The sequence below is a fragment of the Mya arenaria genome, chromosome 1 (assembly GCF_026914265.1).
Source record: "Mya arenaria isolate MELC-2E11 chromosome 1, ASM2691426v1".
Lineage (NCBI taxonomy): Eukaryota > Metazoa > Mollusca > Bivalvia > Myida > Myidae > Mya > Mya arenaria.
In genome coordinates this window covers 59904515-60481230 of record NC_069122.1, presented here as the reverse complement: position 1 = coordinate 60481230, position 576716 = coordinate 59904515, and the positions used below count along the sequence as shown (strand labels likewise).

General features: G+C 36.5%; 22 protein-coding genes across 44 annotated transcripts in view; 12 read left to right on the top strand and 10 right to left on the bottom strand.

Moving 5' to 3' along the window:
* Positions 1-43716, top strand: part of LOC128216190 (uncharacterized) — a 59325-nt gene extending 15609 nt beyond the window's left edge. Inside the window, exons 2-9 of one of the 5 annotated variants that reach the window (XM_052922923.1) lie at positions 15829-15979; positions 23890-24056; positions 25902-25997; positions 35257-35372; positions 36969-37221; positions 37558-37763; positions 39434-39569; positions 41108-43716. In XM_052922923.1, the coding sequence (XP_052778883.1) occupies positions 15829-15979; positions 23890-24056; positions 25902-25997; positions 35257-35372; positions 36969-37221; positions 37558-37763; positions 39434-39569; positions 41108-41187 (1205 nt within the window). In that variant the 3' untranslated portion in view covers positions 41188-43716. Of the gene's footprint in view, positions 1-15828; positions 15980-16689; positions 16872-21116; positions 21287-22556; positions 22709-22877; positions 23027-23889; positions 24057-25901; positions 25998-35256; positions 35373-36968; positions 37222-37557; positions 37764-39433; positions 39570-41107 lie in introns of all 5 variants that reach the window. The other 4 variants (XM_052923068.1, XM_052922995.1, XM_052922860.1 and 1 more) reach the window with 4 other exon arrangements.
* A 1995-nt stretch (positions 43717-45711) lies between these two features.
* Positions 45712-54176, bottom strand: LOC128236744 (actin-related protein 2/3 complex subunit 2-B-like). Its single transcript, XM_052951833.1, has 10 exons — positions 54024-54176; positions 51640-51733; positions 51260-51313; positions 50871-50916; positions 49836-50049; positions 49505-49598; positions 48910-49036; positions 48317-48417; positions 47485-47582; positions 45712-47106 (listed from the first exon to the last, which is right to left on the bottom strand). The coding sequence occupies exons 1-10, from the start codon at positions 54095-54097 to the stop codon at positions 47082-47084; spliced, it is 927 nt and encodes a 308-aa protein (XP_052807793.1). The 5' UTR covers positions 54098-54176; the 3' UTR covers positions 45712-47081.
* Positions 54177-65950: 11774 nt separating this feature from the next.
* LOC128232198 (sterol regulatory element-binding protein cleavage-activating protein-like) lies at positions 65951-93995 on the top strand. Its single transcript, XM_052945613.1, has 27 exons — positions 65951-66060; positions 67571-67717; positions 67937-68081; positions 68481-68641; positions 69784-69921; positions 70179-70258; positions 70415-70529; positions 72078-72259; positions 72826-72952; positions 73586-73698; positions 73993-74087; positions 76487-76585; positions 76923-77110; positions 77429-77540; positions 78003-78140; positions 78862-79037; positions 79551-80112; positions 80640-80755; positions 81331-81854; positions 82068-82192; positions 83290-83488; positions 86241-86413; positions 86799-86879; positions 87524-87666; positions 88405-88537; positions 89256-89351; positions 90181-93995. Exons 2-27 carry the CDS (start codon positions 67605-67607, stop codon positions 90265-90267), a joined length of 4221 nt encoding a protein of 1406 aa, XP_052801573.1. The 5' UTR covers positions 65951-66060; positions 67571-67604; the 3' UTR covers positions 90268-93995.
* A 2716-nt stretch (positions 93996-96711) lies between these two features.
* LOC128228353 (uncharacterized) lies at positions 96712-114654 on the bottom strand. Its single transcript, XM_052939632.1, has 16 exons — positions 114612-114654; positions 113415-113617; positions 112971-113134; positions 110690-110785; positions 109537-109675; positions 109127-109214; positions 106171-106365; positions 105558-105724; positions 105063-105201; positions 103994-104121; positions 102344-102499; positions 100057-100151; positions 99519-99793; positions 98733-98816; positions 98016-98123; positions 96712-97470 (listed from the first exon to the last, which is right to left on the bottom strand). The coding sequence occupies exons 1-16, from the start codon at positions 114652-114654 to the stop codon at positions 97304-97306; spliced, it is 2247 nt and encodes a 748-aa protein (XP_052795592.1). The 3' UTR covers positions 96712-97303.
* A 6633-nt stretch (positions 114655-121287) lies between these two features.
* On the top strand, positions 121288-125695 carry LOC128228350 (uncharacterized). The gene is made up of 2 exons (XM_052939616.1): positions 121288-123744; positions 125675-125695. The coding sequence occupies exons 1-2, from the start codon at positions 121288-121290 to the stop codon at positions 125693-125695; spliced, it is 2478 nt and encodes an 825-aa protein (XP_052795576.1).
* Positions 124095-152659, top strand: LOC128232497 (transmembrane protein 98-like). 2 transcript variants are annotated; one of them, XM_052946073.1, is made up of 6 exons: positions 124095-124248; positions 131230-131786; positions 140980-141108; positions 142030-142239; positions 143353-143473; positions 147418-152659. In XM_052946073.1, exons 2-6 carry the CDS (start codon positions 131641-131643, stop codon positions 147547-147549), a joined length of 738 nt encoding a protein of 245 aa, XP_052802033.1. In that variant the 5' UTR covers positions 124095-124248; positions 131230-131640; the 3' UTR covers positions 147550-152659. The 2 variants fall into 2 exon arrangements, with proteins under 2 accessions (XP_052802033.1, XP_052802042.1); XM_052946082.1 differs by lacking the exon at positions 124095-124248 and adding an exon at positions 130055-130607.
* Positions 152660-154114: 1455 nt separating this feature from the next.
* Positions 154115-176983, bottom strand: LOC128235566 (uncharacterized). The gene is made up of 12 exons (XM_052950382.1): positions 176884-176983; positions 171102-171307; positions 169251-169468; positions 168248-168459; positions 167323-167480; positions 163148-166677; positions 160145-160200; positions 159150-159324; positions 158536-158666; positions 157116-157178; positions 156600-156652; positions 154115-155767 (listed from the first exon to the last, which is right to left on the bottom strand). Exons 2-12 carry the CDS (start codon positions 171280-171282, stop codon positions 155655-155657), a joined length of 4890 nt encoding a protein of 1629 aa, XP_052806342.1. The 5' UTR covers positions 171283-171307; positions 176884-176983; the 3' UTR covers positions 154115-155654.
* Positions 176984-179228: 2245 nt separating this feature from the next.
* Positions 179229-329578, top strand: LOC128234661 (receptor-type tyrosine-protein phosphatase N2-like). Of its 2 annotated transcripts, none has more exons than XM_052949047.1 (22): positions 179229-179443; positions 213050-213100; positions 219646-220434; positions 220864-220992; positions 223074-223235; positions 226546-226716; positions 230142-230214; positions 244578-244661; positions 257519-257598; positions 260428-260495; positions 278695-278886; positions 283580-283713; positions 294090-294144; positions 294819-294966; positions 302401-302474; positions 303401-303478; positions 310100-310219; positions 310883-311049; positions 322664-322717; positions 322986-323050; positions 324682-324755; positions 326091-329578. In XM_052949047.1, exons 1-22 carry the CDS (start codon positions 179332-179334, stop codon positions 326118-326120), a joined length of 2910 nt encoding a protein of 969 aa, XP_052805007.1. In that variant the 5' UTR covers positions 179229-179331; the 3' UTR covers positions 326121-329578. The 2 variants fall into 2 exon arrangements, with proteins under 2 accessions (XP_052805007.1, XP_052804998.1); XM_052949038.1 differs by having other exon boundaries at positions 325987-329578.
* A 3419-nt stretch (positions 329579-332997) lies between these two features.
* Positions 332998-353997, top strand: LOC128229648 (heparan-alpha-glucosaminide N-acetyltransferase-like). Its single transcript, XM_052941425.1, has 17 exons — positions 332998-333155; positions 333870-334039; positions 334717-334847; positions 335443-335558; positions 338018-338087; positions 339388-339460; positions 340553-340647; positions 340821-340928; positions 342916-343064; positions 343194-343306; positions 344208-344329; positions 346716-346842; positions 347451-347537; positions 348139-348213; positions 348682-348752; positions 348970-349082; positions 352840-353997. The coding sequence occupies exons 1-17, from the start codon at positions 333101-333103 to the stop codon at positions 353013-353015; spliced, it is 1851 nt and encodes a 616-aa protein (XP_052797385.1). The 5' UTR covers positions 332998-333100; the 3' UTR covers positions 353016-353997.
* A 1493-nt stretch (positions 353998-355490) lies between these two features.
* On the bottom strand, positions 355491-356908 carry LOC128229656 (14-3-3 protein zeta-like). The gene has a single exon (XM_052941437.1). The coding sequence runs from the start codon at positions 356762-356764 to the stop codon at positions 356033-356035; it is 732 nt and encodes a 243-aa protein (XP_052797397.1). The 5' UTR covers positions 356765-356908; the 3' UTR covers positions 355491-356032.
* Positions 356909-362956: 6048 nt separating this feature from the next.
* On the top strand, positions 362957-363712 carry LOC128228340 (14-3-3 protein zeta-like). The gene has a single exon (XM_052939605.1). The coding sequence runs from the start codon at positions 362957-362959 to the stop codon at positions 363710-363712; it is 756 nt and encodes a 251-aa protein (XP_052795565.1).
* Positions 363713-370787: 7075 nt separating this feature from the next.
* Positions 370788-391879, bottom strand: LOC128228330 (uncharacterized). The gene is made up of 17 exons (XM_052939593.1): positions 391848-391879; positions 391177-391376; positions 390645-390775; positions 389156-389314; positions 387974-388075; positions 386714-386770; positions 384593-384649; positions 382501-382557; positions 380382-380438; positions 378254-378310; positions 375361-375398; positions 374775-374888; positions 374005-374108; positions 372655-372799; positions 372150-372283; positions 371701-371821; positions 370788-370829 (listed from the first exon to the last, which is right to left on the bottom strand). The coding sequence occupies exons 2-17, from the start codon at positions 391359-391361 to the stop codon at positions 370788-370790; spliced, it is 1560 nt and encodes a 519-aa protein (XP_052795553.1). The 5' UTR covers positions 391362-391376; positions 391848-391879.
* A 31-nt stretch (positions 391880-391910) lies between these two features.
* On the top strand, positions 391911-398918 carry LOC128236719 (3-ketoacyl-CoA thiolase A, peroxisomal-like). The gene is made up of 10 exons (XM_052951791.1): positions 391911-392214; positions 393157-393305; positions 393841-393963; positions 394551-394655; positions 394955-395035; positions 395252-395348; positions 396310-396403; positions 396897-397076; positions 397530-397731; positions 398442-398918. Exons 1-10 carry the CDS (start codon positions 392044-392046, stop codon positions 398512-398514), a joined length of 1275 nt encoding a protein of 424 aa, XP_052807751.1. The 5' UTR covers positions 391911-392043; the 3' UTR covers positions 398515-398918.
* Positions 398919-402147: 3229 nt separating this feature from the next.
* On the bottom strand, positions 402148-405914 carry LOC128234809 (uncharacterized). The gene is made up of 4 exons (XM_052949338.1): positions 405793-405914; positions 404660-404839; positions 403764-403893; positions 402148-403193 (listed from the first exon to the last, which is right to left on the bottom strand). Exons 1-4 carry the CDS (start codon positions 405793-405795, stop codon positions 402502-402504), a joined length of 1005 nt encoding a protein of 334 aa, XP_052805298.1. The 5' UTR covers positions 405796-405914; the 3' UTR covers positions 402148-402501.
* Positions 405915-405977: 63 nt separating this feature from the next.
* LOC128232692 (uncharacterized) lies at positions 405978-414544 on the top strand. 2 transcript variants are annotated; one of them, XM_052946395.1, is made up of 7 exons: positions 406091-406152; positions 406783-406856; positions 407278-407406; positions 407715-408106; positions 410725-410880; positions 411986-412112; positions 412828-414544. In XM_052946395.1, exons 4-7 carry the CDS (start codon positions 408065-408067, stop codon positions 413409-413411), a joined length of 909 nt encoding a protein of 302 aa, XP_052802355.1. In that variant the 5' UTR covers positions 406091-406152; positions 406783-406856; positions 407278-407406; positions 407715-408064; the 3' UTR covers positions 413412-414544. The 2 variants fall into 2 exon arrangements, with proteins under 2 accessions (XP_052802363.1, XP_052802355.1); XM_052946403.1 differs by lacking the exons at positions 406783-406856; positions 407278-407406; positions 407715-408106 and having other exon boundaries at positions 405978-406152.
* Positions 414483-429189, bottom strand: LOC128232682 (Bardet-Biedl syndrome 5 protein-like). Its single transcript, XM_052946385.1, has 12 exons — positions 429067-429189; positions 427618-427700; positions 427264-427329; positions 426930-426979; positions 426584-426664; positions 420605-420651; positions 418754-418889; positions 418051-418146; positions 417768-417830; positions 416457-416591; positions 416026-416109; positions 414483-415481 (listed from the first exon to the last, which is right to left on the bottom strand). The coding sequence occupies exons 1-12, from the start codon at positions 429123-429125 to the stop codon at positions 415356-415358; spliced, it is 1026 nt and encodes a 341-aa protein (XP_052802345.1). The 5' UTR covers positions 429126-429189; the 3' UTR covers positions 414483-415355.
* A 20-nt stretch (positions 429190-429209) lies between these two features.
* Positions 429210-440985, top strand: LOC128232668 (tRNA-dihydrouridine(47) synthase [NAD(P)(+)]-like). Of its 2 annotated transcripts, none has more exons than XM_052946364.1 (12): positions 429210-429260; positions 431427-431519; positions 433488-434319; positions 434495-434536; positions 435402-435554; positions 435995-436111; positions 436490-436666; positions 437009-437105; positions 437687-437765; positions 438746-438934; positions 439364-439492; positions 440847-440985. In XM_052946364.1, the coding sequence occupies exons 2-12, from the start codon at positions 431464-431466 to the stop codon at positions 440917-440919; spliced, it is 1944 nt and encodes a 647-aa protein (XP_052802324.1). In that variant the 5' UTR covers positions 429210-429260; positions 431427-431463; the 3' UTR covers positions 440920-440985. The 2 variants fall into 2 exon arrangements, with proteins under 2 accessions (XP_052802324.1, XP_052802333.1); XM_052946373.1 differs by having other exon boundaries at positions 429230-429251.
* A 5696-nt stretch (positions 440986-446681) lies between these two features.
* LOC128231522 (bcl-2-like protein 2) lies at positions 446682-459636 on the bottom strand. The gene is made up of 3 exons (XM_052944473.1): positions 459074-459636; positions 451995-452126; positions 446682-450534 (listed from the first exon to the last, which is right to left on the bottom strand). The coding sequence occupies exons 1-2, from the start codon at positions 459566-459568 to the stop codon at positions 451995-451997; spliced, it is 627 nt and encodes a 208-aa protein (XP_052800433.1). The 5' UTR covers positions 459569-459636; the 3' UTR covers positions 446682-450534.
* A 3510-nt stretch (positions 459637-463146) lies between these two features.
* LOC128237355 (SWI/SNF-related matrix-associated actin-dependent regulator of chromatin subfamily A-like protein 1) lies at positions 463147-482559 on the bottom strand. 5 transcript variants are annotated; one of them, XM_052952803.1, is made up of 18 exons: positions 482533-482548; positions 481153-481298; positions 480051-480854; positions 479402-479452; positions 478743-478926; positions 478061-478211; positions 477368-477529; positions 474510-474575; positions 473653-473751; positions 470512-470630; positions 469948-470080; positions 469308-469378; positions 468905-469004; positions 467618-467803; positions 466936-467036; positions 466330-466417; positions 465685-465799; positions 463147-464198 (listed from the first exon to the last, which is right to left on the bottom strand). In XM_052952803.1, exons 3-18 carry the CDS (start codon positions 480826-480828, stop codon positions 463840-463842), a joined length of 2763 nt encoding a protein of 920 aa, XP_052808763.1. In that variant the 5' UTR covers positions 480829-480854; positions 481153-481298; positions 482533-482548; the 3' UTR covers positions 463147-463839. The 5 variants fall into 5 exon arrangements, with proteins under 5 accessions (XP_052808763.1, XP_052808771.1, XP_052808780.1 ...); XM_052952811.1 differs by lacking the exon at positions 481153-481298 and having other exon boundaries at positions 482533-482559; XM_052952820.1 differs by lacking the exons at positions 481153-481298; positions 482533-482548 and adding an exon at positions 482508-482528.
* A 4362-nt stretch (positions 482560-486921) lies between these two features.
* On the bottom strand, positions 486922-517458 carry LOC128229585 (sterol O-acyltransferase 1-like). Of its 5 annotated transcripts, none has more exons than XM_052941364.1 (17): positions 517356-517458; positions 514053-514126; positions 509530-509663; positions 507620-507664; positions 507144-507173; positions 504127-504189; positions 503728-503835; positions 501419-501567; positions 499035-499162; positions 497709-497781; positions 497329-497428; positions 492717-492913; positions 492420-492496; positions 492037-492135; positions 491030-491165; positions 490521-490657; positions 486922-490006 (listed from the first exon to the last, which is right to left on the bottom strand). In XM_052941364.1, exons 1-17 carry the CDS (start codon positions 517375-517377, stop codon positions 489938-489940), a joined length of 1641 nt encoding a protein of 546 aa, XP_052797324.1. In that variant the 5' UTR covers positions 517378-517458; the 3' UTR covers positions 486922-489937. The 5 variants fall into 5 exon arrangements, with proteins under 5 accessions (XP_052797324.1, XP_052797313.1, XP_052797331.1 ...); XM_052941353.1 differs by having other exon boundaries at positions 517326-517437; XM_052941371.1 differs by lacking the exon at positions 507620-507664 and having other exon boundaries at positions 517326-517436.
* Positions 516043-529916, top strand: LOC128229626 (uncharacterized). 3 transcript variants are annotated; one of them, XM_052941396.1, is made up of 6 exons: positions 516043-516341; positions 516637-516703; positions 518088-518142; positions 518596-518700; positions 520819-520953; positions 526397-529916. In XM_052941396.1, exons 3-6 carry the CDS (start codon positions 518137-518139, stop codon positions 527315-527317), a joined length of 1167 nt encoding a protein of 388 aa, XP_052797356.1. In that variant the 5' UTR covers positions 516043-516341; positions 516637-516703; positions 518088-518136; the 3' UTR covers positions 527318-529916. The 3 variants fall into 3 exon arrangements, with proteins under 3 accessions (XP_052797356.1, XP_052797348.1, XP_052797365.1); XM_052941388.1 differs by having other exon boundaries at positions 518067-518142; XM_052941405.1 differs by lacking the exon at positions 518088-518142.
* A 1726-nt stretch (positions 529917-531642) lies between these two features.
* LOC128239288 (mediator of RNA polymerase II transcription subunit 24-like) lies at positions 531643-553559 on the top strand. Of its 5 annotated transcripts, none has more exons than XM_052955882.1 (25): positions 531643-531680; positions 534652-534888; positions 535157-535274; positions 535592-535674; positions 536040-536152; positions 536498-536570; positions 536959-537106; positions 537576-537696; positions 538067-538226; positions 540799-540918; positions 541947-542074; positions 542460-542546; positions 543001-543106; positions 543496-543644; positions 544470-544593; positions 544909-545078; positions 545460-545559; positions 547384-547559; positions 548082-548185; positions 548414-548541; positions 548901-549121; positions 550030-550181; positions 550466-550540; positions 551252-551394; positions 553001-553559. In XM_052955882.1, the coding sequence occupies exons 2-25, from the start codon at positions 534817-534819 to the stop codon at positions 553136-553138; spliced, it is 3009 nt and encodes a 1002-aa protein (XP_052811842.1). In that variant the 5' UTR covers positions 531643-531680; positions 534652-534816; the 3' UTR covers positions 553139-553559. The 5 variants fall into 5 exon arrangements, with proteins under 5 accessions (XP_052811842.1, XP_052811834.1, XP_052811866.1 ...); XM_052955874.1 differs by lacking the exon at positions 531643-531680 and adding an exon at positions 534080-534205; XM_052955906.1 differs by lacking the exon at positions 531643-531680 and adding an exon at positions 534087-534205 and having other exon boundaries at positions 543508-543644.
* Positions 553560-576716: the final 23157 nt, after the last annotated feature.

Below are 576716 nucleotides of genomic sequence, written 5' to 3'. Positions count from 1 at the left end.
CAGTTCAGGGGTCCGACAGCAGCCTCCGAGTTAGTATCTTTGCCTCACCTACCCCACTCAGTTCAGGGGTCCAACAGCAGCCTCTGAGTTAGTATCTTTGCCCCACCTTCCCCCCTCAGTTCAGGGGTCTGTCAGAAGCCTCTGAGTAAGTATCTTTGCCTCACCGACCCTACTCAGTTCAGGGGTCTGTCCGCAGCCTCCGAGGTAGTATCTTTGCCCCACCCACCCCACTCAGTTCAGGGGTCTGAAAGCAGCCTCCGAGTTAGTATCTTTGCCCCACCTTCCCCACTCAGTTCAGGGGTCTGTCAGCAGCCTCCGAGGTAGTATTTTTTGCCCCACCACCCCCCCTCAGTTTAACCCTTTACTTCATGTAAACCTAAGCCATTTCAGGCTGCCAGTTCATGGCTTATCAGTTCATATCAGTACCCCTACTTCATAGGAGATAATTGATGTTATTGGAATTTTAACCCTAATGTATTACAAACCTATTTTCTTAGTATTTCTTTTGGTTTAATCAATAAGTCATCAATGTAAAGTTTATAGAGAATTAAATTTCCAATCCAGTCATATAAATTTTATTTTGTTATCTAAATTATTTCCGCATGATATTCATAAACAAACAGAAAAATATGTCAAATTTGATGAAAATTAATTTTTATTACACTTTTATTTATCAAACACAACACGAAATATTATATAAACAACATATTTTTATAATTCATTTAATGCAACCTGAATTGAAACAAAGATGGACAGAATTAAAAAATAGTTCACAACAAAGAAGCACGGTATATTTATATATATGATACAGAAGAAAAAAAAAGTTGATCAACAGTCACAGTACGTATAACTTTCGGTTATTTAACACTACAATGAACAAATAAAGTTATTATTCAACTACTAAATGAGGCCTGCATGTTATTGTTTACTAAATTTATATCGTTTATTGCATGTCCATGTATTGTCATTTGGGTTTGATTTTAAAAATCCTCATTTCTCGTATCCTTGTGTGCGTGACGCCGAGGTCTGAATTCTCGACGTCGTACTCAATGTCTCAAACTCATTTTAATTGAAGCCAGAATGTTCCGATTCGTCAGACAAACACTGAAATATAAATGACATTATTCAGGAATGTTGTTTTAAACTGAAGTTAACAAGGGCAGAAATTAGCTCTACATTGCATTCTTGTGTATTCGAAAACACGTGTTTCAACAGCTGATCGATGTTAAATTGGGTCATGTCAAAGTTTAACAATAGGGATAGTCATTATTTTATAACACATTTGTACTTACTTTCAATTTGTAGAAGCAGATGCGCATTTTTATGACCGGATTAGCGAAACAGAAGTGACACATATGTCCCATATAATGATTTATGGCCTTTGTTTATACAAGCCAGATGATTTTTTGTTTATCCAACATGGCCGACATTTTGACACGTTTTCGAACCATGACCTGTGACGTCAGGCGCGTGATCAATAAAATATAGTTGTATTATTGGTAGTTAATTATAACTTGCAGTATTGTGTAAATTTCCACGAGGAAAACGAGACAGAAATGCCCACAAACCTGCGCAGTCAACGTTTTACGCATCTTTGATACCAGTGACCTTATTTCGCGATTTTCCGAAATTCTTTAAATAGTAACATAGTGTTTTTTTTAGTGCATTGTATTTATCGATGTTTATACTTCATGAATATGAATTTATAGCGCATAAACAAGCATCAGGTATGAAAATAAATGCCCCTACATTACGAATACGTAGGATTACGTATCTATGAAGCTATGGATAAAACGTTAAGATCCGTATCTATGAAGCTATGGATAGATAAGTAAAATTGCGTATCTATGAAGTAAAGGGTTAAGGGTCTGACAGCTGCCTCTGAGGTAGTACCTTTGTCCCACCAACCCCACTCAGATCCGGGGTCTGACAGCAGCCTCCTCACCCAGTTCTATTCCAGTCTATAATAGTTCATTTAATACTTGTAGGCATTTTATTTCTGAGTTTGGGTATCAAACCGTTATCTCCCCTTGGATGGATATCCTATAAGCACCTCATCTCACCAACAGGGAATATGCACCTATGTAGGTTGTCACTTGTTCTTAAATCTCTTCATGCTCACATTGAAATCTTTATAGTCATATAATTATTTCAGGTTGAATTGGAAAAATTATATCATTGCATAAATTTTATTACTCAGAAGAAATCACAGCCATAAATTGTTGACATAAATTACAATTATTGACTACTATAAGTTTCTACTGAATATTTATATGTGCATTTTTTATGTACAATAATCATCCATCAAAATCATATAAATTAGTAAAGGCATTAATTTTGATTTAGATACATGAAATCATCATAGGAATGCATGTGTAATTTCATTCAGGTTGCAGAAAATAATTTTCTTCTACATGGCCAACTGAATCATAATTATCTTTTTGAATGGGCAATATTTCACCAAGTCAGATAAGTTGTTCCCATTTTGCTATTAATTAAATGGCTATATATGTCAGCATTTTTTATCAAACGTAGATAAAGAATGGAATATGAAAAACAACAGTCAAATCTGACAAGCTAACAATGGTGAAAGTTGAGCCAAGATTATCTCTGGCTGCAAATTAATTGTTTTGGCACACATAATCTTGGTGGTATTCATTCTTAAATTCCACAGATTATAACAAGAGAAATAGTGTCAATTGTCTCGCTGTCAAGTTAATTGTAGTAGCACATTGAATGAACAGTTGTACACAAGTATTTATTTTTGTATTCAAGTTAGTACTAATTCAAATTCTGAAGAAATGAATGGTGTTCAAAGTTGCTGTTTTCAGGTAATATTTGTGCTATCACAATATTTATGTTTAGTGAAAAATATGATGTGCAAACATGCAAAATGAATGTTATCTTTTTCTACACATAAAGGCATGTGCCCCCAATTTCACAAAGATACTGATGTCAATCCTCAATCACATCACGTTTTACCATGTAACATCAAAAGTTAATCAAGATGCACTCTTACACCCAAATAAGATTAACCACAATTAATTAAATTGTTTTAATATACCAAAAAGGAGGAATACATTTAAAAAACAATGGTTCTTATGAGGGATACCGAGTTTGATTTGAAAGAAAGGTGCAGAAAACATATATTCTACTTTATGAGACGATAGTAGATCATAGTAAATCTTTTACCACTTACCATTTTTTTTTGCGTTTTCAGCTTTTAAATACAAGGTTACAATCTTGTTATCAGTAATTAATATTTTCCATAATTATTTAGTAAGTAGTTACACAAGGTTTATCACTCAAAATTTATGTAATTTATACATGTATATATGTATTGATTTTGAATAAGAGTGTCACTTTAATCAAAGTAGAGAGACTTTCTCAGAAGAAGCTCATTCTCTCAGAATATTTTGCCAGTTAAAAAAAAAAAGCCTACAGCAAAAATTGATACTAAGAGCACAACTCATTGTTTTTTTTTTAACAATTACTTGAGTACATGTTTTGCTTTACACTTAGTTTTCTTTGAGATATTGACCAAGGGTTTTAATCAACACCTATGAGAGAAATTAATTAATACGCTTTTGAAAAGCCTTTGATAAACATTCAAGATTTTAAATCAAACTATAATATAATGTTATGGTATGAAGTGTTGTGATTGAGATTTGACTCAAGTATTTTTGTGATATTGGCGCCTGAAATTATACATCAAATAGATTCATAAGTTTGTCAGACATTTAAAAAAAAAAATGAAATGTAGGCATTATTAACGCTGATTCATCATTCCATGATGATTATTCATCTTGTTGATTTTTCGAGAAGGCGGTTGGAGAAAAGTTGTGAAGGCGAAAAATATTTCTGTTGAAAAACAGAATGATCTTTAAACTCCACTACAGTTGTGACAAATGATGACATAAATGATTTGCACAGTCTTTGAACACTCTAGTTCACTATTGACATTATGTAAAACAGCATTGTGTCTTCAGAAGTAATGACTCAATTCGAATGTAAATTATGAGATCAACAAAAAGCTCCACAAGGCAAACATCTGAGATAAACTTGAGAGTATATTTGGATTATTTTTCCTGAAATAGACATTGTCATACACTGGATTGCAGATAACCTCTCTCCAGTTATTTATTTGCTGGTCTGACACTCCGTTTTATCAATGTCTTTCACCATGTTACATATGGTTGAGTATCCAGGTACTCGTATCCGTTTGCAAAATCCTGTTTACCTGACCTTGAATGGAGTTGGTTAACATTTTGAATGATGTAATTGTTTATTACAAATTAACAGTATTTGACTGGATACAGGACACAATTGTTTTCGTTGTAGCACTGACCAGAAAAAGCAACATGATGATCAAAGAAAACCACAATATGTCTGAAGAAAATAAGTCCTAAAACTTGTGTGAAAGGAAAGATATTTTCTTAGATTCGAAACAGGAGAAAAGCAGGGGTTTTAGCAAAATTTGGGAAGAGGCCATTTAGGGATTTTTAACGCGTAAAATTTTTAAATTTGGAAATTTTTAAGCATTAACACAGTCTAGCTCATTGTTAAAGTATATATTGAAAATAATGGAAGATTGATGTTCAATTATAACATAAGTACAAACACTTATTCTATGACCATTATTTTTTATATTTTTTTCATTTATAATTTTGGGGAAAAAATATACTTTTTTTTCAATTAGAGAGTAGGGAATTTTTCCCTCGACTAATTAAGTTAAAAAGCCTTTAAAATTAACAACTTCTTTAGACTGATTTCTAGCTTCCAACTACAAGCTTGATGACTGTAAAAGAAGCAGTGAATGTTGAAGGGCAAACATTGTTGTCACCTCCTTGACCAAATTGATATGTTGGCAGACAGTGAAAGCTTTCGGAGATAGTTTCGCCACATTGAATGGATGGGGATCAACATGTCATGATAATGACAGAGACCACATAAGGGCTGTTTTGGTCCCCTTTGATCATGTTGTTAAATGTCAGCAATCATTAGGGGTCAGAAATAAAGGCCTGTTAATGTGCGTAAAACAATTTTACATTTATAAATGGAGCCACTTCATATTTGAATGTGAAACTGTTCTTTCAGCTACATGTTCTTGATTCGTCGCTGGTACATGATATATTATTTTGATAAATGCATTTATCCAGCCTATATGGTTAACAAATGTGATTTAAAATGCATGTCATGATTTTAAAATAGTTACATTTTGATAAATGTTCATAGTGATCCATCAACAATGATTATGCAACGTTGCAGTTATTTTGATTCATAGTGATTTTATTCCTGCATCAATGTATAGTGGTTTCAATGTAGAGTGTTTGTTTTCCTCATTATTTTGGGATTGAGGCTTAGGGGCCTTTCATCTGTAATTTATTAACAGCTTGTTCTCCACTCTTTTTTAAGTTGATACTGTTGTAATGATGATGAAGCTTCCTTCTTATGTTCGATATTTTGTGTAGATATTTCAAAGTGATGGCTTTAATATCGGAGACCTGATGAATACAGAATCAAGCCAATTTAACTTTAAACATGGCCGGATGACACATGTCAAATATTTGCTTGAATAAAATATGTTTTTCAGTCTTTTCAAGGTCTATGCATTCAGGAAGCTTTCTAATGGTGAATTAGACCATTTTCTACACAGGCTTAGTCATTGCCAATCGTGAAATTGCATTCATTTAAGGTTCAAGTTTTAGGGTATCAAACTGGTAGAATTAAAAACATTAATCATATCAATAATTTCATGTTAAAATCTTTGGTTATTTATGTTTTTAGAAAATAAAATGTACGTTTTCAAGTACATGAATAAATGAAACAGTTTTAGTAAATTGAAGTTACCATTTAAACATTAAAATGCCTGGTTGACTGGAAGTCTTGATTTAGATTTACGTGCATGTATATACAATAGACATGCAGTGATAATAAATCAAAATTATTCAATGCTTTTAAAATGGTCAAAAATACTCAAATAAAATAAGAAGATGGCCGTATGCCATCATTCCAGTATTGAAAAGATTTAACGCAGGTGTAATAACATCCTCAGCTTGAGAAAAATATCATTATGCAAATGAGGTGTTCACTTTCAGTTCATTGAAATGGCCAAAGAAATGTTACCCCCTTTCTCGTAATATTGTGAAGTTTTATACAAGTTTTATTTTTGGCTGTTTTAAGTGTTTTACATACAAGTTGAATTGATATCAGTTGCATTGTATAAATCACCATTTAGTTATACCTTCTGTAAATGTTTAGTTTGACTTCCAGGCTATCTCGACCTTTTAAGCAAAATTTGGAACACGAAAAGGCAATTCAAGCTTATTTTTCTCAAAATAATTGATGATCAACATAACAATAACAAACACAGTATTCACTGTCATGTTAGCACAAACAATGGATCCATGATATTTGTTTTTGGGAAACAAATGTCTATAATTCGAGCCAGAAAAAAGCTTTTTTTAATACTGAAAAGTAGCTGCATGTTTTTTTTTTGAAAAGCTTTACATACAGTCCAACCCTGTTGGCACGAATTCACTTGGCTCGAATTCCTCCTTAGCTCGAACTGGATGTAAAGGACCGATTTCTTTATACTGTATATAAGCATTCTCGCTTGGCTCGAATTTATCGAGGCTCTAGGTATTTTTGCTGGTCCCTGGGAGTTCAAGCCAACAAGGTTCTACTGTACCTTGTATTTCTTAGTACGGTCTTGGACGCTGAAATTACATAGGGTTTCTTACCCTTTTTTTTTGCCAATTCTCATATAATTCATTGTGATATCTAAAGTAATGTGTTCACAGTATCAAATATAGTCAAAAATGTAGTTATAATTAAATTAGTCTGTTGTGAATTGGAGAGAGTAGTAAACAGTTGATTAATGATGATAGTGCATTGTATATCATAGCCCTGAGGAATAGAACGGCAATAATGAGCTGTAGGATGTGACACATACCTTACTTTCCTCCAAAATTATAGGTGCAAAACATCTGCTTAAACTTTCTAATGTTATGGTTATCTTGTCAGGACTGGGTTTATACAAATGTTTCCTTCAAGCTGATCATTAAATTGACCGATAAACTAATGCAAAGGATATTAAAATCCTTGAAACACTTTCTAGATTTCTGGTTTTTGGCGAGTCTCCTTAATTTTGATGATTCAGTAACATGCTGTATCGAAAATGTTTACAAAAAAGTTGAGAATTATTCCTATTGAAACTCATTTTATCACATCATGAAGAAAAAATGTGAACTTTAGACTGTTTTAATATCAGTTTTTCATTTGTAGGACATTTGAAACAACAGTTTTATTGCTGGGCTGACACATTAATGATGTTAACTACTAGGCTTGACATAAGAAATGCATGTTATTTGGAGTCACAGTGCGGGAGTTCAGCTGTCATTTACATTGTCAAGTTTTGGTTTCATTCACATCCATAATAAGAAGGGCTTCATGTTGGCATTCTTGACAGCTCAAGGTGAAAATAAAAATATGGGATTATTTTCAATTTCATTGCACTCATTTTGTGTAAAATTGGGAATTACAATTTTGCAATGAATGAATAACATCCCGCTTAAAAAAAAAAAAAATAGGCAAAAAGGGTAAAAGAATGTGATTATTTTTTTATGATTTAAAAATACACCATTTCTCCCATTATCAAAATTATAGGTGCAAATTTTATTATTTGTTTTTTTTTTTCGCTTTTGAGAAAGACGTAATATGTTTGAAAATTAGGAATTGGGCCAAACTACTGCCCCAAATTGGACAGAAAAACACACTGTATGTTTAATATATAGTTTTATGTATTTAAAAATTACAATAATGTATTGCTACGCTAAAAACTTGAAGTATAAATTAAAGGCACTGAGTTGAGCAAATGCGGCAGATGCGTTAATTAAGATGGTTTACTTGCAAAATATCTGGCTATATAACTTGTTTAATCACAGTAGCTAACGTCACAATAGTTTCATAAAGGTTACAAGTAACTGTCATAAATGAAATAGACCATTATCCTTTTCTAATTCAATGTTTCATAGTTCATACTGAGCTTAAACAAGTTAAACATGTCAAGTTGTTGAATGCCTTTCAGCAATACTTGGCACTGTTTCTGTAAATAACACACCAGCAAGACTTTAGTACTGCTTATAAATGTGCTTCTGTTGCATTTCCATATATAGTCAATAATTTACATGGTAAGAACTATTAGTTAGGTTTATCTCTTTAGGGTGAAGTATAATAATCAATTTTGTCAGCAAGTGCGCAGAGTGTAAACAATTTGTTTTAATGTTGGGAGTCTCCAAATCAGAGAAAATATCCACAAAAAAGACCTGCATGTCTATAAGTATCTGAACGCATGTTCACAAATGGCAATACAAGTTGCCATCAATTTGGCTTAAATATATGAGTTATTTCCCCTTATAAAACCTGAAAACTGGTTAACTGTAGTCTCCATGTTCAGTGCTTTTGTTACAGCAATATAAAGGCACATACTAATAATTTTCTTGTGAATTTGTTTATATTTACAAATAAATAGATTAATCTCTCAGGTAGCATTTTAAACCAGGTGAGCACTTCTTATTTACCTTCTCACTTCAGTGAATCAAGTTGTCAAAATGGAGAACTCTGTTCAAAAGTATGGTCAAGTAATCTACAGGACATTAATAAAAATATGTATGAATATAAACAATCATGTAGATAAATTTTCTATTTGAGAACATCAAAGTTGATACATGTTACTATAGTGATATCGGGGTTGTTTTTCTGAATTATTCATGTGAAGTAAAGCTTCTAATACCAAATTAGTCAGATGATTGATTTAATAGCTTATTTAGAAGTTTTCTAGACAATTTTTTGACTGGCATATAAGGCTGTTATTAGTGGCATCAAACTGATCAGGGCAGTTCTGGGAAGAAAATGTCAATATCTCTCCTTGGAAACCTTTAAACCCTGCATAATAAATGGTCACAAACTGTGAAGAGCTAATTACATCTACGTATTGGCAGATTGTTTTTATGGAAAAAACATTAACAATAATTTGAGGTGTGAACTGACTAGGTCTTCAGTAAGATTTTCTGTGACAATCTGCTATGGAAAGCCGATCCTTGCACACTTAATGCTGGGATTTTAAGCATTCCAAAAATACTGTGTTTTATCTTGGTCTGATGTCTGCAAAAAAAAATGGCAACTTCAAATTAAATCAATTTTAGGCGCAATGATGTGCATGCACTGGTTTCTGCAAATTTCATGTTTTATCCTGTATCCAATAGAAGTGCATTGCTAAAGCAGAACATTTTCGCACGAATCAAGCTGTCCTGCTGTCTTATTACTAGGATATTACAGACAACTTTTCATCAATAAGCTTTTTGTGTATTAGAAACTATTGATATATTAATCCTGCCTTGTTAAAGATATTTCCATGCTTTGATGAGAAAACAAATGTCGACCCTGCTATTACAGTACATCTGACTCTCATAAAAGACATTGATACCTTTATTTGAGCCAAATCCTCTCAAGTATGAAAACTAATATCTTCTCTCTTGTCTACACCAATTAAAAAATATGTAAACAATTTGCAACCAAGTTGTACTTAATTGTTGAAAATGTTTCCTTGGTATAGATATTTTCTTGGGATGTAATGGCGCCAGCTCTATTGTAATTTAAATTGTTCAGTTACAAACAATGGGTGTGGACCTTCATTATGGCTTTGTATGAAGCTAGTTTGTTAAAGCCCTTCATCAGGGGCTGTTCACATTGTTAATATGTTACTTGTAGTTCTGTTGATCAAAATACTGCAGAATGTAAATGTTTCAATTCCACATGACATGGTTAGGAAATGTTGCTTTTACAATGCCATTGCCTCGGAAATAGTGACTTCTAACAGGTCTAGCAGAAGTCTATAACAGATACAGTAGGACATGTAATATTAGCGCCAGTGCCTTCACAGGGGCAAAGTAATTGTATTGCAATTGCTTTTTGGGATTAAATGTTAATGATGTTGTGTATATTATTGAACAATAGGCCATGGATGGTGGCAATCATCTAATTGACATATACTGTAATCTGATTTGGATGGAATTTTTAATGTAGTCGTGTGTATTGTTCAATAAACAAGGCCGTTTACAGAGAATAATGGATTCTGTTCTGTTATTAAAGAGGGTTTGAAATGGAATCCGAAATAGAACCCTCCAAAACCCAGTCTCCTACTTTTGGTCAACCAGCTGTATTTGTCCAAGTTATTTTATACTGTCACGGCTTGGATTCATTGATGCCAGAGGTGCATGCATTGAACTGAAATGATGCAAATACAAATAAGGCAACAGATGTTATTCACACATTTTGAGACTTACTAACTCCTGAATGATAACAGGGCACAGAACTCTGTTTAAAATAATTTGTGAGTTGTTCCCCTTGTCCATGTTGAATCAGGGTTTTATATGACATCTACTTCAGCAACAGACATTTGGGATTTCATTGGTGAAATTTATGACATTTTTTTTAACTGTTTATTTACTGTTGTTGAAGCTTTTGGTCAGTCTAATGGTTGCTTTTCTTCACTAGGCACTGGTCAAGAATATCTATATCCGTTGGGAATCACACTGTAACCTGCTGAATGAAATATTGACTTATTTTGTTAGATTGTAAAAAGGAAGGACACCAAAGCATATTTGCACAGGAGGCACTTCTAGGAAAATATTGCAGGTTTTATGAGAGTCAATAAAATCTGTTAGACAATGTGAACCTGACTGAAGTTTACTCTGCAAATATTATCTTAGAAACCAAAGTATTTTATTGAACTTTTGGTAAGCAGGCGCCATATTATGGATATCATAATTATGTGTATACAGTAAAACTGATCCTTCGAGAACTGGCAATCAGTCAAGGCCAAGGTTTCAGTCCCATCAATTTGTCCTTCTACTTCATATAATATATACTGACAATCGAGACCGAAATAAGTCGAGGACTTGAGCACCATTGCCAATCCAAAATACACAAATCATGCTCAAAACCTTATGATTACTGAGAGGGTTATAATTTAACACTTTTAAGGTTTTAGCTTGTGCCCCAGCATCATTGATTGATTGCAGTTTAACTCTGTAGATTGGAAGCCTATTCAAGTCTATAATTATTAGTCACCAATAAAATAACATTGAATCTGTAATGCCTAATCCAATTTGAGGGGTGAAAGCGAAAAGGTTTTTCTTGATTTAATGTCACTTAGAACCTTTTAGCATTCACCGCTCGAATTGTGCTCAAATGTGCCATTAACTATCATCTGAAGTTTGGTATTTGATGGTACTACATGCTTACAGTGCCATCAATATCAATTAGTAATGAATGACCTTGAACTCATTCAAAATATTTGGATTTAATGCAAATACCCACTGTTAGAAGTATTAATGAGTACATTCCCCCTCATTATCATATTTATGAGAGCATTCCCTCAAAACTGTGATAGTACATGTAGAGATATATTCTCCCAAGGTGATGTATAGCATATCCATTTGCTATTATCCATGTTCTCACACTGTCCATTGCCCATTCTGTTCGGAAAGAAGTATTAGTATTTGTACAGCAAGCAAAAAAGCATCTGTACATTGTCACCTGAAAGTATCCTTCAACTCCATAGTTATATAGGTAAAGATCACAACTTGTTCGTGTTGATCAGTCCTTGCACTCGTACAAAATGTACTCCCCAAATGGATCTAACCTGCTCCCTGACCCCCCCCCCCCCCCCACCACCACACCGCACATCTACCAATTTGTAATCACTTCCCATGACATTGGGACACTTCATTGTACAGTATAAAAGCATATGGGGTGTTGAAAATTCTTTGATTTTTTTGCTGTTTCTTTGTGTGAAGTATTACTCAATCTTGTTTGTGTAAAATGTTATTTGGCTATTTGCAGCTGAATGCTCATAAAAGTTGTATATATGGCAAAAGGAATGCTCATATTTCTGATGAGTTTCAAATGTCGTTATCTCCAAAACCATAAAATGTACATTAGGGGTGTAATAAAATACCCGTCATCCAAGCGGGGTAATAACTTTTGAGTGGGAATATATCAATATAGCCCGGTCGTTATATCATTTTGACAAATTTTGACATCTAAATGTTATTTTTTCCAAAGTGTGTGGGACTCAATGGTATGCTTGTTCAACCTTCTTATATCACATATACCCCAAATAAAAAATAAATAATAATCCAGTCAAGCTGGAAGTTTGAAGCATATCAAAATTTAAAATCTCTGATTCACCTGTTATGATGTGATTGTCCATGTGTCATGGTTTGGAATTAAATAAATGGAGGATATTTGTTAAATTTCATTGTAAAATGGAAATTTATTTCACTAAGTGGTCATAGAAAGCATTATTTTCACCAGTGGCATAGACAGAAGTGAAAATACAATTTTCTGTGAGCAGATCCTTAAATAAAAGAAAATGAATACTATATTCACTATATTCAGGTAATTGACTGTCAATATTGTAAAATTATTTCTTAGTGCAAACATTGATGGCCTGTGCCTAAGGCCAGAGTTTTTTTATCATTAGATTTACGGGAGATTTTTCAAAAAGTTGGGTAAGGAGGAGGAAATAAAAATAAAAATAAAATGGATTTTTCTTCGATTTTTTTTATTTTTTAAATCTTCTTATATCATGAAGACAAAACACACCTTACTTGTGTCAGCTTTTTCATAGGCTGAACAAAGGGTGAAAGATCACCATACAGTTTCAAAAGCATAATTAAAGATCCTTTTAAAGACTGAAAATATTAACCTTAACACAGTTCAAGCGCTTATTGAAATTAATACACCAGTCAATTGTAACCAAGGCACCCCAGGTCCAGCCAACTCCGGGTAAAATCCTTGCCCTGCGGGAACAAACTGATGGTAAAATCCCTGCCAAATGCCCCCGCACCCCAGGGACCCTAGGTAAGGCCCATTCCCCGCTATATTTTGCGCGAAGACAAAACCACCGAATTCACCCGGCACTGCGGGGCCACCTGGGAGGTAAAAACATGGCCCATTTCCGCGGCTATCCCCGGTATACCCCGGACCGGGGCGGGGGGCTGTGGTTACAATTGACTAGTGCATAATTGTTAAGTAGATATTTGTTCAAATGCATCTATGCATACATGTGATGCATATATTATCAACCCATAGATTTTATGAAACATGTCAGTGTAATAAAGAAGCTTTTGCCAACAATATAAGCATTTCCTTTTAATAGTGAAGTGATAACATTGAATAAAGTTTAAGACACAGAAAGGAGGTCAAATGTTTTTTATGTCTTTAACATGTAGCACCGTGACCATTTACCGTAATGTGGTTTTCATATAGAAAATATTGCCTTGATGATATACCTATTCACTTCAAAGTTTGACAGGGCTAAGGGGAAGCATAGACAGTCAATATCTGTGAACTACATTAATTTTATATACTTTACCAAAGAAAATTCGGGAGCATTAAAATAAACTGGACAAGTGTAATATATTTCAAAATAACTGGTTAAAAACTGATTTTAGAATTGATCCTGAACAATATCATTCGAATTCCAGCTATTGGGGTGTCCTTTGACACATGAGCAACTGATCACTTTGACTTCTTGCACTGACTGCCAAATATTATCTTATGTTTCAATTTTTTCTGTCTTGCCAGAAACAAACACAATGTTATTATTAGCTCATTTTCAGTATTTTATAACGATTTAAATTATAATTAATTATTAAACAAATTGACAACTACGAAGGTAAGAAGATACCTTGTGTTTTTCGCTTCAAATATGTGACCGTGAGGCAGTGTGTTCAATGCTCCTCAGAGTCAAATTCAGAAATAAATATCCATTTTGACTATGATGAACACGATATCATTTTGCAGTTTGTGTTTGTCAGAAGCTTTGAATATTTGCGCTGTAATCCAATTCATCCTTTTTGATATACTATGTGCGCCAACGACTTTTTTTATTGACAAACACAACCCACGAATTTCTGTCTCCTTATTTTGACCGGATGTTGTGCAATCATTCCACGAATCGCGAACAACATACTAGATCTACAAAAAATCACAATATACACGCCTTAAGTAATCGACGGTTTGATTTTTATAAAGTAACAAACATCGAAACGTCTTGGTAGTAAAACCTTTCTACATAGCTGACATTGACTCGCTACTTTCACTTTTGACAGGACGTTGTTATGGTTACGGGTACCTGTTCTGTTTCCCCGCGTATTTGCGACTGGTTTACGTATTATTGAAGTAAAAATACCCATAATGAATAACAATTAGTACACCAGTTGCTTTTGAGATATGGGTTATAGAACACTAATTTTATTTTCTTCGTAACATTGGAGCAACGTTCGTCGGAAAAAATAAAAATAAAACTAGGAAATTTTATTTTATTTTTATTTGGGTTTTGCAATATTTAGGTACGGCGCTCCCGTAAATCTAAAGATATAAAAACTCTGGCCTAAATGATAGAACAAGAATAAACTATATACAGGTCTTTGAGCGTCAATACAGGTAAAAATAGAACAAAAATGAACTATATACAGGTCTATGATTGTCAATACAGGTAAAACTCATTCCTTATCCATTCGGTGATAACCTTTGCCTTAACAATTGAACAAGAATTGATCATCTTTATTGACATAAATGGAATTCCACTCTGTATATTGAGGCTTATGTTTATTCAAATCTCTTTTGTAGACACAAACAGAAATAACATAATATAAGGTCAGTTATGTAAATATAGGTATTATCAAGTAATTGTTGCAAATATAGTTGTGTAACTTTGCATCACATATATACCAGAGTGTTTGGTATAATAACTGTAACAATCAACACAACCATAAGTGTGGGTGCACATTTTGCTTGTCTGTCTGTTTAAATTGCCTCGATATGGTATATATATTTACTGCAATTTTTTTACCGAAAACATTTCAATGAAAATTCTTAATGGGATCCATTTTTATCATATGCCAAAATAGAACAAAAATGAGATCAGGATTAAAGTTATTAACTGATTGCAATGTGACAAATAATTAATTGGAAAAAGTTCTTGATTTAAGAATTTATGTTCACACTGTTTGTTACATGTTTTGTACACAGGTTTAAAAAAGTTCTTTTTTTATATTTAATTGCCATTGTTACTGATCTTTCTGATGTAAAAATCCATTAGTAGTGGTGTATCGGTTACCTGAGCCCAAAACAACTGATGATTTACAAAGAAGTTGATTCTCATTTAAGCGGACATGTATAAACCTATATGCCTTATTTCAGTGATGATCCAAATATTCAAAAGGTCCTTGTCCTGAGGTTACAATGCATTTCGTTAGTTTTAAAGAGGACATTTTTTACTAAATCATTATTGTTCGTAATGGTTATGTTTGAATATTAGTCGGAGCATTGTCTATTAATGATTTTACATTGAATGGGTTTCTTGCTTTGCAGTTATGTACATGAGTACATATAAGTCAGCAGTGGAGGTGATTTCCAAATCAGGAAACAAGGGGATTCTGCATTCTTAATTATTTTTAAATTCCCCATTCTTTATTTCTCCTTGTTTCCGAATCAGGCAAATTCATTCACTGGTCAAGATTCTCAAAAATTTACCAAAAGTTGACAGTCATTTAAAAAAAGAAAAGAAGCAGCACCTGCACTGTGAACATACAATGTTTTGTGCCTGTAGGATGCACATCTTGACTTCTCTGGCCATGCCCAATTAATGGTATACTGTCAATAGTGCATGGGTAAAACATGACTGGACAATTGAGTACGATGCAAGACAGTGCTCTAATAAATGAACTAATAAGCCTTATTATATATTTTCAGGTGTGATTGCACAGGAGGCGACTATATCAGTGAATCAAGCAATTGTTGTGAAGCCCACCCCAAATCCCCTTACTGACCCTGCAGATCGCGTGGACATCACCCTACAATGTATCGGCAGTCGGACAGATCTCAGCTACTACATTAAAAACCAGTATGTTCTCGTAACAAAAATATATGAGTGTTTATTTTATAAACTATTTCCTTAATAATTTTGATTTTATTTTTTTTGGAGAGAATAAAAAATCTTAATGGAAATCAGACATTAAAAGTTGATATGAAGTTTGTTCAATGTCTGGAACATGGCTTGTTAATTGCTTAGCAATGAAGTTGTGCTGAATTATTCTTCATTAAAATGACCCTTTGAGTTTGCGTATGTGCAATGTTTAAATCAAAGCTTACCATACTACCAGTAATTGGGGCCTGTACAAAACTAATTTTAAATTAACAAGTAAAATGGGTACTTTGCATTTATTTTATCTCTTATGGCGTTAAGTTAAACCACAGATCTGTTTACTGGTATGTAAGGGAAACAATTACATGTATTTCAGTTCTGTAAATTTAAAAGAGTTATCTGCTCATTACAGCCTGGTTTATATCCCATGATAATGATTGAAATTACATGACTGGCTAAAGCAAAAAGTGGAATAACCAGAATCTATATTTGATTGATCTAGTTTCTGTTTTGACAAACATTTTGCATATTTGAAGTTGTTTTTGTTTTTAAAAGATAAGTTTATGATCTTCAGTTATATGATAGTTAGTTATTGTTACTAATAAAGTTTAACTTAATATACATAGATTCCATATTGGAAACTGTTGTTAATGTTGATTTTGTAATGCATATTATGTAACCTTCCACAGAGTAAACTGGAATTTTACGAGCAACGTTGATGGAAAAAACCATCCTGTAACAACTAGCTTCTATAAGTACTCAGGATCTGAATCAGCTTATGCACCAAAACATTTTGGAAAAGGACACTTTGACTTTGAATACATGCCTGATCCTGCAAGTGGGGAAATGACCTTTAATCTGAAAATTAATGGTAGGCCTGAGTGATTCCCCTTTGCTTTACTCTTGCCATTTACAAAATGGTGGGGAGTAAAGTAGATATTACAGTGTTGCTCAAATACTTCTGTATTTATACTATATTCTGTCTATAACCTGAGTGCTGTAGCTAGTTATTCATAGTAGCTGACTGACTGATTAAAACTAAATGATGACTTATGTGTATGAAGACAAGATGAGCTGAAAGCATTTAAGAGTCTTAAGTCTTTCAAGTTGAATGTTAAAGCTTCTGATTAATTACGGACCTGGTCTTCATACACTAAATAACACTCGGATATCAGGATCTTGCAGACATTTTAAAGTATCCATGTAACCTTTTTGGTTTGTGATTGAAAACAAGTCTTGTAATCACTTAGAATGATGTTTTTTTGGGGATAAGAAATCATTCAGTATTTATCTTTCTGGATGCACATAAGACCTTGAGTATGCTTCAGAACGTAAATAAGAGAGCTTACTGTACTTTAAAATGATGTATAAAGCTATTTCATAAACAGCAAACCTGTTGAAACCAATGTATTAAGCTTGTACCCTAGTGTACTTCTTTGAGGTTACACATTACCAATTTTGACTGAAGCCCCCTCCCACATGATTTTGGGTGAAAAATGATATGCGTACTATGCATCTATATTGACAAATACACTACATGTTAGTGCTATATGTATGCCGTAGACTGATATCCGAGTTCATTATTTTACTGATGTCAATTTTAAATAAAATAAAAATGTCATCAATATGAATCATTGGCATGGCTAAGTTGCAAAGAATGCTTGACAAATGATGAAAAGGCAACATTTCAATTTCAGCATTTTTATGAAATTTGTACATGACTGTGGAAACTCAAATCCCAGCTAGAGTAATTTTGTTTTATTTTATATATATATATATATATATATATATATATATATATATATATATATATATATATATATATATATATATATATGACTTTTTTTGTCTGTACATGCTGAATTTGTTGTTCAGAGTTTGGTCAAGTAATAAAAAAGCTAGACATTGAGCATCATTGTATAATATAAACTTATATCCCTATAAAGCTTTACACCAGTCTTTTAACAACTTTGTTATACTTAATGTGCAGTGTTCTTTAATATTACATTTTGTCTCTTTTTATTTTGGAAATAGCTGTTTGCAAATGAACTTAGCATTTCAAGTTGTTGATGCATTGAACGATCGTGGCTTTAATTCAGCGCAAATCGGACAAGTAAATTTCAAGTGCAACATCTATTGCTTGTCGATTTCTCACATCAAAGGAAACAGACTAACTATTATATAGGCTGGCTCATCCAGCAAAGCATCAATACAGCTACTTTTTGAATTTGTTTGACATCAGCTCATCAATTGAAGCATAGCTTTAATATCGCTCAAATGGACATATGTTTACAAACAAATCTCTTTGAAGTGCTAAAACCTTACTGTTCGAAACAGCTTTTTGGGTGAAACAAATCATCTGTCTTTTCGTTGAAAAATAGAAGTGTGAGTGTGATTTTATTATCTGATTGACAAGAAGCTTTGCTTAGTTCATTTGCAAACACTAGTATTTGTTGGAGCTTTTACTTAGCATTGGTAACAGTTTGGATCTAAAAAGTTTGGTGTTGGGATTCGGAAACATACTTGCTTAAGTGTTTTAAACTGAAATGAATTGGGGCAAATTTATAACTTACGCTTGAAAGCAAACCAAATATTGTATAATTATTTTGCTCAACTTATAATGAAGAGTCTGTATTGTATATTTATATCTTTATGACTCTGTTGCACAATTATCCCCCTTCCTGTTTTTGCAATATTTTTTTATCTTCCTTCCCCTTAGGACCCCATTTATTATTTCCCCTCAATAATCAGTGTGCTTTGACCATCCAGTTTTTCATAATTTTCCATACTGATTTTATAAAGCATGTTAGTAAGGCATGGACATTTTAGTTGTTTTGGTACTGTGAGCATGTAAATATGTTATGGCAGGAAAGTTTTCACTCATTTCTGTTTGTCTCCATAATGTTTTTCAAGTTTCACAAAAAGAAAACATTTATTTAAATACCATCAACTTGAAAAAGATTTTAAACAATAAGATCTGTAAAATCATCTTTCAAAATCAATATCCATTTACTTATAACCCTTTTTAATTGAAATAAGAAAATGCTTTGTACTAAAATGGGTGTATGCTAAAATGACTATGGTCAAACATTATTCATTCATCATTCATCCTCATGTTTATGTAAGCTACCATTACTTCTTGTTTCTGATACCTTTGTTATGTTTCTACCCTGTTTTGTCTTTTCTTGGTGGTCTGTTTGCTACCCTATTGGTCATTTTCGTGGTTGTCTGTTTGCTTCCCTATTGGTCATTTTCATATTTGTCTGTTCTCTACCCTATTGGTCATTTTCGTGGTTGTCTGCTTGCTACCCTATTGGTCATTTTTCGTGGTTGTCTGCTTGCTACCCTATTGGTCATTTTTCGTGGTTGTTTGTTTGCTACCCTATTGGTCATTTTTATGTTTGTCTGTTCGCTTCTCTACTGATAATTTTGTGTTTGTCTTTTCGCTACCCTATTGGTCATTTTTGTCTGTTTGTTACCCTAATGATCTTTTTGTGTCATTCGCGACATTACAAAATGACTCAATTTAAGTTTTGTCTCGCTGGTGTTTGTCTACCCTGCATTTTTCATCTGGTGGGTGTTTGATTACCTTGTATGTTTCATCTCGCTGGTGTTTACACCACCCTATGATTATTTCTGCCCTACCTGATTGTTTCTGCTTCTAGTTTTTGTCTTGCTGTACCAGTTCTGTTCGCTAGCCTCTTCCTTGTTTAAACATCCCTTTGTCAAACAAGTACTGACTCTTTATTGAATATAACTCACAGATATGAACTGAATAAAATTTTCATTGGTCATTATAAACTTAAACTAGAAATCCCATTTGTCATTGTAAAATTAGTAAAATAAAATAAAGGAGTATCGGAAACGAGCTCTTAATATATCTGATTATTTAAAAGTTGAAGTCAAGATATTGTTGTTGTCCGGGTCTACAATTTGTTTTATTAGTTTGTACTTTGTTAATAGCTTAATTGAAATGATAAATCTTGTAGGTATATGGGTAGTACACTTGAAGAGACTTGTTTAATTCAAAGTGGGATAATTGTTTTTACTTGCCTACCTGAAGACAGACCCTGGTTCGAAATGGCCTTTTATTCTGTCTATTTCATGCTAAATTTATCTTTCTCATACAAAACATGACCTTTTACAGTGTATATCTTAGAAGTCTTATTGGACCTGGAAACTTATAAGTTTATACTCTAAGGTTACCTGCTTTGAGCTGCCTTTATTTCACAGCATAACAATAAAGTCATGCCACTGATATAAAGCATGGCTTGTATTCATAAAGCATCTTAAGTAATTTCCTGAATTAAGTTACCTTACTGATTCAACGTTCTAACTTGTCATACCATATGACTTTGTAATTTCTGAAAAGCAATATTTTCATTTACTTAGATTAAAAAAAATGTTATTGCTATAAACTTGTGTGCTGTAAAACAACTTATATGGTTCAATCACTTTTCTATTATTTTACAATGAACATTTTAATAAATCAAATAAGTTAAAGGAAGTGCCTAAGATTGATTATGAATACAGCCCTGTACTCTATGTTCACCGTTGCTAACAAAAAACTTTGTTCCATCTTTGGTGCGCAGGAGTCCAGAAATTACACGCACCTGGTAGTGGCACATATGAGAAATGTTTGTTGTTTTATGTTTTCATGTATTTCAGTCATTGTAGTGAAATATCAGATAAATTTATTTTCTTGATCTCTATTTACTTTCAGCATTAGTTGGAAAAAGAGAACCTCTCATGGTCAAAAAACTTTGACAAACCAATCCTCTTATCTGAACGAAAATGTTGAAATGATCCGACCAAATGTTGAGCTCGACATTCCGAAATATACCTTTGAATAGGTCCCACTGCTGGAGGATATAGATTTTCCCTCTATATATTATGTTAGTTTATAACACATTACTTGAGTTGGTGTGGTGTGTTTTTTTTTATCCCTAGATGGTACTGACCTTGATCTTATTAGGTCACACACTTAATGTACTAGCCTGAAATTGTGAAGCAGTGAATCTAATAGCTGTTCTGTGTTTTTAACACTAGCTGATTATGATAAAACACAAACATTTGTTTTCAGTTCTTTAATAAATTTGAATTTCTGTTTTGTTAGGATAACGTGGGAGTTTAAGGACCACAAAGAGAAGAAAAGAAACCTAACGACTGGTTTCTATCCAGCTGAATCATCAGCAGAATATTTTAGAGTAGACTCAGGAAATCCACATTATGACCTTACATACACTGCTGAAGGAAATGGATTCAAATTCGCTCTTAAGATTATCCGTATGTAATACAACCAGAAAAAGCATTAGCACAACCAAAACTGCTTCATTTCCTCTGTTTGTAAACATTTTCTGAAAACGGTATATAATTAAAGTTTGGAGCTTTCTATTACTCTAATCATCGAATGTAATTTGTTTTATCTATTGACAGAAAAATACAGGAATATAAATAAAATGACATTTATGCAACCAATACTTCATGCCGTTTTCATCAAAATGTAACCATCCTAATATAAAGGACAATTTTGTGATATTTGTATGGCTAAAGGCAGAAAATTCACACAACTTATAATTTCTTCTAAGATGTTCAGAGTGGGTGTACTTCAAATTGGCTGCAACTAATCGCAAGGCTGATTTTTTTTTACCTTAATACTAAAATGGTTATGCCTCCATTACATTTCTTTATCTATAATAATTTATGTAATAATTAAGTTCCTTCTGTATCTAATGAAATAGCTGTAGAACACAATAATTTAAATTGATAAGCTCTGGTTTGAGATTTCTTTAAAAAGTCTGATGTAAGCATAGTAATGCCTATACACATGCCTACAGATTATATACATATTTCCCATATAATAGTATACGCTTAGTGATACATTCATCATAAATTATTGTCTTTTTCCCATTCCTACAAATTTTATTAACCAGATTTTCACAAATTGGAGTTGACACATTGTGACCAAACTTGGTATGTAGTAGGGGTTTATAGGGATCTTTCATGGGAGTCTCTAAGGTTAAGGTCATGGTCACAGTGACTTAAATTAGAAGAATGGTTGTAACTGAATAACTTTATTTAGGGTTGATGTATCGATTGCTGTGCTCCTCTCTTGATATGATAACATGATAACAGATACAGTAGCAATAGCTTTTTGACTTTCAAAAAGTTAGAAAAGTAGAAGCTAATCCCTTGTGGAATTGTTATTTGCATCACAAATAGTGTGTTACGCAAACCTAAACAGATTTCTTTGCCTATAAGTAGATGTCTTCTTAGTATTTATATATTTATATGGTTTGGCATTTTTTTGCGATAAAAATATCTTGTTTTAACTCTTAAATTATCAACTCTTTCACCTGCATTTTCACAAGTCACACAATCACTCATTTTAATGTTTTCTTTTCAGATGCCGGCTTTGTTTAACATTCTATTTTAACATTCAAAAGATTTATTGTTTTCAGGGGTATGGTGTATTTCAATAAACTCTTAGCAACAATTTTCCGGTATGCTCATGTATGTTTTTATCGGTTATAAGACTACTCATACATTTTAACAGCATCAACTGGAGTTTTACTTCGACATCCACTAGAAATGTGAAGAAGCTTTCAATGCAAAGTTTCTCTTTGGAATCTGATGTACCGATGGCAAAATACAATCTTTTATATGAAGAAATAGCCACTGGTTATGCATTCACTTTAAAGATTTCAGGTATAAATAAGTAGAATTTACATGGAATTAGTTTAGTGGGGGAAAGGGACATGCCTCTGCTTTATATAAGGTGAAACACTGCTGTAACACACTCATAGACATATTTAAAAAAAAAAACATTTGTATTTTTTATCCCTTTATCTTAACATATATTTCTCATCTCTTTTAGAACATTCTGGACGTTCACTTCTTCTGCAGGGCAGATGAAGAATATAACATACAACTCATTTTACTTGCACGACAGTGTAGATGAAACAAAACATTCATTGCAATATTCACAAGAAGCCAATGGATATCACTTCATATTGTCCATTTTAGGTGGTTATATATTCCCCACTTCATCTTCTCTTGTGTCCTTTCAATTTTCTGTTTGATGCTTTAGGTGCTGCATGTGTTTGTTTGTTGCCACTAGAAATGATATTGTTTAATATTCTTATTTGCACAAGTATCCCGTTGTTAGCTTTGATTTTTTGTGTAATATCAGTATTTTTGTGTTTTGGCACCTTTATAATATATTGGTATTCAAGATAATCTTTTATTGTTTGCTATTACCCCATAAAATTTGCAGGAAAAGTTAAAAACCTGAACAACAACTTTTGAAACTTTGCATATTAATATGTGAAACTTAGCTGGGTCACTAAGCAAGCCAAATGGCAACCTCTTAACTTTACATTGTAAGGCAATTTGCATACATGTCTTCATCAACTCATGTGCTTCTGCACATATATGTTATCTCTGCTTCTGCCATTGCCAAGCTTTTCAAACTAATAAATATGTATTTATGTGCTTTAATAAAACAGTTTAAAATATATTCATAATGCTGATATATATATGATCAACTGTTGTGAAAAAGAATGAGTCGTGATAATGTTATAACCATGTGGTATTCATTTGAAGAATTCTGAGCTTTTTGCATTACATAATTATAATATTTGAACAATGTTTTTTCTGAACATAACATTAAAGATAATATAAAACCAGGTTGCTCCTTTTGTATTCAGCATTTAAATTGTATAATTACCATGGAACAAACCTCAAAACATAATATACAGTTGATATATTTTAGGAAGTTTTGGATGTGACTTGGGGGGATGTTAATATGCAATCAAATTTGAGATATCCATGGAATTATGAAATTTTGTGTACACTTGGCTCATGCTTCACAATCCTTTGCTTGACAGAGTTTCCTGGTCATATACTGACATCAGTGGAACCACCATTAAATTGACAGATGGTTTTTATCCGGATAAGGCTGCTGCAGACACATACTTCAATGGCCAAGATTCTAAATTTAAATTTGAATATGCTCCTGATGCAGCTGGTTATTCCTTCACTCTACAGTTGAAAGGTTGATAGAGAAAACTTGACTGTTATTACTGAAAATAGTTTAAGTGGCTGGCTTAAATTTACAAAGTTATGACTTGATATATTAAAAAAAAAAGATTGCTATAAACAACCTAATTATATTTTTTTATTTTCATCCACAAACTAACCTGATTTTATTTTGACTTGAGCCAGCATACTTAATACATAATACAGTTAATTTAATATTACTATTTATATATGAGAATGTAGTCACTTAAATTGATCAGTTGTCATCAAAATCTACTTGCCAGGGAAGTTATTGCTTTGTTAGGCACAATATCCAGTCAAACAAATGTGCAATGCTTTTTTTATGTTTATGTAGACTACCTTCTCATAGAATTAAACAGTTTAGTTGTTGTTTTACTAATTATAAAACATTGCATAGATACATTCCAGTAATACATAGTCATTATTATTAGAGTGATAATATTAGAACTTAAATATGTAACATACTTTTTAAGCAGATATGAAGATGAAAGTATCAGAGAAAAGAAACTAAAAGAAGTTGTCCTCCTGATATAACCAGATTTTATGAGAGAAAAAGAAATTTCTACTTTTGCAATATTTATGCAAATAAAGGAATGTCTCTAAGTAATAATTGAGTTAAATAGTTTAAGGAAGGGCATGTGGGCGATAAGTTAGCATGGTACCAATACCTGCATTATGTGCAACATTATGATGCTGTTCACTGCATGAAATTTATTGTACACATTTAAAGACATTGTATCCTTTTTTCTGTCAATTTTGGTCCCCTTCTTGATCACAGTTTCTTTCCTGATGAGCCTTCCCTATAATATGTTTCTCCAACTGTTTTATGTCAATGTCTATGTAACCATTATCTTCATTATCTTTGCCATCATCATCTATGTCATTATCATCATCATTGTCATCATTTGTATAACAACCCATTCCATTTATTCACTGTTGGCTTTTTGCCAGGATTGTGGGAATGATTTAAGCAATTCAAGAATGCTAATGAGAATGGGCAAAAAAATAAAAGAATAATGGAAAATTTAATGATTTTTTTATGTTGAACAAAAATGTTAAGCTTTTTATTCCGTTTGGTGATTTACCCTTAATAGCTATCAGCTCTCTACTAATTACATTGTTGTATACTCTTTTCCTTGCACTGCATGTTTGAGGTGCTTTTCTAGTGTTCTTGTTGTATAATACTTGTGCATGTTATTATTCTAGTTTGATTGACCTGTTGTGTGATGGATCTAGATTTGTTCAGTGAGCCCTAGAAAGGGAACATTAATTGTGTGTTTTTTTTTGCAAAAGACAGCTACAAATTTCTGTTAAATATCTTAATGTTTGATCATATTTTTATAAAATTGTTTTTGGTTGTCTTACTTGACAGGTCAGTCTTAACTGTGAATATTGGTGTATGAAGGTTTAGATGCATATTAGTATGGTTAAATATGTGCTCCGAGTTCCTGTCTTGTTGAAAAAATATATACAATTTTTTCAATTAGTAAATGAATATTTGTCTAAAATTTAATGCATGTCATTTGTTATGATATGTATTTTGATGTACCAAAATGTTTAATCTGAGCAAGACACATAATTTGACCACTGCGCTTACCGTAGATTTCTTTTTGTTCAGAATGTTCATTATAACATAAGTGATTATACTTTGTAAACTTTTAAATAAATATTTTAAAGCTGTTTTTAAAAGAAATATAAAATGTAATGTTTGTAAAATATTTAATGTTTACAAATTTTGTACCAGTAATGTATCATATATTGTTTCAATGAACAAATTTGCCTAAATTTTTTTAGGCTAAATATCTTGATGCTCCTATTAACCCTGTACCATATTTTGCAGGGGTAACATACAGTGATGATGGTATTTACACTTGTTCACTTCTCCAAGGTGGTACAACAGTCATTGACCAGAAGACAGTCCAAGTTACCGTTGTTCGTAAGTTAACTATTGACAATGTTTATCAGATAGTTGGAATGATGTTAATCATGTCTCATCTAGCTGAAATGATGATAACCATGCATCATGTTTCAGAACTACTTTAAAAATCCTTTGTAGTTACTTCCCCTTGATCAAAACAGAACACTTCACTTTGAACCAGAAAATGTTGGCAAATTCAAAAAAATGTTTTTTACATTTAAATAAATATATATTTGGAAATTAACAACTTACAGTTTATTACCGGTTATCCTGTTTTTCAAACGTTTTCTTGATCTTGAAGCTGAATGTTGGAACATTTGCTTTCATACCAAATAAATTACAGACGATAACAACTGTTCGAACATAAAAAGAATGTTATATCATCGTTCAAATTTATTTTTAACTGTTTGTCGTTGTAATACGTAAAACGAGCTTCCCGGAAAATTCACACAACAATTTACAGATAATCTGATATTTTTACCCCACCCACGTCTCAAAATATGTCAACAAACTAGCGTGGTCCTCATCATTACCTTGAAAACGACCTGTCTTCAAGCAAAACAGGCTGGTCTCTGACAGTAAGATGACTGAATATCCATGTATCATAAAACACACTCTAAAACTAAGAAAAATGTTTAAAATTCATGATTATCCGCATTTGTTTTGCTATCACATTTGACCTTCCAAATTTTCCTTCACTAAACAGCGGCGTAGTAATTTGGTTATGTATGCATGCCCTGCTTAAAATAAAAGTGTTTTCGTTATTTTTTGAAACATATGTGCACTTATTAAACTTCATTGATTACTGTTCATAAAAGCTTTGCACTAAAAACGAGCGAATAATAAACAATAAGAATGAATAGCAGAGAACTTTTTCTCAACAAACCGGAAATAGAAAAGTTGACAGCTATAATTTTGCCTGAGGGGCACAGGTAGCGGCGTAAATAACACCCTTTTCAAAAAAGGGGGTTATTAAGAAATAAATTAAAAAACTAATAAAACTCCAAAAATAAGCATAAAAGAAACAGAAAATTTGTTTATTTCAGTGTAAGATCGTATTTAATTTCAGTCGAGATCATAGAAAAACTATATTTTCACTCGTGGCTTTGCCACAAGTGAAAATATGTTTTTCTATGACACTTGTGAAATAAAATATGATCTTACACTGAAATAAACAAATATCCTCTATGTCTCATATTGTCAGAATGCTGATAAATATGCCTCATATGGTTAGAACATTACATAACCACGTCACATTTAGTCACTATAGCGATTAGTTGATGACAATAACTAGATCTCGTATAGTCGAAATATTGATAACCATGTTTCTTAAGGTCAGAACGACAATAACCATGGTCAAATAGTAGGAATGACGATATTTTGGTTTCATAAATATAGTCCGAATGACGATGACCATGTCTCGTATAGTCGGTATGACGAATTAAGGCTCAAATGCAGTCATAAGAAGCTAACCGTGTCTCATATAGTCAAATAGCGATAAATAAGTCTCAAACATAAAGTTAGAATGACAATAGCTAGGTCACATATGGTGGGAATGATGATAACCTCGTCAAATATGGTCGGAATGATGATAACCACGTCTCATATGGTGGGAATGATGATAACCACGTCTCATATGGTCGGAATGATGATAACCACGTCTCATATGGTGGGAATGATGATAACCACGTCTCATATGGTGGGAATGATGATAACCACATTTCATATGGTCGGAATGATGATAACCACATTTCATATGGTCGGAATGATGATAACCACGTCTCATATGGTCGGAATGATGATAACCACGTCTCATATGGTGGGAATGATAGTAACCACGTCTCATATGGTCGGAATGATGATAACCACGTCTCATATGGTGGGAATGATGATAACCACGTCTCATATGGTGGGAATGATGATAACCACGTCTCATATGGTGGGAATGATGATAACCACGTCTCATATGGTGGGAATGATGATAACCACGTCTCATATGGTGGGAATGATGATAACCACGTCTCATATGGTCGGAATGATGATAACCACGTCTCATATGGTGGGAATGATAGTAACCACATCTAATATGGTCCGAATGATGATAACCACGTCTCATATGGTGGGAATGATGATAACCACATCTCATATGGTGGGAATGATGATAACCACGTCTCATATGGTGGGAATGATGATAACCACTTCTCATATGGTCGGAATGATAATAAGCACTTCTCATATGGTGGGAATGATGATAACCACGTCTCATATGGTGGGAATGATGATAACCACATCTCATATGGTGGGAATGATGATAATAATGGCACTGTCTCGTGTAGTCTGAATGATGATAATTATGGCACTGTCTCGTGTAGTCTGAATGATGATAATTATGGCACTGTCTCGTGTAGTCGGAATGATGATAATTATGGCACTGTCTCATGAAGTCTGAATGATGATAATTATGGCACTGTCTCATGTAGTCGGAATGATGATAATTATGGCACTGTCTCTTGTAGTCGGAATGATGATAATTATGGCATTGTCTTATATAGTCGGAATGATGATAATTATGGCATTGTCTCATGTAGTCTGAATGATGATAACTATGGCATTGTCTCATGTAGTCTGAATGATGATAATTATGGCACTGTCCCATGTAGTTGGAATGATGATAATTATGGCACTGTCTCATGTAGTTGGAATGATGATAATTATGGCACTGTCTCTTGTAGTCGGAATGATGATAATTATGGCACTGTCTCTTGTAGTCGGAATGATGATAACTATGGCACTGTCTCGTGTAGTCGGAATGATGATAACTATGGCATTGTCTCATGTAGTCTGAATGATGATAATTATGGCATTGTCTCATGTAGTCGGAATGATGATAATTATGGAACTGTCTCTTGTAGTCGGAATGATGATAACTATGGCACTGTCTCGTGTAGTCTGAATGATGATAATTATGGCATTGTCTCATGTAGTCTGAATGATGATAATTATGGCATTGTCTCATGTAGTCGGAATGATGATAATTATGGCACTGTCTCTTGTAGTCGGAATGATGATAACTATGGCACTGTCTCGTGTAGTCGGAATGATGATAATTATGGCATTGTCTCATGTAGTCTGAATGATGATAATTATGGCATTGTCTCATGTAGTCGGAATGATGATAATTATGGCACTGTCTCTTGTAGTCGGAATGATGATAATTATGGCATTGTCTTATGTAGTCGGAATGATGATAATTATGGCACTGTCTCATGTAGTCTGAATGATGATAACTATGGCATTGTCTCATGTAGTCTGAATGATGATAATTATGGCACTGTCTCATGTAGTCTGAATGATGATAATTATGGCACTGTCTCATGTAGTCTGAATGATGATAATTATGGCACTGTCTCATGTAGTCGGAATGATGATAATTATGGCACTGTCTCATGTAGTCTGAATGATGATAATTATGGCACTGTCCCATGTAGTTGGAATGATGATAATTATGGCACTGTCTCATGTAGTTTGAATGATGATAATTATGGCATTGTCTCATGTAGTCTGAATGATGATAATTATGGCACTGTCTCATGTAGTCTGAATGATGATAATTATGGCACTGTCTCTTGTAGTCGGAATGATGATAACTATGGCACTGTCTCGTGTAGTCGGAATGATGATAATTATGGCATTGTCTCATGTAGTCTGAATGATGATAATTATGGCATTGTCTCATGAAGTCGGAATGATGATAACTATGGCACTGTCTCTTGTAGTCGGAATGATGATAACTATGGCATTGTCTCATGAAGTCGGAATGATGATAATTATGGCACTGTGTCATGTAGTCGGAATGATGATAATTATGGCACTGTCTCTTGTAGTCGGAATGATGATAATTATTGCATCATCTTATCTAGTCGGAATGATGATAATTATGGCACTGTCTCATGTAGCCTGAATGATGATAACTATGGCACTGTCTCATGTAGTCTGAATGATGATAATTATGGCACTGTCCCATGTAGTTGGAATGATGATAATTATGGCACTGTCTCATGTTGTCGGAATGATGATAATTATGGCACTGTCTCATGTAGTGGGAATGATGATAATTATGGCACTGTCTCATGTAGTCGGAATGATGATAATTATGGCACTGTCTCATGTAGTCTGAATGATGATAATTATGGCATTGTCTCATGTAGTCTGAATGATGATAATTATGGCATTGTCTCGTGTAGTGGGAATGATGATAATTATGGCACTGTCTCATGTAGTCTGAATGATGATAATTATGGCATTGTGTCATGTAGTCTGAATGATGATAACTGTGGCACTGTCTCGTGTAGTGGGAATGATGATAATTATGGCACTGTCTCATGTAGTCTGAATGATGATAATTATGGCATTGTCTCATGTAGTCGGAATGATGATAATTATGGCATTGTCTCATGTAGTCGGAATGATGATAATTATGGCATTGTCTCATGTAGTCGGAATGATGATAATTATGGCCCTGTCTCGTGTAGTGGGAATGATGATAACTGTGGCACTGTCTCGTGTAATGGGAATGATGATAACTGTGGCACTGTCTCATGTAGTCTGAATGATGATAATAATGGCATTGTCTCATGAAGTCTGAATGATGATAATTATGGCACTGTCTCATGTAGTCGGAATGATGATAATTATGGCACTGTCTCTTGTAGTCGGAATGATGATAATTATGGCATTGTCTTATATAGTTGGAATGATGATAATTATGGCACTGTCTCATGTAGTCTGAATGATGATAACTATGGCATTGTCTCATGTAGTCTGAATGATGATAATTATGGCACTGTCCCATGTAGTTGGAATGATGATAATTATGGCACTGTCTCATGTAGTTGGAATGATGATAATTATGGCACTGTCTCTTGTAGTCTGAATGATGATAATTATGGCACTGTCTCTTGTAGTCGGAATGATGATAACTATGGCACTGTCTCGTGTAGTCGGAATGATGATAATTATGGCATTGTCTCATGTAGTCTGAATGATGATAATTATGGCATTGTCTCATGTAGTCGGAATGATGATAATTATGGCACTGTCTCTTGTAGTCGGAATGATGATAACTATGGCACTGTCTCGTGTAGTCAGAATGATGATAATTATGGCATTGTCTCATGTAGTCTGAATGATGATAATTATGGCACTGTCTCATGTAGTCGGAATGATGATAATTATGGCACTGTCTCTTGTAGTCGGAATGATGATAACTATGGCACTGTCTCGTGTAGTCGGAATGATGATAATTATGGCATTGTCTCATGTAGTCTGAATGATGATAATTATGGCATTGTCTCATGTAGTCGGAATGATGATAATTATGGCACTGTCTCATGTAGTCGGAATGATGATAATTATGGCACTGTCTTATATAGTCGGAATGATGATAATTATGGCACTGTCTCATGTAGTCTGAATGATGATAATTATGGCACTGTCTCATGTAGTCTGAATGATGATAATTATGGCACTGTCTCATGTAGTCTGAATGATGATAATTATGGCACTGTCTCATGTAGTCTGAATGATGATAATTATGGCACTGTCTCATGTAGTCTGAATGATGATAATTATGGCACTGTCTCATGTAGTTGGAATGATGATAATTATGGCACTGTCTCATGTAGTTTGAATGATGATAATTATGGCATTGTCTCATGTAGTCTGAATGATGATAATTATGGCATTGTCTCATGTAGTCTGAATGATGATAATTATGGCACTGTCTCTTGTAGTCGGAATGATGATAACTATGGCACTGTCTCGTGTAGTCGGAATGATGATAATTATGGCATTGTCTCATGTAGTCTGAATGATGATAATTATGGCATTGTCTCATGTAGTCGGAATGATGATAACTATGGCACTGTCTCTTGTAGTCGGAATGATGATAACTATGGCATTGTCTCATGTAGTCGGAATGATGATAATTATGGCACTGTCTCATGTAGTCGGAATGATGATAATTATGGCACTGTCTCTTGTAGTCGGAATGATGATAATTATTGCATTGTCTTATATAGTCGGAATGATGATAATTATGGCACTGTCTCATGTAGTCTGAATGATGATAACTATGGCACTGTCTCATGTAGTCTGAATGATGATAATTATGGCACTGTCTCATGTAGTTGGAATGATGATAATTATGGCACTGTCTCATGTTGTCGGAATGATGATAATTATGGCACTGTCTCATGTAGTGGGAATGATGATAATTATGGCACTGTCTCATGTAGTGGGAATGATGATAATTATGGCACTGTCTCATGTAGTCTGAATGATGATAATTATGGCATTGTCTCATGTAGTCTGAATGATGATAATTATGGCATTGTCTCGTGTAGTGGGAATGATGATAATTATGGCACTGTCTCATGTAGTCTGAATGATGATAATTATGGCATTGTCTCATGTAGTCTGAATGATGATAACTGTGGCACTGTCTCGTGTAGTGGGAATGATGATAATTATGGCACTGTCTCATGTAGTCTGAATGATGATAATTATGGCATTGTCTCATGTAGTCGGAATGATGATAATTATGGCATTGTCTCATGTAGTCGGAATGATGATGATTATGGCATTGTCTCATGTAGTCGGAATGATGATAATTATGGCACTGTCTCGTGTAGTGGGAATGATGATAACTGTGGCACTGTCTCGTGTAATGGGAATGATGATAACTGTGGCACTGTCTCATGTAGTCTGAATGATGATAATTATGGCATTGTCTCATGTAGTCGGAATGATGATAATTATGGCACTGTCTCATGTAGTCGGAATGATGATGACTGAGGCATTGTCTCATGTAGTTGGAATGATGATAATTATGGCATTGTCTCATGTAGTTGGAATGATGATAACTATGGCATTGTCTCATGTAGTCGGAATGATGATAATTATGGCATTGTCTCATGTAGTTGGAATAATGATAACTATGGCATTGTCTCATGTAGTTGGAATGATGATAATAATGGCATTGTCTCATGTAGTCGGAATGATGATAATTATGGCACTGTCTCTTGTAGTCTGAATGATGATAACTATGGCATTGTCTCATGTAGTTGGAATGATGATAATAATGGCATTGTCTCATGTAGTCGGAGTGATGATAATTATGGCACTGTCTCGTGAAGTGGAAATGATGATAATTATGGCACTGTCTCATGTAGTCGGAATGATAATAATTATGGCACTGTCTCTTGTAGTCGGAATGATGATAATTATGGCATTGTCTTATATAGTCGGAATGATGATAATTAAGGCACTGTCTCATGTAGTCTGAATGATGATAATTATGGCATTGTCTCATGTAGTCTGAATGATGATAATTATGGCACTGTCTCATGTAGTTGGAATGATGATAATTATGGCATTGTCTCATGTAGTGGGAATGATGATAATTATGGCATTGTCTCATGTAGTGGGAATGATGATAATTATGGCATTGTCTCATGTAGTCGGAATAATGATAATTATGCCACTGTCTCGTGTAGTGGGAATGATGATAATTATGGCATTGTCTCATGTAGTCTGAATGATGGTAATTATGGCATTGTCTCATGTAGTCGGAATGACGATAACTATGGCACTGTCTCTTGTAGTCCGAATGGTGATAACTATGGCATTGTCTCATGAAGTCGGAATGATGATAATTATGGCACTGTCTCATGTAGTCGGATTGATGATAATTATGGCATTGTCTCATGTAGTCGGAATGATGATAATTATGGCACTGTCACTTGTAGTCGGAATGATGATAATTATGGCATTGTCTTATATAGTCGGAATGATGATAATTATGGCACTGTCTCATGTAGTCTGAATGATGATAACTATGGCACTGTCTCATGTAGTCTGAATGATGATAATTATGGCACTGTCCCATGTAGTTGGAATGATGATAATTATGGCACTGTCTCATGTAGTCTGAATGATGATAATTATGGCATTGTCTCATGTAGTGGGAATGATGATAATTATGGCACTGTCTCATGTAGTGGGAATGATGATAATTATGGCACTGTCTCATGTAGTCTGAATGATGATAATTATGGCATTGTCTCATGTAGTCTGAATGATGATAATTATGGCATTGTCTCATGTAGTCGGAATGATGATAATTATGGCATTGTCTCATGTAGTCTGAATGATGATAATTATGGCACTGTCTCATGTAGTGGGAATGATGATAATTATGGCACTGTCTCATGTAGTCTGAATGATGATAATTATGGCACTGTCTCATGTAGTCGGAATGATGATAATTATGGCATTGTCTCATGTAGTCGGAATGATGATAATTATGGCACTGTCTCGTGTAGTGGGAATGATGATAACTGTGGCACTGTCTCGTGTAATGGGAATGATGATAACTGTGGCACTGTCTCATGTTGTCTGAATGATGATAATTATGGCATTGTCTCATGTAGTCGGAATGATGATAATTATGGCATTGTCTCATGTAGTCGGAATGATGATGACTGAGGCATTGTCTCATGTAGTTGGAATGATGATAATTATGGCATTGTCTTATGAAGTTGGAATGATGATAATTATGGCATTGTCTCATGTAGTCGGAATGATGATAATTATGGCATTGTCTCATGTAGTCTGAATGATGATAATTAAGGCATTGTCTCATGTAGTTGGAATAATGATAATAATGGCATTGTCTCATGAAGTCGGAATGATGATAATTATGGCACTGTCTCTTGTAGTCGGAATGATGATAATTATGGCACTGTCTCATGTAGTCGGAATGATGATATTTATGGCATTGTCTCATGTAGTCGGAATGATGATAACTGTGACATTGTCTCATGTAGTCGGAATGATGATAATTATGGCATTGTCTCATGTTGACGGAATGATGATAATAATGGCATTGTCTCATGTAGTCGGAATGATGATAACTGTGGCATTGTCTCATGTAGTCGGAATGATGATAATTATGGCACTGTCTCATGTAGTCGGAATGATGATAATTATGGCATTGTCTCATGTAGTCGGAATGATGATAACTGTGGCATTGTCTCTTGTAGTCGGAATGATGATAATAATGGCATTGTTTCATGACGCAAAAAAGAAATCAGCTGAAAAGAGGAAAATTAGCATCCCTGTTTATTGGATTAATAAAAGTCAATGTGATGTTGATATGTTGTTGGAGTCATACCTAATATAGAACTGATTAACAATCCTTGCTTCCTTTTTTCAGATCCTGTGGATTCGGTGAAATTGTCACTCAAGCAGGGTGATAATGAACTGTTCAGTGCTATGCAGCCTGCTGGCGTCAACGAGGCTGCCAACAAATTAAAACCTGGAAATTACAAGGTACGGCTCAAGAATGCTTTTATCTGAAACCGTTAGTAGCATTTTTAGTCATAAAACATGAATTTCGAACAGAAATATGAAAATCTACAATCTGATCTTTTGTCAGCAGGCACATACCAAGACAAAAAATAACAAAGTTGTCATAATGTTAAATCTGTCAGAGCGCAGCTTTAAAATTAATGTACTTGCAAACTTTGTCAAATAATACATGGAATATGTATTGTGTATTGGGAAGCGCTTCATATCATAATGGCTTCATTAATTCTTTTTAGCTTTAAAACAGTCAAAGTACAAAATTTGCATTCTCATTCATCAGCGGTTTGATAATGATTCTACTAACCTCTGATAAATAAGAATGCAAAATTGAGTGCAAAACTATATATACTGTGAAATCATTAATGTTTGTGGGGCATTAATGTTAGTGGTTTTCGTGGGTAGGGTGATCCACAAATTTAAGATCCCACGAAATCAACTGCCATGTTATGTACATACTAGTTTATTCGTTACAGAAGTATCAGTATACAGCGTTTATACCGGTCTCACTGTATATTTTACTATCATGGTTTTGTTATTATATATCTGCCTTTAACAAATAATAAACCAAATCAATTAAATGTGTTTTTATTAACCAAATGACAGAAGCACGTGTTAAAACATGTGCTGTTAATGAAAATATCCAGGTTTACAAGATGTGCGTGATGAGTGTCTGTTCTTGATTTTTTTATTTAATGAAATAATCGATTACATTGGAGGTTACTGAGCACCCAACGTGACAAAGTACAAAACAACGCGTTCAATATATTTATTAAACAAAAACGTGTGAATAAATATTGAAATGATCTTGTTTACTCAAATATACGCACCTTTTCGGTGTTTTCTCAGTTTGCAAAATTCTTAATTGGTATTCAATGGCTTCCCCTATCTGTATTTATGATCAGGGTACATCTTCTTTTATGACCTTAATTCCCAATTAAATTGATAATTGACATGGGTATATGCACTAATTGGCATCTCGTACGACTTTAGCGAGTGTCATAAACCGTGTGACGTAGAAAGTCGGAAATCACAGGCTAGCGCGTGGAGAATATGCAGATGATCTAGGACGATCGCATATTCGATTTTTTTTTTCAAAAATTGAAAAAAACACGAATTCAAGTACCCACGAAATTGTATTTTTTCGGCAAACCATGAAATTTCATGCCAACGAATATAAATGATTTCACGGTAGATCATTTTTAGATATCATTGTTGACAAATCAAAATGCTCATTACATTAAGCATTCTTGATTATTGAACACTGACCATCGATATGCTGTTTTGCCGCTAATTTATTTTTCATTAATTTTGTTTAGCACTCTATTTCGCTATTTACACTCAGAATCGGGGCGATTGAACCCGAGTGTAGTACTATAGCATCATCACTGTGGTGTAAGAGAATGAAAATTTGTTGAAAAGAAATAAAAAAAAAGTTAAAGAATAACCGTTAATCAGAAATCGTAGGGACCCAACAAATTACTTCGGATAAATGGTGTTCAGAATAGCGGTGTTCAACTGTATATTAAAAACAGGATATTTATTTATTTCTCTATCTGCAAGGCTATGTGCCAAGCTGAGGGCAGTAACCCTGAACCAGAAATCCATCTGATGATGAATGGAGAGAAATACTCCGGTGCTCCAACCACCATGAAATCCATCATTGACAATCAGCGTCCTAGCTACATGAAGAAAATAGACAAGATGTATGATCTTACACATCGGGAGATGGAACAAGTCTTGTCATGCGAGGCAAACATTCCTGGCGAAATGTACCAACCACAGGTCGCCTCTATGAAACTGAAAGTACAAATTGGTAAGTTTCTCATGGACTTGAATGAAATACAGCATTTCTTTATATGTAAAAAATGAGTTTTCTTTCAAACAATAGTTTCAATGTTGTTTTCCCATTTTTATAGGATGTTTAAATACATGCAAGTAAAGAAAATACAAGTGATAGTGTACAAGATCAAACTGCATTAGAGGTCATTATTCAAAGGGAAGAACTACAGCACAAGTTTTTATGACCCTTGATGATTCAAAAGTGATATTGATAAAACCAAAAATAAAAAAGGACGAGAAAATCAAACAATACAAAACTACTAATATATCATAATTCTGCTCTCAAACTTTAAGACTATTTTATTTCCAGTCAAGCCAACAATTGATTGCGAGAATATCACACGCTCAATCGGTGATAACTATGTGCCAATCGAATGCACAATAACCTCCCAGTCTGATGTTATGTGTGAGATGGTGTCATGGCAGTTTGCTGATAGGAATGAAGTGATCACTCTAGGCGAGGCTGTCAAGGATCCTGAGCAAAAATATGACATTGTGAAAGCTGAATGCACTTCGGTATGTATAATAGGAACCAATATCTAATTTGTTCAAATTCTTGATTTTTTTGTTTATAAAAATACTGTAGAGGATGTGGGTGGAGGTTTGTTAGTGGGTTTATGTTGTTTGTTTGTGGGGGGGGTGTTAGTGGGTTGTAGGTTTGTTAGTGGGTTGGAGGCTTGTGTGTGTGTGTGGGGGGGGGTTTAGTGAGTTGGAGGTTTGTGTGGGGGGGGGGGGGTTGTTAGTGGGTTGTAGGTTTGTTAGTGGGTTGGAGGTTTGTGTTTGGTGGGAGGGTTGTTAGTGGGTTGGAGGTTTGTGTTGTTTGTGTGGGGGGGGGGAGAGTTGATAGTGGGTTGTAGGTTTGTGGGGGGAGGGTTGTTAGTGGGTTGGAGGTTTGTTAGTGGGTTGGAGGTTTGTGTGGGGGGAGGGCTGTTAGTGGGGTGGAGGTTTGTAAGTGGGTCGGAGGTTTGTGTGTGGGGGAGGGCTGTTAGTGGGGTGTAGGTTTGTTAGTGGATTGGAGGTTTGTGTGGGGGAGGGTTGTTAGTGGGTTGGAGGTTTGTTAGTGGGTTGGAGGTTTGTGGGGGGAGGGTTGTTAGTGGGGGGACTGGAGGTTTGTGCGGGGGCTGGAGGTGTGTGTGTGTGTTGGTTGGTGCTTTGTGTGTGGGGTGGAGGTTTGTGTGGGGTGGGGGGAGCGGGGGCTGGAGGTTTGTGCGGGGGCTGGAGGTGTGTGTGTGTGTTGGTTGGTGCTATGTGTGTGGGGTGGAGGTTTGTGCGGGAGCTGGAGGTTTGTGCGGGGGCTGGAGGTGTGTGTGGGTTGGTGCTTTGTGCGGGGGCTGGAGGTTTGTGTGGGGTGGAGGTTTGTGCGGGGGGAGGTTTGTGCGGGGATGGTGGTTCGTGTGGGGTGGAGGTTTGTGCGGGGGCTGGAGGTGTGTGTGTGTGTGTTGGTTGGTGCTTTGTGTGTGGGGTGGAGGTTTGTGCGGGGGTGGTGGTTTGTGTGGGGGCTGGAGGTGTGTGTGTGGGGGGTGGAGGTTTGTGCGGGGGCTGGAGGTGTGTGTGTGTGGGGTGGAGGTTTGTTCGGGGGCTGGAGGTGTGTGTGGTGGGGGTGGAGGTTTGTGCGGGGGCTGGAGGTGTGTGTGTGTGTGTTGGTTGGTGCTTTGTGTGTGGGGTGGAGGTTTGTGTGGGGGTGGTGGTTTGTGTGGGGTGGAGGTTTATGTGGGGTGGAGGTTTGTGTATTGGGTGGTGCTTTGTGTGTGGGGAATGGAGGTTTGTGTGTCAGCTGGAGGTGTGTGGGGGTGCTTTGTGTGTGTGGTGGGTGGAGGTTTTTGTGTGTGATGGAAAAAAATAAATAAAGATATTTAGTCTGCCTCTTATTCCACTTTTTACGAGCATGGCTTCTTTTGTGCATAAATCCAGTCACTATTCAACTATTTGTTATTCATATGAAGTTCAAATTGTAATAATTGAATTAATGAACCTAGGGCGGTATTCATAAAGCGTCCTTTTCTAATTTAAGTCAATTTCTTAAAATTTATATAGTCAAATGAAAAGAAATGTATAGGTGTTTTTAAGTTTTATGAATACCGCCCCTGATGTATATTATTTTTTAAAATTAAATTTCTTAATTTGTATGTACTCTTTGTTGGTTCATTGTATTCTCAAACTCTAACCCACATATATCTATTCTTCAGGTTGATGAAAAAACTGCGAAGACAACATTGACGATATACAAGGCAAATGCTGCCCACTTCAAGGCAGTCTACTATGTAAACTACGGAGTTGGTGAAGACCTGCACAGACATCCTGTCAGCATAAACCTAGACACAAGTAAGTCCTTGTTAACATGTTAAAAGTCTTGTTGGCTGTTGAAAAAGTTGAAATTCTTTCACTCAATCATTTATTCACTCTGATTACTAGGCCTTTCCATGAAAACTGTATCAGCTAGATTTGGCACCTAAATTGATAAAAGACTATCCATTTCCTGTTATTCAAGTTGCAATTTCATTGTTTTGACTGGAACTGAACTATCAAGGTGATACTATACAGTGTTAAATGTGAGAGCTGGCAGTTACAGCGAAAAGGACTACAGGGGTGTAGAAATCGGCCGGAAGCCGGTAAAATAACCCGGTTACTTTAGCATCTTCACCTGGCTATTTTCCCTGCATCAACAAAAATAAAATCTGTTATTTTGTCATGTTTTTATGTTTACATCAGTTTAAAACCCCGATTGATGGTATTGTTTATTTTGGTTTCCGCGTGTTAGGACTTCAATACAGCATTAGCTCGATTCGTGACGTCATTAGTCATGGGGATGTTTTGAAGTTTCTGATTTGCGAAGCAATGGAGTGTGAATTTTTTTTATATTTTTCCAGACACCAAAAAGCGTAGTTAGTTTGCAACATGAGCTTGTCTGGCCTTCTGTTAGTCAGATTCAGTGGGGTAGTTCTCAGATTCAGTATCATATTCAAGTACATAAGTTTCCCTGTTACAAAATAAACATGCACCAGAACACTAGAAATTTTGGTTAAAAAAAGGCTTAAATTCTTCCCACAAGGGGCATTGCCTGCTACTTAAACTAATTTCTTCACCCCTGGGACTAATTATAATAAATACTGTCGGTCAAAGAAAATGCACCACAAATTATCAGCAGCCAATTGTATAAAACTTCAATTAGTTGTCAACAGGTTATCTATTGGCAAGACTCATTAAGATAATTTGATTGGTTAGTACCGGGTAGTTATTATTGGATAAATATTGACCAATCATTTTTTATCACTTTAACCAAACCAAAAACTTAAAGTAATTTTACTTGACTGGCCCCTGATGTCATGTGGTGGTTTTAACATTTTCCATGCAATTGAGTGTAGTACAGATCTTACACATGAACAATGAAATGCAGTGTCAACACATTGCTCAAAAAGGTCCATTCCAAAACAGTGCATCTTATGATGGGCTTTTTAACCTTTACTGCAGCCAATGGTATAAAACAGGTTCATTGTTTAGTTCAGTCAAAAGTATTTACCCAATCATGACTATTGACCAATTAAATTGCTTGCATGGGCCAACTAAACAAAATATAAGCAGCCAATTGTATGAAACTGAACTAGCATTTGGGCTAGTTTGAAATTAAAATCAATTTGCAACACTACAGTAGTAATTAAAATACTATTGACCAAATAAGATTATCAGTCCTCAACCAAACCATAGAAATAACCAGTGTAGACAATTGACTACTAGTTTCTACTTGGGACATTAATGGTTATGTCTTCACATGATTAATGCTCTTGCTTTATAGCTGTCTAAGAAAAAAATTGACATTTAACTTTCCCCTTTAAACAACTGTAAATTGTCCTTTCTTCTTGCAGCAATTTCAGGCAGCAACCTCATTGTACCTCTTTCGATGTTAGTGTACATCGTCATGGCAGCTGTTTCCAAGCTTTTGTAACATCTACATCACCTAGAACCTTACAAATAAAGAACATCCGCATCAGCTAGACGCTCTAAGATCAAGATCATTCATAAAGTAGCTCATGAACATGGAATTTTGTGAAATAGAAATATGGAAGAAGCAATTTGTAAAGAATTAATCATTTTACATGCCGAGGAGATTCTGTACATATTTGTCAATAAGTGTGATTACATAAAAAAAAATGTTGAGAACAGAAGGTTATAAATAAAGTTTTGCGATTCCATGGATAGGGAAGTAAGAAATATACATGCTTTGAAATAGAATAAAGTATTTGATTCAAATATAGTAAATAGGTTATACTGGTAACTTTTGTACAATGTAGATATCTACCAATTAAAACTTCTGTATTAGATATGTAGTAGTAGAATTAACAAATCATTCATTCCAAGACATTTAGTGCTATGTTAAAAAGTCAATATCCACATTAATGACGCTTACTTTGTCATTGTATGTGGGTTACATGTAGTATGCATTTCATATGTCATTAATTTTATTTGCATTTTGTAATACTTGCTTACATTTTATATCAACTTTTATGTGACCTATGACACGAGATAATACTTTTCGTGGAAGTGTGATTGATTCTTCGCAAAGAGTTAAATGTTCAAGAAATGTTTAAATTGTCCAAAAATGTTGCGATAAGTTTATTCCACAACTGTTGCAAACATGTTTCAAATTGCGATCAGTTAATTCCAGAAATAATTTGTATTGTGATCAGATGTTGTATATAAAATCAAAAATCTCTGTTGCAGCTGCTTATTCTTTTAAACTAAGTTTTTGAAATGTATAAGCAATACATTAAAACTTTTGTTGTTCATTCCTTTGCTTTTTTAAATGCACTTCTATGAAGCTTGTCTTTGCTGGGAAATATTCTACCAACTATATCTGTTTCATATTATTCAATTGTTAGGGGTGTTAGATTTGTACAAAATTAATCGTGTAAATACATAATATTCGTCAAATAATGACTAATAACCCAGATTGGAAAAAAATAAAACAAGAATAATTTTAATCATTTAATCAATTATATCAAAATTCACATTTGTTATCAAATCATGAACTTGTAATTAAGTATTGGAAAGATTAATAAATCATATGAGCCATTTCTATGGTGAATTATATTGACCTTGACCTTGTTCGTTGTCCATTCTTTACTCGTGTAAGTATGAATATTGTATATTTTCAGCATATTAGTAATGTTCTATATTGCAATTATAACATTTGATGACTGATTGTGGTGTGATGTTGAAACCAAGTGATGCTAAATATCCAAATGTGAACATTTAGACATCTTTGTTGAAATAGCTTGCTCTTGAAATGTTTTGAATTAAAATTGAAAAATGAGCAACCCAGTTTTGCTAAAGAATTAGTACAAGTTCTTGTAAATTTTGTGGAAAAATCTACAACAAATCACTTGGTTAATACACTTTATAGTGAATGAATTGTATAAATGTTCTCCGATTTTGAATCAATTGTATAGATGTTTAGCTTGTATGTATAGCGTTTTTCTGTTTTTACTTTATCTTTGAAAATTTGTATGTGCATTTTAAATGTCTTGTTCTAAACACAATGCTGTCAGCTTGCAAATTCACTTTCTAACATTAAATGTTGTTTCAATTTTAAGAAAATAGCTTAACACAGGATTGGAGCAAAATATACGTAAATCCAATTTTGATGTCCTTATTAATCACACAATATTTTTAAACTTATTCCTAGTTGTTTTCACACATAGTTCAACCTTTTCAGTTCAGTTTCGAAAGCCTTGCATATTCCTCTATTCTGACCGGATGTCAAACAGTACATGCCTACTTCATTGAAAATATCGCTATTTACCTTGTATGCAGTGCCTGTGTTAGCAGAATTCTTTGCTTGAATATTATTATTTTATTTGTATAGCAATATCATCTTTATTCATTTAATCAAATGATCTAAATTTGACGTTGAATAGCAAATGTGGAATTGAATTTGTGAATTAAATGGGTAATTCTGCAATTCATGATTGTTGTTAACATTTAGGATTAATTGATACAGTACTTGAGGTGTAGAAGTTATGTTGAATTTTGTTTGTTCAATACTATGATATAAACTCCAGTTTAAAACAACCACATCTACTGCAGCATATCTGTAATAACCTTATTTGTTTTTATCAAATCTTCCAAAGAAGTGTTGGGGCTGCGAAACCGGCATATTTTGTTATGCTTACTGCAGTAAGATGCAGTGAAACTGGCATATTTTGTTATGCTTACTGCAGTAATAAGATGCAGGGAAACCGGCATATGTTGATAAGTTTACTGCAGTAAGATGCAGGGAAACCAGCATATTTTGTTACGCTTACTGCAGTAAGATGCAGGTGTGTAACAGAGCCTCCACTGTAATTGTGCAAGCTGAAAATCCAAGTGTTGTACAAGTTTGCTCAAACCTCTATGTCAGCTGTCATTGTGTCCGTGTGTTCAGTTCTTCATAAGTTTTTATTTAACAATTTCAAAATAAATTTTAGATCTGTCACCTGATTGTCTCGTCTATTGCCACATCATAAGAGGTGTTGGACCCTTTTCTTGTAAAAGGACTTGTAAAGAATGGACCTGATCTATTTGTCCCTGTTCATTTATTATATGAATACCTGGCCCCAATTTCTCGAAACTTTTTAAATAGGCAACACATGTTTTAGTGGCTTATTTCATTAAACCTAATTTCTTACTTATGAATTGCAATCAGCATTTAGCATACAGGTTTAGCATACAGATAATTTCCATTCAAAGTCCAAAAACTTGAATGAATAACTTGAAAACAGTGAAAGTTGGTCTTCTTACATGTTGTCCCTTTTCAAGCACAAGTTGGAAAAGATCGCTTCTTTGATGAAAGTATTGTCAACATCTTTGCAAAATTATGTTCCGTTACCTCTAGTGTGTTAGTGATTACATGCTTGCTGAGACACAAACAAATAGCTGGTGTTTACTCTGACCTTGAACCAGCATATCTGTACACATAATTCCCAGATGAACATTTCTGCCAAGTTATTTCAAAAGTGGTCAAGCAGATGAGTTGTGGAACATACATGAAAAACAAATATCAGATCTTGTATCAGTAATAATTTGACGCTGGCCTTGAAAGACTGGAACGTGGCCTATGCACATCCATTTCCAAGTACTATATTGTATCTTGACCATGAATTGACTCTCACACTACGTATCAAGTCGACGAAATTGTTGTGCCAGTGTACTAGACAAGAGCCAGTTTCTCAAGAGTTTTTTCAGTTGAACAAGTATGCTATGCATTGAAGAATTTTGTCTGGCAACAAGACTGTGTGTGTGTGTACCAAGTTTCATTAAAAGTTTTTGAATGCATCAGACAATAATACCAAGGCTATCACAAGAGCCCAATACTTTTTTCTTTAAATAAAAGACCATGATAAAAACAGCCATGCATGACCAATTCATATGACCATGACATTGAATAATCGGATGATAAACGGGCTATGCATGTTTCCCATGACAGTGAACAAGTTTGATATATCCTTATAGCAGTTGAGTCATTATGCCATGGACACAGAATGGTTGGCAAACCCTCCCTTGTAACATCTGGAATAAAACATGGCTGTGCCCTTCTAGGTAGTGAACATCTAAGGACTAACAGACATTTAATCTCAATAACAACTTCAACAAAAGCAATGGAAACATTAACTTTCAGGTTAGTTTCATTTGAACTACATTTAAGTTTCACATGAGAGTAACAATACTTGTAAACAAGTTGATTGACGCTATAGTTTGTTGGAACACTCGTGTCACAAAGGGTCATTGTAAACAAGTTGATTGACGCTATAGTTTGTTGGAACACTCGTGTCACAAAGGGTCATTGTAAACAAGTTGATTGACGCTATAGTTTGTTGGAACACTCGTGTCACAAAGGGTCATTGTAAACAAGTTGATTGACGCTATAGTTTGTTGGAACACTCGTGTCACAAAGGGTCATTGTAAACAAGTTGATTGACGCTATAGTTTGTTGGAACACTCGTGTCACAAAGGGTCATTGTAAACAAGTTGATTGACGCTATAGTTTGTTGGAACACTCGTGTCACAAAGGGTCATTGCAAGCATTGGCTTTGGAGAGCTGTATACAGAATACAACTTTATTAATAAACCTCGAAACGACAAAATAACTTGAACATTCAAGTGTGAATATCTTATTTTCAGCTTTTTAAATATCTAGAAACAAGATGTTTTGGCAGGTGTGTATGAAAGCTGAAATTGTCTCAGAGATAGAAGTTATTTTCATTAAATTGATGTTTGTGTGTATTAGCCAGAATTTCAGTTGAAGACAAAGTTGTGAAAATGAGAATCTGACTTGTTGCCATTTGTGATGTTCCTTGCGCACCTTCAGAGCAGGTAACAAAGAAGATTCTTCAATGAAACTGGCCCCTGGTACACGAGAGATTTCAATTTTTAAAAGCACCATTGACCCAGGCTTTGGTCATCTTGATTGTATTGAATGAAGAACAGTATGTCCATATAAACTTTTATTTTTTGTTTCATATTATTGCAACATATACAGTATGCATGCAGTATAAGAGGTATACACATGACATGTAGGGTATACAAAAAATAAGTCATGAATAATAAATTCCCTGTTCAAGTTACTACTAATTAACAACGGAACATTATTCCCAAAGATACCATAAGAGTTATATTAAAACTGGTATAAAGTGAAATAAATAATCAAAAGCAACAATGACATTAATAAGGCGTTTGAATTTGATTAAAAAAAATAATCATAGTTTAATTAACAAGGTATATTTAGTTTCCAGCAGATTATTCAGAAACATAATAAAGTAGCACTTCAAGGAAAGCGACTCAAAAATATGTGAATTTTGTGCATTATCAGTTCAAATCCTACCAAAATTACTTTGGGTCACCAGAGTCAAAATTTAACATGATGGTAGGAGAATCAAAGGGACTGGACACCAGATGGTCTCAACGTCCGCAAAAAACAGTACTTCCTCAAAACTCGTCTAGAATTATTACTATGAGCTAGTATGAGGCCAATAATACATCGTTTTACATCATTAAAATAATATTTTATTGCTGTCTCAGCTGAGTTTACCTGTTTAAAATTAGCGCATACTGGTTTCCCAGTTTATAGTATGTATATTCAGTATGTGGAAAATCTGTGATTAGTAGATAGATACACAAACACTATTTTTATATTACTGGGATTCACATAGTAATTTCCACATTGGAAAAATATGCAAAACTGTGAAAGATACTTGTGTAATGAGCAATGTGATATGCAAAGTTGGTAAGATTTAATGTGCAGTACTCAAAAATATCAATTTTATGCAAGTTTTTGACAATTTTTTGTGTGAATGGTGTCTTGTCCCTTTCACTTATTTTTGGGCCTGATTCCTAAACATACAACAGAACAAGCAGATGAATTTGAAATGCCACTCAAGTTTCCTTCAATGTATTTAGCATTGTTTTATACATGTATTTACATATCACTCAATTTAGGTAGCAAACATTCAGAAATGAAGATATTACATAAGTCAATTAGGGAGAAATACTGCACCAAATTAACATGGCTATAAATTGTTCATGATTTTAAACAGTAAGTATAAACAACAGCTCTTAAAAATATTGTCAACAATCTAATCTGCTCGTTTTCAAGATTTTTTGTACCAGCAAAATCCCCATCAATTACACATCTTCCCCATAACCACAATATTAGATAACAACTTTGGCAAATTTCCAAAACTACAAATATACTATCAATTTTTTATGCTTGTTCTTTGACAAACTGATATATATCTTAACTGTTGTTTTACACAATCAGAAATCACAAAGATGAAATATAAGGTCGCCTAATCATCTTGATGTCTAGCTTTGTCGGAATGTCTTTCCACTGAAATAGAAAGAAAAATATGCATGAGGATACAACATAAAAATCTCACAGTTTAAATGTAACATCTAGAACATCATCAAGTTAATATCCATATTATAAGAAGTTCTTAAAACAAAAAAATGCTGTTTTTTTGCTCTAAGAAAAGATAAAACTAAAACTCACATTAACTTGGGTCCATGCTTAAACACAGGAGAAGTATGCTGGCACTTTCAGAGTAATTCAAAAGTTTCAGCCACAGGATTCATCATCCATTAACTCATTATAAAAATTACTGTATCTTCTTACATTCCAAATGTACACAACTAACTCTTGGAATAAACATAGAGAAGTTTTCAAAAAATTTCAATAAATGAAAAGTTAACAATATGAAGTTCTTACGTGATCGTTTTCTTTTCCTTTTCCTTCTCTGGGCGAGCTCTGTTGAGAACTCGTAGGAAATCTGACGTCTTGGCTCGCATACGTGTGTGAATGTAGGCCTGTAGGATGAGAAAGAATAATAAACACGAGTACTGAAGACACGACGCAGGCATTTTTTCCCAACATAAAAAATTGTGTCCTATACACAGTATAATACGGTATTACAACCGGGTGCCAAAATATGTCTATTTATAGGTGAAGTTGGATAATAAGTCATTGATTGGACTTGTTCACATACTGCTGATTGCAAGTAAACATAGAAAAACATGCTAATAAAGATAAATAAATGCCATTTTATACCAAAGAGACAATCAATTTCTCAACAGAAGCTTCGCACAGTCGTAGTAAACTCTTTAAAGCATTTTGTATGTTGTTTAATTTGATTTAATTGACTGGTTCAATTGAAAGCAATGCAAACTGTACATGCAAGGAAGTTTTGCAGGGTATAGGTGGATCTTGGCGTAGCAATCATTTAAGCCTTCAACACCTTTATATGCATTCATTTGATAAAAGTTGTACATGTATGCTTATTGCCATCATTTACAGGTTAACCAAGTTTCATCCAAATATCTTTCACAGTAATGATGCCAACACAACCACTGCTGTGAACAGCAAAGCATCATATATAACAGTGCCGTTACTTTCACCACTGTAACAAGATAAAAAATTTACCTTCAGAAAATGAGCTGTGCAAATCAATGCAAATTTTTCATTTACAGTGGTTAAAATCTCACAAGGTATCGGCCACATGACTCGGCAGCTGCAGCCAGTGACACCAATAGATCAGACCTACCTTTGAGCACTTAATATGGTAGTGTAGGTAATCCCTCAGAGTGTGTATCAGGTTGATGGTGTTGTCTCGGGCCGCTGGGGACGTGTGACGGGGATATAGCACTGAAATGAATCGGAAATAAGTAATTTGGATTAAAGACCATATACTTTGTCAATGTAAACAAAATAGAAATCCTGTAGATCATTTAACATGAAACATTTACAAATCTGATAAGCACCACAGAGCAAATGCAACCCCTCCTATGTTAATTGTAAGACCATGACAACAACAAAGACGGGATAAAAGGCTTAATTGATCATCACCATAATGCAATAACCCAATATCTGTTCTATTTTATAAGTAGAAAATTGCTTTTTTGCTAAGCTAAGTTTGAAAAAAGCTTACCATGTAGGGGCAAAAAAAGTATGCCAAAACAATGCCCAAGTTAAAAAATTACAATTAAATTTGATGAAAGTATAGAAAAAAAAACAAAAAAAACAGTGAATAATTTAAAAAAACTTAACTTAAAAACAAAAATTAAATTAAAATGTTCTATGATTGTTGCAGGTTCACTTTCATATAAAACAGGTCAGTATTCAATTCAAATAAGCTACCAAATGTGATGTATCCAATGTTTTCCCCTGTCCGAGCGTCTGTATCCTTCAGCTCCATTGGTGGTTCCTTGTGGCTGAAGAGAACCTGGGGTGCTTGCTGGTTGTTACGACGACCTTCCTTAAACTCCTGAATAAAAATGGGCAAATTAAATATAAAAGTATGTTCTTGTAGCTGAAGCAGACTTGGCAGGGCCCCAATTAACACTATGTTAACAACAACAGGAAACGTTGCAAGTTTTCAATGACTGACTGAAGAACTTTAGCCTTGGGGATTCATTTTAAACTGTTTTTCTATTTTGGGTAACAGTGACCTTGACCCTATGCAATCCTATTAAAGTCCTCCACAAACTCTTCCTACAATCCAAGTTTGGTCACAATGTGTCAACCCTAACTAAAGTAATTCAGTTTCAACCGTTTTCTTTTTAAAAAAAAATTACCTTGACATTGACCATGTGGGCTCCTAAATACAATCCCATGAAAGATCTGCATTAACTCTTCCTATTTACCAACTTTGGTCATATGTCAAACCTAACTGAAATAATTCAATGCAATACTGCAAATTAATCAAAATGACATTGAGAACAGCAAAAAATACCTGCATGAAGACCTTCCCTATGATGATGTCGTCATCGTCCTTAAATATGGTGCTGAATATCACTGTCACTCTGTCTCCCATCGCTTCAACATACCTGTAAAAGCCTTGAACTGTCAGTCATTTAGCTAAATTGCTAAACCAGTGTACGTTTAGCTTCATAAAAGAATACAATTTCATTATTTTTAAGGCCATTTTCATGGCAACTAAGTTTTAACTAAATTCATTTATTGGTATACACTAAAAAGTATTTTCTCTTGACCATTACACATGTAAATATATATATATGCATTTTTAGCAATTAAGAACAATGAATCTGAAGCTTGTTACTCACATAGTCTCGTCAGGCCGATACTGCACCACAGCCCTCTCTGCGGCAGGCGGAGGTGTGTTATTCTTCTTAGCCTTTTGAATGTCTTCCTGAATCTTGAAGTACTTTTCGAACACTGACGCAAAACAGTTCCTCTTCAGTAGGGACGTCTTTTTCACGAGCTCTTCCCAGTTTGGTGGAATGTTTTCAAGGTCAAACTGTACTGTGACATTGTAACCTGTTGTGACAAGTACTCAATTAGATCATGAATACCTTCATAATTAACTGCTGACCACCTTCATAATTTACTACTGAACTACTGACCGCCTTCATAAAAGACTATATCTTTAATCAAAGTTCACATCATGATACCAATTAATAAATGTTTATATCAGGGTGGTTCAGATTCACAGTCATGTCAGTCAGATTGCATATAATCATTTTCAATACCAGGGTAAGGCATTCAATAAAGATCTTTTAGTTTAATCTTAAGAGTAAAATCAAAGCATCTTTATTGGACAGTTAATTCAAGTGAACAATACTTGTAGTTAATAAAATCACTGAGACCCTTCTAGGAATAACTAATTTATTCATTATTACACCAGGCCTCTATTTCTCAAAACTTCTTAAGTCTGTTAAAACAGGATTAAGCTAAGCTCACTATTTTTGTTTTTCAATAATTTGCGTAATATTTACTTATTCAAGAGCCTTTATGCTTTAGAAAGGAGCTATCTTAATAATAATCACAGTTAACAATTTTTCATTAATAAAAATTCCATTTAAGTATTATTTTGGCTAATTGAAATAAGCTACTTAAGCATGTTAAGCTTAAGAAGTTTTAAGATATTGGGGCCAGTACTTTATGCATTGATTTGGCTCAGTGCCCATCCAATGCAACAAAAATTTGCTTTGAATTGGCAAAGATGTACAATTTCATACCTTGGTTTGTAACACTGGAAGGATGACAGTTGTTCAGACTTAATCAAAACCACGTATATAGTTTATATGAACAAATATTCACTATTTCTATGTACAATTCAAATAAAAGTAGTTACGTACCATCTTCGGGGGCAATAAGAATATCAGAATATTCCCGCTTGATGAGCTGGAATAGATAATTTAAAGAAATTCATTCTATCAATTTAAAAATACATAACACCTGCCATTTTCACTTGCAAACATTTTAACTTTTGAAAAAAATTCATACCCCTGCTTTATTTTTGTACTGTTCTTATATATAAAACAAGAACAATTTAGAATGCAGTATCATTTAAAAAAAAAAAAAACTTTCAGATTTACTTGCTGATGACTGGAATATCAACTTGCCTTCTATAATTCTACTTGTTCCAGGCTTCGGGCCATTTTGGAGACTGCATCCAATATTCAAGTTCAAGTAAAGCAGTTATTTAGTAATATCTAAATATAAAGCACTAACAACTGTTACTAACCTCTTCTGCTCCATGCCCCTCTAAGTCTTTGTAAAAATGCAGCGATATACTGACCTGAAAGAAATAAAAATACATCATGTATTGTTCAAATTCATATACAATATGTAATATTAAGAACAACTGTTTCTTAACTGAAATCGTTCTTAAAGATCTCACATCTATAGTACACCTGTGCCATTTTAGTGTCAGCTACCGTAATATTCCTCTGGATTGAGATGTTTTCTTTCCTCAGCTTATGGATCAAGAAATCCATAAAGAGTTTGCACTTATTATGCTACTTTAAGCATTTTAATCATTCTTTTCTTAATATTAATATATTTGAAAATTCATGCTTAGTGTAAATGAAGCCATGTCCAGGCTTATGTTAAAAAGTGACTTACTGTGATTTTGCTTTTGTCTCCATTTGGGTTGGTAAGGTGAAAAAGTACACCATCAAAGTCAGCAATTGTAATATCTATAGTATCTGGTTTATTTCTGAAATAAGACAAGAAAAAAAGTAATACACATAGCATGATAATTAATAATTCACCAGTGTATGACAAATCCATTGCTTGGAGATGATTGGCTACAAAAGATAATGTCGGACACTGTATACACAATTATTTAAAATTAAAAAAAATATAACCAGAAAATCAGTTATCCCTTCATTTCTTCTTATGGACTAAATCAATGGCAAACGGGCAAGAATATCTGACCAAAAGGCCCTATGAAGTAACACCCAGAGCTAGTTGGGCTGTAGAGAGATCATGCATTCTGTTTATCCTACTTCTTATACCAATATTAGGATTTTGAAAAAAAAATCATGTTCTTTGGCAGTAGTACCACCTTGCAAAGTCTCCAATAATGTGGCATTTTACTGTCTGTGTCTCAGTATCTGCTAGCCACAATAATGTGCGTATAGGGAACTTTTTTTAAAATTTGGATATTCATTTTGATCCCTGAATGCCACAAGTCGACTGACTCGTAGCAATGAAAAATATATACTTCAACTGTAAATCCACAATGTTTAACACTGCATTGTTAAATGGAAACACAAAAGTTACACATAATTTATTTTTAGCCAATACCTTTCTCTAGTTACACTCACATGTTTCCTTAAACTCAAATTCATATCGATCTGTCAACAAAGCATCACCATTCTTTAACTAGCGTAAATGACTGGGTATTAGACACTTTTTTTCCTCTCAGATTTCGATGCAAAAAAATGCCTGCGTATAATACCCAGTAACATTTATTTGAACTTTTTTTCTGAGGTCGATATCAAGACGAGAGTTTGTTTACATTCATGTAGAAAGGGATGTTACTCGCGCCATATTGATCGAGTATATACGAGTTAAAACGGCAATTTAAGATTGGGATACGGTATATCGTAAGACGTTTATAATTTAAACAAAAATATTTTTCGAATAAAGTTATTCAATATTATTTTGAATAATAAATTGAATTGAACAATACTGTTATTAAACTTGCATATAAAAAAGCAAAGTTGGGCACTGTCAAAATATTTTTTGTCAGTTGTACGATAAGGTGTGAAAAACTCCTTTACTATAGTAACCTGTTTACATACCAATACTACAAACTGTTGCGATAATGGTCTTGTTTTTTCGCACTTTGTCACATTCTTTATTCTTTTCTGTAGGTGTTGACATTTTGAGAACAAACCTGTACAGTATAAGGTTTTTGCATAACTTAACTTTTCATTCTGGACAGTTTATCGTTTACGATGTATTATCATTGTATGGTTTTAAAGATAACCGTCGCCATTTTCACGAAAAAAAAAAATTTTGTCACTGTCAACAAGCATGGTGGCCGAGAATGCCAGACTATTTTGACATTTTTTCTATGCGTCTTTTAACCAAAAACATAGATTAAAAGTTTTTTCTCAGATTTTTTTCCCCTGCGTCTAATACCCCCTATCGTCTCATACCCAGTCATTTACGGTATCTAACAGGTGCCCATTATCTTTCCGCTCAATATACTAAACGCTGGGATCTGTCATTCTTGGCTAGGAAAAGAACAAGTGGGATATGGACGCATAGAATCGCCAAAACAAAAATCATCAAAGACTCTGAAGCGATTGAATATATGGATTAAGTATCTGCATATTACAATTATATTTAAATTATTAACATTGGCCATGTCAGACTTATTATATGGAAAAAAAAATGCATATTCACAGAAGCAATTTTCAGTCATGGACTATGACCATGAAGGGATACAAGGACATTTGGTTTTCAGCTAGTATCAATAAAAAAGCAATATCAAAGCGGCGTACAGTACTAGAATGTTGCATTGTTCATTTTGTGTACAACATACATCAATATGAAACTATCTGTTGTAGAATGTTGCATTGCTCATTTTGTGTATAACGTACATCAATATGAAACTATCTGGTATTATTTGGCAACCAATCCCTAAGTGTGATTTAGTTTTGCCTATGATCTGTGTTAGCTAATACATATTACGCAGATAAACACTGTATTAAGCAATTTATAATGGAATATAATTCAAGGTTGCAGCCTGCAAAATGAACCCAAACATCTCTGAAAGTTTACCAGACCAATGGACTTTAGCAAAGACTTCTTTCATGTTCATATTCAAGGGAAGATCAAACAGACAAATATTTCAATTCAACTTAAAATTATTGTATTACTAATAAAGTAGTTGACATAGGAAGGAAAGAAATCACTGCAAGTGCAACAACGCGGAAGTGAGTAATAAAAGATATGAAATGCAATGAGCACAGCCAATCCGATTAACTTACCCATCTTGAATGCTCTTGATTTTGTTTGTTAATGTCTCCTCTACAATCCTGTTGTGAATTTCTAATAAAATCATCTTTAATTGTGTAAATAAAGAAGAATTATTGATGAGGAAACTGTCTGGGGTGTGAGTTATCGAAATGCCGGAAGTTAAGTGTCTGTGGTGAGTTTTTTCATTGGTCATTTCTTAAAACCTCTACCGTAAGTTACAAATGGATACAACACACTATATAATGATAGTGAAGTTACTCGGCTACCAAAAGAACGGTGATCGTGCAAAAAGATATGATCACAATTATTTACATATTGTAGGCTTGCACTCAAACATTGGTCGGTATAAATTGGAGCTATTTGTGCAGTCAATATAGACATGTAGAGAAAACGTAGCCATATGTTAAAAAAGCAATCGCAGCCAATATAAACATGTAATACACTAAATATGTAGAGAAAACGTAGCCATATGTCAATCAATATAGACATATGTAGTACACTTTAAGTATGTGTCCTTTTTTCCTTTATACGAAAAACACACATACACTTCGCAAACGTCCGAACCTCAAGTCCGAAGAGCCCGGTTACACATATAAGGAAAGGGTATTACTGACCCTATTGTGCGGTCAACTGTCATCAATAAATTAAACCTTGGATCCATTCATTAAGTGTCATTGATAACACATAAAAACATCATGGCAAAGATAGTTAAGAAATGTAGACTATTGATCAGATTATTTTGATACCAAAGACGGAAACTTTATGCAGAATTGAGTTAGACAAACCAACTTAGGATTCATTTATGAAGTATCAATGAAAAGAAAATTTGACATAAAAAAGATTCGCTCTTTATTGAAAAGTAAAATATATACGATTTTTGAACGAGCGGCACTGTTTCTGGCTAAAGTAAGGCAGGTACTTTGTTCGCCTTGTTCGTTGTCTCTCGTTCAGTATCTCAATCGACAAGGAGATGTGCTGATTCTAATCCCAAAATACATTAACATAATTATGTAGATTCTATGGGGCCGTCGACACTGACCTTAAACTCTCTGTTATAGCTTTCAATTCATTTCAAAGACATTTATACGGCATATTTGATGGCCAGTTCCTCATCTATACCAACGGTAAGATTGTTGATTTCATGAGTTCTGTCAGCTCATCAAGCGTGATTAAGTTGAATGATTGGTGTGTACAGTCACATACATGTCTTTCTAGACAGTAGGCGGCACATCAAAATCGCCGTTATTGTAAGTTTAGTCCATGTCAAAGACACATTCATTGCCATTGCAACTTTTCGTACACGATACATTCCCGTCATAATTTGTTTGTTTTCGCAAATCGGCTGCAAGTTGGACCCGTGTAATAGTTCAACCTTTTTTCGATTTCATGCGCATGAATGTGTTCTTATGTCCCGACTTTCCATTTGTCACAACGTAATTACTGTGTACCAATTAAGCACTCCAGTCTATCAAGTTGTTATCAATTGTTAACTATAGCTGTCACAGGAGTGACGAATACCCCCAAATGCCGCCTGGACACAGGAATTCCTTTGAAAAGAGGCCATAACTCCAAGGTTACTGCACACTGAATCTTCTTTTATCATGCATGTATTGTTTTATTTAAATCTGTTGAGTAATTTAGAAGTTACACTGCTGACAAGAAAAACTAGCTGATGCTCTAGGTGATATCTTCTAGAATAAGACATCTAGAGCATTCACGAGCTTTTCTTCCAACACGATCATCATCAAATTTTACAAGTACATATTTGGGCTTGAATGCATCCTTATCCACCTGGGAGTAAATCCCGGGACTGTTCCTGTAGCCGAATTAACAAGTCCATCTGACAGGTCAATATTTGTAGTAAGCACTACTGTGGCAAATATGCCATACTTAATTTCTGCTGGTATTCCACTGACATCTGGTTCAAATGAAGCATGCTGGATTTGTTTTGTTTGTTCATCTTTCCAAGTGTCAATTACTTTTAAGGTAAATATTTGCTCATTTAGTTTTTGAAGGATCTATCGAACTTGACCTGTATCTTCTGATGTTACACCTGTGTACCAAAAAAATGTTCAAATCTGTCAAGCCTTTCATGAGTTATCGTCCGGAAACCATTTTTCGATTTTTAGTAACAGTGACCTTGACCCAACCAGCCCTAATATCGAACCTGATCTGTATCTTCTGATGTTACACCTGTGTACCAAAAATTGTTCAAATCCGTTTAGCCTTTCATGAGTTATCGTCCGGAAACCGTTTTTCTTTTTTAGTAATAGTGACCTTGACCTTGGCCCCACCAGCCCCAATATCGAACTTGACCTGTATCTTCTGATGTTACACCTGTGTACCAAAACATTTTCAAATCTGTCAAGCCTTTCATGAGTTATCGTCCGGAAACCGTTTTTCTATTTTTAGTAACAGTGACCTTGACCTTGGCCCCACCAGCCCCAATATCGAACTTGACCTGTATCTTCTGATGTTACATCTGTGTACCAAATTTTTTTTTTATCTGTCTAGCCTTTCATGAGTTATCATCCGGAAACATGAAAAACGGCCGATCGACCGACCGACAGACCGACCGACCGACAAGCTCACTAACGTGATCTGTCTCTTCTGATGTTACACCTGTGTACCAAAAATTGTTCAAATCCGTCTAGCCTTTCATGAGTTATCGTCCGGAAACCGTTTTTCTTTTTTTAGTAACAGTGACCTTGACCTTGGCCCCACCAGCCCCAATATCGAACTTGACCTGTATCTTCTGATGTTACACCTGTGTACCAATTTTTTTCTTCAAATCTGTCTAGCCTTTCATGAGTTATCGTCCGGAAACCATGAAAACCGACCGACGGACCCGACCGACCGACCGACCCGACCGACCGACCGACAGACCGACAGACCGACCGACCGACAAGCTCACTCCTATATACCCCCTCAAACTTCGTTTGTGTGGGTATAAAAATAGTGTATATGTGCATTACTTTGACTTATTAGGCTCTATGCTAACAGGGTCTTATAACCACGACTTAGCTCAGTAAGGTCCTTCAAAATTCAATAAACGTCTAAGGTTTCAGGGATCTGTATTACGTCTATACAATTAATCAACAGCTCGGCTTTATGCCGAACTGCCTATAGACTATCACTGATAGACTCTGTCTCTCACAAACAATAAAATGATAAGACCAACTTTATTTATTTTTCCCTCCAATTCCAAATTCACAAATCTATCAAATATGATGTTTACACCTTAAAAACAAAGTACAGACTTATCCAATATTAATTGAGTGACTATGGTCACAGCTGACCACACCTCAATTATATTTTAAAAAGACCAAGACATGCAACGCCGTCAATTTAGTCAAAGCAGATTTCCCCTTTTTATCCCTATCATCAAATAGATCTGAATTAAACATAACATGTAATATTCGTGAAATTCTGACTTTGTTACACACTTCCCTGTCCCCTGAAATAGCGTCACGACATTATCTATCCCTCATGAAGCTGCTAGCATGTCTGTGCTGCCAGCGTCCCCCAGACCAGCCGATTGATTGCCGTATATGTCATCGACAATGCAGCCACGAGCTCGAGCACTTGATGTTCGAGTGTTGCTCAAATAACAATAACTATTCGCGACTTTTATTCTGGAGGCGATTAAAAGTTTGAATGGTCCGATGTATGACTTACTTAATACGACATCGAGCCAGTCATTCATTTTGTACACACTTGACAAAATTGACGAACATTTGATAACGGTACATGTACTCGATGTACAATTATACCCGGACTTCCTTATCAACTGTGCTAAATTATGCAGCGATTTATTTAACTAAGACGCATTCAGTGCGTGCTGTTCACCAATGACAATGCCACTTGACAAATTGAACTAATCCTCAAACAGTTATTTCTACTTCGCTTTTGAAGAAATATTGTTTAAATTAATAGGAAACTGTCTATTGATTTTAGCCGATGCATTATTATTGTTCTTAATCGTTTGTAAGATCAGACTTATATGCAGCGGCTTAATTATAAATGTGACCAACGTTATGTGTATAAAACAATTAAACTTTCATTACTATTTACTATCAAATTTGAATTGTGTTTGTAAATATTCATTCTTATGTGTTTACCATGTACCATGTATATCTCCAGAAAACGGGGGAAATAAAGCTATATGCATAAATCAAATTACAACCAATATGTCCAGGCAATTGCAACAAATAATTTGCGAAATGTCACACTTATATATATATATATATATATATATATATATATATATATATATATATATATATATATATATATATATATATATATATATATATAGTTAATACAAGGTACCAAATATAAATCACATACCATCTTCCTCCCCCTCTTTAACTAAGTGTCCACACAAAAAAAAACAATTCCTGGATAGTATGTCTATGAACAACTATTACTTAGCAAACACATAATTGAATTGTTATTAAAATATCATAAAACGGCAATCTATGTCAACATATTTTGATAACTCCCATCAACTGAAATCCTTCCAATCTCACCATCCATACTTTCCAATGCTCCAGAACTCATAATAGTTTGCAATGCATAGAATCAGTCATCATATGGTGTGCTGTCCATTTTATACATCACGTAGCCGATGTATTTCTAAGGAGCTTTTCTAGCTTTTTTAGATCTTTAGATTGGTGGGTGTGGTAATTGTCTTTTTCTGTTCGTCTTTGTGGCTAACGGAACCTCCTCAAGTGTTGAAAGAACTTAAAACCAACGTCTCAGGAAGTGTTGTGTCCGTCTTCAACAACAGTCTGACCCTGTTCAACTTCATCTGTGTTCTCATATATCTTAAGACCTGCTGAAGCCGCTTTGGCTACATCACTCTTGTCAACTTCTACTTCGACCTCTGCACTGTACTTTTCAATCATCTCCTTTTCTATCTCCAGATCTGTCTGTAACTGAAGAACTTCACTTTTTTCCTCATCTTCATAATCCATATTTATCACTTCTATCTCAATTTCTGCCTCTGACCGATGCATTGGCATATGGGCATCCCCGTGAATATATGTATGTGGGACATAAATCACACCATCATCATCATCATGGCTGCCGTTGGTGGTACCCTCTGACTATTCTTCATCTCTGGGCGCATCCTTTACCTCTTCTGTTTCCTCAATAGTCTCTTCTTGGAAACCATCATCTCGCACCCGGTGGTTCACAGGGAATAGATGATTCCGATACAAGGTCCTTACTCCTCCGGTACGTATACCTAATGTATATACGGCTACTTCTCCTTTTTGTCCTTTTACCGTGTATACCTCCTCTTCAAACTTGTCACATAGTTTGTGTTTTCTTCTCCTCTATCCAAAATCTTCACCTATACCTGATCTACTATTTCAATGTTTACACCAATCACAGTCACATCAATATTTAAGCTTTCATATCATAGTATTTATTTATTTATTTATTTTATTTTTCATGGACAACATATCTTGTCGTCTTCATAGTATCTCTTAATTCAGTTGTAAAGTCGACTTGGGTATATACATTTTCCTCTTTATCTTTCTCAACATCAGACATGACCTCAATAGGAAGGCGTGGCTTCCTGCCGAACATGAGTTCATACGGTGATACATTGGTAGACTCATAAGGCGTGCTATTGTATGCAAACACTAGGGAACTTATGTATGTCTGCCAATCCTTCTTCTGATCTTGCCTAAGTGTCCTTATCATGCTGGTAAAAGCCCTGTTAAACTTGTCCTGCGTTGCCTTCAGGATGGTACACTGAAGCGTGACTCTTCTTCATGTTGGTAAGCTCACATAGCTTCTCGATCAGTTGACTTTCAAAGTTGGCACCTTGATCTGAGTTGAGTCTATGAGGAAATCCATAGTTCACAATGAACTGATTGTAAAATGCCTCGGCAGTAGTTTTAGCAGTCTGGATGTGTGTTGGTATTGCAAGAGCATACTTTGTTAAGTTGTAATAACTTAAGATTTCATAAGCTTAACACACTTTCAGTCTCGACAAGCATCACAGTACAATTCAATACAATGCAAAACCATAAGTAATATCAACCTATAGTCTATTTCACATTGCTTCAAAAGTGGTCGGTGACAACTATTATGTTTGAGTATCCTACCTTTGAGGGTTCCAATGTCAATAAATCAAAGGTTACAAACTCTAAGGGGAAGTTGTATTCACACTAACTAATGGTGCACGTGTGTTTGCGGCAGACTTCCCCCTCAAACGGTCGTAGGTCTTCACAAAGTCCTCAATTTGTGTTGTCGTACAAGGCCAGAAAAATCTTCGTTTTAAGAGATTTGTTGTCCTGTCTGTTTCTGGATATCCTACACCAGTGTGCACACCTGACATCACGTACACCTTGACTATAACATTTAGGTTCAACTAATTGTTCAATATTCTTACCATCTCTCTCTCTCTTCACTGTACAGAGCAGATTCTTTGATCTTGAAGAGTTTCCATTTTTTCTTAATTACTGTTCCTTCTTTAGTGAAGTCATGTTCTATACTACTCTTATCTTTCACCGAAATCATCTATTTTCCTATCACGGTCCTCTGTTTCCTTCTGATATCTCTTAACTCTACTAGGGCCATTGGAGGTTTTTAATTGTTTCTTCAGTAACCTCTACCATGTTCTTATCAATAGTTGGTAGAGTGTCTATGTATAGTGTAGAATGTGCACTACACATTGCTCTTTCTGCATCTCTATCTAACTTTACTGTCTCTTCATTGTTGCACGACCTATATCATCTCATATGATTTCAAAATAGCAATATGTAATAATTATATTTAAATTCTGACTTTCTTACATACGTAACATATACACACGTATGTCCATGTGAGAAAGGACGGGCCCTTTGAAGTTCTCACCCCGGGCATTGAAGCAGTGCATGTGATAACAGAAACTGCACAAATAAAATAGCATTTATTCGGATAATAAATTCATGTTTTATAGCCATTTATGTATTATATTTATTTGTTGGTGGTAATTTGAGGGTAAGGCTTAGTAGTAATAATAAGTTATTCTTTTGGGCACGGACAAGTCAAGTCAAGTCAAGTCAATATCTATTTATTGTCGGGTACTATCATCAACAGTTTAACATAAGCTATGAATAGCTTTTGACCGACATTATAAATAAATAGCATAATTTATGTAACTAATATATCACACACATCAGTTCATGCAAATAATAATATTCAGTATGTACACTTGAAACAAATAAATAATTCTTATAGTAAAATCACATAAACATATTTGGCAGTTGAAAGACATTAGACTATATATAGAATGTAGGTAGATTAGCATAATTTATAGCATAAGTTAATCGAAAATACGAATCACAAGGTAATACGACAATGCATTTAGCATGGGAAATAAAACAAAAGAAGTCACAATTAATTAACATGATTTAAATCAAAGACACATTGAAAGAGACCAGCTGCCTAGGCAGTCTAAGCTCCCGAGGTCCCATCCATATCTTTGATTAAGACATTTTACAGCATGTTATATGACAGCATTCTTATATGCAAAATGAGCATTTGCAGTTATCTCCGCTCCATGCCCGGACTAAACTCTTGAAATGATTAAAATTAGTTTCTTCCCTAAAATGTTGTGGAAGGGAGTTCCAGAGTTTAGGGGCACAGGAGCGAAAAGAATTGCACCCATATGTTGTAGTTCTTACAGTTGGGATAGCAGCCATCATCTTATATTTAAAGTTAAAGGAATGTTCTTTTATTACCACTAAGTCATGTAGATACATTGGACCCTGCTTGTGGATAATTTTATGGGTTTCTATAGCAAATGACCTTAACCTTCTAAGCTTAAGAGTTGGCAACATTGATTTAGATAAAAGTGTTGGGTAATCAGATGTGTAATCATTGTATATGAATCTGAGGGCTCGTTCTTGTACTTTTTCAAGCTTCTTATAGGTCTATGGTAGGAGATGCTTGAATTCACTTATAAACTAAAACAACACGCGAATTTTCAGTGTGGAGAAAAATTTCCACTTTTTTATTTATAAAACATTCAAAAGAACAGTAAAAGTGTAACAAAGTGATAAGTATTGACTGTACCCATCCATTATGTGTGATAAAGCCCTAAACACCATGAGATAATTTCCCTCCTTCGGTTGGTGCTAGTCTGGAAGCCACCTTATTACCCCACCCACCATTGTCAACATTACCAAAATGGCGGCAAAGAAGTTTGACATCGTCTTCTTGCTACTACTCATCCTTTATACCATCAGTCTACTGAAAGTATTTGATTGTACTACTAAAGAAAATACCCCAGCTGTATTTGCAGGCCTTACCTATAACTCAAGGAGATGTACATATGGAAACCAGATCTTAAACCGTACCACCTGCCACCAAAGAAGCTCACTTCTGGTATGCATTTTCTTACTTGCCGGTGACATTGAAACCAACCCTGGACCGGCCAAGCACGCAGATGTCTTCCCATGTGGCATTTGTGACCTGCCAGTAACCTGGGAACATGTTCACGGTATTTGTTGTGATGGTTGCGACATTTGGCACCATAGATCTTGCATAGAATTATGTTCAGCAGATTACGAACTATTAGCAAGACACTCTCATGTTCAATGGCTCTGTTGTAAGTGTGATAGCATAAACATATCTAGCTTTACATATAAAAGCTTTGAATTGAATTCGACGAACTATTACGAACCACTATCGCATCTAGATTCTACTATTGACTCCATTTCATCAAAAGCTCCATTCAGTCCGCTCCATGCTAGTAGCCCAGCGGGAAATCGTCACTCATCTAGACTTAATAGTACAACAAACAGTAAACATTTGAATTCATCATCTCTATTTTGTATTTCCAACAAAAAGAACTTACGCATAATGAATATCAATTGCAGGAGTATCAGAGGTGGGAAAAGCTCCGAGTTCCAAGCAGCGCTGAACTACATACGCCCAGATATCGTTTGTGGCACGGAATCATGGTTAAAGGGAGTACAGCCTGGAAAAGCGGAGACTGCTGATTCCATAAAGTCCAGTGAAGTATTTCCGCAAAATTACAATGCTTTTAGAAATGATAGAGGAACATTAGGCGGTGGTGTGTTTGTCCTCGTCCACCAAGATCTTATATCCGAAGAAAAACCAGAGCTAGTTACAAACTGTGAAATTGAATGGACAAAAGTAAAAGTTAAAGGATCCAAAGACTTATTAATTTCATCCTTCTACATGCCACATCGAAGTCTTATTCATGTTTCGGAACTGAAAAAAATCTCTAGAACTGACTACAACTGGAAAAGAAAAACATATTATACTTGCAGGAGACTTTAACTGTCCGGATATTGACTGGAAAACACTCACCGTACGCAACAATGCACAAGACCGGGAAGTCCAACAAGCCCTTCTAGATGTTATTACAGACTTTAATCTCACACAGATCCACGACCAACCTACTAGAGAGAACAACCTATTAGATCTCATTTTACGTCAAACCCTTCAATCATCAAATCGACGGCCAACGCTCCAGGAATCTCCGACCATGCCATAGTTGTTGCGGACTCAGATACTAAACCCATATAAGTAAAGCAAAAACCAAGGAAATGCCTTATCTACTCAAAGGCCAACTGGGAACAGATAAAAGCAGACTCTAAGAACATATCTCAGCGTGTTACCTCACTTGCAACTTCAGACAGTACTACTGACCAACTTTGGAACATTTTCAAACATGAACTCAAAAACACAATCGACAGGAATATCCCTACACGTACCAAGAAATCCAACAACTCAACTCCATGGCTAACAATGAAACTTAGAAGGATGCTCAAAAGAAAGGCAATATTATACAAGAAAGCTCGAGCAACGAACAACTGGTCACTGTATAAGGACTATCAGAAACACTGCAAAAGAGAATTAAGAAAGGCTGAATGGACTCATGTGAATGACATTATTAATGAAGGACTAAAGTCAAACAACACAAAACCTTTCTGGCGTTTCATAAAGTCGAAAAAAGAAGACAACGTGGGAGTCGCCCCTCTCAAAGACAAAGGACATTTAACCAGTGATAGTAAAACAAAGGCAGAACTTTTAGTAAAACAATTTGAATCAGTATTTACCAGTGAACATGTTGAACAGTTACCAGAATTTCCAAATAGAATATCTGAAAATATTGAACATCTTGTAATATCTCAAGAAGGAGTCAGAAAACTTCTACTGAACTTGGATACAACAAAAGCAGGTGGTCCAGACCAGCTCCCTACGAAAGTCCTTCAACAGTGTGCAGTTGAACTAACTCCAGCTGTGACTTCCATCTTCCAGTCGTCTATTGACTCTGGTGAACTACCTCTAGATTGGAGAAATGCATTTGTTACTCCCGTTTTCAAGAAAGGGGATCGCCACCTCCCAGAAAACTACCGGCCAGTTTCATTAACCTGCATTCTTAGTAAACTACTAGAACACATCATTTGTGGGCACATCATGACACATCTCGAACACCATAAAGCTCTTACTTCCCTCAACCATGGATTTAGAAGTGGATATTCCTGTGAATCGCAACTAGTAGTAACATCTCACGACTTCCTCTCCAGTTTTGACACCAACAAACAAGTAGACACCATTATATTAGACTTTAGCAAGGCCTTCGATACGGTGCCCCACAAGAAACTCCTTCATAAACTACAAGCTTACGGCATTAGAGGAAACCTACATACATGGATTTCTAACTTTCTCATGCATAGACAGATGAGCGTGGTTGTGGAGAGCGAACAGTCAAGCTCAGTCCATGTTGGATCCGGCGTTCCCCAGGGTACCGTGTTGGGACCGCTCCTGTTTTTATGCCATATAAACGATCTTCCAGACCATGTCAAGTCACAAGTGAGGCTATTCGCCGACGATTGTTTACTCTACCGTCAAATCAAGTCGCAGAAAGACCATATATTACTCCAAAAAGACCTAGACAGTTTACACCAATGGGCTTCTACATGAGGAATGAGATTCAACTCAAAGAAATGCTTCGTTCTAAGCTCCAAATCCAAGTCAAGTCATTTTTATAACATCAACGGCTCCATTCTACAACAAGTTCAAGTCAACCCATACCTAGGAATTACACTCTCAGAAGATATGAAATGGTCCACTCACATTAACAACATCTGCAAGAAGGCTAACTCTTCCATCGGCTTCCTAAGAAGAAATTTACACCATTGTCCAACATCATGTCGAAAGAACGCATACTTAGCACTAGTTCGATCAAAGCTAGAATATGGATGTACTATTTGGGACCCATATACTAAATCTGAAACCGAGAAAATTGAAAAGATACAAAGAAAGGCTGCAAGATTCATCACCAACGACTACAGATCCAGATCCGCAGGCTGCGTAACATCTATGCTAGAACAACTAGAACTACCAAGCCTCCAAGATCGGCGTAAACAGCTACGATTGACCTTCATGTATAAGGTGGTGGAAGGGCTAGTACCGGCCATTAACATACGGGAATATCTCTCTCCTCAGGGCAATAGACGTCCTATCAGAACACGATATTATAAAGACTATATCAGTGACTATATTGTAGAAAGATCAGTGTGTAACAATAGCAAGTGTTATAAACCAGTGTTTGCAAATACCTTAAACTTTAAAAACTCATTCTTTGTTAGAACAGTGATAGACTGGAATAAACTCAGTGAAGAACAAGTGAATGCAACATCAATAGACTCTTTTAAGAATAGAATTTCATTTTGTGACTAATTCGCGCACTCCCCCCCCCCCCCCCCCCCCCCCCCCCGTCGTGTTAAAGCCAGAATTGGTTACTACGACGTACCAATACAGATAACTTCTACCAAAAATAGTGGTATAAAATAACCTGAAAGCACTGAGGATTAGTTTCTAAATTTAGAAATAATTGGATTCCCCAATCTGGCTCGATCTCTTTCAACCAATGAGAATACGTGTTACATCACCCTGAAGGCTGAACTTCAAACATGGTGGAGCAGGCAAACACTTTACATTGCACATGTGAAAACAACTTTGTTACGACAACTTGATAAATCGAGCAATATTAAAGTTTTTCAATACCAGGTAGCTCATTATTGCCGGTCATATTCATGCGAATTTGTTAGTTATATTCAGACTCACTAATGAATTGAACCAGTTCTTGTAAACAAACTAACCACACCTGTCAATAGTGTTAAGTCAAAAACTATGTCATAAACATATATACTTAAATCTTTTAATAACGTTTGTGCTCCGTATACTTTAAGTTATATTTTCTAAGGTTCTATATATTATACTTTGTTATGTTTTCACTATGCCGATAAATAGACCAGTCACATAAAGGAAATTGATGTGTGATTTATTACTTAAGTTTAAACTAATTATTTTACAAAGATTGTGATACAAGTTATTATAACAACATTATATTGATTGCTCTCGTATTATGTGTGAGTGTGGTCTTTTGTTGTGGTGGAAACCGGTGTTACCAGATGAAACCCACTTGTCCAGATAGGTGATTAACCAAACTCACATGCTCTAAGGCTTACTCGTCTGGGATTAGTCTAACCACTGTGCTTACTGGACAACCATTTAACTGGTATGATTTATTAAATGGTTCATGTTTGTTTTACAGTTAACGCAGTGGTTAGCACACTGGCTTTTCACAAATGTGTCCCGGAGTTTGATTTCAAGTCAACACATTCATGTATATGAGTTTGGAAATTAGTCAAATGCTGGTCAAGTGGGTTTTCTTTAGGTACTCTTTTTTGTCTCCTGCAACATCATACCAATGACAGTGACTTAGCATAAGTTAATACAGCAGTAAACTTTCTTCACAATTGTTATAAAGTAAATAGACAGTTTTAGCTGTCTCCGTGCCCTAGTAGTTAAGGCGTTGGCCTACGGAGCAGGAGGGTTGGCCTACAGAGCAGGAGCTCGTGGGTTCGATCCCTGGCCGTGTCATACCGAAAGATGTTTTAAGTTGGTGCAAGTAGCTCCCTTGCCTGGCTCTCAGCAATTAAAGGGTAGTGCTTGGAAAAGTGGTGTACTGGTTAAACCAAGAAAAGTTGTAACCCATGTTTCGGTGCTTTACACCATAAAAGAACCAAGGGGTCTCTTCGAAAAAGAGCTAGGGTATCGCACCCGGACTCCTTGTATCCAAACACTGTCTCTTCCGTATGCTGTCCCTTCAGCAAAAACAAAGAACCCCGTTGGAAATAAGTGCTTGCCCTTTCACGGGTTATCCTTGACCGCAACGTTTTAAGAAATACATACATAAAGCTAATGTTCCATTTCTGACTAAATAGCTGTACCGCCCATCCCTGCCAGCTAGCCTGACCCTGGCATGATACAGTGTGTCATAGTGATAAGTCATTCAAATAAGACTGTTGGATGTACAAGCTAAATGCTTGGCATCAACATTTGATGAAGCCCAGAAAGCAATTTAACAGAATGCAAGCTTGTGCTAATTACGACCACTTGGTCCCTGTATTCTCCTAGCATTGTACAAATTTTCACCGCTGAATGGAAAAACATAAATAGTGCTTTTATTTACTGATTTTGCATTTTAAGTCAACGCTGAATATTTTTCTTACAGAATGGTGCAATAACATCTTGGGACAACAGTGATAATGCAAATTCTTCGGAGCTATGTATCCCGAGTTTACTACACACATGGACTGTTCTGTGCAAGTCATCCCATCTCCATTCTCTGCACAGTATGCTGTGTCATCATTCTGTTCTGGTGAGACTCGTCAATGACACAAATATATTGATCAATAATAGTGCAGTGTGTTGTGGAGAAATATATTATTATAATTCTAATCATGAAATTACAACAAAATAATGTTGCACCTAACTATACAGATATTAAAATTAAAGGAGCCCAGTGTACTTGATTTAATTCAGTGTTTGTGGATTTAAAATATAAAACAAAAACACATGTTAACTTTTTTTGTTTCAGCTACCCCCTGATATTTGTTCCCTGGCCTGGAAACATTCCTGTAGAGTATACAACTCCGTTGAGAAATTACCAACCACCAGCAGTGTCCGTGCAGAAACGGGAGAGAACTTTTGCCAATACTGATGTCACTAGCATACCAAGATGGGTAAGCACTTGTGTTTGGAATTATGATACTTGTATCAATGTAAATGGTTCTGAAGATGTTTTCAACCTTTTGTAAACATATATTATTTTGAAATAGAACATTTAGTTGTGCATTGTTTAGAGGGAAAATGCAAAAAGGATATGCTTTTGTATGGAAATATAATTTCAAACTCTGATTTATTGATATCTTCTTTAGTCAATGCTGAGATTTAAACTACATAAAACCTGTGTTGTAAAATAAAACAAAGGGGTCGAACCAGGGCTCACAATGGGCACTCTCTAATGGCCTCTCAAAATAGGCATGAGTACTTGTTTCTATCCAGGAAACATACTCAAATAAGATTTATATCAGCACAGCAAGCTAAAATAAATTTATCACCAAAGTCATTCCACCTTGTAGTACCAAGGCCTGCCTGTGGGTTTCATCCAGCAAGTGGTTGTCAAGGCAACTGTATCACCTTGGGAACCCACCCAACATGACCCCCTGGATGCCCTTCATGCCCCACTGAGCAAGGTGTTTAGGGTGCTGGAAGATGTGGAAAAATTCAGACACACCCACAAGTAAGCTCCCTCATGGTTGTTTTTGTTTGTGTTTACCTTTTGTTAGCTTGACTATTGGAAGAAAGAGGAGATCCATACTACTCAACCTGGCGTCAGCGTCACACCTTGGTTAAGGTTTTACATGTAACAACATTTAAGTTTTTATCTCAGCAGATGCTTCATGTATTGCATGGGAACCTAATACAAGTGTTCCCAACCATTCAACCTACTTAATTATTAAAGTGTCATAACTCTAGTGTTGAGAATCGGTTGCAATTTTACTATCGATGATCGGTTCCACTCAAGTAACCGATTATCGATAGTACAATCGTTTTTTAAAATGCTAGATAGTACCTGAGTTGTAGTTTTATTCACGTACAGTATTAAACTCTTAATCATTATATATATTAAATACTATCGATTGTCGCCGATTTCAGGTCCAACCAATCGATTTTCGATTATAATCGATCATCGGAACATCACTACATAACTCTATCTTGATTACAATGCAAATAATGGCCGTTTATTATTCATGTTAGGAATTCTGGTTAAGGTTTTGGATGTAACAACATTTAAGTCAATATCTCAGCAACTTCATGTTGTATTGAAACTTTATACAATGGTAAACAACCATCCAGCCTCCTTAAATAATAAAGTGAGATAATCACCTTGTATGTTATGCAAATGATGTCCATTTATTATATGATTAAGGAGTTCTTCTTAAATGTGGGGAAATAGTCGAGCGTTCTGTCTCTTTGACAGCTCTTGTTACAGAGAGTTGTTTCATTATGGATATGGATGATTGCATTAAGTTCATAAGTAATAATTGTATCCAGTTTCAGGAACACTAAATCTTTGATATTGGGATGGAAATATAATCTCCATCTTTTGTTTTACTTGGCACAGTTATGAATGGTGTCTGTCAAAGCATGTACCATGTTTATTGATGTTCTGTTGGTTGTTGAACTACCCGGTATACCGTATGGTGTTTTTCATTTGGACCCCAAAAGGATTAATTTCTGATTTTTAAAACACCATGGTAGGTATTAAGTTGCTTGTACATCAATAGTTCTCAAAAGACTGAAGACTTTTACTATAGACAGTACGATTAGATGGATAATACTACGGTGAAAAATGTTTTAACTTGATACTGTTTATTACAGCGGGAAAGAAAATAACTTGGTAGATGTGTGCCTGCGTGTGTTTGAGCCAGTGCGTGGAAAGTCTGCGGAGAAACTATTACCTGAATATGCTTGTCTGGTGCTCTCTCCTGCAAACCTCTGGCAGAGAAATCTTAAGAGGTAACAAACCAACTGTAAAAGTTAATTTAAAATTGGCATTCACCCTAACCTATCTTAAACAATGGAGAATCTGTTACACAATATGTAAATAATTGGTGTATGTTTTTTTTTCCCTGATACTTTTGAAAAATGGAAAAAATATGAGCTGAATAAAATAATTGATTTGACTGCACTACATCCATAAGGATCAATTTCAAGCTGTATGATGATAAGCTTTGCAAATATATATGTTTTAATATGGCAAACTTTCTCTACAGGTTTCTTTCGGACAAGGAGGTTCTGCAGACAGTTTACAAGAGATACAACCAGGCTTACGAGGCTCCTCCCGGATTTAGAGGTAATATTGGGGGAAACCCAACTGTTTTGGGGTTCCTAATACAAATTACCGCTTCAAGAAGTTTTGCTTGTGCAATAATGAACAAAAGAAATATTTGTACAGTTTAATATGTTCATGTAAAAATCTTCTTGTTCATTTACGTTCATTTCATTGCAGACCTGTTGTTTGGTGTACCTTGGCCCTCAACTGGGGTATCTCGATACTTTATCAGAAATCGGCAGCGAACCATCACATACGCTCTTACCATTGTGTACAAGACTTTCAATGAGAGGTTGGAATTTCTTTTGAGGTTTCATTTTGATGCATGCATCCATAGCGAAATGAAGGTCCTAAAGTTGGCTTTTTTGTCTGTCCCAGACCCAGCAAAACCACCATCATTATACCGTTGACAGTCATTCAGTTTGACATCATCATTTTTTATATTCTTGTGTTAATTAAAACCTTTTACTAGATTACACAAACTGATTATAAATCCAAGAGTGTTGCCTGCAAATTATGTCATCATTAATTATATCATTGATTGATCGATGCACATGTGAGAGGGACAATTGGTGGATTTGAGCAATCAAGCAAGTAGCCTAGTTATGCCCCCACAAAGTGGCGGCATATAGGGTTGCCCTTGTCCGTACGTACGTCTGTCTGTCTGTACGTACGTACGTCCCGAAGATTGTTTCCGATCTAATTCTTGAAAACCGTTTGTCCAATCCTCACCAAACTTTAAACACATGTTTGTGACCATAATATCTTGATCAAGTTCCTTAGCCATGGAAATCGCTTTTGTCATTTAGGAGTTACGGCCCTTTATTTGCAAAAAAAGACTTGAAAAATACGTCCCGAAGATTGTTTCCGATCTAATTCTTGAAAACTGTTTGTCCAATCCTCACCAAACTTTAAACACATGTTTGTGACCATAATATCTTGATCAAGTTCGATAGTCATGGAAATCGCTTTAGTCATTTAGGAGTTACGGCCCTTTTTTGCCAAAAATACTTCAAAAATACAGATTATCCTGAATAATCATTATGGCTTATTTTCTGTGACAAAAAACCGAAGTGGGGGCATCCGTGTCCTATGGACACATTTCTAGTTTAACAATTGAGTGCTTCCCATCACGGAATATTGTGAATTTGTGAATATTGTAAATTTCACTCACAGTTTGCGAGTATGCAGAACTAAATTAATCTAAATTATTCCTCACTTCTTTAATTTTCTATCTAATGCTAGAATTTGTTTTGTTAAAAACCCTTAAAATAAAGGAGCATTGACATTTAGCAATAAAGTGCCATTCATGGATGTATTGTTAGGTTTGTAGAATAAAAGGTCTGAACACAAGTTGAACATAATATGAATCATGTTAGCATGATCCCCCTTTTTGCCAAAAATATGCTATTTTTCCCCTATCAAAGTGGCCCGCAACCATTCCCTTAAAAGTGGAAAAAAGCACAGGTACAAGATGCAGGTTTTACTGCTATTGTTTAGGATATAGTTTGTATCATTTAGATGATTGTCAAGAAAATGCTGAAAGAATGTTTTGTTTTTTTTCATTCTGATCTATGTGCATAAAAAAATGAAAGTATTCAGTTTTACGAATAAGGAACATTTTGAGCTTTATCATTTGATGTGTTTGAATTATTTCGGACATCATATCTAAGCAGTCTAATAAAACAAAGATTGACTTCTTGAAGAGGACATTGCATTACAGCAAGCAGACAAGGATCCTCTTCAAGGAAGTCATTCTTCTTCTCCATATTATATTATATATTTTGTTGACTCAAATGAAACTTCTGTCTTCCCTTATTTAATCCTTTCTCTCGTTCAGCTACGTGAATGAGCTGAGCAGGTACTTGGAGAGTCAATACCCTGACATTGCTGGCAATGCAAACAACACAGAGGTAGACCAAATCATCCACCTTCACTACAAGAACATCAACCCTTACTTCGAGTACACCCATCTGATCGTGCTCTACCTTGTGGTCCTCATGTACATCTACTTCTCTGTCAGTAAGTATCATGGCATCGTCACTTTCTGTGACAGTTCTTACTTCTAGGATTTAAGCCAAGTTTTAAAAAAGGCAGGGTGCTGCAGAAGAGGGACAGGGTGAAAATGGCTCATTGAATCAGGCTGTGAAGAACTTGAACATTATGAAAAATTGTTAAGAATTGTGTTTAATTGAAGTATTATTGAGTTTCAGCTGCGAAATATGTAAAATTTGGTTGTATTTATAATCTTACTACAAGTTTTAATCAAAACAAAAGAAATATGTGATTATTTCAAGCATTTAATTCTAATATGGCAAAAGAGTGCCCCTATGCTGGTTCCATGATGGCAGAATTGTGCTACCAAAAAAGGAATTGGTGTAGCACCCATCCATGATGGCAGAATTGTGCTACCAAAAAAAGGAATTGGTGTAGCACCCATCCATAACTCTCGCTTGGAACCATAATTATCAATCTGTCCTGGATAAATTGGTGTTTACAAACAGTTATCAGTATTTTCTGTAGCAGCAAATTACTAATACCATTATCAGTTATAAGCTCGTAACATCATTATACTCATTGTGTTCCAGAGAAGATAGAGATGGTGAAGTCCAAGTGGGGCCTGGCGTTGAGCGCTGTTGTCACGGTGTTCTCGTCCCTCCTCATGTCTGTCAGCATCTGTTCTGTGTTTGGTATGAGTACACAGCTGAATGGAAGGTGGGTTCACCATTACATATCATTACAACATCAGTTCATTCATATCAGTGAATATAATAAAAAGCACACTTTTCTCTCTTCAAAACCAGGGCAATCTTTACAGTGATTGCCTACAATGTTTGCAATTATTCTCTCTTCAAAATAGGGGCAATTTCACTGCATGAAGGTTTAACTGCATGAACATTTCACAGCTTGAACATTTAACTGCATGAACATTTCACAGCTTGAACATTTAACTGCATGAACATTTCACAGCTTGAACATTTAACTGCATGACCATTTCACAGCATGAACATTTATCTGCATGAACATTTAGCTGCATTAACATTTCATCGCATGAACATTTCACCGCATGAACATTTAACTGCATGAACATTTCACAGCATGACCAATTCATAGCATAAAAATTTAACTGTATGAACATTTCACAACATGAACATTTAACTGCATGAACATTTCTCATCATGAACAATTCATTGCATACAAGTTTAACTGTATGAACATTTAACAGCATGAACATTTCACAACATGAACATGTAACTGCATGAATATTTCACATCTTAAATATTTCACTCACATTAACCACTTAGATTGCTTTTTTAAACATTTCAATAAGATGTTCTCCTATTTCAGTGAGATATTCCCGTACCTAGTGGTGCTTATCGGAATGGAGAATGTCCTAGTGATGACCAAGTCAATTGTCTCAACGTCCATAGAACTTGATGTGAGAGAAAGAGTTGCCATAGGTACCAGAATGTTATTTGTACCAAATTTTCCAAATTGAATTAAACACGGATGGATTATTAAATAAATTGTGAGGATGTATAAAATGTACCTGTGCACAGGATTATATCTTTCTCATAATGGAGACCTATGTACCGTAACAGTGATTGACTTTTGGACAAACAAGCCTGAATTTTTACTTTACTGCTTGGAACCAATTTTTTTATCAAGCCCTGCTCAGTCTAAATCAGTTTCACAGCTTCATAAATTTTATTGTAAACATGTGTATTTAATACTTGATTATTCCACCATTCCAGGTCTGAGTAAGGAAGGCTGGTCCATTACAAAGAATCTAGTGATAGAACTAGCTATCATTGCTATTGGCTTCTTCACATTTGTACCTGCTATACAGGTGGGTGGACATTTTCATTCCAGGATTTTTTTTCGTGTAATTTACTGCTATACAAAGCAAAAACGTCCAGTTTTTTCCCCCCAAATCATAATATTATCTCATTAAATTACGCAGCATTTCCATGAAGGTATAACAATACAATGTTTTTTTTAAGAACTTACTCTTCACAAGACTAGCTCCAACACAGTTAATTGTATAAAAAAAGTGTGAAAACATATATAATTGCTATTATGTCACCATGGCATGATTTGGTACTTTTTGAGAGTCCAATTTGAAAGGGACAGGCATAAGAAAAAAAGTAGTAGCAGGTGTATTTAAAGTATGTAGGATATTATGGAAAGGACATATGGTGCAACATTCCAGCCCATGCAACATACATTGTTTGCAAGGGAAGATTTTGCTGTTATCATATTGTTCATAATTGCACAAAACTTCCATAGGGCAGATTTCACGTTTTGGTGACCAAAAAGTTCCCGGCGAATATTGATTTTTAAAATTTATTGCAGATTTGTGATTTCAACATAATCTTTTACAGCAATTTCTTATCTATCATATTTTAGAACATTTGCAATGATTTATTCATGCATTTTTATAACAAAAAGAATTTTGTATCACCATACCATTTGTGCTAGTGTTACAATATTGCCGGTAAAAACTTTTTTTTTTTTAATATTTTGATCCAAAGAAGTATTTTGTCTTGCACTAAATGGTTCATTTATCTATAAAACAGATTGTACAGACAAAAAATAAAGATTGTTTCGTTTTTCTCAAATAAATTTATTGAAACAAACCCTAATTGGACAACAAGACAGAAAATGCTTTCTGCAAACATAGGTTTTCTTTTTATATCAGATCAGATAAGCTATAAACATAAATGTTTTGTTGTGGTAATATAAATGTCTCTAGTATGGTGCAATTATCATTACCTTTGATATTAAACATATATATTATAAATTGCTAATTGCAGTATGTGCTAGTGTTACCACAAAACAAAATGAGTAACATTAGCAGTATGTCACATTAGCAGTTGGACAGAATGTTTCACAACAAATTAAAATACAGACCTACCACAGACTGTTTGAGCTTGATACAGTATAAAACAAACTATATAAATGATTGATAAACACGGTCAATTGATAATCACAAAAATTCTTAATTCTGTCCAATAAATAACGATATCAAACACAAAAGCGGTATAAATTCAATATAAACTACGTACCTAATGAATGAATACTTACAAACGATAGTTTACAGACGACATTGTTATGTTCGAATAATTGACTCTGGGAAAGTCATCAAATTTCAATGATTTTCTTGCTTTATTAAGTGCTTGTCTTAATGCTAGCGTGACATAATGTTAACGTTACATCGAAGGACAGAATGAGCCAAACTTGGATTAAGTTTTTATCAACGGTATTCACCACTATTTTTATCATTTCAATGTCAGCTGTGAACCAGTCCAATATAAAAGTAATCGCTACCCGGATGTTAACCCTCAGTCGGTGTAAATTATTCACGAATAGAAAAGGTGCTATCGTCATGCTAAAATGGGACAGAATCGATTTTGAGTAACATTAACACATTTTTAGACCTAAAAAACTTTATGATCGGGAATGACCAATTTCTTGTTACATGCAATACTGTTTTTATCCGACACGTAGTCTTTGTTTTCAGTGATTTAATAAAGGTGTGTTTAGGCTTAAAACAGTTAGCAGTGGATCATGTCTGCTAATGTTACACAACAATTCGAGGACAGATTACCGTAACGTTATCACCATGCGCAATTACCGAAAATTTAAGTATATTACGAACGAAATGCAATCATTTTAGATATATTATTGTTTTAATTAACATTTCTTGCAAACATTATTCAACAGACAAGAATAAAATACTTACCAGATGTTACTGAAAAGCATCCTCAAAAAAGTGGTATATTGGTACCGGGAAGATTTTCTGTCTTTTTTGTCCTAAATATCGGCATATTTTTACATTTTTTTACCTTATTTAACACAATATTTTCATTATTTTAATACAAATCACTTCTATTAGGTGTTCTTATTGGGTTGGGAAAGGCAATTGCTGTATATATGACGTTGACATGCAATAACAATAAATGAAAGCAAATGGGCCAAATAATTGCCTTTTTTGTGAAATCTGCCATAGACTAAAGAAGCATTTAGACAAGCACACCAGAAAAAAGTATCATTGCTTCTTTCTGTTAATAGATTATATATTATATACAGCATATATCTATTTTTATAATTTACTTGTTTGCCAAAAAAGCATACATAAGCCTTTACATATTTCATGAATTGGATCACGGGGATGTTTGCCTATTTCAGATATGTTATGTTTGCTATATTCATTGAATAAACTTCTTTTTTTCTCCCATTCTGCAGGAGTTCTGCCTATTTGCCCTGGTGGGTCTGTTGACAGATTTCTTCCTCCAGATGGTTTTCTTTGTCACCGTTCTCTCTGTTGACATTCGCAGAATGGAGGTCAGTTGATTAAAAGTTTTATCAAGAAATTGTGAAATCATTCATTTTATGGTTATCCGTTCCTTGAATGTTTCAGGCTCTAGTACATGCACACATTGTACACATGCCCTGTTTATTAAGAAACAATTTCAAATGGTAAAGTTATAAATAAAATATTTCATGAATAAAATTCATGTGATAAAGAAATTTACTGTTAATGTTCATTGATAAATGTAAGGGATACATTTTCATTATGTAAATATCGTATCATTACACTGTAGGAAGCTCTGAGGCATTGTTATTATTTGATACTACGGTCCAATAGTATAATAAATGTATAATGCATGTTTCCCTACAGTTGTCAGACCTACAGAAATACAAGAAAGAAGTACCACCGGGGTCAGTTGGCAGTGCGGGGCTGGTCCCTGTGGTAACCTGCCCATTTAAGGCCAAACTGCCCCAGACAAGAGTGAAACTGCAGCCCCGTTTTAACTTTTCCTCAGGCGTCAGTCTTCTTACTGCAAAAGGGCAGCCTGTGTCCCCAAGGTCAGTGTTAGCTTTAGACTGCTTATCTGTCAGGAAGTTTTAATATTTGCAATATTTTATAAACCAAACAGATCCCAAAATTTAAATATTGCATATTACTGATCTAGCTTTGAATGTCAAAGTTTGAATATTGGCGTTGCAGAATGGGCCCAAACCAAAATATTGAGAAAAATTAACCTCTCAACATTGTAAAAGGATCTTTACTTACCAGAGAAGTTAGCACTAGTCCTGTTTTATAACTTTTTTTAAAAAAGCAATCAACTTCAAAAAATTGTTTACATTATTGTTTTCATCAATATTTATGTATTTCTGTTTCAGGGTTCAACATGAGGTAAGGTTTTTCCAGCGAGAGACGTTCCTTGATCTGCCTCGCAGACTGAGGTTTGTCTACTTCTGGGCCAGCACCAGGGTTGTCCAGCGATTCATCATGGTAAGTTCCAATTTGTTCTATAATTATATAACCAGTATTGGGGTCGATTTTTCCAGCTACAAGAAACAATACTTGATTTACTTCGCAAACTAAGGTCATTTGAACCTGCATCATGGTTGTTGAGAGGTTTGTCATGGTAAGTGCCAAACTGTTCAATAATTATAAAAACAGTATAAAAGTTGATTTTTCTAACAAGAAACTATTCATGATCTACCTCTCAGACTGAGGTTTCCTTACTGACACTCATTGTCTAGTGCACATTTCCAGGACAAAGACAGTGGGAAACAAAACTTCTTTCTAACTATTTATTTTTTTTCAAATACATTTTCTTGCTAATAAACAAGATGGGGTTGGTTCATCACTTGATCAACTCTACATTTGAGAGCCAATGGTAGTGTGTTCCCTCCATCCCTCCTAAAATTTGTAAAAAAAAGAAATCTGTAGCAAACTATTGTGTTTCAGGTCTGCTCTGTGATATGGATTGTGTTGCTGGTGTACAAGTCCGGGTTGGTTCATCACCTGACCAATTCCAGCTTCCCCACCAATGGCAGTGTGATCCCACCTTCACCAGATGCACTAGAACAAATAATCAAACAACAGGTATATAGAAAGATATTTGAAGAATTATTGACATTGATTGAAAAAACAGAATCTTTCAAAGCAAAAAAGCCTGGGTATGTCGATAGCCTTGTTGTTGGTTTTGTTCTAGTACAAAGACATATCTTGTTCATAACTCAAAAACTATTAAAGATATTCAAATGAAACTTGAAACTCATGTACAACAAGGCCCATAACAGGGCCCATAACTCTGGCTTTAATGATTATTGATTTTTGCCCCTTGTTTGTCTGAAAAGCAACAAAGACGAGCGTTGGGCTTGCTCTGTAGTGCTCTTGTGTATGTTTGACATTCTGAATAGACAATCATGTATGTGTGGAAATGCTATGGTATTAATAAGGAAAACTAATATGGAACATTGATAGTTGTATTTGCCAAGTTCTTGATGCTAGATAGATAATTGGGCCAAGATGATAGAAATAAAAAAAAGTCTTATCCTTAAACAGCCTGTGATATTAAGGGCTATTCCATTTAAAGGTACAAACCTCCCCCAGTAAGGAACTTTCTAACTGGATTATTTCTCTATAGAAGTATGTTTAAAATGAAAGCAGCAAAAAAGGAACATACCCCTTCAGAATTTCTTTATTTTTTTGACTTCTTTTGGTAGGTTGTATGTTTAAATAGAATGGCCCTTTGTTGCTCGCAGTCAAATGTGCCTTCCAAAAAAAAATTCACTATTCATTTACCATAAATAACTACCAATAGGAGCAGACAACAAATGGAGATGTAAGCCGCGTGGTGTCTCCCCTGGCGTTCTTCTGGCTTAGCGAGGATGAAGAGGTTGGTTCCGTGAGACATACAGATGTTCAGACGTGGCGTAAACTCTCCCCCACCCACTGGCTTACACTCTTCTCATACTATAACATCTCACTGACGGGCAAGTAAGTATTGGGTTATGTTTTTAGCTCATTTGTTATAAAAAGAACCAGATATTGGCCATATTAACCTTGTCATGAAGTAAAACTTTGGCCTGTTCAATTTCATTTAATTTAAGCCTTTTGATACTAAGCAGGAAAAATTGTTCTTATTTTTATAGTGAATTTTCTTCTATAAATAACCAATAACTTTAAGTGTTTGGCCTTGAACACAAGCAACAAAGATAGATAATTTGCATGTGTTTACACAATTTCAGCCCTTTTACAGTTTCATGTTGTTTTGTGCAGCCAATTTTTAAAACTGGTTAAAATCTTGGTTTAGTCAAAGTAAGCCAAAATGTTTCTCGATTAGTTAATATTTATCCAGTAGTTACCTTTAACCAATTAATTCATTTGAAAGTTCAAACTGGCCTAAAGATCACTGTGGACGAATTTTATACAACTGGATCAAGCTATATAGCAGAACTGTTGATATAATTGGTGCAAAATACAAAAGTTGTGTTGGACATTCCTTTTCAGGTACATCAGTATTTTACCCAGCATTCATCTGTCAATTGTCATCAGTCCTGAAGAAGCCATCGAAATGAGGGTGCCTGGATATAAAGCCAAAGTAACTCCATTAAAACCAAAAGAAAATAATTTGAAGCCAAAGATAAATGAAATCCAAAATGATGCCAAGAATGATGCACAAGAAACTGGATCAGAAATGAATGAAAATGTGCATCATATAACAGAAGATAACAAATATAAGACAAGCAGTGAAATCCCGACAATTTCACAAGAGCCGGACTTCTTTTCTGAAGAGTATTTAAAAAGATATTACCCATATATGGATCCAGAGCAGTTGATCAAACTTTACAACCCTAAATCAAGGACTGAGTTCATAATCACTGTATCTCTTGGCTTTCTCAGTGTTATATGTATCACATACTTTATGATGATGCTTTATCGATGCTTGTGTACAAGGAAATATTCCAAATGGCGCGCCTCATGGAGTAAAATGCCGAAGAATGCTCGAGGAAACAACTACTTTAAGCAGATCAAGGAAGCTGTGCCGATTGTACTTCGTGGTCACCTTCAGGTAATTTTTTCTATAAATGAATTGGTCTCTTCAATTAATAGGCCGTCTTTCTGCACTTGTGAAAGGTTTGCTTCACAAAAAATATTTGTTTATTTCAAACTTACTGAAAAAACAATAATACAGGTAGGGCCCCAATAAAATATAGTTCATTTGGCATTTTCCTCCCCGCAGACATGAAGTAGACTGCTGCTTGAAGTAAATGTTTGACATTTTGTACAAAATAAAGTTGTGGTAAAAGTTGCTATTATAGATAAATGTACATTCAGTGCTCAAGAAAGCCTGTAATTTGAGAACGCTCCACATGTGACCTTTTTTGTACTGCCTGTGTCCCTTTTCTGACACAATGCCACCTTTCATCCATGCAGTGCCCATTTTAATATCAGAAATATGCCCTTTCATCATAATCGAAGTCTACCCATAATCTGCTATCATGCTTTGCACACACAAGTATTTAACATGTATAGTATAGGAAGATGAATTGGTTTTAAAATCAAGAAATATGATTAAAACTATGATTTGTTTTTCAGGAAATAGAATGCTTGATCACAGACGGCAGTGTGATCATCAGCTCGTGTCTTGGGGGTCAGTTACGGGTGTGGGACTCTGTTACTGGGGAATGTCTACACATCATGCAAAGAAAGTCGTAAGTCAAATTTTCATGTAAAAAGAGAGAAGATTGGAAATAATTCTACCCTTCCAAAGTGTTTCAGGAGAATGGTATGAGCAATTTTTTTACTGCTGATAACCACTCCTAGGTAACGATATTGCTCAGATAATTGGTGATGAAATGTACCCCAAGGGGCTATTTCAGTAAAGATTATTAGTCATTCTTTCATTTATTTTAAATCTGTATAAATGTCACACATGGAAACACATTGACTGTTTTTATTTCCTCAACTTTATGCTCAATTTCCAATACTGGCTATTAAAAGTTCAATTCACTGAAATATGTAGCAAAATAACCAAGTATGACACTAAGATCTTTACTGAAACGTCCCCCTGTATTGCTGGTATTACAATTAAAACATGTTTTTGCAAATAAGTGCAATTTAATATCAAATGTGAGTAAAACAATGTTGAACATGGTAGATACTTGCACATGTACTGGTAAAATTAAGATTTACAGATTTAGGCAGAAATGATTCTTATTCTCTCTTCTGTTGAATTAATAAATGTTATTACAAAATCAAAAAATATTTTGAATGTTTATGCTTAAAGTGCCACACCACCAATGAGAAGGAAGCCTTGTGAAGGTCGAAATATTGAGGACAGTGATGCTGACCTTTACGCTGAATACCATGGTAGTCATAGGAACCTTGAGGTCAGCTCCAGTGACCTTGACCTCACACCTCCTGATGAGGAGAGGCCACAAATGAGGCACAGGAAAATAGATGAGGCAAAAGAAAAATGTATAAGTGCTGAAAAGAATAAAGAAACTTATGAAAACTTTCCTGATCTCAAAAGTACTATTGATACTGATTTTACAAGGATGTTTAAGACATCTACACCAGAAAGTGCTAGAAATAAACCTGTAAGTCAGGACAGTGAATCCTCTTCTAAAAGGGTTTCAGTAAGTGATAATAGTTCTACTAGCAAAAAGGGTGTAACAGGGTATGACTTTGAAAACAGATTTGCTCAAATGTACAATGAACATGAGAAATATTTAGATGAAAAAAAGCAAGATGAAGAACGCAGTAGAAGCTTTGAAGTAAGAGGCAATAGGTCTAAAAGCTGGAGTGAAGGTTCGTTTCATTTTGCAACTCCCTTTTGTATAATGTAATTTTTAGTGTTTTTTAATTGTAAGTATTGATAATCATATTGATAATCATATTTTAACTTTTAATCAAAACGAAAACGTATTTGACAATCTTATATTCTGGTTACTTGTAATTTACTTAATTTTCCTTTTCTAGTTAGCTTAAACTTCTCAAAATTGCACTATGGGCCAATTGTAGGTGACCTGAGTGGGGACGTATCAATGTCAGATACATCTGCGCTGGAGCTGGCTCCGGCCCCGATCTGGTGTCTGGCTTGCCGTGGTAACCTTATCATTGCCGGATGCGGGAACGGAAAACTAGAGGTAGTTGTTGGCTATGTTACAACTTGTAGGTGACAGAACACGTGAGATGTCAAAATATGGAAACAAATCTGCTTTTAAACTGGCTCAGTCTCTAACTGTTGTCTAACCTGCCATGGAAATTGTTCTGATATGTTCTAGGTGTTTTGTGCAATGTGAGCAGATTTAATAAACCATGGACACACTAATTAAGCAAATTAGTGCAATCTTTCTATCTTAACTTATATAGACTTGTCGAACAAACATACACTCATGGCTGTCTGTAGATGGCATTAAACAGGATGGTTTGTTTTGAAGAGTTTATTATATGATGCATTTAGGGCACTTGTTAGCTCGACTATTCGAAGAATAGGTGGGCTATACTACTCGCCCCAGTGTCGGCGTCGGATTTTCACTTATAAGTCCAATACCCTACATTCAATTGACTTAATACTTCATGCGGTTGTTCAGGGCCATCACATGATGAGGTTAGATAACTCCATATTATTCTTTACACAGATTATGGCCCTTGATTGACTATGGAACTTAAGTTAAAGTTTAAGGGCAAGTTGGAATATTTATTAATAAATTCTATATCCTTTGTTCAATTGACTTAATACTTGACACAGATGTTAAGGGCAAGTTGGGATTTTAATAAAAAAACTTCTATACCGTTCATTAAATGCACTCAATAAAATTCAAAATTATTTACGACTATCTTACAACAAGAAACATAACTCCATTTTAAGCCTAAATACAAATTATGGCCCTTGATTATTTTTTTTTAATTTCCTTTGAAAGGCATATTTGTATATTCTTAACCACATTTTCATAATCGGAAATCAAGTTATTTGAATGACTCACGTCATTGTTTGGGCGGGCTGGTGGGAGGGCAGCATCAACGTCACCTTATGTATCGAATAATTTTAGTGAGGTTTGACATAAAGAGACCAAACTTGGTATTATTACATCGTTATTGTATTCTTATTGTTATTGTAAGTCAAAGCGGCGTAGTCGAACGCGCTGTCTTACGACGGCTCTTGTTTTTTAGAGGTCGTATTTATCCCTAAATAATATACTAAATATATAAACAGTATAAAAAGTTTCTCTAATTCTTTCAGTTCTGGGACTCTACCAGTGGAACACTTAAGTGTGTATATGGGGAAAACCAGCCAGGCGTGACTGGAATCAGCCTGGTGGGTCATAGGGTCATCGCTGCCCGTCTGGACGGTTCCCTTGACTTCCTTGAGCTGGAAACCTTCCAGAGCCCAAAGATCTCAACGCCACTCTCGCCTTCAAGTCTTAACAGGAAAATCAAAGGTAAAAAAGTTACGATGAGGAGGGGTGTATGTTTATTTTATGCCCCAGTATGAGACATTCTTGTAAGGTTGTTTGGTAAAGTATGGAGACAGGATGTAACCCTGGGCAGAGCTTCTCTTGTTCTTTTAGTTCTTTTTTTATAGCACGTTCACATGGGACCTTTGTTTAATGTCCCTGAGTTCTTCTTTAAGGAATGAATTGTAGGGTTGATGTCATTATCGGGGTATGAACGCAATTGGGCTGGTCAAAGTGTGTGGTGTCCAAAGGAGCCATAGCCAAGGACCCCACGCGTACTTTGACCAGCCCAATTGCGTTCATACCCCTGATAATGCCATTAACCCCGCAATTAATTACTTATATTTACACCATTAGTTCATTATTTCATTCAATAATTGTTAAAAAAAAATTCATTTCATTTAAGAAAACCTTTCAGTAATCCTTTCTTAGGCCACTACTTTTATATAAATTGGTTTACAAAACCGGCGGGTCTAATTTTCCGAAAAGTACAAAAAAAAAAAAAAAATCACTTTTTTTTTCAAAATTACTTTCCCGACCGTATTGATTTTGGTGCGAAACGAAAGAAAAACGAACAGATAAGAGTACGAATGCAGTAGATCTCGACTGGTTTGTTGTTTCTTAGGCGTATTCGCCAATTTATAGTGATAGCATGTGTGCCAGTCAACTGTTATGGCAGCGCCGTTGGCAATGGTAGAATTGATGATAGCAGTCATTCTTTGTATGAAATAATTAATTTAAATATGCAGGAGTTGTTAAAATAACAATAGCAATAAACACTAGCAAATTTAACAGCCGACAGGAACAATAATTGTCACGTGATTGTTGTTTTTCCCCGCCAATTTAGGTCATGAAAATATTGTTGTTTATAGATAAAAAATAAAAGTGTCAGCAGCTGCCATCGAATTAGTAGACACAAATATCTGAAAATAATGTGTGAGAAAAACATTTTATAACATGTTATGGTTAAATATCAAATAACAGTGCACTAAGTGTGAGTGGTGAAATCGAAAGTAAAATTTCTAATTTGACACCGGTGACCTAGTTTCACAATTTCGGTCGGTGGTGTTTATGGATTTTAAATCACAGAATGGTTTGGAAATACTTGTCATTGAGTCAATGTAAAGCTTGTGTTTATTCTAGATTACATGTTTATTCATGTTTGGGATAGAAGAGTAAAAACAATGACAGAGTTAAACACATGTGTCAATGACATTTACTAATGCCTGCGAGTTGTGTGCAGAACATTTAGATAAAACAACACGGAAAACTATTTTGAATAAGTCCATTTCAATTTGTAATGAGCTTGATAGTTCACTGTTAATGAAATTTGTTGTTGTAACCAAGGAATACTCTTTAAAATGAAAAACAAGCATGAAGTATAGATGCCCTGTGAATGCATGTATACACAAAATGGCGGAGTTGGAAGAAGATGAAAATATCTGATACATAATTATGGATTTCTCTGTCAGTTTACTATCTTTGGTACATAATGTTAAGTCACATACTAGATTTATTTTTTTGCTATGTGATTTTTATGTACTGATGTGGTAATTTGCTGCAAGATTTGAATTTGAAATGGATTTGGTGAACATCCCATGGTAATTATCCCTGTCTGAAAATATCCGGACTTTGCATTGATCGGGTAACATGCAACTAGTACCAAGCATGGTAAGGGTTATTAAAACTCAAATCTAGGTCTAGTTTGGTTTTTAGTTTTTCAGGAATTGTTTTCATAATATTAAACTCAAATGTCTTCATAAACTGTTATTTCCTTATTTTCAAAATTGGTAATTATTTCACTTTATTGACATTTTCCAATATTGAAAAAACTGAAACAACATTAAGAAAATGTAATGAATTGTTTTAATACAGTGTAATTTTTGTGTATTTTAATGCGTAAAATTCGCTTTTTCTTCTTTTTTATTTTTTTTATATTGGTCAGTTTTTAAGTGTTCTGCATTCACTTTTGCTTTAGCTGCCGTTAAAGCTAAACAAATGTCTTGCTGAGTGATATTCAATGTATCTTTGATAGTTTATACGTGTAAACATGTTAAAATGTCAAGCAAATGATATAAATTTTCAATGTTTTTATGTTGTTCTCTGATTTTCACCCTTTAAGAGTTTTGTGACTTTTTTCCTTTTTTTTTTTTTTTTTTTTTTTTCGACCACCCGGTGGACATTTTTACCAAAAATTCTTGTAAACCAAAAAATAAAAAAGGAGTGGCCTTACCTATTCTGTAAATAGAACGATCCGACTGTAACTCGAAACATTTTTTTCAAATGATGTCACAATAACGCGGGAAAAGATCAACCACTTGAAATCACTTTTAAACGTAAAATTGAAACACTTATGGCAACAATACATTTAAAATATAATAAATTAATTCTTTCTAAAATGTTGATTTATATTTTACGGGACCTTCTGACACAATACAAACAATAACAAGATCAATAATTTTCAGGTATATTGTTATGCTATGAATTGCGATCTGAAAAATATCCGAAGATGTTGCGTTCATCGGATGATAACCGCAATTGCAGAAAGGCAGTTCATTTAAGGAATGGAAGTTGAAGTGTAAATATTAGAGGTTAGGTGGACCTTCAAGTCTGCAACCATCAAGTGCCATACCACTAGACCACGAATTGCAGTGAAGCTAACAAATTTCTTTGTTATTGGTCAGTCTATGCACAGATGATTAATTTAATATGTAAGATTTGACATTCTTGATTTAAGGTCATTCCCGGCACATGAGTCACGGCCGGTGTGGCAGCGATGATCTCAGATTGTGGGATGAAGCCATACATTGTAACCAGGTACAGCGCACACAAGCCCACCAGAGACCCATAACTGTCCTCGCCACAGAGGGGGGGAGAATAGTCTCCGGCAGTCAGGACTTCACACTTAAGGTAATTTGAGCATTGTAATCTATTAGGGTTTTTACAGTAACAATCAATGATGGCCCTCTTACGTTGTACCACAACAAGAAGAAAAACAATGTAGGTTTTGTCATAAATTACTTCATCAAGAAACAAAATGTATTGAAAATGAAATTGCTGGGACTATGCTTGCAATGCATTGATACTTTTTAGATAAACTGCATCAATAGAAAGAAGATAAGATTTGTAAGACCGAAAAAATCGTTCACATCCACAGCATTGGTTTGACTGTATTGATAATTAACAGAACCTCGTAATAAATATAGCTAGGTCATTACACTGAAGGTTGTTAAGACTTGACTTATAGGCATTTGACAGATCTATACATGTAGTCATAACTGAGTTCTTTCTGCAGGTGTTTCGGCTGGAGGATTACAAGTGCCTATACACTTTACATGGACACACAGGGGGGATCACCTGTTTATTCCTCGACAAGGTATGGTAACAACTTTACAGAACTACGGTATAAAACTCATAGATGTGCTAGTCTACTATGTTTGATTTGTTGTTGTTGTCGTCTCTAAGAATTTTGTTGCTAGGTAATTGTGTACCCAAGGTGTCACCTTTTTATTTATGATTTACAATGGTCGTGAAGAACTCTATGTAAGCCATTACACTTCCAGAAAGAATCATGGACGGTTGATCTAAAGCCTTTACCTTAAACTTGTACCCAGTGAACAAAATAAACTCGAGCCTGCAAGCTCTGCACTGGTAAATTACTTGTATATGGGCTTGATCAAATTCTGTTAAATAGCAAGGCTTGTTGACAATTTATTCTGCCAAGCACAAGCGCTTGAGTTTGGGCTTGTTAAAGTCTCATTCAAAAGTCTAATTTTGTTCCATGTGCACCTGTTACTGAGATTGACAAATATTTGCCTCTGCCTGGCTTGTTTAAAGTGATGAATTAAAATATTAGCCATTACCCCTTCAAGCAAGAATCATAGACCTTGGAACTGAAATTCACAAATCCTTGCTACACATGTAAAGAAAAACAGATGAGCTTTGTCATTTGCATCAGTGCTTTTGTTTTATGCAGCACTTTGTTACCAAAGTTTCGTACGAGATGAATGTATGTTCCAGTGCACGCCCTATGCGGCAGTGAGCGGGTCAGCAGACGGCACTATCCGACTGTGGGATCAACTCACGGGTCACTGTGTACACAAGGTCAGGGGTCACGAGGGCACAGTGGTGGGTCTCACGTGTACAGACATGTACATAATCAGGTAAGAATAATTGCTTCTCAAGTGTCTGGCTCCATATTCACGAACATCTCAGAAATGGGAATGCCTAAATAAAACATTAATGATATGATTATTGCTGAAAGGTTCAACACTGATAGTGAAACTAGTCATACATATCACAGACATCCATTTCCTTGATTATTCTGTGCTGATACTGTTGTTGTTTACAACTTAGGCAACATTTACAGTTTTGAGTCTTGAGTCTCAACTCCGACTCGAGACTTTGGTGATATGGTCAGCCTGAAATTCAGTAGCTATGATGTTTTGATCATTGATTGTGTTTTGTTGAAGACGATTGTTCTCATAGTTAGAGGAAAAATTATTCTGATTCCTATGCATGCGCTCATAATATGAAATACAACATTTGTTTTCATAGCCTATGTGACAATTTTGCTTATTAGTCTTTTCATGAAAGAGCCATAACTCATGTTTGAAATATTATTGGTCCAATCCCTTTGCATTTCTTATTTGATATGATTTTGAACAATGTTGCATTGTACTGACTCATTTACTCTGATGTTTTCCTCATCATATATTGTGGAAATGTATCTACAGCAATGAAATATGATTAAATTAATGAAAAACTCTATCCTAAATATTGTGGTGGTCATACAGCAGTATGGTAAGTTAAGGCTCTGAACAAATTCTAATACTATTCATGGTAGTACCTAACAAATTGAATTCATTTATAGTGAATAAAATATATTTTTCTCCCCTTAGCTCTGGTCTGGATGATAAGCTATGTGTCTGGGAGAGGAAGAGAGGGCATCTGCTGTACTCAGTCGACATGGAAACGTCATGTGGAAGCTCAATGGCGATGCTTCAAAACAACTTTCTCGTCACTGGCAGACAGGTGGGTGGTAAATGGCAAAAATGGTCAACAGTATATTGTGAAACTTAATGTTCACAGGTTGCAGTGGTTCAATTTATGGGCTTTGCATTTGTGTTTGATAACTTTTCAAGAACTCCTTGACTTGAAATATTTCAAAGAAATTGCAACAACAATCACATGTTAATGATGCTAATTGTACACATTGTTCAACTACAAGTACTGTCCTTTATCTGGGATCTGTTCAAGTGGGAATAAATCGACCAAATTAAGAGAAAATCAGTTGGTAGCTTAATAAAGTATGTCAAACGTTATAGGGCTTTAACCTGGTTTTAAAAGGTACATTGTGCTGCAGAAAAGGGACAGAGCACTAAGAGTATTAAGGCACTTTGATGTATCGGGCTGTGTAAAACTTGAACATTATGAATTTGACAGAAAATACAGGACAGTGGAATCGTGTTTAATTGAAAATATATATGTTTCAATTGCCTAAAATGTAAAGTTTGTATACATTTATAATTTTAAGGATCAGTTTTAATGAAAACAAAAGAAATATTTAGCACTCTTAAGCATTCATTTCTATGAAGGCAGAAGGATGCTACCAAAAAGGATAGTGTAAAGCAACCTTTCATAAGTAACACAAAACCCTAGTTGTTAACAACCCTCATTGGGTGAACATTAATGAACTAAAACATTATGTGAAACCTTTTTAGTGTAATGTATGGTTGATTGTGTGTTTCAGGGCTCCCTGTACCTGTGGGATGTCCATAAAGGAGAGCTGGTGAGAGTGGTAAACCTACAGCAGCGCAGTTGTATAGCATTCATACATCACATTCAGGTGAGTTGAAACACTCTAAGATGTCATTCTTTTATGTAAAATAATGATATTCAGTTTGTAGAATTAAATTACACTTCAATTCATAGAAGTAGGAGTATATTGCTTTTCACAAACTCAAACATGGTAGGGAGGTTGGTCATAACAAGCAGATGACCAAAGGACAAGTTCAGTGACCTTGAACACAAAAAGCTTGTCCGGTCAATATACAGAGAATGCTTGACAGTCCTCAAACTTGGTTGGGAGGTTGATAATGACATGTAGATCCTAACTGTAGACCCCTATTGATTTTTAAATCAACTCGTAGAAGATTAAAGGCACTAGATTGACCACAATCATAGTCATCTTTCTGGTATTAAAAAAGAAGCAACAATTAATAACTGAAATGTTTCGCTTGAAAGTGGCATGAAATCAACCTTAGTCATAGTACTATATACATATTGGTTACCACTTCATTTGATCTTTAAGCAGCTATTTGTATTACTTGCATTTCCCATATTCTTGACTTTGTTTCATCCATTTAACTAATTTACTGCTGTCTGGAGGCCGCGTCCGTGTTTTACTGGAAACTATAACTCATGATCAACTCCTGTAACCTCATCTGTTATATTACCTGTTTGAACGCATTACCAAGTGCTTTCAATGTAGAATATTTAATGTCTAAAATAGATTCTCATTTGTTTCATTTTCAAAGTATTGATAAGAATAAGTTTGTTCAGAAGAAAAACTTTATATTTCATTTTTACATTAAAATGCGCATAAGCTTAAAAATTATATTCAAAGTTTGATCAAACCATGTTTGTCAGCTTAATGATTGAATTTTGTATTTCAGGCGATGGAAAACTCCACTATCGTCTGTGACTACGGCAATGAAATCAAAGTCATCCATTTTCCTCTGGTGCTAGAGAAACGCGACTGAAACACTGCCCAACTGTTGAAAAGAATTCTAAAATACACTACCCGACTGTATTTAAATACCTCTACAGTGAATAGCCTGATCAAACCCTTGTTTGTGACCGTCCTACTGAACTGTACACTATTTATACTTAAAGAATTCCACACAGTGAAAACCTGCCAACTTGAACAGATATAAGGGTGATTGCTCAGAACATTGTTAAAGTTTTCAACTTGATTGACAACATTGTTGTTAACTTTTAAGCGTCAAATATTTGATGATGAACATATTTAAATATAAACAAGTACAGCTCAAACAGTTGTCTCAATATATGTTAGAAATACAGCAGATCACAAGTGTATCCAATAAACTTACAGAGCAGTAAGGATTTGAAAGTTAACCTCAATGACGCTAACAACGTTAACTGTAACAAAGTTCTGAACAATCGGCCAACTGGTTCTTATCTTTTCAGTAAGCATACTCTTAAGAATTTGTTCTAGTTATGGAAGGCTTTGAATTGAGTTTGCAAGTGAAACTTTCAATTACATTAAAAAAAATCGTAATATATTTTTTTAAATTGAACTATGATTTTAAGGGTTCGGACCCACAAATAAGTTCGCTCTCTGATGTCTTTGTTAATCTCAATGTTAAATGATGATGCCTAGTGACCCGTTACAATTTTGGTATTATTTAGAGGGAATTGGCTTGCTAATTTATTAATATGTCAAATAAATGACTAATATACACCATACATACAATTATTCCAGTTTGTACATTTGCTCTTTATTACAACTGACATCAGATTTAATAAACATATTTTGCAGGCCAAAAAACATTTTTTTATTATATTTTTTTTGTAAATATCTTACTTTTTTCTGCACACAAAACCATTTCAAATGATACCAAAATCCTATAAGGTAATTAATATTCACATATTTGTGGGTCAGATTCCTTATTAAAAAAAAACACCTTTATTGATAGGGGAGTCCCACCGTTAATTATAGTTTACGGCTTACAGATCAAACCTTTTTTAGCGAAGAGTAGTCAACATGTAATGCAGCTCTATTATCTTTACCATAGTAAGAGTTTGAGGCCAAAATGTAAATGAAATTTGACATGTATGTTTTTCATTGAAATGTATTATAAGCAAATTTGTTTCACAATTTTTGTTAAAGTCAAACTAGTTCAAATTTGATTTTTACATGTACTGGTTTGGGACACCTTTTCGCCCAAAAATGGAGGTTTTTCTTGAATTACTTAAAAAACTGTGAATATTTTCAATGCCACTTTACAGCCCGGATCTATGTTTCATATGATAAGATTTTTACTTAATGCTTATTTTAGGAAGGAATTAGCATGCCAAACAGACTCAGTATAATTTACTGAAATTACTGTGTACCAAATATTCACCAACTTTGGAAAATTGGTTTTATTTAAAACATCTTAAAAAAAGTGTTCTTGATTGACAACAAAATATGTTCTGTTATTTCTTCCTTATTTGTATAAAACTTCTTGCTCTCTTTAAACAAGTATTTCGGAGTGAAACAGTGTTTATTTTGTTTAGAAGTTAAAATTGATAATCCTTTGCGGGTAGAAAAATGGCACTTACTGGAGTATTTTCAATATTGGGGATAAATTAGTTTTACTTAAGGGTGGGTAACTAAATGGTACGGGCAGAAAAGTGGTCCCTAACCAGTATGATTTATTTACATCGCGATGTGAATCTTCCATGTATGAATTTAGACAAAAGTTGTTAAAATTGATGTGACTTTCAGACTGATAGTAAAGTTGTTAAGATATATGTATGACCTCATGTAAACTTGTTAAGATATCTATATGACCTCGTGTTTTGTTGTAGCTTGTTCAAGGTTTGACATATCATGTTACTGTGTATTGTTAACTTGTCTGTTTTTCCAAGATTATTATCTTGATGTATTGTGATAGCCTTGGTGTCGTGTTGTCAGCTTTAAATTGACCATTACTCAAAGATGAATCGGTATATTCAAATAAAAGTTCATACTGATTATGCCATGTAAGGCAAGGTCCATAACTCTGGCTTTAAAAGCGCATGTAAAGTAAGGTCCATAACTCTGGCTGTAAAAGCGCAAGTAAAGCAAGGCCCATAACTCTGGCTTTAAAAGCGCATGTAAAGCAAGGTCTGTTACTCTGGCTTTAAAAGCACATGCTAAGCAAGGCCCATAACTCTGGCTTTAAAAGCGTAAGTAAAGCAAGGCCCATAACTCTGGCTGTAAAAGTGCAAGTAAAGCAAGGCCCATAACTCTGGCTTTAAAAGTGCATGTAAAGCAAGGTCCATAACTCTGGCTGTAAAAGTGCAAGTAAAGCAAGGCCCATAACTCTGGGTTTAAAAGCACATGTAAAGCAAGGCCCATAACTCTGGCTTTAAAAGCACATGTAAAGCAAGGTCCATAACTCTGGCTTTAAAAGCACATGTAAAGCAAGGTCCATAACTCTGGCTTTAAAAGCGCATGTAAAGCAAGGTCCATAACTCTGGCTTTAAAAGTGCAAGTAAAGCAAGGTCCATAACTCTGGCTTTAAAAGCACATGTAAAGCAAGGCCCATAACTCTGGCTGTAAAAGCGCAAGTAAAGCAAGGTCCATAACTCTGGCTTTAAAAGCACATGTAAAGCAAGGTCCATAACTCTGGCTTTAAAAGCACATTTTAAGCAAGGCCCATAACTCTGGCTTTAATGTGTGTCTAGTTATGCCCCTTGTTTGACTGAGAAACCACCCTACAACAGACGAGCATTGGCGTTTACATTGCAACGCTCTCGTAAAAAACATTTTTGTGATAATGCAATTCCTTTCCATCCATTACTGTGTAATAAATGTATCTTGTAAATGATGAAGTCATGTTTACCCAAAATGGAATGTTGATATAACAAATTGATATATTCACGTTTATAACAAATTGATTTATTCATGTACTCTTTCATATGGCCAAATTTTCTTTTTATCTTTTTTAGTATAATGCCATTGTTATCATCATTGAGTACTCTTAAGATTTATTTTCAGTATTTCCAGATTTCCCATCTTAATACTTCCATTTTCATTCATGCCTATTTTACCTTCTTAAAGGGAAATTATTCTCATTTTTTGTTATAATTTTTTCAGCTATTGCTTTTCATCATAAATGCTGCAAAAGCCTGAGCTAATTGTATTTTAGAAATCATTCCTTATTGCTTGCAATGTAACATGTTGTTACACGTTTTCCATTGAATTGCAGCAAGATTCTCTATAGACAGCATAAAAAATCCACATATCCATTAAAGTTTGAGCATAAATCAATGCAATATTCAATCTATATGTCTTTATATGTGTGAGCATATATTTTATTTTCCTTCGCGAGAGACATTTGTTTTATAACAGTTTCTACCAATCTGTATTTGTACTGTAATGTTCTATGATGTATTAATTATTTTATATATTATTTATTTTCAAAATAATGTTTTGCTATTAAACATTGAATGATAAAGTAAAATGTTTTCATTTTTAGCTTGTCTGAGTTAAGATGTAAAAAATGTTGAGGTGTCTTCATAGCCTTGGCGTTGTTATTCTGAGGTATCTTCATAGCCTTGGCGTTATTAACATGCAAAACTTAAACCTAGGCCATAACTGAAAAATAACAGTTTCTACCAATCTGTATTTGTACTGTAATGTTCTATGATGTATTAATTATTTTATATATTATTTATTTTCAAAATAATGTTTTGCTATTAAACATTGAATGATAAAGTAAAATGTTTTCATTTTTAGCTTGTCTGAGATAAGATGTAAAAAAGGTTGAGGTGTCTTCATAGCCTTGGCGTTGTTATTCTGAGGTATCTTCATAGCCTTGGCGTTGTTATTAACTTGCAAAACTTCAACCTAGGCCATAACTGAAAAATAACATTCAAGATATTCTAATGCAACTTTTTACACATGTTGCCAGAGACAATACGCATGGGTACATCTAGACCCATACCTCTGGCTTTAATAATTGTAGAGTTATGCCCCTTTTTCACTGCAAAAAAACTGCATTTGCAATCACTCCACAGCATTTTTGTTCAATCAACAGGCATAAAGAGGTACAGGTATTTATAATATTGTACACAACTTCATTGGTGACTGCTTGCGGTAAGAGAGACATAGTTGTCACAATGATGGTTCCATGTATGTGCATGCATGCGGAAGTGTATCTGTTCTTCCTGACATAATTTGTTTTGGGCTGCCTGATTCTTGTCCATGCATTATAGGATTTTTGTAAGCTTGTCCCGAAGGTTCACCATGATGAGGCGGCTAGTTGCACACAAGCCAAAAGGTCTGTACCTCAAAGGTCAAGGTTAGAGGTCAAAGATTGAAATAATCCTTGTCTGGGCTCTATCTTGACCATTCATAATAAGAGTTTCAAAAGAAATGCCCAGAAATTCAAGATGATGAGGCGTCATGTCCTATACAAGACCCAGATCTGTGCCTTAAAGGTCAACAACAAGATTAGAGGTCAAAGATTGAAATATACTTTTTCTGGCTGTATTTTAACCATGCATTATAGAATTTAAAAAAAAAACTTGCAATGAATGTTCACCATGATGAAGCAACATGTTGGAGCAAGACCCAGGTCTGTAACTCAAAGGTCAAGGTCAAGGTTGAAGGTCAAAGGTTTAAATGATCCATGTCCAGGCTTTATCTTGACTATGCTTTATAAGATTTTCAAAAATCTTACCATGAAGGTTCATCATTATGAGAAGTGTGTCGCATACATGATCCAGGTCTGTTACTCTAAGATTAGAGGTTCAAGGTAGAAATAATCCTTGTCCCAGCTGTTTCTTGACCATACATTGTAGGTTTTTCAAAAAACTTGCCATGGAAGTTCATCATGAGGTGGCATGTTGTGCTTATGACCCAGGTCTGCACGTGAAAGGTCTAGGTCACACTTAGAGCTCAAACTTTCCAGTTATTGTTTTTTGTTAGTAAAAAAAATTGACGAAAAATTTGAAATATGAAATCCTATAAGGAAGTAAAAATAACAAACCAATCAGATAGCCCTCAAGTTTTTCTCAGTCTGTTGTTAAACAGCAGTTTCTTTATGAAACTGAGCCAATGTGGATTTAATCAAATGTCGACAGTAACTGAATATCAAGTAATACATTCTGGCTGGTTATCAAATTGAATTAAGAAATAATGCAAGTAAACAAAGTGAAAAAGTTTGGTGAAAAAGTTTGGTAAGTATTGGCAAAAGAATTAAAATTTGAGAGCTTTCGAGCTTGGATCATGCAACTCCAAAAAAAATTGGTGAAAAAAAACACTATTTTATAAAACAGCATTTTTTACAGGAGTAATATGTTTCAACAAAAAGTAGGTATAAAAAGGGCCTTTTCAAATACCGGTAGTAGCAACAACAACGCTTGAGTCTGCATTTGATGATATTATTGTTTTGGGGGTTAGTAGGTCAAGGTGAACCCTTTTTGGAAAACTTTGTCTGAAGAATAGCCTATGAATAATGTGAAATAATTCCATAAAACTGTAGGGATCCCTTGACCATTAATGAAGTTTTGGTGAAGTCCTTGACCAGTAGTTGAATCATATTGCATTTTGAGTCAAAGGTCGTAGTTAACATTTTTTTCTTAACAAATCAGTGGTAACAAGAATCTTATCTAGTTAACCAGTTAGTAAATAACTTACTAAGTGGAATTCTCAAATCATAACTAGGTAACCAGTTACTGCTCAATGCCAAAAATGCATTTATAGATAAGTGGTAACACAGAGCTTATCTAGTTAACCAGTTATTGTGTTACATATTAAGTGGAACTCTCAAACCATAACTAGTTAACCTGTTAATGTTGTACAGCTCAAAAAAGGTAATAGGTGACAGTTCTGGGCACATTCAAGCCAGTTTTTAGTCTTATGATATTTATATTACCGAAAAGGTTTTGCGAATATTAACTAGATAGCTAGATAATTATTGTGAAAATAAAGTGGTTAACACGAACCATTTTGTGAACATTAACCGGTTATCCTAAGGCAGTTATATGCCACCATAAGATATAATTGTGTGACCTTTGGTATATAATTATTCAATCTTGCAAATGTTTCTGGCAGAGGGCACATTTCATTAAAATATTTTTACCTAAACAGAACTGCTTTTTGTTGTAAAGGACGGACTGTTACTGAATAATAGGTAAATAATTTGAAATTATTACAACAACATATTTTATTCAATACAGAAACATAGTTCAAATTAAACAATAAACATGACTGAGTGATAATTTCAAACAAATAAGTATTCGTGAGGTTTTTTTTTTGAATAGACAGCAACATTTAATATGTCAATTAACAAAATGAATTGATAAATGACAAAACAATTATTAAGATCTATAAATACAAAATTAATGCATTTGTTAACTACCACATACATAAATACAATACAGAAAACAGTGTTATTTATTGTTTGTAACCAAGTTGGGGCCAAAATTTTGTAACATTCCTAATTCTAAAACACATACATTTTTTCCAAATGTGAAAATAAAATTCCAAATGAAAATTATGTTTTGAAAAAATTGAATAAACCACTTGAGCCTCAAACCATTTTTTATGACAGAGTTGATGTATTATATGGCTAAAGGCTATTTTATGCAGAATTGCCAATAAACTTTGAACTGAAGAAACAAACTTGATCATAATTCTTTTCTGTCTATTTTTTAAAAGCATTCTTGTTTGTTTCTAGGCAAAATTGGAATTCCCAATTGAAGCTGAAAATTTGACAATTTTTTTCCCAATCTGAAAGGCCATGACCCCATTCACTAAATGGCAGAAAAAAAAACACGGGAAAACTTCAACATATAATTGTCTGAACATGATTTGATTAATCAAACTCAAACTCTACCAGACATTAAAATTGACTTTAGCATTTAACTTTCATATAATAAATAAAAAGAGTACGCCCACAACTATTAAAACATGTAGCTAATTCCAGTCTTCATAATCAACAAGCATGAATTCTCAGTGTGTAACCACTGCTGGGCTTGAGTTCCAATTTCAACTATATATCCAAGTAAACATCTATTCTAAAGATCAAGATCACCTGCTATTTGTCTCATATCATCTTCTAGAGCCTTCATTTCATGTAAGATCTTGTTTTCCACGTCAGACAAACCATCACCGTCGGACACGGAGGGCACTGTGCTGTCAGGCAGGAAGATTTCTGGAACCTCTTGGGACTGGCTTGTACCATCTGTTATAAAAGAGGAACCATAATTGTACAAAGTTTTCCACATTAGACAAACCTTCAGCGCCGTACACCAAGGGCACTGTTCTGTCAGGCAGGTAGATTTCTGGGATGTGTTGAGTCTGATTTGTACAATCTGACCATAACTATCTACAGTTTTCCAAACAATCCATCAATGGTAGACACGGAGGGCACAACTAGCTGTACTGTCACACTTCTGGGAGCATTTTTTTTTTTACATCAGACAAACCATCCATGTCAGACACTGAGGGCACTGTACTGTCAAGCAGGTAGGCAAGAGTCTGGCCTGTACCATGTGTTTACCACAGTGACATGGCTATTCTACTTGTAGGAAAAATTATTCAAATTTGATTTTATACAAATTACCTTTCCTCACTATCTTGCTTTAACTGCCTTGTTAGAAATAATACTGGTAAACATACCAGAAAATGATTGGGGAACTCTCAAGGTAGCACATTAGGCTTACTAGGCACAGATTGATCATCAAAGTGCTTGTCTGACAGTGGTATGATAAGCTATGTTATAAATACCAGAGAATGATGGTGGTTGAAACTCGGATAGGACCTTCCCACTAGGCTGACTGGGCGTAGACTGGTCATGGAACCTCAGTCCTAGGCCTAAAGACTCAAAGTGCTTGTCTGTAAGGTTAAGGTAAAATTGGGATACAAGGCCAACTGAATGCTTGTTTTCACTAATGTACATTCAGCTAAATTTAACTTTGAAGACAGATTTTCACTGATATGAATCATGTTCAAGTTCATTTTCCGGGTAGAAACCAAAACTGTCTGTTTTTTTAGTTTTTTCAAAAACATTCCGCGAAGGTTCTTGGACCCTGGACTCATTGAATAATAGGCAGAAACCTTTACCACAAGCAAGAATTATGATTTAAAACTTAATTAACATTGCTATTTTTATACCTGAACCCAAAGCACAGTACAATACAGATCAACAAAATACACTTATTATGTTTTCCGGTGCTTGATAGAGATTTCATTGTTTCAAATAGTTTGATATTTTTCACTGTTTCAATATTTTAGTCTGCTCTTCATTTCAAAATCAAACCTCAGTATGCACAAGGCTAAACACAATTTCAATGACGTCATTTCGGAAATGGTGTTACTTTGGCAAACAATATGGCGCATTTAACAAAAAGAAAAATTTGTTTGTTTCGGTGTAATATTTCAATACATTTCACCTAGTAAGCACCTAAAAGCTATATTTCACAAGTGGCATCCTCTACATTTTACCTTTGTTGGCAGATTTTTCCACATTGTATTCCTTAGCTAGCTGACCCATGATTTCTTCAATACCTTTTCCAAGTGATTCATTGTCTGTAGAATTGAAAATGAGAAGTAAAACATAAATAAAACAAAATTGCCGCAGAGCCTAGATATACACTTTTCTATTGTTTTTTTCCTTGACAATTATTAAAGCAAGAGTTATGGGCTTTGCAATACATGTGAGTACTGTTTCTGACAATATGTTGGCCAAGTTTCATTTAAATATCTTGAACTGTATCTCACTTCACCAAGGCTGTGACAATACCTAGACTTTTTTCTTGAAGAGTTATATTGAATAATTTCAAAACCCATCATATTTTGACATGTAAATAATATGATGATTTCATGACAAACAAGTTTAATATAATATATACATTTATGAAAGGTAATATTATAAATAATGTTTATGTAATTATGTTCAAGGGTACACAACTATAGAACAAGATGGCTAAGGCTTAGAAGAAATAAAACATGCACTAGTACACTTCAAATTTCTATGCAATTCAACTAAAATGGAGAAGGTGTTTGTGAGTTGGCAAAGGTAATTTCACGTAGCTATAAGTAATACATATAAAAGAGCATATAACTCTTGAATGCAATTTCACTGGTACTTGCACAAACTATGTTCTGAACTTGACAAGAATGACCTTTAATTACACATTCATATAATTTTATATGATTCTAGAGCATTATCAAAGATATAGCTGCACCCCACCACCCAAACAACAAATTGATTTCAAAGTTACTGTGAACCATTCTTTTCTGCAGTCTTTTCCCAGGAAGCCACCTCTATATTGTGTTCATCCAGCACAGGGGCAGATAAATGGCCAGACTTTCCACCAGAGTTATCCCCTCTTTTCTCTCCTATTATTCCAGTAGCATGATCTCCCCCTTGAGTCTGGCCATGCGTTCCTGCGGAGTTATTTTTCTTTGTTTTCTTGGCTGGCTTCAGGTTACTGGAGTCTTGAGCAGTGAAACACGCCATGTAGTCCTTGCCTCCCATGTATAGCTCATAGGGGTACAAGTTCCTTTATAATACAATGAAATATAATGAAATAAAGTTTATCAATTGAGCCACGTTACAAAGTTCAGAAAGGTTGGTGTCCCAAGGCCAAAAGTTAAAGTGAAAAAACAACAACAACATGTTAATTTAGTCACAGATCAACCCATTTGGCTAGCATTAATTTTTTATCAATGACTGACTCACATCTTAAATTCTCTTTCCTAAAATGGATACGAACTAAGCTGGAACATACTTAATAATAAACTTGCTTGTGCGAGTGTTACGTACCTCTCATAATACTTTTTCACAGGAACTCCATTTGGAGAATTTTGTTGCTCTGTAAGTTCTTTGAAGACTGCTGTCCACTGCTTCTTCTTTGAAACCTGAATAGAAATAATTTAATAAAAAACTATAAAACTGTTCTCAAAAGTATAATTTCACTAGGGTATTTACTCAACGTGTAACAGTGAGAGACATCACCAGCTGCAGTATGACAACTAAAACTACAGTCAAAATAACCTGTTGACTCGATATTGCTTGGCTAGATATCCTCATTGGCTTGAACTGGATTTAAAGGACATATTTTTTTTACCTTGTTCATATAAAATGCAATGGGATGGCTCGATTTCACCATTATCGATTTTTCAATGCCATTTTCAACGACCCAGGTGAAAATTCCATCACTTTAATTGCTGTCTTTAATTGGCACGAGTACAAATGTCAATTTTTTTGTCATTTCATGTATAAATCTCAATGCCTTTTGAGAAGGCTTCAATCACACAACAAGTTGGGCTGAATGTTTCTCCAAATGGAAGAATTTATGCAAATGTCAAATGCTGAGCAATCTAGAGAAGGACCAGTACAACAGGGGAGAAAACTAGATTGGCAATCACAAAGGTTTCTGCCTTCGGAACTAAGAGACAAAAGAGAAAGCTAACTGTAAAAAGCTACCTCAAAATTAGCTGTTGAGAACATGGTTGAAGACCAAATATATGTTTTAGATATATTCAGTGCTTTTTTTTTATGTTACTCACTGTAGAAAAATATGCTTGTTTAGTGTTTGCGTATAGATGTGTTCATATTTTTATTTTTAAAGTGTAAGTGAATCAGAAAAAAATCATTTAGTATTGTTATAGTATAGAATGACTGTGTCATGTTGCGAACAGTGCAATGTGGGTTCAGAAAAATATACATGTCATACAAATACTCTTTTAGTGGAAATAATGTAGGAAAATAAAAAACAAGGTAAACATGACTTTTTTTAACATATGCAAGGAAAAATATACATTCAGTAAGCATTCCCACTTGGCTTGATATTCGTGAGGCTCGAAATATTTTGGCCTGTCCCTGGGATATCGAGCCAACGATTTCAACCGTAAATGTAGATTTTCCAAATTTTAACAAATGTAACAAGGCTATCTTTTTTAAGATTTTTGCGCCAAAAATTCATCCCCATTTCCCATGTTAAAAATAATCTATTTTCCCATAATTTTGTGTCAAAAACACCCTTTTGTTTAGGTTGTCCTGTTTGTAAAGAATTAATTTTATTTGCATTTTTGGCCTGCAATATGCTGTCACTTGTCTCTTCAGTATGTTCATCAGTCCTTCCTGGGACATCAGGACAAATCTCCTTTCATCCATTTCTCCATATGTTTTTGAGTTATTGACTACAAACTGCATACCAGTATACATATTGACTGTGTTGAAGAAAATTACTTTGCTTTTGGTATTTTTAGAGTTATTGTTGTTGAGTATTTTTATACTTATCTCGTTACTTCTCTTCATCGGGCGGTCTTGGCCAGAGCATAACTTGAAAAAGCTTCAACGTACTTGCCTTAAACTTCACAGACAGATAGATTTTAATGAGAAGAAGTGCAGTGGACAGGAACCATAACTCTGATTGCAGTATTCTTTTAGTTATTGTCACTTGTTTAATTGTCATTCCTTTGTCGTAAGGCAAGTTTGAACTGTTCTTGATTAGGTGGAGTATATGGCAGTCAGTGTCTGCCCTTGTTATACTTTTTTGTGACTTTCCTCCATAACTCCATTTTTGAGGTATTGAATTCAACTGAACAAAAGAAACATTATTTTGTGTTTGGTACACCATATTAATAACTCTACTATGTTTTTAAAAACTAAAATGAAATTTACTCTTCTGACAGATGTTATAATCTTTATTGCTATTTAGTAGGACCATAAGCTTACCGGTAATTGATGCCTTCTCACAGACATAAGGCATTCAATGAGCATACATAAATCCCAGTCTTACTTCTTATTTCCAGAAGGTGGTGTAGTGGGGGTATTAATCACATTCATTAATAACTATAGTTAATAATGTTAATGAAGATGTCTTTATGAAAGAACAATTCATTTAAACTTAATTTTACAAAAAAAAAAAAAAACAGTACAAATTATTTGTGTTTGAATTACATAAAAAAATTCTAGCAAACTTCCACATTGGAAGGGTCCCGGTTCCTTTCCCCTGGGGCTGAGAGACAGCCCTTTAACCACAACAACCAAACATGAAAATTAAATAGTTTAGACAATGGCAATCAGTTTGAAAGTTTGACTTTACCATGTTAAATCCCCCTCTCTCATGTACAGCAAGGTAGACTTGGAACATCCTGACAGGGATATTATGCCAGACCAGAACACTGCGGATCTGGCGACCATGACGGGACATAAACCGGTACACGTCATGCTCAAAGGCCTTCTCATTCTTCTTGTACATCTAAGGAAAATATTAAGAGTGGTCAATTAATATCATGTAGGCAATGGAAGAGTTTTCTCAAATACATATTATGTGTCTTGCACTGTCAATTTATGACATAAACAGCTGCAGTAATCATACTGGCCTTGAAGGTTATTTTTGTTGTATGCTATGCATCCATTATGAAAGGCCTTAAAACCTTAGGAAATAGAAAACTCATGACATTCTTTAGCAAAATGTATGGTACCACAACACCACCTGCCTTTCTAGATAAGAACACTATGCAAAATGAGCCCAATTTCATCCCACTATGATCCCAGTTACATCATACACTGACCCCACTTACATGCAACAAAGATCCCACACTTATCCCACTTACATTCCAAACTTATTCCACTTACATTCCAAACTTATCCCACTTACATCCTACACTGAGTCCACTTACAACCCATACTGAGCCCACTTACAACCCATACTGAGTCCACTTACAACCCATACTGAGTCCACTTACATCCCATACTGAGTCCACTTACAACCCATACCGAGTCCACTTACAACCCATACTGAGTCCACTTACATCCCATACTGAGTCCACTTACATCCCATACTGAGTCCACTTACAACCCATACTGAGTCCACTTACATCCCACACTGAGTCCACTTACAACCCATACTGAGTCCACTTACAACCCATACTGAGTCCACTTACAACCCATACCGAGTCCACTTACAACCCATACTGAGTCCACTTACATCCCATACTGAGTCCACTTACATCCCATACTGAGTCCACTTACATCCCATACTGAGTCCACTTACAACCCATACTAAGTCCACTTACATCCCACACTGAGTCCACTTACAACCCATACTGAGTCCACTTACAACCCATACTGAGTCCACTTACAACCCATACTGAGTCCACTTACAACCCATACTGAGTCCACTTACAACCCATACTGAGTCCACTTACAACCCATACTGAGTCCACTTACAACCCATACCGAGTCCACTTACAACCCATACTGAGTCCACTTACAACCCATACTGAGTCCACTTACAACCCATACTGAAACCACTTGCAACCCATACTGAGTCCACTTACAACCCATACTGAGTCCACTTACAACCCATACTGAGTCCACTTACAACCCATACTGAGTCCACTTACAACCCATACTGAGTCCACTTACAACCCATACCGAGAAACCCATACTGAGTCCACTTACAACCCATACTGAGTCCACTTACAACCCATACTGAGTCCACTTACAACCCATACTGAGTCCACTTACATCCCACACTGAGTCCACTTACAACCTATACTGAGTCCACTTACATCCCATACTGAGTCCACTTACATCCCATACTGAGCCCATTTATGATGCACAATGTGCCCACTTACATCCTACACTGAGCCCACTTACATCCCATGCTGAGCCCACTTTCATCCCATACTGAGCCCATTTACAATGCACAATGTGCCAGCTTACATCATACACTGAGCACTCTTACATCAATGTCCATGGTAAACTTCTCCTCCTTGGTTTTGTCAGTCATGGTGTTAAGGAATCTCAGCTTGGATTGGGAGAATTGTTCTGGGGACTCGAACCCTCCAATCGACGCTGTCCTTATTGTGGGAACTGAAAATATAGGTAAATTGTGACATATTGTGACATGAACAGATTTCATGTTTATAGACATTGTTCTAGACCCTCAAACCTTCCAATCGACACTGTCCTCATGGTGGGAACTAAAAACATCAATCAGTAGAAACATCAATCAGTAGTTATATATTGTTATACATGCATCATGAAGACTCAAACACTCCAACCAAGCCTGGCATTGTGTTGGGAACTTAAAACATGGATCAGTAGTAATATATATATATATCACAACACTTGTCCAGTGCGGTCTCAAACACTCTATTACATTGTCGTCATTGCTGGATAGGGAACAGGAGGACGGTAGTAATAATTTGTGTATAACTATCTGTATGCATTTCTTGTTCGGATGATTATTCCAGGAACTTTAACGCTTCCACTAAGCGTGTCTGTAGATCAGGTGTTATATTACTACATGTTTACTATGCGGACTCAAACAATCCCACTAATTATTTTCTCATTGTAGGAAACTTAATTGTAGGTTAATTGTAGGTCAGTAAAAACCAACTAATTTCTGCTTTTTAAGACTAACCCAATTTTAAAGCCATGTGTTTTACCACATATAATTTTTATTTTTACAGGTCTACCAAAGCGAATAACTTGTGTTATAGTTTCAAACTTATACTATTAACCAGGTAGGAATTATTTGATAATTAGATGCAATGCTATGGAACATTACGACTGTTCAAATTCTAAAGTCAGAAATTTATAGTAATATCAGTTTGTGCAGTCATCGAAATTAGTCTTTTGGATGAACAAGCCTGAATTCTTATACTATTGCTTGACATCAAAGTTTTGAACAAGCCCTGCAATAAAAAATTCAGAACATTAGCAAACCTGGAAGACATTTTACCAGTGCAGGGCTTGCAGGCTTATTATAATTTTGACCACTATTTGTAAGTTATTTTCATTTACTATACCAGAAATGCCTTCATCTTGAGAAATCTCTCCATCCGATAGGAAGTCATACTCCCCAGCTCCTGGAGGATTTACAGGCAGATTCTCCTTGCCAGGCTTTTTACGCTGTTTCTTCTCAATCAGGTGAGATCTTTTGGTTCTCTAAAAAAGACTAGTTTGCAGCAGAATTTGACCAATTTCTCGTGGCATAGTTTGTGCTGTTAAATTTTAGCAAAGGCCCCATCCATAAAAAAATCATTCTATGGTCTTGGGCTTACTTGTTTTAAATAAGGGCGGTAAGTCTGACAAACAAAGTATTTAAGTGGCGTAGCAAAAGATCAAACAGTTAAAAAATTTACGCAGTAAACAATTCCTAGCATGCAATTTTTAAAACCATAACTCTGCCAGTGTTTGTAGGTTTCTTCTCAGATCAAATGCCATTACACATGTCCAGCCTTTCCTTTCAGAAACAAAACAAAGCAGTGAAGAGTCTAGAAACAGAAGATATCTTCACTTACAATGTGTTGGGAGTTCTGCGAGTGGCTGAATGTGGCGGTCTTCATTGCTAGAAGCCTAGATTGTTCTGTGGTTGTCTCCTCATAGCCTGTCTTGTGTTTATGCTTGCGTTTTCTTCTTGTGTGCTGTCCACATTTATCACAAGATGATGATGACTTTCTTTTGGGCTCTAGTATGAATGATAAAGGAATTAAGTTTGACAGTAGGGACAAGAATATTTTCTGGCATGTTTGAAATTTTATCAAAATTATGCTTTAACTTCAGATGGACAAAAGTCTTAGCTGCAAATTGATCTATTTGACGTGCAGTAATTATCCATTTAACACTCACAACTCCTCATGATTAAGACCATGGCAAATACTAGCTGCAGAGCAAGCAGATCAATCTTGATTGTCATATAGTGTTTTTCTCAATTGGTCAACTGGCAAATTTCATAGCCAAAATTCATATGGTTTGCTACAAAAATACATCATGTCATTGGAGTTTCATGTGGATATCTTGAATGGTTTTTGAGTCATTCCCAGAGGTTTAAGCTCTTATACAACTCCCAGATGCTACCAATGACACTAAGGCTATCACAATTATCTGGACTATTTGTGTTGTGAAACAAAATACCTGTATCATGTTCCTCCACCATCTTCAATGGGTCATATTTGAATGTTGTGTAACGTAGCCGTTCCTCAGGGGCGAGACCGAGGAGGAAATCTGCCTCTTCCACGACGTCCTCAATGTGGATACGCTTGTACGACTTGCGTAGCTTGTTGTTAGAGGATGTGCATAATGGTGCATGACTCCGACCACAACGTCTCCCTCCCCTGCCCTGAAATTAGCAGCATGTGTTTATAATAATATTGGCATCATAATTCATTAGAACACTTAGTGACATGAATAAATAATCTGATTATATTAAAAAAATTGGGGGATGAGGTAGTGTAGGGATATAAATTTCCAAATCTCACCCTCGAGATCATTGGTTCGAGCCTCACCACAATCTTATAGCCTCTGAAATTGTTCATGAATACTGGTTTCATTAAGAAAAGTAATTCCATTCTTCAGGTAGGGCATAACTTGTTTTTTTTATATTCCATGCCCGAAAATTTACACAACAATTAACTGTGTTTTTTTTTACCCACTCGCCTATAAAACTGTCACTAGTGAAATAAAATATGATCTTACTCTAAAATCAACAAATATCCTCTATATCTTTATAATAATCACAATAAACTAACTTTTATTTAGTAAAAGCAAAATTAAGTTGGAAATTTGACAACATAAAATAAGCTAGTTAAGCTTGTTTCACTTAAGAACTTTCAAAATATTGGGCCCACGCCCTTATCCTCTGGTGTAACTTCTAATAGATCTCTTACCCTTCCTCTGCCCCGCCTTTGAGTGTGTGGTTATGACTGGGGTTGGGAGCTGTCAATATCTTCAACTTACCCTTCCTCTGCCTGGCCTTTGAGTGTGTGGTTGTGACTGGGATTGGGAGCTGTCAATATCTTCAACTTACCCTTCCTCTGCCTGGCCTTTGAGTGTGTGGTTGTGACTGGGATTGGGAGCTGTCAATACCTTCAACTTACCCTTCCTCTGCCTGGCCTTCAAGTGTGTGGTTGTGACTGGGATTTGGAGCTTTGGAGCTGTCAATACCTTCAACTTACCCTTCCTCTGCCTGGCCTTTGAGTGTGTGGTTGTGACTGGGATTGGGAGCTGTCAATATCTTCAACTTACCCTTCCACTGCCTGGCCTTCAAGTGTGTGGTTGTGACTGGGATTTGGAGCTGTCAATACCTTCAACTTACCCTTCCTCTTCCTGGCCTTTGAGTGTGTGGTTGTGACTGGGATTTGGAGCTGTCAATACCTTCAACTTACCCTTCCTCTGCCTGGCCTTCAAGTGTGTGGTTGTGACTGGGATTGGGAGCTGTCAATATCTTCAACTTACCCTTCCTCTGCCTGGCCTTTGAGTGTGTGGTTGTGACTGGGACTGGGAGCTGTCAATATCTTCAACTTACCCTTCCTCTGCCTGGCCTTTGAGTGTGTGGTTGTGACTGGGATTGGGAGCTGTCAATACCTTCAACTTACCCTTCCTCTGCCTGGCCTTCAAGTGTGTGGTTGTGACTGGGATTGGGAGCTGTCAATACCTTCAACTTACCCTTCCTCTGCCTGGCCTTCAAGTGTGTGGTTGTGACTGGGATTGGGAGCTGTCAATACCTTCAACTTACCCTTCCACTGCCTGGCCTTCAAGTGTGTGGTTGTGACTGGGATTTGGAGCTGTCAATATCTTCAACTTACCCTTCCACTGCCTGGCCTTTGAGTGTGTGGTTGTGACTGGGATTTGGAGCTGTCAATATCTTCAACTTACCCTTCCTCTGCCTGGCCTTTGAGTGTGTGGGTGGTTGTGACTAGGATTTGGAGCTGTCAATACCTTCAACTTACCCTTCCTCTGCCTGGCCTTTGAGTGTGTGGTTGTGACTGGGGTTGGGAGCTGTCAATATCTTCAACTTACCCTTCCTTTGCCTGGCCTTTGAGTGTGTGGTTGTGACTGGGATTTGGAGCTGTCAATATCTTCAACTTACCCTTCCTCTGCCTGGCCTTTGAGTGTGTGGTTGTGACTGGGATTTGGAGCTTTGGAGCTGTCAATATCTTCAACTTACCCTTCCTCTGTCTGGCCTTTGAGTGTGTGGTTGTGACTGGGATTTGGAGCTTTTGAGCTGTCAATATCTTCAACTTACCCTTCCTCTGCCTGGCCTTTGAGTGTGTGTGGTTGTGACAGGATTTGGGAGCTGTCAATATCTTCAACTTACCCTTCCTCTGCCTGGCCTTTGAGTGTGTGGTTGTGACTGGGATTTGGAGCTTTGGAGCTGTCAATATCTTCAACTTACCCTTCCACTGCCTGGCCTTTGAGTGTGTGGTTGTGACTGGGACTGGGAGCTGTCAATATCTTCAACTTACCCTTCCTCTGCCTGGCCTTTGAGTGTGTGGTTGTGACTGGGACTGGGAGCTGTCAATATCTTCAACTTACCCTTCCTCTGCCTGGCCTTTGAGTGTGTGGTTGTGACTGGGATTGGGAGCTGTCAATATCTTCAACTTACCCTTCCTCTGCCTGGCCTTTGAGTGTGTGGTTGTGACTGGGGTTGGGAGCTGTCAATATCTTCAACTTACCCTTCCTCTGCCTGGCCTTTGAGTGTGTGGTTGTGACTGGGATTTGGAGCTGTCAATATCTTCAACTTACCCTTCCTCTGCCTGGCCTTTGAGTGTGTGGTTGTGACTGGGACTGGGAGCTGTCAATATCTTCAACTTACCCTTCCTCTGCCTGGCCTTTGAGTGTGTGGTTGTGACTGGGACTGGGAGCTGTCAATATCTTCAACTTACCCTTCCTCTGCCTGGCCTTTGAGTGTGTGGTTGTGACTGGGATTTGGAGCTGTCAATATCTTCAACTTACCCTTCCTCTGCCTGGCCTTTGAGTGTGTGGTTGTGACTGGGATTGGGAGCTGTCAATATCTTCAACTTACCCTTCCTCTGCCTGGCCTTCAAGTGTGTGGTTGTGACTGGGTTTGTGAGCTGTTAATATCTTCAACTTACCCTTCCTCTGCCTGGCCTTTGAGTGTGTGGTTGTGACTGGGATTGGGAGCCATCAATGTCTTCAAGGTTCTTGTGGCCATATACCTGAAAAAAAACAACACTTTTTGTGCCGACGATGTAATCACACTGTTGCTGTAATTTTTGTTATATTATAAAAAAGGTAATTTCAAGAAAAGAAATAAAGAGCAGGTTAACAATTATGGCAATATATTAAGCTATTAATATGATTTCTCAGGAGAACCCAACACTCAATCATATGCAGGGGACATGAGACTGTGAATGTTTCGCAATAGGTGGGATTTTGACTAATTTTCAATTAGGCAACAAATTGCAGCTTGTCTAAGTATTCAGGGTGCACCTCTCATCTGCCCTTGGCACTATTCCTTGATACCTGTAGGTGCAGTACCTGTACATGTTTAGCAGCCACCCAGGAGTGTGAGTGGGGATTTCCCAGGAACTCGATATGATAAGTGGTCGGGTCTCCATCTATGTCAATAAGTACGTGAACACCTACTTCAGGGTCTCTCGTTATGACAGCTGGCCACCTGAAACATAAACAGCATGGAAGTATTAAAGCCAAGGCTGTCTATATAATCATTTTTTTTGGTGACTAATGGAGACAAAGAGACATTCAACATGAGATAATCAATTTGGTCAGGGAAGACCACTGGTTTAAATAATAACATACAAACAAAAAACATTGAGTGAGTAATTTTCTTTTCAACTATTGACATAAATTACAGTAAAACTGCCATCGGTCGAGGACGCCGGGGACGGAGCAAAAACCTCGAGGGAACCGATGTTTCGAACGACCCGAATTTCAATTTTTTCAGTCTGTTATGAAATATCTTTCAATGTATTTTAAGTCAAACCGACTGTTTACTAAGACACCGAATATGTGTTGCGTTGTGGAAATCGCTCATATGTTAAAGGCTGGCGTATACTAAATGTAAAATGTAAAAGAAATATCAATAAATGAATAGATAGAAATGTTTATTTTTACAAACTAAAATGACAAGAAGGAATTCTTTTCAGAGTTTCCGATGTTTGATTGATATTGTAGTTTTTATTCATATTTGTATTACAGTACACATTTTACATTCCTCACAATTAACTTCTTGTCATTAACTTCTCAAATGTTCTTATTAACTACTATCTGTCATGCGTAACCAGTGATAAATGGTTTTTCACACATTATCAAATTGCTTTTCAACTGTCATTGCAATTTTTACAACTTGCGATCATTTTAACACCTAGCGATTGTTTGTTTATTTTGGAACACGCATTAGGGAAAAGTGTGAAATTATTACCTCGAGGGAGCCATTAGGTTTTGTACAGGATTTGTGTACTTGGGACTGACTATATTGCTCAACTCCTCGACATATTTAGGTTTCGATGCAGCGTAGATATATTTTATATGAAAATAGAAGGAAAAATGTTCGGGACCAAGCTCACACCTTGAGGGACCGCCGGTTCTCGAACGAGCGCTTGTTCGAAAGACCGCAGTTTTACTGTAGTAAGGAATGTACTTTCTAATTATTTTACTTAAACATAATTACTTGCAGTATCCAGCCATCTTGGCCCAGACCAGACAGCCTTCATTCAGCAGGGACATGACAAACTTGATCCCAGCCTTCCGCGCCATCCTGTCGTACCTGGCAACAATAAAGATATATAACAAACTTGGTGCCAGCCTTTCGTACTTGGAAACAATAAAGATTGCATATAACAAACTTGGTGCCAGCCTTTCATACTTGGAAACAATAAAGACTGAATATAACAAACTTGGTGCCAGCCTTCCGCGCCATCCTGTCATACCTGGAAACAATAAAGACTGAATATAACAAACTTGATCCCTCCCTTTCATGCAATCCTGGAGCAATAAAGACTGAATATAACAAACTTGATCCCTCCCTTTCATGCAATCCTGGAGCAATAAAGACTGAATATAACAAACTTGGTCCCACCCTTTCATGCAATCCTGGTTCAATAAAGACTGAATATAACAAACTTGGTCCCACCCTTTCATGCAATCCTGGAGCAATAAAGACTGAATATAGCAAACTTGATCCTACCCTTTCATGCAATCCTGGAGCAATAAAGACTGAATATAACAAACTTTGTCCCACCCTTTCATGCAATCCTGGAGCAATAAAGACTGAATATAACAAACTTGGTCCCACCCTTTCATGCAATCCTGGAGCAATAAAGACTGAATATAACAAACTTGGTCCCACCCTTTCATGCAATCCTGGTTCAATAAAGACTGAATATAACAAACTTGGTCCCACCCTTTCATGCAATCCTGGAGCAATAAAGACTGAATATAGCAAACTTGATCCCACCCTTTCATGCAATCCTGGAGCAATAAAGACTGAATATAACAAACTTTGTCCCACCCTTTCATGCAATCCTGGAGCAATAAAGACTGAATATAACAAACTTGATCCCTCCCTTTCATGCAATCCTGGAGCAATAAAGACTGAATATAACAAACTTGATCCCTCCCTTTCATGCAATCCTGGAGCAATAAAGACTGAATATAACAAACTTGATCCCTCCCTTTCATGCAATCCTGGAGCAATAAAGACTGAATATAACAAACTTGATCCCACCCTTTCATGCAATCCTGGAGCAATAAAGACTGAATATAACAAACTTGGTCCCACCCTTTCATGCAATCCTGGAGCAATAAAGACTGAATATAACAAACTTAATCCCACCCTTTCATGCAATCCTGGAGCAATAAAGACTGAATATAGCAAACTTGATCCCACCCTTTCATGCAATCCTGGAGCAATAAAGACTGAATATAACAAACTTGATCCCACCCTTTCATGCAATCCTGGAGCAATAAAGACTGAATATAGCAAACTTGATCCCACCCTTTCATGCAATCCTGGAGCAATAAAGACTGAATATAACAAACTTAATCCCACCCTTTCATGCAATCCTGGAGCAATAAAGACTGAATATAACAAACTTGATCCCACCCTTTTATGCAATCCTGGAGCAATAAAGACTGAATATGACAAAAATTTTGCCAGCCTTCTGTGCCATCCTGTCGTACCTGGACCTTTTTACCTGTTACGCTGAGGAAGACACACTGGCCTTTTGTGGGGGAAAAACCCGCTTATATTTAGTTTTGGGGGAAAATAGTCAAGAGGTTTTTTTTAAACAATTTGGATAAATTTGTTTTAAAAATGCAGTGTTTTTTTTCTCACTTTTTAGGGAATGGTGGCGGGTCTCTTTGATGGGGAAAATAGGATTGCTTTGGAAAAAAGGGGACATGATTCATATAATGTTGAACTTGTTGTCATTTTATTCAACAAACCTATTGATATATATCCATGAATTGCACTAACTTGACTAAGAGGTCAATGCTCCTCAATAAAAAGGGGGAAAGTTCTGAAAAAAAACAACACTTTTATGGAGTAAATTATTAAAAACGTAGAAAACATATCACTCAAAAACATCATTCAATATATCATGAGATTCTCATGATATGAAAAAAAAAATGAAAATGGGGAATTTCAGATGCTATTTTGAGGGAAAAAACAGGGTCTGACCCTTGAAGAAGATGCCAGAAATCAGATGGGGCAAAGAACAGTAGAAAGGCCCTGATGTGTACAAGGTTTGCAGTAGTCGAAATGAGCACAAGGCTGCAAGACTAAAGGTAAAAGGTAAGGTAAAATGTTTTCCGGACTTTGAAACTAGTCTTATTTCAATGACTAGTGACAGTTTTCAAGTTTTGTTCATCTGTTTTTTTTGCTAGGTTAACTATTTAGACACTTGCACTAGAACACTACAAAACAGAGTGTGTGAATACAAGAGACATACTTTGCATGGTCCTCCTCTGTTGCAGAGCATGTGTTCATGTTTCTGTCTGGATTCATGTGGCAGTACCAGGACTGGTCATCCAGGCTGTCAGCAAACCTGGCAGGAATGCGCCTCCATTTTTGGCAGTCTGGATTATCACACTGCACCCAAATATTTTCTGTTAACTGAAAAAATCATTCAAATTATGAAACTGACTTAGAATACTGATTTTAACAGTGCCAGTGCTCCATATATAATTTCAGTTGTATACAAATGTACCACTTTAAATGCCCCATTAAAATGCACTTTTTTCAATGGTGCATTTTTGTTGTTATTAAGTGGTAAGTAAATTCTGGTAACATTAAATAACATGTGTGACTATGTGCATTTACCACAGCGCTCTCATCCAATTTTACAGTATCAACCAAAATAACAATTAGTGATAGATAATTGTTATAAACTAACCTGCAATGTAATATCCAGTTCTTGGTCAAATAGTGATCCTTGTGAAGGACCATGGCTGCTGAAGAGGTCAACGCTATCTTGACTTGCTGTCCTTATGCCACATTCACCTGGGCCTGTGCGCTCGTCTGTGTAACTAAGCTGAGACTCGTTTTCACTTTGGCTTATCCTTCCAGACCCAAAGATTTTAAACAAAGGATCGGATTCTTTAAAAGAAAAGAATATCCAAGCGTTTGAAGTTAAATAAATGATTTTCTGACACCCTTGTCTCAAGTCCTCTATCTTCAGTTAACTGATTGATAGAATTTGTATAAAGAAACAATATGTCAAGCATAAACAAGAGCATTGTTTAGGTGCACATGAGATGAGGTTGCAGGGTCCGCAGCTAACAACGGAAGTGAGACCATATTTCTTAACTCATGCAATGTAACACTTGTATTATCTGAAATACTCTATGCGTTCTTGACACTGCCATTAAGTAGTGATGGGCAATCAGCTTGGATTTTCATAATCGATTAATCGGAGACCCTGATCGATAATCAGCTGTAATCGGACAGTATCACAAAAGCATCATTTTCTGATAAACATGCTTCAGTTGGAAACAGGTATTATTTCTGGCACATTGAATTATTCTAAAAAAAAATATAAAAAAAATATTCCAAAGTTTATGAAGTAAGGGAACATTTCATGGTGAGGTTTACTTAAGTTGACTGGTATTTATAAGAGAATAAATGGTTGACCATGGCTTTTGGTTGATAATTGCCCCAGTGCGAAGAATAATTGCCCGAGGGTATTTATTTTTCATTGGGGTAATTATCAAACGAAAGCAATGGTCAACCATGTCTTATCCTGTATAATACATGTTTCGTCATTTGTCAATGACTTGAACCAGTTTTTAAAATTAAATTGAAAAAAATGAGACATAACAAATTGGTTTTGGATGGCATTAGCTGTTAAAAATAACATTAATTGGAAATTAAAACAGCAAACCTTTTCTCACGTATTTTCGGAATTAGACGGCAAATATTTCCATTCTTCAAATATTTCTTGTTTTTACATTGACTGATTTTGATGTTCATTTCAATATGTGAGCACAGCTAGGGTCAATCAAGCCCAGTTTAATAAGAATCTGGGCTTGAATGACCCTAACCATTTTGCTGGAATAATTTGCACTTTTCCAGCACCTGGACAACCGATTACCAGGGTTATCAAATATTTTGAGATCATGGTCGCTGTCTGCCATCATAAAGCGAATTGAACGCAAAGAGAAAATAAAGGAAAGTACTGTTAAAACACAAAGCAGCGGTTACTTTCCTTAGCTCTAAGTTACTGGGCTATATAAAGTTGGAAATTTAGAATTAGATTCAAGCAAATTTATTTATTTCTATTATTTGATTATGGAACGATGAGGTCGCCGATTGCCAAGTTACAAATGTATGCCGATATAATAGATTATCAGCGATCATCAGCCCATCACTACCATTTAGCATAAGCGTCATGGCCGCAATATTTTGAGAAGTTACAGATCCATGATACAACGTAATTCATTTATTGTAGCCGCAACATCACCACTCCAGTAAATTGAAGATCAGTGCCTGTTGTTGCGCGCTACTCCACAACAGCATCAGACAGGGCAATCAGGAAACCAGTGTATGTATGTATGTATGTATGTATGTATGTATGTATGTATGTATGTATGTATGTATGTATGTATTATGTATGTATGTATGTATGTATGTATGTATGTATGTATGTATGTATTTCTTTAGACCTTGCGGTCAAGGATAACCCGTGAAAGTGCAAGCACTTATTTCCAACGGGGTCCAGTTCTTTGCTGAAGGGACAGCACGCTGAAGAGACAGTGGTGGGATACAAGGAAGTCTGGGTGCCATACCCCAGCTCTTTTCGAAGAGACCCCTTGGTTCTTTTACGTGCTCGGTGTAAAGCACCGATACAGGGGGTACAACTTTCCTGGGTTAAACCAGTACTAAGTACACCACTTTTCCAAGCACTACCCTTTAAATGCCGAGCGCCAGGCAAGGGAGCTACTTGTACCAACTTTTAACGTCTTTCGGTATGACGCCGCCAGGGATCGAACCCACAACCTCCCGCTCCTTAGGCAGACGCCTAACCACTAGGCCACAGAGACGGTGTAACCAAAGATACTGAACAGTGTATTAATCCAGTAATTGATAAATATATTTATATATATATATAATATTATTCATTATAATATTGTGTGAAAAAAATAAGCATGATGACTGTACAGATACACCGAATTAAGCAAGTATGGGTGAGTCAAATAAACCAAGAAACTTTATTTTCCTAAACATGTATTTGGTATGGGCGAGTCAAATAAACCAAGAAACTTTATTTTCCTAAACATGTATTTGGTATGAAGTATCAAGAACAGAGGTCAATCCAGGCTGACTGGATCAACACCAAAAATAATTGAACGTTGACCAATTTTTTTTACGATTTTTTATACGGCAAATCCTTCAAGTACAAATTGTTTTGTACCAAAAGTGGGTAGTTATTCCGGTCGGGATTCCGGGTTAAAGTATATTGCGTCTATAAAATATCATAATAACATGAAATATTATAAAAAAATTCGTAGCCTGGGTCATTTTTTGTCGCCTCAGGCGATCCGGCTACCATTCTAATGTTGCACACTGTAGGGTGTTAAGCCCCCTTAAAATAAGACACCTTTGATATTAACAGAATCATTTTAATTGTATTGAATACAATCTGTTATTCAATACTGACCTTGGGAATGACTCATAGTCATACTTGGGTTTCTTCTGCTGTGCCAGAGCAACTTGGTCGCGAGTATAATTGACAGTCTATAAAATCACTCAAACTTCAAACAAAAAATGTTCAAGATGTTTTAGATTTAAATATTCATATAGACACTGACTGATTGACAAGATGGATTGAATATCAAAAGACATGTAGATAAATATCCAAAAATCATTTCAAAATTTCGCGCGTGCAAAACAGGAAGTATTGGTTAATCTCTAATATGAGAGAAAAAAATACACAATTTTCATTTTATGTCAAAGATGATGCATTTGTTTTACATAAGCGTATATGATTTTAAAAATAGTAAAATATAAAATAGTAAATACTAATTTACATTTTAGTTATTATGTGTACACTGAGGCTGTTATAGAGATTACAATATTCCGCGCCATCTGTCAAATTGTATTGTACTTACTCAAATTATGTCAGTAAATTGGCACCCCTTTTACAAAGATTATAGAATGAAGTCGAGAGAGGTTTGTTGTACCAATTAATAAATTGATGTATATGAGTAATTGTCAATTTCCTTGTCTTCTGTTTAGTTATGAGCTCATTAGAGGATGCAGATTGGTACTCGTCGAACTTCAACCATGTTTTAATGCTTATTAAAAACTCTCCTAAAGCATGTGTTGACGGTTCAGTTAAAATTGTTTAAAAAAAACCACACTAAAGTACAATTAAACTTCAACCAACTTCACTGATACAAACGTTAAGACTCATCCTGTTACATCTGTTACAACCTTATTTACCACATATTCACCTATCAATGTTTTGTACCAACAGTGGGCCTTATAGGGCCTTTTGACAGGCTTGGTGAAATTACTAGGTTCACCATCATGAGGTGGCGTGTCAGACATATGACCCAGGTCTGTATTTCAGAGAGGGTGAAAGGTTGAAATGATCATTGTCTGGGCTGTATCTTGACATTTCATTATACATGTAGGATTTCAAAAAACTTACAATGAATGTTCACCATGATGAGTTTGCCTATCATGCATAAGACCCAGGTCCGTACATCAAAGGTCAAGGTCACGCTTAGAGCTCAAAAGTTGAAATGTTGACTGTTGATAGGACTGTCCTAACCACCTCTTGACCATTCACTAAAGGTTTGCTGGAAACAAGTCCCAGGTCTGTACTACAAAGGTCAAGGTCACACTTAGAGGCTTAATGTCAAAATGAATACTTTTGATTGGACTCAGGTCCAGACTTAACACTGTCCAGGCCGTATTATCACCATGCATTATAGGATTCAAGAAATTTGCAACTTGCCATGAATGTTCACAATCATGAGGTGGCGTGGTGTGAACAAGACCCAGGTCTGTACCTCTAAGGTCAAGTTCGTGCTTAGAGGTAGGTTGAATTGATTACTGTAGATAGAACTGTACCTTCTAAGAGCCTTTACCATACATTATAGCATTTTCAATAAAGTTGAAAAATAATGTTCATCATGATGAGGTGGCATGTTGCGCACAATTCCCTGTTCTGTAACTGAAAGGATAAGGTCACTCATGTCAAAATGAGTACTGTTATTGGGACTGTACTGTGTATGGTCTGCATCTTAACCATGCAGCATAGGAATCCCAAGCAGTTGGGCACATATGTTCCCCATGTCAAGGCGGTGTGGTGGATCCAGACTCAGGCCTGAATCTCAAAGGTCAAGGTCACAATTACAGGTCAAAATGAGTTGTGTTCATAGGCCAGTAACTTGTCTGAGCCACATCTTGACCATGCATTATTGGATTGTCTAGTAACTAAGCACACATGGTAACCATTATGAGGCTGTGTGTCTGTGTGTCACATGTCACAGCTAGTAGAATGAAACCAATTGATATAATGTCATATAAATATGATAAGTACGGTGTCTACTATCTATTCCTCTCCATGTTATTCAGTGTTGCAATTGCATGGAAGAGCAATATGTCTGTGTCAAAAGCTCTTTTGAAGGGCTGGACATGTCGCCTGTTGGCGTCTAGTTGATTAATGTGTTTAATATGTTGATTTATTGGCACACCCAATTTATCTTTGCATGTGCATACTTAAATTAATAAATCATGTTTTCAATTTGATATCATTGTTGAATAAACCAGGCTATCAGATTTCAGTCTAATGACTTTGTTATCATATTTTAGGTCAAATCCAAATGTTCCTATCAATTACAGTTGTATGAACCTCTGTGCTAACAAGGCAGTTTTAGAAATCATTTGAAAAGACGTCTAGTTATTGCAATTGTAACTTGACAACTGATTGATGATATAGTTCAAAGGTGTAATAGCGCATGCTAAAAATGTTAAACAATAATCCAAATAGGAAAAAATAATAGCAAATTAGTTTTAAATTGCTTCAAACAAAGCTGCAATGGATCGATTATGTCTGAGTTATTAGGAACAAATGTTAAATGCTTTTGTGTCGCTCATATATGTTAAGAAAATTAGGCAAATTTTGTTGAAATGAAAAGTTTAAGTTGTGTTTGTACACATTAACATTATAATTCAACAACTCGATGATTAGTATAATTATCTTCCTTCTTTGACAAAAGAGATAATACATTTTTTTTTATTTGTCAAAATACCACAAAAGACTGCACTACTTGTATGCAGGTAAATATAATCTTTTCATTTACGTATTTTTTTTGTTCGATATTTTCATGTTCATATTAACATCTCCATGTCCATATAAAGCCTAGACACACACCTGTCACTCCACCCCATCTGACCTTCGTCACTCTGTCTGGAAAAACCAAGTTGAATACATCCATGACTTGCACATGTATGTATCAAAGACAATCGTCATGCGACATTCAATGTATTTGTATTCATTTGATGAAGATCACTGAGTAACTCACTGAGTTTGTGAAAACCCTCTGTTTAATTTGGATTAGGTCTGGTTAAAAAAGAAAGATGGTTAAAGAGTTTTTAGTCTGGTTAAAGCTAGAAGTCTTTAATAAAAATTGCAATTTTATTCCTTACAATGACACTGCATAGAAATCAGCAAATATGTCAATTTATTATTTTATTGTAGGTCAAAGATGAAGTCAGACTTGGTTGTAATGAGAAAACAATGATGCGGATGGAAATCACAGGGCCTGTTGGAAGAGGAGCATACACCAACCTGTCACAGATGGAAAACAGGGCCTGTTGGAAGGGGGGCAAACACCACACTGTCACAGATGATGCACAGGGCCTGTTGAAAGAGGAGTGAACACAAAACTGTCACAGATGGAGCACAGGGCCTGTTGGAAGAGGGGCGAACACCACACTGTCACAGATGGAGCACAGGGCCTGTTGGAAGAGGGATGAACACAAAACTGTCACAGATTGAGCACAGGGCCTGTTGGAAGAGGGGCAAACACCACACTGTCACAGATGTAGCACAGGGCCTGTTGAAAGAGGAGTGAACATCGCACTGTCACAGATGGAGCACAGGGCCTGTTGAAAGAGGGGCGAACACAAAACTGTCACAGATGGAGCACAGGGCCTGTTGGAAGAGGGGTGAACACCACACTGTCACAGATTGAGCACAGGGCCTGTTGGAAGAGGGGCAAACACCACACTGTCACAGATTGAGCACAGGGCCTGTTGGAAGAGGGGCAAACACCACACTGTCACAGATGGAGCACAGGCCTGTTGGAAAAAGGGCAAGCACCACACTGTCACAGATGGAAAACAGGGCCTGTTGGAAGAGGGGCAAACAACACACTGTCACAGATGATGCACAAGGCCTGTTGGAAGAGGGGTGAACACCACACTGTCACAGATTGAGCACAGGGCCTTTTGGAAGAGGGGCAAACACCACACTGTCACAGATTGAACACAGGTCATGTTGGAAGAGGGGCGAATACCACACTGTCACAAATGGAGCTCAGGGCCTGTTGGAAGAGGGGCGGACACCACACTGTCACAGATGGATAACAGGGCCTGTTGGAAAAGGAGCCAACACCACTCTGTCATATGGATGAGGGACAATTACCTCAATGTCATGGTTGAAACAAAAGGCCTGATGGGAAAATGAGAAAGTAAATCTATTTTTGCAGTTTTGTGTTTTCAAAGTACACTTCGAAAATAATTCTAAAATACTGAAGGTAAACTCTGTGTACATGACAGTTCTGTGTAAATGACCAAGTTTAGCTCTAAAAAACATGACCAAGGTCAGCTCGGAGAACATGACCAAGGTTAGCTCTGTGTACAATGCCAATGTTAGCTCTGTGTACATGACCAAGGTTAGCTCTGTGTACATGACCAATGTTAGCTCTGTGTACATGACCAAGGTTAGCTCTGTGTACATGACCAAGGTTAGCTCTGAGTACATGACCAAGGTTAGCTCTGTGTACATGACCAAGGTTAGCTCTGTGTACATGACCAAGGTTAGCTCTGTGTACATGACCAAGGTAAACTATGTGTACATGACCAAGGTTAGCTCTGTGTACATGACCAAGGTTAGCTCTGTGTACATGACCAAGGTTAGCTCTGTGTACATGACCAATGTTAGCTCTGTTTACATGACCAATGATAGCTCTGTGTACATGACCAAGGTTAGCTCTCAGTACATGACAAAGGTTAGCTCTGAGTACATGTCCAAGGTTAGCTCTGTGTACATGACCAAGGTAAGCTCTGAGTACATGACCAAGGTTAGCTCTGTGTACATGACCAAGGTTAGCTCCAAGTACACGACCAAGGTTAGCTCTGAGAACATGACCAAGGTTAGCTCTGTGTACATGACCAAGTTAGCTCTGAATAGATGACCAAGGTTAGCTCTCAGTTCATGCCCAAGGTTAGCTCGGAATTCATGACCAAGGTTAGCTCGGAATTCATGACCAAGGTTAGCTCTCAGTTCATGACCAAGATTTAATAGCTCTCAGTTCATGCCCAAGGTTAGCTCTCAGAACACGACCAAGGTAAACTCTGTATACATGACAAAGTTTAGCTCTGAGTATATGACAAAGGTAAGCTCTCAGTACATGACCAAGGTTAGCTCTCAGTTCATGACCAAGGTTAGCTCTTTTTACACGATCAAGGTTAGATCTAAGATCACTATCAAAGTTAGCTCTCAGTACTAGACCAAGGTTAGCTCTGAATACATGACCAAGGTAAGCTCTGAGTACATGACCAATGTTAGCTCAGAGTACATGACCAAGGTTAGCTCTGTGTACAGGACCAAGGTGAGCTCTGAGTACACGACCAAGGTTAGCTCCAAGTACACGACCAAGGTTAGCTCTCAGTACATGACCAAGGTTAGCTCTGAGTACATGACCAAGGTTAGCTCTGAGTACATGACCAAGGTTAGCTCTGTGTACATGACCAAGGTTAGCTCTGAGTACACTACCAAGGTTAGCTCCAAGTACACGTCCAAGGTTAGCTTCAAGTACACAACCAAGCTTAGCTCTCAGTACATGACCAAGGTTAGCTCTGAGTACATGACCAAGGTTAGCTCTCAGTACATGACCAAGGTTAGCTCTCAGTACACGACCAAGGTTAGCTCTCAGTACATGACCAAGGTTAGCTCTCAGTACACGACTAAGGTTAGCTCTGAGTACATGACCAAGGTTAGCTCTGAGTACACAACCAAGGTTAGCTTTCAGTACACGACTAAGGTTAGCTCTCAGTACACGACCAAGGTTAGCGCTAAGTACACGACTAAGGTTAGCTCTGAGTACACGACCAAGGTTAGCTCAGAGTACACGACCAAGGTTAGCTTTCAGTACACAACTAAGGTTAGCTCTGAGTACATGACTAAGGTTAGCTCTCAGTACACAACTAAGGTTAGCTTTCAGTACACGACTAAGGTTAGCTTTCAGTACACGACTAAGGTTAGCTTTCAGTACACAACTAAGGTTAGCTCTGAGTACACGACTAAGGTTAGCTCTCAGTACACGACTAAAGTTAGCTTTCAGTACACGACTAAGGTTAGCTCTGAGTACACGACTAAGGTTAGCTCCAAGTACACGACTAAGGTTAGCTCTCAGTACATGACCAAGGTTAGCTCTCAGTACATGACCAAGGTTAGCTCTCAGTACACGACTAAGGTTAGCTCTCAGTACATGACCAAGGTTAGCTTTCAGTACACAACTAAGGTTAGCTCTCAGTACATGACTAAGGTTAGCTTTCAGTACACGACTAAGGTTAGCTTTCAGTACACAACTAAGGTTAGCTCTGAGTTCACGACCAAGGTTAGCTCTCAGAACACGACTAAGGTTAGCTCTCAGTACACGACTAAGGTTAGCTCTCAGTACATGACCAAGGTTAGCTCTCAGTACACGACTAAGGTTAGCTCTCAGTACATGACGAAGGTTAGCTCTCAGTACATGACCAAGGTTAGCTCTCAGTACATGACCAAGGTTAGCTCTCAGTACACGACTAAGGTTAGCTCTCAGTACATGACCAAGGTTAGCTCCAAGTACATGACCAAGGTTAGCTCTAAGTACACGACTAAGGTTAGCTCCAAGTACATGACCAAGGTTAGCTCTCAGTACACGACCAAGGTTAGCTCCAAGTACATGACTAAGGTTAGCTCTGAGTACACGACTAAGGTTAGCTCTGAGTACACGACTAAGGTTAGCTCTCAGTACACGACTAAGGTTAGCTCTCAGTACACGACCAAGGTTAGCTCTCAGTACACGACTAAGGTTAGCTCTCAGTACACGACCAAGGTTAGCTCTCAGTACATGACGAAGGTTAGCTCTCAGTACATGACCAAGGTTAGCTCTCAGTACACGACCAAGGTTAGCTCTCAGTACACGACCAAGGTTAGCTCTCAGTACACGACCAAGGTTAGCTCTCAGTACACAACCAAGGTTAGCTCTCAGTACACGACCAAGGTTAGCTCTCAGTACACGACCAAGGTTAGCTCTCAGTACACGACCAAGGTTAGCTCTCAGTACATGACGAAGGTTAGCTCTCAGTACACGACCAAGGTTAGCTCTCAGTACACGACCAAGGTTAGCTCTCAGTACACGACCAAGGTTAGCTCTCAGTACACAACCATGGTTAGCTCCAAGTACACGACTAAGGTTAGCTCTGAGTACAGGACCAAGGTTAGCTCTCAGTACATGACGAAGGTTAGCTCCAAGTACACGACTAAGGTTAGCTCTGAGTACACGACCAAGGTTAGCTCTCAGTACACGACCAAGGTTAGCTCCAAGTACACGACTAAGGTTAGCTCTGAGTACACGACCAAGGTTAGCTCTCAGTACATGACGAAGGTTAGCTCTCAGTACATGACCAAGGTTAGCTCTGAGTACACAACTAAGGTTAGCTCTCAGTACATGACCAAGGTTAGCTCTCAGTACATGACCAAGGTTAGCTCTGAGTACACGACCAAGGTTAGCTCTGAGTACACGACTAAGGTTAGCTCTGAGTACACGACCAAGGTTAGCTCTGAGTACACGACCAAGGTTAGCTCTCAGTACACGACCAAGGTTAGCTCTGAGTACATGACGAAGGTTAGCTCTCAGTACACGACCAAGGTTAGCTCTCAGTACATGACGAAGGTTAGCTCTCAGTACATGACCAAGGTTAGCTCTCAGTACATGACCAAGGTTAGCTCTCAGTACATGACCAAGCATCACAATAAGCAATTTTTTTTATATATACACAAAGACAAATTTCATCTAAAAATAAAAAAGAATTTTAATTGTACCCTCGATTTAGTTATCTGATTTGAAAGCAGCTTGATACTGGATTTGATATAGCGAAGAACTGAACATCCCTAATGATTGTTGCCAAACCAGGCGTCTAATTTGTCTATGTATAAACTTCCTTTGCAAACTTCGGTAATAAATCAATTATGTTCCTTTTACTACCATATGTATCGAACCGTGAATCGTTGACTCATTTCTGAAGCATACAAGGTAATTTCGGTGTTAAAAATGTTTTATTGGTTTGTCATGGTTGAAGTAACACACTTCGTTGATTCTTTAAGAGTTGTAAGTAAATTACACTCGCTGTCGAATACTTTGAGGATATTACATGATATAATTGTACAAACAAGTGTCAAATGACGTTAATTGTATCATAAGGATCTTCACGTTACTTAATCAGAGGTAATATCTCCTTTATTTCTGTACAAGGTGTTTGAAATAGTTTTATGGAGTAAAAAAACATTCTGTTTTCTGTATGATATACTTTATATTACTTTTTTATCCATTAGTAATGGTTTGAATTAATACATTTTGTTTAGTTCATACAAATGCAAACAAAAGAAAATGGATGTTCCTTAAAAATGTTTCTTAAGTAATATTGGCATGTGTGACTGTGGGGAAATCTGATATATTGATTAGCCTTAGTAAGACAGACAATAATAAACAATAAATTATTCTAAAACATTCATGTTAATAAAAGCATACATGTGTTCATTTTAAGAGGAACATGTAAAGACAAAAAAAACATAGTTATTTACTCCATTAAAAAAAACTTTTTTAAGTAATGTATATATGTTATGAAGAAAATTGAACATGAGAAGATTATCGTGACTGATTTATGCAACTATCACTTCCTTCATTTGTTATATTTCATGAATATTCACAATAACCCTGCTTTTATATCAATTTTGCACTGAACTGAACTTGAAACTGATATCAGACTGGTAACTGAAGCGTTTGCTGCACAAATAAGGTGCAGTTAATGCACAGATAAAGTGTGGGGAATGCACAGATAAAGTGTGGGGAAATGCACAGATAAAGTGTGGGGAATGCACAGATAAAGTGTGGGGAATGCTCAGATAGGTGGGGAATGCACAGATAAAGTGTGGGGAATGCACAGATAAAGTGTGGGGAAATGCACAGATAAAGTGTGGGGAATGCACAGATAAAGTGTGGGGAATGCTCAGGTAGGTGGGGAATGCACAGATAAATTGTGGGGAATGCACAGATAAAGTGTGGGGAAATGCACAGATAAAGTGTGGGGAATGCACAGATAAAGTATGGGGAATGCTCGGATAGGTGGGGAATGCACAGATAAAGTGTGGGGAACGCTCGGATAGGTGGGGAATGCACAGATAAAGTGTGGGGAATGCACATATAAAGTGTGGGGAGTGCACAGATAAAGTGTGGGGAATGCACAGATAATGTGCGGGTAATGCACAGATAAAGTGTGGGGAATGCACAGATAATGTGTTGTGAATACACAGATAAGGTGGGGGAAATGCACAGATAAGGTGTTGTGAATACACAGATAAGGTGGGGTTAATACACAGATAATGTATGGTGCATACACAGATAATGAGTTGTGAATACACAGATAAGGTGGGCTGAATACACAGATAAGATAGGTAGTGAGTGCACAGATAAGATTGTGGTATATTTTTGCATCATGTTCTTTATCTTAACATATATATTTATTTTTTTCTCCAAGTTAAATTTATAAACGTTTCATCAGGAATGTCTTGGAAGAGGATTCATAGTGTTGTGTATTAGAAACATAAAATGTATGCATCTATTTAAACTTATTAATAATATTTTGTTATTTCAGAATACCAGCCTCTTTATTTAAACTTATGAATTTATTTTAAACCAGTTTTAAAACGACACTTTTGTTGTCACTATTAAAAAAGTCAGAGCGCTCCAACAGGCAGTAAGACCATAATGGGCATCATTTCAAACTATGATCACCTTGATATTATCTTAATGTGAATTATTTCCTCGATTTCAAAAATTAATAATTAAGAAATTTACCATGACATAACAATTTTAATTTAACTTGAGTTACCCTAACCCCATTTCAGAATTTTTTATTTTATAAAAATGACATCACTCGAGAGACAAAAAAAATGTTAATTCATATATTTTTCAGCACTTTGGTAATAAATTGGTATCAGACCATAAGAAATATAATTGTTTTCCGAAATACTACATTATTGATAACATCATCAACAAATGTAATCAAACTGTACTGAAATAGCCAATTGGTACTACAATTATTGTTTAGATAACATTTTAATTTTTTTTGACCGCATAAAAATTGCAACATCAATGTTTAAAAGCACAAAGGAAACAACTTCTAGAAATACTCATGGCCTGTTCTTTATTACTAATCAACTTTAACCTTTTCGGAACATTATTCCAAAAAATCAAAGGGTTTTACTGCCTTGTTTAAAAAAAGCATTTGAAATTCCCAACAACCTATTTCAGCCCTGCATGCAAGTAATAAAATCTTCATAGAAGTTAATATTTATGTGTAGAAATGTATTTAATCACTATTTGATGAAAAAACAATATAAACTTCTGTTAATCATGTTAGCTAATCAAAACAAAGATTTTTTTTTTTTAAATAAATATTTGTGCTTTTTGATGGATTCGAACCTTAGAACCCTCAAAAGATGTATAGTCCTCTGTGCTTAACAACATACATGAAGGCTAAACCATTAGTATATTGAAGAGTTTCAAGTGGAGATTTTTATTAGGGGGTGTGCTACCTTAAGATGACTGCAGTAAAAAATACCTCCCCAGACAACAACCTGCTTTACAAAATGCATTTTGTTAAAAATAGACTTAACTTAAACCAAAAGTAAAAGCTAGGAATGTGAATCATGCGTCTAGAAAGACCACATCATGGTTGCTACAGTTCAGTTAAGATAATAGATGGGGATTTTCTATGCAATGCAGTGTTTGGAAAAAGAGCTCCTGCAAGCTAACAAACATTGCCTTGAGGAATCATGATAGGCCTAATGTAGATCACTGTTTCATGTTGGCTTTGGAGCGCTTCTAAGCTAACTGCCGAAGCCTCACACTCTAGAGCTCCTGCAAGCTAACAAACATTGCCTTGAGGAATCATGATAGGCCTAATGTAGATCACTGTTTCATGTTGGCTTTGGAGCGCTTCAAAGCTAACTGCCGAAGCCTCACACTCTAGGGCTCCCAAGTCAAACTCCATTTTCTAAGATTCGCGAGCACCATACAAACTTGCATGCTGTTATAATTTCAATTTCATATATGGGTAATACTGAAGAAATTTTTTGTGTTATTATTATAGTTACAACACAAATCTTCAGTATTTAACCCATTTATGAAATTGGAATGGCTGATAAATGCTATTTTTATGGTAAATGGTATTTTTAGGTAAATTAATAATAAAATCTCAGTTTTACGATATTGTAAAAATTCTTGTCACAAGTTTTATAATATTGTGAGTGTCAATGTAACTAAAGTATGTCCTTTATATACCTCATATTTTTAACCATTTTATTGGGTTGACATCTCTTTTTAATAAAAGGAAGAATATTTATGTAAAAATAGGTTGGACATGGGTCATAAAATGATATATATTGTAAAATTCACCTAAAGCACGCCTGAACCAAGCTTGGATTGTTAATAAATCTGGATTTTGTTGTATACCTTGTTTACAGATTTTGTCATATGTTTATATATATATATATATATAGGATTGTCGGTTATAATCTCACTATTATGATAACACTATATTTATTTATATAGTATTCTGACTTTATTAATAACATCTTAATTTTGATGACTGATTAAGTGGTGTTGAAAATAAATTATTATTGTGGTTGGGAAAAAAGGGAATTTTTTTCCAAATGCTTTCATAAAATTTAAAATATATGCAGTGCTAGATAAAATATTTTATTGTATGCCTTTCAGTGATTTAAAGAGATTTATCAGTGAAATATAAAGGATATTTCAGTTTCAAACAGTGACATAACAATATCATAATAATGATAGTTTTCACTACGGTCGAACCCCATTGGCTCGAACTGGCTTGGCTCGAATACCTCGTTGGCTCGAACTGGATGTATAGGACCGCTTTCTTTAAGCTAAACCTAAGTCTTTCCGCTTGGCTCAAAATTTCCGAGGCTCAAGGTATTTTCACCGGTCCCTTTGAGTTCGAGCCAACGGGGTACGACTGTTTTTTGACATTTTCATGTCTGAATGAAATGTCTGCACACACATGGCTGGGACGCAATTTCAACCACCTCATTTTCGAAGTAACTTTCATATACAATTTGGCATGATTTTCAGGTAAAGTACAATAAACAGTCAAATTGTATCGTTTGTTTCAGTGTAGGATCGCAAAAGAATCACCTTGTGAATGCTAAAAGTAAATATTTACCTTTTGTGCTCACACAGTGAAATATATTACGATCTTACATGTACACTGAAACAGACAATTATCATTTATGTATTTTTCAGTAGAATGCTTAAATAATAAACCTATGTTGTGATTTTTTTGTTTGCTTTTTTTCCTTCGGAAAGTTTTCAAGTGCATGCTTTATGAAAAATGATAATATAATACCAACAATTTTTTTCAAAGATGGCTTCTGATTTTTATCTCCATTTGTTCTTGATTTTGACACACCATGCAGTTGCAAATGAGATTTGAGTCAAAACTCTGAGCAGGCCTACTTTCCTTCTTGTACAAGTTGACAATCAGCATCTTTGAAGTGGTTTAACATGTGCTGATAGGATCGATTTAATGGGCTAATTGACAAATGAACTGATAAAGCCTGTTTGTTTTGCTATTATTTTGGGTCCCCCTTTCATAGCCCTATTTATAAGGTAACACAAAGTCAAAAGGGGTTTCGTTCCTGGGTACCAGACAGTACCTGGTTCTTATAGAAAGTGCTGTCAGGATAGGAATCTGAATTTTGTGCGCTTTAAAAATGGTTTTAAAACTAAATTGTTGGAAATATAAGGCCACAACAACAAAGCAATTTTTAGTTTTGTATGGTGTATTAATTAGAAGATTAAGTGGAAAACATAACTAAATATCTAAATAAACAAGCAACATTTTTTTGAGAGAAAACCCCCCAGCGAAAATCATTTAATGTTTCAGTTGAAAAAAAATAAAATTGAACATGACATTTGCATTTCATTCATTTATTACCATAAGTTCACAAAACAATAAAAAAAAAACAACATTGTTTGAAAAGCTGATTTCTGGGGAGTTGTTTGTAAATTGTAAAATATAAGTTTGGCAATTAAGTTTGAACAAGATTTGTTAACCACAGGTGTTGATTATTATATACACCATTTAATTGTGAAAAAGCCATTATTATTTCCTTTCTCCCGGATATTACTCACCAAAACAAACAATTGGTCATTGTGGTATATATTTGTCATTGTACACCACAGTTGGTCTGGATGTTTATATATGTGAGTATGTAAGTTGGTTATCACTGTTTACAGTGGATATAATTAGGTCCACCGATAGGCGAAAGATGCAGCCAAAAAGCCAAGAGAAATAATTTCTATTTAGGGTTTTCATCTTGTGAAATGTTAAATTGGTAAAGTCACTAAGCCTGTCTGTTTTCCAAGTCATGTTATTGTCTTAGCCTTCGAGTGTTATAACAAAATTCCCCTGACAATATTTTCAAAGACGATGCCCTACCTTATCCTAAACGTCACACCACCCCCGATTCCCCCACCCCTGATCCCCGACCCCCAATCCCCCCACCCCAAATCCCCCAACCATGATCTGATATTCAATTTTACCTATTATTGACCAATTTATTTACAATATATATTGGTAAATGACATTGCATATTATTCCATTGTTGATGGGTTTTTTTACATTTTGTTACATTTTTCCTCACAAGCACTTAATATTCCTTAGATAGTTTAAATGCATGTGGGTATTTTTTCTTGGGGATTTTGTTGTGATTGTGTTGTTCTTGTAGTCTGTGTTGTCTTTTCACTGGACTTTTTAAGAAATTTGATATCTACGCCATAACTCTAAGCTGTTTAAGGAATTTGCATTAAACATGGTAGAATTTTTTACAAGGTCAATGGGCATAAAGACTATTATCAAGTCTATGCACTCTGCCTAAAATATTGATTGAGTTATTGCCTTTTGTTTTAATAGACAACATTTTAGTATCCAGTTGACATGCTTCTGTTTTTTTTGTGAGACTAAGTAAAATGAATGATATATAGAGAAAACTTCAAGGATTTCAGAACTTACAAGGACCCTAGACAAAGAATGTTCATTTGGCCTGAAATTTGAAATTAGGACTCACCAAGGTCATGAACAACTGGGGGTCACTGATACATCTAAAGCTGATTATCACTTGCATGATCATTGAAAAACTGACGGAGATTACTAAATAAATACTTGTTTCTTCATTTCTTTGTAATTTAGATTTTTGTAGCCCACTTGTGATAATAAATAGTTATAGATAATATGAATAAAGAATATTTTGGAGTTGTTTTAGAGAGAAACAAAAATGAATATTAATACCGTGCATAATCTTTCTTCCACCTGAAATACGACACAGTGCAGGATGTAATTAATTGCTCACGTGAATATTTTATATGTTATGTTGGATAGAATGACATGTATCGTGTATGTGAACAAAATTTACCAGCAGCAAAATGTGAGAGTTATGAATGGCAGAAAGAAATGAAATACGGTGAATCAATACATACGGCTATTATGGCTTTATTGTTGGGTATGATATTAATTTTGCTGTCATTTTTGCAATAAAAGTAATGATTTTTAGGTCGGTTGTTTAAAAATTAACTTATAATGCACACATTAAACCAATGGTGATCATGGCATTGTGAGAAAAAGCTTATTTTAATATTTAATATTTCAATTATTCTTAGTTTTTTTAACAAACACATGTATTTTGGTAAAATACATCTAAGTCAAATTTGTTTATGTTTTAAATTTTCTGTTGTAAATAAGTTGTAACTGTTGTATAATGCATTAAATCTAAATTTACTATTTGTAATTTTAATAATATAATGAGACATTATTTAGCATTATTACAAAAATAGAAAATTGAGTTTGAATAGATGACAATAGTGCAAATATTTACCAATGTGCTTTATACAGCGACCAAATTGATCCTTTCAGATTTCTGTTTGCGTTAATTTTCGCGTATACTGTGAACAATGATGCTTACGGTTATATTTAATTTTATGAGGATTCAGGACACGGAAATTTTGTTTTGAATCTACAAAACGTGTAATTATGTTAGCAAACAATTGAGGTTAAGCATCTTTGATTTTACCTATTTATATTATTTGATTTCATGCAATTAAACTCTATCTTTTTCTAATTTACAGGTGGAGTTTACTTCAGGAATTGTGGAAATATTTGAAAAAGACAAAATAAGATGTTTTTATCGAACATGGAGAAATGGTGTGCAATGGAAATTAAGTGATTTGAAAAAAAAAAAAATTGAAAAAAATCTGGTTGGTGTGACACTCAACATGACAATGAAACAACCAATGTAAAGAATGGCACTGGAGTTTGGATTATACTGCCATTCATTCATACATGATGTAATATTGTTACTGTCTTATTAATCACATTGACTACTGTGTCATTGAAATTGTATGATTATTTCTGTCTGTCATTATCAGATTAGCCATGACTGACTACCATTTTGGGATTTACCTTGTCTGACTGCCACTATCGGAGAATCACAGCTGCCTGCCACCACCTTATTTAGCCAGTCTGACTTCCATCTTTTAATGGCCCCTATGGAGACAGTGGTTGCCGTAGCGATTGGTATCCTAGCAACAGTGTTCCTACTATCCTTGGTTGGCCTTATCCTGGTGTGTCGACACAAGTTCTGTCGCCCGAAGGACTTGCTCACTCAACAGATGGCAGATACAAGGTAGTAGTTATTGCTTTCTTATTTTAGGGCATTTTCCTTGACTTGAGGAATAGGTGTCTCCGCATTTGAAAGGGGCAATTTTAGCATAAGACGTCACCTTAGTGCAAGAACTCAATATCTGCTTCTATTTCTATATGCAGTTATTGAGTTATTGCACTAAGGTGACGATTAGTGTACTTTTTAGGGGAAATTTAATCACAATACATTAAATATTTTATAAAAAAAAATTTTTTTGCTTTTTTCATATGTAAATAGTTTAAGAGTAGGAAGCACAAATTAACCAAAAAAGAAACTAAAACATTTTTATTTTTTTATTTTTAAGATATCTATTGTATCTAAGTAGTTCAGTGCACTTGAACTATAATCCTATTAATCATATTAATATCAAGTTATCTCCCCTTAAGTTAAACATTTGTTCTTAATTGGTGCTTGCACATCCTTGTCCGAAGAATAAGTTCAAAACTACTGATGAGATTGAGCTAAAGCATGGTATAATATAGATAAATGGCAATGAGAGAAAGTGCACAAGAACCATATTCCTATCATGCATATATTAAGTTAGTAGTCCCCCCTTATCCATTTTTTTCATAATTGGTGCTTATCTTGGACACATCATGGAAAATACTAAAATAATTGAAATAGGACTTGTAATGTAGATGGATAAAAATAAATAATTATCTCCCCTTAAACTCTCCTCAAAAATCTTATATTTTGAAAATGGGAGTTTGCCTTGAGGATATAGTTTTAAAAATACTCAAGGGATTGAAATGAAACTTGAAATATACAAAGATGTAAAATGGGTAGGCAATGAGAGGAAGTGCAGTACATTTAAAAGAACCATAATTCCTACATATGTTTTTAATTATCTTCTCGTACAACTCTTCTTCAGTTTTGGGATAGGGGGCATATGTCCAAAAATGTGCCCTAAAATATTGGCTCAACTTCAAATGAAAATGATGTCATTCATCATTTATATACAATGATTTTTCTACAACCTGACCTATGATGGCAATTATACAAAGGAAATAAGTGGACCCTCCACATAGCTTTTGTAATGAATGAGGGATTTACTATGGTCAATGGAAATCTGTCCTCCATAATAAATCAGAGTGATAAGATGGATTAAATTGTGTTATCCTTTATTATTCAATTCTTCACTAAAATGAAGGTTGACAGCTGTGATAAATTATTAAACTTCAAGCTTTTAAAGTTTTCTTTAATGAAAGATGATATGTCAATCTATACTATAATGTTTTGGACCACAGAAGTAAAAAAAAACTTCATTTTGTTATTAGCTTGTCTCTTCCAGTTATTGTCATATTAATAGCCTTGGTTTCATTTTCATTGATGTACAAAAACTTTAACCTAGCCATAACTCGACAGCGTTTTTAAATAAACCATGGTGCAGGTGGTGCCAGAGGCACTACACTTGAAGAGCAAGGCCCATAATCCTGGCTTAAGTAATTGTTATGTTATGTCCCCTTTCCCGACTGAAAAAGGCTGATAACCAATGGAATTGGCTCAGCAGTGCTCTTGCTTTTGAACTTATATATACAGTATTTTCCCCCAGGCTCATTTTTGGCGTTGGTGCTGACATCCTTTCATACACTGGGTGTTGGTGCTGACATCCCTTCAAACACTGGGTGTTGGTGCTGACATCCCTTCATACACTGGGTGCTGGTGCTGACATCCCTTCATACATTGGGTGTTGGTGCTGACATCCCTCCAAACACTGGGTGTTGGTGCTGACATCCCTTCAAACACTGGGTGTTGGTGCTGACATCCCTTCAAACAATGGGTGTTGGTGCTGACATCCCTTCAAACACTGGGTGTTGGTGCTGACATCCCTTCAAACACTGGGTGTTGGTGCTGACATCCCTTCAAACAATGGGTGTTGGTGCTGACATCCCTTCAAACACTGGGTGTTGGTGCTGACATCCCTTCAAACACTGGGTGTTGGTGCTGACATCCCTTCAAACAATGGGTGTTGGTGCTGACATCCCTTCAAACACTGGGTGTTGGTTCTGACATCCCTTCAAACACTGGGTGTTGGTGCTGACATCCCTTCAAACACTGGGTGCTGGTGCTGACATCCTTTCATACCCTGGGTGTTGGTGCTGACATCCCTTCAAACACTAGGTGCTGGTGCTGACATCCCTTCAAACACTGGGTGTTGGTGCTGACACCCCTTCAAACACTGGTGTTGGTGCTGACATCCCTTCAAACACAAGGTGTTGGTGCTGACATCCCTTCATACACTGGGTGCTGGTGCTGACATCCCTTCAAACACTGGGTGCTGGTGCTGACATCCCTTCAAACACTGGGTGTTGGTGCTGACATCCCTTCAAACACTGGATGCTGGTGCTGACATCCCTTCAACCACTGGAAGTTGGTTCTGACATCCCTTCAACCACTGGATGCTGGTGCTGACATCCCTTCAAACAATGGGTGTTGGTGCTGACATCCCTTCAAACAATGGGTGTTGATGCTGACATCCCTTCAAACACTGGGTGTTGGTGCTGACATCCCTTCAAACACTGGGTGTTGGTGCTGACATCCCTTCAACCACTGGAAGCTGGTGCTGACATCCCTTCAAACACTGGGTGTTGGTGCTGACATCCCTTCAAACACTGGATGCTGGTGCTGACATCCCTTCATACACAGGGTGTTGGTGCTGACATCCCTTCAAACACTGGGTGTTGGTGCTGACATCCCTTCAAACACTGGGTGTTGGTGCTGACATCCTTTCATACACTGGGTGTTGGTGCTGACAACCCTTCAAACACTGGGTGTTGGTGCTGACATCCCTTCAAACACTGGGTGTTGGTGCTGACATCCTTTCATACACTGGGTGTTGGTGCTGACAACCCTTCAAACACTGGGTGCTGGTGCTGACATCCTTTCATACACTGGGTGTTGGTGCTGACAACCCTTCAAACACTGGGTGCTGGTGCTGACATCCTTTCATACACTGGGTGTTGGTGCTGACAACCCTTCAAACACTGGGTGCTGGTGCTGACAACCCTTCATACACTGGATGCTGGTGCTGACAACTCTTCATACACTGGGTGTTGGTGCTGACATCCCTTCATGCAATGGGTGTTGGTGCTGACATCCCTTCATACACTGGGTGTTGGTGCTGACATCCTTTCATACACTGGGTGTTGGTGCTGACAACCCTTCAAACACTGGGTGCTGGTGCTGACATCCTTTCATACACTGGGTGTTGGTGCTGACAACCCTTCAAACACTGGGTGCTGGTGCTGACAACCCTTCATACACTGGATGCTGGTGCTGACATCCCTTCATACACTGGGTGTTGGTGCTGACATCCCTTCATACACTGGGTGTTGGTACTGACATCCCTTCATACAATGGGTGCTGGTGCTGACATCCTTTCATACACTGGGTGTTGGTGCTGACAACCCTTCAAACAATGGGTGTTGGTGCTGACATCCCTTCAAACAATGGGTGTTGGTGCTGACATCCCTTCAAACACTGGGTGTTGGTGCTGACATCCCTTCAACCACTGGATGCTGGTGCTGACATCCCTTCAAACACTGGATGCTGGTGCTGACATTCCTTCATACACAGGGTGTTGGTGCTGACATCCCTTCAAACACTGGATGCTGGTGCTGACATCCCTTCATACACAGGGTGTTGGTGCTGACATCCCTTCAAACACTGGGTGTTGGTGCTGACATCCCTTCAAACACTGGGTGTTGGTGCTGACATCCTTTCATACACTGGGTGTTGGTGCTGACAACCCTTCAAACACTGGGTGCTGGTGCTGACATCCTTTCATACACTGGGTGTTGGTGCTGACAACCCTTCAAACACTGGGTGTTGGTGCTGACATCCTTTCATACACTGGGTGTTGGTGCTGACAACCCTTCAAACACTGGGTGCTGGTGCTGACAACCCTTCATACACTGGATGCTGGTGCTGACATCCCTTCATACACTGGGTGTTGGTGCTGACATCCCTTCATACAATGGGTGTTGGTGCTGACATCCCTTCATACACTGGGTGTTGGTGCTGACATCCCTTCAAACACTGGGTGCTGGTGCTGACATCCCTTCAAACACTGGGTGTTGGTGCTGACATCCTTTCAAACACTGGGTGTTGGTGCTGACATCCCTTCATACAATGGGTGTTGGTGCTGACATCCCTTCATACAATGGGTGTTGGTGCTGACATCCCTTCATACACTGGGTGTTGGTGCTGACATCCCTTCATACACTGGGTGTTGGTGCTGACATCCCTTCAAACACTGGGTGCTGGTGCTGACATCCCTTCAAACACTGGGTGCTGGTGCTGACATCCTTTCAAACACTGGGTGCTGGTGCTGACATCCCTTCATACACTGGGTGCTGGTGCTGACATCCCTTCATACAATGGTGCTGACATCCCTTCATACACTGGGTGTTGGTGCTGACATCCCTTCAAACACTGGGTGCTGGTGCTGACATCCCTTCATACACTGGGTGCTGGTGCTGACATCCCTTCAAACACTGGGTGCTGGGTGCTGACATCCTTTCATACACTGGGTGTTGGTGCTGACATCCCTTCAACCACTGGATGCTGGTGCTGACATCCCTTCAAACACTGGGTGCTGGTGCTGACATCCCTTCAAACACTGGGTGCTGGTGCTGACATCCTTTCATACACTGGGTGCTGGTGCTGACATCCCTTCATACACAGGGTGTTGGTGCTGACATCCCTTCAAACACTGGTGCTGGTGCTGACATCCTTTCATACACTGGGTGTTGGTGCTGACATCCCTTCAAACACTTGGTGCTGGTGATGACATCTCTTCATACACTGGGTGTTGGTGCTGACAACCCTCCAACCACTGGGTGATGGTGCTGACATCCCTTCAAACACTGGGTGTTGTTGCTGACATCCCTTCAAACACTGGGTGTTGGTGCTGACATCCCTTCAAACACTGGAAGTTGGTTCTGACATCCCTTCAAACACTGGGTGTTGGTGCTGACATCCCTTCAAACACTGGGTGCTGGTGCTGACATCCCTTCAAACACTGGGTGCTGGTGCTGACATCCCTTCATACACTGGATGTTGGTGCTGACATCCCTTCATACACTGGGCGTTGGTGCTGACATTCCTAAAACACTGGATGTTGGTGCTGACATCCCTTCAAACACTGGGTGTTGGTGCTGACATCCCTTCAAACACTGGGTGCTGGTGCTGACATCCCTTCAAACAATGGGTGTTGGTGCTGACATCCCTTCAAACACTGGGTGCTGGTGCTGACATCCCTTCATACACTGGGTGTTGGTGCTGACATTCCTAAAACACTGGGTGCTGGTGCTGACATCCCTTCAAACACTGGGTGCTGGTGCTGACATCCCTTCATACACTGGTAGTTGGTGCTGACATCCCTTCAAACACTGGGTGCTGGTGCTGACATCCCTTCAAACACTGGGTGCTGGTGCTGACATCCCTTCATACACTGGTGTTGGTGCTGACATCCCTTCATACACTGGGTGTTGGTGCTGACATCCCTTCAAACACTGGGTGCTGGTGCTGACATCCCTTCATACACTGGTGTTGGTGCTGACATCCCTTCAAACACTGGGTGTTGGTGCTGACATTCCTAAAACACTGGGTGCTGGTGCTGACATTCCTTAAACACTGGGTGTTGGTGCTGACATCCCTTCATACACTAGGTGTTGGTGCTGACATTCCTAAAACACTGGGTGCTGGTGCTGACATTCCTTAAACACTGGGTGCTGATGCTGACATCCCTTCATACACTGGGTGTTGGTGCTGACATTCCTAAAACACTGGGTGTTGGTGCTGACACCCCTTCAAACACTGGGTGTTGGTGCTGACATTCCATTAAACACTGGGTGTGGGTGCTGACATCCCTTCATACACTGGTGTTGGTGCTGACATCCCTTCATACACTGGTGTTGGTGCTGACATCCCTTCAAACACTGGGTGCTGGTGCTGACATCCCTTCATACACTGGTGTTGGTGCTGACATCCCTTCAAACACTGGGTGTTGGTGCTGACATTCCTAAAACACTGGGTGCTGGTGCTGACATTCCTTAAACACTGGGTGTTGGTGCTGACATTCCTAAAACACTGGGTGTTGGTGCTGACATTCCTAAAACACTGGGTGTTGGTGCTGACATTCCTAAAACACTGGGTGCTGCGGCTGACATTCCTTAAACACTGGGTGTTGGTGCTGACATTCCTAAAACACTGGGTGCTGGTGCTGACATTCCTTAAACACTGGGTGTTGGTGCTGACATCCCTTCATACACTGGTGTTGGTGTTGACACCCCTTCATACACTGGTGTTGGTGCTGACATCCCTTCAAACACTGGGTGTTGGTGCTGACATTCCTAAAACACTGGGTGCTGGTGCTGACATTCCTTAAACACTGGATGTTGGTGCTGTCATCCCTTCATACACTGGGTGTTGGTGCTGACATTCCTAAAACACTGGGTGTTGGTGCTGACATTCCATTAAACACTGGGTGTTGGTGCTGACATTCCTAAAACACTGGGTGTTGGTGCTGACATTCCTTAAACACTGGGTGCTGGTGCTGACATCCCTTCATACACTGGGTGTTGGTGCTGACATTCCTAAAACACTGGGTGTTGGTGCTGACATTCCATTAAACACTGGGTGTTGGTGCTGACATCCCTTCAAACACTTGTTGGTGTTGTCATCCCTTCAAACACATGGCATTAGTGCTGACATCCTTCAAACACCCAGCTTCCATTATTGTCTATTATACTTCTTTGTTTGTGTTTATTTCTGTGCAGACACTTAGACCACAAGACCACTCTCATCATGTGATGTTTGCGTCAATGATTGCCAGAAAGGTTTTCCCTTGAACTTTTCATTGTTTTTATGCATTGTCTGCACATCAAATCACAACTCAGTGAGTTATTATTCTGAAGAAATTTCTGTGATCAATTTTTGTTACAATTTGTTTATATTCTCTTAGAAGTTTCACTTTAAATATTGCCAAAAGGCTTTATTGCCTTTACACAGACTTTATCTGTCTTATTTCATTAAGTACAATGTTTATTTCAGCAATAACAATATTTCATCGAGAATGAATAGCACATAATTTTCCAACAGTGTTTTAAAAGTGCTTGTTTAACTACTGCGGTGTTCTGTTGCACAGTTTGTAAATAGATGTTTGTCCTTGTAAGGTACTTTTTTTGTAAAGAAAACCGGAGTGTCATGAAAGGAACATGCCATAAAATTGCCATAAATGCAGGCATGAAGTGAACAATTACATAAGACATTAGAAAATAATGAAAATGCATATTTCATTTAATGATGTATATTACAATTTTTATTACATTATAATTTAATAGTGTTATAATAATGTTTTGTGATTTTAGATGAGCTGAAATGACAAATCAAGTCCAACAATGTCATCTATCAGATGCTTCAATAATAGTCATGATATGATATAGCAATAAACAGCTATTATAGTCCATTGTTCATGGCCATTGCTGCTAACGCCCATTGTTTATGGCCATAGTTACCCAAGCCCATTGTTCTAAGACATTGCTTCCGAATTTTGTTTATGGCTGCTGTTGCCATAGTTCATAGTTACCCAAGAGCATTGTTCTTAGACATTGCTTTCACATCTTGTTTATGGCTGCTGTTGCCACAGTCAATTGTTATTAGACATTGCTTCCACATCTTGTTTATGGCTGCTGTTGCCACAGTCAATTGTTTTTAGACATTGCTTCCACATCTTGTTTATGGCTGCTGTTGCCACAGTCAATTGTTCTTAGACATTGCTTCCACATCTTGTTTATGGCTGCTGTTGCCACAGTCCATTGTTCTTAGACATTGCTTTCACATCTTGTTTATGGCTGCTGTTGTCACAGTCGATTGTTCTTAGACATTGCTTTCACATCTTGTTTATGGCTGCTGTTGTCACAGTTCATTGTTCTTAGACATTGCTTTCACATCTTGTTTATGGCTGCTGTTGCCACAGTCCATTGTTGTTAGACATTGCTTTCACATCTTGTTTATGGCTGCTGTTGTCACAGTCCATTGTTCTTAGACATTGCTTTCACATCTTGTTTATGGCTGCTGTTGCCACAGTCCATTGTTCTTAGACATTGCTTTCACATCTTGTTTATGGCTGCTGTTGCCACAGTCCATTGTTGTTAGACATTGCTTTCACATCTTGTTTATGGCTGCTGTTGTCACAGTCCATTGTTCTTAGACATTGCTTTCACATCTTGTTTATGGCTGCTGTTGCCACAGTCCATAGTTAATGGCAAGTGATGCCATAGTCTAATAGCATCATAGCCATTTGTCAATGATCATTTTGTTTCACCATGGTGTTTCTGTTATTGACTGTTGTTCATGATTGTTTCTGGTACATGTCAGTCTGTGACTGCTTTTGCCTACTTTTCATGGCTGTCAGTGCCCATGTCTTATTACTCAAAGCTTAATTCTGATCAATCTTTTTGGACCATTTTGGACCATTTTGTTTTATACCCAACTGTACCCAAAACCTTCTTAACACCCAATGTGCAGTATATAAATTATGGTCATGATTTGATTCTTCGCATTAAAGGAACACCATGGCGAAGGTTTTTGACTGCCTTGGGTGTAGTGGTTCTAGCCCTAATATTCTCTTGAAAAGTGTGAAAGTCTATTTGGAATGATAATTACAGCAGTAACTTCAAAATTTATAGCACACTGAATGAGTTTTCTAAAAAAATCAGAGGGAAGACGCATACAATATTTAAGGATTGATTGCATTTTTTCTTGTGTTTATGCTGTATGAACACAGTAGGGCATGGGAGCAAATTCCACAAATTCCTTGCATAAATGCAAGAAAATATGCAATCAATACTTACATTTACATTGACAAAAAATATTCATTGCTATTAAACATTAGCAGTATCTTCTGCAATTGAGTATTTGTTCTAAAGAAGTGTAACCGACAACATAAGTATGTATAAAAGAATAGCAGATCTTTGTATCAACGTATATCATTGTGTAAATGACATTGCGCTTATCGAATCAGTACGTAATATTGAAGTAAACAATGACGTTATAACTCCTTGCGTGTTATACAATATGAACATCAAGTTTTATATCTATGCAAAGTACTAAGAGAATGTAAATAAATAATATTAAAGCCCTTTATTGATCTGTGAATGCGATGTTTTAGGCCTGATGTACAGCTGATAGAAGACGAGCCCAAACAGACTGACGGAAGCCTGGAGCTAGACGAAGTTGAAATCTCCAACCCGAAACTCGAACAGGTCCTCAGAGATGAACGATGGGTCGATGATGTGACGTAAGTAACATGATATTTTGTGATGTTTAAAAGAAATTTGTGCAATATTTTCCTAATGGCTTTGTGGAAAAGCAATATTTCAAAGTCTAACTGGATTAATTCTTCATTTTCAAGTCTTCAGGAATTTAAGGGAATCATCAGGGATGGCAAAGACTTGAAAAGTACTTAATTTTAAGGCTGCTGGATGAAAATCCTTAAATTTGCCAAAATATCCTTAAAACCAGTTGAGTTTTTATATGCCTTGACAACTGCTTGTATTTTTGGATATAGTTGGTAAATTTCCTTGTTCTGTCTGCTTCAATCTTGCTGCCAATGTCTTATGCTTTCAACAAAAGTGTTATTTTGGCTTATCCTTGGCTGGTTGACCACAAAGCAATGTGTAAACATTGCATAAAAGTTATCAAATTTAATGGGTCAAACTGCCCTGAAATCCCTTGTAAAGTCAGAAAAACCTTATGACAACTAAATGTTTGACTTGAAAATCAAATAAAGGTCCTTGAAAAGTCCTTGATTTTTTTGCCATTCTGGCTGTATGAACCCTGAGCGGCATGGTTGAAGCATCAGTATAAGACAAAACACATACACACGTCAGACACCTGTCTTGTATTATGGCAGGTGCCTTGTTAACGACGAATATGGTAAATGAATAACAAATTCCAGATGCTGATGACTTTTTTCCATATTTCAAGGGCTTATTAGTTTAATCATCAAGACATACAAAAATAGAAAATGGGTAGGGCTACAAGCTATAACAACATTAATTTCAGCCATTCCCAGGCGTCATTGAAATGTCAATGTAATATATATTTAGGATTGAACATAAATAGAAAAAGTAGTTTTTAAGTACGGGAAAAAAAGAACAATTGGTTGCCACCTAAAAATATAATAAATAGTTACATACATCGTACTAACTTCTTTCAGAGGGCTAGTTCCACACTGTATTGCCATTTTAAAGACATGCCACCACCTAACAGAGCGGCTGGTTGGTATGACGATGGGGAACGCAGACAAGATTCGCACGCAGGAAATGTTGACAGATATTGTTACGGTGGCTAAACGTATAAACCCTCGTGTAGATGAAGTGGTTCAGTCGATGTACCCGCCTTTAGATCCAAGGCTTCTAGAGGCTAGGTATGCGTTCGGCATGGTCAAATTTTCATACAAAATTAATAATCTGTTGCTCTATGTTTAGCTTAAACCTTAAGGGCACAATATAGGTTGAGGCAAAAAAAAAGTTGTTGTTTTTTAATTTTAATGCATTATAATGTTTGATTTACTTGACTTTGACTTTAATTAACAAAAATAAGCATATGCTTGAGTGCAGATAAAAAATATATGCAACATTTTGGCACTTTTTTAACTGGGGAACTTGTGACCACTTAGCTATTAATTAATGAAAAAAGAACATTTATAAAGGCTTATATTTTTTCTCTGTACACAAATCATGTGCTTTTTTTACTCCAGCCAGTATTGTGCCCTTTTTGGACTTGAGTGAAATTTACCTCATTGTCTGTTCTTGGAAGGAAAACAGTGGAGGTATTGTCATAGCCTTGTGGTGGTTGGCAGCAACATTGTCAGCAATGTCACACTTCAATATTCGGCGATTATGAAACTTGGCACACATATTTTTCATGTTAATTTGCATGTGTCACTTGCTAAACTACACGCTTAATTATGCTGCTTTGTAAACTAAGAAAAACAGACACACGTTTTAGTTTAAATTTAATTTATTTAACAACCATTGTGAAGAACGTTAGATTTACTAAGTAACTCTTGTTGATACAATGTCGCACAAGAGTGTGGTCTTGTGTTGTTGGGCAAAGAACCTGGAGAAAACCAACTTGTTTCTTCTTGGTCACCACCAACCAAATTCACATGCCAAGGCCAGGAATTGAACCTAGGTCGCCTTGGTGAGAAGCAAATTAGCGCATTGCTAATTGGACAACCACTGTGTTAACCAACCACATGTTTTGGCATCTGCATCTCCCTATGGTTAACATTGAATATTGTCGGAATTAATATTCTTATATGGTACGCATGACAACTAAGTTCCATAATACATGATGGTAGAGCCAAAAGACTTGGTTGATATCAGAATTTTATTCTAAATAATCTCAATCTCAAAATTCTGTATTTGTTCATGCAAATTGGTTGCAGAATTCAATGCCGGTTTGACTCAAAGTAAATGTTGAACAAAGAAACAACACATGATTAAAACCTATTGAAAAGTGTTATGTTTTTCAGGTGTACGGCTCTGGTGTTATCGGTGAGCCATCTTGTTCTTGTCACGAAACATGCATGTAAACCAGTGCGCAATATAGACTGGATAGACCAGGCCCTCGCTGACGTGGAAGACCATTTAAGGGTAAGATGAATAATGTGAACTAGTTTTTTGCAAACTTTTACGATCATGTGGAAGCCACAACATTGACTTTAAACAAACTCAGATGAATTTCGGTGTAAATAAGATGCAGATTTTAATGAAAAATACAAAATTATTAGCAAACATGGTAGTGAAAATTAGAGTGAAAAATCAACAACAGTAAAGTACAGATCAATTCAATTAAAAAATAATCAATGTCATCTACTTGTGTTCTGTCTTTTATTTTCTAAACACAGAAAATCATCAAAGATTCACTGGTTTGTTTATTTTGAACTGTAAAACTTTTTTATATATGCCCCCAAATGTGGGCATATTAAAATGCACTATCTGTCTGGCATGTTTGGGCTGTTACTTTGACAGGTACAGTGTTATTTTGAAATAACCTGGCACAGATCATTGGCACACAAAGACTACATGTCACAAGCAAGACCAACATCCCTACCCCAAAGGTCAATTTAACCATAGTTATACCCCCACAAACGAAGTTTGAGGGGGTATATAGGAGTGAGCTTGTCGGTCGGTCAGTCTGTCGGTCTGTCAGTTGGTCGGTCTGTCAGTCAGTCGGTCGGTCGGTCAGTCGGCCTGTCTGTTTTCATGGTTTCCGGACGATAACTGAAAGGCTGGACAGATTTGAAATTCTTTTGGTACACAGGTGTAACATCAGAAGATACAGGTCAAGTTCGATATTGGGGCTGGTGGGGCCAAGGTCAAGGTCACTGTAACTAAAAATAGAAAAACGGTTTCCGGACGATAACTCATGAAAGGCTAGACGGATTTAAACAATTTTTGGTACACAGGTGTAACATCAGAAGATACAGATCATGTTAGTGAGCTTGTCGGTCGGTCGGTTGGGCGGTCGGTCGGTTTTCATGGTTTCCGGACGATAACTTGTGAAAGGCTAGACAGATTTTAAAAAATGTTGGTACACAGGTGTAACATCAGAAGATACAGGTCAAGTTTGATATTGGGGCTGGTGGGGCCAAGGTCAAGGACACTGTTACTAAAAATAGAAAAACGGTTTCCGGACGATAACTCATGAAAGGCTTGACAGATTTGAAAAAAAATTAATACACAGGTGTAACATCAGAAGATACAGGTCAAGTTCGATATTGGGGCTGGTGGGGCCAAGGTCAAGGTCACTGTTACTAAAAAAAGAACAACGGTTTCTGGACGATAACTCATGAAAGGCTAAACGGATTTGAACAATTTTTGGTACACAGGTGTAACATCAGAAGATACAGATCAATGTCGGTATTGGGGCTGGTGGGGTCAAGGTCACTGTTACTAAAAATAGAAAAATGGTTTCTGGACGATAACTCATGAAAGGCTTGACAGATTTGAACATTTTTTGGCAGTAACCTTGGAGTTATGGCCTCTTCTCAAAGGAATGGTTTGCCATTCCTGTGTCCAGGCGGCATTTGGGGATATTCGCCACTCCTGTGACAGCTCTAGTTGAATTCTCCATGCATGCACAAACAATATAGGTGGTCATGTCCAGACTGTAACTTTATCATGGGAGGATTTTGAAATAAAGTGTTCAGCACATACAGGCCACATGCAGGACTAACTTCGTGACCTCGTAATTCAAGGTCGTTCTTTTATTTTGAAATAACGTGGCACATATGTTAATTGCATATAGGCGACATGTCTGGTGCAAGACACTGGTCTTATAATTTATGTTTGCTTTTCCTGCACTGACGATATTCATCACAATATTTGGCAAAAATAATGCCATAAATTGATTCTTTGTTTAATATAAAAATTCCCATTTCCGAATCTCACACTTCAAGATGTAGTTTTTAGTAAATGGTTCCTGCTTTTAATGAAAGCTTATATAGAAACTATGACATGTGTACAATTTTGCTATAAAGTACCATATTCACTTTCACTCAATCATTTTTCAAACATAGAAATTGTTGAGGTATATTTGAACATTTATTTAATTATAAGAAAGTTTTCTTTGATGTGGATCATTATCAAGAGGGTAGTGTTTGCTATCCATTTTTAATTGTTTTAAAGCTTTTCATATAAAAGTGTTTTTTTGATTTTCGCAGTTTCAATTAAACTAACAAAATCAAACCAAATAGATTTAGGTATATTTTTAGCTTGTCTATTTTCCAAAGATAAAAACAGTCTGAATATTGAAATATCATTGGTGTTGTGATCATGGGCAGTGGCGGAGCCATGCAGAAACTTTAACCTTGACATTAACTTAAAATATGATATTCAAATCAAACTTGATATACTTGTAGCCACCTTTGTAAACCCAAAATCACATCTTTATGACAAATTTATGAGCAAATAATTCATAGTATTCCTTTAATAATTAGTAGGACATTTTAATTGATAACAGCCATTTTATATACTTTTAGGTATGCAAATTTTTTTTGTCTTGCATTTGCTGTTGTGGAGCAAATGTGGAGCATTAAATCTGCTCATGAATTAAACATTGAGAGTAATAATAATCAACGTTATTCATTTTACTTCTACTTACAAATCCACCAATGTTAGGCCAACCTTAAAAAAAATAGTTTGTTTGCACTGATCAGACCATAATTATTAGTAGGTATGTTAGTAAGGTGTTTTAGATTGCCTTCCTTTCTTAGAAAAAAAGTTGGGGAGAAAACTATAACCGAGGCAATAACCACAAAACATTTCAAAATACTCATATAAAACTAGGAGCACCTGTTGCCAGAGACATAACCTACACTCATGTACAGTAAAGCCCATTACTCTGCCTTTAATACTTATTGAATTATGCCCCTTTTACTTGAGAAAACAATAACATTAGATGAGCGTTAATGCTCGCTTTTTTGGGCTCTTGTTTAATTTGGTACAATGGTATTGTCATAGCCTTGATCTTGTCTTGCAAAACATAAACATTGGCTCTAACTCGAAATAAGTTATAACACTTCAGATATACACAGGTTACTGGTGATATGTTTTCCGATGTATAGTGATTTTATTTAATTGTTGTGGGGTTATGCCCTTTGATTGTTTTCAAAAACTGTTATTTTCATATATCTCACAAGTAGTACACTTTTGTTTAAGGTATTAAAATGAAGCATGGCAATAATGTTACCCTTGCCCATACTCATATGAGTACGAGTTGTGACCAGTATGAATTAGAATAACAAAGAAGTGAAACTCATTGAATATATGTACACAACTGAGTGCATTACTACAAGAGCCCCTCAAATGCAGTGCCTTACTTCATGATTTGAGTAAGACTTAAAGCTATACATGTATAAGAGAATAACATATTACTAAAAATTAATTTTGCTTTGTCTCAAAGGGTAAATAATTTAATGAAACATTTTCAGTCAATTGAACCTTTGCAATGGCCTTAAAGACGTCCATCATTTGCATAAGCATACAATGTTTCTTTTTCATCATGTTTATGTCTCAAAAGTGGTCTTATTTGCATATATCTGCATTCATTTACATACTTGAAGCACACTTGTATCATCATCATTATCCATAAATCACATTTTAAAAAGAAACATTCACAACCTTTCAACAGTATAATGTGTTTTAAAACGTTTATTTTCGTCAAAGAAAACAGAATGTCAAAGTTTACAAAAAGGTTTTACTTTTTTTTTGAACTTCATATTTTTAAGTAGACAGAACCTGCTTAAGATTTTGTCCATTAAAAAATAAATCAAATAGGCAACATACACTAAAAATATGCAAAATTTATGACAAAATTTACTTCTAAAACATGCGGATTTATTGGCAAATATTTGCAAAACTCAGATGACTTGCTATTTGAATTGTGCATCAATTATATTTTGTCACCATAGAATAAATTATATTCGCATTATTATTAATCATGTCACAGAAAATGTTTGTGAACATACTTTGTTATGGGTTTTATATACAGAATTAAAATTAAAAATATTAAAATTCACTTAATATTTTTTCAGGTACTTCAGGAAGCTAGCTTTAACATGGCTCCAGACTGCCGCACCCCTTCCAGTTCTGTGACATCAGGTGATAGCCAACAGCCAATCATGAATGGCCATGTTGTCCATGAGAACCAATCATCTCTAGTGTAACATCTGTAGTGGCTGTGTGGTCGATAAGAACCAATCATATCAAGTGTAACATCTGGAATGGCTATGTGGTCTATGAGAACCAATCATTTAAAGTGTAACATCTAGAATGGCTGTGTTGTCCATGAGAACCAATAATATCAAGTGTAACATCTGGAATGGCTATGTGGTCCATGAGAACCAATCATCTAAAGTGTAAGATCTAGAATGGCTATGTTTTCCATGAGAACCAATCATATCAAGTGAAACATCTGGGATGGCTGTGTGGTCATCTCTATTGTAACATCTGTAGTTGCTATGTGGTCCATGAGAACCAATAATCTCTAGTGCAACATCTGGTGGGGCTGTGTGGTGCATGAGAACCAGTAATCTCTAGTGTAACATCTGGAGTGTCTGTGTGATAAATGAGAACAAATATTCTTGCATACCGGACGTGTGTTTCCAGTCATGTGACCGGTGCTGGAAAAACTCATCTTACACCCCCCATGTAAGATGAGTCACGCGCAACAACGCGCCACTTCTTATTTCTTTTATTGTATGGTTTATGAAAAGTATATTATGCAATTTCAATAAAGCGGAATCAAAAATATAAGTATACAATACTTTCTATTAAAATTGAAAATAAATAATCGTAAAAGCGTGATTTTTAAAGGAACTATTTGACGTCAATAGTGATTTAAAATTACTGCCCTTTATGATGTCAGTACAGAACGTCGCACGCGCTTTTTGGTGAAATGTACAAAAGTGCGTTTTCTACGTCAATTTTTCAACAAATTCATAATTTAAGGTATGCAAGAAAAAATGTCAATCATGTTTTTCCGGTCCAGATCGAAAAATCCGACCCTCGGGCACGCTGCGTGACGGGTAACTCGGCAAGCCTCGTTACCGGCTTACGCGCGTGTCCTCGGGTTGGATTTTTCTATCCGTACCAGAAACACATGATAGATACTAATAATCTCTAATGTAACATTTGTAACTCTATGTGGTCCATGAGAACCAATCATCCCTAGTGTAGCATCTGGAGCGACCATGTGATTCATGAGAACCAATCATCTCTAGTGTAACATCTGGTGTGTTCATATGGTCCATGGGGACCAATCGTCACAGGAGTAACCTTTTTTTGGTGGTTTGTTCTATAACAGCCAACCATCTCTGATTTAACATCAGGAATGTTCAAGAGATCAGTGAGAACAAAACACTGGTCATGTGATCAAAAAAGGAGAACTTAATATCTTATAGTGATCGAAATTAGCACAAGCCTGCAAGTCATGCAATGTTAAAATGCTTTACAGGCTCATGCTTAAATTCTGGATGTTATTTAGCATGGCTTGTTGATGCCAAGCACTGGCGTTCGACTATGTAATGGCTGACCATGACAGCCAGCAGCCAATCATCAATGGATGTGTGTTCATTCAAACAAATTATCGCTAGTATGCATAATGAATGGTCATGTGGCCAATTATGAGAGTCTATCATCTCTAGTGTATTATCTAGAACGGTGACGGTAACCAATCAACAAGGAGACAGCTAGCTGCTTAGCAAATAACGCCCTTGGGATTCATAAGAAACATTTAAATTAAGAGTATCATTTTTTTGTGTAAAGACTACAAAACATTGGTTGTGGATTGAAGAGATCCTTCTCTAATCTGTTGAACTTGAACATGTCAGTTTGAGAAAACTCTTCTTATGCCAATTTAACAGCTGTTCACAATTGGTGATATAACCATTTATTTATGGGATAAACCTTTTTCAAACTGTGTCAAGACCCCAGATGCGCAGTGATAATGTTAACCATAAATTGTTGTGAAAACTCGCTTTTGTTGTTATGATCGTTTATACATTTTTGTATAATAGTTAAAAATCTTCTTTTGTAATCATTTTCTTAGTCATTACATTCAACAGCTGTACAGTTCTTTTGTGTTATTGATGTTATGATCTTGAGAACAATGTTTTAAAACCTTTACTAAGAAATGAACATATCCTCATAACTAATGGTGTTTTGTAACATTTAGTTAGAATGACTGAAATTTTAAAACTGTAATCATAATTAAATTGCAAAACACATGAATGTTTATGATGTTAGTGACTTCCAGGGGCCATTTTGTCAAAAATCCTAGGAGCGGTTTGGTACTAAGGAGTAGTAGTGCACCTTTAAAAATGCTATGAAATCTCTCCTCGGTACAAAATCTCTTGATGAAGCAGCCACCTAGTTCCTAAAATTAAACATTAACAGTATTCTAGATTGACAATATAACAAGACTTCCTGGAGTCATGGACTTTGAAAGATTGTATGGTGTGTTTGAAAAAAGACTGTTGCAAGAACATGTTAGATCTCAAACCTAGGAAAATGGTAGCCAAATTGATATTGATGTGTACAATTAATAGTCTGAAAGCATTATCTGTTCACCATTTGTCACTTTGCTTTTAAGTCTGAGTTCAATTCTGCATGTTGTTTTAATAACAGAAAATTATGGTCTATACCCAGAAAAAGCTTTGCTTTTAGAATGTTTGCTGGGAAATTGTTTAATATCATCGCTTAATATGATAAGAAGACCAACTCATATATGATTGAATGGAGATGATAATGGTTTCAGCAGAGTGATGTAGTTAGGGCATTGTACATCGGCCGTCTGTCGGTCTGTCACAGCCATTACTACAATGTCATGTATCTAACAAACAGAAACTTATATGAAGTGTGTAAAAACTGTAGTTTTGGTAATACATGCACATCATCAGGATTGGGCCAGTAATACCCGAGTTAAACCTATTATTAAATTTCATAAGAAAAGCTCCAATTTGCCTCTTAAAGCCATTTTTATGCAGCAAATGAACAGAAATGTATGCAACTAAAAGTAAAACAGTGAAATAAATGCATTTTAAACATATTTATTGTGCAGTGGTTCACATACAAGTTTTGTCTACATCAGGGAACCCTTTTCACTTTGAATTAATAAAAAAGCTTAAATTTGTCCATCCAGAGTGATTTCTTATGATATATTGAAATGAATGAATCTTGTTAATGAAGTGTGGTGTACTTGGCATTGTTGAGTCTGTATTGGTTATGTTATTAAAGAGTTGTTGCCCTTTAGTTCTTTAAAAAAAACTGATATGTCAGTTTGGAGCCATTATTATGTATAACTATATTCTATGAAATAGAAATTAACGGAACTTATATGAAATGCCAATAACAATAATGTGATGGCACACACATAAGTTTTGCCTGGTTTGGTTCAATACCACCAGAGTTATTTCCCTTCATGCAATGCAACATTTTTTATTCTGAAAGTGAAAACAATAACTGTTTTGGTGATGTAACTTTATGAAGTTAATACTCATTGAAATTAATAAAGTGATTTGAGCAAAAAATCTTCAACTAGGCCACTTAACTATAACTAAAAAAAGTAATTTATACAAAGCTTGTTGTAAAGTTTTGCATATATTTGAGTCTTGAACTGTTTGGTTCTTTGACTATACATCCTACAGTTGGGGATCTCAGTTCTCCAATTGGTGTGTCATAATATGGTCATCTTCTAAATCATGTGTATTTCACTCTAAAACAATGTATTTCAATTCTTTTCCCTTCATATGTTTTCAATAAAATCTGTTGAAAATGTTTATTTTTGTATCTCCTATAAGACACTTGAATTTTTGGTAGAACTTTGAATTTTATACCAAATAATATTAATTTGATAGGGCATAAATGTAACTCAACAAATCAATTTTTTTATGTACCCTTGTGTTCATTAAGTTCAATTAATTGTTCAGTTTATTGGGAAGTATATTTTTTTATGGGTTTTCTGACTATTTTTTACGTAAAATGTTCAGTTAGGATAGAATCCAATCAGTTAAATAACAAATTTTATAGAAGTATGTCTCTGATGAATCATGGCAGACAAATAACGATCATGTTGGTCAGCAATAGCATTGTCATCACACTCTAACTTGAGCATTTCTCATCCAATATATAGCAAACATAGTCAAAATGTTTACGGGATTCAAATCTGAGTGTGGTGTGTTAAGCAGTTATATTTCATAGCTGTTAAAATTCTGTCTAACGTATTGCAACCGAAAAAAAAATGTTTTAGACGATATGATGTCTGATCCTGTATCACATTCGCATGAGCAAATCTACTTTGAAATAATATGCAAATAGGACACTTGTTGCCAATTTAAACACTTTTGTAAAGAAATTCATTGTTACTATTAATTAAAAAGACTTATAAGGTATAAGATCAAAACAATACTATGTTAGTGGCCAGATCTGTGGCACTGAATCGCTCTATTGCGATATGGACTAGATGCAAGCAACTCTAAGTGACAAATCACCACCGATCAACCAACTAGAATAATACCGATACTTCCCTAAATATCTCATTATTCACTCTAGAGTTATGGCCCTTGAATTGGGTAATTCAAGCAGGCAACATATTTCATTCACAGAAATGGTTTAAAGGGTATAACATTTTCTCACTATCAAATCATTGTATAAGTTTAAAGGCAGCTATATTAAAAGTTATTTCAATTTAATTGTACATTTTTTTACAAGGATGGAATTAACTTTGGGTATTGTTTTATCATGTTAAAAACACTTAACATCAAACATCAATTAGAGAATAAGCTATCTTTGTTATGCTTTGTTATCAATTTATTTTGCTTGTCTATTTTGTTTGTGGTTGATAAAGAGAATGTTTGCATAACCAATATTATTAACATGCTATTGTTCAATTATGATATTGACAGTACGTGTTAAAAGAGTGCTACTGATCAAAGTTAAGAGTTATGGGCCTTGCTATATTCATACTTATTGTCTCTGGTAACATGTGTACCGAGTTTCTTTTGAATATCTTTAACATTTTTTCGGTTAATGCTAAGGATAATCTTTTTACAAGCTTTGAAAAGGATTGGATTGATTTTTATTTAATTGAACATGATTTTATGACAAATCTGGTAAATCTATTCTAGATTTACATGATGCTAAACAGTTGAACTTTGTAACACAGCATGGTTGTTGCCTTTAACATTGTTTCCTATTCACTTTGCTTGTGTTTGTGCTTTATATGGAATTGTAATGTATTGTATTGTTTTGATACAAAATAAATGCTTATGCCCATGATTTACGCATTATTATTCAAACCCATTGAACTAATTTACTGATTAAAGGAGATAAAGGCATACCTCATTCAGCGATAATAGCTGTATAGCTGCATTGTAGTAAAGATGATGAAATATAAGTTAAGTACTGAGTACTAGGTAATTAAGTGTAGCCTTAGCCCTGTGTTTTGACATGCATCTTTCCATGGTGCTCCTTAATGATGTGAGCTTCGCAAAGCAACAAAGTAACTGCTGACAACTTAAATACTGCAAAAATCCTTGGGGGCTACATTGACCTCCAAGTCACTAAATGTGACCATGACCTTTGTGCTGTGGGGGCTGCATTGACTTCAGTCACTTAGTGTGACCATGACCTTTGTGCTGTGGGGGCTGCATTGTCCTCCAAGTCACTTAGTGTGACCATGACCTCTGTGCTGTGGGGGCTGCATTGACCTCCAAGTCACTTAGTGTGACCATGGCCTTTGTGCTGTGGGGGGCTGCATTGACCTCCAAGTCACTTAGTGTGACCATGACCTTTGTGCTGTGGGGGCTGCATTGACCTCCAAGTCACTTAGTGTGACCATGACTTTTGTGCTGTGGGGGCTGCATTGTCCTCCAAGTCACTTAGTGTGACCATGACCTTTGTGCTGTGGGGCTGCATTGTCCTCCAAGTCACTTAGTGTGACCATGACCTTTGTGCTGTGGGGGCTGCATTGACCTCCAAGTCACTTAGTGTGACCATGGCCTTCGTGCTGTGGGGGGCTGCATTGACCTCCAAGTCACTTAGTGTGACCATGACCTTTGTGCTGTGGGGGCTGCATTGACCTCCAAGTCACTTAGTGTGACCATGGCCTTTGTGCTGTGGGGGCTGCATTGTCCTCCAAGTCACTTAGTGTGACCATGGCCTTTGTGCTGTGGGGGCTGCATTGTCCTCCAAGTCACTTAGTGTGACCATGACCTTTGTGCTGTGGGGGCTGCATTGTCCTCCAAGTCACTTAGTGTGACCATAACTTTTGTGCTGTGGGGGCTGCATTGACCTCCAAGTCACTAAGTGTGACCTTGACCTTTGTGCTGTGGGGGCTGCATTGACCTCCAAGTCACTTAGTGTGACCTTGACCTTTGTGCTGTGGGGGCTGCATTGACCTCCAAGTCACTTAGTGTGACCATGACCTTTGTGCTGTGGGGGGCTGCATTGACCTCCAAGTCACTTAGTGTGACCATGACCTTTGTGCTATGGGCATGAAAGTTATGTTTCACACAGACCTATTCTACTTCTGAGTAGTTTGAATAAAATGTGAAAGTTAAAGTTTTTACTAATGGCCAGCCACGCCAACAAGTCTATTACAATTACTCCACTTCTGTTCTTCAGACAAGCTGAAAATGGAAATTATTCTGAACTAGGCTACACATATTTGTGACCTTGTGTGCTGTAATATGTGGGAATCAGACACACAATCAATGAATGTCAGTGTTTAGATTTAAATAGTTTATTCATATACAGTTACTTATGATACACAATAATCAAGTTAGTCACACTACAACACTATCATTAAAACACTGTCATTTGGTAAACTGATGGGACATGATGAAATAAACATTACATGTTCAAACATAGCCACAAATAAGTCTAATAAAAATAGCATCAAACCATAAACATAGTATTTAAGGCTATATTAAATGAATTTGGATTCAATACATCTGTTATTTACACAAGTATGTTAAAGTTATTTTCCCTTGAAAAATAAGATCAAAGTAAAAAAAAAAATTCCTCTATACTATGTCAGGCATACATATTATTTTGGCTAAATGAATTTGCATTTAATGATTTTATTTTTTTACAGAAGTGTTTTTTATTTAAAAGTAGTGTTCCTATCTTGAACGTTCCATTTAACTTCCCGATGTATTTAGGTTCACTATAAACTTTATCTATTTAACTTATAACTTTAGTTATACTTATTATCAGTTTACAAAAGTTAAAGCTCAATTCAATATGATAATATACAAGTACAAGTTAGGCTGACACTCTAAGCTCCCAATGCCTGAAAAAGCCCCTAAACCCTACAGCAATGACCACAATTCTACATACCGGGGTAAAAATTATCAAAAATAAAATAATCAATAGACAACTCTTAAAACTGAAAATCCACACATCATTCCTTTACTGCTTAACAGCATTTACACCCATTTCTATGGTCTACTATTGCCTGGACCAGTATACAACACAAATTTTAACAACACCAATATGAAGTTTCTTTTACTGTCTATATACCTGCCAAAGTAAGCACTATGGCCTTGATCAGACAGAACGGAATACTCAAGACATTCATTACACTCATTCTCAGTAATCTAACTAGTCCAGTCCAAGCCAGGCACATTTTCCAGTAATCTAACCAGTCTAGTCCAAGCCAGGCACATTCTCCAGTAATCTGACCAGTCTAGTCCAAGCCAGGCACATTCTCCAGTAATCTAACCAGTCTAGTCCAAGCCAGGCACATTCTCCAGTAATTTAACCAGTCTAGTCCAAGCCAGGCACATTCTCCAGTAATCTAACCAGTCCAGTCCAAGCCAGGCACATTCTTTTGGTAGCATGATCTTATGTTTCTTATCATTTTATGATTTGTTGAAGATTCTAAACTTTCTGTTACATAATCAGGAATTTCTCACCTCTGGCGTTGCTTATCCCTAGTCTAGACAGTTCAACCACTTAATATATTCAGCTCCAACATATATGACTTAAGTCTCCACCATTCTGTTGTCCTGGTCAGACATTCTGGTGGTTGTTTATTGCTTTTGTATTGTTTATATCTGTAACTCGGAAGTTGGCCTGCCGACATTCTCTTCTATTTATTTATAATATTCACTAGAAAAGTAATGACTCATACTTTCTAGTGCTTGTTGCAAGTAATTTCTTGTCTTAACATTCTGTTGCTATGACAATGGAAAATTTCCCAAACTTTCAAAGTTGCTCTTTTGTACCACTTATGCCTGAAACTTTCTAGTGTTTGTTAAGTCCTCGCCTAGACATTGTCAAGCTGAGAGGATAGTCTGTCGACATTCTCTTTATCGTCTTTGCTCACTTTTGGCACCAACATCTTCCGCGCTATAGCCAGTCGTGTCTGCTCGGCTTTCACTGAAGATGAAAAAACAGTGGTCAACAGTTTACTGGATCATAACAGCAGTCAACAGTTTAATGGATCATAACAGTAGACAACAATTAAATGGATCATAACAGCAGTCAACAATTTACTTGATCATAACAGCAGTCAACAGTTAAATCATAGCAGTTTACTTGATCATAACACCTGTTAACTGAATCAAAACAGCAGTCAACAGTTTACCGAAATGTAACAGCGGTCAACAGTTAACTAATCATTACAGCCGTCATGAGTATACTGAATCATTACCAGCATTCACTTTCACAGGAATATAAAGCAACAAGATCATGGCAAGTGCATGCAATCACACATCTGATCTTCTCAGTTAATCAATGGGAATAATTCATGTATTTTAACCTTGCTGCACACAATGTGACATCCGTTATGTCATTTGGAATATGTATACAAGTTTCATAGTAATATTTTGAATGTTTCAAAGTTATGGCTGACATTTAAGATTTTATTGTACATTAATAACAACATTAAGCGAAGACTATGACAATTCTGCTGACTGTTTTCATGGAAAAAAAGCTAATTTAGTAATGATGATTATAATGAAATAAATCATTGATGATTTAAAAAGTTTAAGTAACAGATTCATGTTCTTTGAAGTTTCACAAAAGAAGAAAGAACCTCATATATATATTGTGCACATGGGATTTTGTTTCTGCTGCACAAGTAAAACCAGAGTTATGGCCCTTGAGTTAGCTAAAATTGACTTGTGACACTCCAAACTTATTTCACAATATATTCACATGGTGTTATTCACTTTTTATTATATGCACAAAGCAGTTCCCTGAAAAATACCTTTTGATGTGCTTGAAGATGCTACGTACAAATTGTCACCCTGGCGAAGTTTTCTGGAAAAGATCAAGTAGAATGAGCATTACATACAATCTGATAACACCACAATTTTGATTTATCATGCCAACAATTTGTCAACAAACGCTAATTAAATAGGCTTTACAGAAATATAGTTTAGAATAAATGAAACAAAAGTTAAATCAAAATTTATTTTTCCCTTGATCACAGAATAATAAATTTTCTCTTCTGCTTACTTGTGAAAATGTTGCTTTTTATGACTACTCCGTGAAATAAAATTCTTACACCTAAAATTTGACCAAAATCCTGTGTGTCGCTTCTTTCATCTGTACAAGCCTTTGCCATTTTTAGGATTGAAGAAGTTACTTAATATTATAATTTGACATTTGAATAAATGGTTTAAGTGCCATTTCCATCTATAAATTAGTAGGGTTTTTGTACATAAATGGTATGACAGGTCTCTTTAGTTTGTAAAGCTCACAAGAGGTAGTATGAACGTACGTGTTTAGAGGCAGAGGCCTGTAGCTGACTTGAGTCCGATTTCTTCTTCTGCTACCTCCATCACTGTAAAGAAGGAATGAACTACAATGAACTGAATAATGCATCACAAAGCATTACATATGACAGGTCCTTAAGGATAAGTATTACGTTTTACCACTGAAATAATTTATCTTAGCCTTTCATGGAGATAACGACTTTCTGTTTTCAAAGTAAGGCTTTACTAATATGTTTTGTATAGTGTCAATCCTTGGTACCCAACCCTTTCTAGCTATCCTGAAAAAAAAAAGCAATAAGCCCCCCAACCCTGATTTTTTTTTTACGACATGAGTGACATCCTATGTTTTTGAATATAAACACTTGAGCCTCATTTGTCCATTCTGGACCTTTCTCAAATATCAAGATAAATTTTCACTGCAAAATGAGTTCAAATAAAACTTGTCTTGAAGTGTGTTGTTCATGGGGGTCACAATCCATCAGGAAGCCTAAAACCTATCCCTCTGCAGACGAAAAACATAGAACCACTTTGGAATGGCCTTATAAGAAACAGACTTCTTATTTATTATAAATAATGACATAACATTACACAATTTTTGATACAGTGGTTGTAAGTTGTTTGTGAAGGTACTTTCAAGGGCAAATTTAACAGTGTCAGCAGATTATTCTATGTCCTGTGATAAAGTTCCTCTCTTCTATCAGTGAGGTTAATATTATTTCATTTTTTTAACATAAGCCTACTGCTTTTAAAATCATTTACTATTCCCAATATTCATGTATCCAGTTTGTTAAGCAGTTCTTGTCCGCTGTAGACTCCATTCACAAACCATTTCAGAAGACTCAACCAAATGGTTGCTTCTTTAGTATCAGAATGCCCTGCAGTTGAGAACTACTGTACATCTAAGCCAGTATTTACCATGCTTCTAAAGCTGCCATGCTGAACCAGTGATCAATTCCTAACAAGCAATATTCACCACCCACCGAGCTCAGCAGTCGAACATTTACAATGACTAACTATAATCATTCAAACCCTGTACACATACTTTGGCAGAATCTGTTCCATGAGGGACATGAGATATATTTCATATCCACAAGTGGGACCCGTTTGTGTGTGTGTAGGTGTTATTTTACAACACCATAAGACTTCCCGTGGGTATAGGACACAGTGAGGGTGTAAGTCTTGTTAGGTTGTTAAGTATAATGCACAGACAGAATGTAACCCTGGTTAGAGCTACTCTGGTTCTTGAATGGATCTGACACACATGACCCCCATTTGTCTGAATAGGCATTATCTAGAGACTTCCCATGAACAGGCAGTTCAGATTTCAAAGCAGGTGGATTCATCCAAAGACGGTGGCCGTGTTTGTTTTCAGCATTGTTATACTTTTCCGTTAACATTTATAATTAATTGAAACCCAGTACAAACCCATTTTCTGCATCCATCTCATCAGGCAGTTCCTCTTCTACAACAGCTTGCGCCTTTTCTCCAAGAGTTGCTGTCTTTGAAGTCAGCATTGTCAGCCGTTTTTTCAACATCGCAATACTGTCCTTTTCATTCTAAAGGAAAAATATTCAGGTACAGGGGCATTTAGTTAATTTTGAAATACATTTTACAAGAGTTTGTCTTAGATTCTACTAACATGCGTTGTCTTGTCAATATGAAGAGTTATCAAATTTTTGACAAGGACTAATATACATTTATGAAATCAATTAACAGTGGTCGAAATTAGCACAAGCCCGCAAGTCCTGCACTGGTAAAATGTCTTCCGGGCTTGCTCAAATTCTGAATTTTATATAGCAGGGCTTGTTCAAAAATATGATTCCATGCAATAGTATAAGATTTCGTGCTTGTTCATCCAAAAGTCTAATTTCAATGACTGAATTAATTTATATTAATATAGAGTTTATGCTAATGAGTGATGGGAGGGTGCTGAATCCTGTCCTTGTTTGGTAGAACCCCTTTGCCTTTTTAGAGACCAGCATGTGGTTCCCTCAACCTTCACAAACGACCAAACATTTTGACTGAACCTCTATACCAACCTTGATGTCCCGCTCTGGACTGGCCTTGGCCTTCTTGATTCTCGGCGTCTGGTCATCTGTCTGGGCCTCTTTCACCCTCCGTTTACTTGTGCTCTTCCCCAGGCGCGTGGATTTACCTCCAGTCTTTTTTCCTTTTTCTGTGATCTTGGGCCCTGCAGGAGTTTTTTCTGGCAAGCTGCAGACAAATTTTGAAAGGTTAGTTTATACTTAATATTCAATTTAGCTCAATTGTTAAGACAGCTATAAAGCTGATACAAATCCTTCAGGAGTCTGTTTTTCCCTTGGTAGAAACCTGTATTGGTTAATTTGCAGGGGCCAGGAGGTGTAATCAATATCATTGTAATTCAGAGTTGCTTGGTATCATATGGCATTGACCACATAAAACCATGTGTTTGATTCTATCAAGACGTTTTATGACTATAATCAATTTGATATCTGAATATTTTTAAAGCATTAGTTCAGCAATATTTGTCTCTAAGATCTTAAAGTGACACTCATATTTAAAATCGAAACAACACATGTATTACAAACATAAATTTGAGTGATAAACCTTTAACATAAATTTGAGTGATAAACCTTAAACTACTTAATAAATAATGCATTTATGGAATATATTAAATACCGAGTATTTAATAGCTAAAATGCAAAAAATATTAAATGACTGGTGAGTGCTAAAAGATTTACAGTGATAAACTATTGTTTCATAAGGTAGTAAAATTGTGTTTTCTGCATGTTTCTTAACCTTTTCTTTCTTTCAAATTAAACATGGTATCCTTCATAAAAACCTTTGTTTTTGATATTATGCTTATTTTTTTCGGTAAATTAAAACAATTGTATTGATTGTGGTACATCATATTTTGGAGTAAAAGTGCATCTTTAAATGAACGAGACGTATTCATTTTGTGTTATGTGTTTGTGATCACTTTTCAATTGTCAACAAAAGAAATGGCATGTCACTTATGAAAATATATAACACAAAAGTTTTCAACATGTACCTTTCCTGTTTTTCATCCGTAACTTTCTTCTCATCTACAGCACGCTTTTCACTGTCCTGAAAATATTTGTACATGGGGATTGAAATCTGTCTAGATCATAGTCATTATCGATAAATATCGGTCAAGCATTTTCATCATTTTTTGTATTATGTAATCGTTATCAGTTTAAAAAAATGCTTAAACTTAAGTGGTTTAAAAGAAGAACAGACTGTATGTAAATCTTGTACATTTATTTTAATCTTAATTAACAATGAGTGTCACCATTAAACAAAAAACAAAATTCTTATGCTGTATTTTTGTTATTTGGAAGTAATTTTTTCTATCATATGTTTGTGGTTTTAAAGCGGCACTTTCACAAAACAATTGTCTTGAAATGAGCCATTTTTTTTGGTGAATGTCTGGAAACCAGTGATAAATATATTAGTCTGCTGACAGAAAAATCAGAAAGCAGTTTTTCATATTTTCGGTCAAAAGTTGATGTTTAATGGCTAAAAGCTTGACTAATGTTTTCAGTAATAATGAGTTTTTCGGCATAAATCATCAATTTTCAAATATTAATATTAGGGATGCAAACGAATATTCGAATATTCGATCAAACGTTTGGTATTCGAATGTCAAAATCGGTATTCGAATATTCGAAAAAAAAAAATTCAATAAAGAGAACAAAACACATTTTGCCTTCATCACTGATGTTGTTTATAAAGCTCGTTTATCTTGTTTTTACAACGATTGGCCCCTAATCCCAGAGGTGTGAATGTGATGACTAGACACGCGACATGTGTCATTTAGGGACATTTCGTCGGGTACTATAAAAAGTCCCCCTACTTTTACAATAACTGGCTAGGGATCGGCTTTAACACCAATGTGTTGTCTTGGCTGCAAATTATGCTGTGCAAAATAGCGCAAAACGAGGTGATGATATAAATGCCACAATAATGTAATATTGTGCTCAATAATGTTGTTGCATATATGTGCTTTAAACTGTTTTCATCTTTCAATACAATTTTCGTGCTTTGAAATGGATTTTTGAATATAATTCCTCTATTGTTGTACAATAAATAAGTCGAATCCACTTATGTTTTCGTTTTACTATTTTACTAGTTCCCGAGTTGGTTTGAGTTTTCCATAGTTATATTTAGTCAGTTTAGAGGTCAATCTCAGAACGAGGCTGATCATCCTACGGAAAGACCTTCCATTGGCGCAAAACACTGTTTTACTAGGAATCCATCTAATTTCACATTGTTTGCAAAAGGCAGCGGAATTGAATTATTCGATTTTGTTGTTTGTCTGTTTATAATGTATTGCTTTTTACTTCCTGAAAATGGAGAATTTCAAAGGCTCATTTGGGGAAATCAGGGTCCGCCGCGCGTACTGGATACGACAAAATAGGGTTTAAATGCCCCGGCTATTACTTTAGCGAATAATAATAGTAGTTTACTACATCTTCTAAAATATGTATTTCGCTAATCGAATATTCGAATATTCGATCGAAAGAATTACCGAATATTCGAATATCTGTTTTGCCATTCGTTTGCATCCCTAATTAATATGTTAAAATGGGATCTGATTTTTTGTCAGGATTCTTATATCTCTGGTTTCCAGACATTTAAGCAAAAAGCGTCAAAACGGACAATCTGTTAGGAGTGCAGCTGAATGCAAATAGTGCACTGTTGTCCTTATTTTTTTCTTTTAATTTTAGAGAATACAGCCACATAATGGTAATCACAATTGCCAATAAATTTTGGGTGACATCAATCCTAAATGATTTATTTTTTTCAACAATGCTCAATCATTCTTTGTAACTATCTGTGAGATATTCAGAAGAAACCTACAAGAAACACATGTAATGGACGAAACATGATTTTAGCGATCAAACTATAGTGGAATATAGCTAAACAAGTATCCCTTAACTCAATTCCATTTTTTTAATATAAAGGACTTCTACTAAATCTGCAAAAAACCTATAATAATCATTTAAAATTGAATTAATTTTTTTATTCTTTATTGAACTGTTTATCTCAATGAAATATAGAAACTCGTTAACTTGATCTTCGTATAAAAGGGGATATATGTTGTTACATGGGGCACATTTCAATGAATCAATTAATACCATAACAGTCTTAAAAGAATTAAAATTTCTGGAATTGATTAGTTTTCTTTAAGTACAGACAGATAATGTGCTAATGTAATTGTTTCCTGCAATTGAAGACTTATGGTGTAAATCATTACTGTGCATTCTGAATGAAAACAATTAGATCCAATTGATTCCAGGTCATTGTACAACAACAACATGAAACTAAAACTTTGTCAGGTTCTTCAACTTCTTTATGATGTGAGACTGTGTTCTGTATTTAGTTCAAAGGGTCTAAGCCAGGTTTTAAAAAGAGCAGGTTGTTGCAGAAGGGGGATAGGGTTCTTACTTAAGGGAGAAAAGGGCACACTGTTTCAAGCTGTGAAGACTATTATGAATTTGATAGAAAATGTTAGGATTTGTGTTAAACTGAAGTAATATTAGGTTTCACCTGCCAAATATGTAAGTCCTGAATGTTTTTATAATTTTAAGTTTTAAACAGAACAAAAGAAATATTTGATAATATTAAGCATATAATTCTGAAATGGCAGCAAGGCGCCCATACTGGTCTTCATGAGGGCAGAAAGATGCCACAAAAAAAGGATGGGGTGAAGCACCCTTCCATTACTCTTCAGCTTAAACCCAACTCCGTTTAAACTAATGCATTTCGGCTCAATTGTGAAGGCAGCTAAGATCTAATCACTCTCAAGTCAGTATTGTAGGTTGAAACCAGTACACGATTTTGAGAAGCCGCAAGAAAGTTCCCCTGGTGGGTATCAAACCCAGAACCTCTTGGGACAGGTGAGAGGTGGACACCTACCGTATATAAATTATCACAAGACCACTTTCAACTCTTTTCAGTTTTCAGCTTTTTGTACAATGAGTACCATAAAGTAACAAACATTCAAACAAATGATTTTCAGTTGACTTACCGTGACAAGTTCTCCTTTTGCCTTCATATTATCATTATTTGTTTTGTCATCTGGCTTTTCTTTCTTCTTTCTTACCGACTTTTTAACCGATTTTGTTCTTTTGACCTCAGTGGAAGGTTTTGTTATTTCACTATCACTTTCATTGTCGTCATAATCATAGTTGACATCTTTTCTTGATTTCCTCCGTTTTCTATTTTCTTTACTCACAGACTTCTGCTGTTCTTCATCCTTTGCTAAAATTTCTTCCATCTTTTCCAAATCGTCAAATACATCATCTGGATCTAAACTCTTAATTCTCTTTGATTTTCGACCCCTGTCTCTGTTCACAATCTTATCTAAGGCTGCAAACTTATCATCCTCAATCTGCTTTGAATTGTAATTTTCACCAGTATCTTTTTCTTCAGCAATAATGGCATTTTCATTTTCAGTCTTTTTAACCTCTTTGCCTGATTTCCTTGAAGATTTTCTTTCCACAGTCCTTTTAGGGATACTATCACATTCTGAATCACTATCTTCCACAACAAATGTTCCTTCAAGAGCTTTCTTATTACAATCTTCAGGTTCACCACTAGACTCTTCTGAATTTAGAACAAGTACAGACCTGGACCTACTTCTTCTCTTAGTATCTTTGTCCACATGTGACTTTTCATTCAGACTAAGTTTATCCTCAATTGCGTCACATGTCTCTGTGAATTTTCTGTGTTTTGAGCGTCCTCTACTCTTTCTTTCTATCTTGACATCATCATCATTCTCCTTCTCCGAGTCATTTTCCAGTTCATTACATTCTGTGCTTTTCTGTGCCTTTGATTTGGACATCACATTTGTCTTAGCATCCCTCTTCCCTTCTACAACTATAACGTCATCTTCATCATCAACATCATCATCAGTTTCATCTATGACAATTTTTCTAGCTCTTGATCGTGAACGACATCGACTGGAGATGCTTTCTTTCTCTTGTTCAACAGATTCAACTTGATCTTTTGGTTGTTCCTTGTTCTTTACTTCTCTTGCTCGTGACTTGGACCTTCCCTGTCTTGAAACAGTTTCCACTTCATCTTTTTTTTCTTCGTTATCTCCTACCTCCCTTGCACGTGACTTGGACCCTTCTCGTCTTGAAACAGTTTCAACTTTATCCTTCTTTTCTTCATTATCTTCTACCTGCCTGGCACATGACTTTGACCTTCCGTGTCTTGAAACAGTTTCGACTTCATCTATCTTCTCTTCGTTATCTTTTACAGCTCTGGCCCGTGACTTGGACCTTCCTCGTCTTGAAAAGGTTTCAACTTCATCTTTCTTTTCTTCATCATTTTCTACCTCCCTGGCACGTGACTTGGACCTTCCTCGTCTTGTAACAGTTTCAACTTCATCTTTCTTTTCTTCATCATTTTCTACCTCCCTGGCACGTGACTTGGACCTTCCTCGTCTTGAAAAGGTTTCAACTTCATCTTTCTTTTCTTCATCATTTTCTACCTCCCTGGCACGTGACTTGGACCTTCCTCGTCTTGTAACAGTTTCAACACTATTTGAATCATCTACATCACTTACTTCAACATCATCATCGGTTTTCCTAGCTCTTGACTGAGATCTTCCTCTTCTTTGCTGTGCTATTTCAGTCTTTTCTTCAGCTTTTCTTCTTTGTGACCTTCCCCTGGACCTACTAGCAGATCTAGCTCTAGATGATTTTTCAGGAACCCAATCTTCATCTTCTGAATCATTCTTTCTAGTTTTAGACTTGGATCTTGTGCCTGATTTTGACCTTGACCTTTTAGACTTCTCTGGTTTCTCATCTGGGCAACCTTTGAGGGGTAAATAATAAATATGTTCATCTGGTTTGGGCTCTGGTATTTTGAAAGTCGATTTTCCATTTGATATGATGCCTTCTCTCATATTTTTCAGAGTTCCCGACTGAACAACACTTTCATTCATGGAGAGATCGTATACATTTTTAGCTGCAGGTTTGGGGAGCTGATCTAGAGATACTGTCGGAGTTCTATCTCCAAAATTAAACATATCTCGGTCATCGCCGGTTTTTCTTTCCTCTTTTTCAGGTGTTACTGCTATCTTTTTCTTCGACCTAGCTCTGCTAGTATTTTCAGGAACTGGCTTTCTTGTTCCGTCAGCTTCTTTTCTACCAACATTGAATGTAAACACTCCTGGCTTCTTAGTCCTTACTTCGACTGCTGCTCCAGAGTTTTCTGAATTATCAGACTGGTTTAATGTTTCTTGTTCTTTTGCTGAATGTTTACTTCTAGCTGCTTTTTGACTTTCTTGCTTGTCTGCCTTTTGTTTTGACTTTGTCACCGTATTACCTAACGTGTCTGTATGCTTGTTCTCTAAAACTTTTTCTGTGTTTTCATTTTTCTTATTCTCTGTACCAGTTTTTTCTACAGTTTGTTCAGAATGTTTAACTCTTACAGCCAGATCTTTTGAAACATCAGGAGGAATATTTGGACTGGTTTTCGAAGATCTAAATCCTTCTAGGAGCCTGCTGGAATCTATAACAGCTGTTAATTCCATGTCAGTGTTGAAATACCTAGTTGGTTCATCGCTAAATGTTGGTTCAAAGATTGGTGATTGACTTCTAGCTGCTTCTGAACTTTGTTTAAATGTTGCTAGAAAACCATTTAAGTCAACTTTATCTTCAACAACTGTATCTGGTTGTTTGTAAGGGGAGATATATGCACCAGGAGGGCTTCTCAGCAGAACATTTGTTGGTTTGAAGGGATTTTCAATGCCATTGTAATTCTGTTGCACAACTATCTCTGGCAATGGCCCTGACTGTTTTGCTGATTTGCTCACTTTTGTTTTTTCAGACTTGGAAAGCTCTTTTGATGACTTTTTGGAGCTCAATATTTTGCTTTTATTAGTAACACTGTTCTTTCCTTCCTCCTGTTTTTTTCTATCATCCCTCTTAGAAACAATAGCTTTTGGTACAACAAATGTGTCTCTCCGCCTGTCTTTCTCTGCGGCACCTTTACTGTCCTTTATTTGATCTTCATTTTCAGTCGTGGGATTGTTACTCTGTTTTTCACTAGCAATAGGAGATCCAGACACAAGATCAGCTGAAAAATTCATTCCAAACCCAAACGCACTTACATCAGCCTCCTGTCCCAAGTCATGTTCAATTTCTTTAGGCTGTGCATCAACAACAGATATGTTACATAACTTTTCTTTTTTCTTCTTTTCCTTCATTCTGTTGACTCTTTCAACATTTTTCTTTTCAACAACTTTGACGTCTTTCCCTAATTGGACTTTTGACTTTTCATTAGATTTTTCTTCCTCTCTGTTTAAAAACTCCTTTGTTTTTGCCTGTTTGTTGCTTTCCACTTTGGGTTTGTCGTTTGTTTTGTCTTTCTCTTCAGTGGAGCTTTCCTTTGATCTTTCCAATTTGTGATTATCAATTATCTCTTTCACATCTTGTTTAGTCTTCTGTTTGGAATCCAGTGTTTTAACTCTTTCACTTCTTGGAACTCTCTGCGGAAGTTTTGAGGTCTGCTTGCTGGATATTGGATCATTTGTAGTTTCTAAAACTGAAACATATTGTTATGATTGGGGTTAAATGATAGATTATTCTGAATATCAAATAGTTGTTTCAAGTGGTTTGAGCTTTTAAAAGATGCCATTTTCCCTCCAATCAATGCATCAAGGTATAGATAAAGACAAACAGATGCACATCAATACTTCCTTTACAACAAGAGCACCCTGAATGGATGTTAACGCACACCGTTTTTATGTCATTGAAACAAGGATTGGCATCATCACAAGCTATAAGGTTAAGGGCCTGCTACACACATGCATACCAACTTTGTCAGGGGCAACATGTGTTTAAGTAATGATTTGCGTGACTGATGTCATTATCAGGGTATGAACCCAGTTGGGTTGGTTAAAGTGTGTGGTCATGTGTCTGAATGAAGGCTCCACACCATGATTCCCGATCTAAACATATATTAAGATGTTGCTTCATCGGAAAATATATTCATTTAAGGAATGGAAAATGATGTGTAAATAAAAAGGACTTTATAAATGTGAATATCTCGAACATTTTTAGCCTTCCGACAACATCATGTTTATGGCAGTACATTGATTTTTCTCTTCTTAAATATCAAATATCTATGAATGACAGTGGCCATAGAAAAGTAATAAATATCAAGTTACATGTCTATGGGTGAACCAACCTGACTCAAGGGGTGTAGCTGTGAACATTGGCTCGCCCTCATCTACGAGGATTGACTGTTCTGCGATCATGCTCATGTCGTGAGACCCAGTATGGTGAGAGGTGACAGCCTTTGGTACATCTGAGATAGGCGCGGTGGTCTCTGATCTGAACACCTCCCTTTGCAACAATATTGATGACAAGGTATGTGAGATTTTAAATGTATCACACAAATGTAACTTTCTAAAACATGTTTAAAAGTCGTAACTGATGAGTGGATATAACTGAAATTACCATTTAACTTTTTCTTTATAGGACCTCCCTTAAGAAGAAGCATACAAGAGCACTAACTGTTACAAAATATGTCTGTTCTTATTTTAGGACACCAAGTTTGGTGATAAGTTGTTAGACTTTAAGACAAATTAAGGGAGCAGACACTAAGTATGTAGTTTTGGGCAATTCAAGGGTTATAACGTGACCCAGATATTCTGCCTGGGCACATTTTGTCCAAATTTGGTGATGATATGACAAAGGCATCAGCATGACCTGTTTTATGAAGGGTGCAGTACTTCTCTAACAAAAAGGGGGAGAACACTTGACCTCATTTACAATTCCAAAATTACTACTTTTTTCACACACATAATTTGCAAAATTCACAAATCTGAATAATTTAATAAATTAATATATATCTAGAATTATGCTCCTCCATCCTTTTGTGATTGGTCTTGTTAATTTTTTCGAAACATGTGTATGTGTATTTTTACAGTGAGCTATGTTATAAGACCCCATTTAAACCAATATCTACATGTCTTATTGTCATTACTTTAAAAGTGTGGCTTTCTCACAATTTGGTGTTTTGTGTCGCTGTTTTCACAGTTCACAGACCAATGGCCCCATTCACAAAAAGGCAAGAAAAAACATAGTATTATAGATGCATTACAACCAACCTTCTAGGCCCAACTCTACTGGTAGTCACAGACGTATCTGAGGTTGATTCCTGTGGCCCGTCCCCCAGTGAGGACATTCTACTTCCCCCGACATCTGTGCTCCGTCGACTGTACAGCACACATTTGTCGTACAGGACAGTTATAAACTGGCTGGACTGAACCATCGACTGTGACAAATCCTCAACTACCTTCTTCACCTGCAGCATGTTTTGCTGTTAAAATAAATAAGAGAAGACTTTATTTTAAAGTTGACAAGGCAACAATACAATGAACATAAAGAGTTTTTTAATTAACCAACAGATTTTCAGCCTGCTGTTGAACCAAACCAGATAATAAATTGGAAAACGGAGTTAGAACAGAATGATCAATTTCATACATTTGTTTATTTCTCCATCAAATATCTATCAAAAATGGGATGTTAAAAAAAAATGCTGCCATAACTGAGTGAAAAATTGGATGAAGTGCTTAAATAATAGTGTTAATAAACAAGTGAAAATTGCTTTTTATTTTATAGCCATAGATGCTGTGTAATGTGTCAGAACCATATTTTGGGAAAGAAAAAAATATATGAATATACACAATATGTCTGGAGTCACTTCCATCTTAAGTTTGACGTTCGAGACTCAAAAAGCAAATCTTGTATTGATTTTGTTATTTGTTTATTAGAAGGTTAAAAAGTAAATAGCTATTTAAAATTTTTTCTAAAAAAAAAATACATTTGGTTCAGGTTACCCGACCCTACCTACGGAATAGGCGCCGACCCTACCGTTTTTAAAGTCCGTTTGAAAAAATAATAATTAAAAAACTAAAATAAAATAAAATAATAAGTTTAAACCTTTAACACTATTCTCCAATGATGAAAATGATATTCTTATATAAAGCCTAATAAAAAAAATAAAAAATAAAAAGCCTACCTACAAATATACCCTATCTATTTTTGAAAAGGAAGTAACCCTAACAAAACAATTTTTTTTTAGGCCTAAGCTATTAGTTTTAGCCTAACCTCTATACGTCCCTTAACCTCCAACTCAATCTGGTCATCTTGGATGCCAGCCACACGTCGAAGCCGATTTATTTCAACACACTGCTCCTGGTTCAATGCCAATAGCTGTTTTTCCGTCTGCTTCATAAGACGTATCTCCTCGCGTGCCTTCGCGAGATTCTGAGCCAAGGCTCGATTGTTTGCTCGCAAGGTTTGTTTCTGAACTGAGGCATTTAGAACTGAAACAATAAAACAATTCATTGAGTACATGCTTGAAATTAACCTTCAAAGTATCTATTTAAAAACACCCCAGTGTCTAAAAGATCAATTGTTGGTGAAATAATTATACATGAGTTTGAGTTTGATTGCAACCATTTGAAAAAAAAATAAAAAATTGTATAGTGTAGCATTTAGAATTGACCAAGAAAACTAGTTTATGACTCCATGTTACCCAGTTCCAAACTAATCTAAGATTTCATCAAGGCAAACATTCTGATCAAGTTTCATGAAGATTGGTCAAGATATATTGCAAAAAAATATAGCCCCTAGAGTGTCCACAGGTTTTTTTTTAAGATTTGACCCAGTGATCTCATTTTTTACCCCACATGACCTACTAGTTTCAAACTATTAAAAGATTTCATCAAGGCAAACATTCTGATTAAGTTTCATGGAAATTAGAGCAGATGTATTGCCTCTAGAGTGTTCTTAAGATTTCTGTAAGATATGACCTACATGATGTGACCTTATTTTTGACCCCATGTGACCCAGTTTCAAACTTTTCAACAACACTCAAGGAAAACAGTCTGATTAAGTTTCATGAATATTAGATTGCCTCTAGTGTGTTCCCAATATTTTTTCTAAGATTTGACCCAGTGACCTTTTTTTAACCCATATGACCCACTTTTTAAAACGCAGACGAAACTTAACCCAAGAGAACATTCTGACCGTGTTTGAACATAATCTGACCAATCACCACCACAAAATAGTTTCAGACAAGATTTTTGAATGATTTGACCTAGTGACCTGATTTTTTAATCACATGTGACCCAGTTTAAAACATGTCCAAGAGTTCATGAAGGAAAACATTCTGATCAAGTTTCATGAATATTAGACCATACATAATGCCTCTAGTATGTTCCAAAGATTTTTCTTAGATTTGACCTAGTGACCTAGTTTTGGACCCCAGGTGACCCACATTTAGAGTGGTGGTGATTTGATCAAGGGGAACATTCTGACCAAGTTTGAACATTTTCTGATCAATGCCTACCAAGATATGGACGGACAGAATGACGGACAACGCAAAAACAACATCCCCCTCCCGAAACTTTCGGTTCGGCGGGGGGTAATAAATGTAGATGTACATTCAAATACATAGGGGTTAAAATTAGCACAAGACGTAAACCCTGCACTGGTAAAATTAAATGCTTTCAGGGCTTGCTACATTTTCTAGATTTTTTTTAGCAAGGCTTGTTAACAATTTAGCACTGGTATAAGAATTCAAAAAATTTCATGAACAGAAACTGATAATAGTTTACAGTCCTGGGAAAGCCTTCGAATTATAAAATGCAAAAATAGCCCTTATTAAAATATCTCCCTGATGAGAAAATCATGTTTTTGCTTTATTTAACACCATTTTACATTTAAAACAAATCAATTCACTGTGTATGGACGATATGATAAAATATTCACAAAAATCACCACTGTGTAATAGTGTTCAAGGCTTTTTGCTTATATTCTGTCATGTTTTAAATTTCTCATTTGTCTCGCCAATTTTTGAGAAAACCGCATATAGACTTTCTGATAAAAGTCTCACCAGGAACACTTCCTTCCCAGTCAATGAGATTAAAAAATAACACACTAGGTTACACCTACAGCTGAATTCCTGCTTCTTGGAAACTGATCTTAGTTTTCCCTTGGAAATGTTCAGCTCAGACTTGTTTTTAACTCTCTTCAGTGAAACTTTCTTTTTCTTGCCACTGAATGCACCAAGTGGTGTGGTCATGTTTCCATTGCAAATGAGGGCCTCACTTCTCTCACATAGGGGGGTATCCATGCTTCGGGTGGAAAAGAACTAAGTTCTGAAACAAAAATAAATAAAATACTTAGTTAATACTACCGGTAATTCATTTTAGCTGGATTGTGAAGACAGCAGTAAATATCAAAGTCCGTGTCCTGGTGTCCATGGTGGTGTTGTCCAGGAACCCATGCCAACCTGTCTCTGGGTGAGTTTGGGTGAGTTTTCAAATGTGAGTCAGTCTATCTGTTTATCACATGGTAGTCTTAAAATTACTTGATACTTTAATAGACACAACATGTTTGGTTGGCCTTTCATTTCATGTATTTTAATTGTATTGACATATTTCTGGAATTGTCTGTTCTAACTACGTCCTGATTCCACCACGTCCTCACTACTCCTTCAAAACATGTCTGCTTACGCCCTTCACGTCCATAAAGACCATACCACGTCCTTATCGGTATCTACTGCGTCCTTTTCATGTTGAACACGTACTGACTGCGTCCTGTCAGATTTTTTAGGATGTAGTGTGAATGTGGCCTAGTGTGATGGGGGCAAAATTGGTCCCTAACTTTGAAATGTGCATCTTCATTATTTAAAAAAACAAATCCCCAAAAAAAACCTACATGTTAAACTTAAAAACATGGGTAGATCTTTTATATAGTTCTACAATATTTTGTTTCAACAATACATGCTTTCTAATACTTTGTTCAAACAACCAAGACCATTTTAAATGCTTTAAACAGTGTGTAATATACATGCCGAAAATAGAAACTGTGTCTTTCAAGAAGTTTGTTTATAACAATCGCATGCCTTTTGACTTTAAAAATTAAGACATCATTAAAACTACATATGTACTACTGTTTGTCAACCATTGGAATATAATAAATAATTCATATAAAAAAAATTATCAGCAAAGTTCTGATTTAAAAAAAATATGAATTTAATGAATTTAAATTTTCAAATCCACCTGTGGCTTTACAGTTGGGAAAAAAAGCGCTTTAATTCCCAAAATTGGGAAAATATGATGAACATTAAAATGGTCATTTAAAATGACCAGTAACAAAGACACCTATTATGCACCAGTCAATTGTAACCAAGTCCCCCTCCCCACCAGGTCCCGGGGTATACCAGGGATAGCCAGGGAAATTGACCGTGTTTTTACTTTTCAGGTGACCCCGCAGTGCCGGGTAAATGCGGTTATGTCTTCCCTTTAAATATAGCGGGGAATGGGCCTTACCTTGGGTCCCTGGGGTGCGGGGTCATTTGGCGGGGATTTTAGCCGGGGTTGGCTAGAAGAAAGTCAAAGTCTCCGCTATTCCCCGGACCTTGGGGGCCGTGGTTACAATTGACTGGTGCATTAAAACTGTTTCAACTCTCTTTAATAACAGTTACTATCATCAAAACATGTAAAACATGATTTTTGTGCCAAATGATCCCAATAAAGCATTGACATTTTCTCACCAAACAAATTGCAATTTAAGCTTTCTGGTCTGGTGATATGTTAATTAAATGCAATATCTTAAAAAACACAATATTAAAAACAAAGTTACACTGAAATCATACATAAGTAACAAAAAACCACTTTTGTTGAGTCTTTTAACGTAGTATTTAACGGATTGAACCGGTTCCTGTTATGGTTGTGCGTTCGCATCGTGTTTAAAAGGCAATGTTTTACAAAATAAAAACTAAAGGCACACTTCATATTTGTTATGAATATATTATTTTATTCATTTCTGAGGGGAATGGATTAACTTTTTTTGGGAAAATATGACTATTTTTGGGGAAAATTAGACGATTTTCGGCCAGGGGAAACAGCCGTTATTCGGTGGTAAATTTCACGAAAAAAATTCACTGGTGTTTGATGGATTTCTGCTTCTGTTTGGACTACCTGGTTAATTTGTAAAGTTTTTAATATTCTTTGCACTGAAAGAGGCATATGCGTATGATTCCCATTTATGATTGAGTTTTCTCTTCAATCCATCTTTCTCTTATTAATGTCTAACCCCTGCTGGGGACCTAGGCATTTGTGTATCAAGCTGTGAGAATGTAAGTAAAAGTTGTAAAAGAAACCGAACTTATTAAAAACAAAGTTAAAATAAGACATACAGATTAGGTTAAAAGTAAAAGAAGTTTGAAAACTCCCTATGGCGAGACATGTAGAACCTAACCGACATCTTATAACCCTAAAGGATATTAAGCCTTAGTAGTATGTGAAAATATTGTCATGGAATCATGATAAGTTCTTGTATTATGTCTTATTACTAGTCCAAATAATTGTACTTTGACAGATTGTTTTTAAGATTTTTGATATGGCAAATCCTTCACATACAAATTGTTTTGTACGAAAAGTGGGTAGTTATAAATTCTGATCGGGATTCCGGTTTAAAGCATATTGGTCCATAAAATATCATAAAAACAAGAAATATTACCAGATAATGTTATTTTATATTAGTTCCGTACAAAAAATAAATATCCAACAAATAATTATGAGTTTGACAGGTTTTTCTTCATTTCATTCTGTCAAAACATAACGATATATACATGAAGGGCACCTGCAAGGCTTCAGTTCACAATTTAAAAACAATCGGAACATTTTGGCCATGGCCGAGTTGTTACGATTGTATTTACGAGGTCTATCTCGAAGCTTGCCGGAGGTGGCCGAGTTATTACGATTGGGTCGAGTTGTTCCGCTTGGCATAATTGTTGTCTGTGTCAGTCAACTTTTGTATTATTGGAAAGGTAAAGAATGTGTTTTAATGCTTTAAATGCTTTTTTTGTGTAAGTAACTTTTCACTTACATGGTAAAATATGAATATAAACCTTTATCCATTTCAACCATAAAATATTTCACTTAATACAATTTCAATATTTTTCAAACACACCCGGTTTTGGCACAAACCTGTTAAGAAGTTAGAAATTGGAAAATTCCCGTATAAAACGTCTATTATTTAAGACTAGTCCCATTACATGATAAAAATTCAGAAATGGGGCTTCTCAATCATACATTCAGATTTAGTCCACCTAAATGGCCATCAACGAGTCTTTTGACGATTTTTTTACCGTAATATGGCAGACTCGTGACGTCCACCATCCCAGCAAAAACTAGCAAGCGGTCCTTGCGCAGAGAATCCTCGCAGCCACAATTTTGAAATTATCTCCGTTATAAATTCAAATTTCTACGAAAATATTATTGCCTACTATTAAACACATTAAGTTATGTCAGTATGCCCAAAAAACATGTTAAGTTATCATTAAACACTTACAAGAGTCGATTGTTTATCAAGTATCCCGATATCGGTAAATCTGGGACAAATCTGACTGATGGTGTACATGCTTAACGGTATTCGTGACCCATAATATATTAATGTGAAAATAACAACTCTAATGACAAATTAAATCCAGTTCAGATCACTGTCGGATAAAAATTGAACAACTTTGTCATTATTATTCAACATCAATGCATATTATTACAGTATATCATTTGGGTGCAGGACGAAGTGAACCATTTCACAAGTGAACCAGTTCCTAAGTGTACCATTTCAGGACCAAGTGAACCACGTATGTATTATATAGTGGCTATTGTGTGATGGCACACTGCCTGAAAGGTGATAATAACTAGTAATTATCGCCATTTGAATGCATTACTTCACACATTTGCCACACTGTTAAAGATGTTTGTTTAGCTGTTAGAAATTGAAAAGGCATGAAACTTAAAGACTTTTACGTTTCATGACATTTAAAATAGTAGTTTTTTTCACTTCATGAAAGTAACATAAATACAATAGATGCATAAATATTATGATATTTATTACATATCAATAAATTAACAACACATGTTACAGTACAAAATAATTGAAACTATCCAAAATAAACCTTTTAAAGATATGACGAATAAGCAATTATATCAAATATACATGTATATGGTATTGTTCATAAGTCCATTGTGGATAATAAAGTCAAACAATTCAAAATAAATGTATTGCATAATATTGTAGCAACAAATTTAAATTTATTTACATTGAAGTTGAAGGATTGCCCTTAATGTATTTATTGTAATGAAGTAGAAGGCTACGAACACTTTTTTTATAAATGTCCATTTTTGACAACTTTCTGGAATGCTATACATGAGATTTTTTAAAGATGTGGAATACAGAAAGAAGTTAAGGATATATAGTAATAGGTTATAAAATTGACCAAAAAGAGTATAATATTGTAAACATTGTTTTAAGTCAGATTGCCTATTGCATAAATTTATAAGACATACTTTATTTGTGAAAGGATATCCAAACCGATAAATATTATGTACCATTTATATAATGATTTGAAAGTTCTTCAAACTCACTTGAACAATAAAAGCAATTCAAAACGTTTTTTGAACACTTTTGTTAATGAAATCACAATATACGGTTAAGGCATTATCAAAATGTTTACTATTCACCTCATTTGTTAAATGATACTGTTCCACTTCTATATATATTTATATATATTGTATGTAATGTTTGTTTTATATAAAAAAAAATAGACGTGTTGTCATGAACTGGCAGTTCCAAATAGAAAAAAAAAATTGATATAATAAAAGTCATATGCCACTATGTTCACAGCTTCTGTAAGTGAGCTGTTTACAAACTGATAAGGCCTATTAAAATTTGAGTACAATTATCCATTAATTACGCTTAAGACTTATTTGTTTTTGGGACATGATTGAGGTGTAAATAACAAACATAGAGAGGTTTTTGAACATATATTGAATAAAATTCAACAAAGTAGGATGTATTGATAATATATATTCATTATAAGGATTAAAAAAAGGTATTTTGTTGTTCATTTTTCTTTTCTTTTTTCAAAACATTTTTATATCAAAATACAAAATTCTAATAATTAAACACTTTGATATGATTAACAATATATTCTCATTACCTATAAATTGAATCATTTATAACCAGGAAAATAAAATCTGAAACATAATATAACATTAAGACAATATTCCCTATATAACATATAGATGGTTCACTACGTCTCACCAAGTGGTTCACTTAGTCCTGGTTCACTTGGGAAGTGGTTCACTTAGTCCTACATTCTATCATTTCACCCGTTGTTAAATGGTAGATATGTGTAGCGTTACAGGGATACATAAGAAATGTCAAAATAATAAAAAAAAGTATCCCTGATCGCTCATTATTGTAGCTACATTCAGATTATGATGCCTGCGTTTGATTTGTGAAAACAGGAACACTAAATTGTTAAAAGCTTAAATATTTAAAAATGAAGAGAGAAAAACTGATAAAAATGGGTCTTGATGCGACTATTATACTATTCAAGTTCAGGATACGTTATTAACACAAAACGTCACACATTTTCGAGAGCGTTTTTCCCTGACATTTTTATGTTTATTACAATAAGATGAAAATAAATATAACCATATCCATATAAAAGGAATGCAAATTCTTTACTCAAGGCTATAAATAAATAACTCAAGTATAGCAATAACAACAGAATCATCAAATTAAAAAAGAATGACCAGAAACATTAAGTATTGACGAATAATCCGAATATAAAACTTTTTCGAAATTTAACATGCCTTTTGACCACTTTACTAAAAATTCAATCATTAAACGTAACAGTCAAATGAAAACATACCAGAAGAGCATGATTCAATCTTTATGTTTCACAAATGCATTGATTATTTTTTAACATTTTGACACTTGTTTTCAAATCATCCGCTTCTATCTTGAAAGCGTTCATTTGATTGGTCATTTTTTTCCCTACTAAACAAAACGGCCAAATTAAAACGGTACCATTAAAAGCCCTTACACACTGATCTCCCCTTGCAATAGCCGTAGAGCTATATGACATTCTTAATTTACTTTGGATTAAAACGATACTTAAACAAATACAGTATACAATGTTTTACGTTGCAACAAGCATCGTAGTTTTATATCTATGTTGTTTTAAGGATAATCAGTAGATTCAGCGGACTAATTGTAAAAAATACACTATGAACTGGATAATAAAGTTGGACATCTAGAAAACTGTTAAAAAGAAAGTGCTCGTGCACCCGAGCTCTTCAATGTTAGTTTAATTTTTTGTTCATAAACGCTGTTTTATTACAAATGTACTTAAAAAGTGCAGGTACATTGGTAAAGGGGTTATACAACGAAAGAGAAGGAGGAGGAGGAGGTCATTTTCTTATGTTGTTAACTTGTTATTACTTATATATATATATGGCGTGCGTATATTATATACAGTCGAACCCCGTTGGTTTGAACTCGCTTGGCTCGATTTCCTCGATGGCTCGAATTTGATGTTAATGGGACCGACTTATTTAAACTAAAGGTAAGCATTCCCGTTGGCTCGAATTCCACGAGGCTTGAAGTATATTCGCCGGTCCCTAAGTGTTCGAGCCGACAGGGTTAGATTGTACAATGAAGTGTGAGTAAACTATACAACGTAACGAAAAACAGCCTTAACAGATTGATGCTTTCGATGGTTTCATGGGTTTATGTGGTGTTTTTTTTTTTACATTTCGAAGAAAATACCAAACCATATACAAATTAATTCGTACATATTTTTTATTTAAGTATTTAAATATTAATAATACTTCAGAGGGGGTAGAATGCCTACCTGGTGACGATTTGGGTCGGGACTCTGGCATCCGTTGCAAATGATAAATCCGTGACAGTTTATCAGACAGCAATGACACACAGTTTTAAAGACTCTGTGTTTGATATATGGAGGTCAGACTGGGTAAGATTGATATGTGCCTTGTTCCAGGGTTGACCACCCTTTATCTATTATTTATCAGATGAAGCCTGATTCTGATACGATCGTGCTCCATGAGCAACTTTGAAGCAACGTTGAAGAAACTTTAAAGCCAGATCTAGATATAAACATACCATGTACATATTGAAAATCACCGTATTCAATTTCTGGTTGTATGCCTGAATATATTTAAATTGAATTACATTAAAATTAATAATTCTGTGTATTATATTGAATAGTTGTGCATATACATCTCTGCCTTGGCCATAGCACTTGTTAATTGAAGAAAAATGCCACAAAGATAATTGTGAGGTTTGTTTCGAGGCAGCATATATTCTAGTCTAAAAAAACAGACGTGTTATACGGGACTCAAGGATTTGCCATATCAAAAATCGTAAAACAAATCCGTCAACGTACAATTATTTGGACTACATATAGTCATGTAGCACCGCCATCTGTTGCAAAACTAAATTTAACATACATTTCTTGCAGGGTCCGGCATACCAGTGTAAAATAATTTAATGTAATTACACTGCCATTCATTTCATTCTCAGGAACTGGGTCATTGTTGATTATTTCATGATTTTCTATATATTCGAAAACGCTTTTTTAAATACTTTCACGTCGAACTTAGAATGATATATAAGTTAAACTATGTCATTCCGACCAGTAATTGTCCATTAAATAATTAAAACGATCGTATTTGAATAATGTATATATAGGGTTTCACTTCTGCTCGATACAGTTAAATAACACGATATGCACGAGCAACGTGCGTGCGAAACAGGTCAGCAGCAGGAGTCGGCGTTTTAATGACCGAGTCAGACAAATAGCAGTACTGTCAACTCTGGCACGACCTCTAATCTTATATTCCAGACCTTATCTTAACATTTTTTTTAACATTGATGGAATTATATTTATACACACGCAAGACTCCAAAGACAGTTCCGGCAGCACGGATCTGTAAAGCAAACATTACTATAATTGCGTTATTGGAAACTGATCGATAGATTTGCGCCAATGGTTTCTTGAAAGTCATGACTTAATCGAGTTCCCACGCGTTTACAATCCCATTTTGCAATAATTCCACATGTTTACAGATTTTTCTCCTTTCGACGCAGAAATCAATTTAGTTCCATATCGAGAAAGTGAGAGACCAAAATCGTCACTATGACGTCATTGATGCACTAATGAATATTCATAGAGCACCTGTCACGTCCAGAATCAACAGCAGTAGGACCAAAATATGTTATTAAATTTCTACATTTCTTTTGATGGAATTTAACTGAAATACGGGTACATGGGATTGTTAATCTGTAATTAAGTATGTGGAACAACTATTTTGCGATTCTGACTGGAATTCTATTGTCATTTTACTGTGGATTTCGATCTAGCAGTGCTCTACAAATTGATCGACAATTTCCATTGGGTACTATCGGTAAGTCATTGTCGCAGAAACGCTTGACTGTCATTTCTTGCCAATTACGGTATTTTTGCGTTTTATTCAAAGAAAACGACTAAATTTACAAACTGAAGCGTACAGACGAAAACATTATGATGAAATGAATGTAGACTCATATACAGTTTTTCCACCAATGAAGTCTTGAAGTAGATTTTTGATGTTTGAGCATTCTGTAATTGATTAATAAAATGACTTCAGACGCTTGCTTTTATATACATGCACCATGTATTATGGAACATATTGTTACTTAGACATATTAAAAAAAATACGTTTGATTCGTGTTACCCCTACTTACCATTTTTTTTTTTACTGTCATCTGATATTTTAAAAATATAATATGTATATATACATATATTTAATTGGTGATTCGTATAATTTATTATTATAAGGGTCCAAAAAGATTTGTAGACTAAAAACCAAATTTGAATGTTAATCTTAAACTAGGCTTTTAACTGAAATGAGAAGAGTCTGTATAATTTGAAGGCACTTTTTGCCATGTTTGGCCTTATTGTATAATAATTGTGGTCATTGTCTTGGTATAGTCTGCTTTATTTTTTAGATGAGTTTTCAACTCATGGTAATATCCAGTGTTCATTTATTTGCTATTTTCAATACAATCCACCTATATTAATTTGTAAGTCATTTATATTTAAAAATAACTGTCAGGGGGGGGAGGGGGGGGGGGGGTGCGTCTTCTTTACACTATATGTCTATATGGAATTTTGAAAATCTTCTCTTCAGAGACCTTTGGCCAGATTTCAAAATAATTTCACAGAAATATACCCAAGGTAACCAACCCTCTGTGAAATTCCTTTACCCCATGTTGATTAGTCGGAGCTAGTTATATGTCTAAATTTTTATTTTTTTGGTAATTATTTCATTGTTTTACAATCATTGAAGATACTAACTTCAAATTTCATGAACTTACCACAGTTACAATGTGCTCTTTTTATGACTTGTTATATAACATTAAATTAAATGTTGTAAGAGTTATGACCCTTTATACTTTTTAGACAAAATACATATTTATATTGTTTATACACCTGTTTAAAAATGGGATGTATTAAAGTTTCACCTGTGGTGTATGGCCGGGTGGTGTCCAGTATTTTGACCGATCAATAACTTTAGAACCCTTTGTTCAATCAGGTTAGCGGTCTGTAGTTCACTTCCACTCCCTATCCTAAATGTGTACCCAAATTGTGTCCAACTTCCAACAAATTAAATTTTAATCTACTTGAAACTTTGTGTGTTTGTCATTCTTTAAATATTAAAAATGGGTCCTTCTTCGTGAAGGTCAAGGCCACTGCTACTGAAAACAGAATCAGGGCCAGTATTCAATATTGATTTTATCCTTATCCGTAGACATGCCTCTGTGATTCCATTCAGCCTATTGGTCAGCTAAATATACAGGCCAATCAAAACACTTCAAATCTTAATTTCAAGTTTTAATCATTTTAAGTTTTAATCTAAATTGTTTATTGAATATGGCCACTGATACCTTAACTTCCTTGCTAACACCGTGAAATGATGTCTTCATTTATAATAATCAGTAATGGTGTTGATTATCCTTCTAGTATCTGACATTTTTAGAAAATAATCTCCAAAGTCTGGCTTGACCACTATAAGCTAACCAATTTATAAGGTTTATATTATATGGGCGTATTTTATGACCAGTGCTAGCCACACATGGGCTTACACAGACCATCCAAATGAGTGTGTTTATTGACTTATATTGTGTTACACTGTGGTCTTAGATAGTCCCAGGAGAACCCTTAAGGCAGAGTGTTTTTCCGCCAGGTATTCTTCAAGGAGCTGCTGATTTCGTTATGAATGCTATTCACGATCCAGACATTCTTGTTAACTTGTCAAACTGTCCATTTGTTTGAATATCATCTGTTGTTGTTTTTTTTGCATTTATTATTAACAACAAGAATGTCTATTAAGATGACAAGTTCTATGCTGCCAAACAATTAGGGGACATTTCAGAAAAGGTGGCATTTTTATTTTTAGATCATAAATAAAAAAAATTGGTTTGTTCATGTGTTTGGTTTATTGAGGTGTTTGGTTTATTAAGGTAGTGTCTGTGTGAACTGAAAAAATGCTGGTAATAACTGACCAAAACTTCCAAATGTATTTCAGAAGTGTGTTAAGGGTTTACATCTATAATAATAAATGCCTCACTAACTGCAACCAACATTGCTAAATACCAATGATCACAGCCAGTCACCAACCAACAAATGCAAAATATCAACTTAAAAATGTAACACAAACCAACCTCGCAAAACACCAACCAAAATTGCCAATCACCAACCAAACCAACTCTGCTAAACAACAACAAACATTTCCATACACCAACACACATTGCCAAACTCCAACCAAGATTGCCAAACTCCAACCGACATTGCCAAACTCCAACCAACATTTCCATACACCAACACACATTGCCAAACTTCAACCAACATTTCCATACACCAACACACATTGCCAAACTCCAACCAACATTTCCATGCACCAACATACATTGCCAAACTCCAACCAACATTTGCATACACCAACACACATCGCAAAACCCCAACCAACATTGCCAAACTCCAACCAACATTTCCATACACCAACACACATTGTCAAACTCCAACCAACATTTCCATACACCAACACACATTGCCAAACTCCAACCAACATTTCCATGCACCAACATACATTGCCAAACTCCAACCAACATTTGCATACACCAACACACATCGCAAAACCCCAACCAACATTGCCAAACTCCAACCAACATTGCCAAACTCCAACCAACATTTCCATACACCAACACACATTGCCAAACTCCAAACAACATTGCCAAACTCCAACCAACATTTCCATACACCAACACACATTGCCAAACTCCAACCAACATTGCCAAACTCCAACCAACATTTCCATACACCAACACACATTGCCAAACTCCAACCAACATTTCCATACACCAACACACATTGCCAAACTCCAACCAACATTGCCAAACTCCAACCAACATTTCCATACACCAACACACATTGCCAAACTCCAACCAACATTTCCATACACCAACACACATTGCCAAACTCCAACCAACATTTCCATACACCAACACACATCGCAAAACCCCAACCAACATTGCCAAACTCCAATCAACATTGCCAAACTCCAACCAACATTTCCATGCACCAACACACTCTGCCAAACTCCAACCAACATTTCCATACACCAACACACATTGCCAAACTCCAGCCAACATTGCCAAACTCCAAACAACATTTCCATACACCAACACACTCTGCCAAACTCCAACCAACATTTCCATACACCAACACACATTGCCAAACTCCAGCCAACATTGCCAAACTCCAACCAACATTTCCATACACCAACCAACATTTCCATACACCAACACACATTGCCAAAGTCCAACCAACATTTCCATACACCAACATACATTGCCAAACTCCAACCAACATTTCCATACACCAACACACATTACCAAACTCCAACCAACATTTCCATACAGCAACACACATTGTCAAACTCCAACCAACATTTCCATACACCAACACACATTGCCAAACTCCAACCAACATTTGCATACACCAACACACATCGCAAAACCCCAACCAACATTGCCAAACTCCAACCAACATTGCCAAACTCCAACCAACATTTCCATACACCAACACACATTGCCAAACTCCAACCAACATTGCCAAACTCCAACCAACATTTCCATACACCAACACACATTGCCAAACTCCAACCAACATTGCCAAACTCCAACCAACATTTCCATACACCAACACACATTGCCAAACTCCAACCAACATTTCCATACACCAACACACATTGCCAAACTCCAACCAACATTGCCAAACTCCAACCAACATTTCCATACACCAACACACATTGCCAAACTCCAACCAACATTTCCATACACCAACACACATTGCCAAACTCCAACCAACATTTCCATACACCAACACACATCGCAAAACCCCAACCAACATTGCCAAACTCCAATCAACATTGCCAAACTCCAACCAACATTTCCATGCACCAACACACTCTGCCAAACTCCAACCAACATTTCCATACACCAACACACATTGCCAAACTCCAGCCAACATTGCCAAACTCCAACCAACATTTCCATACACCAACACACTCTGCCAAACTCCAACCAACATTTCCATACACCAACACACATTGCCAAACTCCAGCCAACATTGCCAAACTCCAACCAACATTTCCATACACCAACCAACATTTCCATACACCAACACACATTGCCAAAGTCCAACCAACATTTCCATACACCAACATACATTGCCAAACTCCAACCAACATTTCCATACACCAACACACATTACCAAACTCCAACCAACATTTCCATACAGCAACACACATTGTCAAACTCCAACCAACATTTCCATACACCAACACACATTGCCAAACTCCAACCAACATTTGCATACACCAACACACATCGCAAAACCCCAACCAACATTGCCAAACTCCAACCAACATTGCCAAACTCCAACCAACATTTCCATACACCAACACACATTGCCAAACTCCAACCAACATTGCCAAACTCCAACCAACATTTCCATACACCAACACACATTGCCAAACTCCAACCAACATTGCCAAACTCCAACCAACATTTCCATACACCAACACACATTGCCAAACTCCAACCAACATTTCCATACACCAACCAACATTGCCAAACTCCAACCAACATTGCCAAACTCCAACCAACATTTCCATACACCAACACACATTGCCAAACTCCAACCAACATTTCCATACACCAACACACATTGCCAAACTCCAACCAACATTTCCATACACCAACACACATCGCAAAACCCCAACCAACATTGCCAAACTCCAATCAACATTGCCAAACTCCAACCAACATTTCCATGCACCAACACACTCTGCCAAACTCCAACCAACATTTCCATACACCAACACACATTGCCAAACTCCAGCCAACATTGCCAAACTCCAAACAACATTTCCATACACCAACACACTCTGCCAAACTCCAACCAACATTTCCATACACCAACACACATTGCCAAACTCCAGCCAACATTGCCAAACTCCAACCAACATTTCCATACACCAACCAACATTTCCATACACCAACACACATTGCCAAAGTCCAACCAACATTTCCATACACCAACATACATTGCCAAACTCCAACCAACATTTCCATACACCAACACACATTACCAAACTCCAACCAACATTTCCATACACCAACACACATTGTCAAACTCCAACCAACATTTCCATACACCAACACACATTGCCAAACTCCAACCAACATTTGCATACACCAACACACATTGCCAAACTTTAGCCAACATTGCCAAACTCCAACCAACATTGCCAAACTCCAACCAACATTTCCATACACCAACACACATTGCCAAACTCCAACCAACATTTCCATACACCAACATACATTGCCAAACTCCAACCAACATTTCCATACACCAACACACATTGCCAAACTCCAACCAACATTTCCATACACCAACACACATTGCCAAACTCCAAACAACATTTCCATACACCAACACACTCTGCCAAACTCCAACCAACATTTCCATACACCAAAACACATTGCCAAACTCCAGCCAACATTGCCAAACTCCAACCAACATTGCCACACTCCAACCAACATTGCCAAACTCCAACACACTCTGCCAAACTCCAACCAACATTTCCATACACCAACACACATTGCCAAACTCCAACCAACATTTCCATACACCAACACACATTGCCAAACTCCAACCAACATTGCCAAACTCCAACCAACAATTCCATACACCACCACACATTGCCAAACTCCAACCAACATTTCCATACACCAACACACATTGTCAAACTCCAACCAACATTTCCATACACCAACACACATTGCCAAACTCCAACCAACATTTCCATACACCAACACACATTGCCAAACCCCAGCCAACATTGCCAAACTCCAGCCAACATTTCCATACACCAACACACATTTCCAAACCCCAACCAACATTGCCAAACTCCAACCAAAATTTGCATACACCAACACACATTGCCAAACTCCAACCATCATTACCAAACTCCAACCAACATTTGCATACACCAACACACATTGCCAAACTCCAACCATCATTGCCAAAATCCAACCAACATTTGCATACACCAACACACATTGCCAAACTCCAACCATCATTGCCAAACTCCAACCAACATTTGCATACACCAACACACATTGCCAAACTCCAACCAACATTGCCAAACTCCAACCAACATTTGCATACACCAACACACATTGCCAAACTCCAACCATCATTGCCAAACTCCAACCAACATTTCCATACACCAACACACATTGCCAAACTCCAACCAACATTTCCATACACCAACACACTCTGCCAAACTCCAACCAACATTTCCATACACCAATACACATTGCCAAACTCCAATCAACATTTCCATACACCAACACACATTGCCACACTCCAACCAACATTGCCAAACTCCAACACACTCTGCCAAACTCCAACCAACATTGCCAAACTCCAACCAACATTGCCAAACTCCAACCAACATTTCCATACACCAACACACTCTGCCAAACTCCAACCAACATTTCCATACACCAACACACTCTGCCAAACTCCAACCAACATTTCCATACACCAACACACATTGCCAAACTCCAACCAACATTTCCATACACCAACACACTCTGCCAAACTCCAACCAACATTTCCATACACCAACACACATTGCCAAACTCCAACCAACATTTCCATACACCAACACACTCTGCCAAACTCCAACCAACATTGCCAAACTTCAACCATGCAAAACACTAACCAACCATGCCAAACACTAACCAACCATGCCAAACACTAACCAACCATGCCAAACACTAACCAAACAATGCCAAACACTAACCAACAATGCAAAAACACTAACCAACAATGCAAAAACACTAACCAACCATGCCAAACACTAACTAACCATGCCAAACACTAACCAACAATGCCAAACACTAACCAACAATGCAAAAACACTAACCAACATTATGCCAAACACTAACCTTCTCAACAAGTTGAGTTTTCTTATTTTACAGACTATAAGATTGCACTTAAGCATAACAATTAGTTTTTGAGAGGGAAAATCACAGTATATAGACCTGTGGGATGGGTTAGGCCTACATATAGACTGTCCGGGAAATTTGTCTGAAGCTGGCATCTAAATGATCTATACTATATAAATACTGAGAATTATGGATCTGTTTGGAATAATTTGTCTGTCGGTCCCCAATTCCAATAAGATATTTTCAGACGCAAATCTGATCATGAAATTTTGTGTTGTGTTTTTGGCAGCTCTGTGTTTCTGGTGAACATAAAACATTCTATGTATAAAATTATGCAGTTTAAAAATGTGACATAAGCCAAAATGAGTCATGTGGTTGAAAAAGTGACATTTTCATTTTTTGCGAGGTACAAGTTGTAAAGCAGTCAGAGCTGAACTTGTTTATTTTTTATTTTTATTGTTTCACATTGTTTTAAGTTTGTTTTGTAATCCTATTACTTAGTTACTATGGTAACATGAATACCGCCACAGGACTTTACATTTACGGAAATATTTATGTAGACCACCATCATTTTTACTGTCATTAGTACAAAAGCATAAGCCTATTGGGGTGATTTACAGTATGTCTCAAACTATTCCTTAGACAACTCAATACATGCAAGTTAAACATTTGGCAGAGATGTTTTCTGAAGGCTTTTCGTGTAAAGTGCACGTATATTGTATATGTCGGAGGTGGCGGCAGTGGGCAGTGTTGGATGGGGGAGGATGTTATGGGTTATAATCATGCCCATGCTATGCCCAAGGTCTCTGACATCTATTTCTGGAAATGTTTCTGCAACTTAAATGTGCATGTTTTAATTGACATCTTTCAATTTCTTTAGTTTGACTTTCTGTGTTCCAGGAACATCACAAAACAAGAGGACTTTAATGAATAATTCTGTCTGACATAAGCAGGCATATTTCAAGAAATGATGTAGGTTAATTTTCTGAAGTCCATTTTCACGATTTCTTAGTTTTGGGAAATTGGCAAGGGTTAATTCAATTGGCTTTGCCTTTATTTGGTTATTGCAAACCTCATTAAGTGAGGACTTTGCTGGGTTTTGAATTCAGTTGCCTGATTGTTAATTAAGATTCTGATATAATACCCTGGTGAAACTGAAACAAGTGTTTTCAAAATATCCATCACTGTTCTTATTTTCCATGACATGAGAAAATAATGTGCATGGGCCGATGTATTGCCGAGAAATGTATTCCTGGAATGGTCCCGCTGTGCAATGTAATCTTATTTAAAATGTAGACAATTTTGGAGAGATATATTGACTAAAAGATGATCTGATTTGTACTTTCTTACTAGTACAGGCATCTTGGGTGAAGTTATAAACGAAAAAGGTTCATAATTGAAAAAAGAAATATAAATTCTTTAATGTGTGAAGGGTATGGCAGTTCTAAGTGGCGTAAATACTGTGAGTATAATGGCAAAGCTAGGCAAATTTTGAAATTATGCACCAGCTATTGAGTCAAGTGGGGTCATTTCCCTCCATTTCACTGTAATTTTTCACCAGTTTTACATTTTTTGCAATACTTATATTTTCACTCTGTATGACAGTATCACTAGTTATCCCCCTGGAATGGGTATGTCTGTATCACTAGTTATGCCCCTGGAATGGGTATGTCAGTATCACTAGTTATGCTCCTGGTATGGGTATGTCAGAATCACTAGTTATGCCCCTGGAATGGGTATGTCAGTATCACTAGTTATGCCCCTGGTATGGGTATGTCTGTATCACTAGTTATGCCCCTGGTATGGGTATGTCTGCATCACTAGTTATGCCCCTGGTATGGGTTAGTCAGAATCACTAGTTATGCCCCTGGAATGGGTATGTCTGTATCACTAGTTATGCCCCTGGTATGGGTATGTCTGCATCACTAGTTATGCCCCTGGTATGAGTATGTCTGTATTGCTAGTAATGCCCCTGGTATGGGTATGTCAGTATCACTAGTTATGCCCCTGGTATGGGTATGTCAGTATCGCTAGTTATGCCCCTGGTATGGGTATGTCAGTATCTCTAGTTATGCCCCTGGTATGGGTATGTCAGTATCTCTAGTTATGCCCCTGGTATGGGTTAGTCAGTATCAACAGTATGCCCCTGGTATGGGTATGTCGGTATCACTAGTTATGCCCCTGGTATGGGTATGTCGGTATCACTAGTTATGCCCCTGGTATGGATATGTCGGTATCACTAGTTATGCCCCTGGTATGGGTATGTCAGTATCACTGTTATTCCCCTGGTATGGGTATGTCGGTATCACTAGTTATGCCCCTGGTATGGGTATGTCAGTATCACTGTTATTCCCCTGGTATGGGTATGTCGGTATCACTAGTTATGCCCCTGGTATGGGTATGTCAGTATCACTGTTATGCCCCTGGTATGAGTATGTCTGTATTGCTAGTAATGCCCCTGGTATGGGTATGTCAGTATCACTGTTATGCCCCTGGTATGAGTATGTCTGTATTGCTAGTTATGCCCCTGGTATGGGTATGTCAGTATCACTGTTATGCCCCTGGTATGAGTATGTCTGTATTGCTAGTTATGCCCCTGGTATGGGTATGTCAGTATCACTGTTATGCCCCTGGTATGAGTATGTCTGTATTGCTAGTAATGCCCCTGGTATGGGTATGTAGGTATCACTAGTTATGCCCCTGGTATGAGTATGTCAGTATCACTGTTATGCCCCTGGTATGAGTATGTCTGTATTGCTAGTAATGCCCCTGGTATGGGTATGTCAGTATCACTAGTTATGCCCCTGGTATGGGTTTGTCAGTATCAATAGTTATGCCCCTGGTATGGGTATGTCAGTATCAATAGTTATGCCCCTGGTATGGATTTGTCAGTATCAATAGCTATGCCCCTGGTATGGGTTTGTCAGTATCACTAGTTATGCCCTTGGTATGGGTATGTTAGTATCAAAAGATATGCCCCTGGTATGGGTATGTTGGTTTCACTAGTTATGCCCCTGGTATGGGTATGTCAGTATCGCTAGTTATGCCCCTGGTATGGGTTTGTCAGTATCTCTAGTTATGCCCCTGGTATGGGTATGTCAGTATCGCTAGTTATGCCCCTGGTATGGGTTTGTCAGTATCGCTAGTTATGCCCCTGGTATGGGTATGTCTGTATCACTAGTTATGCCCCTGGTATGGGTATGTCTGCATCACTAGTTATGCCCCTGGTATGGGTTAGTTAGTATCAACAGTATGCCCCTGGTATGGGTATGTCAATATCACTAGTTATGCCCCTGGTATGGGTTAGTCAGTATCAACAGTATGCCCCTGGTATGGGTATGTCTGTATCACTAGTTATGCCCCTGGTATGGGTAAGTCAGTATCAACAGTATGCCCCTGGTATGGGTATGTCAGTATCACTAGTTATGCCCCTGGTATGGGTTAGTCAGTATCAACAGTATGCCCCTGGTATGGGTATGTCAGTATCGCTAGTTATGCCCCTGGTATGAGTATGTCTGTATTGCTAGTAATGCCCCTGGTATGGGTATGTCAGAATCACTAGTTATGCCCCTGGTATGGGTTAGTCAGTATCAACAGTATGCCCCTGGTATGGTTATGTCGGTATCACTAGTTATGCCCCTGGTATGGGTATGTCGGTATCACTAGTTATGCCCCTGGTATGGGTATGTCAGAATCACTAGTTATGCCCCTGGTATGGGTATGTCTGTATTGCAAGTTATGCCCCTGGTATAGTAATGTCAGTATCACTGTTATGCCCCTGGTATGGGTATGTCAGTATCACTAGTTATGCCCCTGGTATGGGTATGTCAGTATCACAAGTTATGCCCCTGGTATGGGTATGTCGGTATCACTAGTTATGCCCCTGGTATTGGTATGTCAGTATCACTAGTTATGCCCCTGGTATGGGTATGTCTGTTTCGCTTGTTATGTCCCTGGTATGGGTATGTCGGTATCACTGTTATGCCCCTGGTATGAGTATGTCTGTATTGCTAGTGATGCCCCTGGTATGGGTATGTCAGTATCACTAGTTATGCCCCTGGTATGGGTTTGTCAGTATCAATAGTTATGCCCCTGGTATGGGTATGTCAGTATCACTATTTATCCCCTGGTATTGGTATGTCGGTATTGCTAGTTATGCCCCTGGTATGGGTTTGTTGATATCGCTAGTTAGCCCCTGGTTTGGGTATGTCAGTATTGCTAATTATCCCCCTGGTTTGGGTATGTTGGTATTGCTAGTTATGCCCCTGGTATAGGTAAGAAGTAGGTGTCACTAGTTATGCCCCTGGTCTTGACATGTTTCCTAGAATGTGTTATTTTTATTTTGCTAGTTTTCAAAGACTGAAACCAAGATATTGGGCCTGCCCTGGTGTCATGGGCGTCAGCATCATCATTATCATGTGTAAAGTTTTTATTGGGCATACATGTAGCTAAATACTGTTTCACTTGAAGGTTGAAACATAGAAAGTTTATGTTACTGGTACATACAAAAATTGGCTCATAGGGTGTCCAAACACCTTGGCTAATACCCTGGCTAATCAATTATTGATATAATACATATCCCTTGATTGATTGAGAGAACGGACAGTTACTTGAGTTGGCATCTGTGAGCAATGCCATTGCCGGACAATGCCAGCACATTCAGCAATAACACTTTCTGAAGAAACATGCACGCCAACTGCTTATCATCTCATGTCGTCAGTTGGCAAACAAATGGCAAGCAAGATTCCTATCATTGCAATGTAAAAGCAATTATAAAACATTGTTTGGAGATGTTGGTAAATACTAGAAATTAGAAATTGATGAACTAATGGCATGAGAAGTGTGTTGTTCTCTTAATGGAAGACTTATAAATATAATGGACTTTTGTTTCATGTCCTTTTTGGTGGAAACAAATTTATAATGTCCAATATGGGTTGGACCTAGGGGCCGTTAAACTACTATACCTTATAATATATTATACCTTTTACCAGTTTTTGGCTCAATCAAAATGAAAATGTGGAAAATTCACCCAAATATTGATAATTTTTGTCTGATTATTTACATTTATAACGTGCAAGGCCAACAGATCAGAGAAAAGCATGCTCAACCCTGAGGGGCTCGACTGGTCTTTTATATACATATATTCTCCATCCACACGGATAGCTGGCTATGCAAAATTGCATATAATCAAGTACTTCAACGTACTACCAACGCACTCCAGCCTACAGCGGAACGTTACGCATTGCATGTTGTATACTTTTCTGTAGAAAACACTATTGTTCATATTGATATAAATGTCCCAGCCTTATCAAATGTGTAGTATTTTTTCACCATTGACCAAAAATACTTTTCCAAGTAGAAACATTAAAAATATTAACTATATCAGTTCAGTGTATTGAAATTATACCTTATGTTGGTAAATTGATCACTCTTTTTGGGGTTGGCTCAGCTAACTCAGTCAGCTAGGCACTTCCATTGCAGGGGTTATGGGTTTGTGTTCCCATAAGGTTTTTGTTCAATATAATTTATATATATGATGCTGATTCTGGAAAGACTGCTACTAAGATCTTTTTTGACATTAAATTATTCTTGGTTCAAACAAAAACCTCTTTGTTTGGAGTGTTTCTAGTAAGGATTTGCAAAATCAAAGCCAAGCGTTCATGTTGAATGAATGCACAAACATTTCCCCTTTTCATTACTTTTTTATTTTTTTACTTAATGGTATTGGAGTAACTTGCGTGTTTATCAACATTTTACATTTCGTGTTTTACATATGCATGACCCAGGTATGTAAGTACGAAACTCTGCTTAAAGAGGTTACGAAAGGTCAACCTGTTCCTGCACAATGACAGCAAATGTTATTATACAGAATGTAAATATTTGTGATTGATGACATAGTACCATATTTTACTGCAGATAATATTATACTTGGATAGATGAGAAGCAGTGTGAAAATGGTGAGAAAATAAAACCTCTTCATTATACGTTAAGAAGGCAGGGAAAAAACAAACCTGAAGCATTTGCCGGTGCTGAAAACAGCCCGAAATGGACTTTGATTTTCTTGTTAAGAACTCAATATTTTGTTTTAATTATCTATTGTACAACCTATTGTATTTCAGTCATACTCTGGGGGAGAATAGATGCTTCTATTAAAGATTTTGTGCATCAATTTTATGCTATACTGAAGGACCTGTCATGAAATGTAAAAGAAAAAAAACCCCAATGCATACAGAATAACTGCATGGAATGGCGAATAGACACAATTAAGATGCAAATTCATCCATAGGGGAATATGCTTTAGGAGACTTTGATCAGAGAAGGGTTAATCCACAAGGCGCACATACAAGCATGGTAGTCACAGATTTTCCTTTCTGATACTGAAATTTACTATTCTAGAAATTTCCAAAGACAAAACTGTTCAAGGTATTTCAAAGTTTTAAGATGGTTATCCTTGGCACAGTGATCCTGGCACTGTCTTTGGCACCATAACCCTGGCACCATAATCTTGGCCATTGTTTATACATGTACTTGTATTAAGCCTTAACTGAAAGGTCTTTCAGTATCTATGCATAAATCTTACTAAAATGAAATTGTTCCAATACTTTCTGCAGATATGCCCCTTGATAAGAAGCACACATTTTTGCCCTTATTAGTGACTGTGCTCAATTCAAGTCTTGCAGTTTGAAAATTATGGAATAGATAACCACATGGTTCAAGCTCTCCTATGCAGTGTGTTTTTTACCAATTAAATTATTATAAATGACTGTTAGCTTATGATTACTTGCTTTTGCTTCTAAGGCCTTTATCCATTTTTATCCCCAGCCAAATCGAAAGTTTCTGGAGGGGATATTGTTTTGGTGTTGTTTGTCCTTCTGTCCGTTCGGACTGAATTTGTTATTTTCAAAAAAAACTTAACATGAAGGTTCACCATGATGAGGTGGCTTGTGCCGCACAAGACCCAGGTCTGTATCTCAAAGGTCAAGGTTAAGGTTAGAGGTCAAAAGTTGAAATGTTCCTTGTCCAGGCTCTATCTTGACAAGGACTTTCAAAAAACTTGCCATGAAGGTTTACCATGATGAGATGGTGTGTCCTGCCCAACACCCAGGCCTGTTCCTCAAAGTTCAATGTCAAAGTTAAAGGTAAAAAGTTGAAATGATCCTTGCCTGGGCTTTATCTTGACCGTGCATTATAGAATTTTCAAAAATAGTGCCATGAAGGTTCACCATGCTGAGGTGTGGTGTCCCAGGAATCAACCATTGTTCAACTCAATGATTGTCTGTATTGCAATTGAATGGAAGTGTATTATGTCTGTATCAAGGGCTCTTGCTCTAGTCTAATTTTGATTTAAAGATATCACGGGTGAATAGTCAGCTTCATTAAAATCTCATCATTTATAATGAAGTACTTCAACTTGTAATAGTAAAGGAAATAAAAAAAAAAGAGATTAAAAATAGAGGGAATAATAATAACAATTTTTCAATTAACTCTTGATTCCTGTATAAAAGATTGGGAAAATAACACATCATTATGAAGCTATTGTTATTGTGGAATGAATATCCAGGAGAGATAGATACAGCAAGGCTAAATTGTGAAATGTCACAGAAAGACAGCTGCAGGATCTGTGGTGATCACAGATTCCATATACTGTTATTGGCCATTATTGTCCTTCAGTAAATCAATAGTGTTCACTCCTACATTCACAGGAGTTGACATTTTGAAATTCTACTCCATATTGTACTAACAGTTCATATGGGTTCAAGTGAAATTGTTTCTTATAAATTTTTCTCGTAAATCTGGCACCTGGTGAAATGTCTTCAGTGCAGTAAATAAGAATTGACCAAACCCTTTTTTTTAGAGAAAATGAGTATCTCCAAAAAGCATTTGAGTCAAATCCCTCAATGGTTCTCATTGTATGACAAGAACTATGAAAATCCTGCCTTTAAATATATGCTTGTAAATCAATCTGTAAGTTGACAGGCACATGTCGTGTTGAACGCATAGAGAATATCCATACATGTGTACCGGCACTATGAGGCATTCGATGTGGTCACTGACTGACCAATAGCTGTAGAAAGTACACTTATCAACACCAGTTTAATGGCCATACATGTATATCAGTAAGATTCCTTTATTCACAATTGTCTTCATTGTAAAAATTATGCCTTCTTATATTGCCATTAAGCAAGAAATAGAAATCTCAGGAACTTGAGTGAACATTTTGTCACTGTCAGGAAAATTGTCTTTCCCATTTTCCTTTTAGCTAATAGAAGCATATATCTTACCATGAGCTGGGGAATTGTCTGTCTTTATAAGCCATGGGATGTTCTCCAGATTTGGATCATTATGGTTCAATTAAGAAAAGAAACATTTCTTGTGCAATTCTTCACTGCTGGGTTGACATCATTATAGGTCTAGGAAATCTATCTTAGGTTCTTGTCATAGGAACTTGTGGCCAGTACGGGATTGAACCAAGGAGCGGTGCTGGTAAGTAATGGGTGCTCTTCTGTTTACTTATCTCACAGCCCTGGATAACTTGCATTCTGGCTGACCGAAGATGAATTTCAAAAAAGCAACAACGTTAATACTATTTATAAAATATAATGGTAAACAACAAAACCTAGATAGCTCAATGGGCAAGCGTCCATTTTTTTTCTGGTGCCTGCAGTCCTGGGTTCAATTCCATGTTTGACTGTCATACCTGGAGTGATATTAAAATGGTACCAGAGACTGTTTCCAAGTGGTCAACAGGGATAACCTTATTTGTATTTTGTACTGGTTAAACCCTTGAAAACTGTCAACCATATACATATATTGATTGAAGGATAAGTGTAAAGTGTAAAAAAGAACCTGTTTTTGTCATTTTATAGGCAAACTTATTTTGCTTAATAATAGCATTTCTTGGAAAAAAAATTTGTTAGACCTTTGTGTATAATAAAAACCAAAGTGAAATGTGGTAGTATCCATCCAAAAAAAAAATCATGGTGTTGATGCCAGAAGATACTATAGACTTCTATTTCTAAATGTTGTCTAAACATTTTTGTCCAAAAAATACTTTTATTAGCAGCCATTCCTTCATACCATTGTTGGTAAATGTTGCTTATGAGTTGAGGGAAACTCCTCTATCTAGGACAGTCCCCCGTATCACAGTCCCCTGTATTATATGACCTGACTACAGTCCCCTGTATCGTATGACCATAGTACAGTCCCCTGTATTATATGACCTGAGAACAGTCCCCTGTTATCATATGACCTGAGTAAAGTCCCCTGTATTATATTACCTGAGTACAGTCCCCTGTATCATATGACCTAAGTACAGTCCCCTATATTATATGACCTGAGTACAGTCCCCTGTATTATATGACCTGAGTACAGTCCCCTGTATCATATGACCTGAGTACAGTCCCCTGTATCATATGACCAGAATACAGTCACCTGTATCATATGACAGGAGTACATTCCCCTGTATCATATGACAGGAGTACATTCCCCTGTATCATATGACCTAAGTAAAGTCCCCTGTATTATATGACAGGAGTACATTCCCCTGTATCATTGACAGGAGTACAGTCCCCTGTATCATATAACAGGAGTACAGTCCCCTGTATTATACGACAGGAGTACATTCCCCTGTATCATATGACCTAAGTATGGTCCCCTGTATCATATGACAGGAGTACATTCCCCTGTATCATATGACCTAAGTACAGTCACCTGTATTATATGACAGGAGTACATTCCCCTGTATCATATGACAGGAGTACAGTCCCCTGTATCATATGACAGGAGTACAGTCCCCTATAATACATGACCAGAGTACAGTACCCTGTTTTATATGACCTGAGTACAGTCCCCTGTACCATATGACCTGAGTACAGTCCCCTGTATCATATGACCTGAGTACAGTCCAGTGTATCATTTGACAGGAGTACAGTCCCCTGTGTTATATGACCTGAGTAAAGTCCCCTGTATCATATGACCTGAGTACAGTCCCCTGTATCATATGACCTGGGTATAGTCCCCTGTATCATGTTGCAGGAGTACAGACCCCTGTTTTTTATATGACAGGAGTACAGTCCCCTGTATTAAATGACAGGAGTACAGTCTCCTTTATTATATGATAGGAGTACAGTCCCCTGTATCATATGACAGGAGTACAGTCCCCTGTATTATTATGACAGGAGTACAGTCCCCTGTATTATATGACAGGAGTACAGTCACCTGTATCATATGACAAGAGTACATTCCCCTGTATCATATGACAGGAGTACAGTCACCTGTATTATATGACAGGAGTACAGTCACCTGTATCATATGACAGGAGTACAGTCCCCTGTATCATATGACAGTACAGTCACCTGTATCATATGACAGGAGTACATTCCCCTGTATCATATGACAGGAGTACAGTCCCCTGTTTCATATGACAGGAGTACAGTCCCCTGTTTCATATGACAGGAGTACAGTCTCCTTTATTATATGATAGGAGTACATTCCCCTGTATCATATGACAGGAGTACAGTCCCCTGTTTCATATGACAGGAGTACAGTCCCCTGTATGATATGACAGGAGTACAGTCCCCTGTATTATTATGACAGGAGTACAGTCCCCTGTATCATATGGCAGGAGTACAGTCCCCTGTATTATTATGACAGGAGTATAGTCCCCTGTATTATATGACAGGAGTACAGTCCCCTACATCATATGAGCGGAGTACAGGTATCAGTTATTTAAGAAACTTTCTTGATATTTGAGCCATATTTAGACATCCAGAGAGCTAATTGCAGAAGGACAAATGTCTTAGTTAATTTAAGAAACTTTCCTGATATTTGAGCCATATTTAGACATCCAGAGAGCTAATTGCAGAGGGTCATAAAAGATCAACTTCTGGATTTTGTATGATTTTATAAATGATAACCAAGCAACAAATGCTGGCAGATGTTTTTGTCATAACACATATCAATATGTGTGAATGATATATCACCACCTCTTGTTTTATGAAAAATGACATGTTAATATAATTTTCACATATATACCTACGTTGTACAAATAAAATAAAATACTATGCAAATGGGTATTTATTGCATTGGCATAGTCGCCATCCACAGTTTAGGTTCCCATATAAGAAGACCTTTTAGTACCAACAGTTCAGTGAGATAGTATATTTAAGTTTAATAGCTTATACTTAATATTTATTTTTAGCTAAACTATTCAAAGAATAAGGAAGCTAAATTTCTAGCCCTGACTTCGATGTCCAGTTAAAGTTTTAGTGCAAGCTGCATTTTCTCTTATAACTCAGAATACCCTTCATTCAATTCACTCAACATATGTCACACAGTTATACAGGACCATCACACAATGAAGTTTCGTAACTCCTTATTATCTTAAATTTAAATTACGGCTCCTGATTGACTTAGCAATTTAGGTTGAAGTTTTATGGCACATTGTGTCTGGTTAAAGTTTAAGGGCAAGTTAGGATTTTCACTTATTACTTCTATTCACTTCATTCAATTAACTTAGAAAGTTTGGTTAATTTTAAGGCAACTTTAAGTTTTAACTCGGATCTTGAATACTGCTCATTTAATGGCCTTAATACTTTTTACAGTAGCCATCACACAATTTCAGGTTACAAAACACCATATTAACCCTAACCCTTGATTGACTTTTTATTGCTTTTGACAGGCACATATTTATATTTTTAACAGGTATCCACAAAGCGAAAGCTGGTTATTTGAATGATGTACGTTGTTGTTCAGGCGGGCGGGATGGAGGGCGGCGTCAAACTCACTTATATATATGTATCAAATAATTTTAGTTAGGTTAAACATATAGTGAACAAACTTTGTATATAGGAGGAGTTTATGGAGACCTTTCATGGGATTGCGTTTTGGGCCCCTAGGGTCAAGGTTAATCTTACTAAAAATAGAAAAATGGTTTGTACTGAATCACTTTAGTTAGGGTTCAGTTTACATATTGTGACCAAACTTGGTATAAAGGAAGTGTTTATGGAGACCTTTCATGGGATTGTGTTTGGGCCCCTAAGGTCAAGGTCACGGTCACTGTTACAAAAGAAGATAACCATTTGATACTGATAAACTTAAGTTTGAGTTGAAATATTTTGACCAAACTTTGTATGTAGGAAGGGTTTATGGAGGACTTCCATGGAATGGCATTTTGGGCTCCTAGTATCAAGGTCACTGAAAATAAAACAAAAAAACAGTTGAAACTAAATCACACAACAGAGGCTAAAGTTTTTCTGTCAATTATTGAAAACCTGGTTTTGTTGCATTGCAGCCTTTCATGTTTGCTTTTTACTTGACTTTTTGTATTGCTTTTTACAGGCATATATAACATCATTATTGTACTCATTTCTAATGTCAAGCGCACTGTCCTACGACACCTCTTGTTAACTCAATTATGAAGACAGCTGATATAAATTGAAAGGCGCATGTCCTGTAAAAAAAAATAAAAATTGTAAGTGTGTACTCCTTATATGTCTCCAAATAGCTCATGTAAGTGTGTTATCAGTTCCCTTTTCCTTAAAAATGTTAAATATAGCTTTCTTGAAGGTTTTACAATTTTCAGAGTAGTGTGTCGCTGTTAATCTCTCTTGAGCTCTGTTCATTTTGATTCTTCATACTACAACATTCACCACTTGGGACAATTGTGTTAATGGAACACTAGAAGAGATTAAAAAAAGCAAAACATTATTTAACAGCATGGTTTTTATCATACTGAGCTCAGCTGTTGTTATTCCATTCCATTCGTAGAAAAATAAGGACAATTTTTTTTTTCAAAATTTCCTGTTTTCTTTTAACAAAGTGCAGAGTTTAGTGTTTGTAATCAGATTACATAATGGATGTCATCCTACTGATTATCAATGCCCTTCCTGACCATATATCAAGGTTATGACTTGAATCCGGTTTGGCAGATTACACTAGCTGTTTCCACTCAGCTGACATGAGGCAGGAAAAAAACAAACAAGCTAAATGTGTATGGTATTGATTGCTCTTCTTTCTTGTTATCTTGTAGTAAAAGGCTTTTACATACCACAGGCTCACAGTGGGAAACGAGATTTAATTTAAGAACGTTTTCTATTACTTAAAAGTGTCCTTTTTTATTGTCAAGCATTTTGTGTCATTTGTAAACACAGTTACATTAAAATTGAAACAGGTCTTGTAAAGTTTCTAGCACACTGAACTTCTGATGTAACATTTGGTGAGTCATCATTAAACACTGTGCTACTGATGGCATGTTTGCATCATTAAACACGGTGCTACTGATGACATGTTTGCATCATTAAACACGGTGCTACTGATGACATGTTTGCATCATTAAACACGGTGCTACTGATGACATGTTTGCATCATTAAACACTGAAATACTGATGGCATGTTTGCATCATTAAACACGGTGCTACTGATGACATGTTTGCATCATTAAACACTGAAATACTGATGACAAGTTTGCATCATTAAACACGGTGCTACTGATGACATGTTTGCATCATTAAACACTGTAGTACTGATGACATGTTTGCATCATTAAACACTGAACTACTGATGGCATGTTTGCATCATTAAACACTGAAATACTGATGGCATGTTTGCATCATTAAACACTGAACTACTGATGGCATTGGCATGTTTGCATAATCAAACACTGTGCTACTGATGGCATGTTTGCATCATTAAACACTGAACTACTGATGGCATGTTTGCATCATTAAACACTGAACTACTGATGGCATGTTTGCATGTGCTACTGATGGCATGTTTGCATCACCAAACACTGTGCTACTGATGGCATGTTTGCATCTTCAAACACGGTGCTACTGATGGCATGTTTGCATCATTAAACACTGAACTACTGATGGCATGTTTGCATCATTAAACACTGGGCAGGCATGTTTGCATCATTAAACACTGTGCTACTGATGGCATGTTTGCATCATTAAACACTGAACTACTGATGACATGTTTGCATCATTAAACACTGAACTACTGATGACATGTTTGCATCATTAAACACTAAACTACTGATGGCATGTTTGCATCATTAAACACTGAACTACTGATGAAATGTTTGCATCATCAAACACTGTGCTACTGATGGCATGTTTGCATCATTAAACACTGAACTACTGATGAAATGTTTGCATCATTAAACACTGAACTACTGATGACATGTTTGCATCGTCAAACACTGTGCTTCTGATGACATGTTTGCATCATATATAAACACTGAACTACTGATGGCATGTTTGCATCATTAAACACTGAACTACTGATGACATGTTTGCATCATTAAACACTGTGCTACTGATGGCATGTTTGCATCATCAAACACTGTGCTACTGATGGCATGTGTGCATCATTAAACACTGAACTACTGATGACATGTTTGCATCATTAAACACTGAACTTCTGATGACATGTTTGCATCATTAAACACTGAACTTCTGATGACATGTTTGCATCATCAAGCACTGTGCTACTGATGACATGTTTGCATCATATATAAACACTGAACTACTGATGGCATGTTTGCATCATCAAACACTGAACTACTGATAACATGTTTGCTCAGTCATCATCAAACACTGAACTACTGATGGCATGTTTGCTCAGCCATCATCAAACACTGAACTACTGATGACATGTTTGCTCAGTCATCATCAATCACTGAACTACTGATAACATGTTTGCTCAGTCATCATCAAACACTGAACTACTGATGGCATGTTTGCTCAGTCATCATCTAACACTGAACTACTGATGGCATGTTTGCTCAGCCATCGTCTAACACTGAACTACTGATGACATGTTTGCTCGACCATCGTGAAACACTGAACTACTGATGGCATGTTTGCTCAGTCATCATCAAACACTGAACTACTGATGGCATGTTTGCTCAGTCATCATCAAACACTGAACAACTGATGACATGTTTGCTGAGCCATCATTAAACACTGAACTACTGATGGCATGTTTGCTCAGTCATCATCAAACACTGAACTACTGATGGCATGTTTGCTCAGTCATCATCAAACACTGAACTACTGATGGCATGTTTGCTCAGTCATCATCTTACACTGAACTACTGATGGCATGTTTGCTCAGCCATCATCTAACACTGAACTACTGATGACATGTTTGCTCGACCATCGTGAAACACTGAACCACTGATGACATGTTTGCTGAGCCATCATTAAACACTGAACTACTGATGGCATGTTTGCTCAGCCATCATCAAACACTGAACTACTGATGGCATGTTTGCTCAGCCATCGTCTAACACTGAACTACTGATGACATGTTTGCTCGACCATAGTGAAACACTGAACCACTGATGACATGTTTGCTGAGCCATCATTCAACACTGAACTACTGATGGCATGTTTGCTCAGCCATCATCAAACACTTAACTACTTATGGCATGTTTGCTCAGCCATCATCTAACACTGAACTACTGATGGCATGTTTGCTCAGCCATCATCTTACACTGAACTACTGATGACATGTTTGCTCAGTCATCGTCAAACACTGAACTACTGATGACATGTTTGCTCAGTCATCAAACACTGAACTACTGATGATGGTATGTTTGCTCGACCATCGTGAAACACTGAACCACTGATGACATGTTTGCTGAGCCATCATCAAACACTGAACTACTGATGATGATATGTTTGCTCGACCATCGTGAAACACTGAACTACTGATGACATGTTTGCTCAGTCATCGTCAAACACTGAACTACTGATGACATGTTTGCTCAGTCATCAAACACTGAACTACTGATGATGATATGTTTGCTCGACCATCGTGAAACACTGAACCACTGATGACATGTTTGCTCAGCCATCATCAGACGCTAAACATCAGATGGCATAATTGCTCAGCCATCAGCAAACACTGAACTACTGATGGCACTTTTGCTCAGCCGTCATCAAATACTGAACTACTGATGGCACTTTTGCTGAGCCATCATTAAACACTGAAACTACTGATAGCATGTTTGCTCAGTCATCATTTAACACTGAACTACTGATGATATGTTTGCTCAGTCATCATCTAACACTTAACTACTGATGGCATGTTTGCTCAGTCATCATTTAACACTGAACTACTGATGGCATGTTTGCTCAGCCATCATTTAACACTGAACTACTGATGGCATGTTTGCTCAGCCATCGTCTAACACTGAACTACTGATGACATGTTTGCTCGACCATCGTGAAACACTGAACTACTGATGGCATGTTTGCTCAGTCATCATCAAACACTGAACTACTGATGGCATGTTTGCTCAGTCATCATCAAACACTGAACAACTGATGACATGTTTGCTGAGCCATCATTAAACACTGAACTACTGATGGCATGTTTGCTCAGTCATCATCAAACACTGAACTACTGATGGCATGTTTGCTCAGTCATCATCAAACACTGAACTACTGATGGCATGTTTGCTCAGTCATCATCTTACACTGAACTACTGATGGCATGTTTGCTCAGCCATCATCTAACACTGAACTACTGATGACATGTTTGCTCGACCATCGTGAAACACTGAACCACTGATGACATGTTTGCTGAGCCATCATTAAACACTGAACTACTGATGGCATGTTTGCTCAGCCATCATCAAACACTGAACTACTGATGGCATGTTTGCTCAGCCATCGTCTAACACTGAACTACTGATGACATGTTTGCTCGACCATAGTGAAACACTGAACCACTGATGACATGTTTGCTGAGCCATCATTCAACACTGAACTACTGATGGCATGTTTGCTCAGCCATCATCAAACACTTAACTACTTATGGCATGTTTGCTCAGCCATCATCTAACACTGAACTACTGATGGCATGTTTGCTCAGCCATCATCTTACACTGAACTACTGATGACATGTTTGCTCAGTCATCGTCAAACACTGAACTACTGATGACATGTTTGCTCAGTCATCAAACACTGAACTACTGATGATGGTATGTTTGCTCGACCATCGTGAAACACTGAACCACTGATGACATGTTTGCTGAGCCATCATCAAACACTGAACTACTGATGATGATATGTTTGCTCGACCATCGTGAAACACTGAACTACTGATGACATGTTTGCTCAGTCATCGTCAAACACTGAACTACTGATGACATGTTTGCTCAGTCATCAAACACTGAACTACTGATGATGATATGTTTGCTCGACCATCGTGAAACACTGAACCACTGATGACATGTTTGCTCAGCCATCATCAGACGCTAAACATCAGATGGCATAATTGCTCAGCCATCAGCAAACACTGAACTACTGATGGCACTTTTGCTCAGCCGTCATCAAATACTGAACTACTGATGGCACTTTTGCTGAGCCATCATTAAACACTGAAACTACCGATAGCATGTTTGCTCAGTCATCATTTAACACTGAACTACTGATGATATGTTTGCTCAGTCATCATCTAACACTTAACTACTGATGGCATGTTTGCTCAGTCATCATTTAACACTGAACTACTGATGGCATGTTTGCTCAGCCATCATTTAACACTGAACTACTGATGGCATGTTTGCTCAGCCATCGTCAAACACTGAACTACTGATGGCATGTTTGCTCAGTCATCATCTAGCCATGAACTTCTAATGGCATGTTTGCTCAGTCATCATTTAACACTGAACTACTGATGGCATGTTTGCTCAGCCATCGTCTAACACTGAACTACTGATGACATGTTTGCTCGACCATCGTGAAAAACTGAACCACTGATGACATGTTTGCTGAGCGATCATCAAACACTGTGCTACTGATGACATGTTTGCTGAGCCATCATCAAACAGTGAACTTCTGATGACATGTTTGCTCAGTCATCATTTAACACTGAACTACTGATGACATGTTTGCTGAGCCATCATCAAACACTGAACTTCTGATGACATGTTTGCTGAGCCATCATCTAACACTGAACTACTGATGACATGTTTGCTCAGTCATCATCTAACACTGAACTTCTGATGACATGTTTGCTGAGCCATCATCAAACACTGAACTTTTGATGACATGTTTGCTGAGCCATCATCTAACACTGAACTACTGATGACATGTTTGCTCAGTCATCATTTAACACTGAACTACTGATGACATGTTTGCTGAGCCATCATCAAACACTGAACTTCTGATGACATGTTTGCTGAGCCATCATCTAACACTGAACTACTGATGGCATGTTTGCTCAGTCATCATCTAACACTGAACTACTGATGATGATATGTTTGCTCGACCATCGTGAAACACTGAACTACTGATGACATGTTTGCTCAGTCATCGTCAAACACTGAACTACTGATGACATGTTTGCTCAGTCATCAAACACTGAACTACTGATGATGATATGTTTGCTCGACCATCGTGAAACACTGAACCACTGATGACATGTTTGCTCAGCCATCATCAGACGCTAAACATCAGATGGCATAATTGCTCAGCCATCAGCAAACACTGAACTACTGATGGCACTTTTGCTCAGCCGTCATCAAATACTGAACTACTGATGGCACTTTTGCTGAGCCATCATTAAACACTGAAACTACTGATAGCATGTTTGCTCAGTCATCATTTAACACTGAACTACTGATGATATGTTTGCTCAGTCATCATCTAACACTTAACTACTGATGGCATGTTTGCTCAGTCATTATTTAACACTGAACTACTGATGGCATGTTTGCTCAGCCATCATTTAACACTGAACTACTGATGGCATGTTTGCTCAGCCATCGTCAAACACTGAACTACTGATGGCATGTTTGCTCAGTCATCATCTAGCCATGAACTACTAATGGCATGTTTGCTCAGTCATCATTTAACACTGAACTACTGATGGCATGTTTGCTCAGCCATCGTCTAACACTGAACTACTGATGACATGTTTGCTCGACCATCGTGAAAAACTGAACCACTGATGACATGTTTGCTGAGCGATCATCAAACACTGTGCTACTGATGACATGTTTGCTGAGCCATCATCAAACAGTGAACTTCTGATGACATGTTTGCTCAGTCATCATTTAACACTGAACTACTGATGACATGTTTGCTGAGCCATCATCAAACACTGAACTTCTGATGACATGTTTGCTGAGCCATCATCTAACACTGAACTACTGATGACATGTTTGCTCAGTCATCATCTAACACTGAACTTCTGATGACATGTTTGCTGAGCCATCATCAAACACTGAACTTTTGATGACATGTTTGCTGAGCCATCATCTAACACTGAACTACTGATGACATGTTTGCTCAGTCATCATTTAACACTGAACTACTGATGACATGTTTGCTGAGCCATCATCAAACACTGAACTTCTGATGACATGTTTGCTGAGCCATCATCTAACACTGAACTACTGATGGCATGTTTGCTCAGTCATCATCTAACACTGAACTACTGATGACATGTTTGCTCAGCCATCATCTAACACTGAACTTCTGATGACATGTTTGCTCAGCCATCATCAAACACTGAACTACTGATGACATGTTTGCTCAGCCATCATCTAACACTGAACCACTGATGGCACTTTTGCTCAGCCATCATTAAACACTGAACTTCTGATGACATGTTTGCTCAGCTATTATCAAACACTGTACGACTGATGACATGTCTGATCAGCCATCACCAAACACTGAAATACTGACGGTATGTTTGCTCAGCCATCATCAAACACTGAACATCAGATGGCATTTTGCTCAGCCATCAACAAACACTGAACTACTGATGGCATGTTTGCTCAGCCATCAGCAAACACTGAAATACTGATGGCACTTTTGCTCAGCCATCATCAAACACTGAACTACTCATAACATTTTCGCTCAGCCATCATCAAACACTGAACTACTGATGACACCTTTGCTGAGTCACCATCAAACACTGAACTACTGATGGCATGTTTGCTGAGCCATCATCAAACACTGAACTTCTGATGGCACTTTTGCTGAGCCATCATCTAACACTAAACTACTGATGATATGTTTGCTGACTCATCATCTAAAACTGACTTACTGATGCTGCATGTTTGCTGCGCCATCATCAGCGCATATATATAATGGCAATTTTGCTTTCCCATCATTGAACACTGAACTTGTATGTTCCCATTGATTAACTGTTTTAAAAGTTATAAAGCATAATAAGAATCAAGGATTATTTTAAATGTATACCTTTAAAAGGTCAATGTATTTACTGAAAGAAGTGTGGTTGCTTTTAACCATTTTCTACCTATGATTTTGTAAAAATGGTGAATATTTACTGAAAACCCAGGCCAATATCAAGATACTCCCAGGGGCATATTAGGTTCTGTGGTAATATGACCTAAATAACCCATGGGGGCAATTTTACCCCACCTCCAGACATATTCATTTATATGCACATATTTGTCTTAGGGGTAAATTTGTTTACAAGAGCAAATAAAGTAACACCCCAAAGGTAAATTTTGTTGTCGTTAATTTAAATATGTTTCAAACAAGTTCAAAGGATTTCCTGAATTTAATTTTTCAAAAAAGCTTTTACAATAGCCTGTTGCTGTCATTGACTTTGCAAACTTGGCATTTCCTGAAACACCAGTCAATGTTATCAGATTCAAACAATTTCCACCACCCACAACTCAGACAGTACCAATTACGTTGTTTGTAACTACGTCACATGGTACTGTACATTGTAAGCATTTTGTGAGATTCCTTTTTTTTCCACACATTTATTAATGGTTCTGTGCAAATTCGCAAGATGTACAATTTTCATAGCCATTATGTTTTCATTGGCAAGTTATTGGTAAATTAACATTTTACTTGATATTAAAATTGTGTCATAATTTATGGATTGACGACAAATGGTGAAAATTTAAGCCCTCGCGAAATTTGAGTAATCTGCAATAGTCTGAAGCTCCAATAACATTAGTCTGTTGATCCGTAAGCTACTTAGTACAAGGTCCACTGATAAAAAAAAAAAATGGTATCAGGTTTGCTGATCAGAAAAGAAGTTGATGGATTTTTTTATGCTTGCTTTTTGATGTCGATCGGCAAGTGTCTATATTTGGAACAATGTTTTTATTAGGAATATAAACACAATAGAAACCTTTACAACAATCACCAAAACAATCTATTTCTGGGGAACATGTTTTAATTCTGCTCTAAGATTATGTCGACATGCAATCTTTTCTGGAATCATCATGAATGCTTTTACCTGGGTCTTTGAGGGTAACATTGTTATGGACAGACAATGACATTGCATGTTTAGCTATTGAAATGGCCGGAATTACTGCCTACTTTAAAGTAGGACTTGAACTTAAAAGAGGCACAATATTGGTTGATTTTAATTTTCATGCATTACTCTGTTCAACTCATGTGACCGTAATGATCAAAACAAAAAGAGCATATGATTTGTGTACTGATAAAAAAATATTTGCGATATTTTCGTGCTTTTTTGGCCAGGTAGCTGTTTATAAAACAATAATATTTATAAAGGCTGATATTTCCAGAACTGTACACAAAACTTATGCTTTTTTGTTTTGATCATTGAAGTCAAATGAGTTAAACATAAGAATGAATTGAAAATAAAGAATAAAAAATGCATCAACCTCTATTGTGCGCTTTTAAAGTGACGAAGTTACATTGAGCTCTATGTGTGGTGTCTGCAGTTACATTGAGCTCTATGTGTGTGGTGTCTGTAGTTACATTGAGCTCTATGTGTGTTTTGTCTGCAGTTACATTGAGCTCTATGTGTGTGGTGTCTGCAGTTACATTGAGCTCTATGTGTGTGGTGTCTGCAGTTACATTGAGCTCTATGTGTGTGGTGTCTGCAGTTACATTGAGCTCTATGTGTGTGGTGTCTGCAGTTACATTGAGCTCTATGTGTGTGGTGTCTGCAGTTACATTGAGCTCTATGTGTGTGGTGTCTGCAGTTACATTGAGCTCTATGTGTGTGGTGTCTGCAGTAACATTGAGCTCTATATGTGTGGTGTCTGCAGTTACATTGAGCTCTATGTATGTGGTGTCTGCAGTTACATTGAGCTCTATGTGTGTGGTGTCTGCAGTTACATTGAGCTCTATGTGTGTTTTCTGCAGTTACATTGAGCTCTATGTATGTGGTGTCTGCAGTTACATTGAGCTCTATGTGTGTGTTTTCTGCAGTTACATTGAGCTCTATGTGTGTGGTGTCTGCAGTTACATTGAGCTCTATGTGTGTGGTGTCTGCAGTTACATTGAGCTCTATGTGTGGTGTCTGCAGTTACATTGAGCTTTATGTGTGTGGTGTCTGCAGTTACATTGAGCTCTATGTGTGTGGTGTCTGCAGTTACATTGAGCTCTATGTGTGGTGTCTGCAGTTACATTGAGCTCTATGTGTGTGGTGTCTGCAGTTACATTGAGCTCTATGTGTGTGGTGTTTGCAGTTACATTGAGCTCTATGTGTGTGGTGTCTGCAGTTACATTGAGCTTGGTTGTGTGGTGTCTGCAGTTACATTGAGCTCTATGTGTGTGGTGTCTGCAGTTACATCGAGCTCTATGTGTGTTGTCTGCAGTTACATTGAGCTCTATGTGTGTGGTGTCTGCAGTTACATTGAGCTCTATGTGTGTGGTGTCTGCAGTTACATTGAGCTCTATGTTTGTTGTGTCTGCAGTTACATTGAGCTCTTTGTGTGTTGTCTGCAGTTACATTGAGCTCTATGTGTGTGGTGTCTGCAGTTACATCGAGCTCTATGTGTGTGGTGTCTGCAGTAACATTGAGCTCTATGTGTGTGGTGTCTGCAGTTACATTGAGCTCTATGTGTGTGGTGTCTGCAGTTACATCGAGCTCTAAGTGTGGGGTGTCTGCAGTTACATTGAGCTCTATGTGTGTGGTGTCTGCAGTTACATTGAGCTCTATGTGTGTGGTGTCTGCAGTTACATTGAGCTCTATGTGTGTTTTGTCTGCAGTTACATTGAGCTCTACGTGTGTGGTGTCTGCAGTTACATTGAGCTCTATGTGTGTTGTGTCTGCAGTTACATTGAGCTCTGTGTGTGTGGTGTCTGCAGTTACATTGAGCTCTATGTGTGTGGTGTCTGCAGTTACATTGAGCTCTATGTGTGTGTTGTTTTATGCAATAAACTATGAAACTGAACTGTGTAGTGTCTGCAGTTACATGTAGCTTGGTGTGTGTTCGTTGTGTATGTACAAACATTAGATTTGCGTTTTCTGTAGTTACAAACACTCGGTTCTATAAAAGAAACCTTGGTACTTAGTTTCAGGAGGTTCTACTGGCTGCTGGGTATGGTCTTATCTTACAGTATTTCAATTTTCACTAATTTTTTTATGGAATTTTGACTGGCACATGGATTAGCTGTATTTCACCCATCACCAATACAAATACAGGGCCCTGATAGCAAATTTATCCAGATATATATGTATTAATCAATGAACACATCCTATTGCCCATATCATTTTGTTCCATTTGTGCATCTTGCAGTGAAAAACACTGGTGCAATGTTTAATTAGATATGTTGGGAAAACCATTCTTTGTCAGAAATGTAATTTCTTGATAAAAGGGGGGGGGGGGGGGGGGAGCGTGCTAAATGATGGTAACTGAAAATTGATATCATAGTGGCACCAGATAATCATTTATTGACTGGGTTGTTTACTTTATCAGATAACAAGAATATTACCAGTTAATGAGGACATTGATGGGAGCCATTAATGCTACCATCAGCAGTTCTGTTACAGGCCATTGATCCTGTCAAAGTGGCATCAGCTACATAAAAGGGCTTGAAATTATTTAGAATGGCACAAATTGGGTCAAATAAATTGATATATGTTTTCGTTGTCTGTAGGTTAATGGGTTAAGAAGGAAGGATTGTTGAAATTCACGAGGTTTAATCTAAGAGGTCAGATTTAACTGATCCTGACTCAATTTTTAATAGGTCACAGTTAAAGTAAATTGCTGTAATCCCTAAGATCAATTCATCATAGGATTGGTTCAATCATGTACATTGAATTATCTTTGTATTTTTGGGGACAGTGAAATAGAGAAACAAATGACATATTTTTGGGCCGTAGTTCCTTAAGCATTGGTGCAAATTGCCTACTGTGCCATGTGGACATATTAATGAGGTTGTGAAACACAACAAGTATATTTATTTAAAAGTTGCAGTTTGATCAAATGTTTAGAAAAATCACTTCAAGGCTTGCTGATTCTCGCTTAATATTACTATCCTCGTGCTATCGCACATGTGATTCTAAACTCGTACAGTATATGCCTGCCTGGATGATGTCATGCGCAAAGGTAGCCGACATGACATGTACACATACCCATACATATAGTAGTGTTTTGTTACCTCTCTCTTAAAGACCATTAATCTTTCTTATTCTTAATTTATGATCAAATTTTATGGCAATAATCATACTTAAGTCTTGATAATACCCATACTTACATGACTAGACATAGTCTTTATGTGTTATACTTCTCTAGAATTTTAAGAAATAAATTGTCTAAGAAAGTAAAAAAATTGTGTTTAAAAAAAATATAGGCATGAGTCAGCTTGATTTATACCGCATTTCTGGCATTATTCTTGAAGTAAAGTTAAAATTACAGGGTTGTCTTCACGCTTCTTGGTTCTGCACAATTAATGTGCACTTCATTGATAATTCCTGCTTAAATAGGGTTGTAGCAACTTCATGAGAATCTGCCTTTGTTATAATTGTGTCAGCTCTCTAATCAATTATTTTGCTCAAAGCTTTCATTAATTTTAAATGATACTATGCTTTGCAGAAATAAATGAATCTCATCACAATTATAAATTTGTCATAAAAAATTTAAATATGTGAAGGACATTTTTGCTCATTTACTCAACTTTCAGCTTTGTTAATGAAATTGTTGGGAAAGTTTGTTTTCAGTTCAGATGAGTAATTTGTTATTTTCCAGTGCTCAGCCTGACTCCCAAGGTTACCACTCCCTTCCTTCCCACAGTAAAATTGTGGGAAAGGTTACCGCTTCCTTCCTACTCACTGCAAAATTGTGTGAAGGGTTACCGCTTCAAGCTTCCCACCCATAGAAAAATTGTGGGAAGGGTTACCGCTTCCTTCCTTCTCACAGCAAAATTATGGGAAGGGTTACCGCTTCCTACCTTCTCACAGCAAAATTATGGGAAGGGTTACGGCTTCCTTCCTACTCACAGCAAAATTGTGTGAAGGGTTACCGCTTCCTTCCTACTCACAGCAAAATTGTGTGAAGGGTTACCGCTTCCTTCCTACTCACAGCAAAATTATGGGAAGGATTACCGCTTCCTTCCTACTCGCAGCAAATTGTGGGAAGGGTTACCGCTTCTTTTCTTCTCAGAAAAATTATGGAAAGGGTTATCGCTTCCTTTCTTCTCACAGCAAAATTTTGGGAAGGGTTACGGCTTCCTTCCTACTCACAGCAAAATTATGGAAAGGGTTACTGCTTCCTTCCTTCTCACAGCAAAATTCTGGGAAGGGTTACGGCTTCCTTCCTACTCACAGCAAAATTATGGGAAGGGTAACTGCTTCCTTCTTTCTCACAGCAAAATTCTGGGAAGGGTTACGGCTTCCTTCCTACTCACAGCAAAATTATGGGAAAGGTTATCGCTTCCTTCCTTCTCACAGCAAAATTATGGGAAGGGTTACTGCTTCCTTCTTTCTCACAGCAAAATTATGGGAAGGGTTACTGCTTCCTTCTTTCTCACAGCAAAATTATGGGAAGGGTTACCGCTTCCTTCCTACTCACAGCAAAATTATGAAAAGGGTTGCCGCTTCCTTCCCTCTCACAGCAAAATTATGGGAAGGGTTACGGCTTCCTTCCTACTCACAGCCAAATTATGGGAAGGGTAACCGCTTCCTTTCTACTCACAGCAAAATTATGGGAAGGGTTACTGCTTCCTTCCTACTCACAGCAAAATTATGGGAAGGGTTACTGCTTCCTACCTACCCACTGCAAAGGGTAACCTCAAATAAAAAACTTCTTAATTGTGGCCTTATTGATAAGAATACATACATGCATAAAGGATTCCAAAAATAGTATCAGAAAGTAGATGTCTTGACAAATTGCTGGTAAAATGACATTGCGTAAGTAATATAAAAAAGCAATAGTCTTTATTGGTTTTCTAAGAATCATTTGTCCTTGAAATCTAGTTTAAATTGTTTTGTTTACTTTCATTTCTTTCTACTTAGGTTTTTATAGAAATTATGTCCAACAGAAAACACCTACTAAAGCAACTAAAATGATTTTATGGACATTTTCATACCAAAAGGTCATAATAAAACTGTTGTAAAGCCCAAGTTATTTGCTGTTTTATTTATGTAAACCTACATTTATTTTGCAGCAGGAGAAGAGATCTGATATTATTTTAACTAAGACTCTATGATTATGCCGACCTATTTTCTATTTTCAGGATGTCTGTTTTCCAACGCTATATGTGAAACGGGCACTCCCTGCATTGATGGTTTGTATATTTTACTTCAATATTGCCATATGGGTTAGCATTCAGTTGCTGTTTTGTCCATCCCCCCCCTCTATTTTGCCATATGGGTTAGCATCCAGTTGCAGTTTTGTCCATCCAACCCCATTCCATATTGCCGTATGGGTTAGCATCCAGTTGCTGTTTTGTCCATCCAACCCCATTCCATATTGCCATACGGGTTAGCATTCAGTTGCTGTTTTGTCCACCCACCCCTGTCCATTTTGCCATATGGGTAAGCATTCAGTTGCTGTTTTGTCCACTCATCCCCCTGTCCATATTGCCATATGGGATAGCATTCAGTTGCTGTTTTGTCCACTCATCCCCCTGTCCATATTGCCATATGTGTTAGCATTCAGTTTCTGTTTTGTCCACCAACCCCCTGTCCATATTGCCAGATGGGTTAGCATTCAGTTGCTGTTTTGTCCACCAACCCCCTGTCCATATTGCCAGATGGGTTAGCATTCAGTTGCGGTTTTGTCCACCAACCCCCTGTCCATATTGCCAGATGGGTTAGCATTCAGTTGCTGTTTTGTCCACTCACCCCCCTGTCCATATTGCCATATGGGTTAGCATTCAGTTGCTGTTTTGTCCACTCATCCCCCTGTCCATTTTGCAATATGGGTTAGCACTCAGTTGCTGTTTTGTCCACTCATCCCCCTGTCCATACTGCTAGATGGGTTAGCATTCAGTTGCTGTTTTGTCCACTCATCCCCCTGTCCATATTGCCATATGGGTTAGCATTCAGTTGCTGTTTTGTCCACTCACCCCCCTGTCCATATTGCCAGATAGGTTAGCATTCAGTTGCTGTTTTGTCCACTCATCCCCCTGTCCATATTGCCAGATGGGTTAGCATTCAGTTGCTGTTTTGTCCACTCATCCTCCGTCCATATTGCCAGATGGGTTAGCATTCAGTTGCTGTTTTGTCCACTCACCCCCCTGTCCATATTGCCATATGGGTTAGCATTCAGTTGCTGTTTTGTCCACTCATCCCCCTGTTCATATTGCAAGATGGGTTAGCATTCAGTTGCTGTTTTGTCCACTCATCCTCCATCCATATTGCCAGATGGGTTAGCATTCAGTTGCTGTTTTGTCCACTCATCCCCCTGTCTATATTGCCAGATGGGTTAGCATTCAGTTGCTGTTTTGTCCACTCATCCTCCGTCCATATTGCCAGATGGGTTAGCATTCAGTTGCTGCTTTGTCCACCCACCCCCTGTCCATATTGCCACATGGGTTCGCATTCAGTTGCTGTTTTGTCCATCCACACCCCTTGTCCCAGTTTACATGACCATTGTAAAATGTCATTCAATCTTTGAACTGACCAATAATGACATTATATTTTGTGAATGAAGAATAGCACATGGTTGTTTTATGGAATACTTTGACCACCTCTGACAAACAGAGGTCAAAGTCTTCTTTTTCTGTCTCAAATACCTTATTGAATAATGTCCTTATGCTAATGCACATTCTATGGTGTGCCTATGGTTTCTATTAAAATGTGCTTTCCTTTCTTTTTTGGTAACATTGTGGAGCATAGTGTGAAATCATTTATATTCGTTGGCATGAAATTTGTTGGTTTTCCGTAAATTATAATTTTTTCATGGGTACTTCAATTTGTGGTTTTTCATTTTTGAAAAAAAAAATCCGAAACGACGATCAGCTTCATAATTTCCACATGCTGGACACGTGATTTATGTCTTCTGTGTCACATGGTTTATGACACTAGCTATAGTGGTACCACATGCCAATTAGTGCATAAAATTATACCCATGTCCATTAGTGATTTGATTGGAAATTAAGGACCCTGATCAAAGATATAGAAAGGCGAAGCCACTGAATGCCATTTGGTTTATAAAAATAACACAGTGAATTGATTTTGTTTATTAATTGTAAAAGGCAGATGCAATGTAGTAACAAAACAATAATAGTAAGTTAAAAAGTAAGTTCGGTTTTTACATTTTATACCGCTGTATACTGCGACCTTTGTTAAGAATATATGAGAGTATGCAGGGCTTCTAAAATTTGGTGAAAATCAGTCTCCCCCCCCCCCCCCCCCCCCCCCGGATAGAACAGAAAGACCAGTTCAAAAGTCCGATTACATAGAAATGTCACACATTTTCGCGACGTGTTCTTTGTCAATATTTTTTCGTGATGTCGCAATTCCTAAGAGGGTTCTAGAGCCGGATAGCCGATTCAGATAGTCATTGATACAAGCTTAATTCAAATGAGATTGTCAAGTTCTGCGGCGTTTCTAATAAGAACGACTGCGATCGTAAATAATCTGTGGCTGTCGGGAAGCGGTCAGACGACAAAAAGTGAAACAGTATTATGACTTATTTGCTTAATGCATCTATAGTGGGTCAACATTCAACTGATACTCTTGAATAATAATATATATCTAGGTTTATAATCGGGGCTTCAAACTTTAAGTGTGATATCGACAACGATTTTTTCATTACTGCAAATTAAAATGATGTAAGCGGCGCACTCAGCTTCCAGACTATGTTGTTAATCAAGCACGTCGCTGTTGATATCCTAAATATGACTAGGTTCGGATTAACAATGACATATGCAATTTAAAAGAACAATTAAAATTTAGCAGTTTGGTAATCAACAAACGGATATATCATGTAATGATCGACGACATAGCATATTCATATTGCCATGTGAAAATATGGACCGATTTTAACACTTAATCAGGATAGCTGCAAGCACACAATTAACACATAGTTTGTTTAATTGTGTCTTCTGCAACCTACCAATACACGTGATTTGACCGATTGCAAGCGTCTGCTAATTAACAGATAGGCTATAGAGTGATCAGTGTAGCGGAAAAAGCAGCTGGTCGCATTAGTCACATGGTAACTAAGACACTTTTATGACCTATTTGGGGTAGTTTTGAATGTGTGAATGACCCATGAATATTTGTGTATTACAATTTCTGCAACTTTTACTAGCCTAGTCGTTTTGGACCGAAATTATAAAAAAAATGAGAAAATTTCGGACTGTTATTTTTTACACTTTTTGAAACTGAAATCGGTCTGGCTTGGTCAAAATCGGTCCAGACCGGCAAATTGCCAGTTTTTAGAAGCCCTGAGAGTATGTATATAACATGGCAATTGAAAAAATGAATAAAGTGTCTATATTTCGTGGGATCTTTTATTCGTGGATCACCCTACCCACGAAAACCACGAACATTAATGTCCGACGAACATTAATGATTTCACAGTACAATTTTTATTCTTCAATAGCCCTGTTTCAAAGCAAGTCAACATAAAAAAGTACATTTTTCTGTCCCAGGTTTGGAAGAAAGAGTCTGACATTGAGTAATTGTCATAGCATTGGGGTTGTCATCGTAATTTCTGGTGTGGGAATGGAATTATTAGAGCTATCCTTGATATCAAAGTTTAGATGATTTAAAGACTGAAACAAGGTTCTTTCTGTGTACTGTGCTACTGATCCATTATGATGTAAACTAAGATGGGAAATATATCACCAAGAGTGTTGCTAGACCAATCTCATTCAGTTAGGTCGGTATGGGGGCATATGCCAGTTGAAACTTTTTTCCGGCAAATCTAAGAGGCCTTAACAGGGGTTGCCAAAAACTATATTTCCAAGAAATCGCTAGGGAAACCACCAATTGAAATCAATCTTCCCTTCCTCAAGACAGGTGTCCATTTAAAAACTTGCCTTGTTCTACCTGTAAGTATGAGCTTTTATATGTCTGTTTTACAAAATATTTTACATGATTTATCATAAATTATAGACAGGCCTTTAGTTCTTCATTTTTGCATTTTAAAAGTGTTTAATTTCTGATTAAATAAAGCAACATTAAGCATAGAAATATTCTCAAAAACACTTTGAATCATTTTGATATGGACAGTGTTTTCTTCTGAACAATTTTCAGCCCAATTCCCAATGCTTAAAAGTATACTTTTTTTCCCAAATGCCTATGAAAATTGGTGTTTTCATGATGGTGGCACACAGTTAGTGTTTGCGTTAAAAACAAAGGTGCCACAAAGTGAACATTCACTCATCTGACGTTTCTCAGTTAAGCAAAGGGACATAACTTGCCAATTGATAAAGCCAGAGTTATGAACCTTGCTATACATGCGTGTGTACAAAGCTTCATTATAATTGTTACCTTGATAGGTTAGGGCCAAGGTCAAAGTGATTGCTCTATAATGACAACTCTAAGGCTATGATAAAACTTCAATTTCTTTCTCGAAACACAGACAAGCAAATAAGCATCATAAAATGCTAAGTTTGATGATGATTTAAACATGACCCATCCTTGTGAACAAAATTGTATGAGTCAGATGGTTTGTTTAGCATGTATGAGGGTTGTCCAGAAAGTTTTGAGACTGCATTCATAAAAAACATACAACTCATAGGATGCATGTAAAATGTTAACAGCTGACAATTGTATCTAAAATAAACAAATCCTGAAAGTTACAACAATATACTACGAAGTGAATGTATACAACAAACATTACAAAAAGTACTGGTTACAAGCCATGGAGCATTTTGTTGTCTCATTGTGTCGGGTCATTTACATTTTTTTTAAAAATATGCTCCTTCTGCACGTACACACGGTGGCGTTCAACACGTTGCTTGAATATCTGTCCCTACCACTCTTTTATGATATCATGAACAACTGTCCTTTTTAGCTCGACTATTTGAAGAACAAGGAGAGCTATCCTAGTCGCCCGAGCGTCGGCGTCGGCGTAACCACTTATGTTAAAGTTTTTGAAAGAGTTTTGTACGACCTTAAATATTTTCAAAGTCCATTGACATCTGGTTTTGAAACTTTGCACACTTGTTCACCATCATGCCCCCAACCTGTACACAGGAGGAGGTAACTCTATCAAGCAATTTGACAAAATAAAGCCCCTTTTATGTCTTAGAATTTACGTTAAAGTTTGCGTACCACCTGAAATATTTTCAAAGTCTATAGACATATGGCTTTGAAACTTTGCACACTTCTTCACCATCATGCCCCCAGCCTGTACACAGGAGGAGGTCACCGTATTGAGCATTTTGACAGAATTATACCCCTTTTTCGACTTAGAATTAACATTAAAGTTTGCGTACCACCTCAAATATTTTACAATTAAATTTATGTAAATATCTCAGCACATCAGGTATTGAATTGAAATCTAATCTAACAGTGATCCATTCATGTTTCGCCAAAACATTTCAATCCATACACCGAATAGCGGCGGAATAGGCGAGCACGCTGTTACTGTGACAGCTCTTGTTTAATGGAGTCGCCAATTCAGTCACCGGTTTTCTTGTAACCTGTCCCGCACTGAATTTACGTCACTTTCACTCACGACTGACGGTCTGCCGTTCCCCTTTCCATGCCCATCACTTAAACGTACATGCCAGCCAAATACAAAAGCCCTTGAACATGTTGACTTTGATTTATCCTGTGTTAGAAACATATAAGTAATTGTAGGAGTCATCCCGCTGCAAACACAGTGTTTGATCATAGCGCGCTGCTCCGTGCGTGACGTCAACATTTTTTCCAACATCTTCGAAATACCTCTCTACTTACATTGATCGTTACAAACATGTCTATAGTTAGGAGGCTTTAATAATTTCCATAGTGATGCAGCTAACGTCATTTTGTCATCATATGTATTGACATGACGTTTTGGCGTCTATTGTATTGTTCAGATTAAGTAGGATATATGAATTGTGAACAATTTTCAGAAAACGTCAATTTCACAGTGCTCCATGAAGCGCTAGATAGGTTGTCTTGACAACCATTTCCTTCCTCATTATGAGATTATATAATTTTATTTTTTAAAAGGAAACCGGTGAATAGTTTATATACACAGCTCTTTATTGTTTGTCGATTTATATTAAAAACGTTTTGAAATATAGATACAGTCTCAAAACTTTCGGGACAACCCTCGTATTCTCACAAGTCTGTTGCCGCGCATTTAATACTATATGTAGTTAGATCTCCCTTGATATTAAAGAGGTTGGAAGCTAATACTTGTGCAGGTAGCCAACGTGAAGGCTACTTTTGTGCGCTTTATTTAACTTCAACCAGGTATGAGGATATTGTACAAGTTTCAAATGACTTATATGATAGCACAATGAAAATGAGATTCATCTAGCCTATAGGTGCAATTGTAACAACCATGAACAACTTTTAAAACTTAACTGCAGCTATAACCTGTAGGTGTAGGTCTACCTTAAGTGTATTTGGCATCCTCTTCTATTGAAAAAGGGTGGCAGTCAACAGAGAGATGAATCAAGACAGTAAATTCAGGAAATCATTTTGGAAAATTCTGGGAAACATCAGCATTACAAGGGAGACAATGCATTGAGATTTATTCATCCTCGTTTATAGGTTGCTCCCCTTCCTTCTTTTCAACATTATCTATTTAGAAGTATCGGGCAACCCTTTTCCCCGAATCCTTGACATCATAACCACTAGATAACTCACAACATTCAGCCAATCTGCAGTTTTTACAGATTCGAGTTTTTAATAATTGATCTACTTGTTTCAGATCTACTGTTCGGAACCTGTGGTGGCGATGAAGTTCCAGCCAGTTTCGCCTTTACTCTTAACACCCATGACTTAACAAAATTGCAAGAAGAAATCGGCAAACTTGTCGCCAAGGGATTAACTTGGCGGGATGGGTATACACAGTGTATTGTACAGAACGTTATTGTATCTTTATCCACACTGGAGCCCTTTAGTAAAAAGGTATGCTACCCATTGATATTCGACATCACTGATCCAACGATTAATGAAATTACTAGCGCACTTGATCAACTGTATAATGCACAGAACAGGCTTGAGAATTTAGAACCAGTCTATGAATTGGAACAGGTTCCTTTGATAGGAAATTCTGAAAAGCGTGACGAAATTGTTAAGGTACACAAATATTTCGATAAAAATGAGAAAATTCATAAAAGATTTTGGGATGAAAACAGTTATAATGTTGACCCTTTTACATCATATATGAACTATCCACCCGACGATACATACCCAGACAGCTACACGCAAACTGCACCAAGTCTTGACCCCGGCTTGACATACTGGGAAAATACGGGGATTCCTTACGAAGACCTGAAACTCGTGCAACAGTATTTGGAAACAACGCGACAAAGAGATCCGTACAAATCAAAACTTTCCGAACTCTTCAACTTGGAGTATGGAGGCTTCAAGCCAGTGGATAGCTATGTTTACGCTAAAAATTATGCAGAGCCAAACTATGAAATCAGGGAACCAGAAATGATGCCAGGCTATGCTTGGACAAATGATGATGATATCCACAAACAAAAACAATCAGGTATGATATTATCACATTTAGTTTAAACAATATTTAGACTTTAATGTGCAGATATTAATCAAGCTCAAATCTGTTTGCAGGCTTTATTTTCTACAATTCAGAAACAGACGTTTTTGTACACTTTAGAAGCAGACTTTTTTGTACACATCAAAAGCTGCCTTTATGTTGCAGGCTTTATTTATTACACTTTAAAAGTAGGATTTATTTTGTACATTTACATGAAGGTTTACATTTCAGACCTTCTGTTGTACTCTTTCAAACCAGGCTTTATTATGTACACTTTAGAACCAGGCTTTATTTTGGAAGCAGACTATACATCTACATGCAGACTTTGCTGTGTAAACTGTAGAAGCAAACTTTAATTAGTACACTTAAGAATTAGATTATATTTTGTATACTTCAGAATATGCTTTATTTTGTACAATTTAGAAGCAGCCTATGTTGACAATATCGAAGCATTGTTAGTAGATGAGGTTGAAAATGATCAGGAACAGAATCGTCTTGAGGATATCTCGTTACCACCGGAAATGGCTAATACCCTTGACAAACTTATACGTGGTAAGAGAGAGGGGCAAATAAATATTTACAACAGTTTTTAGCTTGTCTGCTTCTAAAAATAAAAGCGTAATTGTTGAAGCATTTGGTGTTGTCAGCGTCGCCATTGTCATACAAAAATGTTAACCTTAGCCATAATAAAAAATTGTTTAGACCATTCACATGAAATTTAATGCACATATTATTAATGGCTGTCAAGACAGGTGCAGCAAGGCCCATAACTCTGGTTTTAATTATTGTTGAGCTATGCCCCTTAACCATTGAACATTGACATTTACATGCTATTCTCTTGTTCAACATGCATTATTTATGGGCCCATCATGTTATCCCTGTGTACTGCTAGCTGTTAACCAGAGCTACAGATAAAGTTTTTCTTAAAAAATATATCGCATGGCCATATGTAATTATGTTAAGTGAAAGGAACTACTTGGTTTCATTCAACGAAGTGTCATGGTGTTTGTTAAAGCCTGCTGGCACAACAAGGTGTAAACATATGTGTATTTTATGTACATGATAGGCTTGATCCTAAACGCAGAACTCTTATTGATTAAAAACACCCGAAAGCGCTTCCTTCCCCTTGTATTATAACACACCATACTCGCCAAGGGAAATCACTGTGTAGGAGTTGAAGTGATACTAGACTGGTTCAGCAGTATCATTAATTTGGTGGAAACGATTGTTGGTGAAACATTTGTAAATTGATCATTGTAAGGGTACTCCCTTATATTAGGGACATTTTAAAGCCTATTTTCGACAATTATGACAGTTATCTGTAGCTCAGGCTAACATATTATCAACAACAAAGTTGTGGTTTCATATTGTTTCACGCTCTGTCCAAAATGTATGCCATCAACACACATTCTATTTCTTGCTTGTTGTCCAAAATGTATGCCATCAACACACATTCTATTTCTTGCTTGTTGTCCAAAATGTATGCCATCAACACACATTCTATTTCTTGCGCCATCAACACACATTCTATTTCTTGCTTGTTGTCCAAAATGTATGCCATCAACACACATTCTATTTCTTGCTTGTTGTCCAAAATGTATGCCATCAACACACATTCTATTTCTTGCTTGTTATTGTTATTGTAAGGTCATTAAAACAATTCAAAATGAAATATAAACCCCAAGCTTGTTGCTATGGTAGCAGAAACATAAGAAATGTAAAGCAATTTTGCGTTTGAAAATTCAAACATGATATCTATTCTACGTCCATAATTTAGGAAGAAATATTTTATGAGGCAATGATGAACATGTTACTTATGCTCCATAGGGCTTGATAGCCTTGAACACAAGAATGTTGTTTTTTTTAATCTGTTATTGTACATGCTATTAAAAACCATTTACCATACCGAAGTTAAAGAAAGTACTATAATCGACAAAGCCCCGAGTGTGGATGAAACCCCTACCCTCAGATCAGGAGTCTGATTTGCTAAGCACTCAGCCATCACCACCGGTTAATGAAAAGAAACATTTTCATTTGTGTGCTGATAATTTTAACTTGTAAGGTGTTGTAAAAAATCATTCTGAAAAGGTTATTTTTTGCAACATTGAATGTGCATACACGTTACTGTTGAGATAAAGTAAAGTATATCAAGATATTGATCTGAGTAATTAAAGCAATGCAAAAGTCTTATCCTAATGAAAGATGGCTTGGAATTAATTCACCACAACGTTGTATTCTGACTGATTTTGATACGGATTAACCGCTTGTTCTACAGCTGTTGTTTTTCTTACCTGTACCATGGCATACACTGATAATTCTCTTGATTACAGACAAAACTGACGGAAAACGGCACATGCCAGTTCCGCATATAGATAAAGTGTGCCCATGCCCTTAGTACTCATTTTGCCCATACTAATGTTTCATCCTAACATGAAGACTTTAGACGAGATTCCTGACACAAGGAATTTTCACAGGCACAGTGAAACCTCCATCCAGGAAATCAACTTGCCCATACTTGTAAATTTTGATGCTTGGAACTATATGACCCAAAAGATTTCGACAAATTTGACTGTTCCAGGGAAGGGTTTCGGACAACAAAAGTTTCCAGTTTCTCATGATTTTCATTATAACAGGGGAGGTAAATCCAGAAGATCTCCCAGATGAAGAGTTAAACTTCCTGACGCCATATGTCACCCAGATGTTGACCCGCCTGAATTCTGCTGATGAGACAGATCAGGGTTTGGGTGCTCCAGAGGCGGTCAAGGAAAAGGCTTTGGAGACTGATATGATGCTTGGTATAGCTGTTATTCCGTTAAAAACTTGTTTTTGAAATATTTATTGTCAAAAATTTAATAGAAAGTTGGTGCCAATGATTTAAATGGGTTAATGTGTAAATATATATTATCCGATTTGACATCTTGGTCAAACTGTTCATATTTTTGGTCTAGGAAGGGGGAAAAAAAGGTCTTGTAAAATACTTTTGGTGTACTTGAGTTGCTTCCCCTGAATCTGTATATTGTGGAATGATAATTTTGCTCCCTTGTATAAAGCGATTAGGTGTTATTGTCCCAACAGTTATAGCATGTGTTTGTCCAAAATTAGGTGTTATTGTCCCAACAGCTATAGCATGTGTTTGTCCAAGAAAATAAGTTGAGGTATTGTCATAGACTTGGTGTTGTAGTCATTGTTATTGGCGTTGTTGTGCTTGGCCATTTCTCCAAGACAAATTGAGATATTGAAAGAAAACTTGGTACACATGTTGCCATAGGTAAAATGGACATGTATGGCAAGACCCATAAGTTTCAACTTCATAATTGCTGAGTTATGCCCATTATTTCCCCAGTGGTCTTGTTTATATTACCACTGGTCAAAGGGCATTATTGGAATTCCAGTGACTTATGTGTAGATAATGAATATTACATGTTGCAGTATGTCAACATATAATGTACAATGTGAAAAATATAAATATATTTCTTTATATCATAAAAACATATACACTTTTATGACCCAAATGTTACAAATACATTTACAGTTGAAACTCGATGGCTCAATATTCTAAGGACCGGCCAAAATACTTCGAGCCTCGAGAATATCGAGCCAAGCAGGATTGCTTACAGAATGTCATTTTTTTATTATTCGTTACAAAAAGTATTGTTTACCTCATTTGTTATTGGTTTCGCTATCTCTGCAAGAGAAGAGTATTTATTGGACATAGTTACACATTGTAAAGTTTGTAACATGACTTATTTGATACTTAGAAAATATAAATTGATTTTTAGCTCGACTATTCGAAGAATAGGTGGGCTATACTACTCGCCCTGGCGTTGGTGTCGGCGTCAGCGTCGGCGTCCGGTTAAAGTTTTAGGGCAAGTTGGGATTTTCACTTATAAGTCCAATACCCAACATTCAATTGACTTAATACTTCACACAGTTGTTCAGGGCCATCCCACAATGAGGTTACATAACTCCATATTATCCTAAATACAAGTTATGTCCCCTGATTGACTTAGGTTAAAGTTTTAGGGCAGGTTAAAGTTTTAGGGCAAGTTGGGATTTTCACTTAAAACTCCAATACCATTCATTCAATTGACTTAATACTTCATACAGATGTTCAGAGCCATCACATAATGAGGTTAGATAACTCCATATTATCTTTTATACAAATTATGGCCCCTGATTAACTATGGAACTTAGGTTAAAGTTTTAGGTCAGGTTGGGATATTGTTTAATAACTTCTATACCCTTCATTCAATTGACCTAATACTTCACACAATTGTTCAGGACCATCACCCAATGAGGTTACATAACTCCATATCCTTAATACAAGTTATGGCCCCTGATTGACTTAGGTTAAAGTTTTAGGCAAGTAAAAGTTAAGGGCAAGTTGGGATTTTAATAAAAAAACTTCTATACCGTTCATTAAATGCACGTAATAAAATTCAAAATTATTTACGACCATCTTACAACAAGAAACATAACTCCGTTTTAAGCCTAAATACAAGTTATGGCCCTTGATTTCTTTTGTTTTGTTTTTTTGATTTTTTTAAATTTCCTTTGAAAGGCATATTTGTATATTCTTAACCACATTTTCATAATGGGAAATCAAGTTATTTGAATGACTTGCGTCATTGTTTGGGCGGGCTGGTGGGAGGGCAGCATCAAAGTCACCTTATGTATAAAATAATTTTAGTTAGGTTTGACATAAAGAGACCAAACTTGGTATTATTACATCGTTATTGTATTCTAAGTCAAAGCGGCGTAGTCGAGCGCGCTGTCTTACGACGGCTCTTGTTTTTATTTATTATAAAAATACATTTATGCGAAAACAACAAACAAGCAATTTTAAACATTGGGTAACACAAACATAGCTTATAAGTTATATCAAAATGCATTGAAATTATTTATGGATAACAATTAGAGACAGAACTTATGTTTATTGAAACTGTTAAACCATTAAAATTTGATAATAATTATAATAAAATCAAGCAATTTTGATCGATAAGTGCCTTGTGCTAAATGAAGTCAAGAAAGCAAATCAACGTCTGAGAATCTTACCTGAACCTGCAAAAATGACCGACCCAAGCAAACAAAACAAAGTTTGAAATTCTTACTTAGGACCACGAAAATTACTTCGAGCATGGAGAAATATCGACCCTCAAGATATCAAGCCATCCGATCGAATTTTATATGAACAAAGAGTAAAAAAAAATTGGTCCTTTTAATTTGGTTCGAGCCAACGAGGATATCAAGCCATGAGATATTGAGCCAACAAGTTTCGACTGTATAAGTTATTAGATTAATAGAAGTTTTTTATGTCACCTGCATAACATGGCAGACACCAGTCAAATCATCAGTGTTTTTCTACAGTTATAGCCTTGAGTTGTTAAAATGATTGGCACTCCCAACAGGTGATACATCATTCTGCTTCACGGAATTCTTGTTTAACCCTTATGAATCTACAAAATTTTCTCTTGGATAAATTTTGTATATGACATGTATTAATCACAGTCAAACTCCAATGCTCATAAAGTCATAGATAAGAGAAACATATGTTCAAATTTATAACATAAATGTTTTGAGAGATTTTTGTTTTTGACCTGTAAAAAAATGATACAAGAAAATAAAAGGAATGTTTTTATGTGTCCAAAAGACAGACTTTAAAATTAAGTCAAATCTGCTGAACAAAATGGTTCCCTAATTTGGTGCCAAATGGTTACAGGTGCTAGATAATTGGACAATTTTTGTAGTTATTAATCAAAATGGACAACCATAAGCTATCATTGAATTGGAAGTAGATAAACATGTACTTCCATACCAAACAAACAAAATTCTTATGGGAATATAGCTCATTGAGCTAATGTTTCTTGTAAGCAAAAACCTGACTTTAAATAAATATACATTCATTTACGGTATGTTAAAAACTGGATGATTAGTGTACATTCATAGCACCAACTTGGTTAAATAATAAAGTTTCATGAAAATTGTTTATTAATGATCATAATTGATTTTTGACAAAGTTAGGCACCCTTTCATCATTATTTGATTACTGGGCTATCAATGATAGTAACTAGATGTATCAAGTCAATATACATATATGCCATACAGGTGATGAACCACGTCCATTCGGGGTTGACGAGGAGGAGATGAACGCCCCACCCACCATCTACCGTGATGACCCTGTGACAGAAGGTGGGGAGAAACTCTCTGATGAGGAGAAGGCAAAACTGAACCAGGAAGCTTTACAGAGACAGTTTTTCCAGAAAAAGTCTTACAAAGGTATACATGATAAGATAAGATAAGATAATGGAAGATAAGATCTGTTAAGGGACTGAAATCATTTTCAATCATTATCCCAAACATTTTCTTATGTTAAATATCTAAAAAGCTAACAAGCCCGACAATGTAAATAATAACAAACCTGACACCATAAACATTAACAAGCCTGACTTTGTAAATATTAACAGGCAAGTGGTATCTAAACTAGGGGGTGGGTCTAGGTGGGTTGGAGCTATGCAAGTGGTATCTAGACTAAGGGATGGGTCTAGGTGGGTTAGAACAATGCAAGTGGTATCTAGACTAGCGGATGGGTCTAGGTGGGTCGGAGCTATGCAAGTGGTATCTAGACTAGGGGATTGGTCTAGGTGGGTTGGAACAATGCAAGTGGTATCTAGACAAGGGGATGGGTCTAGGTGGGTTGGAACAATGCAATTGGTATCTAGACTAGGGTGTGGGTCTAGCTGGGTTGGAACAATGCAAGTGGTATCTAGACTAGGGGATGGGTCTAGGTCAGATAGAGCTATGCAAGTGGTATCTAGACTAGGGGATGGGTCTAGGTGAGATAGAGCTATGCAAGAGGTATCTAGACTAGGGTGTGGGTCTAGCTGGGTTGGAACAACGCAAGTGGTATCTAGACTAGGGGATGAGTCTAGGTGGGTTGGACCTATACAAGTGGTATCTAGACTAGGGGATTGGTCTAGGTGGGTTGGAACAATACAAGTGGTATCTAGGCTAGGGGATGGGTCTAGGTGGGTTGGACCTATGCAAGTGGTATCTAGACTAGGGGATTGGTCTAGGTGGGTTGGAACAATGCAAGTGGTATCTAGACTAGGGGATGGGTCTAGGTGGGTTGGAACAATGCAAGTGGTATCTAGACTAGGGGATGGGTCTAGGTGGGTTGGAACAATGCAAGTGGTATCTAGGCTAGGGGATGGGTCTAGGTGGGTTGGAACAATGCAAGTGGTATCTAGACTAGGGGATGGGTCTAGGTGGGTTGGAGCTATGCAAGTGGTATCTAGACTAGGGGATTGGTCTAGGTGGGTTGGAACAATGCAAGTGGTATCTAGACTAGGGGATGGGTCTAGGTGGGTTGGAACAATGCAAGTGGTATCTAGACTAGGGGATGGGTCTAGGTGGGTTGGAACAATGCAAGTGGTATCTAGACTAGGGGATGGGTCTAGGTGGGTTGGAGCTATGCAAGTGGTATCTAGACTAGGGGATGAGTCTAGGTGGGTTGGAACAATGCAATTGGTATCTAGACTAGGGTGTGGGTCTAGCTGGGTTGGAACAATGCAAGTGGTATCTAGACTAGGGGATGAGTCTAGGTGGGTTGGACCTATGCAAGTGGTATCTAGACTAGGGGATTGGTCTAGGTGGGTTGGAACAATGCAAGTGGTATCTAGACTAGGGGATGGGTCTAGGTGGGTTGGAACAATGCAAGTGGTATCTAGACTAGGGGATGGGTCTAGGTGGGTTGGAGCTATGCAAGTGGTATCTAGACTAGGGGGTGGGTCTAGGTGGGTTGGAACAATGCAAGTGGTATCTAGACTAGGGGGTGGGTCTAGGTGGGTTGGAACAATGCAAGTGGTATCTAGACTAGGGGATGGGTCTGGGTGGGTTGGAACAATGCAAATGGTATCTAGACAAGGGGATGGGTCTAGGTGGGTTGGAGCTATGCATGTGGTATAGAACTGAATTTAGTTTAGGAATTAGGACACTAGTATGTCAAAAGTCAAGGTAATCTTACTATACTTAGGCAAATTTTCTCTTTCTGCATAAATATTAGAAAATAAATTAAGCTGATTTAGGTATTTAATATATAAATTCCTCCGGTAATTCATATAAAATGAGTAAAATAACTATAATATCCAAAATAATCTGTATAAATGCTACATATTGCCAATTAGAGAAGTTTCCTCAGGTGGTTAATTATTGAAGCATGCTTTTTTTGTCAAATAATTATTTCTTGGTTTCATTTTCTAGGATTAATAAAAGCATTGAAATTTACATGCAAGTGTGTTCTTTCAATACAAGAAGAAAAACAGAATCAAATTCAATACATTCTTTATGTAAAAATATTCTTCCTCTTTCAAAAAGTATGGCATCTGAGGAGTTATGTTGTGGAAACACAATTCTTTCCCTTATATTAAACTCCTCATCTATTTTCTCCAACCTATCAGATTGAACATATCGTTGCAATGACCAGTTTGTTGATTTTCACAATGACAGACAGTCTATTATTTTGTTACCTTACATTGTTTTATTGTTTCTACACAATTTTGGGTCAATTTTTTGGCCCCAGTCCCAATGCTAAAACATAACATTCTGGCAAAATCGGAATTCCAAAAATAATTCAAAATAACACATTTTTTCGACCAGGAAGGCACTGGCCCCCTTCCATAATGATGGTAGAAAAAAACACTGCGTATGAATTTTTTCAAATCAGTACACTTTCTTTTTGTATCAGAAATAAGTTAATGTTTTGCATATGCTGCATTCAACCTATGCAGTGGAACCCAAGCCCGCAAGCCCTGCAGTGGTAAAATGTGTTTGTAAGAAAATTGTTGCTTAGCAATAGAATTAGAATTTGGGCTCGTTCATACGAAAGTCTAATTTCAATGACTAAATATGTATAATACAACAACACTTGATTTGTCACAGTAGGATGGAAATAATGTATGCTTTTTACCTCTGGGTTATATTTAATGACACTGAAATCTGATAGTTACTGTTAAATGAACTCCAGGGGAAAATATCTCAAGAAGAGCTCATTTTAACTTGAATTATGAGCCATTGTTTTATGTATCAAGATATTTTATTACTTGTTATGGTGTAAAAATAATGTTCAGAAAATATTGAAACTAGAAAGATTTATGTAAGTTACAAATTATATGAAGGAAATATATATGTCACAAATGCCCTGAATCTGTGCTCTTTGTTAAGGAATCCTAGTTATTGTTAAAGAAAAAATACACCTTTAGGTCAGTTCAACTAATTTTACATCCACATGACATATGTGGCGTCTTAAATGGGAAACATCATATGTAACCAGTTCAGTTGCAAATAAAACCATGATTAAAGCCAACCTGAACCAAACATTATAATGAAATAACTTCATTCGTTTTTTTTTTTTTGAAAGTAAAGATAAAATATTGAAAATGGGATTTTTTTTCTTTTTTAAGGAAAAAAGTATCCTGAATTCAGCAACAGAAATAAGGCGTAGTGGGGATTTAAACTAAGTTATGGCCACTTCTAAATGTTCCAACACCAAAACCCACACCCACCCCCTTTTCGAAGGAATCAAATTGAAAAGCTGACTTGAAAAGTTGCTTTTCTCCTCACTTTATGTATATTTTTTACACACGAATAATACGAATTTAAATACATAATTAATTCATCATCACTTATTATCAATCTGTTTACAGGTGGTGAGAATGGGTCTGCACAAAACGATGACATTGTGGACACCAACTTTGCCTTCATCGAGATGGACAAAGTGTACGTACCTTGGTGTGTGTATCTTGCTGTGATCTCGTGAATCTTTCATGCTCCAATGTGAAACATTGAGTGTTTCTTATGCCTCATGTTTCTATGTTTTACATTTGAAACACCTAGTCTCAAGAGTTGACCATAATGATGAATCTAAAAAAATCTATTTAATTTTTGCTGTTGCCGTTTCTCGAAAACTTACGAGACAATTTCTAGTAAGTTTAGTTTGTTAAAGTTACTGTTAAAAATTGATCAATTAAATGACTGCCTGACATTTTTCTCATATATTTCACAATGAAGTTGCACCGTTGGATTATTATCCGTATGAAACAGGAGATTATTTTTTTTTTTTTTTGGAAATACCTTGAAACAGTAACCCCTGCAACGTATGCACCAGGCAGTAAAACCGGATCAATTTTACCAACATAGCTAGTGCAGGTAGCGGGTTGGGTCCCACTTGAGGCGTTTCTAAATGAATAAATTAATTGCTAATATTATAAATGATTCCGATTGCTCTGTAAATTTAAATAATGTTGGTAGTTGAAAACAGTTGCGTTTAATGCACTCGTGACAATGTTTAATTTATAACAATAGAACCCATTAGAATCTTTATATAATAATGTATTTAGTGGTTTGTCTTATGCCTTTTTATATTTTAAGTTACAGCTTTCATAAAACATATATATAGTACCACCATTTTTTAAGAATTGATACTTAAATGCACATATAATATCAACACAAAAAAAAGAGCTCTATGTTTTTTTTAAATTTGCAAGAAACACTCTCAACAGGACTTGTGACAGACAGATCATATAATTATAGTTTGTAATCAATTGGTTTTTGCCGCCTGATTGGTAATGATGTCCACCAATTCTCATTAGAAAATAAATAATGAATCAACAGGATTCATATCATAAATGTAATATGATAAGATTCGTGGGAGCTACTAACAAGACAAAAATAAAGATTCTTGAATTTTAACTTGATGAAACATAATCTTTTTCAGATTTTTACTTGGTTTTCCTTCTTTCAGTCTTTGTTTAAAGTTGATCTTTATATGCAAATTCATCCAGAAAACCTAGAAGAAAAGTTGAAAGAAAAATCATTAAAAATTGGTAGACCCAGGTGTGTTATACTGATTGAAGTTTCCAGGAATAAAAAAGAAAAATTGAGGGGTTCTAAATTGTATTATTATTTTCTACCAAGGTGTTCCATACATTACTTTGACCATATAAGGCCTAATTGCAACGAATGAAGTTGAGGCTTTTAATGGAAACAGTAATTATTGAGCTTATTTACCGCTGGAGAGATGTATACATCAAAGAAATTAAAAGTGTTAGGTTTCCACTATATTGAGTTTGCCGTATAATTGCAGTTTGTAATTGCCATTATGAGAACAATTTTTTCTACAAGATAGCATGTCTATTAAGATACAAAACGGAAATAAAGTTACCTAGATGTACCTAATAAGATGTTGTTGGCAGTTACTGTTTTATACTGTGTATACGATGGTAAAAAACCCTTAATAATACCATAGATAGGACACAGTGAAAAAATGTCAAGATAAGCAGACACCATTTTTGTTTACGAAATTTATTGAATCGTGAAAATGGTGAAGGTTATTTAATAGTACAGCACATGTACAGAAATAATAAAATAACAATCCTGATGTTGCCCTATGTCGACTCGAAATGTAAAAGCATCAGCCATATATTGTGCATAAATGATATCAACATGTCAATACATTCAACATGTCAAAAAAAGCCCTTGGCTAATGATGCGTTTAATTGCCATATATGTGAACTGGAAGAAAACTTGCAAGAAAAAAAAAATTTGTCAAAAACTTTATATCCTTGTGTACAATGCATTGAATCTTACTTACTGATGTATCACATTGCTTCAGCACATTCATTTTTTCAGTTTTGGGGCATTTTTCCCATTAAACATTTACTGGAGTTGTCTACCATGTAATATCCTAGTATGTTTAAAAATAGCTTCGGTATATTTGTCTGTACTCATCTCATGACTTTCACATGCTAAATATACTAACTTCATAGCCTTCTGGAAGAAAGAACATTGCAAGGAAGTGGGATACTGCCTCAAAACATCGTACACCAGGAGCCCGACAGATTAACAAAGTTGACATAATTGATCGATGGAAGCTTTAGAAAGAGGTTAACTCTGTTGAAAATGACAGCGAGTTGCTAAAACGCTTATTGACAGTTAGTGTCTGAAATGATCACATGACATGCAAGGTATTCAGAAAACATGCACACTTTTTAAAACTGTTAAACCATTATGCGATATTTGTAAAAAGTGGAAATTCAGCTGAGACAGCAATAAGATTGTTGCGTTTATTCTTTTAATCAGCTAAAGTGATGTATTATCAGCCTCATCTAGCTTGCATTGACAATTCTAGGTTTGTTTTGTTTTAAGGAAATACAGTATTTGCCGATTTTGGGACCATCTGGTGTTTAGTCCTTTAATGTATTATTTAACTTGCATGCTTTATGCTTATCAAAAGCAGGCCGCCAGGCGGCATCAAACTCACCGATGAAACTGAATAATTTCAGTAAGGGTTGACATATCTTGACCAAACTTGGTCTATAGGAAGAGTTTATGGATACCTTTCATGGAATTGTGTTTGGGGTCCCTAGGTTCAAGGTCAAAGTCACTGTTACTAAAAAAAGAAAAACAGTTGAAACTAAATAACTTTAGTTAGGGTTGACATATCTTGACCTAACTTGGTCGATAGGAAGAGTTAATGGATACCTTTCATGGGATTGCATTTGGGTCCCTAGGGTCAAGGTCACTGTTACTTAAAATAGAAAAACGGTGGAATCTGAATAACTTTAGTTAGGGTTGACTTATCTTGACCAAACTTGGTCTATAGGAAGAGTTTATGAATACCTTCTATGGAATTGTGTTTGGTGTCTCTAGGGTCAAGGTCAAGCTCACTGTTACTTAAAATAGAAAAATGGTTGAAAGTGAATAACTTTAGTCAGGGTCCACATATCTTGACCAAACTTGGTCTATAGGAAGAGTTAATGGATACCTTTCATGGGATGGCGTATGGGGTCCCTAGGGTCAGGGTCACGGTCACTTTACTAAAAAAAAAACGGTTGAAACTGAATGACTAAAGTCAGGGTTGACATATCTTGACCAAAATTGCTCTATAGGAAGAGTTTATGGATACCTTTCATGGGATTGCGTATGGGGTCCCTAGGGTCAAGGTCAAGGTCACTGTTACAAAAAATAGAAAAACAGTTGAAACTGAATGACTTAAGTTAGGGTTGACATATTTTCACCAAAATTGCTCTATAGGAAGAGTTTATGAATTCCTTTCATGGGATTGCGTTTGGGGTCCCTAGGGTCAAGGTCAAGGTCACTGTTACTTAAAATAGAAAAACAGTTGAAACTGAATAACTTTAGTTAGGGTCCACATATCTTGACCAAACTTAGTATAAAGGAAGTGTTTATGGATATCTTTCATGGGATTGCATTTGGGGTCCCTAGGGTCAAGGTCACTGTTACTAAAAATAGAAAAACAGTTGAAACTGAATAACTTTAGTTAGGGTCCACATATCTTGACCAAACTTGGTATGAAGGAAGAGTTTATGGATACCTTTCATGGGAATGCGTTTGGGGTCCCTAGGGTCAAGGTCACTGTTACTAAAAATAGAAAAATGGTTGAAACTGAATAACTTTAGTTAGGGTCCACATATCTTGACCAAACTTAGTCTATAGGAAGAGTTTATGTATAACTTTCATGGGATTGCGTATTGGGTCCCTAGGATCAAGGTCACTGTTACTAAAAATAGAAAAACGGTTGAAACTGAATAACTTAAGTCAGGGTTCACATATCTTGACCAAACTTGGTCTATAGGAAGAGTTAATGGATATCTTTCATGGGATTGCGTTTGGGATCCCTAGAGTCAAGGCCAACATCACTTTACTAAAAATAGAAAAACGGTTGAAACTGAATAACTTTAGTTAGGGTTGACATATTTTGACCCAACTTGGTATAAAGGAAGAGTTTATGGATACCTTTCATGTGATTGTGTTTGGGGTCCCTATGGTCAAGGTCACGTTTTCTAAAAATAGAAAAACAGACACAGGCTGAATTTCTTCTGTCAATCATTGAAAACCAGGTTCCGTTGCATTGCGGCATTTCTTGTTAAATCTTTTAAGTTAAGGCTAATATCCATTATGGAAAAATATATTATTAGATCTGTTAAATTAGGCTCTATCCATCCGTTATGGCAAAAATATCATAAGATCTGTTAAATTATGCCATATCCATTATGGCAAACCATTCCATTAGATCTGTTAAATTATGCCATATCCATTATGGCAAAATATGTCATTAGATCTGTTCAATTATGCCATATCTATTATGGCAAAATATGTCATTAGATCTGTTGAATTATGCCATATCTAGTATGGCAAAATATGTCATTAGATCTGTTCAATTATGCCATATCTGTAATGTCAAAACATATCATAAGATTTGTTCAATTAGGCCTTGAATTGTATGTATTATGGCCAATTATTATTAGATATGAAATAAAAAGGCCCTGTTCAATTTGGCCCAATCTGTTATGACAAAAATATATCAATAAATCTTTTAAGTAAGGCCTATCCATTATGGCAAAATATATCATTAGTCCCTATCTGTCATGACAACAAATATCAATAAATCTGTAAAATATTGCCTTACCCGATCGGCAAAATATGTCATAAAATATGTTATATTAATTAGGCTGTATCCGTTATGGCAAAAAACATCATTAGATCTGTTAATTTATGCCCTATTTGTAATGGCAAAATAGATCATTTAACGTCACCTTAGTGCAAGAACTCAATATCTGCTTCTATATCTATATGCATTTATTGAGTTATTGCACTAAGATGTCTTGTTTTTAAATACTGAAATATTCATTATGCTTTTAATTTGACAGCTTTGAAATACATATACCAAACATTTTTCCTTTTATTTTTAAAACAAATAGGATGTCATCTACGATGCTGTAAAACTAGCAAAATCATTATTTTTTACATCTCTATGATTTTAGCAAAATATCTTGATCATTCACCAAAGTTGTTAGTCATACAGGACCTATTTGAGTTATTATTTATTTCCAAGTTTCTTTCCTATACATTCTCTCTCTGAAAGCTGATTTTCAAATAGAGGCGTAATGACCGCAGTGCCTAGATTTTTATGCCACGTCATTTACGAAGCTTCCCATAAAACATGTTTTTACTCCCCTCCGAAGGCAGTTCAGGCAAATTGACTGACATTAAAACCCTGTACTAATCCTACTTTCCACCCATAAAAGCTAATATGCAGAGTTTTCAACAGGGGAAATGCGACTATTTCTCTTCACCTCAGATTAATTTTACAAAGAATTTGTTCTCATACTTGCACATTTCTTTCATTCTAATAAAAAAATTAGTGTATGTGTCTTGTTCCAAGGTTTGCAATCTGTCTAGTGCATGTGTTCTTCAATGAAGCTTGCTGCCTGATATTCTTAATAACTGGCTGTCTACCCTATTGACCAACATCATGGCTATCTAGATATTCTTGATAACTGGCTGTCTACCCTATTGACCAACATCCTGGCTATCTGGTATTCTTGATAACTGGCTGTCTACCCTATTGACCAACATCCTGGCTATCAGGTATTCTTGATAACTGGCTGTCTACCCTATCGACCAACATCCTGGCTATCTGGTATTCTTGATAACTGGCTGTCTACCCTATTGACCAACATCATGGCTATCTGGTATTCTTAATAACTGGCTGTCTACCCTATTGCCCTACATTCTGGCTATCTGGTAATCTTGATAACTGGCTGTCTACCCTATCGACCAACATTCTGGCTATCTGGTATTCTTGATAACTGGCTGTCTACCCTATTGACCAACATTCTGGCGATCTGGTATTCTTGATAACTGGCTGTCTACCCTATTGACCATCATTCTGGCTGTTTGGTATTTTTGATAACTGGCTGTCTACCCTATTGCCCTACATTTTGGTTATCTGGTAATCTTGGTGTTTGGCTGTCTACCCTATTGATAAAAATTTTGGCTATCTGGTATTCTTGATGCCTGGTTGTCTGCCCTGTCTTGATGTTTGGCTGTCTGCCTTGCTGACCAACATTCTGGCTATCTGGTAGTCTTGATGCCTGGCTGTCTAGAGGAGGATATCCGGATGGGCAGTAAAGGGGAAGGGGAAGGGAGTAAAGCTACGTCATAACTCCAAAACATACCATGAGAAATATAAAGCGATCCAAGAAGTTGAGCGAGGCAACAAATCCAAAAAGCAGATTGCGTAAGACTTTGGGATACCGCCAAAAACGCTGTCAACGTGGATCAAGAATAAAGAAGAAATTAAATCCAAGTTTCTCTCTGGGGACATCTAGTCAGCAAGAAAAAAGGCACAAGGTGCCAAATTCCCAGAAGTAGAATTGGCCGTTTTGACATGGCTCAAAAACAAACGTGACCAAAACCTCCCAGTCGGTGGTGAAACAATAATGAAAAAGGCCAAAGAATTTGCCGCCGACCTCAATATCCCTTCAAATGAATGCGAGTTCTCTGCTGGGTGAATGGACCCTTTCAAGGCACACAATGGAATTGTGTGTAAGAAAATTAGCGGCGAGTCCAACTCAATAAACGCTTTGGATGAAGGGTTCGGTCGATGGCAGGCGCGGTTGAAGACAATATTGTCAGAGGTGTCACCTGACAATATTTTCAATGCAGACGAGACCGCAATTTTCTTCAAGGCCCTGCCAGACAGAACTCTTGAATTCAAGACAACAGCATGTCATGGTGTAAAAATAAGCAGGGAACGCCTGACCGCTCTGGTATGCACCAATATGAGTGGCACTGAGAAGATGCCTCTTGTTGTTCTTGGGAGAGTGCAAAACCCCAGATGCTTTAAGCATTTGAAGTCCCTGCCAGTAACCTACAGGGCAAACAAAAAGGCATGGATGACCAGTGCCATATTCTCTGAATGGGTGCGAAAGCCGTTTCATCTACAAGAGAAACGGCAGAAAAATTGTCCTTATTGTTGACAACTGCTCTTCACATCCTGACATGAGACAGTTGAAAGCCATCACCCTCGTCTTCTTACCCCCCAACACCACATCGGTTCTTCAACCCATGAACCAGGGGATCATCCGATCCATGAAAGTTGCTTCCAGGAAGAGGGTTAATGTTAAGAAGATGAAGGCGCTCGACACAAACATCGTGTACGCAATAAACGTACTGGACGCACTGCATATGATGAAGGCCGCGTGGGATGATGTCAAAAAGACAACGATCGCCAACTGTTACTGCTGCGCCGGTCTGATTCCGGTAACCGATGACACCATTGCCACCGACGAAGAGCGAAGTGACCCTGATGACGACATACCCCTGGCCAAACTTGCCGCAATCATGGGATCCATAACCATGGATGAGTATGTCGACATCGACAAGGATGTCCCGACATCACAGATCATTGAAGACGACGACATCATCAAAGACCTACTAGAACAGCGCTCGGCAGAAACAGCAGACGTCTACTCCAGCGATGATGACAATGACAACGACTCATCAACCACAATAGACACCGTTTCCCATCAGCAAGCGGCATCCTTCATTAGCGGTATTTGAAGCAACAGACAGACAGCAACGTGTTCTACAACTACATCGACCAACTTGAGAGATACTTCAACAATAAACAACTCAACAGAAACAACACAGTGCAGCAGGACATAACAGTGTTCTTCAAAAAAGACTGAATAGTGATTATTTTAAGTGTTCCGGTGTCCTCTTATACTACATGTGCTATGTGCTATTTTGTGCTATATTGTGCTACATTAAGTATTTAGCTGGATCCCAGTAACTTCAACATAGCTGTGTTCTACTGTATTTGGTAGTGTATATGTCTGGCTTTGCCTTGCTGACAAATATTCAGGCTATGCGGTGATATTGATGTATTTCTTGCTGACCAACATTCTTGCTATTTGGTAGTGTTTATGTCTGGCTTCTGCTGACAACATTCAGGCTGGTAATATTGATGTCTGTCTTGCTGACCAACATTTTTGCTATTTGGTAGTGTATATGTCTGGCTTCGCCTTGCTGACAAACATTCAGGCTGGTAATATTGATGTCTGCCTTGCTGACCAACATTCTTGCTATTTGGTAGTTTATATGTCTGGCTTCGCCTTGCTGACAAACATTCAGGCTGATAATATTGATGTCTGTCTTGCTGACCAACATTCTTGCTATTTGGTAGTGTATATGTCTGACTTCTGCTGACAACATTCAGGCTGGTAATATTGATGTCTGCCTTGCTGACCAACATTCTTGCTATTTGGTAGTGTATATGTCTGGCTTCTGCTGACAAACATTCAGGCTGATAATATTGATGTCTGCCTTGCTGACCAACATTCTTGCTATTTGGTAGTGTATATGTCTGGCTTCTGCTGACAAACATTCAGGCTGATAATATTGATGTCTGTCTTGCTGACCAACATTCTTGCTATTTGGTAGTGTATATGTCTGGCTTCTGCTGACAAACATTCAGGCTGATAATATTGATATCTGCCTTGCTGACCAACATTCTTGCTATTTGGTAGTGTTTATGTCTGGCTTCTGCTGACAAACATTCAGGCTGATAATATTGATGTCTGCCTTGCTGATCAACATTCTTGCTATTTGGTAGTGTATATGTCTGGCTTCTGCTGACAAACATTCAGGCTGATAATATTGATGTCTGTCTTGCTGACCAACATTCTCTGTTTTTTGGTAGTGTATATGTCTGACTTCTGCTGACAACATTCAGGCTGATAATATTGATGTCCAACATTGCTGACCAACATTCTTGCTATTTGGTAGTGTATATGTCTGGCTTTTGCTGACAAACATTCAGGCTGATAATATTGATGTCTGTCTTGCTGACCAACATTCTTGCTATTTGGTAGTGTATATGTCTGGCTTCTGCTGACAAACATTCAGGCTGATAATATTGATGTCTGTCTTGCTGATCAACATTCTTGCTATTTGGTAGTGTATATGTCTGACTTCTGCTGACAACATTCAGGCTGGTAATATTGATGTCTGCCTTGCTGACCAACATTCTTGCTATTTGGTAGTGTATATGTCTGGCTTCTGCTGACAACATTCAGGCTGATAATATTGATGTCTGCCTTGCTGACCAACATTCTTGCTATTTGGTAGTGTATATGTCTGGCTTCGCCTTGCTGACAAACATTCAGGCTGATAATATTGATGTCTGTCTTGCTGACCAACATTCTTGCTATTTGGTAGTGTATATGTCTGGCTTTACCTTGCTGACAAACATTCAGGCTGATAATATTGATGTCTGCCTTGCTGACCAACATTCTTGCTATTTGGTAGTGTATATGTCTGGCTTCGCCTGACAAACATTCAGGCTGATAATATTGATGTCTGCCTTGCTGACCAACATTCTTGCTATTTGGTAGTGTATATGTCTGGCTTCTGCTGACAACATTCAGGCTGGTAATATTGATGTCTGTCTTGCTGACCAACATTCTTGCTATTTGGTAGTGTATATGTCTGGCTTCGCCTTGCTGACAAACATTCAGGCTGGTAATATTGATGTCTGCCATGCTGACCAACATTCTTGCTATTTGGTAGTGTATATGTCTGGCTTCTGCTGACAACATTCAGGCTGGTAATATTGATGTCTGTCTTGCTGACCAACATTCTTGCTATTTGGTAGTGTATGTGTCTGGCTTCGCCTTGCTGACAAACATTCAGGCTGGTAATATTGATGTCTGCCATGCTGATCAACATTCTTGCTATCTGGTAGTGTATATGTCTGGCTTTACCTTGCGGACAAACATTCAGGCTATCTGGTAATATTGAATTGATGTCTGCCTTGCTGACCAACCTTCTTGCTGTCTATAAGACTTGATGACTGGCTGTGTGAATGCATGGAAAGCTTGATGTACATGTATGTAAGACTTGATGACTGGCTATCTGTTTGTGTGGTAATCTTGACATCTGGCGTGCTGGCTTGGTGACTTGCTATATGTCTGTCTGTTGGTGATCTTGATGTCTGGGGTGCTGGCATGATGAATGCCTATCTCTTAATCTGGTCAACTTGATTTCTAGTTTGCTGGACTTGTCATTTGTCTGTCTGGAAAACTTGATGTCTTGTTTGCTGGGATTCTGAGTGTCAATCAGTCTTTCTGGTAAACTTGATGTCTACATTAAATGATTTCTGACTTACCAATTGTCTGTATGGTAAACTTGATGTCTGCCTTCCTGGGTATCCGACTTTCATTTGTCTGTCTGGTAAACTTGATGTCTGCCTTCCTTGGTATCTGACTTGCCCTTTGTCTGTCTTGTAAGTTTGATGTCTGCCTTAAACAGTTTCTGACTAGCCATTTGTCGGTCTGGATAACTTGATGTCTGCCTTGCTCAGGGTATCTGACTTGCACTTTGTCCGTCTGGTAAATTTGATATCTGCCTTAAACAGTTTCTGACAAGCCATTTGTTTGTTTGGTAAACTTGACGTCTGCCTTGCTGTTTTTAATTTCTTGATTGCTTGCTATCTCTCTACCTAGTAAACTTGTCTGTCTAGAAAACCTGATGTCTGCCTAGCTTGGTTTCTGATTAGCCATGTGTTTGTCTGGTAAACTTGATGTCTGCCTAGCTTGGTTTCTGATTAGCCATGTGTTTGTCTGGTAAACTTGATGTCTGCCTAGCTTGGTTTCTGATTAGCCATGTGTTTGTCTGGTAAACTTGATGTCTGCCTAGCTTGGTTTCTGATTAGCCATGTGTTTGTCTGGTAAACTTGATGTCTGCCTAGCTTGGTTTCTGATTAGCCATGTGTTTGTCTGGTAAACTTGATGTCTGCCTAGCTTGGTTTCTGATAAGCCATGTGTTTGTCTGATAAACTTGATCTCTGCCTAGCTTGGTTTCTGACTAGCCATTTGTTTGTCTGGTAAACTTGATGTCTGCCTAGCTTGGTTTCTGATAAGCCATGTGTTTGTCTGGTAAACTTGATCTCTGCCTAGCTTGGTTTCTGATTAGCCATGTGTTTGTCTGGTAAACTTGATCTCTGCCTAGCTTGGTTTCTGATTAGCCATGTGTTTGTCTGGTAAACTTGATCTCTGCCTAGCTTGGTTTCTGATTAGCCATATGTTTGTCTGGTAAACTTGATCTCTGCCTAGCTTGGTTTCTGACTAGCCATGTGTTTGTCTGGTAAACTTGATGTCTGCCTAGCTTGGTTTCTGATTAGCCATGTGTTTGTCTGGTAAACTTGATGTCTGCCTAGCTTGGTTTCTGATTAGCCATGTGTTTGTCTGGTAAACTTGATGTCTGCCTAGCTTGGTTTCTGATAAGCCATGTGTTTGTCTGATAAACTTGATCTCTGCCTAGCTTGGTTTCTGACTAGCCATTTGTTTGTCTGGTAAACTTGATGTCTGCCTAGCTTGGTTTCTGATAAGCCATGTGTTTGTCTGGTAAACTTGATCTCTGCCTAGCTTGGTTTCTGATTAGCCATGTGTTTGTCTGGTAAACTTGATCTCTGCCTAGCTTGGTTTCTGATTAGCCATGTGTTTGTCTGGTAAACTTGATCTCTGCCTAGCTTGGTTTCTGATTAGCCATATGTTTGTCTGGTAAACTTGATCTCTGCCTAGCTTGGTTTCTGACTAGCCATGTGTTTGTCTGGTAAACTTGATGTCTGCCTAGCTTGGTTTCTGATTAGCCATGTGTTTGTCTGGTAAACTTGATCTCTGCCTAGCTTGGTTTCTGACTAGCCATGTGTTTGTCTGGTAAACTTGATGTCTGCCTAGCTTGGTTTCTGATTAGCCATGTGTTTGTCTGGTAAACTTGATCTCTGCCTAGCTTGGTTTCTGACTAGCCATGTGTTTGTCTGGTAAACTTGATGTCTGCCTAGCTTGGTTTCTGATTAGCCATGTGTTTGTCTGGTAAACTTGATCTCTGCCTAGCTTGGTTTCTGATTAGCCATGTGTTTGTCTGGTAAACTTGATCTCTGCCTAGCTTGGTTTCTGACTAGCCATTTGTTTGTCTGGTAAACTTGATGTCTGCCTTAACAGTTTCTGACTTGCACTTTGTTTGTCTGGTTAACTTGATGTCTGCCTTAAGGTTTTAATTTTCTTGATTGCTTGCTGGCTATCTGTCTATTTAGTAAAGTTGATTGTGTTGATTGCTAGCTGTCTTTTTGTCTGTCTGGATTATTTAGTTGTCATCTGTTTATATGTTAACTTGATGTTTGTCTGTCTTGTTTTCTGAGTGTCCATTATTCTGTCAGGTAAAGAAAAGTATGACTTACTGTAAACATGTAGGAGTGAATGGTTTGGTTTAATCATTTCTGTTGCTAATTGATTTCGGTCTAAGCAAAATTTGCCTGAATTCTTAGTATCATTATATAAGGTTTGTTTATTAATTTGTATTTTTTCCATTTTTAAATTCAAAATCATTTCAAACATATTCTAAAACATTCTATTTAAAGTAAAAACAAACCTTTAATGAGATACCACTGGGAATGCTGTTCCAATAGGAAATTTTGCATGCTGAAAATAATTATTCAGCATACCATTAAAGACGCTGATTTATGGAAATGAAGGTGCCATCAGTTTTGTTAGAAAATGGAAGCCTCACGTGGTTCCAGGGTTCGTAGTTTCAAGTGTTCAAATAATTCTATACATTTTCTGGCGAAACCCTTCGCTGGAAATTCCAACATTGCAATTAGACATTGGTCGAGAGAAAGTACGTTGTCTCATGAAAGGCACAGTAAGAACCGAATGAATTAATTGGTTTCCGTGGTAATAGAAAAGAATTTTTCCTATTTTCTTCACTCATCAAAAAAAGTCCTACTGTGGTTTCTAATTTGCACATTGAAAACCTTGTTGAACAAGAAGGACTCAATCATTTATATTTAACGTCTTTAGCGAAGATTGTTGAAAGCTTTTAGCTTTTTACGCACATCATTTGTGCCAGAGCTAAAATTGCAAAATGTCATAGTCAGTTTCCATCACAACTAATTTCTTTAAATGTACTGACAATACAAAGAGAATTAAAATAATGGCAACGGATAAAAAGGAAACTATTTAATTCTCTCGTTAACCAGCTAGAAAAATTGACTTGACGTTCGGTAGTAAGATGGGCATGGTTGTCATATGTTTTCTTCCTTTCAAATTACATTATTTCATACAATGGTTTTCAAATCGGTTTATATTTTAAAGGTACAAAGTTAAGATAGATGCACCAAAGAAAAGTATTCATTTTAATGCATTATTATGTTTAATTTAATTGACCTTAATGATCAAAACAAACTATGATTTGTGTACAGATAATATACAAATATTAGGGATATTTTTACGCTATTTCTAAGATATTTGATGCCATAGAGGCATTAATTGAAAACCCCATTGATAAAGGCTTAAAATTATCAATCTACGCAAAATGCTTTTTTTTGTTCTGATCATAGAGTTAAGCATAAGAATGCATTGAGATTCATATATGTCTTTTTGGCCATCTATCCAGCCTTTGTACCTAACCGTCACATCAAATCAAGAGTGGTTGACCATTTTTAATTTTTTGTTTGCTTTTTCCTAATGATAATTTTTATTGGGGAGGTCCTTAAATAAGGAATTGATAATGGTTAATTCTTTGACAAAAGTTAATAAAAAGGTTAAGCTAGTTATTTTAATTGCTTGAAATATTATGAACAGTATGCAGGCCTTCCATTGAGGCTCAGGTTTGTGCAAGTGTATGGATTGTAAAGACAGCTGAGAGCTGATATAACCACTCTGGAGTCTGTTTTCTTGGCAGAAACCAGTGCTGCATGTGTCCGTTTTGAGAGGTCTGGAGAAAGCTCCTCGAGGGGTATCGAACCCTCAACCACTGTTCACCTTAGGAGTACATTAAACATAATGAGCTCTCTATTAAATAAAGGCAAATAAGCTCTGACCTTTTTAAGCAACTATAGTAGTCTTTTCATGTTTTCTTTTCAAATACAATATTCATGAGATGGTTTGCTATTAATGTTTTAGCTAATATTTTCAACGTGACGGTATTGTTAAAGCCTTCGTGTCATGATGCTAAGACTTAAAAGATTGCCATTACTCAAAAAACTGTTAAACATGTCAACATGCAACTTGATAAACATGTTCACGATATCGATATGCACATTATTAGCAAGTTCTATAACTCTTTTTGTCAGGTTATGCTACTTGATTGACTGAGAGAATGATTTGTGTTGAATCTGTTTGTTGTGCTTTTGTTAATACCTGTAGCCTTCTTAACAAATGAGTTTATTAATATTTGAATGATTTAATTCCAAGTATTTGGTTTTCCATTTGCAGATTGGATGAGAAGACATCAGAAGCCCTTATTAGGACCCTAACAAAGATTGTGTCTGCCAATCCAGGGACGCTGGACAACAACATGTGAGTGGGAAATACCTGTGTATGTCTGTGGTGTTGAGGTTAGGTAGGGGGGGTTTGGTTGGGTGGGGTAGGTGTGTGGAGGTCAGAGGCCCTTATTTAGGGTCCTTTTAAAGATTGGCACCAAAACAGGGTCACTCAACAACAACAACAACAACAACAACAACATTGAAGTGGGTTAAATACTTTTATCTAATGTTTGTGTGTCTGTGCTATTGAGGTTTAGTAAGGACATGTGATTGGGTGGTGTAGGGGTGTAGACATCAGAAGCCCTTATTAAGGGATTTTATAAAGATTGGCACCTATAATACAGGGCCACTCAACATCAACATTTCAGTGGGTAAAATACCTTTATCTACTTTTTGTGTGTATGTCTGTGGTATTGAGATTAGGTGTGATTGGGTGGTGTAGGGATGTAGACATCAGAGGCCCTTATTAAGGGATTTTATAAAGATTGACACCTATAATACAGGGCCACTCAACATTTCAGTGGGTAAAATACCTTTATCTACTTTTTGTGTGTATGTCTGTGGTATTGAGATTAGGTGTGGTTGGGTGGCGTAGGGTGTAGACATCAGAGGCCCTTATTAAGGGTTTTTATAAAGATTGGCACCTACAATACAGGGTCAGTCAACAACAACATTTGAGTGGGTACATTAAATACCTTTATCTAATGGTTGTGTGTATGTATGTGGCATCGAGCTTAGGTAACTGAGGGTCTGAGTATAGTAGTGTAAAGGTTACGAGGAGCTAGCTAGTTATTTTGAGACCCATATTTCCACTCATACAATTAAAATAATGTAGATATAATGATTTTGATGATAACTTTAAATTGTCTCTTAAACAAGTTTCTCCTTAACATGTGACTATAAATGACTTTGACTAGTTGGTTCAGCAATGATAAAATTAAAATTTTCCAAAGAAAATGGAGTAACATAATAATAAAATTATCAATTAACTGTGAATATTAGTATCAAATTTTGGAGATAATTATTGACTCTGAGAAATTTGATTCACAAAAATATGGTGTGTTTTCTTAAAATTGTTATCCTAATTTTGGTTTTCCTAATTGCTATGACATGTTTTTTAAAACTTCCCAGAATAATGACAGCAGGAATAACGGTGAACATAACAGTTTCTTGACATGGAAACAAAGATGGTCTCATATTTCTAGAATACATTTGTGATTTTATTTTATTTTCATTGTTGTGCTATTTGGCACACTGTCTGCTAAGTCATTGATATACATACTGTACATATAGATATATCCCGGTAGTAATTATTTTTCTGATGATTTTTTTTTATTTATTATTAAATATTCCACATTACACAATACAATTGATCATATACATACATAATTTATAACATATGGTGTTTATTATGTAATGCTTTTTAAGAAGTGAGGGTGGTGTCGATACAGAAAAGAATAGACATTTTTATATTGTTAAACAAACTGATAAAAAAAAAAAAAAAAAAGACAAATGATGATAGCTTCGAAATTAGAAACATAAAAAAAATTAAACCCATCATTGGAGTCTTATTATATGACAGTTTTAAGCCAGATTAATTTCAGCGACATAATCTATAACCTTAAAATTTATCAGGGGTTTTGTAGTAAAGATGTAAAATCTGCACATAAGTTGTATGTTAGAGGAAAATTGAAATTCAAAATCACACCTTTTTGCAGCATTACTCATAGAACAATGATAAATTAGGTAAGCAACCCTGTGCCTTTTGGTGCATCATGTTTGAACTTCATATCAAAAACTAGGTATTAATGCTACCCAGTGCCATTCGATGCCTCTTGTTTGAAGTTCCTATTAAATTCTGGTGAACAACTAAGTGCCATTTGGTGCTTCTCATTTGAGTTCCTATTAAAGTTAGGTGAGCAACCTAGGACCCTTTGGTGTCTCTTGTTTGAAGTTGCTATTAAAATTAAGTCATTTGAGTTCCTATTAAAGTTAGGTGAGCAACCTAGGACCCTTTGGTGTCTCTTGTTTGAAGTTGCTATTAAAATTAAGTCATTTGAGTTCCTATTAAAGTTAGGTGAGCAACCTAGGACCCTTTGGTGTCTCTTGTTTGAAGTTGCTATTAAAATTAAGTGAACAACTAAGTGCCATTTGGTGCCTCATGTTTAAGTTTCCTATGAAAACTATGTAAGCAACCCAGGGCCATTTGGTGCCTCTTGCTTTAAGTTTCCTATGAAAACTAGGTAAGCAACCCAGGGCCATTTGGTGCCTCTTGCTTTAAGTTTCCTATGAAAACTATGTAAGCAACCCAGGGCCATTTGGTGCCTCTTGCTTTAAGTTTCCTACGAAAACTAGGTAAGCAACCCAGGGCCATTTGGTGCCTCTTGCTTTAAGTTTCCTATGAAAACTAGGTAAGCAACCCAGGGCCATTTGGTGCCTCTTGCTTTAAGTTTCCTACGAAAACTAGGTAAGCAACCCAGGGCCATTTGGTGCCTCTTGCTTTAAGTTTCCTATGAAAACTATGTAAGCAACCCAGGGCCATTTGGTGCCTCTTGCTTTAAGTTTCCTACGAAAACTAGGTAAGCAACCCAGGGCCATTTGGTGCCTCTTGCTTTAAGTTTCCTACAAAAACTAGGTAAGCAACCCAGGGCCATTTGGTGCCTCTTGCTTTAAGTTTCCTACGAAAACTAGGTAAGCAACCCAGGGCCATTTGGTGCCTCTTGCTTTAAGTTTCCTATGAAAACTAGGTAAGCAACCCAGGGCCATTTGGTGCCTCATGTTTAAGTTTCCTATGAAAACTAGGTAAGCAACCCAGGGCCATTTGGTGCCTCTTGCTTTAAGTTTCCTATGAAAACTAGGTAAGCAACCCAGGGCCATTTGGTGCCTCTTGCTTTAAGTTTCCTATGAAAACTAGGTAAGCAACCCAGGGCCATTTGGTGCCTCTTGCTTTAAGTTTCCTATGAAAACTAGGTAAGCAACCCAGGGCCATTTGGTGCCTCATGTTTAAGTTTCCTATGAAAACTAGGTAAGCAACCCAGGGCCATTTGGTGCCTCATGTTTAAGTTTCCTATGAAAACTAGGTAAGCAACCCAGGGCCATTTGGTGCCTCTTGCTTTAAGTTTCCTATGAAAACTATGTAAGCAACCCAGGGCCATTTGGTGCCTCTTGCTTTAAGTTTCCTATGAAAACTAGGTAAGCAACCCAGGGCCATTTGGTGCCTCTTGCTTTAAGTTTCCTATGAAAACTAGGTAAGCAACCCAGGGCCATTTGGTGTCTCTTGCTTTAAGTTTCCTACGAAAACTAGGTAAGCAACCCAGGGCCATTTGGTGCCTCTTGCTTTAAGTTTCCTACGAAAACTAGGTAAGCAACTCAGAGCCATTTGGTGCCTCTTGCTTTAAGTTTCCTACGAAAACTAGGTAAGCAACCCAGGGCCATTTGGTGCCTCTTGCTTTAAGTTTCCTACGAAAACTAGGTAAGCAACCCAGGGCCATTTGGTGCCTCTTGCTTTAAGTTTCCTACGAAAACTAGGTAAGCAACTCAGGGCCATTTGGTACCTCTTGCTTTAAGTTTCCTACAAAAACTAGGTAAGCAACCCAGGGCCATTTGGTGCCTCTTGCTTTAAGTTTCTTATGAAAACTAGGTAAGCAACTCGGGGCCATTTGGTGCCTCTTGCTTTAAGTTTCCTACGAAAACTAGGTAAGCAACCCAGGGCCATTTGGTGCCTCTTGCTTTAAGTTTCTTATGAAAACTAGGTAAGCAACTCAGACAATTTTCCGTGTCTCTTGATCACAATTTATTCCAGAGTAATGTCCCTGGCAACAGTGTTTCGATATGCTGAGACCTACTCAGGTCTTAAATTTGATCGCACAAATAGCAGTTGAGTGTCATAAAAAGCTAGCTCAGGTGGAAAAAAACCCAACTTGAAACTGGAAGCAGATTTATTGTAAATGAGCATATGTGGACCTTTTGTGGTGCCGTGATGAAATTCCTTGTATTGTTGAGATTTTGTGATTGGATTCTTTTACTGATACTTAGTCTTAAAATTGTATTTATTGGTACTTCCGTAAAAAACGTAGAATGAAAAGGTTTCATATTATATTGTTTTCAGCACAATAAGCTGTTCTCTTGTTTTGATAATTCCAGCGGAATGATTATGACCGTCACTGACATACCTGGACAACAGGTGTGCTGTGTGTAATTTTCAGCATAACAAGCTGATGAAGCTTATTTCATTAAGTCAAAAATCTAAACTTTAACTTGATTTTACGGAATAAAAATTAGTTGATCATGATAATAATAAAGGTTATTCCCTATTAAAGCCCAAACACTATTGATAAAGTAAATATTACACAAATTATACCAATACAAAAATACTGAGCTTTAAGCTTATTCCTGTTACAAGGGACTGAACATGTTTTGAGAAATAAGGGCCTAATGTAAGTGTAAAGTGTTACATGGTTTAAAGCATCATCATAAACAAATTTGTTGTATAATCATCCAAGTTTTAAAAATAATATGTGTGAGTAATATACTTTTCACTGAAATGAAGAAAGAACAATATTATCATATCCCTAACAAGTAGTTGTGTGGCCGGCTATATAGGGATCAGAGGCTTGGACGTTTGGAAAGGCCTCTGACATCGCAACAAATCTACTTTCCACCATTTCTCCGTATGTTTATGAGGTATTTACTTTAAACTTAATAAACAGATAGATCTCATAGAGGAGAAGGACCATAACTTTGTCTGCAGTTATTGCCCTTTGGTAAGTTCCATACTTATTTATTGTCCAGAGCATAACTTTGACAGTCTTTGAGTTATTGACTTCAAACTTCATATACAGATATATTTCATTTGGGGAGAAGTGCAGTGTACAAGAACCATAACTCTCTGTGCAGTATATTTTGAGTAATTGCCCTTTTATTATATTCATACTTTTTTTTGTCCAGAGCATTACTTCTTCGAGGTATTGACTTCAAACTTCATACACAGATAGATCTAACTTAGGACAAGTGCACTGCCCATGAACCATAACTCTGGGTGCAGATATGGCAGAATGTGGATGCCCTTGTTATACTATTTTTTTACTTCCCTCCATAATTTTATCTTTTTTTGAGGTATTGACTTCAACTGTACAAAGGAAACATTATTTTGTGTTTGGTCAACTTAGTTAGAAACCATGCTAAGCTTACTAAAAAGAAAACTTCATGCCTTATTTCCTGATGTTATAGTCCTTATTGCTATATAGTAGGACCATTTACTGTATTGATGCCTTCTCACAGACATAGGGCATTCAATGAGCATACATCACTCCCAGTGATATTTCTTATAAGGTGGTGAAGTGGGGGGTATTAATGAAATGCAGTGATAGCTCTAGCTTTGAATGAAATTCATTAGCTTAGCGGCACACAATGATCTAAGCTAGGCAATAATTTTCATTCTGGTGAAATATTTCTGTTGCTCAGTTTGTGTGCTGCGGGTGTGAACTGGTGGGCACCGATTGCCTTGATCAGGATGATGTTCAAGCAGCTTACAGTATTACGGCAACTATCAAATGGTGATGCTGTGTTGTACTCAGCCTTATGGTTTTGCAAGAAAGATATCAACATGATCTGAGTCAATGGGAGCAGCTTAAGCAGATGTCGTATGGATGAAGTGGAGTAGCGCTCTGACTCGTAATTATAAAATAAAAGTGTGACTTTTACACTGCAAATGATCCTTTTGTGGAGATTTTGAATATTCCGTCAAGAATAATCTTACTCATGTTTCCTTAATTCTTGGGGAGAAAAATGCAAATTGTTTTTATCTCATCCCAGAATCTTCGTTGGAGTTTACTGATATTTGGCAATATTCTTGTCATTCCAAATTGCTTCTATGTACTGTCAGTGTCTCATTAAAGGTCAATTATTTGTTCACTTAATCAAATAGCAACTTGTGTGATAAAATCAAACAGGAAACAATGTGCCTGAATGATCCCCAAGAAAACCAATGAACCCCAAGAAAATCTATTGATGCCAAAGAAAATTCTCAGCCTTGTCCCAGTGTAAATCCAGAAATGTGGGATAATTTGTGCTCTGGATCAATATTGTGCTCATTTGGTAGAATCAAGCTTTAAGACCTGATTTTTACTGGTTATGGCCCAATTAAGATTAAATCTCATCTAAAGACAATTTCTGTTTAAATACTAGCATTAAGGCATCCATGAGTAGGTCATGAAATGAAATTACATCGCCATTACTTTTAATTGAGTTTAATTAAGTTTCTTTTAAGACAAATGGAAATAACACATTGTCATGCCTTTAAGACTTTTCCTGTTACATACTTTTTGTAATTTATCATTTTTTTGTTATTTATTAGCACCATAAAAGTTGCACTATTGCATTACAAAAGATATTTCCAAAGATTAAATGAAAACTACAGAGACAAGACCAGTTGTGAAAACTTCAAATATAAACCCTGTTAAGAGGAACAAAATTGGGCCCAAACAACACTGAACATCAGACGCAAACATAGGAACCAACAAACCAAACACCAATCAAAATATGATGGGATAACCGCCTTGGAACAGTCAAGTTCCCTTAGGGTTTATACTAGTTTTATTCTAGTTTATACTTGTCCCAACATTAAACACACACCCAACACACACCCAACACACACCAAATACACACCCAACATACACCCAACACACACCCAACATACACCCAACACACACCTATCACACACCCAGCATACACCCAACACACACCCAACACACACCAAATACACACCCAACATACACCCAACACACACCCAACATACACCCAACACACACCCAACACACACCTATCACACACCCAGCATACACCCAACACACACCCAACACACACCCAACATATACCCAACATACACCAAACATACACCCAGCATACACCCAACACACACCCAACACACACCCAACATATACCCAACATACACCAAACATACACCCAGCATACACCCAACACACACCCAACACACACCCAATACACACCCAACATACACCCAGCATACACCCAGCATACACCCAACATACACCCAACATACACCCAACATACACCCAGCATACACCCAACAGACATCCAACATACACCCAACATACACCCAACATACACCCAACATACACCCAACATACACCCAACATACACCCAACATACACCCAACATATACCCAACACACACCCAACACACCCCCAACATACACCCAACATACACCCAACATACACCCAACATACACCCAACACACACCCAACACACACCCAACATACACCCAACACACACCCAACATACACCCAACATACACCAAACATACACCCAACATACACCCAACATACACCCAACATACACCCAACACACACCCAACATACACCCAACATACACCCAACACACACCCAACATACACCCAACATATACCCAACACACACCCAACATACACCCAACACACACCCAACATACACCCAACATACACCAAACACACACCCAACATACACCCAACATACACCCAACACACACCCATCACACACCCAACACACACCCAACATACACCAAACATACACCCAACATACACCCAACATACACCCAACATACACCCAACACACACCCAACATACACCCAACACACACCCAACATACACCCAACATATACCCAACACACACCCATCACACACCCAACACACACCCAACATACACCCAACATACACCAAACACACACCCAACACACACCCAACATACACCCAACATACACCCAACATACACCCAACATACACCCAACATACACCCAACATACACCCAACATACACCCAACATACACCCAACACACACCCAACATACACCCAACATACACCCAACACACACCCAACATACACCCAACATATACCCAACACACACCCAACATACACCCAACACACACCCAACATACACCCAACATACACCAAACACACACCCAACATACACCCAACATACACCCAACACACACCCATCACACACCCAACATACACCCAACACACACCCAGCATACACCCAACACACAACTAGCATACACCCAACACACACCCAACATACACCCAACATACACCCAACATACACCCAACATACACCCAACACACACCCAGCATACACCCAACACACAACTAGCAAACACCCAACATACACCCAACATACACCCAACACACACCCAACATACACCCAACATACACCCAACACACACACAACACACACCAATCACACACCCAACATACACCCAACATACACCCAACATACACCCAACATACACCCAACATACACCCAACACACACCCAACATACACCCAACACACACCCAACATACACCCAACATACACCCAACACACACCCAACACACACCCAACACACACCCAACACACACCCAACATACACCCAACACACACCCAACATACACCCAATATACACCCAACATACACCCAACATACACCCAACATATACCCAACATACACCCAACACACACCCAACACACACCCAACACACACCCAACATACACCTAACATATACCCAACATACACCAAACATATACCCAACATACACCCAACATACACCCAACATACACCCAACACACACCCAACACACACCCAACACACACCCAACATACACCCAACACACACCCAACATACACCCAACATACACCCAACACACACCCAACACACACCCAAAACACACCCAACATACACCCAACACACACCCAACATACACCCAACATACACCCAACACACACCCAACACACACCCAAAACACACCCAACACACACCCAACATACACCCAACACACACCCAACATACACCCAACATACACCCAACATACACCCAACATACACCCAACACACACCCAACATACACCCAACATACACCCAACACACACCCAACATACACCCAACATACACCCAACACACACCCAACACACACCCAAAACACACCCAACACACACCCAACATACACCCAACACACACCCAACATACACCCAACATACACCCAACATACACCCAACACACACCCAACATACACCCAACATACACCCAACACACACCCAACACACACCCAACATATACCCAACATACACCCAACATACACCCAACATACACCCAACATACACCCAACACACACCCAACACACACCCAACATATACCCAACATACACCAAACATATACCCAACACACACCCAACATACACCCAACATACACCCAACATACACCCAACACACACCCAACACACACCCATCACACACCCAACATACACCCAACACACACCCAGCATACACCCAACACACAACTAGCATACACCCAACACACACCCAACATACACCCAACATACACCCAACACACACCCAACATACACCCAACATACACCCAACACACACCCAACACACACCCAACACACACCCAACATACACCCAACACACACCCAACATACACCCAACATACACCCAACATACACCCAACATACACCCAACATACACCCAACACACATCCAACATACACCCAACACACACCCAACATACACCCAACATACACCCAACAGACACCCAACAGACATCCAACATACACCCAACATACACCCAACATACACCCAACACACATCCAACATACACCCAACATACACCCAACATACACCCAACATACACCCAACATACACCCAACACACACCCAACATACACCCAACACACACCCAACATACACCCAACATACACCCAACATACACCCAACAGACATCCAACAGACATATAAAAGACATATAAAAGACACCCAACAGACACACATTAATTTGTTTCTTCTCATTAAACAGATGGTGTTAGTTCTAGAAATTATCACACAGTTTTTACTTTAATCTATTCATTTGATATTCAGCAAGGTTCTTTAATTATCATCTTTGATTCAAGATTTTATATTAATAATGAGTCATTCTTTGTCATTTGTTGATTGCAAAAGATTACAAAGTGACAATGTCGTATTAGCAATTAGCCTGGCATTAAACATCATTAAAGCCTACTATTAAGCAAATTCCTGTAAATGGAATTCATTTTACATTTCCTGAATACGTCAGTCCGAGTTTTAAAGCATGTTTCCCTTAAAACCTGATTCCAAAAGAAATTATTTCTCTTTAGCTCCTAATGTGAAGGTTCCTGTCTGCACGGTGTAAAAAGATGGAAAAGGGTTTCAGAAATCAATGTATTTTTTGGTAAATTGACGTTTTTTGAAACTTAATGGAAATTGAAATATTTCTGGTTTGGCTAAGAAGTAGGTTTGCCGTTACTTCATGTGGTAAATAGATAGGGATACACTTACATGGCTCTGGCTTTTGTCTTGGAAACTTGGAAATTAATCCAGAAGTCAAGTCATTAGGGAGAACATTGCTTTTCTAAGAATCGGTACAAGTGAAGGCTGAATTTAGAGAGCCGGATTTTCTTTTGGTAGCAAAGTCACTATTATGTTTGTCAAAAAATGTGGAAAGATTTTTTGCACTCATTAAAACTTGTATATCTTTGCATTAACCTTAAACCTATAAGGCCCATACTGGTATACCTTATGTTTGTAAAAAATGCAGAAAGGTCTTTTGCACTCATTTCCCTCCATTCAACCCCCATCCCTCCCCATCACCCCCTCATCCATTGACAGCATTCTTTGAGAATGAGATTCCAGAGTATGTTGGTGTCTGCGAGTATAATGCCATCTGTGAGTATAATGGCATCTGCGAGTATAATGGCATCTGTGAGTAAAATGCCATCTGTTAGTGTAATGCCATATGTGAGTATAATGGCATCTGTGAGTAAAATGCCATATGTGAATCTAATGGCATCTGTGAGTAAAATGCCATATGTGAGTATAATGCCATCTGTGAGTAAAATGCCATATGTGAGTAAAACGCCATCTGTGAGTATAATGGCATCTGCGAGTTTAATGCCATATGTGAGTATAATGGCATCTGTGAGTAAAATGCCATCTGTTAGTGTAATGCCATATGTGAGTATAATGGCATCTGCGAGTATAATGCCATATGTGAGTAAAATGCCATCTGTTAGTGTAATGGCATCTGTGAGTAAAATGCCATATGTGAGTAAAATGCCATCTGTGAGTATAATGGCATCTGTGAGTATAATGCCATCTGTGAGTATAATGCCATATGTGAGTATAATGCCATCTGTTAGTATAATGCCATATGTGAGTATAATGCCATCTGTGAGTATAATGCCATATGTAAGTATAATGCCATCTGTGAGTATAATGCCAGCATTATTTCCTAAGGAAAAAACATTGTAAAATGAACTGCAAAGTATATGACAGTTATTTAATGTCTTTTTATGATGATGATAATGAATGAATAATAATCAGTGTGAATATATAAGAAGTATTTAAAACTTGTATATCTTTTCTGAAATTAATAATAAAATCAATATTTTCAGGAAAGAATTCTGATATATGGTAAAATAAAACTTTGGTCAGAAAGTATGGAAAAGTTCAGGCATTGAATTTCTCCTAAAGTAAATCAAATGAAGACTTACAAAGTGAGCTTCCATCCCAGAACCATTGTATTTACTTGGGCTACAAAATCACAAAAAGGAATTTCATGTACAAGTGAAATTGAATTTTCTCAGATTTGAATAATACAGCATAGCGGGTTGTGGAGGGTAACATGGTTACGATGGCTGTGACAGTTTTGGATCAATGCCGACCAGAAATTAAGGCTTATCCAGTGTATCTGCCACGTCCAATATCTCGTGATCGGTTCCCTGAATAATTGGGATGCATTACGATTATTTACGGTAGAAAGTGAAAACTGCTCAATGAAGTGCTATAATTGTCATCCATACTGCAGTTATTTATTTCTGCTTGGCCTTTTATGATTATTGAATTTATCTTAATAATTTAAAAAAAGAAGAAGAGTGCCCTGTAAGCTGCATGATGCAAGGGGGTTGCTGCTGACAGTGTTTAAAGACACATTTACTATGAATACTTAACATTTTAACCAAAAAAATGCACTTCACTGCTCATAATCCATTACTTAAAGCTGCACTCTCACAGATTGAATGTTTTGACAACTTTTTTATTTTTTGTCTTGGAATTAGCCAATATTCGCGAAAATCCATAGAAACCAGTTATATAAGACTGCTGAAAAAATAAATAGATCGCAGATTTTTATATGTACGTTCAAAAATTGTTTTATGCATTTTTCTTAAACAGTTTAAGCCATAAAACATTAATTTTCGAATGGAACTATAAAAAACTATGATCTGATTTTTTTTCAGCAATCTTATATCATTTGTTTGAAGATGTTTACGGTAACAAAAATTTGCTATTTTCAAGATAAAAAAATAAAAAAAGTTGTAAAAACGGTAAATCTGTGCGATTGCAGCTTTAACATTAAAGAAAGAGAAAAATACCATTTATCATTTTTTTGTACAAAAGCAGCATTTCAAACTTGAAATGACCTGTAGGATTTGTAGATGCTTCATAAGCAAACAATATCTAAAATTCAAGAAAGAGTTTTTGTGAAAATATGTCAGTAACATGAGTTATTACTGTCAGTATGTAAATATATTTGAGTTTCTGTGAACATGTAGCCATACAATTACAGTCAAACCTGCTCAATATTGCTTAGCTCGATTTCCTTGTTATCTCTAAATTGATGTAAAGAACCGTTTTGTTGTTATTCTATGTAAGCATTACCTTTTGGCTTGATATTTGCGGGGCTCAAAGTATTTTAGCCTGTCCCTGGGATATCAAGCCAACAGGTTTCGACAGGATATATGATAGCCAAATTATCCAAAACACTATAGTAATGAAGTCAAATTTATAAACATAAAAAATGAAATAAACGCCTCAATGAAACGTTATCACCTGATTTTTTTATTTCTTTCAGCCCCATTGATAACAAGCTGAAGATTAACATAGATCCAGTTCTGGCGGGAGTCAATGCATCAGTCGTCGCCCAGTTGGCAAGTAAGTGAACAGTTGGGGTGCAGCTAAGGTCACTTTTACCAATTAATTGCCCCCATGTCCACTATAGCAAGACCAGTAACTCTTGTTTAAATGATTGTTGAGTAATATTCTGTGGCTTTTTGGGAAAAACAGATCACCATTAACAACAAATTGCGATGATCATTGCAGTTTCTCAAATTCCTTTGAACACAATATTGCAGGGTGTGCTAATGTTCCTTACCGTCACATAAACACATACTATTGGCAAAATAAACGGTGCCATATATGAATTTTGTACAAAATAACACGATGTTTACCACAACTACTTGATACATAAATGTAACTGTAAAACTGAGATGTATGTCTTAAAAGCTACTGACAATTTTCAGAATAAAATCACCTTTAAAAACTGTTATTTATTGGGTTATTTCAGAATTGGGGCCATATTCAATATAATTCTTATCCTTATCCTTAGACATGCTCCACTGAATCAATTCATTCCATTGGCCAGTTATTTTTACAATCCAATTAAAAGACTTGGCTTCTAATCTTAAAGTTAGGATAAATCAAATATGGTTATTGAATTCAGACCCTGGTATATTCTTGCATGCACAGTTTCTTAATTCTGCCAGTATATTAACAGGACAGAGAGTTTAAACATTCTACAAACTGTGACTTACATTTTATTGACTAATAAAGATTCAACCTCTTTTATGAAACAAATGACTATGGTCTATTAGAAGAAAGAGTTTTTGATGTACCTCGCAAATGTTTTACAACTGTCATGTTTCCAACATTATGTCTATTTTTTGAAGTCCTTCAAGTAACGGAGTCCACTACACCCGAATGGCTTCTCGGTATCTGTGAGGTTTCTGGAGAATATTGCATACCCTCCACTTAATTGCTACAGAATTTGCTTCTCCACTCCATTATTTCAAGAAGAGAAAAGATTCTCATTCTGATTTAGTTATATTTTTAGCTTCATATTGTCTGTGTACATTATTAGAAACAGGATACCTGTACCACTAAACCACTCTCACTCGCTAAACATAAGGGTTGGTGAACATTTTAACATGGACAATAATACATATATAAATTATTATCAGATGCAGGTCGGATTACTCTAGTAAAGTTTTTATGGAGATATCCCTCTTTGCTCAATATGTAGCTTAATATTTTGGTGTATTTTAGGGATAATGGTCAGCAAAAAAGGAAATTCAAAAATTATTTATCAAAAAGAGATCATAAAAAAGAACCAGATTTTCAGTTTTCATATATTTTAATATTCATCAAGAAAACCCCCATAAGATAAGAATCTTTATACTTTTCCGAGCTGTGGTCTGAAAGTGTGTTTAAAAGACACCAAATCTGTAAGGGTCTTACAGTAACAATATTGATCTGTTACTTAAAACTGCTTCCATTCTCTGATTTCAGTCTTTTTTTCCATCGTCTTAAAAGAACCACAGGCATTTAGAGCCAGAAAATCCATAGCCAAGTCAGGGGGAAGGAATTAAAACTAAGCAGTTCATTTTCTTAGAGTATTTCACCACATTTTGTCACATTTTTTCCAGAAATAAAATCAATGATGACTAATTTATTTCCTTTGATATTAAGTTTTAGATATGTTATAGTTTTTGTTGAGTGCACAACGTGTAAAAAATGCCTTTGTATTTATGCTACCAGCCCTTCAGTCTGACTTATCAGACAAAAATCTTGTTACTTCTCTTGACACAACTCATGGGATATTGATTCCAATTAATCTTAGTTTCATCACTCATGAAACTGCCTTAATAAAACAAGTATTTAAATCCCTTGAAAAGTAACATTCATTGGAATACTTCTTGTTGCCTGAAACTTGGTGACATCACTTGATATCTTTCAGTATAACACAGCAGTTATATCCCTTGATAAATAACATTTCTAAATATCTTGACATGTAACATTCTTGAAATATTACATTGAGATTGTATATTTCTTAACATATAATATTGAGTTTGTATATTTTTTGACATTACATTGAGTTTGTATATTGAGTTTTGTATATTTCTTCACATATAACATTGAGTTTGTATATTTCTTCACATATAACACTGACTTTGTATATTTCTTTACATATAACATTGAGCTTGAATATTTCTTCACATAACATTGAGTTTGTATATTTCTTAACATATATTATTGAGTTTGTATATTTCTTGACATAACACTGAGTTTGTATATTTCTTTATATAAAACTGAGTTTGTATATTTCTTCACATATAACACTGAGTTTGTATATTTCTTGACATAACATTGAGTTTGTATATTTCTTGACATAACACTGAGTTTGTATATTTCTTGACATAACATTGAGTTTGAATATTTCTTCACATATAACACTGAGTTTGTATATTTCTTGACATAACATTGAGTTTGTATATTTCTTCACATATAAAACTGAGTTTGTATATTTCTTGACATAACATTGAGTTTGAATATTTCTTCACAGATAACACTGAGTTTGTATATTTCTTGACATAACATTGAGTTTGTATATTTCTTCACATATAACATTTAGTTTGTATATTTTTGACATAACATTGAGTTTGTATATTTCTTGACATAACATTGAGTTTGTATATTTCTTCACATATAACATTTAGTTTGTATATTTTTGACATAACACTGAGTTTGTATATTTCTTCACATATAAAACTGAGTTTGTATATTTCTTCACATATAACATTTAGTTTGTATATTTTTTTCACATATGATATTGAGTTTGTATATTTTTTTTCACATATATAGGATTGATTTTGTGTATTTTTTGAAATGCAACATTGAGCCTTTATATTCTACTTTTGGTTTCAGGCGACCACAAGAAAGAGCTAGAGGCTGCTACAGGACTCAAGTTTGTAAAGTCCGGCATTGGCAGTCAGGTAGCAAGCTTTATAACCTTTGTCCTTATAAGCTAGAGGCCACTAAATAAATGTCCTATATATATTATATAGTGAATTGACCGATTTGCATGTGAAATAACACTGATTTGAAGCATTTCACAACCCACCACATCATATATAGGAAGAAAAGTCCACTTGTGTACTAAACATTAAACAGTTTTAAAAATATATTTACATTCAATTGGTTGAACTTAACCACTATATATTCGTTAAAGTGACCAAATCAGGTGTAGGGGTACAAACAATGGGGTAAAAAGGAAATCATAAACAAGTATATCCAGAATGTCTTTTAAAGCACAAACCATTTAGCTTCAAAACCCAAACCCTGTCATTTTCTCATCTGCAGCAAACTGTCCTTTTCTCCTCTGCAGCCCACTGTCCTTTTCTCCACATCAGCACCCTGTCCTTTTCTTTTCTGAAGCACCCTGTCCTTTACTCTTCTGCAGCACCATGTCCTCTCTCTTGCAGCACCCTGTCCTTTTCTCTTCTGCAGCACCCTGTCCTTTACTCCACATCAGCACCCTGTCCTTTACTCTTCTGCAGCACCATGTCCTTTCTCTTGCAGCACCCTGTCCTTTACTCTTCTGCAGCACCCTGTCCTTTACTCTTCTGCAGCACCCTGTCCTTTACTCTTCTGCAGCACCCTGTCCTTTACTCTTCTGCAGCACCATGTCCTTTCTCTTGCAGCACCCTGTCCTTTACTCTTCTGCAGCACCCTGTCCTTTACTCTTCTGCAGCACCCTGTCCTTTACTCTTCTGCAGCACCCTGTCCTTTACTCTTCTGCAGCACCATGTCCTTTCTCTTGCAGCACCCTGTCCTTTACTCTTCTGAAGCACCCTGTCCTTTACTCTTCTGCAGCACCATGTCCTTTCTCTTGCAGCACCCTGTCCTTGACTCTTCTGCAGCACCATGTCCTTTCTCTTGCAGCACCCTGTCCTTTTCTCTTCTGCAGCACCCTGTCCTTTTCTCCACTGCAGCACCCTGTTCTTTTCTCATCTGCAGCACCCTGTCATTTTCTCTTTTGCAGCACCCTGCCCTTTTTAAACGCCCGAAGGGTCGTATTATGTTATGGCCTCCATCGTCTGTCTGTCTGTCCGTCCGTTAGCAATTCCGTGTCCGGGCCATAACTTGGTAACTAATAAAGCGATTTTCAAATAACTTTATACAAATCATCACTACATTAAAAGGATGTGTCGCGCACAATTTCCAGGTCCATACCTCAAAGACTAGAATCACCATGGGGGTGCGTTAGCAAATCCGTGTCCGGGCCACAACTTGGTCATTAATAAAGTCATTTTCAAATAACTTTACACAAAGCATCATTACATTAAAAGGATGTGTCACACGCAATTTCCAGGTCCATACCTCAAACACTAGAATCACCATGGGGGGGGACGTTAGCAATTCCATGTCCAGGCCATAACTGGGTTACTACTAAAGCAATTTTCAAATAACTTTATACAAATCATCTCTACATTAAAAGGATTTGTCAAGCATGCTTTCCAGATCCGTACCTCAAAGGCTAATTTCACTGGGGGGCGTTAGCAATTCCGTGTCCGAGCCATAACTTGGTAACTAATAAAGCGATTTTCAAATAACTTTATACAAAACATCACTACATTAAAAGGATGTGTCGCGCACAATTTCCAGGTCCATACCTCAAAGACTAGAATCACCATGGGGGTGCGTTAGCAAATCCGTGTCTGGGCCACAACTTGGTCATTGATAAAGTCATTTTCAAATAACTTTATACAAAGCATCATTACATTAAAAGGATGTGTCACGCGCAATTTCCAGGTCCATACCTCAAACACTAGAATCACAATGGGGGGGGGGACGTTAGCAATTCCATGTCCAGGCCATAACTGGGTTACTACTAAAGCAATTTTCAAATAACTTTATACAAATCATCTCTACATTAAAAGGATTTGTCAAGCATGCTTTCCAGGTCCGTGCCTCAAAGGCTAATTTCACTGGGGGGCGTTAGCAATTCCGTGTCCGAGCCATAACTTGGTAACTAATAAAGCGATTTTCAAATAACTTTATACAAATCATCACTACATTAAAAGGATGTGTCGCGCGCAATTTCCAGGTCCATACCTCAAAGACTAGAATCACCATGGGGGTGCGATAGCAAATCCGTGTCCGGGCCACAACTTGGTCACTAATAAAGTCATTTTCAAATAACTTTATACAAAGCATCATAACATTAAAAGGATGTGTCGCGCGCAATTTCCAGGTCCATACCTCAAACACTAGAATCACCATGGAGGGGGGACGTTAGCAATTCCATGTCCAGGCCATAACTGGGTTACTACTAAAGCAATTTTCAAATAACTTTATACAAATCATCTCTACATTAAAAGGATTTGTCAAGCATGCTTTCCAGGTCCGTACCTCAAAGGCTTATTTCACTGGGGGGCGTTAGCAATTCCGTGTCCAGGCCACAACTTTGTGTTACTACTAATAAAGGAATTTTTAGAAAACGTGTCCTAGCCACAACTTTGTAACCAATAAAGCAATTTTTAGATAACTTTATACAAATTATTGCTACATTAAAAGGATGGTTTGTGAGCACTTTCCAAGTCCTGCTACTTTTAAACTTGTATTCTCAGATCTTCTAAGGAAGTTTCAGATATTCTATTTTTTTTATAAAAATATTTCATTTCATAAAATCTGATTCCATATTAGTACATCCTTCATTGCACTACTTACCAGTATGTATGTTGTTTTACAATTATTCTATGTTGTAAAAAAATACTGTTGAACAAAGGTTTTTATTAGCACTGCTAACTTAAGTATCATTAAAGTTCCAATATTGGAAGTTTAAGCCTTGGGTGTAAACACTTCACACCTAGTAAGCAGTATACTAGCATAACCTAAATGTTTATTAAAGACTTCAAGCCAAATCTTCTTCGGGGTATAATGCTCCGTTTCGCGGTGCTCTTGTTCTCTTTTGCTGTACCCTGTCCTTTTATCCTCTGCAGCACCCTGTCCTTTTCTCATCTGAATCACTCTGCCCTTTCCTCTTCTGCAGCATCCTGTCCTTTTCTCTTCTGCAGCACCCTGCCCTTTTCTTTTCTGCAGCACCCAGTCCTTTTAACTTCTAGAGCACCCTCTCCTTTTCTCCTCTGCAACACCCTGTCATTATCTCTTCTGCAGCACCCTGTCCTTTTTACCTCTGCAGCACCCTGCCCTTTCCACATATTCAGCATCCTGCCCTTTTCTCATCTGAAGCACCCTATCCTTTTCTCCTCTGCAGCATCCTGTCCTTTTCTCATCTGCAACATCTTGTTCTTTTCTCTTCTGCAGCATCCTGTCCTTTTCTCTTCTGCAGCATTCTGTCCTTTTCTCCTCTGCAGCACCCTGCCCTTTTCTCTTCTGCAGCACCCTGTCCTTTTCTCCTCTGCAGCACCCTGCCCTTTTCTCTTCTGCAGCACCCTGCCCTTTTCTCCTCTGCAGAACCCTGTCCTTTTCTCCACTGCAGCACACTGCCCTTTTTCTACTCTTCAGCACCATGCCGATTTCTCCTCTGCAGCACCCTGTCCTATTTAAAAACCTGGCTGATACCCTAATAGTGGATTATGCGGCCGAATGTTACTTTTGTCTCAAATACATGAATTACATCAAAAAAGAGAAACATAGTCAGTTTCAATCTTCATTACATATTTATACCCCCGACAAACAAAGTTTGAAGGGGGTATATTGGAGTCACCCTGTGGTCGGTCGGTCTGGAGCATATCTTAAAAACTACTAGATGGAATTGGATTAAACTTCATACAATGGTAGAGCATAATGAGAGGAAGTGCAGTGTACAATAACCATAACTCTATTCTGGCTTATTACTGAGTTATTGCCCATTGTTACTTTTTTTGTCCGGAGTATAACTTGAAAAGTACTGGATTGAATGCATTGGAACTTCATACAATGGTAAAGCACAATGAGGGAAAGTGCAGTGTTCAAGAACCATAACTCTACTTTAGCTAATTACTGAGTTATTGCCCTTTTTTATTTTTTGCTGTCAATTTTTTTTCCAGACATTAACTTGCAAACTACTTGATGGAATTTATTGAAACTTCATACAAAGGTAAAGCACAATGGGAGGAAGTGCAGTGCACAAAAACCATAACTTTATTTTAGCTAATTACAGAGTTATGGCCTTTAATACTTTTTTCTTGTCCCGAGCATAACTTGAAAACTTTTGGATGGAATTTAATAAAGCTTCATACAGTGATAGATCATTATGAGAGGAAGTGCAGTGTACACGAACCACAATTCTATTTCAGCCAATTACAGAGTTATTGCCCTTGGTTACTTTTTCTTGTCCGGAGCATAACTTGAAAACTATTGGATGGAATTTAATAAGACTTCATACAGTGATAGATCATAATGAGAGGAAGTACAGTGTACAGGAACCGCAATTCTATTTCAGCCAGTAACAGAGTTATTGCCCTTTGTTACTTTTTACTTGTCCGGAGCATAACTTGAAAACTATTGGATGGAATTTAATAAAGCGTCATACAGTGATAGATCATAATGAGAGGAAGTGCAGTGTACAGGAACCGCAATTCTTTTTCAGCCAATTACAGAGGTACTGCCCTTTGTTACTTTTTCTTGTCAAGAGCATAACTTGAAAACTATTGGATGGAATTTAATAAAACTTCATACAGTGATAGATCATAATGAGAGGAAGTGCAGTGTACAGGAACCGCAATTCTATTTCAGCCAATTACAGAGTGCCCTTTGTTACTTTTTTCTTGTCGGGAGCATAACTTGAATACTATTGGATGGAATTTAATAAAGCGTCATACAGTGATAGATCGTAATGAGAGGAAGTACAGTGTACAGGAACCGCAATTCTATTTCAGTCAATTACAGAGTTATTGCCCTTGGTTACTTTTTTCTTGTCGGGAGCATAACTTGAAAAAAAGTAACTTAGCTCATTTATAGATGGTCATAGGCAATCGTATATTCTGTTCTTTAAAACATCAAATATATCAGTATTAACATCTCAGTATTAGCATCACTGATATTGTTTAAAGCCTTTTTTCTAACTTTAAAAAACATAATAAAAAAATGAATAACTGACGATTGTCCATAAAATAAAGTTGTCATTTATAGGTTGGCTTTCCAAATAGTTAACTGCAATTTCATATAAGGCCGTGTGCTGGGTTATTAATCACCTTCAGTGATAGATCTAGTTTGAACTATACTACTCAAAATTTGCTAAGCACCAAAAAATGCCCACACCACTATGAAGTATGCATTTAATATATTTGCGATATGCTTATTGGATACGGTTTGGTGATGTATTGACATGATTACCAGTGTACACATAAGCGTCAATAACGGGTAAATCATTCGTGCATGGCATGGAAATGATGTACCCCTCGGTTTTCACGTTTTTTAGGTGCATTGAAAACATGTACTCGAAATGTGTAGGGTATTTAATCTTCACTTCAACTTAAAAATCTGAAGTTGTATGAGTTAATTATGGAAAACGGAAATGTTAGAAGACATTTGTCAAATGGAGAAATGTGGCGGGCAGTTGGGATGGTGGAACAAGAGGCTACCCATCGCCAGGTAGGGGAGGCCCTTGGTGTGCACCATACAGTTGTCACCAGGGCCTGGGCGAGGTTTCTTCAGTATGGTACACCACTTAGGAGACATGCTGGTGGCAGAGAAAGGGCAACAACTGCAGCTGAAGACCGTTTTGTGGTTATTCAGGCTCGCAGAAGTCGTTTCGCGACAGCGACACAGCTTCGCGCCGACCTCCAGAATGCATCAGGGGTCAGAGTTTCTACTCAAACCATTCGATCTAGGTTGCACGAACGTGGTCTTAGGTCACGAAGAGCGTGTATACGCATTCCGCTTTCTCGGAACCACTGCCAGACACGATATGATTGGGCCTTGGATCATGTTGGTTGGCGTCGAATGGATTGGCGACATGTACTCTTCACAGATGAGTCCAGGTATTGCCTTGATTACACCGATCGGCGTGCAAGGGTGTGGCGGAGACCAGGCGAGAGATTCCATGCGGCAAACATTGCTGAACATGATCGCTATGGCGGCGGCTCCATTGTGGTCTGGGGCGGGATCAGCTGGGATGGACGCACGGATCTCGTGGTCCTTAACCAAGGTACACTGACTGCCCAGCGGTATCGAGATGAGATCCTGGATACCCAGGTGAGATTGTATGCTTGTGCAGTGGGTGATCAGTTCATTTTAATGGACGATAATGCCCGCCCCCATACTGCCCATATTGTACAGAGGTATCTGTACATAGAGGGTATAACACGTATGGACTGGCCAGCACGATCCCCTGACCTCAATCCCATCGAACACATGTGGAATGAGCTACAGGTTAGACTTTCAGCACGTCAGGTCCAACCAAGAAGTCTCCAGGAGCTTGGTGTTATGTTGGTCCAAGAATGGAACAATATTCCACAAAGAACCATCAGGAACCTTATAGGGAGCATGAGGAGGCGATGTGAAGCTGTTATTAACAGCAACGGGTCACATACCCGATATTAATCCTATACCAGCTTACAATATTCCTTTTTTAGCAAATTTACAAAATTTCACATTCAATCATTTTTTTTTATTTTCAAGGGTCACCCTACTAAACTTCTAAAAAGTCACAGAGAACAAAAAAAAATCCTTTAAAAACTGTCGACATCATTAAATAAATCATCTATCTAAAAGTATAAATACTTTTTAAAACTGTATTTCAAATGTAGTATAAGGTATGCATGTGTATAGTTTTGGTGCTTAGCAAACTTTGAGTAGTAATATTATGTGCTGTTCATTGAAAGACAAACTGTTCATATTGGCACATGTTTTAGAACAGCTTAGATTTCAAGGGCCAAAATCATCTTTATTTATGAAGATTTTTTTAGGCAGAAAAAAGAGCCTTCATGAAATTTTTTACTTTGTTACTTGATTCAATATTTTATACATGTCAGGTTTTTAGGAAAAGTGTCGTTTTTCCATGAATACTTATCTAGCGGCAAAAGTTTTCCCAATAAATTACAGCCCTATTACTATAATGGTCTGGTGATCTTTCTTTATGGTGTTCCCATCGGAAGGGGAATGCAACCAAATGTCAAATAGAAACCAAATTTAAAGAGGATTCATTTTTTTACTAAACATTCTGTAGCTATATAATTACTTGTATAAACTGTTGCCATGGTAACAGTAATGAATGTAAAAAGAAATCGGAGAAATGCACACGGATGTCTAATTGTGCTTTCTACAGAGAAGAAGAGATCCCTGAAGCAAAAATATCCATTTTAAACTCATTTACCGCTCAGATTTACTTTGCAGACTTAGCTGCTAAGAAAATCCTGTTTCTATTGCGAAGCATGCAATATAAGATTTTGTAGAAAAGAACAAAACAATTTCATTAGTTTTAATGTCCAACTGTTTTATACCCTCCGGCTTACGAATTTTGAAGAGGGTATATTGGAGATGCACTGTGATTGGTAGGGTTGGTCTGTTGTGATTTTCCTTGTCCAAAGCATAACTTAAATACCACATGATGGAATTTAATTAAACTTTATACAAAGATAGAACATAATGAGTGGAAGCGCAGTGTACAAAAACCAGAACTCAATTTTAGCTTATTACAGAGTTATTCCCCTTTGTTACTTTTTCTTGTCAGGAACTTTACTTGTAAAAATCTGGATGGAATTTATTGAAACTTCTTACAATGGTTGGTCAGCATGGCTGCTGTGCCTTTACCATGTCTGACACATTGCACTCAGACTAACAAGAATTATGGCCCTTGATCTGGCAAAAAAAAGGTTTGGAAAAATATTGTGGCCCATGTTGAACAAACAAAATTGCACATACACTCATGAAACTTCATCAGTATGTTGGTCAGGATGGGCAGCACCTGCAATTTTCTGTCACATTTTGCTTCGGCCTTACAGGAGTTATGATTTAGCTAAAGTGTTGCACCTACATTCATGAAACTTCATAGGAATATTGGTCAGTGTGCACCTGCCATTTCTGTCACATTTCAGTTGGTTTTACAAGAGTTATGGTCCTTGAATAGTAAAATTATGTCTTGGGTCTCAATAGTGTCTTTCCATTTGTGGAATATATATGTCAGTTTGTCTTGAAATCATGTAATAGCCTAACCGGTTGGCTAAAAACAAACAAACACCGGGGTCATTAATGTAGATAAAAACTTAACAGTAAGTTTGAGTGTAACATTTAAGATGATAAAGTGTAAGAAATGAAAGCAATATATTGTAAAAAGAGAGAGGGATTTTGACATGACGCTTGGCTTGGTGATAAGTGAAAAACAAATGTCATCATATTAGTTACAGTTTATATTTTATCATAGCATAAATATTAATATCAAAACTGATTATTATTTTTAATGGTGTGGGGGCCTCAAATGAGATTTTGTGAACCTTCCCCTTTTAAAGATTAATAAACAGTACTGTAAAAAAGTCCTTTCCGGGTAAATGTCATCATTCCGTATAACATAATGAGGATTTAGAACTAACAGTCTAGTTTGATAATAAGATAACTCAATGTACATCATAATTAAACAGGATTGCCTTTGTTCAGTAGACATACAATCTTTGTAAAGCATTCAATTATTGAATAAAATGAAACTTGTATTCTATTAATAAATTATGTCTAGAAATTAATTCATTTTTTATAACAAAATAAGCAATAGAAGTATTTGTGGTATAATGGGATTATGTATTCCTGTGTGAGAGGTATGGTTTGACCCAACACAATATTTGTATAAGGAACTAAATCAGTATGTTTTTCTTTGTCTAACTTTGATAGAATTTTGATAGAGAAACTTGCCATTAGGGAAAGAGAAGTTAAAATGCCTTCCAGATGCAAAAAGGTTGAACTAAAAGCTGGCGTCTAATAAACTGCAGTGCTCCAGCTAGCCCGTTTTTCAATGGCGCAGCACCCGTGCCCCTTTTCTTACCCTGCCCCCTTTTTGAGTAGTGCCCTTTTCACAAATGCTTTATCAGCACCAATTATCCCGTTAGTGCCCTTTTTACTATTGAAATCATTATAAAATATCAACAGCCCTTATTCCGCTGTCATAATTGAGACAAATTACGTAATACTTATGATAATAGTGTTCGCGCTAGGTGTCACCATGCCCCCATTGACTGCTTAAAATATGCCGTACTGCCCTTTCATCTTCCAATGTGCCTTGTCCAAGTCATATGACAGCTAATTGTGTATTTGTGTAGTGAGCAGACGACCTGTGTATTCATAATCGGTCATCTTCTAATCCAATAATTAAGAAGAGACAAATAGGGAAACATCGGCAGGAGGCGGAGCTATTGAATGTCAGCCAATCAGAATATATATTGAGAATTTGTTCATTTAATGATGAAAGTTCGTGAAATGCGATAGAAAATGCGAAGGGATGATGAAAAATGTTGTCAAGCACAACTAAATCTTTTATAATTGTATTGTACTGGCGAAAATCGCCATTTAAACATTGTTGATTTGAAGCAGACAGTCACTGCCGATTTGTAAACATAACAAAGGTGGCGCTAACACTATCAAATACATCACTGTTTCAGTAAATGTTTTTTTAAGTTTATTTGTAAAATATTCATGATAAAAATTTCATTGTTACCCACAAATATATGTTGATGCTTTATGTAGTGTTTACCTATCATGGTTACGATCATGTCAAAATTCGCCGAAACCGCCATTTTGTTAGAACGAATTTTGGAGTTATTTTATCAATGTTCTATGTTTTTTAAGTGATTTTTATAGCAAGGGCAGTGATTTTTATTAGCTCGTCTGTTTTTCGAAGAAAAAAAGTCGAGTTATTGTGATAGCCTTGGCGTCGTCGGCGTCGTCTGCGTCTGCGTCTGCGTCGTCGTCGTCGTCCAAAAACTTTAACCTTACCTCATAACTCAAAAACCGTTCAACATTTTCACATTAAACTTGCTACACGTGTTCCTATTAACACTATGCATGTTTATAGCAGGTCATATAATTTTGCCTTTAATTAATATTGAGTTATCCCCCCTTTTCGACTTGGAATTTAAAAAACAGACGAGCGTTGGCACCCACTCCGCGGTGCTCTTGTTGTCATTTTATTCTAAAACATTAGCATATTAAGAATTATTATACCAAAGACAATTAAAAAACAGCCAGGCTGAATGTAACATTCGTACCCAATCCCGATCGTACCGAACAAAGATTCGTCCCCTACATATTTGTTTTTTGTGTATTTATTTATTTGATTGCTTCAAATGTTTAACTGTCTTTGTTTTTTTTCTTCATTTTACATGATTTTTTGGAGAAATATGTGACATTGCACTAAAGAAGACTACAGACGAGTACAATCATACTACCACAGACAAAATGACAAGTTTTGATTTTCATATTCAAACACACCCTTCCAAATTTGGAGAAAAAAACTTTTTTTGTTCAAGTCTGGAAATCATGGAAAATGATTTAAATTGAGTATGAACACAAAACAAATTCTAGGTGGAGACCCCCCCCCCAAAAAAAAAATAAAAAAAATAAAAAAATACACCCTTGTGACAGGGGTGGACCCCTCCCACAACCACCCCCCAATGGCCCTCCACGACTCATGTAGTTTGCCCTTTTCAAAACTCCACCCTGCCCTTTTCAAATCCTGGCTGGAGCACTGAACTGTGTTGCTTTATTGTCTCAATAGCCGTTGAAAGTCCGCAAATAGCTGCACAGTCCTGCGATTTAAATGTGTCTTGATTTTGTGAGAGAAGCTCGGAGGTTCGCTTGAACTCAGTCTCAAAAGCACTCTGGTTAGAAATGGTCTTTTTAAACAGGCTCCATTTATGTGAAAAAAGATACCTTCATTCCTGACTTGGCTTCCTCATAAAGACCTCTGTCAATTCATCAGGTGGTCTAGTTTTATACCATGCCAATTATTATACCATTAACATTTTTCCTTTTCCAAGAGCGGTGTACAAAAGACTACCTTTAATGGGTTTATACCTGAAATGTCTCAAATTAGCTTTTTCCTTTGATTTTAATCTGACTTTAAGACATGAACAGAAAGTTGGAGGAATTAGAGGAAAGCTTATTATTTTTCTGATTTTTGTAATTATAGAAACCTCTTTTTCTTTAGTTGGTGATTTATTGATTTAATTAATGTAGACATTTTTCCCTTAAATGTAAGATTTGATAAATAAGAGGTTAATAAGCTTAATATAAAGACATGACCAAATCTGACAGTACAAGTATACAGTCATCGATTTTTCAAGGAAATAAATTTAATAATAGTATGTTTTTTAAAAATATCGAAGTATCACCATGTTGGTGGGATGTAATTCTTGACAAACAGACATATACTGGCTAGTCGCTAGTACCCTTTGACATACAGACATATACTGGCTAGTCACTCATGCCCTTGGATATACAGGCATAAACTGGCTAGTCCTTATGCCCTTTGACATACAGACATATACTGGCTAGTTGCTCATGCACTTTGACATACAGACATATACTGGCTAGTCACTCATGCCCTTGGACATACAGACAAATACTGGCTAGTCACCCACCCTACATACAGATGTATACTGGCTAGTTGCTTATGCTCATTGACATACAGACATATACTGGCTAGTCGCAAGTACCCTTTGACATACAGACGTATACTGGCTAGTTGCTCATGCCCTTTGACATACAGACATATACTGGCTAGTCCTTATGCCCTTTGACATACAGACATATACTGGGTAGTCACTCATGCCCTGTGACATACAGACATATACTGGCTAGTCACTCATGCCCTTGGACATACAGACAAATACTGGCTAGTCGCCCACCCTACATACAGACATATACTGCCTAGTCACTCATGCCCTTTGACATACAGACATATACTGGCTAGTCCTTATGCCCTTTGACATACAGACATATACTGGGTAGTCACTCATGCCCTGTGACATACAGACATATACTGCCTAGTCACTCATGCCCTTTGACATACAGTCATATACTGGCTCGTCCCTCATGCCCTTTGACAAACAAACATATACTGGCTAGTTGCCCACCCTACATACAGATATATACTGGCTTGTCATCCATGCCCTTTGACATACGGACATTAACTGGCTAGTCACTCATGCCCTTTGACATACAGACCTATACTGGCTAGTTGCTCATGCCCTTTGACATATAGACAGATATTGGTTAGTCGCCCACCCTACATACAAACAAATACTGGCTTGTCGTCCATGCCCTTTGACATACAGACGTATACTGGCTAGTTGCTCATGCCCTTTGACATAAAGACATATTATGGCTACTTGCCCACCCTACATACAGAGGTATACTGGCTTGTCGTCCATGCCCTTTGACATACAGATGTATACTGGCTAGTTGCCCATGCCTTTTGACATACAGACATATACTGGCTAGTCACTCATGCCCTTTGACATACAAATATACACTGGCTAGTTGTCCATGCCATTTGACATACAGACATGATACTGGCTAGTCGCCCACCTTACATACAGATATATACTGGCTAGACGTCCATGCCCTTTGATATACAGACGTATACTGGCTAGTCGCCCATGCCCTTTGACATACAGACGTATACTGGCTAGTCGCTCATGCCCTTTGACATACAGACAAATACTGGCTAGTCGCTCTTGCCCTTTGACATAAAAACATATTATGGCTAGTCGCTCATGCCCTTTGACATACAGATGTATACTGGCTAGTCGCTCATGCCCTTTGACATAACAGACATATACTGGCTAGTCGCTCATGCCCTTTGACATACAAATGTATACTGGCTAGTCGCTCATGCCCTTTGACAAACAGACATATACTGACTAGTCGCTTATGCCCTTTGACATAACAGACATATATTGGCTCGTCCCTCATGCCCTTTGACAAACAAACATATACTGGCTAGTCACTCTTGCCCTTGACATTCAAACGTATACTGGCTCGTCGCCCACCTTAGCAATTCCATTATAAATATTTCTCATACACTTACTGATAGTTTGTTACTTAATCAAATGAAACTGCCTGGTTATCTCTGAAAATAAGCAATTTATATTGAAATTGCACCAAGTTGTGCCTTATGACACCTGCAAAATGGAAATATATTTCTACCAATAATACTTGCTTATTACGTACAACAGAGCAAAATAATCAATTTAATAGAAAAATATTGTCAGCCTGGTGAAGATATTGATATTTATTTTTAACTAATGACATATTTTTTGGGTAGTCAAATTAAATGTACAGAACACTTTTATTTAAATGGATTTAATAGTGATTGGCACAATAATTTATTTAAAAAGTAAGCATATACTATATATCTTATCATTCTGATTTTTAGATCAACTTTTTCTCTATGACATTTTATTTGAAAATTTTCATTATTTATCGAGTTTTTGAAGAAAAAAAATCTATTTCTGGGAGAAAAAGGGTCCCTTACCAGAATACAGATGATCCCCATAAGATACTTGAATAAGAAGGTAGAAATGTGTGGTGCTGTTCTTTATGGTTTGAAAGATGATTTTTACGTTGATTATTTTTTTCTTGGGTCAATTTTGGTTTACATGGTTTATAATTTGAATCCCATTATTTCCTGGAAATGAACAACAGAAAAGTGCTGGCATTTGCTAATGTTGCTCTTTTTCTTACTGACCATCTGTTATGCTTTAACATTAGTTTAATTGAATATCAACAAGAAGAATTGAGTCTTACAGTATAAAATCTGCTATTCAGGCAGAATCAGCTATTCAGGCAGTAACCTATCAGCTATTCAGGCAGTAACCTATCTGTTATTCAGGCAGTAACCTATCTGCTATTCAGGCACTAACCTATCTGCTATCTAGGCACTAACCTATCTGTTATTAAGGCACTAACCTATCTGATATTCAGGCACTAACCTATCTGTTATTCAGGCACTAACCTATCTGTTATTAAGGCACTAACCTATCTGTTATTCAGGCACTAACCTATCTGCTATTCAGGCCCTAACCTATCTGCTATTCAGGCCCTAACCTACCTGTTATTCAGGCACTAACCTATCTGTTATTCAGGCACTAACCTATCTGCTATTCAGGCACTAACCTATCTGCTATTCAGGCACTAACCTATCTGTTATTCAGGGACTAACCTATCTGCTATTCAGGCACTACCCTATCTGCTATTCAGGCACTAACCTATCTGCTATTCAGGCACTAACCTATCTGCTATTCAGGCAGTCACCTATCTGCTATTCAGGCACTAACCTATCTGCTATTCAGGCACTAACCTATCTGCTATTCAGGGACTAACCTATCTGCTATTCAGGCACTAACCTATCTGCTATTCAGGCATTAACCTATCTGCTATTCAGGCACTAACCTATCTGCTATTCAGGCACTAACCTATCTGTTATTCAGACACTAACCTATCTGCTATTCAAGCAGTAACCTATCTGCAATTCAGGCAGTAACCTATCTGCAATTCAGGCACTAACCGATCTGCTATTCCGGCACTATCCTACATGTATCTGTATTCAGGCACTAACCTTTCTGCTATTCAGGCACTAACCTATCTGCAATTCAGGCAGTAACCTATCTGCAATTCAGGCACTAACCTTTCTGCTATTCAGGCACTATCCTTCATGTATCTGTATTCAGGCACTAACCTTTCTGCTATTCAGGCACTAACCTATCTGCAATTCAGGCAGTAACCTGTCTGCTATTCAGGCACTAATCTTATCTGCAATACAGACAATGACTAGCATAGGCATTTCAGGCAGTAAACTTACTGCACTTACAGGCAGTAACAGGCTTCACATATAGAAAGCTGCTGAAGAGAATTATTGTGAATCAGACTCCCACTTCCACAACACATCTAGAATAAGACAGACTCCCACTCTCACAACACATCCAGAATAAGACAGACTCCCACTTCCACAACACATCTAGAATAAGACAGACTCCCACTTCCACAACACATCTAGAATAAGACAGACTCCCACTTCCACAACACATCTAGAATAAGACAGACTCCCACTTCCACAACACATCTAGAATAAGACAGACTCCCACTTCCACAACACATCTAGAATAAGACAGACTCCCACTCTCACAACACATCTAGAATAAGACAGACTCCCACTTCCACAACACATCTAGAATAAGACAGACTCCCACTTCCACAACACATCTAGAATAAGACAGACTCCCACTTCCACAACACATCTAGAATAAGACAGACTCCCACTTCCACAACACATATAGAATAAGACAGACTCCCACTTCCACAACACATCTAGAATAAGACAGACTCCCACTTCCACAACACATCTAGAATAAGACAGACTCCCACTTCCACAACACATCTAGAATAAGACAGACTCCCACTTCCACAACACATCTAGAATAATACAGACTCCCACTTCCACAACACATCTAGAAGAAGACAGACTCCCACTCTCACAACACATCTAGAATAAGACAGACTCCCACTTCCACAACACATCTAGAATAAGACAGACTCCCACTCTCACAACACATCTAGAATAAGACAGACTCCCACTTCCACAACACATCTAGAATAAGACAGACTCCCACTCTCACAACACATCTAGAATAAGACAGACTGCCACTTCCACAACACATCTAGAATAAGACAGACTCCCACTCTCACAACACATCTAGAATAAGACAGACTCCCACTCTCACAACACATCTAGAATAAGACAGACTGCCACTTCCACAACACATCTAGAATAAGACAGACTCCCACTCTCACAACACATCTAGAATAAGACAGACTCCCACTTCCACAACACATCTAGAATAAGACAGACTCCCACTTCCACAACACATCTAGAATAAGACAGACTTCCACTTCCACAACACATCTAGAATAAGACAGACTCCCACTCTCACAACACATTGCCGCTTTTATTCTTCTTCAGATGAAAGCAACGGAATAAAAAAAAGGAATGAAAAACACACAACATAGATGGCATTATAATAGCCATTAAAAAATATGGACATTTTTTGGAAATGTACATGTAACAATATCTTATTAAAACACAATGTTGCAAGAAAAGGAAACCATACTTAGCGCTTGATTTAAATTGAAGACAGCGTGCCCGACAGCTGCATTCGCGAGGTTTGTTTCCTGCAGTCAATGATTGTAATGTGATTGTCTAGGCCAATTGTCTTCAACCTATCAGTGTCGAATATTTGGCAGCGAATAACGTTGCATGGTGACAGGATCGTCAATACTCTGTTCCTGATCAGGACCACTTTGAGCAATGCTCATACTAAAAAATACTTGTATGTTTACTGAACATGGATTAATTTTTCAGGGTGTTGCATAATGTGGTATTGCAGTCCGTAAATTTACGTGCAGAGATTTTTCACTGATTCCTCGCTATCTTCTAAATATGATAAAATGCCTACAAGGCAGCTGAATTTGGTTACCATGGCAACCAATCTGTCATTAGCCAAGAGGTTGACAATCAATAAATGTTAACGGCACAGTGAAACACACTGAAATATACACTACGAGGGGGCCTCCACTCCGAGCACGCGACTTGTAGGCTTTAAGGGGAAGGCATTTTAACGGGTTGTCAGGTTGTTGAGAGTTAGCCGTGGACTGCAGGTTAGATCTCGCGAAGATTTATAGAATTGTGATATGGGCAGAGACAGTTTTCAGTTATTCACACTGCAATGCGGAGCTCAGCTGTAGTGGAGGACATTTTATGTTCCAATGAAATAGACCACATATAAATGTGCATGTACAATACATAGGTATGTAATTGCATTTGTATATTATTTGAACAAGTTTTTTATTTTTTTAAATTAAGAAAGAATTTGAAGAAAATTGAATTGATATATTTTCTAAAAACATTTTTATTAATAAACAATTATTAATTATTAATTTTGTTTTCTCTTATTTGCTAAATGGATGTTATTTTGTATTGAATATTTTGTTTTAAATCTTTTTATTTTCTTCATGAAAATTAAAATCTTTTGCAGTATATTTAATCAAAATAAATTGTAGTTGTTAATTTTTAATAACATTTTATGGTGATAATTTAGGCCCATAATTGATTTGGAAAAGATGTGAAAAATATAATAACTAGAAAAAAAACTGTTTTGATAAAAATACAGAGCGTTCATGTATCAGTTATATATCACTACTTTTTTTTTTAATTTTAAAAACAATATTATTATTTTTAGAACTTGTTATAAATACAGCTTACAACATTTTCTTTTATTAAATGCACCTGTAAGAATACTTTTTATTGTAATGCAATATGTTGGTGTTTTAAACATAATTATGTCAATGTATTAATTAAGTGTAATTTAAAGGGTCACCCGTTATTATATGACATAATTTAAGCATTGTTTTAATTACTTTTTCAAAAATAAAGACATTTTCTTGGCTATAGTTTATAAAGCATAAAGGATCAAAATTCAAGGGAGATGGAATTATAGGCAAGTTTTAATCAGCAGAATTATTTTTATCTCAATTTTCTTTTCTTGACCACTCTGATACTATATACCTCAAGTAATCATAGGATATGAAAATATTGAAAATGCTTTTACCCAGAACAGACTTTACGAAGAATAAATCATTTTCAATTTTTTATGATCTACGCTCATTGCCATTGCATAGGACAAGTTGTGTTGTATTAGTAATCTACTGGTAAGACAATTGACTGTCACCCCAGGGGAGGCAGGTCCCAGCTTGCCACTTAAAGAATTAACTGTCTTCTGGGAGGGACATTTAACTTAGGTCTGGGTGTCAGTGCCATACACCAGCACACACACAAAAAAACTGTAGCTGTAACCATGGCATTGTAACAGTGATCCATAGAACTAGTGCCAAATATGGAGTAATGCAAGAATCTCATCAGAACTGATATGAACAAGTTTCACATAATGAACACCAGAGCTGGACTGTGTGTAGTTTAGATGGAGTTAAACTCCAGATCAAGAAGCTCTAGTTGCTGATATTTGTTCTGTGAAAATTAAACAGAAGATGTTGACTGACATTATAATTCAAACTACAGTTTCCTTTACTTCAGATAATGGTTGAATATCTCCATATTCACTACTTAATTCTCTCATTTTGTGCTGATAGCAAATGACAATGAGTAATAGTATACTGTAACCTAACACTTCCTTTGTAATATTTCAGACGGAGGTTGAGTACAAGTCCCACGATGATCGCTACTTTGTGCTGACGTTCGTGCTGTGTGGCTGTATTGCCGGGATCCTGCTAGCGGTGGTCGTCGTGTACCTGATCCGGCGCAATTCCCGCTCCAAGGACAAACTCCAACAGATCACGTCTACACAGGAGACCAACGATGCAGCTTCCAAAGACTACCAGGTGTGTGAATATGACCAGATAAACCCAGATAAGATATGACAAGATTATGTGATAAAGTCTGCAAGATAGGAAATAAGTTCAGAAAAAAGACTGCCACAATATAAGCCACTTAACCCATTGAAGTAGTAATAATTTATTATAAAAGGCTTACATTGTAGTGTAACATAAAATTTGAATTTGGAAATTGAAAAAATGCAACAAGAATATTTTTTTGTTTAGAGAATGCACAAGTGTTCTTGCAATGTTTCCTGCTATCTGTGTCTGTCAGGTTTTGTACTGTCTGTCTCAAAATACTCTGAAAAAAAATAAAAGTACATATATTTCCTGACCGAATCATTCAGTGCAAAGTCAGGATCATGTTTCTTTAGTTTTGCTGGTTGTCATGGCAATGGACATCATGTCCACACTGTGTGAAATGTAATAGTATTAGTAGAGTGATCCTGCAATATTACTTTTCCTCCCCGTCATTTACAGATTGCATTGTGCTAAAAGATTTTTAACAGTTTTTTGTTTGCTTAGTTTCACATTCTTAAATAGTGCTAGATTACTTATATTTTCATATACAACTTGTCACTAAGGCATGGATCATGCCATTCAAATTAGTGTTGACAAACTGTATGCTTTTCATCTCTGTAATCCTATTTTTTTGTATGAAATAAACTGAAACGTGTTGTGTTGGAGGAGTAAATTGACAAGGTAATCCCTCCATAATTAGGATGTTAAGATCTAGATTTCCAGATGTACATTTGGCGTAATGGATGGTTTATTGTATGCACCTACATGAAAGCTGTCGGTAAGGTACTCATAAAACGTTTGACACACAAATTCTTGCCAGATTATGCATCGTCTTAAAACATTGTGATGGTTTCAATCTCAGATTTTTTTCCTTGCTAAAAATGTCCAATGTCAGAGAAAAACAAATAGTATACACCCGAACCCACCAATTCAGACCACCAATATCCAAAAATGTCTTAGGGTTTACCCAAGTCCCCTTTACCTACATATTTGGCTCTTGGTTTAGGGGTGCAATTGTCAAAATTGTGCTATGTCTAATGCCAACTCCTGGAACCACTTCTGTTGATATCTCAGGACTGGAATGCTAGGATTGGCTTTGTAGCTAGTTAAAAGATTTTTAAGAATGCAGATCTACCCGTTAAAATGTTCTGATAGTACGAAACTCACTAGTATTGTTAATCATGCAGCCGCTGGTCTACAATACCAAATTTGTGTGTCAATCTGACCATAGCAATAAATGTCCTAGAACTAGCCTACAGCCTGGAAATACTGTCAACATAAAGCTATTAGCAGGAGAGTAGACGGTCGTAACTAGAGCTAGTTGTCACCCTTCCAGACACAAATTAAAGGGAAGGAAAAAACACTGAGTAGAGCACATTTTCTAACTTACTTTAAGGGTCCAGACGATGTGTAAGTCTCATCTCTGCTTTTCTACCAATGTCGGGCTTCTTCTATTCTATTAAATATTGGGGCCATATTCTTTGTTTCCCCTTCCACTACCCAAGAAGATTTAGTGTGGGTCAGTATTTAGAGAAATAAAAAAATGACAACTTCAAGACTAGAAGTCAGTGTTTATTTGGAATGAATTTGGAATCAGTTGTGAACATATTTTTTCAAGAACAACAAATCAGATGAATAAAGAGGAATCCACTACACTAAATCTGTTTTAATGTCATAACATTCTTGACTGGACTTGAAATTAAAAAAACATGTGGTAGTAGGAATGAACATACTGGGGCCATTTGTTTCAACTATAGTGCAGTGTGTTCCCACCAACTTTTTGTGAATCTTTAGGGGCCAGGTCCCTCAGAATTTTGGAAACAGCGACAAAATGCCCAAAAACTGTGTGTTAACGATAGTATATCCCAAACAAGGAAACAACGCAAAGGCACTTTAAGATAAGGAAGTTGAAGAATAAGAAATAGAGAGATTAGGAATACATTTAAACAAAACTGTACTAGTTGCCACATTAAGAGCTCATAAAAAAAATAATAAAAAAAATTTGATTGTGAGTTTTGAGTCAAATTTTGTGAAGAAAGTATATTTTGGGGGATTGTAAATGGAGCCGAATAGCAGCCCCTTTTTCAGTCAAAAACAAAAACTGAAGTGTACAATGAAATATACTAAGTTCAAGATCTTCAGTTAAACATTATGTCCGTGTTATCATTTTAATTGAACATTTTAAAGCTGCACTCTCACAGATTGAACATTTTGAACATTTTTTTATTTTTTGTCTTGGAACGAGCCAATTTTTGCAAGAATCCATGGAAACCAGTTATATAAAACTGCTGACAAAAATTAGATCGCAGATATTTATATTTTAGTTAAAAAAATGATGTTTTATGCATTTTTCTTAAACAGTTAGTAACGGTTTAAGCCATAAAACATTATTTTTCAAACGGAAATATTAAAATCTACGATCCGGTTTTTTGTCAGCAATCTTATATCATTGGTTTACAGATATTTACACACAAAAATTGCCCTTTCCAAGACAAAAAATAAAAAAGTTGTAGAAATGGAAAATCTGTGAGAGTGCTGCTTTAACAGCAAAATCAGATCAGCATTTCAAAACCTTACCAATAAAGTTTCAAAAAAGATTGATATATCTACTCAGACATATTTATTCGAAAAAGCAGTCGAATGATTCGTGTGTTGATAATATGGCTCATTTTTTTTAACAATCTTTTTTAAAATACCAAACATGGGCATGTTGTTCAACACTCGCACTTAATGGTTATTTACCGTACACACTACTCCCTCAAGCTCGGCAGTAACTGCAACTTTGACACTGGTCTGGCCGAACCTTAAAATGAATTTATTACCAAAGTTTTTTTTTATTATAGCAAAGTGCAGTTCTGTCTTTCAAAGACACAATGTTAGATTAAAATGGGAACTGGAAATTGATGTACTTACAAAACATTTCATTTCTGTAAATTGAGATATGCTGCACCTTAAAGTGATTCCATTTATTTTAATTGTCACCTGGGACTGAATTTGTGACTTAAGTTCTTGACTTTCTTAGTCAGAGTTGCTTATTTCTCACTTATATATTCTGTGAATGGGGATTGTGGGCACAAAATGCACATCATGGCTGGCTATAGAAGATATTGTGTACATCAAGCGAGTAAAAAGCAAAAACATTTATATGATGATTCCATGTTAACCGGGTGAAGCTAGCGTCAATAAATAAAACAAAGCAAATTTATTCCTAGCTGTACAGTACAAATTCTAAAAATATATTGTTAGATTTTTAGCAATAAAATTGTTTGGATGTGGCCATTTTTCAGTGGTGTTCATGGGAGAGGAAACATTTAATATTTTATTTTAGGATTTATGCAGTATTGTTACAATCAGCATTGAAGTATATTGACTGATAGATGCATGAATCTTTACAGATGCATTATAATCTTAACAGATGCATTATCTTCACAGATGCAAAATCTTCACTGGATTTTCATCATTTATCTTCAAAAGTGCAGTGTCCTCTAAGCAGATTTTTTTAAGACATGGTGGAGAGAAAAACGAAAGTTCCCTTTCAAGATGCTCATCACTGAAAGCCGTCTTTGCAGCTTTATAAAAAATCCTTAAATACTTTCTCTTGGAAATCCCATGACTTCTAAGAATCTTCTTTCTTCCTAATCACTTGCTGGTAATTACAGGGCAAGATTCCCACCCTCATTTGTAGTCTGAGCTGGAGTGGTTGTCAGTTGCAGATGTCACGGGTCCATTATGGGGCATTCTTGTCGCTATCCCCGTGTTTAACTGCAACTCTGGTATCCACAGGCAACGAGAAAACATTTTCTTATGCTTATAGTCTCCTGAGAGGAGAGGATGGGGCTTAGTGTGTAAATTTATGGCCATTTTTGGATTTTCGCTTATCCCAGCTGATATCTTCATATTTTATGTCTAATTTTCAAGTTACTTAATCCTTCCTGTTTTCTTAGGTTAAGATTTTTATGTGTTAGGGCTATTTAAATAGGGTAACCTTTTGTGATTTGTTTCTTGTACAAACATTGTCCCGAGAGATGTGGGTTCTTCCTTTAATTTCTTATTCTATGTTTTTTAAAAGAGTAATGATTGGTGTGATGTTGAAGTTCCTCATATATCCAAGGCTTAACATCATGTATGAAAAGATTAGATACAAATGGAACATTAAATGGGGGGGGGGGGATTGAGCTGAATTTCGGCCTCAAATTGGTCAGAAAAAAACACTGATGTTAACGGACCTGTGTTGTCAGAGGACAGCAGAGCAAGTCGTTAGTAACCTTTAGCCTCACGACTGCACACACTGGTATCGCTGTCAACAGCAAATTTGGTATCGCTGTCAACAACCAAGTTTTATGTTCCACATAATAGAAACATATTTCTCTTCAGAAACATGATGCTCTAAAATCATTTTTAGGACCTTTGTTGCTATGGGATGCAGGGCAATTTGTTGGCAAGGAAAGAAGCCCCCTGCACACCGAGTAATCACAACCTGTCCGCAACATGTCTTCTAATTATTAATCAAAACATAATGCTTTAAACTAAGACCTGGACCCAAAAATGATACAGAGCAAGTCTACAGTGAAGCCCGAGCCCCAGGCATCTTGCTTCAGAAGTGTGTCCAATATTTTATGATCAATTACTTCTATCTAATCAATCAAAACGTAATGCTTTAAATTTTAATATTTTGTAGGACTTGTGTCGCCAGAGGATGCAGAGTAAGTCGTCTGAGAAGCCAGAGCCACTGCATACAGCAGCCTCACGCGTCGGCAGTGTGTCAGAGGCCCAGGTTCGCAGCCCGTCTAGTCGGAGCAGCACGTCCTCATGGTAAGTCTGTCTGTGGTGGTTATCAGAATTATGGACGGTTTATACCAGATTATTTAAGCTTTATTGGAAATATGCAGAAATTGCATATTTTGGTAACATGTATTAAGTCTGTTAAATTTCCAGCTTGAAAACTAACACTGTTTTCCTGTAATTACAGCTATAAGCCAGTATGTACTGTCCTGTAATTACAGCTATAAGCCAGTATGTACTGTCCTGTAATTACAGCTATAAGCCAGTATGTACTGTCCTGTAATTACAGCTATAAGCCAGTATGTACTGTCCTGTAATTACAGCTATAAGCCAGTATGTACTGTCCTGTAATTACAGCTATAAGCCAGTATGTACAAGGTTTGGGTCTGTTTCCTTGGTAAAAAATAAAACCTGTGTCATTTTTGAGAGGCCATAAGAAAGTGGCCTTGGAAGGAACCTAACTGGAGACGTCTTGGTTGGACATCCACACCTCACTGACCACATCACTCATATCAGTTTAGCTCACTGTTATACATGTAGGCGTTTCTCAGTAGTATATATAGCATTTTGTCCCATCAGCTTCTGTCCAGTTGCCACAGTTGGTTATTAGAATGTTGTTCTTTCTTAGAAAATGGAGGTTTTATACATTAACCCTACTAAAAAGGTATGCTCTCCTCATTTAGTAAACCTTTTCTATACTTCTTATATTTGGTAGCAAAAATAATGTAAATAAGAACTTTCTTTTGATATGATTGGCTTTTGTGTTTCTATATAACACAATATTAAAGGCCCCTTATATCGGTTGATGCAATAATTATCATGTTTAACTCATTCAAAAGAATATAAGCAATATTTTAGCACTTGTTTAATTGGGGAATTTATGGTCATGTAGCTATTGATTAATAAAAACATTTATAAAGGCTACTATTTTTAGGTGTACCCATATCATATGCTTTTTATTTGGTTTTGATCATTTAAGTCAAATGAGCTAAACATGATAATGCATTCAAATTAAAAGTATAAATTTTAATTTGTGAATTTTCCTTGTTTTAATTTGTTTCCTCATTTTATAGTAATGTCAGGAAAGCCTTAATTAAGCAAGTGTAAGTGTGAACATGTTCAATATATGCATACCTATGAACCTTAATATCATTTCAGCGTTTAAAACCCCTACCCCTCACTCCATCGCTCTATGTTAAATCCCCACCACCTTTGCATGTTACGTAAACAAATTCCAATTTCCTTCCCGTTTTTGAATGAGCAATACTAAATGGTTCTCCTAAATCCACTGCAGGGCTTGTATATTAAATAGTGAAGAATTGTATTTAAAAACATATCAAGTAATTAAAGTAAATAAAGTTAGGAGTTGACTGAAGTTAGGAGTTGACTGAAGTTAGGAGTTGACTGAAGTTAGGAATTGACTGAAGTTAGGAGTTGACTGAAGTTAGGAATTGACTGAAGTTAGGAGTTGACTGAAGTTAGGAGTTAACTGAAGTTAGGAATTGACTGAAGTTAGGAATTGACTGAAGTTAGGAATTGACTGAAGTAAGGAGTTTACTGAAATTAGGAGTTAACTGAAGTTAGGAATTGACTGAAGTTAGGAGTTGACTGAAGTAAGGAGTTAACTGAAGTGAGGAGTTAACTGAAGTTAGGAATTGACTGAAGTTAGGAGTTGACTGAAGTTAGGAATTTTGACTGAAGTAAGGAGTTAGCTGAAGTTATGAATTGACTAGGAATTTACTGAAGTTAGGAGTTGACTAAAGTTAGGAGTTGGCTGAAGTTAGGAGTTGACTGAAATTATGAGTTGACTGAAGTAAGGAGTTCATTGAAGTAAGGAGTTCACTGAAGTAAGGAGTTCACTGAAGTTAGGAGATCACTGAAGTTAGTAGTTCACTGAAGTTGACTGAAGTTAGGAGTTGACTGAAGTTAGGAGGTGACTGAAGTTAGGAGTTGACTGAAGTTAAAAGTTGACTGAAGTTAAGAATAGGCTGAAGTTAGGAGTTGACTGATATGAAATAGGAGTTGACTGAAGTAAGGAGTTGACTGAAGTTAAGAATCAACTGAAGTAAGGAATTAACTGAAGTAAGGAATTGACTGAAGTTAGGAATTAACTGAAGCTAGGAGTTAGGAATTGAATGAAGTTAGGAATTAACTGAAGTAAGGAATTGACTGAAGTTAGGAATTAACTGAAGCTAGGAGTTAGGAATTGACTGAAGTTAAAAATTGATTTAAAAGTTAGGAACTGACTTAAGCTATTAGGAATTGACATGAAAATATTTCTTGGCTAATATTTATGTATGTTTTAAGCTGGAATTTTAGACTGAGGACTTCAAGACGTGCATTTTGGCCATATAATATGTTTAGACTTGCCAGACTCTGTTTAAATGCTGCATGTTATTCCAGAAACTTTAATATGGAATGGGAAACTTTATTTGTTAGAGAAAACTGTGGCTTATATCACAGGGAATTGGTTTAAATCTAATAACTATTATATTTATTGCGTACACACAAATAACAAAATTCATCAGTGCAAAGTGTGCATAATTTCAAGTTAGTTGTCTAGTAGGACGATCACTCAAATTGCAAAGCATTCCTCCGAATAACACTAATATATAACAGCAATTTATATTCACTTGCTGTTCCATACAGACGTCTGAGGCATAATCAAGTAGGAAAAAATATCACTTCAAGTAATAAGCCAATATAGAAGACTGTTCTGGATTAAGAAGCCGTATGTGATGAAATTAATTGATTTCTTCTAATACCTTGCTGGTGGCAATCTTAAAGAAAATCTACATGTAAGATTTCAATCCTTTGTAAAGTTAGATCTTAGCTTCAGATGACATGCACCTTCTAAACCTTACCAAGTCTCCTGTATAGGAAATTGTCACGAAACAATAACCAAATGTCAAAATGAGGGGGCGAAAATGATAATGGTGGTAAAACTATTCTGAGATTTTTGCAGAAAAAACAGTGGACAGATTTAGAGGGGTGAAGCGAAACATTATGAAATTATTGTGGACAGTTTTCTTTGCGTTGCTATAATGGCAGACATTGTGTTTCTGAGAAATTATCAAGCGTTATAAGCGATAGATTGTTGAAAACTGTGATTTTGATATGCTAATGTTGTCATGGATTTGATTTGCCTCATTTTCGGTGAAAAAAGAATATAGTTCATGAGAGAAATGCAAATGTCTTGAAAAAAAATGGAGAAGAAGCTTTTGACGAAAATTATTTTATGAAATGATTTTATGAAGAATTTATAAAGTGACTTTTCCTGACAAGGTATTTCAGTGACATTTTGAGGACAAATGACATTATTTTACAATTATTAATCTAGTATTGTTATATTTTCATCAATTTGCTGACATCAGACTTTAATAGTTCCATGGATTTCCTGCCGACATCAGAATATGATGTTCATGTAACCTAATATTATCAAATTTACAAACTTGAATTGCCTCTAATGATAGGGGAACCAGTGTATTGAGAAAATTATTCAATAATTTGATAAAGTTTTCAAAATCTCTCCCCTGTAGCCAATCGAGCGTGCATTAATGTGATCACAGAGTTAGTGAAAATAACTCTATGGTGCGACCGTAGCAACGAGGGGAAAACAAAAACATTCTGACTGCTTCTATTTGCAGTGTCAGTTGAATCGTTTTTGCTGTCACCCATCGATACACAATTTGAAAATCAATTCACATCAAGGGGGGTTGGATGACTCAATTGTTACTAGGAAGCTTTGAGCCACGGGGAAGGGAAAAAGAATTTCACAATCTGGGATTCAGCATGTTTTTGTCATTTTCATCATAAAGGGGATTGTTGGCTTTAATCTGCTCAACACAGAACAAGAGAAAACTCTTTGCTCAAAATTTTAAAACTCTTGGGGGCAAATTTTCAAATCAAAATATTTTTGTTTTCCTTTCATTTGTTGCCATACAGAACACAGCGTTACTAAGGTGATGGACGACATGCATAACAACTTGTGTCTCAATCTTATACTGAACATTCTAAATGTCGGTCAACTACAAAAGGATGTAAGTAGAAAAAACAAACATTGAAAGAAGTCTAGATAGAAACATTTCCGGGTACTACTCAGTTGCCCATGAAGGCATGGACTAGAAAACAGACAACAGTTGTTCTGAGATTACCTCCAAGTTGGTAAGTAAAATGAATAGGATAATATTCTAGGAACTCTGGAAACCCAACCATTGACTATCTATAAATACAGTTCCATGTCTCATTCCTATTGCTCATGGAATTACCAGATGGAATTACCCAAATAAGATAACTCTACTCAACACAGTCAAATTTAATGTAAAACGTCTAAAGTGGCTTATAAGTGTTCGAAATTATATTTTGTAGAATGAGATGGCATTATTTCTCAAATCTGCGATACATTTATTTTCGTAAATCAGCAGTCAGCCGTTATTGATTTTAATCAGGTGAATCAGTATATTTAAAGAGAGGCTGGGCCAGTAGACAAACTATAATCTAACCATTGCAAAGAGGTTGAATAACAAGGGAATCTTATGTTAGTTTGTAAATATGTGGGGTGGTATCACATTAAGTTGTAAACGTAAAGTCCATATCGCGCGAGATCCCAGGCAGAGTTATAAAATGTATCTCTAGGCAAGCAACGTAAAGTGCTACAAATCCCACAGACTACCTACTTACGTAGTATTTCTTTTATTTCATACCAAAATTTTTAAGTATTTAAAAAAAATATATATATATTGTAATAGTTTTCTTCACAAAAGTATTTAAATTTGACAAAACATGTCCCATTTATTTTTTGGAGTATTGCTGAAGTTGATTTGTGTTTAGGCATGAGGCTTCTGTGTGATACAAAACAAGAATTCAATATGTGTAATCCCCATGTTTCCCAGTGTCCACTTTCTATGTTTGAATCATGCAATATTTTAGATAGAAACTTAACAGGCATAATATAAATGTCATGTAAGAATGTCATGGATCAATAGACTCTCCTTATATGGTCGAATTGTGAACGTTTTCAGTATCAAATAGTTCTTAAGGCAAATTACTTGCTTTTAAGGAAATTGAAGAAAAATCTTGAACATGACGACAAAAAATTATTCATTTGGTTTAAACAGGATTAATTTAAATGACTCGTACCCATGGGAATAAACCAGCATTATGCATGAGCACGCAGATATAATGAAGAGGTGTATAAACAAATTAGACATAAGAAAAACACATAATCATACATATTGCAGACAGAATTGAGAAGAAAGCGTAAAGAAAAATGTAATTCATATAAACTTCGAATAATAACCTTAGTTATGGACATTGGAAATTGTATGATTTCCTTGGTATTAAGCCTGGATTTAAAACAGGCTCACACTTAATTTATAGTTTTAGCTGGTGGAGGGAGGTTGTGTTAATTTAGGACCAGACCTGGAGTGACCAAGTTTTTCCAAACTCCCCAGCATTCAGAATTCAGATTTTTAAAGTATTCCATGATTTGTATACCTTTGCATTTTAATAATTCTATAATTATAAACAATTGAAAAATGTTGAGCTCCTCAGTTTTTAAACAAATAATGGAGGTGTCGTTGCAGCAGGGTGTCGTGCAGAAACTTTCACCTTGGCAACAACTTAAAACCTGCTCAAGATACCCATATGAAACTTGGCTGTTGCTAGAGACAATATTAACATACACAGTAAGGCCCATAGCTCTGATTTAAAAGTAGCTCTGTTGAGAATCTATTTTTGTAAGATTTTTTTTTCAATCCATAGTTTGCCATTTATTTGTATTTCATTTTATTTTCAAGAAATTTTAAATGTTCAGCAAACAATTTTATAACACTGTTTCCATTAGTGATTGCAGCAGGTTGATAGTGATGAATTCCCATTCTGTCATTTCATTTACATCATGTTTCCATTAATTCTACGATGCTCTTCACCACATGTGGCTCGATGAATCATGTCTGAACTGTTTCAACTGATTTTTTTCCGATTTTCAGTTATTGACATAAATGTCATATATAGATTGAGTCTGATCATTAAGTTACAAAAGTGTTACAGAGCTGTTAATTAATTTTTGTCCTTATAAAGTGGTTTAAAGCTGCACTCTCACAGATTGAACGTGTTTTGTTCTTTTTGTCTTTGAACGAGCCAATTTTTGCAAAAATCCATGGAAGCTAGATATATAAGACTGCTGACAGAAAATCAGATGGCAGATTTCTATATTTAAGTTCAAAAATAGATGTGTTATGCATTTTTCTTAATCTGTTAGAAACGATTTAAGCCATAAAACATTTATTTTCAAACGGAAATATTAAAAGCTATGATCCGACTTTTTGTCACCAATTTTATATCATTGGTTTGCAGATATTAACGCAAAATATTGCTCTTTCCAAGACAAAAAATAAAAAAAGTTGATAAAATGGTCAATCTGTAAGAGTGCAGCTTTAAACATGAAAGCAATGCTGCGTACAAAAATTTGTGTTCACACTTTGTTTGCTAATGGCAGTGAAGTATTTTTAAATTTTTTGTCACTTAATTTCATGAAGATTGTGGAGGAGGTCATGCAGTTACATATCTTTGTAGAGTTCAAAACAATGGGTCTTTTTTCTGTAGGTTGTTGTCCAATCTGCACATGAGCTGGATATCTGAGCTAAGGGCAGGGTCAACCAACTTGAAATAGTTGTGCACGGCGATGAAATCAAATTGTTTATAGAACATGTTGTACATGATTTGTTTGATCGACTTTCATGTAGCATAATGTTCACAATCATGGATATACGAACATGGAAAATATATCTTCCGCAGATCATTCACTTTACAGTGTGGCCTCGCTGTACTTTGCTACTTTTTCTGTAGACCACTACCATTCACATAGTGAAACAATTTTTAAAAGTCAGACCCTGCAAACAATGTTCATGTAACAAGCAATGAAGAACATGATAAATCTTTCTGTCTTTGTTTAATGTGGCTCGGTGCACATTGTGGATGCTTATTCATGTCTTTTTCTTCTATCTGTACTCATAAAAACTGTCCTTTTAGACTCGTCTGGTGAATTGATGTAGAATGTAACAGCAAGCCATTGGCTTCTATAGCCCTCCAGGGACAACGAGTTAAGAGCCTTGGCAAAAAAGGTATTAACTTAATGATTCTCCGGGGGGTGCCTCATACTTGCCTTATGCTATCTGGCCAGTGATTAGGTAGAAAGTTTAAGAATCTGGCTACACAGTCTCCTCATTGATTTACTCTTCATTTTTTGCCATGTTTCTAATAGTGGATATTTGATATCATGTTTTTATCATTATGGTTGAAAATGTGAGTTAGTTAATTTTAGCTTGGGGACTATCATATTAGTGTCATAAACAGTGCGCCAATTTTCATCCAGATTCGAAGGAGCGTGTTTGTACATAGCAGAGGTTTTCTTGAGTGTCTACTGCTGAAAATCTCTCCAAGGTACAAACTGCTGCATGTACTGAAGAACATTCTATGAAGAAAATCGTTCCCAGAGTTCTTGATAAAAATGTTTCCAAGTCCATTTTATTTGTTTGTAGAATTAAAAAAATCAATTGAAGAGGCTAACAGAAAATGGATAAAACTTATGTGAGAGTGGACACTTGCTAGGTGCTATATTTATCTGTAGGCCAATTTTGTATTTTGATGAAAATGCTACTATTGCTAAAAAAACACAACCAAATTCCCATTGATTTGAAACCCTATTCTTGTGTGGACTTTAATTTTGACAGATAAAACTTGAAGGTCCTGACTTCAGAATAAATTCAAACTATTCTTGACATAAAATGCAATCACTATCAAATTTAATCCAATTCCCTGGCGATGATTATTGTCACTTCAAATTAGTGTTTTTTGGCTTTTAAAACACAAAACCATTTCTCATGAATATTCCATTTTTGCCTATACATGCCCATTTCCCAGAGCCAGAAACGTGCCAGCAGAAATGAGTCAAAAGATGACATTTTTTACCAAGTAAACCTAATTTCTCTAGGCTTCAAGATTCTGAACCTAATACAGGAGGAATACCAGTGCTAAAAGCATTGTTTTTTCTAAATTTAAAAAAAAAAAAGTGGAATATTCTGAAATCTGGAAAAAAAATTGACAGGTTTGAGATGGAAAATTCTTACACAAGAAAAGACATGGGCCATGAATATTAATAATAATAATGTAGTGAAACATTGCGACAGTCCATATATCATTGATAAAACGGATAGTGATGGTTGGCATCGCTCTTTATTCCGAATGAAACTCTTCATCCCGTGGTAATGAATGTAAAATTCTCATGACTTGCCAGACTTATCACTCAATAAATCGGCTCGGCAATTTGTAGTATTTTATCCAATCAGGTTTTCGTGTATAACTTGTTATTCTGTGCACAATCTGCGCGGTGAAAGAATCATATTGATTTAGTCCTCGTAGTTGTTAGAGCGTGACATCAATAATCGCCGAATTGCCTGACAAGACTGGATCCGTCTTTTCAACAAGATACCGAGGGAATTAGTTCCTCGCAGTAAGAAATATATGAGACATGTTCACTTAGTAGAATGTTTATACGTGTAACAGCTGATCCGACAGTGGAAAAGGTCATAAAACATGTAATTGATAATTTAATAAAAAAAAATATATAGCATGCTATATATGTGTTTTACGCCTTGTCTTTATATGGTCATTTTATTATATTAATTTACATATAACCCTCAAAACTTCAGTATGTAAGCTATATTTTTGAGCATTTGTCTTGTGTTCCTGGTATTGTCATTGTTGTCTTATTAGGCCCCACACAAAACTCCAGGTGCCCTGTTGTATAACACTGCCTGTCCGTCCGTCCATCTGTCCGTCTGTCTGTCCATATTTTATGTTTAGTTTTTAATAACTTGAAACAATTGAAGTCTTCAACTCTATATTTTAAAAATAATCTCAATAACAATACATCCTTTCATGACAAGTTATAGATAGGATATATAACTTCAACAGATTTATGGCTCTTTGTAAACTTATTCTAATGAAACTTGAACATCAATTAATAAATGGCAATGCCAAATGTGCTTTGTTCCCAAATTGCCTCCCTTGAAAATGATATATTGAAAATCAGATATGGGTTGATTGCAAAATGTATTTGTACCCATTTGAAGGACCAAAGGGCAAAAACTACTTTGTTTGATTGAAATGTGAACTTGTAAAAATTGCAAGATTTTTTGAATCATTCTTTTCAACATTCATGTTCATTGATTCTCATATCCCCTTTATTAGTCTTCACATAATCATGGCAGGGTATTGTACATAAGAAATTTGTCTTTTATTCAATACAAATTACAAAAAAATTCAGAGGGCATGTTCATTGGTCTTATCACCTTATTTTGCAGAATTTATTTTAAGTAACTGGACTTGACTTAAAACATGCCTTGAAATTGGTCCACCTTGACAAATGTGCAATGCCCTCAAATTGCTCACCCTGACAAATATGCAATGCCCTCAAATTGCTCACCCTGACAAACATGCAATGCTCTCATATTGCTTACCCTGACAGATATGCAATGCCTTCAAATTGCCCCCCCCCTTGTCAAATATTCAATGCCTTCAATATGCTCCCCCCCTGACAAATATACAATGCCTTCAAATTAATCCCCTGACAAATATGCTTGGCCTTCAAATTGCTCCACCTGTCAAAAATGATTTGCCTTTAAATTGCTACCATTGTCAAATATGGTTTGCCATCAAATTGCTACCACTGTCAAATATGCTTGGCCTTCAAATTGCTCCCCCTGTCAAAAATGATTTGCCTTTAAATTGCTACTCCTGTCAAATATGCTTGGCCTTCAAATTGCTACCCCTGTCAAATATGCTTGGTCTTCAAATTGCTACCCGTGTCAAATATGCTTGGTCTTTAAATTGCTACTCCTGTCAAATATGCTTGGTCTTCAAATTGCTACTCCTGTCAAATATGCTTGGCTTTCAAATTGCTTCCCCTGTTAAAAATGATTTGCCTTTAAATTGCTACCATTGTCAAATATGCTTTGCCATCAAATTGTTCCCCCTTTCAAAATATTTTGCCTTCAAATTGCTACCCCTGTTAAATATGCTTGGCCTTCAAATTAGTACCCCTGTCAAATCAACTGTTAAACATGTTTTGTCTATGGATTACCCCCTGTGTCAAATATGCTATGTTCTTGTCAAATAAGTTTTTCTCACATCCTGTAATGACCATAGTTCATATTCATAATCTCTGTACAACTGTGATGAAAATCTTATTTAGCAGCGTTCTATCATTTCTTTTTTCCATAGTAACCAGTTGTTTAGATCACCCCCTTATCCCTTGCTTGCCGTAGATTAGTTCCATTCTTTCTTTTTTTACACATTGTTTTTTTTGTCCCTCCCATATGATAGTTATTTATTTAATATTTCAGGTCAGAGGAGCCAGTCAACTCCAACATGGACATCTCAACCGGTCACATCGTCCTGGTATGACAAACCCATCTTATTTTAGCTTATCTATATTTTGCTGAAAAAGGCCTTGACGTCATCAGCAGATTTGTCATTAAGTCAAGCTTAAGTGTTGGCCATACCTTGAAAAAGATATTGTATACACAGAACTATGATTACTCTTCTCTGGTACGAGTAATTATTGATAACTGACATTACCCTGGTAATAGTAATTAATGAGTTATGCCTCTTGATAACTGACTTAACTCTGGTAAAAGAAATTATGCCCTTTGATAACTGACTTAACTCTGGTAAAAGAAATTATGAATTATGCCCCTTGATAACTGACTTTGCTCTTGATGGAGTAATTAATGAGTTATGCCCCTTGATTTTTCCTATCCACTCACTGTTTGTTTTATGTGTTTGCGCAACAGCTTATTGCCAAAGGAGCCTTTTGAAATAGCTTCATAGTAACAAGTATGCTTCTCTGTAACTTTGAATGTTAAGGTCATAATAAAAATGACCTCATTTCGATATTATTTGTGACAGATCATGATTAACCTTTCTTATCTGTAGATAAATACGCACATTCACATTCAAATACATCATAATGGGCCTGAAGTTATTCATTCATTTTCATAATGAAATTGTTAGAGAATAAAATAGTATTCCTGAATGTTTTCATTTACCATTCCCATTCTCTCACACCATAGTCTTACATGGAGGATCACCTGAAGAACCGGGACCGTCTTGACCGGGAATGGGAGGCCATGTGCGCTTACGAGGCTGACCCATGCTCCGCCGCCGTGGCCATGGAAACCACAAATGCCAGGAAGAACAGATATGCTGATGTACTGCCCTGTGAGTAGATTTCTGTGTTCGTTTCTCACCCAGATGTTAATATTTTGTGTATCAATGTTTTTAGTTAAATTCTTTAAACCAAGACTAGTGCAGCTTGTTGAATGTCAATAAATGATTGGCCTTTGATAAGTCACACCCGCCCTAGAGGCTGTGGGCAAGGTACAGGTACATAACCGATTATGGGTTCATTGGCAGGGTACATGTTACATTGTACCATGTTTGGGGGTGTTTCATCTGTTTTGCTTATACATTAACTCCCATATCAGAATGGTAGCATGAAAGTGGATATTCACGTATACCGCATTCAAGTTATTGAATGTTGTCTCAAAATGGATTCTTCACTCACTGCCCACATGATGGAAATTGCATGTATACCCTCTCACTGAAGCACTGGTTTACAGTTTTAATATCTCTGGTTTTGGTTGCAGTTATTATTACTTTAAATATAGGTGCATAATACTGAGGTAACAGTCTATCATATTTTCCAAGTCCTTATAAAGGTATTGTTGAAGAATAAAAACCTCCATATGAGAACTTTGCATGCTGTCTTGAGACAGTAAACATTCCTATGTCTGTAGACACTGGGTGCAGGTGTTTTATGGCTTTAATATAATACCCTGTATAGGTTTTCCTTTCGTAATAATCTATTTATCTAGGAGAAAAATGTCTCAAAGAATTTACATTTATCACCTACCATGTAAGTTGTATTAAGCAAGCGCCGGTGCTTGGCAATGACTAACTATGGGACAGTATACTACTATGAAGCTAGCGCTGGTGCTTTGAAAAGACTAACAGTGACGGTATCCTACTATGAAGCTAGCGCTGGTGCTTGGCAATTACTAATTACGATAGTATGCTACTATGAAGCAGGCGCTGGTCACTTGTTGCAGTCACACAGAATGGTTAGTGAATCATACTACTCCGGATCAGACTTGCCATATTCAATATAATTTATATCCTTATCCTAGGACACGCCTTAATTTGTTTCCGTTCAGTCTATTGGCCAGATATTTTTACCCTCCAATCAATGTGCTTTGATTCTACTCTTAAACTTAAGTCAAATCTAAGGTGGTTATTGAATACAGCCCCCAGAGGGTCCCAGTTTTCATCTCACTTATATTACTTTCTGATCATAGCAATGTAAATAAACCTTCACTTCACTTATTCGTCATTGCGACATAAAAATGATCTTTCCTTTAGTTAAGCACTAGTCACACTAGCATTGCCAATGAGATACGGTCTCTTACGCTAAAAAATGACATTCAGAGGCTTCTGAAAGGTTTGCTGATGTCACTGCAAGTTTTCAGAGTGGTCAAAGAGAGTACAAGACTGGTGCTTCGTCAGCGACTGGTTGCTGATTGGTTTCCAGTTTGCAGTATGTCACTGTCTATAAAAAAGTCCTGTCTGTGCATTACAGCATCATATTGTCACAACTATACAAAGTTTATATCAACAATTCTAATCTCATTAGTTATTTCCACCTTTATTGTGCTGTGTTAAGGCAAGAAAACAAAAAAATGTTCACCATCATTGCAGCAGCTTCAGAAAGACATGCACAGCAACTGCAACTCTCATTAATATGCATAATATAACATTTTGATTAATGATAGATCAACAACTAGTCACCCACTTGGTCCCATTTAGTTGCAACTAGTCAGGGATCGGTCTCAATCAGAAAAAAATCAAGCCTACTTGTATACATTGTAGCTCTGTATATTCAGTGAACAGTTGCCGATCAATGAGGAGTTGCAAACCTAGCCCTGAATGATTGGCAATCAAACCCTAATTTCATACAAGGGCAAAGTGGTTGCACTGGTCGCAGCCATCACCAGTCTGTTGCTTATGAAATCAGTCCCAATGAGGTTGTGTTGTGCTCGCAATGTTGCCGTGACTGGGGCTTTACTTGTTTGCTATTAATTGCGATCAAATATATCTCCCTCCACTTCTGTTTCTTAATTGTTGGTCATTATGTCATAAAGTCTATCTTCCATGCACTTATGTCAATTGTTGGTCATTGTGTCATAAAGTAGTTCTTCCCTTCACAAGAAAGGTTGGTTTTTATTGCTGCATTTACCAAACTTTGTTGGTATATGTTTGGAACAGTCGATGAATAGTCGCTATATGCCACCGTTACATGATCTTGACTCTGATCACACTGTTATACATTGGGTTCTATAAACTTTTCCGACCTGGGAAAATCGCACTGACAGGAATGATTGTTTGCTCAATTTCTTTTTTAATTCCGAAAAAAGTGTCAAGTGTTGTGAATCATTACAAAGGTTATGGATAGGGCTTTTCAAAAATGTACAGAATGTTTAGATTCCGATGGTGGTGAAAAAGACAACCGAGATCAAAAGTGACTTACCCGATTTTGGGCACGTCCGGAGTGCCGGTCCTTTCTCTTTTGATAATATAAGTGACCAGGTCTTTGTCTGAAATTGTTGTTTTTTGTCAGTTTTTGGTCATATAATGACTAAATATATCATTTTTGACCAAACACTGAGTCAAATTCCTGTGATTGTGTCATAAAGTAGTTCTTCCCTTCCTTTATGTTTCTTGTTGGTCATTGTGTCATAAAGTAGTTCCTCCAATCACTATGTTACTTGTCAGTAATTGTGTCATAAAGTAGTTCCTCCCATCACTTATGTTACTTGTTGCTCATTGTGTCATAAAGAAGTTCCTCCCATAACCTACATGTATGTTACTTGTTGGTAATTGTGTCATAAAGTAGTTCCCCCCATCACTTATGTTACTTGTTGCTCATTGTGTCATAAAGTAGTTCCTCCCTTCACTTATGTTTCTTGTTGATTATTTTTTCATACTGTAAATTATTGTGTATATTACACACTTCTCTCCCCCCATTCCTCCCACTGTTTTAATATGATGTTGTTTTTTTAAGTTCTTACCTGTTCTCCTTTTGGTCTGCATTGGCAAAAATCGCTCACTGAACAATTTTAGCAAACACAGACCGTACATGCGCTGGTGGACACATAGTATATATACAAAAGGGATCCAACTGGTTCAGTTTTAAAATATTAGGACAGCATGCACATAGAGTACCGGCCTAAGTGCAATCACTCCAAATAAAATGTGTAGTAAGTTGGCATAACCAAAGGGGCATCCTTTGGTTGGCTCAGTTGACATTTTTCCATGCAGTGCTAAGTGTTGGTGTTTGGTGAAGAAAATTGTTCAACTACCAATCTTAATAGACAATTAGAAACACTAATAGACAGAACAGAAACTTTTAGGGTTCCATTAGTAAACAATTATGTCCATGTACTAATTGTCTGGAACAGAATCAAAGCTTTTATGGTGGTGTATGATGTATTCAAGATAACATCACATAGCTGCTTGGTAAATATACTCTGTCAAGAAAATGCAATTAAAAGAAAATCAAATTGATATTGGTATTTTACTATTTGCCCAAGAGCTTCATAACATTAGTAGAATTGTCAATGAACTATTTTAAAAGCTTAGGTTGTTATTAAGTGTTTCTCCGTACACGTTGAAATTACCTTTTAAAAAGTGTATGGAACTTTAGGAGTCTCTTAATTATCTTTTAATTAGTCTATGTATAATAAGGTTGGAAAAACACTTTAAAATGCCCAGTATCATTTTTATTGAAATCTCACATGCTTAGCTCTGAAAAGGGTTCAATTAAAGGAAGGAATTTGCTACCTTCCTAATGCCTGTAATAATTATTTGCTTCCATTTAAACAACAAGCTAAATCTGGACACTTATAAAAGGACTCTTAAAATTTTCTCGAAAAATTGACAATTTCGTGATAACTATCTTTTTTCCTTGTTATTTTTTTAAACCAGTTTGATTTCTGAGCAAAAAAACACAACTGTAACTGTTATCAAGAGTCGTTGAACTAAAATCCCAGTGTAAGAATCATGCTACCATGCTTAATGTGGAATATCATTTTTCAACCAAAGATTAAAAAGGATTAGGTTGGTTGGGTGATTTGTCAAAAAGATCAATGCTGATTTATAACCCTTGATGTTCCCAGGGATTTAAATAGTTTGCAAGCTACCAGAATGCTCACAGCCTTAGTGTAAGAAGGCCACAGTGTGAGAATGGCCAAGGTGTAAAAAAGGACACTGTGTTAGAGAGGCCAAGGTGTAAGAAAGGCCACTGTGTCAGAAAGGCCAAGGTGTAAGAAAGGCCACTGTGTCAGAGAGGCCAAGGTGTAAGAAAGGACACTGTGTCAGAAAGGCCAAGGTGTAAGAAAGGACACTGTGTCAGAAAGGCCAAGGTGTAAGAAAGGCCACTGTGTCAGAAAGGCCAAGGTGTAAGAAAGGCCACTGTGTCAGAGAGGCCAAGGTGTAAGAAAGGACACTGTGTCAGAAAGGCCAAGGTGTAAGAAAGGCCACTGTGTCAGAAAGGCCAAGGTGTAAGAAAGGCCACTGTGTCAGAGAGGCCAAGGTGTAAGAAAGGACACTGTGTCAGAAAGGCCAAGGTGTCAGAAAGGCCACTGTGTCAGAAAGGCCAAGGTGTAAGAAAGGCCACTGTGTCAGAAAGGCCAAGGTGTAAGAAAGGCCACTGTGTCAGAAAGGCTATGGTGTCAGAAAGGCTATGGTGTCAGAAAGGCTATGGTGTCAGAAAGGCCATGGTGTCAGAAAGGCCATTGTGTCAGAAAGGCCATTGTGTCAGAAAGGCTATGGTGTCAGAAAGGCCATTGTGTCAGAAAGGCCATGGTGTCAGAAAGGCTATGGTGTCAGAAAGGCTATGGTGTCAGAAAGGCCATGGTGTCAGAAAGGCCAAGGTGTCAGAAAGGCCATGGTGTGAGTAGGTTAAAGGAAAATAGAACACAAATATTTCTGATTTCTTCAATGCTAAAGATGTAAAAATAAGTATACTCCCCTTAATTCAAGGAGTTCATCAATAATGTGTCTCCAATGTGCAAATCTGTTCTCTCACATGATTTTTCTGGAAAGAAATATCTCTAAATCTTGTCAAGTCTTAAAATTGCAATTAAGAGCACAAAGTCGTGAAGTCCATAATACCATGAATATGGGCTGCAGACATGCCCCCCACTGGAGCGCTAATCCTCAATTGCTTGGGCAGAATTGTGAGGAATCGCTTGATTCCATATACAGTGCCAGTTCACCATGAAATGCAAATCCGATGAAGGAGAATCGGGCAATATTCCCATGAAAATCTTCCTTTCTCTTCTTAACACTTGATACCAGCTTAGAGTCTTTAAATCAATTGCTTTTTTCATGCTGCGTTAGAATTTTTCTTTGTGCGTAACTCCTGATGTGCATCTCTCTAAAAGTTTCATGGTACAAATATGGTGATATTTGGCAATACACAAAGAAAATCTATTTATCTCTTAATTACATTGTTTTAAAAAGGTTCGAAACAAAATTAATGAGATACTTACAGCACAGTTAAACCTCTGCTTATTGGTTACCATTCTGAGAATTAATGAAACAAAGAAAACCAATATGATACAATAAACTTTATAATGATGTGGACCCTTAATGGTTCATTTGTTTTTGGGACCCAGCTCATTTGATACTTGTAAACCCAGACACCACGGATGTTAGGCCCATCCATCACGCTGTCAATAAAAAGAACATGGAATTAGTGTCCCATTAGTATCATGCCTGGTAATTTGGTACTTTGTGAGAATTTTGTCACTAAGACGAAATAATTATACTGAGTGAATAATTAGGGTATTATATCTATAAAATTGATATTTTTATTCCGTGACAAAATTTTACAGCGTTAATGATGTATTAATTACTAATGAAAGATTTGTTTTTAATTCAGGTACTAAATTATATTTCTGCTAGATTCTCATTAGCAACAAATAGATCAACATTTTATCAAAGGAAGGTGGATGGATTTCATCTTAAAGCTGCCCTCTCACAGATTGAATGTTTTGACAATTCTTTTTTGTATTTGAACGAGCCAATTTTTGCGAAAATCCATGGAAACCAGTTATATGAGACCGCTGACAAAATTTAGATTGTAGATTTTTTTTATTTAAGTTCAAAAATTGATGTTCTATGCATTTTTCTTAAACCGTTAGTAACTATAAAACATTAATTTTTGAACGGAAATAGGAAAATCTGCCATCAGATGTCTTGTCGGCAATCTTATATCATTTGTTTGCAGATATTTAAGCAAAAATTTGCTCTTTCCAAGACAAGAAATAAAGAAGATGTAAAAATGGTATATCTGTGAGACTGCAGCTTTAAACCAGGCAAACTCCTGTGAATTCATTTACATTACCAAATTGCTAACAGGGGCAGATCTTATGTTAAAGGGACGCAAAATCACATAGAACGAAAAATAAAGGCTCCAAGTTATAGTTATTGTTAATTCTTGGTTTCCTTAATTCGGCATAAGGCAAGGGCAACCAGCCTTCATGAACATACTTTGAATAACCCACTTTATAAAATCAATTAATGACTAAATGGAAATTTGGCGGTTGTTTTTCATCAAAATCTTTCTTAATAGTTAAATGTGAATCCTACGAGTGATTTCAATAGCAGAGGCATGAGCGTGAACACTAACTGGAATGAGGGGACTTCCCCTTACAAATGTCTTACATGGTGCGTTTTGGTTTATTCCATGTATATTGTCCCACTATATAGCCTTCCTGGGGGGGGGGGGGGGGGGGAGATCTGTGCCTCACCGGGATCTGCTATATAGAGAGTGCCCCACTGGGATCTGCTATGTCTAGTGTACACTTGTTTCTTTTGTGAGCCCTTTTTGTAAGTAAATTCATGTCTTTGAAGATCCTTATATTTGTATCACAGAAACAAAGTACTGCAATAGATATCTACTGCCGACAGTTAGAAACATGTAATTCAGTCTCCTAAATGCTTGTTTGTGTCACCTTGCTAGTCTCCCTGGATTCTGCTGGGATATAAGCAACAAATTATAAACTGTTACCTAGGTTCCTGCTGTCATAAAAGAGTGCCAGGATCACCATGTTTTATGGAACTTTTGGTAATGTAATGTATGTCGATGATAATTTCCTAAAATGCTGTGTTAAAATGCAGTCCAAATGTTCAGGCCTAGTGGGTTCTAGTACTATTGATAAAATGGGATTGTTCTTGCTTGGCACCATGTAAATGCCAACTCCTTTTCTCAAACTGTGTTGAATTTTTTTTTTCTTTTTCAAATTTTATTGTAACTTGTAACATACAGAAATACAATATTTCCTGACTAGCTCCTCACTTGTCAGGAAGGAATGTCAGGTTTGACTCCCGGCCAACATGTAAGTGAATGTAAAATTGGTTAGTGGTCACCAAGCCTGGTTTTAGTGGTATTCATGTTCATCCTAGCACATGCGCTTTTTCCTGCGTATGATCAAGTCAATGTGTGTTAATAACCCTTAGTTGTTCTAACATGTTTCACAATCATTGTAAAATAAATGAATATAAACAATTTTATTTTTTTCCATATTTCAGATGACCATTCTCGTGTTGTCCTGACGACCAACACCAACGTCTCTGGATCAGACTACATCAACGCTAGCACTATTGTAAGCATTATTAATTAACATCACTTGAATTATCAAACCAGCATGACACACTGTTTCTATGTTCTATACAAGGTCTGTAACTGTGCAGTGATTTTGTAGAATTTGGAAATGACTTCTTTTTAGCATACAAGCTTTTCTTTATGCCCATATTGTCATATCAGACATGAAACATAAGACACCCATGTAATGTGGATTATTTGAAAGTTGTTCATGTTAAAGTCAAGGGAGATAATCTGTCAAGGGAGGTAATCTTAAAAAACTATAATAAACTATTCTTTTCTCTGTTTGTGAACTTGCTGATATATTTGTCTGAAAAGTTCAGAGGAACGGGAAGTTATGTAAATCCTTTTACTAAAGTATTTGAACAGTTCTTCAAGGTAGATCAGAAAAGGAATAATTTCATTTTGTTCTTGGTATACAAGTGTCAAAACCTCATTTTGAAATTTTAGAAATGGAATGGGAGGTGTTTTTTTTAAACCTCTTGTATGACAAATAATTTTTGATAACCAAATTTGTATAACAAAATATATAAACAATCTAATTATTTATTTTCCCGTGACAGCAATAAGTCTGTTCCTAATTGATAATATATTCTGTTGATTGGTTTAAGTTTTGGAGGTCCCTAACTCTTAACATTTTTTTGGTTTTGGCTAAATTTGTAAAATTTTAAATGCAATGCCATTATTAAGTCTTTGTCAAATAACTCTCAATTTATCACAAGGTTAAAACTCGGAACCTGGTCCGTTCGTCAAAAGTCCCTAATATTAAAAACCCAGTGAAATTTATCCAGTCTACAGAAAAGAGGACTTTTTAAAGCTGTTAAATTTCTTAAAACTTCGCAGGATTTTAAAAGTATCATAAAAAAATATGTTAGATTTTTTTACCATGCCATTTTGTTTGATACATTTGTTTTAATGTTTTTACAGACTGACCATGACCCACGCAACCCTGCATACATTGCTACCCAGGGGCCCCTTCCCCACACCGTGGCAGACTTCTGGCAGGTAATGTGTACATGTATATTAAACAATAGAGTGAGTTTAATGCAGTGTAATGAACCACCGCAACCCCAAGTACATACTCAGGTGCCCCTATCCAACACTGTGGCAGACGCAACCCCAAGTACATACTCAGGTGCCCCTATCCAACACTGTGGCAGACGCAACCCCAAGTACATACTCAGGTGCCCCTATCCAACACTGTGGCAGACGCAACCCCAAGTACATACTCAGGTGCCCCTATCCAACACTGTGGCAGACGCAACCCCAAGTACATACTCAGGTGCCCCTATCCAACACTGTGGCAGAGCAACCCCAAGTACATACTCAGGTGCCCCTATCCAACACTGTGGCAGACGCAACCCCAAGTACATACTCAGGTGCCCCTATCCAACACTGTGGCAGACGCAACCCCAAGTACATACTCAGGTGCCCCTATCCAACACTGTGGCAGACGCAACCCCAAGTACATACTCAGGTGCCCCTATCCAACACTGTGGCAGACGCAACCCCAAGTACATACTCAGGTGCCCCTATCCAACACTGTGGCAGACGCAACCCCAAGTACATACTCAGGTGCCCCTATCCAACACTGTGGCAGATGTTTGCCTATTTATTGAGAGACACCAAGGTTAGTTTATCACTACCAAATGTTCTAGTCCTTATTATTAGTCCCGCAGTTGCCTAATATTCAAAATTGTTTCAAAGTTTCCTTTAATTTCCAGTTAATGTGATATTGGTGTTTAAATTGTACCTAAGACAAATGAAGTTAGAAGGGGGTTAATTGGAGTCATCCTGTAGTCTGTTGGTCAGTTGGTTGGTTGGTCTGTTCCAATTTTGCTTGTCCGGAGCGTAACTTGAAAACTCTATTGTAGCATATTACAGAGTCAATGCCCTTAATGTGGTGGGGGTTTTGTTGTCAAAACTTTTGCCAAGACTATAACTTGAAAACCACGGGATGGTATTCATTGAAACTTCATACAATGGATAGGTACAATGAGAGGAAGTGCTGCGAACTAAACCATTTAAATAAAGCCAAGTACAGAGTTATTGTTACTTTTTCCTTGTCCAGGGTATAACTGGGAACACACTGTATGGAATGGAATTAAACTTCATACAATGATAGAACTTAGTGAGAGGAAGTGCAGTGGACAAGAACCATAACTCTAGTTAAGCTAATTACAGAGTTATTACCCTTGCTATGAAATTGTATTGTTGTATCTAGTGTTTAATGGAAACTACAGGGACTTTAAGACTATAAATCTTCTTGTAATAGTTATTGTTAATTTTTGATTTACTAAACCATTAGATTGGCGTAAGTCAGACACCATTGGCACATCCAGCAATCCCTGAAGCAACCCAAGTGGCTGAAACATGAGCCTAAACAGTTGCAGTAAAAGTTATTTTCAAAATGTTTATTTTTACAAAATCAATGTTCATTCAAATTCTTATATGTTGATATTTGTTTCCTTATTAATTGTGGGTATTAGAAACCATTCAAATACAATAATGATGTAGGTATTTCATCACTGGAGTTATTTGTTCCTATTCATGTGACAGGTGGACATTTCTAATATGTTCATATCATGTGACAAATTAGCAGCAGATGCACCAACATTATGTATTAGATCATATATTGTGCAGACGTCATCAATGGTCGCACTGCAGAAGAGTATTAACACTAAATTAGGAGCAGATAAAAGTATGTAAAAAGGTTGCAGAATATGGCAGACTATATGGTTTTAGATTGCACAATAACGGGCAAGAATGAATGTGTCTAGAAATTAATAGGAAACGAAGCTCTTAAATTCTGACATCTGTTAATTCATTGGTATATAAATTTAATAGCTTTTTTTGGTTTACAGTTCATAACTTCATAATATAAAGGCTTGTACAGAAAACTGCCATCCTATTGCCGTTATTAAGCTTCAAGTATGCAGAAAATTGCATTTTTCTTGAATTTAAATGCTTGTCTGTTGTTGTTTTCTGGTGGCTTTGAATGTATTTTTTTTAAATTTTCTCAGACATAACTTGAGAAACCTGGTGAATATTCTCATAACTATGTTAAAAAGGGACTCCCTAATGTCTTTGGACTAAATAATGAGTTTTCCTGGTAATGCAATTTTACGCACTTTCTTCATGATAAAATAATCTATAAAAGTGCATTTTACAAACCATGAAATAGTCCTTTATAGGCAACCAGCTCTATTTTGAATAATGTCATTTTTTTATCTATGTCACAGAAATGTATAAAAAATGAAATCAAATAAAATTCTTGGGCCAAATCCCACCTATATAATAAGTGTAGGAATCGGGTATTCATTTTCTGGCTATGATCAAAGGGTCCCATTTTTAAATGCATTTTGTAATCTTGTTCACACAGTTTATATAGTATTTCAATTCTAAAAATAAAACTGGGCATTCCTTACAGAGTTAAACTTTTTAGAATGTGTTTCATTTTTGTCTCTTTATTTTGTAATTTTCAGCACTTCAGCACTGATTAAGAATGTACATGCAGTACAAGTATAGACGTTTTTTATGCTTGGCTGCCTTTTACTGTGCAAACTGTTTAATCTTGCACTTTTCCCGATTAGAGTTAAAACATTTTCTATTCTTTCCTTATATTGTAAGCTGTCTCTGGCAAGAAGTTAACTGCATTGATCTCAGCTTACCAAACCAGTACCCTCAGGACACCAAAGACAACCAAATGACTCACTCTCGTTAATTGTCACTGTGTCTGTGAAGGGCAGGGATTTGGTGTAGGGTTGTGATGTTGGGGGAGTTTCGTCATGTGATATTCCCCCAAGGACTTTGTCTACATTTTTCCTCTGTAATTTTTTTCTGCTGGGGAAACAATCAAGTTATAAAAGTTACTTTGTATAAATTGAGGGCATTATGTTACTGGCACAGATTCAAGAACAAAAATTGTATCTTTACTTAGAGTGATGATGGTGAGGTTTATAAACACCATACTTGTACAATCCTGACCTATGATAGAAATGACCAGTTAAAGGGTAGGTCTTCTTCCTTTAAGAAAACAATGGTGGAAACATTTAACAGGTTTTGGGTAATCAGTTTTGGACTACTATATGATGTAATGCCAAGTTGATAGACAAAATAATGGTTTAAACAAAGGAGCATTGCATAAATTATGAACAATCTATAAGAGATGCTATGGTTTCCCAGCAATGTTTTAATCTGAAGCAGATGGATTGTATGTAGTTTTCCATTGCTGATTGTTTGTATGAGTCCATTGCAAAGTGATAATTGCAATCGTTCTGGTTGATCAATTGTATTACAGATAGTGCTAATGGTTTTGTTGCAGCAAAGTTTAAGGCAGGTCTGTTAACTTGCATAATACTGGTTTCAGAGCATTTTTAAGGGTGGTTAATTGTATTGCAGATGGTATGGGAGCACTATTTAAGGGTGGTTAATTGTATTGCAGATGGTATGGGAGCACTATTTAAGGGTGGTTAATTGTATTGCAGATGGTATGGGAGCACTATTTAAGGGTGGTTAATTGTATTGCAGGTGGTATGGGAACACTATTTAAGGATGGTTAATTGTATTGCAGATGGTATGGGAGCACTATTTATGGATGGTTAATTGTATTGCAGATGGTATGGGAGCACTATTTATGGATGGTTAATTGTATTGCAGATGGTATGGGAGCACTATTTATGGGTGGTTAATTGTATTGCAGATGGTATGGGAGCACTATTTATGGATGGTTAATTGTATTGCAGATGGTATGGGAGCACTATTTATGGATGGTTAATTGTATTGCAGATGGTATGGGAGCACTATTTATGGGTGGTTAATTGTATTGCAGATGGTATGGGAGCACTATTTATGGGTGGTTAATTGTATTGCAGGTGGAATGGGAGCACTATTTAAGGGCGGTTAATTGTATTGCAGGTGGAATGGGAGCACTATTTAAGGGCGGTTAATTGTATTGCAGGTGGTAAGGGAGCACTATTTAAGGGCGGTTAATTGTATTGCAGATGGTAAGGGAGCACTATTTAAGGGTGGTTAATTGTATTGCAGATGGTATGGGAGCACTATTTAAGGGTGGTTAATTGTATTGCAGATGGTATGGGAGCACTATTTAAGGGTGGTTAATTGTATTGCAGATGGTAAGGGAGCACTATTTAAGGGTGGTTAATTGTATTGCAGATGGTAAGGGAGCACTATTTAAGGGTGGTTAATTGTATTGCAGATGGTAAGGGAGCACTATTTAAGGGTGGTTAATTGTATTGCAGATGGTAAGGGAGCACTACTTAAGGGTGGTTAATTGTATTGCAGATGGTATGGGAGCACTACTTAAGGGTGGTTAATTGTATTGCAGATGGTTAGGGAGCACTACTTAAGGGTGGTTAATTGTATTGCAGATGGAATGGGAGCACTACTTAAGGGTGGTTAATTGTATTGCAGGTGGTAAGGGAGCACTACTTAAGGGTGGTTAATTGTATTGCAGATGGTAAGGGAGCACTATTTAAGGGTGGTTATTTGTATTGCAGGTGGTATGGGAGCACTATTTAAGGATGGTTAATTGTATTGCAGATGGTATTGGAGCACTATTTAAGGATGGTTAATTGTATTGCAGATGGTATTGGAGCACTATTTAAGGATGGTTAATTGTATTGCAGATGGAATGGGAGCACTATTTAAGGGTGGTTAATTGTATTGCAGATGGAATGGGAGCACTATTTAAGGGTGGTTAATTGTATTGCAGATGGAATGGGAGCACTATTTAAGGGTGGTTAATTGTATTGCAGGTGGTATGGGAGCACTATTTAAGGATGGTTAATTGTATTGAAGATGGTATGGGAGCACTATTTAAGGGTGGTTAATTGTATTGCAGATGGTATGGGAGCACTATTTAAGGGTGGTTAATTGTATTGCAGATGGAATGGGAGCACTATTTAAGGATGGTTAATTGTATTGCAGATGGAATGGGAGCACTATTTAAGGATGGTTAATTGTATTGCAGATGGTATGGGAGCACTATTTATGGATGGTTAATTGTATTGCAGATGGTATGGGAGCACTATTTATGGGTGGTTAATTGTATTGCAGATGGTATGGGAGCACTATTTATGGATGGTTAATTGTATTGCAGATGGTATGGGAGCACTATTTATGGATGGTTAATTGTATTGCAGATGGTATGGGAGCACTATTTATGGGTGGTTAATTGTATTGCAGGTGGTATGGGAGCACTATTTATGGGTGGTTAATTGTATTGCAGGTGGAATGGGAGCACTATTTAAGGGTGGTTAATTGTATTGCAGGTGGAATGGGAGCACTATTTAAGGGTGGTTAATTTTATTGCAGGTGGTAAGGGAGCACTATTTAAGGGTGGTTAATTGTATTGCAGATGGTATGGGAGCACTATTTAAGGGTGGTTAATTGTATTGCAGATGGTATGGGAGCACTATTTAAGGGTGGTTAATTGTATTGCAGATGGTAAGGGAGCACTATTTAAGGGTGGTTAATTGTATTGCAGGTGGTAAGGGAGCACTATTTAAGGGTGGTTAATTGTATTGCAGGTGGTAAGGGAGCACTATTTAAGGGTGGTTAATTGTATTGCAGGTGGTAAGGGAGCACTATTTAAGGGTGGTTATTTGTATTGCAGGTGGTAAGGGAGCACTATTTAAGGGTGGTTAATTGTATTGCAGGTGGTATGGGAGCACTATTTAAGGATGGTTAATTGTATTGCAGATGGTATTGGAGCACTATTTAAGGATGGTTAATTGTATTGCAGATGGAATGGGAGCACTATTTAAGGATGGTTAATTGTATTGCAGATGGAATGGGAGCACTATTTAAGGGTGGTTAATTGTATTGCAGATGGAATGGGAGCACTATTTAAGGGTGGTTAATTGTATTGCAGGTGGAATGGGAGCACTATTTAAGGGTGGTTAATTGTATTGCAGGTGGTATGGGAGCACTATTTAAGGGTGGTTAATTGTATTGCAGATGGTATGGGAGCACTATTTAAGGGTGGTTAATTGTATTGCAGATGGAATGGGAGCACTATTTAAGGATGGTTAATTGTATTGCAGATGGAATGGGAGCACTATTTAAGGATGGTTAATTGTATTGCAGATGGAATGGGAGCACTATTTAAGGATGGTTAATTGTATTGCAGATGGAATGGGAGCACTATTTAAGGGTGGTTAATTGTATTGCAGATGGAATGGGAGCACTATTTAAGGGTGGTTAATTGTATTGCAGATGGTATTGGAGCACTATTTAAGGGCGGTTAATTGTATTGCAGATGGAATGGGAGCACTATTTAAGGGCGGTTAATTGTATTGCAGATGGAATGGGAGCACTATTTAAGGGCGGTTAATTGTATTGCAGATGGAATGGGAGCACTATTTAAGGGCGGTTAATTGTATTGCAGATGGAATGGGAGCACTATTTAAGGGCGGTTAATTGTATTGCAGATGGAATGGGAGCACTATTTAAGGGCGGTTAATTGTATTGCAGATGGTATTGGAGCACTTTTTAAGGGTGGTTAATTGTATTGCAGATGGAATGGGAGCACTATTTAAGGGTGGTTAATTGTATTGCAGATGGTATATGAGCACTATTTAAGGATGGTTAATTGTATTGCAGATGGTCTGGGAGCAAGGCAGTGTGGTGATTGTGATGTTGACCAAGCTGACAGAGAACGGGGAGGCGAAATGTCACCGCTACTGGCCGGAGGAGGGAAGCGACCTCTACCACATATACGAGGTATGACATAGCAAGGGCATATGAGTACTGGGTTTATATCCGGTTAGAGAAGGAATTTAACATTAATAATTCTGAACTATAGAATGGTTTAGGTGTGCCTTTCATTGTTTTCAGTATGCACAAACTGTTCTTTGTTTCTCTCCATCAATGCATCATGCTGATTTCACAAATAAAACATGATGGATGAAGACTTACTAAACATTTCAGACTTGAACATTCTTCCAGATTTGAGCATATCTGGCATGAGAACAACTTGAAGAACCATCTTTTTACGGAATTGACACCTGTATATGTATCACATTATTTTAAACACCTGCATGTGCATCTGTAGTTAGGCTTTTACTTGAAGTACTGGCATACTTCCTACAAAGTTTACACCTGCACATGTGTTTCATACTCCAACTCGCAGGTCCACCTGGTGTCGGATCACAGCTGGTATGAGGATTACCTGGTGCAGATTATTTACCTGGACAATCATGAGACCTTGTTCATATTTCACATCTGCAGATATTTCACCGTATTATCCCATCTGCAGGTTCACCTGGTGTCTGAGCACAATTCTGGTGTGAGGATTACCTGGCACAGAACTTTTACCTGGACAGTCATCAGACCTTGTCCATGTTTTACATCTGCGAATATTTCACCGTATTACCAAATCTGCAGGTCCACCTGGTGTCTGAGCACATCTGGTGTGAGGATTACCTGGTGAGGAGCTTCTACCTGAAGAATCTGCAGACTGGGGAGACTCGCACAGTGACCCAGTTCCACTTCCTGACCTGGCCCGACCTCGGCATCCCATCCTCTATCAAAGCTCTACTTGACTTCAGGAGGTACGAGAGGTTTTAGTTTATTAGCTGGTCTGTTTTTGGAAGGATACTAGTCAAGGTATCTGTATAGCCTTTGTTTTGTTGCTGCAGTGGCAACTTACAAAACGTTAACCATGGCAATTTCCTCAAAAACTTCTAAGATATTCAATGAAACTTAATACACAAGTTGCCATAGTCATTATGCACATGTGGCACAAGGTTTAATCGGGCTTAGTATCAGATGTGAATGAAGAAAAGCCTAGGTATTGGATTTGGCTGTAACCAGATATAGGGTCACTTAATAAGTAAAGTGCAGTCAAAGTTGGAAGAGTAGTTATACAAGGACAGTTTAAGACACGAAAAAATAGTTCTGATTTCTAAGGCCACACCAAATTAATGTTTAGTTCCTCGGATTTTTGCCAAAACAAATTGGAGCGAGCGAGCGAACAAAAAATTAAAAAAAAAATTTGTGAGTTTTCATAAAAACCGAAGCGAGCGAAGAGCGAAAAATATCCTTTTTCTTATTTTCAATATAAATAACAAAGATTGTTCAAAATAATTGCCCTTCAACCCATTTTAATGCCATCTTGAACTGAACCTCTAATGGACATTGGGAAAATGTCGGAATACATACTATTTATTCATCCGTGTTTAGTACAAACATTATATGGATAAATCTAATTTCCTATATAATTAAAACGTACTTTAATATGACGATCATTCATAATAATAAATAACCGTGCTTTTAGTAAAAAGTTTGAAACGACTTATATAAATCTACCTGAATCAGTTTTACATCATATGCAACTGTATTTAGACATAACTTGGATTGATTTTGGATTTGTAAAAAATGATCACTTACACAGGCATCGTCAAACATAACATAGACTAAATTTTGTTTTTATTATCACAGGAAATGCAATGACATGTGCTTATAAAAACAAAAAGAACAAGGGTATTTTTCATATTACTCTTTTTGGTTATTTAGATGTTTTTATGCACCAGCCAATTGTATATGCGCCCCCCCCCTCCCTTCCGGTCTCTCAAAACCCGGGTAAAATACCCGACTTGCAGGGTCACACTGCTGGTAAAATCCCTGCCAAATGGCCCCGCAACCCTGAATACCTATGTGAGGCCCATTCCCAACTATTTTCAATATGAAGACAAAACCACATTCACTAGGCACTGCTGTCCCCGGTATACCCCTGGAACAAGGATGAGGGGGGGGGCAGTGGTTACAATTGACAAGTGCATTACAATCCCGGATTATGCTGCAAATAAAAACAAAATATAAGGTGATAAACTTAGGCTTACTTATGTTGAGGTATATCCAGACCAGTGTTTATATAGCTATTTGTGAAAAGATATTTGTTCAAAACTGTTGTTTTGTCAAAATTTGATCAAAATTGAGCTTGATACATCAATTTGGACCAAACAATGACTCATGTTCCTGTCATCTTCAGCATCGTCATAACTTGGTAAAATTTTGGTCCCTTGTATTATGACTTGAATAAAATAGTACTAAGTTGATCATTTCGATTTCCATTCAAAACGAGTCACTAATTACGCAATATAATCGCTACCAGTCTCAGATACACATGCTTAATTGCATAATGATTGCTTTAAATAATGATCCTTTAGTGCATGAGACGATCAACAATGACTTCAAGCATGCTCAAAACATATTTATTGTCAAAAATAAGATTTAATTTCCAAACTTCGAGCCACATTGTTTATACCGGAAGCCGCCATTTTGATTGAATTTTTTGAAACCCATGCTAAACCGATCGATATACAGTATAAAAACACTACGCATCGGTAACTTCCCTTTACAAAAACACGAAAACTAGTGTAGAAAAATTATACTTGATTAATTTTAGCCTTTTAATAAATTATTACCTGAAAAAAATCTGCTTGGCGATCAAAATGGAGGTGCGGGCGCACAAAATAAATATTTTTTTTACATTTTCAAAAAAATAGGAGCGGTAAATCCGCGGAACAAAATATCAATTTGGTGTGGCCTAATAAGATTTTAATAAGATTATTGGTGTCTTTGTTATGGTTCTTTGGACAGAAATTGATCGTAGGGCCTCTTGAATATATGTAAACCACGGTATTCCTGCGCATAAGATACCTTTGTAAAGTTTGAGATAATTCTCCATTATTTTATATAATTACGCTTATTGTCTATGATCCTGATTTTAAATCTCCTAATGCATGCATTTCTATTAAGTTTCTTTGAACTTCTAATGCTTGAGTAGATTTATCAGTGAGACTTACTAATGTAAGCCTGCATCAAACTTGATAATACAACTCTGTGAAAGACCCAAGTGCAAATGAGCAGAAGGGATCGTTCTTTAAAAGGAAATAGAGCTTCAATCCCAGGAAATACAGTGTCTTTTTTCTTAATATTTAAAAGTGGTTCATTAGAGAGAAACCATAGAGCCATTAACATCCGAGTCAGTAGTAATATCTTGGAATAGAACGTTCCTAATTATTTAATGGAAGTATTACTGTACGTATATCTAGTAATTGGCCCGCGTATCCTGTCGCTACATATCGTTTCTATGGAAATAGATTAGTCTGCCTTTGAGTAATTAATGATCAAAAACTGGAATCAATATCTACCACTTTAGGAACTGAGAGAATCATGGCCTTTTATCCTAAGAAAAAAATGTGTTGACACCTTATTTTTTAGATTAAAAAATGTATCTTCGCTCTACTGCTCTATATTTGTTGTAAGAGAAAAGAAGTCTTTCATGTACAGTTGAATGGAAAAGGAATTATTGTAAACTTATCTGAATGGATATTGTTAAATTAAATTACAGATTTTAAAAGGAAACATTGCATGAATTTTGAATTTCTATTGCACATGATAGTATGACTGCAATTAATTTAAGTTTCTTTTATTTCGTCTTTTAAAGAAAAGGGTTGTCTACGATGGCAAATAACTGTCGGTCGGATGGTCCGCCAGTCTATCTGTCAGTGTGTAGGCAATGTCTGCTCAATTATAAAACACAAGAATGGTGTGATCTAGGACCATAAAACTTAAATGGTAGGTCTCCTTTTACCAGATGATGACTCCGTTGTTTATGGTCAGAAGGTCACAGACCAAGGTCAGCGGTCTATGAAATCTTTGTCCACACAATAACTTGAGCTCGGTTGCTGCACCCAGCACCATGGAACTTCAGTGGAATGTTGCTCTTGACCAGTAGATGACCCCACTTTTTATTGGGAATCAGTTGAAAAATCTTTAGAAAAAAAATCTTGTTTCTATCCAATTTTTTTTGTTTATTATAAATAAGTTGCTGGATAAAATGCAACATTTTATAAATATTTTACTATTCTATATTGTTTCATAATTGTGATTACGATTTGTTCCTGATGCCAATGTCATACAGCACCATTTATCTTACGAGTCAGGTTATAATTAAACCGGCTGACCAGATTACATTAAGATTGGATGCGCAATCATTGTGCTTGCACAAATCAATAATTTCAATACGGAAATGGTAACAGTATGTCTGATAACCTTTCATAAATCATGAAAATGTGATAATCAGGACAAAACCATTTATTACGGATCAATGGATCACGAATGGGGAAGACGTCGAGGCTTAAAGCAATGTTCTCAATGTTTTTATACAAGATACAAGAATCTTTATTTAAAGTTGGGTACATGATAACAAGAAACATTGGCTCAATGAGCTATTTTCCGACCATAGTTTTATCATTTCCATCATAGAAACAAACAAAGAAGTGTAATGTTTACAAATACTTGTACAATGGTAAGTCATCTTTGTAAGTTTTGCTCATACACATTTAAAATGTGGCAGAAAAAAGTATATTTTGCAAAACATTTTTCAATGTTAATTTTGTTCAAGTAAGTAACTCATTTCGAAGAAGAAAATAGTCACGAACAGAAAAACACTGAACATGTCCCTCTTGAATATTTTTTCTTGCTTCCTAATTTTTTCTAAGAAAGAAGCGAAATGATAAAGGCGTCTGTCTGAAAATAGAAATAGATTTTGTTGAAGTGATTTTTTATTCAGGGACGATGAATAATGCATGAAATAATGTAAATTATCTTTATGTTTTCATGCACTTGATATATTTAGCCAATCTTTTTAAAAACTTTCAGATCAATTCAAAACATCTCACAAAGGTGTTATTTTATTTTATTTTTAATTCCATATAAATGGTTTATAACAAAGAAGAATAAAGGATCTATTAGATCAAACAAAAAGTAAACAAGATGCATTTATACCATTAACTTTTAACAGACTAAGAAAAACAGGCCAATATTTTTGTAAAAATTAAGAAATATGTAAATTTACCTCATGTCATGCTTTATTTCATTTGGCTCTAATTCTGTATAAAATATATTTGTAATTCCTTGCGAAGTAACAACAGGGCATGAATAATAGACATCATAATGAAAAAAGGCTTTCTTTCAGCTATAATTCATGGCAAAAATAAACTAACTGAAGTTCAGATTTGTTTGAATAAGGCTGGTGTTGTGTTCATATATCTCAGCTGTTGACAGATACAATAACCAGTTCACAAAGGCACAGTAGGGCAGTGGACAAAGGTGTAAAAACCATTGCCCTAGTGTTCTTAGGAAATTATTCCTGCTGGGGGAGAGAGATTAGATTTTCCACCAAATGTCAATAACATAATGTTCCACATTCTGTAAAATCATTGATACCGAGATTTAATCCGATATAATATTGGTTGTAGGTTCTGACATGTCCCGTTAATTAATTATCGCAATCCTACAATTGTGATATAATGCGTTTTTCCATTTGGTGAAAATGGGAAATGATATCAGGTAAGGTTTCCAAATGAGAATATGAATGCATCATTTAGCACCAATGCTCTGGTGATTAAACTTCAAGGCTCCTCTCACATGGCCACAATAACATGATCCCGTTAGGTAACTTGTTCACAAGATCACAGTGATGAACACTTTTCTCTTAGATTTTTGTCCATTTCACAAGAACAAGAAGAAACATAACTTACTATTTTATATAATATTACCTAGAGGATAAACTATTATTTCTGTTAGGATATGTTTACAACATATTGAAACTGTAACTTATTTTCCATATCTTCTAGTGTGGTTATTCGTGAATGCATTTAAATCAACTATGATTGAAAATATAAAACTGTTCTCATAAAAGCTATTAAGAGTTTTTGCGAGCGACTAATAAATCAGTGATAATTGCTAACAATGCTTTAGGGTGCGTTCCTGTAGAATGGGATTCCTATTGGAATGGCAGTTTGAACAAAGGCACCGGTGACAAATCAATAGATATTCAATCACGTGCACCTGCTCTTAGCTGATTAATTTCTCCCCAAAAATCATGACTATTATAATAACCATGATTATTGATTATTGACCATGTGCCAACAGTTCCTAATGGTGCCTTGTCAAAATTCCGAGTTGTAACAATAGCATCATTTTGCTATTCTCACTGGAGGAAATTCTCGTGGTGTTACAAGAACTGTGTGGAGACAAAGGTCGCTATAGAGATTGAAATAATGATAACATTGATTTTTTTAAAAATGTGACACACAGAGGCTCTGCATGTGTGTTTAGATTGAATAAAATAAGAATTTTCATGACTGTCTGATCATTTCTGACCACGAGTCCATAGGTGGAAGTCAGAACTATTTTTTTCTTCTCTGGTTGCCATGGAAATGTTGTGGCAGATAGATATTTTAGACGATGTTAGAAAATTAAATATCTGTAAGAATAGAGAAATTCTCTTAAGGAAGTTCTTTTACTGTGATAAGACTTATACAGACATGAACTATCAGATTGAAAGGATTCTACAATATAAAAATATGAAGGTATGATTTATAAATAATTTATTTATTAATATTTCACATAATCATTACTATTTAATTTGCCAAGGTAAGAATATCTGAAATGTGAAGCCAGAAATGTTCATATTGTTTTACAGCATATTATTTCTGGGGATTTATTTATAACTAGGAACGTTGAAAACCAAGGAGTATCAATAAATAGTATAACAATATTCCAGGATATTGCTAACAGATAAATCATTTCTATTTCTTATTACTCAAGATGAAAATACTGAATGATGGAAGCTGTCTATTTAAGGGCATGCAGGCAAATGTGTCACACTAATTAAACAAAAAACACACCTCTGTTTCTTCATCATTAATTTTATTGGAAATGATGTTAGATTATATAGGAGAGAGTGTGAAAAATTAAAAGAAAAAATCGTTCTAAGAAGAGAACTTTCTTTCTTAGTTTGAAAAAGGAAATATTCTTAATATGGAGTAAAACATATTAAATATGGATGAAAATAAATTATAGCTGCAAAGAAAATGGTAAAAACACAGAAATGGAGACTGCTGACAGAAAACACTGCAGTTGACCTAGTGTCTTAAACATGATTACTTATTAACATAATTTTAGGGAATAAACAACATGAATTGAATAATATTAATTAATATTATTACATGGTGTAAAGAAATGAAATAATTATAATGCTGTTGATTTGAAGCCGAATGATTATTGTGGACTACAACACTACAATGATCAGGGAAGAATTAAAGATTTCAAAGGAAATTTAAATGATTGATTGTTATTTTACCGGTCAAATAATGATTTGGGAATTAGAAGGAGAAATTATTTGTCCCTTCTTGTCTGCTTTTTGTGATCAAAATTTGGGAAGAAACTGTCAGATGAAACATGGAATGAATGAGGTGTGGAAATATGAATAAAAGGAGAGGAAATAATCGGAAAAATACAGAGGCTGAACTTTGATGAAAATGAAAGGAAAAAAATGAAATAAAGCAAAACTATTTAAGTGCCGGAGGTAAGTCATGTTGTGTGATTTTATCTATTTATTGTTGTTGCTGTTGTTGTTGATGGTGAAAATAATTGTATAAAATACGCTGTTATAGTATATTTGTTTATTGTTACCAAAACATTTCACTCCGGAAAAAATGCCTTAAAGCGCTTGTATTTCCATAAACCAAACTTATTTCATGATTAATGAATATAAAAAAATGTGAAAACTAAATCAAGGTCTTTATATGAAAGACTAACTCAAGGACATTGAATTTAAGATTAAATAAAGGACTTTGTATGATAGACTAACTCATGTCTTTGAATGTCAGATTAAATAAAGGACTTTGTAGGATAGACTAAATCAAGGACTTTCTTTGTTTTACTAAGTAAAGGGTTTTGAATCTTAGACTAAATCAAGGTCTTTGTATTTAAGACTAAATAAAGGAGTTTGTGAGATAGTCTTAAATAAGTACTGTGCTTGATTTAATAAAAAAGGACTTTACATGTGAGACTAAATTAAGGACTTTGTATGATAGACTATATCAAGCTCTTTGTATTTAAGACTTAATCAAGGACTTTTAATGTAAAAATTAATCAAGGTCTTTCGCCGATAGATTAGACGTCTTAAGCAAAGATTTGAATCCCGTAAAAATGCAAAAAAAGCAACACCTTCCTCTCTGTTCTGCCTAGAGAAATTCCTTTTATGGTTTTGAAGTCAATTTCATCATTTTAAACAAAAACTGAATTTGTTCTGTTGTATCTCTTTTATAATATTTATGTTTATGTCAAAGCTACATGTATCCCACTACATATGTTGTAAGCTTGTGATGTGTTGTGTCACTGTTGTTTGAAGCATGTTGAGAAATGTATATATAGTACTGACCTATAAGAGCCAGACATTAACCACAGACAGATAATTAAAGTATAACTATTTACTAGTAGATGTAAAATTATTTTTCCATTGTGAAGTAATTCCTACAAACATACGGTAGTTGTCAGTACATCCATATTTATAATACCTATTGACTCTATCGCTAACAAATCAATATTCTTGGCAGCACAATTTGGTTAACAAAGACATTTTATCCTTGTAGTTCAAAATATTAAATGTCAAGCTTTTATATGCCAGCAAGGAGTTTGAAAGACTCTCATAACATTTATGTAAGGTGAACAAATCCCCGCAAGCTAAAATATTTCCTAATTGTCAAGGGCACTTACTCTTTTGTGTTGTTCAAAGATCTTGTGACTGTTGTTTCCCTTGCATCCAACTTTTCAATGTTTTTGCCATAACTTGCATTTTCTTTGGAGCTTTCTCTTTAGTCCAAACTTATTTGCTTAAAAAAATGTCTGAAATCTTCGAATCCCTGCATGGAAACAAATCCTGTGTAAATGCATGAATTTTAATGTTGTCTGTGAAGAATTTTTGTTAAAAATTCTTTATTTGCCATAATTTTTATTATTTTCTACATTTACTTTTTATTTCTTTGCTCAACGGCAAGGTTTTCAACTCGGATATACCCTCTGATCTCTTATGTCTGGATTGCTTCCCTTTAATGAGATTACCATTATTGCAATACTTACCTCCCTTGGATTTAAAGGAAACAACTTTCACAGGATGGGTTGTCCCCCTTTCTACATGCTTCAAATAACTCGCTAACTGCGGGAAAGCTTTTGTGATTTAGCAATTGTCTGTTTGCGCAAATTGCATAGTCACAAAAGTGATCCTGCAGTTGGAACTCACAACTAACCAATCACTCGTGTGCATTATGCCTAGCGTTTGCTTTCACGACCTTGGAGTTTGCAGCTAGTTTAACCCTCATCAGAACAATTGCCAACAGGAACTAAGCAGCATGCTCTAAAATCGCTAATTGTGCACCAGAATTTGAACCAGAAAGTTGATGGCATGCTTTGAAGGTTTTTTTCATTTCTAGGAAGATACTTTGAATGATATTTTTGCTGAAATTAGAGAGAGGGCTTGGCGAAATCCAAAAAGATTGCCATGATCTTAAATATTCCAAGAGATTGTACTTGGAAGGGATCTGTTTGCAGGAACAAAAAACTAGCAATATTTTGGCTTGTGGCCATATTTGTTGGAAAGGAAAACAAACAGCACTGATGGAATGGCAGCACACCTTCATGTTGAGGATGGAAGAAAACAGATATAAGAACTGCAACCCAGGCAGAGCAGAATCCAAGAAAATACAAAAAAAATTGAGACCAAGGAAATATAAATCATGTTGAGTAGAACCGCCGCCCTGTTTAAGCCGAGTCAAAGAAAATACAAGCCATGTTTAGTAAAAAAAAATACAAGCAATGCTAAGTCAAAGAAAATACAAGCCATGTTTAGTCAAAGAAAATACAAGCAATGCTAAGTCAAAGATAATACAAGCCATGTTTAGTCAAAGAAAATACAAGCAATGCTAAGTCAAAGAAAATACAAGCAATGCTAAGTCAAAGAAAATACAAGCAATGCTAAGTCAAAGAAAATACAAACTATGTTAAGACAACGAAAATACAACAATATAAGGATTGAAACGCAGGTTTTTGAATACATTACTTACTTTTTATTAATATGTGTGTTAAGATCTTCCTATTGGGTTTATAACTGTTGCTTATCTTTAATAATGGTCTCATTAAAAACAGCACATGCAATACTGGAACTGGAACTTAACAGTCAAATAGGGATGATGAAAAAGGCATGACCAGAGAAAATTGAATTCCAGTTAATTGACTGAAATAAGCCATGAAAATAGTTATAAGTAAAGATGATAGTCGAGAACCGTGTTTTTGTTCTTTCTCTATGACACCCCCGGGAAACACATTTTCAGTATTTTAATGCGAGGTAAATTTCTAATGGCATCAACTAAAATCATGCAAATAATAATTGCTGTAGGGCAATTAGTCGTAGCTCTGGGTGGCGTGCACATTTCTTTAATTATAGTTTGCTTTTAGAAGCACAATTATTAAAATTATCTTAATTATTGTAATTTGGGTGCTAAGTCCCACTGGGTAAATTTGGAATAATTATTTTAATGTAAAATAAGTTGTTTTTCAAGCATATCAATTTGTCTTAATATGTGCTGAAAATGTGCTGCAAATATGTCAAGAGATTTTATTTGAATTACCGAATTATATCATGTATAGGATGCTAGCATAGATAGGACGCAGGCAAAAAAATAGTTAAAAAAACGGGTAAAAACCCTTAATATATAAGATAGGACGCAACGGAAAAATGTCAAAATCGGAGCCGAAAAATTGAGGTTGGTAAAGTATTTATAGCATATATTGAAGTAAAAAAAAATGTATATAAGGCATATTTTGATAACTGTCTTGTGTATTTCGATAGTTAGCGTCTTATTTTCGGTAATTTAGCATTTCGATAATTTAGTGTACACAATGATATAAATCTTGACATTTTGAGAACATTCACGCATATTATAAGACTTATACAAATGCTGTAATAGTCCCGACATGCCTTCTGACTGACAGTCAACCGTTGCAACTGTTGCAATAGTTCCGACATGCCTTCTGAATGACTTCTGACTGCCAGTCAACCGTTGCAACTGTTGCAATAGTTCCGACATGCCTTCTGAATGACAGTCGACCGTTGCAACCGTTGCAATAGTTCCGACATGCCTTCTGAATGACAGTCAACCGTTGCAACCGTTGCAATAGTTCCGACATGCCTTCTGAATGACAGTCAACCATTGCAACCGTTGCAAAACTGTATTGTCAAAACTGATGATTGTTTTGATAAGGCTTGTAGCTGCGCGAAATAAAGCTTGTCAGGCATAATTAATGCGTGTCGGTAATTAGCCTTGCCAGCGGAAGGCACGACGGGTAAAGTGCGAACAAATAACCATACGGTATTACCATCGCAATAGTTCGTTCTATTGATGTTTTTCTAATTACAGACAGCGGGTGTTTTTCACACCTTCACACATTTGAAAAGATTTGATAGTGACAATAATGCTACTTTGCGTTATGCACATTCCTTTATTATTTTTTTAAAACAGTAACATACAACAAAATGTTTTGTAAAATATCGAAACATTAAAATCAAGAACAACGATTAATTGATATTTACCTCCTTTCCCCATTTTCCGTTGCCGCTATAACTCAATCCAGTTAAATGCTGACTCACATCGAGTTTTTGTGAGTAGCGTCCCTTTCGTAAAAAAAGTAAACACTCATATTTGTTTTAAATATATTTCTCAATAAATCATTTTAAAGTAAACATTCAATATATTTCTGCGTGTGTTAACTTGCGTGATTTTACCTATGTCAGTTGTTCTCTTTGGTGACGCAGTACAGATACTTACTATTACCGCGTTCTTCCCCGGTCCGATATTTTTGACCTGAATTGGACTTGGAAAAAAACAGATGAAATTCTAATAGCATAGAAAGGACGCAGGCAATTTTTAAGACGAGAATTGGGGGTAAAAAAGTGCGTCCTATGCATGATATAAATAATATGAAAAAAAAAAATGACTAAATGCTGTAAATGTACCACAACTATGTTCTTTGGTGAGCATTTATGTAAACACATTCTGTGTTATATTTAAGTAATTACATGGGAAAAGTATCAGGAATAGGTCGTTGTGTCCAAAAGCAACACATAAATTTGACTCTCTTTCACAGAATTGAATTGAACAGACACATTTTCAAACTTAAAAAAAAAAAAGAACTGCTAAATGTAGCTAAAAGTTAGCCCCCAAGTTACGACTTAGTACTACTGGAGTATACAAATGTAATGAGATGATACCATACCATGATACTTTTAACCTAAATATGACTGTTATTTTACAGAAAGGTGAACAAGTCCTACCGCGGGCGCTCATGCCCAATCCTCGTACACTGCAGGTCAGTACAAGTAATCAGATTAATAATGGTGATTATTTTACCTTTTTTTGGCTTATTTACAAGAACAGCCACTTGAAAATATTTAATCATTGAAATAAAAATTGAATAGTCAAAATCTAAATGATCTACCAAGTTTCAAACTCAAGTGACACTTTTTGACATCCTGATGATTGAAATATTTTTAACACCCTCAAAAATACATTAAAACCCATCTTTTAATTAATTTTACAACGTTTGATGTGAATATGTATTTTATTAAATGTTTCAGCGATGGATGCGGCCGCACTGGCACCTACAGCCTGGTTGACATGGTCCTCAATCGCATGGCCAAGGGTAACTAATTAACACTTACATTCACTGTCATCCTCGGCAACCAGCGTATCATAACCAATATGATACCGGACATCATATAAGTTATGATAGGCTGGGGTGCCAAGGATGATTCAATGTATGCTATGTTAGAATATCAAAGAAATAATGCAAGGGTTAGTTTCATTATAAATATTTAATAGACTTAATAGCTTGCACAATATGCTGATATCATAAAATCTTATAAAAATTGCTTTGCCGATTGTACAAAACCTTTGCCTCCAGTGAGGTTTAAACTCATGACCCCTGGTTTACAAGAGCAGTGCTCTAACAATGAGCAATAGAGGCTCATTCACAAGTTCATCTCCTATTAAAACCAATGTTTGGTGTACTGACCAAATCTTATCCATAGCTGTGCGCTTAGTGTATTGATTATCCAATGCTTCTTTTTAATGTGGTTTATAATCATATTAGACTTTGCCTAGGTTGGCTGCCTCAGTGGTTAGAGCACTGGTCTTGTAAAACAGGGGTCGTGAGATTGATCCTCACTTGGGGCTGTTTGGAGATAACATTTTTTTTCAGGAAAGCAAATGATATTATGTTAAGTGAGTTTTAATCCATCATTTTTTTAAGTTGTTGAATGCGATACATGGAGGATAACTCTTCTATTTTTCCTAAGCTCATCAATCTTGTTTAAAATATAGCTCCTTGGTATTCATGTCACCATATTGCTGGTTAAATAAATCATTGTTGATAAAGCTGTTGGTATCAGGCAAAATAAAATGTTGGCTATATCTGAAGAAACATATAAAAATATTATCACATGGTTATATGCTGACACTTACAACTGGAACACATGCAGCAAGCTTTATTATTTCTTAAATAATTATGGTTGAGAGGCTATGAAAAAGGTATGAGGCTTGGCAATGCTCTTGTTAAGTCTTTTATTGGTTGGTCATTAGATGGAAGAAAGGGTTGATTGCTCTTACAAGAGCTAAGGAGGTTGACATTACAGCTTCATTGATTGGTCAAAAGATTGATAAAACATGTGTTATGTTACAAGGCCAAAAAGAAAAACACATTTGGTTCAGGTTACCCGACCCTACCTACGAAATAGGCGCCACTCATACTGTTTTTATAGTTGTTAAGAAAAAAATCAATACAAAAAATTGTTAGTGTGTGTTTAAGTATACAGTTTAAAACTTTTAAAAGTTCGCTCTTGCGGCTGTGGCAGAGGAGGTGCATGCCATCCTCAAGGCCCTCCCACAGTAATCATGTGACCTGATCTTGTGACCTTTCAAAAGCTTTATACATAAGATTACTTTAGCACCAATCTCCAATGGACACAATAACAATCTTATATAAAGCCTAACAATAAAAAAGCCACCCTACCCTATCTGTTTTTGAAAAGGATGTAACCCTAACCAAACCATATTTTTTAGTATGATTATGTTGAAACTTCAGGAGCTAAGGAGATTGACATTACAGCTACATTGATTGTTCAAAAGATTGATGAAACATGTTATTTTGGCTTATAAGTATGATTATGTTGATAGTTTCAAGAGCTAAGGAGATTGACATTAAAGATACATTGATTGGCCGAAATATTGATGAAACGTGTTATTTTATAAGTAGGATTATGTTGATAACTTCAGGAGCGAAGGAGATCGACATTGCGGCAACACTGGAGCACATCCGAGACCAGCGCTGTAACATGGTGAAAACTAAGGTAGCGAAATATGGGGTGTTCAAATATATCTAAATTTTGACGAACTACTACTACTATTAGGTCAAATCAAAGGCAGTATATTATTTGGTGTGTTCAAATATTGATAATACATTAAACTGAATGTAACCCAAAAATGTTTTTTTTTTAAATATTCTCAACGTTTCAGTGTAATATCTTCATCGGTAGGTAAGCAGCAAAACAAATTACCTTGATAGAAAAGAAGTATAATAAAGACAAATATATATATGTACAGTAAGATGGATCACAGGTGATACAATAGCCTATTAGAAATTGTGTAATAAAAACATAGTTATAGGCAAACAAAGTAAGTAATGACAAATATGTGACTGTATAAGATATCATATAGAAGTTATAGAGAATATTCAGAAGCATTGTTTTTAGTTTATGTATCCAAAATGTTTTCTTGCATAAATGGTCTAGGTTGTTATTAACATCATCTATGGGAAGGATAGAAAATCTGACATTGAACAGATTGATGAAAAAAATCCATTATGATTTACCACATGATATTTTGGCTTCTAAAATCTTATTTGAAGGTTCATGGATATAAGAAAGATAAAATTTATTATCATTGGAAAGAAAAAAATCAAAAGCTGTTTTTTTATTAAAATTGAAACATGATATTATCTTGTCAAATACCGATATACAGCCAATTAGGTGATATATATATAAAAATATAGGTATAGTTATATCACGGACCTATAAACCATGGATTGGCAACTGCCCGATATCGGTGAAACGATAAGAAATAATTATTTACCCACAATCCTTAGGGCGCGCTCGGCAAATATCGGAAAATTCCACCGAATCTCCAATCAGTGATTAACGGCGATCTTCGATTATTTACGCCAGCTCTGCTGATAATTATTTTTTAACACCGCTCGACATGTCGCATGTAATATGTTTATAGTTTGTTGTTTTTGCATTTTCTCTAATTATTGAAGTATTAATCAGGACCTTATATGTTCCTGATTAAATTTATATTTAGTTTTAATTAATGTATTCCTACATGTATATATTCGGCCGATGTCTGACGTCTCGAAAACGACCACACAGAAAGATATCGAAATGAAATTGCGCTGTGCGCGTGAGTTTGAGCTAATCGCATTAACACAGATGAGAGTTGCCAATCCATGGTTTATAGGTCCGTGGTTATATGGCAGTTATTGTATTTTTAGAATATTACCAAAAAAATCAATTCTTATTTTAGGAGCAATTCCAGTTTGCTCTTGCGGCTGTGGCAGAGGAGGTGCATGCCATCCTCAAGGCCCTCCCACAGTAATCATGTGACCTGATCTTGTGACCTTTCTTCAGCCAATCAGAGGCCTGCTTACAGTCATGTGACTTGTATCGACCAACAATATGGCTGGTTTAACAATCATGTGACTTGTATCAACCAATCAGAAAGAAATCTCACAAAAATGATTGGCAGAAGAAATGAAACGCAAAGGAAAGATGGAAAATACATTTTACTCTTTATTGTTAAATGTTTGTGGATAAAAATTGTTCAATATTACTGGATGTCTATTTTAAGAAAAAAGATATTTACTTGTTAATGTTGTGTTGTTAATCATGGTATGATTAAGTTATTCATCTTTCATCATTTTAATCTATATGTTTGTTGAGATATATATTGTTGTTTTATTAGTTTTAAATGATTTGAAAAGAAATGGACTGAAGACATCTACAACATGTTTATCCAAAAAGGCAAAACAAAGGAGCGTCTGATGATGGAAAAGTGAACATCAATACTTTTTTTTTTTTAAACTGCATAATATATTTGTAGAGGGTTAGAAACATTTTCATGATCAGATGTGCAATATTTTTCTACCTTTGATTGACTTTATAAAAACATGTAGGTTTCGGGGTATTTTATCTGAGATTATCATATTGATATAACATGAATACAAGAAGAAATCAGCATTTTATACATTTAAGGTGACTTTGAAGATGACCTTGCACTTGCGTAACATCTTGTCAACAAGCGTCGGACTAGATTATATTGTCATTATCTATTTTAGATAGATGTTAACAATTACCTTAGGATAAATAAGTTTAAAGGAAATAAATCAAAGATGTGTTTTCTGCCGTCATACATTAGGTTGTTTTCCATCTGCCCTCTCCTATCAGCGCCACTACCTACCATATATACTCCCATTATACATTCCCGGCCAGTGCAATGCAATCACCTCCTCTTCGGGTTATTGAATGTTTTGTTCTTATTAGCTAGTCCCTGTTTGCCTAGTAAATGTGATTCATATAGTTTCAATGTTCATAGGAAATCTTACCCTGTTTTCACCAAGATTTGGTGAATTTTCGGCAACAAGTAATGTATTCAAAAAAGTACATTTATTAATAAAGTTGAGATATTGTCCTCTTATAAATTGAAATATTAGAGATATTATTTAATGTATAAATAAGCAAAAATCACATTATAATGTAAGCTTTATACTTTCAAAAATGTTCTTGGTACAGAATGAGGGAATATCAAAGGTTGTGATAAAAAAATAGTCAGGGCTTGTACCTTGCACTTTCAGGCACCTTATGTCTAACTGTGGCTTTAATTGTTCCCTGTGTATCCGAAAGTAAATGCCATTACTACTTCAAGAAGTTGACATGAATGTCTGTTTATGAAAGCCGTTTTATGTGTCAAGTTTTGATGTTTTCATTTACAAAGTCTTGCTAAGAAACACGATTATCAAATAAAGTTATTCAACTGCAGCTTACATATTCTAGAACTAGATGACTTAAAAAAAAAAAACATAATTATTTTATTGAAACACTGAACTAAAAGGCAATGCACAGCAATAATGATATACACCAATTTATATTCATACAAAAAATTGTAAAATATTTTGCTCGGTAATTTGGCTTTAAATGCTAGGAACAAAATTGGTTTTATATTTTTAATCGACCATGTGTTATTGTTAGGGCAAACTTGTTAAATGGTTCCCTGTTTTTGTTATATAAGAGGAGTTGTAAAACGCTACTTGCATTGCATAGGTTACTACCCTGTACTAGTAAAATTGCGGTTAGACTTTAAGATTGCTTGCCATTTTCTCCTTGTATATGTGAAGGCTCTATGTTACAAATATGCCTTCCTCATGCCACTATGGTGTATTACCGATCATTGCCAATATGTCCAGTTTCAATATGCTTCATGTAGACCCACATGACCACACTCAAACCTGTGTGATGTAGATCTCTCATTTAACATGCCTTTGATATGACAAATATGGATGACAGATCTCTCATTTTACATCTGTCCTCGATATGACATACCTGGATCACAGATCACTAGTTTTACATCTGCCCTCGATATGACATACCTGGATGGCGTAGATCACTCATCTTACATCTGCCCGTGATGTGGCATACCTGGATGGCGTAGATCACTCATCTTACTTTTGCCCTTGATATGGCATAGCTAGATGGCGTAGGTCACTCATTTAACAACTGCCCTCGATATGGCATACCTTGATGACGTAAATCACTCATTAAACAACTGCCTTCGATAATGCATACCTGGATGGCGTAGATCACTCATTTCACATCTGCCCTCAATATGACGTACCTGGATGGCGTAGATCACTCATTTTACATCTGCCTTCGATAATGCATACCTGGATGGCGTAGATCACTCATTTTACATCTGCTCTCAATATGCCATACCTGGATGGCGTAGATAACTCCTTTTACATCTGCCCTCAATATGCCATACCTGGATGGCGTAGATCACTCATTTTACATCTGCCCTCGATATAGCATTGCTGGATGGTGTAGATCATTCATTTAACATCTGCCCTCAATATGACATACCTGGATGGCGTAGATCACTCGTTTTACATCTGCCCTCAATATGACATACCTGGATGGCGTAGATCACTCGTTTTACATCTGCCCTCAATATGACATACCTGGATGGCGTAGATCACTCATCTTACATCTGCCCGTGATGTGGCATACCTGGATGACAGATCTCCCATTTTATGTCTAACCTTTATATGGCATATCTTCATGGCGTAGTAATCCGAAAGTAGATCACATGTACATGTACGAGTAACGTTTTGCAACCTCTCTATCAGTCTATCTATGTCTTTCTTGTTATATTTCTTTGTTAAAGTTTATTGGAAGTGAAAAGTTTGATTGGTTAGAATGTAGATGACATTAAATCTTCTACGTTTTAGATGAACGTATACAATAATCTGTACGCTAAATCAAAGAATTGAATACAGATATTTATATTTGTTTATGATATACATTGTTTACCTATATTTGTACATTCCAAAACCCACCGCCTACATTGACATGCTTGCAATCAAAATTTATTTTTCTTTCATTTTTCTTCAATCAAACAAAACTGTTTTACGCGCTTAAATCATATATATTTTTTACCCAATAAAGTGTAAAAAAAATACCACAGTTGAACATAGCTACCAACTTCATCTTTTTAGATTGTTAATATTTGAAGGACATGGTTCTTACTGTTTTACTTAGTTTTACATAATAATCATTATGTTTTGTGAATACATGTGTTAGTATCATTATTCCATCTGTATGTTTGTTGTTAAATTGATTTTTCCCTAAAAGTTACACAAAAATATTGAGTGAAGAATGAAAACAAAGAAGAATGAATGATACATTGGAAAGACTTTTAAAGACACCTTGGAAGAATTTCAGTGAATTCCATCCGTGCAAACTACTTTTAAATTTTACTTGATTCTACCAGTATTTATTAAATTTTATGGTTTTAGATTCTACCTTGTTAATTTGAGACGAATAAAGTAATATTTGGGCAATTATTTTTGAGTTGTTATCTTTACCCCTGGCCCCATTTATCATATTTTTATCCTCCCAAAGTTGAGCTCATTTATATCGCATTGTCCATCATTCCGTCCATCTGTGCTCTTGTCGCCAAAGTTGTGTCATGTGTTAGACCCACTTCACTAGCTTAAAGGTCACCGCCATCTTTAGAGGTTAATCATAATAGAATGCTGCATATACTCACATACAATATATGTGGTAATTTCCGGGCTGTAATTTGTTATGCATGGGGGATTTTTAAATAGCATGGCACAAGTGTTTGGCACATAAAGGCGACATGTCACTTGCAAGACCCCCATCCCTACCTCGAAGGTCTAGATCACACTTACATGTTAATCATTAAGGAATGCTGTGTATTTGCACAGTGCTTAGGTGATTGTGTCAAGGCTGTAACTTTATACATTGGGGTATTTGAAATAACATGGCACAGATGACTTTTCTACCTTGAATGGTAATGTCATACTTCCAGGTTGATAATTATGAATGCAGAAACTGTACTGTAGATTTATCAAAAAACATGCCACAACTGTTGAACACACAAAATCAATCTGTCGTGTGCAAGACCCACTTTCCAACCTTGAAGGTCAAGTTCACACTTGGAGGTTAATTGTAATGGAGTATTGCATATTATATTCGTATTAAGTGAAGGTGGTCATGTTTAGTCTGTAACCTTGTCATGCAAAGAGGTTTTGGGAAATAACATGGCACAGATGCTCGGCAAATAAAGGTGACATGATGGACACAACATGTAGGGCCTACTTTCTGGATGTGTCACATGCAAGTTCGCAGGTCCCCACTGTGTAGTTTACCGCTCTCCCCAGCTTGAAGTCAACAATCATTGGGTCCTGAATACTGTTTTTCAGTGAGAGGTGAGAGGACCAATTGAAGAGTAAGGACAGCAAATGACCATTGACCTTTAAGTACAACCTTGACCCCCAAGTACAACCTTGACTTATGACCAAAGACATTGGTTTTGTGCATGAAACTGCATCTCTTCATGGTCCAAAACATTAACTAAGGAAGAAGGTTCAGACAGGCCAATTTATAAGTAAAAATAACTGTGACCTTGAGAAATAACCCAAAGACATGCATCTTGCTTGACACCTGCATTTACATAGCTATGAATACTTGAAGTTTATTCCGATGACAAGTTGATACATCTACAATTATTATGTTAAAATGCTGTATGTATTTAATACTTGGTCACACCCTTTGATTTCAACGAAGAATAACATACATTGTTTGAGTAAGATAAACTTTATCAAATGAAAGCAATTTCATTTAAGATGTATGAGTTGATTTGTTTACTTTGATGCAAATAAATTTTAAATTTGACAGCATCATAAAAAAATCAGATTATGATGTCTGTGTTTTATCGCACATCAGGGCCGTTAATATAAACAGATAAGGGCAATGATATAGATTGCATATTCTTAAAGGGGACATGCCTGTAACAGGTTCACTACTGAAGACCACAAGGTCCTGCTTTTATACAGTTTTTAGTGAAAACTTTCATTTTAGTGAAAAAATTAAACAAGTATTATAAATTTCCTCTATATTTCATTAAATGTATTCATAGATATGTATTATTTTGTTGCTTTTTTGCTTATTTTAACTAGTGGTGTAAAAACATTGTTACTTTTTTATAACACAATTTTTCATAAAAATTAAAATGTTCACTTAAAGCTGCTTCATGAATATAGCCCAAGGAGACAACTGCATTAAATCCGAGGAGTAAATTTGTAAAAGTGGAGCTTTGAGGCAGCAGACGGGAACTGTTTTACAACTCTCGTTACACTGTTGTATACCTCTCGTTACACTGTAGTACATCTCTCGTTACACTGTTGTACACCTCTCGGTACACTGTTGTACATCTCTCGTTACACTGTTGTACACCTCTCATTACACTGTTGTACACCTCTTGTTACACTGTTGTACACCTCTCTTTACTCTGTTGAACACCGCTCACTGTTGTACACCTCTTGTTACCTCATTACACTGTTGTACACCTCTCGTTACACTGTTGTACACCTCTCGTTACACTGTTGTACACCTCTCGTTACACTGTTGTACAACTCTCGTTACACTGTTGTACAACTCTCCTTACTCTGTTGTACACCTCTCGTTACACTGTTGTACACCTCTCGTTACACTGTTGTACAACTCTCGTTACTCTGTTGTACACCTCTCGTTACACTGTTGTACACCTCTCATTACACTGTTGTACACCTCTCGTTACACTGTTGTACAAATCTCGTTACACTGTTGTACAACTCTCGTTACTCTGTTGTACACCTCTCGTTACACTGTTGTACACACACTGTTGTACACACACTGTTGTACACCTCTCGTTACACTGTTGTACATCTCTCATGATTGATCAACAACAACATCAACAACAAACAATGGCTGACTTCCTGTCTTGCTTTAAAAGAACATCTCCTCTGAAACTTCCACTCCAAATTCAATGAAACTTTACAGAAAGCTTCCGTGGGTGACCCTCTACATAAATACAACAAGGAGTCTCCTCAAACTACCAGTCCAAATTCAATGAAACTTTACAGGAAGCTTCCTTGGGTGACCCTCTACAAAAAGGCAACAAGGGGTCACGATTGATCAACAACAACAACAAAATGGCCAACTTCCTGTTTTGCTTTAAAAAAAACATCTCCTCTAAAACTACCATTCCATATTCAATGAAACTTTACAGGAAGCTTCCTTGGGTAACCTTCTACAAAACTACAACAAGGGATCGTGATTGATCAACAACAGCAACAATCTGGCCAACTTCCTGTTTTGCTTTAAAAACATCTCCTCTGAAACTACCAGGCTGAATTCACTGAAACTTTACAGGAAGCTTCATTGTATGACCCTTTACAAAAATACAACAAGGCATTGAGATTGATCAACAACAACAACAACAACAAAATAGTCGAATTACTGTTTTGCTTTTAAAGAAATTCTGAAACTACCGGGCCAAATTCAATGAAACTTGTTAATTCATATGCTCAATTATGGGCCTTGAGAATATAGAACTAAACTTGATACAAATTCACTGCTCGGATTTTGATGCACAAATACACTTCTTTTCTCAAACTTTTAATGCAAACTCTTAAACTGAAATTATAATACTTTTTTTAAACTACACTTGTATGTTTTTAACAAATGAATACAAGGAATAAAGCCCTTACTATACATGGCCATCATCATGTATCTTTCCACTTGGAGTTTATAAGGCTCAATATAAGGCTAGTGCCTATGATATCTACTCTGAAGCTAAAGTTTTTCATGACCTTTATTGTGTATCGCTGCCACTGTCCTTGTGTCCCTTTATTTTGATACATTCCAGAGTAAATAAGGTATTGCAAGCTCAGTGATGTTTGACTTAAACAAATGATAATTAATAATGATAGTTACTGACGCGTGCTTAACATTTAAATCAACGTGTAATTGTCTGGTCTGCCAAGTAAATTTTGGTTTAAATTAACACCTGTGAAAAAATGAAAACATACCTGAATATATGGATATTTATGTTTTGCCTTGTGCTTAACTCTGGTGAGTTGTGAACTAAATAACTTTTTGTTATTATCAATTTATTTGATTTTTGTCTATAATATACAAGTGGTTGAATGTTTGTAATTCTTTATATAAGGAAATGATGATTTTCCTCTTTTTTTTGTAACAAACCTGTATGTGCAAATAACTAGTTTATATTGAGGCCAATGGTAGAGTAAACAATATGAAGTGTTAATAAATATTATTTTATAATGGAAACACTGGTTGTTGAGATATCATATCTGTTGCATGTTTGTTTTATTATTAATATATTTTCTAGTAAAAAAACTTTTATGATATTTCAATATTAGAAAGACAGAAATAAGATTTTTTTTATTAATTAAAGCTACTTGCTACTCCGAATTCAGCAACACAGACTATCAAGGCTCTGTTTTGCATGTTTTGGTGATGATTATCAAAATTTATTACAATAACTACATAACGATTGCTTAATGATGCTAGTAAGTGCAGTGGTAGCACACTCACTTCTCACTAAGGCATCCCAGGTTCGATTCCTAGTCAGGGCGCAATTGAGTTTTGTTTTGTGGCCACCAAGCTGGACAAGTGGGTTGTCTCCGGGTACTACAGTTCCCTACACAAGACTACACTCTCATGTTACATCGTGCCAACCAGATTTATATAATTTTGTAATAACTTGTTTCATAGTCGTTGGTAAATTAATAAGTTTAAACTAAATGTTGCCTCCTGCACCAGGCAAATGTCTTAGAGGTCTTACAACTGAAGAAAGAGAATATGTTGAAAGATTCAACAGTTACCATGGCAACAACAAACCAGACCTCATCATGGATGAAGCATGGATGACCTTCAACTCTACTGTGACCTTTGACCTACTTTTGTACATGCACAACCATGAATGTTGGAAGGTATGTTGTGTATAGATAATTATACAAATATTGGTAGGTATAAAATACATTAAATAGTTATTGTAAAAATACAGGGTGTCTTGAACAACATTAGCAATAACTTCATTATGAATATGGTTTGGGAATATACCAAGCGAAAGGTGCCATCTATAGCCAGTTTCATAGAAACAGGCTGCCATACAAGTTAACTTAAACAATTAAATTTCAAAAATGTTTTTTTATTGTCATCATTCTGTAACATTTGACACAAACTAGGTTACTTGGCCCTGTTTCAATTTGATATCTTAGTCGTAGACCTTACACTGCTTAAAAGAGCTCAGGTTCTAAAATTACGAGCACAATCTATGCATAAATGTCCTTATGACATTTTTATTGAAACACAGCTCATGCCGATATTTATTGAAACGGGAACCCTGGTTCATATGCTTTGTTTGTTCAATCTCACCAGTGACAGATACTGTTTGGTGTCAAACTATAGGAACCAAAGTGCCAGTAAGGTGTAAGTATTTCAGTTATAAGATTGTCACACTTCTCCTTCCATTTTAAACACCTTAACATGACTACGGTAAGTCACTCTTAAGTTAAGAAGGGACTATACTGAAACATTCAACTTTCCCAGATAATCAAAAAAACAAAATGCAGCAATATTAGTAAGAACCTTATTAACTATTTTACAGTGTGACCTGATCTACATCCACACTATTCCTGGCGGTTCGAGCACTTCAATGAAGCTGAACACCACATATGGAACCACATTCGAAATCCGGAGAAATGTGCTGATGCAGGACACAGAGACAATCATATGTGGGTAAGTTTGCAAGATTATCTTAACTTACACTGTGTTATAACAGTATTATGGACAAACATCAGGATGAAGGACAAGTCAAGGGACAGCTGTGTGTGGGTAAGTTGGCAGAGTTTTCTAATCTTGTCCACCAAAATTAAGCTGTAAGAGACATTCCAAACCACTCTAGAAATCAGTAAGAATGTACTTCTGTGGAGCACAGAGAAAGCTGTGTTTGGAAAAGTAAGTAAGGTTATCAAATCTTATCTATATTTATATTATATACATGTAATATTATCTTCTCTACCTCAATCAAGCAGACCACAACATGCAGTACCACTAGGTAGATTTGAGGAGAAATTTCCCTATGCTAGACCCACTGTCATACATTTATGTGGAAAAGTTAGCGATGACATCTTACCAAATTTATTCTTATTTTATTTACTGCTATCAATCAGAACACAATAATCAGTACTGTGATTCCTCAGGTCGGGAGAGTTATACTTACACAGAGTACAGACACAGACTTATATGTACATATATGTGGGTAAGTTGGCAAGTTCAATTATCTCTTGTTATTGTAGATAATGAGATTCAATTATTTCCTTTTTTTCTTCAGATTTTCCGAGAAATTTAGGGAAAACGGCGACTATTGGCTATTTTTCAACCAAACAAACTTTGAAACGACAACATGCGACTTTTCAATTGCCAATGATCCCGCGGCTGCAGAAATGCGTAAGCTTCCTTGCTATTTTGACAACTACAGGTGTATACCCTCTAGAAGTGTTTATAGCCAGAATAAAAGACAAACATGCATGTCTGACTGACCATAATATCTGACAAACAGACAGACAGGACAGCCATACATATAGGCAGATTGACAGACATGCCTGACTGACAACATAATCTGACAAACAGAGAGTGCAGTATACAGACAGACAGATAAACAGATAGACCTTCTGTGCAGCCTTACATATAGACAGATTGGCAGACATACAGTGCAACCTTACACATAGACAGATAGACATACAGACAGTACAGCCTTACACATAGACAGATAGACATACAGGCAGTACAGCCTTACATATAGATGGATAGACAATGCAGCCTTACACATAGACAGATAAACAGACAGACAGTGCAGCCTTACACATAGACAGACAGACAGTGAAGCCTTACACATAGACAGACAGACAGTACAGCCTTACACATAGACAGATAGACAATGCAGCCTTACACATAGACAGATAGGCAGACATACAGTGCAGCCTTATACATAGACAGATAGACGGACAGACAGTGCAGCATTACACATAGACAGATAGATAGACAGACAGTGCAGCCTTACACATAGACAGATAGACAGACAGACAGTACAGCTTTACACATAGACAGATAGTCGGACGGACAGACAGAGAGTGCAGCCTTATATATAGATCTATATACTGACAGACAAGACAGTGCAGCATTACACATAGACAGATAGATAGACAGACAGTGCAGCCTTACACATAGACAGATATACAGACAGACAGTACAGCCTTACAAAAAGACAGATAGGCAGACGGACAGTGCAGTTTTACTCTTAGACAGATAGACAGACAGCCAGTACAGCCTTACACATAGACGGATAGGCAGACAGACAGTGCAGTTTCACACTTAGACAGATAGGAAGACACACAGTGCAGCCTTACATATAGACAGACAGACAAACAGTGCAGCCTTAGACAAAGACAGATAGGCACACAGACAATGCAGCCTTACACATAGATGGATAGGCAGACAGACAGTGCAGCCTTTAACATAGACAGACAGACAGACAGACAGTGCAGCCTTACATAAAGACATATAAACAGACAGACAGTGCAGCCTTATATATATATATATATATATATATATATATATATATATATATATATATATATATATATATATATATATATATATATATATATATATATATACAGACAGACAGTGCAGCCTTACAAACAGACAGACAGACAGACAGACAGTGCAGCCTTACACATAGACAGACAGTCAGACAGACAGTGCAGCCTTACACATAAACAGACAGACAGACAGTGCAGCCTTTCATAAGGACATATAAACAGACAGACAGTGCAACCTTACATATATACAGACAGACAGACAGACACTGCAGCCTTACATATATACAGACAGACAGACAGACAGACAGACAGACAGACAGACAGACAGACAGTGCAGCCTTACATATATACGGACAGACAGACAGACAGTGCAGCCTTACATATATACGGACAGACAGACAGACAGTGCAGCCTTACATATATACAGACAGACAGACAGTGCAGCCTTACATAAATACATATAAACAGACAGTGCAGCCTTGCATATATACAGACAGAGAGACAGTGCAGTCTTACATATATACAGACAGACAGACAGTGCAGCCTTACATATATACAGACAGACAGACAGTGCAACCTTACATATATACAGACAGGCAGACAGACAGTGCAGCCTTACATATATACAGACAGACAGACAGTGCAGCCTTACATATATACAGACAGACAGACAGTGCAGCCTTACATATATACAGACAGATGGGCAGAGCAGCCTTACATATATACAGACATACAGACAGACAGTGCAGCCTTACATATAGACAGACATACATACAGACAGTGCAGCCTGATATATAAACAGACAGACAGTGTAGCTGTACATATATACAGACAGGCAGTGCAGCCGTACATATATACAGACATACAGACAGACAGTGCAGCTTTACATATAGACAGACATACATACAGACAGACAGACAGTGCAGCCTTACATATATACAGACAAATGGGCAGAGCAGCCGTACATATATACAGACATACAGACAGACAGTGTAGCTGTACATATATACAGATATACAGACAGACAGTGCAGCTTTACATATAGACAGACATACATACAGACAGTGCAGCCTGATATATAAACAGACAGACTGTGCAGCTGTACATATAGAGAGATAAAAATACCAGCATATAGTTAGATAGATTGGAAAATGCAATAGTAGTTATTCCTGTTTCATTTAAGGAGTGATATAATTACAAACAATTGACCTACAACAGAGAATTGCATTTACAATCTTGGCCCATGTTGAATGACTGTATATATGTTAAGTAAAGTTCCTTTTATTAATATACGTATATTTACAGCGATACTCTATGTGGCCATAGGTGTGTTGGTTCTGGGGATTGCCGTCAAGATTGTGGTGTATATATACAGGTGGTTGATGGTTTTGTTATTGTTTTTGTATTTAAAATTTTAAACACAAGAGAGAAGTATCACCATTTTATTTGCTGTTTACTTTGAAGGTATACTAATTTTAATGAATAGGGGTGTTGCGGATTCAGAAATTGCTTTTAGAGCAGTGCACTTTAGGGCACATTGAGGGGAAATGCGCCCCCTGCCCTGAGAACCTTCAAATAGGATGTTAAACTGGAAAGGGGGGTTCAGGATCAGCCACCAAGATGAATTTTGCTATTTGCAGTATTAAATGGTGAATATTTTCTCTACCATATTGACATAAACGTGTTCGCTTAGACATCTTTAGTGACATGTATGTGTATCTGTATGTGTAGCTGTGTGTATTTGTATGTGTAGCCATGTGTACCTGTTTGTGTAGGTAATTGTACTTGTATGTGTAGCTGTGTGTACTTGTATGTGTACATATGTGTATTTGTATGTGTAGCCATGTGTACGTGTTTGTGTATATATGGGTACTTGTATGTGTAGCTGTGTGTACTTGTATGTGTACATATGTGTATTTGTATGTGTAGTCATGTGTACCTGTTTGTGTAGGTATGTGTACTTGTATGTGTAGCTATGTGTACTTGTATGTGTAGCCATGTGTGTAGGTATGAGTAGCTATGTGTGTAGGTATGTGTAGCCATGTGTACCTGTTTGTGTAGGTATGTGTACTTGTATGTGTAGCTATGTGTAGCCATGTGTACCTGTTTGTGTAGGTATGTGTACTTGTATGTGTAGCTGTGTGTACCTGTATGTGTAGCTATATGTGCCTGTATGTGTAGCCATGTGTACCTGTTTGTGTAAGTATGTGAACTTGTATGTGTAGCTATATGTGCCTGTATGTGTCTGTATGTGTACTTGTATGTGTAGCTATGTGTACCTGTATGTGTAGGTATGTGTACTTGTATGTGTAGCTATGTGCACTTGTATGTGTAGCTATGTGTACCTGTATGTGTAGGTATGTGTACTTGTGTATGTACATATGTGTATTTGAATGTGTAGCTATGTGTACCTGTTTGTGTAGGTATGTGTACTTGTATGTGTAGCTATGTGCACTTGTATGTGTATTTATATGTGTAGCTATGTGTGCCTGTATGTGTAGCCATGTGTACCTATTGGTGTAGGTATGTGTACTTGTATGTGTAGCTATGTGAACGTGTATGTGTAGCTACAGATGAGTTGAAAGGTCGTTTACAAAATCTCTCTTTATACTTGTATGTGAAAGCTTGCCAATGCTTACTATTTCGTAACTTCTCTAATATAACATATATTTCAGGAGACAAGTGTCTATTCGGAAAAAGTATGACCTTGGAATTGACTCAACCTCCTCTGTGAACACCAATGACCTCGTATGTTACTCATGATTGTTTCTGTTTGTGCTAATCTACCCCCTGACAAGCTACAGTGTGATTGCCTTAACCACTTTTGTCCGTTTTGTGTATATCGGTTTCATGAAACTTTATCTCAATATGTGCGCAATCAATTTAGGGCCACTGTGACCACCTGGTCAGGTGATCTACATACGTTGTAGAGCCACTGTGACCACCTGGTCAGGTGATCAACATACCTTGTAGGGCCACTGTGACCACCTGGTCAGGTGAGCCACATACGTTGTAGGGCCACTGTGACCACCTGGTCAGGTGATCCACATACGTTGTAGGGCCACTGTGACCACCTGGTCAGGTGAGCCACATACGTTGTAGGGCCACTGTGACCACCTGGTCAGGTGAGCCACATACGTTGTAGGGCCACTGTGACCACCTGGTCAGGTGAGCCACATACGTTGTAGGGCCACTGTGACCACCTGGTCAGGTGATCCACATACGTTGTAGGGCCACCTCGACCCTCTGGTCAGGTCAGTGACATACATTGTAGGGCGACTGTGACCACGTGGTAAGGTCAGTGACATATATTGTAGGGCCACCTAGACCCTCTGGTCAGGTCAGTGACATACATTGTAGGGCCACCTCGACCCTCTGGTCAGGTCAGTGACATACATTGTAGGGCGACTGTGACCACGTGGTAAGGTCAGTGACATACATTGTAGGGCCACCTCGACCCTCTGGTCAGGTCAGCCACGTACATTGTAGGGCCACTGTGACCACGTGGTAAGGTCAGTGACATATATTGTAGGGCCACCTCGACCCTCTGGTCAGGTCAGTGACATACATTGTAGGGCCACTGTGACCACGTGGTAAGGTCAGTGACAAACATTGTAGGGCCACCTCGACCCCTCTGGTCAGGTCAGCCACAAACATTGTAGGGCCACCTCGACCCTCTGGACAGGTCAGTGACGTACATTGTAGGGCCACCTTGACCCTCTGGTCAGGTGATTCAACCTATAGTACACTTTGCTCCGTTTACAACCTATTTTTCATACAAGTTTTAGATCAAATATAAACAATGAATACTATTTAATGAAAGCCAATTCCGTTCCTAAGGCTATGACAGTACCGGGTGACCCGACGTCACAGGAAGACGTTCCAAACACGCACAGCAAACGTCAACGTCTTCACAGTCTAGACACGTTCAGAGGGTGAGAAATCCAAATAATCATTGTCTTAACCGTATTTATAATCGTTCGTTGGAAATTATATTAACGAAATGGCAAATGAGAAGATACATGTATATCAACACATGTACACTAGCCTTGCTTAATTCATGTGAATAGTACACGTCTCATATATGGTATAATTATTCTTTCTTCAGTTTAAGCTTGCTGATCATGATATTTGTGAATTACGGTGGCGGGGGATACTGGTTCTTCGACCACCCGCCTTGGAACGGACTCACAATTGCTGACCTCGTTTTTCCATGGTAATCACCTCATTTAATCTTCAAAGGGTTACCACTTATACATCTCCATGGATGTATGCATATAAACAGACGAGGTAAACAGATATCTCCACTCTGTTACTACTGGCAACTATTTGCATATACTGACTTCGTGTTTCAATGAGTATTACTTGCTAATGCTCGCTTATCTCTTGTGTCAATGATAGATACTTGGTTACACAGATCTCATGTTTCATGTATTACTTGCTAATGCTCGCTTATCTCTTGTGTCAATGATAGATACTTGGTTACACAGATCTCATGTTTCATGTATAACTTGCTAATGCTCGCTTATCTCTTGTGTCAATGATAGATACTTGGTTACACAGATCTCATGTTTCCATGAGTATTACCACAGGCATCTGAATCATTGTTTGTCACTAAAATAGTGTTTAAAACCATTTTGGGTACATACAATGAGATAAACAACACATCTGAAGATATTTAGTGTCTTTGATATACAAAAAAGAAACAAGGTATGTAACTCAAACTTACCCGATTTCACGGCAGGGGCGGGTCCAGGATTTTGGGTTAGGGGGGGGGGGGGCGTAACTTTTAATCACTTTAAAGGTTGCACTAGCAGATCCAGGGGCATACCTATAGTTCTAATATCATAACGAGGTTTCTATTAGGACGACTAAGTGGCTTATATAATTTGTATATTTTCGTTAAGCGGGAAAAACGAGGGAAGATACATGTATAATTGTGAACCCATGTTCAGATACTTTTACTATTCAACATATTCTAAGTAAGGGAAGGCGGGAACGTTTAAATTGCGTGCACTCTGTGTTGTGTACGAGTACATCTCACAAGGCAATGTTGTATAAAGATACGCGAGCGAAGCGAGCGAAGAAAAAATAGGAAAATATAGTATATTTTATTGTTTCCATACCAAAGAACATGTAAGCTCCGGGAATTTTAGGGGGGGCGTGCGCCGGGTGCGTCCCCCCCTGGATAATAATAATGGAATAATGGAATGGAATTAATTTATCTGTACACTGAAGCATAAAATAACTTTAATAGGTTTGTGTTCAGTACTGTTTACACGGGGAAAATTGAAGATTTTAATTTGCTGTACTCTTTCCGACTAAAGAAAAACATGAGAATTTGACATTGAATTATGCTTGTTTGTCTAAAGACAATATAGTTATATCAACATATCGCACACCATTTTAAAGGTAATTGACTCTTCTTTCCATGTCACTTATTTAAAAATGGATTGTTTATATGTTGGTTGAGAAATTTACATAAAACTGGACTCTACCGTGAAATCGGGTAAGTTTGAGTTACATACCTTGTTTCTTTTTTGTATATCAAAGACACTAAATATCTTCAGATGTGTTGTTTATCTCATTGTATGTACCCAAAATGGTTTTAAACAATATTTAAGTGACAAACAATGATTCAGATGCCTGTGAGTATTACTTGCTATTGTATCTTATTTTTCAATAATAGATACTTGCTTACGCTCACAGACTTCGTGTTTCTATTAAAACAACTTGCTAGCACGCTTTGACCTTGAGTTTCATATAGCTTATGATCAATGACCTCGTGTTTCAATGATAACTTATTGCTAATGCGCACTGATCTTGTGTTTAAAAGCTAACTGCTTGCTCACGCACAATGACCTTCGTGTTTCAATGATAACTTATTGCTTATGCGCACTGATCTTGTGTTTTAAAGCTAACTGCTTGCTTACGCTCAAAGACCTCGTGGTTCAATGTAACTTATTGGTAATGCGCACTGATCTGCTAACTGCTTGCTAACGCTCAATGACCTCGTGTTTCAATGATAACTAATTGCTTACGCTCAATATCATCATGTTTCAGTGATAACATACTTGCGTTTGCCAAATGGTCTCGTGTTTCAGAGATAACTACTTGCTAACGTTTGAAAACGTCGAGTTTTAATGACGAACTACTTGTTCAATTAATTCATAAGTTAATTTCAAAGTTTTGCCTGTTTTCAGGTTTGTGTTCATTATGGGCGTGTCTATGAACTATTCGTTCCGGGGCATGTTGAAGCGCGGGAAAACTCGCTTGAGGATTCTGGGAAAAGTTTTAAAAAGAGCTGCCCTACTGTTCGCATTTGGAATAATTTTGAACACAAATTGGGGACGTAGGTAACTTGTTTTTTTCTCGAATATCTTAACGTTCTTTCTTAAATTTCTGGAGTCACAATACTTTTGTGTCACGTTTGAATGTGATTTTGTTGTACATGTACAATGTGTTGTTTTTTTTCTTGAAGCGGTGGACATGAAGAAATTGCGGATCCCGGGGGTGCTACAGCGGCTCAGTCTCAGCTACCTAATTGTTGCACTCATGGAAACAGCATTCGCCGCCTTGCACGACCGCGGACAGGTGGTTCATCATATTACCGTTGTCTCGTCATTGCATCAAATCATTAATTGGCTATAATGCTAATTGTGAATGCCTGGTGACCACTCAATAACCACCCTAAACTCGTTTTGGGATAGAACTATATTACAATCTGCTCACGGCCGTGAAAGATACGTTTAATATATCACCGAGTGAGCAGCAAAGAGTAAATTTTACGAGTAAATATTTACTTTTGGTGTTAACTTTTTGCGATCTTACATTTGAACAAACTTTTTCTTTTTATTATATGCCTAAAAAGATATGGAGAAAAGCAAGCCCAATTGTATGCGAACTTAACGTCATTTCAGAAATGACTTCGTTAAAAGTGTGACCCCGTCCTGTTTGCGCTGAAACCGTTGATCTGGACGTGAGAACGGGCTTAAATCTGTAACAGTGAAATATCAATTTTATTTCACTGATAAATCTCTATAAACCACCGGGAAGCATATGATAAATTCATTTAGAATACAACCTACATAACCAGCCAATAACATTGCAGTAAGGTATTCTTCGCTTAATCTTTAAGAATTTCATTTTTTTCGCGGAGTTTTAAGTCCGCCTACGGCTGTTCATGCGATACACACTCCCTGCGTCAGAGCTTGCATTTACAATGTGTCAGCCAATGAAATTGTATTTTAACTCCTGAAATAAGAGTTATATGCTTAAGTAGGGCTCGTTCGCCATTCTCACTCAGTCCATTCATAATCATAAAAATCTTACTTAATGTAAATTAACTATAACAATGATATTCACATTTGATGATGACTCTGACGTCATAGTCAATCCTCGACCAATTTTGCCTGTTCGAGCCTTTGTCTGTATGACGTCACAGCTACCGAACACTCCCCATTCATTGCCATGATATGGATGACTTTGTTTGCAGGCTGGGCGCTTTAAATGGTTGCGGGACGTAGTTTACCTGTTGCCAGAGTGGATCATCAGCCTGTGTATCTTAGCAACGTACCTCGCGCTCACCTTCGCTATGCCTGTACCTGGATGTCCCACGTATGTATGCCCATGTGTTTTCGAATGTTAGGTCATACCTATAAGTTATAATCATGTTATATATTCATGAATGACTTCATACAAGACTTCATAACTTTCGGCTGCATTTATGTGCAACACTACACTCCACCTTTTTGATTATATATGTAACGTACGAGGACCAAAAGTCGTCTAGGTCTTCAAGTAATCATGGGTGCGTTTCAGGAAGATTCCTGGGTCGTAAACCGTACGATACTTGTGAGTGCTCAGAGACACCCGTTAAGTTACTGGCAGAATATATACGATAAATGCTCTTAATGATGTTTTAGGCTTGAGCTTTATCTCAAGCCTTTTGTAATAGACCACACAAATTAACTGAGTCTATGTGGAGCTCCACATCACATCGAAAATACCAGATTTCAATGGATATCAGACTCTTTAACATACCTGGTATAATGTTTGTTTTACAAAATAAGTTCATATAAGTGTAGGAAAGATTTTGCGTATATTAGCAGTTAAACACACGTGTGAAAAGCGGATATGAAAAGGAGAACTCCTATAAACTGGAAAATTCCTTGCAATTCTGGGTTTGACCTGTGTTTGAGCAGTATGGCATAACAGTTCTATAAATAATACATTTGTATACCACAGGGGAGGAAATTCAGATATACTTGAGCGCAAATGCCATGCTATCATTCATATGATCTTTTTTTGAATATCACATCTAGAATGAATCATCGCCCAAGCCATTCAGCACTATCAGTGCTTTGATTTTATATTGAAACGCTGTTTACGCCCAAAACGGGGATACGCCTGGACACTTACGATCTTGAGCCGAAAGATCTTTATTGAAACTTTCCCCACTTTTTCACAGTCTCGTTCTCCTTCTGTGTATTGCTTATACCTTTTGTGATTTAGTTTTGTTTGAAAGATAAACATTTCTTCTAAATACTTCCACCGCAGTCACTATATTTTGTTTCGAGTTTTAGCAATTGATACAAACATTAGATGCGCCAATATAGATTTTGCACTGAACTTGAACTCCGTCACACTGGTCACGGAAGTGTTCGCGGTCATGTGCCAAGTGCTGGAAAACACCGTCTTACAGCCGCATGTAAGATGAGTCACGCCGAACAACGCACCACTTGTGATTTCTATTACTGTATGGTTTATGAGAAGTACATTAGGCTATTTCAATAAAGCGCCACCAAATATTTAAAATTAAAATTAAAAATGAATAATTATCAAAAACGCGATTTTTAGAGGAACTATATGACGTCAATAGTGATCTAATATTACTACGCGTTATGACATCAGTCAACAACGTCGCAAGCGCTTTTTGGGGAAATGTACAACAATGCGGTTTTTTTACATTATTCTTCCAAAAAATGATAATTTTGGATATATGCCCTCGGGTCGGATTTTTTAACCGGACTGGAAACACATGATGGATACTTCAATTATAATACAAAATGTTTGTATAATCATGTTGTGTTCCATTTTGTTGCGGGTATGTCGTACAGGGCAGTTTACACGAGGGCGAGGCTTATTATCCCCCACTGAATCGAAGGTTTCGGGAGAGGGATATTGTTTTGGCGTTGTTCGTCCGTCCATCCCTCCGTCCCTTTTTTCTGTCGGGAACCCAAATACTGATTGGTCACATAACGTTTAAACTGTCAGAATTTCCCCATTGATAAAATATCAACCACATGTAAATGTGGGTCACAAAGGGTAAAAAACTAAGCCACTAGAACGAATCTTAACGAAACCTTGTAAACAAACAGAGGAAATATTTTCACTCAAATCTTTATGAAACTTAATCAGTATTTGCCTCGATGAAACTTTGCTTAGTTGAAAACTAGGTCAAATGGGTAAGAAACTATGTCACTAGGTCGAAACCTTGGGAACACTCTAGAGGCCATAATTTTGCAATACTGCTGGCCTTGATGAAATATTCATTAGTTTGAGACTTGGAACCGTGAGGTCAAAATCTAGGTCACTAGGTCAATCAAAATGCTACACAATATAGGTCACTAGGTCAATCAAAATGCTACACAATATACGATATTCTTTCATTTCAAACAGTTGCAAACGAATTCACATCACATATCCAATGGTCATAAAAGTCCATCACCCGTCATCCGTATTGCGTTTTTTGATTGGAATATTACATCAACCGACAGATTTCTATGCCATCAACTTTGCCTAATCTGACTGGGGATATTATTTCAACGAATTTGCTTATTAGAAATATACTTGTAGGTTGCATCAACAATTTTTTTTATGTTGTGTTTTACTTTGAAGATGGCTTACACGAAGGCGGGGCATTACAAACTTTTCCGGGCGACGGGCTTTTTAGCCGCAGGGTACTTTTACAGTGATAATATTGAATTGAAATTAATTTCAGAGGCTATATCGGACCAGGCGGCTTACACGCAGGCAAGGCTTATCAGAACTGTACTGGCGGGGCGGCGGGATATATCGACAGGGTAGTACTGGGGCATAACCACATCTACGGGAACCCCACCCCGAAGGTTAAAGCCGTGTAAAACATATCTTTCTTTAATATCTCCATAAAACAGCCATGTTTATAATGCACCAGTCAATTGTAACCACGGCCCCCAGGTCCGGGGGTATACCGGGGATAGCCGGGGAAATGGGCCGTGTTTTTACCTTTCCGGTGACCCGCAGTGCCGTGTGAATGCGGTGGTTTTGTCTTCGCTTTAAATATAGCGGGGAATGGGCCTTACCTAGGGTCCCTCGGGTGCGGGGGCATTTAGTGGGGATTTTACCATCTGTTCGTTCCCGCAGGGCGGGGATTTTAACCGGGGTTGGCTGGACCGAAAGTCAAAGTCCCCGCTATTCTCCGGACCTGGGGGGGGGGGGGGGGGGGGGGGTCGTGGTTACAATTGACTGGTGCATAACTGAGAAACAGTTCAACGTTCGGTATTTAGGACTGTAGTTCTTGTTCAAGAACACAAATAGTTCAACCATGTAATGATTTGTGTTTTCTCGGAATAAATCCAGCAGTTCATAATTATGTCAGGTCACGAATGTAACATATTTTAAAAGGCTTGTATTTTACGTCGATCCGTCATATGTCAAAATGTTGCAGTATCTTTTTAGTATTTTAATATTACAGGCTATATACCAGACGGTTGTCCCCTACGACCCTGAAGGAATTCTGGGAACCTTAGCCTCCATATTTCTCTGCTTTCTTGGTTTGCAGGTAACCTTAGATATCACTTATTTAAGATATTTTCTAACAGCCTATAACCTTAGATATCACTTATTTAAGATATTTTCTAACAGCCTAAGTGTGCGGACGGGACTTTTGGCGTATAATCATCTCGATTTTATATAGTTTGCGTTTTGGCAGATGTTGTTTAATATAGTGCATTTTGGTATAATTCATGCATCTCCCCCAATGATTGTGACATGGAAATTCACTAGGATACTTTCCACTGGGTCCGCTAGATAGATTCTATTAACTATATCAAGTGCTAATTTTCATGAACAAGAAATCTATTTAGGAGGAACTGCAACAGTTTGGAAATGATATTACGACTTTACTTCATGCAATTCATTGAGAGCATGCTGTAGTCCGTTTTCTGGACAGAAACCAGTATTAACTTGTAGAGTCCATTTAACTTTTGGATACAGAGATACAAATCTAGAAACTTGTATGGGCATAGAACTCATAGTTATGACCTCCTGGGTTAGAGGCGATTTATTCCTAAGTCCAAGTCAAATTATTTACACTATCTCACCCTTATAGTACGTTAAAAATGTTTTGTTAACGTTAAATACCTGTCTTGTTTGTGTTTCAGGGAGGTCGGATTTTTGTGACTTACAAGGGACACAAGAGCAGAATCATTAGGCTCATAGTTTGGTCTTTGATAACAGTAAGTTCACACTACATATATTGAAGTACAACATCAATAATAACAAGAATAACATGTGCTTCTGATAGCACGAATGGAACAATAAACAGTAATAAACACTCCAGTGTATATGCCGTATGATCGGTCTACATTCATTTGTCTTCAGACCTGTATTTGACAATGTGCTTTATTATTTTAATGAAAATACCAATTTAATGATAGATTTATATAAACAATATAAAAAATGATATATAATATACTCAAAGCTGTTCAATACGTTATATGCGGTTTTATCTCATACTGGATGTCGTTAAGTGCCCAAAAACGTTCGAGCAAGCAATGTAAAATCACACTACGCACATGTGTACAGCAGTCAAATCACTCTGGCTAAACTATGTGCGGAGTTAATGCCCTTGAAGAAACGAAGAAAACGTACTAACGTTGCTACGTCCACTTTTCAGTTTAATATAACTATTATGTTTATTTCAGGGTGCCATAGGAGCTGCCTTATGCAATGTCTCGAAAAACGACGGAATCATCCCACTAAATAAAAACTTGTGGTAGGACATAAACAACTTTATGACTATTTAAACTATCACACTTCTAATTTGCTATTCGCATATGAGTTTAAAATGAAACAAAAATGGAATAGAACTAGTCTGGGTAAGCACTATTCTGTTTTTATATATGTTAATGTCATTAAGAATTGTTGTTATACATTTTCGAAAGCACACTTCAATATTGAATACTAACCCTACTCAAACCTCACCCTGCCAGGTCGGTGTCGTTTGTGCTGGTGACGGCGTGTTTCGGCTACTTCCTGTTGGCAGCGTTGTACGTGGTTATCGACGTCTTTCAAGTATGGGCGGGAGAACCATTCATTTTCGCAGGTGGGTGAAAAGCTTATGTTACTCTTATAACCCAGCAATTCCCGCCATATAGTTCTCGTTGTTTCGGTAACGCCGTTTGAACGCTACTGCTGACACCATTTAGAAATGTCGTGACACCCAACAACAAAATTGGACTGATACAAATTTAAAAAAGAGCAGAACCGATAAATTTTATACATATAATACTTGTCGGGAAAATATAATCATTTCAATAACTCGGGTAGTGGGTGCAGTAACTTCGACAAATCATTAACAGGCAAGAAGCAGGTTCGTATATCATTAGCAGGCAATAGAAACAGGTTTATTTATCATTAGCAGGCAATAGAAACAGGTTCATTCATCATTGACAGGCAAGAAACTGGTCCATATATCATTGACAGGCAAGAAACTGGTCCATGTATCATTGACAGGCAAGAAACTGGTCCATGTATCATTGGCAGGCAAGAAACTGGTCCATGTATCATTGGCAGGCAAGAAACTGGTCCATGTATCATTGACAGGCAAGAAACTGGTCCATGTATCATTGACAGGCAAGAAACTGGTCCATGTATCATTGACAGGCAAGAAACTGGTCCATGTATCATTGACAGGCAAGAAACTGGTCCATGTATCATTGACAGGCAAGAAACTGGTCCATGTATCATTGACAGGCAAGAAACTGGTCCATATATCATTGGCAGGCAAGAAACTGGTCCATATATCATTGACAGGCAAGAAACTGGTCCATATATCATTGACAGGCAAGAAACTGGTCCATATATCATTGACAGGCACGAAACTGGTCCATATATCATTGACAGGCACGAAACTGGTCCATATATCATTGACAGGCAAGAAACTGGTCCATATATCATTGACAGGCAAGAAACTGGTCCATATATCATTGACAGGCAAGAAACTGGTCCATATATCATTGGCAGGCAAGAAACTGGTCCATATTTCATTAGCAGGCAAGAAACTGACTGGTCCATATATCATTGACAGTCAAGAAACTGACTGGTCCATATATCATTGACAGTCAAGAAACTGACTGGTCCATGTATCATTGACAGTCAAGAAACTGACTGGTCCATGTATCATTGACAGGCAAGAAACTGACTGGTCCATGTATCATTGACAGGCAAGAAACTGACTGGTCCATATATCATTGACAGGCAAGAAACTGACTGGTCCATATATCATTGACAGGCAAGAAACTGACTGGTCCATATATCATTGACAGGCAAGAAACTGACTGGTCCATATATCATTGACAGGCAAGAAACTGACTGGTCCATATATCATTGACAGGCAAGAAACTGACTGGTCCATATATCATTGACAGGCAAGAAACTGACTGGTCCATATATCATTGACAGGCAAGAAACTGACTGGTCCATATATCATTGACAGGCAAGAAACTGACTGGTCCATATATCATTGACAGGCAAGAAACTGACTGGTCCATATATCATTGACAGGCAAGAAACTGACTGGTCCATATATCATTGACAGGCAAGAAACTGACTGGTCCATATATCATTGACAGGCAAGAAACTGACTGGTCCATATATCATTGACAGGCAAGAAACTGACTGGTCCATATATCATTGACAGGCAAGAAACTGACTGGTCCATATATCATTGACAGGCAAGAAACTGACTGGTCCATATATCATTGACAGGCAAGAAACTGACTGGTCCATATATCATTGACAGGCAAGAAACTGACTGGTCCATATATCATTGACAGGCAAGAAACTGACTGGTCCATATATCATTGACAGGCAAGAAACTGACTGGTCCATATATCATTGACAGGCAAGAAACTGACTGGTCCATATATCATTGACAGGCAAGAAACTGACTGGTCCATATATCATTGACAGGCAAGAAACTGACTGGTCCATATATCATTCACAGGCAAGAAACTGACTGGTCCATATATCATTCACAGGCAAGAAACTGACTGGTCCATATATCATTCACAGGCAAGAAACTGGTCCATATATCATTCACAGGCAAGAAACTGGTCCATATATCATTCACAGGCAAGAAACTGGTCCATTCATCATTCACAGGCAAGAAACTGGTTCATTCATCATTGACAGGCAAGAAACTGGTCCATATATCATTGACAGGCAAGAAACTGGTCCATATATCATTAACAGGCAAGAAACTGGTCCATATATCATTAGCAGGCAAACAGCAGATTCATATATCATTAGCAGGCAAGAAACAGATTCATATATCATTAACAGGCAAGAAGCAGGGTCATACAAGAAACAGGTTCATATATCATTTACAGGCAATAAACAGGTTGATATGTCACTAACAGGCAATAAACAGGTTCATATATCATTAACAGACAAGAAGCAGGTTCATATATCATTAACAGACAAGAAGCAGGTTCATATACCATAAACATGCAAGAAACAGGTTCATTTATCATTAACAGGTTATAAACAGGTTCACATATCATTAACAGGCAATTAACAGGTTTATATATCATTAGCATGCAATAAACAGGTTCATATATCATTAACAGGCAAGAAACATGTTCATATATCATAAACAGACAAGAAACTGGTTCATATATCATTAACAGGCAAGCAGCAGGTTCATATATCATTAGCAGGCAAGAAACAGATTCATACACCATTAGCAGATAAGGAGCAGGTTCATAAATCAATAGCAGGCAAGAAACAGGTTCATATAACATTAACAGGCAAGAAGCAGGTTCATACAAGAAACAGGTTCATAAATCATTAACAGGCAATAAACACGTTCATATATCATTAATAGGCAAGAAGCAGGTTCATACACCATTAGCAGATAAGGAGCAGGTTCATAAATCAATAGCAGGCAAGAAACAGGTTCATATATCATTTACAGGCAATAATCACGTTCATATATCATTAATAGGCAAGAAGCAGGTTCATATATCATAAACAGGCAAGAAACGGGTTCATTTATCATTAACAGGCAAGAAACAGGTTCATATATCATCAGCTCTGAGACTGCGTATTCATTTATAGTACAATGGAACACTTACAAACTGTATATGTACAGATATTGACAAAACATCAACAACATGTTGTTAAATAATTATAATAGAGATATTGATACAATGGCAGGGAAAATGTCATTATCAGTTGTGATAGTTGCTAAGCAGTGCTGACTGGTAGTGACAGCATTTGGATTGGTTTCCATAGCGATTGATATTTTATGCTTTTGTCACTTCTATTAGCACCACTTTATTTAACCAATGTTGTTTTCACGATCATTTAAAATGGGCTAAAATGCGGGGGCTTGTTGTAAAAAATTGCTTGTGAATATTTATTTTATATACATGTACACACTTACTAAAATAGATGCACGTGTATTTAGTGACTCGTATGCGCGAGTAATCTAGTCTGTCGCCTAAAAATGTATCTTGGAGCTAGTTTAAAACCCGTTCATTAGCTACAACTTTTGTTCTAAATGATTCCAAACCCAAGTATATTAAGCTCCTGTAAAAAATTAAATGTCAAGACAATACTACTAGAGTAAGCATAGAAGTACCTCGATGTTTGAATGTAGAGCTGTTTCACCAAATATTGTTCGACTTTAACGTTTAACGGCATGCAAATTAAGAGTGTGTCCAACATGTCGAGTCACACAACGTGTTAAGAAATAAGCGTACTCATTTACGATAAAAATATATCGTTCATTGACAATACACGTTCATAGAACATAACAAGGAATGCCTGTCATACGAATGTCATATGTTTTCCAGGAATGAACCCGCTGGTGCTGTATCTCTGCCACGATATTTTCTACCGGTTCTTCCCGGTTAATTTCCAAGTGGATCCGGTACATTGGAGGTTGCTGTTGAAGGCAGTATGGGACGTTCTCATTTGGCTCACGCTCGGATTTGTCCTCTACTGCAAGAAAATCTTCATCGCCCTTTAAAGGAACTCGTTCAGAGATTTCATGTTGCCAACATATTCTTCTAATTTCTTCAGATTGAGTTTTTTCAACTATTTTTTATAATCAAACAATTAATAGACGGCATGCAGCTTAAAATATTCATTTGAACACGGTTTTATTAATTCAAGGCTTAAGCTATTCTAGTTGATATGTTTGGATGTCTGCTCCTGTAAAACGTGAACGAGTCCCTTTATCATATCGACAGTTAACGTTTGTGTTTATCGTTTAGCCTTGTGTGATTTTGTTGAGAGGAATTATTCAATGACTTTCTACTATATATATGCATATTGGTTTGTTCAGCATTGGGAAATGCATACATGTACGTATTGTTTAGATTATGAAAATAATAATCTCAAATATAAAGTATACTTGTAACCTGCTAGCATAGAATTTTATTAGGAGGCGGAAGCTTTCATATTACATATACATGTATATTAATATGGCTTTTATTTATATCGTTCATTTACAGTAAACTAAGCAAAATTGTAATTATATGTAAACAGAGGTTCTAACAGCTGATAACTGGCAGTCCTTAAAAAATAACCGGGATCTGTTAGAGTATGAAGGATTCATATCCAAAATAGGACGAAGGAGCCAAGACCTTTTTTAAATTGTTTCCAAAGTTATTCATAGTCATTTGAGGACACTTCCTATCGTCTTCGTTGCAAATGACCGAGTGAAAATAACTGTACATTAGTCTGAAATTGAGGGTAATCAATCCTGATTTAAGGATTAATTCTGAACTTTAGAACCCCTGTATAAATAAATACACCTTTGTTATGAACACATGCATTTACGAAAGAAATCAAGTCTCAATTTGAACTTAAAATTAACTTTCCAACAATATGACAAATACAATGTTTTACGTGTTTGTGTTTACCTAAATTGTATGTAGAGAATTTAACTGCAGTAATTAATCATGAATTGTATATTTTTGTCATTAAAAAGTACAAATTGCTTTATATATCTGACTTCTCGTGACCTTTCCACATTGGAACCGTTCAGTATTATATAGTTGTGTGTAGCCTTGCTCCGTGCCATTAAAATCCAACACCGACCGCTAATGAATGGAAATATGTTAACATATGTAACCATCCTAGAAAGCCACCAGCAAGTACACTGGAACAGCCAATATACTGTTATTGTGCCAAGCATTTGCTTAGACATAGTTGAACCAGATGTTCCACTACTTGTTGCTGTCTGTAATCGAGCAAGTTGTTTCAAGATCATATCTGCACACAACGTGGAGAACATAAAATATCGTCTGCGCAGCGGATTACAGATAGCTTTCACGTGACTCATCGCCATTCAATATAGCCTACAGCTGCAGGGCAGCCATAGCCTGCGTGACAACTCGGTTCAAAATAATATAGATTAAAGAAACAGGTTTTACATATATAAAATTCATAATGCGTTTGCCATGGTGATGCAATTTTGCATAATGTTAACACCAGCACTGTAGACATTCCCCGTCATCCAAGCACTTGTACACGTGATCTTGATAGACAGACGAACTTTCGAAACGGATACTCGTCCCACATACGTCATTCTAATATTCAGACACGAACATAAGGTATCACTTCCGCGAATTTAACAAGCCTGCACATCCCGTGATATGAACGGTGGTATAAAAAGTGAGAAAATACTTCTAAATATGTACATTTAACAGTTAAGTTTACCAGGCAGTTTATTTGAGTCACCAGTCATACAACTTGGGGCCAGCATTGTTTCTTGCCTGTTTAACGTCCTTGTTCTATTGTCATAATGGAGATTTATTTCCTGTTTAATAGTAATGCAACTTGAGGATCAAGAGCTATTGGAAGATATTTGCACAATGGTTAGCCTATCCGTGCTTTTACAATTTGTATTCCGGTATATCTGTACAATATCAATTACCCGATAATAAAGTCTGCCACACACAGATTTACCTTTTGGTCTTCAAATGAATACACATTAAAAATATTCAAGCTTCTAGGTCAAACATTTTATGACTTAGAGGAATAATCTGATTGCAAACAAGGCAGTTCAGGTCTAATATCAAACACCTCAAGTTTTCCTTAGCTGATGAATGTATTTTATTTTGACGTCACTGTTGAATAGGGATTCTTTCACATGCTATATGATAGGGTCAGATATCGATTTTTTTTTATTTCGCATTTATAGCCCTGAGTTTGTATCAATGGTAAAACATCTACAGAAAAATCGCTCTATTGTTGATTTAACAAAAATACCGTATAAGTGCTCCACTATTCCAAAAAGCGTTACTACATTCTGTTCAAATGATTAACCTTGGTCTTGACTCAAAACTATATCCAATTACTCTATTTCGACAAGTCAAAAACAGTTGCCAAGTCACATACAATCAGTGACTGAGTTATTTAAATACATAAAAGTCTTTAGAGCATAACATGTCATTGTTTGTCACATAAAATGTATGGGCTATATAGCTCAACAGGATTTACCACTTACATAGATTTATTATACTTTCACTAAAATCTGAAACATACTGTAACAATGTTTTATTACACACAATGATTAGGCAAAGTTACCAACATGGAAAAATGACCCCCTGAATATTTCTATAAGATTACAGCAAGAATATGTCATACAATGACATCTCATTTATTATATTTAATTTACTCTCGAACATGACCTCTTTGGTAACAATTTAAACGACACAAACAGTTAACAATACAAATATTCGTTATCGAGATTTTTAACATTATCACTTTGCTTTGTAAACTAAGTTTTCGGTAGGGACACTCCTATGAATATTGTGTCAATATATTAGTCATTCAACATCTATTTTAAACCGTACCACGTTTAAAAGATGACAGTCTAGTTTTCGGGCAAAAATATTATTTACGAACGGTTTATTAACAAACTTGACAGCTATGGTATAGATCTAAGGATTATACTTAAAGGATATATTTATGAACGTTAGACAAGACACGTGTTATGAACAATCGAACATGTTCAGTCCAAGATCTGGCAGTTGTTTAGTCCTCTTCTGCTTCTTGTGTTTCGGATGTCCAAAGAGTGAGATTGTCACGTAACAACTGCATAATAAGGGTACTGTCCTTGTACGCATTCTCCTCCAAACTGTCCAGCTCAGCTATTGCATCGTCGAACGCCTTTTTCGCAAGTTTGCACGCCTCTGATGGGTTGTTCATGATCTCATAATAGAACACACTAAAGTTCAAAGCGAGTCCGAGGCGGATGGAGTTGGTGGCATGGAGGCCCTCGGCGACCTTATGCGCCTCATCGTACGCGGCTTTGGAATTGTTGACAATTTCGTCCTTTTTGCCTCCCTGAACTTCAGCGAGGTACCTGTAGTAGTCACCTTTCATTTTCAGGAAAAACACTTTGCTATCAATTTGGTCCTTATCATTTTTGTCGCTGTTACTGGGGATCAACGTATCATCAAGGAGCTTGATCACAACGCCGCACATGTCGGTCAGCTCCTTTTCGATCTTTTCCCTATACGCCTTAACAAGCGTTTCCTTCTTGCTATCCTTTTCCTTTTCCTCAATACTGGAAATAACACGAAGCGACGAACGGCGCGACCCGACCACATTCTTGTAAGCGACAGATAATAAATTCCGCTCCTCTGGTTTTAATTCTGATCCACTCTGAGCCACTTTGTTCATAAACTCCGCCATTTCATCGTATCTCTCGGCCTGTTCGGCCAACTTGGCCTTCATTATTAAATCATCTCTACTTTCCGACATTTTGTTCGGGTAAAGTCCTATAAATTCCTGTAAAATATGCTGAAAAGTGTAGATTCACCAGTTTCGTATCTACAACACAATGTAATCGCTTGGACTGTTGCCAACTATGCGCATACTAAACTGCGTATAGTATAGTAAACCCGCAGTCATGCATTCATTAAAATCGATGAATAACTGACAAGTGCGCTGTAACACGGAGCGGATCTATTAAACACGGAGCTTTGCGTCATAATACCAAGAGCAGAACGTATATTCTGACAATTGACAATATAGGAAACTTATGGCATGTGCCAGGCAAATAGTGCATGGTTTAATTAAGATAAACAGTAAATAATCATATTAACCTTCGTTAAACATATAAACCATTATTATTATTATATTACACTATATTTCTATCATTTATCAATAGTCATGCAGTTATGCTTCATGTTAAACTCACTCAGGGGATTTATATACCAACTAGCGCGTCAACGAAAGTCTAGGCTGAATACTTAACTAGACTTTAAAATGCCATGCATTGGGTCAATACATCTTAATTGCCATATATTCGTCACACCACGGACCTATATATGGTTTATAGGTTCGTGGTCACACCTTTATCGAAAACCAAGATATTAAGACCCCGTCATTTTGGCCAGGCGGTAGTACTAGTGTCATCATATGTTACTAGTTTACTAACAGCCGAGGTGCTACAGCGTAATTGTCTGATGCAATGTCCTCGTTCCATATTTAAACTGTAAATATAACAACATTGGTCTTTTACTCTATGACTCATCATATGCATGAATATCTCTCCTCAGGAAATGCATGGCACCGATATGTTATCGCTTATAAAGCCACATTTGGTACATTTTAAAAGATATATTTTAACAGAAAGCTACATCATCTTGGGGTATCGTCTAAACAGCGTACATAACCTAGGACATTTCCCCATCGGTAACTAGACGTACAGCGTCCATAACCTAGAACATTTCCCCATATGTAACAATACAGCGTCCATAACCTAGGACATTTCCCCATCTGTGACAGACAGCATCCATGACCTAGAACATAACCCCATATGTTACAGACAGCGTCCATAACCTATAACAGTTCCCCATCTTCAACAGACAGCGTCCGTAACCTAGAACAGTTCCCCATCTGTGACAAACAGCGTCCATAACATAACACATTTCCCCCTCTGTTACTAAACAGCATATAAATCCTAGAATATTTCCCATCTGTAACTAGACAGCGTCCACAACCGAGAACATTTCCCCATCTGTAACTAGACAGCGTCCAAATCCTAGAACATTCATTTCCCATCTGTAACTAGGCAGCGTCCACAACCGAGAACATTTCCCCATTTGTAACTAGACAGCATCCAAATTATAGAACATTTCCCCATCTGTAACTAGACAGCGTCCAAATTCTAGAACATTCATTTCCCATCTGTAACTAGGCAGCGTCCACAACCGAGAACATTTCCCCATTTGTTACTAGACAGCATCCAAATTATAGAACATTTCCCCATCTGTAACTAGACAGCGCCATAACCTAGAACATTTTCCCATCTGTGACAGACAGCGCCTATAAACTATAACATTTCCCCATCTGTGACAGACAGCGTCCATAACCTAAAACATTTCCCCATCTGTAACAATACATGGTCCATAACCTAGAACATTTCCCCATCTGTGACAGACAACGCCTATAACATAGAACAGTTCCCCTTTCTGTGACAGACAGCGCCTATAACCTAGAACATTTCCCCATCTGTGACAGACAGCGTCCATAACCTAGAACATTTCCCCATCTGTGACAGACAGCGTCCATTAACCTGGAAAATATCCCCATCTGTAACAATTCATGGTCCATAACCTAGAATATTTCTCCATCTGTAACCAGACAGCGTCCATAACCTAGAACATTTCTCATCTGTTACTAGACAGTGTCCATAACCTAGAACATTTCCCCATCCGTAACTAAACGTACAGCGTCCATAACCTAGATCATTTCCCCATCTGTGACAATAATGCGTACATAACCTAGGACATTTCCCCATCTGTGACAGACAGCGTACATAACCTGGAACATTTCCCCATCTGTTACTAGACAGCGTCCCTAACCTAGAACATTTCTCCTTCTGTAACTAAACAGCGTCCATAACCTAGAACATTTCCCCATCTGTAACTAGACAGCGTCCATAACGTAGAACATTTCCCCATCTGTAACAAGACAGCGTCCATTACCTAAACAATTTTTTATCTGTGACTAGACATCGGCCATAACCTAGAACATTTCCCCATCTGTAACAAGACAGCGTCCATAACCTAGAACATTTCCCCATCTGTAACTAGACATCCTCAATAACCTAGAAGATTTCCCCATCTGTAACAAGACAGCGTCCATAACCTAGAACATTTCCCCATCTGTAACTAGACATCGTCAATAACCTAGAAGATTTCCCCATCTGTAACAAGACAGCGTCCATAACCTAGAACATTTCCCATCTGTAACTAGACAGCTTCCATATCCTGGAACATTTCCCCATCTGTAACAAGACAGCGTCCATAACCTAGAACATTTCTCATCTGTTACTAGACAGCGTCCATATCCTGGAACATTTCCCCATCTGTAACAAGAGAGCGTCCATAACCTAGAACATGTCCCATCTGTAACAAGACATTGTCCATATCCTGGAACAGTTCCCCATATGTAAAGTGTTCTGCTAGTACTGTTCCGGGGTTCATGACGGTTCAATTAGGTAACCACTTCATAGAATAATTTAGCACCTATTCATTCTGCTTAACACGGATTTTAGTGTTTGTGTCTCCGCAAAAGTGGTAATCGGAACACACAGGAGCCGTACATGAATTTGCGACCTACCCCGGCCTCCGTTAAGATCATTTGGAATGAACCGAAATACGTGATGTATGAAACTGCCGCGATTTTAGTACTAATTAGTTACGGTATCTCGTAACTTACTGCTAGATGGTACCGTTGCAATGATATCATACTAGGAAAAACATATTCTTTATTTCTCCGTAAAAGAGCACCATATACACAGTGACACGTGCACATTGTATTGAGGTGGTAAAGCAAGGCAATCATAAGTATGATATGCAATAACATTCATTAGCAAAAGGTTACGCAACACTATTAGATCGTGCCTTTAATGCCTTCCAGAGTGCAAAAGTTGATTTCATAACCAAAACATTAAACTGTTTTTGTTTGTGTTTATGTGTTCTTTTTAGTTCTGAGCTTCATTATTTAGCCAGGGTAATGCCATTCTCGTTCACCAGAGTGATGTTGCTATGCGTACCACAAGTTAGATTTATCACGATCGAACCTCTGAATTCGAATATATTATTTTTTCTACCCACTTTTTAAAACAATCTACATTGAGAACCCTTTGCGTTGGAGAAACAGCACTGTGACTTACATTTTCATGTATGATAATATATGTTTATCTTTGTCCCAATGCTTGAGAAATGTTTATGGTGACTTACATGTATAGGCCCGATGGACCGGGTGTTATTATTTTTATATTTGTATTGTGAATACCATTTATGTTTCGGCCATGTCACTATAATGAACAACTTATTTACTTACTTATACCAGTGCAATTGTAATTTATAAAATACTGATACATACGAACATGAATTATATAAATGCGTGAAAAGGAAATTTAATTGCATGCACACTTGCTAGTGTTGTACCGTGGTAAATTGTTATAAATACTTATTCCACAAAGCTGATTTGTTTGTCTGAACCTTGAAAAGTGATATCCAATCCTGTATTTTCATAGTTCAAAATCGTATTTATCAACTAATTATTGAAATTGTATTCATTTCTATCAACAGCTATACTATTATACACAACTTAATTTGATAGTTTGAGCACATTATAGGCAAAAAAACCATTGAAATTTAATCGAAGAGATACAATATGACATCGACTATAAACCTTGCGTACTAAAGAAAATAGTGTGTGTTTTTGTATAGAAAAATAAATTTGTATTTGCTAAAGGTCTAATTAATTTTGTTCATTTAAACAAATCGATTTGAATATACAGCACCGTGCCAAAAGTGAATGAACTTTTTTTTATTAATGGCGGCTCATTAAAAAACAAAAACAAAGAACAAGTAAAACTCAAGTTAATGGAAATTCTTACTGGTAAAATAATTGTATGGTGGCCAACAGGTTAGTCAAGCTGGTTATCTGTATCAGCAGATGCCAAAGGAGTAAAATAATGTATTATAGTTTACAGGTATTTCACTGTGTGTGTGTGTGTGTGTGTGTGTGTGCGTGTGTGCGTGCGTGCGTGCGTGCGTGCGTGTGTTTGTGTGTGCGTGTGTGCGTGTGCGTGTGTGTATGTGTAATCACGATGTTGACTACTGTGTAGTAGATGTGTTAACAATGTAACCTATACAACGTAACATCCATCATGCAGTTCATTTAAAAAAAAAAAACAAAAAAAAACAAGCATGCTTGCATTTATATCACCTCACGCTGGGATAACGTCGTTATGTTTTATGTATAAATATCTTTTCAATTTGTTCTTGGGGTTGTCCTTTCGTTGATGTAAACAATTCAGGAAATCTGATTACATCTGTAAACTTACATTAAACGAACAGTTGAGTGGTATCGATTAACCTATATGTAATCTGAGAGCATGTTTAAAAATATTTTTTTTACACAATATTTTTGTGACGTCATCAATTTCTATCAGTAATAAAAGCATGCTCCTCAAAATTTGATTTAGATTTGTTAAATAATTCACCAATAAAACATTTGTGCATTCCCTCACAAAGAATGACATCTCACAAAACCGACATCTCACTAAACCATGTATATGGAAACACATTTTATACTGTGTGTTCCGTAAAGACTTCTAGAACTATTGTTAAAACAATGGTCAAAATGATACAGTTCAATACTTCTAGTCGATCTTTCTTGCAGTATCTTTATAAAATACCCTTACTTATATAATCACCAATTAAAATGAGGCGTCATGAAATACTAACTGGTAACTTTACGACAGTCTATGTATGTTTAGAATGTTTTGAAAACAACAACAACAGCAAAAACATTGATTTCCCATGAAATTGGGTTAGATTCTATGAAACAGCACATAACAACTTTTAAAAAAGTTCACTTATTTCTGGCATAGCGCTGTAGATGTGGCATTTTTCATGTATATCAAGAAAAAACCTTGTATTAAGTGTACAAAGTAATACCGCAGTGTAGTCGACCATTCAATGTGGTATATCGGTAAGGGCATTAATTAAGTACTGTCTGAGACAATTAAGAAAAGTGGTCTCCTCAAAGCAAGGAGGGAAACATAAGAAGGCTGGACACATAAATAATTGATGGCAAATGTAGATGACAGTTGGACGCCAAATATGAAAGAGAAACGCGCTTGAATACGAACACTTTCTGTCTTTAATGTAACTAGCAGATATATTGACTGGAATCATAGTAAAAACATTTATCGCTGATGAAGTGCGCTTAATGGAAGTGTTATTTTGAAAGCCAGTCCTTATTTGTATTGATTGGAGTCCGACGACCAGTAATTGAAATATTTACCTACACGGATATGAGTGTTTTCTTGCATTATACTTATTAATCTCTGTTATCGACGTACCGTGCGCATTAATTGCAATTCGCAAGACTTACTGGTGAAATATCGAATATATATATTTTTTATTAATATTGACATTTTCTTAATCACATTTTCGTGAAGTATTTAATGACAGCAAAATCATTAACGGCTAATGCACGTCAGCATAAAAGAAAATATCTGACATTGTATTGTTGGTTAACTTTTTTTATAATTTCGATGACAAGAAAAGACACCCGCTACAAAAAAAGTGTAAATATTGTGTAACTACAACACGTGTTGTGTGATGTTAAAAGGGAATTCTACAGACATAGTACGTATCTTTGAATATGGCTCGTACATATTAAGCTTTGCTGTGCATTTAACCCAAACAGTCCGTCGAAAGAACGCCGAAGGAATGACAAATCTACAACAGTGTACGCACGTGGAATTATCATAAACAAGACTGCTTGAGAATCCGTACAGTAAACACGCACTGAGAGGACGTGCACATACACTTTTTTTCCATCTGATTTGGTACACTTGTATGTACGGATAAACAGCCGGTATATGTAGTCGTTGATATAAGTGCAATTCAAGGCTTCAGGATGTCATTATCGGCGGAAGAACGCCGCTCAATTCTGGAGCGTGCGCGGTTAGCGGAAGAGGCGGGCCGCTGGGACGATATGGTCACGTATATGAAGGCACTTGTCGTTAAGGGACGCGACTTGTCGGTCGAGGAACGCAACATGTTTGCTAACGCGTACAAGAATTACGTTGGACAAAAACGCGCGTCTTGGCGCGTAGTTTCAGGTATCGAGCAGAAGATTGGAAGCTCCAACAGGCGGAGGGATTTAAGCAGGGAGTACAGGACGAAAATCGAAGAAGAATTGAAAGTCTGTTGTAACGAGGTGCTTAGTCTGATTGAGCAGCATCTTTTAAACACGATCGATACAGAGAACCGGATATTCTATTTAAAGATGCAGGGAGATTACTTCCGTTATTTATCCGAGTTCAGCCGGGATACGATAAGCGACGGAGTCTTTGAACGCGCAAAAGTCGCGTACGCTACAGCGTTTGAACAGGCAAAGGAAAATCTATCCCCCGCCCACCCTTTGCGTCTTGGACTGATTCTCAATTTTTCAGTGTTTCACCACGAGATTCTCGAATCTCACGAGACTGGCTGCGAGATGGCGAGAGAGGCGGTTGCCGCCGCCGCCGACGAGACGAACAGCCTCCCAGAGTCGATGAGGAACGACAGCACGCTGATCATACAACTTATGAAAGACAATATAAAAATTTGGAGCGTAGAGATAGAATCTCAAAACCAACTACAGAAGACAACCACTGTTAGGTACCATTGATGTGTACCGTGAATAAGTACATATTTATTTTTCACACAAAAAACAGCAACAACGATAAGTTTAGTTTAAAGTTAACAGTGTAAATGTAATATGATAATATCACAGATACTGTTATCACAATTGAATTATACTAGGAATGTCATATATATATGTGAAACATATACGTCATTGTGTACGTGTATTAAATGGGATCCTCCTTAGACCACTAGCTAATATCCTTTGGCTTCTACCTTTTCACTCTTTAGCCATCGCTGTCCACAAAAGTCAAGAGACTGTTGTCTGAAAATGTCTTCGTGAGCCTATCCAAGAGGGGCTCACTTGCCTTTATTGACCATTCGGAAGGGGAGCATCATACCCCTCACCCCGCGCCTCTTGCGCCGCGGCACGATGCGCATCTGAATGTTTCATGGGTGATAAAATATAAACCTTCATTGAAAATTGTATGGTTACTTGTGCAAGTTTTTAAATATACTGTGTGATACGTAGTGATGTTTGAGCATTTCTGTAAAATTTATTACATCAGATGTATTGTTTATTTATTGTCTGTTTACACATATGCATACATTTACTGGTATTATAAAACATGCATATTATTGTGAACATGTTGTTGATAAATAAAAAACCCCATACACATTGTACTCTATTAAAATATTATATTAAAAGGTGTTTGTTTCATTTTTCTAGCAGTGCAAAGCTGAGCAAAGTCAAACAAGTGCTGTGCATATATCACTTTTAAAGAAATTACAGTGAAATATTGGTGATATGGGTTATGTGTAATAGTAATCAATGGGGTTCAGTGTAGTGGTAGTCCAGAGGGATCAGTGTTATGGTAGTCAAGAGTGTCCAGTGTAATGTTTGTCAAGAGCGTCAAGTGTGATGGTAGTCAAGAGGGATCAGTGTAATGGTAGTCAGTAGAGTTTAGTGTAATGGTAGTCAAGAGAGTCTAGTGTAATGGTAGTCAGGAGGGTTCAGTGTAATGTTTGTCAAGAGGGTCCAGTGTTATGGTTGTCAAGGGAGTCCAGTGTAATGTTTATCAAGAGCATCAAGTGTAATGGTAGTCAAGAGTGTCCAGTGTAATGTTTGTCAAGAGCGTCAAGTGTAATGGTAGTCAAGAGGGATCAGTGTAATGGTAGTCAGTAGAGTTTAGTGTAATGGTAGTCAAGAGAGTCTAGTGTAATGGTAGTCAGGAGGGTGCAGTGTAATGTTTGTCAAGAGGATCCAGTGTTATGGTTGTCAAGGGAGTCCAGTGTTATGGTTGTCAAGAGGGTCCAGTGTTATGGTTGTCAAGGGAGTCCAGTGTTATGGTTGTCAAGAGGGTCCAGTGTAATGGTTGTCAAGGGAGTCCAGTGTTATGGTTGTCAAGAGGGTCCAGTGTATTGGTAGTCAAGAGGGTCAAGTGTAATGGTAGTCAAGAGGGTCCAGTGTATTGGTAGTCAAGAGGGTCAAGTGTAATGTTTGTCAAGACGGTTCAGTGTAATGGTAGTCAAGAGTGTCAAGTGTAATGGTAGTCAAGAGGGTCCAGTGTTATGGTTGTCAAGAGGGTCCAGTGTAATGTTAGTCAAGAGGGTCTAGTGTAATGGTTGTCAAGAGGGTCCAGTTTAATGTTAGTCAAGAGGGTCCAGTGTAATGTTAGTCAAGAGGGTCTAGTGTAATGGTTGTCAAGAGAGTTCAGTGAAATGTTAGTCAAGAGGGTCCAGTGTAATGGTAGTCAAGAGGGTCCAGTTTAATGTTAGTCAAGAGGGTCCAGTGTTATGGTTGTCAAGAGGGTCCAGTGTAATGGTAGTCATGTGTAATGGTAGTCAGGAGGGTTCAGTGTAATGTTTGTCAAGAGGGCCAGTGTTATGGTTGTCAAGATGGTTCAGTGTAATGGTAGTCAAGAGTGTCAAATGTAATGGTAGTCAGGAGGGTTCAGTGTAATGCTTGTCAAGAGGGTCCAGTGTTATGGTTGTCAAGAGGGTTCAGTGTTATGGTTGTCAAGAGGGTCCAGTGTCATGGTAGTCAAGAGGGTCCAGTGGTATGGTTGCCAAGAGTGTCAAGTGTAATGGTAGTCAAGAGGGTCAAGTGTAATGGTAGTCAAGAGGGTCCAGTGTATTGTTAGTCAAGAGGGTCCAGTGGTATGGTTGTCAAGAGGGTCAAGTGTAATGGTAGTCAAGAGGGTCCAGTGTTATGTTTGTCAAGAGGGTCCAGTGTAATGGTAGTCAAGAGGGTCCAGTGTTATGGTTGTGAAGAGGGTTCAGTGTTATGGTTGTCAAGAGGGTCCAGTGTAATGGTAGTCAAAAGGGTTCAGTGTAATGGTTATCAAGAGGGATCAGTGTCATGGTAGTCAAGAGGGTTCAGTGTAATGGTTGTCAAGTGTAATGGTAGTCAGGAGGGTTCAGTGTAATGGTAGTCAAGAGGGTCCAGTGTTATGGTGGTCAAGAGGGTCCAGTGTAATGGTTGTCAAGAGGATTGTCAAGAAGGGTCCAGTGTAATGGTTGTCAAGAGGGTTCAGTGTAATGGTTGTCAAGAGTGTCAAGTGTAATGGTAGTCAAGAGGGTTCAGTGTAATGGTTGTCAAGTGTAATGGTAGTCAAGAGGGTTCAGTGTAATGGTAGTCAACAGGGTTCAGTGTAATGGTAGTCAGAAGGGTTCAGTGTAATGGTAGTCAGGAGGGTTCAGTGTAATGGTAGTCAAGAGTGTCAAGTGTAATGGTAGTCAAGAGTGTCAGGTGTAATTGTAGTCAGAAGGGTTCAGTGTAATGGTAGTCAAGAATGTCAAGTGTAATGGTAGTCAAAAGTGTCAGGTGTAATGGTAGTCAGGAGGGTTCAGTGTTATGGTTGTGAAGAGGGTTCAGTGTTATGGTTGTCAAGAGGGTCCAGTGTAATGGTAGTCAAGAGGGTCCAGTGTTATGGGTAAAGGTAGTCAAGAGGGTTCAGTGTAATGGTGACAGGAGGGTTCAGTGTAATGGTAGTCAAGAGGGTCCAGTGTTATGGTTGTCAAGAGGGTTCAGTGTAATGGTTGTCAACAGGGTTCAGTGTAATGGTTGTCAAGTGTAATGGTAGTCAAGAGGGTTCAGTGTAATGTCAAGAGGGTTCAGTGTAATGGTGACAGGAGGGTTCAGTGTAATGGTAGTCAAGAGGGTCCAGTGTTATGGTTGTCAAGAGGGTTCAGTGTAATGGTTGTCAACAGGGTTCAGTGTAATGGTTGTCAAGTGTAATGGTAGTCAAGAGGGTTCAGTGTAATGGTTGTCAAGTGTAATGGTAGTCAAGAGGGTTCAGTGTAATGGTGACAGGAGGGTTCAGTGTAATGGTAGTCAAGAGGGTCCAGTGTTATGTTTGTGAAGAGGGTCCAGTGTTATGGTTGTGAAGAGGGTTCAGTGTTATGTTTGTCAAGTGTAATGGTAGTCAAAAGGGTTCAGTGTAATGGTGACAGGAGGGTTCAGTGTAATGGTAGTCAAGAGGGTCCAGTGTTATGTTTGTGAAGAGGGTCCAGTGTTATGGTTGTGAAGAGGGTTCAGTGTTATGTTTGTCAAGAGGGTCCAGTGTAATAGTAGTCAAGAGGGTCCAGTGTTATGGTTGTGAAGAGGGTCCAGTGTTATGGTTGTCAAGAGGGTCCAGTGTAATGGCAGTCAAGAGGGTCCAGTGTTATGGTTGTCAAGAAGGTTCAGTGTAATGGTTGTCAAGAGGGTTCAGTGTAATGGTTGTCAAGTGTAATGTTAGTCAAGAGGGTTCAGTGTAATGGCTGTCAAGTGTTATGGTAGTCAAGAGGGTTCAGTGTAATGGTAGTCAGGAGGGTTCAGTGTAATGGTAGTCAGGAGGGTTCAGTGTAATGGTAGTCAAGAGTGTCAAGTGTAATGGTAGTCAGGAGGGTTCAGTGTAATGTTTGTCAAGATGGTCCAGTGTTATGGTTGTCAAGAGGGTTCAGTGTTATGGTTGTTAAGAGGGTCCAGTGTAATGGTAGTCAAGAGGGTCCAGTGGAATGGTTGTCAAGAGTGTCAAGTGTAATGGTAGTCAAGAGGGTCAAGTGTAATGGTAGTCAAGAGGGTCCAGTGTATTGGTAGTCAAGAGGGTCCAGTGTAATGGTAGTCAAGAGGGTTCAGTGTTATGGTATTCAAGAGAGTCTAGTGTAATGGTAGTCAAGAGGGTCCAGTGTAATGGTAGTCAAGAGGGTCCAGTGTATTGGTAGTCAAGAGGGTCCAGTGTAATGGTAGTCAAGAGGGTTCAGTGTAATGGTAGTCAAGAGGGTCAAGTGTAATGGAAGTCAAGAGTGTTCAGTGTAATGGAAGTCAAGAGTGTTCAGTGTTATGGTAGTCAAGAGGGTCCAGTGTAATGGTAGTCAAGAGGGTCAAGTGTTATGGTTGTCAAGAGGGTTTTGCAACTTAATGCTAGTCCAGAGGGTTCGGTGTTATGGTTGTCAAGAGGGTCCAGTGAAATGGAAGTCAAGAGTGTTCAGTGTTATGGTAGTCAAGAGGGTTTGACAACGTAATGCTAGTCGTAAAGGGTTCAGTGTTATGGTTGTCAAGAGGGTTTTGCAACTTAATGCTAGTCCAGAGAGTTCAGTGTTATGGTTGTGAAGAGGGTTCAGTGTTATCGTTGTGAAGAGGGTCCAGTGAAATGGTAGTCAAGAGTGTTCAGTGTTATGGTAGTCAAGAGGGTTTGACAACGTAATGCAAGTACAGAGGGTTCAGTGATATGGTTGTCAAGAGGGTTCAGTGTAATGGTTGTCAAGAGGGTTCAGTGAAATGGTAGTCAAAAGGGGTTCAGTGAAATGGTAGTCAGGAGGGTTCAGTGAAATGGTAGTCAAGAGGGTTCAGTGTAATGGTAGTCAGGAGGGTTCGGTGTTATGGTTGTCAAGAGGGTTCAGTGTTATGGTTGTGAAGAGGGTCCAGTGAAATGGTAGTCAAGAGTGTTCAGTGTTATGGTAGTCAAGAGGGTTTGACAACGTAATGCAAGTCCAGAGGGATCAGTGTAATGGTTGTCAAGAGGGTTCAGTGTAATGGTTGTCAAGAGGGTTCAGTGAAATGGTGGTCAAAAGGGGTTCAGTGTAATGGTAGTCAGGAGGGTTCAGTGAAATGGTAGTCAAGAGGGTTCAGTGTTATGGTAGTCAGGAGAGTTCAGTGTATTGGTTGTCAAGAGGGTTCAGTGTAATGGTAGTCAAGAGGGCCCAGTGTAATAGTTGTCAAGAGGGTTCAGTGTAATGATAGTCAAGAGGGTTCAGTGTAATAGTAGTCCAGAGGGTTCAGTGTAATGGTAGTCTAGAGGGTTCAGTGTAATGGTAGTCAAGAGGGCCCAGTGTAATATTAGTCAAGAGGGTTCAGTGTAATGGCAGTATTGAGGGTTAAGTGCATTGGTAGTCAAGAGGGTTCAGTGTAATGGTAGTCAGGAGGGTTTAGTGTATTGGTAGTCAAGAGGCTCAGTGTAATGGTAGTCTGCAGGGTATGGTGCAATGGTAGTCAAGGGGGTTCAGTGTATTGGTAGTAAAGAAGGTATGTACCTGTGTAATGGTAATCAGGAGGGTTTAGTGTATTGGTAGTCAAGACGGTTCAGTGTATTGGTAGTCAAGAGGGTATTTACCTGTGTAATGGTAGTCTAGAGGGTTCAGTGTATTGGTAGTCAAGAGGGTCCAGTGTATTGGTAGTCAAGAGGGTCCAGTGTAATGGTAGTCAAGAGGGTTCAGTGTAATGGTAGTCAAGAGGGTCAAGTGTAATGGAAGTCAAGAGCGTTCAGTGTAATGGAAGTCAAGAGTGTTTAGTGTTATGGTAGTCAAGAGGGTCCAGTGTAATGGTAGTCAAGAGGGTCAAGTGTTATGGTTTTCAAGAGGGTTTTGCAACTTAATGCTAGTCCAGAGGGTTCGGTGTTATGGTTGTCAAGAGGGTCCAGTGAAATGGAAGTCAAGAGTGTTCAGTGTTATGGTAGTCAAGAGGGTTTGACAACGTAATGCTAGTTGTAAAGGGTTCAGTGTTATGGTTGTCAAGAGAGTTTTGCAACTTAATGCTAGTCCAGAGAGTTCGGTGTTATGGTTGTGAAGAGGGTTCAGTGTTATGGTTGTGAAGAGGGTCCAGTGAAATGGTAGTCAAGAGTGTTCAGTGTTATGGTAGTCAAGAGGGTTTGACTACGTAATGCAAGTCCAGAAGGTTCAGTGATATGGTTGTCAAGAGGGTTCAGTGTAATGGTTGTCAAGAGGGTTCAGTGAAATGATAGTCAGGAGGGTTCAGTGAAATGGTAGTCAAGAGGGTTCAGTGTAATGGTAGTCAGGAGGGTTCGGTGTTATGGTTGTCAAGAGGGTTCAGTGTTATGGTTGTGAAGAGGGTCCAGTGAAATGGTAGTCAAGAGTGTTCAGTGTTATGGTAGTCAAGAGGGTTTGACAACGTAATGCAAGTCCAGAGGGTTCAGTGATATGGTTGTCAAGAGGGTTCAGTGTAATGGTTGTCAAGAGGGTTCAGTGAAATGGTAGTCAAAAGGGGTTCAGTGTAATGGTAGTCAGGAGGGTTCAGTGAAATGGTAGTCAAGAGGGTTCAGTGTTATGGTAGTCAGTAGGGTTCAGTGTATTGGTTGTCAAGAGGGTTCAGTGTAATGGTAGTCAAGAGGGCCCAGTGTAATAGTTGTCAAGAGGGTTCAGTGTAATGGTAGTCAAGAGGGTTCAGTGTAATAGTAGTCCAGAGGGTTCAGTGTAATGGTAGTCTAGAGGGTTCAGTGTAATGGTAGTCAAGAGGGCCCAGTGTAATATTAGTCAAGAGGGTTCAGTGTAATGGCAGTATTGAGGGTTAAGTGCATTGGTCGTCAAGAGGGTTCAGTGTAATGGTAGTCAGGAGGGTTTAGTGTATTGGTAGTCAAGAGGCTCAGTGTAATGGTAGTCTGCAGGGTATGGTGCAATGGTAGTCAAGGGGGTTCAGTGTATTGGTAGTAAAGAAGGTATGTACCTGTGTAATGGTAGTCAGGAGGGTTTAGTGTATTGGTAGTCAAGACGGTTCAGTGTATTGGTAGTCAAGAGGGTATTTACCTGTGTAATGGTAGTCTAGAGGGTTCAGTGTATTGGTAGTCATGAGGGTTCAGTGTATTGGTAGTCAAGAGGGTTCAGTGTAATGGTAGTCAGGAGGGTTAAGTGTAATGGTAGTCAAGGGGGCTCAGTGTAATGGTAGTCTGGAGGGTATGGTGCAATGGTAGTCAAGGGGGTTCAGTGTATTGGTAGTCAAGAGGGTATATACCTGTGTTATGGTAGTCAGGAGGGTTTAGTGTATTGGTAGTCAAGAGGGTATGTACCTGTGTAATGGTAGTCAGGAGGGTTTAGTGTATTGGTAGTCAAGAGGGTATGTACCCGTGTAGGTAGTCAAGAGGGTTTAGTGTATTGGTAGTCAAGAGGGTATGTACCTGTGTAATGGTAGTCAGGAGGGTTTAGTGTATTGGTAGTCAAGAGGGTATGTACCCGTGTAGGTAGTCAAGGGGGTTCAGTGTATTGGTAGTCAAGAGGGTATGTACCGGTGTAATGGTAGTCAGGAGGGTTTAGTGTATTGGTAGGCAAGAGGGTATGTACCCGTGTAATGGTAGTCAGGAGGGTTTAGTGTAAGGGTAGTTAAGAGCATTCAGTCTAATGTAAGAAATGTTCTTAACCTATATGATTGTATAGGTTATGAGCTTATATGCATCTTGCCATAACCTGAGAAGGTGCATTTTTAACAAAAGGTACTGATGTAATGCTTTTCATTGGAAGGAAGTGAGAAAAAAATGGCAGAATCAGAAAATACTCCCACAAGCAGACTCCCTGCACATCTATTAGGACATGTACATCTAATAATATACTGGCTGAAGATATTAAACTGCCATTTGATTATCATCATACCACATCTACTGCAATATTTTTTCTAGAGATAGATTCAGTGTTAATAAAAGACAAAAAAATTGATAGAAATTGCCTGCAAAAATTGAATGTGATATATTATGGTCAGGTCATGATGAGGAGCAGTATATGGTTGAATAAGAGTAAGTATAGAAATGTTAGGTGTACTGTACCTACTCTGTCCTGTAGCGTGAGAAAAACACCTGGGGGTAGGGCAAAGTGCACGTTCTTCTGTTCCCCAGGGCTTCTGGGAAAGTACTTGGTTGGGGAAGAATCACCCTCACTGTCAGTGGCCAAGCTGAAAAAGGAGTTTATATATTGTTGGATAAGATAACTCACATGACCATGGGCAGTTTGATTTCTTTGAGCTATATGGGTTGGACTAAATATTGACAGATTCAATGACAGGACAAAAAGATAATTAATATTTGTTCGGTATGAAATAACCTGTAGAAATGGTAATATCTACATAGCAATTTCAAGTTAATTTGCCATTGAAAGATGTCATATTTAAATATCAGAACAACTATTTCCAGGCTTTCCTGAACTTCAAATTAATTAAAATATAGTGATAATAACAAAACTTTACTCAAAAATAATCAGTTGAATATCACTCCTGACATTACCTGTACTTCCTTGGATGGAAGTCTCGGACCAGTGGTGGAATTGGGGTTGGCAGCTCGTAAGTACGATCCAACTCCAAGTCTGAGTCAATGTTCTCATACAGACCTCGGCCAGACCCAGTATGGTGGATAGCCACCTGGTTACAAACATGAGATAATATTTCAATACTTCAAAAGGAGAAGGTGAACACTTATCTCAGCTACCTTCATACCCTCAGTTGATCAAAGCTCATGAATCAACACCTATTTTAGCGAAGGTACTGGGCTAACAACAAATATTCATAGTTGAATCATTAACTTAGTTATAATAAATATTCAAACCTTTTTTTTTATTGCTTGAAACCAGCAAGCCAGTATTTTGTAATGCCATGTGCATCACAAAAACCATTATGGTTGAATCTGACCTAACATATACATAGAGCAGTAAAATAATACAAATACAGCATAGATCTTAAAATTATTTTGCCACTTTTTGAAATTAAGTACATGAATGTGAAAAGAGTCTTACATTTTGTTCATGATATTGTTCGAGGGCTTCATGGAACTTGCCAGGATCTTCCTCCTCCATTTGTAGTCTCGTGTAGCTTGGTGGGCGTGGCTTCTTCTTGTGTCCACGGAGTCCACCCTTCAAGTGGTCCAACCACAACGTGGGGCTACATGAAACACAATAACTGGACTGGTATCTGTTGTTAAATGAATAGTGAAAGTGCTGCTGGTTCTGTGTTTTACTGGGGAGTTGACCCTTTAGGTGGTCCAATCACGACTTGGGGCTACATGAAACACAAGAACTAGGACTGGTATTTGTTGTTAAATGCAGTGCAAAAATGGTGCTGCTTTTTGTAGCAGAGGAGTTAATTGTTCAGTTGGTCCAACAATGGGTTGCATTAAATTTACATATTGTTACACTTTCATTCATTAACAAGAGCTGACATAATCAAGCCTAAAAATGCCCCTTATTGGGCCTTTGTCGGATGGATATAGCCATAATTTTATGATTATTACAGCACAAGAGATGAAAGTAAAACATCTATTTCCCCCTTATGGCAGCCAATTTGTCACTACGCAATCAATGTAAGTGCAGTCATTTAAGGTCATGACCAACGTCCCTGAAATTTGACCAGCTGACCTCAAAATTGATAGGGATGCTACTGGTGGTGCAATCATGAAATTAGACTTTTGGATGAACAAGCCCTACTTCATATACTATAGCTTGGATTCAAAGTTTTGAGCAAGCCCTGCTATATTAAGTTTAGAATTTGAACAAGCCCGGAAGTCATTTTACCAGTGCAGGGCTTGTGTTAATTTCGCCCACTGGTGCCGACCAACCTCCCTACAAAGTTTCAAGACCATAGGATCAAGCATACTCTAGTAATCAATCTGACAAGCTTTTGTGTTCAAGGTCACCACAATTGTGACCTTATACCTAAAAATCAAATAGGGTCATCTGCTGGTCATGTTCAAATGTGAGGACGTAGGACAAAAGCATACTTAAGTTATCAATTAGACAAGCTTTTAGTGTAAGGTCACCATGACCATGACTTTGACCTTCAAAAATGATACTCTGATAGGGGTCACCACTCTCCCTTCTTAGTTTGAGCACTGTAATATAGGAGGGCACAATTAAGAGGAACTGATTTTATGACTGATCACATGTAGTCCATGAAAATAGTAAAGTAGCATTAATCTGGTGTTCTGATTGTATGCCATTCTATAGGCTTCATTTTAAACTTGAATACAAGGTTTCCCATGTATATTCAGCATGGCATGTGCAGGAATATTGAGATAAAACAACAAATATTTGAAATCTGAATGTGTTTACAGCTATTCAACCTGCTGAAGGACATACCTAAATACTTACAAATCTTTAATTTGTTGAGTGCCACTCTTTTTTTGTTCTGGGAAGAGCGCTGGGTCAAGGTCACCTGCCATCAGTTGTTCCTTGCTGCCAGACTTGCTGGAGCCCTGGGGTGGGGAGAATATAAATTTGAACATTTTGATGAAAGTTATGGAATCTGTGTTTATAAATTGCTCTCTGAGCTCACACATTTATATTTGAAAGCTTAGAATCAGGTATCATAATATCATAGCAAAAGCAATTTTCTTAGTCTATCTAAAAATCACTAATTAATGATGCAGGCCATCACTGGAGGATGCTCCAGAATGCTCTGCCTGAAAGTTCTAGTTACTGTATAAAAGCCTTTGTGTTCATGGCTTATAAGTGTCAAAATAATTTTGGAATATCATGATTATGCTTGAGTTTATAATTTAACTTGTATGAAATATTTCAGTTGCTGTCATCTGATAATTAGACTTGTCGATGGACAAGCCCAAATGTTTACACTAGTGCTTGGCATAAAATCAATTGACAAGCCCTTCTATAGAAAATTCAAGATTTGAGCACGCTTTGAAAACATTTTAATAGTAGAGCTGACTTGTGGGCGTTAACTGCAGTTTCAATTTAAAGAAACAAAGTATGACTTTGCAAGTATTGTGATAAATTTGTTTGAGAAATATAAGATATGAAATTAAGATATTCACAAGCAAGACCCTGCACAAACTGTTTCTCTCATTAGATCTTCATAATTATTTACTATCAAAGTCTATTATATTTAACATGAGATGGCTTACTCTGCAGAATATAAGCGAAAGAACGACCATGAGGTTTAGGAGCAAGATGATCATGAAGACGCCTAACTTGAACTGGTCATCCTGAATGTTAACGTCGAACCAGTGGTGGTGAATCTGAAATATTACATGCAAGTGTCATAAGCTAATAATTAGAAATAAAAACATTTGTTTTACCAGTACAATTGGAAATTTACTTCACTGGACTGGTGACAAATTTCGCATTGTTTGGCCAATTAGGTTTAGAGGGGGAGGTTTGCTCCCCTAAAAAGTTACAGGAGTCACTCCTCCCATTGAGTGTAGTATCAACAACATGGCTTGCAGAGAGAAAGGTCCTGTGTCCAATCACCAGTCAGGAATATTGCCAAGTAGGAACCAAACCTGGGGTCCATTTAGAGAGGTCATGAAAAAGTAATTCTTCTAGAATGGCAATCCATAATCACTTGGATGAGAAGCAGAAACCTATACCATGACGATCAGAATGCATTGACATGTAGGGGTTGACATAGCTTTGAGAATATTGCTATCATACAAAGTGGCATAACACTTTAATCGGCGTACTGGGATGGTGATGTGCCTACATACTTACATGATGGTGAACTACTTTTTTCTTAGATGCACTGGGTACTGAAAAACACAAGAACGAATCTCAAAAGATATAAAGTGCATTAAACAATTATGTTAATAAATTGGGTCTTCAGAATTGTTTGCCAAACATTTTATGTACAGGCTTATTGTGTTAAAATTTGTTCTTTGTCTTAATATTTTCTATTCAAATAATATGAAAAGTTTGAATACATTTTATGAAAGTTTCAAAGGCATGACATAACGAGGTTTCTTGCATACCGGACGTGTGTTTCCGGTCATGTGACCAGTGCTGGAAAACCCCATCTTACACCCCCTATGTAAGATGAGTCACGCGCAACAACGCGCCACTTCTTATTTCATTTATTGTATGGTTTATGAAAAGTATATTATGCCATTTCAATAAAGCATAATGAAATATATATGTATGCAAGGCTTTTAATTAAAATTGAAAATAAATAATCATAAAAAACACGATTTTCAGTTATTAAAAATATTATTTAAAAAAACTGCGCTTTATACGTCAGTAAACAACATCACACACGCTTTTTGGTGTTATTGTACGAAGGTTTGTTAAAAAAAAATCTAAGTCATTTTTTGAACAAATTGATAATATCAGATATACAAGAAAAAATACCAATCATGTGTTTCCAATACGGATAGAAAAATCTGACCCTCGGACACGCTGCATGGCCGGTGACTCGGCAAGCCTTGTTACCGGCTTACGTGCGTGCCCTTGGCTTGGATTTTTCTATCCGTACCGGAAACACATGATAGATTCTTATACTCTCTACCTTTGTTGCTGCCATCTTCAACAACTTTTGATACTTCAACATAATCAGAGGACCTACCTGAAAGTAAGAATGACATATTGACAACTGTATGGAGGGTCGTATTTGTGGAGCTTTTAATTGAGAATGAGTCCTGAGAATGAAGAAGTGACAAGTATTCTGCCTCAAAACCAGGTGATTTAAGATATTGAATGTAAATACTCCCATACAATTATTCTCCTCAGTATGATTATTAAAAATTATTGCATGCATGCTATAGATTGTATTATTGGACTTAAAATGCACTGTGTCAGTTTTTGTTCTCTTTCTGTGTCCTAAACATAGAATTTGTAATGTTTACCCAATTTAACTAACTCCTAGCATATTATTTAAAGTATTTTAAATGTATTTAAATTTAATCTCTTATTTAGTGCTACACGTTGTAATCAGTTATTTTTCACTGATCACTTGAATAAATCTTATCTTCTTGATTATGTGCCTACCTTAATAGGCAATAGTTTCGCTGGCGACATCACATACAGCTTTTCAAGGGAATTAAATAGGTGTTCATACAGTTTTGTTTATAAAAAGCAAGAATTTTTCTACTGAACAGGTACAGATACAATGGAATTTATCTACCAATTGCTAGGGTCTGGGATAGGCTCATGATAGACATGCTATCTGGTAAGACCAATTCAGGAAACAGTTTCTTTAATGGTCCAGTGACCAACGCAGGGTAAATTCTATGTCAGATCTTTTCAATGAGAAAATTGATCCCATTTGTCTAAAATTCGTAAGAGAATTTTAATTTCAGTGAGATATTTAATAAGAAATGATAATGATATAAACTGACGCTACAGTATTATTCAAACTACTTTTAATCATTTGGGGCAATGATAAAAGTTAACATATCATGCACATTGTTGAGTGTGTGGATAAGAACCGGCCACCCTGTTAGCATGGTTAGAGCTCCATGCTTGTGTTCCGGCAGTCGTGGGTTCGAGCCCAACTTTTTTGTTTGGGCAAACTTTTCCTCTGAGGATTAATTTAATGGTGGCAGTGGTAAAGCGCAGGAGTGCCTCCGATGGCCTAAAAGGTTAATGGGGGGGGGGGAGAAGTTTAATGGGGGGAGGAGTGTAGTGTGAAGGTAAGACCGGCCGCCTGATTAGCGCAGTTGGTTAGAGTCATGCTGGTGTTCCCATGGTTGTGGGTTAAATCTCAACACCAGGCACACTTTTCCTTTGAGTTTTACTTCAACATTAAAGACTTTCTGGTCTTTTTCTTTACATAAAATTTCTTGCGAATAACACAGATTATGCGAATCCTAATACCTCGGTGAAAGTTGGTTGTAAAAGAGATTTTCAGAAAGCTTTCGATTGTAGACGCTTGTTAAATGCAGATTGAAACTCAAGTTAACAAAACCAAAGCGGTTGGCAAAATGCTTGAAAACTGTGGCAAAGCAATTGTTGCAACATGCGGAGATTATTTGTTGGAGGTTTTAAATTCCAGTTAATTCATTGGATAGTGCAACCATGTGCTTATAAGTATTTAAAAAAAATAATACTATAATTGGTCAACTTATTCTTGCATACCGGACGTGTGTTTCCGGTCATGTGACCAGTGCTGGAAAAACCCATCTTACATACTCCATGTAAGATGAGTCACGCGCAACAACGCGCCACTTCTTATTTCATTTATTGTATGGTTTATGAAAAGTATATTATGCCATTTCAATAAAGCATAATGAAATATATATGTATGCAAGGCTTTTAATTAAAATTAAAAATAAATAATCATAAAAAAACACGATTTTCAGTTATTAAAAATATTATTTAAAATAACTGCGCTTTATGATGTCAGTAAACAACATCCCACGCATTTTTTGGTGTAATTGTATGAAGGTATGTTAAAAAAAAATTTAAGTCATTTTTTGAACAAACTGATAATATCAGATATACAAGAAAAAATATCAATCATGTTTTTCTAATACGGATAGAAAAATCTGACCCTCGGACACGGTGTGTGGCTGGTGACTCGGCACGCCTTGTTATTGGCTTATGTGCGTGCTCTTGGCTTGGATTTTTCTATCCGTACCGGAAACACATGATAGATACTTATACTCTCTACCTTTGTTGCGGCTATCTTCAACAACTTTTGATACTTCAACATAATCAGAGGACCTACCTGAAAGTAAGAATGACATATTGACAACTGTATGGAGGGTCATATTTGTGGAGCTTTTAATTGAGAATGAGTCCTGAGAATGAAGAAGTGACAAGTATTCTGCCTCAAAACCAGGTGATTTAAGATATTGAATGTAAATACTCCCATACAATTATTCTCCTCAGTATGATTATTAAAAATTATTGCGTGCATGCTATAGATTGTATTATTGGACTTAAAATGCACTGTGTCAGTTTTTGTTTTTTTCTGTGTCCTAAACATAGAATTTGTAATGTTTACCCAATTTAACTAACTCCTAGCATATTATTTAAAGTATTTTAAATGCATTTAAATATAATCTCTTATTTAGTGCTACACGTTGTAATCAGTTATTTTTTCACTGATCACTTGAATAAATCTTATCTTCTTGATTATGTGCCTACCTTAATAGGCAATAGTTTCGCTGGCGACATCACATACAGCTTTTCAAGGGAATTAAATAGGTGTTCATACAGTTTTGTTTATAAAAAGCAAGAATTTTTCTATTGAACAGGTACAGATACAATGGAATTTATCTACCAATTGCTAGGGTCTGGGATAGGCTCATGATAGACATGCTATCTGGTAAGACCAATTCAGGAAACAGTTTCTTTAATGGTCCAGTGACCAACGCAGGGTAAATTCTATGTCAGATCTTTTCAATGAGAAAATTGATCCCATTTGTCTAAAATTCGTAAGAGAATTTTAATTTCAGTGAGATATTTAATAAGAAATGATAATGATATAAACTGACGTTACAGTATTATTCAAACTACTTTTAATCATTTGGGGCAATGATAAAAGTTAACATATCATGCACATTGTTGAGTGTGTGGGTAAGAACCAGCCACCCTGTTAGCATGGTTAGAGCTCCATGCTTGTGTTCCAGCAGTCGTGGGTTCAAGCCCAACTTTTTTTGTTTGTGCAAACTTTTCCTCTGAGGATTAATTTAATGGTGGCAGTGGTAAAGCGCAGGAGTGCCTCCGATGGCCTTAAAGGTTAATGGGGGGGGGGGGGGGGGGAGAAGTTTAATGGGGGAGGAGTGTAGTGTGAAGGTAAGACCGGCCGCCTGATTAGCGCAGTTGGTTAGAGTCATGCTGGTGTTCCCATGGTTGTGGGTTAAATCTCAACATCAGGCACACTTTTCCTTTGAGTTTTACTTCAACATTAAAGACTTTCTGGTCTTTTTCTTTACATAAAATTTCTTGCGAATAACACAGATTATGCGAATCTTAAGGATAATCTAAACACTAATACCTCGGTGAAAGTTGATTGTAAAAGAGATTTTCAGAAAGCTTTCGATTGTAGACGCTTGGTAAATGCAGATTGAAACTCAAGTTAACAAAACCAATGCGGTTCGCAAAATGCTTGAAAACTGTGGCAAAGCAATTGTTGCAACATGCGGAGATTATTTGTTGGAGGTTTTAAATTCCAGTTAATTCATTGGATAGTGCAACCATGTGCTTATACGTATTTAAAAAAAATAATACTATAATTGGTCAACTTATTCTTGCATACCGGACGTGTGTTTCCGGTCATGTGACCAGTGCTGGAAAAACCCATCTTACATACTCCATGTAAGATGAGTCACGCGCAACAACGCGCCACTTCTTATTTCATTTATTGTATGGTTTATGAAAAGTATATTATGCCATTTCAATAAAGCATAATGAAATATATATGTATGCAAGGCTTTTAATTAAAATTAAAAATAAATCATCATAAAAAAACACGATTTTCAGTTTTTAAAAATATTATTTAAAATAACTGCGCTTTATGACGTCAGTAAACAACATCCCACGCATTTTTTGGTGTAATTGTATGAAGGTTTGTTAAAAAAAATTCTAAGTCATTTTTTGAACAAACTGATAATATCAGATATACAAGAAAAAATACCAATCATGTTTTTCTGATACGGATAGAAAAATCTGACCCTCGGACACGGTGCGTGGCTGGTGACTCGGCAAGCCTTGTTATCGGCTTACGTGCGTGCTCTTGGCTTGGATTTTTCTATCCGTACCGGAAACACATGATAGATTCATATACTCTCTACCTTTGTTGCGGCTATCTTCAACAACTTTTGATACTTCAACATAATCAGAGGACCTACCTGAAAGTAAGAATGACATATTGACAACTGTATGGAGGGTTGTATTTGTGGAGCTTTTAATTGAGAATGAGTCCTGAGAATGAAGAAGTGACAAGTATTCTGCCTCAAAACCAGGTGATTTAAGATATTGAATGTAATTACTCCCATACAATTATTCTCCTCAGTATGATTATTAAAAATTATTGCATGCATGCTATAGATTGTATTATTGGACTTAAAATGCACTGTGTCAGTTTTTTTTTTTTTCTGTGTCCTAAACATAGAATTTGTAATGTTTACCCAATTTAACTAACTCCTAGCATATTATTTACAGTATTTTAAATATAATCTCTTATTTAGTGCTACACGTTGTAATCAGTTATTTTTTCACTGATCACTTGAATAAATCTTATCTTCTTGATTATGTGCCTACCTTAATAGGCAATAGTTTCGCTGGCGACATCACATACAGCTTTTCAAGGGAATTAAATAGGTGTTCATACAGTTTTGTTTATAAAAAGCAAGAATTTTTCTATTGAACAGGTACAGATACAATGGAATTTATCTACCAATTGCTAGGGTCTGGGATAGGCTCATGATAGACATGCTATCTGGTAAGACCAATTCAGGAAACAGTTTCTTTAATGGTCCAGTGACCAACGCAGGGTAAATTCTATGTCAGATCTTTTCAATGAGAAAATTGATCCCATTTGTCTAAAATTCGTAAGAGAATTTTAATTTCAGTGAGATATTTAATAAGAAATGATAATGATATAAACTGACGTTACAGTATTATTCAAACTACTTTTAATCATTTGGGGCAATGATAAAAGTTAACATATCATGCACATTGTTGAGTGTGTGGGTAAGAACCAGCCACCCTGTTAGCATGGTTAGAGCTCCATGCTTGTGTTCCAGCAGTCGTGGGTTCAAGCCCAACTTTTTTTGTTTGTGCAAACTTTTCCTCTGAGGATTAATTTAATGGTGGCAGTGGTAAAGCGCAGGAGTGCCTCCGATGGCCTTAAAGGTTAATGGGGGGGGGGGGGGGGGGGAGAAGTTTAATGGGGGAGGAGTGTAGTGTGAAGGTAAGACCGGCCGCCTGATTAGCGCAGTTGGTTAGAGTCATGCTGGTGTTCCCATGGTTGTGGGTTAAATCTCAACATCAGGCACACTTTTCCTTTGAGTTTTACTTCAACATTAAAGACTTTCTGGTCTTTTTCTTTACATAAAATTTCTTGCGAATAACACAGATTATGCGAATCTTAAGGATAATCTAAACACTAATACCTCGGTGAAAGTTGATTGTAAAAGAGATTTTCAGAAAGCTTTCGATTGTAGACGCTTGGTAAATGCAGATTGAAACTCAAGTTAACAAAACCAATGCGGTTCGCAAAATGCTTGAAAACTGTGGCAAAGCAATTGTTGCAACATGCGGAGATTATTTGTTGGAGGTTTTAAATTCCAGTTAATTCATTGGATAGTGCAACCATGTGCTTATACGTATTTAAAAAAAATAATACTATAATTGGTCAACTTATTCTTGCATACCGGACGTGTGTTTCCGGTCATGTGACCAGTGCTGGAAAAACCCATCTTACATACTCCATGTAAGATGAGTCACGCGCAACAACGCGCCACTTCTTATTTCATTTATTGTATGGTTTATGAAAAGTATATTATGCCATTTCAATAAAGCATAATGAAATATATATGTATGCAAGGCTTTTAATTAAAATTAAAAATAAATCATCATAAAAAAACACGATTTTCAGTTTTTAAAAATATTATTTAAAATAACTGCGCTTTATGACGTCAGTAAACAACATCCCACGCATTTTTTGGTGTAATTGTATGAAGGTTTGTTAAAAAAAATTCTAAGTCATTTTTTGAACAAACTGATAATATCAGATATACAAGAAAAAATACCAATCATGTTTTTCTGATACGGATAGAAAAATCTGACCCTCGGACACGGTGCGTGGCTGGTGACTCGGCAAGCCTTGTTATCGGCTTACGTGCGTGCTCTTGGCTTGGATTTTTCTATCCGTACCGGAAACACATGATAGATTCATATACTCTCTACCTTTGTTGCGGCTATCTTCAACAACTTTTGATACTTCAACATAATCAGAGGACCTACCTGAAAGTAAGAATGACATATTGACAACTGTATGGAGGGTTGTATTTGTGGAGCTTTTAATTGAGAATGAGTCCTGAGAATGAAGAAGTGACAAGTATTCTGCCTCAAAACCAGGTGATTTAAGATATTGAATGTAATTACTCCCATACAATTATTCTCCTCAGTATGATTATTAAAAATTATTGCATGCATGCTATAGATTGTATTATTGGACTTAAAATGCACTGTGTCAGTTTTTTTTTTTTTTCTGTGTCCTAAACATAGAATTTGTAATGTTTACCCAATTTAACTAACTCCTAGCATATTATTTACAGTATTTTAAATATAATCTCTTATTTAGTGCTACACGTTGTAATCAGTTATTTTTTCACTGATCACTTGAATAAATCTTATCTTCTTGATTATGTGCCTACCTTAATAGGCAATAGTTTCGCTGGCGACATCACATACAGCTTTTCAAGGGAATTAAATAGGTGTTCATACAGTTTTGTTTATAAAAAGCAAGAATTTTTCTATTGAACAGGTACAGATACAATTGAATTTATCTACCAATTGCTAGGGTCTGGGATAGGCTCATGATAGACATGCTATCTGGTAAGACCAATTCAGGAAACAGTTTCTTTAATGGTCCAGTGACCAACGCAGGGTAAATTCTATGTCAGATCTTTTCAATGAGAAAATTGATCCCATTTGTCTAAAATTCGTAAGAGAATTTTAATTTCAGTGAGATATTTAATAAGAAATGATAAGGATATAAACTGACGTTACAGTATTATTCAAACTACTTTTAATCATTTGGGGCAATGATAAAAGTTAACATATCATGCACATTGTTGAGTGTGTGGATAAGAACCGGCCACCCTGTTAGCATGGTTAGAGCTCCATGCTTGTGTTCCGGCAGTCGTGGGTTCGAGCCCAACTTTTTTTGTTTGGGCAAACTTTTCCTCTGAGGATTAATTTAATGGTGGCAGTGGTAAAGCGCAGGAGTGCCTCCGATGGCCTAAAAGGTTAATGGGGGGGGGAGAAGTTTAATGGGGGGAGGAGTGTAGTGTGAAGGTAAGACCGGCCGCCTGATTAGCGCAGTTGGTTAGAGTCATGCTGGTGTTCCCATGGTTGTGGGTTAAATCTCAACACCAGGTACACTTTTCCTTTGAGTTTTACTTCAACATTAAAGACTTTCTGGTCTTTTTCTTTACATAAAATTTCTTGCGAATAACACAGATTATGCGAATCCTAATACCTCGGTGAAAGTTGGTTGTAAAAGAGATTTTCAGAAAGCTTTCGATTGTAGACGCTTGTTAAATGCAGATTGAAACTCAAGTTAACAAAACCAAAGCGGTTCGCAAAATGCTTGAAAACTGTGGCAAAGCAATTGTTGCAACATGCGGAGATTATTTGTTGGAGGTTTTAAATTCCAGTTAATTCATTGGATAGTGCAACCATGTGCTTATACGTATTTAAAAAAAATAATACTATAATTGGTCAACTTATTCTTGCATACCGGACGTGTGTTTCCGGTCATGTGACCAGTGCTGGAAAAACCCATCTTACATACTCCATGTAAGATGAGTCACGCGCAACAACGCGCCACTTCTTATTTCATTTATTGTATGGTTTATGAAAAGTATATTATGCCATTTCAATAAAGCATAATGAAATATATATGTATGCAAGGCTTTTAATTAAAATTAAAAATAAATAATCATAAAAAACACGATTTTCAGTTATTAAAAATATTATTTAAAATAACTGCGCTTTATGATGTCAGTAAACAACATCCCATGCATTTTTTGGTGTAATTGTATGAAGGTATGTTAAAAAAAAATTTAAGTCATTTTTTGAACAAACTGATAATATCAGATATACAAGAAAAAATACCAATCATGTTTTTCTAATACGGATAGAAAAATCTGACCCTCGGACACGGTGTGTGGCTGGTGACTCGGCACGCCTTGTTATTGGCTTACGTGCGTGCTCTTGGCTTGGATTTTTCTATCCGTACCGGAAACACATGATAGATACTTATACTCTCTACCTTTGTTGCGGCTATCTTCAACAACTTTTGATACTTCAACATAATCAGAGGACCTACCTGAAAGTAAGAATGACATATTGACAACTGTATGGAGGGTCATATTTGTGGAGCTTTTAATTGAGAATGAGTCCTGAGAATGAAGAAGTGACAAGTATTCTGCCTCAAAACCAGGTGATTTAAGATATTGAATGTAAATACTCCCATACAATTATTCTCCTCAGTATGATTATTAAAAATTATTGCATGCATGCTATAGATTGTATTATTGGACTTAAAATGCACTGTGTCAGTTTTTTTTTTTTCTGTGTCCTAAACATAGAATTTGTAATGTTTACCCAATTTAACTAACTCCTAGCATATTATTTAAAGTATTTTAAATGTATTTAAATTTAATCTCTTATTTAGTGCTACACGTTGTAATCAGTTATTTTTCACTGATCACTTGAATAAATCTTATCTTCTTGATTATGTGCCTACCTTAATAGGCAATAGTTTCGCTGGCGACATCACATACAGCTTTTCAAGGGAATTAAATAGGTGTTCATACAGTTTTGTTTATAAAAAGCAAGAATTTTTCTATTGAACAGGTACAGATACAATGGAATTTATCTACCAATTGCTAGGGTCTGGGATAGGCTCATGATAGACATGCTATCTGGTAAGACCAATTCAGGAAACAGTTTCTTTAATGGTCCAGTGACCAACGCAGGGTAAATTCTATGTCAGATCTTTTCAATGAGAAAATTGATCCCATTTGTCTAAAATTCGTAAGAGAATTTTAATTTCAGTGAGATATTTAATAAGAAATGATAATGATATAAACTGACGTTACAGTATTATTCAAACTACTTTTAATCATTTGGGGCAATGATAAAAGTTAACATATCATGCACATTGTTGAGTGTGTGGGTAAGAACCAGCCACCCTGTTAGCATGGTTAGAGCTCCATGCTTGTGTTCCAGCAGTCGTGGGTTCAAGCCCAACTTTTTTTGTTTGTGCAAACTTTTCCTCTGAGGATTAATTTAATGGTGGCAGTGGTAAAGCGCAGGAGTGCCTCCGATGGCCTTAAAGGTTAATGGGGGGGGGGGGGAGAAGTTTAATGGGGGAGGAGTGTAGTGTGAAGGTAAGACCGGCCGCCTGATTAGCGCAGTTGGTTAGAGTCATGCTGGTGTTCCCATGGTTGTGGGTTAAATCTCAACATCAGGCACACTTTTCCTTTGAGTTTTACTTCAACATTAAAGACTTTCTGGTCTTTTTCTTTACATAAAATTTCTTGCGAATAACACAGATTATGCGAATCTTAAGGATAATCTAAACACTAATACCTCGGTGAAAGTTGATTGTAAAAGAGATTTTCAGAAAGCTTTCGATTGTAGACGCTTGGTAAATGCAGATTGAAACTCAAGTTAACAAAACCAATGCGGTTCGCAAAATGCTTGAAAACTGTGGCAAAGCAATTGTTGCAACATGCGGAGATTATTTGTTGGAGGTTTTAAATTCCAGTTAATTCATTGGATAGTGCAACCATGTGCTTATACGTATTTAAAAAAAATAATACTATAATTGGTCAACTTATTCTTGCATACCGGACGTGTGTTTCCGGTCATGTGACCAGTGCTGGAAAAACCCATCTTACATACTCCATGTAAGATGAGTCACGCGCAACAACGCGCCACTTCTTATTTCATTTATTGTATGGTTTATGAAAAGTATATTATGCCATTTCAATAAAGCATAATGAAATATATATGTATGCAAGGCTTTTAATTAAAATTAAAAATAAATAATCATAAAAAAACACGATTTTCAGTTATTAAAAATATTATTTAAAATAACTGCGCTTTATGATGTCAGTAAACAACATCCCATGCATTTTTTGGTGTAATTGTATGAAGGTATGTTAAAAAAAAATTTAAGTCATTTTTTGAACAAACTGATAATATCAGATATACAAGAAAAAATACCAATCATGTTTTTCTAATACGGATAGAAAAATCTGACCCTCGGACACGGTGTGTGGCTGGTGACTCGGCACGCCTTGTTATTGGCTTACGTGCGTGCTCTTGGCTTGGATTTTTCTATCCGTACCGGAAACACATGATAGATACTTATACTCTCTACCTTTGTTGCGGCTATCTTCAACAACTTTTGATACTTCAACATAATCAGAGGACCTACCTGAAAGTAAGAATGACATATTGACAACTGTATGGAGGGTCATATTTGTGGAGCTTTTAATTGAGAATGAGTCCTGAGAATGAAGAAGTGACAAGTATTCTGCCTCAAAACCAGGTGATTTAAGATATTGAATGTAAATACTCCCATACAATTATTCTCCTCAGTATGATTATTAAAAATTATTGCATGCATGCTATAGATTGTATTATTGGACTTAAAATGCACTGTGTCAGTTTTTTTTTTTTTCTGTGTCCTAAACATAGAATTTGTAATGTTTACCCAATTTAACTAACTCCTAGCATATTATTTAAAGTATTTTAAATGTATTTAAATTTAATCTCTTATTTAGTGCTACACGTTGTAATCAGTTATTTTTTCACTGATCACTTGAATAAATCTTATCTTCTTGATTATGTGCCTACCTTAATAGGCAATAGTTTCGCTGGCGACATCACATACAGCTTTTCAAGGGAATTAAATAGGTGTTCATACAGTTTTGTTTATAAAAAGCAAGAATTTTTCTATTGAACAGGTACAGATACAATGGAATTTATCTACCAATTGCTAGGGTCTGGGATAGGCTCATGATAGACATGCTATCTGGTAAGACCAATTCAGGAAACAGTTTCTTTAATGGTCCAGTGACCAACGCAGGGTAAATTCTATGTCAGATCTTTTCAATGAGAAAATTGATCCCATTTGTCTAAAATTCGTAAGAGAATTTTAATTTCAGTGAGATATTTAATAAGAAATGATAATGATATAAACTGACGTTACAGTATTATTCAAACTACTTTTAATCATTTGGGGCAATGATAAAAGTTAACATATCATGCACATTGTTGAGTGTGTGGGTAAGAACCAGCCACCCTATTAGCATGGTTAGAGCTCCATGCTTGTGTTCCGGCAGTCGTGGAATCGAGCCCAACTTTTTTTGTTTGGGCAAACTGTTCCTCTGAGGATTACTTTAATGGTGGCAGTGAAAACTGTGGCAAAGCAATTGTTGCAACATGCGGAGATTATTTGTTGGAGGTTTTAAATTCCAGTTAATTCATTGGATAGTGCAACCATGTGCTTATACGTGCTTATACGTATTTAAAAAAAATAATACTATAATTGGTCAACTTATTGTTTGATTGACAACTGACGATTAGTCAAATGTGAAAAAAAATCCAAAAGAAAAATTACCCTTGGCATACATACTTCTGGAATGTTTTCCTATAAAGTTCACTTTTGGTGCACGGCTGCTTTTCTTGATACTGCTTGATGACTTGTTGCCCCCTTTCTCTTTCTTGACACCATTTTCTACAAGTAAAGTGAAAAAGTTGCAAATTCTTGCTTTAAAGTTTCATGGAAGTATAAATTGATGATGTGAAGTAAACATAGTAAAATCTTCAAAGAGCGTCACCTTGCTTTACACCATAGAATCTGGTGGTAATATTTGTTGTTTTGTGTTTGCTTTGTCATATTTGCTATGTTGGAGAAGCGCATAACTCCAAGATCAAATCTATTAATCGTATTATTAACAAGCAAATTCGTTGAATTGATGTTTTTTTCAAGATTTCACCTAGTGACCTAGTTTTTGACCTCACGTTACTTAGTTTCAAACCAAACCAAGATTTCTTCAAGGTAAATTCGGATCAAGTTTCAAGAAAATTGGAGTGGAGTTGTTACCTCTGTTTGTTTTCAAATTTTCTTTAAGATTTGACCTTTTGACCTAATTTTTGACCCCATTAACCCACTTTTAAAGATTCCATCTAGGGGAACATTCTGACCTATATTTTGACCCTACACGACCTATATCCAAATGAATCCTAGGGATAATCAAGGAAAACATTCTGATAAAGTTTCTTGAATAAATATAAGTTTAATGTCTCTAGTATGTCCCAAAGATTTGACCTAGTGACTTAGTTTTTGTCCCCATGTGACCCACATTTACAAGCCGTCAAGATTTAATCAAGGTGGACATTCTGGCCAAGTTTGAAGATCTGAACAATCAGTGAGAAGATATGGTTCCGGACAGAAAAAATGTGACATATGGACAGACGGAAGGATGGCCAGCTGAAATGACAGAGGATGGAAGAATGGTCAGGATGACGGACGGACCAAGCCAAAACAATATCCCCCTCCCAAACCTTCACTTAAGTGGATGATGATAATAAGACATTTGTGACCAGATATTAATTAAGTATGATAGCGAGACAGTAAAGAAGCTGTAATATGATCAAATTGATTATATACATAACAGTTACATTTTTTTTTTTTTAATTGAAACTATTTTAAATACTGCGGCCACTAAAATATGCCCTTGGAAGTATTAACATTATTAGAAAACTCTGACAGCTCTTAAGGAATCAAACTTGAGAGGGTCACTCAAAATGGAACCTTTTGCACGTGTTTTGAAAACTACACCGGTTCGTCGTCTGCTCTTTGCAATCTCCTGTTCTAGAGCCTTTCCACCTTGCTCTTCAAGACGCTGAACACGCCGTAAAATGTCTTGTAGGGGTTTGGCTATAGAAATCTTGTTCTTTTCTTCTAGGTAGGCTATTGTTGTAGAAGAGACAAAATAAGACACAGAAAAATTAGCAACAACATAGTCTGAAATATTGATTGCAAAATGTGAAAAAACAGATATATGTTTCTTTTTAATGTTAAAGAGACTCGCTTGTGTTTTGTAAAATGCACTTTTTTATGATGAAATAAAGTGTTGCAAATCATTAGGAGTGTTAAAACTAAGATACTGACAGCTGGAACCCTCCAACAAATGTTGATATATGCTGAAAGTATTATCTTGGAAGGCCACAATTTTGAATTGCGTTAGTAACAGGATTCAACGATTGGTTGTAGCGTAATTGGTTGATCGACATTATCACATGTTGTTATCAATGTATTCTTAAAATGTTAAAATATCCATCAACTTGCATAAGACCTTGTGATCTAGTCGTTAACAAGTTGGTTTTCTTCACTTCAGTGTGTATTCCACGTGTTAAATTGCGTCATAAATGCTAGGTCAGAAGGCAATATTTTGATTTGAAAAAAGACTTCACACAAAGATAACTTCACTATTTCTTCACCATTTTAAATGAAACATAGCGCAGTCTACGCCTCTTACGGAGCCCCACCTTCTATCTTTTACCAGAATTTGATTGTGAGTTTTGTTTCTTAAAACACTTCGACAAACCTTTTCACAATACGGCCATCTGACGGGAGCACTGTCAAAACATTATTTTGGAAACAGGTTTGTCGAAGTGTTTGATGAAACTAATGACCTAATCAAATTTCAGAAATAAAACAAATGCGGGGCTCTTTAAGTGGCATAGACTACCCTTTGTTTCATTTAAAATAATGTTGTAAATGAAAAGTTATCTTTGATTTTAGTCTTCATTTTAAGCAAATTTTTGCCTTCCGACGTAGCATATATGACGTAATTTATCACATGGAATACACACACTGACTTTACCAGTGTGGGTTTGCACCCCACTTAAACCAGAATATTTTTTATACTTAAAATTGTATTTTTTCTGCAATTTCAGTATCAAGGAGTAAAATAATGATATTATTAGTGTTTTCAGATGCTTTACTGTGAAAACTAAAATTTGGTCCTGAAACATGAGCAAATCCCTTTAAAAGTGTAGAAATTGTTTCAAACCATAGTGATACTGTGACTGAATATAGAGAATTTCAACAATAATCCTTATGAGCTTTTACTTGCTTGTAAACCACAATCATGAATATGGTTAATTTAAGACCATATTCACATATACATTTGATAGGAAGACGAGTACATTTTTATGATCATAAACTATCACAACAACATGTAGATCATCCCATTACAAAGGGAAAAAATAAAGTTTTTTAGCCAATGCCTTCCTACAGCATAGAGCAGCTGCCCACTTGTAACATTGGTTCCCATCTTCTGTGAAGATGATCTTGGTTTGCGGCTCGACAGCCTGTATGTATGTCTGCCACATGCAACCGCAACTGGCTTCTGGTGTACTCACATCTCTGAATAACAAAAGCGTAAAGAACACTGCCCTAATTACTAGTTATTTCAAATTTCAAACAAAAAATTGACACCATTAATGAAAACTGAAATGTATCTATATGCATGTACCCACATTCACCCATTCTTATAGAGAAAGGGTGTGTGACAAAATGGGAGTTGAACCCCATACCTTCTGACCTGAAGTCAACACCACAACCTCTTTTCTATGAGAGCTAGCTCAACTGCAAGGCTGTTCAAAGTGTCCTATATGGCTGACACTACAATATGCAAGTTTGAATCTGATTCCTATAAAGGCTACATTCAATTAAAAACTTAACACCAAACATCAAAGTTGACACATTTATTCACAAGACCAAAATTGCAGATATTGTTATACTATTATCTAAATCTAAATTTATACCTAATATCATTTCCACACTTGGAATTGGCCAAATATGCCTTGCAGCCTTGTATTGATGCCGCAGGCTGGCAAGATGGTGGGCAAGTCTTGCCAGTGCCAGTGGGTGTAGAACTGCTTACGGCCTTAGCTGAATGAACTATTGTTGGTATCCACAGGGCTGTAAGTATCAGGCATACTCTGAACATAATTGTCTTCCTTTGCTGAAATACAAGTTCTGAACTATAAGTATAATATAGTTCACAAGCTCATATATCATAATAATAATATATAGATATATATAAAGCATCTCGATAAAATTAGTCACTGTCAGTGAATCATTTTATAATGTTCTAACTTAAAAAGAAATCGAGAAACAAGAGTAACGAAAGCTCACACTAATTATCCAGATAAAAATATGTAAAGAGCGACACATTTGGCAATAAAAAACTTACATTTACATATTATTATTTTTATTTTAAAATTTTCGACGCCATATTGAAAGAATATCTTGTCAGAACTTTACGTCATCAAAATGACGTCATGCACGTGTTAATCAAATTTATTCATCATCGATACCTTTTTATCATGATGTTTCAAACATGGTTTAGGTTCTCGTTAAATTCAGTTTAAAAGCAACAAGTCAGTGTCCCCACGTTTTGCAAGTTTTAAATAAACCGCCTTTACAAACTTACCAAATGGTAAAATCATGCAATCCGAAGCATTCCGCACCCAAAAGTAAACTTCCGGGTTTGAACGTGCTAGTTTCTGACTCTCATCAGAAAACATTGCATTCTAGTTGTTGACACTCGGGTTGCGTTCCAGATGATAGCAGCACAATTGAACGAAGCATCAGTATATAAATTAAAGTAAGCCTGACGGTTTAACAAAATGGAAAGACTAAATGTGATAGCCAGCCACCTATCCATGTCGGAGAAAAGGGGTATGGCAACATCAGAAGTGGCGGGTTCAGTAAAATTATTCTCTTTCAATCCTGACGACATTGTTGTTGTGGCAGCTCTTCGAACACCAATAGGAAAATCCAGGAGAGGTGTCTTCAAGGTAAGAAGTTAGTTTATCAGTCATTGTCGGATTTCAGCTAAAGGTTTCAAGTCGCATACATATTTTTGGGACTGTTCAGAATACTAGAGTATTTGAGCCATACCAGAGTTTTTATTGTGGCCATTTAGCTCTTTGGAAGGGGTAGCATATCACTTTTTTAACCCTTTTTTGCAACATCTTTTTAACACTTTTTTGCAACATCTTTTTAACACTTTTTTGCAACATCAAGAAGTATGATATTAACACTTGTTTAAGAAATTTATATTTTTATATATTCTGGGAGTATAAGGGGATAGCGGGGGATATAGGCCATGTTTTTACCTTCCAGGTTGCCCCATAGGGTCGAGCAAATGCGGTGGTTTTGTTTTTTTGGGCGCCAAAATAGCGGGAATGGGGCCTTCCCCAGGGTGTTGGGGCATTTAGCGGGGATTTTACTAGCAGTTAGTATCTGCAATGCAGGGATTTTACGGGGGTTGGCGTACCAAAAGTCAAAGTCCCTGGTATTCCTCGGACCTGGGGGGAGCAGTGCTTACAATTGACTGGTGCATTAAGATCGACAGTCAACCTTATAATGTAGCAATATTGTTTAACTTTTCTTTGGGGGAAAGGTTTGAGCTCTATGTACAGTTTAAATAGTGTATTAATTGTTAAGGCCTAAATCATAGAAAGAGTTGCAGAGCAATCATCTAGTTAAATTTGCTCCCAAGAATTTTAAAAAGTGTTATGTACAAGTAAGAACAGCTACACAGTTAGCTCAGTCAGTAGAGCTCCATGCTAATGCAAAATGGTAGTCATGGGTTCAAGCCAAAACAAGGCGTTCTTTTTTCCCATACTATACTCTGGTGTCAGGAATTACTTAAGCCTAAAGGCAGGAGAATTTGGATCTTGGGTTGAACAATAATTATCTGAAAACAAAATGAAATTCAATTCTTTGCAATTCAGGATACCCATGGAGATGACTTGCTTTCACAAGCCTTTAATGGCGTTCTGAAAAGCGTCAACATTCGGCCAGATGAAATTGGCGATATCTGTGTTGGTAATGTGAATGATGCTCGAGCCAGTGTTACTGCTAGATTCGCACAATTCTTCAGGTAAGGATTTTCTTCATCACATATTTAAAGTGTATGATGCGAAAGACAATGATTTGACAAAATATGATTTCACTACATGTAAATGTAATAAAGAAACTGAATTCTTTAAAATTTAAAATAAATTCATTTCAATCACAGCTTATTTTATTGAACAAGTACATTTGTACTTTTATTTTTTATATCAGACTGGCATGTCCGTTAAAAGTAGTAACTATTTTATTATTCGTTTTGTATACTTAAACAGATTTTATTCATCTCATGATAGTTTATGTGATAGAATAAGCATAAAACAAATAATGAAATGTGCAATAACTGTGAAAATTGTGTACTGTGTGTAAATTGAAAAGTAACAAATTAATGAATTTGTCTTCCAGCACTCCTTTTGCTAGATCCTCTCATACATATATATGTTCCCCAAATGTACAAAAATTCATAACAATTAAAAGCAAATAACTGTATAACAAGAACTATTTTCATGAAATTTTAATCCCACCCTTTGTAAACCTACGTATAGCTTTGCATGGTTTGCTTTCAGTGGCATTCCTCATACAGTCCCAGTATCAGCAGTCAATCGACAATGTGGATCTGGACTGCAAGCATTCATGAACATTGCTGGTGGCATCAAGAACAAAGCCTATCCCCTTGGATTGGCAGGCGGGTAAGTGTTGTAGTGACTAGCATAAACTTTGGTATTTCAGTGGGATCCCGCACACTGTTCCCGTATCGGTGGCAAGGCGAGCGTGCGGGTCTGGTCTTCAGGCTTTCATGAACATCGCTGGCGGGATAAAGAATAATTCCTATAACATTGGCCTAGCTGGAGGGTAAAACACAATTTAATCATTTGGATTTAGTTCAAAGTTTATAGTGATTGAGAAAGTGGCAGATAATTATAATACTCTTCTATATGACAAGTTTGAAATTAATATTATGTGAAAAAATATTACTGTTCAGAATCTTAAAAAAGCTCCAACTTAAATCATGTCTTTTTGCAATTGGCTAAGGTCACAAAATTCTGCTATGTTATTTTATTAAATATAGTTATTGTGGCTTCGTATAGATCTGCTGTGAGAAAATATTGTTTGAGATAGCTAAATAAGAAACAACAATAATGTTATTGTACATGACTTCAATATGTTTTCAGCATTTCATACTAAATAAATAACCAATGATTAAGTTTGCAATAATTGTCCTACTTATATTTTTCATGCTGAGGTGACATGAAGAATTATGTTTGATTATTTTCAGTTTTGAAATGATGTCCAAGAGTGGGATGGGCGGTAAAGGGTTTGATGACATGAACCCGCGGATTATGGATGTCAAGGAGGCAAAGGACAGCCTTATTCCAATGGGGTATGGCAATATAATTGATATGCAGCTATTAACAATATTGTTTTCTTGGCTTGTATAAATAGTTATCAGTCTGATGGAATCACAAAAGAAGTCAAATTACTACTAAGTTGTAGCCTATTTAGAGAAGTCAAACTGAACATGTTACAAAAAAAAATTACCTTAGGTAAGGATATTTTATTCATACTAGAGTTTATAACATGAGCTGAAATAAAGTTCACTAAAAAGGTTGAAAGTATCATTAATTGCCTTTGGTTTCCCAATATTGTAGCTCACTGTTAGAATCTATTATCATATTGCAGTTTAACATCAGAGATAGTGGCTGAGAGATATGGGGTGTCCAGAGAGGTGCAGGATAGATTCTCCATGGACTCACACAAAAAGTAGGTAAAATGTGCATATAGTACACACCTGATGATGAAAACATTTTTAATGCACAATCACATATAATTTAATAGCTGTATTAATATGAATTCATCTAAAAAAGGGAAAAAGGAAGGCCATTATATAAAATCTATATCAACAAACTTCTGCAACTTTTAACTTTTTTAAAGTGGTATGAAATAAACAAAATCAAATCAGTTTATACTCTTCCACAGAGCTGCAGCTGCAACAAAAAATGGCCATTTCAAGGCCGAGATCATCCCAGTCACAGTAGAAGTTGAGGATATGGAGGGAAACAGGCGAACTATTACGGTATGAGCTAGAACTATAACAGTATGAGCTAGACCAATCACGGTATGAGCTAGACCAATCACGGTATGAGCTAGACCAATCACGGTATGAGCTAGACCAATCACGGTATGAGCCAAACGCCTGTTATGTCCATTACATATTATTATTACCTTATTTGGATATATGATAGCACTATTGCTTTTGAACTCATGTGTTTTTCAAAAAAGGTTGCGATATTGTCTTGGGCTATTTTTAGCAGCCGTGGTATTGTTGTGAGTGTTGTTGGGCAAACCTTGGCCATCACTCAAAAAACATTCAAGACATTTAAATCAAAATTGGTAAATATCTTGCCATATTTAGAACAAACAGTCATGTCCAGCAAGGCGTATAACTCTGGCCAAATTATGCCCCTTGTCAGAATGAAAAACAACAACAGAAGAGTGGAACATAGGAGTTTGCTCCTGGGACATCTTATTTATGTTAACAATCTGCACTTGTGTCAGTATGAAAAACCTTTTCCTTTTGAGTTTGAAACCAAGGCAGATTTAGCTGATCCTTTAACCAAATTTCACTTTGAAGCTTTCTAACTTTGCATAAGCTTTGAATTAAAAGAGAGAAATACTGATTTTGATGCTTTCATCTCCCTGTTGTCTTGCCATGATCTAACTATACTCCTCTGAAACTGTTATTTTGATTATGATAGGTTGCAATAGTTGGAGATCAATTTAAATTTAAAGCCTTTTTAAAAAAAAGAAGATTGCTAGCATTAGCCCGAACAACTCACAAAAATCCCATTTTGTGTTGTAAACATATTTTAATAGTAAAATGATGTAAGATTTCTACCTTAGTGTTATGTGATCACCCGGTATCTATTGACCCACAAATTTAAACATCTAGTTCGGACATCTACAATCCCTTTTTCTTTCAATTCTCCATAATAATACATGTATTTATATCTTTTTTATTCCTAAACTGTTGCTAGGTGACAGAAGATGAGGGTATCCGTGGCAACACAACAATGGAAGTTCTTGCTAAGTTAAAACCGGCTTTCAAACAAGGAGGAACCACAACTGCCGGTTGGCTTAGTTATTTTTTTATTTAATAAAATGTTATAAAATTGAAGAATTTATCTACTTAACAAAAGCATGCTGTATTTTACCCTTTTGTTTGAACCTATTCAGTTTACAAAGATTCTGAAACAAAACATTTCGATTATATTAACCCCATAAAAGTATTCTTGGCATGAATGATATGACATGAATGCCATCATGTGGTCTGGTGTAATAGGGAAAACCAATGTACCTGTGGAAAACCCTAATATTTAGCTGTTTCTTGGCAAAAGAAAAAAAAACATTCATGGAATTTACATTTTCTGTAAAACAGAATGACTTCAAAATGGTTTCTTATTATCATAAAGAAAAATAATTCCATTTTAATTCCCAACTAGGAAAGTCCAGCCATAACATGATGGTGCCACAGCAGTTTCAGTATCAAACCTAAAAACCATTTAATGATTTTTTTTTGTAAAATATGAATACAAATAAACAACTGATTCATTCCCTATGTAAGGTAACTCAAGTCAAACGAGTGATGGGGCAGCAGCTGTCTTGGTGGCAAGTCGGGAGGAAGCCAAGAGAAGAGGTTTACCCATCCTGGGCACACTTCGGGCTTTCGCTGTGGTGGGAGTAGCCCCAGACGAGATGGGGGTGGGGCCAGCAGCCGCCATTCCACAGGCCCTCAAAATGGCAGGTAGGTACATCATTTAAGTGTTTATACCAGTTGGGATTGGCCATGAATATACCGGTACATGTATTGGCACCTTGCTCTTTACACTTAAACTAACTTCACACTTTTTGGTTAAAATCTTAATAAAAGTATAAGTGTCTGAGTATGACACATTGTATTAAGCTTACTGAAAAATGGTTAGATTTGTATGGATATATTTTTTACTGTTTTTTAAACAGTTGTTCTTTAAAGACTATTTTGATTTTAAGTCCTAAAGGCTACACTAACCTAAAACCATTGTATTTTTAACTTCAAGGTCTGACAATAAATCGGCCATATTTCTGTTTTTAAGGTCATACAATAAAACTACCATACCGGGTATTTCCTTTTTCAAGGTCATACAATAAAACTACCATACCGGGTATTTCCTTTTTCAAGGTCATACAATAAAACTGTCATATTTCTTGTTTTTACAAGGTCTCACTATTGATGACATTGATGTTTATGAAATCAACGAGGCGTTTGCCAGTCAGGCGGCCTATTGCGTTCGCAAATTAGGAATCCCTTCAGAGAAAGTGAACCCTAAGGGTGGGGCTGTAGCTTTTGGGCACCCGCTTGGGGCAACTGGAGCTCGCATGATTGCCACACTGCTGCATGAGCTTCAAAGACGGGGAAAAAGGTAAGTGTTTCTGTATATGCCCCAAAATTTGGCATATTAAAATCATGACGTGTTACAAGCAAGACCCATGTCTCTGCCCCAAAGTTAAAAGTCACTCTTGGAGGTTAGTCTTAATAGGTGGTCATGTCCAGGCTGTAACTTTTTCATGCTCATGGGGTTTTTAAACTTGGCACATATGTTTGGCACATAAAGATCATGTGTTGCTTGCAAGACCCACATGCCGACCCCGAAAGTCAAGGTCACACTTACACTGGTTTATCTTTAAGGAATGTTGCATATTATATGCACAGCGTGTTAAGGTGGTGGTGTTTGGAATATTACTTTGTCATGCACGAGGAGTTTTTTTATTTTAAACTAAAAATATGTGTCTTCACTATGAGTGGTCAATGCAAGAGATTGAACATGGTGTTTGTTTCCTTGTTTTAGGTGGTTACTTGTATCACTAGGATACTGGTACCCATTTTATTTATAAACCTAATAAAAAATGTTTGGAGAGAGTCAGAGATTTTTTGTTCAGTTGGTTGGATGGTATGTTGGAAGAGTTTCTTGAGCAAGCTACATGATTGTTCTGAGTGACTGGCTTGATTCTGGTGCATCGCATTTCAAATGACCCTTGCTTACAAAGTAGAAGTATTCTAGTGGTTTCAAGAAATATCCATTTTCAAATATTTCCTGCCCTACAAAAACTACAGCTAGTTCTTGGTTTCCAGGTCGCTGGGTGTGGTATCCATGTGTATGGGAACAGGAATGGGAGCTGCTGCCATCTTCGAATATAATCCTTGAGACTTATGTGCTTCGTGATCTTATAAATGTATATAAACATTTAAACTTTGAATAAGGGAGTCAAGCCAATATGTGATAAAGTAATCATTATTATAAATAAGTATAAATTTTAAAATGTAAACTTGTTAGGAATGACACTGAACCGTTTTGTATTGTTGTGGTTTGTAAACAATGACACCATGTGGGAATGGAGACCATATCTAGATGTTATGGAACGAGTTAGATATTTGCTGTCCCTGTCATGTAAGCCGTTATATGAATGTTTTTGAAAAAATGTTTCCACTTATGTGGATGTAAAATAAAAACCATTCTTCCAATGATTGTAATTCTGGTACTTGTTACTGTATTCTACATGTAAATTAACTGTGCAGGATTTTGATTCTTGGAAATAAAAATAGAATTGATTTGACCATGAATAAACTGGACTTTTATGAAAACTTCGCACAATCATGATTGTATTTTTATGACATGTGCATGCAGAGAAAAAACGGCGAATTCAACATCTCTTAAGTTATCACATCTCTCTGGTATTTCGGGATGTGTGAGTAACAAACACTGTTTGTGTAGTACAATTTTTACTGTCTTCACCATTTTGGACCACAATTGTAAAAAATGACAAAATTCCAAAAGGTCAAAATCGGTCCTGACCAGCAAAATATTGGTTGCTTAGAAGACTGGTCATCAGAAAGTCTTTTAAGTGGGAAAACAAAAGCAGTTTTAGTACATCATACCACACAATTTCAATCCTATCACACCTGTGTATTTTTTTATTATTATGGTAAGTTTTATTTATTGCATTTTCTAGGGTCGCAAATACTAATCAGTAGTCATATTGACAGTATTTTGTAGCGTACGAGGTTTCATGTAATGACTTGGTGGAATGTATAGCCACATATATCAACACCATATATTGTAACTGTTGCAATGTTATAATTTGTTTGTTTTCTTATTTTAGTATCATATTAGTAATTGTATATGGTATACAGTAAATATAAATAAAAAAAGCTCATGTGAACGTGCTACATGTACACGTTGACAACACCTTTGTATTCCTACATTCTAACCACTTGGCTACAGAGGATTATAGAATACATCAGGTGTCATACTGATATCAAATAACTGAAACTGGGAATAAGCCCATAGAAACTAATTCTTTCTCCGTATTCAACATATAATACATTCATGCATAAAGGTCAGGATCAGGTTAATATTGTCAGACAATAACAGACACTAGTTCCCAATCAAGAAGACCTCAAAAAGTGGTACACACATTGCTTAGGCCTAAAAAAAAAAATGTCTGTTTCGGGTAACCCGACCCTACCTATAAAAATGCGCCGACCCTAAGTATTTTTTCCCGTTTCTGAGCAAAAAAATATTAGTTAGCGAATAGACAGTTACGAAGGGCAGATAAATACGAATTGGACGATCAGAATTATTGTTTATATGATAAAACAAAGTCAGGCAATGACAGTAATGTAGGAAAGACTGCCATGTGCAAGGAAAACCTCTGAACTTACAACAGATTTTGAAAAAAAAAAAAAAAAAAATCCCTACCTACCCTTCCTCAAAATTTTGGGAAGGTTACCCTAAACAATTTTGTTTTTTTGGCCTTATGGTCTGTAGATGACGCATATTCATTTTGAGGACTAGGTCATGACCATTAATATAAATGGAGCTGTCATAGGACAGCGCGCTTGATTCTACGCTGCTTTGTCTTAGCAATGAAACTATACTAATGTAATATTTGACTGTCAAAAGCAATTAAAAATTAAAGTCAAATTACAAAGTAAACAAGAAAACCCCAATGCGACAAAACTATATTTTCGATGATTGACAGAACTTCAGCCTTGGTTGTGAGATTCAGTTACCTTGTCCATTGCTCTTGGGGCCCTAAACACAATCCCATGAAAGGTCTCTATAAACTCTTCCTTTATACCAAGTTTGGTCTCAATATGTCAACCCTAACATAAGTTATTCAGTACCAACCATTTTTCTATTTATAGTAACAGTGACCTTGATCCTATGGGCCCCAAACCCAATCCCATTAAAGGTCTCCATAAACTCTTCCAATATACCAAGTTTGGTCACTATACATGTATTTCAAACCTAACTAAAAAAATTCAATACCATATGTGTGATTGACACCCCTGGCCTGCCCTAATTGAAGCACGCTTCTCAAATGACCAGATTTCACTTTGTGAAAACCTTGTAAAGGAATAAAAAGGTGCCCGTCCAAAAGCGATAAAAAAGAGTAAAAAAAGAAGTCTTTCAGGGGCAATAATTGGTCTAAAGGGTTAATATGGAGTTTTGTAACTTAAATGTAAGATGGTTGTCAATAATTGTGTGAAGTATTAAGTCAAGTGAATGAAGGGTATAGTGGATATTAAAAGGAAACCCAACTTGTCCAAAAACTTGAACCTAACATAATGTGCCCTAAAAAAGTTCATAAGTCAATCAGGGGCCATAATTTGTATTTAGGATACTATGGAGCTATATAACCTCATTATGTAATGGTCCTGAACAGCTGTGTGAAGTAAAATGTGAATTGAATGAAGATTATTTGGATAAGGGAAAATGCCAACTAGCCCCTAAACTTAAACCAGACGCCGAAGCCAACGCCAGCGCGAGTAGTCAAGCCTCCTTATTCTTCGAATAGTCAAGCGAAAAAAGATGGGCTCTCAACCAGTCCCAAGTATTCTATTTAAGATGGCTTAAAAAGAATATGAATAGAGTGACATTGGCATGTTTACATCTTTTAGACTTACAAAGTCCAACCTTGAAATTTTTCTATTTTTTGAGAATAAAAGCTAACTCAAATAAGACTGATGTATTTTGTGCATACAGCATCAACGGTCACAGGAATGTGACAATTTCCCACTAATGGGCCTTAAAGATTGATAGCCATTTATATTTGAACAAATAATTATTACAAATATTTTTTTAACATTGATCAAAATCCCATTCCTTGTAACAACTAACCCAACTAAGTATTGCTATGAAATCTATATTGTGGGACATTGACCTCCAAATGTGACCATGACCTTTTAAATGAGAGCTCAAAATTTACAAGATAAGCTTTTCAGATGGTGCTGTACAATTTTGTGGGTTACAATCAAGTTTAAAAAAAATCCACAACCTTTTTCTGACACTAGAGAGGCAAATCTCCGTAATTACTACGCCAGTAATACGCTTTGCTATATACAAACATTTTTGACACTGTTACAGGTGTACAAAGTTTTATGTAAATTGATTTTTACGTGACAGCCAAGGTTAAAGTATTTGCACAACCCTGTCCAGGCAATTAACACAGCACTGGTAAATCGTGTACCAAGCTTCATATGAATATTTTAAACAGCTTTTTGGCCAAGATTAAAAGATACTGTCACTATCAGCTATTCCATTTAAACATACCACCCACCCCAGGGCACTTTCATACTGGGCTGTACCCTTTCAGATGTTTGTTTCCAATTTTGATACATGTACCAAACATCGAACAACAACCTAGCCCTATAAAAAAATACTTTGCCCTCCTGGTGTGAGTGCATGTTTCAATAGAATATATTGGACTACAATACACCAATGCATTATTTTTCTCTTCAATATACAGACAAATTTATAAAGACCCATTTATATTCAAACTTACTTTTTATTCATAATTATAATTTATAAATAAAATTCAATATATAAAGAATCCAACACATTCAATGACAGTTAAAGAATCAGGCAGTGTTACTGTGTAATATATTAATCATTATTTTTCAAACTTGTGCTCTTTACTTAATATGAAACACTACGGCATTTAACAGGAATTAATTTGAATAGAAGATTTTCGTAATTGACTAAAGCAGAGTAATAATGAACTATCATCATTAGATGAGAGGCTATGTTCTTTTTCAAAATACAGTGCAAATTTGAATTGACACAGCATTTAACAACATTCAAATGCAATAATTTGTTATTCGCTTTCAATCGACAGCACAGTAAAAATCAACTATCAATGTTATATGAGCACCTTTGTTCTTCTTCAGAATACAACGCCAATTTGTATTTCAGAGGCAAAGTATTGGACATAAATCTGTTGCCCTTCCACCACGACTGAACTACTTCTCCTTGTTCTTCAAATAAATTAGATGCACCATGCCTTGTTCTCCGCAATATATTTGACTCCAATTTCTTATAGTAACACTCTTTCCCTCCAGACACATAAGCTGGTCCCAACGCACAAACTTTTTTTATCACTTTCTCTTCAGATTCAATGCAGTACCGCCTCCGGAGAATAAAGTACAAACCAATAGCAGAAGCATATATCACTGCTGACGCCACATTATAAATCGTAGCTGCTCTATTTATTAAAATCCTAGGACGTCTGTATTTTTCGGACAAAAATTCCTCGGTCCCTATTGCCCGAATAGCATCTGCATCAATGACCACTTTCAATTGCTTATTCAAAGGATTAACAATGTAATTCAGGATTCCATGAGCAGCAACTATCAAAGTAGCGCCAAGAATGAGGCGGAATTGAACATATTTGTCTTCTATCTTGAGCAAAGCTTCAGCCATCATGAACTTCTTCTCATTTTCAGTTAATACGCAAACCTCCTTCAACAGTTCACGGCCTGATATGTTTATGTGGTAGTAGAACACATCATTTGCTTTATGCCGGCATCCAAAGGGTAGTACTAAAATAGAAGAAACACATATTGTACTTGGTGATTATTATGCTGTTTGTTTTATTTCACTCTGCCAGATGGAAGGGAAAAGGTTCTATCTGCATTCTTATGAATATGTCACTTAGCCGATTTCATAATAATAAAATCATGACCCCACAGAGGACAGAGCTTTTTCACATTCAGTAGACATCAATCTTGACTCTTCCCTGTCCAAAGCGACAAAATATTTCCAATGTGCTACAAGAAATTTCCCAAAATGAAGCAACTTTTGTTCGAAGAATGATAAAATAGGTATATAATATATTCAGTTATAAATGTTAGTTTGTCAAAAAGATAAATCATGCACACAAGAATATCAGCAATGAAGTAAACATTTTTCCCCTTAATAGATCATTTCAGTTTTGCTGGGCACTCTTCAAATGTTACATGTCACTTACCATCACCACAATTTCGTTAACCAGAGCTATGCCCCTTCCCAACCCACGCTGATAAAAACCCTTGACAACAGCACACATCAGTGTTTTCTTTCCCAAAAGTATCATATTTCAATTCAAATTTGATTTATATTTTCATACGTACAAATAAGCGTCCGTGCTATCTCTGGGCATCCCTTGAAGTAAGCATATGGGTAGATTTGACTGGTCAGTCTGACATCAATATTTTCTGTGTGGACTGGTTTTCCTCGTGATTTGTAAATGTCCTCAACCACCTGAAAGCAGTAAGTATCATTGTGAACAAAAGAAGAGCACCACAAACAAATGATCCCTTGATTCTATGTCAATCAAATGGCATGATTCAACATACATAAAAGCTGTTGTCAGTTGTCTGTTTAGTGCAGTGGTTAGCGCACTCACTTCTCACCTAGGCGACCCAGGTTGATTCCCAGTCTGGCCGCATGTGAGTTTGCTTTGTGATCACCAAGCCGGACAGTAGGATTTCGTCTTGGTTTACAAACCTTTCCCAAAAACACAAGTCAACACTCTTGTTATATCGAGCCACCCAGAGTGATAAAAATAATGTTGTAGTAGCGTGTTTCACAATCGTAAAATATGAAAATTTCAACTAAAGCTGAAGTTATTGGGCGCTGCATAAAATTATGCAAATTGTCACTGCTAAAACGTATTTAAAGTTTCGTTTCCAGAGAATACCTTCAACATGTTTTTGCTAAAGCCAAAGGTTTAGGTTTTTGTTTGATGCAGATGACATTATTGCTATGACAGCACCTGGACTTTTTACTTCGACAAGTTAGAAAATCTTAAACTGTAGATGCTTTTAGTATGTTGAAAATGAGTTGATTTAACCATCACATAACCAATAACCAGGTATATTTCAAAAGCAATTGGTTGGCACAGTGGCAACACAATCATTATTGAGCGTAATGACAATGTATACAACTCTAATTTATATAAAGCTCTTTAAATTGAATTTAAATGTAAGTGGTTTTGGTTAATCACTAAGAATAATCTTGACCTTACCTCATTGTAAATTGACAATGTTTCTGGCTCAACTTTGATCTCTTTGAAGTATGGCATATTTTGGAATGTTCCTTCCAGGAATTTTATTCCTATGGTATTTGGGAGTATGACAGCCCCAGCCCATCCTGTAACCAATGCAGCACAACGGACTACTCTATTCCTCAAGGGCAGTCCTAGGATCTGAAAGACATGGAAGTTTTATAGGGACTCTAACCTATGTGCTATTGTGGTATAACATCATTTTAGCTCTATTACGTCAAAGTATGGAGCAACGGTATGTCGCCACCTACGTTAATTTGAAGTAGTTTTTGTGAGGTCATTGTTTACATATATGTAGTAACAAGTTCAAATCATTTTCAGAAACACTTTTAACATGGATGTCAGGAAATGCTTATAGTTGGTATGTTTATATAAAAACATTCGTTTAAATAGTAAATTAGATAAACCTTTACTATTAAACAATATTAGTTAAGATTAAAATATTTGTATTAATATTTTTTTAATATCAATGATAATTTTATTATAAAAATGAAGACTATTTGGTTACATTGATGTCCGTGAGTGTCATGATTTATTTGAATAATTGTTGTATTGTTTCACTTTGTTATGCATTATATTATTTATTCTGTTTTAGAGAATCATTGTTTATGTCGTTCATCTAGACACCTCTAAAAATTATCATTATTACAGAAAAACTATGGTAATTGCCAATTATGAGTATTCTGTAAAATCTACCTCTGGCATAGTCCAAATAATTGTACGTTGACGGATTTTTTTTTATTTTTGATATGGCAAATCCTTCACGTACAAATTGTTTAGTATCAAAAGTGGGTATTTGTTCTGATCAGGATTACGGGTTAAAGCATATCGAGGGGTGAAAGCGAAAAGGTTCTATCTGCTTCTTTATTTAATAATGTCACTTAGAACTTTTTCGCATTCATACTTTTGGGGTATACAAAGCATAAAATAAAACGACATAACCATTTCATCCCTCAAATACTGTACTGCTTAAATTTTTTAAAATTATAAAATTAATAAAAGTTACATAATCGCGAATATATATGACAAATACTGTACAAGTTTACAAAATGTTGAATTAAATTTTATTCATCTATGGAAAACATTTCGGATACCATTTCGACGCTGAACGCTGTAGTACGTTAGGCACTGTTTCTTCAGAATTTAAAAAAAGGTCTAATTGTAGAGCCTAAGTGGAGGTCATGTTGTCTCTTTCGGGTGGCTCGTTTGATTTTTATGGGTGGTGCGAAAGGGAATATTAAGTCAATTAGTGATTTATATTATTACTAAAATGTATTTTAAAAATGTCAGGAAAGATAATACAACTTAATTTAATACTTTTAAAAGAAAATGATAGAAAGAAATGATACTTTACTCGATTAAATCGATTGCAGTCAAAATGGCTGCGCCCGTGGAAGGAGAAGCCGGTAACTTTCAATAAAGCAATGTCGTCCCTATTTCGAGCTGTTGCTCAGGTATGTAAGTTTTTACATTAAAATCAGTTTATTTTCATTGTTTTGAATAAGTACGCATTATGGTCTTTTTTAGATTTGTTCACAATTACGGTTATGCACCAATCAATTGTAGTCACGGCCCCTCCAGGTCCGGATAATAGCAGGGACTTTGACTTTCGGTCCAGCCAAGTCCCCGTCCTGCGGGGACGAACTGATGGTAAAATCCCTGCCAAATGCCACCGCACCCCAGGTACCATAAGTAAGGCACATTCCCCGCTATATTTGGCGTGAATACAAAACCACCGCATTCACCCTGCACTGCGGGGCCACCGGGAAGGTAAAAACACGTCCCATTTCCCCTGCTATCCCCGGTATACTCCCAGACCTTGGGGGGCCTTGGTTAAAATTGACTGGTGCATTAATCATACATTAATCGGCGTGGGTTCCGAAAAGAAATAGTTACAGTTGTTTGGGGTATTCCGGATCTTGGTTAGTTCCGGATCAAAGCAGGTGAAAACAATTAATTTTGAAAATTTTAATGAAAATTGTCCTAAACAGTTAGTTGATATTGGAAGAGTTAACCTTTTTAAAGAATTCAAACAATTATTTGTTTACAAATTGCGACTTTCATGACCTATTTTTTTGTGTCAGACAATCAGACATGCGCACTCGCTAAAAGTACGGGAAAATTATGGCGTTTCAATGAAAACATCGGAGTCTTACCAGTAAGTATTGTTTAAATGCATCATATCAAAATGTTCACAAGTATGTCCTTTATGACCCAAAATAAGCCAATATTATACCGGCCGCCTGTGTAAATTGCCACATGTTATGATATGATATTGATCCTTCAGGTAGTTACGGATCACGTGACTCCCAAATTGATACTCAATGGGGGATTTTCTCAAATGTATTTTGAGCTGTCAAACAGCTTTGATGTGTTGTATTTTTCAAAAGAAATTAAATATTTATGCTTATTTTCATTTTAATGTTCAAGTGAATTATTTGAATGATCATTTTGACATATCCAGGATATAGCTTTGATAGTTTTGTTTTATGGAACTTTGGATTGAAAATTTTACTATTTACTTGAACTTAGTATTGTGTCTTGAAATACATGTAATTTAGTTGAATTGTTATTTTCAGAAATGGGAAAACCAAAACATCAAAGCCCAGCTGTGAAGAAAGCTAAATGTATTAAAAAGAAATACCAAAGTGGATCCCCTGGGAAAGCCCTGAGATGTAGGCGAGCCATTATCGCAATCGAAAAAAAAGGTAAAGTCTATAAGAAAAGCTTCAGAACTTTTTGGTGTATCCTATGGTTATGTACACAGGCGTCTTTCTGGAGAAGTTGATTTAGTTGATGTTTCTAATAATTACCAGTACATCTTGCACATTAATATTTTGTTCATCTGTAACTGCCTTGAAATTGATATACATGTACATTTGTAAATATAGTGAATCTTAAAAACAAATACACTTATCTTGTTTTGTGATATTCAAATTCAATTTCTTACTAAAAACATAAAATTTAGTGAATATACCTAATTTAATATTGATCAATTAAATACTTTCTGTTTCAGGTAAAAACGAGTGAGCCAGTTCCTGGTCCTTCAGGCACAACTGATGCTACTTTGTTGAAGACCATTGTGTTGGAGAAAAGTGTTATTAGGGATACCATGTCTACAAGATCAAGCCACCTATTACGGATTCGCCTACTAAACTTAGGGTGGACTGTGAATACACTAACATTGTAGACAAAGAACATTAGCAGGGTTTTTCAGAAGTGTTCTTGACGAGGAGGAAGTATTTACGCCATTACAACTGGTGAGCCGTGTCCAAGCTTTCCTCCCTGGCCAGCACTTAACGAGAAAGGAGGGGTGCTGTTATTCCATGCTCCTATTTCATCTCGTGTCCATCAAGAACATTTGAAATGTCTCCCTGTTGCGCTCAGCATTGGAAACAATGCAAGAAGGTTCAGTTATGAACGTGTCATTTATTTAGTGAAAAGAACAGTTTTTTAATTGATGCTTAATGATACAGGGTAAAATCTTTAAAGTGTGTAATCATGTTTTTTAAATGTGATTTTTTATATAAGTCTAGTCAAACTTTGATTCGTTTTGTATACCTGGTATGTGATGTTATAAGTGTGAGTACTTGTTAATTGATGCTTGATGATACAGGGTATAATCTTCAAGTGTGTAATCATGTTTTAAAAATGTAATTTTATAAGTCTAGTCAAACTTTGATTGTTGTGTACACCTGGTATGTGATGTTATAAATTATAATATCAACTTTTTTAGCATCTTTAAATAAATATACATATATGTAATGAAAATGCGCATTTTAAAATAAATATATATATATGTAATGAAAAAGCAAATTTTAAAATAAATATACATATATGTTATGATAAAGCAAATTTTAAAATAAATATACATATATATATTTACAGTATGTATTGTAATGAAAAGGCATAATACAATCTACATATTTACACCACAAATAATAATAGTATATATTTAAAACCTTACCAGTTTAGTTAAAAAAAGAAGAAAATGTTCCTATAACCACCTATTTCCTCGCACATGACCTCGTAGGTGTCATACGAGTCCCACTTGTCCATAATTCTAGCCTTAATTGAATATGTTTTTTTTTATCTAAAACAAAAGGTAAATGGGATTATCATTATAGAAAAGAGCTCGCTATTTGTGCAGTGGCTGCCTTATATACCTACATCTCGGAAATATTTGCCCTCTTGGTAATCGGATCTTCAACAAGAGGCTTTCAACATGCATTTGCAAGTGCTCATAAATTAACTTTTGAAATCAAAATAAGTTTGTCTAATATTTCTATCATCTACAAGTTGGTAACAATTCCTACCATGTACCTGTCTAACACATATACCTGTATCGCAGACTCAGTGCTGCCATCTGTCAAACTCATCGCAGGTGATGGCATGACATAACAAACGTTATAAAAAGTCCAATACACAATAAATTAAGAGTAGCACAATCATCATACAATACAAGGCACAACTTCAAACTCTATTGAACATGTTTATAAAGAAATGGTAAGTATTTCTGATTTTAAAATACATTTTTTTCATGTTTTTGGCAAGCCCATTCAGCAAGTGCCCTAATAAGATTGTTTGTAATATTGGTTTTTTGAAGCATAGTACACAGACAGATAATTAAGTTGTTAAAAAGGGAACACTTTAACCAGTTACAGGTCAGACACCACTAAATAAATTTTCTATTTATTCTAGTCAATTGACCAACTTGTACGCAGGATAACACTGATTTTTTTCCTCGCAACCCCCAACACAATATATGGGGGAGTTAGTTCCACTTGGTACTAAACATTGAACATGTTAGACCAAAAAAACTATGTTTCTTATCAGAAAGATGAAATTGCATCAACGTTACCACTGTCTATTTGGTAACATGACCACATCAACTGTACAAGTACAAGCAATGTGGTGAAAATGTAGATCAAGGACATCCAGCATGTTCAGCCGGTTTTTGGAATCACAAACCATTCAGCCTGAGCTTCGGATGGAAAGCAGTCAATGGTCTGAGATGTTATAACCATGGTTTGTTTCAATTCCATGTGTTAATAAAAGAAAAAAAGCATGTAACAGTGAGTAATCTTTTTGCATAGGGTGCTCATCCTGACATGTGACCAATGAGTAAAACTTTGACAATTTGCATGCATTTACATTCAAACACCATTAATTCAAACACCGTTAAACCAAACACTGTTTATCCGAATTTATCTTTATCACACATATATTTATTGGTCACTATTTTATTTCTTCTTTGTTTACTTTAAATTTCAATCAATAAACAGAAATCACTCTTTCAAATTTACCACTGTTTCAAAGTCAAAATTACAGTCCCGATTTGGGATATTATAGCTATTTTTCTGTTGTTATGAATTTGGCCATCTCATAGTTTTCACACGATACTTGATCGGCTTGAGGCGATAATGAAGTGCTCACAATTATCGCTTGTTAAAGAATGACAATTTATTGAGCATGTGTATGGTCAGATAATAAGCGATTTATTTTGGGCAATGAAGTTTGTATGTATATTGGCTGGTTACACAATCTGAAATTCATTTCCGGAGAATGGCCAGTAACTAGACAGAGAGGATATATGGATAGGCTGTTTAATCATGTTTTATATATATAAACTGTGTTTTGTTACGAATGCATGCATGTGCTGTCCGTTTGTTTTACATGCATAAGTTGTTAAATTATTTGTCGTATATCCAATAATATAACAATATAATTCAACATACATGTACACTGAAGATGATCACTCAGACAAAATGTAACATGCTCATGTACACTGAAGATGATCACTCAGACAAAATGTAACATGCTCAGATAGAAAGTCATCTGATTAATATGTATATAAAATTTTGCAACATTCATCTTTTATTATACTTAATATATATATAAGAAATTACATCCTTTATTATTATTATTATTATTATTATTATTATTATTATTATTATTATTATATGAGTATTTATAAAGCTTTAAAGAAATTCACATAATAACTCAAAGCTATTTTTCTTTTTCAGTATACCCCATTGGCATTGGTTGGTGTTTCATTTGTGGGTGGGTGTTGTCGGATGATAAGCCATGCATACTTGGCTTCCTATATATCCAGAAAGTCTGCCGTGAACAATGATATAACTTCCCCACTATCAGCACATCTTCACAACCTTGTCACAGAGGTAAACTATAACCTACTGTCCACAATAAGATTAAATAGGAGATAATTGTTTTTGTCAGTGTAAGATCGCAATATATATTTCACCGAGTGACGAGTGTACACCAAAAGATTTATTTCACCAGTGGTGTAGCCACAAGTGAAATGGTGTTCATGATGTGAAACATTTTCCATTTTTGCAATTGTACACTGAAACAATTTTTTTTTCTTTTTATAGTATGCTAGGAAGGATATAAAATGTCATTTTATTGTAGTTTTTCAGAAAAGCACATCAAATTGTATGCGAAATGAATGCCATTTCGGAAATAACATTGTTGAAATTGTGTCCCAGCCGTGCGCATAATGATGTTTGATGTGGACATGAGAATGGACTAAATTTTCAAAACAGTAAAAAATATCAAATTGATATTTGCAATGTTTGAAACAGTGTAATATCATTTTTATTTGGTTGATAAATCTCTATAAACCACCAGAAAGCAAATGATTAACATTTTAGCATGATTGTTCTTCTGGTCATTATGCCATAGCCTCATTGTCATTGTCGTTTTTGGCATCATCGTGCAAAAAAAATAACCTTGGTCATCACTCAAACCTGTTGAAGATAATAAAATGAAACTTAATACACATGTTGCCAGAGACAATTTGTATGTACTCATGTGTATAGCATGGTCCATAACTCTAGATTATTAGTTGTTGAATTACGCCTCTTGTTTGTCTGGAAAAACAACCATGTCGGAGGCATAATAATGAAGTATGTTGGTTTACAGTCATCCAGAAATCATTGTTAACATGAGATGAGTTTTTTTTAATTTGACTTGAAATCTTGCTTAAAGATGGAGCTTCAGCCTTTAGATTACTTTTAACCTAAACCACCATACTGTCAATGTGCATTTGGTCAGTCTTGTATTCTCGTCAGGCATCTGCTGTGGCATACCAACAATACCGATGCTTTTTATCTATGGGTTAGACTTCTGACATTATAGTTGCACTATAAAAATATAAAGCTTTATTAATGAGGTAACTGCAGTTTACATTACTTAAAACTTGTTAGTTAATGTGCTGATGGTTTACATCTTAAAAATTGTTTATATGTATGTTATAAATTGCAGGTTGCAGACAACTTTCTGGGCACACTTCTGACACCAAAGGAGTTTGCAGATTTTCATTTTTACTTGACAACACAACCCAACATGTACAGCAGAGGCTCAACAAACACCCTCCCAAATTGTCTAATTGGTATGATGAATGTCTGCATTTTTTCTTCAAAACAATCAGGGTACCATCGTTGCTGGAAGTTGTCATCATTTGCAGCACACAAAAACTTTACTGTTGAATATAACTTGAAAATGGATATCAATAAGAAACTTGGTACAGTTGTTAAATTTGACACAGCACATATGTGGCATGTTCCACAGCACTGGCTGTAATATTTGCAGCAGTGAATAGTACTTTGCCCCTTTAAATCAGAAAAAAAATACGAGCAAATACCTCTACTTGGAGTGCTCATCTGTTTTGTAAATGAATATGATTGACTGAACGCTCAATATTGAAATGTACCGTATTTCCAATTGGTTAACAAATTTTTTTTCAAAGAAAATATTGCAAGTCTAAGAGGAGGTATTGTCATAGTCCTGGTGCCATTGTCTTAAGGCTTGCAAAAACTTTGCCATAACAAACAAAAATGTTCAAGAAATATAAATGAAACTAAATGGAGATGTTGCCAGAGACAAAACTCAAGGCTTATAACTCTGCCTTAAATATTTGTAAAGTTATGCCCCTTGTTAAGACTAAAATACTGTCCCCTTGTTCATTAATTTTTATTGTATTTCGTATTTGGAAGATTCAACATGTGCCTGTAGATCATTAGGTATTAACTTATGTTAGTTTACATCACATGTTTGGTGCCTAAACATATTCAATGGCCTAAATCATGTATGTTCATTCTTTTCAGGGATCCCAGAGCATTTTCAATATTCTGATGTTGCACAGATATTAGCAGAAAATTCAAATTTCACCACCGACGATATTAATTCTGATGACAGACTATCTTCCTGCCTTGTGCTTAGTGAAAGTGCCAAAAAATTTGCTTTAACGAGTGAAATTCATGCACTCAATACATACTACATTATGTTCAAGTTTGACTTTGTACCATTACTTAGCCTGTACTGTTTTGTATGGGATAAACTGCAGAAAAAGGTCGAGAAAGGTCATCCACTCATACAGATTGTTTTGTTTGTTGGATTAATGGTTGCAGTTGTTGCCCTTGGTTACATATTCGAAGATCAGTATGAAAAGTGGAGAATTGTCCAGGGAGACACTAAAACAGCACTTATTAATGGAGAGTATTTAGATGGAGGTAGAGAGTATCTTCAAAAGCAAATAGAAATGAATAAAGTATTAAGGTACCTGAACAAAAATGGAGGACAAATGAAATATACAGAAGATGGCGAGACTGTGCAGAATTTTTTTAACTTTGGTATACCATCTTTGCATACAAGGTTGGAAAACTTAGAACGGTTAAGACAGGAAACGTGATACGTTTGTGCTTGTGCTTTATAAATTTTATTCAAAACTATTAAAAGCTGTGTGTGATAATTTGATGAGTTCGTGTCTTTTTCAGCAAGCAGTGTTTAGAAAAAAATATTGTGATAAAATAATAAGATGATTCTTATTACTAGGGTATTCTTGAGGTCAGAGTGATTAATACTGATGAGTTCTTGTAAGCTTAATACATGCTACATGTATTCAAATGCATATTGCCTTTTGAGTGTTTCATACCTTTGAAGATCTTCCTTCCATTAATTGACTGGAGAGCTATGTAGCTAGCATAAAAAATGTCATCATTAACCTAAATTATGACCTCATAAATCAAAATACTGCCATTGAACCAAAAATGGAAAAGTCGACATGAAAAGGGGCTACATGTTTTTTGTTTCTATCATGACTTTGACCTTGAACTTATGTGGCTGTATAAGTATCTTCCATGGCCGAGAGTGTAAGATAGGTTCATCTCTACCTCATTTCCGCAAAACACCCTGCGCGAGGATCGGAATGAACCTGTCTTACACGAGCGGCTATGGTAGATGCTTTTTCTCCCACCTCAGTTAAACAAAATTAAGTAAAAAAAATTTTTTTGATGGAACTCTTTTGTGCATAGTGAAAATAATGTGTATGGATATTTGATAATTTGTGGTTGTCATGGATATGCGCGCATTGATTCAGATTATGTTAATAGTCAAATCGGTCTTTAAATACCCGGTAGTTCTGATGAGAGTTGAGCATTATTTCTTGAAAGGTGCGTGAAAACTTTTTTATGGTGACATTTGAAGCGAGAAATAGTTAATTAGCATTCTAAATATTGCCACAAGACAAGGTTTCTATGATGCTGCAGACGACCGTCTTCAACAAGGGAGTAACTTCAATGTGGTGACCGTTAAAAAGGAGTTACATACGGGCATTTTATCTTCGCCCGTGGGCAAGATAAGAATTTCTAGCATGGTTAAATTATTGGATCTACTTATCTGAGGTGAGAGAAAAACTTGTCTTTAAGAGTGTAGAACAAAATCCAAACATGACTGCAACTGGGTAGAACATGTAAAACAATGATGAAGACAAATGATTTTATTTCACAGAGGAACATGTACACCAAAACAAAGGATAACCACATCAAACATCACAGCACTTTTCCAGTATTGTTGACATATCTAACTGTGGAATCTGAAGGTTGACTTTAGTTGTCTAAGAATCGACACGTTGAATTCCCTGTGATTCTCGCTGGAATTTTGTCCATTTATTAATTCTTCAAAATTGCACCACACAAAATGTTAGATTCCCCCAGATGTTTTTTATAATTTCACTAATGAGGACACTAAAATTTTACAATTTAGAAATTCCTTAACATCATTCAATTCTGGTTTATTTTTATCTGATAAACATGTCAGAGTTAATAAAATTATCTAATAGGACCTGGACAGGCATCCATGTTTTCTGGAATGTTGATTTACATGACAAATAATTAAATAGATATAAATAAACAAGTGAATTTCAAAGGCTCATTGCAAATTTGGACGGAAAAGAAAATCTCAATGTAAAGTAGCGGTATAAACTGATATCAATAAGCTCTTGCCAGATTATCGTCATTCGGCGGGTAGGTTTTTAAATTGAAAAAGAATAATAAAAACAAAAATTGAAGCTTATCCATAAAAATTGGTAATGGCCAACTTCATTCACAAATTGTTACAAGCTTTTACATGACTGATAATTATACACCATTACACACAGGGTGATGTAATTGTAACTGCTTTCTATGAAATAAACCACACAGTGTAGTTCCCTCCAGGACAAGACATCCCAGAGACCACAAACCACACAGCGTAGTTCCCTCTAGGACAAGACATCCCAGAGCCCACAAACCACACAGAGTAGTTCCCTCTAGGACAAGACATCCCAGAGCCCACAAACCACACAGCGTAGTTCCCTCTAGGACAAGACATCCCAGAGACCACTCAAAGTAAACCCATCCTTCAGTTTCTCGACAGCAAGTCCAAGCTCTTCAGAATACACAGGATCACGATCTTTATTCTTGTTACCATCTGCAAAGTATGCCTGAAAACACAAATATAGTTACAATTGCTTGCTGTTCAATTGAGAACAATTATTAATTTGCATCTTCTAGTTTAATTACTGTCTATTTTTTATTAAGCACCCTTCATTATGGGTAAAGAGTTGATATGAATCCCTCTCATGCCCAGTTCCCGGGGCAGAAACCAGAGCTAGTATTCATAAAACATCTTATGTCATTTCATAACTTCAATTTCCTAAAATGTTCATGGTCAAATTAAGAAAAGAAAAAAACATGTTTTTTTAAAAAATGAAAGTATGTGTATTACACAAAATTAATGGAAATAAAGTATTTTAGACATTAAGTTGTCCTATGACCAGTAAGAGGCTTAACCTAAGAAAATGACTCAAGTTAGGTAATGACTTATTATGTTTTATAAATACCAGCCCAGTACAGCATGTGTCCTTTTCGAGAGGCCAAGGGAACAGACATGTATTTGGGGATCAAACCAATGACCCCTTGGTTGATAGACGTTACTACTAGATGATTCTAACCATCACACACAAGTTTATAATTGTATGTACTTACAGCAAAGGCATCTGACTGTCCATCTGTCTCTATTTCAACATCGTCTTGCACTCGCTCAATGGTAAGCTCATCCAGGCCTTGTGGCTGAAAGGAGTTGGGTAATTTATAAAGTGGTGCTAGTTTATGTGATAAACAAAGAAACAAAATCGAAAACAAGAGGAACATATCAGAAATAAACTATGTTTATGCTGGACCGAATCAGAGGATTTGATTTTCTTGAATATATGTTTTATTTTAATCTTAATTGTACTCTCATTTCGATTTGAAAAGTTCTGGACACTGCCCCCTGGTAATTCTTACCTGTATTGGGTTTGAAATTAGCAAGTGGTAGTCTAATTTAATTTCAAAATCAGGAAGAGATTGCCTCAATTTTGAGTAAATTGGGTTCAGAATTAGCATGACTTCTCGAAGAAACAGGATTCCAAACATACCCTATCATCTTCTTCAAACTCCACCCCGAACACTGGGCAGGCACTATAGACCTTGTACAGACTCTGGATTTCCTTGTGAGTCTGCTGAAGTTTCTCCACTGGGTCTATACGGAATCCCAGCACATAACCCCCACTCTGGAAAATAGAAATATGTGTATGGATAACTCAACAAACAACTGGAAAGTAGTCCCGTACAACTATAAATCCTATGATATGTTTCAATATTGTTCTGGCTTGATTGTGAAGACAGCTGTAAGCTGATATGAATCACTCTCGAGTCTGTTTGTTGGATACTATTGTGTTAGTAGTTGACCCAATATGAGATAAACAGGGCAAAGGAAACCATATCGGGTGAGAGCGAACCAGAATATGATTTCCTTTGCCCCGTATATCCAATATAGAGTCACCTACTAATTCGGTAAATGTTTCAACTATTCATCGGAAGCTGAGAGGCAAACAATGTGTAGTATTCAATTTCTAGGGTTGCCGGCAGACACATACACCACCATCATTGGCAACCACAGAACTGTTTTCTGCTACACTTCCTACATACTGTGGGAAAATTGACTTAAAAAATCTTGTTAATGTGAAAATGCATAAGGCAGGGGAGACAACTCTTCTTCCAATGAAATTGCATCTTACAATTAAATACTCTTCAATAACCCTGTACTGTCAATTGTCTCGACAGTGTGGTCAAACTGGCTGGCTTCAAACTTGAATGTTATCAGGTGCATAGAGTTCATTTAGAGCTTTTGCCAGAATACTTATTCTATGGGAAACATTTGTATGAGCGTCTGTCCATATGAGAAAATCAGTTTTGCAGAGAGGTTTTTTGGGGGAAGCAACAAAATGGCCTCAATAATGAATCTGTAGATTTTCCTAGACAAATCACCCAATGTATACAATGAAGCATAGAGCAGTAGTGTATTGGGGGTATTCGACAATGATACACCACTTGACCATCTGATTCTGTCTTCTCTGTCACTCTCTCTATATATATACACAGGATCCAGATGACTTCTTTATGTGACCTTGACCTTTAACATATGGAGCTGGCTCTTGTGTAAGACAAGTCATATCAATGCGGCAAACTTTTAAGTTATTTCAAGACCTTGAAATTTATGTTTGGAATGATAGTAAAGAAACAAAAGAAAAACTATGAGCAGTTTCTTGACTCTATTCAAGTTAAACAGATAATTCATATCAGTTTTTTTACAAAATGAAAATAAATTGCTATGTTTTAAACAGAATACATTATGAAAAAACATTCAACCCTGACGTTACTTTGGTAAAGAACAAATAAACATTTACCGTCGATGAACTTTCAACTACCAAGGCTAAGCCAAACTTGGAATCTCGAATCTTGATTGTTTTCTGGAAAGAATAAAAGATAAATAAAGATAACTTGATAGAAGAGTTAGTGAATCTACCCAATTTTCTTAAAATCAAACATATTTATAGTAAATGTAAGTTTGAATAATCTAAAATTTCTATAATTGGACATTTGTCAAGTTGAAATGATGAAAATCAGAGCATTCACATTATTACAAATAAAATAAGGGGCACTTGTTTTACCACTCCACAAATAACGTACCATCTGTAGATATGGTATGCTGACGTTGAATGACTCGTTTATATTGGCATGCCAGACCAGTCGAACATTCGTGATGAAAAACGTCCCTAAATTTCCCTATAAACAAAAACAAATATCTTTTTATACATAAAACATGGATACATGAAGGCTAGGTCATAGTTCAACATCTGCATGTGTAACCCTATGCAAATTCTAGTGTTATTAAAAACTTGCTGACAAATGTCCAACATAAGGTTAAATTGCATGACTACGGCAATGGTAACAACACTAGGGCAAAAACAATACCTGGACTTTTTCTTTGAAAAATCAGAGGTTAAAATTACTATTTGTTCACCTTGTTAACCTGCTAAGAGTACAACCTAACCTGCTCACTAGAAAGGATTGCTGGACTGCTTTATTTACGGGTGTTTTACCTTATGTTGTATTGACACCTGTATATCATACATAATCATGGAGAAGACCCCTCGACTGCCATTTTTATGAGTGTGACTGCTATATTTATGAGTGTTATATCTTAATGTTGCATTGACACCTGTATCGTACCTGATCATGGAGAGGATCGCTGGAGTGCTGTATTTATGGCTGTTATACCTTAGTGTATGGACACCTGTATACCATACCTGATCATGGAGAGGATCTCTGGACTGCCATATTTATGGGTGTTTTATCTTAATGTATGGACACCTGTATAACATTGTCTTACCTGATCACTGGAGAGATTCCAGACACCTGTGACCTTATCATACACCTGTTCCTGTGGTAGAAGCCTGAGGTTCTTGTTCTGAATGAGAGGGCCCCGTAGTTTTAGGTCCCGATACAATTTAGATGTCTCATATGCTCTGAAATACAGGTTTACCTATATTAATACAATAACACAGGAATTCACAGACATTTATTCAAACATACAGAAATGCACAGGGCACAGGTGTTTACCGGTCATTTATACAATTACACAGGAATTCACAGGCTGTTTATACAATATCACAGGAATTCACAGGTCATTTATAAAATATCATGGGAATGCACAGGTCATTTATACAATAACACAGGAATTCACAGGTTGTCTATAAAATATCACAGGAATTCGCAGGTCATTTATAAAATATCATGGGAATGCACAGGTTGTCTATAAAATATCATGGGAATGCACAGGTCATTTATACAATATCATGGGAATGCACAGGTCATTTATACAATATCACAGGAATTCACAGCTTGTCTATAAAATATCATGGGAATGCACAGGTTGTCTATAAAATATCACAGGAATTCGCAGGTCATTTATAAAATATCATGGGAATGCACAGGTCATTTATACAATAACACAGGAATTCACAGGTTGTCTATAAAATATCATGGGAATGCACAGGTCATTTATACATTATCACAGGAATTCACAGATCGTCTATAAAATATCACAGGAATTCGCAGGTCATTTATACAATATCATGGGAATGCACAGGTTGTCTATAAAATATCATGGGAATGCACAGGTCATTTATACAATATCATGGGAATGCACAGGTCATTTATACAATAACACAGGAATTCACAGGTTGTCTATAAAATATCACAGGAATTCGCAGGTCATTTATACAATATCATGGGAATGCACAGGTTGTCTATAAAATATCATGGGAATGCACAGGTCATTTATACAATATCATGGGAATGCACAGGTCATTTATACAATATCACAGGAATTCACAGGTTGTCTATAAAATATCACAGGAATTCGCAGGTCATTTATAAAATATCATGGGAATGCACAGGTCATTTATACAATAACACAGGAATTCACAGGTTGTCTATAAAATATCACAGGAATTCGCAGGTCATTTATAAAATATCATGGGAATGCACAGGTCATTTATGCAATATCACAGGAATTCACAGGTTGTCTATAAAATATCATGGGAATGCACAGGTCATTTATACAATTACACAGGAATTCACAGGCTGTTTATACAATATCACAGGAATTCACAGGTCATTTATAAAATATCATGGGAATGCACAGGTCATTTATGCAATATCACAGGAATTCACAGGTTGTCTATAAAATATCATGGGAATGCACAGGTCATTTATACAATTACACAGGAATTCACAGGCTGTTTATACAATATCACAGGAATTCACAGGTCATTTATAAAATATCATGGGAATGCACAGGTCATTTATACAATATCACAGGAATTCACAGGTCATTTATAAAATATCATGGGAATGCACAGGTCATTTATACAATAACACAGGAATTCACAGGTTGTCTATAAAATATCACAGGAATTCGCAGGTCATTTATACATCATCACAGGAATTCACAGATTGTTTATACAATATGACAAGAATTCACAGGTTTAAACATTAACCAACAGTTAAACCTAGCATTTATATCCTAGTCTGAAGCTATGCTAAATGTTAAATATCTCCTGCAGGGAACAGGAGGAATGAACCTTGGTATACTTTTGCCATGCAACAGTGTTTTTAACAAAAAGTTTGTATATTCAATAAAATCAATGCAAATAAAGTATTTCAGATCTTGTATTACCTGTGCACAGAAATCACTGTGGTAAACAGCCGTGGAGAACCAGGAATCTGAAAATCAAAGGGGTAATTTGAATTTGCATATATAAACCACATATATGTAGCATGTTTTACATGGACCTTGTTCAAGAACTAGAAAATGATATATTCTAATATGGAAAGCGCAGTACTTAAATCAGCATAAGCCCACCAGCCCTTTCATGGCAATACATATGTGTGGCTTGCTTAAGTTCTGGCATTTATATAAAAAGTTGGCAATGCTTTATGCCAAACTTGTGAAGTGTAAGAATTTATACTTGTTCATTCTCCAAGTGTAATGACAGCAAGCGGTTTCATAGCCAGATTATAAGGACCCTCTTTTTAAAAACCAAAATATACTATACCTATAAAATGTATAAGACATTATACCAAGACAGGTTTTCGAGTTTTAGTAGGTAGTATGGTTTGTTTGTTGACATTCAACAAAAAAACAACATACTACCTCACACACCTCTGACTGCCTCACAAACCACTGACTACCTCACACACCATTTCTTACTTCATACATCTCTGACTACCTCACACACCTCTGACTTCCTCACACTCCTCTGACTTCCTCCCATACTGCTGACTACCTCGTGCACCTTTGACTACCTTACACACCTCTGACTACCTCACAAACCACTAACCACCTCGAACACCTCTGACTACCTCACACACCTTTTCTTACTTCACAAATCTCTGACTACCTCAATCACCTCTGATTACCTAACACACCTCTGACTTCCTCACAAACCTCTGACTTCCTCGTATAGCTCTGACTTCCTCGCACAGCTCTGACTTCCTCACATACCTCTGACTTCCTAACATACCTCTGACTTCCTCCCATACCTCTGACTTCCTCACACACCTGACTTCCTCACATACCTCTGACTTCCTCACAAACCTCTGACTTCCTATCACACAGCTCTGATTACCTCACATATCTCTGACTTCCTCACACACCTTTGACTACCTCACATACCTCTGACTTACTCACCAAGCTCTGACTTCCTCACACACCTGACTTCCTCACACACCTCTGACTTCCTCACACACCTCTGACTTCCTTACACACCTGACTTCCTCACATACCTCTGACTTCCTCACACACCTCTGACTTCCTCACACACCTCTGACTTCCTCACACACCTCTGACTACCTCACATACCTCTGACTTCCTCACACACCTGACTTCCTCACACACTTCTGACTTCCTCACACACCTCTGACTTCCTTACACACCTGACTTCCTCACATACCTCTGACTTCCTCACACACCTCTGACTTCCTTACACACCTGACTTCCTCACATACCTCTGACTTCCTCACACACCTCTGACTTCCTCACACACCTCTGACTTCCTCACATACCTCTGACTTCCTCACACACCTCTGACTTCCTATCACACCTCTGACTTCCTCGCACAACTCTGACTACCTCACACACCCCTGACTTCCTCACAAACCTTTGACTTCCTCACACACCTCTGACTTCCTCACACACCTCTGACTTCATCACATACCTCTGACTACCTCACAAAGCTCCGACTTCCTCACACACCCCTGACTTCCTCACCAAGCTCTGACTTCCTCACACACCTCTGACTTCCTCACACAGCTCTGACTACCTCACATACCTCTGACTTCCTCACACACCTCTGACTACCTCACATACCTCTGACTTCCTCACCAAGCTCTGACTTCCTCACACACCTGACTTCCTCACACACCTCTGACTTCTTATCACACCTCTGACTTCCTCACACACCTCTGACTACCTCACATACCTCTGACTTCCTCACCAAGCTCTGACTTCCTCACACACCTGACTTCCTCACACACCTCTGACTTCTTATCACACACCTGACTTCCTCACACACTTCTGACTTCCTCACACACCTCTGACTTCCTTACACACCTGACTTCCTCACACACCTCTGACTTCCTATCACACCTCCGACTTCCTCACACAGCTCTGACTACCTCACACACCCCTGACTTCCTCACAAACCTATGACTTCCTCACACACCTCTGACTTCCTCACATACCTCTGACTTCCTCACACAGCTCTGACTTCCTCACACACCCCTGACTTCCTCACCAAGCTCTGACTTCCTCCCATACTGCTGACTACCTCGTGCACCTTTGACTACCTTACACACCTCTGACTACCTCACAAACCACTAACCACCTCGAACACCTCTGACTACCTCACACACCTTTTCTTACTTCACAAATCTCTGACTACCTCAATCACCTCTGATTACCTAACACACCTCTGACTTCCTCACAAACCTCTGACTTCCTCGCATAGCTCTGACTTCCTCGCACAGCTCTGACTTCCTCACATACCTCTGACTTCCTAACATACCTCTGACTTCCTCCCATACCTCTGACTTCCTCACACACCTGACTTCCTCACATACCTCTGACTTCCTCACAAACCTCTGACTTCCTATCACACAGCTCTGATTACCTCACATATCTCTGACTTCCTCACACACCTTTGACTACCTCACATACCTCTGACTTACTCACCAAGCTCTGACTTCCTCACACACCTGACTTCCTCACACACCTCTGACTTCCTCACACACCTCTGACTTCCTCACACACCTGACTTCCTCACACACCTCTGACTTCCTCACACACCTCTGACTTCCTCACACACCTCTGACTTCCTCACACACCTCTGACTACCTCACATACCTCTGACTTCCTCACACACCTGACTTCCTCACACACTTCTGACTTCCTCACACACCTCTGACTTCCTTACACACCTGACTTCCTCACATACCTCTGACTTCCTCACACACCTCTGACTTCCTCACACACCTCTGACTTCCTCACATACCTCTGACTTCCTCACACACCTCTGACTTCCTATCACACCTCTGACTTCCTCGCACAACTCTGACTACCTCACACACCCCTGACTTCCTCACAAACCTTTGACTTCCTCACACACCTCTGACTTCCTCACACACCTCTGACTTCATCACATACCTCTGACTACCTCACAAAGCTCCGACTTCCTCACACACCCCTGACTTCCTCACCAAGCTCTGACTTCCTCACACACCTCTGACTTCCTCACACAGCTCTGACTACCTCACATACCTCTGACTTCCTCACACACCTCTGACTACCTCACATACCTCTGACTTCCTCACCAAGCTCTGACTTCCTCACACACCTGACTTCCTCACACACCTCTGACTTCTTATCACACCTCTGACTTCCTCACACACCTCTGACTACCTCACATACCTCTGACTTCCTCACCAAGCTCTGACTTCCTCACACACCTGACTTCCTCACACACCTCTGACTTCCTCACACACCTCTGACTTCCTTACACACCTGACTTCCTCACACACCTCTGACTTCCTATCACACCTCTGACTTCCTCACACAGCTCTGACTACCTCACACACCCCTGACTTCCTCACAAACCTATGACTTCCTCACACACCTCTGACTTCCTCACACACCTCTGACTTCCTCACATACCTCTGACTTCCTCACACACCTCTGACTTCCTATCACACCTCTGACTTCCTCGCACAACTCTGACTACCTCACACACCCCTGACTTCCTCACAAACCTTTGACTTCCTCACACACCTCTGACTTCCTCACACACCTCTGACTTCATCACATACCTCTGACTACCTCACAAAGCTCCGACTTCCTCACACACCCCTGACTTCCTCACCAAGCTCTGACTTCCTCACACACCTCTGACTTCCTCACACAGCTCTGACTACCTCACATACCTCTGACTTCCTCACACACCTATGACTACCTCACATACCTCTGACTTCCTCACCAAGCTCTGACTTCCTCACACACCTGACTTCTTATCACACACCTCTGACTTCTTATCACACCTCTGACTTCCTCACACACCTCTGACTACCTCACATACCTCTGACTTCCTCACCAAGCTCTGACTTCCTCACACACCTGACTTCCTCACACACCTCTGACTTCTTATCACACACCTGACTTCCTCACACACTTCTGACTTCCTCACACACCTCTGACTTCCTTACACACCTGACTTCCTCACACACCTCTGACTTCCTATCACACCTCCGACTTCCTCACACAGCTCTGACTACCTCACACACCCCTGACTTCCTCACAAACCTATGACTTCCTCACACACCTCTGACTTCATCACATACCTCTGAATTCCTCACACAGCTCTGACTTCCTCACACACCCCTGACTTCCTCACCAAGCTCTGACTTCCTCCCATACTGCTGACTACCTCGTGCACCTTTGACTACCTTACACACCTCTGACTACCTCACAAACCACTAACCACCTCGAACACCTCTGACTACCTCACACACCTTTTCTTACTTCACAAATCTCTGACTACCTCAATCACCTCTGATTACCTAACACACCTCTGACTTCCTCACAAACCTCTGACTTCCTCGCATAGCTCTGACTTCCTCGCACAGCTCTGACTTCCTCACATACCTCTGACTTCCTAACATACCTCTGACTTCCTCCCATACCTCTGACTTCCTCACACACCTGACTTCCTCACATACCTCTGACTTCCTCACAAACCTCTGACTTCCTATCACACAGCTCTGATTACCTCACATATCTCTGACTTCCTCACACACCTCTGACTACCTCACATACCTCTGACTTCCTCACCAAGCTCTGACTTCCTCACACACCTGACTTCCTCACACACCTCTGACTTCCTCACACACCTCTGACTTCCTCACACACCTGACTTCCTCACATACCTCTGACTTCCTCACACACCTCTGACTTCCTCACACACCTCTGACTTCCTCACACACCTCTGACTACCTCACATACCTCTGACTTCCTCACACACCTGACTTCCTCACACACTTCTGACTTCCTCACACACCTCTGACTTCCTTACACACCTGACTTCCTCACATACCTCTGACTTCCTCACACACCTCTGACTTCCTCACACACCTCTGACTTCCTCACATACCTCTGACTTCCTCACACACCTCTGACTTCCTATCACACCTCTGACTTCCTCACACAACTCTGACTACCTCACACACCCCTGACTTCCTCACAAACCTCTGACTTCCTCACACACCTCTGACTTCCTCACACACCTCTGACTTCATCACATACCTCTGACTACCTCACAAAGCTCCGACTTCCTCACACACCCCTGACTTCCTCACCAAGCTCTGACTTCCTCACACACCTCTGACTTCCTCACACAGCTCTGACTACCTCACATACCTCTGACTTCCTCACACACCTCTGACTACCTCACATACCTCTGACTTCCTCACCAAGCTCTGACTTCCTCACACACCTGACTTCCTCACACACCTCTGACTTCCTCACACACCTCTGACTTCCTCACACACCTCTGACTACCTCACATACCTCTGACTTCCTCACCAAGCTCTGACTTCCTCACACACCTGACTTCCTCACACACTTCTGACTTCCTCACACACCTCTGACTTCCTTACACACCTGACTTCCTCACACACCTCTGACTTCCTATCACACCTCTGACTTCCTCACACAGCTCTGACTACCTCACACACCCCTGACTTCCTCACAAACCTATGACTTCCTCACACACCTCTGACTTCATCACATACCTCTGAATTCCTCACACAGCTCTGACTTCCTCACACACCCCTGACTTCCTCACCAAGCTCTGACTTCCTCACACTCCTCTGACTTCCTCACACAGCTCTGATTACCTCACATACCTCTGACTTCCTCACACACCTCTGACTACCTCACATACCTCTGACTTCCTCACCAAGCTCTGACTTCCTCACACACCTGACTTCCTCACACACCTCTGACTTCTTCACATACCTCTGACTACCTCACACACCCCTGACTTCCTCACATACCTCTGACTTCCATACAAACCTCTCACCATCTCTGACTATCTCATACACATACCAGATTTGTAAAGATGAACTCGAAGCGAGTACTATTGCACTTGGTCAAAACATACAGAGCTTCTGTGGTCCCTCGCAGTTTCTTAAATGGAAGCAAAAGCAATGTGAATAAATGTTTCATGGGAATGATGATTATCCCCGCATGCTGTTTTGACACAGAATATTATTAACAGTTTCTGCTGAAAAATCATGTAACAATTTTCAAGAGTCAGAATGATTGAGATCTGTATTATAGATGGTAAAATTTCTATTCTTTATGCAACAAGGCATCTAGTTCAAAATTAAGATCTTAAACAAAGTGAAACATCTATCTTAAACCTGAATATTGTTTAAACTTTGTAACTTACTGACTGAGCTGTTTTTGTAGAAATATTGATGACACAGTTAAATCCAATGGCTGAAAAGAGAGCATATCAACACTTGTAGATGAACTATCTTTTCATTTTTATAGATTGCCATAACTTGGATTAGTTAATTCCTTTTTTGCTGATTCCTTTTTATTTTTTGAAAAAGCTAAGATAAACTGAAATGCTTTGTCTTTTATATAGTTGACAAAATTTCATTGATATTACGTAATATACGGTAAGTGTCAAAATACTTTTCTATGTACTTCAACAGCCCAAAAATGCTGAAATAATTAATATTTGCTACATTTATAAAACATTTCATCGGGAAACTTACATAAGTTTACACGTGGCATGCCAATAGAGTGCCATATCAGTCGCAGGTTTGTTACTATAAGGCGACCTGAAATAAACAAGAAAATACATGTAAATGTTATGGTCAAGTTTAAAGTAACTTTTTTTTAGCCACATATAATGTTAAACACTTCTGGAACTAACTTTAGGGACATACTTGTGAATCAGACCCACAGACTTTTAGTTTTATAAAGTTTTAAATGTATTTATTCCAAGAACTGTACACTGTCTAAATTAATTCCCAGACCTGAAGTCAACACCAATGTGATTTCACAAATCACATGAATTTAGTAATCAAACTGTGGAAAGGTCAAGAAAATATTAATAACATCTTCACCTCTTTCTCCATTGTTCCCCTTGGTGTCTTCCACGGCGTCCATCTTGTCAATCAACTTCTCCCCAGCCCTCATCTTCATCTGACTACACGCACAAAATAAATACATACTTGTAAATAAATGAATATTGGTATCTTTAATACAATATGTGATTACGTTTGCCAACATTCATGTTTAAGGTGGGTAACCAAACAAAAAAATGACTTAAGATTTGCAAAATAAATTAAGTATGACGCCCCAAAAATCTCATAAATATTTAAGACACGATTATCCCAATTTCCAATCTTCAATTTATATAGATAAAAAATATTTGATGAATACCTAATGCATTTTTATGACCCTAAGATGAAATAACATCATTCAAATAACATGAGCGTATGATGATGCAGATTGGAAATAATACTCAGTTATTGTCATTCACATAGAGGCTGAATTGAAAATGATCGCACCATTACCAAAGCTGCATCCCTAGGGATTGTGGCTCAATGGCTCTTATTCTAAGCTGAGTGCAATCCGAAATTGCCTCTGCACTCTGCTTTCACACCAGCGACACAAAAAAAGCATAAAAGTAGTTCGCTGTTTCGAATGAGAGTAACAAATAAAATTATCTCTAGTACTTTCTATGACCGTGGCTTGGCAAAGAACTGTTTTAGCGGGTGTTACTATGTCCCAGATTCACAGATATCGGGATACTTGATAAACAATGGACACATGTAAGTGTTTTATAATATCTGAACATGTTTTTTTGGCATAATGACATAAATAAATATGTGTTTAATAGTAGGCACAAATATTTGTTTATAGAAATTTGAATTTATAACGGAGAAAATTTCAAAATTGTGGCCGCAAGGATTCTCTGCGCATGGACAGATGATACTTTTTGCTGGGATGGTGGACATCACGAGACTGCCATAGTAAAAAAAAATTGGGCAACAGACTCATTGACGACCATTTAGGTGGACTAGGTATCCTTCAAGCAAGAGCTCACAGCACTCTCATAATATTCAAAACGACAATAGATATCCAGCTACAACTAGTTCCTAATGATTCCCACTGCAGTGCCAGCAGCGGCAACCATAACTGGACAGGTTTGGGTTAAAGGAGCAAACATATAGCTGGTCAAAACTTTCTTTTACTCCACGTACCCTTTTATCTGTCCAAGCTCTTCTCACTATCTATATTTCGTTTAAATTTCCCTTTCTCTTGACCTGTGATCACCCATTGCGTAATAGTCAAGTTTGACTGCGTCAACATATGATGTAGATGATAAAACAAGACGATACTATTTTTCGGTCTAATTCCTTTAACCAGATAATAAACTTAATACCTAATACCTGTAATACCTGTAATCTTCAGGCCGTAAATTTAGCTCCAAGTCAGTCTTCACTATTTTCGCCTTTAAGATCAGAATTGCGTTAGAACTTAACTGATAGTGAAATCATATAACTTACTTTCCAGAGATATCAAATCTGACATCCCTGTCCTCCCAAAGGCCTTCGGACGTCGACATTTTAGATGAATATTCCTGTAGAAAAAATGTTTACATTGGTGATCTCCGCATACCTATTGCAAATTTTACAACTCAAAATTATTTCGCAGACACAACTGTCATCTTATTTCGTGGCTGTGTCACGACGTGAGAAAGGTTTTCATCATCTTTTCTACTTTCACTGCATGTCATACGTTTTTGTCGTTTAAAAGTATTCGCATGTATGTTTTAAATTCACATTTACCTGCCAGTGTAGAGGATAATTTGTTTTAATTTGTCAAAAATTAGCAATATCACAAAGGCACACGTCGCATTTTGGAAATTGTTTGGAATTTTGGTTAATATTCACAATAAATGTTGCGACCAAGTTCGAAGTCATTGTTCGTCATTCTACCCACAAAATTTAATTTTTCATTACTAATGCAATGTTAACATGTGTGTTTGATACTGGTAGTAATAAATTACTAGTGTCCAAATCAGTAGATGGCATGTAGTCCAAATAATTGTACGTTGACAGATTTATTTAACGATTTTTGATATGGCAAATCCTTCACATACAAATTGTTTTGTACCAAAAGTGGGTAGTTGTTCCGATCGGGATTCCGGGTTAAAGCATATTGCGTCCATAAAATATCATAAAAACAAGTAATATTACTAGATAATGTTATTTTATATTAGTTCTGTACACAATAAATGAATATCCAACGAATAAGTATGAGTTTGGTTGGGTTTTCTCCATTTCATTCTGTCATAACAACGCAAGGCTGCAGTTCACAGTTTTACAACAATCGGAGCACTTCGGTTAAGGCCGAGTTGTTACGATTGTATTTATGAGGTCTATCACGAAGCTTGTTGGGGGTGGCCGAGTTATTTTGATTGGGTCGAGTTGTTTCGCTTGGCATAATTGTCGTCTGGGTCAGTCAAGTTTCGTTTTATTGGAAAGGTAGATCATGTGTTTATTGCTTGTTTTGTGCAAAATAGCTTTGTACTTACATGGTAAAATATGAATATAAACCTTTATTATCCATTTCAAACATAAAACACTTTGAACACTAAATACAATTTCAATATTTTTCAAACCCCCACCCCCACCCCCGGTTTCTGCAAAACCCCAATTAAACGTTAGGGATTGAAAGAAACCTGTATAACACATCTATTATTTTAGACTAAGATGGCATGTAGTCTAAAATGATAGACATGTTATACTAGATTCTTCAAATCCCTAACGTCTAAACGGGTTTGTGCAAAAACAAGGGGGGGGGTTCGAAAAATATTGAAATTGTGTTTAGAGAAGTATTATACATTTGAAGTAATAAATAAAGTTTTATATTCATATTTTAACGCATAAGTGCAAAGATATTTTGCACAAAACAAGCTTTAAATGCATTAAAACGCAGGATTTACCTTTCCAACAAAACAAAACTTGACTTACACGGAAAACAATTATGCCAATCATAACAACTCGGCCATCTCCGACAAACTTCGAGATAGAACTCGTAAATACAATCATAACAACTGACAGTATGAAATGATTAAAACACATCAAACTCATAATTATTCATTTATTTATTTTTTGTGTACGAAACTGATATAAAATAACATTATCTGGTAATATTTCTTGTTTTTATGATACTTTATTGAAGCAATATGCTTAAACCCGGAATCCCTATTGGAATAACTACCCACTTTTGGTACAAAACAATTTGTACGTGAAGGATTTGCCATATCAAAAATCTTTATAAAAAATCTGTCAACGAACAATTATTTTGACTAGATGGCATGTTGTTTGAATTCGGCACAAAAAAACTTCAATGCAATCCACGTATCTACTAATCCAGATATTATTTATCCACGATAGCAGATCAATTATATATGTCCATTCATCAAATCCATCAATATGTGAATAAATTATTTCACCATATTCTCAAAATAAAAAGCACAGATATTGTTCCACAACTCTTTCAGGGTTGACATTGTGACACCTGATGGATTCAAGCAATTGTTATTTAACTCTGCTGGGTACCAATTAAATATTTCATATGCAAATAAATTACACAACCTGCTGGTACCCAGCCTGCACTGAATAAATTAGCAATACAATCCCTCAAGCCCTGCTCTGGTAAATTGCATTTATGGGCTTGTTCACATTTGATATGTTATATAGGAGAGCTAGTTGACATTTTTTTTATGACAAGCATCATTATAGTGTTAAAATCAAAAGTCTCATTTCATTTTCCAATTATTTTTGTACTCCCAAAACTGTGCCAAGTACCTTAAAAATCAACTTTCATTTTCCAATGTTCACAATTTGTTTTGTTGCAGTTTATAATAGAACAGGCATCTTCCACCAGTTGTTACAATGGCGGAAAGGCCAGTTCAACAAGATGCACCAGGAGTGGCAAAGATTAAGCCAGAGTAAATATAAAAAATTATATATATGTTATCCATGTTTTATTCAAAATGACTAATACACCAGCTTATTTTCCGTTTGTTTAAATTGATTTCAAATCTGTAATGATTCATGATTGTATTAGATTTGAAGTTTCGATGTTTTTTATGCCCCCAAAGGTGGGCATATTAAAATCGCACCATCCGTCTGTCCGTCCGTCCGTCCGACTCAATAACTCAGAACATTATGGACAGATTTTAAAATAACTTGCCACATGTGTTCGGCATACTAAGACGAAGTGTCGCGTGCAAGAACCATGTCCCTACCTCTAAGGTCAAGGTCACACTTAGGTGTTTATTCCAAATGGAATGCTGCATATAAGGACATAGAGTATAGGTTGTCATGTCTGGGCTGTAACTTTTCCTTGTATGGACAGATTTTAAAATAACTTGCCACATGTGTTTGGCATACTCGACGACATGTCGTGTGCAAGAACCGTGTCCCTACCTCTAAGGTCAAGGTCACACTTAGGTGTTTATTCCCAATGGAATGCTGCATATAAGGACATAGAGTATCGGTAACGTGTCCGGGCTGTAACTTTTTCTTGTATGGACAGATTTTAAAATAACTTGCCACATGTGTTCGGCATACCAAGACGAAGTGTCGCGTGCAAGAACTGTGTCCCTACCTCTAAGGTCAAGGTCACACTTGGGTGTTTATTCGCAATGGAATGCTGCATATAAGGACATAGAGTATAGGTTGTGGTGTCCGAGATGTAACTTTCCCTTGTATGGACAGATTTTAAAATAACTTGCCACATGTGTTCAACATACCAAGACGACCGATGTGTTGCGTGCAAGAACCGTGTCCATACCTCTAAGGTCAAGGTCACACTTAGGTGTTTATTCACAATGGAATGCTGCATATAATGACATAGAGTATAGATTGTCGTGTCCGGGCTGTAATTTTCCCTTGTATGGACAGATTTTAAAATAACTTGCTACATGTGTTCGGCATACCAAGACGATGTGTCGCGTGCAAGATCCGTGTCCCTATTTCTTAGGTCAAGGTCACACTTAGTGTTTATTCACAATGGAATGATGCATATAAGAACATAGAGTATAGGTTGTTGTGTCCGGGCTGTAACTTTCCCTTGTATGGACATATTATAAAAATAACTTGGCACATGTGTTTGAATTATCAAGACGATGTGTCGGGTGCAAGACCCGTGTCCCTTCCTCTGAGATCAAGGTCACACTTAGTGTTTATTCACAACGGAATGCTGCATATAAGGACATAGAGTATAGGTTGTCGTGTCCGGGCTGTAACTTTCCCTTGTATGGACAGAATTTAAAATAACTTGCCACATGTGTTCGACATACCAAGACAACATGTCGCGTGCAAGAACCATGTCCCTACCTCTAAGGTCAAGGTCACACTTAGGTGTTTATTCACAATGGAGTGCTGCATATAAGGATACAGAGTATAGGTTGTTATGTCCGGGCTGTAACTTTTTCTTGTATGGACAGATTTTAAAATTACTTGCCACATGTGTTCAACATACCAAGACGACGTGTCCCGTGCAAGACCCATGTCCCTACCTCGAAGGTGAAAGATACACTTTGTGTTTATTCACAATGGAATGCTGAATATAAGGACATAAGAATGTAGGTTGTCAAGTATGGGTGGTATTTTTTTATGTTCAGAGGCAATTTAAAATAACTTGCCATATGTATTTGTTTGATCTTTAACTTTTCATGTACTGACCTTGTTCATAGGTCAGTGTCACATTCGGGGGCATTCGTCACATACTGTGACAGCTCTTGTTTGTTTGTTTTTTTAGTTTAGACTAAAAATATATTTTAACAATATCTGCCTCCTACACTCGCATACAAGTACTTTTTTCCACCTTAAAAAATGTGAATTGTGGGATTAAATGCACCTTGTGTAATTTAATGCAATTTGTAAAAGTATTCAAATGTAATATTCTTCAGGTTTCTTCTTCTGGATTACAAGCCAACTTTAGACACGGAGTATGTATCTGAAGAAGTAAAACAACAGCTGGAGGGTGCTGCAAATGACATAGATGAAAATGAACCGTCGGGGCCTCCAAACAAGAAAATTAAACTGAAAGGGCGAAACAAGCAGAGGCCCAAAGGAAAAAAGATCGAAGCAAGCGATAAACTTTGTCCTGCGATAATGCAAGAGAGGGAGTGTTCATTTGGGGACAAATGTAAATTTAACCATGACAAAGCTAAGTTTATTGCTAGCAAGCGTGAAGATATTGGAAGCGAATGTTATTTATTCAAAACTTACGGTAAATGTCCATATGGAATCGCATGTAGATTTGCCAAGTCTCATATGACAGAAGATTTCAAAAATGTTGTCAATGCTGAGGTAGCAGAAAAGAATTCTCGGGAAAGTCATATCACAAATGTTTTGAAGAAGGATCTGCAGGTTTCTTTATGGAAAAGAAGGTATGATTTTTCAAAGTCCGATAAAGTGTTAGAAAAGGTTTGCCCATGGTCAAAAGACCAGAAGAGAAGGGACTTCAATAAAAATACAAACATAGCACCAAACAAAGGAGATAATGTAGAAACTGAAAATAAAGCTGAGGTAGGCAGTGTTGCAGCTGAGAGTAGTGAACGAAAGGAATCATCAAGCATATTGGCACAGTCTAACAATGGAGCCTCAGATGGTTCGGCTGTTGGGAATGGGCAGCAGCATGTTGTGGCGGAAAGACTTTCAGCCAACGTTGATGCTGCCTCGGGAATCGAATGTGAGAACACATCAGTGGCTGATCTAAATGTTCCGGAAGCAAAAAAAGTAAGTTTACTTCTTTGTTCAAGTTATGTTTGTTGTGTCTTTAAAATTGTGTTTGTAATACACTTAATGGAACATTATTAAGGTACATGATCATAGGGAGTTTTCAGAGCTCATTTCATTTAAACAGTACATTTAAAACCTAACTGGAACACAGTATTCAATTTCTTTTTTTCAGATTGACTTCTCAGACAAGCTGTACCTGGCTCCACTCACAACGGTAAGTTGAAGAGACAGCTAATGAGGCAGTTATCATTTTAATAGGTTGACTTTGCACTATACTTTGCAATAAGATGTTATATTGCAACTTTCTTAGCTTGTCATGTTTTAAGTTAGCAGCAATTGTTAATTAAGTTTCAATATATTTTTTATTATGGGGGTTGATGAAGTCCCCGCCATAGAGTTATGGCCCTTTTAATTTCTAAATAGTCAGTTATAGGTCCATACGTGTCCAGGCTATTAATAAGCACCTACTGTATTGATTTTGGTGAAACTTTATGGGAAGCTTTAGACTTGCAAGATGAGATGCACATATTATCAGCACATTCTGGTTCAATAAAAGTTCATAAGAGTTATGGGCCTTTTAATTTCTATATGGTGTAATGTAGCTGCAATGGTGTCCGAGGTATTTCTTAGCAACTACTGAAATTGAGTTTAGTCAATCTTTATGGGGAGCTTTTTTTACAATAGGAAATGCGCATATCAATATCACTTTCTGATTCAATGATGATGGTTGTGGCCCATACAATTTCTACATAGTGTGATAAAAGTCCATTTGAACCCATTGGTGGGGCAAAAACAGTAATGGTTTGGTTAGGGTTACATCCTTTTCAAAAACAGGTTCATCATACATGTATGGTAGGTAGGCTTTTTATTATTTTTTATTTATTGCTAGTATAAGGCTTTCTGTAAGAACACTATTGTCATCATTGGAGAATGGTGGTATTATGTTTTAGGCCTGGGCATGCATCGTCTCCAACAATGACCTTGTTTGTTAACATGTTGGAAACCTTCTGATCCAGCGAATGTTTCTCTTGTTCTGCATCTATATATAAGCTCTAAATGCAATATGATTGTTACAACAGGTGGGTAACTTGCCATTCCGGCGCATATGTAAGCGTTTTGGTGTAGATGTGACGTGTGGGGAGATGGCCGTGTGTACAAACCTGTTACAGGGACAACAGTCTGAGTGGGCACTTCTCAAACGACACGAGTCAGAGGACATTTTTGGAGTACAGGTAAATAAGTAATAACATTAAGAGTATAATATTATATAAAATGTCAGGAGGTTTAGAATATCTAATTATTTTTAATGCAATTAAAAGCGTAAGCTTGTTGCGCCTACTGTTAGTGAGCTTGTTGTTGCATGCTTTTAAAGGAAGATGTTCAAGTTTCAGGAATTACATTTACAGTCAGTTGTTTAAGGTTATCATTGGCTAGTTCACTCATTTAGCAATTTGATTGGTAAGTAAATATTATTGTATAAAAATTTACCAAATTATAAACTTTTTGAATAACTTTTACTAAACAGAAAACTTGACCGGTTATATACACTTGGCTGCTGGTGTATTTTTTGGCAATTTCAGTGTTCTTCCTAATACGAGACTAGATATCACCATGACAATGAAACAAACATGATTAGATCAAAATGTTACTATTTGGATGTTTTCTGCTGTAGTTATGTGGAGGTTACCCTGACTCCATGACCCGCTGTTCCCAGCTGATCTGTGAAACCATGGACGTTGACTTCATAGACATCAACTGTGGATGCCCAATAGACCTCATCTTTAACAAGGTAGGAACATGGTTCAGTGTTAACTTGTATAGGAAACATGGTGTTAAGCTGGAGCTTAGCAGTGGCATGCAGAAAAAATCTGCTGAAACCTTATCCTTTTATACTTGGTAAAAACTGTAAGGTTCATCATTCATACCACCAGAAGCTGTATTGAATTTGTCACAAAATACCTCTTTATTGATTTCTGCATTGGATTTCTTTGAAACTCAGCTTGGTTTGATCAAATTAAAGTTTTTGCACTGATGGAATAAAAAGACTCTTTGAATTGATTTGTATGTGGGTCCGAAATGTGTAGTCATTCAACAAGGCTCAAATGTGTAAAGAGAGTCCATTGAGATGATAACTTGTTAAAACATGATCATTTTTTTCTACTTGTAGGGGGAAGGCAGTGCATTGATGGGTCGAACAGGAAAGTTTGAGCAGATAGTTAACAGTATGCGGTCAGTGATGGACGTCCCATTGACGGTGAAACTGCGTACAGGGATTTACGACAACAGGAATATCGCTCACACTCTCATGCCTAGGTTGAGAGAATGGGGCGTTAGTCTTACCACTGTGAGTGTATACTTGCTATTTCCTCAATATTATGAACTAATTTTCAGCCAATTACAAATAAGTACACTTTGAGAGGAAAATTACATTATTTTTGTCATAAACTAAAATTAAAAAGTTATCACATGAACATTCTGTACAGCTGATTCTCACACTCATAGGAGTGTTCAGGGTGGGAGTGGTCTGGTGGAAACCTGTCTTCCTTATACTTAAACGGTTGTGAGTTCAAGGAATAAAGTGGTATAGAAACTAATTTCTTGAACATTGTATTAACAATTTTTAAATACACACTCATGCATCCCAAAATTGTGCTTCATTGAATCTTGACATTATTTGGTCTTTTAGCTTCATGGGCGATCCCGTCAGCAGAGATATACCAAACTGGCAGACTGGGACTACATACAGGAGTGTGCAAAAGCCGCAGCACCCATGCCTCTATTTGGTAATACCTTGTGCTTGTATATACTTACCAGTACAAGTCATTCATTTTTAATCGCATTACATTTACCACGGATGCGCTGCTTTAGCTGTTAGCTCTTGGATCCTCTTGGATGCTAAGTGGGAAATAAACTGCTATACAATCATACATTAGGATAAAATGCCACTTAAACTTTAATTCCCTGTGGCTAAAACTTTTCTGTCTTACAAATAGCATTAGTTTGATTCGGGTCTTTGCATAGAAAATCTGTAATTAATATGAATAGATAAAAACCATGTGTACTTTCCAGAGACAGGGCCTAACTTTTCCTGCTCTTTTTCTGTTGTTAATCTTACTTATTTTCTAAAATCAGGTTGTTGCTTTGATAGGTTCTGAGGGCTCTGAAGTGGGGAATCTCTTGAATAGCGCTCTGCCTTTACAACTTGCCCCTATCTTTGAGGGGAATATGTTATAAATGAGTTAGCTATTTAAAATATATGGACCAAGTACAGTACAAGCATGAAGACCTGTAAAATTGTAAGTGTATCAGCTTATGCATGTAATACCTGTTTTTTTAATCAACCTGCTTATATATTTGATTCCAGGTAATGGAGACATTATGTCCTATGAAGACGCCAATCTCCGAAGACAGCAGACTGGCGTTGCAGGCTTGATGATTGCAAGGTACAAGTACATTCTTTACATGATTGTGAAATCTGGTTGAATGAAGAAAGCTCTTGGGTGATCAGCATTTATCAAGCCCAATACTTTAATATACCCCCATTTATAAAACGGGACATATTATAATTTCAAATGCAGCATATGGGCGGCATCCATTACATTGTCAGATCAATAACTTCAGGAGCATTTGCCCAATAATCAATAACAATTCATATCAATTGAGTCACTTGAGAGTAAAATAAAAAAAATCAGCAAAGTAATGGTCATGAAAATGGATGTATACACAATGTATTGCTAGTTTTCAATTATTTGTAAACCTTTTTGCAAAAACAGTGTTATATATGCCTATTTGATGAATTTAAAAAATCACATTTCTGAGCCCGAGTCCCAATCTCAGACCCAAGATTGAGGGAATACTGTATGGGCCCAAGAAAATGCTTCTCATTTTCATGGCTCTGCAGCTGAAAAAATAGTTTCCTCATCTCGACTTTAACATAATGGAAATGTTTTAAAATTCTGAAATATTTTAACTTTTATATTTCTGCTAATTGTCTGCTGTAAAACTATCAATGATATTTTCACTTCTATAATGGAATTTTGTTCCCATATTGCTGAAATAGGTAACACTGGAATTACTTTACCTGTTAACAATGTTATGTCACAGGAATATCAATGGCTGTCAATTTATTTGTCATTTTGGGAGGGAAACAAATCCCTAGTAGCGCTTGTGAAAAAATCAAACTTGCACTGAAGGTAACACATGCCCTCTATTAAGTGTAAAAATAATCTCATAATTGTACATAACAAAAGATATCATAGTAGCTCAATAGATCTCTTTCACTATCCTTTTTTCATAAGTGAATTCATCAAGCTGTGGTGTGTACTGATATCAAATAACAATACCACTGGGATGGTTGCTCCACAAAGAAATACTTCAAGTTGAAGGTAACCAAACTGTCGAACATTGTTCATCCCATTTTCAGAGGGGCTCTGATTAAGCCATGGGTATTCACAGAGATAAAAGAGCAACGTCACTGGGACATAAGCTCCACAGAGAGATATGACATGTTGAAAGATTATGTCAACTTTGGGCTCGATCACTGGGGCTCGGACAGTCAGGGTGTGGAAAACACCCGCCGGTTCCTGCTGGAGTGGTTGTCCTTCCTGTACAGGTTAGAGACTGCACGATTGTTATTTAATGATATGGAATGCTCAAAAAGAAAGAGCAATAATTTTGATGTGATATAAGTTCATTTTGTCTCTTCACGAGGAAAATCACACCTGGCTAGTACATGATCAGATCTGAATAGTTTGCATAACCCTTTAACCTTTGCCTTTAGTCAGAAACTGGTCAAGATATCCTCACATATATTTGTACAGAAATGTGTATAAGGGCCCATTAGGTAAAACTAATCTTCATGTTTTATCAATAATAAGCTAAATGATATATGTAAGTACTGTATGTACATGTTTGTATCACTAAAAATCATTTAGCATCGTCTACTGTAGTAGTGGTACTTTTCACAAGATTTTGTCCATGCATCGATACATACACCTCACAAGTTCACAACCTATGATAGCATACAGTTTATTTCCTTCAGGTACATCCCGGTGGGTTTACTAGATCGTGTCCCACAGCAGATCAACGAGCGCCCTCCCTACTACAAGGGCCGCAATGACCTTGAAACTCTGATGGCAAGCCCCAACTGTGGTGATTGGCTTAAAATCAGGTTAAACAGTTTTCTGACTTAAAACTAAAAATTTAAGTTTGAAATTAAAGAATAAATGCAGATAATCTAATGTGACTATAGTTGTAGTAGAAATGTATGATAAATGCGTTCCCTACTAAATAAATGAATGCATGCTCAACTAGTGAGGCCACAATGAATGGTGAGATAATTGTGGGAGACAAATTGTTTATAAGTATGGCTGTCATGTTTAAAAGTGCTCTTGTTAACCTTCGACAAAGAAATGAACAAAACAGTGTTAATAATTAATGATGTTCAGGTTGTTTAATAACAGCTGGGGTTTCTGTCTGTGGTTTTGAAATTTTCTAATAGCCAGAGGCCTCTTTCAATCAAGATCCTAGTTGATCTCAGTTGTATATTGAAATAATCTTAATGTCATAGTTAGATTATTTTGCTACATATTTGTGGTAATTGAACTTAAGCCAGTATAAGAAAAATACACAAACTTGGGGAAATGTTTAAAATCTGATTGCTGCCATTTGCGACATTTATACATATATGAGATTGCTAAAGTTAGGATGAAGATTCTTTGTTGAAACAGTTCCTAGGGAAGATTGTGAAGCTTAAAAATAACTCCTGCTTGTCTTATAAGTATATACTGCCAAACTTTGCTTGCGAGTAACTAGTTACTACTTTATTGATAGCACAAAAAGATTCCCTTTTTTTTAATATATATATAATGTCGCTATTATGAAGTAACAAAAATGGAGGGCATATAGATTTGGTCCTGTCTGTGTGTTCATGCGTGCGTCCGTGCGTGCGTGCGTCCGTCTGTGATTCCATCAGTTATTATTATGCATACTTGTGACGCTCAAAACTACATTACCTAGAGTCATTAATGTTAATGGGATGATGAAGTTGTGCACCTGGGGTTTCATTTCCCGCTGCATGTAGTAAAACCAGAGTTATGGCCCTTGAATTCGCATACATTGTCATTTCTGGACCTGTGTTGATCAAACTATTTGACCTAGAGTCATGAAACTTGGGGGAATGTTGTTCAGGTGATGAAGTTGTGCACCTGCAGTGTTGTTTGTCACTGCAAATAGTAGTTCTATATAACTAATGTAACAACTTTTGATTTGACATAGTAAATGAATAGTGTTAGAAATGTTCCATTTGCAATGTATGAGATAGCCAGATTTGATGTGATTAGCACTGTAAATAGTCAAATTGGTATTTTTGAAATGAATAGAACATCACATCTGTGGTTATTCTGTACGAAAAAATATCAAGCATTTTATTTTAAATTTGAGAAACCTAATTTAATAAATTGCTAATTGAATGAGCACTCGGTTATTATCCGCTATTTGTACCCGAATGTTTTATGTTATTTCAGTGAGATGTTACTGGGCCCAGTACCAATTGGGTTTAACTTCCTGCCCAAACACAAGGCTAACGCTTACAAATGATGATGTCACTTCCTGTTTTGTGTGAAATCAAGACTGTAGAAGAAAATAAAACCAGACTTCGTTGCATTTGCATACTTTTTCGTCTATTCAATCCAATTCCTGCAAATTGTTTTAATATCGCCACCACATAATGAGGCAGGCTAGAGGTGAAGGTGTCCTCTTACACCATGAGGTTGTGGGTAAGAAACCCACTAGGGGGATATTCTCTCGAAATGGACATCAGTCCCAGGAATCTTACTCAAGTGGGAGTATATGGCTCTCGGCTCTCATCACAGGGAAGTCCTTCATGGTATCTTAAAATGGAAAATACATAATTGTAGAACATGCTTCGGTATACTCTGAAACCTGACATTCAAACATAATACATGTTTTTATCAACTGGTAGTTTCTTTCACAAGCTAAAATAATCTTAAGCAGTTTTCAACGACCCATATATGTGCATTGATAGAAAAAACAGCTATAGTAACACAGTTTTAAAGATTGGGGCCCAAAAATAATATGTATAATTGCATTAAGCCTAAATGTTTGCTTGAATTTGATTTGACATAATCATGTCTAGTTATCGAGATTATAATGCCCCCTTCAAAGAGGAGGTGGTGTAGATCAGTGGATCAAAGATTGTCCGAGCGATAACTCAACAATCCCTGGTCCTTAAACTTGACTTGAAGGTTGGGTGTGACCAGTAGATGACCCCTATTGATTTTGAGGTCATCAGCTCAAAGGTCAAGGTCACTGTGATCTTGGATGCTAAAAGCTTCTCTGATGCCTAGACTTCTGCCACAAGCTTGACTTGAAGGTTGGATGTGACCAGTAGATGAACCAAATTGATTTTGAGGTCATAGGATCAAAGGTCATGGTGACCTTGAATGAAAAAAGCTTATCAGAGTGATAACCATGCCTGCACTGAAAGTCCACTAACATGGAGGATGGGTCTGACCAGTAGATGACCCCTGTGAATTTGAGGTTATCCGGTCAAATCTGCTGGCATTTCAGTCCACGCTTATTTTATTCAGTTGTTCAAATATTCCTGACAAGATGGTGCTCAGGGAGGCATAATGTTTGACAAACATCTCATCATTAGATTATTTCCTTTGAAAGTCTTACAAGGGGTCAATGGTGAAATCAAACTAAAGCCAGATTTTTCATTTTGACAAATTTGAATTGAACAGCACGATTTAGGGGTAAAAATTAACACTGCTGACTAGTCTCACACAGGTCAGCCCTAGTCTTTGACCTGAGATGACTCATTTTCACACTGGTCAGAACTAGTCTTTGACCTGAGATGACCCATTTTCACACAGGTCAGCCCTAGTCTTTGACCTGAGATGACTCATATTCACACTGGTCAGACTTAGTCTTTGACCTGAGATGACCCATATACACACAGGTCAGACCTAGTCTTTGACCTGAGATGACCCATATTCACACTGGTCAGACCTAGTCTTTGACCTGAGATGACCCATATTCACACTGGTCAGACCTAGTCTTTGACCAGAGATGACCCATATTCACACTGGTCAGACCTAGTCTTTGACCAGAGATGACCCATATTCACACTGGTCAGACCTAGTCTTTGACCAGAGATGACCCATATTCACACTGGTCAGACCTAGTCTTTGACCTGAGATTACCCATATTCACACTGGTCAGACCTAGTCTTTGACCTGAGATTACCCATATTCACACTGGTCAGACCTAGTCTTTGACCCGAGATGACCCATATTCACACTGGTCAGACCTAGTCTTTGACCCGAGATGACTCATATTCACACTGGTGAGACCTAGTCTTTGACCCGAGATGACCCATATTCACACTGGTCAGACCTAGTCTTTGACCTGAGATGACTCATATTCACACTGGTCAGACTTAGTCTATGACCCCAGATGACCCATTTTCACACTGGTCAGACCTAGTCTTTGACCTGAGATGACCCGTTTTCACATGGGCCAGACCTAGTCTGTGACCCGAAATGACCTGTATTCACACTGGTCAGACCTTGTCTTTGACACGAGATGACTATAATTCACACTGGTCAGACCTAGTATTTGACCCGAGATGACCCATTTTTGCACGGGTCGGACCTAGTCTTTGACCCGTATTCACACTGGTCAGACCTTGTCTTTGACGGGAAATGACCATAATTCACACTGGTCAGACCTAGTTTTTGATGCGAGATGACATATATTCACACTGGTCAGACCTAGTCTTTGACCTGAGATGACCCATATCCACACTGGTCAGACATAGTCTTTGACCCGAGATGACCCTTATCCACACTGGTGAAACATAGTCTTTGACCCGTATCCACACTGGTCAGACCTAATATTTTACCCGAGATGACCCATATCCACACTGGTCAGACATAGTCTTTGACCCGTATCCACACTGGTCAGACCTAATATTTGACCTGAGATTACCCGTATCCACACTGGTCAGACCTAGTCTTTGACCCAAGATGACCCGTAACCACACTGTTCACACCTAGTCTGACCCGAGATGACCCGTATTCACACTGGTCAGACCTAGTTTTTGATGCGAGATGACCTGTATACACACTGGTCAGACCTAGTCTTTGACCCAAGATGACCCGTATCCAAACTTGTCAGACATAGTATTTGACCCGTATCCACACTGGTCAGACCTAATATTTGACCCCAGATGACCCGTATCCACACTGGTCAGACCTAGTCTTTGACCCAAGATGACCCGTAACCACACTGGTCACACCTAGTCTTTGACCCAAGATGACCCGTATCCAAACTTGTCAGACATAGTATTTGACCCGTATCCACACTGGTCAGACCTAATATTTGACCCCAGATGACCCGTATTCACACTGCTCAGACCAAGTCTTTGACCCGAGAAGACCTCTTTTCACACTGGTTCTTCATGTCATGCTTTGAAATATTCTGACAGAGATTCTTAAAGATTGGATGAACACTGATGATATTGTGAAAATAGTGAGAAACTTGAACACAAAGTTTTGTCTCAATATTAAACCAATTGACCTAGAATTTGACCAGAGATGATCCATTTTCACACTGGTCTAAATATCATGCTCATAGTCTGATCAAGATTCATGAAGATTGGATAGGATATTGTAATTGAAAAGGAATAAGAACTTGAGCACAATATTTTGTCTTAATATTTGACCAAGTGACCTCACTTTTTACCAGAGATGACTGATATTCACGATTGTTTTAAATATCATGCTAACAAATACTCTGTCCAAGTTTCATGAAGAATTGTTGTATTTTTAAAACGGAAAAAACTTCAATGCAAAATTGTTATTGACACAAAAATGCCATGCCGTTTTCGTCAATCTATTACCCGGAATATTTTAAATGAAAAATTTGACAAACAATTCTTCCAACTGAGACTATAACAAAATTTAGACAAAAAAAAGAACAAGAGTTACCACAGAGACAGCGCGCTTGTCTATTCTGCCGCTTTCAGTGTAAGGGTTGAAAAGATTTGGCGAAACATGCATGAATCAATGTAAAATAAAAAAGTATAGGCTAGTATTTAAAATAAATGCAAACTAGAGTTATCTTAATTGGTTATTTAGGTAGATTGGATGGTTGAGTAAAATTGCATAAAGCCGCAAAGCAATACATCAAGTAATTGCTGAGATAATTAATTATATGTGCTTACATGCAAACCTTAACCAGAATTTTTAAGTCAAATAATAAAGGCCCATAATTAGCATTATATTAAAAAAGTGTTATCTAACTTCAGTTATTAAGTAGGTTGGATGGTTGAGAACCATAGTATAAAGTCTCAATGCAATACATCAAGTAGTTGCTGTCCACCCGGTTAGCTCAGTCGGTAGAGCGTTGGGCTGTGAATCGGACAACCCAGGTTCGATTCCCAGGCGGACCAGGTCACTTCTGTTGTGATTGGTTATAAAATCCTTTCTACGACCATTCGCACTGTATCACTGCCCCTGGCATGTACAGAAGTTGTCAGTTCCTTGCAGATGTGAAGGCACCTAGTACTGGTTAACCGCTTGATAGTCTGCCCAGGATAGTTGTGCGTTGTTTGAACTGTCACTCAGGGACCCTTCAATGTGCTCAAGCCGGGACCTGGAGTATAAACTACTTACACCACCATCAAGTAGTTGCTGAGATAATAACCTAGTATGTGTGCTGACTTGCAAAACCTTAACCAGAATTTCTAAGTTGAATTAAAAAGGGCAATTATTTGCCTTGAATACAAACTAGAGTTATTTAACTTGGTTAATTCAGTAGGTTGGATGGTTGAGTACCATTGTATAAAGTCTCAATGCAATACATCAAGTAGTTGCTGAAATATTAACCTATGTGCGCTTACATGCAAAAGCTTAACCAGAATTTCTAAGGCAAATAAAGGCCCATTATTTGCATTAAATTCAAATAAGTGTTATCTAACTTCATTAATTTAGTAGGTTAGATATTTGGGAATACATATCCAAAGTTTCAATGCAATAAATGATGTATTTACTGAGATGATGACTTAAAGGTGCCTACATGCAAAACCTTAACCAAGGTGTGACGCCGACACTTGGGCGAATAGTATAGCTCTCCTCATTCTTCGAATAGTCAAGCTAAAAATGTACTTTGTTTGATCCGGCTACAAGGGAATTGAGATTTTCCAGAAATTTGTACCAGTAGGATTGTTTTTGCTATCCCTATAAATTGTTCAGCAGCTGTCTTGCTGTCAGGTTAGCTCTATTCTAGTTTTAACTAGAAATTGCTTGCTTGTCTCCCCTAGATTGTAGGTTAGATATAATCAATATTGAAATGAAATTTGTACTTTTGGACAGTAAACAAAACACAGGTCAGGTTATACTCTCTATTTCGATTTTTTTTAGCTTTATAGACAAAGAGATGGGTTCTAGCAAGTATAACTATCAATTTAAATTACTCACAAATAATGCTCTGAAATTCTAAACCTGACAGTAAGACGTACGAATGTTGATATAATGAGCCTTTTAACATTCAATACAAGATAGCTTACAAATTCATCTATCTTTTAACAAGACTTACACTGCTGTTTCATCAATCAAAAGCTACCAGTGTTATTCTCTTACAAATGAAAGACAAGTACTTTTTTTCTTTTGTTTATTAAAAATGGCAAAATAAATCAACAACAGAGAGAAATTGGTCAGATTTGTACAGCAATAGTGTACAGTAATTAAAATACACAGTATTGAGTAACAATAAATAATTAATAGAGGCTAGCACCCCCTTACCGTCTAGAATATATGTCTATATAATTGTGTAATTACACATTAATGGAACTACATAGATAACTATCAAAAGCTTAAAACATTAGTAAATATATACATGTAGACGGATTTGGTACAAATAAAAAGTAACGAAAAAATTGTATCCACATTGCAGCCATTTCGAAATAAGAGTTATAAAAAAATAATAAAACATTGCGCAACAGTCCAATTGTGAATTTAAAACCAAGTGTGAATAGTCTAATTTCCCAGTCGTCAAATGGTTTAATAATGATGTCACCAATTTAAAAGGCCAAAACCAAACAGTTAGGGAAAAACAGCCTTGCAAAACAAAAACATTCTTCTCTATAAGGTATTGTTTTTGAATGGTCGTTGACAAAAGGGGTTGAATGAAACTATGTAAGAACGGTATAAAGTCAAAATTAAAATTTAAAATCTATCTCTTACTGAAACTCAGCAACTGCCATGGTAGAACGAGAAATGAGTGATGATAATGGCTTAGTATTAATAAAGAGCTAGCATCAAAATCACAACCATGTTAAGAAAATTTATTTAGATATATTTACACCTTCAAACAGAAGCACATGAACATCAAACACAGGGTATTGTATCTACATGTAAAATCTGAAAATGGTATATTAAATCAAATTTCAGTCAATTTTTGCTTTTAACGATAAAGAAAATGTTCAATCTTGTTGAAATTGTTGAATATCTTCTTTCAGCAATAACGCTGAAGGATAAATACCAACGCCCATCTGTAATTTTACAGTTAAAAAGGGGCTTAACTCTATTTATTTTTAAGCCTGAATTATGGGCCTTGGTTGCTATACATGCATGGATTATCTCTGGTAAAATGTGTACCGGTACCTTTTTCATGCCAAAACATTTGTATCTTGAATGGATTTTGAGTAACGGCCAAGGGTAGGGTTTTGCCAACCATGCTGATGGTAACGACAACAACACCAAGGCTATTACAACACTTGTTTTTTCCAAAAAAACACAGACTAGCTTAACCTGTAACAAATGAGGTATTTTAAAGGGTAAAATTATAACAATCATGAAAATATCTGCTCATAAATTCAATTGATTCAGCGGTGTCTTTAAAAGTAATAAAAATAAAACACAGGGGCATCATCAAAAGTTCGCCAGAAATAAATATAATGTACATGTACTTATCTATTAGTTTCCCACAAAATAAATCAAAACAAAAAAAAACATGCACACAGAAAACACATCATTTACAAAGTCACTACATATTGCACTAGGGAGGATAAGAAGTGTGGAAGCAAAGTGTTTCTATTCCTTAAAACTGATACATCTGTTAGCAAAATGGAAATATGAAAAAAGAAGACATTATTTACATTCAGTATATTATGTCATTGTTATGTTGTGTCAAAGGCTCTGCCGTGCCAATGTTGCCATCATCATGAATTAGAAGTGACAGCAATTACCAGTCACATGTAGATATCAGCAGAATGGAAGAAACAGAGCCAGATACATGAAGATCGGGCATCAATTTCTCAAAAAAATAAAATAAGTTTAACTCATTTAAGTATCTTATTTCATTTAGCTAAAGTACTTGCTAAAGTAGGACTTTATAAAACAAAAAGTAGTTTTAATTATTTATCTCAGATATCATATCCTTTAAAAGCCTCAAAAATCCTCAAAAAGAGAATATCACTTAATTTATACCAAATAAAAAATAGTGAGCTGAGCTTGATCCTGTTAAAAGGGACGTAACATGTTTTGAGAATTAGGGACCTGGGTGCCTTATCCTATCTTTGAATGGACCCCTTGGGTGTTTGAAGTGCCCAGTGTAAAGCATTTATACATTCAGGGGAAGCATCTTTTTGGGTTTCAACCAGTACTGGGTACTCCAAAGTTCCCAGCAGTACCTTCTAAGTTTGATACCTAGTCTAACAAGCAATGCTGTTACACATCTGTTTGATGCAATAACTGATCAGTTAAAACACACATGTATGCATTTTCAATGAGACTTTAATTTATTTAACGCATTATGCTTGCAAACCTTTAATTTTGAATATATTGAAATATCCAGGCAGCAAAGAAACAAAATGGTGCAATAGAACAAAAGCAACTTAAATGACCTTGACCTTTGAGGTATGGACCCGGGTCAAGGTCACTGCACATCGTCTCAGTAAGAACAACATTTGTACCAAGAGTGTTTGTTTGCACATGCATATTTTGTATCGCTAAAAAAATTGAAAAATAGTAAGGAAAACTTGTTCATAACTGATAGTTTGATATCAATTGTCTAATGTATGAATGTTTGCTGTTATGAAACAACAACAAACACATGTGTTCAGTTTGATACTGAAATGCCAGCAAAGTTTTTAAATAATGATTCTAATGCAAATATGCAAACTCAAATTTAAAATAATGACACAATATCCATAAATGATGACAACGACAAAAGCTGTTTATACTTATATCTTTGTTACAACACTTATAATTACAGAAGAAAGGCAGAGCAAATCTTTGGTTTAATCATTATGCATAAAAACAATGATTGGGTCATTCATGTAGTCTAATGACCATTGTATCATCTTTAACAATAATAAAGAATTTATACAGTTTAATTATTAAAGCATCGCTTTATAATAGTGACTTGACAATTATAAATTTATAATCATTTATTTCAACAAAATTTACCAAATATTTCAAAGTTTGTCTCAATTGGTAATTGTAAAAGAAATGTGAATATTATACAAATGTACAAGTAGGAAGATGTGGAAATAAACCAAGGAATCAAAGTATTCCAAATGATTATAAGTTTAAAAGAAAAAGCAAAGAAAAAGCAAAATATTAGCTTACTATGTTCGGCTTAAGCATGAAAATGTTTCAAATATAATTTTACGAACATACAATCTATATACATGTTCCAATATGTACAATGTCACCAGGTGTTAAACAATAAACAAAATCATGCCGGGTTGTATCACATATCGCAAATCCTTAACAATTGAGGTAGAAGTTTGTTTTCTTGTTTACAACTCCATAGGTTCTGTAATAAATCAACCCCAAGGGCTGTTGTACCAGTGTATATAAATGATCTTATATCAGCACTATAACCAGAGACAGAAATGACAACAGACAGAAAATCCCCATCCAGTACATCTTAGTTTCAGTACGAGGGATTCCTGTAGCCCATGGCAGCGCAGCTGAGGCCTGTATTGAACTTGTTTTCAAAGCCATCTATATATATATATATATATTTCAATATTTCAATGTATTTCCTAATATTTTAATGCAAATGTTCAGCAAACCAAACTGAACAAATGTATGATACAGTCGAACCCAGTTGGTTCAAACTTGCTTGGCTCAACCTGCAGGTAAAGGACCGATTTCTTTATACTGAATGTAAGCATTCCTGCTTGGTCTAGAATTGTTCGAGGTTGGAGGTGATTTCACCGGTCCCTGGGAGTTTGAGCCAACAGAGTTCCACTGTAGAATGAAAGAGAAATCTCTCAATGCTGATTTCAGAATTGATTTTCAATTCTATCATCCCTTCATAATTAAAAATGAAGCATCTATTTTAGGACCAACAAATTAGAAGTAATGTAACCCTTAAGAGTGTGTTTGTTTTCAGTGGCACATTCTTACAAAAAATTCCTGTTACAATATTTTGATGTCTCGAGTAGGCTTTACTTCCCTTGTAGCATAACGCACTTCTTTAATATCAACACAGTTGTAAAAAGTATTTAAAATTTCTAAATTAACAACCCATAGTAAAAAGTCTAAGTGTATTTTTTTTTAAAAAGAAAGCCTGATTATACAACAGTATAGGTGTATTACAGTTATACCCTTAACCCTGTATGTCTTGGATATGGCATACATGTACAATGATATCCTATTTTCAAGACAAAATCAGAGCTTACAACAACCACTACACAGTCAAGTCTTGCCATTTTATCCATCAATGTTCATCATAAAAGAATTGAAATCCTAGAAATATCTAACGTTGAAACTTTTCCCCTTTAAATAACAATAATTCAAACTGTATTTCAGCCTATTGCTCAAATAAGAAGTGGAAACAATTTGAATTTCCTACTTGTATTGCTTTTTTTATGGCATTTCCTTGAAACTCAACTGTCAAAAACATAACAATATGAAGGGCATTAAGCGTTCCTTACTGGATGGTAATTTTATCCAAGGATTTGTGTTATAAAAGCAATATGGTAAAGCAACATCTTTTGTAACCCTAAACACAACATCCATCGTGATATGATTGGCTCTACTGGTGGTGGATGAATACTCTGTTCCAATGATCTGTTTGTGTCGATCCTGTCTTGAAACTACGCTGATCGCTTCCATTATATTGACCTAAATGACGTATTCTATTAATATCTGTATAAGTCATCTTTTCCTGGAAAAAAGAGAAGAAAATGATTACAAATATCATCATGTCTTTTACGTATTTTAATAGGGACTTTTATTTGTAAATAGAAGAAAACTATAACAATTTTCATTATGCCTTTTGCGCATTATAAAAGGGACTTTTATTTTTCAAATATAGACACTAAAACAAATTTCATCATGCCTTTTGCGCATTATAATAGGGACTATTATTTGTGAATAGAAAAAAACTTTAACGAATTACATCATGTTTTACGTATTATTAAGGTTTTTTTTATGAGTAATAATTCATATGACAGCCACACAGCTGACAATTAAGACAATACACTTGCAATTATGTTTTTAAGACCTATTAATTATATCATGTGGGTTATTGAGTCATTTGGAGTGGGATAATATAATGTTAGTGTTATCCCATCAAGGCTATAGAAGCAAAACCATGTATAAGCTTAAAGCTTTCTTTTCAATTCTGTCTGAAATACCTATGTACATGTACTATTATGCATTTTTGTATGTCTAATTTTTAATATATCTATTTATTGTATTTGCTTGCTTATTCATAGTGTTTGTATATTCTCACGTGTACACATAATTGAAATAAATACTGATTTAACTATTAAATGGTACAGTAGCTAGTCCATGAAGTCCAATACTCATTACCCTCAAAAATATCTTTGTGTATCAATGTTTCTTTCAAAATACTTCAAGCTCTATAAAAAATCAAGCCCATGCTTACATAGAACACCAAGTAAATTTACTTAAGTGAGCTTTTCTTTAACCATACATTAACAAGAGCATTCAGACTGAGTCCAATGCTTGTCTATTTTCTCTCTCAGGAAATCAAGGACTGTAACTGGAACATTTTTGATTCCAGAAAGATGCCCACTTCTACACATACCCCTATATGCATTATGCCCCTTTCGACAAATGTGCCTATTCATTATGCCCATTTATACACATATGCCTATTCAGTGTGCCCACTTCTACACATATCCCTATGCATTGTGCCCAATTCTACACATATCCCTATGCATTGTGCCAACTTCTACACATATCCCTATGCATTGTGCCCACTTCTACACATATCCCTATGCATTGTGCTCACTTCTACACATATCCCTATGCATTGTGCCCATTTCTACACATATCCTTATGAATTGTGCCCACTTCTACACATATCCCTATGCAATGTGCCCATTTCTACACATATCCCTATGCATTGTGCCCATTTCTACACATATCCCTATGCATTATGCCCATTTTTACCCATATCCCTATTCAGTGTGCCCATTTCTACACATCTCCCTAGGCATCTCATGGTTGCCACTGGTGACACTTGTACACAGTTTTATGAAAACATTTTTTATAACCAAGGTTATAAAAATACCTCTTACTTGCCTTTTTTTTAAAAACAAACGAGTTACCCAGTATATTTTTATTAAAATTTAATAAAACTGGCCATTTCATTACCTAAGATTTCTGAGTAAAGATTGCGCCCAGCGCTAGTATTCCCGCAGCACCAATGCAGAGTTTCCCGAATGACGGCCATATAGACTTGTCATTCTTGTCCGGGGACTTCTCATAAAACTCTGTCAGCCCATCCTGAAAAAAATGAGCATTATTTTACTTAATTGTTTGAACACAAGAAATTGTATGCTTTATTGTCATAAATGTTAAATTACTTAAATTACATGTTTCTTAACTTACATTGTATGACAATTTTGAAGAATGGTAAAATAATTTATAAAAAGTATGTACATTATATTGTGTACAATGTAACCATAAAAGAATGATACAAGTATTTTTTATGAACCCAATCATGTAACTTGGCAAAACTCCTAATGTGCATGTTACCTACTGGTAATATTTAACTACTTGTAATATATTATTTATTTATGCAGTGATGAGTATCAATTAACACAATCATGTGTAACTGGCAGCCATTTACTCAGAATTCCTAGGCTATAAATGCCTAGATAAATGAAGTTGAACAGTAAAATCATGCTGGGTAACATTGCAGGTTGATTTTGGGGTTTGCTTTTTATACAAAATTTGGCACACATAATAATGAAATAATCATATAATAAAATGAATTGAACAATTAACCATTTTTTCATCAGTGTTCAGAACTCAATTAAAATAAACTTAATTCATTTTGGTTGTTAACACAGAACTCGTTATGAACACAAAATGTAGCATTTATATACAGTTTTCAACAGGTCAGTCATATTTTTTTTTAAATTGTTTATGGAGAAGAGCAAAAACATGATGAGCGTTATCAAAAACACATTATCATCTAACAATAATGTGTTTAAACACCATATATGTATCTTTTAATCAATAACTGATTGGAGTCATTGGTCAGACAGCTGAACACAGCATTTCAGAATTAACAATCAGTTCAAAAAAATAAAATTATCTAACATAATCTATTGTGAGACAGAGCAATATAACTAGATCGAAAGGTTTCGCTGTTGAGCTTGATGAAGTAAGTTTTAAAAAAATGGTTTAATCTTTTTAGAGCCAATAACTGTTCTTGTAGGCTTTTAAATTATTAAGTATCTTTAAAATAGAACAAGAAATTGAGTAAATCCATGAGACCTACATCTTTTCAGTAATTATGTAAATATGGTTTTTGCTGACCTAATTTTAAAGAAAAAATCACCCCAGTTAAACAGAAACTATACTTTTTTGTAGACAGAATGTATCAGTTTTCTTCTGCCACAAATTAGTAGGTATTCATGCATTGAATTTGGGATAAATAATCTGTTTTAAATCTATCAGGTTTAGACAAACTTGGTAAGCTACCAAAATAGATGAACATTTTACTGCATTTTTGTTTTATGGCGATGCATTTTAAGTAGGATTACTAAAGGAAAAGCAATTAAATCGCAATTTTAAGGCAATAATTTTAAGGCAGCAATTGTAATACGGTCATATACCTTATAAGAATATATATACGCAGTAGAAATTACAATACTTGTACCTACTTTTTACAATAATGTAAAGAAAGTATAAAATTAGACCAAAATTATATAATCATTTATAAGAATTCTGAACTTTAAGCCAAAACTTGGTCAAATGAATTAAAACATTCCAAAGTCAGTAATCATCTTCTAACAAAAGTAACCCAAGTAGAGCCCATTTTAAGAACCATGATTAAACAAAATATTCAAATTGTTCCATACAATGAATCTGCATGGTTCAATATGTTTATTTACATAATTGCCTGTGAATACTTGAAGTTCAAATGATTACATTTCTTTTGATTTTTTTCTTGTTTCTCCTTCATACTGTTTTACAAAAAGATTTGCCAATAAATAAATTCTCCAAAGATCAGAAAATAGACCTTCACCTGTAACAGAAGAATTGTTGTATTTTAATGGATAGAAAAGATGCAGAACTTTTTAGGGTTCCAACAGTTCATAATAATCTACCTGTAGCAAGCAGAGAAATCTTCAAATGGAATCTAATATTCAATATATTTGACTTCTGATAATGATAATACATATATGTAATTAACCATTGACCCTTCAGTCTTATGATTTTGTCTGAGAAAAGGAACACTTCAAGTCAATTATTTCAAAATATTTATAGAAAGTGTTTTGTGATTCATCATCATAGGATGAAAAAAGATACATGTAATTAAGAAACAAAATGTTGTTTTTCTCATTATTTTGCATTTTTACCACATCATCACAATTTATAGCGAAATAATTTATATGAACTTTCAAAATTGTTTATACTGGGGAAAAAAGCAATGCGTAGAAAGTGAGAACACGCCACGTCTTACTAAAACTCAGACAATCATCTGACAACGTCACTACTAACGTGGGCGAAATTGTCTGGAAATAAATTGATAACTTGGAGACCAATGAAAGAATAGATTATGATGTCCTAAGCATGTTCCATTTTGCACCCATAGAAATTCTGGGAAAAACCAGTGCGTCATATATACATGTCTGCTTGGTAATACCGAACACTGGTTAAATTATGTGAGGGTCTAATATTCGTGATTTATCATGAATCAATCAGGTCACGTTTTTATCATATAAAAATAATTAATTTCATAATGTTTTCCAATTAATATATAATGAAGTTGTGAATTTTAAAGCTCACAAAAAGGCCAAATCCCAGATGTGTAAAAAAAAATAACACAAAATTAAAACAAGGTAAAGTATTCCTGAAGAAACCTTGGAACAGCGCTCCCAGATCGATGATTGGCCATGGTAACAGGAAAAATTGGCTTGAATCTATCTTAGTAATGACCAGTGGTTAATTTGCAATATCTGATTATTCACAGCTATACTAGAACTCCTGGATTTATCGGTATGCCTGATTATAGAACTCATGTAACAATGGCAGACCAATATCATTCATAGAAAACATCCAACATGACCATCTATGAAACATGAAAGCAATAACTCTTTAAAACAAAACTCGTCATATACAGTATAGAACAATTGGTATTAAAATACATATTAAAATACATCCTACATTTTTATAAAATTGCAGATTAACTACACCTAATCATTAAGAATTTAAACTTTCGCGGTTGTTTCAATGTCCACCTTCTGCCACTCATGGGATACACAATCCCTGCGTCAGCCTCAGGTTTTGAATTGACAATGTGTCAGCCAATGAGGTTGTTTTTTAAGACAGATAGATGACCTGAAGTAATCATTTAATGACTAGGAATAGCTAGTTCGGTACGCTCACTCAAGCCATTCTTAATCATTAGAATATTAATTCATGTCATCTAACTATTACTTAGTCCCTGGCCAGCTGGTTCATAACTGTGGTTCTTCATAAAGTATAACTAAAAAACTTTATACTATCATAACTCCGAGGGCCATATGGTATTTATGAACATCTTCACAGTTTGCGACTCAGACTCAGAAAAGCAAATTTGATTTTGTCAAAATGCTATTACAGAAGCAACTATGGTAAAAATGGTGTACTATTTACATATAATAGATAAATGAGATTCTACAATAAGGCACAAATCTTTGGTCAAAATTAGTTTTTACTACAGATAGTTTGAAACATTTTAAAAATTCAGTTTTCTGAGCCTGAGTCTCAACTTAGACTTCAGGTGTTAGCCAATATGGCCCCAGTCTGAATCTCAAACTCAGACTGAAGATGTAAGTAAATATGGGCCCAGATTGTTCCAAAGCTTCCTCATCCCTTCAATCAATTAAATTTCCAAGACCAAAACCATACTTTGAAATATATATAAATATATAATAATACATAAATAACTAGGAATACATAATAGCGGGACATAATTATATAAATATAATTGTCTTTAAGCTTCATTCTCCCTCCATTTCTTCATTATAATACCTCATTCATTTATATCAGAGGTCGACATAAACTCTATTTCCTAGGGATCTTGAAGGGACTCAAACATTTGAAATCAAGAGTCCCTTCCTTGAGATGAGAGTCCCTCAGAAGTTTTTATAGACCTATCCTGTTAGGTTTCCCATAATGATTTATTTCAAGGACTAAAATGACTAAATTAATCATGTCTCAATGCAATACATGACATGGAGGTTCTAGAATAGTGTATCTCCATGAAATTTGGTGTCATCAGGATCCTGGGACCTCGTTAGTGTTGCATTTAAAATACAATCTAGTGCCAGAAACAAATTCAAACCAAAATTAGATTCTCACAATGGGATTTAAAGCACATAATAACAGAAGGATTTTGAATTTAAAAAAGTTGGCAAACATTCAAATATTCATTTATTACCACAAAAATGTTATGAATGCGATATGACTTGATTGACGTTATGGAATCAGAATGGGGTATTCTTTTCAAAGTAGAAAATTGCAAAAAAATAATGCTTATATAATCAAATTTAGGTATTTAGGAATTGCTTAAAGATAAATAGAACATATCCAGTACTTGTTGAACAAATTGACAAGTGAACTTATACTCAATGAATGGCAATATGATAAACAAAATAAACATATAACTTAAAAAAATATTATAATTTTTATATATATATATATATTGTGAGATATTAAAACATGTGACAATGAATGTATTGTGAGTTCACAGTTCCCCAAATAATCTAATACAGTTTACTGTTGTCAGGTTCAATATCTGATTAAACTAAGTTTTCAAAAACGATTTGATTTGTTATGAAACATAATTTGATATGACTATTTGATCAAATGTAGGTATCAACTAGACAAGGTCATTGACTGGCAATACAACAACCTGAATAAAAATAATTCTCATCAGTAAAATGGTAGCTTAAACTGAAGCCCAAAACTGGACAGTTTCCCTTGAAATTTCGAAACTTTTCCTGTTTTTAAAAAGGTATCATTAAAAAGGTATCTTAGTTGTAAATCTTACGCTACTAAGAGTGGTCATATACACTTGTAAAGTACAGGCAGAATCTAAGTAAAAAATTAAAAATATTTTCCTTAAAACGCAGTTTAACCCCAAAACGAGGTTTAACATTTTCCTTGAAAAGCAGTTAACCCCTCAAAATGAGGTTTAATATTTTCTATGAAACCCAGTTTACCCAAAAAATGAGGTTTACGATCTTAGCTTTAATCTTTGCCCTTCTTTACAATACACAGTTATTGGCATTGTTTTATTGACTGAAAACATAGAAGTAAACAGAAGACTTTCAAGAGTGAAATGAAACTTGTCAATAAAGCAATTAAAAGCTGAATACACAAAATGACCATGATACTACAGTGAAGTTCAATAAAAATTGATTAAATTCATAGGATTAACAAGGACTTGAAGTTGTTGAAATAAAATGAGGCCATTTGATGGGCACTCCTTGATATACATACCTGATAAGCCAGACAAAACGGGGTGAATGAATGTGGTTAGCTATCACTAAAAATAAACCCACCTACATATATTGGTATAATAAAATTGTTTTCTGTTCTTGTCGATAAAAGTAATGGTTTCATTGATCAAGGTACAGGCCAATGCATTCAATGTTCCCACACACTAATGATTTAATATTAAAATAACTTGGATGTTTGAATCTGTCCCTGATGTATTGGATTGCGCAATGACTTAAATGAGAACAAAAATTCATAGCAATGTAATTCAACCAAATATTGATGCAATTACTTGTACTTAATATCATATACATGTTCTCTGCATGATATCATATCATTTAAAAGTGGTTGCATAATATCTTTTTATAATTTCTATTCTACAAAATATAGTATACATACACATGTATATATATGTAATTAAGTTAACTTATGCGGTTGTCATGAATGAAAATCCTTAAGGTATTTCAATATTTATTTTGTGGTTTTTAAATCTGGTTTAAATGGATAACAAAAACATGAAGAAAATATCTAGGAGTGACTCGAATGTAAACTGATATCAGCCTGGACACAATCCAATATAAACAGTGCAATTTCATTAAGAATATAAAAATATCCAGTTTACATACAAATTGAAATATTTTAGTTAATAATGTTCACTTGCTGTTTGACATTCCTATTGTTACAATGTAGCTCTTTATTACTGAGTCTTAATGGTTCAACAAAGTTAAGCATATGAAATTTGAAATATGTAATCAAATTTTATTCTAGTGCATTAATACATGCTTGTTTATTGAACCATACTATATAATTTGATGGGTGCTTGCAAGACTGTAGATACTACCTGAATTTAAAGGAGGACTTAATGCAGTCCTGCAGGCACCCCTAGAAATATAATGTTGAATGGCTGCGATAGTATGCACAAAATGTTTGGCACTTATTTGGGCAAACAGATTTTCTATACAAGTACAGTTGTGGCTATAGCTAATTATTTCATGAATGTGGCATGTAGCCTACTGGCGGTAACACTGGTATAGAATAATCTGATCTAGATATTGACAGTAGCTGAAGTATACAGCCACAAATATTACAAATATTTGACTACATGACCTCATCAAGTTAACTCTGCGAAGTATAGATTTAGACTTATAAATCTAAAAAATAGGGTGCTAGTCAATACATATTAATGACAAACAGTAAAACAATTAAAAGAATAAGAATAAAAGATTAATTATCATTTGCAACAGAATGAAAATTTAAAACTTTCAATTATTGCATTAAATTTGTGTTCTTCAGTCTCACCTTTTACAACCTTAACATGTCTAGTATAATTCTTCACGGTTAATACCCACTAATATTATTAATAAAGAAAATAGGTAAAAAAAATCATCTTCAAATTTAGCTCCTGTCAGCTCTGCTTCACCATCAATGAAAAAATGTTAAAAAAATTGCGCTCAATATTTGCAAAAACCTTTTATTAACAATAAAATTGTGATCTCTCAGAATATTTATAATGCATCATGAACTATAATAAGTACTTTGATATTAATTACAATGCTGTAAAAAAGCTCAACCTTAACAAGAAATTGTTTTTTGCCAACTTTTGATATATGTATGCCTCGAAGGATGGGAGTATGTCCAGTTCTGAACCTGTTGATTAATGTAATTAACAATGGACAACAACAGCTGTCCATTTTATGTATTAATTAGTGAATAATTACAATACGAATACCAACCCATCCATTATGTGTGGAGATCCAATCCTCTAGGTGATCTCTAACGTATGTGGAAACCCATTCATATATGGAGTCAACCAAATGTTCCATACGTTTTAACATACATTCTATTGCAATCGATCCCCCAAATGTAAACAAAGCAACAATACGCCCCCAATTTATTCCATCAATGAAAAGTTCTTGTGCAACAGCAATAAAAGTAGAATATGCAATGTCAGGGTTTATGTGTAATTGTTCCACCATATCATTAAATTCACGGCTGTATCTTTTCTCAAACTCATCCGCTAAAGATCTCATTGCATTGTGGATTTTTTTTGCTGATGATTCTAGTGGAGGACAACCTCTCCATACGAAATTTTGTTTACTGAGTCTGTAGTTTAAATAATCAGCAACAAGATAACGTGTACTTGTTGGATTCATGTCCAAACTATTATTATTTGTCACTCTCATCCCATTTTGCTTCATTAAACTCTGCATTTCCTTTAGAATATTCATTTAAATTTCACAAATTCTTTCCAGATGTAAACAACCACCATCCTCCTCGGTTGAGCGAAGAAAACAAAATGACTCCGATATTGTAAGACTGGTACAAGCCTGACACAATAATAGACTGGCGCCCAGCTATACATTTAGTAACATTTTCTGAAAATATATTGATCAGTTACTTTTGGACATTCCTGAATCAATAAACATGACTTCTTCACGCTTTATATATATTTATTTTGACAAAATGTAAATCTGAAATTATGATCAGATTTTTGAGGGCGATTATTTACCTTTTGCACAAACAAACAAAAAGGCTGAACTGTTGAAATTGTAATGCAAAAAAAATGTTCTATACAGTACGGAATATCTTGGTGTACTATAGAAGACCAACTATAGTTGTTGAAAAAAATAATCAGTTATTTCTTCTTTTCAAAATTTCATCTTCAATGTCAATTTAGGTATCGTATCATGTCATTATTTTATATGACATATGTACTTATATTAAAAGTGTGTCATAATATTTTACCATTCTTGTTTAACTCCGATTAAAAAAAATCAGTCACGACGTTAAGTGGGGCCAGTTTTTATTAGATTTTGACATGTTCTTGGAAATAGAACGTGGATTGAATTGCGTTAAGTGATCAATCGAATGAATTTATTGGGATTCACAAGTTTACATTCATTCAATGCTGCCACGATGATGTAATCCTTCTTGAATACAACGCTTTTACGAGATTCATGTCACATTAACATTAAGAATCGCATAATGACGCGTTTTCATTCAAATCGTCTACCGCCGTAATATTAGACACGCTTTCATTTTACATTTGCGTAAATAGAAAGAAATTATAATATTCTGAACACACCTTAATACACTTGAAGTAATATCTATATATATATAGTAGACGTCACCATGGACGACGACGGAACGACTTGAACTGTTCAACGATAATGATTTCGATCACGGGCGACGAAACAAAATAAATTAAATAAAAAAAGGGTTTCACCGCCCCTCCTTGGAATCCGGAATCAGGAATCCCGTTTATTTTCTTTTGACGGGAATCCCTTTTATTTTAGGAGACTGGAATATAAGGAATACCTCTTCAATAAAACTATTAAACAAAACACAGCAAGCCTGCTTTCATTTTCTATATTGTATTAATTAATGGTTTCCCGGGAATCATTTTTACAAAATAAGTTATTTAACACCATAATTGAGGATGGCTGTATTTTTATAACTAGTGTTCGGAATTTCTTTTATTGTTTCATTGTTTCTGGCACGCTCCCCTGTATCGTTTTTTTTGCATCATGAAACGCCAAGGAGAATTTCGACGACGGCAGCAAAAATCATGACACAGGCTAAAGGCGACGAGAGAGTGACGCCACAGCTGGAGAGAGACAAACGTAATCAGAAAGACTCAGTTGATGAAAACATATTTGTTAGTAAAGCACATCAATGAAAATATTGGAAATGGTGAAGAGGGCGCTGGTGACGACTAGAAAAAAACTAAACTTGGTAGACGACTTGAGAACATTTAAGTAAGATAAGATTAAGATAAGAAAACACGTACGAGATAAAAAAAAAAAAATACGTACACGACTAGAAAGAGGTGAAACGACCAGCGCTGAAAAAGATAAGAAGACGATAATTTACCGTTACCCTGACATCAAACTTTAAATGACAACCTAGCTGCCTATGAAGACGGAATAATGAGGTGATATTTTGAGAATAATAGAAAAACGTTAACTCATTCGGAACTCCTCGGCCATTTTTTCAAAAACAACCTCGGATGTATATGGACGGTTTACATACTTAAAAAGTGGTACGTTTAAGTCCGCTGCAAATAGATCGCGTAGTAATCTTATTTAGTAGTTAAAATTTACGACTTAACTCTTGGGAATCGTAATTATGTTTGCAATAATACACTTCAATGGCAATCAATTTAAACTGAGAGCAATGAATACAACTCTTAAACACTACATTTAATTAATGCTTTTATTAAAAAAAATACGGACTACTTCAACAGATGTACCGGCATACATCCGAGGTTGTTTTTGAAAAAAATGGCCGAGGAGCTCCGAATGACGTTAACTGCGACAAAATGACGAAGACAATAGAAAGACGGAATGGACAACGACACAGGAAAGACGGTGACGAGGAAAACGTCATCGATGGCATCAATGTGGCGATGAGACAGACGTTGACGACATCGAGGACGACGACGATACCGTTACGAACACGTGCAGATAGCTATTCTGGTCGATCTTGGAGACAAAAATACAAGACTACATGCCAAAAATGTGATACCATGACTGAAAAAATAACTGTACACACAAAATGTTCTGCACGTCTACTGCAAAAAAAGATGATTATTAGCTCATTGTCATTGCGCAAGTGCCAGATTTAAAGTTTGAAGGGAAGGAACACCTGTCAGAACGTATAACCGGATGCTCTTCCTTATCCATGGATGACATCGTCCGAGTCCACGGAACTTTGAAGTGGCACTTAAGTACATACAACTCATATTTATTTGAGTATGCCTTTGATATGTGATTAAAATAACCATGATGTAATACTCAGCTTTCATTTTCGTATTAAGGTTTGTCTTAGTATGGAATTTACTACAAACATAATCATAATAATAGTAAAAAATATAAAAAAAAATGATCAAAATAATTGACAGAACACATATATGTTCGTAAAGCAAAGCAATGCTCCTTGCCTACCACATGCCACAATGAACATATTGTCTACCACATGCCACAATGAACATATTGCCTACCACATGCCACAATGAACATATTGCCTACCACATGCCACAATGAACATATTGCCTACCACATGCCACAATAAACATATTGCCTACCACATGCCACAATGAACATATTGCCTACCATATGCCACAATGAACATATATTGCATACCACATGCCACAATGAACATATTGCCTACCACATGCCACAATGAACATATTGCCTACCACATGCCACAATAAACATATTGCCTACCACATGCCACAATGAACATATTGCCTACCATATGCCACAATGAACATATATTGCATACCACAATGAACATATTGCCTACCACATGCCACAATGAACATATTGCCTACCACATGCCACAATGAACATATTGCCTACCACATGCCACAATGAAATGTTGCCTACCACATGCCACAATGAACATATATTGCCTACCACATGCCACAATGAACATATATTGCCTACCACATGCCACAATGAACATATTGCCTACCATATGCCACAATGAACATATTGCCTACCACATGCCACAATAAACATATTGCCTACCACATGCCATCATGAAGCATTGATCAAAGTTGTACTTTGTCATTAATGTTGTTTTCTTCAAAAATTAAAAGTTTATAATAGACTTAGATTTATTTTGATTATTTAAGGATGAATTGAATTGAATATAGATACATATTATTATATTTTCTATCACTTTCTCTGTGGTCTCTCTCTCTCTCTCTCTCTCTCTCTCAACACACATAAATTATTACAATTCGAGTTAAAGTGGACACAAAGAGCACCCACAGATACATGATGTAAAACACCCAAACTCCAACAAATCAAAACATTTATTTACATGCATTTTTAAATAACAGAAACATTATCATTATTTTTGTTCACATGTCAACAAATCTTGAACGTCAAAAGTTTTTCTTCTAGCACAATTTTCAGCAAATGTTATAGAAATAGCATACTGTGTACATACAGTAAATAAATGTAGTGTATAGAAATACAATCCTTTATATCCTTCAATGCAAGTTGTTAAAAATGTGAATGCTGCAAAGGGGTGTCACCAACAATAACCACATGTTGATCTGCTTACATTCAAACAATAACTCACAAAGTAACACTTTTATCAAGGAACTGAAAAAAATACATGTAATATTTGTATATAGAAAAACATCTTGTTTCTATCACAGCAGTTAAAATTTAAAAACAGTTTTTCTAGAAAACAAATAATGAACTTGAACTTGGTATGTTTTGATTAGAAAGACTTGCTTCTTCAAATGCCAAGAAATTTGGACATGACCATATCTTATGGGGTGGTCCATCAGTTGCACAGAACATAACCTTCACACTTCATAATTAACACTTCATCATTATTCTGGTAAGTAATGTAATATATCTACGTTTGAAGCACTGACCATTTACTACAACTCCATAATGCTTACATAATGCCCTTGTTTAAACATCAAGAATCTAGATTTTTTATCAATTTCCCATACAAATCCAGTTTGATACAACTAAACTTTCTTCTTTTTGCATACCGGTTCCAAGTCCCAGCTGTCTCCATCATTCAAAAATTCATCCGCCAGGTCACTGGTATCAAGGTTAAGGTCATCCAAGTTACCATGACAGTAATGGTTTATTTCTTCCACTAGACCACAAGCTTTACATGACCTTAACTCTGCATCTGAGAATGACCTCTGCTTTTCAGAGTCTTCATTGTTATTTACACCACCACTTTGTGAGGATTTTGTCTTTGAATATGATGAAAATAGGCTGGTCTGTTTCAGTTTTGGCTCCTGGCTTTCAACTTTTGCTGAGCTGGAATTTGCTTTCATAGGTGATACGTAATTCAAGATACTCTGCTGTCTAACCACTGAAATGTAATAAGAGAATGTTTGTAAGTCAGTTTTTAAGACTAAAAAAAAAGAAGAAAAAAGCTCATATGTCTTTTAGTCTTAAGTTTTGAATAAAAATGAATGTTGCAACATTAAAAGAATACTTACATGCAATGAGTATTGAATACTTTATGAGAGATAGTCTTTTAAAACAATGGCAACTCACCATCACATATGAAAAACAAGAGGCCCAAAAGGGCCTATGCTCTACTGGCATGGCTTTTGTGGTCATATCGATCCAGAGCATGTATGTATGTTTAAAAGGCAACAGACATATGGTTTATGTTTTGTGTTTGGCTTACCTGAAAACGTAGCACGTTCAACATCTGAAAGTATTGTAAGCAGATTAGTTCCATGAACTATTTTAATATGTGCCAAGTAAAAGTCATCAGACAAAAAAAATGCTTTTAAAACTGTACTCATAGTAAAAATTTCTGTAGTTTTAAAAGTTAAAAAAAGTTGGTCAAAAGGTCAAAGTCAAGGGCACCCTAGGACAACATTGATCAATTTGAACAAACATTCACAATCAATTGTGCTGAGATGGATGCATGAACACACAAAAAGATTTTCAAACCTTTCCAGATTTATGTTTACCAAACCTGTGAACCCTGGGTGTGGCCAGTAATGACACCAGGTGCATAACTTAAACATTCACAACCAATTTTGTTAAGATGAATGCGCAAACTACAGAACTTAAAGCTAAAAAATGGCCTTTGGGCTTTCAACAAGAACAAGGCAGAGTAATTCACAAAATCAGCTGCAGAAGCAAAAAGCAAATTGTCTCTCAAAATCCTAGACTTGCAAATTGTCTCCCTTAACTCTAGACTTGAATTTACATGTACATGTAAACTTGGCTAAAAATAGAATTCGCTCATGCAGACCTGGCTAAAAATAGAAAGCATTTCTTTAAAACTTTCATGGCCCATAATCTAGGCATTCATATGCGGATCTGGCTGGTTTTCGAAAGGAACTGAGCTCTAATGGATATCTAGATACTGTACAAGTTTCATTGAGATACAATAAAAACTGAAGACTGTATCGTGTTCACAACCAATTGTTTACACAATAGCATTTTTTTATACTATCAAGGGCCATAATCTGGGCATGCATGGGCGGATCTGGCTGGTTTTCGAAAGGAACCCAGCTCTAATGGATATCTAGATACTGTACAAGTTTCATCGAGATACAATCAAAACTGAAGACTGTATCGTGTTCACAAGCAATTGTTTACAGACGCACAAACGCACGGACGCACGGATGCACATACTACGTACACATTACCATCGCATAAGCTCTTCTGGCCTTTGGCCAGTAGAGCTAACAATAAAAATGATTTCGCAATCTAAGGTCTTTAAGAACAGTACATGTAAATGTTTATTCAATAGAATCCCATGGTATGATACATTTCTGTCCAACTCTTTGTCTGTTGCATATTTTAATACCCTGCAAACACGTATTGAGAACCTTTTCTAGGAGATGTGGAAGGCTTGGCATCATCCATGGTGTCATCCTTGGTAAAGCTAGTATCAATATGAAACGATTCATCCAGGAACTGAGTGATCTCCTGCTGTCGTTGGTCCTGAATGCATGACAGAAATAATTTTAATGAAATAAATGCTGTGATAACATTGTTGAAGAACAATTTCTAGATAGCTATTGATACACAAGAAACATGAATCTCTGCTCAAGTCAAGTCATATTTACATTAATCTGAAGTTGGCAAAGTTGTCCATGGTTAAGCCAGCTTTTTTATAATTATTCCAACTTGGCAAGCAACACAATACATTGTTTTTAGTGCTACACTGACCATGAACATGTATTCTATTATAGGTAGGGTTTAAGATTGGCATTTATAAAAAGGGGCTGCCCTTAGACCTCTTATTAATTGCTTATGATAATCAGATTTGCTTTGTTTTGATGGGAAAACCAAATGCATGATCTTTAATACATAAAAACATTAAGTCATAGGCTGTTTAAACCCAAAATCAAAAATATAACAGTTATCAAAGTGTGATACAATGTGGCATTTTTCTGCAGCCACCTGTTTTTCTCTTGCAGCTCCCAGTCTTTTTTAAAATCTGGCTTAAACCCTTTTAGAAGCATACTTACTGTAAGTCTTGTGGTCTCAGCAGAGGCAAAGTTATCCTTGGTAAGGCCAGCTTTACCCAGGACATCCAACTTCTTCTGTATCATTGGCCTGCAAATAAGCCATTTCAGGTGATATGGGCCCTGATTGTTCAGAACTTTGTTGAGTTTAACAATGTGCTAATAGCTAGAACAGCATGGTTAATCTTTAAAGGTAAAATATTTTATGATGTGCTCAAATATTTAAGGAAAGCAAGTACAACTAAAACAGTTGTCTCAAATGTTATTAGGAATACTGTAGTTCATAAGTGTATTCGTGAAACTTCCGGAGCAATACATTTTCAACGATGATGTTAACCATGCTGTTTACTTTAACAAAGGTCTGCTCAATAGACCAATGGTATTTGTTTATATATGTCTGATTGGAATTTCATGTCTTGGTCAGACAGTGAATGAATCATTTATTTTAGAAATGTTGATTAATTTAAGAGTATATTAACTAGAATTCTACAAATCAGCCTTGGTAAAATTTTGACAATTCAAGGGCTATAACTCTAGAGTGCCTTCAGTGATCTGACTGGTATTCAAACTAAGTCAAGATTATGCCAATAAGCTTTGGTGCCTGCATACCATATATGGTCATCTGACGTCCCTGTGGCTACTAGATACTGGACAAGGACTGAATCTTGCTGACCGATCCTGTGTGCCCTGTCCTCAGCCTGAACCAAGATCTGGAATACACAGTAAACTAAAAAAGAGCAGGTTATATATAATTTCTATATACTATATCTTGTTCTGTATTATACGTACAAATTTGTGTTTGTGTATTGGTCTGAGGCCTCTGTACAATTAGCTTTTAACAAGGCCCAATTTTTGAACCGCTTAAACTTAAGAGGCTAAAGTACCTTATTTCAATTAGCCAAAATACGCACTTCAATTTAATTTTGATGAATATAAACTGGTTGTGAATATCTTTAAGATTATTCCTTTTTAAAGTCTAAAAACTGTTAAAGAAGAAAATATTATGCAAGTTATAAAAAAGATACAGTGAACTTAGGTTAATCCTGTTATAAAGGTCATATGAAATTTCAAGAAATCGGGGCCAGCTATCACAAAGTCATGTTAATTTGCGAAATCACATGCAAAATAGGAACAATATGGATCATACACTTACATCTTATACAAATCAAGGAAAGCGATTACTACAAATGAGGAATAATCTAGGAACATTTAAATGCAATCTACACAACTGTTCAGGTTGTTTTTGATAAGCATACACAGTGGACGACAAGTCACAACCACAATGATTTACCCCAGGGTTCCAAAACAGCTCCGCAAACACCACCAGGTTAGCACTGGAGAGATTCAGGCCCGCGTTAGCTGCTGTAATGGACAAGATGGCTACCCTCATGTCCTCATTGGTTTGGAACTTACGGCATGAAAAGTTACGCTGTTCGGAGTTGGTCTTACCATCTATTCGCATGTAGTTGTTGCCAATCTGTACAAAATATAAAAAACCTGATACTGGTCTGGATTTTATGAACATATTTGTTTCATATTTCAAAGCTATAAGCAAGATATCTGATTTTTTCTTACACCTTGTACGTACAGCTTAGAAAAAAACTTCTTTGTCTGTGAAAAATTGCAAATATTGTCCTTGACAACAATAGTGAACATTATAAGCTGTAGTCGACAAAGTAATATTTGACTTGGAAGCAACACTGACCTTTTTCTCCAAAGTGTCCAAAATATCCCTTGTGGATATATGAGAAATTTAGATACATTTATTTTATAACAGCATTATGAACATTGTTTAAGAACAAACCCCTACCTCATCCCTGACATTATAAACAGATTAAGCAATATTTAACTAGAATTTCACGAATTGGATGTCGCTTCTTGGAAGTGCCCATCATTTTCCCAGTTATGATCACCATGACCTTGGACCTACTGATGGTAACTGACCCCAATATCGTTAGGTTCATGTAATGAGCATGACCAGTGTGCATACCAAGTTTGAAGACTCTACAACAAGGCATTCAGAAGTTACTTGATTGGAAACAAACATGTGAAGACATCAGTGATGATGAAACCTGACAAACATTCCTTTGTGTGTGCATGCTATGCAGGCAACAGAACTCCAAATGAACACTGACCTTTCCTCTCACTATTTCCTCAATGGCACCCAAGATATTTCTGACATGAGCAAAGATGAAAACTGAAGCAAATTTTGTTTACTACATATATGGTAAAGCAATACCCTGGGCAGGTAGTCATAAAACATCTTAAGTCATTTCTTAATCAAATTTAAGAAAATGATGAATTTTCTTTCAATCAAATCAATGATAATTAAATATTTCCAAGATCATGAAGTTATTAAATCATATGATTAGTGAAATACTTAACTTCAGAAAATGACTTAAGTTAGGAAATGTGAAGTAGTTAAAATAACTACAAATGAAGACTGACCTTTCCCCTAACCATTTCCTCAATGGCGTCTAGGATATCTCCCAGATGCGCAAAGATGAGAAACTTCAGCGGAATTTGTTGACAACATATTATGCAATACCCGGGTATTAAACTACAAATGTACACTGACCCTTTCCCTAACAGTCCCCTCAATGGCGTCCAGGATATCACCGTGATGGGCAAAGATGAGAATCTTTCTCTCCCCTTCAAGTATATCTTCAACGTACATCCTGAAAAACACAAGCAGGGATCCAATATCATACGCTTCCTTTTTGCAGAGTGACAAAGAGTGTTAAAACCTATAACATTATACCTAACTCTGCAGCCAATTGTTAAATTCATTGATAAGTTTTCCAAAGGTTATATCTTTAAGCTAATTTACATTTTTAAATGATTTGATTGGATACAGTAATAATAATTGGATAAATATTGGCCAATCAAGTAACATATTGGTTAACTTTACCTTGGCAAAGATTTAACCAGTTTTATATATTTGATTGTGGCATATGAACAAAACAACCTGATATACTTACTTTATGGCCTTCTTTTTAGCTGCCCCAGACTTATGGAAGAAATCCAACAACGCTCCTTGTTCATCCTTTTTCTGTATATCATAACATAATGTGTATAGGAATATCACATCAAGGTTTTCATACAGCATCCAAGTGAATATTTTCAACTAAGTGAAAAGGTGCTTTTTTAAGTTGATTTCAAAGAAAATAAGCCATGTTTTTACAGCCAAAATATGAAAATAAACAAAAATAAGAGATCCTAAATATAAGGGCATATGAATAAATTTGATGAAAAAAAGGGTGTCAAAATTTCAATCCTCATATAAACAAGAGCACCTCATCTAAACACCACTGCTAATACATTTTTCTCAGTCAGTCAAGGACCATAACACAATAAAATATTGTATGAACTTAAGGATAATATAAATGGTCATTGTTACTGTTACATGTGTATCAAATCTCACATACATAACCTTAAACGTATCATTTATTGCCAACCATAAAATTTTGCAAAGTAACTAAAATACCTTTTCTTACAAAAATAAAAACCTAACACATGAAAAATGTATTTTTATAAAACCATCTGGCATCAAAACTACATGGGTTTTGAGAACAAGAACAGCAAAAAAAGACTTCATAACATATATGGGTAAGACATTACCTTCAGGTTGGCAGAGGTCATGACCTTGGAGGCAGTTTTAAGCTCCTTGCTGACCCTGATGGATGACGGATCCAGGAGGATCATCTGTCGGATCTTGTCTGGCAGCTCTGTGAGAACCTCCTTCTTCAAACGCCTGGTAAAAGATAAGATGTTATTCAGTAAATAAGTAATAGCATAAGATAACAGTAAATTAAATATTTTGCTAGGTTTTCAATTTAAGACACTATAGATTGGCACAGAATGAAAATTAAACCCTCGAAAACTTCAGAAACTACAGTTCTTATGAAAGTAACTGATTTTTGGAAATACAGAGTCTTGCGTAGCTCCCCTCTGAAAAGCTAGAGAGTACAGACATAACAGTACAATTTTTTTCTGATAAATGGGTAGATTTTGATATATAGATGAAACTTTTGGAAACTTTGAGCCAAAGGTTGCGTGTAACAATTATTAAAACTCATCATTTAAGAAGATAAAATATTTGCTTTATTGAAGGTGATACTTTTCTATTTACAATTCTGGCTGAAGTTAAGCCACAAGGCTGTTAGGAGTGTAGGCATCTATTACCTGATCATGATTTTTTCTTGTAGCAGTATCTGTAGTTCTTCCATGTTGGAAAAGCCAGTGAAGTCCCAGCCCCATTTCTCCTGTTTACCAGCGCAGTAACGCACCCCAAAGTCATGAAACTGAAGGCAAATATAAATAAATTCAGACACAGCTTGGGACTCTCATTTTGAAGCAGTTTTGCATCCCTGGAGCTCTTGCAATAAACTGCCATTGATACAATTACCAGGGACCTTAAAGCTGTCAACCACGAGGGTCACAGGACCCCCAGCTAATAACTCCTATGGAAACTCCGGTTAAGGTATGATATTTGCAGTTAAGGTAATACATTAATTCTTTTAGCTTGATTTATGAAGACAGTTTTAGCTGATATTTTGAATCATGCCTGAGAGATGGTGAGAAAATGCCTCTTGTAAGGCTCGAACCAACAACCTCTTGGGTGAGAGGCAGACAACAAGCTCAAGAAAATATGCAACATTGCTTAAAAGGGCATTAAACAATAAGAAAAGCTCAATGAAGTTTTATCTTTGGGTATCAAAACTCAATGGTTATAATAAAAACATCCTTCTAATTTACTGGCATGCATAAATATGAGTAATGTATTAATTGACTAAAGATAATAGTAGAGCATGGCCAATGTAAAGCTGCTTTTATTTTCCTTAAGGCGAAAAAAATAATACCTGTGTTTCCGGTAACATGGCGAAAAAAAATAGGGTCGGTAGGTCGGGATTATTATTATTCTTTTTTTTTTACTTTCCATATCATGCAATTTTCTGTTGCATCAGATCAATTATGTTATATCTTCGCATTTCCTTATTAACAAAAAGTCTGATAAAACAGCATTGTTTACTGTCTGAAATTATTTCCTTACCTTCGACTACCGTATTTTCCCGCCAATTTTGCCCATGAAATCTGGTGTTTTTTGTATACAATACTCATCAGTTTTTAGGGAAAACCCAGCACATCGATTTCAACAAATCTGTGATAATCTTCTAGCCAAACAGTCAATTATCAACTAAATATTTGATTTGCTTGAGGAAAATCACCGATTTTCTTGTCAACTGTGAGCTCCTTAAACTGGGCCTTCAAGTGGAGGTAGGTTAATAAAAGAACAAGTGAACGCGGATATGGATTTATTTTACGTATCTTATTTTCGTACATTACTACAATCAAAGTTTCATTCATATTAATAGTGAATTCAAACATTTCGGTCATTGTTTTTAGATTCCCAGACGACGATTATTGATTATTATTTTTTCGATCGTATGGTATTTTCGTACCAGCCTAAGCGAAACCCAGGCAATCAAATGGGATCATACGGTATCCGACTGACCGAATTAGATACAAACCATAGCCACGCGCCTTTGATCTTATCACTGCTCGAGCTCTGACGTCATAAATTGTACCGTTTGATCTGCAGCCGACACATTCCAATAAGTGTTATTAGCTTTCGCAGGTTTTTGTTTGGATTTCAGTTGATGGGACCTAAATAATGCGAAATAAATAACCATTTGATAATTGCGGATAAATTAATGTTACGATTAATGAAATGTGTATTGGAACCTGGCAGTTAGCCTGCATCAATTCGCAAAGCCTTATCATAGGAAGCCTGCATAATATATGCAAAGCCTAATCGTAAAAAAAGTAAGTATTATTTTGGACATGGATATGGATATTAAAATAACACTGCGAACTATAATTCAAAATATTTTCATTATAAAGACAGCAAAATATGTCTCCAGGGATCAACCACATGTTTGGACCGTAAACATGCGTTTGCCAATTTTAAGATATCGGACAGGGTTCGCTGCCCTCCGCCATTTTGTTTTCCCTTCTCGGTAATACATAATCAGGAATGAATGTATATTGAAAGACAAACAACGAAAATAATAACGATATATTTAAAGAAATATATTTTTTAGGAAAGAATTTAAAAAAAAATTGTTTTTACTTTTATGTCTAAAAAAAGATTAGGGTCAGCGAGAAAAAATAGGGTTGGTCAGGTTACCGGAAAAACAGGTATCTTTTTTTTGGCCTTATAGTTAAATCTCCTATTCCATTGTTAAAGGGAGAACAATGCCCCAAGACTTTATTATTTGTATATTTGTTGAAAAGCTGGATAATAACCCTTGCATTGATTGAAAACTCTTTGAAAAAAATAATCAGTGCGTAACGTACTCTTCAAAAAAAGATTCTGGGGGTAAAATTCCTTATGACCCAACACCATGTCTAGAGCTCAGCAGCCATTTGTGTAATACTTGGATCATTTGTCCACATGTTATCTTAGGTAAGATTGCACATTCAAATGATTTAATTGGTTAATATTACATTTTGTATAAATATTGACCAATCTATACACATTTTGGCTAACTATAACCAAATCAAAGAATTCGCCAGTACTTTACAATAAGCTTCTGCACACCAGTTCATACCATTTGACCACTTTCCACAATATTATATTTCCATAGTAGACATACTACTTGACCACTCCCCACCTTATGGCATTTCCATTACAAACAACCTACTTGATCACTGTCCACCTTATGGCATTTCCATTACAAACAACCTACTTGACCACTTTCCACAATATGGTATTTCCCTAGTAGACATACTACTTGACCACTGTCCACCTTATGGCATTTCCATTACAAACAACCTACTTGACCACTTTCCACAATATGGTATTTCCCTAGTAGACATACTACTTGACCACTGTCCACCTTATGGTATTCCAATATTGCTATTTGAAGAGAAAGATGCAACCTTCATCCATATGTTGTGCTGGAAGTTGTTTTGACCACTGGCATTTCAATAAAATCATGAAGAAAACAATCCTTTATTCTTACCTCAATACCTTTATTATAAGAAGTATTATTCATGCAAAAAAGGTCATTCACGAAATAACAAAGATTGCCATTTTTACACATTTATACTGAAGGAGCTCGGTTGTCTGCATTTCATAATAATTTTTGGTTTATCAGTCATGGCACTTCTTTAGCAGACATTCTCATCCCCACAAGCGTTATTTATGTTTAATAGATATTACCTAACATGAGCATAATGTCCTTTACGGTAAGTTTTTGTTTAAAGGCCAGTCCAACACACATATATGCTAGGATTGTTTCTAGTAAAACAGTTACTTACTTTGAAGAGGTATGGGCAGACTGCGGTGATCTGGGTGTACAGTTCCGAGGGTCGTGATAGGGCCGGCGTGCCGCTGAGTAGAATCACTCTCCTAGCTGCCTGCAAAACATCGCCAAAATTCAGAACATTGTTTAAGGTAATAACCTGATGAACGACATCATTGTTAACATATCAGTGTGAAATATCTGATATGCTCATAAATTTTAACAAAACAAGGTCATCTGCATCAACTTTCTTAAGTCTTGTAAGAAATACTACAGACCACAAGTGTCTTCATTAACCTACTAGAGCAGTAAAGATTTGAAAGTTTACAAACTTGGTAACCTAAAAAAAAGCTCAGGTCAATTGGCCTAATGAGTTACATACTCATATTTAAGTTCATAATTGAATATACATATAGAAATAAATATTACTCTGTCATTTTTTTATTTCAGTCAAATGTGTTTACATTGACAATTTTAGTGTTTTTTTAACTATTGATAAAGCAACGAAATTAATATTTTTACGACTTCTAAATCAGTGATTTGCATGCATGACTTTGGGTGTATGCATTTGTTGTTTTTTTACAGTGACGGTATTCATGATGCATCTGAGCGAGAACATTTAACTTTTTCTAAATTTCCTATAATTGGATGCTAATTTCAAGGTCAAGTTTTTCCCATTAAATCATAATTAAGACCATTTCCTTACATTTTTTGTTTGATGTACACACAATTCAGCTTAGGAAACAGGTAAATATGTACTTAAATTGACCTAATTTGCTTTATGAATAAGGCCTCTGTATGTCTTTCTACTTTACTTTCCAAACAAATGATAATCATAGTGTACAATGAGCTGGCTTGTTCTTGAAAAAGTACCTGGAGCAGGGGTAGGGCTGCCTTACACCGGGCCGTCTTGTAGTTCTTCAGGAGATGACACTCATCCTGTACAAACACAGATTGGAAAGGTGATTCAACCGTAAGTTGAATTTGTTGAGGTGATTCAACTGTATGTTGAATTTGTTGAGGTGATTCAACTGTATGTTGAATTTGTTGAGGTGATTCAACTGTATGTTGAATTTGTTGAGGTGATTCAACTGTATGTTGAATTTGTTGAGGTGATTCAACTGTATGTTGAATTTGTTGAGGTGATTCAACTGCATGTTGAATTTGATGAGGTGATTCAACTGCATGTTGGATTTGTTGAGGTGATTCAACTGCATGTTGGATTTGTTGAGGTGATTCAACTGCATGTTGAATTTGTTGAGATGATTCAACTGCATGTTGAATTTGTTGAGGTGATTCAACTGTATGTTAAATTTGTTGAGGTGATTCAACTGCATGTTGAATATGTTGAGGTGATTCAACTGCATCTTGAATTTGTTGAGGTGATTCAACTGCATGTTGAATATGTTGAGGTGATTCAACTGCATCTTGAATTTGTTGAGGTGATTCAACTGCATGTTGAATTTGTTGAGGTGATTCAACTGTATGTTGGATTTGTTGAGGTGATTCAACTGCATGTTGAATTTGTTGAGGTGATTCAACTGCATGTTGGATATGTTGAGGTGATTCAACTGCATGTTGAATTTGTTGAGGTGATTCAACTGCATGTTGGATTTGTTGAGGTGATTCAATTGTATGTTAGATTTGTTGAGGTGATTCAACTGTATGTTGAATTTGTGGAGGTGATTCATCTGTATGTTGAATATGTTGAGGTGATTCAACTGTATGTTGAAGTTGTTGAGGTGATTCAACTGCATGTTGAATTGTTGAGGTGATTCAACTGTATGTTGAATATGTTGAGGTGATTCAACTGCATGTTGAATTTGTTGAGGTGATTCAACTGTATGTTGAATTTGTTGAGGTGATTCAACTGTATATTAAATATGTTGAGGTGATTCAACTGTATGTTGAATTTGTGTGTTCGACACTAACGGGGTCCCGGGATCACGAGGACACCAATTTTTCGGGAGGAACACCTGAACTTCAAAGTCCGGTATTCCGTCGGGACACTTAAATTTTGACCGATAAAAGCTAAATATCAATAAATAAATAGCGTTTCATGAATTAATTACCTAAATTTGGGTCCCCCTAACTTTCTTGACAGTGCATGTAAAAAAGATATTAATATTAATACGTCGCACACACAAGGCTAAAGCGAAAGTATGGCTGACCTTTTCACTATAATCACGTCATGAATCTATAAATCAACAGGTCATTTCACAGTGCGCATGCTGGTTAACGCTTCCGCTTTGTTGTTTACATTATCAGAGGTGACGGACTTTAATAATCGGTACAATAATTATGGTGTCAGAGGTGACGGACTGTTATAATCGGTACAATAATTATGGTGAACTAGTTTGCTCATGTCAGAACCGCCTAAAAAGATGCCAAAACTGCTGACTTTGATGCCTTAGTGATGCGACCATCGAGTTGTTACAGTAACATTTACGGCACAAAAGACTGGCATCCTACGGAACTAGTTTACTGGGAAGCCATCCTACTATTCAGCATTCTTTGTTTTATGCCTTGATCAAAACATTATAGAAATAAAATTCCCAAAGTTTTATTAATTATCTTCAATCAATAGATAAATTTTTTTTAACATTTTGGCACGAAAATAAACATACACTATTTTCCAGTTGTCTGCTCTTCCAGTATGCACTACACTTGTTGGGCAGTCTGATTGATTCACAAGCCAGATGTAATATTTCTACTGTTTTTCAATCAAAAGCAATGACATCTAACAAGACCCTGAACCATGGCATTTTTAATGCGTATTTTCCGAAAATCTAAAAATAGTAACAACATCAAGATTTTGTTTACATTGTACCCATTGTGTGACTACCACTTTTGAACCCAATCTACCAACTTAAGACCCATATCTTCCTCTCTGCCATTGCCAGAGGTTCACATGGGTGACATTGTGCTATAACTAACTTGTCATTGCATGCTGTTGAAAACATGTATAATATGGTGTATACTTGAAAAGTAAAAGGCACTGGATTTGTATGTTCAATTTAATATTAAAACAGGCTCATTAATGAAAAAAAATGTAAAAAATGGAAGGGACTCTTAATTTCAGGAAGGGACACCTGATTTTAGATGTTGGTGTCCCTTCGGGATCCCTTGGGAAAATGGTAAGTGTCGACCCCTGGTGAGGTGAATCAAATATATTTGTTGACTTTGTTTATTCAAACACGAAAAATTACCTTAAAATTGGAACAAGTGTTTTTTCCCTGTTGACATCAGCATACTAGGTATCCATGTGTAATGTGCCCAAAAAATAGTTCTTAAAACTGTTCAATTTTATTCAATACATTTATAGTCAAAGAAATTGCATTTTATTACATCAATCTGAAATCAAAACACAAAAGCTTTTAAAAGTGCATAAATGTGGATCAGTCACCAAACATTATCTAATCACGTATAAATTATTCCTCAAGTCAAAGACTACACAGGTTATGGTTCAAGATCACAAGTGTTTACAAACAATCGCCACATGTTAAATGGATTTAATTCATATTGATATAAAAGAATAAATTGTTTAGAACTGCACTGGCAAAGAGGGAAATCATTCCTGTTGTAAGTGAGATTTTATCATTTACCACAGAAATGGAATTAACTATCGTTGAATTACATAAATTCTCTCTTTGCCGGTCCATTCTGAACAACTATCTTGTGTTAAACTTGTGTTTTTTTAACTATTTCCACGGCTTATCAGTAATACCTACCATTATTATGACCTGGAACATTTTCTTCTTGAGTTCCTCAGCTTTTCTGGCCATAAGATCATAACTGAGTATGTTGATGAGCCCAGACGTACAGCTGTCCTTGCCCGTCACTACCACATTGATGGTCTGAGGGTTCAGGGTCGGGATCCAACGCTGAAATTGCTGGAAATATTTGTTCAGTTATTTTCATAAAAATGGTTTTTATCTGGGAAATCTATTCTACAATATGACACACAGTATGGTAGCTATTGCATTTCGTTGAACCTTTTGTATGATTGCTAAACATCTGGTATCGGCAGGTTTACCTGAAGAGTTAACTGTAAACTTAATGCATTTACTAATCAGTGATTTTTCACCTCTTTGATACAGGGGTGCAACCACACTATTTTTCCAGCTGGTAATGCACAACAATCATGTTTGCTTACAATTTTTTTTTTTTATTATTAAAACAGAACAATGATTTTATGTCTTTAAAAATTCAAAGTAAATTAAATCTTAACAATGCTACCACAAAAATTATTTTCCAAATATTTTAAAATTCATTTTTTGCTGTTACAGTGATACCGGGTATATGGATTATATAAATAATCTGAATAAAAAAAATCTTTTATTTTTTAAAACATGTTCAATAATAAAAAAAGTTTGAAGTTTCACGCAGTTTTAATTTCTTCTATCTAAACACCATGCCCATACCTGAGACCAGTCAAATCTGACTGATGATGGCACCACGACCAGGAGAGGCCATTCTTCCTTGTAATACCTCGACAGACAGATCGCCTGGATTGTCTTACCAAGACCCATGTCATCGCCGAACAAAACACGACCATTCTTATACACACCAAAACTGGAAAGGGACAGGACAGTTGGCCAATTGTTCAGAACATTGTTAAAATGAGCAACGTTACTTACTGGATCCTTATTAACTTTCAAATCTTTAATACTCTAAAAGTTTCATGGAAACACAATCATGTATATAGCGGTGCTTTTCAACAATATTGAGACAACTGGTTCATCTATGCTTGTTTTATCTAAATAAATCAGCACATAAAAAAGTCTCCTTTAAAAGTTCACAACGATGCCATTAACAATGGCACACAATCCAATGTATAATTATCCATTATACCTCAATTGTACAAAAGAAATAGAGAACAAAACATTTCAAATGTCACCCTTTATAAAAGTCAGAAACAGTTTTCCAATCTAGTTATTTCTGAAAAATACTTATATATCGCAATGGTAAAGTTAATACTTATAATCAGTGCCAATGAAAACACGGTGAGTTCATGGCATGAATAGTTCATTGTTTATGCTCTTTTTGGTGTTATGTTTTAAAACAGACCTGTGTTTAAAAAGCAAGGTTTACAAAGCTTCATACTTTACACCCGTCCTCTGAAAGGACATTAGGGATGAGACAAGTGAATCCTCCACCCTGGAGAGGTCTGCTATGGGAATCTCCCTTGATGAGTTGTCTCCCTTGATCTGCGCAGCAAATGCCGTGACCAGCGGCTTTGGAAGTGGTTCTACAACCACTGCAGGCTTCAGGTTGACCACATGTGACACTGTCAAACACATGGTGTAGAGGATTATTTTATACAATGTTTAATACTAAAAAAACACATTTGGATTTCAAAAGAAATTAAGCATTATACTTTGTCGTTCATTGATGTAGAAAATAAGGGACTCAAGTAGTCACTGAAATTAAGATTTTCTTGAATAAGCCTGAATACTCAAGTTGATAATAATGAATTTATAAACCACAAGCCCAAATATATTAACTTATGACAAAATCCTGGTTTATATACAAACCCAGGGTTGTTCCTGGGGTGTGTGCTAATTCTGATTGCTGATAATGAAATTCTGTTCAATCTTTCTCTATTAGTTACATTATTTTATGTTTGATCCTACCTTTTGACATTGATTGCTGAAATACAGCTGCAGAAATATTCCCAATCCCCACATCTTCCATCCCCCACTAGGAGAAATGCTAATATTTGCATATTAATAGATCAAAATTTCCCAACATACAATACTCACTAAATTTATTGTATTCAGAAAGTCCCATTGACCAGGATTTGGTGACTGCATCTGCAAGATAGAATGCCATTTTAATGACACGACTCATTTGAAAATTTGTCCATTTAAATCATGCCTTGTAATTGATTTCAGAACCTAATAATTTATTCATTTAAAAAAATTAAATGAAAATTATTTTTTGTTTTTTACATGAAACTAACAATCTGTAAAAAAAACAACATCTGTATAAATAAGTCAATGTATCATCATGAAAGAGCACCCTGATAACCATACATTACAATAGCATGCATTATAACCTTTCTAAAAATTAGCATTTATTTAAAGAAAAAACTATTATAGAAATTTTAGAATTTTAGCCTAGAACATAAACACCATTCCGACAGGCATGCTGGGCACTATTTTGTAGTAATTTATTTTTATCCTTAAGCAATTTAGACACCAAATAGTGCAAAAAATGTCCATTTTTTCATTTAATACTGAAACTTAAACCTTTGAACATATCATTTTACACAAACATTATTACTGTTAGGCATTTCATAGAGAGGAATTGGAGTTTATGATCTAACTTACAGCATGTAGCTTCAGGTAGTCACTTCTGAATCGTTATTACCTGCCCTGAAACATAAATGTCATTCTTTCATTTCCTTACCATAAAGTCTGGTATTCATACTCTTGATCAGCTGAACTAATGGTGCACTGTAGCCTGCTTTCACAGTAAACCTGTCCCTTGCAACTAGCACACAGTCTCCCTTTACTGGTGTTCCTTTGAAACTTAAACTTTGACCAGGAGCACTTGCATTAGCAAATACATTAGTACCTTTTTGAAATGACATTAGTCCTTGCATATTGTTTTGATTTTGAAAACAGAGTGGATTGCTATCAGAATGACCGGGAGGGCACATTATTTTTTCAGAGGAGATTGTATTGCATAATGGTTTTGGAGGCAAGTTGATAACATTGTCTGGTGGCTTAGTTGGGCTTTTGTTCAGGCGCTCAGCCCTCAACGCCAGTGCTTTAAGTCTGTTCTGTTCAATTCTGTCTGCATCCGTAGTAATAGATTTGGGTAAATTGGAAGACACAGGTACAGCAGAAATATTGCTAGGAATGTTTTCTTGTTTACTTTCCACTTTAGTTTTAGCACCACTTACACTGTTACCATTACAAAATGGAGAGGTCTTAGCTTCATCTCTTATCTGAGTATTTGGAGCTAAGAGTACTTTTGAACCAGTCTCTTGCATACTGCTTTTTGAACTTTGAGGTTGTCCGAAGCTTGTTCCTTGTACAATTCTTTCAGTATTTTGAAACTGTGTGATTTGTTTCTGGTAAGGATTTGAAGATTTGTTTTTATGGGCTAGTTTGGCCAGTGCCTTTCTCTTGTTCTCTTCTATTCTTTGCAGCTGCTCTGCTGTAAGTTTTGAGCCTGACATTGTTCATTCTAGTACAACAGCCTTTCCTGGAAGTGAAATGAACAAAGTCTACATAAATTGATTAAAAATTGGTGGCTAATTTGAAACATAACTAGGTGTAGAGCCTTATAGTAAATTTATAGATTCACAAGATGTTGAGACGAATGAGGTTAGTGTGCATATACACTTTCTTAGGTTTTGTTTTGTTCCATGTGTGATAGGTCTGATAAGATAAGAGTTATATTGAGTTGGCAAGATAGCAACACGTACAACATAAGCTCATGTAAGCTTTTTAATCAACTTAAGTCGGCTCTTTCACGGACTATTGCACCAGTCAATTGTTACCATGGCCCCCCAAGGTCCAGGGGTATACAGGGGGAAATGGGTCGTGCTTTTCCTTCCAGGAGGTCCCGCAGTGCTGATGTGCGGAATGAATGCAGTGGTTTTGTTTTCGAGCCAAAAATAGCGGGGAATGGGCCTTGGCTTTGTGCCTGAAAATATCTGCTCTTTTAACAGGATCTGTCATGAAAACCTGTTGTAGCAAAGCTTTCCCCGGATTTTAATGAGACCAAGCGAGATATTTAAAAAAGATGGCGCCTCATCCTGATTCCTCCCAATTTCAAATTATGCACCTGTCAATTGTAACCACAGCCCATCCATGTCAGGGGAATTGCAGGGACTTTGACTTTCCGTCCAGCCAAACCCGGGTAAAACCTCCGTCCTGCAGGGACGAACTGATGGTAAAATCCCCGCCAAATGCCCCTGCATCCCAAGGACCCTAAGTAATGCACCAGTCAATTGTAACTACGGGCCCTCCAGGTCCTGGGAATAGCGGAGACTTTGACTTTCGGTCCAGCCAAGCCCGGGTAAAAACTGATTGTAAAATCCCCGCTTACAATTGGTTACAATTGACTGGTGCACAAGGCACATCACCTGCTAAATTTGGTGCAAATACAAAACCACCATATTCACCCGGCACTGCGGGGCCACCGGGAAGGTCAAAACACGTCCATTTCCTCGGCTATCCCCGGTACACCTTCGGACCTTTGGGGGCCGTGGTTACAATTGACTGGTGCATTACAGGATGTACCCGTGGTGCAGGGGCATTTGACCGGGATTTGCCCGCCACTATGACCCTAAAGGATGGGCATTTCACTAGCTACAATAATGAGCGATCAGGTTCTTTTTTTTATTAATTTGACATTTCATGTGTATCCCTGTAACGAGTCTGCCATAGTCTGAAAATTGTCAAAAGACTCATTGACGGCCATTTAGGTGGACTAGGCATTTCAGCTGGGATTGGCTGCACTGAAAGTCAAAGTCCCCGCGCTATTACCAAAACCCGGGGGGCCGTCTTTACAATTGACTGGTGAATAACTGTCTGATTTGACAATTCCAAATTTCACTTGATAGGATGAAATTAAGTGTTCATCCGTATTCAAATTGTCAATTTAATATTCACATGATTGACGTTAGTAAAAACGGTTTGATACTGATCTACATTGAATTTAGACATTTGTTTTAACATTCAGTTTTATATCGAAACATCCGAAAAGTATAATATCCGAAAATCCCTATGTTGGCCTTCCATTATTTACAAAATAATTCATTGAAATTCAGCATTCACGAAGGTAAAAAATGTGTAAATTTTTAATAGAAGGAAAAAAATAAAGAAAAATCCAAGATCATCAAGGATATACATGTAAATCAACATTTTTCTCAGACCTGTTGTTGTAATTTAAATACCTCCCCTTACGTTAATAACCTCAAAGTAAAATAAACGGAAATAGGCTACGCACCACTGAAAGTTACATTTTTATCCTGGGAAGAGAATTTAGCATGACACATATAAAGTTCTATATAAATACAATGACAGTCAAACTTTTTTCTTTGAGAGTCATGTTGGAGGGTGCTTAGTAAGAGATTGTGCAATATCTGCATTTATAATAATAATAATAATAATAATAATAATAATAATAATAATAATAATAATATAATAATAATAATAATAATAATAATAATAATAATAATAATAATAATTAATAATAATAATAATAGGCATCATATTATAAACAAACATAACACACGTCTTATTTACAATGTGGCCTTTTGAAAAAACATACACACGCACACACACATAAATGCTTAGGATGAAAACGCAAGCATAAATTTATGTTATTTCAAAAGGGTACGTATTAAAATGTTATACGAAAACATAAAGAAACATGAATATAATACATTAATTATAACATCAATGCCGAACAATACATCAATTTGTACCTAAAAGTTAACAAATCGTATCATTAAAATTTATTATACGATTTATAAAACAAATGTCTCATTTGATCCGTTAAAAAGTAATTAAGTCTTTTTAAAAGAGCTATCTTTGCAGTTACGTTCTTGCAGACAAAGTCAACTTGCAGGTTCCATGACAATGATGAATCAATAACAATTCCAAGCAATTTCTTCGAAGTTACATTTTCAATAAGTACTTTGTCTACGAATAATTTGAGTGCACATGCATTTCTTAACTTTGCATTTGAACCCAGCAACATGCAATTCGTTTTCAATGGATGTATTGCCATGTTGTTTATTTTGCACCACTCCGATATTATATCTAAATTTATTTGCAACGTACGTTCAATTTCCTGCGTATTTGAACTTTTTGCATATAGTGTAGTATCATCAGCATATAAGTCAATCAAGGAATTTTCTATTTCAAAGGTAATGTCATTAATATATATAAGAAAAAGAATAGGTCCAAGAATGGATCCTTGAGGAACTCCAGACCTTATACATCTTCGTGAAGATTGGGAACCCCCAAACTTTACAATTTGGTGTCTATCTTTCAAATACGAAGTTATCAGTTGAACGGTATTATCACTGAAATTGTATAATTTCAATTTATGTAAAAGTATTTGGTGATCTACTAGATCAAAAGCCTTTCGTAAATCAAGGAAGAGAGCACCTACATAGTTTCCATTGTCAATTCTATCAATCCAATCATCAATTATTCTTATCAACGCTGTATGACAAGAATGATTTTCTCGAAACCCAGATTGAAATTCATGTATGATATTCGTATTTTTTAAAAATAGTGACAGTGTTGGAAGGATAGAAATTGGTCTATAATTATTTGGATCATTGCGACCAGAAGATTTATATATAGGCAAAACCTTAGTCTCTTTAAATGAGTCTGGGAATATTCCTAGCCGTATGCTATTATTGATAATGGACGTTAGAGGTATAACAATACAATCACCACATTGTTTTAGGATATTAGGCCCTATTCCATCTAATCCTGTAGCTTTCGCCGTATTAAGCTTATCAATATACATTTTTACCTCTAATGGGGTGATGTAAGATATATCAAAGTACTGACCCTTTAGCAAACTATTTAATTTAGTACCAAGTTTTGAAAAATGTGTTTCATCGAACACTGATTTACTGATACAATCGGATATGTCAGTAAAATGCTTATTGAACACGTCTAATATTTGTGCATCGCCAACAACAATTATTCCGTTTGAATGAAGGTATTGTGGTAATATTATACTATTATTGTTTGTAGTGTCATTATTATTATCATTCAACTCTCTGAGGTTCTTCCATAACACCCTAGAATCTTTACAGTTTTTAACAGCTTTATTGTAATAATCTTTCTTGGTTTGCCCTACTAATCGAGTAACTTTATTTCTTGAAAGTCTATATTCCGACCAATGTTGACGCTTTTTGAATCGATTTCTTTCTTTTATAGCCAACCTTATTTCGTCAGTAAACCAGGCTGGTTGTGTTTCAAATTTTATTCGTTTTTCTTTCAGTGGCGCATGGTGCGACAACACCTCATTCAGTCGCTTATATAAAACTTCCATGGCTTCATTAGGGTCTTGAATTTGTTCAACCTCAGTCATTTATATTTACCATGTTAAGATCAATGCAGAAGGAAATTTCATTAATGTTTCTGAACGACCTATATTTTAATGTATGATGTCGATGCGTGTTTTCTGAAATCTTTTGTAAACGGGCAGCTCTAGTGAAACAAACTGGAAAGTGGTCACTTATACTTAACTTTGATACGAATGCTTCACATACTCGATCCACTGAGTTCGTATATACATGATCTATAATAGAAGATGTTTTCTCTGATACTCTTGTAGGAACATCTATAAGCTGATTTAATCCGTATTTCATAATACAATCCTGCCATGCAGTAATTTTAAATGTCTTACATTCGGCATTATAATTTATATTAATGTCTCCGACGATATGATACTCTAAATTTAAGTCCTCAACATTCTTTGACTGATTAATGAACATATTAACCCATTCTGACTTACTATCAGGTGGTCGATAAATGAAACACATTAGAAATGGTTTGGTATTGCAAAAAGATACTTCAATCCACATTGCTTCAATGTGTTCAGACTCGAGTTCTTTTCTGCGAATAAATGGTATATTTTCTCTAATGAACACCAATATTCCGCCGCCCTTTTTAGTTTTTCTATCTTTACGTTCAAAAATATAACCAGGAACGTTTATCATTTTGTCTGATATTCTGTCAGTCAAAAATGTTTCACTGAACCCAAAAATATCAAAAGTTTTGCGCGATGACATCAAATAATATTTGATTTCATCAAACTTTGGCAAGAAATGTTGGATATTCAAGCACGCAACGTGTAAACCTTTGCAACGAAAAGGAAAGGTGTCATCGTGTTCATTTATAAATACTTGTCTTGATATTGTTTCATTATTGCTATACTTGTGGTTGCATTTTAGGTTGTTGCTTTTAGCATAAACATTATGTCTAACACATGCACAATTATAAAAATTACATTCTGAACAAATATTAAGCATATTTTCAAACCTGTTCTTGCTAGCAAAATTGATTGTGTGACTGTCAGTAAATCCCTAATAGAAACGTCGTCGACATGCTTCTGTTGCATGATTATCCATATTGCAGTTCGTACAAAAGACTCTAGTCTTGTTGTAACTATGTCCGTGCATAACACCTTCATAAGAGGACTGTCTATATGGATGAGATTGCCCGTGCTCATATCGTTGTTCCGCAAGTCCTTCCAGTCAACTCGTTCCTTCCGGTTCGCTGTCGCTCTGGCTGCACATACCAACCGCTTCCTGTGAGCAAATCTCTTCCAGTGTCATCTCGGCCAGGATGTTGATACCCGGGAGAGTGATTCATTCCACTATCCTGTCGCGCCGGATGTTCGTACCCGAAACTTCCGGTGAAATTATTCCTTCCGTAGTCTTGTCGCGCCGGAAGTTCTGGCCCGGAGCTTCCGGTGGGCTGATACCTTCCCGTCAGCTGTCGCGCCGAATATTCTCGGTAGGCGCTTCCGGTACAGTGATTCCTTTCGATGTTCTGTTGCGGATGTCTCTGATAAGGATTTCGCATAGGATAAGAATAACCATCTCTTCCGGTTATCTCGTTTCTTCCGGTCTCAGGTCGTTCATTACTAGACCATCCGGTGTACCGATTCTTTCTGGTAAACTGTCCTACCGGATGTCTAATGTTAGCGTTTGCGGTGAAGTGGCCAGTTTGTTTTTCGTGCCGCAAATTTTGGTAACTGCTCCTTTCGGCAATTTTGTCACCTTGCATTGACGGTGTTGGAGAATCCCTCGTGTCTGCAATATTTACACGGCGATTAATACATTAATATATCCTCGTTTCACCTTGGTCATTAATGTGGATACAAAGGATAATATAAGAATAAATACAGAAATACGCTCTAATTACAATAATTTTTGGACTGTGTCATCATGGTCCTTCATGGAATTTCACACTCATAATGTTAAGGATGCTTTCCACCGTCAACCTTAAGCAAGTTTAAAAAAATCAATAAAAAAACCCCACTTATTTTTTTTAATTCCAGGGGATATGGATCCGCTGGCGAGGGACCAGGGGATGGGTCGGAATTCCGGGGAATTTTTCCCCCAGCCAGGGGATATGGCATGTATGAATTATTATATTTGAACGCATACAGATAGAAAATAAAAGTTACATGTAGATATTTACTCATGCTTTAAAGATGCCATTCATACAGATACTGTTGTATTGAAGTCACCAATAACAATGAAACTACAAGAAAACAAACTCTCTTTTTTTCTGAAAGAAAGAAATTTATTGCACAAGTCTTGGCATTTTATAAAATATAACACATCTTAGACTCCATAAACAAAATGCAGTGTATAGATATTTTCAATGAAAAAAATATTTATTTACATTTTTACATTTTGTGAACAAGATTTCTACATGTACATGTTTATGAAACAAACAAGATCCCTGACATTGGGGGGTTCATATGCCCTCTTTAAACTCCTGAGATTGAAGCCTTTTATAAACCTAAGATTGCATTGAAACATATCAGTACTAGTTGTAACAGGAGTGTGACTAGTCATAAAAGTGACAAAACATTGTTATCTGTTATTTGAGACAACTACCATTCTGATGTGGAGGAATACTACAGCTATCACTGAAGTGTTCACTACACCTGCACTCCGCCTTGACACCAGATATTATCATAATGAAAATCATTATAAACGTTTTTCTGATTTTATATTTTTGACACAAAAAATTTATGTTTTAAGATTATATCAAGGTAAGAAATTGTTATTTGCCACAAAATTGTTGGCTTGGGTCAATGAAATTGAGATAAGCCAAAAGATCATTAAAGATATGCACATTACTCTAAGACAAATGGTCGTATGTCACGAAATGTTTATATAAAAAAGTATGAATATGAGGCCATATTAAAATTGTGTTTCTAGAGTAGATGTTCATAATCAGTTATTTTAACTGCATTTGAGCACCTATGATACATGATAAAAACATCAAGAGATCATTTAACAAATAATGTACATGTACAAGGGCTTTTCTTAAAGTATATGGACAAAATTGGTATTTTTTTCAATATCAATATACATGTAGTAATGTAATGTTGATTTAACTTTTCAAAATGACACCAATTGTTGTGTAGGAACCTAAGGGTATGGAACACGCAGCTCTTTCAAAAAATTTTGGGTAATAAAATACTTTAAACACAGTTTGCTTAATACAAAAATAATATGAGACATAACTCAACATAAAATTTGATCCTAAATAACCTGAATAACTCTTAAAACATTGCACAAAAAATGATCATAAACATTATTAGAACTCTGAGGAGTGAGAAACTCGTCGAAAATAGCAATATCTAAAAACTTGACATTGATGCAAACACAGAGCAAAAATCCTTTTTGCAATTTTTTTGGCATTGAATCCTTACACTTTATCATCTTTACACTTGATAGGAATATGCATATGTGACTAAAGTCGGTACAAATTTCACCCAATCATGGCTAAAAACAAAATGTTTCTGACCTTGAAACTGCGTTCAAATGTGTCTTAGAGGTAGTGAGCAACCACAATTTAACTTATATAGTACATGAGAAAAATTTGGAAGAAAAACGCAACATATAGATGGTCCTATTTACAGTTAATTTATCTTCATAGTTTTATAATAAAAATTATGAATACGAACACAATAAGACAAAACACAGCAAAAATACCGGCAGGTTAAAGTCTTGACATAAAATCCCTTTTTCATATTTCTTGACACCATGACATCTCAAAGTGCTCCGTGCCGTAAGGGGTGGTTGTTAAAACTACACACAAAAAGGCTTCCAATCAGTATTTTTGAATGACATTTTCAATACTTCTTCATAAAATATTGAATGACATATTGTATATGTTATATTATTTACATTAATACTCGATGTGATTTGCTAATGTCCACAAATTTTAAGAACAACCCTTGAAAAGGCAAAAATTGCTTAAACAAAATGCCCAAAATGCCAAAATGCCAAATAATGTATATACATGATTTTTCTATAAGAAGATTAAACATAACTATTAAGAAAAACAACATATTTATACATACAAATATACATGAACACGGAATAGATACTCCACTCATTATTATACACCAACACAAATTTGGAGTTGTACAATTTCAATCGCGAGAGCAGTGGGTGTAATCACAGAATTGTGCAAATATGTCAATAACACATTCATTAAGTTCCATACACATAAGTGAATATATTGTAATTTATCCGCAAGCTCTTTCTGTATGGAAAGAGCCATGACTACTGATTTCATTTGATACCAAATTAACATGGTGGCACCAGGCATCAACATTTCAAATAATTTTACATCAGATCCTAAAACAGTGATTTTTTAATATTATTTCAAATTCTGAGCAAGCAAAAACTTTTAAAAATAATTGTGGCAGGAAAATATTTATCACATGCTTACCTTGTTTCTGGTTTAATATAACCATCACATAGTTTCTTTATAACACTCGTAATCAGATATTCCCCAAATGTATTCAGAGTGCCAAACCCCTGCCTACTTACAAATTTCCTAAACTAGTTGAATTAAATTGTGTATCATATGATGACTCGTGACAGATCCTGTATATACAGCATTCAACAATCATAATGCAAATGAAATAAGTAACAGAGGCCTTTAAGTATACTCTTGAACAATAAAATAGTTCCTTATTGAGAAAAATATGTTACATATATACATACATACATACATACATACATACATAGAAACATATTTAAAGTATAGCAATTCTACTGCATACAATTTATTAGTTTTCTCCTGAAAACTCTAATACTTAATCATCAATACTAAAAAATCTTTACTTTCTTCTGTTTGGAAACTTATACAATTTTGTTCATTGTGATGGAAAAACAACTACATGAAATAAGACTTTGTCCAATGGCACAATAATTTGTAGTGAATAAAATAAATTATTTCTATAAAAAGCAATTAACAAAAAACAGAAATCCAAAGAAAAAACACTACAAACTATGACGGCACAAATTCTGATACAATATCACATGTTCATTCTAGAAATATAGAATTGAGAAGAAAAAAAAAATTTGGCTTCAATGTGTCATGTCATTTCACTTCTTACATATTTAAAATGATGAAGGCACAAATATACATGGTTTACCATACATTTCAAGAATTTGTTCATAAAAATATATTTGTTCCAAAATATAGCATTTCCTATGAACTTATATACAAGTATGTTCCCAGTGGCGGCCCTGCTGTAATGTAGGCTCAAGAGGCTGAGCCATTCAAACCATTACACGTCCAGGATCGAGGTATCAGGATGTCAAGGAAATCATCCTAAAACAAAATGGAATTTATTAATTTTGGCATTGTAAATTTTAATAATAATGTTTCTTTCCTAAATGAAAACAAAACAATTTTTTATTTCTTTTAAGGTACATGTAGTTCCTAGTTTGAAAAAACAACAACCTCCAAACATGAAAGAACACTTATGATTTTTCTTTTCAGGAAGTTGAAATAATGAAGAGGTAATCTTGATTTACTTAAAGTTTGCTTATAAAAAACGATTTTTTGTCCATTGCATTGCCTTCTGTGAAGTTCCTTTTTTGCAAGTAGATAAGTATGCCCATCAGATACTCAATCCAGAATGTCCAGCTACACCACCATATTTAGGTTTTTGTCTTTATATAGAACGTATATATTGCTACATGCAGTTGCTAGGCAATATGACCCACAATAAGCAGAAATAGTCAAATACATGCTTGAAGGTCCTTGTCTTTATACACATAAATAAGACCTAGTATTGCTCGTTGCACTTCCCTTGTTCATTATGGATCATTTTTCCACTTACTGAGAACTGTTTGCAGTTTTGCCTGGCGTACCACTCGATGGTGTAGAGACAGAGCAGAATACCCATTCCCATCAGCAGGGCTAACCAAAGGAAAACGTTCCAGCTACGAGATGTACCCTTCACAAAGATAAACCCAACTGAAATACAAGATAGAGTTTTAATCAATATAACCAGATACACAGTAAAACTCCCATCATGCTACCTTGAGGACTGTTTATATCTTTAAGCATTAATTGAATCATCCATTCCCCACACTTTATCATAGATATTTAACTACTATATATAATGTAAGCGTTCATTAAGCTGTAAATAATAACATTTCCACAAACCTTAATGGTCACATACCAAAAAACTGGCTCAAAAAATCTCTAAAAATATCAGGAAAGTGACATTAATGTACCGGTAACATCCAAGAGTGCTTATTGGTATAATATATACATGTGTTGAGAAGTGACTGAACACAAACTATCAAAACCCATTTTGAAATAAAAAAAAAGTTGTATACTTACATCCTGCCCCCATGAACATGACAAACAGCACAGGGTAGAAAAACCCCAGCGCCATAATGAGAACATATTCATGAAACACCGCGGACAGCAGGAACACCGATGCCATGGATAGACCCCTCTGCTTGGGACCGAATAACTGTAATGGGTAAGTTTAGGACATAGCAGTTTATTATAGCTTTATAGAGGAAACAGTGTAAAGTGGATATGAAACATTCTCAAGTTCACTTCCCCCATTTTGCAAAGTTAGAAAAAGTTGCTACTGGTGAGGATTGTATCCATGACATTATGGGTTAGAGGCCAACACCTACAGCACTGTACCATTCTCACTACAATAATGAGATAAATTATTAAAATAACACATTTTTTTAAATCTATTTTATTGGTTGATCACTGAGGCCATTCATATACAACCATTCAGCTTTTGAACAGCTACTGGTATCATACATTGATCTTCACTCTTAGAATTTGTTGAAAAATTATTTATACGTGATACTAAACAACACAATCAAGTTGCCTAGGTTCTTGATAATGAATCTGATGGTTATAAATCCTTGTTAATAATGGGAAGTTTAAGAAAATCTTTACTAGCACACCAGATAAGCATTTTCGGTCAATTCATAATATAATAGTCTGTATTCCACCTAATGCAATACGGATTGTATTCCACTCTGCTGGCGTCACATCATAACAAGTCCATTGCTCAATGTTACCATAAATCAAATAGTGCATCATTAAAATTTAATTCAAAATAAATTTACATACCTTATAATGAATTAAAGTAGTAATGTATAAATTGATAGGGTTTTTGGTTCTGTAACTTGATCTGGAGGTCCTATTTGAATCATATGGATTTTACAGATTTCGATTTCAGTCCGCAAGCGCCTCATAAAATCAGAACCTCAATTTAATACCCTTGAGTTAAATACGACCTTCTTGATCAGAACACAGTACTAATAACCTTATTAAACACAAAACTGCCCTCAACAAAAAAATGATAAAACACGCACCTTGCAGCAATCTCTATACACGTAGGTATAAAGCCAGTCATGAACCACAATGTTCCAGGTACGGTAGTAACTCGCAAACGAGGTCATGTTCCACCAGTCCTGGAGGAGAAATACATTTAATAATTCAGATAATCATCAAACATTATGTGCTGTCAGACAAAACCATTATTGATTATCGGCATTCGACTATAATCGGAGGTCATTTCGATAAATAATTGATCTCATAATTTAAACTGAATCCAGTTGAACGTAAGGAATAGTGGATAACAATAGTTTACATAATTGTTATCGACACTTGGCAATCATCATTTGAACTGATAATTTTTAAGTTGGGTACATCCAATTATTTCAGGTGTATGGATGTACAGAAGACAGACTTTTACCTTATAAAACATTCTGTCCGCAAATCTCAGCATCTCAGCAAAAGCATTCAACCAGGAGTGAAGTATAGCAAAGAAACCTGGAAGTGTTGAGTGTTTGTAATTTAAAGAAGCAAAAATGAGTATGTTATTTTATTTACCACAGCTCAGCAAGGTGTATCTTATTTGCATTTTAAGTATTTATATAACAGATATAGTTAAAAAAAAGCTCAATAAAATAGTCACATTTCTTTTTATTACACCGTTGATTCCGTCTATAAAAGAGGGCATGGCCATTCTATACGAAATCATTTCCCATACCTATCAGTAGAACGAGAGTTCCCGGCAGCATGCAGTTGAACATGGAAGTGAGGAAGAGCCGGGCGGAGACATGATCCTGGTTGAAATTGTGGAACACTGGCACACAGAATCTCTCAAAGATATAGTATGTGTACAGCAGGCAGGCTAGCACCTGGCCAAAGTTACTGACTACGTAGCTCCAGCGGATATTGGCAGTTCTGGGGAGGACAAAACATACCGGTAATGCATTAGTACAAAATATATCCACACAGATATTGGCAGTTCTGTGGAAGACAAAACATAATGCATCAGATCAACAGATATCTTAAAATTTGAAGTTAAGAGTTACACTGGAGTGCAGAATGTATCGCAGATTATTATGTGTAAAATAGACAGGCTAGCATTTGACTGAAGCCACTGACATCTGTTGTCAACATTCGCTGGATTTAAATGCTCCATTTAAGTACATGTCTAAGTCACTAGACTGTTGAATATAAGTCAAAGATGTAGTTGGTATATGCTGGCACCTCTCACAAATATAGTGTGTGTACACCAACACCTCTCACAAATATAGTGTGTGTACACCAGCACCTCTCACAGAATGATATAGTGTGTGTACACCAGCACCTCTCACAGATATAGTGTGTGTACACCAGCCCCTCTCACAGATATAGTGTGTGTACACCAGCACCTCTCACAGATATATTGTGTGTACACCAGCACCTCTCACAAATATAGTGTGTGTACACCAGCCCCTCTCACAGATATAGTGTGTGTACACCAGCACCTCTCACAGAATAATATAGTGTGTGTACACCAGCCCCTCTCACAGATATAGTGTGTGTACATCCGCCCCTCTCACAGATATAGTGTGTGTACACCAGCCCCTCTCACTGATATAGTGTGTGTACACCAGCACCTCTCACAAATATAGTGTGTGTACACCAGCCCCTCTCACAGATATAGTGTGTGTACACCAGCACCTCTCACAGAATGATATAGTGTGTGTACACCAGCACCTCTCACAGAATGATATAGTGTGTGTACACCAGCACCTCTCACAGTTATAGTGTGTGTACACCAGCCCCTCTCACAGATATAGTGTGTACACCAGCACCTCTCACAGATATAGTGTGTGTACACCAGCCCCTCTCACAGATATAGTGTGTGTACACCAGCACCTCTCACAGACATAGTGTGTGTACATCAGCCCCTCTCACAGACATAGTGTGTGTACACCAGCCCCTCTCACAGATATAGTGCGTGTACACCAGCACCTCTCACAGATATAGTGTGTGTACACCAACACCTCTCACAGGCATAGTATGTGTACACCAGCACCTCTGACAGGTATAGTGTGTGTACACCAGCACCTCTCACAGGTATAGTGTGTGTACACCAGCACCTCTCACAGAATGATATAGTGTGTGTACACCAGCACCTCTCACAGAATGATATAGTGTGTGTACACCAGCACCTCTCACAGGCATAGTGCGTGTACACCAGCACCTCTCACAGAATGATATAGTGTGTGTACACCAGCACCTCTCACAGGTATAATGCTGTACACCAGCACCTCTCACAGAATGATATAGTGTGTGTACACCAGCACCTCTCACAGTTATAGTGTGTGTACACCAGCACCTCTCACAGATATAGTGTGTGTACACCAGCACCTTTCACAGGCATAGTGTGTGTACACCAGCACCTCTCACAGATATGGTGCGTGTACACCAGCACCTCTCACTGATAAAGTGTGTGCAAACCAGCACCTCTCACAGGTATAGTGTGTGTACACCAGCACCTCTCACAGATATGGTGCGTGTACACCAGCACCTCTCACTGATAAAGTGTGTGTACACCAGCACCTCTCACAAGTATAGTGTGTATACACCAGCGCCTCTCACAGATATGGTGCGTGTACACCAGCACCTCTCACTGATAAAGTGTGTGTACACCAGCACCTCTCACAAGTATAGTGTGTATACACCAGCACCTCTCACAGATATGGTGCGTGTACACCAGCACCTCTCACTGATAAAATGTGTGCAAACCAGCACCTCTCACAGGTATAGTGTGTGTACACCAGCACCTCTCACAGATATGGTGCGTGTACACCAGCACCTCTCACAGGTATAGTGTGTGTACACCAGCACCTCTCACAGACATAGTGTGTGTACACCAGCACCTCTCACAGATATGGTGTGTGTACACCAGCACCTCTCACAGGTATAGTGTGTGTACACCAGCACCTCTCACAGACATAGTGTGTGTACACCAGCACCTCTCACAGATATGGTGCGTGTACACCAGCACCTCTCACAAGTATAGTGTGTATAAACCAGCACCTCTCACTGATAAAGTGCGTGTACACCAGCAACTCTCACAGGTATAGTGTGTATACACCAGCACCTCTCACAGATATAGTGTGTGTACACCAGCACCTCTCACTGATAAAATGTGTGCAAACCAGCACCTCTCACAGACATAGTGTGTGTACACCAGCACCTCTCACAGGTATAGTGTGTATACACCAGCACCTCTCACAGATATTGTGTGTATACACCAGCACCTCTCACAGATATGGTGTGTGTACACCAGCACCTCTCACAGATGGTGCGTGTACACCAGCACCTCTCACAGATATGGTGCGTGTACACCAGCACCTCTCACAGATATAGTGTGTGTACACCAGCACCTCTCACAGATATAGTGTGTGTACACCAGCACCTCTCACAGATATAGTGTGTGTACACCAGCACCTCTCACAGATATGGTGTGTGTACACCAGCACCTCTCACAGATATGGTGTGTGTACACCAGCACCTCTCACAGATATGGTGTGTGTACACCAGCACCTCTCACAGATATAGTGCGTGTACACCAGCACCTCTCACAGATATAGTGCGTGTACACCAGCACCTCTCACAGATATGGTGTGTGTACACCAGCACCTCTCACAGATATGGTGTGTGTACACCAGCACCTCTCACAGATATGGTGTGTGTACACCAGCACCTCTCACAGATATGGTGTGTGTACACCAGCACCTCTCACAAATATAGTGCGTGTACGTATACACCAGCACCTCTCACAGACATAGTGTGTGTACACCAGCACCTCTCACAGATATGGTGTGTGTACACCAGCACCTCTCACAGATATGGTGTGTGTACACCAGCACCTCTCACAAATATAGTGCGTGTACACCAGCACCTCTCACAGACATAGTGCGTGTACACCAGCACCTCTCACAGACATAGTGCGTGTACACCAGCACCTCTCACAGACATAGTGCGTGTACACCAGCACCTCTCACAGACATAGTGTGTGCAAACCAGCACCTCTCACAGACATAGTGTGTGTACACCAGCACCTCTCACAGACATAGTGTGTGCAAACCAGCACCTCTCACAGACATAGTGCGTGCAAACCAGCACCTCTCACAGACATAGTGTGTGCAAACCAGCACCTCTCACAGACATAGTGTGTGTACACCAGCACCTCTCACAGACATAGTGTGTGTACACCAGCACCTCTCACAGATATGGTGTGTGTACACCAGCACCTCTCACAGACATAGTGTGTGCAAACCAGCACCTCTCAAGGACATAGTGCGTGTACACCAGCACCTCTCACAGATATAGTGTGTGTACACCAGCACCTCTCACAGACAAAGTGTGTGTACACCAGCACCTCTCACAGACATAGTGTGTGCAAACCAGCACCTCTCACAGACATAGTGTGTGTACACCAGCACCTCTCACAGACATAGTGTGTGTACACCAGCACCTCTCACAGACATAGTGTGTGTACACCAGCACCTCTCACAGACATAGTGTGTGTACACCAGCACCTCTCACAGACATAGTGTGTGTACACCAACACCTCTCACAGATATAGTGCGTGAATGCTGCCATTACTCACAGATTCGGTATATGTACAACAGACAGGGTAGCACCTTGCCAAACTTACTGATGATATAGCTCCATAGAATGTTGGCAGTTCTTTAAAACAGAATATTCATTGCAATCATCAAAGTGCATATCTTCCAAAAAAATTTTAGTAGCAAAAATTTATAAAGCTATGTCATTCTAACATTCTAGGACCAAAGGGTATTTTTCCACTTGATATCACATACTGTCTATAACACAAATCACACAGAGTCACTGACAGATGTTCCTAACATTTATCTAGATGTTTTGATTTTGTTTACTGGTACTTTTTAACTTTTCATTTTAAAGCAAATATTGTTTCATTCAGTGTAGGATCGCAATATATTTCACAAAGGCTATATTTCATGAATGGCATAGCCACAAGTGAAACGTTTACTTTTGGTGGAATTTATTGCTATCTTACATCGAATTAACTATTTTTCTGTTTATTATATGCCTAAAAAAAGATATATCATGACTGATGATTATAGTTTTTAGAAAAGCATGCCAAATTGTACGTGAATGTAACATCATTTCAGAAATGTTTGATATGCAAGTGGCTGTGTGCTCAATTTTCAAAAGGGTGAAAAACATTCAATTTTTATTTCACTTATAAATCCCTATAAACCTCTGAAAGCATATAATAAACATGTATATTACTTTTTCTATCTTTTCCTATGTTATCATTTGTTACATACCTGGGGTAGTTGTCTCTGTATACGAGTGTGGGGGCAAACAAGAAGTACAAGTACTTGGAGAAACCAGGGCACATGTCACTCTGTTCATGATCCTTGCTGTCTGAAAATTACAGTACCGGTAAATGTTCAGTTTAGGACTGTTTTCTGATGTCACATATATGATATAACATAAGCTGAAAGTAAATCCTTGTCTAAATCATAATCTGGCCATGGGTTCTATTTTTGTATTGTTCATAAAGTTATGTCCCGCATAATAATGAGCACAAAAAGCGCTCAAAGAAGCAATTCTCATGAATCCTTAATCAAATGATAGTATTATTGTACAGAAATTGTACATGATTTTAACATGTTTTATCAAACCATAATGAATGTAGACTGACCTTCTTTGCGGAACAATAGCACCTTGGGAAAGTTTTCTCTCACAAATGCATGCGATTTCATCAAAAAGCGAATCTGAAATTGAAGCAAATGAAAGATTATCTCCTGTGTCAGTTCAAACTTATTTATTTCACAACGATTAAAAAACAAGTTATTACAGCATATTAATATCTCCTTGTTAAGCAAGAGCTTGTTCTTGAGTTGTGAGGGAAGCCAGAGTACCTGGAGAAAATCGATTTGTCTGTCTCAGTGACCACAAACCAAACTCACATTCAATAGTGTTGTATCATTTTCTCAGACACAAAGTTTTGGTATCTGTTTAAAGTAGGGATGGCAACGAGTAGTAAAATTTATACTCGAATACTCGGACAATCGTTCGATCGAGTACTCGGGTACTCGATTACTCGGGAAAATTGATTATGTGTTTGCAAAGACTAGATTGTGTATAGATGTATCGTTCATGACGTATATTGTGCGTTGGTCGTATTATTGGTCATTTTCACCTTTAAAGTAAACTTTCATTACGTATTTTAACAAAAAATGATATAAAAAGAAAACAAATGTTGTTTCTGGCTTTTAATTTGTCTTATTCGTTTCATTTTATACAAGTTTGCACTGCAGAAATGAACAACAATCAGAATTACAATGAACGAAAATTAATAGCATACATAAAAATAGTGAACGAAATTCAATACGATGTTCAGTTGTTTACTCTACAACTTAATTTTTTTTAAATGATAGTTTTTCGTACTGTGTAATTGTTGTTTACCTCATTAATATTCATAGTTCTTGATTTAAAATATCAACCAATCAATTGTGATAATCATTGCAAAAATAGTTAAAATACGCCCATTAAGAAATCAATTCTCGATACTCTTTCGCTCGTTAGCATCCATTGTTTGGTGAAAGGTCTCTAATTGGTATACAATAGAATTGTGTAGGTGAAAGTACCGCTATCAAAACTTCGCTAATTGACATCATGCTAATTTGCTATTTTTTGTCCTTTGTTCACAGTTTGCAACTATCACAACAACTATCAACTAATTGATTGAGGCCAATTGTGTACACAGCGGGGATTAGAGGGACTTTAATTTGTTCTCTTGGCAACTAACCAGATCTGATATTTTGTCTGTAAATCGTGTATTTGGTGATTTTTTTATAGATTTTTTCATTTTTTTTTCCGAGTACTCGAGTAGTGATTTGGTATTTGAGTACTCGGACGTTCGATCGAGTACTCGGGTACTCGTTGCCATCCCTAGTTTAAAGTAGTTTTAAGATAATTTTTCATATCATACACAAAAAGTTGATGTCATATACAAAACCCATACCTGTTCTGTAGCAATAATGACTGCTGATGCTGGAGGCATTTCTTGTTCAATGATGAACCATACTGGCAATATGAGGAATGCACCCTGATACAACATGTACACCAGTAGGCCGAGGTAGTCGAAGATTCCTGTAATAATTACAGAGAAATGCACTCTGGTGCACAATGTGCACCAGTAGGCCGAGGTAGTCTATGATTCCTGTAATAACAACAGAGAAATGCACTCTGGTACAACATGTACACCAGTAGGCCGAGGTAGTCTATGATTCCTGTAATAATAACAGAGAAATGTACCCTAGTACAACATGTACACCAGTAGGCCGAGGTTGTTTATGATTCCTGTAATAATAACAGAGAAATGCACTCTGGTACAACATGTACACCAGTAGGTTGAGGTAGTCTAGGACTCCTGTAATAATAACAAAGAGATGCACCCAGGTACACAATGTACACCAGTAGGCCGAGGTAGTCTAGGACTCCTGTAATAATAACAGAGAAATGCACTCTGGTACAACATGTACACCAGTAGGCCGAGGTAGTCTATGATTCCTGTAATAATAACAGAGAAATGCACTCTGGTACAACATGTACACCAGTAGGCCGAGGTAGTCTAGGACTCCTGTAATAACAACAGAGAAATGCACTCTGGTACAACATGTACACCAGTAGGCCGAGGTAGTCTAAGATTTCTGTAATAATAACAGAGAAATGCACTCTGGTACAACATGTACACCAGTAGGTTGAGGTAGTCTAGCACTCCTGTAATAATAACAAAGAGATGCACCCAGGTACACAATGAACACCAGTAGGCTGAGGTAGTCTAGGACGCCTGTAATAATAACAGAGAAATGCACTCTGGTATAACATGTACACCAGTAGGCTGAGGTAGTCTAGGACTCCTGTAATAATAACAAGAATCGCTGCAATGCGACGAAACCAGGTTTTTCAGCCTGTGTCTGTTTTTCTATTTTTAGTAACAGTGACCTTGACCCTAGGGACCCCAAATGCAATCCCATGAAAGGTACCCATAAACTTTTTCTATAGACCAAGTTTGGTCAAGATATGTCAACCCTTACTAAAGTTAGTCAGTTTCAACCATTTTTCTATTTTTAGTAACAGTGACCTTGACCTTGACCCTAGGGACCCCAAACGCAATCCCATGAAAGGTCTCCAAAAACTCTTCCTATAGACTAAGTTTAGTCAAGATATGTCATTCCTAACTAAACATTATTCAGTTTCAACCGTTTTCTATTTTTAGTTACAGTGACCTTGACCTTGACCATAGGGACCCCAAACGCAATCCTATAAAAGGTATCCATAAACTCTTCCTATAGACCATGTTTAGTCAAGATATGTCAACCCTTACTAAGGTTATTCAGTTTCAACCTTTTTTCTATTTTTAGTAACAGTGACCTTGACCTTGACCCTAGGGACCCCAAACGCAATCCCATGAAAAGTAACCATAAACTCTTCCTATAGACCAAGTTTAGTCAAGATATGTCAACCCTCACTAAAGTTATTTAGTTTCAACTGTTTTTCTATTTTTAGTAACAGTGACCTTGACCTTGACCCAAGGGACCCCAAACGCAATCCCATGAATGGTTCCCATAAACTCTTTCTATAGACCAAGTTTGGTCAAGATATGTCAACCCTTCCTAAAGTAATTCAGTTTCAACCGTTTTTCTATTTTTAGTAACAGTGACCTTGACCTTGACCCTAGGGACCCCTATCGCAATCCCATGAAAGGTCTCCATAAACTCTTCCTATAGACTAAGTTTTGTCAAGATATGTCATCCCTAACTAAAGTTATTCAGTTTCAACCGTTTTTCTATTTTTAGTAACAGTGACCTTGACCTTGACCCTAGGGACCCCAAACGCAATCCCATTAAAGTTACCCATAAACTCTTTCTATAGACCAAGTTTGGTCAAGATATGTCAACCCGTACTAAAGTTATTTAGTTTCATAGGTGAGTTTGACGTCGCCCGCCCGCCCGCCCGAACAACGACGTTCGTCATTCTAATAACCAGGTTTCACTATGTGAAAACCTGGTTAACAAAGAGATGCACAGTGGTACACAATGTACAGCAGCTAGGATTCCTGTAATAATAACAGAGAGATGCACCCAGGTACAACATGTACACCAGTAGGACGAGGTAGTCTAGGACTCCTGTAATGATAACAAAGAAATGCACCCTGGTACATAATATACACCAGTAGGTCAAGGTAGTCTATGATTCCTGTAAGAACCAAAATTGTTCACCAAACTAACTATACAAGTCATGTCACATGTTTATAAAAGGTTTAAAAGTTACCTCAACAAAGATTTTTACTTTCTTCATATTTTAATATAAACTCTTATGAAAGTATTCACATAAAGATTATACCAGGTTTTCCCTCTGTGCGGTAATAACTCCAGCAATAGAATCCCGGGTAGACGACAACCAGGGTGGCACACTGCATCCATAGCCAGCAAGATACAACCTTCGGGGACTTACCGAGGCCCCACTGGATTAACCCAAAATCCAGGCCCAGTCTGAAACAGAGCAATATGAATAATCTAGTATTCTGCCAATCATTTGTCGCATGTCAGGAGCCCACATTAAGTTTCAAGTAAAATCACCGTAACCTTGACCCTTGACCTCCTCCCCGTTCATCGTTCATTTTTTATAAAAAAATTAGTTTGAAACTGATGACAATTTCGTGGGAAAAAGTACCCACTATATGTAAGCCATACTTGTTTATTGTAGCTTGATTCTTAAAACAGTTTAAAGCTTAAATGAATAATTCTTAATCTGTTTCCTGGGTAGAGACCAGTACTAGTGTCCCTTAAGAGAGGTCATGAGAACGTCCCCATTGTGGACCTCAAACACTCAACCTCCTGATTGCCAGACTGACATCTATACTACTGGTTCTAGACCACTCTCACTTTCAAAAAAGAGGTCACATGCAATGAGTTCATAAAGCAACATTCTTTATAATTTCTTCTTAATAGATTGACAACTAACAAGAACTACTATTAGCCAATAATAAGGTTCATCCAGATTTTTTCAGATGGTAAAGGGCCATAACTCTTCATTTATTAAGCAACAATAACATGCCTTGTTTATGAAAATGTGATTTTTTTAGATACAGCCAACACTATAAAATTTTCAACAGACATCAAGATTTGAAGAGCCAGGATAATAACAAGAGCTGTCACAGAGACAGCGCGCTCGACTATTCCGCCGCTTTACAGTGTAAGGATTGAAAGTTCTGGCGAAACATGCATGGATCACTGTTAGATTAGATTCCAATGCAATACATGATGTGCTGAGATATTAACATAAATGTGGTTACATGCAAAATTTTAACCAGAAAGTGTAATAATAAAGGCCCATTATTTGCAAAATACAGTTATCAAACTTGGTTATTCAATTAGGTTGGGTGGTTGAATACCATTGTATAAAGTCTCAATGCAAGACATCAAGTAATTGCTGAGATAATATCCTATGTGAGCTAACATGCAAGACCTTAACCAGCATTTCTAAGTCGCATAATAAAGGGGCAAAAATTATATAATATGAAAGATAGAGTTATCTTACTTGCTTAAATAAGAAAGTTAAATGGTTGGGAGCCTGTGTGTAAAGTTTCAATGCAATACATGATGTATAAGCTGAGGTATTGACTTAAAAGTTGCTACATGCAAAACCTTAACAAGAATTTCTATGTCGAATAAAAAAGGGGCCATTATTTGAAATTTATGCAAACAAAAGTTATCTTACTTTTTTTTTAAAGTAGATTGGATGGTTGAGTACCATTTTATAAAGTCTCAATGCAATACATCCAGTAGTTGCTGAGATATTAACTTAAATGTGGTAACATGCAAAACCTTAGCCAGAATTTCTAAGTCGAATAATAAAGTGCAATTATTTTGCATTAAATGCAAATTAGAGTTGTATTACTTGTTTATTTTAGTAGGTTGGATGGTTGAGTACCATTGTATCAAGTCTCAATGCAATACCTCAAGCAGTTGCTGAGATATTAACCTATGTCTGCTTACACGCAAACCTTAACCAGAATTTCTAAGTCGAATAATTAAGGGCAATTATTTGCACAAAATGCAAATTAGAGTTATCTTACTTAGTTAATTAAGTAGGTTGGATGGTTGAGTACCATTGTATCGAGTCTCAATGCAATACCTCCCGTTGTTGCTGAGATATTAACCAATGTGTGCTTGCACGCAAAACCTTAACCAGAATTTCTAAGTCAAATAATAAAGGGCAATTATTTGCATTAAATGCAAGCTAGAGTTATCTTACTTGGTTAATTGAGTAGGTTGGATGGTTGAGTACCATTGCATCAAGTCTCAATGCAATACCTCTAGCGGTTGCTGAGATATTAACCAATGTGTGCTTGCACGCAAAACCTTAACCTGAATTTCTAAGTCAAATAATAAAGGCCTATTATTTGCATTAACTGCAAACTAGAGTTATCTAACTTGATTAATAAAGTAGGTTGGATGGTTGAGTACCATTGTATCAAGTCTAAATGCAATACCTAAAGTAGTTGCTGAGATATTAACCTATGTGTGCTTGCACGCAAAACCTTAACCAAGGGGTGACGCCGACGCTGACGCCAATGCTTGGGTGAGTAGTATAGCTCTCCTTATTTTTCGAATAGTCGAGCTAAAAACCAGACAAGCTGACAAACTTACGATTGTTTCTCGACAATGTCCATGAAGAGAGTGTTGATGGAGAAGATGATGAGAGTGGCAATGAACATGTGGTAGATGCTGCGGATGTGGCTGATCTCGAACAGGTCCCTGAAACAGACAACAAGCCGACATATACAGTCATTTCTTTATCAATTCTATTTTCAATCTGTTTTAAGGGATTAAGCTGAAGAGTTATAGACAGGTGACAACAATAAATTTCAACAATAAATATTTAGCGAATGTTCCTTCAACTGGGCCACAAATTGCCCTTTCACCCTGAGATGTCCCTTCTTTGCCACACCCTGTCCTTTTAAACCATGGCTAAATGCCTAAGCTTTAGAATATCTTGTATAGAAAAAAGCTCATAATAAATGATGTAAGATATAAAACTATTCTCACGTGAGTACAGAATTCCTCGTGACAAACTCTTTGTCTGGGAGGTCGCCTTTCTCCTTCTTACGACTGAAATAGAAGACATAATTAGTGTTCATTGGAAGACCCCATCATCATTCTCAATATTCTTTTTCTGTATTGCTGACATTTTCTCGTGTGCTAAAATTTTGCAACTTCTGAATGCCTGCATGAAAACATATGTCTTCTTTAGATTATAATGTCTTCCTTTTAATGTCTGACTGAATAGTGTAAAACAAACAAGATGTTTTGTCTAAGAATATTGCATCTTTTGAATGCCTGCATGAAAACATATGTCTTCTTTAGATTATAATGTCTTTCTTTTAATGTCTCTGACTGAATAGTGTAAAACAAACAAGATGTTTAGTCTAAGAATTTGTTTTTAAATATATCAGCAAACGGGATTATAACTATAAGTGTGCTTAAATAAGTATGTGATGACAATCCTTTCACGACTGTTTTCTTCTAAAATTACTGCTTTAAAAATACAATGCAGTAGCTTTCTCACTTAAAGCTGCACTCTTACTCCCAAGCAAGATTTACAACAATTACTAATATTGTTTTAATATTCTAAAAAAGGATGAATAAATGTTTAAAACAATTATTTTTATGCAGGATAATGGTTTTAGTTTCAAAGAAATGAGTATAAAACACTGTATTCTACCCTGTGAGACTATAGTACACCACAGTAAATCTCTTAGCATTCACCAATCATTTAATATTTTTGCGCTTTCTGCTATACATGGTTACAATCTTGTTATCAGTAATTAATTTTTCCATTAAGGCATTATTTAGTAAGCAGTTAAAGGCTTATCAGTCAAAATATATGTTTGTTATAAACGTGTATGTATAGATTTTGAATAAGAGTTTCACTTTAAATTACACTGGTAAATGTAGTAACACACACAAGTCATAATACTATTATTGACACACTACTTTCAATACATTCTATTCGTTTTGATCACTGGCAATAATCCTGTACCTCAGAACAAACAGGCATAATTTATTATATGCTTTCCGATGGTTTATAGAGATTTATCAGGGGAAAAAAATAGAATGATATTTATATCATTGTTTTGAAATTTAAGCCTGCTCTCAGTTCCAAAGCAAATGTTAGCTCCCACAGACCTGGGATATAATTTCAACAATGGCATTTCGAAGTGACATTATGTGCACATACAAATTGGCACATTTTTTTAATAAGCATAATTAAATGCATTGGCATACAATTTTATGCATAAAATAAAAAAGTTGTTGTTTTTTCAGTGTAAGATAGCAATTAATTTCACCTCGTAAAAACTGAATAGTGAATAATTCATTCGTGACTCTGTATCTTTTGGTGCTCACACAGTGAAATAAATCACAATCTTACACTGAAACAAACAATTATCCTCTATATATTGGCAGACAGGATCAACATCTCTGAAAAGAATATCCTGGAGCGAACGCCAACCTTCTGTTATTGTTTTAGTCCATAAGGGAAATACCTCAAAAATTGTTACTGCCACAGTTATTGCCGTTAATATATCATTAACATTTAACTTATTCTAATAAAAACATTTTTTTTCATAAGAAAACGGCCAACCAAAAAAATACAGTTATCATAAATTGAGAGTAGATTTTGTAGACCATAATTATTCTCCCTTTATGATTGACTATTAGTTTAAGTGCAACAATACCAGAAGCTTTGCTTACAATTGTTATTTCTGTTTTACAAGCACTTGGCAACATGAAACCTTTGTTGTTAGGCTCTTCCTCCACCAGTAAAAACTGCATGCCATTTTATAGTATACAAAAACCAAGCGAGATGTAAAAGAAAGTAGATAATCTTTCAAGCCCTGCTTAATAATGGCCAGTTCCATAGTCTACTGATTAGAATGTTAACTTATGAATAACAATATTGAAGTTAGAGTTGAAACAGGAGTGAAAAAACCCACACAATGAAACAGGCATGATAAACTATTTCCATTTTTTGCTTAATGCAAAATAATTTGATAAGGGGCAATAACTCCATTGAAAATTGGATTTTTTCAACCGAAGTCGACCTTGACCTGTATTTTATGTATTATGCATGTGTACCTAAAATAATTTAAATCTGTCGACCCTACAATGAGTAATCTTCAGAAAAAAATATACTCCCCCAAACTTTGTTTTGTGGGGGTATAATAATGAGGTTAGGACCTATCAATGTTTTCCCCCTAAGGAGAGGGTGTTACTCTGATCTGCCCTTGGGTATTAAATGGCCCTCTGATTTCTACCCCGGATCCAGCATAAAAATAATATCAAACCATTTTGCAGGTCTGCACACTGTACAAGAGCTGTCACAGTCAAGTAACAATTGCCCTCTATTGGGCCTTGTTGGATTGATAGCCATTATAAGCACACAAAAAGTGTTTGTAACACCTGTATGACCCCCTAATTGCAGTCAATTAGTCATATTCAATTGCATTAAATGTATGTGGGGTAATTTAAGCTCATTACCAACATCCCTACAAGTTGGTGATAAAAGGTATAGTTTTTGACCAGTTCTAAATGTTGTTATAGAAGTTGATGAGTGATGGTATCCGGCAATATGTATGCATCCTCCTGACAGCAGTTAATACGTTAAATGGATAATAAAAAGTTAAGACTATGGACAATGAAAGCCGTACAGATGTACAGATAGCTGCTTAAATGTCAGCTTAAGCGGTAACAAATTTGTTTATAACAAGTTTGAGGACTGTGTGTCCAAGCGATCAGACAAGGTTTTCCAGTTCAAGGTCAATGTGACCTCTGACCGACTGACCTCGAAATAAATAGGGGTCATCTACTGGTCCTAACCAGTTTCTCTTCTAAGCCTGAAATCTGTAAGCCAAAGTCTATTTAAAAATAAGACACGGGTTGGTCTATAAGGAGCAATATACACCACTTCTTCTATCTCCCGTTATCAATTAAATCCATATACCCAAATGAATCTGACTATAAATACACGTATACCAGACTATGTCAAGTGCATTTATACATACTTTTCTCCGCCCATATTGGGAAATGTGTTCCTAAAACAAAATCAACAGCATTTTGAAGGTTTGTTTACAAAAAACATTCTTATCACTTTCTAATAGTTGGTCATGTGACAGCCTCTCGACCAATGAAATGGGTGGTAATAGACCAAGCATATAATTCACAAGGTTGTAGCAAGGCCTATTCAATGTTATGTCTGCACCAACGATCAAATCTTCCAGCTTTGTTATTTTTGGCCACATTTATCCTTCGCTTTTGCAACTGATGTCACTCACATCATAACTTAGAATGATAGTATCACTAGCTAAGCCCATGATAAAATATTATATTTGCTGAAAAGAAAAAGTGAAGTACTTTGCTAAAACTCCAACTCCATTGGAATAATTTTATGCGTTAAAATTAAATTCTGGCGTGAAAGAAGAACAGTGATTTTATAAAACAAACAAATCTTTCCCAGAAACCATTTTCCAGATATACGTACATTACTCTGTCTTTACGCTTAACATGTTTCCAGTTGGCATGACATCTGTGTTAGAAGAGAATAGTTGTACATTTACCTGCATTACAATAATCATATAGTAGTATCTGCGATACAACAAACAATTTGTGAAACAGTTGCGGGTAGAAATGTGCAGACCTATACATGGCAATGTATTCTTTTTACGTTGCATAATTTATGAAATTTCATTAAAATATATGATTGACAATTTTGGATTGGTAACTACTTTTAACACGTGCATGCTCATTTGAGCGCTTTAATGTTTATATCATGATACATTGAAAATTGAAGCGAATACCATTTTATATACCCATTACCCTCAGTAAGACCTAATGAATAAAGTGATGTAATACTTGAATGTATCATACATGTAACAACAAAATAAGTTAACAAAGACATTTATACCCTGCACTAGTAAGTCTACTTCAAGTCACATGTGATTACATTTACATTTTACAGAAAACAAGAAAACTCCAGATCATACCTTAGTGTTCAGACTTATGCCTTCCCCAAGGGGATCACCCGACAGATTCATATTTAAACATTTAAAAGAACGAATAACCAAAAATCCATTATGTAGATTAAACAAGAGGGCCCTGAAGGCCCTGAATCGCTCACCTGATCCAATAAAGATCATCAACAATAACATTCTGATCAAGTTCCATGAACATATGGTCATAAATGTGGCCTCTATAGTGTTAAAATACTTTTCCTATTATTTGACCTTGTGACCTAGTTTTTAACAGCACATGACCCAGATTCAAACCTGGCCTAGAGCTAATCAATATAAACATTCTGACTAAGTTTCATGGACATACAGTCATAAATGTGACCTCTAGAGTGCTAACAAGCTTTTCCTATGATTTGACCTAATGACCTAGATTTTGACCGCACATGACCCAGATTTAAACTTGACTTAGAGATTACTAATATAAACATTCTGACCAACTTCCATAAAAAATAACATTTATAAATGTGACCCTTAGAGTGTTAACAAGCTTTTCCTTAAATTAAACTGGTGACCTACTTTTAGGCCGCATATGATCCAGATTTAAACTTGGCCTAGAGCTAATCAATATAAACATTCTGACTAAGTTTCATGAACATACACTCATAAATGTCACCACTAGAGCGCTAACAAGCTTTTCCTATGATTTTACCTAATGACCTTGTTTTAGACCACAAATGACCTAGATTTAAACTTGACTTAGAGATTACTAATATAAACATTCTGACCAACTGTCATTAAGATACAGTTATAAATGTGACCTCTAGAGTGTTAACAAGCTTTTTCTTAAATTTGACCTGGTGACCTAGTTTTTGACTGCACATGACCCAGATTAGAACTTGGCCTAGAGGTAATCAATATAAACATTCTGACCAAGATTCCAGATGATACAGTCATAAATGTGACCTCTAGAGTGCTAACAAGCTTTTCCAATGATTTGACCTTATGACCTAGTTTTTGACCACACATGACCCAGGTTTAAACTTGACTTAGAGATAATTAATGTAAACATTCTGACCAACTTTCATGAAACACCTTTATAAATTTGACCTCTAGAGTGTTAACAGTCAAATTGTTGACGACGGACGACGACGACGGACAACATTGGACGACGGACACATGGTGATCACAATAGCTTACCTTGAGCACTTTGTGCTCAGGTGAGCTAAAAACACGCTAAATGACCATTTAATATTAATAACACAAAATAACCTTAAAGCTCATTTTGCACTGAACACACAGGTTAACATTCATTTTGGGTCTTTAAACAATAAGTTGGTGCCAGGCTATCAACTTAATCATTTAGAAGGCCCATTGCCTAGTGAACCGACACAATTATGGAAGAATATTATAAAAGAAAAGGAATGAATTGAAGAATACACACTGAGCAGAGTTAAGGGAAGATTTAATGTTGTCGACATGTTCCGCCTGACTGATGATCTCCACATTGGATATGAATGAGTCGAAATAGTCTTCAATGTCTGTACGCACTTTCTCTGAGCACTCCTCCCGGAAACGCTGGAAATACAGAACAATGAGTTATGAGAATAGCATAAATTATGATTAATTTTCTTTTGTGAAAAGTAGACAGTACTTCAATATAACCAATATTTGGTCTTAATTTTGCAACAAAAAAAAAAAAGGGTTTTTTTTTATGTACAGTGGAAACTCACTAAACCAGATCTCCACAAAACCGGAATCCTCGGGATACCGGACTTTTTCAGAGTCCCGGTTTTCCCCTTCTATTTTAAATGTAACAAAATCCCTACAAAACCGGAACCCCGGAATTCCGGATACCGGACAAAAAATCGAGATAATTTGTTAGTTGTCAACGTAATTTTACCTCACAAAACCTGACGTTTATTTGTTCAAACATGTCAAAATAATTTTGTGCATCAGGAATTTGCGAATCGCGTGTCACTTTGTTTTGATAGCCGGTGCGTCGTTAAATATTACACCTGTGATGTTGTTTTAACTCGATAATCGATAATGATGATTGCGCTGTGGATTAACTGTCGCGCAATAATCAAACTTGTGAAAAGAAAATTGATTGAAACATTAATCTGTTTGTTGCAGAAAATAAAGAACTAGAAACGGTTATTAAGTGATCATTTTGGAGGGTTGTTTTATCTAAAGACTTCTATGATTGAATCAAATTATAGCGGTGCGTTAATTAAACTATCAAACATACTAAACAAGCATTAAATTACGTGGGTTAACTCAGTTAATAGTTTGAGTAAACTTACTCCATACATCAAATCCTCACTAAACCGGAAATTTTGCCCAGTCCGGACCTTGTCCGGTTTAGTGAGTTTCCACTGTACATGTATTGTTTCAATTCCAGAGATTTTTTATATTTTTTAAACTTTGTGTTACTATTTCAATCTCGGCTATGCAGCTTATAACTCGGAAAATACAACATTTGATGATCACTTGGTGAAATATATTGTGATCTAAATTAAACAAACAATTAGCCTATGTACATTTGTGCCCGTTACTCAGCCCACAAATTAAACATACTTGCATCAAATTCTTCCAACAAATAGTGTCCCCATGATCTGATTTCCATAACTGATTACGAACTTTTCCATCTTGGCAACAGCCATTGTTTTCTTTTCCAATTTTAGTGAAAGATGTCATTGTTTCACCAAATTAAAACTAACTTCTACTGGTATGTTAGCAAATAGGAGGCAGACATCTGTGTTCAAGAAAACCCTTGAAGATCCTGTTGAAAATTCTCTATAATAATTATCCTCAAACACTAATTAATTTGTATAATTATCCGCATAGAATCATTGAAAAATATAATTCCCTTCAATAAAAAAAGTCATAGTAAAAAAATCTTTATCTAAATGTACATGTATATCAACTGATAAAATTTGTTCTTTTGCCTGGTTAAATGACTTAGAGAAAACTATTCATGAAACATATACAATCATGTTAATACAGACAAAATCATCACAATGTATTTCAACATATAGCACCCTGACAACTGAATAAACAACTCAAGGTTAAAATCAAGAAGAAGGTTTTTGCAATGATATGTTGAAATAAACAATATATCCTTAAATAGCTTTCAAGAAGGTCATGAAAATACTAGGACAATATTCATGCTTAATATCAAATTCTACAAAATATGGAACATAGGATCATTGTACAGCATTACAATCATTCACTGACAGAGACCTTTCTGATGCCACATACATGTACACTAGGCTTAGGTATTAATTTCTAACATATATACAGCCACTTTAAAGCAAACCACCATTTTGCCATCATTTAAATGCACATGCATGATAACTATCATGAAAACTGTTTGTTTTTTCAGCCACTGTCTAGACTTAGAATTTATCATAGTTTATCTTTGTTTATCATTACCGACCTTGACTCCAGGTTAAGATATGTCAATGACACACAGTTTAATGAAAACCATTGATTTCACTTGTATTGAATTATAACTCAGATAACAAATTTAAGAAAGTTATTCTTTTTCCAACTTACAGTAGATGCTTATAATTATTTGGTTACGTCCCCTAACACACTAAGCAAAGCCTTTTCAGTTAGCTGGTTGGAGTGGAATTGTTATTGTCTATATACATGTAAGGTGAGGATTTCAGGCTGGAAAATTGTTTCACATTTTAGTTGTTAAGAGAAACTGGACCAAGAGCCTAAACATGATTGCTTAACAAATATATTAAAGCAACAACGAAAGCCAAATTGTGTAAAGAAATAACAGATTTTTTATCAACAATTTAAATTTAAGCAAAAATGAACTTTTTTGGTTGTTTAGGATGTTTGTGCAAAAAACATTACATACAGTCTACATATGTGTGACATACAGTCTACGTATGTGTGACATACAGTCTACGTATGTGTGACATTTCAATAGAAAGCAGTACTATTTCTGCACAAAATTTTATCACAAAAAGAAAATAAATAATCTTTTTAAAACATGGTTTCAGGTGAATTATATGACTTTAATATTGAATTAAAATTATGACATCAGTAAACAACATAGCACATGCTGTCTGGTGAAATGTACAAATATGTTTTTGTTTTTCCTACCTAACTATCTAAACTAATCATGTTTTAGTTGAAAATTATTGAAAAATTACAGTTGGACAACGATGGAAACATTCTAAGTGTTGATGATATTTAAACTTGTTGCAAAATAGGCATGTCTTATTTTAAGAACACCAAGTTTTATAGTGATAATTGCCAATTTGGCTGTCATAACTGATACAAATTCTGACCAAGTTTGGTGATGATCAGACAAAAGTTATTGATTGGAAAAAACCGATGTACGATTTTCTATAATTAAAGTGCAATAACTCCATGATGTGAGGAGAGTGATATGGCTGTTTATTGAATTTGTTGGAGATATAATTTGCACATTCGGACCAAATTTGGTGATGACAAATGCTTCTAAAGTAATAAATCAGACAACATACAGGACGCCACCTAATTGGTTAAAATGAATTGTTTAAATGCCCTTCTGATGCGTTAATCAAACCAGATGCAATATATTTTTTTATAAGAATAGCTGTATAATAGTGGAACAATAGCTGTCACAGTATGTGACGAATGCCCTCGAATGTGACATTGACCTACGAACAAGGTCAGTACATGAAAAGCTGATCTTGCCTTTACATGTCAAATACATATGGCAAGTTATTTTAAATTGCCTCTGAACATGTGTCCTTATATTCAGAATTCCCTTGTGAATAAACACTTAGTGTATCTTTCACCTTAGAGGTAGGGACATGGGCCTTGCACATGACACGTCGTCTTCGTATGTGGAACACATGTAGCAAGTTATTTTAAAATCTGTCCATACAAGAGAAAGTTACAGCCCGGACACGACAACCTATACTCTATGTCCTTATATCCAGCACTCCATTGTGAATAAACACTAAGTGTGACCTTGACCTTTGAGGTAGGGACACGGGTCTTGCAGGCAACACGTCATCTTGGTATGTGGAACACATGTGGCAAGTTATTTTAAAATCTGTCCATACAAGAGAAAGTTACAGCCCGGACACGACAACCTATACTCTATGTCCTTATATGCAGCACTCCATTGTGAATAAACATTAAGTGTGACCTTGACCTTTGAGGTAGGGACACGGGTCTTGCACGCGACACGTTGTCTTGGTATGTGGAACACATGTGGCAAGTTATTTTAAAATCTGTCCATACAAGGGAAAGTTACAGCCCAGACACGACAACCTATACTCTATGTCCTTATATGCAGCACTCCATTGTGAATAAACACTAGGTGCGACCTTGAACTTTGAGGTAGGGACACAAGTCTTGCATGCGACACGTCGTCTTGGTATGTGGTACACATGTGGCAAGTTATTTTAAAATCTGTCCATACAAGAGAAAGTTACAGCCCGGACACGACAACCTATACTCTATGTCCTTATATGCAGCACTCCATTGTGAATAAACACTAAGTGTGACCTTGACCTTTGAGGTAGGGGCACGAGTCTTGCACGCCACACCTTATCTTGGTATGTGGAACACATGTGGCAAGTTATTTTAAAATCTGTCCATACAAGGGAAAGTTACAGAGTCGGACAGACAGACGTACGGACGGTGCAATTTTAATATGCCCACCTTTGGGGGCATAAAAATACTTCAAAAGACTTTAACTTTCAGCTTTTAGAGAAAAACTTTCAGAATTCATTGGAAGGATGTTTATACTTCCAGTTTCAAATTTTTAATGGAAGCCATGGCTTTTCTCTATTTCTATTTTCCGTTGTAATTTTTATAATTTAAAAAATATATATTTTTTATTCCTAACTTTCAATCATTGTTTTAAATTAAAACTGTTATGTTTGATAACTTTAATTCTAAAGCTGTTGGGCCTCTTAAAATGAGTGTAAAGTAAAAACTTCCAACCTGTGCTTCATTGACGAGCCTCTGTAATGTGACCTGCTTTTCAAGTGCGCTGTCTTCGTGATTTCCATTAAGACCTGCAAAAAAACATCCCAAAAATCTTTGTTAGGCAAGAGAAAATATATATTTTTGGTTCCTGTCTGGATGTGGAAATAAGACACCAACCATCCACAAGTTGAGCCAGCAAAAGAGCCTTTAATGTAGACATATTTCAACCTTTGCCCTCTAAGCATGACCTTGACCTTTAAGGTAAAGAATTTGGACTTGTGCATGACATCCCACCTCATCATTGCAAGCTTTTTTGAAAATCCTATAATGCATGGTAAAGATACAGCCCAGACAAGGTTCTGGATGAACAGATGCACTGCCGCCCACAAGCACTGACATGGAACAGCCATTGTGAGATCTATGTGTCACTCACTGTACATGGGCTTGAAATGCATTTCAACTTTATTGAAAATGCTATAGAACAAGTGAAAATGTGGCCATGAGAAGGTACTTGTCAACTACAAGAAATCCACTTTTTTACCTTTAAGTGTGACCTTGACTTTTGAGGTACAGAACTGGGTCATGTGCTTTGACATACCACCTCATTCTGCTGAACCTTTATGGCAAGTCTTAAACCATATAATGCATGGTCAAGAAGCAACCCATACAAGGATTATTTCAACCTTTTGATCTCTAAGTGTGACCTTGGCCTTTGAGGTACAGACTTGGAACTTGTGTGTTACATGATCATGCAAGTTTTTTTTGAAAATCCTTTAATGCATGGTCAAGATACAGCCTGGAAAATGATCATTTTAACCTGTAACCTCAGTGGGTGACCAAGACATTTGAGGTACAGAACGGCCATTGTGACAACTATGTCTCACTAACTACACATGGGTTGGACAAAAATTGGACAGGATGTAAGACTTTTAGAGAATAAGAAATACTTTCATGATATGAATCTCAAATTGGCTGAACCTACAATCTAGAGTGCAACATGATTTGGCCCATGAAAAAAAGGATGTGGGCCACACTGAACGACAATACTGCCAAGAATGGACATATGTACAGACCAGTTGGGCACAGATAGGCTTTGATTACAATGAAACAAAGAATATTTCAATCATGATAAATGAATTGAGCGCTTATCTAGGCCATAAGGTCTGCAGATCAGAGCCCTGGTCTTTTAAACTGGACAGTATGGTCTGTTTATTAACAAGACACTGGTTTTTTTTTTTACATTTTACCCATTTTTTAATTCAAAAACATATTAAAGTCCCCCAAATGTTAATATGAATTTTATAGAAAACAAGAGCTGTCACAGAGGCAGCGCACTCTGCCACCTGATAGTTTAAGGATTGCATTTTTTTGGTAAAAACAGTAAGCATGAACTTCATTTTATGTCAAAATTACATTTACATAATCTGTTTTCAAACCAGGTTGTATATTACAAGTTGATGTAGTATTCATTAGCTTGACAATGCCAAGCAATATTAATAAATAAAATAAGTATACAAAATATTCCTTGCTTTGTATTTGAATGCCATTTAAACATTTCCTAGTAAGGGTTGCAGACATGCCAAATATCTTCTAAACAGTAAACATCCATCATTTGATTTAGTTTACGTAAAAGTTTGTTATGTGAGTTTTGACTTCCATTTAGTTTATCATGTTTGAAATTGAGAAATGAATTGAAATCACCACCAATTAATACAGTTTTTGTCTGCATTTTTTTACAGCCTTTCAACACTCTTCAGAAATCATCAGTTACAGTGTCAGTATTTGGAGTATATATAATAATCCATAACGATATCTATGCTGCATGCTGCATGTGGTAAGTGATAACACTTGTAAAATGTGGATACTTCCTTATATTCTACGACATACATAATAAAATAACTTCAAATTTAAAAGAAAATACCAGCCACCTTGCCATTTCTGCTATCCACTTAGGAAGTATTTCCTGTCTCACATATCTCATATTTTCCCGCATCTTGTTGCTACTGCCATTAGTTGAGTCATGTAGTTTTTGTTACAGGCATATTGTATATTTTCGAGATACAGTCTAGGATATCCTTATGATTTGTCCTTGCTGTTAGACCGCTCACTTTAAAAGTGCACATGATCCTAGTCATAACAGTGATGTAGATTTTATGAAGAAAAAAATCATCCACATTGAACTATAAAGAACAGATGTGAGTAAGGCTTTATACCAAATGCAATGACAGGACATATAACAGACAAAGTGTGGACAATGGATTGTGTAATTTTTGTGTTGATGCAAATGTTTTGGCAAATAATTAGGTAAATATAATTATACCCATAACCTATGGTGTTATTTAAAGTAGTTAACCGACTAAGATAGATAGATAAAATATTATGAACAAAAAGCTCAGCAGAAGTGTCATAAAACTTAATAAAATGAGCATACTTTTTGCAAAATCAGTTTCATTCAATTAACAAGACATTAAGTTTGATGTTGATCAAGGTATATTGTAAAGTTTTACAGCAATTTGATTAAGTAAATTTAGTTGTCATCGTTATATTTTGTCCAATGAAAAGGCAGTATTTGACAAGTTTTTCAATACATTTATTTCAGTAAATCAACAGGCAGCCGTTGTTGATTTGATCAGGTGAAACGGTAGATATCAACAGTGGCTGGCCCAGTAAGTGGATAGTTTACACAATAAAAAGCAGACAACTAAAAAAGTTAAAGATTGATAGTATGTACTTACTCAAAATAAATGGTTATGCGACTGCGTCAGATAATCAGTGATTGAAATCAGGATTTTAACTAGCAAGCCCTTAAGAATGAACACGTTCGGAAATTTAAAACTACTAGCTATATTGAGATGGAAAACAATGCAGATTCTTTTTTTAAGCTGTTTTGGGAAAACAATATTACTCAACATTTGGGAAAATATGCCCTTTCGCGTCAATGATGAAGTTACTTTCATATTAATACATCTACCAGTCATTTAAATTTAGGAAACTCATAATTGATTTACATAAGTAATAATGTAATCAGATACTGTTTAAAAACAAGTCAAGCCTCAGGGTGAACATTCTCCTTTAGAGTGTGGTTAAATAGAAATACAACTGAAATGCAATTTCTATTGGGATTTTGGTGATATGTAGATTTCAAAATTATTTATTTTAAAGAGTTATGATTCATCGACAGACGAGCCATCGACAGGGAAGGGCCATAGTCCAATAAATGAGAGAAAATATGCTACCGTATAACATACATTTTGTTAAATATCAGAATTTTAACATGAAAGACCATACTATTCGAACTGCAGCTGTGTCTTAACCCACCATTTTCTTGTCTCCTTTCCATAGTTTTCCAGTTATTGTCCTATTTTGTAATTTGACAGCTGTTTCCGCAAACTATTTTGTGACAAAATAATTTCAAGTTGGGATAATTGGTCATTCTTTTCAGGTCAAAACGGCTACCGTATGAAACGGTCAATGGTAAAAAAAAACAAGGAAAGTATGGAAATGATACAGAAAAAGTTAATATATATTGAATAGCATTTGTATTTGAGGACACTTCCAAAAGTAAGAGAAGTTCGTATTTAGGCCTACCCTGAATTTACATATCTAGCTGAAACGAATCTGCTATCACATTCAGCTATAAACCATTAATTAGACGCGGAGATTACCTAATTAGAGGAGATATTGGAAGGCTACGGTTTCCAGCATTCCTAATACAGAATGGTACCAGAACAAGCGGTTCAAAAGATATATTCAACACCAGTTACTCTTATGTCATGTTTGAGTAAGGCTTGAGGAAGAAATTCACCCGATGTCATTTATGATATATACTAAAATTCACTTACATATATGTATTTATTGTTGTATGTGATGAAAAACATTTTATCTGATAAACAGAAATAAATATAAAAATGAAGGCGGTGCGAAGTTCTAATATTATGCACCGCTAGCTGTTTTGTTTTTTTGAACACGCCTGTAGTTAATGAGAACTAATCACGACATTTAATTAGAGCAAATTCGATAATTTCCCAGACTCATGACTCCAATTCGTAGGCCACCAACTCAACAACAATAGAGAGAGTTGCCTTGGATAATAGGAGAGATGACTGTAAGTTGTGTTCTTCATTACTGTTTTGAATTATACAAGTTATTGTGTTTATTATTATTTAATTATTGGTTAACCATACCAAAAATAGAAGTATTTCAAACACCGTGTAATACGTTTTATTTAGTTTTGATACAAATCAACGGTATCACTCACTCGCTCAAAAAAGGATGTGGGTTACAACCCCACTAGGGAAACGCAGTGTATGCGCTGCAATGCAATAGGGATACAAAACAGCTAACTGTCCGAGCTAACTCGAGCATGGTTGTAGTATCAGCTACCAGTTCATGCCACAGTCGAGATGAAAATCGTTTTTTTTTTCTTATATTATCTCGACTACACCAGCCGGTTCCATCCTATTTTAGCACTAAGAAAACTATAAGCCTTTGCTTGTTATAGTTGCCTGAAATTTGAGAACTAAACAGCACCGACAAATGTTGTTATTGTTTGATTAAGGGACAAAACAAGAGTGGTGTTGGCGGCATCACAACCGTACCAACAGCGCGAACAACCCTGGACACCACACCCCTACCAACAGTGCGAACAACCCTGGACATCGTGGTAAATAACCTTACATTTTGAAATAAATAACTTCACACTTTTATCGCTGCCATACGTTAACTATAGCGGAATAGATTGCCATAGATTAGCGATTAAAATATAATAAGTTAGCTAGCATTAATGTCTTGTTAATGCTAATTCTTGATCTTAACCTCTTCAAATTATAGTTTGCTCATCATTCGGGCACAAAATAATAGTACATGTAATTGAAACATGAGCCATATATGATATTCCGATGGTTCATGTAACTTATATTACCTGAAAACGATATACCTATAATCATTTCGAGTTTTTCACTGCAATAATGAATAAAAGACTCCCCTCTTGCATTGACGAAAATAAAGACTTGCTAACAAAACAAGCTGGTTAAGGAACAATCGTAGCACCGCAGATACAAATGTTGTCAGAACATTGTATGCATAAGAAATCTAAGCTGTTATGTCAGCGTGTTAGCGTGCAGGACACTGGTCGAAACTGTTAGTATAATGTAAATAATAAACTTTTTAATATTATAAAATATATGTATAATGACATAAAATCATGTATTTTTTTAAATAACAATGTCTTAGATTGTTTCCAATGTGGTCGAGGAGTACATCAAGGTGAACATTTATCACCTGTTTATTTTATTTTTTTACTATTTTTAATGATTTTGAGCAATATATGTTTTCTAATAAATGCATATAGTAAAATTATCTCGACGTAAACTTGAAATTAGTTGCATTATTGTATGATAACGACACTGTTTTAAATTTGCATAAAGTTAACAGGAATTATTATTACGGATGGATACATACTAATTTTTGTAATACTTTGAACTTCGAAATCAATGTCGATAAAACAAAAGTTCTACTCCTTGGACACATGTTTAGAGGAGTAAGAGATATGTCTACAAGACATAATGAAATTGAAGTCGTTGATATTTTTAAATATCTTAGCATGATTTTACGAAAAACAGACGTTTGCTAAATGCTAAAAAACATATCACCGAACCATCATGAAAAGTGTTATTTAGTCTGTATTTCAAATACGAAACCTGTATCTGCCAATTGACTGCCAGCTTAAACTGTTGATTACACTGTAGTTCCAATTCCCCTGTGAAATATTGGGGTATGGCTATTTAAGTTTAATTGAAAAAAATCCACACTGATTCACGAAGCATGTTTTGAATATCAAAAGAGTATTATGCTTGCACATGCTATGTTATACGGTTACCTTGTATACTATGATTGCAAAACGTATAACCCAAGTTGTTCGCCACAAAATACGTATGGTTATTTCAGCTATCTAATCTAATATACCCCAGGTGTTCACCATATTATAATTATAGTATTACATATATCTAACTTCAATTTGCCCCCAGTTGTTCACCACATTATACATATTCATATTTCAGCTCAGCTATCTAATCCAATATGCCCCAGTTGTTCACTACATAATACGTATGGTTATAGCATCTATCTAACGCCAGTATGCCCTAGTTGTTCACTTACTCCATTATGCCCCAGTTGTTCACCGCAAATTACGTATGGTTATAACATCTATCTAACTCCAATTTGCCCCTTGTTGTTCACCACAATATTCCTATGCATAATTCAGCTATCTAATCCAATATCCCCGCGTTGTTCACCACATAATACGCATGTTTACAACATCTATCTAACTCCAGCATGCCCAAGTTGTTCACCGCATAATACGTATGATTCATATGCCCCAGTTGTTCACCACATAATACGCATAGTTATAACAACTATCTAACTCCAGTGTGCCCCAGTTGTCCACCGCATAATACTTATGTTTATTTCACGAATCCAACTCCAGTATGCCCCAGTTGTTCACCGCAAAATACATATGGTTATTACAGTAATGAACTCCATTATGCCCCAGTTGTTCACTGCATAATACTTTTGTTTATTTCACCAATCCAACTCCAGTATGCCCCAGTTGTTCACTAACTCCAGTATGTCCCAGCTGTTTACCACATAATACGTATGGTTATTACAGCTATCTAACTCCAGTATGCCCAACTTGTTCACCGAGTAACAGTTATGTTTATTTCACCAATCCAACTCCGGTATGCCCCAGCTGTTCACCACATAATAATTTTGTTTCTTTCAGCGATCTAACTCCAGCATGCCCGCGCTGTTCACCAACTCCACGGGCCCGACCTCGAGGCCAGGGGATTACTTCATGGATGACGAGGAAGAATTTGGAGAAGTACACGACTGGAGTTCTGTGCACACATTCGTCAATGTTAGTATTCTTATTAACCAGATAGGATGTTATAAACTGTTATTTATGTATTAAGGCGTTGAAAGTGTAGACAAACAACATCAACGATGATTAGTTAATTAAATGGCCCTTTGTCACGTCTGATATTGTCAATTCTTCCATTCGGAACTCCTCGGCCATTTTCCATAGACCTTGGATGTATATGGTTGTTTACAATGTCAGAAATGTTTACATTTTAACAACGCTAAAAGTAGATAGCGTAGTAATTTCAATTTGGCAGTTAAACTTAAAGACTTTACTATTGGTAATAGCATGTATTTTTGCAATTATTCACTTCACTGGTAATCATTTTTTTAAAGTGACACTCTTATTCAAAATCAATGCATACACATGTATAACAAACAAAAAAATTGAGTGACAAATCTTGAACAACTTATTTAATAATGCATTTATGGAAAATATTAATTACTGATAAAAATATTGTAACAGTGTATTTACTAGCTGAAAACCAAAACATATTAAACGATTGGTAAATGCTAAAAGGTTTAAAGTGATCTACTATAGGGTCATAAGGTAGAAATACTGTGTTTTCTGCACAATCCATTTAAATTAAACTCGGAATCCTTTATAAGAACCATTGTTTTCGACATTTATTCAACCTTTCTGATATATTTAAACAATTGTATTAAATGTAGTAAATCTTATTTGGGAGTAATAGTGCATCTTTAATTATAAAAAAACCACACACTTTTAAACACTGTAATTAATGAATACTTTTATTTATTTTTTACGACCCACTTCTACTGGCGTACCGGCATACATTCGAGGTTGTTTCGAGGTTGTTTTCGATGGAGAATGGCCGAGGAGATCCGAATGCAATTCTGCATGTTCCAGGACCTAGTCCTGACCTTTTACTACAACTAATTTTAGTACAGTTACTTATATAATTGTGACACCCATTTCATTAGAAATATGTTTTGCTTTAGTATTGTTCATGGAATTATAAAACAACAACAACATAATAATAGTTGAAATCAGATGGCGGTATTAAAAAAACACACGCTTAAAATTCATATTGAACGACGTTTGACGCGACGAATTTGTTGGCTGAATCGCTAATATATTGGCTGTTCATACATAAATTGAAACGAAGTAGTTTGTCTGGTTATTGACGTCGCGTTTCCAAACAAACATTTGTATAAACTGATTAAAGAAAAAGAGAACATCATGATACAAAAAAAAACGTTTGTCTAATACCGCTATTACAAACCTTTGGGCACTTTTAATGGGAATTTAATTTGTCCTCAAACTCGTAGTCTACGGATTTTTTATATCTTGGTTTACGAACCTTAGGACCCGATTCTTCAAAGCTCAGGAAAAACATTTCGAGGGGTGTTTATCTTAATTAAAATGAATCTTATTTTTAATAAATGGGTGAACTTGGAAAGTCAATGACCATTTATAACAGCATTCGGAACTCCTCGGCCATTTGATCGAAAACAACCTCGGATGTATGCCGGTACATCAGTTGAAGTAGTCCGTAAATTTTTGAATAATATCATTAATTAAATGTAGTGTTTAAGAGTTGTATTCATTGCTCTCAGTTTAAATTGATTGCCAGTGAAGTGTATTATTGCAAACATGATTAAGATTCCCAAGAGTTAAGTCATAAAGTTTAACAACTAATTCAGATTACTACGCGATCCATTTGCAGCGGACTTAAACGTACCACTTTTTGAGTATGTTAACCGTCCAAATACATCCGAGGTGTTTTTGAAAATAATGGCCGAGGAGCTCCGAATGTTATAACATATAACACTATCAGTGATATCATGTATGTAACCCAACAACGATAACCCGTCAGTCAATCAAATAATCGGAGGATTTCAATCGGAACTCCTCGGCTAGTATCAAGATATGGTCTATCTCGAAGCTTGCCGGAGATGGCCGAGTTGTTACGATTGGGAGGATTTCAGTTAAGATACTTCCGGTTTGAGTTTACCCACAAGAAAACTTGTGGTGAAAGGAATGACGTCACCATTACGTCATATGTACTTCCGTTGTGTGGAAAATTCTCAATAAAAAAATGTTCTTATGATTGATAGACATGTTTTCACATGCTCAATACACTGTAAATCAAAACTATCATTATTCCTGAAAATTTTATACCTTAAGTATCTATTCTTGCTTGATTTATCATTGAGAGTAGAGATTAAAGCATAATCCGCTGCCCTATAGTTGAAAGGTCATTTTGGAAGATCTGTCATGGCGGACGGTGCAATTTTTAGAGTTTGTTTTTCAAGTGGAGTGATTTTTCTTAGGAATAACTTGACCCCCCTTTTTTATTGGCTTAAAAGGTAATTTAAAGCTTTTACTTTAAGAATATATGTGGTTATCATAGCCTGCATTCGCTCGAAATGCCTTTAAATGTTGTCTAAAAATCATAATTTTACATTGAATTATATAGGGAATAACAATGGTGGTGTGTAACCTAAAGAAAGGGGTCAGTGGAATAACCGGAAGCAGAAAAGTCTTAATAAAATTTCTTGTATCTTGTATCTTTGTGATAAAATTGAAGGTAAATCTAATTTATTTGAAGTGATATTTACTCAAAAAGAGATGTATAGATATGTATACATACGTGTGTGTAAATTTTAGTTCAGTAAAAGTCCATTAAACTATCAATGATTTAATTCTTAGATTTTTCTCACATTGGAGTAAAATGTCACTATAAGAAAAACGCTTAGGACTAGAGACCTCGGTGGTAGAGATCCCTCAAACATGACCAGTACCCTAACTTTTGTTATGACAGTTGGTCTAAGGTCAAGGTTGTAGTGACCTTAAGCTGAAAATCCAATTTCGTTCAAAATTGAAGAATGCTTATATCCACGTACTTCAAACTTGGTATCCTGATTTAATGCATCTCAGTATCCTTTTAGTCATGTTCCAAAACCTTTTTTGACGTCTTTGATGCTTTGCATCAAAATTGGTGTTGTTATATGAGCCACATCGTGCGAATTTGGGCATTCGGACATAATCATTACAAATGAAATAATCATTAATGAAAAACGCCAAAAATAGTGATTTTTTTCCTATGTATATTAATTGCTTTCAAACTTCTTTTTTAAAAGGTTTGTCATTGACGAATTATTTTATCGACGATTAAAGCTGCACTCTCACAGATTTACTATTTTTACAACTTTTTTTTATTATTTTTTTTTTGTCTTGGAAAGAGCTTTTTTCGTAAATATCTGCAAACCAATGACCGTTCGAAAACTAATGTTTTATGGCTTAAACCGTTACTAACGGTTATAGAAAAATACATAAAACATAAATTCTCGAACTTAAATATAAAAATCTGTGATCTAATGTTTTGTCAGCAGTCTTATATAACTGGTTCCCATGGATTTTCGCAAATATTGGCTCGTTCCAAGACAAAAAATAAAATAGTTGTCTAAACGCTCAATCTATGAGAGTGCAGCTTTAATGACCATTATTTTACTCATGTTTCCATAGCAACCACGGATTTCGTCCCAACTTAATTTGACTGCATTCATTGTCTTTATTTAAAAAGGCCCAATGGATTAAAAATATCAAAATTAATCATCATGTTTTTTCTGGATTCATGTTTCAGAAAGATTTTGTGTTTGGAAAAATCAATAAATTATAAACTAGCTGCAATATTGATATGTTAATTGTGCAAGTAATTTCAATAATGTACTTTCCTGATAACGTCATGTGTGCTTTCAAATGCGCAATACATGGCCGTTTCACATGTAAACACATATGTAACGCAATTTAAGTGATATTATCATGAAATTTTCAGTATTGCTACCTGAAATGTCATTTAATTTAAATACCCAATACAATAATGAAAGGAATTTTATGTCTGAAGGCCCAACATCGCGCGGTGCGGCACATATGATGTAAGTGTCTAACTTCTATAACAGTGCTCCAAGATGTACACGGGTATTTGCCATGCCGCAGTTCTGCTTGTTAATTTAAAAACAATTAGCTATTTTTTTACAGAAACTGATATTATTACATAAAATATGTGTTTTAGGTCCGTTATCGCGGTGCGTAAAAAACGTAAAAACTCGGGCGCTATCGGTAGAAAACGTGCATTATTCAGTACATTCACGTGCCGTTAATTACCGGCTTTTTGGTTTACATAAGCGCTATCAGGGCCCGCACCATAACAATAGACGCTGAGCGTAAACTTTTGCACAAAAAAAACATATTTCAGCATGTACAGCTATATACAAATGTAGACAGGTCAACTCCACCCCAGCAGTCCGTTTTGTTTTGTCACTTGTGCTGTAATTGTCATTCGTTCAGTCCATGTAATCTTCATGTATGTACAATGTTCTGTATGGGGTGATGATGTCTTCAACGGGTTTTATATTAAAATTTACAAAGGACGTTTTTTTGAACTAAATGTTTTTGCATTTTTCGTGACATTTAACAGTTTTTTATCTATAATTATCTACTTCTCTCGGTTCTTCACAAATAATTATTTTTTAAATTCTTCTATTTGCTTTTAAATTCACATTAACGTTGCAATTTTTAGAACGCATTAAATTTTAAATAAAGTGATCTTTTAATATGCACTATAATAAATCACATAACGCCATTCGCCCCATTTTGTAACCCGGCGCATTCATACTATAAACATGTCATGTCAAAAAGTAGATCTGACGGTACCCAAAACTTACGTCTTCGGCATACAGCCCAAAACATGATTTCAACCATTATATACGTTAGAGTTATACTTAAACACCCCATACTTTGATCATTACTAGCTACGTTACTGCACTATGTGGTAATTAGCGGTTTTGCGGTTTGACTACCCACTTACAGTATATGCGCTGCGATGGAACAGAGCTAAAAACAAAGCAGTTAGCTAACGTGAGCGACCGTTAGCTGAAATTGAACTCAGGGCAGTCCTGCGTTTAGTAAAGGTATTTGCATTCGGAACTACATGGCCATCTTTATCGAAAACAACCCCGGATGTATATGCGGTACATCAGTTGAAGTAGTTCGTAAATTTTTGAATAACATCATTAATTAAATGAAGTGATTTAGCTTTTATTCATTGATCTAAGTATAAATTGATAGCCAGTAAAGTGTTTTATTGCAAACATAATTAAGATTTCCACGAGTTAAGTCATTAAGTTGAACTGCTAAATTAAATTACTACGCGATCTACTTGCAGCAGACTTAAACCGATTCCAATGAGGATGTAAACCGTCCAAATGCATTCGAGGTTCTTTTCGATAAAAAAAACGGCCGAGGAGTTCCGAATGAGGTATTTGATAATATTTGTTGCGATTTGGTTTCCCGCTTGCATAGTATTGGCTACGATGCAACAGGGATCCACAACAAATCAGTAAGCTAAACTAAGCGACTGTTCGCCTCAACTGAACTCAGTGCTGCGGTACACCTGTTTAACCTTTATTTGCAGGTGATGTTTATTGTGAATATCGCATCCGCTCTGACGCTCTGTTTCGTCGCGCTGGGATTGTTCTTGACATTATTGGATCGGAAGGTGCGTCAACAGCCGCCCATGTGGTACATCTACAGTATCTCAGTGTTTCCCGTGCTTACAGGCCTACTGCTCCATCCGCTCGTACATTTTGGGAACGTGTACGGCCATCGCGACCAGTGTCTTCTAGTCATGTATCTGGCCGAGTACGGATTCTTTGCGCTTGGGACAAACCTGATACTGACTAATTTTGAGATCTTCTTTACCAAAGTTCTGCCGTTACCGAAATTTTTGACATCTGAATTTAACAGATTTGTTATTATGACGCTCGCTGGGTGGCTATATTCGTCTATTCTTGTTGCGCACGTTATCGTAGCTAACAATAAAGGCGAAGTCATTTGTTTCCACATCGAGGCGAACTGGGCCAGAACAAGTCGCTTAGTGTTCCGCGAAATCATACCAACGACTATTACTGGCTTATTCTCCATTGCCACCATAGCCACCTATTGCCTAAAGAAGTCCCGTATGATGATGCGACCTGACGTAAGCGGGATGAAGGAGGTCCGGTTTGACGTCAGAAACGACGAGGGTGAATGGATTCGTTGTGTGTTGTTCCTCAACGCTGTGATGCTGACGCGGGCTGTCACGATGTCGATCGTTGCAAACCCCAACATGCCAGTTAGGCCATTACACTACAAGATACTGTTTAGTGTCCACGTGTTACACTCTCAGAGCATCTATTTTGTGCCGTATTGCGCCTTGTTTATCTCTGACGTTCGCACGTCACTTCTTACATTGATAAGAAGAGCTCTTAACTTTCTGAGCAATGGAAATTTGAGGTTTGGTGAAGATCTGGAAAACCTCAGTGTCAGTTTTGGTAACATTGCACAGAGCACGTAAACTTCGGTGTTTGTTTTGGTCCAAGAAAGTTGATGATATTATGCACCAAACCAACTATATATTTCTGGCTGAGCGTACGATTATTGTAAAAACAGCTTACCAACGAGCGTTCGACAGAAACTGTACAATTGTTTATGGTGATTTTGTCCGTTGAAAATGAAAAACCTGACTTTGTGGGGCAACATTCATATACAAATATTAAAAATAAGGAAATACTTTATAGAAGTAGGAACTATTGAAGTTCGTGTTTATGTAAAAAAAAATAATATAAATTTATAATTAAATCACATTTTCTTTACATTTAATTACTCATATTTGTGTTTTTAACTTTGTATGTGTATAAGTGTTGCTCCATTGTATTTGTTATAGCAGCCTTATTATATGAAACGTTTCTTCTTAAAATTGCATGTATATACGTGATTTTCACTGTATAGTGTTGCTAGATCTACAACTATCATCGATGAACATGCTCGTATTCATATTCATAATGGATATTGTTTGTACATATTGATGTCCCAATTAATCGGAACTACGTACAATTTTGCTATTTGTATAATCAATAAGACGCCAATGCGGCAAAGCAACCTAAAATTTGCGCTCGTGACCTAGTTTTTAAACCAAGAAGACCCATATTTATTCTTATCAGAGATATTATTGATACAAATAACCTGATCAAATTTCATGAAGATCAACCGAAACTATTCAATTTGTTTGAGGAAAAATGAAGCATTCATAAATACGTCAGCTTTTTCTAAAAGATAAGTCACAGAGACCTAGTTTTTAACCCCAGATGACACACCAAAGAAGCACGCTATAAAAATCCTGAAAATTCAATCATTGACTGTGGTGCTGACGGGTCAATGGTGTGTGAGTGCCAGTGTGAAAGCATGTGTGCATGTGAGTATTTGTGTGTACAGTATGTACGTAAACCGACCAAATGTCATGAAAATTGGACAAATATTTTTGAAATATCCCCTAGTATTTTTGTTTAAATTATGTTATTCTTTATTGTGACTACAATATCATGCAGAAAAAATGTAAAAGTTTCATGAAAAGAACTCATGACATGGTGAAAATATTTCCTAAGATTTGACCTATCGACCTAATTTTTCATCTGAGGTGACCCATATTCACAAATGTTCAAAACAAAATATAGACAAGTATTCATAACAATTCGATAACATTTATTGCTTTATGACATATAAAAATAATTTCTAAGATTTGACCTAGTGACCTAGTTTTTTACCTGATGCGACCCATATTCACAAATGGTTAAGACAACATATAGACTGACAACATTTCATAACAATTAGATATAAAAATATGACATGGGAATTTTTTCTAAGATTTGACCTTGTGACCTAGTTTTTCACCTGAGGTGACTCATATTCACAAATGTTCAAAACAAAATATAGACACGTATTCATAAAAAATGGATAACATTTATTGCTTCATGACATGTAAAAATAATTCCTTAGATTTGACCTAGTGACCTAGTTGTTTACCTGATGCGACCCATATTCACAAATGGTTAAGACAACATATAGACTGACAACATTTCATAACAATTGGATATAGAAATATGAAATGGGGATTTTTTTCTAAGATTTTACCTAGAGACCTAGTTTTTCACCTGAGGTGACTCATATTCATAAATGTTCAAAACAAAATATAGACAAGTATTCATAAAAATTGGATAACAATTATTGCTTCATGACATGTGAAAATTATTTCTAAGGTTTGACCTAGTGACCTAGTTTTTCACCTGATGCGACCCATATTCACAAATGTTCAAAACAAAATATAGACAAGTATTCATAAAAATTGGATAACATTTATTGCTTCATTACATGTGAAAATTATTTCTAAGGTTTGACCTAGTTTTTCACCTGATGCGACCCATATTCACAAATGGTTAAGACAACATATCGACTGACAACATTTCATTACAATTGGATATAGAAATATGAAATGGGGATTTTTTTCTAAGATTTTACCTAGAGACCTAGTTTTTCACCTGAGGTGACTCATATTCACAAATGTTCAAAACAAAATATAGACAAGTATTCATAAAATTTGGATAACATTTATTACTTCATGACATGTGAAAATTATTTCTAAGGTTTGACCTAGTGACCTAGTTTTTCACCTGATGCGACCCATATTCACAAATGTTCAAAACAAAATATAGACAAGTATTCATAAAAATTGGATAACATTTATTGCTTCATTACATGTGAAAATTATTTCTAAGGTTTGACCTAGTGACCTAGTTTTTTACCTGAGGCGACCCATATTCACAAATGTTTAAGACAACATATAGACTAACAATCTTTCATAACAAATCGATATAAAAGTATGACATGGGGATTTTATCTAAGATTTGACCTTGTGACCTAGTTTTTTCACCTAAGGTGACCCATATTCACAAATGTTCAATACGACATGTCCTGAAGTATTCTAACAAAGTTTCATAACAATTGGATAACACCTCTTTATTTTATGGCATGGGGAATATTTGACTAAAGAGTTGACTAAGTGGTGTTGTTTTTGACCTGAGGTAACCCCTATTCACAAAAAATATCCAAGACAACATGAAGACGAGTATTTAGACAAAGTATCATAACAAACTGACATGGAATAAAAACTTTAACGCAAAATTGTTAACAATCGCTCGCCCACCCGTACAAATGCCCGCCCGCCCGCCCGGTTTTTGCCATTCTTTAACCCGTAATTTTTAGATGAAAAATCCGACTAAAAATACATTTAATCAGTTGTTTAAAGAAAAATGATCCTTTATTGTTTTGTGTCCTTTTTTCTCGCAGGTAAAACATGGCATGAGACAATTCTATTTGATTTGCTTTATATCGAATCAATAGTCAGTCCAACTACACGCGTCGAAAACAATGCAATCTTACACAGGGGGAACACGAATCTGTGATGGTTGAAGTGAGAATTTTGAGTCTGAACTGCAAGATGACGGCAAAAAGTTAAAAACATGGGTGTATTAGAACCTGTTTTCGCCTGTTGAATAGTATAAAATATATATTTTCAAAAACATCGTGACGCGCATTTGGCTCTTCAATCTCCATGTTGCTCTCGGCTTTTTATTTCAAGCTATCCAGTATCGGAGTTACAGGATATTGAAGGAAAACCGTCGACAACTCGGGTGTTTACAGATATGGGAAGCGAGATTTTGAGACTTTGAGGAAGTTTTGGCTCAAAATACATGGACCAACATAAAAAATGGCAATTATAAGAATAGCAAACTGCGCGACATATTGAACTAGTGACCACCTATATAAATTTATACCACCACATGTTGAATGCTTTCTATATAATTGTATATTCAAAATGATGGTATTGACCGTATTCTAAGGCAATATTTGAGCGATAGAGTTCTTGCTGTCAATATCTTAGTTTTACACTCCTAATGACTTGCAAAAAATAATTTTGTAATAAAACAACACACCTTAAAAAAAGTGCATTTTACAAACCGTGCACGAACGAGTCCCTGTAATAAGCTACATTGTAATAAACTGACATTTACAAATAATTTGTCACTATTACAACACTTTCGAAGAATACATATCGGAGTTAGCTGCCGAACCCACCTAACCACAGTTGAAGTAGAATTTAATCATTATTTCAAGTTCTTGATTGTATCCCTTGTTTCTATTCAATGTGTAGTTAAGAAGAGCGAATTTCGTTTCTACCCGCTACCGTTGACTTGGAATATCGCTTCTGTTTTTGCCCAATCGAGAATTGGTCTGAACAGAGGCTACTTTGAGGGCAATTTTTAATACGTTTAAGTTTCGATACGAGCTTGTCATAAATAATATTTTTTTTTAAATTACATTCATGCTCATTATTGTGTTATAAATAAACATCAACACTTGCTTACACTGGCTGATTAAAGCAACGTATGCGTACTTTACCCGAGAACGCTTCAATTATTTGTCTTTATAATGACCAGAGCAGCCAAAATATAAATAAATTATACATGAAAATCAAGCAATATTGGGGCGTTTTAATTCACAGTATTCCGGATTCGTGGAGAGGGGGTGTTACATCCTTATTAGTTTGGTAGACACGTCTCGCTATCATACATTTTTAAGCATCCTTGAAGCTTCTTACAAACATAAGGTTGTTAGAAGCTTCAAATATGCTTTATTTCAACTAACGTTAGTTATTTCTGTTTAAATACGTTCAGGTTAAAAAATTAATTATTCATGTACATTTAAGTTGTTAAGTTTCACTTTGTTGTCGCTACCGTTTGCAGCAATGACGTTTCGACTATTATCACAAATAGTTAGGCGCTTGATTGACAAAGACGCTAATGACGCTGATGATAAATTAAAAGGTTTATTGTATTTGATGTACTATTTATTCAATACGTCTATCATATCTTTGAAATTCTCTTAAAATACATTAGTAGCATTCCCTTTCTGACACTCTCTATTCTAGAATCACATAGGTTTTTAATACTGTTAATAACTTGCTTTCCTTCGCGAGTGGCTGGTGTAGTCTGTATGGTCAAACCTTAGTCATTTTAAAAAAGAAGCCTGGACGGCATTTTAGAATGACTAGGTCAAACCAAGTCCATGTAAACAGCCGCTTCAGAGTCTTTGACGATTTTTTATTTGGCAACTCTACGCGTCCTTATCCTAGCCTAGTTTTCCTAGCCAAGAATGACAGATCCCAGCGCTAAGTAAATTGAGCGGAAAGATAACGGGCACCTGCTAGGTAGTTCCCAAATGGCAATGCTTTGTTGACAGAAATTGATCTGAATTATGCACCAGTCAAATGTAACCACGGTCCCCTCAGGTCCAGCAAAACCCGGCTAGAATCCCCGCCCTGAAGGGATGAACAGATGTGTAGTGTGTGTGGGTAAGAACCAGCCGCCCGGTTAGCTCAGTTGGTTGGAGCGCCGTGCTAGTGTTCCGGCGGTCGTGGGTTCGGGCCCTACGCCGGGCGCACTTTTCCTCCTAGGTTTACTTTACTGGTGGCAGCGGTCAACGGCAGGAGTGCCTCCATCGGCCTTAAAGGTTAATGGGGGGAGGAGTGTAGTGTGTGTGGGTTAGAACCAGCCGCCCGGTTAGCTCAGTTGGTTAGAGGGCCGTGCTAGTGTTCCAGCGGTCGTGGGTTCGGGCCCCACGCCGGGCGCACTTTTCCTCCTATGTTTACTTTACTGGTGGCAGCGGTAAACGGCAGTAGTGCCTCCGTCGGCCTAAAAGGTTAATGGGGGGAGGAGTGTAGTGTGTGGGGGTAAGAACCAGCCGCCCGGTTAGCTCAGTTGGTTGGAGCTTGTGCTAGTGTTCCGGCGGTCGTGGGTTCGAGCCCCACACTGGGCGCACTTTTCCTCCCAGGTTTACTTTATACCTGTAATACCTGTAATCTTCAGGCCGTAAATTTAGCTTTCGCTATCGTGGCCCCTCTGGTAAATGTCTTCTTTAGTGGTTTCTCGACTGAGTGCGGTTATGTTAACATAAAAACTTTTTTCTATTCCAATGTTCAATGTTAAGCATTGATTTAAACTAGATGGTAAATCCCCGCCAAATGCCCCCGCACCCCAGGGACCCTAGGTAAGGCTCATTCCCCGCTATATTTAAAGCTGAAACAAAACCACTGCATTCACCCGGCACTACGGGGCCACCTGAAAAGTAAAAACATGGCCCATTTCTCCGGCTATCCCCTATATACCCCCGGACTTGGGGGGTCGTGGTTACAATTGATTTGTGCATTAGTGTTCTATGAAACACTTCAGTGTAATAAGAGAAGGTATTGGCTAAAAATAATCAATGTGTAACTTTTGTGGATTTATTTAACAGTGAAGTGTTTAAGTATTGCGGAGTTATGCACCATTCAATTGTAACCACGGCTCCCCCAGGTCTGGGGAATAGCGGGGATTTTGATTTTCGGTCCAGCCAAACCCGGGTAAAAACCCTGACCTGCGGGGACGTAGTGCTGGTTAAATCCCCGCACCCCCGGGACTATAGGAAAGAACCGTTCCGCGCTATTTGTGGCGCAAAGACAAAACCACCTCATTCACCCGGCACTGCGGGGCCACCTGGAAGGTAAAAACATGGGCCATTTCCCCGGCTATCCCCGTTATGCCCCCAGACCTGGGGGGGGGGGGTGGCTACAATTTACTGGTGCATTACAGTTGAAGAATACATTTTACATTGGCATGGATCAGTTGACTTGTGGCCTTTAGGGAACAAAATGTATATCCAAATGTTAGAAAATGTTAGAAAAGTTCCTTAATCGCGCATTTTTGTGACTAGGTAAAACCTGGGACCAATAACAAAATGTAATCCTACTCCCCGCTCAAACTGAAACTCACTAATTTTTTAAGATCTTACTTCGCCATGGGGATTGAATAGAATGCAGACGATATGACACGTTATAAACCATGTTCATTACAAACGGCAGTACTGTATTCCAGTAGCAATCAGTGTCAAAGGCTTAATTGATAGCGATCCAAGTTCAGACTCAGTGCTTTCAATGGACCCAAGCTCCATTGTTTTGAAGTACAGAAATCGTATGACCCGAATCTGATGCATCTTAAATTTAATCATAGGGGTCACCTGACCTGAGGGAAATGTCACTCTAGTGTCAATCTATGAATAAAGTCATTTTCCAATATCGCATTCACACCCATGCTCTGCGAGCCAATCGGCGACTTGCTTTTATCAATAGCTGATAAGTGATAGAAGCAAATCGCTGATAGGCTAATATTCAGATGACTGCATTTCCTGTAGACAGAGCTCTTGGATCTGAAGATGGAAGGTGCTGCAATCCATTTGTTTGTTTGTTTATTCAAATATAACACACGTGGCACGTGCAATTAACGACTGAAGTAACCAGTGATTTTCGATTAGACCGGTATACAACTAAAAATGTTAATTAGCTGCGTAAAAATTCATTGATGTTAAAAACTCATTATGTTAATTAACGAATACCTTTGGTAACTACAATGGCTTTGTAAAACAAGAAGCTTACCTATCAAAACTGCAGTTTTATTAAATTTGTTATTTTTAAAGACAAAAAAAATTACTTGGGGACAGACCCTGCTGGCTTGGAGCTTCATTTATGACTTTTCCTGGTAATCACCTCAGCTTAATTACATGTATAATGCTGATCTAAAATGTTAATGTTTCCCATTTTCCAATTAACAGTCAAATGAACTGAAGACATTAAAGTTTTAAAAAATGTTTATTTCAAAACATTTATTATATTCTGCTGAAATATTTGTATCACAGTTAAACAATAACTGGAGATAAATATAATGGAATAAATGTCTATTATTAACTTACTTGTATTCATTACAGGTGCAGTCCAAGAAATTAGCGTTTTGAATAAACAAGCAATTTTTACACTTGTACTTGGCATCAATTTTTTTAAAAAGCCCTGCTGTATAAAATCTAGAATTTGAGCAAGCCAGGAAAGCATTGAAACAGAGCGGGCTTGCTAATTTGGACTGAGTTAGGTTGGAAATGGCTTCTCAGACTGCAGGTACCAGTCAACAGATGGCTGGAAAATCAGACAGTCAGGGACTTATTAGCAGAGTGAGTCCTGTTATTTATCTTATAAATAAAAGTAAACTTCAGATGTACCTTTGTTCATTTGTTGCCATTAGATATCATATTATAACATTCTAACAAATTAGTGTATATGCCATGTTTTGTTGATCTCACTTCAAATTGGTTTTGATATTTAAGGAATAGATATTTTATTAATTATTTATATCTACACAAAGCCATGTTATCAATCAGTACTAATTTAAGGATTTACTTAAGTGAAATACATGAATCTTGTTATTGAAATACTGTCCAGGTGAAAAGTTTGTTGGTTCGTGCATGGAGGGAAAGATGGCCAGACATACAATGGGGAATCCACTTTAAACGCCTTGTACACACCTCTAACTCTGAAGCTGGGGCAAGGGAGTGTGCAGGTATTATGAATTGATTTACATGTTGTATTGTAGGCACAATTACACAAATACATGTGTAGTGGCCGGCCAATATTAAAATGATTGAACAACTTCAAGTCTCCTTCAGAAGTAACTTAAAGTTACCTCTCAAAATCTTTACTTTTAAATATTTGCACTCACATTATGACATCTTGACGTTACAAATTTGTCAATTTCCTTTAGATGTTTTGTCCATGATTGAAACTACAAAACAGTTGAAATATAGGAGGTTGAAATCTATTTCATGATAATTGTAAGCATATATTATTTGGTTAAATTAAATCTTTATCTTGTTTCAGAGATTTTACTCCAAGAAGCACTAGTGGGTACCCACCCCAACAGTCTCATCCTCTCCTACCTGAAACACGCCACATTCTCCAAGGTAAAAGGATTATATTTTAATATATGAATAAAGCAATCACTTTTAGGAGAGTGAAAGTTATAATTCTTCTCTCTCAAGGCCTTTCATTAAGGGCACCATTTAACACAATACTGGTTTTCATGGTTCATAAACAGGGAATGGTCTCTTGCATTATTATTTCGGCAATAAGCTATTGTCAAAATCAAGCTTAAATAAATAGGATTAAACTTAAAGCATTATATTTTAAACCTTTGTATTGACATGTGTGATGAAACAATGATAACAAAAATCAGAAGAAATTGATCAAAATCAGCATAGAAGTTCATTGAGCATGAAAAATATGCAAAGTTAATATAATTACAGCCTCACGTGTATTATTTTACCAGTTGTTGCCAGTCTCAGCTACGTTCCAGTATATCACTAACTACGATGACTTCAGCAAACCTCACTGTCTGCTGGCCCTCGTTGACTTGGCTCAACATCTCTCCACATACATGGGGTAAGACTTCAACAATAAGTCGAGAAGCTTGATGTTGAGATTGCCTTGTGGTATATGTAAACGCTTCTCATCCATGAGGTCTTTTTTTGTGACCCTAAGGGAAATTGCTTGTAAACATTGAGAGTGAGATAGCCTGGTGATACACCTGTATACTTCTTGCCCAAGGTATTCTGTTGTGAAGTCCAACCAGATGCACTGTCATGTGGCATTCCTAAAATTGATACAATAGTCAACAGTAATGGTACTGGTATGTAGAATCATAATTGAGTGGGTCAACAATGTAGCTAAAACTTTATCTGTCTTCACAAAATGTAGCTAAAACAACTAACACTTGAACCATTTCAGATTCAGTTATGGTTCAGAAGGAGGACTTGCTCTTTGCCACACTCTACAGTCTCTTGTATACTGGCTGCTAAAGGTAGTGTATAAATACTGAAGTATTTCAATATTATTATCAACTTAGATGTCACACACATCAATGCAAATGCATGAATATCTGAAGTAGTGACTGTAATCATTAACAACTAATACAAATACACTCTTGAATGGTTCATGTAAAGAACAATTTTCTGGGAACTGCCTGTATGCAGTTTTGTTCTAATCTAATTCTGACTTCGTACAATGCTTGTTATGAAGGCTCATACCATGTGATTCGTTTTGATCTACATTCATTTCTTTGAGTTAATTAAGCAGCCATTTTTAAATAATTTTGTTTCAATGTTCAATTGCAGCAAAGAATATCTTACACTAGTTTTGAGCACCTATGCTTCCACTATGAACTATGGTCATAATTCTTATCCATTCAGGTGATGCTACGCTCTGCCCAGCAGTTTCTGGAGAGTGAACAGACGGAGCACCAGAACCTGCTTCACTCCGGAGCTCTTGCCCTGCAGGCCATGGCACAATCACAGACAATTGCCTCACTTCTGTACATAGCAAGGGCAGAGAACTCAGGTTAATACTTTATGTGCTTTATAACCTGTTTTTTTATCAGTTTGGGTGTCATAGCCTTTGCCAAGACTGAAAAACATTCAGGATAGTCAAAGAAAAAACATGTTACCTGTGACATTATGCATATGTTTTGCAAGGCCCATCATACTGGCTTTAATACCCCTAGTTGTAAAGTTATGCCCTTTGATGGGCTGAGAAAAGTGGACATGCTTTGGCATTCTTGGTATTTTCCTCCTGTCCATTTGATTGGTTAGACTGCAGTCAGTTAAGTCATGTGACATATAATCTTGGTCTTAGAAAGTGCATCGGGGACATGTTCTGATAACCTTGCAAAAGGGGCACAGCCACACTTGTACTGGTTTCTACTCTTGACATGGAATTCAAGCTGACTGCTTTCCTAACTATAAAGCTAGAACAATGAGTAGAAATTAAGTTGTCTGTACTGACATGAGCAGTCCATTATATATTACAGAGGTGTATAACAACATGGAACAGACAGAGTTAAACATGCGGGGCACACTGTCACAGATCCCGCAGGACTCCATCTCTGCTGAACTCAGACATGATGTCTCCAACCTCGACATATTAAAAAAGTAGGTTAACTTATATGCTTTTAAAGTGTGTCTTTAGTTCAGCTGTTATATTTGAACAGTTTAAATGATGTTAATGTTTTATGCTTTTATCTGTAAATGCCACACTTGCTGTCATCTTCCAAAACACTTCTCTAACATTTAGCACTCATCTGACACAATTACTTTAAATATAAAAGCTATTGTTTACTTCACAATTGGTAGCACATATAAAGCCAATAGAGACTCCCTCCAGAAAACAATTTTCTTCCAAATCTAGACACTGTTTACAAACCTGAAAATCTGTATCACTATGATTATCATGGCGCTTCAACTAATAAAAATTGACATACTTTATAAACTTAACTTTTTATTTTTTGTTTTTCTTATTCAGTGTAAAGCAAATGGCAGTCACCCCTGATGCAGTCCTTGATGTCTCCAGCATGCCTATCTGTTCCACTATTGTTACCATGGTGATGCAGGAAGCCATTTTGAATCCCACAAGTGACATACAGCCCTTCGTAGACCAGCTGTTTATCATTGAAAAACTAGTTGTGAGTCTCTTGTAGGGTATCTGTGACATTTAATAATTCTGTAATTTTTCTGTATTTTTAAATATTTGAATGTGTCTTTGCTGCGAATTAGCTGTCTTAAAATGCCATTAGTAACTATGTTTGAAGTTTGTTTTAAATGTGATAATTTTTCAGTTCTACTGGCCAAAGGCCAGAAGAGCTGATGCGATAGTAATGTGTACGTCATATGTTCGTCAGTGCGTCTGTAAACAATTGCTTGTGGACAAAATACAGTCTTCAGTTTTGATTGTATCTTGATGAAACTAGTACAGTATTTGGATATCCACCAGAGCTTGGTTCCTTTCGAAAACCAGCCAGATCTGCCCATGCATGCCTAGATTATGGGCCTTGAAAGTTTAAAAGATAGGCTATTTTTAGCTATGGTAAGTCTATTTTTAGTCAAGTCTACATGAGCGAAGTCTATTTTTAGCCAAGTTTACATGTTAAGTAAAGTCTAGGATTAAAGGGAGACAATTTGCTTTTTGGTTGTGCAGTTGGTTTTGTGTTTACTCTCGCTTGTTCTTGTTGAAAGGCCAAAGGCCATTTTTAAAGTGTCTGTTGTTCGCGCATCCATCGAAACACAATTGATTGTGAATGTTTGTTCAAATTATGCCCCTGGGGTTCACAGGTTTGGACTTCAATTGTGAAATGTTTGAAAATCTTTTTGTGTGTTTGCGCATCCATCTAAACACAATTGCTTATGAACATTTGTTCAAATTATGCCCCTGGGGTCATTACTAGCCATCCCCCGGGGTTCACAGGTTTGGTATACTTAAATTGGGAATGTTTGAAAATCTTTTTGTCTGAAACAGCTATGCAGATCCTTGCTATTTTGAATAAGGCATAATTTAGTGGTCCGCTACCATGGTTGTTCAAATATGCCCCTGAGGTCAAAACTGGCACTGCCCCGGGGTCACAAGTTTCCTAGAGATTTATTTAAGAATTTTTTTTCAAAATCTTCTTGTTTCAAACCACGAGGCTCATACCTTTGATATATGTTGTGGAGCATCATGTGATGACCGTCTAGCAAAACAGTTGAAATTATGCCCCTGGGGCCAAAGCTGACAGAGCTATACTACTCACCCTGGCGTCGGCGTCACACCTTAGTTAAGGTTTTGCATGTAAGCACCTTTAAGTCATTATCTCAGTAAATACATCATTTATAGCAATGAAACTTTATAAATGTATTCCCAACTATCTAACCTACTAAATTAATGAAATTTGATAACACTTATTTGAATATAATGCAAATAATTGTCCTTTATTATTTGACTTAGAAATCCTGGTAAAGGTTTTGCATGTAAGCACACATAGGTTAATATCTTAGCAACTACTTGTTGTATTGCATTGAGACTTTATACAATGGTACTCAACCATCCATTCTACTTAAATAACCAAGTTAGATAACTCTATTTTGCATTAGATTCAAATAATGGCCCTTTTTTATTCGACATAGAAATTCTGGTTAAGGTTTTGCATGTAACCACTTTTAAGTCAATACCTCAGCGAATACATCATGTATTGCATTGAAACTCTATACACAGGCTCTCAACCATTCAACCTTCTTAATTAATCAAGTAAGATAACTCTATCTTGCATTTAATGTAATTTTTGCCCCTTTATTATGCGACTTAGAAATTCTGGTTAAGGTTTTGCATGTGAGCACACATAGGTTAATATCTCAGCAATTACTTGATGTATTGCATTGAGACTTTATACAATGGTACTCAACCACCTAATCTTAATTAATCAAGTTAGATAACTCTATCTTGCATATAATATCAATTTTGCCCCTTTATTATTTGACTTGAAATTCTGGTCAAGGTTTTACATGTAAGCACAGGTTAATATCTCACCAACTACTTGATTTATTGAATTGAGACTTAATACAGTGACCCATGCATGTTTCACCAAACTTTTTCAATCCTTACACTGGAAAGCGGCAGAATAGTCGAGCGTGCTGTGACAGCTCTTGTTATTTTTAAAGCTACAGCAATGAAATTTGGACCATGTGTACAGTTTTGCAAACGAGCATCAATGTTTTCCTCGGATGACCTTGACTTTGACCTTTTGACCAACTTTTTTATTTTAAAAGCTACAGAAATGAAATTTTGACCATGAGTAAAGTTTTGAATGCAAGTATTTTCTTTTTCCTCAGATGACCTTAACTTGGCACTTATTAAAATAGTTCATGCAACTAATCTGCTTACAACAATTTCTGTCCTCAGATGTTGAACGTGCAACGTTTTCAGCTAACCCAAACACAAAACGTGTACTATATGTTTGTTGCCTATTACACATACATACATGCTCTGGATTGAAAATTACCACAAGAGCCATGCCAGAAGAGCATAGGCCCTCTTTGGCCATGAGGGCCTTTTGTTTTAAAAAATTGAGTTGTAAAGTTGGAACAATACTCTAAGTTGCGGAACTTTTTATTAAATTATAATAGTTGTAGTGAATTAGTGGTCAAACATGTAATAAATATTAAATGCATCCCCCAAAAAACTACTTCATTTAGGTTTTAAATTCGTATTGAATTGGTTTGTTTCAGAAGTGTAAGCGTTCCTACTTGTTCTGTGAAGTGTTACGAGGCTGCTTTATCGGGCTCGTTGACCTAAAACCCGGGGAGAGTCAGGAACAGTTTCGCATGTGTGCGTTTACTTATCTAAAGGTGAGTAAAAACTCTGTCTTGGGATGTTAGCTTTAGTGGGTGTTTGTAAATTAAGCTTAAGTTTACAAATTGGAGATATTGTTATGCTGCTGTACATTTACAGTAATTCTGATTGGCCTAAAACCAGGCATAATTTAGTTATAATAGCAATTATTTTGCATAAAGATTCTTAGGGCTATTCCATTTAAACATATAACATCTGGGGGGAGGCACTTTTAAATTATGCCACCCACCTACAGAACCAAATTTACCCTCTAGGGGTCCAAATTAGTGAAAAAAGACACCCAACGATATACTATTTAAATAATTGCCTTCGCCCCGTGGGTTATATGTTTTACTGGAATAGCTCTTAATAGCTACATGATGCTGTTTCCCTGGCATTCAGGAACACTTGCTTGGCACTGTAATCCACTGATTTGAAACAAGAAAAATGATGTGACAACTTCTCATGGTAGTTTTTTCTCTTTGGTGAAACTGTATGGGCTGCTATAATCTTCTGAGGTCTTCTGAGCAAATAAATGTGAACCAAGTCTCAGTGTTTTATTTGGGGTGTCAGAGTGCTCTTCTGAAGATAAAAGTAGGGATTGAAAACTAGTCTAAAAACATAATCTATCACCAATATTTGGTCAAGACCTTATGATTAAAATCTAAATTTTGATTATGTAATATAAATTAATAATCCATAAAATGCTTATTTGAGTGGTGTAAAAGAATAACAAGTTTAATTAAAATGTTAACAAGTGTAATAAACAATATATGAATATGAAAGCTGTTTATTTTGCTTTGTTTAAGTTATTGTGAAGTTATTTTTCAATTATAAGATTGAGGTTTTTATCTGTCAAATACAAATTACCCCTGGTGAAGTATGGTGATCGATTAACGGGGACAATACTTCATTGTTTTATCCCATTTTGAAAGAAATAGTTGGTTTCGTTATTGCTTAGTGCTGTTCAGATAAACATCAATCTTAAACTTTCTGCTTATTCCAGTAATTCATGTAGAAATAGATGACGTTCCTCTGTTTGCAGGTGCCCCAGATTCTACAGAAAATCCAACAACAGTCTCCGAGTCGTGACTTTGTCTCCGACCTTGAGGCGGGCTTTGAACGGCTGCTTCACAGCACCAGTATGCTGGATCTGGCAGACTCGAGACACAAGTCAGTATTGCATCTTCTGTAGAAAAAAACATGTGGACTGTTCTAAAGAATATAATGTTCTACAATAGTTGAGGATTTGGTTGTTTCTTTTCATGTTTCTGTATGTGCCTTTGGTAGTTATGCTCACCATGATATATAATTTTATGCCAACAATGTGTTTATAGTGTCTGTCATCTGCTGAGCCTTGGCTATAGGACCGCTCTAGTTGCCTGCGTGTAATGGGATCAAATAAGAATATAATTGACCATGGTTTTGTTGTTAAAGATGTGGCCTACTGGCTTTCCTGCTTGGAGAGGTAACCAAATTGAGCTTGCTTGCTAGAGAGATTTATGGTGATCAATGTCTCCCAAATTCATTATTCATCATGTGCAATATCTTATTACAGCTGTGACCTGCTGGGTTTCCTGCTTGGAGAGTGTACCAAACTAAACCTACTGTCAGCTGCACAACAGAAAAGCATTACTGCCAAAAGGTAATGCTTACACTGCAGACACTTCAAAGTTTATCACAACTGATATTTTAGTTTAGGAGGGCATTTTTAATGTATTTAGCCCACTTTTTAGGATTTCAGAAGTTTGGTTGGACATTTGTCCAAAGAATAAGGAAAGAGGAGGGGAAGTTAAGCCCTATTTTAGCAACATAGACATCTAGCTACTAACAGTGTGATTTTTCACTGGATGAAATATTGTAAGATATTGTACATTATTACTTACATTATTTCGTTTTGATCTAAAAATATACAGCTTATCATCAAACTCATAAATTAGTCATTCATAAATACACGAATAATGAAATAAAATCAATCACAATTGATAGCACTTTTTAGCTTCCTTTTGCTTAATATGTCACAAACTACAATAGAGAAGGAAACACATTACAAAATATGGTCTACTGTACAATATTGATAATATTGGCTCTTATTACAGAGTTAGTGATATGGATAGACCCAGACCAACAGACCAACAACAGGCCAACCAGCCATGTGCCAGTCTCATCCTACGAGCTGAACCCACTGTCAGCAGTATCCTCAAAGTTGGTTTATTCCCTTGAGTTGTACCCATTTACTGTTAACTGACATGAATTTGTGAGGTCCTTTTTTAGTGTTTTAACCCTTTTCACATCTTTTGTATATGTGATGCCAGGGAGTGCTACTGTTGAGACAAAGTAGACTTTTCGTATGTTATTTAATAGCAAAGATGGGCATTTTGGGCACAACAATGTAAGAAATAAACCCTTGTGAAATTAAAGCCATCATATTCTTCTGTAAAATTTAACACTTGATGTCTTTATTGGCAAAAAAGTGATAAATTATTTCAAATAAAATTATTTGAGCGCAAGCTTTAAATTAAAGTGATGCAAAAAAAACCTATTCCATTCCTTCAGTATGTGACTTTAACATTTTGAAATCAAGCTATGATTAGATGCCATTTCAGACACTTGATGCAGACTACAGTAAGAACCAGGAGGCCCAGCTAGGGGTGCTACAACACATGTTAAAGAGTTTTGAGTTGATCATGGCTGCTGCTGCCGCTACTGGAAAGTTGCAGACATTCTGCTTCAAACTAATTAAGTAAGTTCATAACTACACATGAATGTGTGAGCTATGTCAGCTTCAGATAGGATTACATTTTGAATTAAACTTTTTCAAAGGATTTTGAATGGAAAAAGGAGTTTTCAAGGCCTAAGAGCATTTCTCTTTGAATATGTATAACGTGCAAAATCTCTAAATGTTATAAACCAGGTATGAAGAAATGCATGTATAATTCTTTGTTTCTTGAATTCAATGATTTGTAGAGCTGATATGTCAGAAGTTAAAAAATTGTGGTATGTAACCTTCTTTGTGAAGAAATGAACGAATCAGAGAATCAAGCTATTTCTTTTAATGTATTTGTATTATATGGCCATATATTATACCTTACATAAATTTGTCTTGTCTGTGTGTATACAAAGTTGATCGGTCCGTATATCAATGTATTTGAATAAAAATCCAGTTTTTATGACATCAGCGGTCCATATCATGTTTTTTGCTGGTCCGGACCTCGCAAAAATATAATATGGATCGATGACATCATATAATATGGACTGATGAGTGCTGCTTGCAATTTTCACAATGACATTTTTTTCGCAAGTAAACATTATTAGATTTGTTCAATAAAACACGTCAAAGACGCTTTAAAATTATTAAATGGTGAAAAGGTGTTTGGTATGATATAAGAAATATATCACAACACTTTGAGCCATATGGCATTATAAGGACAGGCCAGTCAGCCCCCTAAGGTGAATGGACCTCTGCTAGCGCCTTGGTCCATATACGCCTTTGGGGGCTGACTGGCCGGTCCTTATAATGTTATATGACCCTCAGCTGTGTGTAATAATTCTTAAATATGTGTTTTAGATTTAATGAGTTAGCCAAGCAGAGCCCGGGCCCTGAGGGAGGCAAGGGCTCCACGACACGAGCCCTGCTGTTTGATATCTCCTTTCTCATGTTGTGCCACATTACCCAGCTGTATGGAAGTGAGGTATGGGGAGTTGCTAGTTGTTTGGTTCACAAAACTTTATGAAATATAAACTTACCTAGGAGCATTCAAGATCGCAATCACACGTTTCATAATCCCATGTTTTTACATTTATTGCTTATATTGCCTTTTTGTCAGGATGAAACTAGTGTCAATGCATTTTGATAGTTTTTTTACTTCAGCTCCAGGTAAAATATGTGAAGTTTTTAATAAAATATACATGGAGAAAATGTTTGGCTACATGTTCTAGTCAAGAACCTTTATAAAATACAACTTAATTCACTAACAAATTGATGATCATGTTTGTATATTTTCTAGCTGATAACATCCAACATGGAGTGTATAAACACATTCTTTGTCCAGTGGGTATTACGCTGCCTACCAGAGGACGGCAAGTACAAGTCTGTAGATATCAGTATGTCATCTGACTCCTCAAAAGTGGACTTTCTGTTGAACGCCCTCACATCTGGTTCAGACTACACGCAGGGGTAAGTTTTCTGAAGGATTTATTGAATTACAACTGAAGGTATTCAATATTCAATTCGGATGAAATTTATTGAAACTTAATACAATGGTAAAGCACAATGAGAGGGAAGTGCAGTGTACAAGAACCATAACTCTAATTACAGAGTTTTTGCCCTTTTTGTATTGTTTGTAATTCCTAATCGAATAAATAAAGCCCAGAGCTTAAAATTAGGATTTGCTAACCCATTGAAAGTATTTGCTAAAGTCTGTTACAACATGCCTCATAGCATCCAGGTGGTGCTGTTTGCCTGGAACCACAGATCCTTTGCATCAAATAATATGAGGGAAACTGGTATACTGTTTAACTATATCAAAGTATACTAACACTGGATTTATATTCACAGGAGCCCCAAATGGCATGAGATCTGTAACAACATGCCGTACGCCATCCAGGAGGTGCTGTTTGCCTGGGAACATGGCTCGCTCTCCTCAGACAGTATCAAGGTAGCAAATACTTATCCACATACAGTCTAAACTCGCTATGTTGACGTCGGATATTTCGACTTTCCGGTTATGTGGACTTTTTTCTCCGGTCCCGAATTTATTCCTTCTTAATCTATATAAAATAAATCTGTTTGTGTCGATTTTTCTATCTCGATTTTTTCGCTATGTCGACCTCCTATTTCAGTCCCATTGGTCGTATTTCTCACATTTTCCTTGTCCCTTATGTCGAACTGTAGATGGAAATGTAGGTGAGGAAATTGTTATGAAAGTTTGCGGCATGTCGCTGAATTACGATGCATGTCAAAATAACAAACTGTCATAATTGGAGGTTAATTGGAAAGTGTGAATAATTAAAGTTGTTTGTTTACGTTTTTGATTAAAGAGTCTTTTGTTGATCAAGCTATATATTGAAACGCACAATTTAGCTTGACGATGACATTATCGGTAAATCGACAACATGTGACAAAGTAATTTATCTATACTGCAAGTAGAAAACCAAGGGGCATAACAAACGTGCTATTTTGGGTTGTTGTCATATGTGCTTTACCATTTTCTTACAATGAACAAGTGTATGTTATTGTGGTTTTATATCTGATTTGTGTAATCAATAAACGGGAATGAAATTAATTTGGCACAAATAATTCATTTTTTTATCAATTTATTTTTCAATAATACCTTTGCTGTTTCCATGACCGAAACAAGACTGTTCAATTGCAGAAGTCTGATGTCGGACATATATCAAACTCATGTGTTGGTATTGGTGATACTTCTGTGTAATTCGGATGTGTCGAATGTTCGTTATCTCAACTTTTTTCCCTAGGTCCCGACAAAGTTGACATAACGAGTTTCGACCGTACACAAACAATTATGTCAATATTAACATGGGCTTGTTGAGGGGATTTTTTCTTTTATGCATTCATATAGAGTTTAATGCCATACCCCTCTTTCCCTTTATATTTTTGCAATTTTTGACCCAGATGTTTTTTGCACATTTGCAACAGATGGTCTTCATGTGCTGTATGTCTGTTTTGCTGGCTATACCATGGTTGATATCATATGAAAGCATTTTTACTGAGAGCTGATCTTTAGACTCAGACTTTAGAGTATTTTTATGCCCCCTCAGGTGGGCATATTAAAATCGTACCGTCCCTCCGTCCGTCCGGCTCTGTAACTTTCCCTTTTATGGACAGATTTTAAAATAACTTGCCACATGTGTACCACATACCAAGACGAAGTGTGGCGTGCAAGACCCGTGTCCCTACCTCAAAGGTCAAGGTCACACTTAGTGTTTATTCACAATGGAGTGCTGCATATAAGGACATAGAGTATAGGTTGTCGTGTCCGGGCTGTTACTTTCTCTTGTATGGACAGATTTTAAAATAACTTGCCACATGTGTTCCACATACCAAGACGATGTATCGCGTGCAAGACCCATGTCCCTACCTCAAAGGTCAAGGTCACACTTAGTGTTTATTTACAATGGAGTGCTGCATATAAGGACATAGAGTATAGGTTGTCGTGTCCGGGCTGTAACTTTCCCTTGTATGGACAGATTTTAAAATAACTTGCCACATGTGTTCCATATACCTACCAAGATGACGTATAGCGTGCAAAACCCGTGTCCCTACCTCAAAGGTCAAGGTCACACTTAGTGTTTATTCACAATGGAGTGCTGCATATAAGGACATAGAGTATAGGTTGTCGTGTCCGGGCTGTAACTTTCTCTTGTTTTCTTTATAATTTTTTCCCAAGATTGCTATGCTAAGACAAATTTTGCAGTTGAATTTAGATGTGTAGTTTTGAGGATTAATCTTTGCCAAACAGATGATACTAAACTATGTGAAGAACCGGATGTTGAGCCTGCCAGTGTGTGTGGTGGCATGGATGTGTAGCTATATCAACATGTTGAGTGACGATGCCCGCACCAAACCTCTGTCCATGCTGCAGCAGCTAATACAGCCCCTCTCAGGGGACAACCTCCCATCATACTATGCCGAGAGGTAATTGATGCATTTCAGCTCGATATATTATTCAACACAGTCTTAGTACCCTAAGTTAATTGTAGTTGTAAATTTTATATATTAGTTATCAAGATTTCAGTCTAAAGCGGGAAGATTCTATTCGGATATAGATTCACAGAAGCACTCATTATGAATTCAACTACAGTACATGTACAATAAGATGTCAAAACTAAAGACTAACATTTGGCCAAAAGTTGTCTGGCTCCAATGATTACTGAGTTATGCCGCTTGATTGTCTGAAATAATTCTGCAAGAAATTCAGGCATAAAGCAATTACAATTAAAGAATTCCACTTCAAGCATTGAACTCATGTTTCTAATGACAAAACAAATTTGGTAAGCAAAGCTCGTAATTCTTGCATAAATATTTATTACGTTGTGTCCCTAGACCAAAAAACTAAACACAGTGTTGGTGTCAGTATGGAGTTCTTCTGGTGTTATTTTATTAACAATACATCAGCCCTCAAAAAATGACTAACTCCATGTTATTGGTACAATGCAGGTCCCAGCTGATGCAGTCTGTAGTACATAAGATGATTCAGGACATTCTGCCCCCGGCACAGCGACGCCCCAATCCCCAGTATGTGCCAGCCAACAGTCTGCCCGGTGAGTTCTGCCTGCCTCCAATCAGGCTTTATCTTCCATCACATTTGCCTAGTAATATGTTATCAACCTATTGTGTAGACTTTGCACCTGCATTGGAATACAGGAATATTACATGCATTGTAAGCCAGGCACTAGAGATATTCCAAAACTGTGTGGCACTGACTGTCAGACTCTAATTATCAACGATGGCTCTACCCGGTAATAAACATCCGTGGCATTGTATTGCAGCTGATGTGATGGCAACTACATTGAAGGCAGTGTTCACACAGGGATGGCTAGATATGGACAATCTTCATTGTCTCGAGGCGCTGCTCAACCTCTGTGGCTCTGACTGGTTTGCAGACAGACAAGTCCAGGTAAAATTGGGGGGAAAATAATCTATTTTGAAAAGAAAAATAGTTGAGATATTGTTTGGCAAATACTTCCATTACTTCATTCTATGCAAGATACTAAGTTGAAACATAGTTCACCTTTCATAATGAGATTGTACATACGGTAGTTATGTGGAGCTTTTCTCATCACTTGTTGTTTCATGCCACTCAATTTAATAAGAACAACTGGAACCACAAATGTTTAAGGTAAAAACACTTAAGGCTTAAATATACATTTTAAACTGTTCAGGGTACATTAAAAACATTTTATTACTGAAACATGTGTCTAGATTTTTTTGCGTTTTTCTGTAAGTAAATTGAAAATATTATTTTATGATATTTAGCACATGTTGGAAAGTCACAGAGTGGAGGAAATGCACGTGAATCTCGGGCTGGCTGCAGCCATCACCCACATGGATCTAGAACACATCGCACTGTCAGTCCTGCTACACACACTCCCCAACCTCCTGTTGTCGGCGGACTCTCACGCCATGTTGACAGATCCCAGAGGGTACACACTCGCTAAATTCAGTGTGATGACTGTGACAGCTGCACAGGCTGCCAGGTGTGTAGAATATAAGTATCTATCATGTGTTTCAGGTACGGATAGAAAAATCCGACCCGAGGGCACTTGCGTAAGCTGGTAACATGGCTGGTAAACAAATGAGTGATTTCCATTGGGCGCCAAATATGATAAATTAGATAAATATGCATTTTGCATCTGATGGGAATCAAACCCACATCCTTTCGGTCTGCAGGCAGGCACTCTATTGCATCGCTATAAAAGCACAGTATAAGTGCCACTATTCATTACCTGGTTACACAGTAATTCATCAAAAACAGTATCAAATTTTTACTTAACAGTATTGTGTAGTGTAGTTTATACTAAATTCTTTTTAATAGCTTGATTGTGAAGAAAGCTGATAGCTTATAGAATCATTCTCGAGTCTTTTTCCTTGGTTCAAACCAGTACTGCTGTCCATTTTGAGAGGCCATGAGGAAGTACCACTGGCGGGGATCGAACCCATAAAAGGACTTTGAGAGTTTAAACAACCTGTATATATCACCTTTTTTTTTTAACAATCTTGCTTGACCACATTGCTGAACAATCTTGCTTGACCACATTGCTGAACAATTTAGCTTGACCACATTGCTGAACAATCTTGCATGACCACATCGCTGAACAATCTTGCTTGACCACATCGCTAAACAATCTTGCTTGACCACATCGCTAAACAATCTTGCTTGACCACATCACTGAACATTCTTGCTTGACCACATTGCTGAACAATCTTGCTTGACCACATCGCTGAATAATCTTGCTTGACCACATCACTGAACATTCTTGCTTGACCACATTGCTGAACAATCTTGCTTGACCACATCGCTGAATAATCTTGCTTGACCACATTCTTATATTCAAAATCTGGATAATAATGTTATAGTTATGTTACAATGTGTTTTGTCATGTAGGTCTGTACAGAAAGAGAGCAGACGGGGCAGAAAGCGATCGAGAAACGAGTTTGATCTTGATGATTTTGATGACTTTGACAGCAGACATCTGCAGACAAAACGAGCCAAGATGGAACCTCAGATAACCCTCGATTCAGAAGGCTTTAATTTTGGTGGGTTAAGATTTGTTTTTACCAACGAAATGTGGAGAAGATTTCTTTACAAATTACCATTTAGAGGCATAGACTAATACTTTGCATAACATGATTTACGTTGACAAAGTTTTAAACCGTTAATTATTTCTAGGGTGTTTCTTTTTCTTTTTTTTTGGTAAATAAAGCAATATTTATAAGACTTCCTTTGTCATTAATTAGTACCAGATAATAAATACTATTGTTTTGCAATAACTACAATCTCAAATAAAACCCATAGTGATGGTATTTTTCTTTGCTTCAAGATTTCCTAAATGTGAAAGAGGACACAGATGCAGCCCCAGTCATCGACACAAAAGACCCGCTGAACAAAGCTCTTAGTATGTTTTTCATACTGGTTCAATATTCATATTCTCGTAATGTATTAAGGCTTTATTTCTTATTGCGTCTTGGAAGAAATAAAAATAGAACAAAACAAAATATATATTTAATATAAAATACATACAAAATTGTTAAAATACAGTACATGTTGGTGTGATTTTATATGTGTATTTGCTATTTAGTTTATACCAATTCTTTTTTGCTCAATTGTGACAAAAGCTGATAGCTTATAGAATCACTCTCGAGTCCGTTTCCTGTGGAGAAACCAGTACTGCGTCCTTGTATGGAGACCATGAGAGAGTACCCCTGATGGGGATCGAACCCATAACCTTTTGGGTGAGAGGTTGACACCTATACCACTAGACCACTCTCACCCTGGTGGGGATTGAACCCATAACCTTTTGGGTGAGAGGCGGACACCTATACCACTAGACCACTCTCATCCTGGTGGGGATTGAACCCATAACCTTTTGGGTGAGAGGCGGACACCTATACCACTAGACCACTCTCACCCTGGTGGGGATTGAACCCATAACCTTTTGGGTGAGAGGCGGACACCTATACCACTAGACCAATCTCGCCCTCTCATATTTGCTATTTGCCTGTGTTTGTCTTGGTTTTATTTCGTAGCAATGAATGATCACATCATGATCAGTATGATATGCAAATCCCCATTAAATTTACAAATATATAAACCTTCCGATTTACAGTAAATCTCTTCCGACTGATGAATGCCATCGTGCATGATGGAGAAATCAGCCCAAAGACCAGTTTCGTCATCGGCTTTATTGATGAGGCTGTAAAGTGCGGACCACACGCCAGATATATTCTCCAGTTCATGCCTTCTAACATGGTAAAATGATGTGTTCAATATCTCGACTATTGTAGCATAAAGGTTAAAAATGCAAGAAAGACATTCCATGTAAGAAAGACAGGTTTTCCAATTTTTGTTTAAAGGACAATCAAAGTATTTGAAATCTACTGTTTAAGTATTCACTTTATTACAAACACATGATTTTCAATTTTGATCTAAGTTCTTTTCCATATATTTCAGTTATAAGGGAAAAAAATAATGCTGTTATGATGAAAATATAAATTGATGTATAATTTCAGTATAAGGCTGTTTTTACCTATGTAGCATTATAAATGCCAAGACATGTGCTGAATTCTCAGAATATGATTAAAATTATAATTGGGCGTGAAATAACTTATTTCCTTTTTACTAAACATAGTATTACAATTTTTTTAACACAATTTTTCCGTCTATTTCCCCTGCATATTGCATATCATAAGAGTATTGATTACAGTTAATTGCAGTAAATTAAAGTTTTAGTTGCATGCCATTATCTTAGATATCGTTTTCTGTCCTTTATAGGTGTTAAATGATGTTCAATAGTGTTGTATCTTTATATTGAATCAAACATTTAGATCCAAAAAGACAAAGCGTGATTAATATTTTGAGTTCTTTATTTTCAGTTGTCTCCAATATGTTTATTTTATAATACGTTTCCAAATAATGAACTGAGCTATTTTTAATAAGCCCTGAAACAATCATAGGACATAACTATAATTAAATTGTAAATAAAACAATGTACACAAATACAAGCAATAGAACACAAGACAAAATACACAAATACAGCGAGTTCCATTAATTCATGTAGGTTATTAAAACCGTTAATATAATTAATTATATGGAACACAATACAAAGAAATTTACAATTCTTGATATACATAAAACACGCACACCTAGAGTATAATCTCTAGTAGACTATAATCGTATATACTTCAGTTACTGATATGGAAGTAGACAGGAGTCACGCTCATCCTCTTACATGTTTATGGTAAAGCTGAAACATGCATGTTAATAAATATTAAGTTATTTGTTAAAACACCATGTTAAATTCCAGCAAGAATAAATCTCAAATAACTATTTGAATCTCAATTGCAATACAAGTAGAATAAAAACATAAAAGAAGCAAATACCTTTAATTTGATGTTTTCCCTTACAATGAAATTTTATTAAATTAATTAGAACCATCACGCCAGAAACCAAAATCAGAAATGTTCCTGAGAAACATTATTTGGCCGAGGCTCACCAAAAGCTTGAAACAAGACATTCATTGGTTAAAAACTCAGGAAAACATATACTCATTGATTGCTAAAAATGGAATGAATATTAATGAGAAAAACATGAAAACCAGTTTGGGAACCAACAATTCTATCTTAATCACATGACTGGTCAGGTGACCGACATCATGAAATAACAGTTAACAGTAAACAATTATCATTGACCACATAAATACCGTAAATTCCCTAATGATAACACATGCAGGATTATTGATCAAGTCATGAAATATCATAATTCCTCTAAAAGTAATCCTTACTTAATAATATTGAAGATTAATAAAAAACAATCACATATTATACCATATTACAATAGCTTTCTATTCCTTTTTCAGTTAAGCCAAATTTTAAAGTGTATACCAGGAGTGTTCGAGAATGAAAAAGTGCTTCAAATCTGTGACCTTACAAACACAACTGGGAGGAAAATTGCAACCAAAGTGGTGTGCCAAAGTGCTAGGTTTGAAAGAGACTGATGAACCAATCTGACTAAAGCATGGGATTCATTTTGCCCTAACAGATTAAAAAGGGACCAATATGGCCAGTGGAAGGTGTTCATGCATTTTTCTGGACCAACTACCTTTTTGGAGCAATGCTGTATTTTCAGTTGTCAAGACAAGACACCATAAATATGAGAGCAGAGCTTTCATTACCAGCCTCTGATAGCATGATTCGATGAACATTTAGTATTTCAAACAACTTTGAATGTAATACTTTTACAAATGTATCCATTGACAACTGTGTTTGCTTGTCCATATGGAGGAAATACTGTTAAATGGTATCTAGTGTAATAGTTGAAAACGTTCTTTAATTTGTGCAATTACGGATTCTTCTGCTATTTTTTATATTGTCTATGATTTGTTTTTCCCTTGATGGAATAAAGAGTCAAAAAACATTGCCCTTTTGTAGAATTATTTTCTTGTGCCCAGCTTACTCTATTCTGTACCAACTCTTGAAGTTAAAATGTTCAAATATTTAAAAACCACTAGAATATTCATGGTGTGTAAGTACCCTTTCTGAGTTCCCTTATCACTGTAACAGTCAAAGAAAAACAAATATAATATTATAATTTATTTAGAACACAATTCCATAACTAATTTATAAATGTGCAATTTCACAATTTTGTAATTCATTGCTTCACGAAATAAAATATCGTTACAGGAAAATGCTTTTACAAATATTGGTTTAAAATTACCTTTGCAATTAACTTTCATATCATGTGACCGTAGTGAGTTTAACAACAAAGCTGCTTTCAAAAGCTCTCAGGTTATTGTTTTTATTTTTCTGAAGCTCTTATGTTTGTTTTCTATCTGTATAATTTCGGTCAGCTTACAGTTCACTTAACACTCGTTTTTAAAGCTAGTTTAAAAAATCTGCTCAAGAATTATTACAACATGCGTCAAATCATATTTTATGATGGTGTCCATGCTGTCTCCTATTTTTATTTTGAAAATATCTGTAGAATACCAGTGAAATCCTTAGGTTCTGTAGTAAGGGCAACTACTTTTAAAACCCTTCTTTATATAAAAAGGTATTGCAGAATATTCTCTGTTGAAGAAGTGTGATAAAGTGATGCATACGATTTGGTCATGTAACTGCCACTTAACAGCACATATTTCTGTCCAATAAATCAGAACGTTTTCTACATCTCAATTCTTTGGCCTAAACATCATTCTGATTTCACATATTAACAGCACAGGAAGGAAACTGATATATGGTGAATTGGCACCTCAAGCTTGGCGTTATTACCTCAAGTTGGTGACTAGCAACCTGAAAAAATGTCCATGATTGCTCTTGTCAAATTTTTAATATAAGTATTTTGAATGTAATCTTCTATAACTAAGAAAATGTAGTTTCAGTTCAGCCAATATTTTATTGGAGGGAATATCTTTAATAAATGGAACAAGTTTGGTTCCAATTTTCAGCTAAGGTAGACAAACCATCTAGGCCTTCCTGAAGAACAGCAAAAATTGATGTGGCTGCATACAACATCGTATTATCTTCACCGTGCATCTGACAATGCCTGGGATATCATTCACGTAGATGATACGTGTCGGACTGAGGACACTTCCCTGAGGAACGCCATTCTCCACTGTTTTCATTGTCGATGTACCACCTTTTACAGACACATACTGTTTTCTACCACTTAGAACTTCTTTCAAAAAAGCTTACACAGATCCGTCTAAGCTGTATGACTTCATCAGCAGACGACGATGTGCAATGCTGTCGAATGCTTTGGCTAGGTCTACATAGATTTTATCTCAACTCACTCCATCATCAGTGAACTCACACCAGTCACTCAGTACACGTAATAGATGTAGTTGACATGATATACCACTCTGAAAACCATCTTGTTTATCTGATATTTAATTGTTTTGTTCAATATGCAATAGTAAATGATGTCTTACGATTTTCTCCATCAATTTACTGAGACTAGATGTCAGACTCACAAGTCTGAAGTTACTTGGCTCTGTTACTTGTGTTCTGAAGATCTTTCCAAGTTATTGGTAAAGTTCCATTATGAATAGACTTCATGAATATAATTGCCAATATGCTTACCTGGTTTTTCTTCAGATGAGGGTTTATAGTGTCCATACCAATCAATTTTCTAGGATCTCAAGCTGGAAAAGCTTTAAAAACATAATCTTCACTAATGTCTATATCAAGTTGCTTGTTAACTGCTTTTCTTTTTACATCCGGGATATTTTTTCCATTTTTCTTTAGTGAACACAATGGCTTTTTTTTTACATCTAATAATTTTGATTAACACAAATTGCTTTCAGAAGTTTCAGGTTGGATACTCTAGGCTTTCGATGGTTTTTATTTTTTATGCATCGCCAAAATTGATTCAGATTAAACTTTCTGAGAGAATTATTTTTGCTGAGTTTACAACTTCGTCAACTTGATTTCGTACACGTTACTTACCTTGAAAGGCAAGATTTTTTCGCCTTGCCAAACACTTGCTCAGCGCCTGACGTTTTCTCCTAAGTTGTATCATAAATTATCTCTCATCCATTTAGGTTTGGCTTTTGAAACTTTTTTGGTTTAGATTTTTGAACATGATCATTTACACATTTTTCGTATCCCCGAAAACATCCAAGTTTACTTTTTTTTAAAGTAAATGCACCATTGCGGACTAGAAATCCTTAAGATTTTCTAAGGTGACTGCCCTCAAACTCCTCTGCCAACACTTTAAAGTAAACACATTTCGGTTCTAAGGGAGAGGCGCAAATAAACGGCTACGCCCTAAAGTTACTTACCCCCTAACGTCAAATCCTGGATCCGACCCTGATATTCGTTTATGACAGCTCCCCACATGTCCTCAATTATCAAAGTTCCTTCACCCCAGTCTATACTAGTCTAGGCATCAACAAAAACACACTTTATCATAATTACAATACATTAGTTTGTGAGCACCTGTATTATTTTCTACATAAACACAAACAAAGTTGAACAGCAAGGTTGCATGAAAGCTATGTACAGCCCAGCATGGGCAAGACATAAAGTTTGCCAATATCATCATTTGTACGCAAATTCAGAGTTTAGTTAATATTGTGGCTTGATTTTTACAACAGCGTGTAAATTCTTTGACATGTGGAAACAAATAATTTGTCAGGCAGACATTCAACAAATGCATGTTTATGATGCTTTTCAATATGAAAAGTTGCACACAATTTCAAATCTAAACCAATAAAGCTTTCTGTTAAAAATGCTATACAATTATACACAGATGATTTGCGTATAGACTGTTGCAGATTCTAGAAACAGACTATACTTTATATCTTTATCTCTTTGCATGCTGAGTAATCCTGGTCAGTCGGTTGGTGTACATTGCGTAGTGTAGTTCATATTAAATAGTTAGAGCACACTTGTGTTTCTTATTTATTAAATCACATTAGTGAACATTGAACACACGCACTACAGCAAGGAAAACAAAACATGGTGTCAGAAGTTATTTGTGGATTAACTAAATTTTGATTTGAGCAGTTTTACATTAGTAAATATGGAATTTAGTGGAATTCAAGCACCACGCATGGAATGGGACTCGACAAATCTGCCAGAAGCATTCGAAAAGTTTGAGCGTCACGCGAAGCTGATGTTCTCTGGACCATTGAAGGCGAAAACAGAAGAAGAGCAAGTGTCGTATTTCCTATTGTGGATAGGCGACAGAGGAAGAGATATTCACTGTACGTGGAAAGACATTTCGGAGGCAGATGCGAAAAAGCTCAGTACATACTATGAAAGATTCAGAGCTCCAAGGTTAACACCCCGACAGATTGGGTTAACTCCCTTGTAGTAGAAAAACCAGAAACTGGACAATTGAGAATATGTCTAGACCCAAAAGCATTGAATGAGGCAATACGTAGACCACACTTCCCTATGCCGACACTTGACGACGTTACAGTACAGTTAGCTGGTTGTCAATACTTTAGTCTTTTAGACATAACTCATGCTTACATTATCTAGACTGGACGAAGAGTCGTCATATTTGACAACGTTTAGCACCCCGTTTGGTAGATACAGATTCACCCGTCTTCCTTATGGTCTATGTTGTAGTCAAGATGTATTTTGTCAAAAAGTAGACGAAATCTTTGGAGACATGACAGGTGTCAAGGCTATTTTTGACGACATATTGATATATGGTCGGACAAGAGCAGAGCACAACAAAAATCTGAAAGCAGTACTAGACCGTGCCCGCGACAAAGGCATACGATTTAACGTAGACAAATGCCGCGTAGGACTGTCAGAGATACCTTATTTTGGTCATATGGTTACATCATCAGGGCTGAAAGCAGACACAGCCAAAATAGAGGCAATTGGGAAAATCGAAACACCCAAAAATCGTGCAGAGCTAGAGACATTTCTTGCTATGGTGACATATCTACAGAAATTTGCCCCAAATCTCTCCGAAATTACAAGCTCAATGAGAGATTTACTGAAGAAGGACATATAGTTCGTCTGGGACCAACCTCAAATTGATGCATTCACAAAGGTCAAGCAGGTTATCACAAAAAGCCCAGTTGTAGCTTATTTTGATCAAAAGAAGCCAGTTTATCTTGAATGCGACGCTTCTATGAATGGAGTGGGTGCAGCCATTATGCAAGATGGTCGACCCATAGCTTATGCATCTAAGACATTGACGCAAACAGAACGCAATTATGCAAACATTGAGCGTGAAATGCTAGCCATTGTGTTTGCATGTCAGCGTTTTCACCAATACATGTATGGTAGACATGCAATTGTACACTCTGACCATAAGCCCTTGTCTGCAATCATAAAAAAGCCTTTGCATGCAGCACCACCGCGTTTGCAGAGAATGATGCTTAGTTTGCAAAAGTATGACCTGGACGTAAGACATGTGAGCGGGAAAAACGTTCCCATCAGTGATCTCTTGTCACGGAAACCTATGTCAGATAGTTCCGAAATAGAAGGTCTTGACCTACATGTTCATACCGTGCTTTCAAGCATGACATATACTGACCGCAGTATTGAAAATGTGAGAAAGGAAACAAAGACCGACCTACAAATGCAGGCATTGAAACGGACTATAGTTCAAGGATGGCCAGATTCTAGATCTGATTGCCCAGAACTGGTGCATGAATTTTTCAATCACAGGGACGAATTATCAGTTGCCGATGACCTAATTTTCAGAGGTCAAACCTTGATCATTCCCAAGTCACTCAGACAGCACATGATTGAGCAAGTACATTTAGGTCATATGGGCACTGAAAAAAGCCTACAGAGAGCCAAGGACGTGATGTTTTGGCCAGGCATGAGGAAACAAATAAATGACTTCGTTCTGAACTGTAAAATTTGTTTGTCACGCAGAAACTCAAATCAAAAAGAGCGCATGACAACCCACGACACCCCAAAAGGACCATGGCAAGAAGTTGCCACTGATTTGTTCCATTTTGATGGAATTGAGTACTTACTTGTCGTTGATTATTATAGCAGATATTTTGAAATAGACAAGCTGCCTGACACAAAATCATCAACTATTGTCAGAAAACTCAAATCACGTTTCAGTACACACGGAATACCAATGCGTATTTTCAGTGACAATGGACCTCAGTACACATCTGAGACTTTTAAGACATTTGTCGATGCGTGGCACATTGGACATGTCACATCAAGCCCACGACATCCAAGTTCTAACGGACTTGCAGAACGTACTGTACAGACTGTAAAACGACTGCTAGTAAAGGCCAAAGACAGTGGTCATGACCCATATCTAGCATTGTTAGAATACAGGAATACACCCATGTCAGATTGTAAGCAATCACCTGTGCAATTGCTTATGAGCAGAAGAACAAGATCTGTTTTACCTACAACAATATCTCAGCTGCTACCTAAAACGGTAAACTCTAAAATGGTAAGGTCAGCCATCCAAACATCCAAAAGTAAGCAAAAAATATTATACGACAAAAACGCAAAACCACTTTCATGGTTGCAAGTTAATGACTTGGTACGATTTCAAGTTGGAAAGATTTGGAAACCCGCTAAAGTAATCAGGATACACAATGACCATTCTTATGTAATCCTAACCCCTGATGGGAGTAGTTACAGGAGAAATCGCCGATTCCTGTGAAAGAGTAATGAGCGATTAACAGAGGTAAATGATTTCACACCCAATGTATTGGCCAGAGATCAGTCAAGTACTGATAATGAAATCAACCCACAGGTACCCAGCTGTGCAAACTCTCAGCAGTCTAATTACCCTGCAAAGATTCCCCAAAACTCCCCTGCCCCTTATCAGACACGATCTGGTAGAATAGTGCAACCAAGTCAAAGATACAATCACGATGATTGGGTTAAATGAACTGTTATAATTATAAATTAATTAATGCATGAATATACTGTGAATAATATTTTCTATGATATTACATAGATTGTGCAAGATTCAAAATGACTGTTACATCGATTCATTTAATAATTAATGTGTAACAATTATCTCTTTTATTAACATGTTTAGAATATTATTAACTATAATATTTACTTTTTCTTTTTAACAAGACAAGAGAGATGATGCAGATTCTAGAAACAGACTATACTTTATATCTTTATCTCTTTGCATGCTGAGTATTCCTGGTCAGTCTGTTGGTGTACATTGCGTAGCGTAGTTCATAATAAATAGTTAGAGCACACTTGTGTTTCTTATTTATTAAATCACATAAGTGGACATTGAACGCGCACACTACGACAAGGAAAACAAAACATAGACGAAAAAAACACATTCATAAACGACAATTTATGATTGCAAAGATTCAGTTGACACATGCATAAACTTAAAACAATTGTTTGTACAAAATAATAAAAAGGCGACTTTCTCAAAACACCCATTAAGTCCTTCAACTGACGATTATGATCTACATGACCATAACCATAATTCCAACTACTTTAGTAAATCCTTCTGCACTACACGTGTCGAGCAACAGCGGATAGTGTTGTTAAATGTAAATTCGTTTAGAACTTTCTAAAGCTTAATGTTGATCACGAAATAATCTGGACATGGTGCGCATGAAGATGCATGGTCACAACCAGAGGCGTACCTAGGCATACCCCAGTACGCCCAGGCGTACAAATGAATTAAGGTTCCCGCGAAATGGCAAGTAAAAAAGTCCCACGTCAGGGGATATCGGTCATGCTGTAACCCCATATATCATATTGGGACCAGAATATAGAAATACCTTTACCCTTTCACCTCTCTTAAGTGTACGTGCGTACAATTCAAAATGATTCAGGTACGCCCCTGCCAACTCCTTTTGCAAGTTTCTATAATCCATTGAAAACTACAGGGACAAGCCCAGTAGTAAAAAAATAAGATATAAACCCTGTTTGAAGGCACAAGGTAACGACACTGAGCAAGAGGCACAAACGCACAAACACCACACAGACATGCATGTAAAAGATTAAAAACAAACAGACCATGTATGCTTCAAAAATAGCTAACCGATAAATAATGGGATAACCGCCTAGGAACGGTCAGTGAAATTCACTAGAACACGAGTCACAGTGGGTTTAAACTGTTTTGTATGTCTACCGTTTATCAATTATTACAAAATTAAAAATAAAAGCCTCATAAGAGGCAGCATTCACTTGAACTAAATATGTGTGAGGAAAGTTATGCAACTCAACACTATCACGATATTTATATTGAGTCCCATCTAGATACACACCTGTATGAATGTGATATGTGCGGCTATTAAATACTCAATTGCTTCATCTTTATAGCAACACAAACACTATTGACATAGTCATGCTGTGTGCGAGCTGATTTTTACTCCAAAAAACACATTTTTGCCAATGCCAATCAAGGATTTACCCTATTTACTGTACCTCCAAATCATGTAGAGCAGATTTGACGGTGAATGTAAACATATTCGTGGAGACATTTTTTTCGATCTACCTGATTTGGGTAAGTCGTCTTTTTTTTCAAGATCGCACTTCCCTCTGCGTTTGCGTGAAGTAACTTTGCATGATTGATAGTTATGGGTGCCGCTGTCTAGAGGCAGATGAACCTTACGTCATGAACCCGAAATCCGACATAGACGTGTAATCAGCTATCAAATCGTATTGACATCTCTTCAGAGCACAATTAAAATATTTCTGTGACAATATTTAAATAGTAAATACAAATACTCATTTACGTTTCTTCCTTTAATGTGCTCTTTATAATGTACAATCAATCATGCAAATTCAGTACCACAATGTACATTTTTTTGTTGATCATTATGAATAAAAAAAAACTTAACGAGGTCATCCCATCAAAGTTCTGTACTTTGCAAACATACTTAAGCAGCTCTATTAATCTAAATTTAAACATTTTTATTAATAAGCTAGAGTAAATATTGGCGAGCTACAGAAAATGGGCCGAACTTTCACGGCCTGCGACCTTGTTGCGCTCGCTCCATTTTCAGCTGTAGCGCGCTAAAATGAAATCTTAACATATACGTCGAAAACGCATCTAAGCGCATCATGCATTAAAATAATTTGCAAGGGGACATGCCAACGATCCCCACTACCGGGCCTGAACATCAATTCTGGTCGTAAGAATGTAGAAAGGAATTAGTGACATCTCATTAACTGTAAAATCATAAGAGAAAACACTCGGAGGAAATACCGTTTTCAAGAAGCATTTGTCAGAAAACCTGAAGGTAATAGAATGTAATAGAAAGGTTTGACGACTGTGCAAATTATTTGCAAATGGGTAAGACTATGTTAACAAGATCTACACAAAGCGTCAAAAAACGCAAATGAGTTCATTGCTGGTATTCATAAAGCATCTCAAGTCATTTGCTGACTTAAGTCACTGTCCCGATATAAGTATCGCGTTGGTGATTTGATATACAAATTTCTGAACATTATTTTCATTGGCCTTATTGAAAAACATATTTTAATGTTTAAAACAACTATACAGCTTTATTAATTTGACTATGAAAACTACTTACGTTAGGAAACTACAGGTGAAATTATGTATATAAGTTTGATGAAAATATTACTATCATAGACAGTGTATATTAACTATATTTGCATTTTGGAAAACTTATTTTATATAAAAAAGTCTTACATGACCATATACATATTTGTTATGACTTTATTTACTTACATCTTCTTTAGATGTTTCAACAGTATCCACTGTTCGTTTGAATTAAATATATACTATAATTTTGAAAATAAATTATTAAAATATAATATATAAAATATTATTTTGAGCTTTAGTATCTTAGTGATAAGGTTCAATGCTAGTACAAATTTTCAAAGACGCTCAAAAATAAACATTGAAGTCATTTAATTGAACGTGGATAATTGTTGTGCTTCGGTGATGACCATCAGGAGTATGCGTTTACAATTTGTTACCGCACATGCTCATCTCCTTATGCCAGTTTCAACAATGTTAAATATAATATAATTACAGTTCGAGTATTGGAAATGCATATGTGAGTATGCCTGGTAAAATGGGTAGCTATATAGTGTTAAACAATCTTGTTTTCGAACAATAAACACCAGTTTTGACATAAGTTTTTGAAACATTCATAATGTCAAACTTTCAAGCCAATCTTTATGAAATTCAGTAAGGTTTTATATGTCTATAAAATGTATTGAGGTCATGTTTGATTAAATGTGGGTCACTAGGTCAGGATTAGGAAAACCTTGATAACAGGCAGCTAGAGTCCGCATTTTTACCTGAAACTTTGTTAGAATGTGTATCCCTATCAAACCTACTCCATTATGCATAAAAAAATTGAATCAAATGTTAAAAACCTTCCTAACCTTTACCCAATGTTATTTTAAAGCATTATCGGGATGTATGTCTAGATTAATTGTAAATATTGGGCAAAAAGTAAGTCACTAGTGTGTAATCATGATCGGCCAAAACAAGGTCACTGCCCAGATTAACCGTTTGTAAACCCTCTACTTGATCTATTGGAACTTGGTCAGAATGTCTACCGTATTGGTATATAATGAAAGCTCTTCAAACGCGTTTTGTCACACTAACAACAATGCTATTCAATAAGCGACAAAAGGCTTGACCTTGCTATATTATTATGTTGGCGTTCAGGAACAAATGTAGCATTATATTTTGACTATTCATTCCCAAGCTTCAACTTTACAAAGACATTTATCAACTCTTGCAGCCTTCAAGCACAATAACGATATGGTAAGGCTCAACTGGGAAAATATGCATATATGTAAACCTTTTATATATAATAATAGTGTTGTTGTTTTCTTTCCTGTATATCTCGTTTTTTCCCTGCAATTTCTAGTTACTCGATTGTTCCACTATTTCGCATTTGTAAGTAGGCATCGCGCTGACTTTTATTACTAAATACTTAATTTAAAATCTTGCTCATTAAGGATTTTATGTGCATTTAGATTTCCGTTGAAAGTGATTTTTTTTTCTAGTTTCCTTTCTTTCATCAGTCGATTTCAATTTATATATATCTGAATAAAATGAAATAAACAACAGTATTTTTTAAGATACCCATTAAATATAAAAAGCACACACAAGAAACAACAACAACAACAGACAGTTGTGACACTAATTGAATGTTTTTAAATTGAATTTGATTCGTTATCGAGATATTTATAACTTTTGTGATGCAATGGATATATATTTTTACCAATAATAGGGCCTTTGGAAATGGTTCAAACAGAAAAGAAGGTTTGAAGAGTTCTTTAAATGTATGTATATGACTTTGTAGAGACGTGTTTTGGGAAAACATGCAGAATGCGGATGGCGTCAGAAAAGTTTGTCTGCCTTCTTAACTTTGACAAGTAAACACCAATCAGTATTAAAATATTTATTCGATAACTATCCACAATTCGATTAAATGATTTCAATGTTAGGATTGTTGGGGTAAGATTGAGGTTTGTGCACGTAAACTGGTTTAAACCCCCAGTAAATTTACATTTTACTGACCGTTCCAAGGCGGTACATAACAATCCTTGATAAACATACCTAGTTTTTTTATATATATATTATGTATGCACTGTGCTGTTTGTGGAGTTTTGTGCTGTTCTTCCATGTTTCTTGTTTGTGATTTTTTTTGTTCTTGTGTTCTATGTCTTTGGCGTTTACCCAGTGCCATTAAACCGGGTTTATGTTTAAACATTTTGCTACTGAGCTTGTTTCTGTAGTTTCTAACATAAGTATTGTATGCGATTGATTGTTACGTGTTACCGGAAATTACGTTTTTGAAATTGAGTCCCACCTCTGTGCGCTATTACTTTATATTTGAAACTGAGAGCGGGCTAGAATTTCAAAACAGTATTTCACAGATATATCGTTATAAAACACCGTAAAACATATAATAAACACAAACCCGGTCATCATGTCTATTAACAAAATATGTCGCACAAGTTTGATTGCAAGAATTTCATTTAAAATAGATAAAATTAATTACTGCGTTATTTATTTAATAACTATGACATTAACTTTCGCTTTCCGTTTACCTTTTCCTCGCCGCTGAGGCCGCTAGTCGGTACCGTACTAGGGTAATCGGAACTCTTCGGCTAGTATCAAGATATGGCAATCGGAACTCCTCGGCTAGTATCAAGATATGGTTTATCTCGAAGCTTGCCGGAGATGGCCGAGTTGTTACGATTGCGTACTAGGGTTGAAAATGAAATTGAATGTCGGGGTAAGTTTACTCCAAAAATCTAACATTATTAGTACTTTGGGTTTACCTAGTTTAATAATATTTGTTTTATTATTAAGTTTCCTCAAGTTAATGCATACTTGGATAAGATTTACCTTTTACTTTTTAACTTTATTCAGGATTGTTGGGATAAGAGTGAGGTTGTGCAAGCAAATTGGTTAAACCCCAAGTAAATTTACATTTTACTGACTGTTCCAAGGCGGTACATAACAATCATTGATAAACACCCCTTAGTAGTGTATATAAAGTATATATGCACTGTGATGTTTGTGGAGTTTTTTGCTGTTGTTCCATGTCTCTTGTTTGTCATTTTTTTATATTTATGTGTTCTATGTCTTTGGCATTAACACAGTGCCATTAAACGGGGTTTATGTTTAAACTTTTTGCTACTAAGCTTGTACCTGTAGTTTTTCATATATATATATTCCTGATTTGGTTTTTTCATACTTTTTCACAGACGTTTAAGTTGAAGATCTAGTCCTTTTATTCTAAACACCCCTTTATTTTTTGCACATTAAGCAAACTACACATTATAAAGACACATCCTCAAGCTTGGCGTGCTCGATCTTGCTTCATTTTGCGCTAATAATTCAAAACATTTCATCATCTCTGTCGAAACCGTATCATTAGTGTGTCTTTCATGGAGGTTGGCGAAGATTAATAGCTGTATTCTTTGTGGCTGACTCCTTTATATGTTAAATGATTTGAGGTTATTTGCAGCAGCTTGATGTTTCAAAGAACACTTATTGCTTCTTCATGAGAGCCAGCAAAACAATCGCAGTCGATCTAAGCGTCACCTGTACAAGGTTTTGCTTGTAACAACAGCTACACAAAAATATCAAAGTCTTATAGTGTAACCAAACATCTTTTTTACGGAGAGAGCGTCAAAAACAATCATTGCATCTTAAAACACTACAATTAGAATTAGCACTTTTCAGGTCCCATTTTCTAGTGACTGAGTCTTGTGCCTAACCGTAAGTCCCTTATAACAGCATTAACTTAGCTCACTATTTTCGCTTCTCTATATTTTGCGTCATGTTTACTTCTTATGCTTATGTAGACTTTAAAGCTGCACTCTCACAGATTGAACGTTTTGATGACTGTTTTATATTGTTTGTCTTTGAACGAGCCATTTTTTTACAAAAATCCACGAAAACCAGTTGTATAAGACTACTGACAATAAATTAGATCGCAGGTTTTTATCTTTCAGTTAAAAAAATGATGTTTTATGCACTTTTCTTAAACCGTTAGTAACGGTTTAAGCCATCTTTTATCATTGGTTTGCAGATATTTACCCAAAAGTTTGCTCTTTCCGAGACAAAAAATAAAAAAAGTTGTTAAAATGGTATATCTGTGAGAGTGCAGCTTTACAGAAAGGAATCCTATTGATTGAAGTCTCAATAAACCATTTTCTTATTTATGATCATCAAATTTCATTATGTAGTTTTGCTTATTGATATAAGCTACGTAGCCAGTTACGTTTTTTTTCGAGAAATCGGAGCCAGTTCACCAACTGTGGTATATATTAATTAATGATATATTTTCGACTGGATGCGGGGTACGATTTATGGAACATCACGATGATGTAGTTCTGCCAGACGCGTATATCAATCATGAACGCCTTACAAGTATGCTGACCAGACTCGGTGGTGTTGTACACGGCGCCTTGCTACCCACTTGGCGGCAAGGTGTCAAATGATGGTGGCCGCTGACTGAAGGAGCGTCTCACGTCCCCTGACAGCCATATATCACCGTTCAGTGTGGAAACAGCATTAAGGTAAACATGTGTTCTTTAAAATATTTAGTTTTTTACTACAGCACACCATTAAATTGGCAATGAGAGGACTAATTTAAAACTGTAAATACTAGTAGGTCTCATCACGGATTTCGACACAAAGTCGACTTGGCGGACATGATCAAGTTTATAATATATAATATTTCATTATTGTTCATTTTTTCTGCGTGAATTATATATTATTTTCTTACCAAACCGAGGATGCGGCACAGATTGGTACATTGGCCTTGCATATTGTCATGTTACTCTAAGCTTCATATTTGTAGTAGTATAGCTCGCTGTAGAGCGAAACAACACACTTTTAAATACAAATACATTGCATACACAAGAACGAATCGTGTTCTCATTTGAAATAAATACACAGACCCAAATTTATTCAACAATCGTAAGTCCCTTATAACACGATCAAGATAATCTAACTACTACAAGAACAAGAACAAGAACAACAACAACAACAGCAACGACTGCTACTTTTACTGGATAGTTAATGTAGGAAAATAGAGATGTCTGCTTCTAACCGAAGGCGTAAAGAATTCTAGCTGCACCGGTACATGTGTCTGCTTCTAAACCAATAGGTGGTCTGTTCAGTTGTTCTGCATGTAAGTGTCTGTCATCAAACCAATGAGGTCGAAATTTCAATCTGCACGATGGCATCTGCTTTTTTAACCAGAGGTTGAATGTTCGAGGTGTACGAGGGCAAATGGGTGTCGAATGATCGAGCTGCACAAGGGCATAAAGGTGTCTGCTTTTAAGCAGAGATGTCGAATGATCGTCCAGTACCAGGGCAAACAGGTGTCTAATTATGAGCCGATATATAAAATGTTCGAGCTGCACCACAGCATATAGGTGTCTGCTTCTAACCTGACAGGTCTAATATCCGGGGACCACAAGGGCATACAGGTGTCTGCTTCTAATCCGGGAGGCCTCATGTCCGAGTACCACAAGGACATTATATCATAGGTGTCTGCTTCTAACCCGAAATGTCAAAATGTTAAGCTTCACCAGGTCATATAACTCGAGAGATCGATCGACCAGGACCCAATAATTCGAATGTTCGAGCTTGACCAGGGCATATTGGTGTCTGATTTTAACACGAGAGGTCGAATGATCGAGCTGCACCAGGGCTTGTAGGTGACTGATTCTAACCAAAGAAGTCGAATAGGTGTCTGCTTCTGGCCCGGGAGGTCGGAGTTTCGAACTTTAGCAGGACATACAGTTGTCTTCTTCTAAGCCGAGATGTCGAATATTCGAGCAGCAGCAGGCCAAACAGGTGAAGAATATTGAACTGCACCAGCAGATATAGTTGTCTTTTTCTAACCTAAGGGATAGAATGTTCGAGCGGCACCGGCACATATTGTTGTATTCTTCTAACCTAAGAGATATAATATTCTAGCTTTGCTTTCTACCTACGAGACAGAATGTTCGAGCTGCAGCAGGACATATAGTTATCTGCTTTTTACCTACGAGACAGAATGTTCGAGCTGCAGCAGGACATATAGTTGTCTTCTTTTTACCTAAGAGATAGAATGTTCGAGCTGCAGAAGGACATATAGTTGTCTGGATTTTACCTAAGAGATAGAATGTTCGAGCTGCAGCAGGACATATAGTTGTCTGGATTTTACCTAAGATATAGAATGTTCGAGCTGCAGCAGGACATATAGTTGTCTGGATTTTACCTAAGAGATAGAATGTTCGAGCTGCAGCAGGACATATAGTTGTCTGGATTTTACCTAAGAGATAGAATGTTCGAGCTGCAGAAGGACATATAGTTGTCTGGATTTTACCTAAGAGATAGAATGTTCGAGCTGCAGCAGGACATATAGTTGTCTGGATTTTACCTAAGATATAGAATGTTCGAGCTGCAGCAGGACATATAGTTGTCTGGATTTTACCTAAGATATAGAATGTTCGAGCTGCAGCAGGACATATAGTTGTTTGTTTTTTACCTAAGAGATAGAATGTTCGAGCTGCAGAAGGACATATAGTTGTCTGGATTTTACCTAAGAGATAGAATGTTCGAGCTGCAGCAGGACATATAGTTGTCTGGATTTTACCTAAGAGATAGAATGTTCGAGCTGCAGAAGGACATATAGTTGTCTGGATTTTACCTAAGAGATAGAATGTTCGAGCTGCAGCAGGACATATAGTTGTTTGTTTTTTACCTAAGAGATGGAATGTTCGAGCTGCAGCAGGACATATAGTTGTCTGGATTTTACCTAAGAGATAGAATGTTCGAGCTGCAGCAGGACATATATTTGTCTGGATTTTACCTAAGAGATAGAATGTTCGAGCTGCAGCAGGACATATAGTTGTCTGGATTGTACCTAAGAGACAGAATGTTCGAGCTGCAGCAGGACATATAGTTGTTTGTTTTTTACCTAAGATATAGAATGTTCGAGCTGCAGCAGCACATATAGTTGTCGGGATTTTACCTAAGAGATAGAATGTTCGAGCTGCAGCAGGACATATAGTTGTCTGGATTTTACCTAAGAGATAGAATGTTCGGGCTGCAGCAGGACATATAGTTGTCTTCTTTTTACCTAAGAGACAGAATGTTCGAGCTGCAACTGGATATATAGTTATCTTCTTTTAACCTAAGGGATAGAATGTTCGAGCTGCAACTGGATATATAGTTGTCTTCTTTTAACCTAAGGGATAGAATGTTCGAGCTGCAGCAGGACATATAGTTGTCTGGATTTTACCTAAGAGATAGAATGTTCGAGCTGCAGCAGAACATATAGTTGTTTGTTTTTTACCTAAGATATAGAATGTTCGAGCTGCAGCAGCACATATAGTTGTCTGCTTTTTACCTAAGAGATAGAATGTTCGAGCTGCAGCAGCACATATAGTTGTCTGCTTTTTACCTAAGAGATAGAATGTTCGAGCTGCAGCAGCACATATAGTTGTTTGTTTTTTACCTAAGAGATATAATGTTCGATCTGCAGCAGGACATATAGTTGTTTGTTTTTTACCTAAGAGATAGAATGTTCGAGCTGCAGAAGGACATATAGTTGTCTGGATTTTACCTAAGAGATAGAATGTTCGAGCTGCAGCAGCACATATAGTTGTCTGCTTTTTACCTAAGAGATAGAATGTTCGAGATGCAGCAGGACATATAGTTGTTTGTTTTTTACCTAAGAGATATAATGTTCGAGATGCAGCAGGACATATAGTTGTTTGTTTTTTACCTAAGAGATAGAATGTTCGAGCTGCAGCAGGACATATAGTTGTTTGTTTTTTACCTAAGAGATAGAATGTTCGAGCTGCAGCAGGACATATAGTTGTCTGGATTTTACCTAAGAGATAGAATGTTCGAGCTGCAGCAGCACATATAGTTGTTTGTTTTTTACCTAAGAGATATAATGTTCGAGCTGCAGCAGCACATACAGTTGTTTGTTTTTTACCTAAGGGATAGAATGTTCGAGCTGCAGCAGCACATATAGTTGTCTGGATTTTACCTAAGAGATAGAATGTTCGAGCTGCAGCAGGACATATAGTTGTTTGTTTTTTACCTAAGAGATAGAATGTTCGAGCTGCAGCAGGACATATAGTTGTTTGTTTTACCTAAGAGACAGAATGTTCGAGCTGCAGCAGCACATATAGTTGTTTGTTTTTTACCTAAGAGATAGAATGTTCGAGCTGCAACTGGATATATAGTTGTCTTCTTTTAACCTAAGGGATAGAATGTTCGAGCTGCCGCAGGACATATAGTTGTCTTCTTTTAACCTAAGGGATAGAATGTTCGAGCTGCAGCAGGACATATAGTTGTCTGGATTTTACCTAAGAGATAGAATGTTCGAGCTGCAGCAGGACATATAGTTGTCTTCTTTTTACCTAAGAGACAGAATGTTCGAGCTGCAACTGGATATATAGTTGTCTTCTTTTAACCTAAGGGATAGAATGTTCGAGCTGCAGCAGGACATATAGTTGTCTTCTTTTAACCTAAGGGATAGAATGTTCGAGCTGCAGCAGGACATATAGTTGTTTGTTTTTTACCTAAGAGATAGAATGTTCGAGCTGCAGCAGGACATATAGTTGTTTGTTTTTTACCTAAGATATAGAATGTTCGAGCTGCAGCAGCACATATAGTTGTCTGCTTTTTACCTAAGAGATAGAATGTTCGAGCTGCAGCAGGACATATAGTTGTTTGTTTTTTACCTAAGATATAGAATGTTCGAGCTGCAGCAGCACATATAGTTGTTTGTTTTTTACCTAAGAGATATAATGTTCGAGCTGCCGCAGCACATACAGTTGTTTGTTTTGTACCTAAGGGATAGAATGTTCGAGCTGCAGCAGGACATATAGTTTTCTTCTTTTTACCTAAGAGATAGAATGTTCGAGCAGCAGCAGGACATAAAGTTGTTTCTTTTTTACCTAAGAGATATAATGTTCGAGCTGCAACTGGATATATAGTTGTCTTCTTTTAACCTAAGGGATAGAATGTTCGAGCTGCAGCAGGACATATAGTTGTCTGGATTTTACCTAAGAGATAGAATGTTCGAGCTGCAGCAGGACATATAGTTGTCTGGATTTTACCTAAGATATAGAATGTTCGAGCTGCAGAAGGACATATAGTTGTCTGGATTTTACCTAAGAGATAGAATGTTCGAGCTGCAGCAGGACATATAGTTGTCTGGATTTTACCTAAGAGATAGAATGTTCGAGCTGCAGCAGCACATATAGTTGTTTGTTTTTTACTTAAGAGATAGAATGTTCGAGCTGCAACTGGATATATAGTTGTCTTCTTTTAACCTAAGGGATAGAATGTTCGAGCTGCAGCAGGACATATAGTTGTCTTCTTTTTACCTAAGAGATAGAATGTTCGAGCTGCAGCAGGACATATAGTTGTTTGTTTTTTACCTAAGAGATAGAATGTTCGAGCTGCAACTGGATATATAGTTGTCTTCTTTTAACCTAAGGGATAGAATGTTCGAGCTGCAGCAGCACATATAGTTTTCTTCTTTTTACCTTAGAGAATGTTCGAGCTGCAGCAGGACATATAGTTTTCTTCTTTTTACCTAAGAGATAGAATGTTCGAGCTGCCGCAGGACATATAGTTGTCTGCTTTTTACCTAAGAGACAGAATGTTCGAGCTGCAGCAGGACATATAGTTTTCTTCTTTTTACCTAAGAGATAGAATGTTCGAGCTGCAATAGCACATATAGTTGTCTTCTTGTTACCTTAGAGAATGTTCGAGCTGCAGCAGGACATATAGTTTTCTTCTTTTTACCTTAGAGAATGTTCGAGCTGCAGCAGGACGTATAGTTTTCTTCTTTTTACCTAAGAGATAGAATGTTCGAGCTGCCGCAGGACATATAGTTGTCTGCTTTTTACCTAAGAGACAGAATGTTCGAGCTGCAGCAGGACATATAGTTTTCTTCTTTTTACCTAAGAGATAGAATGTTCGAGCTGCAGCAGGACATATAGTTTTCTTCTTTTTACCTAAGAGATAGAATGTTCGAGCTGCAACAGCACATATAGTTGTCTTCTTTTAACCTAAGAGATAGAATGTTCGAGCTGCAGCAGCACATATAGTTTTCTTCTTTTTACCTAAGAGATAGAATGTTCGAGCGGCAATAGCACATATAGTTGTCTTCTTTATACCTAAGAGATATAATGTTCGAGCTGCAGCAGCACATATAGTTTTCTTCTTTTTACCTAAGAGATAGAATGTTCGAGCTGCAGCAGCACATATAATTTTCTTCTTTTTACCTAAGAGATAGAATGTTCGAGCGGCAATAGCACATATAGTTGTCTTCTTTTTACCTAAGAGATAGAATGTTCGAGCTGCAGCAGCACATATAGTTTTCTTCTTTTTACCTAAGAGATATAATGTTCGAGCTGCAGCAGCACATATAGTTTTCTTCTTTTTACCTAAGAGATAGAATGTTCGAGCTGCAGCAGCACATATAGTTTTCTTCTTTTTACCTAAGAGAATGTTCGAGCTGCAGCAGGACATATTGTTGTCTTCTTCTAACCTTCAAGACAGAATGTTCGAGCGGCTGCAGCACATATAGTTGTCTGCTTTTTACCTAAGAAATAGAATATTCGAGCTGCAGCAGGACATATAGTTGTCTGCTTCTTACTTATGAGGTCGAATGTTCGAGCTGCAACACCATATACAGTTGTCTGCTTCTATCCTTAGAGGTCGAATATTTGAGCTGCCTCAGGGACCCGTTCGCGTTACTATTTATATGGGATGTAACCACTCGACTTGAATGTGATTCTGGTAAGTTAAATACCATGTTTGTGATGGATGTTGTAGACCCTAATTTTTTATATAAGTCGTTGCATTTTTCACTAGATGTACACAATGCTCTTTGATCGTCAAGGAGAACTTTACATGTCAAAACGGTAGAACAAATGTTCATGAATTACACCAAACCCCCACACCGCGTTTGGAGCGTATTTTTCTCGATTTTTGTGCTAAGGGGCCCACATCCTCAGTTGAACAACAAATCGCGCCCATCTAACATCAAATCGTGGACCAGACTTTATGTTTTTTTACCATCCCTAATTAACAACATTTGATTTCATCATAATATCAAGCAAAACATCACCTGTTTCATGTTAACAGTTAAATTGCTAGAACAGGTATTTATTGTTTATAGTCTATGATGTAACTACCAATTATGTGCATCTTAATTCCAGGTTTCTCTCTGAAGTCATTTTTATATGTAGATTAAACCAATTCTAACAAGAATTATCCATCTGATTTGGCAGCCTAGTTAAGATTTCTTCTGTTCACCTTTGTGCGTCTACTTCGTTCATATTCATGGATGTATGTTGTTTGATGTTAGAGGAAAATAGTTTTATCAATGGCATAGCTATGATATGCCAATTTGTTCATTGCTAGGACAAGAGCTGAAATACATGTTCAAATATTGTTGCTAGGACAAGGGTCAATTTCGATCGCCATTGTTTTTGTCCATTGCTAAACAAGAGCCTTAAAGTCTCACTTTTATTGCTGAGACAAGAACCAAGTCCCATTAACATTGCCAGGACAATGATGAATACCCAAGTAAAAGAGTAAAGCTTCCTTATCATTACTAGGTCAAGCGTTTTATTTCCATTGCTAGGACATAGACCAAGATGTATAGCCATTGCTTAAACATGTATCAAGTTCAACAACCATTGATAGGACAATGGTCAAGTTCCATTACCATTGCTAGTACAATGTTCAATTGACATTTCTTTTGCACGGCCGATTTCCATTATCATCGCTAAGACAAAGGCCAAGTTTCATACTCAATTGGCGTTACTCTTGCTAGTACAAAGGCCAAGTTTTATCATCATAGTTAGGAGAGTGACAAAGCAACATTATCATTGCTCGGACATGGATTAAGGTCCATTGCCATTGCTAGCACCAGGGTCCATTGGTAATCCTTTAACTACGAAAAAACCAAGTTCTGTTAGTATTGCTAGGACTAGAGCCAAGTTCCATTACCATTACTAAGATAAAAGCCAAATTACATTAACATTGCTTGGACATGGGTTACGTTCTATTGTAGGACAAGAGTATTGTTCCATAACCATTATTAGGACTGAAGCCAAGTCCATTACCATTGCCATTACTAGAGACAAATGGCATTATCATTGCTAGGACTAGAGCCATCTTTCATTACCATTGCTAGGACTAGAGCCAAGTTTTATAACCATTGCTAGGACAAGAGCCAATTTCCATAACCATTGCTAGAACTAGAGCCATGTTTCGTTACCATTGCTAGGACTGGGGCCAAGTTTCATTACCACTGCTAGGACAAGAACCATGTTTCATTACCATTGCTAGGACTAGAGCCATGTTCCATTACCATTGCTAGGACTAGAGCCATGTTCCATTACCATTGCTAGGACTAGAGCCATGTTCCATTACCATTGCTAGGACTAGAGCCATGTTCCATTACCATTGCTAGGACTAGAGCCATGTTCCATTACCATTGCTAGGACTAGAGCCATGTTCCATTACCATTGCCTGGACTAGAGCCATGTTCCATTACCATTGCTAGGACTAGAGCCATGTTCCATTACCATTGCTAGGACTAGAGCCATGATCCATTACAATTGCTAGGACTAGAGCCATGTTCCATTACAATTGCTAGGACTAGAGCCATGTTCCATTACAATTGCTAGGACTAGAGCCATGTTCCATTACCATTGCCTGGACTAGAGCCATGTTCCATTACCATTGCTAGGACTAGAGCCATGTTCCATTACCATTGCTAGGACTAGAGCCATGATCCATTACAATTGCTAGGACTAGAGCCATGTTCCATTACAATTGCTAGGACTAGAGCCATGTTCCATTACAATTGCTAGGACTAGAGCCATGTTCCATTACCATTGCTAGGACTAGAGCCATGTTCCATTACCATTGCCTGGACTAGAGCCATGTTCCATTACCATTGCTAGGACTAGAGCCATGTTCCATTACCATTGCTAGGACTAGAGCCATGTTCCATTACCATTGCTAGGACTAGAGCCATGTTACATTACCATTGCTAGGAATAGAGCCATGTTCCATTTCTATTGCTAGGACAAGAGCAATGTTCCATTACCATTGCTAGGACTAGAGCTATGTTTCATTACCATTGCTAGGACTAGAGCCATGTTCCATTACAATTGCTATGACTAGAGCCATGTTCCATTACCATTGCTAGGACTAGAGCCATGTTCCATTACCATTGCTAGGACTAGAGCCATGTTCCATTACCATTGCTAGGACTAGAGCTATGTTTCATTACCATTGCTAGGACTAGAGCCATGTTCCATTACCGTTGCTAGGACTAGAGACAAAGTCCATTACCATTGCTAGGACTAGAGCCATGTTCCATTACCATTGTAAGACTAGACACAAGTTCCATTACCATTGCTAGGACAAGACTAAGTTCCATTGTCATAACAATGACTAGAGCCGTGTTCCATTATCATTGCTAGGACTAGAGCCATGTTCCATTACCATTGCTAGGACTAGAGCCACGTTCCACTACCATTGCTAGGACTAGAGCCATGTTCCATTACCATTGCTAGGACTACAGCCACGTTCCACTACCATTGCTAGGACTAGAGCCATGTTTGATTACAATTGCTAGGACTAGAGCCATGTTCCGTTATCATTGCTAGGACTAGAGCCACGTTCCACTACCATTGCTAGGACTAGAGCCATGTTTGATTACAATTGCTAGGACTAGAGCCATGTTTCACTACCATTGCTAGGACTAGAGCCATGTTTGATTACAATTGCTAGGACTAGAGCCATGTTCCACTACCATTGCTAGGACTAGAGCAATGTTCCACTACCATTGCTAGGACTAGAGCCATGTTCCACTACAATTGCTAGGACTAGAGCCATGTTCCGTTATCATTGCCTGGACTAGAGCCATGTTCCATTACCATTGCTAAGACTAGAGCAATGTTCCGTTATCATTGCTAGGACTAGAGCCATGTTCCACTACCATTGCTAGGACTAGAGCCATGTTCCACTACAATTGCTAGGACTAGAGCCATGTTCCACTACCATTGCTAGGACTAGAGCCATGTTCCGTTATCATTGCTAGGACTAGAGCCATGTTCCACTACCATTGCTAGGACTAGAGCCATGTTCCGTTATCATTGCTAGGACTAGAGCCATGTTCCGTTATCATTGCTAGGACTAGAGCCATGTTCCACTACCATTGCTAGGACTAGAGCCATGTTCCACTACCATTGCTAGGACTAGAGCAATGTTCCACTACCATTGCTAGGACTAGAGCCATGTTCCACTACAATTGCTAGGACTAGAGCCATGTTCCGTTATCATTGCCTGGACTAGAGCCATGTTCCATTACCATTGCTAAGACTAGAGCAATGTTCCGTTATCATTGCTAGGACTAGAGCCATGTTCCACTACCATTGCTAGGACTAGAGCCACGTTCCACTACCATTGCTAGGACTAGAGCCATGTTTGATTACAATTGCTAGGACTAGAGCCATGTTTCACTACCATTGCTAGGACTAGAGCCATGTTTGATTACAATTGCTAGGACTAGAGCCATGTTCCACTACCATTGCTAGGACTAGAGCAATGTTCCACTACCATTGCTAGGACTAGAGCCATGTTCC

Bases quoted from the DNA above. Each gene is read 5' to 3' on its own strand.
- LOC128236744 (XM_052951833.1), bottom strand. From the start codon at position 54,097: ATGATTTTATTAGAAATTCACAACAGGATTGTAGAGGAGACATTAACA. The intron at 51,734-54,023 runs GTAAGTTAATCG...GTCTTATTTCAG, and splicing joins ATCAAGAGCATTCAAGATGG to AAATAAACCAGATACTATAG. The intron at 51,314-51,639 runs GTAAGTCACTTT...TATTTCTTTCAG, and splicing joins GAGACAAAAGCAAAATCACA to GTCAGTATATCGCTGCATTT.
- LOC128232198 (XM_052945613.1), top strand. From the start codon at position 67,605: ATGCAAATTCTTCGGAGCTATGTATCCCGAGTTTACTACACACATGGA. The intron at 76,586-76,922 runs GTCAGTTGATTA...GTTTCCCTACAG, and splicing joins TTGACATTCGCAGAATGGAG to TTGTCAGACCTACAGAAATA. The intron at 88,538-89,255 runs GTGGGTGGTAAA...TGTGTGTTTCAG, and splicing joins TTCTCGTCACTGGCAGACAG to GGCTCCCTGTACCTGTGGGA.
- LOC128228353 (XM_052939632.1), bottom strand. From the start codon at position 114,654: ATGGCAGACAGCGACCATGATCTCAAAATATTTGATAACCCTG. The intron at 113,618-114,611 runs GTAATCGGTTGT...TTTCTTTTAAAG, and splicing joins CAAAATATTTGATAACCCTG to AATCCGATCCTTTGTTTAAA. The intron at 102,500-103,993 runs GTAAGAGTGCTC...TATTTTCCTTAG, and splicing joins AGTTTACCATGGACATTGAT to ATGTACAAGAAGAATGAGAA.
- LOC128228350 (XM_052939616.1), top strand. From the start codon at position 121,288: ATGACCAAGGTAAGCTCTGAGTACATGACCAATGTTAGCTCAGAGTAC. The intron at 123,745-125,674 runs GTTAGCTCTCAG...TTGTTATTTCAG, and splicing joins GCTCTCAGTACATGACCAAG to AATACCAGCCTCTTTATTTA.
- LOC128232497 (XM_052946073.1), top strand. From the start codon at position 131,641: ATGGCCCCTATGGAGACAGTGGTTGCCGTAGCGATTGGTATCCTAGCA. The intron at 131,787-140,979 runs GTAGTAGTTATT...GCGATGTTTTAG, and splicing joins CAACAGATGGCAGATACAAG to GCCTGATGTACAGCTGATAG. The intron at 143,474-147,417 runs GTAAGATGAATA...ATATTTTTTCAG, and splicing joins ACGTGGAAGACCATTTAAGG to GTACTTCAGGAAGCTAGCTT.
- LOC128235566 (XM_052950382.1), bottom strand. From the start codon at position 171,282: ATGGATACCCCCCTATGTGAGAGAAGTGAGGCCCTCATTTGCAATGGA. The intron at 168,460-169,250 runs GTTAGGCTAAAA...TTATTTTAACAG, and splicing joins AGGTTAAGGGACGTATAGAG to CAAAACATGCTGCAGGTGAA. The intron at 158,667-159,149 runs GTTGGTATAGAG...TTTTTCCTTTAG, and splicing joins GTCCAGAGCGGGACATCAAG to AATGAAAAGGACAGTATTGC.
- LOC128234661 (XM_052949038.1), top strand. From the start codon at position 179,332: ATGTGGAACAACTATTTTGCGATTCTGACTGGAATTCTATTGTCATTT. The intron at 179,444-213,049 runs GTAAGTCATTGT...TTCTATTTTCAG, and splicing joins ATTTCCATTGGGTACTATCG to GATGTCTGTTTTCCAACGCT. The intron at 220,435-220,863 runs GTATGATATTAT...TGTACAATTTAG, and splicing joins CCACAAACAAAAACAATCAG to AAGCAGCCTATGTTGACAAT.
- LOC128229648 (XM_052941425.1), top strand. From the start codon at position 333,101: ATGAAAACATACCTGAATATATGGATATTTATGTTTTGCCTTGTGCTT. The intron at 334,040-334,716 runs GTATGTTGTGTA...ACTATTTTACAG, and splicing joins ACAACCATGAATGTTGGAAG to TGTGACCTGATCTACATCCA. The intron at 343,065-343,193 runs GTAGGTAACTTG...TTTTTCTTGAAG, and splicing joins TTTGAACACAAATTGGGGAC to CGGTGGACATGAAGAAATTG.
- LOC128229656 (XM_052941437.1), bottom strand. From the start codon at position 356,764: ATGTCGGAAAGTAGAGATGATTTAATAATGAAGGCCAAGTTGGCCGAA.
- LOC128228340 (XM_052939605.1), top strand. From the start codon at position 362,957: ATGTCATTATCGGCGGAAGAACGCCGCTCAATTCTGGAGCGTGCGCGG.
- LOC128228330 (XM_052939593.1), bottom strand. From the start codon at position 391,361: ATGTTCAGAGTATGCCTGATACTTACAGCCCTGTGGATACCAACAATA. The intron at 390,776-391,176 runs GTATAAATTTAG...TTTGTTATTCAG, and splicing joins AAGTGTGGAAATGATATTAG to AGATGTGAGTACACCAGAAG. The intron at 380,439-382,500 runs GTAGAGAGTATA...TCTTACTTTCAG, and splicing joins TGAAGATAGCCGCAACAAAG to GTAGGTCCTCTGATTATGTT.
- LOC128236719 (XM_052951791.1), top strand. From the start codon at position 392,044: ATGGAAAGACTAAATGTGATAGCCAGCCACCTATCCATGTCGGAGAAA. The intron at 392,215-393,156 runs GTAAGAAGTTAG...TTTGCAATTCAG, and splicing joins CCAGGAGAGGTGTCTTCAAG to GATACCCATGGAGATGACTT. The intron at 395,349-396,309 runs GTATGAGCTAGA...AACTGTTGCTAG, and splicing joins GAAACAGGCGAACTATTACG to GTGACAGAAGATGAGGGTAT.
- LOC128234809 (XM_052949338.1), bottom strand. The intron at 403,894-404,659 runs GTAAGGTCAAGA...TACTGCTTTCAG, and splicing joins CATTGTCAATTTACAATGAG to GTGGTTGAGGACATTTACAA. The intron at 403,194-403,763 runs GTACGTATGAAA...CTTCTATTTTAG, and splicing joins GATAGCACGGACGCTTATTT to TACTACCCTTTGGATGCCGG.
- LOC128232692 (XM_052946395.1), top strand. From the start codon at position 408,065: ATGTCTCCCTGTTGCGCTCAGCATTGGAAACAATGCAAGAAG. The intron at 408,107-410,724 runs GTTCAGTTATGA...TTTCTTTTTCAG, and splicing joins ATTGGAAACAATGCAAGAAG to TATACCCCATTGGCATTGGT. The intron at 412,113-412,827 runs GTATGATGAATG...CATTCTTTTCAG, and splicing joins CCTCCCAAATTGTCTAATTG to GGATCCCAGAGCATTTTCAA.
- LOC128232682 (XM_052946385.1), bottom strand. From the start codon at position 429,125: ATGTCGACGTCCGAAGGCCTTTGGGAGGACAGGGATGTCAGATTTGAT. The intron at 416,592-417,767 runs GTAAATGTTTAT...TCTATTTTCCAG, and splicing joins TAGTTGAAAGTTCATCGACG to AGTGGGGGTTATGTGCTGGG. The intron at 415,482-416,025 runs GTAAGTACATAC...TTGTGTTTTCAG, and splicing joins GACAGTCAGATGCCTTTGCT to GCATACTTTGCAGATGGTAA.
- LOC128232668 (XM_052946364.1), top strand. From the start codon at position 431,464: ATGGCGGAAAGGCCAGTTCAACAAGATGCACCAGGAGTGGCAAAGATT. The intron at 435,555-435,994 runs GTAAATAAGTAA...TTTCTGCTGTAG, and splicing joins AGGACATTTTTGGAGTACAG to TTATGTGGAGGTTACCCTGA. The intron at 436,667-437,008 runs GTGAGTGTATAC...TTGGTCTTTTAG, and splicing joins GGGGCGTTAGTCTTACCACT to CTTCATGGGCGATCCCGTCA.
- LOC128231522 (XM_052944473.1), bottom strand. From the start codon at position 459,568: ATGAATATTCTAAAGGAAATGCAGAGTTTAATGAAGCAAAATGGGATG. The intron at 452,127-459,073 runs GTTGGTATTCGT...CATTTTTTTCAG, and splicing joins TCTCCACACATAATGGATGG to GATGGGCTGACAGAGTTTTA.
- LOC128237355 (XM_052952811.1), bottom strand. From the start codon at position 480,828: ATGTCAGGCTCAAAACTTACAGCAGAGCAGCTGCAAAGAATAGAAGAG. The intron at 469,005-469,307 runs GTAAGTATATCA...TGTGTTTTTCAG, and splicing joins GCTAAAAAGAAGGCCATAAA to GATGTACGTTGAAGATATAC. The intron at 465,800-466,329 runs GTAAGTATGCTT...TCATGCATTCAG, and splicing joins CTGAGACCACAAGACTTACA to GACCAACGACAGCAGGAGAT.
- LOC128229585 (XM_052941353.1), bottom strand. From the start codon at position 517,377: ATGGAAAGGAGACAAGAAAATGGTGGGTTAAGACACAGCTGCAGTTCG. The intron at 492,136-492,419 runs GTAAAAGTCTGT...TTTCTCCTCCAG, and splicing joins CGGACAGAATGTTTTATAAG to GACTGGTGGAACATGACCTC. The intron at 490,007-490,520 runs GTAAGTGGAAAA...ATTTTGTTTTAG, and splicing joins AAAACTGCAAACAGTTCTCA to GATGATTTCCTTGACATCCT.
- LOC128229626 (XM_052941396.1), top strand. The intron at 518,701-520,818 runs GTAAATAACCTT...TGTTTCTTTCAG, and splicing joins GAACAACCCTGGACATCGTG to CGATCTAACTCCAGCATGCC. The intron at 520,954-526,396 runs GTTAGTATTCTT...CTTTATTTGCAG, and splicing joins CTGTGCACACATTCGTCAAT to GTGATGTTTATTGTGAATAT.
- LOC128239288 (XM_052955882.1), top strand. From the start codon at position 534,817: ATGGCTTCTCAGACTGCAGGTACCAGTCAACAGATGGCTGGAAAATCA. The intron at 545,560-547,383 runs GTAGCAAATACT...TTTGCCAAACAG, and splicing joins TCTCCTCAGACAGTATCAAG to ATGATACTAAACTATGTGAA. The intron at 547,560-548,081 runs GTAATTGATGCA...GGTACAATGCAG, and splicing joins CCATCATACTATGCCGAGAG to GTCCCAGCTGATGCAGTCTG.